General features: G+C 42.6%; 1 protein-coding gene across 8 annotated transcripts; it reads right to left on the reverse strand.

Moving 5' to 3' along the window:
- Nucleotides 1-60901: 60901 nt before the first annotated feature.
- Nucleotides 60902-318693, reverse strand: MPDZ (multiple PDZ domain crumbs cell polarity complex component). Of its 8 annotated transcripts, none has more exons than XM_040358412.1 (51): nt 318397-318693; nt 293074-293110; nt 286698-286864; nt 267804-268025; nt 265351-265490; nt 263053-263266; nt 261426-261554; nt 254795-255004; nt 253956-254070; nt 247437-247525; nt 237085-237298; nt 235537-235623; nt 234652-234725; nt 232066-232212; nt 226146-226316; nt 224679-224768; nt 223388-223573; nt 220803-221012; nt 219025-219141; nt 217874-218029; nt 215832-216167; nt 209542-209662; nt 201877-202075; nt 193081-193122; nt 177470-177574; nt 172940-173032; nt 172631-172808; nt 156818-156928; nt 154589-154672; nt 152508-152603; nt 149557-149628; nt 146442-146598; nt 143250-143446; nt 142784-142875; nt 139950-140040; nt 139463-139543; nt 131979-132071; nt 131812-131886; nt 126801-126981; nt 122666-122811; nt 121348-121431; nt 121070-121263; nt 118666-118813; nt 96744-96830; nt 93066-93162; nt 88212-88252; nt 87449-87571; nt 71022-71126; nt 70601-70713; nt 66367-66490; nt 60902-61609 (listed from the first exon to the last, which is right to left on the reverse strand). In XM_040358412.1, exons 2-51 carry the CDS (start codon nt 293096-293098, stop codon nt 61463-61465), a joined length of 6576 nt encoding a protein of 2191 aa, XP_040214346.1. In that variant the 5' UTR covers nt 293099-293110; nt 318397-318693; the 3' UTR covers nt 60902-61462. The 8 variants fall into 8 exon arrangements, with proteins under 8 accessions (XP_040214346.1, XP_040214338.1, XP_040214372.1 ...); XM_040358404.1 differs by having other exon boundaries at nt 234652-234728; XM_040358438.1 differs by having other exon boundaries at nt 215832-215951; nt 234652-234728; nt 318397-318692.
- Between the last annotated feature and the right edge of the window lie 258023 nt (nt 318694-576716).

A 576716-nucleotide genomic window follows, 5' to 3' on the forward strand; every position in this document is an offset into this window, starting at 1 on the left:
TCATCCGTACACGGATGGATGAAAAAGCGGACATACGGTCCGCCCGTGTGAAAGGGCCCTTTTTGTAAAATCAAAGTATTCCAAGAATGGAAAGGGTTAAAACATGGCTGACAGACAATCAACAATGTTTGTTAACCACTTCCATACCAGGCACTTACGCACCTTCCTGCCCAAGCCGATTTTCAGCTTTCAGCGCTGTCGCACTTTAAATGACAATTGCACGGTCATGCTACATTGTACCCAAACAATTTTTTTATCATTTTGTTCCCACAAATAGAGATTTATTTTGGTGGTATTTGATCACCTCTGTGATTTTTTTTTTTTGCGCAACAACTAAAAAAAGACACAAAATTTAGAAAAAAAATACGTTTTTATTTTTTTCTGTTAATTTTTTGGGTAAATAAGTATGTTTTCTACTTTGATTATGGGCACCGATGAGGTGGCACTGATGGGCACCGATGAGGTGGCACTGAAGGGCACCGGTGAGGCGGCACTGATGGGCACCGGTGAGGCGGCACTGATGGGCACTGATAGGCGGCACTGATGGGCACTGAAAGGCAGCGCTGGTATGTGGCACTGATGGGCACTTATAGGCGGCACTGATGGGCACTCAGGTGATACTGATGGGCACTCATAGGCGGCACTGATGGGCACTCATAGGCGGCACTGGGCACTCATAGGCGGCACTGATGGGCACTCATGGGCTGCACTTATGGGTGGCACTGATGGGTACTTATGGGTGGCACAGATGGGCACTGATAGGTGGGTACTGGGCATGGATGGGCACTGAGGGGTGGCACTGATGGACACTATGGGGTGGCACTGATGGACACTGAGGGGTGGCACTGATGGACACTGAGGGGTCCATGTTGCCAGTCAGTGCCCATTTGTGGGCACTGATTGGCATCTATTTTTTAATTTTTTTACTGCCCTTTTTTTATTTTTTTACGGCACTTTTTTTTTTATTGCCCTTTTTTTTCTGCCCTTCCCTGGTGGTCCAGTGTGGGCTTCCCTGGTGGTCCAGTGTGGGCATCCGAGGGGGGGCTGCACTGATAAACAATCAACGACTCTTCCTGTTTACATCGTGATCAACCGTGATTGAACGGCGGAGGCTCTTTACCGAGATCAGAGATGCAGTGTGTCAGACTGACACCCCGCATCACCGATCGCCGCACTGTGCGCCCCCTGCAGGACGTTAATAGACATCCAGTCAGGATTTCACAACCACTTCCCGGACATCAATTGTCCATTGACCGGGCGGGAAGTGGTTAAACATCATGGTTGATATTGAACTTCAATCTCACCCAAACCTCGGCAGGCTGACTTGGACATATCAAGGCCGTTGCTGGGGGCAACCAAAAGGTGTATAGGTGCCAGATGTCGCATCAACCCATTGAAAGAGATGACAGACCACTGGTGGAACACGTAAGGGTCAGTGGTGTGGAGAGGCCCCCAATAGACCAGACATTGGACTCCAGACCGCTGGATGGATGCAGCTGGTGTAGTGGGTGGCGTGCTAGATTTTATGACTTCTTTGAGATATTCCTCAAGTGGTTTGGAGCCATCAAAATCCCCCCCCCCCCCCAGCGCTGGATTAAGAGGAATCCTTTTGTTGTTTGCTCTTTTGCACATCCCTGGTGTTTTGCTTCCCCTCTAGCTGCAGAGGGCTAACATTTATTTCACAGATTGCCATATGTTGGTGCTCCATACAGCGCCTGAACTTTTTAGGAGGAACACTTGTGGTTATTCTCTAAAGACTGTTTGATGCAGCTAATAACATTTTGTAAATTTGACTTTGTTTTCAATTTGAGTAATTTTGCACCTTAAAACTCCCATTTTTACTTTTCTCTCGTAATATTTGATGCAGCTCTCTACACGTTTTGCAGGTTCTCCAAGGTGTGTGGATTTTTGTTAACCATTCTCAGGGGTGACATTAGAGCAGGATCAAGAAACAGCACCTTGGGAAGGTACAGGACCATAAAAAATGTAAAAAGTAGGGGCATTCAACTGAGATGTAATGGAAACCTGTCATGAGAGAAAATCACAGTCTCATATTGAAAATAATGGTTCTTATTTGCCCTGATGATCAAGCAGCTTTGATGCTTTCTAAATCACTGACACTAAACAAGCATGCCACAAGTAAAGATTGATCTGAACACATATCCTCGGTCGGAAACACATGAAAACATTTTTTCACAGATTTTCTTTAGCAAAAAAAGACACATATATAAAGCAACTCTATAGCTATATTAATTAAATACTAGACATCCTGTTTGTAAGATGTAAGATGACACAGTTCATCTGCTCCCCTAAAAAGCAAGAAAACATTCTTTGATAATTACCCTTTTTTTTTGTATTATGGCTACTACTAATGTTTGGAGATAAGAAGAATTCCAATCAAGAACACATAAGCAATATCATATCCAACAACAAACGTGGTATCTATGTTTCCCAGGACACCACAGTCTGTATTCATGCTTTTGGTTGTCTTGTAGCATTATAAAAAAAAGTACATCATCAAGTCTGGATTTTAGCAATGTATGATGTTTACTTTACTGCGCTATGCTTTCTTAATACATAAAAGGCTTGCCACGAGTGCCAAGTAAACAAAACCTTCTCACATGTGTCTAAGTTGGCACAAAACCCTGCAGAATGGTCCCTTTCCTGATCTATGAAGCTGATGTTAACCCTTTAACATGATAGAAAGTGCCTGATATTAGCATCTTTTAAAATGTTCAATAATTATTCTAATGATTTGAAGAAAATCAATTACGCAGACTCTGATTATAGCAGCCATTCTATAAATTAATGTGATTGAAAATATTCACCTTGTAAAACAACCCATTCGGTTTAAAAGGCAAAACATTTGTGTATAGATATATAAAAAATAATTATAAATACTTTTTTTCAGTGTAGCACTCTTGTCCTAAACAGGGCTGCTAGTAAATTTAGTTGTGCTAGGTGGTAACTAGCCTGGCTAATTTGTAGTCTTTGATCAAATGGGTTTCTCCTAAACTTGGGTTTAACTGTAATTTCTCTATTTTGTCAACAGGTGGTATTATGGATTACAGTGAATTCAGGTTATGGGTGAATATGCTTTTCTCAGCAGGAGTTTCCTTGGCCACTGAGGCTGCTGTGATACACTATTTGGAGAGAGAGGTGATCAGGATCTTTTCCACCCAGGCTGCGGCCTGGGAGTGAGTGTGTGTGGAGCAGCAGCCAAGGTGTAGCCCTGAAGCCTGAGGCCTAACTACGTGTAAAGGGGCTCAGCCTGAGGGGAGGTTGATTGCTGCTGGGAGGCAAGGGAGAAGAAGTTGCCAGAGGGCCAACCACTCTTGTTGGCGGAGGCAGATGTAAAGGGATAGAGTTCTGAAGGAGTACCAGAGGAGACTCTTCATCAGCCAGGGACTGTGAAGTAGCTGGGAAAGTTTTAGGAGAGAACTCATCCTCTTCTACATTACATGGGGGCAGGGAAACTAGTAGTTTACAAAATATAGCTAGAAAAGGAGATATTCTTCTTTGCAGCTCACAGTAAGTGTCCACGACACTGGAAGGTAAACATATATATTCTTTATTTCCTAAAAATAGTCTTAGCATGGAAAAAAGGGAAAACTAATGTAGCCACAACTGTAAGTTTCAATAACTTGTATTTTTGTTCTTGGGTTTAGTTTTCCTTGTAAAAGATAAGTTAAGCATTTTCTTTTCAAGAATTAATTAATCATGCTGCATCTTTCCCCCGCTGTCAGTTCTTAGAGCTTCCTGAGCAGAAAGACGGTGACTATCAGTCACCGGCTCTCCAGTCTGCCCCCTCATGCTCACTGGAGCGCTGGGCTGTAAAGGGTGTAGGAGCGGCTGGCTCAGGCTCTAACCAGCTCGTGTAGAGGCTGAGTCAGGTGCCGGTTCAGGGTTGTGGGTGGATCCCGACCATATTGTCACGATCTTGCTCCAGCCTGGACCGGCTCTGTGATGTCAGCAAAGAGTGGACTTCAGCTCTGCTGAAAACAGGTCACTGGAGTGCAGACTTGCATTCCTGTGATCCACAGGAGAAGTACAGCCACATGAGCCACACAAGCCCACAGCCACACAAGCTTTGGCTGTACTTCTTCTTTAATGATACATTGGGAAATGACTGCACTTCCAACACAGTTATATATTTGCTTCATAAGCAACATAGAATTGGTTTCTTTGGGTGCATTTTAACATTTTGTCTTATCCTGTTAATCTATTTTTTTCAGTGTATCTTCCTCGCATGTACAGCTGTCCTTAGAAAATAATTGATAGGATGCTTTGAAAAGTAAATTGTGCTGTGCAAGAAAGTGGATTATGTGTGGGGAAGCTGATATGAACAAAAAAGAACAAGCAAGTGTAAGAGTAAATACAGACTAAGAAGATTTAAAATTGGGTGTCTTTGTTTCTAGAGTAATAAAATGTATTGTTTGACTGTTAATTGCAGTGCCCTTTGGCAACTGAGAAGCTTCACAAATAAACTACAAATTTACTGTATAACACAAGCTGAGACATTTCCCAGGCCATATAAAGAGATCTAAATCCTAAATTTAGATGTCTAAGGCAGCATTTCTCAACCTTTTTTTCAGTCACAACACCCTTTTTAAAAGTATGCAAATTCCCAAGATACCCCAATCTAAAATGTAAAAAAAACATAAATGTTACTTATCAATTGGAAACCTGAGTCTCGGACAATGAACAACTGCCTCAATGAAATTAACTTCACATCAAAAGCTCCCCATCACATCAGAGGTCCCCTCATCGTGTCAGAGTCTTTCCATATATGTCGGATCATATCAGATTTCTCCATCATCTTGTTATGAAGTCGGAATCCTCCCATCACACAGCCCTCTTCTCACACCAGAGCCCTACCCTTTTTACTCCTGCAGTGTCAGAGGGCAGGAGGTTGAGCAGTTCTGGTGGAGCAACACTGCTGTCCTCTCCTGAATGCTAGAAGCAGCCCTCAATGCCTCCTGCCCTGGATCAGAGCCCATGCATTGCCATGGTGTGGGTAAACCAGCCGCCATTACCCTAGTAACAAATGGTGTCATGTGTCCTGGCCTACCCACACCATGGAAACTCATGGCACTGATTCAGGGCAAACTGAGTCTCACTCTAATGGCACCCTAATTGAGAAGTTCTGGTTTAAATACACCAAGATAGGAATCTCAAAAAAAAATGTGTAAACCCTAATTAGTCAACTAAAACCAGTGTCTTCTGAACAAAGAGACTAATGCTATAGGCATTCCAGATCTATCTTTCTTTTACACACTTTATTAAATCAGATTCCCACCCACTGCCTTCTGGAGGCTGTGAAATACCATCTGATCTGTGTAATTTGCAAGGTTGTGAAGGACAGAAGGCTTTAGATAAACAGGTATCAACAGGAAAAAAAATATGTAATTTTCCATGCAAGCTTCCTTTATTTTGTAAACAATGACTTGGGAAGCCAGTCTGTATGATGAGGCCACAATTTAGTGCACTCGGAACAAGAGTAGAGATTTTTGGGATAAATTTTGTTTTGCAGAGCTTGGATAAAAGTAACAGGTGTGGAAAGATTGGGCTTTGGATGTTCGTGGTGCCTTCACACCATAACCCTATAAAGGGACTCTTGATGAAAACAAGAATTGGCCTTGCTGTAAAAAAAAAAAAATCAAAATTATAATCACCTGTCAAACAGGTGAGGAACAAGTGTTCCTTGTGTGTTAATTGTGCCTATTAAACATATACCAAATAATTTCTTCCAGATAAAATCAACACCCACAAATCCAGACAGTCTTGCAGAGATTCCACATCCCAAAAACACTTAATGGGTAGCATTGGCATCAGGGGCTTGATAGCTGCTGCTAATCCAGGAATAATTAATTTGGATAAATGTCAACTGGTCAACGAAGTTTGTGGACAGACACGCTTTTTTATCTGTCACTAAACCTCTGCAAGCACTGAATGCCCGTTCAGAAAGCAGGCTGGATACAGAGCAGCCCAGCAGCTCAATTGTATACTGGGCAAGTTTTGGGCAGTGGTCTATTCTCATGACCCAGTAACTCAGTGGATCGATGACTGGCGAGCTCTTTTTTCGTCCCTAGATAGTCTCTAACCATATGATGCAGACACTGTCAATAGGATGTAAAAGCTCAAAACTAACTTTTCCATGAGACTGTAACCTACCAGAGTCTGAAAGGGTATTACATAAACTCCTCTTTAAGGTGTCCTCAAGATATTTCATACTCTACTCCCTCTGTGGGGACAGTATGAGTTCCAAGACTTTCCCCTTGTAACGGTGGTCAAGGAGGGTTGCCAACCAATAATGATCCTTCTTCTTGATTCCACAAATGGTTGGGTCATTGCGCAGGCTTTGAAGATAAAGGGAGCCCATGCACCGCATGTCTGCAGAGGCATGGGAAGCAGAGTCCTCATAATCACTAAGGATTACAGTATCTGGAACTGCCTCCTCCCAGCCATGTACTACTCCCAAGGGTTCTGGGGATAGAAAACCATCTCTTAAGGTTTGAAGTATGTCTTCCTTGCTTCAATGCCCAAAAACTGCCAGAATCCTCCTCCTCCCTCTTGTGTGTTCTGTGGCATCGCAAAAATGGTGTCTGCATAAAGCGATCCTTGAGAGGAAAGGAAGTCCTCCTCTTTCTCCGGCTGCTCTGCCTAGACTGCCCTGTCTATAATACCCTGCAGAGTCTGCTCCAGCAGGAACACAACAGTGATTGTGTCACTGATGCATGCATTAGTCACAGCTCACCATCCTTGTTGCTTCCTAAAATGGTGACAGTACAGTGCATGCATTATGTATCAACAGCCATTGGCATGGGGGGAAAAAAATCTGAGCTGCCCTGAGCCTGTCTTTGTGCCATACTCACACATGTACTCATTGATGGCCCTCTGCTGCATATGCAGCTGCTGCAGCATTGCAAAAGTTGAGTTTCACCTAGTAGGCATGTCATAAATCAGGCGGTTTACGGGCAGGTGTAATTCCCACTTAATTTCAGCCAGCCGAACCACCTGTAATGGCTACAGAATTGTCTGGCCTGTTTCAGAAGATTTTACCCTGGGTACCTGTTTAACCACTTCAATACAGGGCACTTATACACCTTCCTGCCCAGACCAAATTTCAGCGCTATCACATTGTGAATGACAATTGCACGGTCATGCGACACTGTACCCAAACAAAATGTTAATATTTTTTCCCACAAATAGAGCTTTCTTTAAGTATTGGAACACCACTGTTTTTCTATTTTGCGCTACAAATAAAAAAGGACCGAATATTTTGAAAATAAAAAGTTTTTCTTAGTTTCTGTTATAAAACTTTGTAAATACATAAGTTCTCTTTCACTAATGGGCACTGATGAGGCTGCACTGACAGGCACTGATACGGCAGTACTGATTGGCACTGATGAGGTGTCACTGATGGGCGCTTAGGATGAGGCACTTATATGCAGCACTGTTGGGCACTGATAGGTGGTACTGATATGCAACACTGATGGGCACTGATATGCAACACTGATGGGCACTGATAGGTGGCAATGATGGGCACTGATAGGCGGCACTAATGAGTGGCACTGGGCACTGATAGATGGCACTGTTAGGCAGCACTATTCAGGGGGCACTGGCAGGCATCACTGATGGGAACAGTGCAATTCCTATTGGGCGCTTATTTGCATACCTGGTGGTCATGGGTGAGCATTTCTGGTGGTCCTAGGTGGGCATCCTCAGGGGGCTGCACTGATAATCATAATAGCCTGACTTGTTGAATAGCCCCTTGAACACTTAGGGGGTACTGGTGGTTCATAGGACAATTCAGCAGAGGCAGCATGGAGGAGGTGGAGGAGGTGGATCTGACAAATCTTGCATCATCACCACTAGCTGTATGGAGCACTTGGAGGTAAAACAAGCCCCAGCACTGAGCCCTGTCCTACATCTTTCCTAGTTGCAAGCAGAGTTCTCCAAGGACCCCGGCTGTGTAACGCGCTACCAACTAACATCCGAATCGAAGAAAATCATTGGGCCTTCAGAAAAAAACTCAAGACCCACCTCTTCTGAAGGATAAGGAAGACAATGGATACTAAGCGCCTTGAGGCGATTCAGTTCCCAATTGTAGCGCTATACAAGATATTCACTCACTCACTCAGTCCAGTGTGCTGTGAACGAAATATAGCATCCCTGACCATTCTTGCTGGACCACATGTCAGCAGTAAAGTTGACCTCGCTACTGACAGCCTTGTCCAACGATGCCACAACATTGCCTTCCACGTAATGGTACAGAGCTAGAGATTTTTGGGATAAATTCTGTTTTGCAGAGCTTGGATAAAATTAACAGGTGTGGAAAGATTGGGCTTTGGGTGTTGGTGGTGCCTTCACACCATAACCCTATAAAGGGACTCTTGATGAAAACAAGAATTGGCCTTGCTGTAAAAAAAAAATCAAAATTATAATCACCTGTCAAACAGGTGAGGAACAAGTGTTCCTTGGGTGTTAATTGTGCCTATTAAACATATACCAAATAATTTCTTCCAGATAAAATCAACACCCAAAAAGCCAGACAGTCTTGCAGAGATTCCACATCCCAAAAACACTTAATGGTAGCATTGGCATCAGGGGCTTGATAGCTGCTGCTAATCCAGGAATAATTAATTTGGATAAATGTCAGCTGGTCAACGAAGTTTGTGGACAGACACGCTTTTTTATCTGTCACTAAACCTCTGCAAGCACTGAATGCCCGTTCAGAAAGCAGGCTGGATGCAGAGCAGCCCAGCAGCTCAATTGCATACTGGGCAAGTTCTATTCTCATGACCCAGTAACTCAGTGGATCGATGACTGGCGAGCTCTCTATTTTTTTTCGTCCCTAGATAGTGTCTAACCATATGATGCAGACACTGTCAATAGGATGTAAAAGCTGACAGCCCTGGGCGCAGAGGACTAAAAAAAATTGAAATGCCTCACTGAGACAGCCTCCTTCTCCACCGCTCCTCCTTTGACCAACAGAAGCCTCAAAACTAACTTTTCCATGAGACTGTAACCTACCAGAGTCTGAAAGGGTATTACATAAACTCCTCTTTAAGGTGTCCTCAAGATATGTCATACTCTACTCCCTCTGTGGGGACAGTATGAGTTCCAAGACTTTCCCCTTGTAACGGTGGTCAAGGAGGGTTGCCAACCAATAATGATCCTTCTTTTTGATTCCACAAATAGTTGGGTCATTGCGCAGGCTTTGAAGAATAAAGGAGCCCATGCACCGCATGTTTGCAGAGGCATGGGAAGCAGAGTCCTCATGATCACTAAGGATTACAGTATCTGGAACTGCCTCCTCCCAGCCATGTACTACTCCCAAGGGTTCTGGGGATAGAAAACCATCTCTTAAGGTTTGAAGTATGTCTTCCTTGCTTCAATGCCCAAAAACTGCCAGAATCCTCCTCCTCCCTCTTGTGTGTTCTGTGGCATCGCAAAAATGGTGTCTGCATAAAGCGAACCTTGAGAGGAAAGGAAGTCCTCCTCTTTCTCCCGCTGCTCTGCCCAGACTGCCCTGTCTATAATACCCTGCAGAGTCTGCTCCAGCAGGAACACAACAGTGATTGTGTCACTGATGCATGCATTAGTCACAGCTCACCATCCTTGTTGCTTCCTAAAATGGTGACAGTACAGTGCATGCATTATTTATCAACAGCCATTGGCATGGGGGGAAAAAAGCTGAGCCGCCCTGAGCCTGTCTTTGTGCCATACTCACACATGTACTCATTGATGGCCCTCTGCTGCATATGCAGCTGCTGCAGCATTGCAAAAGTTGAGTTTCACCTAGTAGGCATGTCATAAATCAGGCGGTTTACGGGCAGGTGTAATTCCCGCTTAATTTCAGCCAGCCGAACCACCTGTAATGGCTACAGAATTGTCTGGCCTGTTTCAGAAGATTTTACCCTGGGTACCTGTTTAACCACTTCAATACAGGGCACTTATACACCTTCCTGCCCAGACCAAATTTCAGCGCTATCACATTGTGAATGACAATTGCACGGTCATGCGACACTGTACCCAAACAAAATGTTAATATTTTTTCCCACAAATAGAGCTTTCTTTAAGTATTGGAACACCACTGTTTTTTTTTTTGTTGCACTACAAATAAAAAAGGACCGAATATTTTGAAAATAAAAAGTTTTTCTTAGTTTCTGTTAAAAAACTTTGTAAATACATACGTTCTCTTTCACTAATGGGCACTGATGAGGCTGCACTGACAGGCACTGATACGGCAGTACTGATTGGCACTGATGAGGTGTCACTGATGGGCGCTTAGGATGAGGCACTTATATGCAGCACTGTTGGGCACTGATAGGTGGTACTGATATGCAACACTGATGGGCACTGATATGCAACACGGATGGGCACTGATAGGTGGCACTGATGGGCACTCATAGGCGGCACTAATGAGTGGCACTGGGCACTGATAGATGGCACTGTTAGGCAGCACTATTCAGGGGGCACTGGCAGGCATCACTGAGGGAAACAGTGCAATTCCTATTGGGCGCTTATTTGCATACCTGGTGGTCATAGGTGAGCATTTCTGGTGGTCCTAGGTGGGCATCCTCGGGGGGCTGCACTGATAATCAGTGCAGACCCCCCTGTCAGGAAAGCATGGCACATGTCTCAACTTTTCCTTTCAAAGGGCAGACAGGAGGTTAGCACCATTATCGCACACCATCATTCCTGGCTCAAGTGGGTGTGGGCCAAGAGCTGAAAGAATCTCTGCTCCAGTGTGGCTCCTGTCCCAGACCAGCTGAATACTGCATGGCATCTATTAGCCTGACTCGTTGAATAGCCCCTTGAACACTTACGGGGTACTGGTGGTTCATAGGACAATTCAGCAGAGGCAGCATGGAGGAGGTGGAGGAGGTGGATCTGACAAATCTTGCATCATCACCACTAGCTGTATGGAGCACTTGGAGGTAAAACAAGCCCCAGCACTGAGCCCTGTCCTACATCTTTCCTAGTTGCAAGCAGAGTTCTCCAAGGACCCCGGCTGTGTAACGCGCTACCAACTAACATCCGAATCGAAGAAAATCATTGGGCCTTCAGAAAAAAACTCAAGACCCACCTCTTCTGAAGGATAAGGAAGACAATGGATACTATGCGCCTTGAGGCGATTCAGTTCGCATTTGTAGCGCTATACAAGATATTCACTCACTCACTCAGTCCAGTGTGCTGTGAACGAAATATAGCATCCCTGACCATTCTTGCTGGACCACATGTCAGCAGTAAAGTTGACCTCGCTACTGACAGCCTTGTCTAACGATGCTACAACATTGCCTTCCACGTAATGGTACAGAGCTGGAATGGCCTTACGTGCAAAGAAATAGCAACTGGGAACCTGCCATTGTGGTACAGCACATTCTGCAAATTCACAGAAGGGGCAGAATCCATCAGACAAAAATGCAGGAGTTGTAAAGCTAACATCTTGGACAAGCTGGAATTTAGATGCTGGCCATGTGGGTGGCAGGGACTGTTTTTTTTTTATTTGCTGCAGAAGCTGGGGCAGGGACATTTGCCTGCTATACTCCACAGCTGGAGGTGTGCTGTAGAGTATTATATTACATGCTGCAAAGACCTGTGACACACTTTGCTATACCATCATCCTTGTCAGCAGATGTTGCTAAAGAGGTCATAAGATATAGCGGGGGTAAACATGAAAGGTGAGGAGTATGGAGGAGAAGAATTGCATCCCTTTTGTGTGGCTTTCAGATGCTCTTGCCAAAGGGAGTGGTGGGAAGTTAAATGCCTTATCAAGTTTGTGGTACACAAATTGTTGGTGTTTTTTCCACACTTGACCTGCTTGAGGCAAAGTCTGTAAATTGCAACAGTGTGATCGCTGCACATGTGCTAAAAAAGGCCCAGACAGCTGAGCGGTGGAGTTGTGGAAAGTGGGCCGGGAGATAACAGCTCCACAATCTAATGGAATAGTGTGGCTGCTCTCTACTCTTCCATGATGGCTGCCCCTGGAGGGTTGTGCCTCACTCTTACTTTCCTATCTGGCACCCAAGTCGCTTCAATGACCTCATCATTATCGCCCCCTTCATCCTCATCATCGCTGGAGGCCAACTTGGCAATACACTGCGGCTGGGGGAACGTGACTGCCAATTTGCTGTTTATCAGTGTTCTGCCCTCTCTGTAGGCTCCTATTCCTACGTTTGAACCAACATCAGATTCAAGTAATGCCTGTGCATCACCAAGGTGCAAGTGGCTGACGCTGTGTTCAAATAACTCAGCTGACTCCCCCATGCATAATGTTGGGACTATGGCAGGAATATCTGTGGACAAGGAGGCAGAATAAGCTACTCTGGCAGCTGCAGTGGGCTGCATACTAGTGCCAGTTTAAAGGGTCATAGAGGATAAGGAGGAGAATGAGAATGGCTTAGCAAGCCAGTGCACCACCTTCCCTGCATGCTGTGGCTGGATAGCATGGGCAACATCACCAAACAGAGACAAAGGTGGCCTGCCTATGGACGGACCATGTCCACCTTTGCCTGTATACACAGACGCTGCTGGCTCCCTCATAGTGGCATGGGAACGTCTGCCTCTCCTTGTTAGCCTCCCAGACATGATGGGAGGCTTATTACCCAAATGTAATAGAGACAGGGATGCACTTTACTCAATGAAAAGAGGTGTTTGATGCACTTTAACTTGAGGATTGCTGCTGACAGAAATGTCAAAACTATAAAAAATAAATAAGGAGGAACAACAGTGCCGCAGTCAGAAAAACTGTGGCCCACAATTTCAAAAAAGGGGGCAGGCATGGGACAACAAATAAAAAAAAAAATAACACACAGCAACCCAAAAAAACAGGTGTTATACTGCACTAAATGTTATGTTAAAAACTACACAGACACACTCCACTGACAAACTACAATATGCTGCAATAAAACTGCATTGGTGCACTACAATATACTGCATTAAAACTGCACTGACACGCTTCAATATATTGCAGTAAAACTGCACGGAGGCACTACACTGACACTACAGTAAAACTGCCCTGACACACTACACTGACACAATAGTAAAACCAGGGCTCAAGTCCTGCGGGAACGCGTGGGAATGGAGTTCCTGCACTTTTTTCACAGCAGGAACTCAGTTCCCTTTGCAGGACTAGAGCAGCCGAGCCGCCGGAGCCAATCCTTCACTAAGCGGGCGATGCCCAGCTTGACTCACTGTCAGGGGCAGGCGAACCTTAGTAATCCTTTATGTTACTGGCCGCTTCCTGTATATGGATTCATCAGGTAGTGTGTGGGTATTCCGTCACTTCCTCGATGCCGCAATGTCTCCTGGGAGCTTTTGTCATTGTTCCCAGGAGACATTGCTTCTTTCTAAATCCCACGATAACTCGCGGCAGACCTCCACAATGTCTCCTGGGAACAATGACAAAAGCTCCCAGGAGACTCCCAGGAGACATTGCGGCATTGAGGAAGTGACGGAATATATCCGAATACACTACCCAATGAATCCATATACAGGAAGCGGCCAGTAACATAAAGGATTACTAAGGTACAGTAGATCGAAAAAAATAAAAAAAACATGCGGTTTAGTAATTATGCATATGAGCATATCATTTTTTTTTTTTTGGTGGGGGAGTGGATCTTGGGTGGGAGTTCCCACACTTTTTTCCCCAGGACTTGACCCCTGAGTAAAACTGCACTGACGCACTACTCTAACGCTCCACTATCACTATATTCACACTACACCGATACTCTACACTCACAATAGAATCACAATAGAACACGATAACACACTAAATCACTAGTACCAATAAACAGAGCCATGTTCTATATTCACTCCAACATCACACTGCAAATAGCTCCTCTGGGAAGGAACCTTTTATAGTGTGAGGTGGGTCTATGAGCAATGAGCTATGATTGGGCTAAGTCATCATGACTTTCTCCAATCATGGCTCTGACAGTGCTCTGTGACATGATTGGGCAAAACCTTCATAGCTTCAGCCAATCAGGGCTTAGAATTCACTGTGTGCGGCAAGCCAAACAAACTGTCGCACACCCTGTCAATTCGGGTGATCGCCGAACGGGCGAAACAGCCGAAGTTCGAGCTGAACTTTTGCTCTGCCCGAACCGCTCACCAAACACTGCTCCCTCACAGTAAAGGGCAGGGTAGCTCTAGTAATCCGTGTGAAGAGCTGGAGAAATCTAGGGCCCAAGGACAAAGGACCAACCCACTGGAACTGAAAACGTTTGGTAGCAAATGGGAAGGGGCCCCACAGTAGTTAGAAGGTAAAAAGGGTAAGTGGGGGTAATAGTGCTGCCTAACCGGGACACAATAGCTACGGGGACCTGCAAAGGGTTAACCGTGCTGTGTACTAAGCTTAATTAAGTGATAATCCCTCACCATCCATGTGAATAGATACCAGGGACCAAATGTGCACCTGTATAACTAAATACTGGGGTGCCTAAATGTCTATTCAGTATTATTCATAAAGAGTGAAATCTCTGGTCATACTTCCTCATGAGAATATGGTGAATAAATAGAATGAAAATAAAATAAACACCATCACACCTCCTCCTCCATGCTTCACGGTGGGAACCAGGCATGTAGAGTTCATCCGTTCACCTTTTCTGCGTCGCACAAAGACACAGGGGTTGGAACCAAAGATCTCAAGTTTGGACTCATCAGACCAAAGCACAGATTTCCACTGGTCTAATGTCCATTCCTTGTGTTCTTTAGCCCAAACAAGTCTCTTCTGCTTGTTGCCTTTCTTTAGCAGTGGTTTCCTAGCAGATATTCTACCATGAAGGCCTGATTCACACAGTCTCCTCTTAACAGTTCTAGAGATGTGTCTGCTGCAAAAGGTGGCTACTTTGAAGAACCTAGAATATGAAATATATTTTCAGTTGTTTCACACTTATTTGTTATGTATAATTCCACATGTGTTAATTCATAGTTTTGATGCCTTCAATGTGAATCTACAATTTTCATAGTCATGAAAATAAAGAAAACTCTTTTAATGAGAAGGTGTGTCCAAACTTTTGGTCTGTACTGTATATACTATATATATATCCCAAAACAGAAGTACAAGAAAGAATATTTTCTATTAATTTTATTTTACAAAAAGGGTCTCTATGTGTACAGTGCATAATTTTTTTTTATCCATTTACTATTAATGGCTAGTACAAATAAAACCCCCTTTCATTCTTCTAAGCTTTTCTTTTATTATTGACACAGCTGCTATAAGACAATCCTCATAAAATAAGTTCAGCCAATACATCCAGCTGTATGGAAAACAGATCTTTATTTAATTTAGCTTTAGTAAACTATTACCGATACCTAAATACTGTGATTGTTTGCCTTTGGTAAATTAATGATAATTAAAGAAAATTCCCAAAGATTTTATTTAGTTATTATTAGTATGACCAGAAGTCCTTGAAAAAAAGCTTTCCCATGCCTTTAATAACCATGCGCTGGTCAAACCAATGTTGTTTTTGGCCACCCTCTTCTGCAGGATGTCATAGCTGTTAAAGTGTAAAGCTGGCTACACATTATACAATTTTATGGTACAAATGTTCTTTAGATTTACCAAAATCATATCATATGAGGTTAAACCTTTCAAATTGTATGCAATCAGGCAGACCCCTGTACTGCATAGTTGAAGGTAAATCTAAAGGGAATTGAACAATAAAAAAATTGTATAATGTGTAACCAGCTTTTAATTACAAGCAGTAAATGCACTTTAAAATAATCCCTCACTAGGGATGTGCTCCGCGTTCAATACGACCGTATGTTCGACTCGAACATCGTCTGTTCGTACGTTCGACGAATTTCGAACAAAGCGGGTCGTTCGCGCCAAATTCGAGTGACGCTCGTCCACCCATAATTCACTGCGGCGTTGCACGCTGATGATTGGTCAAGCATGCACCATGACCCTGCATGCTTGGCCAATCACAACGCTAAAAAAACGAAGTACAATAATTGGCCAAAGCCAGGGTGGCTTTGGCCAATTATGGCTCAGGGGGTTTAGTACACGCCCCACACTATAAAAGGCAGCCTGCAAGGCGGCCTCGTGTAGTGTGTTGCGGCTTTGTTAAAGAGAAGATCAGTCAGACAGAGAGAGAGCGATAGATAGAGACACAGTGTCTTTTCTACCAGATAGATAGATAGATAGATAGATAGATAGATAGATAGATAGATAGATAGATAGATAGATAGATAGATAGATAGATAGATAGATAGAGCAGGAAGGCTAGTCAGTTTAGTTAAATTTACAGTGTGTAGAGAATATATATACATCCCTAGGAGTTGTACATATATTTATACACTGTATAGTTTAGCTAGATCAGCTATTCCTATTGCTAGGCAGTAGATTGTGCTTGATGCAGTGCTCTAACGTGTTGTATTGCCTGCATAGTGTTTAGTTTACACCTAAACATGGTACTCAGTGTTAGTGGACGTGTGCTATTTAATTGCACATACACGCATTAGCTGTTACTGCACGTGTGCTATTTATTTGCACATAAACGCAGTCACTGTTAATGCACGTGGGCTATTTAATTGCACATAAACGCAGTTGCTCTTACTGCGCATGTGCTGTTTAATAGCACCTAAACGCATTTGCTGTAACTGCGCGTGTGCTGTTTAATAGCCCCTAAACGCATTTACTGTAACTGCGCTTGTGCTGTTTAATAGCACCTAAACGCATTTGCTGTAACTGCGCGTGTGCTGTTTAATAGCACCTAAACGCATTTGCTGTAACTGCACGTGTGCTGTTTAATAGCACCTAAAACGCATTTGCTGTAACTGCGCGTGTGCTGTTTAATAGCACCTAAACGCATTTGCTGTAACTGCACGTGTGTTGTTTAATAGCACCTAAACGCATTAGCTGTTACTGCACATGTGCTGTTTAATAGCACCTAAACGCATTAGCTGTTACTGCACGTTTGCTGTTTAATAGCACCTAAACGCAGTTGGTGTAACTGCACCTTTGCCGTTTGACAGCACCTAAACGCATTAGCTGTTACTGCACGTTTGCTGTTTAATAGCACCTAAACGCAGTTGGTGTAACTGCACATTTGCTGTTTGATAGCACCTAAATGCAGTTGGTGTAACTGCACCTTTGCTGTTTGATAGCACCTAAACACATTAGCTGTTACTGCATGTTTGCTGTTTAATAGCACCTAAACGCAGTTGGTGTAACTGCACGTTTGCTGTTTGATAGCACCTAAACGCATTAGCTGTCACATGTCACATGTCGCATGTCACTGTCGTCAGCGCCCCCCGCTTCTAATTTTTAATGTGCCATGTCATTTTGCTTAGGGCCCAAGGAGGTCAGGATTGGCACTGGGTCTTGAAATGACCTGGGGGGAGTGGTGGCGGGGAAACTCATGCTATTTTTTTCAATGATGTGTATCCATATTGCAGGGACCAAACATTACATTAAAGCCGCAAGCAGTATTAAAGTTCTTTTTTCTTCTAGTAATCTCATGTTGTGCAGGGACATTTATAGTAGTGCCACTACTATAGACACCCAGCAGGTATGATATTTAAAGGAATTTTTCATTTTTTTCCCACTTTAAGCATCATTAAAATCGCTGCTCCAGAAAAAACGATAGTTTTTAAAACTTTTTTTTCCATTGATACATGTTCTCTGGGGCAAGACCCCGGATTCTGAAAGACGTTTTCCAACATTAAATTGAATATTGGTCTTTAAAATGATCGTTTTTGAATTCGAACGTTCGAGTCCCATAGACTTCAATGGGGTTCTAAATGTTCGCGCGAACCCGCGGTCTGTTCGAACGTTCTGGTGCGAACCGAACGCGGGTATGTTTGGCTCATCCTTATCCCTCACTGACCTCTGCAGTTGCAGCCACTGTGTAGTAATTCATCCTTAGAAATTCAAAATAGAAGTAGTGAAGATATTTAGGTTGGGTCTCAGCATTTTGCTCTCCCCCTCTTTCTATGCATATAATCTGTGTATACTATACTATGCATTAGAGCTTAAAAGGCTACTGGGCTACCATCTCAATGCTGGAACGAGTAGCTAAAAATTTGTTAAACTACCCAGAGAAAAGCAAAAGGTAAACTGAGAAGCTTTGGCTACAAACATGCATGAATTTCTCTACAGTGGCTGCAGCTACAGAGTTTTTTTTTTATTCAGAGGTCCTGAAATTGAATAGAGCCGCAAGGGAGCACATGGAATGTAGGTATATCCCCACAGATGACACAGGACTCTCCTGGGAATTAACCTCTGCTACACTGACTGATTACTTGCCAGTTTCCAACTCCTGCTCACCCCCTTTTGGCTATGCCTTCAAGGCACCTCTGCAGTTGGCTGGAGCTCTTCTGTGTGTGTGTGTGTGTATGGCAAAAGGCAGGACAGTGCCTCTATAGGCGGTAGAGCTGGGTTCAGGTCTATTATGGAGCTTGAAAAGTGCTAATAGTCGAAAATACAAGGTATTTTTTTTACTTCTTCAGTCCACCAATGTAAGACTATTTTTCCCTCCCACTAACCAGCAATGTAAGGTGTATTATATTAAATAATTTTGACTGCCACAGTTTGTACACATCGATGTATGTTACCTATACCTGACCTGTGCATTGTATATGCTATGTTTTCAGTACCATACTCCTGAACACTGCACAGCATAGCATAGCATTACATTGTATAAATTAAATACTATGGGCCAGATTCTCGTACATATCCGGCGGCGTAACGTATCTCATTTACGTTACTCCGCCGCAAGTTTAACGGGCAAGGGCCTGATTCCCAAACCACTTACCTGTAAACTTGCGGCGGCGTAGCGTAAAGTCCACCCGCGGAAGCACTCCTAATTCAAATGATCCTGGTAGGGGGCGTAGATCATTTAAATTAGGCGCGCTCCCGCGCCGATCATACTGCGCATGCTCCGTCGGGTAAATTACCCGACGTGCATTGCGCTAAATGACGTCGCACGGATGTCATTTGTTTTGACGGTAACGTAAATGGCGTCCAGCGCCATTCACAGACGACTTACGCAAACGACGTTAAATTTTCAAATTGCGACGTGGGAACGACGGCCATACTTAACATTGAGTACGCCACCTAGGGGGCATGTTTATCTTTACGCCGCGTATCGCTTACGGAAACAACGTAAAAACACTACGACGGGCAAGCGTACGTTCGTGAATCGGCGTGACTAGTCATTTGCATATTCTACGCTGACCGCAAAGGAAAAGCCACATAGCGGTCAGCGTAGATATTGCAGCCTAATATACAACGGTGCTGGCCGTCGTACCTTAGGCATGTTTAACTGTATCTCAGTTTGAGAATACACTTAAACATAGGACGGCCTTAGAATCGGACTTACGTTGGCGTATCTGCTGATACGCCGGCGTAATTCTTTGAGAATATGGCCCTATGTTTCAAGTTCATGTTGCTCGGTATAAAAGTAATTTGTAAATAAAAGGACTTTATTATATGTGTGCAGTGTATGTTCCGACTTTATTTAACTATGTCTCTTTAAGCCATAGCTAATATTAATTGCAATATAGCCATGCCCACTTTTTTACCCACGCTGCATGTTTTCCTTGCTGGTGAGTCCCTCTTTCTCCAGTTCTAAAACTAGAGAGTATGTGCAAGTGTCGCTAGCAGAGAAGGTAGGCTGCGAGGAAGACCTGTTACCTTGCCCTAAATGGACAGAGGTTTACGTTAAAGTCCCTCTGGCATGATACAAATATGTAGGCTACCAATGTTGGCATTTATCTGAAAATGATCATTGCCTAGCTGTGTCTACCTTCAAGATTTCAGAGTGTTTGTTAAAAAAGTAGTCCAAGTAATTTGTACAACAAACCTACGCCAGTCATAGCAGCCAGAGAAAGAAAAAACAATAAATAAAATTAACTAAGGCAACAAAACAGCTGCACACGCTACCACTTACTACCCCATACATACACTTACACACACACATAAAAAATGCTCACTCACAAATTCAAATAAGCGGTTTACAGCAGACCCATTGAAGAGACAATTGAGAGGAGACCAAATCCACCACTTGAGAAGCCATGTTATCCAGTCATGGTTACCATATTTTGCATGACTTTTTTAGAGCAGACGCACCCCTTGTAAATACGTAAATACAAAGGCAGCGCCTGGTTTATTAAACGGCAGACATATGACAGGGTGGGTGGAGTTGGATCCTTCCAATGCAGCAGTATAGCCTTTTTTGTATAGAAAAATATCAAACGAAAGATAATACGCGTACATGTAAGTGGAAAGCAATTAACTATAACTTCAAGTAAACAAACTTCCGTCATTTTGGGAGCTTGTAGATCAAAGTGGTCTGTTAACATGTCAAACAATTCAGCCCAAAACTGGGACAGGCTTGGACAGGACCAAAACATGCGCAGAGCGTTAGCTAAGACTTCTTCACACCTAGGACAGGAGGCTTGCTCCGTCCATCCCATACGATTCAGTTCAGCAGGAGTATAGTGCAAGTGGTGAATACATTTAAAAAGTATACGTTTATCGGCTGTGCTAATAACATCTCACATTAAGGTTTTGGAGACCATCTCCCAATCTTCATCTGCAAGGTCAGGAAGGAGTGCCTTCCATTTTGCTGGTACCCTGCAAACCTAGGTCACACTGCAAGTAACCTTTACAGTTGTCTTGCTGACTTAATTCTTAATGTTGTAGATTTTTTATGTCTGGAATATTAACCCTTCTGGCGGTATTTCAGAGTGTGGCTCAGGGTTAAATTTCAGTACCATTAGCGGTATCCCCAAGCCACACTCTAGATTGCATTGCAGAATCCTGGTCCGGGTTACTTACCTTGTCCTTAGGATCCTGCAATGTCCCCCCGCTGTGTCCCCCGCCAGATCATCTGCCCGATGCTTTGTGTGCCAGGCTCCGTTCCCTGTGAGCGGCATGGGGGCGGAGCCCGGCAGGAGACTCAAAAAGTCTGCCGCCGGGTTTACATTACTGTACATTACATTACTGTATGAAATCATTTCACGTCCCTTTTGTCCCTAGTGCTTTGTCTAGTGCCCTGCCTGCAGTTTTATATTATATATACTGTTCTTTCTGCCTGGAAACTTGAGATTGTCCATGGCATCCAAAAAGTGTCCCTTTACATAAAAAACGGTTTTAGACCAGCTAGAAAACAGCGCTAGTAAATTAGAACACTTTCAGAATTGAGCGATGGTGATTTATGGAGAAATTCATTTTATTATTATTATATTATTATTTGTTAGAATTATTTATAGTTATTTATTATATTATAATTTATGATGTCTACTAGACTCTTGTTTTTATGCAAAACAATGTACTGCTTTGAGATTCAAAAATCTGACATAATCATACCTCCAGGGAGGTTAAACACAGTAGTTAGTGTAAGTTGTCATTGTCACTTGCTAGCCTCACTCATCATCCTCATCTGTCAGTGGTATGTCAGAAGAGTGCTAATGTTCATACTAAAATGTACTCTGTGAGCTCATTATTCTTTCTCATGACAGGTATACTCTACTTTAACCACTTCAGCCCCGGAAGGATATACCCACTTCCTGATCAGGCCATTTTTTGCGATACGGCACTGCGCGCTTTAACTGACAATTGCGCAGCCGTGCAATGCTGTACCCAAGCAAAATGTATCCTTTTTTTTCCACAAATAGTGCTATCTTTTGGTGGACAAAATGTCCATAAATTCCTGCAGTTTACACAGCACTGCTACCTATTCCATATGCTACTTATAGCAGGGAGGCTGAGCTTGGGGAGGAAAAGCTAAGGGAGGCTAATTAGCTCTGAGGGAAGTGAGGGAATTCCTGGCTGTCACCAGGGTCACCAGAACTAGTATCCCCTTTATTACTTTTATGGGGGCAACCCAAAATTGCGCTGTGAGCAAGATCCAGGACTTCGGACGAAACTATAGAGTAAGGTACTTACTATGAAAGAGTGTCATAGGGACTAACCCATAGGGTTTTACTAATGATTTGTACAGGGGCAAAATTACATCAGGGACGATCAAGGGGTTAAATATGTTCTCTGTTTGTGTTTTCCAACTGTATGGGGGACTGTGTGAGTGGGGAAACACACATATCCATCTTCATGTATAGCAGAAAGACAGAATCTGTGTAATCTCCCCTGTCAGAACGAAGATCTGCCTTGTTTACACAAGATCCCCGTTCTGTCACTGCGAATGATCGCGGGTGGCCGGTGGACATCGAGTCTGCCCCACCGCTAATTGGCTCTGCCGCTGGCCAATGAGAGCGTGCACGCTTCTCCCCCCAATTTGAGTTCACGAGCCGATGTACACCTACAGCTGTTTGCGGGAACAAGCCAACTTTCCGCAGTATAATGACGGCGGCTGGTCGGCAAGCGGTTAAAGCAGGGCAGACGCCGACAACAAATCCTAGGCGGTTGGTTTAGATCAGTTTATTTGCATATAAGTCCTATCCGAATCAAAATCTCAGATTTTATTATTACTAGGTTATGCTTGAATATTAAAACATTTATGCCATTATAAATTGTTTGGACATATTTCTTCATTAACAATACATATGAATCTGCCTATATGGACTTCTTCATCAAAATATAGCTTGCATTATCCTGAGATGGCAGTAGGTAAGAGGCACATTCCCACGATGATGCAATCATTATGGTCCTATTGCCAATTGTTGCTGTACTTTGCAGTAGAGATTATAAAGTCTAGCCCTTCTTTTGATTGAGGTGCGGAAACTGTCCCTTTCCAAACAGCCTATGGTGTTAAACTAAGAAACAAAACCTATGTGGAAAAGAGCATTATAATAACTTTGGCAGTGCCTTTACTCGGGACAGTGCCTCTGTGAGGAGAGGGAATTCTCTTCCTGGGAAACAAACCAGTAATTTAAGCAAAGTATAATATATACAGGGCTCAAAATTTCAAGTCCTGAGCTACTAGCCAGGCCTTGAAGCCCTGTACACATGATCAGTCCATCTGATGAGAACGGACTAAAGGACCGTTTCATCGGTTAACCGATGAAGCTGACTGATGGTCTGATGTGCCTACACAACATTGGTTAAAAAAACGATTGTGTCAGAACGCGGTGACGTAAAACACACAACGTGCTAAAAAACGAAGTTCAATGCTTCCAAGCATGCGTCGACTTGATTCTGAGCATGCGCGGCCTTTTGACCGATGCCTTTGCATACTAACGATCGGTTTTGACCCATCTGTCAGGCGTCCATCGGTCAAATTTTAAAGCAAGTTCTATTTTTTTTGACCGAAGGATAACTGACCGATGGCGCCCACACGCGATTGGTTTGGACCGATGAAACGGACCTTCAGTCCGTTTTCATCGGTTTTGACTGATCGTGTGTACGCGGCCTAAGGGTTACTCGCCACCAGTTGCCCTACCCAACACCTATTCTGCTCTGCCCCTAATTCTGCCCCTAAACACACCCTTATCAATTATCCCATGAAATGACACTGCTAAATGTTTTATGCAAAATCAAGTTACAAAAACAGTGCCCATCAATGTAGCCTGATCAGTGCCCATCAATGCAGCCTCACCAGTGCCTATCAATGCAGCCTCACCAGTGCCTATCAATGCAGCCTCACCAGTGCCCATCAATGCAGCCTCACCAGTGCCCATCAATGCAGCTTTCTCTTTCCTACCAGCACACATCTTGTTCAATTCCCCATTCAATGCTTTTCAACTCCCTCAAGCACATATACTGCATCCAATCACAGAACACTGTCATAGTTATCTTCTGTAGCCACGGGGATCAGGCATCAGTGCACACTGAGTGTAGGCCAAGAGGGTTTGATTTCGCCCACTTAGGACTGCTTTGAGACATGCACCGCCCCACTCCTTAAATGTGCAGCATGAGGGAATGCATTAAGATAAAAATAAACCTTCTGCCTTTACAACCACTTTAAAGTAATAGTAACAGCAGCAGCACCTCCTACATGGAAGATCATGTGGTCCAACTTTTTCTTCCTATACAAGAATTAAAACCCCAAACATATCCATGCTAGTGAAAGATAACATTAATTATAACAACACAGCTTCTGACACAAATCTCCTGGCAAAAAGACAAAATAACATAAATCACAAAGTGCAGAGATAAAAATGTATAAAAAGTCCCAATGTTGAGAAAGTATGAGATCTCCAAAAAACTGTCCAATAGGTGTAGGTCCACACAAAGGAAATTGTTGGAAAGGATTATTTACCAAGAGGGAAAAGTTCACACTGACTCTTACCACATTAAGTGGACTGCTTAGTCAAAAGCAGTCAAACACTTTTGAAAATCTTCCACTTGGATTTCACCATACACATGGGGAGATAGATTGCATGAACACCAATAGCATCCTCCTTAGGCAGACTCTCATCTCATCAGGACATGTAAATAGGTATAAAAAACGTAATTGCGTAGTCATACTGGCAAGTGCAATTATTATGAGTACAGCAAAGGCCAGAATACTCACAAACGCAGTAAAAAGTGCATTTCAATCAAAAAAAAATTGATCAATGTTTCCATCCGATGTGATGGCCAACTGTCGAGCTTGGCAACGTCATGTGACCCAACTCCTCCCACGAGTTTCGTCGTAACCAGGTGTCATCAGGAGGCGTGGCCAGGTATACAAGAGTTGCTGTATATATATATATATATATATATATATATATATATATATATATATATATATATATATATATATATATATACATATATATATATATATACACACTGCAAGCCAGAAATGGATTTAGAAAACAATGGATTTAGAAATGGATTTAGAAAACAATCGATGGCGTTACGAAAACTGGAAGTTGAGAACACCAGTGACAATCAGGAAATTACATATCTGCGTTCCACCTGCAGGAAGTAGGGTGCTGCAACAACTTCCTGGCTTTAGAAGACTGACCATCAATAAAGAAAAGCAGTCTGTATAATCACACTGGACTAGCTAGAATACAAAATCACCAGCCTAGGGAAGAAACTTTCGCTGGTATAGGGAAAATATTGAAATAAAACATTTTCTTCATATGACACTACTAATATAGACCCATAATGGGTAAAGCTCACAGTGCCCTCTAGTGGATGGAAACATTGATAGCAGAGCGGTTAGAACCAACCTTACACAGAATATAAAAATATCACTAAAAAATCTGACAGTAAATATAAAGCATTCAGTAAATAAACATTTAATCAAAAATATAAAATAATGATACACTAAAAAAGACAAAAACTGAATAAAAAAGTGCAAAAAAAATTAAAACATACTCAGCTGTTTTTATAAACACATGTATATTCCAATCAATATTTAAGCCATGGAGCCTATAGGATTTAAGCCAAAGGATCCATTTAGTCTGGGTTTTTGGAGTTTGGAGATTTCCCTCCTAATGTGGCCACCTCTCCAATGAATGGGGAGTATACTGATCTATAGCCATAAAAGAGATCACTTTCAAATACCTACCATGGTGGGTATCAAAATACCTAGAAAGGCTATGCTTGGAAAAGCCTTTTTTACTTTCAAAAAGTTTAAATGAGTTTTTGACAGAAGAAATTATCACATCAGAAAAAATAAATGACAATAACCTTTTCAGGCAAAAATCGAGGTACATTACATAAAAGAAGAATAATTAAAACAGTGATGAGACAATCAGAACCAGTCAACACTTATGCCCTGTACACACGATCGGTTCGTCTGAAACGGACCGATGGACCGATGGAAGCATTGAGCATTGAACTTAATTTTTCTCAGCACGTCGTTGTGTTTTACGTCACCGCGTTGGACACAATCAGATTTTTAACCGATGGTGTGTAGGCAAGACTGATGAAAGTCAGCTTCATCGGATATCTGATGAAAAAATCCATTGGTTCGTTTTAATCAGACGAACCGATCGTGTGTACAGGGCATTACAATGGGTATAATCCATTTGTGAATTAGCAGGATTACCCTCCACCCCCAGCACCCCTAATGGGAACTAACTGTGATCTAGGGGCAATAGGCAACTACAACCACTTTAAGTATCACCTTCCTAGAAAGTAATGTACTGACTGGGCACAAATGCAAACTGAAAACAATAACCAAGCGGTTGCAGCACTGAAAAGGGAGAGAAACCACTTCCCTAAGGTTTACTGCAAAATGTTCTATACTGAGAATAGTTCAATAGACTACTATCAGGGGGTTCGAGGGCTAAGGGGTCCGAGAACCCTCTAATTACGAAGAATTAAGTGTAAATCTTAGCCCTCGTATCTCATTCTCTGAAAACAGTGAAGCAATTGTAAACCTGGAACTATTGTAACTTGTTATATAAATGTCATACTTGAACTGGAAATCAACAATAAGGTGGTAAAACTCAGAGCCCTCGGTCTTCAGTTGCACATCATAGTCATTTTTAGGACTAAAAACTGAGATAAAGAGGAGAATCCGAAAGAAGAAGAGAGAAGAGTTGATTTAGAATAGCCAATCCCCCTGTACCACCCCCCCCTCAGTTTTGGGTGGTTCCTGAAATCATGGAGCAACCCATGTGTTGCGCCAATGGTTCCCATGTCACTTCGAATTGTTTTACTGAGTCCTGCAAGGTGTTTACCATTTTCTCTTGTGATATTATCCTGGAGATTTTCCTCTTGGTGGCTAAAAATTTAGATTTTGTGTTGTTTCCAGGCTTTAGCTATAGATATCTTAGCCCCCAAATGGATTAAGAATATGAGCTTTTGGCTGTATTTTGGGATTTTTGGTATGTGAAAATTTAAAAAGGGTCACTGAAGGAGATTTGGGAATCAAACAACTTGTGACTTGTGACTTGGATTAGGTAAAAGATTGTATTACAATAGTCTCAAATTTGTGGGCACTCCCACCAAATGTGGATCATTGAACCTAACATGTGACAGCCTCTAAAGCATAAAAGGAAGGAGGAAGGGAAGATAATTGCCAGCCTTTTCGGGGTTGGGTACAACCTTGTAATTACCTTCAGATTTGCTTCTATTAAAGAGGTATTGTATATTCCTTTTGAAGGATCTGAAGGAAGCACTATTCCAGACCTTAAAGCCCCACTGTTCCCGAAGGTCGTTTTCCCATGCTATCATATGTGTAGGTTTATTAGAGATTGCAGCCAGTGACACATAGATTATAGAGATATCCCCCCTCTGCTCCATGGTTTGGCAACACCATTGCTCATACGGTGTGAAGTTTGGGGGGTCGGGTTTGCATGTCCATAAAGTTTGCAGAAAGTGTGAGATTTAATGGAATCTAAATTGTTCTGAGTCTGGTAGTTCCAGGTTTTTTAATGCAATGGTTGAGCGAGATAGGCCCAAATGAGGTGAAAAAAATTCCAATGCGGTACAACCACTATTTAAAATCCCTCATGTCTAAACCTGGGTTGAACCTTTGGGTTATGAAATATGTGAGATAGGGGTTGGAGGACAGAGATCAAAGAGGAAAGACTTTTAAGTTTGTCCCATAGAGATAAGGAGTGGGATAGAGAAGGGGACATAACCGGGGGTCGGTTTTTCAGGGGGCACAAAAGTAGATAGCCTAATGTATAAGGGGGGACTGTCTGACTCTATTTTAACCCAGTCAAGTTTCTCGAACCTGGAATAAACAGTTGATAGCTGCTCTAATCTTGCTGCTTGATAATACCATAGCAGATTAGTGAGTCCTAGACCTCCCTGGGATCTAAGATTAAACAGCGTTCGTTGAGAGAAGCGGTACCCAGTCTTTCCCCAGATAATTTGATAATCTTACCCTGAAAGGATCTAATATGTGCCCTTTTGATTGTAATCAGGAGGGATTGGAAGAGGTAAGGGAGTCATTTTAAAAGAGTTGACTCTTCCCAACCAGGACAGTTCATATCGGGCCCAGGTTCTGAGGTCGGATTTCAGCTTCTGGAAACCGGCGGATAGTTAGCTGCATAAAGCTGTTCTATCTTGGGTTTGAGATATATGCATAGGTACGGATTGTCAAATTGCTGCATTCAAATTTGAATGAATCTTTCAGCTGTTCATCAGTTGAAGTCTGGAGAGAAATATTCAAAGCTTGGGATTTAGCAAGATTTTATTGTAGGCAAAAAACTCTAGAGAAATAATCCAGGAGTTTGCAAACATTAGGTAGAGACGTGAGTGGATAAGTAATGAAGAGAAGTAGATCATTAGCGAACAGCCCACATTTATGTCTACCAGGCATAAACCCCACTTGGTCTTTGTGGATGTGAAAACAAATGAAAGAGGCCATATGATTCACAAGGATCATGATCAGAATCTTCATATCATTGTTTATGAGGGAAATTGGCCTATAATTACCTACTTCTCCTGGATCCTTATCTGGCTTAAGGATTATCGAGATGTAGGTTGAGTTTAAAGTGGAAGTAAACCCTCCTATCGTTTTCAGCCATGGAAGCGGACATCTTAGCCTCTGTTTAATCTGCAGCTGCCATGATGCTGTACATGTGATCCGTTATAAAACCAGCCATTGGATGGTTTGACAGTTTGGCTGAGAGCACAAGCAAATGTGACAGCTAGCACTTCCGGCATGCCGGGAATGTTAACTGTTTTTTGTAACTATCAAATTGAAGGGTTTACTTCTGCTTTAAATGTCAATCGAACGGTTCCTCCCTTCCTTTTGTAATTGAAAAACCTAGCGAGGTGAGGTGCTAAGATGCTATCAAACACCTTATAATATGGTTCAGAGAGACCGTCTGGGCCTGGGGCTGATCCCTTTTTCAAGCTTTTAATAACTTTCATTACTTCTTTAGTAATGATGGGAGCTTCTAGCCTATCCCTGTGTCTGTGTTCCAGAGTAGGGATTGGAAGATTGTCCAGGAACTGGGAGATGCACAATGGGTCCCCTGTGGTATCTGAACTATATAGTTTCTCGTAAAATGCGTGGAAAGAGTACATTATGTTTAGAGGATTAACTGTTAGGGCGCCTCCTGTTGTTCTAATTTTTGGGAATGAGTATGACCGTGTTCGAGGGGAGAGGCTAATAATGAGCCTATTTTGTCTCGTTGGTGAAAAAATAATTGTTCCCTGCTCCAGCGAATGCTCTTTTCTGCTTTGGCTGTGAGAGCCATATTAGGGGCTAGGCGAGCCGCATCTAGTTGTGACATGGGGACTTTAGAAGGGTCTCTTTTATGTTTAGCCAGTATAGGATTGCGACCCCTTTCGTTTTGTCCCTGGCATTTGCAAGGAAGAACACAGGGTAATGAGCACAGAGGAATGAGGGAGTGTACCGTCTTGGGAAGTGAGTCTCTTGTGAAAGGACCATGGGGGTTATTTACGAAAGGCAAATCCACTTTCCACTACAAGTGCAAACTACAAGTGCAAGGTGCACTTGAAATTGCACTGAAAGTGCACTTAACCGTAGGAACTGGCTCTTTTGTACGGCTATATAAGAATATCACAGTCTGGGATTTCTTTCTTTTTTTAACAATACATTTTTATTGCAAGTTATTAATTAACAATACAAATTGTCATTTACTTAAGTCATATGTCTCCAACATAATTAGTTGATAACCTGTACCAGTCTACCCCTAATGGGTTCAAACTGTAGGCATGGACAGGCCACCAAATTTAATAGATAGTTGGGTTAAAAAAATTCAATCGGAAACAAAACTTGCAATTCAGGTTGAAAAGGTAGTTCCAAGATGCTAGACAGCCTAGACTACATCAAAGATATATTAGTGCCCCAGAGGAAGCGATTTGTCGCGAAACCAGGTCGGGCGGAACGTGCATCTACATCGGTATCACCCCCCGTTGACTGCATTTTTCCACACCATTGATGGGCTGTCTGGTCTGCTTCCGGCCGGAGCCTCAACTTGATAAGCCTGTCTAACACTGCTAATCTGTAAGTGTGTTTTTGTCTTAATTTTTAAATAAATCAATTTTTTACGGATTTACACTATTGTGGCCTCCTATGTTTTTTATGTGGTATGGTTATCGTATCGTATGGTTATCGTATCCTCTAACACGGGAGTGCAACCGAGATCGTTATCTGGATTGTCCATACAAGCCTTTACTCTGCAGAGTTTAAAATCTTCATGCTACCTGGGGTCTTCTTTTAACTAAGAGACCACCGGGAATCTGGTAAGCAGATTCATTACTCGTTTGGTGGAGGTCTCTTCTTATTGGATTGTCACTTACCAATATGGACTTTTTCTTTTCATATTCACTGGTGAAAGGACTTTTTTGCTTTTATTAAGGACTTTTCTTTGATAATTTGTTGTTCATTTATATTCCTCATATTATTCACGGATGATTAATTTTATTCGGTCTTGGATACATTCATGCATTTTTATATTATGTGTAGCGCATCTTGTTTTTTCTCTACATCAAAGATATACACATATATGGCTTAAAGGTACTTCAAACTTAAAGTGGTTGTAAACCCTCAGACAACATTATTAAAAAATTAGCCCACAAGACAGGCAGCTGATCGCTGCCTGTGAAAGTATACTCACCGCTGTATTTAGCTGTAAAATCGTATTTTTCATTTTGATGATGTCACAGCACTTGCGCACTTTTGCCCCCTCAAAACCGGCATCTAAAGTTTGTCAGGTTTTCCTTTTCATGGTTTCCGGAACTGACTCTAAGTGAACTTCCCCTCTGTCCGGCACAGAGGAAAAGTCTTGCGTTGTTATACTCCTTCTCCTGTTCCTGATACTCCCCCGTGTGACTGAACAAGACGTCACAAAGGGGAGTGAAAGAATAGTGCATTCATTACCGTGTATCTTGGTTGCCACTGTAACGACAATCGACATCGAGGCTTGGTTACAGTGCTACGGCGCATGCGCGAGATTTCGAACAGGAAATCAGTAACGGCGGAAGTGATGTCAGATAAGGAATCACTAAACAGGACAAAGAATGGCGCTTTTAATACCCAGAAATAGAGAGAACAGGAGAAAAAAGGTATTTGCGGGCCTCGTTGATATATATAGTATGCATTGCGATGCCCTTGTGTAAAATAATAAATCGAAAAGAGAAAAAATTGGCCGGGGTTTACTTCCTCTTTAAGGATAAGTTACAAGTTACACTATTTTAGGTAGTTGGATGCTCTAGGATGGAATTGTCAGATGATCCATTTTTACTTATGTGATGCACAGTCTGGGATTTCTGACCCAGCTAGCAGGGACAGGAAGTACACGTTCACTCCTAAGCAGAAAGTTCCTATCTGTAACCAACTAACTCTCTGATAATTACAAGGAACTGCTATTTACAAATACAGACACCATAGAAAAGAGCAGCTCCCTATAAAACTATACAGCATCTGCATTTAAAAGTAAAATTTCAAAACCTCTTAATATGTGTAAATGATATTCTAGCCCCCTGTCTCCTCATTTACTGTCAGCAAAATTGCTTTATAAAGACAAGTTTTTTTTTCAAATTAAATTATACATTTGCGAACTGTTAGAGTATCCAAACTGGCCAAATTGTGATGAATCCAAAGCAAGGCCAGTTCTTTTTTCACTTCTGTCCTGAATCCCCTAATGCTATACACCGAGCAACAAAATCTGTTTTGATATGAGCAGGCTCAGTTTCTATGATGTTATCCAGCCTTGGCTGCCAAATGGCAAACACTCAGTCTCTATGCAGCAAGGTGATGAAGTGGAATGAAGTCAGTGCATTCCAGGGAATGAACTCAAATAATGTAAGGAATCAATTTTCTATTGGATGCAAAGACTGGCAAATGTCCTGCAAACACTTTCCAAGATGGACCGTATAGTTTTGGCAGAGTTTATTATTTTGCTTTTATTTTTTTTTTATGATATAACTTTGGAATCCTTGTGGCTCCAATGAGAAAAAGAGATAGTGAAAGTGTACTTGATACAAATATGTAAACAATATAGTATTAAGAGATTCTTTACTCTGCCTATGCAGGTCAAAGCAAAAGGGTCACTTACAGTGACACTAAATGATATCCTTATTCTCAAAATAATACATACATATCTACTACATAATGGCCTGTAATCTATTCCTATTTTTGTTTATTGTATTTTTCTGCCTCATAATAATATCCTCCGTGAGCTCCAGAACCTCTCCTTTTCTGCCTTGCTTCCATTATTTGAAACAAGCAGTGCATGCTAGTTGTGGTCACCTGCACTGCTTTATGAACACTACAAATCCCATAGTCCATCTAAATAGCAAGCAAGAGATGGTGGAATATGTTCCTACATACAGGGGGATCATGGATGATAAATGTAGCCACCTTCTAAAGAAAGTTGGATCACAGCAGGAAGTGGAGATTTGGAGGAGACTGAAAGCAATGGATGGAACATTTTGGAGTTAAGAATAAATAATTGAATAGATTTTTTTAAATCAGAGTTTTAAGTGGTTGTAAACCCTTTACAACCAATTTATGCTACAGGTAAGCCTATAATAAGGCTTACCTGTAGATACCCAGAATGCAAACACTGGATGAGGTGTAGAGTATGACTTCACCTCCCACCTCTCCACCTCATCCAATCAGAGAATGCTTTGAAAATGCTGTCCTCCTGTGTTCACAATGTAATCATTTTGCCCCAGTACAAATAATTAGTAAGACCTCATCTGGAATATGCATTTCAGTTTTGGGCACCAGTTCTCAAAAAAGGATATCAGGGGAACTAGAGAAGGGCAACCAAACTGATAAGAGGCATGGATGAGCTCAGCTATGAGGGAGGATTAGAGGAACTGAATTGATTCTCTCTTAAGAGGAGATTAAGGGGGAATGTGATCAACATGAACGTCCATATAATGAACTTAACATTGAGTTATCCACTTTGAGGTCTTCACAGAGGACAGGGGGGGGGGGGTACTCTTTATGTCTAGAGGAAAAGAGAATTCATCTCCAAATACAGAAAGGTTTCTTCACAGAAAAAAGTAAAAATGTGAAATGGACTCCCTCCAGAGGTGGTTCTGGCCAGCTCAGTAGATTGTTTTAAGAAAGGCCTGGATTATTTTCTAGATACACATAATGTAACTGGATATTATTATTTATAGGTAAAGTTGATCCAGGTTATATCCGATTGCCTCTCGGGTGATCAGGAAGGAATTTTTCCCCTGCTGGAGCAAATTGTATCATGCTTTATTGTTTTTTTTTTTTTACTTCCTCTGGATCAATTGTGGGACTGCTATGGATTTAAGGAACCCCATGCCAAAAAAAAACAATGTGGGGTCCTCCTAAAATTCATACCAGACCATTATCCAGGAGAGCATCCCCCCTCCTGAACCATACCAGGCCACATGCCCTCAACATGGGGGGGTGGGTGCTTTGGGGCATGGGAGCTCAGCCCCCCACCCCAAAGCACCTTGTCCCCATGTTAAAGGGGACAAGGGTCTCTTCCCGACAACCCTGAGCTGTGGTTTTGGGCCTGCCGGCGGAGGGCTTATCAGAATGGAGTGTACTCACCATCGAATCGAAATCCACGCCGAAATCCTCTGGCGATAACGTGTCGCGCCGTCGCCGCGATTATGACGCGGCGACGTGCGCGACGCTGTCATATAAGGAATTCCACGCATGCATCGAATCATTACGACGCATGCGGGGGATCCCTTCGGACGGATGGATCCGGTGAGTCTGTACAGACTAGCGGATCCATCCGTTGGGATGGATTCCAGCGGATAGATTTGATAGCATGTCATCAAATATTTATCCGCTGGAAATCCATCCCAGGGGATAAATATCCGCGGAAACAGATCCGCTGGAGTGTACACACCATAGGATCTATCCGCTGAAACCCATTCGCTGGGATTTTTCAGCGGATGGATTCTATCGTGTGTATGGGGCCTAAGAGACAGTTTTTGATAAATCCTTTATTAAAAAATAAAAAAAATTGTGCTTTTCAATGTAAGGCATGGGGTCCCCCCCAAAATCCATACCAGACTCTTATCCAAGCATGCAGACTGAAGGGCCTGATATGGACTAAGGGGGGGGGGCTTTTTTTTCTTTATTTTTTGACAGGCACATCTTTTTTATTGTTCAGCTGTTAGCATGGAAACCCATTGATAGCTGATGACTCATCGGTTGTTAAGGTCGCCGAGGCCAGCTTCTGGGGCCCCACTCCTTACCAACCAGCATACACTCTGCCCTGATTGGTCAAAGCTTTGCCCAACCAGGGTGCAGAATGCACTGTGCAGTGCTCAGTGCATTGCAGGGTGTTTGTCTGGGCGAAACCCGGGGGAGCACCCTGCAAATTTTGGATGTTCGGCGAACGGGCCGAACCGTTAACCCATCCCGAGTGGTGAGCTGTATTAAATTTCCGCCACACATATCGTTTGATGTTGAGGCCAAATAATAACATTTTAGTCTCATCTGACCATAACACATTTTTTCACGTGGCCTTAATTTTCAAAATGCGTTTTGGCAAAGCTCTGTTGTGACTGAATGTGGCCTTTCTTGATTAGTAGTTTGTTTCTTGCAACTCTCCAATACAAGCTAAATTTGTAGAGAATGTGCGATACTGTTGTCGCATGCAATGGTTTTGGAAATGTTGACCTCTAGGTAGCCTCTCTGACCAGTTTCCTCCTGCCTCTTACATCCAGTTTGGAGTGACGTCCTGTTCTAGTATGTGTTGTACCAGATATCTTCCACTTCTTAATAATAGACTTCACAGTGCTTCTAGGCCTTGACAAAGTTAAAAAAATAAAATATTTTTTTTTATCTGTAACGGGAGGGCCCGTGGGACCCAGAGGCTCTTGCAGGGTGTGGGGTACTCCTGTTTCAGCTTCACCAATGACTCTTGTGTCTAGGGTCATCCTATGTCCACTAGGGGCATAGGATGACTGAGAAATTATATCTCGGATTACATGAGATGGGACAGTAATGATAATTCACAATGTATTGCAGGATATCTTGAAATATTACAGGTTGTTGATTCTAAACCCAACCGGTCAATAGAGTGATTCATTCATGTGGGAACACAGACTGTTAAGGTGGTAATTAAGTCTGCTACTGTCATGTAAACTAACCTTAGCCAGGCTTCTAAAGACCTTTTCATTGTGTGATGCTAATTAACACTGTATTGTGTGAAGTTCTATTGATGATAGATGTGGATTGTGAGATGTCTGACTTGCCAGCTGTAGTTAATTAGAATTGGAGTCAGAATGTCTGACTAAAGGAATGTGTATTGTATAAGAAGTTGACTATCTTAAAAGATGTGTATTGAGGGCGGCTCGTTAGGAACTATTGTATGATGTTGTGGGTGGAGTGTGTCATTGTCCATTTGATTACTGCAAGTATTCTTTGTGATGTATATAAGAAGCCTGATTTTTCCATTAAAAATCTATTCGTTAAACCAGAGAACAGAGCTGTGTCTCGTTTCTGGGGAATCTGTATTGGCCATGTTCGTTGCTGGATTGTGGAGTGTCGATAAGCTGTCGTGGGGTTGGTGGAATGGAATATCGTAAACGGTGTTAACCCCTGACCGTTACAGTATCCATCTCATGACTTTTGCCTGTTCACAACTTTATCCCCGGAGATCTTTTGACAATGCCTTGCCACCCACACATAGTTGATTGTTTGCTTTAGTTTCTCTACCAGAGACTAAAATGCTCCAGAAAAGTTATTTTCATGCTGAGCTAATCAAAATGACCACAGCTGATCACAGTTCAAAGTCAAATGCAATGGCTTTGTGTGCCATTGAGAAGCTGATTAGTTACACCTGATTGAGTTTAGTCATTTTTAAGAGGAGGTGCTACAATAGTGCAGGTAAATGTGGGTTCATTGAAAAACCAACAAGACTTAAAAGTGATCACAATACAAAATATGTTTAAAAAAGGTAAATAAGTGGAGTGGTGTACCAAGACTGACGCGTTTTGTACACAAGTACTTCAACTGGGGCATCAACCTGCTCCCACAAATTGCCTTACATTTATAATAAACACTCCAAACATAACTAAAATCTAGCCAATCAGTAAAATTTCTAATGCTGACACCTAATTGGAAGAAGTCCGCCACCTGATCAAGGATTTCCTTTAAACGAGTTGCCATCTGCGATTTGTGTGGTTTATCCAGAGTCTTCATACCAGTTGATACGAATTGCCATTGGGATTTCACACGCTCTAACGATCTGCCTAACAAGTAGATCCACAGGTTCCGGTAAGAGTATCCTCCCTTACTCCTTTGCAAGAAGGCTTATGAGATGACCCTTATTGTTACACGTCTGATTTGATTATCACATTCCATGGTCTTTCAATGGACTTTATGTGGACTTATTCATTTATTTCTCACTTTTTTGCACATTGAGGCACATCTCAGTTTGTGCGATTTGGTCTCCCTTATTTCAGCGCTGCATTTTTAATTATAGTTGTATTTGAATTTTGGTCACGTTTAGTGCAGCTGCTCTTATTTGGTTTGTATTTTCACCTGTTTTGTGTACCTTTTGGTTTAGTTTTTGGACTAGTGCAATATTTTCCCCCTATTCTTAGATATAGGAACACAAAACATTCATATGCTAAATATTATATGTATTTAAAGTATATATTGTAATTCTATTTTCTAGTCCTGAGTAAAGTAGTAAACGATATATGTACAAAATCACTTTACATTCCCGTAAGGATAATTTATTGCTTTTCCGCTTTTTGGCAGGGAGGTGTTGCCTATGTATTTTATTTAGCAACTAAACACCAGTTAAAGGATATAAAAAAAAATTCAAGCTGAAATCTTGGCGCAAGACGGAAATTAAATATTTGCAGCGATTTGGCCATCTACTGTAGCTCATTGCCTTCTAGGCTGTTCGGTGTAATTTTGAAACAAAGACGATTTAACTTTTAAAATGTAGATGTATTTTAAACAATTACTTTACCCTAATGGCAAAAAGAGATTCCAGATTGTTGTCTTTACTTCAGCTCCAAGAAACGCTGATCTCTTTCCAAAAGTATTTCAAAGCTATTGAAGTTTATTTTTTTTCCACTGGGCTTTTTGCTTTAAAAAATGCTGCTGAAATCCTCTGAACTCTCCCACTAATCTCTAAAATGAATCAGCTGGGATCGTGGACTTCTCTCAAGCAGTTTTTATATATTTATATATTATTTTTCTGGTATTTCCAGGCTGAAGCTTGTTTTAATTGATAATTACAGTGGCATGGTATAAATACATTTAAAGGAGATGTCAAAAGGACACAATGAGCTCATAGTAATTAGATGGAAGCCATGCTTTCTCCTGTCTAAATTCTTTATATCATGCATTATCTACACTGTTTTACACATTTTCATTGTATGAACCTGAAATTTGTTATTGAGATGAAAAATATGAACAGCTATAAAGTAAAGATAATTACCAGGTCTTCATAATTGTTTTTATTCATTCTCCTGCCCATCCTCATAGATTGTATTTCATTCATATAAGCTATAGTAGAGATTCTATTGAGGTGGAGGGCAGGCATAGTCGTCATAAGCTCAATGCAGCTTATGATCTACCAAAACCCCCAGATCCTTCACCACTATGGAGCTCCCAGTTGTACTCCCCCTAGTATGTATGATGCATGCATATTCTTATACCACAAGTTCATAACTTTACATTTATCAACATTAAACCTCATCTGCCACATAGTCGCCCAATTGGAACGTACATTGAGGCCGGCTTGTAAATTGGAGACATCCTGTAAGGATTTTATTCCACTGCATAGCCTGGTGTTATTTGCAAAGATAGAAATTTTACTTTTGATCCCAGACCTAATATCCTTTATAAAGATATTAAAAAGTAAGGGTCCCAACACTGAGCCTTGGGGTACACCACTGATAACCTCAGACCAATTAAATTGTAATAATAATTGTATTTCAATTGGATCTACCTTTTGGTTATGCTTTTCGTTTTAAAAATCTAAAGACAAAATGTCCATAAATTCCTGCAGTTTACACAGGACTGCTACCTATTCCATATGCTAATTATAGCAGGGAGGCTGAGCTTGGAGAGGCAAAGCAAAGGGAGGCTATCTAATTATCTCTGAGGGAAGTAAGGGAATTCCTGGCTGTCACCAGAACTAGTATCCCCATTGCAAGATTTCTCCTGTATTACTTTTCTGGGGGCAACCCAAAATTGTGCTGTGAGCAAGGTCCAGGACTTTGGAGGAAATTATAGAGTAAGGTACTTACTATGAAAAGGTGCCAAAGGGACTAACCCCTATTGACCTTGTAGGTCAAGAGATCCTTGGAGGATTGGGCCAAGGAGAATCAAACAACTATCTATAATGAAAAAGTACTCCTCTGTATGAAGGAATGTGAATTCAAGTGGGATACCATTCCTAAGGACAGGCTCCTACCAGAGTAGGAATCAAAGGTCTCAGGGTGTGGGGAACCCAAACAAACCTGCGAAGATGCACAATTGAGTGCCGTCATACCAGAAGGGTGAAGAGGGGCAGCTGAAGGATTTTCCTGATTTAAGGGTGCAGAGCATAACCTACAGGATGAAAAATGAGATAAACTACCCAGGAACCTAGCAGGATTATTTAACAAACAGGTCTCCACTTGCAAAAGTGCGGGCACACATTCATGCAGGTAGGTGTTTGTGATATTGTGTTTTTAGCACGACAGCATCGCGCTGATTCTCGGCGACATGGTGCCGAGATCTCGCCGACATCTTGCACTCACTGGAATAGTGACAGCACATTCCAGCAAGCGCGTCATAGAAGCGACGGGAGATCCGACTTGGATTCCCGCCAATTCTACACGTGTGCGGCGTTTGTTATGAATCCTGAAGGGGAAGTCCCCGCCGGATTTTAAATAAAAATTCGGCATGGGTTCCCCCCTCAGGAGCATACCGGGCCCTTAGGTCTGTTATGGGTTGTAAGGAGAGCACCCCCTACGCCGAAAAAACGGCGTAGGGGGGTCCCCCTACAATCCATACCAGACCCTTATCCAAAGCACGCTACCCGGCCGGTCAGGAAGGGAGTGGGGACGAGCGAGCGGCCCCCCCCTCCTGAGCCGTACCGGGCTGCATGCCCTCAACATGGGGGGGTTGGGTGCTCTGGGGCAGGGGGGCGCACTGCGGCCCCCCCACCCCAGAGCACCCTGTCCCCATGTTGATGAGGACAGGGCCCCTTCCCGACAACCCTGGCCGTTGGTTGTCGGGGTATGCGGGCGGGAGGCTTATCGGAATCTGGGAGCCCCCTTTAATAAGGGGGCCCCCAGATACCGGCCCCCCACCCTAAGTGAATGAGTATGGGGTACATCGTACCCCTACCCATTCACCTGCAAGAAAAGTGGTAAAAACACAAATAAACCACACAGGGTATTAAAATATTTTATTAGTCTGCTCCGGAGGCCTCCCCTGTCTTCTTTAGCTCTTTTACCAGGGGAGGCTTCTTTTTCCGATTTCCGGGGGTCTTCTCCTGCTCTCCGGGGTCTTCACCGCTCTTCTGTGACGTCTTCTCCGCTCCGGGGGTCTTCTCAGCTCTTCTGTGACGTCTTCTCCGCTCCGGGGGTCTTCTCAGCTCTGGGGGGGTCTTCTTCTATATTCGCCGCTCTCCGCTCTTGACTCGGCGCACCCCGGTTCTTCCTCCCGCTGTCCGGTTCCTTCTCCTTCAGGGCTGGCCGCCGCTATACTGGCGGCGGTCAGTCCGCTCTTCTGTAACGTCATCTTCTTCTCTTCTCGTCTTCCGTCTTCTCCAGATGTTGACACGCCGGTCGGCTCTTCTCGCTGCAATGACGTGTGCCCGGCTTGCGTCGGATTTATATAGGCCTCACAGTCCCATCATGCTCCAGTAGGTACCACATGGGTAGGTATCACATGGGTAGGTACCAGAGCATGATGGGACTGTGAGGCCTATATAAATCCGACGCAAGCCGGGCACACGTCATTGCAGCGAGAAGAGCCGACCGGCGTGTCAACATCTGGAGAAGACGGAAGACGAGAAGAGAAGAAGATGACGTTACAGAAGAGCGGACTGACCGCCGCTATATAGGCGGCCAGCCCTGAAGGAGAAGGAACCGGACAGCGGGAGGAAGAACCGGGGTGCGCCGAGTCAAGAGCGGCGAATATAGAAGAAGACCCCCCCAGAGCTGAGAAGACCCCCGGAGCGGAGAAGACGTCACAGAAGAGCTGAGAAGACCCCCGGAGCGGAGAAGACGTCACAGAAGAGCTGAGAAGACCCCCCGGAGCGGAGAAGACGTCACAGAAGAGCGGTGAAGACCCCGGAGAGCAGGAGAAGACCCCCGGAAATCAGAAGAAGAAGCCTCCCCTGGTAAAAGAGCTAAAGAAGACAGGGGAGGCCTCCGGAGCAGACTAATAAAATATTTTAATACCCTGTGTGGTTTATTTGTGTTTTTACCACTTTTCTTGCAGGTGAATGGGTAGGGGTACGATGTACCCCATACTCATTCACTTAGGGTGGGGGGGCCGGTATCTGGGGGCCCCCTTATTAAAGGGGGCTCCCAGATTCCGATAAGCCTCCCGCCCGCATACCCGTCGGGAAGGGGCCCTGTCCTCATCAACATGGGGACAGGGTGCTCTGGGGTGGGGGGGCCGCAGTGCGCCCCCCTGCCCCAGAGCACCCAACCCCCCCATGTTGAGGGCATGCAGCCCGGTACGGCTCAGGAGGGGGGGGGCGCTCGCTCGTCCCCACTCCCTTCCTGACCGGCCGGGTAGCGTGCTTTGGATAAGGGTCTGGTATGGATTGTAGGGGGACCCCCCTACGCCGTTTTTTCGGCGTAGGGGGTGCTCTCCTTACAACCCATAACAGACCTAAGGGCCCGGTATGCTCCTGAGGGGGGAACCCATGCCGAATTTTTATTTAAAATCCGGCGGGGACTTCCCCTTCAGGATTCATAACAAACGCCGCACACGTGTAGAATTGGCGGGAATCCAAGTCGGATCTCCCGTCGCTTCTATGACGGCTTTGTCTCCATCGCGGCTGGCCAGCTCGGCGCTGGCTCCCGCGATGGGGCTCGTAGGTGCTCAATCTCGCCGAGAAAGGGAGCGAGATTGACACAATATCGCGTGCACCTACTGTATGGCTTTGAGATCTTTGGCTTCAGTTGGAAGTAAACTGTGGCCTCCTATGAGGTTCTACAGTAGTAGTAGAATTATGCCCCATACACACGAGCGGAATTTCCGCCAGCAAAAGTCTGATGTGAGCTTTTCATCGGAAATTCCGACCGAGTGTATGCTCCATCAGACTTTTGCTGTTGGAATTTCTGCCAGCAAAAGTTTGAGAGCAGGTTCTCAATTTTTCAGACGGAAATTCCGCTTGTGTGTACAGGGCATAAGGCTGGGTCTCCTCCACCCCACATAAAGATCTTCTGCATTGAGACACACAAACAGCACGACCACTTAAAGCATTGGGAAGGTAATTGTCAAGGGCAGGTATGAAAAAAGGCCTCCTTCTTAAAGCAGGCTTCTGGACCCAGACTGAGTGACAGTTCTATCCACAACGTCATGCATTACAGCGCACGGGGGACTAGTTTTAAAAGGAGCTGAGCTCCACTTCTAGGAGCAGAGTTCTTCAGTAATGGGATTAATGGGACAAGCCCACAATGGCTTTGCCCTCCTGAATGGACAAACATCCAAGGGGGTCTTCAGAGACAGAACTCCCCCCACTGATGGACCATGGCTCTGTACCTGTATAGCACCCCGAGACTGACTCAACGTGATGCACGTAATGCTAAGGTGAGCACTGAAATGACATAACAGACCATTCCCACCTCTTCTGAAAGGTAGGGATCAGGTACAATCCTCCAAGGCTCAGCCTTGGGGGTCAACAAATTCAGAAAGTTACACAGGAAAACTGCAGTAGTTATAAGCGGGTACAGTTTGATAGAAAAATCTTGCAGAACAAAACCCCAGCAAAAAAAGGGGACATTTAATGTATCCGGAGAGAGAACAGCCATCACCTAAACTGAGGTTAGCTGGGAGTGGGAGAAAAGTTATAGCGGGATGTCCATGTATTTTTTTTTTTTGCCAGTGTTCAATTACCATAAGGTAGCTGCCTATAACCTTTAGTTATGACTGGGTGTCCTGTGCTGTTTGATTAGGAAAACAAAACATCATATAAACTAAGGATAAAATGCATTCTTAATTTACCAAATATTCAGGACTTGTTCCAACTAACTCTGTACAGGATCTCCTTTTCTGTACTTTGGCCAAGATCCAGGCCAGAATGCAGTTTTAAGCATGCAGCGCACTCTGGGGAGGTGTCCCTCAATGGTTCACTCTGACATACAGTATCTACTTTACCATCTTTTTTCATATACTTCCGAATATAATAAATCACAGTTAAACGATTTTCTGTGATAACGGTATATACATATACCTCCCAATCTGTTCTTAAAGCTGAAGTTTAACCTGCTTATCTTTTGCCTTCCCTGGTTAATCCTATTCTACCTCTCCAACATGCTATGGAAATGTTTAAATAAAACCTGCTTTCATTACATAACTTTAGACCCAGTGACATCATCACTGGGTTTGTGTGCATTTCTATGCAATGCAAGCAGATCATGTCTGGTGGTAGGGACTGCAAGGGTGCTGTACAAAGCTTTCTGAAAACTTTACAGCACTCTACCCCAGCAGTCCTATCAAGAGCCCTCAGCCCTGATGGAAGCAGTGGGCTGGCTCTAAAGAGGGGTTATACAAATATCAAAATGCTTTGATGGGAGGATGTCAGTCTAAAGCAGTGGGTGTTCCTAGACAGGCTGCCCCTTCATGTATTTGAGTTCTTTCAATCATGGAGGCTCAGCCTTACAAGTGGACATTGGCTAGATCAGTCTGCATGCAAATGTCCACTTGTAAGGCTGAGCCTCCATGATTGAAAGAACTCAAATACATGGAAGGGGCAGGCCAGGGATAGTCAAGTTGGACATCCTCCAGCCTGGAAATGAGGCTGCCGCTACCTGACTTGCTGAAACTTCTAGTGCACACTGTGAGAAGTTCAATGTGCAGTAAAATTAAAATAGGTAATTTCAGGGGAAAAGCCTGTACGATTGTGCATGACTAGAGGAAAAGCTGGAGAGTTCAATTTGAAGTTAGATGCTGAAAAGCACGGAAAGGAGAACATCTGCACTCTTTTAAGAATCCTGACCTCAGTGCTGAAGAGTAGACCTGACATGGAAATAACTGTCACCAAATACTTTGTTGGCAAACTGTTTTAAGGCAAGCAAGATGTCTTCACAGGGTTGCCTGTGACATAATTTACTATATCCAGATATAAGAGAAATTATGTAATGATTACATCTAGGGTTGCACCGGTGGCAATAGTAAGCATTTGCACGGTTACTCACTCATGCAAATTCTCCGATACTTTTATGTGTGGTTTGGTGCCCATACAAAGAATCGCATGTGATTTGAACAGGAAAGCGGTGTGATTCCTGTTTAAATCACATGTCGTTTCTTGCACCGCTCCTGTGTGAACCCAGACTTGTTATAGTGACTTTAATCAGGATTCACACAGGAGCGGCGTGGGAAACCACATGTGATTCAGACAGGAATAGCACTGCATTCCTGTTCAATTCACCATACCACACATAAAAGTATCGGAGGATTTGCATCAGGGAGTACCTGTGCAAATGCTTAATATCGGCATCGGTGCAACCCTAGATGTAATCATTAAATAATTTACTATATCCACATATAAGAGAAATTATGTCACAGGCAACCCTGTGAAGACATCTTGCTTGCCAACAAGGTATTTGGTGACAGTTATTTCCATGTCACTTTGTAGAGGCTCAAAATGCACTGCAGTGCACAGGGAAAATGGTAATTGTTATTGGCTAGTACCTGATAAAAGGTATCAGTACTTGTGCTTATTCTTTAAAAACTGGTATCGGCGCATCCCTAGTTGCATCATTTCTTGAAACGTCAGTAGATATACAGTATTTATTGAGGATATTAGGTCTGTACCTGTGAAAGTGGAGCTTTTATCCACACCATTCATAATCCTGACCTCATTTCTAAGAGGAGGCATGGCATGGGAATGAATTGAGCACTGCATTTAAAAAGTATGTGTTCTTTTGGGCCACAAATTTTGTACAGTAATCAGAATAAAAAAAAAAAGTACAAAAACCTACAAAAGACAGAAAAATAAGATATAATATACAGTACCTAGAAGTAATGCTTGCCTTCCTGCCATCCCTATCCCCTAACCTTCCTTCCCTGTTGGCCCATCTGCGGTTAGCAGCCACATTGGCCAATAGTAAGACTATGAAGTAATAGGGTCTGGCACCAAGGCTAATTAAGGGATTTGTCCCTTTTGTAAGCATAAATACCTGAACTTGTCTTGATATCAGTCTTATGTAATATCCTTTAACCACTTGCTAACCAGGCCTTTTCTGGAACGGTTTGTTTAAAAGTTTAAATCAGTGTTTTTTGCTATCAAATTGCTAAGAACCCCTAAACATTATAGTTTTTTTTGTAGCAGAGACCCTAGAGAATAAAAATGCAGATAGTTGCAATATTTTATGCCACACAGTATTTGCGCAGCAGTCTTTCAAACCCAATTTTTTTCGAAAAAATACTTTTGAATGAATTTTAATGTGAAAAAAAAAGGGATAACCCAATTTTGTTATAAAATCTAAAAGATGATGTTATGCCGCGTAAACAGATACCGAACATGGCATGCTTTAAAATTTTGCACATTCGAGGAATGGCAACAAACTATTGTACTTAAAAATCTCCATAGGTGACACTTTAAAAATGTTTACAGGTTACACTAGGTCTTGCACTAGAATTATTTCTCTCACTCTAACGTTCATGTTGATACCTCACATGTGGTTTGAACACCGTTTACATATGATTGTGTGACTTACGTATGAGTTCACTTCTGCGTGCAAACACGGAAAGATGGGCGCTTTATTTATTTATTTTTATACACTGTCCCTTTATTTTTATTTTCATCACTTTTATTCCTATTACAAGGAATATGAACATAGACTATAAGAATGACAGGTCCTCTTTAGTGAGAGATCTGGAGTCAAAAAGATCTCATTTACCTTAAAAAGCAAAAAAAAAAAAAAGAAGGAAACTTTTGCTTTATCTTGGCCTCACTCTTCCCCATACCCACCTACCGCCAGTGTCGGATCACTCCTAGGCTTCACCAATTGGTCAGGTAAGCACATGAACGATCTAAAAGTGATCCTATGGCAAATCCGCCCACGGGACCCCTTTTATCTGAAAGAGAATCGCCTATAGTAAAAAAAAATTAAAAATACTGGTATTTAATGTCAAACAAATTACATATTTTTACTATAGGTTGGGGGCTAAAGCGGCATTTAAACTCTCTTGCTTTACTCTGTGCTGTCTGTAAATATTTCCAATTTTACTCAAGCATCACAAATGAACACTATTGCTTAAAATACATTATTATAATGTAATGTGTAACAAAATGAAAACAATAAAACTGGAGTAAAGATTCTCAGAGTGGCAGGATTATTATATTGTACTTGTAAGCACATTTCTTTTTCATAAAATAACATCTTTTAGAACAAATTTCATATGCTTGTGGATAAGCAAGCAAGTCCAGCTCTTCAAAACACAGGCTGCTAAATTGGAAATGAGAATATATATATATATTTTTAAATATATATTATTTTATGTCATAGATTTGTCATTACATAAACAAAGTAATGTTTAAGTTTTGTACAGTACAAATTAATCAAGACGGTACCCAAGGTGCAACAAGGAGTACTACTTGTTTGAACAGTAATATGATCTACAAAACCCCATATTAATCAAACTGCAACCATTTTCTAATACATGGATGTCAGGAAAGATTGTTAAATATATAAACATTAGAAGGACCTGATCCAATTGTGAAGTAGGGATTTGACTATAAATGCTGCTCCCTATATTTAAAAGTCTAATGACTGTTTATTAATAGGATTTCTGACACCATTAAAATGTTCTTGGTGTACACATGATTTTCATCTTATGCCGCGTACACACGACCGTTATTCATGTCATTGGAAAAAAATATGTTTTTCTCAACGTGATTCTTGTCAAGCCTGCCTTGCATACACACGATCGTGAAAAAAAAATGCTTGAGCAAAGCGCGGTGACGTACAACATGTACGATGGGACTATAAAGGGGAAGTTCCATTCGAATGGCACCACCCTTTGGTCTGCTTTTGGCGATTTCGTGTTACCACGTGTTAGTAAAAGTTTGGTGAGAGACGATTCGCACATTTTTTTCAGTCTTCGTGCTTTTCAGTCAGTTACAGCGTGACAAATGTGCTATCTCCATTACGAACGCTAGTTTTACCAGAACGAGCGCTCCCGTCTCATAACTTGCTTCTGAGCATGCGCGTTTCCCCCCCCTCATTAAAGCCTACACGCGATCGCTTTACACGACGTGAAATAGAACGATGTGAAAAAATAGAGCAGGTTCTAAACTTGCTCTGGAGCCTACACACAACTGTTTTTTCACGACCAATTAAAAAAATTCCATTTTTCTCGTCATGAAAAACGGTCGTGTGTACGCGCCATTAACCATGGGTTTTATGCAGTTACTTTCAGGTGACCAAAAAAAGTTGCAGGAACATATATAACCCCCTCCTATTTCTAGCTAGCTTCACCTTTATAGCAAGCAATAGAGAGGGCAAAAGAAACAGAGCGCAGGGACCTGTTCTGAACAGCAGATGCCCCTGCTGATTGAAGCAGAGCAGGTAGATGACACATCCATGTCCACTCAGTTTCTGCGGAGCCTGCTCTGCTTTATGAGCGGCTGTAAACTGACTCCACTATCCATTAATGCCTGATTTTCCTCCGATCCGATTTTAAAAACATGAAATAATTATCTATGTAGTCCTTTTGCCTTTCAATTACATATGCTCCACAAATTGTAACAGAACCAATCCTTTTAATAACTACCAAACCTACTTACATAACAATTTCAGACTACAGTTATTCTCATATTATCTTTCATATCCATAAGTAAGCCGCGGATGGAAGCCCTAGTGCATGCAATCAGCTAACATTTTCGGTGCACCAGTTAAATGCTTTTGTGCCTGAGGGTAAAGCAAATGTTAATGCCTAAGCACAATTTTGGAACTTTGATGTGTTAGTAAAACTGAACACATCATCTCAACTACTTTTTGCATCCAGGTGGATTACATCCTGTTTTTTTTTTAAGGACAAATTGGGCTTTCATTTCCTGGTAATATATATAAATATTTTAAATTTAGCTGTGTATTTATTGTTTCTTTTTCCTTCAATGGGGGTGGTGGGGGACTTCACTAAAAACAGAACAATCAGAGTTATGGTCAGCAGCCTGGACCAAAGATTCTGGGACCTCATGATGGGAAGAACCCAAGTTGATGACCTCTGGATAATCCATGATCCTGGACAGAGGGCTAAATCTTTTGGCAATAGGAATGGAAAGGGAGGGCACATTTGGAGTCGGTGAACCAGGATCATCAAGAACCGTCGGATCCGTAACCCTAGGGCACACTGCTGATATTGTATGAGAGGGTGATCTGTCTGTATCGCCCAATGTGATGGTTAATGTAGAGCCCTCACCTGTGGACTGTGAGGTATCAGGAGTAGAATCAGACATCATCCTGGATGTAGAGCATGTTGTCTGTGGAGCAGTTGTTACCAAAGTGTGGTTTTAGGTTTTATTGATGCTGTAAGCAACCATTGCTTCTCAATACATCAATAACCACACAAAGAACCATTCCAAGCAGGTTGGTGGCAACTCTTATTTGCATCACAAGAGTTGCCACCACCCGGCATGGAAAAATAATATACCTAAGGGTAATTTCTTAGGTTAAGAAGGAATTCTTCCAAATATCAAGACTACATACTCCAAAGCCAAATATTGATGGCCAAATTTATGGAAAAAGGGTATCCTAAAGACCTTTTTCTAGAGGCGTTTGAGTCTTGTTTCTTATATGACTAATAGAAGAGCTCCCCCTGAAAATGGTGCAAGAGTCATTACAGGGTTTAACAACAACTATAGAATGATTGCCAGTGTAATGAGGAAACATCAACGTATCCTTCAATCAGCCCCATCTCCCTGATGTAAACCAGGGGGTCTTCAGAAGGGCCCGTACCTTGAAGAACCTGGTGACACCTAGTAAACCCAAAAAAATGCATCCAAAAATCGAATGGACATTGGAAGTAATTTTGATGATATGGTGGGCGTTTTTTAGTGTAGAAAAAAAATGCCTCACATGCAAATCCATACAACATGGCCAACCCTCACCATCGGGCAGCTTTGGGAATGTCTTTTCTATTAGACAATTCATTACATGTTTGACCCAATATGACATATATGTTCTCAAATGCCCACAATACGCACCTTACACACGAGAGTGAGCGAACATCGTAGGTCTATCAAAAAGAGAATAGATGAGCACGACTATTCCACCTTTCATGCGAAGAACTACAAGGCTTTGACAGTTTTGGCCATTGAGCATATACCCAAGGGGTTTCTCACAGACAACGAGAGGTATATGTTGTTATGTAATAGAGAGACCATGTGGATTTATAAGCTCAATTCACTCGCTTCCCAGGGTTTGAATGAGGCACTTTATACCCATACTGTTATATGATGAGATCATATACCTACTAATCGGCCCTCAAAATTTCCACTCGCCTACTAGCATTTAGTGTTGAGCAGAATATGCCATATTCGATTTCGCGATATATCTCGAATATATATTCGAATATTCGAGATATATTCGCTAAATTCGAATATTCGTGATATTTTATCGAAAGTAAATGATTGCGATTTTTCGCTATTGCGAATGCGAAAATAATTGCGATTTTTTGATAACTGCGGTAGGAGCACTCTGATTGGCTCAGAATATTCGTGATATTTTATCGAAATATCGCAACATGCGAATGCGATATTTATTGCGCAATTTCGAGAAATGCTGGAGGAGCGCTCTGATTGGCTCAGAATATTCGTGATATTTTATCGAAATATCGCAACATGCGAATGCGATATTTATTGCGCAATTTCGAGAAATGCTGTAGGAGCACTCTGATTGGCTCAGAATATTCGTGATATTTTACAATACAAAATAATTGCGAATATTCGGCAAATGCGGAAGGAGCACTCTGATTGGCTCAGAATATTCTTGATATTTTACAATACAAAATAATTGCGAATATTCGGCAAATGCAGAAGGAGCACTCTGATTGGCTCAGAATATTCTTGATATTTTACAATACAAAATAATTGCGAATATTCGGCAAATGCAGAAGGAGCACTCTGATTGGCTCAGAATATTCTTGATATTTTACAATACAAAATAATTGCGAATATTTGGCAAATGCGGAAGGAGCACTCTGATTGGCTCAGAATATTCTTGATATTTTACAATAGAAAATAAAAAGTGTTTTGCATTGGTGGTGATTCTTTACTCTATCCATCTGTCACAGCCGTTTGTCAATCAAACACCTTAAAGATTGAACACGTTCATGCTGCATGCTTTGGACTTTTTTTCACTTCACATATCAAAGACATTTTTATGAAAGATTATTTTTCTATTATTGGGACTATATTTCTTTATATATTTGTTTCACTGTGTATTTCACAAGTTATTTGCGCTTGCTTATTTTATAATTTGCCCACATGTCTTGTCACTAGACATATTTTTTATTCTTGTAGAGCGACTCCATTTTCTGTCTTGTATTAAATTATGTTGTATAACATTTTTGAGTTGCTGCTGTATTCTCCCCTTTTTTAAGGTATGCGCAATTTTTTCCTTCTTACAAAAAATAATAATATCAAACATACAAATATTCATAACATACACATACACATACACAAAGCCCCCCCCTTTTGCATCAGAGACAATCAGAGTTCTCCTACCACAGTTATCGAAAATTCGCAATCATTTTCGCATTCGCAATAGCGAAAAATCGCAATTTTTTTTTTTTCAATTTGGCAACATAATAGGATCGCCTCAGCTTAGCTACTCGGCCCAGGGTCTCTAATCATACCAGCAATGCTTTTAGACGTCGATAGGATGTGATCTGTTTTAAAAATCAAATTGAAAAAATGCGAATATTCGGAATTGCGAATATTCACCGCGAAATTCGAAATATAGCGCGATTTCTCGAATATGCTATATTCGAGTCGAATATTCGCAATGCGAATATTCGTGAGCAACACTACTAGCATTTGGCGAGTGGATTTAAGCTGGGGGCGAGTGATGACAGGGCTGCATGACCAATCTCCCTCCAATCTGTGCCTACACTTAGAGTCCTGATGAGATTGGCGGCCGAAGAGGAAAGGTGCATGCTCGGGAAAAGTAGTCTGGTGAGCCACGCACAGGCAGAGCAGTACACAGGTGCTCTCCTTACAATTCTCATTAAGCCATGGGACCTAACAGTATGACCTCTCTGAGCCTGCCCCCCTCCCTTGGGCCCCGACCAATGTAGCTGGAAAGCAGAAAGTAATGAGTGAGGTGGAGGATTGCAAAAATTACCAATCCGGTGCAGAGCTCACTGAAAGTTGCCCTGACATGAGACTGGCAGCCTTCTAGTTTATGCAGTTTTCTTCTCCTTGTGCTCTATGTAAGTGTCCAACAGTTTAGCCTGAGCACAGTGAACAGACTGGTCTCAATGTGTGCTGTGCGCTGTCAGTGTGCACTGTGCTATGGTGTCAATGGCTGTGCAGTTGTGTGGATCTCAGCGCTGGATTGTACTCCCTCCCGCTGTGCTGCAGCTCCTGTCCTCTCTGCCAGCCTGAATAAAAGGGGGAAGTGGGGACATTCAAGCGTGGAGCCGCACACACATGAGATGAATGGGAGAGAGAGGATGGATGGGAGTTGCAGAGGAGACCGCAAGAGAATGGGGAAGAGACCCAGTTCTAGTGCCCTGTCCCTCTGGTCTGCCCCCAGTGCCCTGTCCCTCTGGTCTGCCCCCAGTGCCCTGTCCAATTTTGTTAAAGTTGTTGTTGGTAATATTTAATTTTGTAACGTGATTCTGCATAAAACATTGTCATTCCATGAGATAATCTACGAGGGCGTGTTTACGGGTGCAATTAGGCGCAGGGCAGTGTATGAATTAGGTGGGGCAACTGGTGGCGAGTAACTCTTGAGGCCTGGCTAGTAGCTCAAGACTTGAAATTTTGAGCCCTGTACTAATCATTATTATTTTTAAGTTTCTGGTCCCAGTATATACATTTTTTTTTATATTTTCCTTTACACAGCATTGTTTTCTATTTTTCATTAGTTTTGAATTACTTGGTAGTGCTCGCTTTTTAAGGACAAATGCACAACTATAAATTTAATACGGCTCATATTTGAGGTTATTTCGTTAACAGATCAGTAAGCTATATACACTGTCGATTACAAGGGTTTCCTATAACTTTAGATATTTTTTTTCTGTATACCCCCTTTTTTGTCTCTGGGTGTATGTACCACACATCTGTGTGTGGTGTGTTTTTTTATACATTTATTCTGCTGGTCCCATTGTTTTTTAATCCACATTCACTTTTTGTTTGTATTGGTGTACATGCTTTGGATTTATTATTTTATATATATATACCGTCTCACCTGGGGGGGGGGGGGGGGTAATCCTCTGACAGATGGGAAGAAATGGTTGACTCGCATCCATCGGGCTCATTGCCCGTCCACAGGAGCTCCAGGGATGGAGCCAGCCATTCATTCTGTCTGGCACAGCGGAGGCTTCCACCATAGCTGTGACTTGCGGTGTCCCACGCTTTTATCCTCCTGCAAAGGCTATTGATACATTGGTTATGGCAATCAACTGTTATTAAAGTGTCTTTTTCTTAAAACCTTTTATCTGCAAGATTTAGGTACCGGAACAGTACCACCAAATGAAAGCCCAATTTGTCTTGTAGTAGTTAAGATTTGTTTTACCCTTAGGCATGAAGGGGTTAATATAGAATGTCAGTCCCAAAATGTATGGCCTAAAATGGGCATTAATAAGTGCTTGCATTTTCAGTGAGGCTGCCCCTTTACCACGCCTCATCATAATATTATTCTTGAAATTTCGAAATATTTTTTATTCATGAGAATTACTAAACACATTGTTCATCACCAATGTGTTGCCATCTTTGTCTGAATGTTTTATTGTAACATACTGATTCCCCCCCCCCCCCCTTAGGGCCTCAAATTTATTTTCAGTCAGACCGTACCTCATAATCTTTCAATCTCCTTACCTTTTTTTTGAAAAAAGGTATAATTATTGTTGGAAATGGGAGAAAACATTTAGGATTTCTTTCTAAATTATTTTTGTAATAGAAAGGCTTCTCCTTGTTATTTTCAGATATTTGCACGTGTTAGTGCAACACACTGAATGCTCACCCCCTGGACATCAAGATAAATACGGCACTAGATAAGGGACTATCTCCTGTGTTGTGCTGGGGTCACTACTCTCTACCCAGTCATTTCTTCCCCTTTGATGTCCAACCGATCCGACATTTGGAGATACATCAGTTCCAGGGACACGGTTTAGGGACTTTGGATGGGATAACCGGTTGCCTGCCTTCCATTACCACCTTTCAACCATATGTGCGTCAGCCAAAGCTTTTTACCGTCATATACAAGGGTGTTTTAAAGGACCCAATACATGCCCTAAAGGCTGTTTAGGCAACAACGCTGTATATTCATACTTAACGGTCTGTTCCACAAACCTGTGCGGAGACCTGTTTAACCTACCTCTATGCTCCTATACAAAATTATTTTATTACTTTTTTTTCCAAGACAATACAATAAATATAACATAAAAACAACATACAGACTAACAACATATATGGTCTCAATAAATACCCCTTATACCAGGAAGAGGAAAAAAAAAAAGAAAGAGGAGATGATACATCTTCTACCAATACTACTACTGGAGTTTCTCCCTTCCCTTATACTCCCATGTCTAATTTTCCCTTTATATTTTCCATGGGAGACATCTGGGGACAAGGCCATAATACCCATGGTGGAGAGGAGAAAAAAGGAGAGGGGGGGGGGGGGGGGGAAATGGGTAGAGATACAAAAAACAAAGAAAAGAAGAGGGAAATCATGAAAAGTGAGGAAACAAAGAAAACTTGTTCTAGAGGGAGCGAATTTCCCTTATTGTGTATCTAATTAAATGTGGAAAAAAAAAGAGAGAGAAAAAAAAATATTTAAGAAGGGGAGTGCACAGAAAACAGTTCCCCTATATTGTGAAATAGCCAAAACCAAAAAGGAAAAAAAAAAAAAAAAAGGGAAGAGGTCGTGAAAAGTGAGACAAAGAATTATTCTAGGGGGAGTTAATTCCCCTTGTTGTGTATACACATAAGTGTATGCTCCTGATGAAGCGTCCTGTACGCGAAACATGTCGAGAGTAAAAGCAAGACTTACCTTTCCGCATATCAAACTCAGTTTCAAGGATTAAAAGCTTATATACACCCTACTGTGCTATATGATCTCATGTCATGAGTATATTTGCATAAGTATAAGCTTCTCTGTAACATTCTTTAAAATATGTACTGAGATAATATGCTGATAATGTATTGTTTTCACTAAATTATGTATATCCTTTTTCATATACTTTTTTATGAATAAATATTTATAGATTTTTTACATTTATCACTTGTACCGCCAAAAGTCCATTCTAGTAGTCCAGACTAATTTCCATATTATCGGGACTTTGGTACACTTTAATAGTTGCATTCACAGTAGTTAGTCGCCCTGTGTTTTATGCATTTTTTTGGCTAGATCCACTTAAATTTTCAGATATTTGTTGATCCAGATCAGTGCCATCACTCTTATCCTCCAGTTGATCCTCCCTATTAATTCCACCAGGTCCTTTAATGCTCTAAAATCAAAATTTGTGTACATATGCAAATCAAGTTTATGTTCCAGAGATCAAAACAGGACAACACCTGTTTTTCTGCTTCAGCAGAAGTAAAATGACTGTTGAAAATTATACAAAGAATGTTGTTTGTAAAAATGTTTGTGACAAACTGCTCTATTCCCAATATTTGTTATATTTTTTTTTGTACTCTCTAATTAGTTTATTAAAAACCTTTTTTTTTTTTTCAACAGCATTTACATTGAATGGGCTCAAATGCCCATGTGCTAAAACCCAAAAAATAAACTGCACATTTTTAATATAAGCAGAAATTTATTGGTTTCTAACTCAGGAGAACAGTGGCTTTAGTGTTATCTTTGACTTGACAACAGTAAGAAAATATCTGTACAATGTATATCTTTCTCTACAAAGGCTTAAAATGACAACACCACGCAAGCCTAATGCTATTGAGTATAAAAGAGTCACAATTTCGTGACCGAAGATACATTTTTTTCAAATCAAAACAGAACAGGAGTTGAAAGAGTACTTTAAAGTTTTATGCCATAATTCAAAAGACATTTCAGGTACAGGATATAAGTTATCCAGATAACACTGTTAAAAAGAGATTAAAGGAATACTTGACAAACATGTAAATATAAAGTATACTACAAGTATATATTACGTAACTTAAGTATTGTTAGATACTTATGTGGTTGAGTGTTCTACAGAGATGCCTTTCACTAATGTGCAAAAATAACTAGTTTAGTGAAATACAATTCCATAGGAAAAGAACAAAAGAAAAAAGTACAATCATAAGGAAATGAGGCATGGTCACTTAAAAGTCCTTCAGAAAGATCTTGAAAAGCTAGAGGGTTCTACTGTGAAAACACCATGACAAAAAATTAAGGTTCAAATAAGTCTTGTGTTATTTCAAGAGTGCACTTAAATATTAAATGAAGCTTAAAGCTGAAGTTTAGCTAAAAAAGAAAATACATTTCCTACAGCTTTAGTCACATCACTTACCTGTAAAGAGGTATGTGCCATATTATGCTTGGGCCTGGAGAAATCCTCTGTTAGGGGTGCCAGTCTTCTTCCTGTCTCTGAACTTCTGGTGTTGCAATGGTAAACAGCATTGGGTCCTCAGGCAAAACAGCAGTACAGATGGTTCAACAGGCAGACGACCCCTCCTTCCTCCATTGATATTTTTTTTATTGTTTACACTGCTTGTAACACAATCTGTGAATGGTGGGGGAATATGATCAGTCACAGGATCATCTCCACCATTTAAAGATCCTGGTACAGGCAGTGTAATCAATGAAAGAACTTTTCTCAATGAAGGGAGGAGGGAGAGTATCCCTGTCTGATCATATTTATTGCTGTTTTGCCTGAAGACCACAAGTTAAACACTGCAGCACCGGAAGTTCAGAGCCAGGAAGAGGACAGGCATCCTTCTTTACAGGTAGGTGATATGACTAAAACTGTATGTATTTTTATTTTTAAACTAAGCTTTAGGTTAAAGCAGGTATCAACACATTATACAAAAAAAAAAAAAAAACTATTCTGAATACTGCAGTAGTTAAATATGCTTGGTTTAGTCTCAGGGAGAGAAAGTAGCCTAGCATGTAGGGCTATTTGAACATGTGGCAAAATCTCCATATTTACAACATACATTATGGAGCACTAAGACTATCAGTACTTGCAAATCATCAATATGGTTTAATACAATTGTTAGTGTAAGTGAAACTGGCTTCGGTTATATTGCCTTCTGAAAGCAAGGTTATTCCAACAGAATAAAACCTGCAAATTAAAGTTGAAAGGTCTGGGTGGCGCTTGGGCTGGGCTCACAGGAAATAGGCAGAATGAACAAAACTACTGGCGCTGAACACAGAAAGAGGTTGGAGACAATTTAAAGCCCGACTTCAGGCCAAATGGGTTTTACATTCTTTAAAACGTAATATTTTGCATGACTTCAGTTTTTAAAGGCGAAACATAGCCAAAGTTCATTTGGCCGAAATTCTCCTGTGGATCACAAGAGTGCAGAGCAATCTGCACTCCTGTGACCCATTTTCAGCAGACTGCAGGTTGAAGCCTGCTGTCGACAGACATCACAGAGCTGGTCCAGGCTCAGGAAAGATCACGACCATATGGTCGGGATCCGCCCACATGCCTGGACCAACATTTGCCTCAGCCTCTCAGCGAGCCGCTGAGAGGCTGAGCCTGTCGCTCCCCCCCCCCTCCACAGCCCAGCGCTCCAGTGAGCACGGGGCAAAGCAAAGAGTGGTGACCGACAGTCACCAGCTCTTTGCTCAGGGAGCTATGAGAACCGAGCAATCAGAGGTGTTTGATTGCTTGGTTCTCAGTGTTAGAACCGACATGGGGCTGATGCAGCATCCACCAAGGTAAGTGATTAAAAAAAAAAAAATTCTATACTTTTCTTCTATTCACTTAGACCCCTTTCACACTGGGGCGGTTTGCAGGCGCTATTGCGTTAAAATCAGCGACCTGAAACAGCGACGGCTGTTTCTCCAGTGTGAAAGCCCCGAGGGCATTTAAAATAGGAAGCGGTGCGCTAGCAGGACGGCTCCAAAAGTCCTGCTAGCCGCATCTTTGGAGCGGTGAAGGATCGGTGCGTTTACCACTCCTTCCCATTAAAAGCAATGAGAAACCGCGGCTATACAACCGGCAATGCGCCACAATGCGGGCGGTATTAACCCCTTTTCGGGCCACTAGCGGAAGTAAAACCGAACCGCTAGCGGCCAAATAAAGCTGCAATTCCGATGGTAAAGCGCTGCTAAAAAACCGCCACCGCACCTCCCGCCCCAGTGTGAAAGGAGCCTTACGGAGTATGGAGCTTCAGTAACTTGTAACCCTTGTGTATGTTCCTGTTAAGGCTGGAGCCACTGTCAATGTGAAAGCCACTATGCCTGGAGTTGGGTTTTAACTGTTCATAAACGCAACACAGAATTGCAACAATAATTGGTGCAAAACATTTTAGTAAAAATGTAGAAAATGATTGCGATTCAGCTCAGATTGCTTTGCAGTATAAACAGGACATGAAAAAGAGTAATATTACTACATATGACCATTTACAAAAAACAAAACAGGACAGCAAAATCTGCAAATGCAATGCATGTAACTTTTAGAGTCCTAATGCACGTAATGAGATAAGCATTGGACTTTTTTGCACATATTCACAATGCTATTGCATTAAAGGTCTAAACTACAGTGGCTTTGATTTGTTCAGCTGACTGGAGCTGTGATTATGCTTGCAAGCAACCACTATGTTCCTGTCCTTTACCACAACAATACCACTCATGCATTGATATTTATTGATCCAAGAGGGCAGCAAGTAGTAGTATGTTACAGACTCAGAGGGGTTGATTTACTAGAACTGGCGTGTGCAAAATCTGGTGCAGCTCTACATAAAAAGCAGCTTCCTTCCAGTTTTTTTGTCAAAACTTAATTGAACAAGCTGAAGTTAGGAAGCGGACTGGCCACCATGCAAAGCTGAGCACAGCAAGAGAATTTGCACTCTCCAGTTTTAGCAAATCAACCCCAGAATGTCAACAGGCATTGAGTGCCAAACACATTCACTATTTTGATATATCTGAAAATGAAAACAAACTTTCCCGTTAAGGCACATAACCTCATCAACACTTCAAAATTTTCAGTAGTTATGTTCACAGCTTACTTTATCTGTTTATTATACTGATAGGCATTTATAAAACAATTGGCTTATTGTTCAACCTTAAAATTGTTGTTCTTTATGTATATAAAAGGAATATAATGTTGCATTTTAGAAATATTTATGCAGCTTGACAAACTACATATAAATGAAAGACAATGGAAATAAATCTAATTAGGAAGAGACAGAACCATAAGAAATTCCCCACGCGGAATTGATAGTTCCATATTGGTCTGAATATATTTTTCAAGCCTTTGTTTTCCAGACTATAGCAATGCCTGTACCAGGTAGAATAAAGTGAAATGGAAAGGAAGTGTTGCTGACAAAAATGTCTTCCATTTTATCAGCAGCTGGGAACAGAGGCTTGCCATTACCAGCAGAAGGACCTTGGTAAAGCAAACTAATAGAGGAGTATTGTATTTTATTATTCACTTCCTTCTCAGAAATTCAGAGTTTCTCCAGCTAAATAAACTTTTGTTCCTTTTTTTAGGGCATTTAAAAGTGATAAACATAACAGAAAAACCCACAATCTGAAACATTCAATGTATTACAATTCTGTTCCTGTACTTCCTATAAGATTTCTATAAATCCTTCACATTCTCCATCACAGTAAAAACAAAGCACAGGATTGTTCCCTAGAGAAATTTGACACTGTTCGCAAATGACACTGACATTCCAACATCACAAGTCACAGTTCTGCCGAGCGTTGATAGCCGTAGAATTTCTTTTCTGTAGGTGTTGAAATCCAGCTTACGGACTACAGTTATTCTAATACTGAAGGTTCTCTCAGGAGAAAGTGCATATAACATTTTCTTTGGAATCAAAACTTGATGAAAGGAAAAAAACAAAAACAAAAAAACACAAAACTATCATAATTCTGATATATGTTTTAGGTGGAAGAGGGTTCACAACGTTATACATGAACTTGACACACTACTGTCTTTCCAATCTTGTGCCAAACTAGGCATTCAGCCAATGTTAGAGTAAGACGTGACTTGAGATAGTTCATACAAAACACATACAGTAGATAAAAAAAAAACTGAACACAGAAGTGCACAATATGTACACATTTAGCCTCTACATTCCCAGTTATGTGGTGGATCTCTTATTGAAACTGTGCAGTGACAGTTAATCAATATACAATGAGTAACACATCTCCCTCTGTAACTAACTGTAAAATACATATGATATGCAAAGGGGTTGCATAGATATAATATTAAACACCCTCAAACAATAAGGGTCAATATTGTCAAGATTTTACAGGCAGCGATAGTATGGGCATAATTAGTGGGTTTGCCTCCCACCAAGGATGATACAATGTAACAGAAACACAGTGATAAAAGTGAGGGGCTACATAATAACTGAGACCACTATACAAAGGCCAGCCAATATTGATGTATGTAGAGGAATGCTCTGTTATGTTACTTACTCTATGCAGGTAGTGTTGCGCTCTCCTAGTGTTCATATCATAAAATGTAGTATATAAAAGCCAGTAAAAAAATATTTTTTTCTTTCCGTGGCTTTGCATATTCTCTATCCCCTTTTCAAAGCTGTGTATTCTGCCTAACACAGCCTCAAGGAGGTAAAAAATATATATAATGCCTGTCTTCTCACAGAACATCCGTCCCCCCCACCGCCAACTTAAAATGTGAGGACTAAGCCATCATGTAATACAAGTAGGTTTAAAATGTATTGGTCAAACACAATGGAGCCCGCAGTATGCAGATTTCAACTTTGGGAAAGTGCTGGGGAATATACTTAGCACATCCTACAATGCAATGAGGGCTTAAATAACCTAAAAAAGTAAATCTGTCATTATAGATATGGAGGCTGCCATTGCTTGTTTCCATCTAAAAATCCAGACTGTACTTACTGTACCTGAACCACTGTCTTCATTACTTTATGATTTATTGAGGCAGAAAAGTAGGCAGATCGAAGTCCTGGGTCAGTGACTCAAAACCTGACTAGCAACCAGTTTTTTTTAGAAGGAAAGGTCCGCACTGGCAGCCTCCTAATATCTCTCAATAGTGGTTTAATTTAATATGTTCTTTTTAAAGGAAGCATACCAAAAAGAAAAAAATTATCTGCCCTTTCTAACCTCTCCTTTCCCAAATTTGACTTGCCTGGCTAATATATCAACCCTCCTGATTACATTTTCGGAGTCACTGACAAACAGGTATGACGATAAGGACTTTTAACTTTTACAACTATGAACATGCTGGATTGATGTAAACAGAGTTTGTTTCTAAGATACTTATCAAGAGACCCCTCTTTAGAATATATGGGCCTTGACTACTTTTACCATGCTGTCTTTATGGTGACTTAATCACATTCGGTCTGGATGGCTCCCCATTGGGAAGTTGGTCCTTTTATTCGAAGATTATGTGTACAAGACCAGTGGCTTTTTACTGAATATACCTGAATTCTCCATCCGAGAGGCACTGCTTCACCTTAGCTTACTCATTTGCACCTCTATGGGCAACATACACATGCTATGAATTTAAGTCTACTCTATTGACTAATACAAATTATGAATGAGTTCCAGTGTACTGATTCTGTCACGTGTGCTCTTGAAGACAAATTCCCAAAATGGGTCAAGTCCACATGTGAACTATAATCAGAATCTGAATCTTTGCATGTTGTGAACCCCTATGTGGAGAGTCATTTTAATGTGGTTTAATAGATTTTTAGTTGTGCATAATAAAGTTGTTTTATCTTCTATTTGTCCGCACAAAGTCCATGACTACATATTCAGTTCATAGTTGTACATGATTTGTTAGGATGTGGACATATAGCACACAAAGTCTTGACCTCTCTCCCGCTATAGACTTTTAACTTTCTCTGACTTGCCTAATCTGCATTTTTCTTCTGGGTCAGTGACTCAGAAAGTACTGAAAACAGCCAGACAACTAGAATTTTCAAAAAGAGATCACCAATGGCTGCTTCCATATGTCTGTAATGATAAGTTTCCTTTAAATACTGCTCCACATTTTACTGTGAGATGCAATGAGCAGCAACATTTCTAAAAGCTGGAGTGGTTGTGAAGCTCTAGGTTGTGGAGAGATTGATATTGGCAGGCACCCTACAGGGTCTTATAATTCTTAAAGCGGGGGTTCACCCTTAGAGGGCACTTTTCCCCCTTAGATTCCTGCTCGTTATTACTAGGGGAATCGGCTATTTATTTAAAAATAGGTGCAGTACTTACCCGTTTACGAGACGCATCCTCTCCGTCGCTTCCGGGTATGGGCTTCGGGAATGGGCGTTCCTTCTTGATTGACAGGTTTCCGAGAGGCTTCCGACGGTCGCATCCATCGCGTCACGATTTTCCGAAAGAAGCCGAACGTCGGTGCGCAGGCGCAGTATAGAGCCGCACCGACGTTCGGCTTCTTTCGGCTACGAGTGACGCGATGGATGCGACCGTCGGAAGCCTCTCGGAAGACTGTCAATCAAGAAGGAACGCCCGCTCCCGAAGACCATACCCGGAAGCGACGGAAGAAGATGCAGCTCGAAAACGGGTAAGTACTGCACCTATTTTAATACAAATAGCCGATTCCCCTAGACCGAACGAGCAGGAATCTAGGGAAAGAAAAAAAAATTTTTTAGAAATGGGTGAACTCCCGCTTTAAGATCAGGTAAGAATCAACATGTCGGCTTAAATACATATCCAGTGTAGAACTTGTCAACAATAGGAAAAACAAAAATAATGTAAAACATTCATCAGTTCTTGATCTATGTAGCAGCAAAGCAGTCATACAAAGACATAATTACACATAAAGAAAAACAAGAACATTAAAAATGACCTAAATGTATTTTCTATGGTGAAAATGTTGATAGTCTTTGATCGCTTCAGTAGCAACATTCTGTGTTTTTTACTGATTTGTACAAGCTATAGTATATCTATAACACTGAGTTAATATACCTTGTAAATACTGACTAAAATAATCACCAGGAAGAATGCACTCCTGATGTAGATAAACATGCTTTTCTTTGCCTCTTCAATATAAAGTAGTGTGAATAAATGACAGCAGCTCAGTAAATATTCCTCCAGACATGAGAAGATCCTACCTGACACACAGCTGACCTATACTACTGGTTTATGTACTTTCACAGGGGAAACAGCTGGTCTCATTGACTCTCATTAGGATGGGACCTTAAAAAAAGGTGCTATTTAGAAGTCAAAATGTCAAGAAAGCACTGTAAGAGTAACCGTTCCTTTTGTTCTCTTTAGAATAGCAACAGCTTCTTCATGAGTAACACCTTCCAGACTCTGCCCATTCACTGCAATGATCTGATCTCCTCTATTCAAGCGACCATCTTCTGCTGCTGCTCCCTGCAATATATAATTTCAGGTTGTTTACCATGTAATAGTATATCATATGAGAATCCTGCAGAGAAGGCCAAAAGGGTTTCATTAGTTATATAGTGTTAGAAGTAATTAATCAATGTGCCCTAGTAACTGCCGGTAATCTGTTTTTAGAAGTTTTGGGGGAAGTTATAGTGATTGTAAATGATCATCTTGTAAACAAGCCATTCAGTTTAAAATAGAAATGAAATGCAAAACATTTTTGTATAGATATAAAAAAAATCGCGCTACAATCGCAGCAAACATTGCGACTGCAAACGCTCCTAGCTCTTTGCCAAGATTTGGTACATAAGCTTATTTTGGAGAGCTTTTGGAACAGAGGGAGGACCATTCAAATAAATGGTGCAGTTCCAAAAAACGCTAAAAAAAAACAACAAAAAAAAAGAGAGCATCTGCTCAGGTGTGAATGGAGCCTTAAAGCGGAACTTCCCCCAAAAGGAGAGGTCCCCACCCCCCTGCCACATTTTCCACTTTTTAGGTGGGGTGCCGATGCCTGGTTTTGACATGTACCAGCTACTACTTCTGGTCAGATTGCCGTGGTGATCTGTGCAGAAGACCTTCCCCTCTCCTTCCCTTGCAGCCTTCTGGGATACATCATAGGCCCCAGAAGACTGCAGGATCATTCACAAAGTGTATTGTGGTTGACGCATGCGCAGAAGCAAGGCTGTTTTTCATTTCCTAAGATGCCGGCACTTACACTTGAAGCCAATTGAAGAATCGGCTTGGGTGAGGACATCGCTGGAGTATTTGTAGCTGCAGACTTATTTTTTTTGGGGGGGGGAGACTGGAGCTTCTCTTTAAGATGGGAAGGAAATTGGTTATGTAAAGTATGAATATATAAATGTTGGGGCTGCAGATCATACCCTTGCTGCATTTCTGTGGCTAAAAGTGGCAAGCACAGCATATTTACAGTTGAAATATAGGGGATGCTGCACTAGCAATGATATTCAGTAAGAAGTCTGGACATCTTATAGAAATTACCCTGGCAAAGCAGATACAAAACAAACATTTTGTTTCCCATGTGGGATAACAAAAGCATGGAATGCCCAGAGGTGAAAAAAATGATCAAAAGCACTTGGTGATGGATAAACATTCAAGTGACCCTGTCATCACAGGACATTTTTAATAGAAGATAAGCCCCTCCTAAAGAAACTCATCTATACTTATTTTTGATGTGGACTGTGTCTTAAAAAACATAGCCTCTTCACTGTTCCCAGGTCACTACAGGTATCTGATCCTTCTGGTCAAATACCTACTCTCCTTGCTGCACACAGTGGTTCCTCCCACCAGCTCATGGTCCTCGTGCAGAGCAAGCCAGCAGGCAGAACTGCTGCCCACAGCAGGAGGGCAAGTAGTTTCACACCGCATCCAATTCGCAATAGCAGGAGATTTTGACCAGCTCAGCTTCACATATCTCCACAGCAGGTCCAGTGCGTCTTTTGGGCCGTTTCAGTTCTGGAATCAGCCCAAAATTCGGGCTGAAATCAGACCTGAAATGGTGAACCATGACGCACCAGACCCCTGCTGTGAGATGGATGCAGTGATAGAGTGAAACCAGCTTTAAAGTAGAGCTCCAGGAATTCACTTTTGTGCTGGTTTACAATAGATCAAGTTCAATGAGGTATATGCCACCTCATGGACTTATCCCTTGTATTTACAACATACTTGTTTACTGTGTGCCAATAGTATGGCTATAATCCCACCGGACTAATAGGAGTGCTGCTTTTTTTTTTTTTACACTGCAACCACTCGCCTTGCTCCTTACTTCCACTGTCCATCCACAGCAGGGGAGTATCATGAAATCAGTGGGCCTGTGTGCAAGATCAAAAGTGGGCTCTAGAAATCGATAAAGAAACAAATGTGGAGTTTCACAGTGTGAAGTGTACAACAGTGGGTATTTTGTGCAAAAGAGAAGTGCGGAATGTATAGCAGTGGGTAGTATGTGCAGGAAAGGAGTGCGGAGTGTATGGTGGTGGGTAGTATGTGCAGGAGAGGAGTGTGTAGTGTATAGCAGTGGGTAGTAAGTGAAGGGAAAAGAGTTTGGAGTGTATGGCAGTGGGTAGTATGTGCAGGAGAGGAGTCCGGAGTGTATGGCGGAGGGTAGTATGCGCAGGAGAGGAGTGCCTAGTGTATTGCAGCATGTAGTATGTACAGGAGAGGAGTGTGGAGTGCAGTGGGTAGTATATGCAGGAGAATAGCGTGGAGTACATTTTTTTATATTCATTGCAATTTTTTTTTAGTCTTGTTGGGGGGCTTTGGTGAGATATCAGGCGGGTTGCAAAAAGACCACTGACATCTCCCCTTTAAAGCAGAGTTCCACACAAAAATTGAACTTCCGCTTATCTGTTTCCTCCCCCCCTCCGGTGTCACATTTGGCACTTTTCAGGGGGGAGAGGGGAGCAGATACCTGTCTAATCCAGGTATTTGCTTCCACTCCTGGCAAAAGATCGCCGTAGAATCCATGGCAATCTATGCCATGTCCAGCCCCTCCTCCGTCCTCCCCCGCTGTCTTCTGGAAGACACACAGGTCCCAGAAGACAGCAAGGACCAGTCAGAATGCTCAGCGCGACTTGCATATGCACAGTAGGGAACCAGGCTGTGAAGCTGCAAGGCTTCACTGCCTGATTCCCTTACTGAAGATGCCGGCGCCTCCACTTGGAGCCGAGGGATGGGTCGCCTTCGGGTGAGAACATCGTGGGCGCCCTGGACAGGTAAGTGTCCTTTTTTTTTTAAGTCAGCAGCTGCACTATTTTAGCCACAGGGGGCTGAAGAAGGGCACAGGGGGACAGTCAGGTTTCACTGAAGCAGCTGATCTGATCTGCAAGAGGGCTCTCCCTCTCCCTTCCATGACTGTCAGCTGCTTCATTGAAAGCTATACAGGGAGATTGGTGCCTGTTACTGCCCCCACCAACACACTGATCACCCACAGTCTTTCAACCAGGGATAGATCATCCATGGGTGCAGTGTGAGTCAGAACACAGTGGACCCCTCCCCATCGGGCCCACGTGCAGTGAACATCCTGCACCCATGGATAATACGCCACTGATTCGCAAAATACTTTTTTGGAGAGCAGACAAAATATGGAGCAGCTTTGCATAGTACCCAATCAGCTTCTATCTTTAGCTTATTCAGTTAGGATTCTGGCTGCTCCAGTCTTAAGCCTCGTACACACGCTCGGTTTACTCGGCAAGAACCAGCAAGAAAACTGCTGGCATAGATTTCTTGCCGAGTATACCGAGCGTGTGTACGAGGCTTTCAGGTTTCAAGACAAGAAAACTGACCAGAATCTAGATGAGAAAAATAGAGAACATGTTCTCTATTTTCTCGTCATGAGATTCTCTGCAGTTTTCCTGCTGAGAAACCCGAGAGTGTGTATACTAACCTGTCGCCGTGGAAACCTGCGCATGCTCGAAATGACTGACGCATGCGCGGTAGCTTCCTAGGCATAGGTAGGGTGCAGCAGAATGGCGGCGACGGCATAGAATGTGACGAATGCATGCCCGTCGTATGCGATGACGTCACCGCGTTCTTGCCTTTCAAGAGAACCGCGGTTCTTTTGAAAGGAGAGTCTGTACACTCGGGCGGCAAGAGATTCTTGCCAAGAATCTCGTCAGGAAAAACAAGGGTTTTTTCCTGACGAGATTCTGGCCCGTGTGTACAGGGCTTTAGTATTTTGTGAATGGGTTAACATTTAACAAAATGCTCCATTATTGGGCAAGAGGGAGGTCATCTTAAAATCTCAAAGGTCCGGTGTTGGAGCACTTGAAGTATAGTGATCGCTGTACTCCTAGGGCTCAGTAAAAATGTAAACTGTAAATAAAAGAGTTAAAGTGATTGTAAAGGCAGAAGGTTTTTAATCCTAATGCATTCTACGCAATAAGCTAAAAAGCCTTTTGTGTGCAGCAGCCCCCCTCATACTTACCTGAGGTCCCTCTCTGTCCAGCGATGTCCAGGAGTGTCTCAGCCATCTGAGATTCTCCCTCCTGATTGGCTGAGACACAGCAGCAGCTCCATCAGCTGTCGCTGCTGTCAATCAAAGTCAGCTAGCCAATCAGGGGAAAGAGGGGGTGGGGCTCCATGTCTAAATGGACACACAGAGCTGTGACTCAGGTGCCCCCATAGCAAGCTGCTTGCTGTAGGGGCACTGAACAGGAAGGAGGGGCCAGGAGCACAGAAGATGGACTCGAGAAGAGGAGGATCCAGGATGTTCTGTGCAAAACCACTGCACAGAGCAGATAAATATAACATGTTTGTTATTTTTATAGGGAAAACAACGAGACTTTACAATCACGTTAAGTCCATGAGGTGGCATACACTTTGTTGGACTTAAAGGCTAAGTTCACCTTTTAGGAAAAAAATAATAAGTGCACATATTTTTGCAGTCGGGCTCATCAGTGTCCTCGTAGTTCATTGAGAACTACAAGCTGTCACCTATAGATTGCCGTGAATGAATAACGTGGCTGTGTGGGTGGAGCCCCGCATGGCCACACTATTTTCATGTTTGTCGGTGCTGTCACAGGAAGAGAGGGAATCGACGGGGCATCTGGAGCATATTACACCCCAATCAGGGGGGTAATGTGTAACATGCTCTGAAAGGTAAACTTATCCTTTAACCCATTTTAAACCATTCATTTTTAAAAAGTGGTCGAATTCCTGGAGTTTTTCCTTAAGTAAATGATTGTTAAATACACATTTATGTAAGAGTATACAGAGGTTATCTTTACCTTAGAAAATACAGTTTTCACATAGATGGGAAGGTCTCCATGTGGACTGCCATAGCCTCCAACAATACTGAAGCCCAGTCCATCAGGTCCACGCTCAAGAACAATGGTCTTGTATTGTGGTGGTCTAATAAGAAAATAAAACCTGAAGTTAGAATTTTTGCAGCTACATCTGCTCCCATTCAAGCTCATAAAAATGAATGGTGAATAAATGTGTCTAACTGTACCAGTAGTTTCTTTTACCTTGGTTTTTATTGAGAAGAAAATCTAAAATTAAAACATGGCCCATGGGTCTTCATAACAATGTCATGAGATTAATACAAATGTAAGCTGTAGGAGTCTGGATAAAGTAAGCATAGCTCTTCAAAAGGTAGGAACACTGTCCTAGGTGTTAAGCTTATGTAGCTGTGCTTTAATAGGGATAATAGGTATTTACTGTAAAGCACAAAACAGATGTTGGAGGGCACTGTCACAGCATATCATCTAGTGGGATTGTGAATTGATATACAGCCCTGGCCAAAAGTTTTGAGAATGACACAAATATACATTTTCACAAAGACTGCTGCTTCAGTGTTTTTAAATCTTTTTGTCAGATCTTATGGTATACTGAACTAGAATTGCAAGCAGTCCATAAGTGCCAAAGGCTTTTATTGACAATAATTATTATTATTTTTTGGCAAAAAGTGACTTCATTTGCAGTGTTGACCCTTCTTTTTCAAGACCTCTGCAATTGACCCTGGAATGCAGTCAATTAACATCAGGCAGCCCATTTTTGCATAATTAATGCTTGGAGTTTGACAGAATGTGTGGAGTTCTCAATAGGATTAAGGTCTGGGGAGTTTCCTGGCCAAGGACCCAAAATTTGGATGTTTTGTTCCCCAAGCTACTTAGTTATCACTTTTGCCTTAAGGCAATGTGCTCCGTCATTGCTGGAAAAGGTAATGTTCGTCACCAAACTGTTCTTGGATGGTTGGGAGAAGTTGCTCTCGGAGGATGTTTTTGTACCATTCTTTATTAATGGCTGTGTAAGCCCACTCCCTTGGCTGAGAAGCAAACCCACACATGAATGTTCCCAGGATGCTTTACTGTTGGCATGACACAGGACTAATGGTAGTGCTCATCTTTTCTTCTCCAGGCAAAGTTTTTTTTATGGATGCTCCAAACAATTGGAAAGGGGACTCATCAGAGAAAGTGACTTTACCCCAGTCCTCAGCAGTCCAATCCCTGTACCTTTTGCAGAATATCAGTCTGTCCCTGATGTTTTTTCTGGAGAGAAGTGGCTTCTTTGCTGCCCTTCTTGATACCAAGCCACCCTACAAAACCTTTGCCGCAGTGTGCATGCAGATGCACTTACACCTGCCTGCTGTCACTCCTGAGCAAGCTCTGCACTGCTGGTGCCCTGATCCCACAGCTGGATGAACTGTAGGAGACGGTTCCGGAACTTTCTGGCCTTTCTTGCTCGCCCTGGAGCCTTCTTCACAACAATTGAACCTCTCTCCTTGAAGTTCTTCATGATCCGATAAATTGTTGATTTAGGTGCAATCTTAATAGCAGAAATATCCTGTGAATCCCTTTTTGTGCAAAGCAATGATGATTGCATGTGTTTCCTTGCAGGTAACCATGGTTAACAGAGAAAGAACAATGACTTCAAGCACCACCCTCCTTTTGAAGCTTCCAGTCTGTTATTCGAACAAAGTCATTATTACAGAGTGATTTCCAGCCTTGTCCTCGTCAACACTGACACCTGTGTTAATGAGAGGTTTACTGACATGATGTTCGCTGGTCCTTTTCTGGCAGGGCTGAAATGCAGTGGAAATTCTTTTTTATGAGATTAAGTTAATTTTCATGGCAAAGAGGGACTTTGCATATAATTGCCACTCATCTGATCACTCTTCATAACATTCTGGAGTATATGCAGATTGCCATCATAAAAACGGAGACGGCAGACTTTGTGAAAATGAATATTTGTGTCATTCTCAAAACTTTTGGCCAGGGCTGTCGAAGCCTAGATGTGTTTCTCTTGAAAAATGTATTAACTGAAGATAGATGAGTGTAAGTGAAAATAATAAAGGAAAGGCACAAAAAAAAAGAGTAGGATGAAAAAAAATAAAAGCAACAGAATTGAAGAGGAGGGAAGGGGAAAGATTGGAGTGGTTGGGAGGGGGAGAGGAATGTAGGAATAGATGGAGTGTTTCACATGGGCAGACCAATCAGGTCTGCCTGTAAGTTTTTAGGCGGATCTTATTGGACCATTTATTGCCCTCTATGGAGTGGTGGATGTCAATGGACATGTTTCTGTTGACACTCGCCAACATCCGATCCTATATGCTAAAAAGGATGGGGATCTGTCTGTCTGGCGGGGTGGATTGGATCAGATGACCGCCTGTCCGTTTCCATCCGACTGACCATAGAGGAATGGACTGTGTCTGTGCCTGCTTTGCATAAGTGGAGAGAATACGGACCTGTCATCCACCTGCTCAGTGGGCAACAGTATTTTCAAAATAAAAATGTAAAAGATCTAGTCTACATACATTTTTGATCCACCATCTAAGATGACATGTGTGAGTACAGCTAATGGTTGCAGACCTGGTGTCTTGAGACAATTACATAATGTTACCAAAAAACAGATCATTTCACAGTATGTGTTTTTCCTCCCTACCTTGCCTCTTTGCAGCAGCAAGTTCAGGAAAGGAGGACTTCAGCCAAAACAGTCAATACATTGCATATGTAAGTACATCTTTAGGGGGTCTCTTAGATTTCAACATTGCTACTACTATAAACACAGAGATTTTATTATTTGTAATGCCGCGTACACACCATCACTTTATGTGATGAAAAAAAATGACGTTTTTAAAAACGTCACTTTAATTGACTGTGTGTGGGGGAAAACGTCGTTTTATGTCTTGTAAAAAACGACCAAAAAAAATTTAAGCATGCTTCAATTTTATGTGTCGTTTTTCAAAAGTGCACTTTTTACTTCACAGAAATTGACCGTGTGTAGCAAAAAACGTCGTTTTCTAAGACGTTTTTTCATCCACGTATGCCCAGAAGCTACTTCTGAAGCAAGCTTCAATGGTAAAACGTGGTGGAACGTAACCTCACTTTGCAAGATCATTGTGAGAAAACGATGGTGTGTAGGCAACTTCGTCTTTGAAAATTGAAGTTTCAAAAACGTCATTTTTTACTTCACAGAAAGTGTCGTTTTTTTTCATCACATAAAGTGATGGTGTGTACGCGGCATAACACAGCCAGGTATAACAATCCAAATTAAAATGTATTCTAGTTTTTGTGTTTAAAATATGATTTTTAGGCTCCTTCATATGGGCAAATACTCGCAGACACTGGATTCCAATGCCAAGAATCAGTGGATTTTTGCCACTGGAATGAAAAGTGTAGGCAAATAGCGGCAGCTGCTTATTAATTGCAGACTGTTCGCTAATGGTTGCATACCAAGAAGTTACAGATGGATGTCCAATCTAACCGCAATCAGAGGTGTCCAGGCTCGGAGAGTCGACCCTAAGACTGCATTCACACCTAAGCGACAAAACGCCCGACGCGGGACGCTTCTGCCGCTAGAGGGGAGAATTCCCATTGCCGTCTATGGAGATGGTTCACATCTCATAGACGCGCAACGCCTGTCGCCTGAAAAAAAGTCCCGGACCCTTTTTTTCACGCGACAGGCGCGTTTTCCCATATACAGCAATGGGAATACTTTAGGAAAAAAAAAAAAAAATTGAAACATTTGTACTCGCGGCAAATCTGCCGCTACACGCGAACGCGGCTGTCGCTTAGGTGTGAATGCAGCCTAATTGTTAAACGCTTGGTGTGCTGTTTCAGGTGAACAACGACGGCTGGCGTCAGCTTGTCATTACTTTAAATAGGCTGAGCTGTGGCTGCTATTTGCACACACTTGTCATACCTGCCGCAAGAATCCAACCAATTATTGCCACTGGAATCCAGTGTCTGCAGGTAACCGACTGCATGAAGGAGGCCTTAATCTACAAAATACAAGAGGAATAAGCTGAGAAACCACCTATAATCTTCTTAATGAAATTTTAGATCTTATAGGTTTTCACAAGATTCATTACATACAGCACTCCTGAGTGGGTCAATGAAGCTCAAGTAATGGCAGGAAACATGGATCATAGCTCAAGCTGTGAGACACACCCAACCCTTTGGGACTGGTAACAACTGCACCTCCTGTGCCTCTTATTAGATTTCTATTAAATGCACATACCCCAAATCATCTTGCAATATGCTGCTTGAAGTAAGCCCTGAATAGTTGACAGCAGATCCTGTGTGTTCTTGCTGTTGACCAGTAACTACGCTTACATCACCACCAGCTACTACCTAAAAATGTATAAACAAAATCGATTAACGCCATTCTAAAAGGTACAAAGCATTAACATACTTGAAAATTATAAACGCTGTCTGAACCAGCTTAGAAAAAGGGAAATAAATCATAACAAATTCTTTGTGAGACACTTGAACTTTTAACATCAAAAATTTAAAGCAAGTTCCTGAAGTCTTTTAGTATAACCAAAGTTTGAAATGAAACGTTTACTTGGCCCTATTGTGACCCAAGAGATAGTAGGTATTTTGACAATGGATTAAAATGACTTGCATGAATGGAATTATACAAAGCTGCACACTATTACCTGTAGCTCGATTGTGCCTGAAGCATTTTTTAGGAGGCTGACAGCTTGTGAATGAGTCATTCCTTCAGTTGAGGTCCCACATATACTGACAATTCTGTCACCAACCTTTGTCAGAAAATAAAAAGACATGTGAAGAAACACAAAACTAGCATCAAACATATTACTAAGTCACCATGGTGATACAAAACAAAATACTACTTTATTGCAAGAGACATTACAGATTGAATCACAGAGCTTGGTTCTAATACAAAGAGAACTAAGTATCGTGAGAAAAGGAGTTTTAAAATGTAAAATTTGATATGGTATTGGAACAGTGTTATTTCAATCATCAAGTTTGTTTTAAGCTCCTCACTTATACACTACGTACCTGCATCCAGGGCTCCGTTGGACATGCAGTCCACTACTAGGGATGAGCTGAACACTCCCCGGTTCGGTTCGCAGCAGAACATGCGAACAGGCAAAAAATTTGTTCGAACACCATTAAAGTCTATGGGACACGAACGTGAAAAATCTAAAGTACTAATTTTAAAGATTAATATGCAAGTTATTGTCATAAAAAGTGTTTGGGGACCTGGGTCCTGCCCCAGGGGACATGTATCAATACAAAAAAAAGTTTTAAAAACTGACGTTTTTTCGGGAGCAGTGATTTTAATAATGCTTAAAATGAAACAATAAAAGTGAAATATTCCTTAAAATTTCGTACCTAGGGGTGTCTATAGTATGCCTGTAAAAACGGTCCCTGCACAAAAAGGAAAAAAAGTTATTTAAAACTATTCGCGGCTATAATGAATTGTCGGGTCCCCAAAGGGAAACCCGCGTTGCGTCACCTGTACATGTCACTGGGTAACCCCCAGCGTTAAAAAAAAGTTTTAAAAACTGACGTTTTTTCGGGAGCAGTGATTTTAATAATGCTTAAAATGAAACAATAAAAGTGAAATATTCCTTAAAATTTCGTACCTAGGGGTGTCTATAGTATGCCTATAAAAACGGTCCCTGCACAAAAAGGAAAAAAAGTTATTTAAAACTATTCGCGGCTATAATGAATTGTCGGGTCCCCAAAGGGAAACCCGCGTTGCGTCACCTGTACATGTCACTGGGTAACCCCCAGAAACTTCCAGATTCTGATAAGCCCTCTGCCCGCAGACCCCCACAACCACTGGGCAAGGGTTGTGGGGATGGGGCCCTTGTCCCCATCAACATGGGGACATCCTCCCAATGTTGAGGGCATGTGGCCTGGTACGGTTCAGGAGTGGGGGGGGGGCTTTGTGGCCTGCCAGGTTGTGTGCTCGGATAAGGGTCCGGTATGGATTTTTGGGGGGAACCCCACGCTATTTTTATTATTTTGGCACAGGGATCCCCTTAAAATCCATACGAGACCTAAAGTCTTTTTTAAAAAAAATTGGCGCAGGGTTTCCTTTAATATCCATACCAGACCCAAAGGGCCTCTTAATGTACTGGGGTGGGGACCCATGCTTTTTTTTTTCAATGACTTTTATCTGTATTGCCAGGACTCGACAATTCATTAGCTGCAAGTTTTAAATGACTTTTTTTCCATGGGAAAATGTGCTACTTTACAGGCATACTATAGACACCCCCAGGTACGAAATTTAAAGGAATATTTCACTTTTAATGTTTCACTTTAAGCATTATTAAAATCAATGCTCCCGAAAAAACTTCAGTTTTTAAAACTTGTTATTGCATTGATACATGTCCCCTGGGGCAGGTCCCCGAACACTTTTTATGACAATAACTTGCATATTAACCTTTAAAACTAGCACTTTTGATTTCTCCCATAGACTTTTAAAGGGTGTTCCGCAGCTTTCGAATTTGCCAGGAAAAAACCCAAATTTTTCGCTATTCGGCAAACACCCGGACTCGAACATCGGGCTCATCCTCTACTGCCATTACAAAAGCACTCTTTTGCAGCATGTAGGATGGTGGTCCTTAGTTGGGATTTTCAACACCTCTTTTTAGAGGTCTGGAGATTTGAGCTTGATAGGTTTGTTGCTTTTAGCCAACTTCAATGGGCCCGTAGGTTGGTGGTCCGTAAGTGAATTTCCAACATCTCTTTTTAAAGGCTTGGAGGTTGGAGCACGATAGACCTGTTGCTTTGATAAATGTACTTGCCAACTCCAATGGGACCTGCATGCACACTCTTTATTATGGTTTTGCTGGCTGGCTTTTTGTTCCATTAGAAAAAAGTATCTCCGTATGCTCTTTTGCAACATGTACAGTAAAATAGTGGTCCTTAAGTGGATGTCCAACACACCTTTTAAGAGGTCGGAAGGTTGAAGCATGAGACACGTTGTCTTTGAGAAATGTACTTGCCAACTATATTGGGCCCTGTGTACACATTCTTTATTATGGCTTTGCTTGGATTTTTGTTCCTCTAGAATACATATGTTTGTACATTGACCTGTTTTTAGTAGGATTGAGGACCTGTGATAGGGAGCCCTAAAGCTTCTCTGAATCACACTGTGTCTCTAGGTACAAGGATTTTAGGGATTCATTTGCCTTTAACACGTTTGATCATACCCTGATGTTCTTTGTTTGTAGTCATATTTCTATATATTGACTTGGTGTCTGGTTATTTCTATTATGAAAACCACTTAATTTGATTGTCTGCTTTTGATGATTTTTCTATTTCTGAGACAAAATTGTAAAAACCTTTCAATATAATGTGATTTTGAAAAAATAAATAAAAAATCACACCTGGTTACCCTGCTTACAATACAATTACATAAAATTTCTTTCCCATAGGGTATGAAAGCAGAACAAAGGCCAGAAACCTAAAATATGTATAAGCACATGACTAACGAAGTAAAGCTTCTCTGCAGTCCTGTATGCCACGTAAATCAAGCAAAATCTTATTTACTGATTGTACAGCTCCAAAAAGCCTCATATTTTTTTATGTTCAATAAAGTTTTATTGTGAAGAACAATTTTTGACCTCATCTTTTTCTACGTATTGTGGCAGCATTGGAGAATATTACATTTTCATATACAGATGTAGCAGGGGTAGGGAATAGATTTCAGCGGACATGTCCGCCCGGAGATTTCTGTCTGATGGTTGTACACACCATCAGACAGAAATCCACACGTACACGATACGCGGTGACAAAGTCGCGCCACGACGATGACGCTGAAGTTCAATGCTTCCACGCGTGATTCGACGCATGCGAGGGATGGCGGCCGATCGGACATGTACGGTGAGTCTGTACAGACGACCGAACATGTCCGACGGACAGGCTTCCAGCGGACATGTTTCTTAGCAATTATAGCAGATACTTTATAATCCTATAAATCAAAAGATTCTGCATATATGTTGTCTGACCTTATTGTTTAATTACATCCAGCAGCAACAATAGCTTAACATTTCTTCTGTGTCATAGGTGTTCCAATTTAAAATTTCCATGATAATACAGGGTTTTATTTTCTATAATGTTTACTATGAGCCCCAGCTGGAATTCTTCTTAAGAATGTTTTATATAGCGATCTTAAAAGTGCTAAAAGGCTGGGACAAAATGCATAGATCAACATGTAAAGGTGAAACTCTTGACAGGAAGATCTTTTAGCCCCCTGTAATGCATTCCTTCATACATATGTATATTTATAACTTTAAATGTAAAGTTAAGTAAAGTAAATCATGCCCCATGTATTTTGTAAAGGAGTGCCATAACCCTTCTATAAACAGAAAACGTTCCATTAACAACTATGTTAAGCAGAAAAAATAATGACCCAATGAACAAAGAGTATATATTGCCACCTGGTGGTCAGTAAGGAAAACTCTAAATTGAAATCATTACATTTTAGTACATGAAATGACCATTCAAAAACACAAAAAAAATCTTATTAAACCAAACTAACACAGTCCTATATTTGTATATTGGAATGGGTAAGAACTTTGCTGCAGAAGATATTTACAATCATTTAGTAAAACAAGATTTGCATTTTAATTTTTTTTTGTCTGTAAGCCAATTATAGCAACAACTACTCACTATAAATTACTTTTCTGTGAGTCCATTGGGGGACACAGAACGTCTTCAACCTTTGGGATACACTACTGCCCATCATAGATTTGGACACAGGTAACAGAAACTCTAGGCCAGCTCAGGGTAACCCCACCTACTATAACTAGAATGCCTCAGTTTTGTAGCATCACCAAAACACAGAGGGGGTATGCCTCAATGGATTCCAAGAAATAGATTTTATGAGTACGAAAGCATTCAGGATAACACAGCAAACAATTGCTAACAGGCCCAAGAAAAAAACTGAAAACCAGGGGCTGCCTGCAGGCCAAAAATCTGCCTAAGAGACCTTGCACCTTAAGCTGGCATCAGAAGAGGGCAAGACAATTACCTGGTAGAACTTGGAAACAGAATACCAGACGATAACCTTAAAAATCTTGAAAACATTTGCATGATGCTGAAAAGCACTCAAAAAGTTAGTAGTGTGCGCCTTGACAAAGACTATCGGCTTGGATGATGGTCTACATAAGCCACCCAGAAATGGTGGAACAAGAAGTTAGTGCACCCTTTCGGGGGTTCATCTGAGATGACAAATTGGGCAACAGAAAAGGGAGGAAAAAGGGATTTTTATTAACAGCTTACCTGTAAAATCCTTTTCTTGTAGTACATCACGGGACACAGAGCAGCATAGCCATTACATATGGGTTATATAGTGTACCTTCAGGTGATGGACACTGGCACTCTCCGACAGGAAGTTCCCTCCCTATATAACCCCCACCCATAGTGGGAGTACCTCAGTTTTGTAGCAAGCAATATGCATCCCAAAATTCCCCATAAGAGGGGTGGGAGCTCTGTGTCCCGTGATGTACTACAAGAAAAGGATTTTACAGGTAAGCTGTTAATAAAAATCCCTTTTTCTTTATCGTACATCACGGGACACAGAGCAGCATAGCCATTACATATGGGATGTCCCCAAGCAATGCTCCATGAGGGGAGGGAGACAACCAGAAAAAAACAAACAGGAGGTGCCACCGGACAAGAGGAGATTAAACTGCGGCCCGTAGTACTGCCTGCCCAAAAGCTGAATCAGCGTTCCTCCTAACGTCCATTTGATAAAATTTTGCAAATGTGTGGACAGATGACCAGGTTGCTGCCCTGCAGACCTGAGCCATAGAGACCTGGCGATACGCTGCCCAAGAGGCACTCATAGCTCTAGTGGAATGAGCCTTAACCGATAAGGGTGGACTCTTCCCCTTCAGGCCATAGGCCTGTATAATAGTCTGCCTAATCCACTTAGAAATAGTGGCCTTAGACGCTGCCTGGCCCTTTTTGGGCCCTTCCGGCAGAATGAATAAGACGTCCGTCTTACGAATCTGGGCTGTAGCTTCCAAGTAAATCTTTACAGCTCTAACTACATCCAAGGAATGTAGTAACCTCTCTTCCTTAGAAGAAGGTTTTGGAAAAAATGATGGAAGAATCACATCTTGATTAAGGTGAAAATTCGATACCACCTTAGGCAGGAAGGACGGAAGCGGCCGCAAAACGACCCTGTCCTTATGCAGTAATAAATAAGGTGCCTTACATGACAAGGCTGCCAACTCCGACACTCTTCTGGCGGATGCCATGACCACCAGAAACACTAGTTTCCTAGTCAAAAGGACCAAAGGGATCGCGGACAAGGGCTCAAAGGGCTGCCTTTGCAAGGCCGATAGAACCAAATTTAGATCCCAAGGATACAGGGGAGCTTTAATCGGGGGATTCACCCGAATAACACCTTGTAAAAAGGATTTCATTAAGGAATGGGCAGCCAAAGGTCTCTGGAAGAAGACCGACAAGGCAGACACCTGCCCCTTGATTGTGCCGACCGCCAAACCTTTTTCCACTCCCAACTGTAAAAACTCCAGGATTCTCCCAATGGTATATTTGCGGGGATCCCATTTCCTGGTTTCACACCAGGTAATATAGGCCTTCCACACCCTATAGTATATTAACCTGGAAACTGGTTTTCTTGCGTTTATAAGGGTGGAAACGACCTGCCCTGAAAGGCCTCTGTTTCTGAGAATCAGGGACTCAGCCGCCAGGCCGTTAAATTTAGGGCCTGTAAGGCAGGGTGGTAGAATGGCCCTTGTGAGAGGAGGTCCGGACGTAGAGGGAGGACCCAAGGCTCCTCTACGGTCATCCTTTTTATCAAGGAGTACCAAGGTCTTTGGGGCCACGCTGGGGCCACTAGAATCGCTGGCTTGCGTTCCCTTTGAATTCTGTGAAGAAGACGGGGTAGCATCCGTATTGGAGGGAAGGCATAGATTAGCGCAAACTGATGCCAAGGGCACACCAAGGCATCCGTCCCGCAGGCCAATGGATCCCTCGTTCGAGAGACAAACTTTGCTACTTTGGCATTGAATCTGGACGCCATAACGTCCACCTCCGGAGTACCCCACTTCCGGCAAATGTCCTGGAACACTTCGGGATGGAGGGACCACTCCCCTGGGGACATCTGTTGGCGGCTGAGGAAGTCCGCTTGCCAATTGTCCACCCCGGGGATAAAGATAGCTGAGATGCAGGGGACATGGGCTTCTGCCCATGAAAAGATCCGATCTACCTCCCTCTGGGCTGCCTGACTCCTGGTGCCACCCTGGTGGTTTATATAAGCTACGGCAGTGGCATTGTCGGATTGTACCCTTACTGGGGAGCCCTGCAGAACCTCCGTCCAGCCCAAAAGAGCCAACCGAGCTGCTCGGATCTCTAAGACATTTATGGGTAGGGCTGATTCTGCCCTTGACCATTTCCCCTGTAGGGTTAAATCGTCTAGGACTGCACCCCAGCCTGATAGGCTGGCATCCGTGGTTACTATCCTCCATGAGGGGGGACTGAACGATCTTCCTTTCAGAAGATTTTCTGTGACTAGCCACCAACACAGACTCTGCCTTACCGCATAGGGAAGGGAAATGGGAAGATCCAAGGCCTGGAGTCTTTTGTCCCAGGCCGTGAGAATTGCTCTCTGTAGCCTCCGAGAATGGATCTGGGCATAGGGCACTGCCTCGAAGGTGGCCACTAGCTTTCCCAACAGGCGCATGCAGAGGCGTATAGATGGCCTTGTGCTGCTTAGGACTATGTGGATTAACTCCCTTATCGAGTCCACTCTGGACTGGGGCAGGAAGATCCGTTGTCGTCTTGTATCTAAAATCAGACCTAGATACTCCAACCTTCTTGTGGGCTGTAAGGCCGATTTGTCCCGGTTTAGAACCCAACCCAGGGACTCTAGGCAGTTTACTGCTAGCAACACTGCCCGATTTAAGCCGGCCGCTGAGTGGTCGACTACCAGAAGATCGTCTAAGTAGGCCATGATCAGAATGCCCTGTTCCCTTAGGATGGCTAATACGGGGGCCAGGATCTTCGTAAAAACCCGAGGGGCCGTGGCTAGTCCGAACGGAAGAGCCACGAACTGATAATGCCGATAGTTTAGGGCAAAACGCAGATACCTGTAATGGCCTGGGAAAATCGGAACGTGCAGGTATGCGTCCTTTATATCGATGGAGGCCAAGAACTCCTTTCCTTGGAGGGCGGCCACCACCGAACGAATGGACTCCATTCGAAAGGACCGGACTCTTAAAAAGCGGTTTAATGACTTTAGGTCCAGTATAGGCCTGACGTCGCCGTTTGGCTTCGGGACAACGAAGAGGTTTGAGTAAAACCCTTGTCCTTGCTCCCCTGCTGGTACTTCCATAATCACTCCTTGAGATAGGAGTCGCTCTAGGGCGGACAGAAGTGATGCCTGTTTTTGAGGGTCGCCTGGAAGTCTTGACGTTTGAAAGTGAGGAGGGGGGAACTCCCGAAACTCCAGCTTGTACCCCTGAGTCACTGAGGACAGAACCCATTGGTCGGTAACTTTGGCCCCCCACAACTCCGAGAACAACAGGAGTCTTCCCCCCACTCGAGAGAGTGGGGGCGCCCCTTCACAAGGCTGCCTTAGGGGCAGCCTTAACCGGCTTACGGTTCCACGGTCTCTTGTTCCCTGCAGCTTGCCCTTGTGGCCTGTTTGCAGCTGCGCGTCCAGGAGGCCGTCGATACTGCCTAGAGAATGAGGGCCCTGGAACTGGAGAGGTTGGACGCTTAAAAGAGGGACCCCGGAACCTTTTCTTAACCGGCAAGAGGGTGCTCTTACCACTAGAGATCTTTTGAATATATTTGTCAAGATCTTCTCCAAACAATCTCTCTCCTTGAAAGGAGAATCCTGTAAGGAGCTTTTTGCAGGGGGTTTCTGCAGACCAGTTCTTTAACCAAAGTAATCTTCTCATGTGAACCAAATACAGGGATAGGCGGGACGCCTGTTGGATTGAATCCTTGATAGCGTCTACCGCGAAACATAAAGCTCTAGGTAGGTCGGCTAAGTCCTGAGCCTGTTGAGCCGGGAGGTCCTTTAGGGCCTGCTTGGCCTGGTCCTTTAAAGCCTGGCAGACGCCAATGGCAGCTACAGCTGGCTGGACCACTGCCCCCGCTGTGGCAAAGGATGCCTTCAGTAAGGTCTCAAGCCTTTTATCCACAGGATCTTTGAACATGTGAATATTGTCCACTGGACACGTTAAAGCTTTATTGACACATGATATGGCTGCGTCAACAGTGGGGACAGCCCATTTTTTCGAAAACTCCTCCTCTAAAGGGTACATAACTGCGAACCTTTTGGGAGGCAAAAAAATCCTGTCTGGCTTAACCCAGTCCTGAAATATCAGGTCCTTTAACAAAGGATGGACCGGGAACACCAGGTTGGCTTGGGGCGCTTTTAGGGAGCCCAATGAGGACACAGCGGAAGCCAGAGGCTGAGGCAAAGGCATTTTAAAAGCTGACCGCACCATATCCGTTAAGGACTGAACCCACAATTTTTCTGCGTGAGAAGCTGAAAAAGGTTCTTCTATAGTAGAATCTTCAGAACCTAAATGGTCCAGGTGATCCTCAGCCTGGTCTCCTGTATCTTCCAATTCCTCAGTGGAAAGGACATCTTCCTCAGGAGATTCAAACCTGGGAGACGGGGACCTAGCCCGCTTCTTCCCGGATAAAGAGGCCGTAATAAAAGCGGCCATCCTTTTTTCAAATCCACCCAAGGTGGAGGCTAACATCTCTTCCGTGACATAGGAAGGAGTTGGTTGAATAGGGCCCGCCATAGCACCTAGCAACCCCGATGGCTCACCCAGGGCAGCAACCTCCGGATCCTCCGGGGAGGTAGGGGCAGGTGGATTCTGGGAAATATCCTCCGAGCCCGATGGGGAACCCTTCGGCTTTTTAACACCTTTAGCATTTTTAGCGTTCCCTGCACCCTTAGGAGCCATAATAAACAAATCTGAGATACTCCGCTAATATACAACTAACTGTAATAGCTGGAGAAAAACACACATTTAAATAAATGAGGAAGAAAATTAGGCTAGGGTAATGTTAGACAGAAACTAAACTTCCCAAAACCTAACAAGAGATAGCAATATTGAGCCCCAAGGGCTTAATCACATCCTAATATTGCTTCCCTTAATGCTGGGCTAAGAGAGTACCTAATACTAAAAGTACTCTGACTGCTACTTAGTACACCGGCTTTACAGAGAAAATATGAGCTTAAACAGCTCTTTAGCAAGGTGTGTACAAAAAAACGGCCACTAGGTGTCACTGTGTCAGCATAACATAGGCAAACCTATCCTGCTCAGCTCAGCATCGCTGCTCCGTGTCCCTTCACAGCCTTCAGCAAACTGACAGGCTAAATAGAGTTTTCCCTCTGATGTACAGAGGGGAGGGAACTCCCTGGGCGTCCCCCGCCCCCTCCACGCAGCGTCGGCGCCTATAACAGTGCGCGCGCACGCGCGCGCCCGTTCCCGACGCCGCTCTGCAGGAAGCAGGAAGCCATGTGGGGAGAGGAGCCCGGGAGCTGCTGGAGACACACAGACATCAGGAAGTAAGTATTTTAAACCTGACATGCTCCCCTTTTACATCTCATGGAGCAAAAACACCTTGTAGCAGCAGCAGCAGTCTATTAGCCCAGCCAGAGGAACAGTATACCTGGGTGTTTGAGCCATCCAGTCATGCAGACTTTGTGGTTTCTCTTTAGCCCATGCACAGAGGCATAAAAAGGCTTTCCCCCAGAGTCCCCTGTGGGGAGCCCACTGACAAACCAAGTTCCGTAGGCCCCCCGCTAACCTTTCCACGCCGCAGGGTATTGCTCATGCAAGAGGCCCAATCTTCCCCCTTCACCGTGGGTATGGTCATAGACCTTCAGGGACCGGGGTCCAAGTCAGGAACACCACACACCTGGACCTATACAGCACTACTGGCAGCAGGTATCCATAGGTTAAAAAACCCAGTCCTGGAACCCAGAGTCCAGCCCTCCAAGGAGAGGCATTATAGGCAAAACCCCATCCACGAATTGGGGCCCGGGTACCGTCCACTTTGGCTATGAAGCACCTTGGACGGATCCGGTCGGCTGGCCCTGGTCCCAAGGACAAACTGCAGGCACAACCTTCAACGTGCACCAACACCTAAGACACTGGCGAAAAAACTGAGGTACTCCCACTATGGGTGGGGGTTATATAGGGAGGGAACTTCCTGTCGGAGAGTGCCAGTGTCCATCACCTGAAGGTACACTATATAACCCATATGTAATGGCTATGCTGCTCTGTGTCCCGTGATGTACGATAAAGAAAACTGCCCCTTGATAGTGCTAAGAACAAAACAGCCTCAGAGCTGCACCCCACCACACCACCATGTATTGCCATAGCGAGCAAAGTCTGTTGTGTTCCTTGGGAAAGCTGGCTCATTACTTCTGCTGAGGGATAGCAGAGACAGAGCTCCCATTGGCCGGAGGAGAAAGCAGTGTACAATGTATGAGAGGATGCTCAATAATGTGTGTTGACATTGTGTCAGTTTAGTGTGCATGCTGTGTATAACTGGACCAAGAAAATTGAAGGTGTATGACAATGAGGAACTGAACTGGTAACTGCAGACACACTGCAATAAATTCATGCACATATTTCTGACAGCAACATGAATCTGTTGCAGGCATTGACATCTGTTGTGTGGAGACACGACAATTCTAAAGATTGCCTTCAACAGTATAAATTCCAATAATCGTTTCCTGCATGTTATTAATTCATTTGCACAAATGGGGGAGTGTATCAAAACCAGGGCCATTTGAAGGAATTTGGGGGGCCCCAAGCAAAATGGACATAGAGGCCCCCCAACCCTCCCCCTGCAAGCACACAAAGCCTACAGGAACCGGTGGGCGGCCTCCTCCTGGCGGCTCCGGACTGTGAGGGAAGGAGGGGAGAGGGAGGAGGAGGGGAGAGGGAGCCAGGCAGGACACGAGCGGCGCATGGATACAGACCGACGGTAGCGGTGATCTTACCGAAGGCCGGGACAGACTCGTGTGCGGTGCGCCCAGGGGTGTATTTAGGTTTTGTGCTGCCCTAGGCCTGGTGAAACTCGCGCACCCCTTACGTTTTAAGACTCGTCCTGTCATTTTCATGGGATGAGGACAGAGGGACAGGGTGGGATGAGCACAGGGGGACAAGGTGGGATGAGCACATGGTGGGATGGGGCAGGGTGGGATGAGCACAGGGTGGGATGGGGACAGGGGGACAAGGTGGGATGAGCACAGGGTGGGATGGGGACAGGGTGGGATGAGCACAGGGTGGGATGGGGACATGGTGGGATGAGTACAGGGTGGGATGAGCAGAGTGTGGGATGAGCAGAGGGTGGGATGAGCACAGGGTGGGATGAGCACAGGGTGGGATGAGTACAGGGTGGGATGAGCAGAGGGTGGGGTGAGTACAGGGTGGGATGAGTACAGGGTGGGATGAGCACAGGGTGGGATGAGCACAGGGTGGGAAGAGCACAGGGTGGGAAGAGCACAGGGTGGGATGAGCACAGGGTGGGATGAGCAGAGGGTGGGATGAGTACAGGGTGGGATGAGCACAGGGTGGGATGAGCACAGGGTGGGATGAGCACAGGGGGACAGGGCATCCTTTTAATTTGGGGGGAGAGAGTGGTATGGGGATATGTGCTGGGGAGTGATTTGAGAGGGAAGATGATATGTGCTAGTGGGGGGGGGGGGAATCGGGGGGGGGGCGAAACGCCCCCCCGCGAACCCCCCTCCTCCCGCACGGAGAGCCGCACAGCTGAATCCTGGAGTTCAGTGCAACTGCACGCTTCGGCACTGAACTCCAGGATTCAGCTGTGCGGCTCTCCGTGCGGGAGGAGGGGGGTTCGCGGGGAGCCTATGAACATAGCAGCAGGCAGACAGACGAGCCCTTACTAGCTCGGGGCCCCAAGCAATTGCTTGGCTTGCCTGTCCTGTTGCGACGGGCCTGATCAAAATAGTAGCAGACAGAATCTGGAGCAGTTTTTTTATGGCAACCAATCAGCTTCTGACACTAACTGGTTGCCATGCACATCTGCTCTATATTCTGGCTGTTTCAGTTTTGATACATTTCCCTCTATGTATATACAGTTGTGTGAAAAAGTATTTGCTCCCTTTCTGATTTTTTTTTTGCAATCATTATCACACTTAAATGACTCAGATCATCAAACAAATTTTATTATTACACAAAGATGACCCGAGTAAATACAAAATGCAGTTTTTAAATTATAGTTTCCTTTATTAAGTCTAAAAGCTGTCCAAACCTGCCTGGCTTCATGTTAAAAAGTAATTGCCCCCTAAACCTAATGACTGGTTGTGCCACCCTTGGCGGCAACAACTGCAATCTAGTGTTTGCGATAACTGGCAATGAGTCTTTCACATTGCTGTGGAGCAGGTTTGGCCCACTTTTCTTTGCAGAATTGTTTTAATTCAGCCACATTGGAGGGTTTTCCAGCATGAACGGCCTGTGTAAGGTCATGATACAGCATCTCAATTGCATTTAAGTCTGAGCTTTGACTAGGCCACTCCAAAACCTAAAGTTTGCTTTGTTTGAACCATTTTGAGAAGGACTTGCTGCTGTGTTTCGAATCATTGTCCTGCTGCATAACCCAATTGCACAGTCTGAGGTCAAGAACTGATGGCCGGACATTCTACTTTAAGATTTTCTGGTAGAGCTCAGAATTCATGTTTCCATCAATTATGGTAAGTCATCCAGGTCCTGGAGCTGCAAAGCAGCCCCAGACCATCACGCTACCACCACCATGCCTGATTGTTGATATGATGTTCTTGTTATGAAATGCTGTATTCGTTTTATGCCAGATATAATGTTTTTGTCTCATCAGTCCACAGAATATTTGCCCAAAAGTCTTAGGAATAATTAAGATGTTTTTTGGTAAATGTGAGATGAGCCTTTGTGCTCTTTTTGGACAGCAGTGGCTTTGGCCTTGGAACTCGCCCAGTCTCTTACTTATTGTTGAATCACAAACACTGATCTTACATATCTTTAGATGTTGTCCTGGGTTCTTTTATGACCTCCTAGATGAGTCTTCGTCATGTGTAATTTTTGTAGGCCGGCCACTCCTGGGAAGGTTTACCACTGTTCCAAGTTATCTCCACTTGTGAATAATGGCTCTCCCCGTGGCTCACTGGAGTTCCAAAGCCTTAGAAATGGCTTTGAAACCCTCCCTAGACCAATACATGTAAACTACTTTGTTTCTAATCTGTTCTTGAAGTTTTTTAGATAGTGGCATTGCTATGTGGCTTTTTGTGTTCTGTTGGCTTGCTTCACTTTTTTCCGACAGCTTCTATTTATGCCATTTCTTGATTCAACAGTTCTGGCAGTAATCAGGCCTGGGAGTGGCAAGTGAAATTTAACTCAGCTTTCCAAAAAATTGTGGTTAATCACAGTTCATTCATGATTCAGCATGGGAGGGGGCAATTACCTTTTCACATAGGGCCAGACAGGTTTGAACAGCTTTTTTCCCTTAATAAATGAAATATATTAAGGAATTACTCGGGTTATCTTTGTATAATATTACAATTTGTTTGATGATCTGAATCCTTTAAGTGTGAGAAATATGCAAAAATAATAAAAAAATCAGAAAGGGGGAAAATACTTTTTCACACAACTGTAACTTCCCAGTCTAATCTTTGTTCTTTATCTCTAATCATGAGTGGACATATGCTACGATTCCCAGATTTATCATTATCCAATGAATGTATTTCAGTTAGTCAAGAACTCTTGTCTCTTGTCTAAATTACCTTTTTATCGAATACTCTTTACTACAGTAGTTTTACACCTTCTGAATGTTACAATCAGATATTCTTCTGTTCTATTCTTCAACCTGTCATCTTGTTGTACTATCCACCAACTATTTCTTATAACATCTTTGATCTCATCTGCCATGGGGGAACAATGATCAACTTTCCTTTCATCTTTCATCTTCCTCAGTTTAATCAAATCCTACCTAGTCAATTTACTTTCTCTTATCAAAGCTCTCCCAACCTCTTTCTGTCATATTCTCTGTTTGCCAATCTCACACTTCGTTCTTTAACTTGTTGTAGAAAATCCTCTTTATGTCTATTATTGCATAATAAGTGCACAAATTGATCAAAAGGGTTTACAAGTTTAACTTTGGATGGGCAATAGATCCAATAATGTAAAGTATAATACATACGGTATATATATTATAGTAAAAGCATTAGATGCCATTTCTATACTCAAGAGTAGTAAATTCATTTTTTTCATCTTTAAATCTAGAAAAGATATCTCTGTCCCTCAAAACTCTACTGTAAATTCCACATAAAGTAGAGTTCAGCATTAAGGAATCACAAACATTCCATATATTATATGTTGATTACCCAAACATTGGGGGAATTGTCAATGTAGCATGCCCATAATAGAATGTACATACAGGTTTTGTGAATTCAGTACCCATTCCTGCTCCCAGACAGCAAAGAACCTAGGGGCCATTGACGTGCACATCACCATACCATTAACTGATGGAACCATTTACCATCAAATAGGAAGGAAATACTTTCTAATGCAAATCTCAGACAATGAGCAATACATGTAACATTCTGTTTCTATTAGCTTGAATGCCTTTTTTGTGTGGATTGTGACTATAAAAGGAGAAGTAAATTATTATTAGCTTGTCTTCCAATAATACCCTTTGGAGTTGAAAAGGAATGCTTCACATTTGATTTAAATTCAGAATGATCCAAGAATACAAAATTGCTCCAAGTTTGGACAGAGTCTGTCTAAAAAATGTATCAAGTAATGAGCCCACAGACAAAGGGGGTGTAAAAGTAAAACTACCAAATCAAAATTCACATTATCTATGGAGGTTCCCAACATAATTTTGTTTCCCCCTGTAGCAAATCAGTTGGATCTAATAAAACAGGAATATTTTCATTAGTGAGCATCTGATGTACCATACGTGGACCTATAGTTACATCTTAATAAACCTCATATTACTGTGTGAGGATAACCATCAATGCACAGGGAAATCTGCCTATCTGTCTATGCCTGAAATGTAAACAGTGGACAAAGTTGGAATGTGAGGTTCTGCCCAGGACAGGATCCTTCCTTGATGCAGCGAGACTTCTGGTGGTTGTACCCCTGGAGGGTGTTTATTGTAACGTGTTTGTACGCACTGTTAGATTATTAGTAATCGCGTATAATTTTTTCATGATCCATTTATCCCATTTGTTGTATGGGTGTTTATTATATTTTATTTATGTTTTGCAGCATTTAGTGCACCGAGAAGCTGTTTGTGTTAATTCAGTAATTCAGTAATTTTTGACACATTTATATACTTTTACCACTTGTTGGGGTCATTGACTGTATTTCACTTAGGGGGATACTACCTCTGTAGGGTGTTCACTGTCAAATTTTGATTGTACTATATAGAACTTATTGAGCAGCACAGCATTATTTAATATTAATTTTATTTATTGGTGTGGGAACACATTGGGGTGCCTGCGGCAGCTCAGTCTTTGTAACATTCATTTGGCAGTGTGCAAGACTTTTGTTTGTATTTTGAAGAAATAAGTTTGTCTTTAATACAAAAGGGCTGAAGACGTTCTCCTAAAACACTAGCAAAAGCTGAGGCATGCTGGTAAAGGAGGGCATTCTCTGACTGGACATGGTCTAGATTATGATGTCACTACCCGGATTCGCCACCTTGTTAAACTGAAGATGATCTGCATTCATTGCGAAGAATGCCAGGTGATCTCAGAACGGCGCCTCAGCTGACAGTAGCAGCGCTCTACTATAGTGATTCTCCACTTCCACAGTGGTCCCACAGGAATAGTATATGAACACGTACACTGGCTTAAGCTGGACCAGTGTAACTATGCAATAAAATCCCATACCTGGAGTTTAGATTAGCAGTTGACCTGTGTTTTTTTGTTCACATGCCTGCATGCACAATATCTGTAGATTATCCTGTTTCCCTGCTGCACCGGGCACACTATTGAGTGGCTATTGAGGGCTGGTTATCTTATTCTATCTTCACTGCTTTGTTAATCACTGGCTTAAAACAAGTGTGTCTATATAGGTAAACTTACTCTGAGCTTCCCTGTCTGTGCCACAAGTCCATTTGCATGCATCATGGCAATAAAAATGGGCACATCTCCGAGAGGACTTCCAACTCCTCCTGCAATGCTGACTCCCAAGGAATCTGAGGGGCCCTGTGGAAAAAATAGGTTGGATAAAGTTAACTCCTTAAGCCACCAGTGTGTGTCACAGCTTATTATGCAAACAATTTCAGTGGTATGTACACTTTGCCAGTCCATGCTGTTCATGATATCCAAATTAATTTGGTATGGTTTAGCACACCCATGGCAATATTTTGAAGTGTTAATCTTTTTTGTTTTTTCTTGCTTTATTTCACAAGTTCTTAAAGATAAAGCCAAACCAAAACTGGAGAGCTAAAACACGTTTTGAATAAGCCAGAATTTTTTTCTCTGGTGAAGTCCAAACCTCATCCTGACAGTAGCCGGATGACAATCACAGCCAAAAACTAACTTTACAATTATCCTCAACCCGTAGCCTTACTTACCCCTAGACTGACCCAGTGCACCAGTGTTTGCTATGACAGCTTGCAAGGAGAGATGATTGGCTCTCTCACAATCAGCAGTTATCAGGGCTGTCACCAGGTAAAAAGGCGACCATTGCAAATGCATGTGTACCTTACGTTCAGTACGAAATGCCCCATTGTTCACCCCATTTTTTTATTTTTATTTTAAAAGCAAATATTTAACTTTCAAAGCATATTTTCAATGCCTTACTGAGTAATTGTTTTCCACACTACACACAACTCGCATTTACCTTCTTGATTTCCACTGTCCTTAAACCTTGAATTTCTGAAGCTGCGAAAAAAAATAATAATAATAAAATAAGTTCAAGATCACTGAACAGTGAATCATTTGCTAATGGAGCAAAGTCAGCCTATTTGCCAAAATGTTGGTAAGACAAGGTGACCTCCACGCATATACGGCTATAAACAAGAAAGACACAAAGCAAGCAAACCCCCCGCACTTATTACACAGAACAAACAGTAAGATCATTTTTCAGTGTTTCTATTTTCAAGCAATTTGCAGAATATATTATTTACTGTGACAGGCTTACAGCGCTGAAATAAAGTCAGCTTAACCTTAAATGTTTTGCCTTGCTTTGAGAACTCCTACACTCTTCTATATGAAATACTGTAAAAAACATAATAGGACATTGAAAAGAATATATACATTTAGAAAGCATACAGCATATAGTTTAAGGCCCAGATTCTGAAAGGGCTTATGACGGCGCAACGCCATGTGCACCGTCGTAAGTCCTAATCTGGGCCGTCGTATCTATGCGTCGTATCTTTCGCCGCTAGGTGTCGCCTCCGTCGTTTTCCCGATCGAGTATGCAAATTAGCAAAATATGCGAATTCCCGAACGTACGCGCGGTCGACGCAGTGAAGATTCGACGTTTACATTAGATTTGCGACGCGTAAAGTTGCCCCTGCTATATGAGGGGCAACCAATGTTAAGTATGGCCGTCGTTCCCGCGTCGAAATTTAAAAATTTACGGCGTTTGCGTAAGTCGTCCGTGAATGGCGCTGGACGCCATTTACGTTCACGTCGAAACCAATAACGTCCTTGCGACGTCATTTCGCACAATGCACGTTGGGAAATTTTAGGGACGGCGCATGCGCAGTTTGATCGGCGCGGGAACGCGCCTAATTTAAATGATCCACGCCCCCTACCCGGATCATTTGAATTAGGCAGGCTTGCGCCAGAGGATTTACGCTACGCCACCACAACTTTACAGGCAAGTGCTTTGTGAATAAAGCACTTGCCCGTAAAACTAGATAAGTTACGCCCGCGGAGATTTACGCCGAGATACGAGAATCTGGGCCTTAGTGTTTATGGTAACCACAGATTGGCTACCAAAAACCTTTAGAACTTGATGGATACTTGTCTGGCATGGTAAAAATAAAGCAACATTAAAGTGGAAAGAATTCACCTTCCAGCGATGTGATGGTTACATCCCTCTCCGACTGCCATCGTCTTCTCTCTGGCCTACTGCTGAGTTTATCTCAGGCAATTGTGATTCATGAATTGTATGCTTCTCTGCAAACTGGGCAAATCTTTATGTTTTTTTTTTAGGCAAATAAAAAATAACCACAATTTGTCAATTTTATCTAATTTGGCAAGTGTCACAAAAATATATTTAGCTAGTCAATACACTTAAAGCGGAGTTCCATCCATTTAAAAGTCAGCAGCTACAAAAAGTGTAGCTGCTGATTTTAAATAAACAGACACTCACCTGTCCCAAGGTCCAGCGATGCAGGTGCCCGAAGCCTCACTCCTCTGCACAGTGCTGGCATTGTAACTGTTGGTGCCCCAGCTGTGGCTTCACACCCGGGCACGCACTTCTCATGCGCGAGCCGTGCTGCCTGTTGTGAATGGCTGGGCAATCTTCTGGGACCTGTGACGTGTCCCAGAAGATTGCAGGGAGGGAGTGGGGAGAGGTGAACTTCATTTTGGTGCCGTAGCACCAGGGGACGAAGTGGGAGATGGGTGCCTGTCAAAACTGGGTACCTGCTCAGTCCCCCAAAAAATGACATACCAAATGTGGAATGCCAGGGATTAACTGTACTTAAAGGGGAGTTCCAGCCAATTTGTATGTTTATTAAAAGTCAGCAGCTACAAAAAGTGTAGCTGCTGGCTTTCAATAAACAGACACTTACCTGCTCCAGCGCTCCAGCGACGCGCCGGCCGGGGGTCCGCTCCCCCCCTCCCCGGCCGGCGTCTTCATTCTCAGTGTGGGCACCCGGCCGTGACAGCTTTCGGCTTCACGGCCGGGCACCCACTGCGCATGCGCGAGCGGCGCGGCCCGGCGCTGCGCCGTGTAATTGGCCAGGAGATCGCCTAGGACCTGTGACGTGTCCTAGGCGATTGCCTACAGCAGCCCCTTCCTGTAGGCGATTAAGCTTAGTCGCCTACAGGAAGGAGGAAGTGGGACAGGAAGTCCCACTCTTCCTGAAGCCCCCACTCCCCCCCCAAAAAAAATTACATGCCAAATGTGGCATGTAAGGGGGTGAGGAGTGGGATAAGCGGAAGTTCAAATTTGGGTGGAACTCCTCTTTAAAGTAAAAGTTCAATTTTTGGGTGAAACTCCACTTTAAAAGTTAACCTGTCAAATTAATGAAGGATATGTTGAAAGATGCATAAGCAGAGGTTACTTTCCGCGAAAACGCTTGAACTCGATCTCTGTCCTTTTGAGCCTACCTTTTGACCAGTGAAGGTGTCTATAAAATGAAAGGACCAATAGAAATGCTTGACAGGCATGTGGAAATGTAAAGTTCTGCTTTTAAAGGAAAAGTAGAACTTTGCATTTATCTTCTTCTGCATAGCTCATGAGTCTACAGAAAATGTGACATGCAGTTTTCTTTAAAAGCAACCTCAACATTTTATGCTTGACTTAAACACAACTAAACATATGAATGTTAAAGTGGTTATAAATCTCTGACAAGAAATATGAACAACGCATATCCCCGCTATAGAGTGTACAGATCTCTACCCAGACCCCCAAGTGTCATTTCATTGTGCTGCCCTGTTCCTCTGCTATATGCACCTCTGTTTTCCTGAGACCAAGAGATGAAAAGGTGACAGGGGAGGGAGCTCCAGCACACAGCTTGTGATTGACAACCTCAACTCTGTTCCTACTGGGTGAAAAGGGTGTGTGCCCCTTCCCCTCCAATCAGCTCCTCTCACTGAAGCCCCATACACACCATCAGATTATCTGCAGATTTTTGTCTTCAGATTTACCAAAACCATTTAGTATAAGGGCCTGCCTGATTGCATACAAATTGAAACTCTTAAGGTTTGACCTCATAGTATATGGTTTTGGTAAATCTGAAGACAAAAATCTGCAGAAAATCTGATGGTGTGTATGGGGCTTTAGTGTGTAACTTCAGGTCCCCCCTTTTCTTTTTTTGAAAGCTCAAACAAACTGTATGAATTCAAAATTTTTTAAGGGCTGTAGAGGAGAAAGGGCTACAAATAAAGAGATAAAACTTATGTAGAAAGATATGTTTAATCTCTGACACTTCACTGGGTATATGTGTTTACAACCACTTTAATATTGTTGTTATTTAGGTTTCAATAAAGAACCTCAAAGTTAACAATCCGATCTTAAAGTGGCTGTAAGCCTTTAAGTATACACAGTGAAGTGACTGGCCTAAGGTGATATCACACTACACAGCATAGAGCAGGGAGCAGAGTGTAATCTGTTACCTGAGTGGATCGAAATGACCCCACCCCCACACACTCTCTTAAGGAAACATGCACAGCTGAGGCTGTCAATTACCCACTGTGTACTGCAGGAAAGGTGATTGGAAAGAGGAATGCAAGAGCAGGCAAAAGTTGCACTAGGTGCTTTGGGTAGAAGCAATAACATGACATTAAAAAATATGCTTTGTTCATTTTTCATTTCAGGGGTTTACAACAACTTTAAAAGATGTAGGACATATGCACATGGCAAGATGAGAAGGTACTACCAATAGACTGAATTGTACTGCATGAAAATTGACCTGTTACAAGCCATGTGGAGCAGTTAAATCCGAAGAACTCAAATGGAAATGGAGTATTATTGTCAAATGTAGTACTCCAAAAATAATTCAGACTTGGGCACTAAAATTCTTCTCATACAGTCACGTGTTTGTATAGTAATCTTTGATGCAAAGATATTATGTTTGAATGTACGCTGTATATTATCATTATTATTATACACGATTTATATAGCGGTAACAGTTTACGCAGCGCTTTACAATGTATAGGGGGACAGCACAATTACAGTACAGTTCAATACAGAAGGTACAGGAGGGCCCTGCTTGTAGAGCTTACATTCTAAAGGGAGGGGGTGGTGGTACAAAAGGTAATAGCTGCAGAGAATGATACTACTGGGCTTGTGCCTGGTGTTTTTACATTGGCCTGAAACTCCCAGGGTCATGGCACTAGAAAAATACACAGGAAACGAATTTCTGATGCAAGCATCACCCCAGTACCATTTTTTAGAGCTGGCCGTCAGCTTTCTTGTTAATTCAAACCTAGCGAATTAGAAAAAAATGTAATCTTTTTTTTTTATAAGAATAATAATAAAAAAATAATAAAGTGCCCCCATCCCTGTGCGATAATACTAGACATCCCATGTAAATCAAATGTGGTAACCTGTCAAGGCATTTAGAGCATCACCTATGAATAGTAAAATGTATGTAGTTTGTCGCTGTTGCACAGGCATGCGCAATTTTAAAGCGTGACATGTTTGATTATCCATTTACTCGGCATAACATCATCTTTTATATTTTACAAAAAAATTGGACTATGTATTCTGATTTTTTTTTGCATTAAATGTTTTCATGTCAACAAAAAGTGCCAGAAAAAAACTGGTCTGGAAGTGGATAGACGCTCTAAGTTTATGTATTGTGTGTTGATTGGAATCAAATGCACAAAAAAATAAAAAAAGAGTATACAGAAATCTGAATGATGCAATATAAAGCATTTTACACAAGCTAAGTTTCATTAAAAATTGCTTTTTGGTTTATTGCATTTATACCCAGCTGTCAGGCTAATATCCTTTGGCATCTGGATTTGTAATGACCAATGTAATGTCTATGAGGACATTTACACAACTTACAGTCAGTCTTTTTAGAAGTGCCGTCATGCTGTTCAGCTGTTGCAGATCCGGCTCCTGGAAAAGTGAACGATGTCAAGCTGCTGCTTCCCTCACTTATCTAGAAGATATAAAGTATGCCAGAATTAAAAAAAATACATAACTTAAACAAAATGTAAATGATATGTATATTTAATACAAGCACACAGTCTGTGGTTATAATCAAGTAATTTCAAGTCTATGAATGGAGCTTTTACTAACAAAGGCCTATAGGGCATCAGGTGTAAATGTGGATCATCTATAACTTGATCTTGTGGACAGGGGGACAGAGATACGGTTTCAGCAGTGGCAGAACTACCGCCATAGCGACCCACGCGGGCGCTATGGGGCCCGCAGCTGAGTGAGGATCAGGGGGGCCCGGTGAGGATAAGAGCATCGCCGGCATGGTCTCCCAGCCAGGGGAAGAGAGAGGAGAGGAAGAGGCGAGCTGTCTGTATCAGCAGAGAGCAGAATTGCCCGCTGTAATAGCTTTCATTAGAACTTCCAGTGTTCCCGGGGCTCATGTCACATAGCTCCACCTCTTGGTCCGGCACCTTTGATCGACAGAACGCCGGTCCAGTGTCGGACATGTGACATCATCAAAGGCGCTGGGCTAAGAGGTGGGGCTATGTGACAATGAGCCCCAGGAAGACAGGAAATTCAAATGAAAGCTATTACAGCGGGAAATCCCGCTCTCTGCTGATCCGGCCGGCTTGCCTCTTCCTCTGCACAGGTGAGGCTGTATTGGGCACAGGCAGGCCAGGCTGTATTGGGCACAGGCAATGCTGTATTGGGCACAAGTCACGCTGTATGGGGCACAGGCAGTTCAGACTGTATTGGGCACAGGCAGGCCAGGCTGTATTGGGCACAGGCAATGCTGTATTGGGCACAGGTCATGCCGCATTGGGCACAGGCAATGCTGTATTGGGCACAGGTCACGCTGTATGGGGCACAGGCAGGCCAGGCTGTATTGGGCACAGGCAGGCCAGGCTGTATTGAGCACAGGCAGGCCAGGCTGTATTGGGCACAGGCAAAGCTGTATGGGGCACAGGTCACGCTGCATTGGGCACAGGTCACGCTGCATGGGGCACAGGTCACGCTGCATGGGGCACAGGTCACGCTGTATGGGGCACAGGTCATGCTGCATTGGGCACAGGTCACGCTGTATGGGGCACAGGTCACGCTGCATTGACACTAGGGCGGCTCTGGGGGGCCCCATACAACATTTTGCTATGGGGCCCTGTGATTTCTAGTTATGCCCCTGGGTTTCAGCCCTGCAATGTCACCTAAACAATCTGGTAAACAATGTGCTGCATAAGCGATCCTCATAAGGTGAGGATTAGGAAGTGGTACTATTAACAATAAAAGATCACTGAGCAAAAAAAAATCATTATGTTCCAAATAGGAAAGGTAGCTGTGGGTTTTCCCAAGTATTCAATTTACTACAAATTCATCAATAAGACTTACTATGGTTAAATTGGGAATGACTATTAAAGGAGAATGTGACATCTCTTGTGCTTAGTGGAGAACTGAGCTGCTCTTAAATCTAGGCGCATAATCATGTATTTTCCAGTGCATTTTTACATACATTTTGGGAAGAGGATTTTATACACAAAACTCTGCTTTCCATGCATTCATATAGAAGTCTATAGTGCAAAAACACAGTGCTGCACCAAAGGAAGCACCTGCACTGTGCTGCATTGATGTGAATAGGCACCAAAAATAATAATGTGATTTCCATTGTTGTGCATGCCAGCGTGATGGCAAATGCAGGAGAAAATGCACTAGTGGAAGGCTTAAAGTGGTTGTAAACCCATTATAACAACTTTATGCTACAGGTAAGCCTATATTAAGGCTTACCTGTAGCTACCTTGGATATCTCCTAAACATGCACGGTTGCTTCAGTTAGATGTGCTGTTACTGGCAGCGCATGCGCGGGAGTGACGTCATGGCGGCTCCGGCCAAATCACAGCGCCGGAGCCACGATACCTAGAAGTAAGCTCCGGGTGAGATGTCCGAGGCTGGAGGATGGGTTGAGGATGGCTGCACGGGCTTTGATCTAAGGTAAGTAATACATAATGAGCTAGTATGCTATGCATACTAGCTCATTATGCCTTTGTCTTGCAGTTTTTTTTTATTAGTTTTTTTTTTAAAGGTTTACAACCACTTAAACCCTTTTGCTGCCACCAATGTGAGGCTTATGTCGGTGGCAGCAAAAGCTTTTAAACACACTCCCAAAAGTACTGCCAACCTGCCCCCTCCCTACCACCTGGCTCTTCTGTCCTTCCTGTGAGCCTGGGAGAAGCACGGCAGGTGACGATGTGCACAGTGGAGGACGAACAGCTATCGGTTCCCTATGTGATAGCAAGATTTTTAAAAAGGTTACATAAAAAGAAACTGTTTTCAGAACCTCTCCTCCCCAATGTATGTAAATGCATGGATTGTGTCTGTCCACAATTGAAAACTACCATTGCACAACACGTTAGGTATCACTGCACATGCTATAATTCACAGTTGACTCTAAACACATGACCTGTAAAGGCTTTTAAAGCGTTGCCTATGAAAAATTTGGGGTACTGAAGTTTTTTTCCAATTGTTAGCTGCACAGCTTGCCCTCTCCCATGGCACACTGAATCCTGGATTTAGGAAACCCAGTGTAGCAGTTGATATGTTAAATCAGACTAGTGTGACAACACTGCAAGCACATGTACCAGCAGCTTGTGTTATTTGGTGACAAAGGGTTATTTGCAGAGAGCCCTCCTCCCTTTCAGCCCAGACTTGCTTTTTTTTTTCTTTATTATGGGATAATGTGCGCTGTATTACCCACTTACATAGGAACAGTAAGGCGCATGGATGGGTAGATCAGATAATTTTCTTAGGCAAGCCATAGATAATGTGATTGTCTATACTGCAACCATGGGTTGCAGAAAAGAAAATTGCTAGACTCCCTCATCCCAGTCAGTGTTGATGGGGGAATCCCTCCCGCAGCATTATTGTGTTCTGCCAGCAGGGAGCCTTCCCTGTCGACAGAACACGATGATTACTGCTAGTGGCTCTAAACACCGGCAGTGATTGCACGCAAAACAAAAAAATTGACAGGCTAGCTGAACTGAAGTTGATTGATGGATCGACTTTAGTACAACCAGCTAGTCTATAGATGGTTCGAATCTCGGCCGGTGCTGAACCTGCGGAGATTCAATCCATCTATAGTCAGCTTTATGCTCGGCAGTGTGACCTGGACTGTAGACACATAACACATTTGGTTTAGTGTTTTGTACTGTTCACATTAAGACACACCTCTGTGTATTAGCTTAGATAGGCATGGTGACTGTAAAATACCACTCAATGCTGAAGTGGACATTAGTGTAATAATGTGCTGGCCCAACTGTAACTCCCACCGGGAAGTGCACAGCAGGATGAAAAAAAAGCCAGAATGGTCATGTCACTGCTTTTCCATTTCCAGAATAATTGATGAAATAAGAACAGAACGATGCACTGCAGAGAGGCGACATATATTAACAAACACTCCTGCATACTAGAGTTTTGCTTCCACACACTGATATATTTTGCTTTGGTGGGAAAAGTGGTTACAATTACAGAACTGCCGTGTCTGTCATCTGTAGCACTATGAAGCAATGGTTCAGTGATCTGTCTCATACTCACATGGCTGCCTTGTGATGTCCTTCGTTCTGAGTGGAAAGGTCCCGCTTTTATTCTTCCAACTTCAAGCTTTACTGTACCTAAAGAACACTGAAAGAAACACACATCATAAAGACACTGCTCTTGCTCCCCCTGCTGGAGAGAATGAAAACTGAATACTTTTCTGACCCTCCCTTACTAAAAAGGTCCTGTGCTTTCTGAGAAAAGTGTAACCACTCTGCACTTCAGATAATGCTGCAGTGCAGTTTTACAAACTAGGGGCCAGATTCACAAAAGGGATACGACGGCGTTTCTCCTGATACGCCGTCGTATCCCTGTTTCTATCTATGCGACTGATTCATAGAATCAGTTAAGCATAGATAGCCATAAGATCCGACAGGTGTAATTGTTTTACACTGTCGGATCTTAAGATGCAATAGCGCGGCCGCCGCTGGGGGGAGTTTGCGTCGTAAACCAGCGTCGGGTATGCAAATTAGGAGTTACGGCGATTCCCAGCGGTTTTTCGCGTTCGCTACGTCGCCACTAGTCGTCGTTTTAGGTGCCTTAACTTTACACAGCAATCGTATTGCTGTATAAAGTATGGCCGCCGTTCCCGCGTTGAAATTTAAAAAATAACGTCGTTTGCGTAAGCCGTCCGGGAATACGGAATTACGCTACGCACGTCGCCGTTCGAAAAAATTACGTCACTTCGCGCAAAGCATGGCGGGAGTTCGGAAACGGAGCATGAGTGGTAGGTCCGGCGCGGTAGCGCGCCTAATTTAAATGGCACACGCCCATTTAAATTGGCACGCCTTGCGCCGGAGGCCGCGGGCGTAGTTTTCATCGCAAGTGCTCTGTGAATCAGGCACTTGCGATGAAAACTTGCGGCGGTGTAACGTATCTACGATACGTTACGCCGCCGCTCCCCTACGTGAATCTGGCCCTAGGAGTATTCCTTATTTTATCAAAAGTCCTATTATTTTAAATATTCTTCCAAATGCAGACATGTGATTAACATATACGAAAATACAACAGCAAAGGGAGGTGTGTATGCTGGAACCAACCACCCGCTCTTCCTGCGAACGGTGGGCCTTTCATGGTGGTGTTTACCACTTCCTGGCCTCAATGTGATCACAAGTATTCTTTACACAGACAACTGTTTATCAACTTTAACACTCAAAGGATCAGGTAGGGTTCATCAAGCAGATATTTAAAGAATATGTCAACCCAGAATTTCATATTGCTGATATGCTGTACCATGTACTTGTATTACTCCCCTTGTGTGAAATCCCTGGCGTTCCTGCCAGTCCCTCTGCTTTCCTATTACAAATTAACCATTCAAGGCATCAGAAAAAAGCATGGTCAGTTCTCTAGCTGTGCTGGGAACTCAGCTTGCTCTCCTCCAATGATCAGTCTGGTGGTGACATGCCCCCCCCCCCCTTATTCACTATGTAGAACAGTGTGCTGCTGTATTGTTCTTCCAAGCTGAGAGCAGAGGGTATGCAATTGCTTATAAAGGAAAAAAATAAAAAAAAGGTATTTGTAATGCTTTTTTACTTGTTTTGCCTTTTATTTCTATTACAAACGGAATTGATTTACAAGGTGAGGGTTCACATATACTTTATGGCCCGGATTCACAAAAGCACTTGCGCCGACCTATCTCCAGATACGCCGCGTAAGTGCAAATATGCGCCGTTGTATCTATGTGCCGGACCCACATACTAAGATACGCCTAAAAACAGGCTTCATCCTACCGACGTAACTTGCCTACGGCGGCGTAGAGTGGGCACATATTTACGCTGGACGCATTTGGCGCTCCCATTGATTTTCTATTCAAATATGCAAATGAGGGAGATACAGCGATTCACAAACGTACGTGTGCCCAACGCAGTGCGCGTAAAGTTCTACATCCGGTGTAAAGTTATGCCCTATAAAGGAGGTGTAACTAAGCAGCATCCATGCAAAGGGCTGCACCAGGGAACACAAGCCGACGTATTTTACGTAGTTTATGTTGTACGTGAATATGACTAGGCGTTACGTTCACACCGTAGGCAGTGATCCGGCGTATCTTAGGCAGTTGTTCCGACATATTTGTGAGCATGCGCACTGGGATGCGTCCACGGGATGGCGCGCAAATGCGCAGTTGGCGATACGTATCTGTCTGGCGTTTGGCCCATCATTTGCATGGGGTCACGCCTCATTAGCATGGCTCACGCCCACATCCACTTACGCCGACTTACGCCTTGGAAACCCAGCGCAGTTTTGGGAGCATTGGCTTTGTGAATTCAATGCTTGCCTCTCTGCGCTGCGTCGGCGTAGCGTACAGGAGATACACTACGGAGGCATAAATGTGCGCCAGTGTCTGTGAATCCGGGCCAACGTTTTAAATTGTACTGAAAGCTGATTTTATCACAGTGGGCAGCGTTTGGGCCAGAGATTAAAATACTGTCATTAAGTCAATATTAAAGTTTATTATAATAATTATTATATAGCATTTATATAGCGCTGACAGTTTACACAGCGCTTTACAACATAAGGGCAGACAGTACAATTACAACACAGTTAGATACAGGATGAATCATAGGGCCCTGTTTATTAGAGCTTACAATCTAGGAGGGACGGTCAAGAAATACAAAAGGCAATAACAGTGGGGGATGTGCTGATGGAGAAAATAAATGTACAGTTGTTAGGTGGGGGCCAGATCGGCTTCACTTATCTAGTATACTGCGCCTTAATATTGTTTTCTGTTCTTTCAAAATCAGATTTCAGAACCATGACTACTGAAAGGGCTTAGGAATAATACTAAATAAATATTTTGCTAGGTAATGCATTAGGGTTGTCCCGATACCACTTTTTTGAGACCGAGTACAAGTACCGATACTTTTTTTCAAGTACTCGCCGATACCGAATACCGATACTTTTTTTAATGTCATGTGACAGTGGCAGTATTTTTTTTTTTTTTTTACTTTTTTTTTTTACAGTGATTTTTTTTTATTTTTATTTTTTAGGGGGGGGGTGAATTGTCAGTGTGTTTTTTTTTATTTATTTTTTTACATTTTATTTTTGTTTATTTTTTAATATTTATTGCAATTTTTTTTTTTTTTTTTTTAATCAGCCCTGTTGGGGGGCTTTGGTGAGATATCAGGGGTCTTAACAGACCTCTGGCATATCCCCTTTAAGACAGAGAAAGGGACTAGGGAAACAGATTCCCCAGTCCCTTTCTCAGCAGCCTCAGCTGAAATGAATGGAGGGAAGCTCCTCCATTCATAAACTGAAGCATCGTAAACACAGGAGGTTACGATGCTCAGTTATATGAATGGACAGAGTCGGTGATCACCGACTCTGTTCATTCGGAAAAAGTAGGAGCCGGGCTTAGGGGCTCCTACCTCCGCTCTCCCCCCTGACAGATTGAGGGGGGAGAGCGGCACGGACGGGGGGGGGGGGGGGAATGCAGAGAGAACGGCACGGACTGAGAGAGATCTGGAGGGGGGGGGGAAGAACTGCACGGATGGAGAGAGATCTGGAGGGGGGGGGGGGGAGTACTGCACGGATGGAGAGAGATCTGGACGGGGGGGGGGGGGAGTACTGCACGGATGGAGAGAGATCTGGACGGGGGGGGGGGGGCAGAACTGCACAGATGGAGAGAGATCTGGGGGGGGAGGGGAGGAAAGAACTGCACGGATGGAGAGAGATCTGGACGGGGGGGAGGAAAGAACTTCACAGATGGTGAGAGATCTGGACGGGGGGGGGAGGAAAGAACTTCACAGATGGTGAGAGATCTGGACGGGGGGGGAGGAAAGAACTTCACAGATGGTGAGAGATCTGGACGGGGGGTGAGGAAAGAACTTCACAGATGGAGAGAGATCTGGACGGGGGGGGAGGAAAGAACTTCACAGATGGTGAGAGATCTGGACGGGGGGGGAGGAAAGAACTTCACAGATGGAGAGAGATCTGGACGGGGGGGGAGGAAAGAACTTCACAGATGGAGAGAGATCTGGACGGGGGGGGAGGAAAGAACTTCACAGATGGAGAGAGATCTGGACGGGGGGGGAGGAAAGAACTTCACAGATGGTGAGAGATCTGGACGGGGGGTGAGGAAAGAACTTCACAGATGGAGAGAGATCTGGACGGGGGGGGAGGAAAGAACTTCACAGATGGAGAGAGATCTGGACGGGGGGGGAGGAAAGAACTTCACAGATGGTGAGAGATCTGGACGGGGGGGGAGGAAAGAACTTCACAGATGGAGAGAGATCTGGACGGGGGGTGAGGAAAGAACTTCACAGATGGAGAGAGATCTGGACGGGGGGGGAGGAAAGAACTTCACAGATGGAGAGAGATCTGGACGGGGGGTGAGGAAAGAACTTCACAGATGGAGAGAGATCTGGACGGGGGGGGAGGAAAGAACTTCACAGATGGTGAGAGATCTGGACGGGGGGTGAGGAAAGAACTTCACAGATGGAGAGAGATCTGGACGGGGGGGGAGGAAAGAACTTCACAGATGGAGAGAGATCTGGACGGGGGGGAGGAAAGAACTTCACAGATGGAGAGAGATCTGGACGGGGGGGGAGGAAAGAACTTCACAGATGGTGAGAGATCTGGACGGGGGGTGAGGAAAGAACTTCACAGATGGAGAGAGATCTGGACGGGGGGGGAGGAAAGAACTTCACAGATGGAGAGAGATCTGGACGGGGGGGGGAGGAAAGAACTTCACAGATGGTGAGAGATCTGGACGGGGGGTGAGGAAAGAACTGCACGGAGAGAGATCTGGGGGGGGAGGGGAGGAAAGAACTGCACGGATGGAGAGAGATCTGGACGGGGGGGGGGGGGAGGAAAGAACTTCACAGATGGTGAGAGATCTGGACGGGGGGGGGAGGAAAGAACTTCACAGATGGTGAGAGATCTGGACGGGGGGTGAGGAAAGAACTGCACGGAGAGAGATCTGGGGGGGGGAGGGGAGGAAAGAACTGCACGGATGGAGAGAGATCTGGACGGGGGGGGGGAGGAAAGAACTTCACAGATGGTGAGAGATCTGGACGGGGGGTGAGGAAAGAACTGCACGGATGGAGAGAGATCTGGATGGGGGGGGGGGGGGGGAGAACTGCACGGATGGAGAGAGATCTGGATGGGGGGGGGGGGGGGGAGAACTGCACGGAGAGAGATCTGGATGGGGGGGGGGGGAGAACTGCACGGATGGGGGGAGGAAAAAACTGCACGGACGGACGGAGAGAGATCTGGACGGACGGACGGACGGACGGGGGGGGGGGGGGGAACTGCACGGATGGACAGACGGGGGAAGGGGAGGAGAGAGAACGGCACGGACAGGGGAAGACAACACTGACCATGGGGGAGAGAAGATTTGCAACTCCCCTGCCTGCCCGCCCAAGTATCGGGTGAAGCATCGGGAACATTTCCCCGAGTACAAGTACTCGGGGAAATGCTCAGTATCGGTCCCGATACCGATACTAGTATCGGTATCGGGACATCCCTATAATGCATACAGTATTTGTTGGATCTGGATGCATTATTGTAAAATAGGTTGAGAGTTATACACTGCTTTAATGTGGTTGTAAACCCTTACATATACACAGTGAAGTGATTAGCCTCAAGTGATACACAAGAGATTAAACAAATTCTCCTTTATGTTGTACCTGTTTATCTGCTGTCATCTCTTCTCTACATCTGTTCAAAGTGCTGCATTATAAAGCTTGTCTGAGGCCCCGTACACACGACCGAGGAACTCGACGTGCCAAACACATCGAGTTCCTCGTCGAATTCAGTGTGGAAGCCGCCGAGAAACTCGGCGGGCCGACTTTTCCCATTGACTAACGAGAAAATAGAGAACATGTTCTCTTTTCGGCCCGACGAGTTCCTCGACGGGTTCCTCGCTGAAAAGTGTACACACGACCGAGTTTCTCGGCAGAATCCAGCTCCGACCGAGTTTCTGGCTGAAATCTGCCGAGAAACTCGGTCGTGTGTACGGGGCCTGAGAGTTCTGAAAAAGGGGACGGAGAGCTGAAGAGCTCAGTGAAGACAGCTCTGACAGCTGAATGGATGGATGGAAGGGACACCCCCCCTCCCCCTTCGCACATCACACAGGAACAGTGAGAGCTGAGGCTGTCAATCAGCTGGAGTTCCCTGTCACCATTTTTCTCTTGATTTTAGGAAAACATGTTTCGAAGTGTCTCGTGTTGATGGAAGCGGAACAAAGCAGTGAACCTCCGGATCTTGCACTGCGTGGCGCTCATTTGTCCTGACACATTGCTATAGCAATGGTGGCATCAGTCGAAGTCCCCCCCCCCCCCCCCGGTTGCTATAGCAACCTGTCAATTACAGAAAATCAAGAAATCATGCAAGAATAAGGGGGGATATGATCCACATGTACAAATATATTAGAGGTCCATATAGTGAACTTGGTGTTGAGTTATTCACTTTATGGTCAACACTGAGGACAAGGGGGCACTCTTTACGTCTAGAGGAAAAGAGATTTCATCTCCAAATACGGAAAGGTTTCTTCACAGTTAAGAGCTGTGAAAATGTGGAACAGACTCCCTCCAAAGGTGGTTCTGGCCAGCTTAGTAGATTGCTTTAAGAAAGGCCTGGATTATTTCCTAAATGTACATAATATAACGATATTAGTTACTAAGATTACTAAGTACTAAGATTTGTAGGTAAAGTTGATCCAGGGAAAATCTGATTGCCTCTCGGGGGATCAGGAAGGAATTTTTTTCCCTGCTGTACCAAATTGGACCATGCTCTGCTGGGGTTTTTTGCCTTCCTCTGGATCAACTGTGGGTATGGAGTTGGGTGTATGAGATTGTACTATGTTTTTTATGTTGTTTGTTTATTTTTTTGGGGTTGAACTGGATGGACTTGTGTCTTTTTTCAACCTGACTATGTAACTATTACGGTATTAGGCGATTCCCATGAACTCCTGGGATAGGTGATGCGGATATCCCAGGACTCAATGAGAATCGCCTAAATACGTCATTGCCTAGGTGGCCGGAGCCAGGAGTGCTCCATGCTCTAAAGAAAAGAGGTATTTAACCACTTAAGGACCGCCTCCTGCATATGTACATCAGCAGAATGGCACGGCTGGGCAGATGTACGTACAGGTACGTCCTGTACATGTACCCAGCCGTGGGTCGCGGGCGCGTGCCCGTGGCGCGCACCCGCGACCCGGTCCGAAGCTCCGTGACCCACGGACACAATCGCCGCGGGGGTCCCCGGAGCTGAACGGGGAGAGCCGTGTGTAAACACGGCTTCCCCGTTCTTCACTGTGGCGGCTGCATCGATCGTGTCATCCCTTTTATAGGGAGACACAATCGATGACATCAATCCTACAGCCACACCCCCCTACAGTTGTAAACACACTTCAGGGAACACATAACCCCAACAGCGCCCCCTAGTGGTGAACTCCCAAACTGCAACTGTCATTTTCACAATAAAGAATGCATTTTAACCACTTTCCCACCGGACCATTTGTCAGCCTTAAGACCAGAGGTGTTTTTACAATTTTCCACTGCGCTGCTTTAACTGGTAATTGCGCGGCCATACAATGTTGTACCCAAACAAAATTTGCGTCCTTTTTTTCCCACAAATAGAGCTTTCTTTTGATGGTATTTGATTGCCTCTGCGATTTTTAATGTTTGCGATATAAACGGAAAAAGAGCGAAAATTTTGAGAAAAAATGATATTTTCTACTTTTTGTTATAAGAAAAATCGAACAAACTCAATTTTAGTCATACATTTTGGCCAAAATGTATTCAGCCACATGTCTTTAGTAAAAAAAATGCCAATAAGCGTAAATTTATTGGTTTGCGCAAAAGTTATAGCATCTACAAACTAGGGTACATTTTCTGGAATTTACACAGCTTTTATTTTATGACTGCCTATCTCAATTCTTGAGGTGCTAAAATAGCAAGGAAGTACAAAACCCCCCCAAATGACCCCATTTTGGAAAGTAGACACCCCAAGGAACCTGCTGAAAGGCATGTTGAGTCCATTGAATATTTTTTTTTTTTGTAACAAGTGATTGAATAATGACAAAAAAAAAAAAAAAAAAAAGAAATTACAAAAAGTTGTCACTAAATGATATATTGCTCACACATGCCATAGTTATATGTGGAATTGCACCCCAAAATACATTCTCCTGCTTCTCCTGAGTACGGGGATACCACATGTGTGAGACTTTTTGGGAGCCCAACCACGTACGGGGCCCCGGAAATCAAGCACCGCCTTCAGGATTTCTAAGGGCGCAAATTTTTGATTTCACTTCTCACTACCTAAGACAGTTTTGAAGGCCATAAAATGCCCAAATAGCACAAAATCCCCCCAAATGACCCCATTTTGGAAAGTAGACACCCCAAGGAATCTGCTGAGGGGCATATTGAGCCCACTGAATATTTTTTTTTTTTGTACCAAGTGATTGAATAATGACAAAAAAAAAAAAAAGAAAAAAGAAATTACAAAAAGTTGTAACTAAATGATATATTGCTCATACATGCCATGGTTATATGTGGAATTGCACCCCAAAATACATTCTGCTGCTTCTCCTGAGTACGGGGATACCACATGTGTGGGACTTTTTGCGAGTCTAGCCGCGTACGGGACCCCGAAAACCAAGCATCGCCTTCAGGATTTCTAAGGGCGCAAATTTTTTATTTCACTCCTCACTACCTATCACAGTTTTGAAGGCCATAAAATGCCCAAATAGCAGAAACCCCCCCCAAATGACCCCATTTTGGAAAGTAGACACCCCAGGCTATTTGCTGAGAGGCATGTTGAGTCCATGGAATATTTAATATTTTGACACAAGTTGCGGGAATATGACAATTTTTTTTTTTTTTTGCACAAAGTTGTCACTAAATGATATATTGCTCACACATGCCATGGGCATATGTGGAATTACACCCCAAAATACATTCTGCAGCTTCTCCTGAGTACGGGGATACCACATGTGTGGGACTTTTTGGGAGCCTAGCCGCGTACGGGACCCCGAAAACCAAGCACCGCCTTCAGGATTTCTAAGGGCATACATTTTTGATTTTACTCCTCACTACCGATCACTACCTATCACAGTATTGAAGGCCATAAAAGGCCAAGATGGCACACAACCCCCCCAAATGACCCCATTTTGGAAAGTAGACACCCCAAGCTATTTTCTGAGAGGCATTTTGAGTTCATGGAATATTTTATATCTTGCCACCAGTTGCTGGAATATGACAAACTTTTTTTTTTTTTTTTTTTTTTTGCACAAAGTTGTCACTAAATGATATATTGCTCACACATGCCATGGTTATATGTGGAATTGCACCCCAAAATACATTCTGCTGCTTCTCCTGAGTACGGGGATACCACATGTGTGGGACTTTTCGGGAGCCTAGCCGCGTACGGGGCCCCGAAAACCAAGCACCGCCTTCAGGATTTCTAAGGGCGCAAATTTTTGATTTCACTCCTCGCTGCCTATCACAGTTTCGGAGGCCATAGAATTCCCAGATGGCAGACAACCCCCCCAAATGACCCCATTTTGGAAAGTAGACACCCCAAGCAATTTGCTGAGAGGCATGGTGAGTATTTTACAGCGCTCATTTATTTTTGAAAATGAAGAAAGATATATATATATATATTTTTTTTTTCTTTTTTCAATTTTCAAATCTTTGTGACAAAAAGCAAGATCTGCAAAATACTCAACATACCTCTCAGCAAATAGCTTGGGGTGTCTACTTTCCAAAATGGGGTCATTTAGGGGGGTTTTGTGCCATCTGGGCATTCCATGGCCTCCGAAACTGTGATAGGTAGTGAGGAGTGAAATCAAAAATTTACACCCTTAGAAAGCCTGAAGGTGGTGATTGGTTTTTGGGGTCCCGTACGCGGCTAGGCTCCCAAAAAGTCTCACACATGTGGTATCCCCGTACTCAGGAGAAGCAGCAGAATGTATTTTGGGGTGTAATTCCACATATGCCCATGGCATGTTTGAGCAATATATCATTTAGTGACAACTTTGTGCAAAAAAAATAAAATAAAATAATAATAATTCTCTTTCCTACAACTTGTGTCAAAATATAAAATATTCCATGGACTCGAGATGCCTCTCAGCAAATAGCTTGGGGTGTCTACTTTCCAAAATGGGGTCATTTGGGGGGGTTTTGAACTGTCCTGGCATTTTATGAACAACATTTAGAAGCTTATGTCACACATTACCCACTCTTCTAACCACTTGAAGAAAAAGCCCTTTCTGACACTGTTTGTTTACATAAAAACATATTATTTTTTTGCAAGAAAGTTAAGTTGAACCCCCAAACATTATATATTATTTTAAAGCAAAGGCCCTACAGATTAAAATGGTGGGTGTTGCATTTTTTTTTACCACGCAGTATTTGCGCAGCGATTTTTCAAATGCATTTTTTTGGGCAAAAATACATATTTTTTTATTTTAATGCACTAAAACACACTATATTGCCCAAATGTTTGATGAAATAAAAAAGATGATCTTAGGCCGAGTACATAGATACCAAACACGACATGCTTTAAAATTGCGCACAAATGCGCAGTGGCGACAAACTACATACATTTTTAAAAGCCTTTAAAAGCCTCTACGGGTTACCACATTAGATTTACAGAGGAGGTCTACTGCTAAAATTACTGCCCTCGATCTGACCTTCGCGGTGATACCTCACATGCATGGTACAATTGCTGTTTACATATGACGCCAAACCGACGCTTGCGTTCGCCTTTGCGCAAGAGCAGGGGGGGACAGGGGTGCTTTTTTTTTTTTTTTTTTTTTTATTATTATTTAATTTGCTTTTTTAATTTTATTTTAAACTGTTCCTTACTTTTTTTTATTATTTTTATAATTTTTATTGCCATCTTAGGGCATGTAAATATCCCCTATGATAGCAATAGTTAGTGACAGGTACTCTTTTTTGAAAAAATTGGGGTCTATTAGACCCTAGATCTCTCCTCTGCCCTTAAAGCATCTGACCACACCAAGATCGGTGTGATAAAATGTTTTCCCACTTTCCCAATGGCGCAGTTTATATCCGGGGAGGGGACATACCCTCCCACTGCTTGTAAAAGCAGTTTAGAGGCTAATTAGCCGCTAGGACTGCTTTTACATGAAAGCCGACCGCTGGCTGAAAAGAATGATACCAAGATGATACCTAAACCCGCAGGCATCATTCTGGTATAACCATTCAAAGTCCAGCAACATACCATACGTTGATGGTTCTTGTTGGACATGTATTGTAATCTTTTTTTTTTTTCATGCAGCCTGTTGGCTGAACGAAAAAAAGATTGATCGGTGGGTATGCCCACCATTAGAATACCTCCCTTCATCCACCCACTTCTAATGATGGGCATACATGCACCATTTATATATGCCGAAGCATGGGGCATCCTCCCGCAAAAAAGTTATGCCGCTCACACACGTATGTACGCCGCATAAAAAGTTATGGCGCATACACACGGTCGGACTTTTCCACGGGCAAGCTTCCGACGGAGTTTCGACCGTATGTACGCGGCATTAGGAGCAAAATCGCTCCTCCGCCCCTAATGCCCCCATGCTTCGGCATATATGCTCTTTTTTTAACTGTGGTGGTGAAATCACCTCCCACAGTGTTGGAGTCGCGGCTTTATGTATCGTGGGAGCAAACGCTGTTGCTGTCACGCTAAATAAATCCGTGCTGCAACTGAATGGCGTACCTGCTAAGCAAATGATGGTTAACATTATAACAAAGTAACATTACATTTTAACATTAAGATCTTACCATACCATACCTGCAAAGCAAATACCAAAAAAATAAATACAGTAAAAAATAAAACATTTTTTAACGCAACCTGTGCCTAAAAAATATACATGCCAAAGCATGGGGGCATCCTCCCGCATAAAAAGTTATGCCGCATACACACGGTCGAACTTTTCCACGGGCAAGCCTCCGTCGGAATTTCGACCGTATGTACGCGGCATTAGGAGCAAAATCGCTCCTCCGCCCCTGCTGCCCCCATGCTTTGGCATATATGCTTTTTTTTTTAACCGTGGTGGTGAAATCACCTCCTACAGCGTTGGAGTCACAGCTTTATAAATCGTGGGAGCAAACGCTGTTGCTGTCACGCTAAATAAATCCGCGATGCAACTGAATGGCGTACCTGCTAAACAAATGATGGTTAACAATAAAACAAACATTACAGTATAACATACCATACCTGCAAAGCAAATACAATAAAACATTGTAAAAATAGAGAGAATAGATATAGAACAATAGTGAGTGGACAGTAGAGAGTGAACATAAGAGAACAATAAAGAGAGGAGAAAAATACAACCACAACTATTTTTGGATTTTTTATTTTATATATTTTTTTGTGTTTTTGTGTAAGTTTTTTTAATTTTTTTTCCACTTTTTTTTACTTTTATAAAAACTGTAAGAAAACTGTAAACTGAACGTTGCAGATTATGGTCTCTCAAAATGTGATGGCCATCACATATTCCGAGACCCTGTGTTGGTGTGCCTAGGACTGTGTGGTGCTGTACCCTACGCTAAAACTCAACTAGTGTGTGGTAGCGTTTGAAACATGCACCAATGCAGAGACCAGGTTGGTCAGGACAGTCGGGACAATAAAAGCGGGTGTCACGCCTAAATCCGAGTTTGCTGCAGACACGACATCTTTTTTGGCGGGCTCTTTGGGTAGGGGTACCAGGGAGGACAAAAGGAAAATGCCTCTCATACAGCCGGCTCACTGCATTTGCGTTGGGAAGGTGGGGCACAGCACCATCTGGAAACAGAAGGGCTTCGACGATCTCTTCCTGGAATTTTAGGAAGGATCCAGTCCGTCCTGAAGCTCTGTATAGCACATGAGCGTTCAGCAAAGCCAATTGAAACAAATACACTGACACTTTTTTGTACCAGCGTTTGGACCTCCGGGCAATTAGGTACGGCGCCAACAACTGGTCATTGAGGTCCACCCCTCCCATGTTAAGGTTGTACTCGTGGATACAGAGGGGTTTCTCCACAACACCAGTCGCCGTAGGAATTTGGACTGCCGTGTCTGCGTGAAGCGTGGACAGAACGAAAACATTCCGTGAATCCCTCCACTTCACTGCTAACAAATTATTACACCGTAAGCAGGCTCTCTCCCCCCGACTAAGACGGGATTCTACAAGCCGTTGGGGGATGCCCCGGCGATTAGGTCGCACGGTGCCACATGCGCCAATTCCATAATCAAAAAGGTGACTAAAAAGTGGCACGCTTGTGTAATAATTGTCCACGTACAAGTGGTACCCCTTTCCGAATAAGGGTGACACCAATTCCCACACTATCTTACCAGCGCTCCCTATGTAATCAGGGCAATTCTCCGGCTCTACGTGACTGTCTTTTCCCTCGTAAACCATAAAGCTAGATGTATAGCCTGTTGCCCTGTCACAGAGCTTATACAACTTGACCCCGTATCTGGCACGCTTGCTGGGAAGGTATTGTTTGAATGACAAGCGGCCAGAAAACTTAACCAGGGACTCATCAACGCAGACAACTTGATTGGGATTATACAAGGCTGCAAACCGTTCGTTGAAGTGGTTTACGAGGGGCCGAATTTTGTAGAGCCGATCGAATTCAGGGTCTCCCCGAGGACGACAGAGTTCATTGTCACTAAAATGCATGAACCGCAAGATCTGCTCGTATCGTGTCCTGGTCATGGAGGCAGAGAAAATGGGCATATGGTGAACTGGGTGCGTGGACCAATACATCCGCAGCTCACTCTTTTTAGTAATGCCCATGATGAGGGAAAGGCCCAGAAAGATCTTAAATTCGGAAACCGTAATTGGCTTCCAATCTCTGGCAAGGGACAGCTGGGGATTAGCGGCGAAGAATTGACCAGCGTACAAATTGCTTTGGTCCACAATAGATCTATAGAGATCTTCCGTGAAATACAGCGAATAAAAATCCAGTGACGTAAAATCAACTGTATTCACCTGAATTCCGGGTTGGCCAGTGAATGGGGGAAGTACGGGTGCTGCAGAAGTGGTGGGTACCCAATCAGGATTGGCGAATGCAGCAGGAAGGGCACTATGGGGACGGGCCTGTCTTTGTCGTCTTCTTCTTCTTGGTGGCAGCGGGACACTACTCGTGCTTGCCACCTCTCCAGCTTGAACTGCACTTATGGGACTCGCCACGTCACCAAGTGTTACTGCAGTGCTGGATATATGACCAGGATGTACTAGGCCGCTGGTGCTTGCCAGTTCACCAGAAGGAATAGCGGCGCTAGTACTTCTCTCCTCCATACGAGAGCCCTGCGGTTCTTGCACCTCAGCGACAGCAGAAGATCGGGGTCTGGTACGCCTGACCCTAGCAGGGACCACTCCGTCGTCAGAGCTATCTGTCAGGGAGCCACTGTCGTCTACAGGATCGTATTCTGAGCAAGAATTTGACAGATGCGTGACCTCCTCATCACTATCCGTCAGGCTCATAAACAAGTAGGCCTCTTCATCACTGTACCATCGATTTGCCATTTTGGGCTCTAAATTTAGGGGTACAGTGGTGAGATTCACAGGCAAAAAAGCACCTGACCTGTTAGCGACTGAGTCAAGCGCTACCAAAAAAACTGTTAGCGATCGCAGAGATCAGGCCTGACTCTGCGAACGCTGCAGTTATGTGTTTTTGTGTTTTGTGTCAGTGATCGATCGATTGATCGATACTGCACTTCGGTGGGCTGGACTGGGCGAAGGGGCTAAACGCAGGTGCTAGCAGGTATCTGGGCTGATCCCGCTAACCATGCGTTTTTGGGAACCCTAAACTGCAGGGGACGCTAGTATAGATCTGATCAGATCAAGTATCGATCCGATCAGATACTATACCACTAAAGGGATGCGTATGGTGCGTGCGTGGGTGTTAGCGCTATTGGCCGCTGCCTGGGGCGACGCAGACCCTATCTGGCGCTAAAACCAAACTTTGATCACCCGCCGGGTGATCAGGGGGTTAAAATTTTATTGCAAAAAATATGGCGGGTGCCTTGATGCAATAAAAAATTAACTAGCTAAACTGCGTCACCGGTGACACTTATACTGTGATCACTGGTGACAGGGGGTAATGATGGGGTTAAACCTTTATTGGGGGGGGTTAGGGGGGGTCCCTAGACTATTTAGAGCCTAATACTGATTACCCTAACACTTATTTTTGTCACTAATGACACTAGTACAGCGATCAAAAAAAAATCTGATTGCTGTACTGGGTGACACAGTGACAGGCAGTGAATGGGTTAATTTGGGGGGTGATCGGGGGGTGATCAGGGGGTTAAAAGTGTGCCTACGTGACCTGGTGTCAGTGTAGTGTTGTGCAACTCACTGTTAGATGCTCTCTCCCTCTCGGTCTGGAACGGAAAGACCGACACGAGGGAGAGAGCAGTACTTCCCCTGCCAATGTTTACAAAACATTGCCAGGGGAAGACAACCATTGGTTGGAGCGATCGCCAGGTCCAGGCCAGATTTTATTGGCCTGGACCTGGTGATTGATCAGTTCTGCATCGAATCTGATCATCGTGAACGGCGGTGGGGCGCGCGCGCGCGCCCCATCGCCGTTCACGCGCCGGACGTCATAATACGTGATCTCGCCCAGGAGTGCCATCTTGTGGACGTATTATGACGGTGCGGCGACGGCAAGTAGTTAAATGCATTTTTTACTGTGAAAATGACAATGGTCCCAAAAATGTGTCAAAATTGTCCGAAGTGTCTGCCATAATGTCGCAGTCATGAAAATAAAATTGCCTGAAGGGATCACCGGGGCATCAGCTGGAAAAGGTAAGTATAATGGATACTCTTACCGGAGGGTGTGGACTTAACTGTTTGTGATAACAGCAAGTTTTGAAGGCGTAGTGGTCTCGACGGACCTGAATCTCTGCATAGACGACCTCCCTGGACGGCGATGGCTGTATGAATCCTGATAAGACGAATACCACCAATCACAGAAACTGGACGGATGCGACTTCCAATACAGGATGTATAAAAAAGCCCCAGTGGGCTCACAAGGCCAAAATGGAAGAAAAAGATGCTGCAAGTGGTGCAGGTCAAATTAAACCATGACAGGTTTTATTTAAAAATCAATCCCATACTGCTTTTATTACTATTCACGTGATTTCATACATTTTTTATGTTTTTGTCTTTTTTAAATAAAACCTGTCATGGTTTAATTTGACCTGCACCATTTGGAGCATCTTTTTTTTTTCCTTCCATCTTTGCATTGAGAGCCCACTGGGGCTTTTTTATACATGCTGCATTGGAAGTCGCATCCGTCCGGTTTCTGTGTTTGGTGGTATTCGTCTCATCAGGATTCATACAGCCATCGCCGTCTGGGGAGGTCGTCTATGCAGAGATTCAGGTTCCTTTGAGACCACTACGCCTTCAAAACTTGCTGTTATCACAAACAGTTAAGTCCACACCCTCCGGTAAGAGTATCCATTATACTTACCTTTTCCATCTGATGCCTCGGTGATCCCTTCAGGCAACTTTATACTCAACGTTGATACGTTTACTCATCACTTTGTTTGAAATTTGAATTTATTCACTTATTAGTGCAATTTATTGTTTCACTCAGTGTCACAAGTTTTGAGACTCAGGTTCTCACACGGACTTCATATATACACATATTATGTGTATCTATTATTTGTGTCATTAGAATTATTGATCACATTACCTATTAGCGCTGCACTATTGTTTTACCATTCTTTTTTCACTTTGTTCGTTTGTTTGTGTGCTGGCAGCTTTTCCACGTGTACGTTTGGTTTAGCACAGTTTTTTCCCCATCCCTTCACGTAAAATCAAACCTAAAAAAATATCACCCAAGCAATTTAAATGACATTTCCCCTGCAGAACAATAAAACATAGGCTTGATATTCCTATTGTCCTAGTCTCATCTGCAATCACTTGGTACATATGCTTGCAAACCGTTGTTTAGATTATGTCCTCTAGTGACATATTCCCTTAGCCTATTCTCTGAAACAGTTAAGTGCATGTAAGGAAATAAACAGCTTCAAAATAACAGCATAAATGGCCGTATTCTTGAATTTATGCAGCAGCCTCCAGCACTGAGCAAACAGGGGTCCATAATCCTTAACTTCTATTGCCTAGGATACCCAGACCAACTTTTGGTTCAGGCAGGGCTGCAGTCTCCTAAAATAACCACATGGGGAATCAATAGGATTATTAAACAAGGCCTTTCGAGATTACAGTTATTGCTGCTCTTTATTTTATGTTCCGCCATCTGGAGTCATCAGATGTAACTTGCTATTATTATCCAGTTATGGATCTCCTGAGTCATTGAATATATGATTACAGCCATTCTATTGAAGCCATTTTTGTTTTAATAAGCCTCCTCCCTTAGTTTTCATGATTTAACAATAGGGTCTAATGGAGAGAAATTGCAGTTGATGGTGCACTTTTGGGGGTAAAGACAAAAGGTGCCAAAAGAATTAAGTGCAAACAGACCAGTAACTGATCGTCTGTGTTCACGTTGATTATTGTTTACAGGGATTATAAACCTCCAAGCTCACATTAAACAAAAAGAAAATCTTCTATGTGCAGGTTACAAATAACATCCGATTTTACAAAAATATCCTCCTACTGAAAAGGCCATTACCCCTGTGTTTAGGATTTAAAGGAACAGATTAGCAACTTATACTTTTGAGCATGTTATATATCTGCACTAAATTTTCATAGAAAATATAATTCTGCTGAATTTTTATGAATTATCTAAAGAATATTGTTCCCATCTTGTGGTTCCAGTCATTTTCTAATAAATCTTATTTTACTGAAAGGGTAGTTCATGCTTGGGACAAATATTTTTATACTCTAACAAAATAATAATAGAAAAAAAAAAAAACGTATAAACTAAAAAAAAGGGGGCAGACTCGATGGACTCTTTTTTCCATGTGACTTTTCTATGATTCTAAGCAAACAGTTTTTTGCCTAAACAGGCTCCCAAAACAAAAAATAATAAATGCACATTTTTTTTACCAGCAACATTTTTTTATTATTTTTTGGCAAAAGGTGAACTCATCCTTTAACTTTGCACTGACACTCACTGCAGATCGCAAGGGCAATGCGATTAAAATGTGGTTCCGAAACGGCACTCTAGTGTCAACGGGTCCTTAAAAAAATTTTTTAATTAAAATAATTTTCAGTAATGCCGCGTACACACCATCACTTTATGTGATGAAAAAAAACGACACTTTCTGTGAAGTAAAAAATGACGTTTTTGAAACTTCAATTTTCAAAGACGAAGTTGCCTACTCACAATGTTCTTGCAAAGTGAGGTTACGTTCCACCACGTTTTACCATTGAAGCTTGCTTCATAAGTAGCTTCTGGGCATGCGTGGATGAAAAAACGTCTTAGAAAACGACGTTTTTTGCTACACACGGTCAATTTCTGTGAAGTAAAAAGTGCACTTTTGAAAAACGACACATAAAATTGAAGCATGCTTCAATTTTTTTTGGTCGTTTTTTACAAGACATAAAACAACGTTTTCCCCCACACACAGTCAATTAAAGTGACGTTTTTAAAAACGTCATTTTTTTTCATCACATAAAGTGATGGTGTGTACGCGGCATAAGAGAAGGGATGTTATTACCCTTGTCAGGTTTTTTTTGCCATCTGTGTCCCATTTGGGAGATTTCCTTCACATCTTGTCCAATACCAAAACAGTAAGTGAGGAAATCCCGGTGTGTCTACAGAACTAGTGTCCCCATTGGAAGATTTCCACTTCATTACTGTTCTGATGTCAACCCAAAATTTTGGATTTTCTGTTACTTTCAGTTTCAATAACAGTAAACCAGGACCAATAGAGAGGGTGAATCTCCCAAATGGTGGTACAGACAGCGATAAAAATGGACAGGTTGTTCTAATTCATCTCCAAAACAAAATAAAAAAAAGTTTTGCATTTAGTTACTTATAAACTCTTTCCTTTCCCTGTTTTCCAACTTTTTTATGTCATTCCTATGAAATATTTTTTCTTCTTTCATTTTTTTTTTAGTTTGTTATAAAAAATGTACAAAAAATAAAATTAATTTTGGCGTCATGATAAAAAGAACAAATCAGTGAGTAAAGACAAATTAGAAATTTTTTGTCTACTGTGCCAATCTGTTTTTTAAATCAGTCCTGGCCACACAGTCCCCCACTTCTTCCACAATAACAAACAAAAAAAAAAAGTTATTGCTGAAATACTAGGCCCACAAATTAAATGTGAACATGGCTCAGAAGCCTTAGGCCTTGTACACACGGTCGGACCAAACCGATGAGAATGAACCGAAGTTCAGTTTGATCGGACCAAACCGACCGTGTGTATAGGCCATCAGTCTGTTTTCCTTCGGTCCAAAATTTTAAAACATGCTTCAAAACCGAACCGATGGACCGCTGCCCCATCGGACCAAACCGATGGTTAGTACAGAAAAGCATCGGTTCAAAACCCACGCATGCTCAGAATCAAGTCGACGCATGCTTGGAAGCATTGAACTTTGTTTTATTCAGCACGTTGTGTGTTTGACGTCACCGCGTTCTGACCCGATCGGATTTTGGACTGACATATCAGGCCGTACGGCCACTTCAGAGGTGAACCGATGAAAACGGTCCGACGGACCAGTCACATCGGTTTGGTCCGACCGTGTGTACAAGGCCTAAAGGGATTGTAATGTCTCATTATTTTTCAAGAAAAACAATATGTTATACTTACCTGCTCTGTGCAGTGGATTTGCAAAGAGCAGCCCAGATCCTCATTTTCTCAGATCCCTCTGTTGCTCTCCTGACCCCTCCCTCCTGCCCGCACAGCAAGCAGCTTGCTATGAGGGCACTCGAGCCATGTCACAGTTCCGTGTGTCCATTTAGACATAGAGCTGCGGCCTGGCCCTCTCTCTCCTGATTTGCTGACACTTTGTAAGCAGCAGGAGCCAATGGCGCTGCTGCTGTGTCTCAGCCAATCAGGAGGAAGCGTCTCGGATGGCCGAGACACTCGTTTGTATTTTGCTGGACAGAGATGGTGCTCAGGTTAGTATTACAGGGGGCTGTGGAGGCTGCTGCACACAGAAGGCTTTTTACCTTAAAGCGGTTGTAAACCGCGCAAAAATTATTATTTTTTTTTTTAAACCTGCAAGGCAAAAGGCATAATCAGCTAGTATGCACCGCATACTGGCTGATTATGAAATACTTACCTCGGAACGAGGTGAAGAACACTTACCTGGTCCACGCCGAGCGACATGTCATCTTGCTCTGGCGTGTCTTCCGGGTATCGCTGTGATTGGCTGGAGATTTAAATTCGGCAAGGTCCGGCGGCTGCCGGTCCTTTCGCCGTGGATCCCCCCTGCACATGCGCCGCTGCAATCAGCGGCGCATTGCGAGGGGAATATCTCCTAAACCGTACAGGTTTAGGAGATATTCTCTATACCTACAGGTACGCCTTATTATAGGCTTACCTGTAGGTAAAAGTGAAACAAGTGGGTTTACAACCACTTTAATGCATAGAATGTATTAGGAAATAAAAACCTTCTGACTTTACAACTCCTTTAACTGTGTACAAGGTAAATTGCAAAATTGCCTTTTATTCAGATATATATATATATATATATATATATATATATATATATATATATATATATATATATATATATATATATATATATATTACACCTTTAAGTGCCCTGAAAGCAAATACAATTTTTTTTCTTCTTAAGTTGAACTCAAACTAACTCCTTCTTCCTTACATGCCTTATTATTGTTACTTTAGGGGACAAATACTCACCCTTTTAGTTTTTTACTCATCTAATAACTGGACCCCTGACTTACCAATGAGGCAGTATACAGCAATGGATGTATCTCTGCACAAGTATTAATTGCATTGTATGTTTAAGGCTGACTTGAAGATGATATATTTGAAACACCAAAATGTCCCTTTTCAGAATTACAATTCGATGTAGAAAAATGACAAACTATAGCCTGCAGATGTCGCTCATGACTGCAGTCCAAGAAGAGCTTTATATGTGATATAGCTCCAGTTTCAACATGGATATATTCAGCAAAGATTCAGAAGACTGTTCATCACACGGATAACAAACAAAACAATTTAACAAATTCCAGTCTGACATTCTCTAAAATCACGGAACAAGGTAAGCCAAAAAGCAAGCATGGAAGATATGACCTTCCTTGTTATGTACTTAGCCATAAAGTATGCCTATATATATTTTTTTTAATTATTGCAAACCTTTGGAAATTGGAAGTTAAAAATAATACATGCATGTAGAATTATTTGTCATGTGGCTTTTGAAGAAGGCTTTCCAGCGACCGCACAGAACCTAGGATTCTCTATAACCTCCTGGTTTCAGCGCTTCTGGATGCATACTGTAGCTCAGAAGTCCATAAGCTTTCTACAACTCTCTTATAGTACTAGCAAGTTAAAGAAGAACAGAAGGCAGGGGGTATTAGGGAAATATAAAAATGTCCTTTTACATGTCCAATTCCTGGCAAATAATTAAACAAATGCCTACAGAGAACATCCTACATCACTTCCTACAGATAGTAACACTGCCCTCATCAGCTCCCTCTGATGCAGAGGAAGAGACAAGCCAAGATGATAGAAGGATAATATAAAATGGGGTTTATGCAAAAAGCAACACCGATTTTCAAGTAAACTTACATGCACAATTTTTAACTTGCAATATTGTTTTGTTTGAACTAAAATAAACTATACTATAGTTCTGCTTTAATTACATAGCAATAGAATAAGCACTTTGTCTCATAAACCAATAGATGCACCTCACTCAATAGATATTAGTGGCATGTTCTAGTCAAACTGAACAGCCCATCAAATTATTTTGATAGCACAGCTGTAAAACTTTGGACTGCAATTATAGACATCAAGGTTTTTAAATACTTATCTTTCAATGTTCAAACAATACATTCTGAACCCAGCAAGCAATATTTACCTTTAATAGAGCTGCAACAGCTTCTTGGGTGGCATTTCTAACATCCTCTCCATTTACTGTTAGTAGCTGATCACCTTGCATGAGCCTTCCATCTGACTCGGTTATGCCACCTTTTACAATATCTGACACAAACACTCCAGTATCATTCCTGAGATAAGGAAAATGTAACAAATTAAAGATCAGCAATGAATTGCAACATGTACATTTTATGTGCACCTTTCAGTCACACAAAAGAATGAGCCATTTGCAATCTGAAACACAAATTACATTTATGATAACAAAGCCTAATAATTCACTATTGCTATAGCCAGTGGCGCTGGTGGTAATTTTTTACCCCCAGGACCAGTCAGTCAGGTCCGGAGCACTTACCCCATCTAAAGCAGGCAGCGTTTCACCTGGACGACAGGCGGCAGGCATCACGGGCAGCAGGCATCATGGGCGGCTTCCCCTCCTCTCCTTTGCGGGCATCACCTTCCGTTTCCTCCCTCCTCAGTGACCAAATGGAACGCATCTCCTTTCGGCCAAATGGGAAACGGGTCTCAGACCTGCTTCCTGATTGGCCGGGAGGAGAATCAGTGTGAAAATAGTGAACATTCACTTGCGATTGTTACACAACTGGGTGAGCTTGGTTTGCAGTGCTCTGCGACCCGAGCCCACCCTTTCTTGAAGTCTATTAGAGCCTCTGGCTTTAATCCTGGGCTTCAAAATCCCCCCCATTGGAATTTATGCATCCGGCCTCCTGCATGGGGGACAGACTCATAGATGGGGGTGGACAGGCCGCCCCTGGCTGTATCTAAAGCAAACTGTCCCTGGTTGTTTGTTTTATGATGTGTATGCTTGGAGTGTTTCAGAATATGCAGTAGCAGGAACAACACTAAGGCCCCATACACACCATAGAATCTATCCGCAGATAAATCCCATCAAATGGGTTTCTGCGGATAGATCCTATGGTGTGTACACGCCAACGGATATTTATCTGCAGATAAATCTCCCCTGGAATGGATTTCCAGCAGATAAATATTTGTCGACATGCACAGAATATCTATCTGCTGGAATCCATTCCAACGGATGGATCCGCTCGTCTGTACAGACTTACCGGATCCATCCGTCCAAAGGGATTCCCCGCACGCGCCGTAATGAATAGACGCATGCGTGGAATTCCTTATATGACAGCGTCGCGCCCGTCGCCGCGTCATAATAGCGGCGACGGCGCGACACGTCATCGGCAGAGGATTTCAGCGCGGATTTCAATGCGATGGTGTGTACACGCCATCGCATTGAAATCTTCTGAAATCCTCGAGAGGATTTATCCGCCGATACGGTCCGCTGGACCGTATCTGCAGATAAATCCTCTCGTGTGTATGGGGCCTCAGGCTGAGGCTGGCCACAGATGGAGCAAATTTCTTTCCTGCAACCACGAGTCGCAGGAAAGAAAATTACTTGATTCCCCCCATCAACACAGATATTGAGGTTGCATGCAGAAGTCCCTCCCGTGGAGCCCTTGTGTTCTCCTGACGGGGAGGTTGCCCCCTCCGGGAGAACAAAGTGATTATTGCTAGTAGCTATAATAGGCGCTAGCAATAATTGCATGTAAAAACCAGCGGGCTGGTTGTACCCAAGTAGGTCAGGCTAAACTGGTCGAGTTTCGAATCGTCTATGGCCAGCTTAAGTTAATATAATACAATTCAGACTGAAAGCTTACTAAATTGTTTAATTTATTATTATAGCAGGGCCCTCTGATTCCTTCCGTAATGAATTGTATTGTAACTGTACTGTCTGCCCTTATGTTGTAAAGTGCTGCACAAACTGTTGGCGCTATATAAATCCTGTATAATAATAATAATGTCTCAGGGGAACTAGGTGAGAACGGCAGTGGGGGATAGGGCCACCAGAAGAGGCAAAAATAAATAAATGAAAAGGGGGTGGAGTGATTAAGGAGTGAATTTCTGCTTTAGGCGTCTTCCACATGGAGCAGAGTCCACTCTGACCAGAAGGGGATTTGTAACAGATCCCCTGCTGATCAAGGCAAAAAGGGATGGATGTCACATCCGTGCCCTGCTCATTTTATGCAGAGCAGACAAAGGCAGACTCCATATGGGCGGTCAGTTGTAAATAGACTCCGCTGTTCATTTACATAAGGCTACTTCTGATCTGGTCTGCCAAAACAGAAAAGGATGTCTTTTTCCCATTTTTCTTTTTTACGTGACCCAAGTCTGTTTACATCCATCTGTGATTAGGGCTCCACGGACCTTCTGATCAGATCTGCCTGAAAAACTGACAGCTGGACCTGATCAGAACTCTCATGTGAAATGCAAAACTTTATCTCTAAAACAGTCAATTACAGATGTAAGCTTTTTGAAAAATACTGTATTCCATTCTAAAATCTGAAAACGTATAATTTCACCTTTTCCCTACAATGCTTAATCCAAGCCCCTTTCCTGGTCTCTTCTGCAGCTCCACATTCAGTATATCATACATATCCTCTTCTTTGTACTGCGCCTCATCTCTGTATACTGAAAGACGCACTTTTTGTGGTGTCTGTCGCAATACATTAATGGCTTCATCGTGTGTGGCATTTCTTAGATCAATACCATTGACCTGCAAAAATGAAAAATGTTTATAGGCTAAAAGTAACCTGGAACATTGTCTACATATTTTTTTTTTCGGTTTTAACATCCTTACATCTAAAATCTGGTCCCCAGCCCATAGTCTGCCATCCTTGGAAGCAGCACCTTCTTCATATACTTCGTGAATAATGATTGCACCCTGAAAATCAGAAACCAACCGTTTGTTTATTGAAGCCGATGACATGAAACTATAAAATACAAAGTCTTCCTCTGATGCATTCAGAGAAGAACCAAGATAATTTGGTAAAGGGATAGGCATGTCAGAAGAATAGGATTTAGCATGCTGCTCTTTCAGCAATCAGTGTGTGTGCGCACGCATGAATATACACATATACAGTGGGGGAAATTATTATTTGATCCTCTGCAGATTTTGGAAGTTTTCCCACTTACAAAGAAATGAAGGGTCTATTATTTTTATCAATACAAATGTTATACATTGAGTTGCAGTTCAGTAAGTAAAATAAGTATTTGATCCCCAATCAAAACATGACTTAGTACTTAGAGAAGAAACCCTTGTGGGCAAGCACAGAGGTAAGACGTTTCATGTAGTTGGTGACCAGGTTTCCACACATCTCAGGAGAGATTTTGGTCCACTCTTCTTTACAGATCTTTTCTAAATCCTTAAAGTGGATGTAAACCCGATTCATGAAATTTGAGCTGGGCACATATATATATATATATGCAGAGTTTTCGTACCTCTCTCCAAAGTACTATGTCCCATAGCTTTCTCCTGCTTAGTTCTTCTGTTATCAGCCTGATAACTTCTAACAAGTTCTCAGAGACAGGAGCCTGAAGTTGGTGTCAGGGAGAGAGCTATAAATAGATTAGCACAAAGCTGAACTATTCAGAGGCAAGCTCTGCATGTGTGGGGAGGGGGTATGTGCCTTTCCTCCAATCAGCTGTCTCAGTCTCTCACAGTGTATAGCAAGTATCCACACCTACAGGTGAATCAGGAAGAGAACATTTTAACAGGATGTGCACTTTTTAAACATAATATAAATCTGAAGACAGCAGATATACAAGTAGAACTTATGTAGGGAGATTTGTGTAATCTCTGTGTATCATCTGAGGCTGTTCACTTCACTGGATATAGGAGAGGGTTTAGATCCACTTTAAGATTTATTGGCTGTGACTTGGCAACTCAAAGTTTCAGCTCCCTCCATAAATTTTCCATAAGATTAAGCCCTGGTTCACACTAACTGTGGGAATGAAATCGTGTGAGTTCAGCTGAACCCTTCAAGCCCAGATGATACAAATTATAGACCCTTCCCTTCTCTGTAAGTAGGCAAACTTACAAAATCTGCAGGGAATCAAATAATTATTTTCCCCACTGTATATCGATAGATAGAATATATTCAAAGTCAAATATTTACCAGTAGAGTGTCTGCACCTCCTACGATGCTGAGTCCCAGACCTGTTCTCCCTTTAGATATATCAATTGTGGTTTCACATCCAGGTATAATTGGACAAGTGGCTGGGTCTGAAGGAAATGTCGCAGGAGTTGATGATCGACTGGCACCTAAAAAAAAATCCAAGCATTAAAGTGAGAATAGGAATAAGATGAAAAAAAGATAAAAAAGATTTAATAAAAGTAATTTATAACCTTTAAAAAAAAAACAACTGAGCGCTGCAATTGTTCCCAACCAGCTATACATTATGTAAAACTTTCTTATTGTTCATTAGAGGTTGTCAAATCCTCTAGAACTATGAGACCAAGATCTTTCTTTACATAATATGTACATTTTTAACATAATATAGGTCACAATGTGCCTCCTGTTTTTGACACATAGACCCACAATCCTCTTAAGTTTTTACGAAAATATGCAGCTAAATATCCACTTAGGGCCAGATCCACAACGAGCGGCCGTAACTTAACTTTTCCCATTTAAGTTACACCGCCGCAAAATCTCTACCTAAGTGCCCGATTCACAAAGCACTTACCTAGAAATTTTCAGCGGTGTAACTTAAATTCGTCCGGCGCAAGGCGGGCCCAATCTAATGGGGCGAGTCCCATTTAAATTAGGCGCGCTCCCGCGTCGGACGTACTGCGCATGCTCCCGATGCGATTTTCCCAACGTGCTTTGCGCGAAGTTACGTTACACCGAGTTTTGTGAATCGCGCCGGGTAAAAAAAGTTGCGTCGGGGAAAAAAAAAAGAGATGCGGCGGGAAAAAAAAAAATTTAAAAAAAATTTGACAGCGTCGCGGGAAAGAAGGGTCTACTTTTACATGGTGTACTAACTTTACACTTTGTAAAAGTAGCCCTAATTTTGCGTTTGCAAACTAACAACTTACGGAGACTTCACAAAGGGAAACCGCTTTGTGGATCTCCGTAAGTGCTAATTTGCATACCCGACGCGGAATTTCGACGAGAAAAGCCCCCAGCGGCGGCCGCGGTACTGCATCCTAAGATCCGACAGTGTAAAAGTATTACACCTGCCGGATCTTAGGAATATCTATGCGTAACTGATTCTGTGAATCAGTCGCATAGATAGAAACAGAGATACGATGGCGTATCAGTAGATACGCCGGCGTATCCCTTTTGTGGATCTGGCCCTTAGTCTCTCACACCTGTTTAGTTTCACATTTGCGCTATGTGTCTATTCATGAGACTATAACTTTGTAATTACCTATGATACAGAATTGATATATATTTATTTATAAAAATGCTTATTGGGAGCGCAGTCATTACCCAAAGGCCTCGATGCGCTCAAAATATATATATATATTTCTAAAAAAAATGTGTGTGTGTGTGTGTGTGTGTGGGGGGCTTTCTTTTGAGCCTGTTGTCCTCTGAGTTTTTTTTAAATGTATTAATAAGGCTGCATTCACCCTGAGCGGTTTCAGCTCATAAAACACCTGAAAAACACCCAACAAGCAAAATCCCATTCAGTTTAATGGCACCTGTTCACATCTGGGCATTTTGTCACCTTAAGCAAAACGCCTGAAAAAAGCCTTAGAGTCCATTCACACCTGAGCGACAGGCGCATTCGGCGGTAGCGGCGTATTTTGCCGCGATTATGAAACTTTCATTTTTTTTTTTTTCAAAAGTCTTCCCATTGCTGTCAATGGGAAAACGCCATTGTCGCCTGAAAAAAAGGGTCCGGGACTTTTTTTCAGGCGACAGGCGTTCGGCGTCTATGAGATGTGAACCATCTCCATAGACAGCAATGGGAATTCTCCCCTCTAGCGGCAGAAGCGTCCGGCGTCGGGCGTTTTGTCGCTCAGGTGTGAATGCAGCCTTAAGCTCAAAAAAGAACAGGAGCTTAGTTGGGGCAGATTACAGGCGTTTTTCTGCTTCAGTGTCTATCAGTGCCCATCAGTGCTAACAATCTGTGCTGCCTATCAGTGCCACCTATCAGTGTCAATCAGGGGCAGCTATTAGTGCCCATAATTTCTGCCAATCAGTTTTGCCAGTTTTGCCAATCAGTGCCGCCAATCAGTGCCCATCTGTGCACTGAGTGCAGGGATGGGGGAACTCAACAGTCAGGCACATTGTCTATTGGGGGGGCGGCGGAAATCCGTTGAGCTTTCTAATCAATAACGTAACAAAAACGATGAAACCCTCTAATATATGGAAATCTCAATAAACTTCAATATTACCTCAATACCGGTCTATGTGATAGGCAACTTCACATATAATACACAACAGACTGAAAACAAGACATAATAAATGAAACTTAGCAGGGATGGTGGAAACCCCTTTACAGATCATTGCAATACAATTAACTTCAAGTGCAACAACTTTTTAGGTGGCAGGTTCACATCATTATAGCACTTTGGATTTTTTTTTTTTTTTTTAGATTGTTACACTTAATTTTATATGTTTTAGTTTGTGTATGTTATAAAATGTGAATCATTGCACTTGAAGTTAAATTTCCACCATCCCTGCCAAGTTCATGTCTTTATGGACCTTGCTTTGTGCACTGGTGTGCAGTCATGTTGAAACAGGAAGGGGCCATCACCAAATTGTTCCCACAAAGTTGGGAGCATAAAATTGTCCAAAATGTCCTGTTATGCTGACGCCTTAGACAAGTGCCCTTCACTGGAACTAAAGGGCCAAGCCAAACCCCTAAGGAACAACCCCTCATTATAATCTCCGCCAAATGATTTAGACCAGTGCACAAAACAAGGTCCATAAATATGGAACAAAGGAAGAAGAATACCGCGCTAAGAAATATTAAAAAGTCAATAAAATTTGGGAAGGTAGCGTGCTGACGCAGGACGTGTTGTGTAGAGTGGACGGGCGTTTTTTCCGAGCCGGCCGGCTTCTCTCTGTTTTTATTTCCATTGTGACTCTGTAAGTGCAATTTTTAATTATTAAACGCATGGTTTAAACGAACTTCACTATGTGGGCTCTATCACTCCCTCTATGTACCCATTGAACACGGAGGACACGTAGGACTATCATTTCAGCCCAGGAATTAAAGGCCCAGGCTAGGGTTTTAGCCACTTGCTGTTGTTCATACATGTTCTGACTTCAAGAATCCTCTTCTTTTTCCATCTTCCCCTGCGAGGATCATTTTAAAGGCCCTGGCTGGGGTTTGCAGTCGCAAGCACACACTGCTTGCCATCCGGTAAGCCTCCAATTCTTACTGGTTCAAGGTGTTTTTTTCATTTGCTCCTCAACATTGCTACTCCTATATGAACTTTATTTTTGTGGATGCATTAGGACTGAAATTATCCTCTTTCTAGTCTCGCATTGATTTGGGTTACTGGCTCCATAATTAATTTTTCCTCAATTTTACCGTTTAGATTTTTTATTTTAGCGCAACAACCTTTCCCCTAAGGTCCATAAAGACATGGATGAGCAAGTTTGTGGTGGAGAAACTTGACTGGCCTGCACAAAGTCCTGACCTCAACCCAATAGAACACCTTTGGGATGAATTAGAGCAGAGACTGCGAGCCAGGCCTTCTCACCCTACATCAGTGTGGTTGAGCTTTGGATGCTAATGCAATAGGCTGCACATGCCTATGCAACCCGATTACAACCTTAAATTTTAATTACCTAATCAATTGTACTAAAAAACACCTTTCTAATTAACAACTAATAACGTTTCTAATATCATAATTGTAACATTTTGAACAACTAACAATTGTGTCTCTTACATTTCTGAGGCATTGCTATATACGTTTCTCCTTATCCTGCTTTAAGACTGCTGGAAATCCACGAGGACCATTTTGTGTCGTTCTACACCATTACATAATAATAACTGAGGAACTGAGGCGAACTATCTGTACAATAAAGTGGATTTTCTTGATTCAAATCTGCTTAGCTATGATCTATTAAGAAGATAGAGTGGCTACATACGGTACATGTCTTAATTTGTTTTAGGGCCTCTAAATTAGTGTATGAATTAGATCCAAGAAGACAAAGTAATAAGGAAATATGCCCATCACAAAAAATGTTGTTTATTTCTAGCAATGCACTAGGGTTCTATTTTCTACTTTAAACCATGGTTTGAGTAAATTCTTCTTGAAGTGATAAACAAATGGAAGGAGACCCTTACTGCAAACAGCTTCTGGTTCCGTCAAGCTGATATGTGGAAGACATTGCTGGCTATTCTTTTTCTCCACAGCGCTGGATGTAAATGTACTGAGGGGCAAAGGGTAATTTTGCTGGCCTTCTTGATCATCAGAACTTATTGTCATTGTCACAGTTGATTTGGCTTTCTTCAAAAGACCAACAACCTTAAGAAACAAAAATGTCCCCATTCAGAAACATAGGTGTAATTTACAAAATAAAACAGGTGATATTTAATGTAATGCAGATCAAAAACTAAAGGCAGAGTTGTATAAAATCATGTACACATTTTAAAACATTTGCAATGGCCTTGTACACACAAACAGAAAATGGGACCAAAAATCCCGCTTTCAAAGCGATCGTATGATAATCTGATCGTTGGTACACAGCTTTTCGAGAGCCGATCACGACAATTCATGCAAAATTATCTGATGGGACAAGCACGAAAAGTTTTCTCGTACAATACCAGATTGTACGATTTTAGTTTAATCAGTACAGTTTGTCAGAAAATACAATACAAACACAACGCATTACATCACATCTAAAGTTTTATTCTGTCGTACAAGAATTTTCACAACCTCTTCATTTTCGAGATGAGAAAATCTGGTGCAGCTGTGCAAGGTAGCCAATCAGCTTTTAACCTCAGCTTGTTCAATTAAGCTTTCACAAAAAAAAAAAAAAAAAAAAAAATGATTTTACACTCTCTAGTTTTAGTATCCCCAAGTATGGGTCTGTGGCCGAATACATCCAACACTGCTGAAGGTAGGCTGGTAAATACCTTTTGTCCCCGTTTTTACTACAGCTTCCTGGTCTTATTAGCCTAGGCGATTAAACAAGGGTTGCTGGGAGATAGGCATAATGAAATCTCGCGTTTTTTGTACCTGTTGTGTGTGGGGAGAGAGAGGAGCTTTCAGAATATTCAACGGCGACGTCGGGGTGGGCGGGACAGAGTGGCTATTGAACACCAGGCAATTATTTGTGTATGCGGCTCCGCCCTGACCCCATCCTATTGGCTCACGTTCGATAGCTGCTCTGTCCCGCCCACCCCGACATCGCAGATGAATATTCTGAAAGCTCCTCTCTCCCTCCAGCGTGGGCTAGACATTTCTCTCTAAAGTGACAGGTGTGTGACACTGTCTTGTTATCTAACTGTGTGCAGGGAGAGAGAGAGAGGAGCTTTAAGAATTCATTGGCGATGTCAAGGTGGGCGGGACAGAGCAGACTTGGAACACCAGCCAATTATATGGCGTCTTAAGAAAGGGGGCAGAGCCGCATACACGTAGCGGCCCGCCCTGACGCCATCCTATTGGCTGGCGATAGATAGCTGCTCTGTCCCGCCCACCCCTACACCGCCAATGAATATTCTGAAAGCTCCTCTCTCTCCCTGCACATATTGGATTATAAAACAGTGCCACACAAAACAGAGCTTCCAGCACCAATATCTTTCTCAATGCTATATTATTTCAGCCAGCAAGAGCTAGACATTGCTGTATAAAGTGACAGGGCAGACTCAGGAAGTCGTTAGTGAACAGAAAAAAAAAAAACAGCCAGGAACGTCAGAGGTGTAATATTAAGTCATGATTTATAACACCATCAGGATGGTGTCACCCGGTTTCGGACCACACCCCCTAGTGCTGCTGATGCATTCCCTGCCTAATCTGACTTCTCCTTTACTCGCCTGTGTTGTGATTGACAGGCTGCTATAGCATGGGGGCGGGAACATTGCCATAGCAACCTGTCAGGAAGGACGGCCTCCCTGAGGCATTACTGAGCATGTGCGAGATTTGGGCAGAAATCCAGGAAATGAACACGAGAGGGCTTCAGATGCCCACAACTAAAATGGAAACGGCCTGCTTCCGAGATCAGTAAGTAAATAACTATTTTTAAAGAAAGTAAAAGCGCAAAAAGTATGACAGGTTAGAAATGTTCATTTACAGGTTTTGACAGTTACAGAGCAGTGTTTAAAAAAAAATGTTTGGGGACTGGAACTCCCCTTTAAGCACATGCTGATGGCAGTTTCACAGTACAGGTGGTATTATATTGTGTTTGGATGCACTAAAATGCAGTTTATTATATTTTTTTTCTCCTACAAATATGTGTTTAATAAACAGCTATGCAAATGTGACATTTAAAAATTGCAACAACTATCTTTTTTTATTCCACAGGCCCTCTGCTTTCAAAAAATATATAATGTTCTGGAGGTTAGCCAAAAAAGATGTGAGCAAACAATAAATAAAAAATTGCTATAGTGCCAAAGTGGTTAATAATTCTGCTTCTGCTGTTAGTAAGTACTAAACTTTTGGTTTCAGGCTGCTAGTGTGAACTTTTATAGCCACATCATCCCAACAGATAGGTATTGGTTGTAATAGTTTGGTTAGAAGTTTGCTGAAATAATTACGACAAACAGCTAAGAGCAATTGAGACCTATTATTGGAATTGCGATTTAACCAACACATTCATTTTGCTAGATGAAAAACAGGATTCCTGGACAAATGGTTTTGCCCACAGCCACCAATCAAAGTTTGTTTCTCGAACGTGCAAAAAGTTGGCAACCTTTCTTCTCTCTAGGTTTAACAGAACACTCAGGTGTTTATAAACCAACAATCTGGCCTGCCTTCACACATTACAGCTCTTCACTGTGCATAATGCTCTCAGAGGAGAGTACCATTTTATTCCTCTTCTCTGAGTGACTGAATTACAAAGTGAATGGCTGCGGTGTGTAGTGTAAGTGAACAGAAGCGAGATTTGTCTGATCTTCCGAGATCATGGTCAAATATACTCAATGAAAAGTATAATATAAAAAAAAAAAAAAGTAAAAAAAAAAAAGTTAATACAATATGTGTGAGAGGGATCATTCATAAATACCGTATTTATCGGCGTATAACGCGCACTTTTTCCCCCCTAAAATCAGGGGGGAATCGGGGGTGCGCGTTATACGCCGATGTCATTTTTTTACCAATGGGGGGGAGCGGGGATTGTGCGGGGGTGTCATGCCGGCCATCCTACCTCTCCTGGTCCTGGGACGCCAGCGTGAGCGTACTGAATCGCTCGTCCCTTCTCTCCTCTTCTTGCTCCTCCTCCCCCTCCGAGTGTAGCTTCAGATTGGAGGAGGAGAGCGGTCACATGAGAGGAGAGCGATCATGTGACCAGCCGGGGAACACTGTATGAATGAGAGGAACTGTCCGTGCCTGAACACAGGCTACGGTATGTAGAAGGGACTGGCAGTGCTTTATTTTTAAACGTTACAGTATGCTGGCAGTCTCCTGGGAGTGCAAGGGGGCTGTGTAATGTAAATGAGCTGTACTGTGCAAGGGAGACAATGCTGTGTAGTGTATGGGGGGGGGGGGGGCTACATAGTGTGCCGATATCTATGCAATGTGCTGAGATCTATGCAATGTGCTGGTATCTATGTGTAATGTGCTGATATCTATGTGTAATGTGCTGATATCTATGTGTAATGTGCTGGTATCTATATGTAATGTGCTGGTATCTATATGTAATGTGATGAGATCTGTGTAATGTGCAGGGGGGGGCTTTGGAATATAAAAGGGGCTGTTAAAAGTTTTTTTCCTGAAACTTCCCTCTTAAAATTAGGGTGCGCGTTATACGCCGGTGCGTGTTATACGCCGATAAATACGGTAGTTGTGCTTTTAATTATATCAATGCATTGCTGTGATATTTGTATCCAAACGTGTAGCCATAAATACACTCGGGTACAAGCATCACAGAATTGTCTTGATATAAATAAAAACACAATTATTTATGACATAGGCCTTTATTAACTTTTTTGCTGTTATTTTTACTGCATTCATTTGGAATAGGAGTATACTGGGGAACTAGTGCAGGGATACAACCACACTTCAAGCCTGGAAACAAAATGGACCAGGGGCAGACTGACAACTCATGGGGCCCTCGGGCAAAAGGATATTATGGGGCCCTCGGGCAATAGGAGATTATGGGGCCCCCCAGGCAATAAATTATGGGGCCACACAGTACTGTAAACACACATACAGTATACGTACACAGTATACACACACAATATACACACACAGTATACATACACACAGACTATACACAGAATACACATACAGACACACAGTACATACATACACACACTGAGAAGGTACTGGAGAGGCGTGAGCTATAATCTTGGGATTTTTAGACCAAAAGGATAGGGACATTTCAGGGACAGATGTAAAAAAAAAAAAAAAGATTTTTACATACTGTCCCTGGTTTTACTAAGGCTGGAAACCCTGATGGGGCCCCCTAGTGTCATGGGGCCCTCGGGCAGTGCCCGAATGGTCAGTCCGCCCCTGTAAGGGACACAAACCCCTAAACATTAAGTTTTTTTTTTTTTTTTTAAAGGGGTAAAGTGATTGTAAAGGCAAAAGATTATTTTTTTTAACTAAGGCCCCTTTCACACTGGGGCGGGGTCTGCAGTAAAGCACCGATATTTTTAGTGGCACTTTACCGTAAATTATTCTGGCTCTATTTGGCCGCTAGCGTGCGGTTTTACCCCCACTAGCGGCAGAGAAAGGGTTAAAAATCACTGCAAAGCGCCACTGCTGGCGCTTTGCCGGCGGTATAGCCGCGGTGCCCCATTAATTTCAATGGGCAGGAGCGGTATACACACAGCTACTTCACCGCTCCAAAGATGCGGCTAGCAGGACTTTTTTTTTACCACCCTGCTAGCGCACAGCTTGTGTGAAAGCCCTCAGTGGCTGTTTCAGGTTGGTTTGCAGGCGCTATTTTTAGCGTTATAGCACCTGCAAACTGATACAGTGTGAAAGGGGTCTTACTGCATTCTATACTTCTGAGTGCAGCAGCCCCTCTAATACTTACCTGAGCCCCATCTCGATCCAGCAATGTTATACGAGAGACTTGGCTGTAAAGGAGCATCCCCACTCGCCATTGCAGCTTCATAAGCCGCTACATAATGTAGATGAGGCACTAGTTTCATAAATGGACACTACTACTTCTTAAACATGAAAACATACCTTGTCAATTGCAGCACCCACCACTGGTTCATCATCAACTGCCAAGATACGATCCCCCACCTTGATACGTCCATCCTGGGTATAAAAAAAAGTGCACTTTAGACACAAGCCACGGATCACAAACATGGTATATGATATGACATCAGACACAAAACCACGACTCTCACCTTTGCCGCTGCGCCATAATCAGTTAGGCTTTTAATGACTACTCCATTAAGAGTATCTTCTTCACTGATAGCAATACCTAGGCCTCCCTGATCCTGTGAGCAATATTAAAAGTATACAAATCACTGTTTTCTTCATGTTATAGTCCACAGACTTACAAAAAAAAAAAAGATATCTGTTAAAATAAAACATGCAATATTTTAACGATTAAATGAATACAGATTTTGGTATCAACCATTCCTAAAACGCAGATTGATCATTATGAAAGTCAAAGTAATACATTTACACACACTAATTTCACATACAGAACACTCACAACACTTTCCAATACTGTACCTTTATCTAAAAAGAAAAACAGCAACAGCAATCTAATGTGTGTGTGAGATGTTTCAATAAATTTAGGGTATGTGGACACCAGCTGCTGCATTACAATGCAACGGCTGGTATGTGGTGTGGGTACCACCTAAATCAATGCATTGCCCTTGGCGCATCACACTGCTCTTTTTTTTTTTAAAACAAACTTTCCTGAGATGTCAGTCATCTAATACGGGTCAATTACTGGTCATATAGTGCAAGGCAACCGCAACGCAGAGAACCAGGGGAACAAGTATTGTGCCTTGTCATGCTGTGGGACTACACTAGAATCGCAACCCAATGCAGTCATACTGCATGTGGTGTAGAAGAACCCTTAAGTGAAGGTTTTCAGACAACTGAAAACCTTAAAGAAGATTTAAACAATCCCCCCACAAAAAACACTAAACAGTTATTGCATTTGTGAAATTTCTACCATTTAAGAGATATAACTGATTGAATTTTCAGGAAGTCAGCTCTGTGATTCAAAAAATGCATCATCTTTTCTGGCAGGGAGGATCTCTTAGAACAGTGATTGCATCATACCCTCGTATCTCTCTCTATAGTGTAATCAGACTACATTTCCCATGAATCCTTGGGATGGGAGTGAATGCGGGAGGTACACTAGGCTTGTACATGTAAATGTGAACTCGTCCACTTCAACATATATCACACCCCTCATTCTGCAGCCATCAAGCCATACATGAACACACGGTATGATAGGTTACAGTCTTATAAATACAAAGGATTTTAATATAAACGTATATTAATATATTATTAATTTAATGCATTTTTTAATAAAAATAAATAAAATGAATACATTTAATGGATTTAACCACTTCTCTACTTTGGGTGTTTTTCAGATTTGGTGTTTACAAGACTAAAACAGTTTTTTTTGCTAGAAAATTACTTAAAACCCACAAACATTATATATTTATTTTTTTCTAACACCGTAGAGAATAAAATGGCGATCATTGCAATACTTTTTGTCACACCATATTTGCGCAGCGGTCCTACAAGCGCACTTTTTTTGGAAAAAAAACACTTTTTTGAATTAAAAAATAAGACAGCAATAAATTTGGCCCAATTTTTTTATATATTGTGAAAGATAATGTTACGCCGAGTAAAATGGTACCCAACATGTCACGCTTACAAATTGCGCCCGCTCGTGGCATGGCGTCAAACTTTTACCCTTAAAAATCTCGATAGGCGACGTTTAAAAAATTCTATAGGTTGCATTTTTTGAGTTACAGAGTAGCGATACCTCACTTGTGTCGTTTGAACACCGTTTTCATATGCGGGCGCTTCTGCGCATGAGCTCGTCGGGACGGGGAGCTTTAAATTTTTTTTTTTTTTCTTATTTATTTTTATTTATTTTATTATTTTTTACACTGGAAAAAAAAAAATGATCACTTTTATTCCTATTATAAGGAATGTAAACATCCCTTGTAATAGAAAAAAGCATGACAGGTCCTCTTAAATATTAGATCTGGGGTCAAAAATACCTCAGATCTCATATTTAGACTAAAATGCAAAAAAAAATAAAAATTTGAAACTGTAATTTTTTCAAATGACAAAAAAAAAATGTTTCTTTAAGAGGCTGGGCGGGACTGACGTTTTGACGTCACTTCCGCCCAGCAGAGCTATGGGGACGGGCAAAGGAGATTTTTCCTTCAGTCTCGTCCCCAGTCAGCAGCCGAACGGTCCCGATCGCCTCCGCCGCTACGGTAAGCGGCGGAAGGCGCAGGAGAGCGGCGGGAGGGGCCCTCTCCCGCCAGCCGATAACGGCGATCTCGCGGTGAATCTGCCCCCCGGAGACCGCCGTTATCACCAACAGAACCGCTGACACCAAAGATTGATACCTCGGTTGTGGCAGCAGCTGCTGCCGTTACCGAGATATCAATCTTTAAAGTTAGGCCGTATAAAGACGTATGGCGGTTTAGAAGTGGTTAATATAAATGCAAACCAGTGCAGCTCATCAGTGCCGAATGTCAGGGACCACCAGTGCCGCTTGTCAGGGACCACCAGTGCCAAATGTCAGGGACCACCAGTGCAGAGCGGGCATTATTTTCAGAAATAACTTGTATGACATAGTGGGGATTTCCCGCTGTGTCAGGTATTGTATGTGAGAACACTGATTACTGATGCCCTGCCCCCCCCCCCCCGCCATTTTGATTGAAAGCGCACTATTCCTATAACGGCGGGGGAGAGATCAGCGATCAGTGTTCTCATAACAATACTTGACACAGTGGGAGATCCCTACTGTGTCATACAAGTAATTGCTGATGAGACCGCTGGCTGATGCGTGTCAGACCGCTGGCTGAGCTTGGGAGAGGGATAGCAGCCAGCGGCCTTATAAACAGGAAGTCAGCAGGCAATAACGTTTTTTCAGCAAGTTCAGCAGCCTATTACAGAAGAACTACAGAGCTCCAGAGAACATGGATGGCAAAGTTGGTGAAGGTAGGATATTAGCAACAAGGACATGGGGAAAACAAGGGGCCAGAGTTCTGCTTTAACTTATAAGAGGACAACATAGGCAGAGTTTATAGAAAATGATTGACTCCCAAAATTTCTTGCAGGTCTTTCTTGCACTTATCAAACTTATATAACAAGTTGCTTTCAATGATATATTTAACAGATCAAAAGGGAGTATAAAGAAAAAGCTTATTATTAGGGTTTACATACACTTTAAGATTTCAGCTGCATTAAACTATGCTGTGTTGCCAAGGATAAGCCACTTACTGGGGAAGAACTCTACACTGAAGAAGTTTTTACTCGTTATCAGTTTCCTGATAGTCCCAGACTCTGTACTTCTAATATCTTAGAAAGGAAAAAATGCAGAATATAATCTGTGGCCAAGCAGCGCTACACAGCATGTATGGCAATTTCAATAGTGAAAGAACCCCTGGAACACCATAGCAAATGAAAGGGTTTCCCACTTTCCCCTCTTATTTTTTTATTCCCCATGGCTGCCCTGGTTATCTTGCCAAGCACTCACTGAAACACAGCATCATAAATTGTCATCTGCTCAGTATGCCTTCATATGTGTAGCTTTGTTGGTTACCTTTTTTTTTTTCTATTGACAATAGTAGCTAATGATACACATACACATTTACAGACTGATGTCAATCAGCTATATATAATACATAATTGGTCTGTTCAGAGCGTGAATTGAGGGGTTGGGGAGAATTCCGTATCAGGTCCTTGGCCAAGCTATATTATGACAGGCATGCACTGCTAGGTTGCCAACTGGGAAAATAATCACACTTGTCAGAGATGTCAAAATATATATATATATATATATATATATATATATATATATATATAAAAATATAGCACATTACCGTGAAAAAAATATTTGCAAAGCTAAAATATACATAAAAAATATAATTTATAAAAATATGTGTGGTGTATGTATATATATATATATATATATATATATATATATATATATTTTTTTTTATTATTTCAAAATAAGACTTACAAATTACAAAATCATAGAACAACTGATCCATGTATGATTTGAAGAACTGGAAACTGAACTAAAGAGCAAGTCATTTTGAATATATTACACAAAGCAGTGAAAGGAAGCTGTGCGTCGGTACACTAAAGTACAATAATATGAAGGTTTAGAGGATTGAGGAGGATTAACTAAATGTAAAATAAAGTGAAGTCAGCTAAACTTATGCTCACCTCTAACATTAAAGTGGTTGTAAACCTCAGACATTAAAAATGAACAAAGCATATCCCTGTAAAGCAGGGGTCTCAAACTCAAATTACCTGAGGGCCACAAGACAAGTTTTCATATGCCATGGGGGGCCCCATGCAAACTTTCAAACTTCAAAAACAACAGTACTGGTGTCAGCGAACACATTATTAACCCCCAGCACTGGTGTCAGCGAGCGCATTATTACCACCAGCACTGGTGTCAGCGAGCGCATTATTACCACCAGCACTGGTGTCAGCGAGCGCATTATTATCACCAGCACTGGTGTAAGTCAGGGTTTGACAAATTTGCTTGGAATCTAGGAGCCAGCTAAAAAAAGTTAGGAGCCAGAAAACGCGCCCCGTCCCGACGAGCTTGCGCGCAGAAGCGAAACACATACGCGAGCAGCGCCCGCATATGTAAACAGTGTTCAAACCACACATGTGAGGTATCGCCGCGATTGGTAGAGCGAGAGCAATAATTCTAGCTCTAGACCTCCTCTGTAACTTAAAACATGCAACATGTAGATTATTTTAAACGTCGCCTATGAAGATTTTAAAGGGTAAAAAAGTTTGTCGGCATTCCACAAGCGGACACAATTTTGAAGCGTGACATGTTGGGTATGAATTTACTCGGCGTAACATTATCTTTCATAATATTAAAAAAAAATGGGGATAACTTTACTGTTGTCTTATTTTTTTATTAAAAAAAGTGTAATTTTTTCCCAAAAAAGTGCGCTTGTAAGACCGCTGCGCAAATACGGCGTAACAGAAAGTATTGCAACGATCGCCATTTTATTCTCTAGGGTGTTAGGATAAAAAATATATATAATGTTTGGGGGTTCTAATTAGAGGGAATGAGATGGCAGTGAAAATAGTGTAAAATTACATTAGAATTGCTGTTTAACTTGTAATGCTTAACTTGTAATACCAACGGCCACCACCAGATGGCGCCAGCTCACATCTGGTGGTAATAACTTGTAATACCAACGGCTCACCACCAGATAGCGCCAGCTCACAAAAACAAACAAAAAAAAAATGTTTTTTTTTCCTCTTTGCTCCCCCCACTTCTGCCCTGCCTGCGGGCCATTTATAACTGGTCCGCGGGCCGCAAATGGCCCGCGGGCCGGTACTTTGAGACTACTGCTTTAAAGTGTGTGCTTGTCTCAATTCAGAGCACCAAGTCAGATTTCTGTCCACTGACTCATTCCTCTGCTATCTGTAGTTTTCCTGACAACAGTAGAAATATGGTGACAGAGGAGGGCACATCATGTGATTGACAGCGTCAACTCTCTACTTGTGTTCTGTGTGAAAAGGGGGGTGTATCCCTCTTCTCCAAATAGCTCTCAGAGCTCCCCTAAATAATGAAACTTCAGCTCTCCACTACCTGCTTTTTAGAGCTGAGAGATCCTGTGTAGGTTCTGCATTTTTAATGAATTTAGGGCAGGGGTGTCAAACTCAATTTCATCAAGGGCTGCATCAGCATTATGGTTGCCCTCAAAGGGCCAATTGAATGTGTAAGACTAGATGTCCAGAGCACTCCATCCCACCTTACATCAGATGTCAAGAGTCCCCCACCCGCCCTTACTTCACAGTGTACCCTCCTTATCTTGTGCTGCTGTCTGGAAGAAGGGGTGGAGCTGGGAAGCAGAAAGTGCAGGGTATGGAGGAGGACCAGAAGAGAACTGAATGCTCAATGGTGAGACAGGGAAGATGGAGACGAGGGGTTACTGCATCTACAGAGAGAGGTAGAGGATCTATAGAAGGGTTTCTGTCCTCCTCTCTGCTGTCAACTGTAGAGATTGGGGAGGGGGTCAGAGATAAGCCTCTCTGCATATCAGGAATATGAAATGTTGGGTTTACATATTCTTTAAGTGCACTATCTGGAGCGTTCATGTAAATGGGAGAGGAGTTGCTGTGCCTTATTTTGAGTGGAAGTACAGATTGCAGTTTCTCTAAATCCTGTATAGGAATTTCCATAGAGAAGTGTGAGTTGACCTCCTGAATTCTGAGGTTTAACAATCTAGTAAGCATCTCTGGTACTTTTGGTGGTGGAGTGTGTGTTAGAGGATTGTCAATATTCCCCTATCGCACACGTTCCTGGAATAGGCTCAAAAAGTATTGGGAGCTACAGCAATAGCCAGCTGGAGACTAGAACAAGCATTGTCCAGTGCGAAAATTTGCCAGTTCACCATGGATCTTCAAGTAAAAATCAAACGTTTGGACATTTTTTTTCACTGAAAGTTTAATGGGTTTTGGTTTTTGGGGGAAGCACTGCATGTTACTGTTGTGGATTATATTTATATATTGTATCAGAATATAATGTGTGTACCTTCCTGTTTTTTTTTTTGGGGGGGGGGGGGATATAGCAGATTTTTTTACAAATTTATTGTAGTGCTAGATTAGACAGTGAGGCTCTCAGACAAAAGCCGCTAAAAACAGTACATGAAGCAATGGAATGTAAGTGCGTGAACTTTTGATGTTGCAGACTGATTAGGGGACTACAGGCTCAACAAAGCAAGGCATCTGGCTGTTCCCTAGGAGAACTGAACTGTGCATAGCTGTCATTACTACCATGGGTCTGAACACACAGCGTAAAACAGAAAGATGCAGGGGACATATGAGACTGGCAGGGTCACAGGTATTGCATGTTGAGCATAGAAATTACATATACAAACAAAGATTTTCAAAGACAAAAGTTTTTACGTAAAATTTAAGCCCCCTGTGTAGCTGGGCCTGCAGCAGTTACATAGTTTTCCACAATAACTATGTGCTGAAAGGAACACATTACTGTCTAGTATTTATGAATGCATGCTAGAGTAATGCTGCGTACACACGATCATTTTTCGGCATGAAAAAAACGTTGTTTTTAAAAAATGTCATTTAAAATGATCATGTGTGGGCTTCACATCATTTTTCAGGTTCTGAAAAACGACCAAATTTTTTTTTCGAGCATGCTGCATTTTTTAACGACGTTTTAAACAATGTCGTTTTTCGGGTTGTAAAAAATGATTGTGTGTGGGCTAAAACGACGTTAAAAACCCGGGCATGCTCAGAAGCAAGTTATGAGACGGGAGCGCTCGTTCTGGTAAAACTACCATTCGTAATGGAGTAAGCATATTCATCATGCTGCAACAGACAGAAAAGCGCAAATCGTCTTTTACCAACACAAAATCAGCTAAAGCAGCCCAAAGGGTGGCGTCATCCGCATGGAACTTCCCCTTTAGAGCGCTGTTGTACGTGTTGTATGTGACCGCGCTTTGCTAGAGCATTTTTTTTAAAACAATGGTGTGTGGGCAACGTCATTTTAATGATGAAGTTGGAAAAACTTTGTTTTTTCTAAATGCCGAAAAACATCGTTTTTTTTCATGCCAAAAAATGATCGTGTGTACGCGGCATTAGAAAGAAAACAAAAACAAAAAGTACATACCTTTGGTAAATCCACATGGAAAACATTTTTGAAGGAGCCAAAACTAGTTGGAGGAGCAAATGCTGGAATATTTTCTTCATTCTAAATAAAAACAAATACATTTTTCATCCTTAAATTTAAGGTACAAAGAAGTATTAAATGATTGATATAAAGACCAGTAGATGAAGAACTTGTGATCCAACATAGTAGCACAATATTGTTATCAGAGGCTTATATTCCCAATTGCTTACTAACAGCTTTTCCAAATTACAGTAAAAGCTGAAAGTTGCTTGTAAGCAGAAATCCAATTTCTTTCCGCTACAATTCTTGGGCCAAATACGACCAAAGCCAAGAAGGGCACCACTCGGCAGGACTCGCATGGCACCCATTCCACACAAAACATCCGGCAATTCCCAGCCAGATTCTCATTGCTGAAACAATCCTGTCCACATGTCTGCCACCGAAAGAAGCAGACAGCATTATGTAAATGTGCCAGTGTGATGTCTACCTCTTGACTTGGAAAGGCAGAAGAGTTGGAAGGGCACAGATCTGTCGTTTTCACGGGGCACACTGCCATTTGGCTTACAGCATCTTTATTCCTTTCAGGGGAAAGAAAAAAAACAAACATATTCAGTATTTAACAGTGCTTTCCTTAACCAGCTTGTAAAAAAATTAAAAGGTATAACTGATTATACAATAAACGTAACTCTACCATTGCAACTATCCATAAAAGAAGGTCATGCTCTTGACTCCAATTCTCTGGATAGCTATCCATTGAAATTCAGAAACAGCAAAAACCCTCTCTAAAACCCACCAGATTATTGCCAAGGCATGTGTGCCTCACAGGAATTTTTTAAACAAACATCAGTTAATCAACACGCCTACAGAAATAGTGCTGTACCAAATGTCTAAGCAGATGATGACATGTCACACAGAACAGCATTCAATCACGAAAACACAGAAAAACACACTGGTTCTAGTGTTAGTAGTCCATCATTTTCCAACTATCAACATGCTACTTATGTATGACAAGGCCAAGCATATAAATCTGCTGGGCCTGATCTGTCAAACTTGGAGCAAGGAAAGTATTTCATGCTGCCCACAGCAAGCCGTGACATTTCAGCTGCAATTCTCCCAGACCAGGCCACACAATGAAAGCCTAAAACCGACTTAGCCACTGGTAATAGAAACATTTTCCTTGCCAGTCTTTTTTTTTTTACAAGAATTACCATAAAAAGCCACCGTTAAAGCACAGAATAATCATATAACATGGCAGAATATATAAGAAAAAGTTATTAGTTAACAGGGGATATTAAAGTGTTAGTTTACTAAATTGTGTTTTCTATAATTTTTTAGGCCGACCATAGGTGGTTCAAATCTTGGCCGGTTCAGCTGAGATTTGAACCACGTACAGACAAGGCTGCATGTACCCAAGCAGATTGATAAATCAACCAGCCTGTTGGATTTTACACAAAATTATTGCTAGCAGCAATTATAGCCACTAGCAGTAATCACTGTGTTTTCCCAGCAGGGACGGCTTCATCCACTGGGAAAACACAACCCATGGTTGCAGAAAAGAAAATCTATAACCACACATGAGGCGGTCCCGCTGGACAGACTCCACTAGATCAGCAGAGAATCGCTCCATTGATCCTGGCTGAGCAGGTGGATGACAGGTCCACTTCTGCTTACTGCGCAGTGATGGACCTGTCAGAGCCCTGGTGTTCTCTATGGTGAGATTGGATGAAAAGGGACAGCCTGTCCGTTTTCATCCGATCCGCTGGGCGGTAGGCGAACTTATCGCCATCTGTCTCTTTTGAGCGGATCTTGTCGGACCGGATGGCAGGAGGGTGTCAGCAGACACATCTCTGCTGAAATCTGCCTGCTCATAGAATTCAATGGGTGGCCCGATTGGATCCGCCTGAAAAATGGACAGGCTGACCCGAGCGGGCCGATCGCATAAAAAGGGCCTTAGGGGTTTATTTGCTAAAATTGGAGAGTGCAAAAGCTTGTGCAGCTGTGCATGGTAGCTTTGACAAAAAATAAATAAAAAAACTGGAAGCCGATTAATATCTACGCAGAACTGCGCCAGATTTTGCACTCTCCAGTTTTAGTAAATCAACCCCTCAGGGCCATGTCCCATAGGCGATGTTGATGCTGGTGTCAACACATCAGCATCACTAAAATTTCACTAGTTAGGCCAGCAAGATTTGGGAATGCTTAGTTATTACTAGAAAAGACAATTGTTTTGATTTTAGTATTTATTGCATAACAGTGCTTTTTAAGCAGTTGCAACAGGCATGAGCATATAGTCCCATTGCTAATGTAGCATAATGTTACACTAAAATATTATCATTATTTAGTAACATTTTGAGTGTTACTTTATACTGTATGTCTTTAGTATGGATCACCACAACTGAATGTAGATCAAAACTAAGACAATGTTAGAAACAGCCGGTAAGCAAAAAGGGGTTCGGAACGCTCAGTAAATTAAATGAATGAATTTCCAGAAATAGCTTATGTGAAGCCAAAACCAATGTTGAAACACTGACTTTTGTTTTCTTGGCATAGTAAACTAAACCATGTACTGTGCAAACTATTCTACTATTTTGCTTTCAGAAATCAGAAAGGTTTTTTTTTCCCAGCTGGAGCAAATTGGACCATGCTTTATAAAGGTCTGTTTTGCCTTCCTCTGGATCAGTTGTAGGTCTGATGCCTCGTACACACGACCAGTTTTCCCGTCGGGAAAACTGCCATGACAGCTTTTGGCCGGGAAAACTGTCCGTGTGTATGCTCCATGGCAGTTTTCCTGACAGGTAAACCACCGGGAATCCAGATGGGAAAAATTTGAGAATGTTCTCTTTTTTCCTGCCACGATTCCCGCCGGTCTTTTTCCTGGCAGTTTTCCTATGGGAAACACTGCAGTGGAGCATACACACGGCCGGGTTTCCCGGCTAAAGCTCTCATGGCAGTTTTCCTGCCAGGAAAACCGGCCGTGTGTAGGGGGAAAAATCTGCCAAGCCGGTTCTCGACTTTCCCCTCGTGTGAACCAGGCATGAGGGTTCTGTATATGCAGGTTTTTAGTTTTCTATTTACACATTTTTCAATTGGTTGACCTTGTCTTTTTTTCAAACTATGTAACATATGTCAGTGTGTGTGTGTGTGTATATACAATTTTTTCTCCCAGCTACTTTAGCCTTATAGACATACAAAACAATTATTTGGACTGAAGTCTATTAAAACTACTGTTTTATTTTTGGATTATTAGAAGAACAGGAACATACAATTTCTGTGCAGTGTTCCTAGCAGGAAAATGTTATAAAATAATATTCTAATTTTTACCTGATAAAAATGACTTTGACTTTAGATGGTGCACACTTGATAATGGATGAAGCATTCTGATGACTTCTCCCATATAATATTTGTCCATTAATCTAAGAAAGGCACATATGCTGATATTAGAACAGAACAGCATCAGGCACATGACATTTTACCCTAATGCAGGCTACTTAAAAAACAAAAACAAAAAGGGGGCTATGCATTCCAAGGAATTTTATTATGCCAAAACAACACATTTGGATATGTTCTTCGGTTGTATTATTTATGAAGTGCTGCCTTTTAAAGGAAAGCCAAAACTGATAAAAGATTAATTAAGATACCTAAGCCTTCACTGATTGAAATAGAAGAACCTTTAATCGACAAGGAATCTTTATTTCCGTCTTGTTCAGAAGTTGCTCAATAGGATTCAGAATCTGCATTTACAAGTACAATGGATGTATTCACTGGCGGCTTATTGACATATACTTGCCTCTAATAACTCATCGGCAATCTGCAACCGGCCATCTTTGCCAGCTGCTCCATTTGGATCTATCCCCACGATGAAGACGCTCATTCGTGATCGGTCTTTGTTTCCAGCAAGGCTCAGGCCCAATCCAGTCTTCCCTTTTTCCAATTCTATCATATGCAATTCTCCTGGCAGGTTTCCATACCGCTGTGATATCTTTCCTAAATGGGAGGAAGAAGCACTAATTAACAAGTCCATCATACTAAGAACAGACATGAGTAATTAGCTCTTTGCAGCAAAATTGGGATAAAAAATGTGCAGAGGTCCCCTAGCAACAACAACACATTATTACCACCATTTTACCATAGAGAGTGGCTAAAAAAAAGGGCTATCTTTAGATAGCCTAGTTACAGTTATGTTCTGTGAGCAGCTTTAGGACTTCCCCATTAAATTGTGAGTGTAGACATTAAAAAAGTGGGAAAGAAGTCAAGTGAGAAACCCAGTGCACGTGTAGAAAGAAAACAAAAACAGAAAAAAAAAATTACAATGTCGACCAAGAAAATAATTCCTAAATCAGTATATCCTCACTGCAATATTCATACTTACATTTTATGTTTGTACTTCATAAAAAATGGTTATCCTGATGGAAAAATACATAATAATGGGAAACAGTCCGCTATGGATTGCAAAGTACAGTATCCAATAGTGTATACGGTTTCATGAAGCAATTAGTAACATGTAAGCAACAGATACATAATGACCATTCAAGCATATCTAGGTCCTTGACAATCATTTCAGACAAGCAGTAGGAACTCCTAGAAGCTGAAAATATTGATGAAATCCATGGGAGCCAATTTAACTGCCAAAACTTTTGTATTTCTGTCTGTCCAATACTAACATTTTCACAGCTCTGTCAAAAAGCAAAACCCTGTGTGCCAAGGAGAAAGTACATTTTATCTGTGCTGAAGTTAAATTAGCTTTACATGTCTTGTCCCTCCTCTCTCTTAGTACACACCTTGATAGAACATAAGCAGTGCAGCAACACTGACTGGCTCCTTTTGCTTCTTCTCCCTCTCCCAGTTTGGGTTCTGCTGTAATGACGTTGCAGGAGACTAATACGAGATCAAATTCACATATATTTATTGCTTGCACAGTAAGTGAAGGTAAATCTCATCAACTAAGACACAAGAATAAAAACACCTTTTTCGAGGACTAAAACCTCTGCTTGTTTTTTAGTTCTTGTGCCCCTATTGTAGACATCCTCACACTTCCCTCTACCTCAGTGCTGACAACAAAATAGGACGTGAGGCAAAGTGTCCCCAATGTGAACATACACAGCAATACGCAACAGTCAGTGGCTTAAACTAACTTTTCTCTGTATCCAAAACTAGAAGAAAGTTTTGCTGCAAGCTACACTTTAGAGGAATCTGTCATGCTTGAATATGGGGTTTGCCATTGCAGAGCTTCTATAAACTCTTAGGCCGCGTACACACGGTCGTTCCAAACCGATGAGAATGGTCCGACGGGCCATTACCATCGGTTCACCGCTGAAGTGGCCCGATGGTCTGATGTGCGTACACACCATCGTTCCAAAAACCGATCGGGTCAGAACGCGGTGATGTCAAACACACGACGTGCTGAATAAAACTAAGTTCAATGCTTCCAAGCATGCGTCGACTTGATTCTGAGCATGCGCGGGTTTTGAACCGATGCTTTCTGTACTAACCATCGGTTTGGACCGATCGGGCAGCGGGCCATCGGTTCGGTTGTGAAGCATGTTTTAAAATTTTGGACCGAAGGACAACAGACCGATGGGCTATACACACGGTCGGTTTGGACCGATGAAACTGAACCTCGGTCCATTCTCATCGGTTTTGTCCGACCGTGTGTACGCAGCCTTATTGTCTGGTTGTTATGCTGACCTATTGGCTCAAGTACTTTCTTTCACAATCCAGGAAGGACAGTCAGATAAACGTATCTATACTTATTGCTAACAGACACAACGTTTTCAAAAGTAACTGTCTTCAGTGACAGCCTTCATGACATTTTCCCTTAAGGCCTCGTTCACACCATGGTGCAGAGATGTCAGATTTTCTGCAAGGGCAAAAAAAAAAACAATGTGCCCTGTTTACACCAAAACGTGCAGATTTTTTTTCTGTGCAGGAATCTGCAACGTGTATGCAGTTTTCTACTCAGAAAAAAACCTGACATGACATCAACAGTTGTGTGAAGGGGGGGTGGGCTATCCCACCACCGATCAAAGCGATCTTGCGGCGACATGGCCACAGAGTCCACTTTTATCTGAAAGCCGAGCACCCGCTCTTGAAGATGATACCGGGGTTATGGTAGCTAGCTGCTGCCATAACAATAATATTCCTCTTCAAACAGCTGACATAACGACGGCGGGCGGTCTTCAAGTGGTTAAAGTGTCACTAAACCAACATCATAAAAAAATCAATAAATGGTGTATGACACACAGTTCATACTCATTAGTCACTATGAGATTTATTTCCTATATTCTGAAAAAAAAAAAAACTGTCTGCTGTTCTCTATCTCCACCTTCTGTTCATGTCCCAAATTCAGCTAGGGATTTCGCAGTTGTAGTGGGAACTCTGCACATGCTTAGTTTTCAGTGAGTTTCTATGCTGAGCATTTCCTCCCTATCACATCTAAACGGCCCATGTGACTATAGAGTCACACATGTAGACCTATATTATACACAGTGGTAAATGACAGTTTTCCTCCTCCTCCATGCCCATTAACCAGCTAAATAGAATGGGGGCGGGATATTACATGTAGATTAATGAAGGCTTTGCCTCCCTCTTATTCTAAGACACAGGTTGGTGGTAAGTCACACATCCTGTGACTGGCAGAAATCTGCCCACAAAATGTTATGTCTTCAAAATAATAAAGATTTGAAATATATATTTTCATGCCAATTTAAAATGGTTTATTGATATTTATTTTTACTCTCTATTCATGTTTGTTTTTTTTTTTTTGTGACCAGCAGCAGAGGACTAAAAGCTCCTCATGCTTATGTTTCCCTGCAAACAGACTGAGAAAGTCCTGGGTCAAATGACAGCTGTAAATCGATTAGGAAAAAATACTTTTTTTTTTATAAAATAATTACAGTGCCATCATCTACATACAGACAGAGATGAGACAATGCAAATTAAACAGTGTGTGTTTAGAATCACTTTAAAGTTTTCAACTTACTCCAACTGTAGCCAAACTCGTCTTCTTTATCAGGGTCTTTAGAAAAAGTACTGGTGGTTATCTGAACATTGCCAGCACCAGTGGTGAAAGTCGAAGATACCGGAGCCAAGTTTGAAAAAGTTGTTTTTTCTGTCTCAGAATCTGAATTACTGGAAGCCTAGAAGAGATTAGTACAAACTGCATGACACATGCTATGTTATACCCATGTACAAATTTCATTACAACACATACTAAACACATACTCCAATCTTACTTATAATACAACCGCATGGCCATGTGGCAGTTCCTCCTCTGCAAATGACATACTGTGACTTTATATTATATTTGAAAGGTAAAAGCAGAATCATTTAGCTGTTTGTTTACCTAAGGAGTCTTGTAGATCAATGTGCTGGTACCAAGTCAATTTGTAGTAGAGGGGAAAAAAAGCAATTTGTAAATGTATGTACAGATTCTATCATCTGAGCTCAATAAAAATAAAACTGCTTAACTTCACTAGCTAAAACTTGGAGGACTACTTTGTACACTAGGCAATACATTCGGAGGTCCCAGCCCTTAGAACCATTAATATTGTTTCAAGATTAGTAGGGTGGAGTTTTACTGTCTGTCACAAACGTGAACCCTTCTCCTCTATGCAATGGCTAGGGATATAAGGTAGAAGACACAACTCGAACGACATAGGATTGGTCTTGGATGGAATTGAAAAAAAAGCCAATATAATGTGGAGCAAACTTATTAGAGGCCATCCTGAGGCAGAGGTTTCTCAACATTATTTCCAGGCTCAAAGTCAATGGTTTTGGTGCAGTAGTGTCAGCAATGTTTTGTATCTGGAAACAGAATTGAGAATTTGCTTTTATACCTGGGGACAAATATCTCTGAAAGAGGTCTGCATGGTGGCTAGAACAGACATGTTATGAGCCAGTGGAACCCAGGGGTACTTATCATGGGGAACCTTGGTCATGAGATGCAATGGCACCAGGGTTTGGCCTAGAGGAATGGAGGATTTTGTGACAGAGGTCACTGCCAGAATTTGAGAAGCAGAAATATTGAGCTTGAAAGATGGAATCATTGTTGTGGGGATTAAAGGAATAGGAGAATGTACAGGGCTCAAGTATTGCTGGAAATGGGTTTATATGGGATGCCAACATTTTATGAGAAAAATGATAATTGAGCCTACCCTAGATTGGAGTGTCAAGCAGACTGGAGATCATGTTGGCGTTTGTGATTGGTAAAAATGATCAGTATAATGTGGATATATCCCAAGAATCTACTGCCATTCCTCGAACATATACTGAATGGCAAACAATTCAAGATCTCCAATGCCATATTTTTGTTTTTTTAGAAAAGAAAACACAGGGACACTTCTTTCCTTGGACAGTCTGTAAAAGTCCGACACTGAGAACCACATTAAATGTGTCAACTTCCAGGCATAAGGGTTTAGCAGTATGTGGCCAATGTAAAGCTGGTCCAGCTAAAAAGGTGGATCAACACCTTTATGGGTCAGGGCAGTGATGGGTCCTACCAGAGAGGAGTATCCTTTTATAAAATTACAATAATAGTTTGTAAAGCCTAGGGATCGTTGACTTGCCTTCAGCCTGAAGAGCTGTGGCCAGTTAGCGATGGTTGATACCTTATTAGGGTTCTATTCTTGGGCAATGACTCAAGAGAAAAAATAATCCATGTGAAATAAAGTTTTTTATTGATCAAATAATGATTTCATGATTAAAAATAAAATAAAAAATAAATCAGATTTTATACTTATGCCAAACTTACACTTGAAAGAACGTTTATAACCAAAATTTAAGACATAAAATACCAAAAGCAATTAAGATAACTCATGCAGCTAAGGGAACTGACCCTTACATGCCCACTCAGAAAACACAGCTAGATTCTGTTCACTTGTGCAGAGTATATTGCTCCCCAAGCTCCATTCAGACTGGCTAGCAGAATTACCAGACCTGATGGTGCTATTACTTTGGAGCCACAACATTTACATATATGCTAAAAGGCAAGCATATTTTATTTCACCTCCCCCTTCACTTCAGCGAATGCACTCTATGTGCCCCCAGTCCTATCCTATCCAGCAGAACCTATCTACATTATCTGAGTTGTTGCCTGTCAAATACCCAAATAGAAACGGGAAACAAGAGGTCTACGATAACCAGTTCAAATAAGCAAATGTCCAACTGTATATAGATGTATTCCTCATCCCTTTTTTTTCTTCATATCTAAACAGATACACTGGTCAAATCACATAAGATTAGGAATAAAACAATCCTTTTTAGCATAATACTGCCCAATGCATTGATAGTTTGGAATACACAACTGAACAGACTGGGAAACAAATATTATATATACATATATAATGCAAAAAAAAATTTATACTGGTTACATTCCATCATGCAAGAAGGCAGATACACTATAAGCCTTCATTCTCACATGCCTTCTGTGTTTGTTTAATTTAAACACAAGGGAAATTGATCTGGGAAGCCTAATTAAACGTTATGCAAACATTATACTTTCCAGAGCAATCTCTCCTGTGTTTAAATGTACATGCGCTTACATGCATTTACACCTGATAACATACAATTAGATGCATTTACACGCGTTCAGAATGGTTATTCTACCAATGGATGCAAAGATTTCTATATTTCTAAATGTAGCTAACCTGAACGCAAGTAAAAGCACAGGGTGCAATATACCACTTGAAATCATTATATGCATTGAAAAATTTCCTATGAATGCATATAATCACTATTTCAGTTAGGTTTAACACTATTAAAGAGAGTGTATCCAGAAAAAAGTTTAATTTCTTTAATTGACAGAGGGGGTGCTCAGTGATCACTTTTAGCCTCCAGCTGATTTTAGGTCAGGGCTTAGGCTAGAGCTGAACTACTACTAAGTGGAAAGAGACTCTTTTCTGAAAAATCTCTTTAACTCAATGCAAATTACTCCTTATAAGAACAATCAGCACAGCTTCAAAACAAACGAAAACAACAATAAAACAGTACAGCAAGTGCATAAGAAACTGAGCAAAGCATCACACTGTATGACTCACAAACAAGCACATACTGACGATGAGAAATTAGGGTCACAATTTAAATCCGCTCAGACAAACCTTAAATGGCGTGGGAGCAAAGGGGTTAGTTGGGGAACAACGGAAGGCAATTCTAACCGGATTCATTGTGCCCTACAGCAACAAGAGAACAGAAACGTTCACCAAAATACAGTGTGCTTTATTGAAAAAAGATGAGCCTGGCACTAAACAAGGATATTGATTTAAAATGAGGACTGTTGAAAACACTAAAAATAACCAGTTAATATTTATATAGTTATATAGGTACATTTTTTTTATCAATTACAATGGTTAGTACACTTTGCTTAGCCAATCACCTCCACCAAGTATGTGACAGTGAAATCTCCCATTGTATAATAAAAGATGAGTCTTAAGCTTTTGTTTTAACAGGAGCCTGCACACAAGCACTACAGTTTTCTGCCTCTACCTCTGTCCAGGCTGTCCATTTGAAAGCTGCAGGGCTTGTGAATGAACTAAGAGGACACTCATTAGCACCCCTGCAATTCATTGAGAACTACAAGCCATCTGCCATGGTGGCAGACAGGACTTTTAATTTCCCTGAAACTAAAGTGACCATGAGCTTGTAGCAGAAGGAGGAATGTCATGTCTGTACAGAGTACTGAACTGGCCAGCTGGAAGCAATCCTATGGGTCTGTATACCATACAGACCTGGCAGCAAAAGGGTTAAGAGACAGTTCAACCCTGACGCGGGTGTCAAAAAGCTTTAGAGATTCTCAAGAAAGAAAGCAAAGTGAAAGCCATTTATCAAACTCATGCCAAAAACTTGCCTTTTCAAAAACAGAAGTATGCCTAAAGCTTTTTTTGGCTATACTTCTATGGATCACACAAGTGCAGTTTGTTCTGCACTCCTGTGTCCCGTTTTCAGCCGACTAAAGTCTGCTGTCGGCTGACATCACAGAGCCAGTCCAGGCTCTGCATGGATCCCGACAATTTCTGGATGGCAGCTGGCTTGGTCTCTTAGCTACACCGCTGGCAGACTGGGCCAGCCGCTCCTTTCCCTCGCCAGCCCAGCGCTCCAGTGAGTGCTGGAAAGGCAAAGCAGAGAGTCGGTGACTGCCAGTCCAGGCTGTCTGCTCAGAGCAGAGAGGAGAATTGAGTAATCAGTGGTGTTTGATTGCTCAGTTCTCAATGCAGAGGCAGTGGGGGACAGATACAGCAATGGATCAATGCTGCATCCACCTAGGTGAGTGTAAGGTTTTTTGTAAACCCCATACTTCTCTTTTAGCCAACACAATGGATCACTTAAACACAAAACTTTCTGTTTAAGGACTGCTTCACATTGCCCTGCTGCGCTTTGGGCAAAGCACAGCTAAACTGTGGTTTTCTTACGAGTTAGTTGCATTTTCCCATAGACTTATATTATGTCCCTTGGGTTTGGTGCACTTTTTAAAAGCACACTAAAACAGTGGGCAATAATTACAGTCTATAGGAAAGTGAAGCCAACTCATACGTAAACCGTGGGTTAGCTGCGCTTAAGCCAAATCGCAGCAGGCAGTGTGAGGGCTGTCCTAAAAACCAGGCAGAGAAGGGAAGAGAGGAGTTGTGCCATTGCTCTGAGTTGTTCACTTTTGCGTGCAGCTTGAGTTAGACCTCTGAAAACAATTTACTTAATGTTATCAGGATAGCCTGTACAAAAGCCTAGCGCTCACCTGCTAGTTAAAGCCTGCAACACACAGTTTTTTTCCTGTTCAATCCAGCGGGTTGAACGAAAAGAAAAAAATAATCTCTGGTCGAAGACGCTGTGTTAACGATCTGACGTTCGTAAAGTGATCTCCCCCACTGGACTGTAGTTTTCTGACGGGGGGTGGCCACCAGCCAGAACACTAATGGCTAAGAGCACTAATCGGGAGTCGGTCAGCTGCTGGTTTTCGAGCATGCTTGTTCAACAGAAGCTGGCTTCTGTCAGACTGGCTGCCATACACAAGGGCTGAATGTCTCCCGGTATTCGGCCCATGTGTACAGGGCTTTAGAATGTACATATGTATATGTAATACCTATGGGAGTAAAAAAAAAAAAAGAAAAAGAAAATATTTTAAACATTTACATTTTGTCCTGACCATATTAAAAAACCCAAACCACTATACATTCCCTTCAAGGTCAGTTATAAACAAAATTATGCCTGCTTAACATTGATAGAGGTGTTTGATATATGCTTATATTCATTTCACTGCTAACCTTGTGTGAAAATTATATTCTGAATATAATCTAGTGCCCACTAAGGTTTGTAAAGTAATTAAAATGTGTAAAAAAAACACTGAAATCTGTTAATCCTCTAGTGTGATGAACTGCTGGTTATGTAATTCAGGTCAGCAAAATATCTCCTCCCTAGCCCAGGCAAGGAAGATGAGAATCTAGAGGCATGGAGAGGATAAAACAAAAAGTTTTCAGTTTAATCCTTGGACACTTAAAGAAAATACAATTTATACAGGGAAGTCAGGAGAACTGTAGAAGCACACGGTGTACTTAAAAGTCTGGTTACATTAAAATTGGATATTATTCACAGTGGGTTTTGTTTATACAATCAGAATGCAGGGCTCTGTTTAACATGCCCATACATGATGATGATATAGGATTTATACTGCGCCGAATACGCCCCCTTAGGAGCGTGTCTAGGCGCACATAAGAATATTGGAAGACTCTTGGGCTTCCAGAGACGTCAGACACCATAGGCAAGAGATTTATTGGGAAATTGTCTCCTGTTCCCCTGAAGTAAGACAAGAACTTGGTGTGTAAGCTGTGTAATTGACATTTGTAGAAAGGTGACAAGTCCATGTAACTCTCAAAGCAATAACAAAATAATGGTGAGATTAATATATAGATCACATATTAATTAAAATAATTAAACCATTGCACTGGCTACTGCAGTTAAATGAGATTGTATTATGGGTTACAGTGTAATGCACAGTAAAAATGGCAGAAGAAAACTGTAATGAGAACTGAAAGCTACAAATAAAAAGTTAAAAACATCCAACCTTGTTAGTGTTGTAGTGGGAGGAATCAGCAAATGGGTTAGTGCAGCTGAGGAGAGGTTTAGTACCAAATGTGCTCTGTAAAGGCAAGCTTTTACTCTAAAAAATAAACATAAAGGAAAATAGCAATCATTAAGTAGTACAAAATTGAAAAAGGTGTTTATTAAACTTTGTAAAACCCAAGTAAGGTAATTCAGCAAAAAGCATGCATTAAATATAATAAAAATTAAGACAGAGCTCACAAAAAAAAGTACAAAGATGCATGTGCACATCTCGCAAAGTTCATTGGACACAGCGTGCGTGCATAGAATGCAAAAAGGTAAAAAACCTTGAGTCTTTACAACCACTTTAAGCCCATTTTTCCAAGCAGAGACATTGGCATCCATCTCAGAGTAGTAGATGCACGTGTAGTAGATGGATATACAGCAGCTGCACGGACACAAGCAGCAGGAGAAGGTGAACCTCTGCATTCAGATCCACGAACCTGCTCCCATGTCAGACGTGCATCCATTCTATGGGCTACCTGCACACAGCTCTGAGGTGGATGCACACACATGTGCAAATAGCTCTGCATGGAGGACACGCACTTCTGTTTGAATGAGCCCTTACAGCGTTCGCTGAATTCTACTAGTAGCAATCCCTCTGAACAGTTTTCTGAATGCAGTGCATAAATTGTGCCCAACTGAGTACCTTTGCACTGAACTTGGCGAAACTGATACAGGTGGGGTTCTGTCATTCAATCCTGCCTAAAAGAGTAAGACGAACATACTTTTGTTTTAAGGAATTACACCATGCTATAAGGAAATATAAAATTAATTACACACCAGGGATTGATGTGCACTTCATCTAATGTTAAACTAGCCACTTTGTAGCAGCTATAAAAGTATCTGGTTAAAGTCTTACTTCTTTATGTAGCTACAAGGGTGGCATAATGATCAGCATCTGCAGAGGATAACAAGAGCAACTACTGAATTTAAACATTTTGTAGCAAGCTCCAAATACTGCCAAAATTCACTCAGCAACTGAGCTACAAATTGATGAAATTGTTTTCACAAAGACCTTCTGTTGGCTTCCATTCAATTTTTTATTTCTTGCAGTAAAAATGGCAATAAGGCAGACCATAGACAGTGCACATTTCTTACCCCTGCAACAATAGGTTGGCAAAAATGAAATTAGCAAGATTTCCCCATCAACACAGACAGTACTGACAGAGGAATCCCTCCTGCTGAGACTTTGTGGTCTCCCATGGGTTGTAGGAAAGAAAATAGCTTGATTCCCCTATCAACGCAGTCAGTGTTGAGGGAGGAATCCCCCCTGCTGAGCCACTATGTTCTCCTGGCAGGGGAAGCCATCCTATAGCTATGCCGCTATAGCAGCTGCTAGCCATAATCACAAGTAAAATTTGTCAGGCTGGTTGTACCCAAGTTGATCTATTAATTAACTTGGTACAGTCATGTGTCTATGTGTCATGTTTCTACCCATACACAGTTCGAACCTCAGCCGGTTCAGCAAGCGTCTATGGCCGGCCTAAGAGTGATTCTGTCAAAAAGTAGTTTATGTGACTTGGCCCATGGAATCAAATCTTTTCCGGGGTTTTTGGCAGGCTCCACCCAACGTGACATGTCATGAAGACATACAATTTGGTTAAGAGGCTGACTGACACTAGTTATGTGAGATGCTAGTTTAGCTTGGTGACATATCTCTCTAACATGACTGTCCAAGCAGATCAGCAGAAGGGACTGGCATGATTTTGAATTGGGATACTATAAGAAACGCCTGGAAAAAGGGCCCTGCCCACAAGCATCATAGATATGTAGGGCGGTAATCTGGAGCAGGAGACAATAGGAAAAAATAGGGACTGGCACTTTTATCATTTAACATCAACAGATTTAAAGAACAAGGGAAATATCTACAAGAAGACAGACCATTGAGAAATCAATTTTAGAATGTGAAGATAGCAGAGTGTGTGAATACATATCATTATATGGAGGTAAATAATGATTGCTTTCAAAGTTCCTAAACAAAGTGAGGTTAGCGCCATTGATTAAAGACAATCAGCATGCAGTTGTAAGTAAAGTATTTACCTTGGATGAGTGATGAGAAAAGGGGTTAGTAGGTGGATGTCCTCTGTAAGCAGAGGCAGATGGAGAGCAATACAGAGACTCAGGCTAAAGAAGAAAGGTCAATAAGAAAGGCATTACAAAGGTCAATTAAAATGCCACTAGAAAGGCAGCATTTAACACCCCAAATGGACCCAAATGTATCAGGGCACATGCATACACTAACAAATAGAAAAGAAAAGAAATAGCAGAGAACTGCTGCTGCATGATGGTAAACTAGGGTTGTCCCGATACCACTTTTTTGAGACCGAGTACAAGCACCGATACTTTTTTTCAAGTACTTAGACTTGCCTGCAGTGGTGGAGTGACATTGGTTTAGCGCTGATATTTATAGCTTAGAGCAGGAACCATTCTAAAGCAGAAGCCCCTGCTTAATAAATGACATACACATACGTCTTTAAGAACCAACTGTCATAAGATAATGCTTTTGGCTACAGCAGGTAACAGTCTATAACTGTCATGATCATCTCATTGCTCTCCTAGGGAACATTAGCAAACTTAAAATGACTTTATATGGCGTGCTCTGCTGTAAGAAGTGTTAAAAGGTGGTCTAATCATGTCTTCAGTAAAGTCCACCCTCCCAGGGGTCAAGTCCTGGGGAAAAAAGTGTGGGAACTCCCACCCAAGATCCACTCCCCCACCCAAAAAAAAAAAAAGATACGCTCATATGCATAATTACTAAACCACATGTTTTTTATTTTTTTCGATCCACTGTACCTTAGTAATCCTTTATGTTACTGGCCGCTTCCTGTATATGGATTCATCGGGTAGTGTGCGGGTATTCCGTCACTTCCTCGATGCCGCAATGTCTCCTGGGAGCTTTTGTCATTGTTCTCAGGAGACATTGCTGAGGTCTGCCGCAAGTAAATCCCGCGATAATTTGCGGCAGACCTCCGCAATGTCTCCTGGGAACAATGACAAAAGCTCCCAGGAGACATTGCGGCATCGAGGAAGTGACGGAATACCCGCACACTACCCGATTAATCCATATACAGGAAGCGGCCAGTAACATAAAGGATTACTAAGGTTCGCCTGCCCCTGACAGTGACTCGAGCTGGGCATCGCCGCTTAGTGAAGGATTGAATTGGGCGGCTCGACTGCTCTAGTCCTGCAAAGGGAACTGCGTTCCTGCTGTGAAAAAAGTGCAGGAACTCCGTTCCCACGCGTTCCCGCAGGACTTGAGCCCTCCTATGTCAAAGGGTTTCTTCTGAACTATGCTAATTTTGGCCTGCTAGGTCACTGACAAAACTTAGCATGATGGCATTCTGCACTGTTAGTCCCCATTCACACATGAGCGTTTTGTAGCTTGAGCCCTGGTTCACACTGGGTACGATTTGGAACGATTTGAGATGCGATTTGACATGTCAAATCGCATTTCAAATCGGCGGCAATTGTCGGCAATGGCACTGTCCTAATCAGTGCGACGCCGCATCTGCGATTTCAAAAAGTAGTTCCTGTACTACTTTTTGAGATTTCGGGCTGCGATTTACATTAAATTGCGGCCGAAATCACGGCGAAATCGCAGCCGCGAAATCGCGGTAAAATCGCGCTTTTTACAGCGATTTTGAATTCGCAGCAGTGTGAACTTTGGCTGAAGATCAAAGCTCCAAAATGCTTAACCAGTCAAAATCCTAGGCTTTTAAATTTTACCATTTCCCATTTTAGAGTTCAGATGCTGGTAGCTCAACCCCTGAATCTCCAAAAGGCCCAGGAGCTACTTTTGAAGCAGAATTGGGAGTTTTTGGACACACTGATTTTAACAGGACCTCGCAAAAAAAAACATGTGTTGTGCATATGTTTTTTCCGGCACTCCAATATTGAAAATGTCTATGGGGACAAAAATGCATGATAATGTTTATAAAAAAAAACTACTTGTATGGCACTTAATGGCAAGAGATAACAAAAACATGCAAAAAAATTACTGATCACCTCTGCAAGAAAATTCTTACAACATGACCTACTGAGGATAGCTGAGAAGTTTTTGTATGGATAACTGACATATTCTGTCCATCATACCCATGCAGTAACAGAATAGTAAAACATAACTAGGATGACAAGGAGAACATACGTTTTTTTTCCCATATCTAAATACAAAATAGCATTTTATCAACTCAGTGACAGCAAAAGAAATAAATGGTTAATAAAATAAACATGCAAATGTGGCAACACGTTTAAATATTTCAATGTACTTACCCTAGGTCTTGTAATGATGCTTTGAACAAGAAAGACAACAGGGTTGCCTGCTTTTCTTATGGCTTCAACTGCCTGCTCATGGCTTGCATCTCTTAGATCAATGCCATCAACCTAAACAATAAGGGACGTTGGTTATTAAGGACAGCATGTAGTCATCCAGTAAGACTCAACATGACTGACTAAATATCAAATAAAAAAAGTAAAGCGGTAGTGAAATAAAGATGTTCTCCTGTTTAAAGAAAAGTAAACCACCTACAACAGAAAAGAAACAAAAAAAAAAGAGCAAAAACATCAACAGTAACAAAAAAGGCACCCCTCCTCCAATTACTTTACTGATGCATCCATTCCCTTATTAACGTTATAAATAGATGTCAGTAATAGGCTTTGTATAACAAGTCGGAGTTCAACAGCTTTATGCTGTAAGTAATTTTCTAAACAGATTTACTGGTAGGATCTATACCTATAACTGGGTTTTTCCAAGTTAATCTAAAGCTTATGCCAGTCTGTCCGCTCATTAAAAGCAAACAGAAAAAGACAGCTAAAGAATCCAGGTAGTAATCTTGTTGAGAGAAATTACTGTCCAGCTCAGTCCATCCAACAGACTAAAGCTGGAAATACAGAGATATTTTCTTTTTTCATTGAGCCTGCAGGCTCAATGGAAAAAAACAGATCCTTCCATCTAAGCTAGGGATCTCCAAACTCCGGCCCTCCGGCTGTTGCGGAACTACACGTCCGAAGATGCATTGAAAAACTGACATTCACAGGCATGACTAGGCATGATGGGAATTGTACTTGCTGAACAACTGGAAGGCCATAGTTTGGAGACCCCTGATTCTAAGCTATACAGTGCACATGAACAAATCTTCCATTCCAGCTATTGGATGTCCCACTGGCTGTCAAATACCAGTACAGCGGCTGCATCTGATTGGAAGCACCTGCTCTTCAGCCAAAACCTTTTTCAGCAGGCTTCTTCAACATAAGTCAGCCAATGATCTATGCTTATCAAACAGAGCAGGCCACCCACTGAATTTTGTCCGGTTTCTCACAAACTGGTCAAAGTTTGAATAGTGTATGGCCGGATTTAGGTGTATTTTTACAAAAGAAAACACAAAAATTTTGCATGGAATGTGAAATCAGCAAAAAGTATCTTCTGCAGTTGTGAATGGTAACCAATCAGCTTCTAACTTAAGCTTGTTCAATTAGCCTTTGACAAAAAAACTGGAAGCTGATTGGCTACCATGGACAGCTGCACCAGATTTTGCACTCTCCAGTTTTAGTAAATAAACTCCTATATGTTTATGGAAATAATAAGGCACACATTTAAAAAAACAGTTTTTAAAACTGTAGGCATACCATGTATTTTAACAGTCTAATTTTAAAGTGGCACTGACAAGCTGCATTGCTTCTTAGGGCCCTTTTTACACATGCGGACAGTTAGCCAGATTCAGAGAGAGTTACGCCGGCGTATAAGTAGATACGGCGTCGTAACTCTGAATCTGCGCAGTCCTAAATTTAAGTGTATTCTCAAATTGAGATACACTTAAATCTAACTAAGATACGACCGCGGGCGCCGTCGTATCTTAGCTGTCTATTTAGGCCGGCCGCTAGGGGGCGTGTACGCTGATTTACGCCTAGAAAGCGTAAATCAGCGAGATACGCCTATTCACGAACGTACGCCCGGTCGTCGCAGTAAAGATACGCCATTTACGTAAGCCGTTTTCAGGCCTAAAGATATTCCACCAAAAAGATAGCGCAGCCAATGTTAAGTATGGACGTCGGACCCGCGTCTAATTTTAAATTTTTTACGTTGTTTGCGTAAGTCGTCCATGAATGGGGCTGGGCGTAATTTACGTTCACATTGAGACAAATAAGTCTTTGCGGCGTAATTTGGAGCATGCGCACTGGCATATTTTCACGAACGGCGCATGCGTCGTTCGTTAAAAACGTCAATCACGCCGGGTCACGGTTCATTAGCATAAAACACGCCCACCTCTTCACAATTTGAATTAGGCGCGCTTAGGCCGGCACATTTACGCTACGCCGCCGTAACTTAGGACGCAAGTGCTTTGTGAATACAGCACTTGCCTCTCTAACTTACAGCGGCGTAGCGTATATGAGATACGCTACGCCTGCCTAACGTTAAGCCCATCTACGTGAATCCAGCTAAGTATGTCCATATTTCATCCATCCTTTTTGAACAAAATATGGACATACATTAATCCCTATGGGATAGCGGGCGTCAGTGGGTGAAGATACGCTGACACCTGATTTCATCGGTCCCCGCTATGGTCCGATTCTGCAGATGGAGGAAAATCCTATTTTTCCATCTGTCTGCAGAGGGGATCTGTGAACATGGATCCCCCCATAGGGGAGAGCGGAGATCCCTGTGCAGGGACCGCCCTGTCATCTGCCGGCTCAGCGAGGATCAACGGAGCGATCCCCGCTGAGCAAGCGGGTCTTAATGGTACGGATCCTCACGGGATCCGTACGTGGGAAAGGGCCCTAAAGGGTTCCTCCTTCGTCATAAACGGAGCATAGCGGAGACGGATGTCAGTGGATGTTCATCCGCTGATATCCGCTATCCCATAGGGATACATGTATGTCCGTTTTTCACTCGAAAACGGTTGGATGAAAAACGGACATACGGAACATCTGTGTGAAAGAGCCCTTATGGATAAGTACTACTATGTTTTTTTTTTTTTTTTTTTCTGTGCCAACAAACCCATTTTCTGCACCACCTCCTAAGTTAAGTGTAAATGGAGGTCAACACATAGAGTAAAAGCAGAAGCAAAAGTAGAAGACTCATGGAGTAAAAGCAGGAGTAGCAGCCGTTTGGCCATTTACTAAAGAAATACGCTGCTAGTGCAGTGTATTTCCCTAGTTACTAATGTGCTCCGTGCGCCCAGGAGAGGGTGCATTGTGCACCAGTACAGACCTGGCGCACGGCACATTAAACTGTAAATTGCGGGGGTTTGGGCGGGAGTTTATTAGGGGGGGAGGTGGGGGGATGCAGGGGAAGTGAAGTGACATGTGTTTTAAAGTGTTTGGCGGGCCGAATTGAAAGGGAAAGTGTTTTTTGAAAACAGATCCCCGTACGCTTGCACAGTGCGCCTGAACCTCGGGAGGTTCATTTGCATACTGGGCATGCGCAGAGAGAAAAGTCAGGGATTCCCGTGCGCCTTGTCAGTACGCCGTGAAAATCTTGGTAAATACCAAGCGGCGTACCCGTGATTGCGCTGCGTGACGCGGCGCACGGGAATCTCCGAGCTGTTTTCAGCCCTGAAGGGGAACTCGGCGCCAAATTTCAAACTTGAAATCGGCGCGGGTCCCCCTTCAGGGCTACATTAGGCTCTTAGGCTTGGTCCGGAACGTGAGGGGTTAAACCCGCGCCGATTCGGCGCGGGGGTCCCCCCCAGATCCAAACCAAGCCCTCATCCCAAGCATGCAGTCTGGCCCGGACAGGAATGGGGGAGGGGACGAGCGAGAGGCCCCCCCCCTCCTGAGCCGTACCAGACCGCATGCCCTCAACATGGGGGAGTGTGTGCTGTGGGGGAGGGGGGCACTGCCCCCCCACCCCACAGCACTCTTGCCCCCATGTCGATAGGGACAAGAGCCTCTTCCCGACAACCCTTGCCATTGGTTGTCGGGGTATGCGGGCGGGGCTAATCGGAATCTGCGAGCTCCCTTTAATAAGGGGGCCCCCAGATGCCGGCCCTTCACCCTATGTGAATGAGTATGGGGTACATCGTACCTCTACCCATTCACATGGGGGAAATGTAAAGTAAAAAAAACACCACACAGAATAAAATATTTTATTAATCTGCTCCGGAGCCCCCCCTTTCTTCTTTAGCTCTCTTAGAAGGGGGGGTTTCTTCTCTCCCGATCTTCCGCCGGGACCCTGGGCTTCGGTGATTTCTGCCGGGGGAGGGCGCCATCCCTCGGTCCTCTCCGGAGCCTTCCGCCGGATGCCCCCACCCCATTTAAGCTCTTTTTCATTAGGGAGGGGCATCCGGACTTCGGGGTCTTCTGCCGGGGGATGGCGCCTATCCCCCGGTCTTTCCGGTGCCTTCCGCCAGGGTTCCGGTCTTCCTGGTCTTCTGCCGGGGGTGCGCCAACTCCCCGGTCTTTTCTCTTCTGTCTTCTCTGCTCCCTCTTCTGCCTGGCTCCCCCGCGGAGCCAGGGCTTTCTTCCGTCTTCTTTCTTCTCTCTTCCTTCTTCTGCCTGTCTCCTCCGGGAGCCCAGGGCTTGTCTCCGCTGTCTTCTTGCTTCTCTTCCATTGGATGTTGACACGACGAGGTCCGGCGCTGGAATGCCGTCTGAGCAGTGGGCATGGACTTATATAGGGCAATGCCACCATGTGACCTCAACCCATGTGACATCACATTCCCATCATGCCCAGGGAATGTGATGTCACATGGGTTGAGGTCACATGGTGGCATTACCCTATATAAGTCCATGCCCGCCGCTGACACGGCATGTCAGCGCGGAACCTCGTCGTGTCAACATCGAATGGAAGAGAAGGAAGAAGACAGCGGAGACAAGCCCTGTGCTCCCGGAGGAGACAGGCAGAAGAAGGAAGAGAGAAGAAAGAAGACGGAAGAAAGCCCTGGCTCCGCGGGGGAGCCAGGCAGAAGAGGGAGCAGAGAAGACAGAAGAGAAAAGACCGGGGAGTTGGCGCACCCCCGGCAGAAGACCAGGAAGACCGGAACCCTGGCGGAAGGCACCAGAAAGACCGGGGGATAGGCGCCATCCCCCGGCAGAAGACCCCGAAGTCCGGATGCCCCTCCCTAATGAAAAAGAGCTTAAATGGGGTGGGGGCATCCGGCGGAAGGCTCCGGAGAGGACCGAGGGATGGCGCCCTCCCCCGGCAGAAATCACCGAAGCCCAGGGTCCCGGCGGAAGATCGGGAGAGAAGAAACCCCCCCTTCTAAGAGAGCTAAAGAAGAAAGGGGGGGCTCCGGAGCAGATTAATAAAATATTTTATTCTGTGTGGTGTTTTTTTTACTTTACATTTCCCCCATGTGAATGGGTAGAGGTACGATGTACCCCATACTCATTCACATAGGGTGGGGGGCCGGAATCTGGGGACCCCTTTATTAAAGGGGTCTCTCAGATTCTGATAAGCTCTCCGCCCGCATACCCCGACAACCAACGGCCAGGGTTGTCGGGAAGAGGCTCTTGTCCCTATCGACATGGGGGCAAGAGTGCTGTGGGGTGGGGGGGCAGTGCCCCCCTCCCCCACAGCACACACTCCCCCATGTTGAGGGCATGTGGTCTGGTATGTCTCAGGAGGGAGGGGGGCGCTCGCTCGTCCCCACCCCCATTCCTGTCTGACCAGACTGCGTGCCTGGGATAAGTGCTTGGTTTGGATCTTGGGGGTGACCCCCACGCTATTTTTTTTTGCGCGGGTTTAACCCCTTATGTTCCAGACCAAGCCTAAGAGCCTGGTATGCACCTGGAGGGAACCCACCTTATTTTTTTTTTGGGGGGTCTGGAGTTCCCCTTCATGAACAGCGATCTCTCATTTACACATGTCAGTCCCCCCCCCCTACAGTTAGAACACACCCAGGGAACATATTTAACCCCTCCCTCGCACCTAGTGTTAACCCCTTCCCTGCCAGTGGCATTTTTTGAGTAAGCAATGCATTTTTTACAGCACTGATCGCTAGAAAAATGCCAATGGTTCCAAAAAAGTGTTCGATGTGTCTGCCATAATGTCGCAGTACCGATAAAAATCGCTGATCGCCCCAATAACTAGTTAAAACAACAAAAAAAAAAAATTTGTAGACGCTATAACTTTTGCAAAAACCAAACACTAAACGCTATTTGCGATTTTTTGGAACCAAAAAGATGTAGAATACGTATCGGCCTAAACTGAGGGGTTTTTTAGTTTTTTGAATATATATTTTTGGGGATATTTATTATAGCAAAAAGTAAAACTAATTTTTACATATGTGGGCGGGACTTACGCAAGTCCCGCCCACATATATAAACATCGTTCAAACCACACATGTGAGGTATTGACGCGTGCGTTAGAGCGAGAGCAATACTTTTACCACTAGACCTTCTTTGTAACTATAAACTGGTAACCTGGAAAAAAAAGAAAAAGGTTGCCTATGGGGATATTCACGGAATTCATTTTGGCCCCATTGCAGGAGTGTTTCCAATAGTAAAGCGTGACATGTAAGGTATCTATTTACTCAGTGTAACATCATCTTTCACATTATCCCCAAAAATTGGGCTCACTTTTGTGTTTTGTTAATTTTAAACCACTTGAGCCCGGACCATATTTCTGGTCAATGACCGGGCAAGTTTTTGTGATTCGGCACGGCGTCGCTTTAACTGACAATTGCGCAGTCGTGCGACGTGGCTCCCAAACAAAATTGGCAACCTTTTTTTTCACACAAATAGATTATTAAATGTGCGTGTTTACTTCTGTCTTTAACACCTCCCCTTCAGGCTGGAAAGCATCAGATCAGGGGAAACCAAAAAAAAAAAGCTCTCATTCCATTGCAGCTTGGTTCCTACATGTGTGATGAACTGAGCATGCTCAAACACTTAGAAAAAAAATATCCTTTCTTTTTAAAAGGTGAAAAACACTCATTGGATGCTCATAGAGCGTGGTTTGGATTAATTGCAGGTGTGCCCAATTACAAGCTCACCCAAACTAGAGACTGCAATTTGTTCATGTGATTTCAATTGCTTCATTACTAGCACTGTTATAAAAAGCTTGGATCGATCAGTCCTCAGCTGCCCTCAGAAGGGGCAGGCTGGCAGAAATGCTGGTGCTAAACACAAATGTGGTTTGTTGCATGGGTTTTGTTTTATTTTGCCAATGGTTTTGGTTTATTTTTAAATGATGTTCACTTTGATGTATTTGTCTATATTGGCCTTATTTTATGAAAAATGTGTAAAGCTATGGTTATTTAGAATTTTGAAATGTATTTTTGTTTGTTTGTCTTTTTTTGCTTTCCTTGTTTTGTTGACCAATAAAAATTACTTTAAAATTGTTAAGTTTGTCTTTTGTTACTTTTTCATGCTACATATGATGACAGCTGCAGCTGAACTAGGTTTGGGCCTAACAAATTATGTGTGTCTAAGCTTCTTTCCTGGTGTGTAATCATGAAATGTTTGCCATGTTTATTCTCCATGACTTTAAAGACAAAAACTGGTAAGTATTTTATTTATTCTGCAGTGGTCCTCAGCCCTCAAGTACCCCCGACAGGACATGTTTTGGGGATTTCTCTTATCAAGAATTGCTGTCCAGACTGTATTTTAAAGCACATGTGCAAGATGAAGGAAAACCTGCAAACATGGCCTGTGGGGGGGGGGTTTGCTATTGGTGGACAGGCTTGACGTGCTGATTTACAGCACTGTGCTTAAATCTAGCGCAAGGCAATCCTATTCAAATTGTGGGTGTTTGAGGGAAGCCAAGTGAGTGTTAGAACCCCTGCTTTGTGTTTTTTTATTTTTGTGTTGAGCTTTGTGTCCCTTTTCTTAAAATTGGCTTCACTTCCTGTCACACAGCTGAACAGGAAGTGAGGTTAAAACCCTACCAGTGTCATTTCTTGGGGACACAGGTCAATCTAACTAGTGTCCCCATTAAGCAAATTGCACTCCAGCACTGCTGTGTACACCCCAAATCATGGGTCTTCAAACTACGGCCCTCCAGTTGTTCAGGAACTACAATTCCCATCATGCCTAGTCATGTCTGTGAATGTCAGTGCATTACAAGGCCTCATGGGATGTGTAGTTCTAAAACAGCTGGAGGGCCGTAGTTTGAGGATCCCTGCCCCAAATGATTATTTAGTTTGGGGTTTAGTAAAGGCAAAGCCACTCTGCAGTACAAGCATAGTTGCTGAAAATCAGAGAGGAAGCACTGATGGTTTTAACATCCAATCCTGTAGAAGCAAAGTTGTTTTGTTTTCTTTCTTCCTTGCTTTGCACTTGTAGTGCAAAGTGGATTTGCCTTTAGTCAATGGACCCCAAAGTCCAAGATCCCTAATAATTTGGGGTGTACACAGCAAAATGCTAGAGTGCAATTTACATAATGGGAAACTATTTAGCTTGATCTCTGTGTCCCCAAGAAAAGATATTAGTAAGGTTTTACCCTCACTTCCTGTTTGGCTATGTGACAGGAAGTGAATGAATTAGAAAGGGTGAAGACACCTCACAAATGTTGTCACTATCAGGGGTGCAGACATCCCCAAAAAATGAGCAGATAATACTTATTTGCAAATTAATAATTTTTTAGTTAACATTGGGTGGGGTGCTCTAACGCACACATTCCTACATATTAGCAACGCTCTATCCTGGCCTATTGGCATGGTTATATTTTTTGGGGCTCTCAATAAAACTCTATGAAATTTGTGCTTAAACTAGAACCAGGGGCGGACTGACAACTCATGTGGCCCCTGGGCAATAGAAGATTATGGGGCCCCTCTGGCTTACAGATGACCACCACGCCAGGAGGTAGTGCAGAGGCGGGCAGCTAAAATCTTGGGATATTCACATTAAAAGCATGTCATTTTCGGACATATCAGGGACAGATCTAAAAAAAACACAGATTTTTACATACTGTCCCTGGTTTTACTGAGCCTGGCAACCCGGATGGGGCCCCCTAGTGGCATGGGGCCCTTGGGCAGTGCCCGAGTGACTCAATGGTCAGTCCGCCCCTGACAAGAACTATAATCAACAAGTTTTATTTTCTTAAATTTTGGATAGAGTGAGGGAGGGTTATAGGCCCTGTCAGTTTATTTTGTATTATCTGTGTCCAATTGGGGAGATTTGCCTTCACTTCCTGCCCCATAGCCAAACAGGAAGTGAGAGAAAAACTATGCAAATTAACCACTTCCCGCCCAGCCTATGGCCGATTTACGTCCGGGAAGTGGTTACACAATCCTGACAGGACGTCCTGCAGGATTTCATGCCGCACGCGCCTGTGGGGGCACGCAGTGCGGCGATCGGTGATGCGGGGTGTCAGTCTGACACCCTGCATCTCCGATCTCGGTAAAGAGTCTCTCACGGAGACGGAGACTCTTTACCACGTGATCAGCCGTGTCCAATCACGGCTGATCACGATGTAAACAGGAACAGCCATCGATGGCTCTTCCTCACTCGCGTCTGACAGACGCGAGTATAGGAGAGCCGATCGGCGGCTCTCCTGACAGGGGGCGTTCGCGCTGATTGTTTATCAGCGCAGCCCCCCCTCGGATCACCACACTGGACCACCAGGGATGCCCACCCTGGACCACCAGGGTGTGCAAAAACAAAAAAAATATAGAACAAAAAAACAAAAAGCAATAAAAAATAAGAAAAAAGATGCCAATCAGTGCCCACAAATGGGCACTGACTGGGAAAATCAGTGCCACCCCACAGTGTCCATCAGTGCCACCCCACAGTGCCCATCCATGCACAGTGCCCACCTATCAGTGCCCACCTGTGCCACCCATAAGTATCCATCAGTGCCACCCATAAGTGCCGCCCATCTGTGCCGCCCATGAGTGCCCATCAGTGCCGCCTATGAGTGCCCATCAGTGCCGCATAGCAGCGCCGCCAATCAATGCCACCTCATCTGTGCCGTCAGTACTACCTCATCGATGTCCATCAGTGCCATCTCATCGGTGCCCATCAGTGCCGCCATATCAGTGCCCGTAATTGAAAGAGAAAAACTTATTTACAAAAAAATTAACCTAAAAAAATAAAAACTTCTTTTTGTTTCAAAATTTGCAGTCTTTTTTTAGTTGTTGCGCAAAAAAAAAAAAACGCAGAGGTGATCAAATAACAACAAAAGAAAGCTCTATTTGTGGGGAAAAAAGGACGCCAATTTTGTTTGGGTACAGTGTTGTATGACCGCGCAATTGCCATTCAAAGTGCGACAGTGTTGAAAGCTGAAAATTGGCTTGGCGGGAAGGTGCGTAAGTGCCTGGTATGGAAGTGGTTAAGGGAATCCAGTGCCCCCCCAGAACTAGTGTGTGGGTCCCCTGAAAATTACTGGGCGGGGTTATACAAAAACAGGGTGTGACCTTGACAGGAAGGGGTGGGTCATTTTTCTATTAGGAGGTGCAGATATGTAGTCAGGCCTAGGGCAGAACCAAACCTAAATATACTACTGCATATTAGGGCTTATTTAGACCGGAACCGATTTACAGCGTGTTTTTATATTGTGGGAGGAAACCCACGCAGGCACAGGGAGAACATGCAAACTCCATGCAGATGCTGTCACGGGCGGGATTCGAACCAACGACTCTTTTGCTGCTAGGTCAAAGTGCTATACACTACACCACTGTGGTGAACGAACATGATTGCAGCTGAAAGCATGAGAACTTTTATTTTTTTTTTCAATACCATGCTTTCCAGCCTTATTGACCCCGCCTCTCTCCATAAAGAGGACCTGTCACACACTAGTCCTATTACAAGGGATGTTTACATTCCTTGTAATAGGAAGAAAACTGATCATTTTTTTTTTTTTTTTTTATTTCAGTGTAAAACATTATAAAACTAAATAAAAATAAATAAGAAAACCCCAAAAAAAATGTTTAAAGCGCCCCGTCCCGACGAGCTCGCGCACAGAAGCAAACGCATACGCGAGTAGCGCCCGCATATGAAAACGGTATTCAAACCACACAAGTGAGGTATCGCCGCGATCGTTAGAGTGAGAGCAATAATTCTAGCCCTAGACCTACTCTGCAACTCAAAAAATGCAACCTGTAGAATTTTTTAAACGTCGCCTATCGAGATTTTTAAAGGGTAAAAGTTTGATGCCATGCCACGAGCGGGCGCAATTTTTAAGCGTGACATGTTGGGTATCATTTTACTCGGCGTAACATTATCTTTCACAATATATAAAAAAAATTGGGCAAAATGTATTGTTGTCTTATTTTTTAATTCAAAAAAGTGATTTTTATCCAAAAAAAGTGCGCTTGTAAGACCGCTGCGCAAATACGGTGTGACAAAAAGTATTGCAATGACTGCCATTTTATTCCCTAGGATGTCTGCTAAAAAAAAATATATAATGTTTGGGGGTTCTGATTAATTTTCTAGCCAAAAAATTGTGATTTTCACATGAAGGAGAGAAGTGCCAGAATTAACCCGGTGGGCAAGTGGTTAAAGTACTCATGGCTATAAAGAATAGAGTCATTGCTCATTAAAAAAAAAAAAAAAAAAAAGGGGGTCCCTCCAAATTAAATTACCAGGCCCTTCAGGTCTGGAATGGATATTAAGGGGAACCCCGCCGTAAAAAAAACCCCCAAAAAATGGCGTGGGGTCCCCCCAAATATCCATACCAGACCCTTCAGGTCTGGTGTGGATTTTAAGGGGAACTCCACCCCAAATTGAAAAAAAAAATGGCGTGGAGTCCCCCTAAAAATCCACACCAGACCCTTATCCGAGCACGTTGACCTGGCCGGCCGCAGAAAAGAGGGGGGGACAGAGTGCGGCCCCCCCCCTCTCCTGAACCGCACCAGGCCACATGCCCTCAACATGGGGAGGATGTCCCCATGTTGATGGGGACAAGGGTCTCATCCCCACAACCCTTGCCCGGTGGTTGTGGGGGTATGCGGGCGGGGGGCTTATCAGAATCTGGAAGACCCCTTTAACAAAGGGGACCCCCAGATCCTGGCCCCCCCCCTATGTGAAATGGTAATGGGGTACATTGTACCTCTACCATTTCACCCCCAAAAAAATGTCAAAGTGTTAAAAATGACAGTAGCCGGTTTTTGACAAATCTTTTAATAAAATCTTCTTTTCTTCTTTCCTTCGGGTTTCTTCCGCTGCTTCTTTCTTCTCGTCCACATCTTGCCCGACGTGTTCTTCTATCTTCTCCGTCCGTCCTTCAGCCTTCTGGTCCCGCATCTTGCCCGTTGTCTTGTCCTGTCTTCTTCTCCGTCCGCCTCCTCGTCCGCATCTTGGGTCTTCTGCGGTGTTCTTCTCGGTCCGCCAGCCTTCTCGTCCCCGGACCCAGCGTTTGAATTTGATTTGGCCGCCGTTTTCCCGCTCCTGGGACCCGCCCCCCTCTGACGCCACAAGTAAACTCCTTAGAAGGTCATGTGCGTCAGAGGGGGGCGGGGTCACATGAGTGTGACACGGCGGGAACTTCTTCTCCGGGCGGCGCGATTGAAATTGAATTCCCCCGCTGTGTGACGCTCTGCGACCCCACCCCCCTCTGACGCACATGACCTTCTAAGGAGTTTACTTGTGGCGTCAGAGGGGGGCGGGGTCACATGAGTGTGACACGGCGGGAACTTCTTCTCCGGGCGGCGCGATTGAAATTGAATTCCCCCGCTGTGTGACGCTCTGCGACCCCGCCCCCCTCTGACGCACATGACCTTCTAAGGAGTTTACTTGTGGCGTCAGAGGGGGGCGGGTCCCAGGAGCGGGAAAACGGCGGCCAAATCAAATTCAAACGCTGGGTCCGGGGACGAGAAGAACACCGCAGAAGACCCAAGATGCGGACGAGGAGGCGGACGGAGAAGAAGACAGGACAAGACAACGGGCAAGATGCGGGACCAGAAGGCTGAAGGACGGACGGAGAAGATAGAAGAACACGTCGGGCAAGATGTGGACGAGAAGAAAGAAGCAGCGGAAGAAACCCGAAGGAAAGAAGAAAAGAAGATTTTATTAAAAGATGTGTCAAAAACCGGCTACTGTCATTTTTAACACTTTGACATTTTTTTTGGGGTGAAATGGTAGAGGTACAATGTACCCCATTACCATTTCACACAGGGGGGGGGTCAGGATCTGGGGGTCCCCTTTGTTAAAGGGGTCTTCCAGATTCTGATAAACCTCCCGCCCGCATACCCCCACAACCACCGGACAAGGGTTGTGGGGATGAGACCCTTGTCCCCATCAACATGGGGACATCCTCCCCATGTTGAGGGCATGTGGCCTGGTGCGGTTCAGGAGAGAGGGGGGGCCGCACTCTGTCCCCCCCTCTTTTCTGCGGCCGGCCAGGTCAACGTGCTCGGATAAGGGTCTGGTGTGGATTTTTAGGGGGACTCCACGCCATTTTTTTTTTCAATTTGGGGTGGAGTTCCCCTTAAAATCCACACCAGACCTGAAGGGTCTGGAATGGATATTTGCCGGGAACCGCACGTCTTTTTTTTTTTTGGTTTTTACGGCGGGGTTCCCCTTAATATCCATTCCAGACCTGAAGGGCCTGGTAATTTAATTTGGGGGAACCCCTACACATTTTTTTGTTTGTTTTATGAATGAATCCCTTTAGAATTGTCAGAGCCGACAATTCATTATAGCCGCGTGTGAATTTTTAAATGACTTTTTTCCTTCTGAATGTCACTTTGTGCAGGGGGAGTTCTAAGTGCGGGAAAAATGCGCTATTTCACATGCTGACATTACACCCCCCCTAGGTACGAAATTTAAAGGAATATTTCACTTTTATTGTTTCACTTTAAGAATTATTAATTTCACTGCTCCCGAAAAAACGGCCGTTTTAAAAAATAAAAAAAGCATTGATACATGTTCCCTGGGGCAGGACTGAGGTCCCCAAACACTTTTTAGGACAAAACTTGCAGATTAGCCTTTAAAATGAACACTTTTGATTTCTCCCATAGACTTCTATAGGGAGTTTGGCGCGGCTTTACATATTAGTTTCAATGCGCCGGCTGCTACGCTGGTTCATGCGCCCAATTAAGCCTCCACCCGGAGTACTAATTAACGCATGAACCAGCGCAGCGCACAGAGCATAGTAAATCAGGCCCATAGTCACATAAAAAAAAACGTAACGTTATAGTGTAAACAGGAGACTTAAAAAAAGCTATTTTTTTTTTTAAGTGTCTATGCGTTGGCCTACATTTTAGAAGATCGCTAAAATGCAGATCAGCATTGTAAAAACACGCATAAAATTGATGGAAATGTACATCCACTTTCCCTGCATTTTCCTTTCAGTGTGAACTCAAAAAGTCCTGTGATCCAGCACGGCTTATTTTTCTGACTAAAGTGCCACTTTGAGGAGGAGGAGATTCATGAGAAAAGGGATCTCTACAACCCCAGAATGTTAGGTTCTTCTTCTCCTTCTCTCTTTTTATCAGGGTTTGGCTCTGCTCTCTTGCTCATAATTTTATTCTATTCTTCCTGTATGGATTTATGAACAGTCGCTATGTTGCTCACTTTATCTATGTAAATGCAATACATTCTTTTTGGATAAATATTGCAATTAAAAAGTGTAGGAGAGGTATTGCTGTATTATGCTTAGTGCGATATGACATACTTTAATATTGGTAACTATTGTATTATTATTATAATGATACAGGATTTATATAGCGCCAACAGTTTATGCAGCGCTATACAACATAAGGGCAGAGAGTACAGTTACAATACAGGAGGATTCAGAGGGTCCTGCTCATTAGAGCTTACAATATAGGCTGTAGTGTCAAGAGATACAGAACGTAATAGCTGTGGGGATGAGCTGTTAGAGAAAAAATAAATATACAGTTGTTAGGTGGGGGCAGAGTAGGCCTCTCTGAAGAGAAGGGTATTCAGGAACTGTCTAAAAGTGGAAAAAGTAGGAGATTGACAGATTGGGGTAAGGAGTTCCAGGGAATGGGAGAGGCTTGGGAGAAGTACCAGAGGCATGAGTGGGAGGTGTCAAGGCAGCTAGAAAGCAGGAGGTCTTAAGAGGGACGAATAAAACACTTTGGTTGCTATTTTGAGACTAGAGCTGGCTATATATTATACAGTTTTCATATTTCCTTTAGATTTACCTTCAATAATGTGGATAAAAGGGCCTGCCTGATTGTATAGAAAATTAAATCTAGGTTTGACCTCATATCATATGGTTTTGGTAAATCTAAAGGAAAATTATACAATGTATGGCCAGCCTAGGTCAGTGATGTAGCTGGAGCCAGAGTTGTGGATGGCTTTGTAAGTTGTTGTTAGCATTTTGAATTTAATTTGTTGCGCGAGAGGAAGCAAGGGGAGGGATTGACAGAGAGGAGTAGCAGACACTGAACGGTTGGTAAGGTGAATGTGTCTGGTAGCAGCATTCATGGTGGACTGAAGTGGGTATAGTCTATGTAAAGGTAGGCCAATGAGGAGGGAGTTGCAGTAATCAAGATGAGAGATGATTAGAGAGTGAACAAGAAGCTTTGCAGCATCATTGATTAGGAGGGGGTGTATTTTGGAGATGTTACAGAGGTTGAGGCAGCAAGCTTTGCACAGTGATTGGACGTGGGGCCAAAAGGATAGTTCAGGATTACACCTAGTACCTTGGCATGTGGGGACAAGTTAATAGTTGAGCCGTTAATCTTGACAGAAAAGTCAGGGGAATAGTGTTTATAGACTGAATACAATATAAAAGCAAATAATTCTCCTAGTAGTAGCCCTTAAAGCTGAAACAAAAAATAGTTGGAAGAAAGCTTGCTGGCCGCAATGACCAAATTTTTTTGTTTATAAGTTCTTTCTAGTGCCAGCTTGAAGATCTGAGTGGTTGCTATGGCCAAAACTTTATTCCAGTGTCACATTATAGCTAGTAATAAAAGTGCTTATAAGCTTTTTTTCTTACCACTGGTACCTACTCGAATAAAAAAAAAAAAACTGTGAGGACACTTTATAATGATAAACATTTAAGCATTTGCCAATGCTGGTATGAACATTTCAGAGAACAATATTACATAATCACTTTTGAAAACAAATGCGTAAACTGTACCACTAAGACTGGCAGTATGGAACAGTAAGATGACATGCTCTTTCCCTGACACCAGCACTTGAAGGGTTAACACCCACACACTTTGTGTTCTAAGGCATTCAGCAATGACGGTTACATATGCCTGCACATTACAATGGTCTTCCAGATGGTACCTCTACAATCCTATCTCCAGTTTTCAGAGTTCCATTTTTGCCTGCAGGACTGTCCTCTAGAATGTGTTTGATGAAGATTCCTCTCATCACTTCCCCATTGCTTAATCGGCTTCCCATGCCTCTGCCACCGACAATGCTGATCCCCAGAGATTTACCAGGCTCCCTCCAAAGCTCTACCCTGTGAGGATAAAGAGAGAAAAAAGAAATGCTTTGGATTATACACGTTCAGCCCTCATGTTGTAGACAAAACCAAGACTTTGTATTTAGGGATTTTCACAGTATACAGTGAGGACAAATAGCAGTGTAAACCTTCTTGGGGTATTCCAGTTGCTGAATGCTGCATGTTCCAGTTCACTTTCTTCCCCTTCCCCTTCCTCACGCTCAGGTAGCTCTGGAGCATCACTGGGAAAAAATCACAAGCTGCTTTCATTTTTGTTTACAATCAAAGGTGCTTTATTTTTAAGTTCTACTGCTATGATGCAAATGAAAGCTATCAAATATAAATTGCAGAAAAACAATCCAAATTCAGCAGAGAAACTAAAAGAAGGCGCAAAAATGTGCCTTTATGAACTTTCATTCATTTTCTACATCACCCACAGAGCCCTATAATATCTGTGTCACTCAGTATGTCAGGGTAACCTCATGCTTCCGGAGCACTGCCATGTTCTCCTCCCTGCACGTAATTGAATTGCTTTAAGGTCTTTACTTAAAGTAAAATAGTTTAATTTAAACTACAGGTTGTTTTTAGTCTCCTTTATAATATAGTAAAGCTGGCAATAGACTTTTAGAACCTTGGCAAGTTTAGCAGAAACCGGTCGAGATTCGAACCATGTATGGGCATGCTAAATGCACCCAAGTTGATTGGTCTATCAACCTGGGTACAACCAGCCGATCGGATTTTACATGCGATTATTGCTAGTGGCTGTTATAGCCGCTAGCAATAATCACTGTGTTCTCCTGGCAGGGATGGCTTCCCCCGCTGGGAGAACACAAAGGCTCTGCAGGAGGGATTCCTCTATCAACACTGGATGCCGTTGATGGGGGAATCGAGCGGTTTTCTTTCCTGCAACCCATGGTTGTAGGAAAGAAAATTGCTCCGTCTACAGCCGGCATTAGATAGGATATAGAGAGATTTATGTCCTTCAAATTCAATCAATATTTTCTTCTTTTTTTTTCAACTCTTCCTGAACTTATAAGGCAACCTAATATTTTTTTTTTACTTTCCTGTTTTACAAAGAATGCTTCAAGTGTAAATTGCTGTGTGGGTCTGCTGGGGAGCCTTCACCTCAAGGTTCTTTCTAAATGGGACAGAGACAGCCAGATGGATAAAAATGTAGAACCTAACATTTTTTTCTCTCTCTATTGCCTCGTACACACGACCGGTTTTCCCGTCGAAAAAAAAAACGGATGGTTTTCACGACGGAATTCCGCTGAAGCCTGCCTTGCATACACAAGGGGCCTGATTCCCAAAAGAGATACGCAGACTTAACTGCTGTTCAGTCTGTGCCTAACTTTGGAAACGATCCTCAAAATGCTTTTTCCAAAGTTAGGCAGAAAATCTGACATGTGTAAGACACTTACACGGTCAGATCTTAGGATGCAGTACCGCATCCGCCGCTGGGGGCATTTCTCATGGAAATGCAGCTTTGAGTATGCAAATGAGGACTTAAGCAGATTCTCAAAGCATTTCAGCATTGTGATTTCTGCGTAAGTTCCGATTTTGCTTGCGCAAAACTAGGGCTGGTTTTACAATGTGTAAAGTTAGTCACACCTTGTAAAGGCCCATTCAAGCGACGGCATTTGGTATGCATTCCTGAGGGAGAACTCCACGGCAATTTTTAAATTCAAAACCGGCATGGGTTCCCCCCCCCAGGAGCATACCAGGCCCTTAGGTCTGGTATGGGTTGTAAGGAGACCCCCCCTACGCCGAAAAATCGACGTAGGGGGTCCCCCTACAATCCATACCAGACCCGTATCCAAAGCACGCTACCCGGCCGGCCAGGAAGGGAGTGGGGACGAGCGAGCGCCCCCCCCCCCTCCTGAGCCGTGCCAGGCCGCATGCCCTCAACATGGGGGGGTTGGGTGCTCTGGGGCAGGGGGGCGCACTGCGGGCCCCCCCACCCCAGAGCACCCTGTCCCCATGTTGATGAGGACAGGACCTCTTCCCGACAACCCTTGCCGTTGGTTGTCGGGGTCTGCGGGCGGGGGCTTATCGGAATCTGGGAGTCCCCTCAAATAAGGGGGCCCCCAGATACCGGCCCCCCACCCTAAGTGAATGGATATGGGGTACATCGTACCCCTACCCATTCACCTGGAGGCAAAAAGTAAAAGTTAGTAAACACACAACACAAGGGTTTTTAAAATAATTTATTATTCTGCTCCGGAGGCCCCCCCTGTCTTCTTTATTAGCTCTAATACCAGGGGGGGCTTCTTCTTCCGCTCTCCGGGGGTCTTCTTCCACTCTCCGGGGGGGTTTCTTCTTCCGCCCCCCGGGGGGGGGGCTTCTCCACTCTCCGGGGGGGGCTTCTCCACTCTCTGGGGGTCTTCTTCTATCTTCGCCGCTCTCCGCTGTTGACTCGGCGAACCCCGGTTCTTCTGCAGCTGTCCGGTGCCTTCTTCTTCAGCGCTGGCTGCCTGCTATCTTTGTGTGTAAGCTCAATTTCTAGCAGGCAGCCGGCGCGGTCTTCTGTGACGTCAGGGTCTTCTCTTCTGTTCTTCTCCCCTCTTCCGATGTTGCCTCGTCGCCTCTTGACACTGCAATGATGGAAGCATGCCTTGCATCCCATTTATATAGGCATCACCGTCCCATCATGCTCCGGCAGGTACCCACGTGGTGGGTGCCTACCCACGTGCACCCACCACGTGGGTACCTACCGGAGCATGATGGGACGGTGATGCCTATATAAATGGGATGCAAGGCGCGCTTCCATCATTACAGTGACAAGAGGCGACGAGTCAACATCGGAAGAGGGGAGAAGAAGAACCTGACGTCACAGAAGACCGCGCTGGCTGCCTGTTACTAATTGAGCTAACACACAAAGATCGCAGGCAGCCAGCGCTGAAGAAGAAGGCACCGGACAGCTGCAGAAGAACCGGGGTTCGCCGAGTCAACAGCGGAGAGCGGCGAAGATAGAAGAAGACCCCCGGAGAGCGGAGAAGCCCCCCCCGGAGAGCGGAGAAGCCCCCCCCGGAGAGCGGAAGAAGAAACCCCCCCGGAGAGTGGAAGAAGACCCCCGGAGAGCGGAAGAAGAAGCCCCCCCTGGTATTAGAGCTAATAAAGAAGACAGGGGGGCCTCCGGAGCAGAATAATAAATTATTTTAAAAACCCTTGTGTTGTGTGTTTACTAACTATTACTTTTTGCCTCCAGGTGAATGGGTAGGGGTACGATGTACCCCATATCCATTCACTTAGGGTGGGGGGCCCCCTTATTTGAGGGGACTCCCAGATTCCGATAAGCCCCCGCCCGCAGACCCCGACAACCAACGGCAAGGGTTGTCGGGAAGAGGTCCTGTCCTCATCAACATGGGGACAGGGTGCTCTGGGGTGGGGGGGCCCGCAGTGCGCCCCCCTGCCCCAGAGCACCCAACCCCCCCATGTTGAGGGCATGCGGCCTGGCACGGCTCAGGAGGGGGGGGGCGCTCGCTCGTCCCCACTCCCTTCCTGGTCGGCCGGGTAGCGTGCTTTGGATACGGGTCTGGTATGGATTGTAGGGGGACCCCCTACGTCGATTTTTCGGCGTGGGGGGGTCTCCTTACAACCCATACCAGACCTAAGGGCCTGGTATGCTCCTGGGGGGGGGAACCCATGCCGGTTTTTTCTTTGAAAATTGGCATGGAGTTCTCCCTCTCAGGAATGCATGCTGAGCGATGCTGTCATTTTTTTTTATAATTATTTGTTTTCCCGGCGCGTATATTTTTTTTCACCCGTCGCAACTTTAGTGTCCCATCGCAATCCACAAAGCCGCCCGGCGTCAATTAAGTTCGCGCGCTGCACGTCGGGAAAATTACGTCACACGCATGCGCAGTACGGCCGGCGCGGGAGCGCGCCTCATTTAAATTTTAAACGCCCCCCGGAGAGGAGGACCGCCTTGCGACGGCGGCACTTAAGTTACACGGCCTGAAATTTCTAGGTAAGTGCTTTGAAGATCGGGCACTTAGGTAGAGATTTTAAGTCAGTGTAACTTAACTGCTGAAAGTTAAGTTAGGCAGCTTTTTTGGGACTCAGGCCCAAGGTCACACAAAAGTCCGGTGGACTTTTGACTGCCAAGAACGAGGTGACGTAAAAGACTATGATGAGCCGAAAAAATTAAGTTCTATGGGCCAGATTCAGGTAGAAGTGCGGCGGCGTAACGTATCGTAGATACGTTACACCGCCGCAAGTTTTCATCGCAAGTGCCTGATTCACAAAGCACTTGTGATGAAAACTACGCCGGCAAAGGGATCCTAGCATGCACAAAAACATAGAAAATCCAGCCCATGGCTCTACCTAGCCTCAGCACAGAATGTATGGTTAAGCGGTGTTGTCTTACAAAGGGGTAGGGTTATGGGCCAAGCTGAAAATGACAAAGCTTTCAGTGGAAATACGAATAGTTCAAGAGCTGTCAGCCACATCTTTCATAATGGGATTTGTACTTTTAATTGCGGTAATTTTTGTGCAAAACTCTACTTTAAAAAAGCTAGATTGCCTTGTCACCGATTGCCTTGTTTCGCCAAGTCAATGGCCTATTGTATCGTTCTTGATAACAGCAGCTTCCGTTTTTTTTTCATAAGATACTTTTTATTATTAGGATGTTCTATTTTGGCTTGATAAAATATTTTGTTATAATCATCCCTTCTCACCTATTGTTCTGTACAGGCAAAGGTTCAAACGATAGTGTTCCTTCACTAAGTTGGCCAATACTTGATCGATATTCTTCAAAACTCTCACTTGGAACATATGTAATGCTACAAAAAAACGCACACTATTAGTGAAAACACTGGAGAAGAAAATGGTTGTATTGTGTAAATCAACAAGATAAATTAAATGAATTCACAGATGTACACATTTATACATGAGGGGATGACAATAAAAAGTAAACAAATGCCTTACCAAATCAACTTACCCACAAATGTTATAGGGAGCTTTGAATTTTAAATGTATTTGGTTCTCACAGTTCAGTGTTACCTGGATACATGTATCTTATAAACCCAAAAACTAAAGACAGGAGACCGTATTTCTATATGACAATGCAAAGTATATGTTACCGTTTAATTTTTGCTATTTTCAGCTATCTATAAGTAACATCAACAATGTGTGCAAAGGGCCTGAGCCAAAAGTGTAAGTCTAAGCCTAAACCTGTCTCCCTCCCTATTCTAAGCCCTATACTAACTACCCTGCAAAGATAAGGGCCCGGATTCACAAAGACTTACGCCGACGTATCTACTGATACGCCGTCGTAAGTCCAAATGTGCGCCGTCGTATTTATGCGCTGATTCTTTAAATGAGATACGCCTGAATTTTGGCGTAAAGTTAAACCACCAAAAAGCTGGTCTAAGTCGTTTAGGATATGAACGTCGGAAGTGCCGTCAGATTTTCCGTCGTTTACACAAGTCGTACGTGAATGGGGCTGGGCGTAAGTTAGGTTCACGTCGTACGCATTGAGCCGTCGTATCTTAGGGAGTATTTGCGACGTGATTCTGAGCATGCGCCGTTCGTTCGGCCATGCATTCACATGGGGTCACACTTTATTATAATACTACACGCCCACTGCCTTGCTACTTTGAATTAGGCGGGCTTACGCCGGTCCATTTACGCTACGCCGACGTAACTTAGGGAGCAAGTGCTTTGTGAATACTGTACTTGCCTCTCTATTTTACATCGGCGTAGCGCATATGAGCTGCGCTACGCCCGATTAAACATACGCCGCTCTACCTGAATCTGGCCCAAGATGTCTATACCTACCTAATCTAAGGGAGCTCTGGTCCAATCACTGGATTAGCTCCCAGCGCTGGCTTCAGGACAGGGGAACGACAGTGGACAACAGAAGTCCTATAGTAAGTCTATTGCCTCGTACAAGCGATCGGATTTCCATCGGACAAAGCTGTGGAATTTTGTTCGAAGGTCGTTGGCCATGAACTTGTTCTGCATAAAAATATCAAAACTTTGTCGGCTAACAAACAGAAACAACATGGTTTTTCTGTTCTTTAACACCACATTTGGTCAACTTCTGCTAATGTAGTCTTATGGTGAGCATTGCTTCTTTCCGACAGACTTCTGTACACACGATCGGATAATCCCACATCACACATTTGTAGTCGGAAAATTTTTAAGTAGGCTATCCCACATTTGTTGTCGAAATTCCGACAATTGTCCGATAGAGCATATAAACGTTCGGATTCTCCGACAAAACCCTGCCATCACACAATTCCCGTCGAAAAATCCGATCGTGTGTACAAGGCATATATATGACATCACTGTCCAGGCATTGCAGCAGTTGTCACTCATTTGCATGGATGGAAGGATCTGTTTCTGCTGGCTGAACTAAAAAAAAAAACACTAAGTGTATGGTCAGCTTTAGGTGGGAAGTAGAAAAGTGGATCAACCATCTGTTTTTACCACCTGTATAAAGGAAGACTTAAAGCGGCTGTATAACCGCAACAAGTTTTCTTTTTTTTTTTACACCTGAAAGGCAAAAGGCATAATGAGCTAGTATGAACCGCATACTAGCTCATTATGAAATACTTACCTTGGAACGAGGTGTGGAGAACTTACCTGGTCCACGCCGAGCGAGATGTCATCTTGCCTCGCGTGTCTTCCGGGTATCGCCGCTCCAGCGCTGTGATTGGCTGGAGCGGCGAAGTCGTCACTCCCGCACATGCGCGTGGGAGACTTCCTTTCCGGCAAGGTCCGGCGGCTGCCGGGCCTTTAGCCAAGGATCCCTGCTGCGCATGCGCCGTTGCAATCAGCGACGCATTGCGAGGGGAATATCTCCTAAACCGTACAGGTTTAGGAGATATTCTTTATACCTACAGGTAAGCCTTATCATAGGTTTACCTGTAGGTAAAAGTGGTAGTAAACAGTTTACTACCACTTTAATGTTTGTAAAATGAAAAAATCCAACTGCTTTCAGACACTTTGACTACTGTAGCTTTACAATAGCACATTTGTTGGGACATTAATGGTCAATCCTAAAGATTTGTTCTATTTAATTGTCATGATTACTAACGTAACCAAAAGTGAAAGTAAAGGTACTGTAAATGCAAAATTTTGAGTTGCTACCAGAATGAAGATAAAGGGGAAATCTTTCAAAGGGGAGATTTGTTCTCATAATAAACGTTTAAAGATGAATTCCAGATATGGCAATTTTTACATAGTAACATTGGTCCACCTTGGACTATGTATATACCATATCTGTGGGAACACTGTAGCAGACACCACTACTCTTATCTCAACTTGCTTACGGGTCCCGGGGTGAGCGTTTTCCCTGCTGCATTCAGAACAAAAAGTTGGCTGCTGGGCACAGGCACAATTTAGGCCCCGTACACACGACCAGTTTCCTCGGCAGAATTCAGCTTCCGACCGAGTTTCTGGCTGAATTCTGCCGAGGAAACTGGTCGTGTGTACACTTTCGGCCGAGGAAGCCGACGAGGAGCTCGACGAGGAAATAGAGAACATGTTCTCTATTTCCTCGTTGTTCTATGGGAGCTCTCGTCCCGCCGAGCTCCTCGGCGGCTTCAGGGCTGAACTGGCCGAGGAACTCGATGTGTTTGGCACGTCGAGTTCCTCGGCCGTGTGTACGAGGCTTCAGAGAATGCTTTGCATTTTCTCCATGAGTGCAAAGCATTCCCTGATTGGACTAGGTAAAGAGTGTGACATTACCACCGAAGTGATCTCTGAATGTCGCTCTTGCTAATCAGGCAACCTCCTGTGTCCACAATGTGGCAGGGTACGGCACAAGGAAGCAAGTGGAGATCACTGAAGTAGTGGTGTCAACTACAGTGATTTTGATTTTCTAGAGGGATCCCACAGGTGAGATATATGCATAGTTACATTGGTCCAAGCTGGACCAATGTAACTACAGTATGTGAAAAAAAAAATCCATACTTGTAATCTTTCTTTAACCACTTAAGACCTGGACCATTATGCAAGTTAAGGACCTTTCCCCTTTTTGCGATTCGGCACTGCATCACTTTAACTGACAATTGCGCGGTCGTGCGACGTGGCTCCCAAACAAAATTGGCATCCTTTTTTCCCCACAAATAGAGCTTTCTTTTGGTGGTATTTGATCACCTCTGCGGTTTTTATTTTTTGCGCTATAAACAAAAATAGAGCGACAATTTTGAAAAAAATTCAATATTTTTTACTTTTTGCTATAATAAATATCCCCCAAAAATATATAAAAAAAACATTTTTTCCCCCCAGTTTAGGCCGATACGTATTATTCTACCTATTTTTGGTAAAAAAATCACAATAAGCGTTTATCGTTTGGTTTGCGCAAAATGTATAGCGTTTACAAAATAGGGGATAGTTTTATTTCATTTTTATTAATATATTTTTTTTACTACTAATAGCAGTGATCAGCGATTTTTTTCGTGACTGCGACATTATGGCGAACACATCGGACAATTTTGACACATTTTTGGGACCATTGTCATTATCACAGCGAAAAGTGCTATAAAAATGCACTGTGTATTGTGAAAATGACAATTGCAGTTTAGGAGTTAACCACTAGGGGGCGCTGTAGGGGTTAAGTTTGACCTCATGTGTGTTTCTAACTGTAGGAGGCGGGGCTGGACGTGTGATGTCAGTGATTGTCTTTCCCTATATCAGGGAACAGACGATCACTGACATTGCCACAATGAACGGGGAAGGTGTGTTTACACACACCTCTCCTCGTTCTTCAGCTCCTGTGCCTGATTGCGGTACGCCGGCGGCGATCGGGTCCACGGGTCCCGCGGGTGTGGTCACGGAGCTTCGGACCGGATCACGAGCATGACCCCACGGCTGGGCACTTAAAGAGGACATAAAGGTACGTGCTTGTGCCCAGCCGTGCCATTCTGCCGACATATATCGGCGTGAAGGGGTCCTTAAGTGGTTAAGAGGAGATTTCTCTCACATTGTTCCAGTTAAATCTAGATAAACATAAGTGAAGGGAAATCTCCTCAATGGGATACTGACATAAAAAAACAAAAACAAAAAAAACCTGTGAGGGGCAGTAAACATATCATAGTTACAGGCTATTTTCCCCCCTAAATGATCGGTACTGATCACTCACTGTGTTCATTCATAACTGAAGAATAGTAAACACTGGGTGAATTCAATATAGCTGCTTCTCCACTTTTTTGCTGTTAATCCCTCTTGTTGTTGTCAACTTCATGAAGCATTTTTGTGACACTTGTGGTTATAACAGCAACTCAGATGGATCTGAAATGTGGCACTTTTACATCGTGTCACATTGAATGTGCTACCTTTACATTGAGTCATATAAAAGTGGAACTACTTGCTCTTTTGGCATAAAAACTGGCTCAGACAGATTTTGCAAAAGTGGTGCAGTATGAGCCAAATTCAAGTATAAGTTCTAGACAGGTATATGAAATTGGCACATTCTTCACCACTTTTAGAATACATGAGAGACACTTAAAAAAGTCTGCCTGAACCACACATTATAATTTCCAGGGAGTGTTTACTATGCTTCAGTTTGTGAATGAATAGAATGGCTCTGTACAGAGCTCTCCCTGTTCGTTCATTCAGTGAGTGCAGAGAAAGGGATTCGGGATCTGTGCCCTCCAATCCGTTTCTCTGACTCAAAAGTCTGTTTAGATCTCTGATGTTTCACCAAAGCCCCCCTCCCAAACAGGGCTGTATGAAAAAAAAATTGTATTTTTTTTTTAAATAATAGCAATTATGATATTAATAAAAAACAACTAACTAGTACCCACCAGCAATATATACAGTGCCTTGGTGAGTGGGCTTTAGCCCAGGTTCACACTGGGCTGCGGGAGTGAATCTGTGCGAGTTCAGCTGAACACGCACAATTTTACTCCCGCTGGCAGTCCCGATTTCGGCCGCGATTATAGAGACATCTGTGCAGGTTTCTGCACAGATGTCAATGTAAATCGTGGGCCGAAATCGCAAAAACTAGTACAGAAACTACTTTTTGAAATCGGTGCAGCTCCGCAGATGCGGTGTCGCACCAATTAGGACGGTGCCATTGCCGTCAATTTGCGGCAAATACCGCCGTTTTGACATGCCAAATCGCATGTCAAAACGCACCAGTGTGAACCAGGGCGTAAAGCTGGATTCACACCTATGCATTTTGAGTGCTTTTTGCCGATTTGCACTACAGTCCATTTAACATGGTTTCCTATGGAACACGTTCTGTAGTGCAAATCTGCAAAATGCAAAAAACACTAAAACTGCATAGGTGTGAATCCAGCCTTACACAGAGCCACTGCACATATGCGTTCATGGGGGGAACAGCTTTTTTTTTGTTGCTGAGGGCATTCTCACTGCGTACCTTAGTTACCTATAGTAACTAAGCTGTTAAAGGCAGCTCTTGATGCATGCTTGCGATCTGGTGCTTGCGATCACATGACTGCTGTAACAGCTAACTTTACCCCGATTTTACCTGTAAGGCCCCGTACACACGACCGAGTTTCTCGGCAGCCAGAAACTCGATGGGAGCCGTATTCTGCTGAGGAAACCGGTCGTGTGTACACTTTTGGCCGAGGAAACCGACGAGGAACTTGTCGAGCCAAATAGAGAACATGTTCTCTATTTCCTCGTTAGTCAATGGGGAAACTTGGCTCGCTGAGATCCTCGGCGGCTTCACAAGGAACTCGACAAGCAAAACGATGCCCGTCGAGTTTCTCGGACGTGTGTACGGGGCCTAACTGCTTTTGGTTTAGTGACTCAGAACAAAATGTATTCCTGAGTATCAACATAATTATAACTATAACTTTCAGGACCCTGCCAATATAATTTTATGTATTTTTTTTCCCAACGGGATGTGTTTAAAGGGAGCCTGCATTCCATTTTTTACAGTAAAAGCTTCACTTTGTTATTGGGCCTAAATTTACCCAATTTATGTTTTTTTTCCTTGCCACTGTCATTCTACTGCCCAATGTGGCATGTATGGGTAACCTCATTTGGATAGATCTGTGGGAATTGGTGGTTACACACTGGCCGAAAATTGTCTGAAAATGGTTGGTTCAGGGGAAAAAAAAAAACAGCTGACTTTTTTGGCCCATGTGTACAACTCCTTGTCCAACAGAAGAAAGAGCATGCTGGAAAACCAGCACCTGATCAGCTCTCACAGCTATTGACAGTCCCCTGTCAGAACACAAAAGCTCAGCGGGAGATCGGCGAATCATCGGATGTGTTAGTATGGCGATCTGTAATTTATTTTTTTATTTTTTTCAGCCTGCTGGGTTAAATAAAAAAAATAAAACGTATATGAGGTACTCGGCATTAGCCAATAACTTGGGCAAATCAATGCACCTGTAATCAAAATGAAATCAGCGAGGTGCACAGAGAAGGCTTTGCCAGCTAATAAATGTTTAGACTACCGGTACAGTAGACTGCTGTTCTCCGATAATGCCACGGTAGTACTAAAAACCTAATTTAAATAAGACAACAGTAAGTCTAAACACCTTTTTTGTTATGAGCATTTTAGAAATAACATGTGATGCTTCTCATCTATAGATTAGAATAAAATGTAAATGACCAATGAACTAGTCTGCATAATGAGATATTTCTAGACTATGCTGTTGTGTAGATTTTGCCGTCTGCCTCCGTAAAGAACCATTATATTTCTCGGAAAAAAAGGATGTTTAATAGGATTTTCATGGAAAGGAATGAGTTACAAATTGTCAATAATATGTTCTTTCTAATAAAGACCTGAAGAGCACTGCTCTGACAGAAGAATACACGTAATTTCCATTTGATTTCATATTATGTGCTAAATTGAATCAAGGGAGATAAAAATACCATGAAGCCCACCAGCACCTTAATCAAGCATCACAGCTGGTGGCTACCAACACAAGTGCTTTGGGAATTAGCCAGTAAACATGACGATATCACAGCTAAAATGAATTTGATCCACTGCCTGGCACCTGGGTTTTTTGACTGACATCCAATGAGTAGGAGTCAGATAAACAACTCATGAATGCATGATCAAGATTTTGCTTTCAATACAAAATGTGTTGTCTATAGGAGGAGGGGAGAAATGCTTTTTCTTCTGATTTTTGCTTAATAATAAAATCGAGGCTGAATGCTTAAAAGTAAAAAAGTTGTCATTTAAACTTTCTCTTTTCGACTTAAGTAATTTTACTGTCAAACATCTTTTTGATTAATAATGTTTTTATTTTACGTCTCACTTCATTTATTTACATCTCGGCTATAACATGTTTAGTTTGTATCATAAGCTTGATGTGGTCAGTCTAGACCAGCGGGTTTCTCATCTTTCACAGAGATTGTTTTTACACGGTCTTTTACAAAGGTATGAACCAACAAAAGGAACGCCAAACCAGATTCATAAAGAAGTCCAAATCCGCTTTGGACTCCTTTATGAATTTGGTCTGGCACCCGTTCTGTTGATTTAAAAGAGAAGTTTACCTTTTGGGAAAAATATAACAGAACATGCAGTGTCAGAGGAGAGGGGTGGGTTGTTGCACCCCTAAATATGGGTGTAACATGTTTGAAAAGGTGAACTTAGCCTTTCAGCTTGAAGTGATGTTCCTGGGTACCTACTGGAGGGTAGGCCTGGTTGTATGTAGGCTGCTTAAACAGAGCCAGTGAGTTCTTTGAAAGACTGCTTAGGCATTAAAGTCCCAATGTGTCTTGTATGTATTCTTTGAACCTTATGCAAATGTTTGGGCATCCCTGGTCAAATTAAAAGAGGAGTGTGGGAATCACAAAAACAAAAATCATACTCGCCTAGATGGCTGCAGCACTGATCCCAGCTGCAGTTGTCCCCTGGAGACTCTGAGGCCTCGTACACACGAACGAAAATGTCTGCTGAAACTGGTCCGCGGACCAGTTTCCGCGCACATGTCCGGCCGTGTGTAGGGCCTACCGGACCGGATTCCTGACCGAGCGGACAGGTTTCCAGCGGACAAAAGTTTCTTAGCATGCTAAGAAACTTGTCCGCTGGAAGCCTGTCCGCCGGACATGTCCGATGGTCAGTACGACTCATCGGACATGTCCGCTGGCCCGAGAACCCGCGCATGGCGTCGAAGAGATTCGACGCATGCGTGGAAGCATTAAACTCCCGGGTTCGCGCACGTCGCCGCGTCATCGTCGCCGCCACGTCACCGCGTATTCTGTCCCCGGGGAATTTGATCTGATGGTGTGTACACACATCAGACCAAATTCTGCCAGCAGACATGTCCGAGCAGACCGTTTTCATCGGACATGTCTGGCCGTGTGTACAAGGCCTAAGACTGAGAACTGAGTGATCAAAACACAGTTGATCGGTCAGCTCTTGGTCCTCAGCCTGCAGAGAGCTTGTGACTGTCAGTCACTAGAGCGTCGGGCTGTGGAGGGGGCAGGAATGGCTGGCTTAGTGGCTCCCTGAGAGGCTGAGACAGTTATTGGTCCAGGCTTCTGGGCAGATTACAACCATATGGGATCTTTTTAGAGCCTAGACCAGCTCTGTAATGTCAGACAACAGCAGACTTTAGCCCGCTGTTGGCTAAAAACAGGTCAAAGGAGTGCAGAACTTGGTTCACTTCTGCGTTGGCCATACCTCTCCTTTAAAGGCTTGCTGAACTTTTTAAACACAATATCTACAAGTAAAGATAAACAATAAATGCTTCTGCAAACTTTGACATCCAATTACGATTTACTGTGTTTGCTTAACTTTATGGACTGGTTATAAAACTATTTAGAATGTACAAAAGTTTAAAGCCTATCTCCACACAAGACTAGCTTTGAGCACCCAGTCAACCAGTAGGAGTAACACTTCCTCTAGCAGAAATAAGAGCCTACAAACATTACCTGCAGTGTTTTATTTTTTATTCTTCATAAAACGATGTCCAGCCTAAGAGCCGATTCACACAGAGGCGACTCGTTCCGTACTATGGAACCATTCTAATAGGAGCGACTCAAGTTGCTCCGACTTAGAAAAAGGTTCCTGTAGGACTTCGGGACGACTTCAGGGCGACTTGCATTGACTTCAATACAGAAGTCATTTTGCAAGTCGCCTCTAAAGTCATGTGCAGATCGCCTTGCTGAGTCGCTCGGCAAGTCGGTTGCCCCTGTGTGAACCGGCTCTTATGCTCTCTAATTACGGAATACTGCCTATTGTAACAAAAGGTGCTTGTGACACTACATTGATGGACTGGGGTAGCTTCAGACTGGTCACTTTACAGGTAAGTGTCTTTGTCAAAGTGGGGGGGAGCTCAGGAAAAAAAAGTGCACAGCAGTTGGACCAGAGCTTACAGCTAAAGACTACTGCACTCAATGTAAGAGCAATGGTCTGACTGCACCTCGCTTCCTGCTGACTGCAGTGCTGTAGCAATGGTAAACTATAAGACCCCATTCACACCTGAGCGTTTTGTAGCTTGAAGCCTGAAGCTACAAAATGCTGGAGGGGAAAAAATCTATTATTCTCTATGGAGATGTTTCACATTTCCACTCCAAAACGCCTGAAGCCAGAAGTTCCAAAAAGTTAGACTTTTTTTAGGCAGATTTGGGTGTTTTTCTGCTTTTAACATTGGTGACCCTTTCAGACCTGTCCAAAATCGCGGCAAAAAACGTGGTAAAAAATGCCGCAAAAATCGTGGCAAAACGCAGTAAAAAAAACCTGCAAAAATTGCGGAAAACGCTACACTCAGGTGTGAATGCAGCCTTAAGAAGAGCAAACCGTAAGACACACAACACTTACTTTTTGAAACCAGGTGTCATTGATTTCTACAGGTTTTGAGCAGACTATAATTGGGCCTTAAAGTGGTTGTAAATGCTCCGTTTTTTTCTCTTAAAATAATAAACATGGTATACTTGCCTGCTCTGTACTGTGTCAGTACCGATATTCCAGGCCTTACTGCTGGCATCGGGTTGCCTAGATACCACAACATGCATAGCAGTTGTCATGTTTCCATGGGGTACCCGATATCAGAGTTGGTTGGGCAGCCCTCTGGATTCAGGTATCTGGTCTCGTTATGCCCCGCCACAACTGGGCATGTGTGGTCGGTGCTCCAGGTTGTACTTGTTTAGTGCGACCGGGGCTCCAGCCATGCATGCGCAGTGGCACATCCACCAAGTCAGGTGTATTTCATTGGCAAAGGAACTGGGAGAGGAGCACATTTGGGACCATATATATGTGTGCCCCGACATTCACAACATACGAGGCATTTACCCTGTGAGGAGATGGATTGCCCTGCAGGCCTGTACATTTTTGACGGGTGAGGCTTTAGGATGCCACAGTTCTCATGTCCCATATTTGGGTTTTGCCCTTTCATCTGTTTGTTTGCTTCCTTTTTTTTGGGGGGGGGGGGGGGGATACTTTGCCATGTCTATTTTTATCGGAGTGATTTTTTATTTGAAACCAGTAAAATTAAAACGTGAAAAAATGATTTGGTACATAAAAAAAGTTGTTTTAAACGTTACATCATGAATTGAACATTGCGTAGGTAAAAATAATTAACATGTAGGCCAGAACAGTGTATAAATTATTGACACATATTTTCATATAAAATTTAGCATTCTTGCATATCTATTTATAAAAATAGGATTTTTGTACTTACCATAGATGATTTTTCTGGATTACAGTCTACTGTCGATTTACAGTGCCAGGAGTATTGGAAAATGGCAAAAATGGAAATGGAAAGAAATCTGCAGGCCAGCCCAGGATGCCCTCACCTCTTCCCAGCATGACTGTTTGTAGCAAGTGTAATAGTCATGCGTACTGGGCTAGTGCATAGCTGTGTGCGTAGCAGCCATTTTGTCATGTCTCAGCTCACCTCATCCATGTTGTCTTGTGAAGGGCACACCACAGTGACCTTGCCCCCACATTTTTCTTTCAGTAATACACAAACTGGTGACTGAGACCAGGACCTAATCAGTCCAGTGATCAGACCATTATCCAATCCACAATCTAAGGCTGCAAACCTTATCCAGAGAACCAACAGATACTCGTCATATATAGCTCAATCCACATAAAGTGCAGACAGCGTAGTAAGATAGTTCTGAAACTTCAGCATGTTTTATAACTCCTAAAATATTTATAGCACAGCCCTATTATGGACATATTTACATTCCTCAGATAATTTGTAGCGTTTAAAGTCAAGACACCCCTATGTCAGATCATATGGAAAACCCCTGGTACCCCTTCTTCCTCATAAATAAAATAGACATTGGAAACCTCTCATGTTTATATTTGTTTTGAAGCAAGTTTCCCGCTGGACCATAATATGGAAGTTAGCAGTCTGTAAACCGTAGGGATGCAGATATATGAATATTTATCACAAACTGTATCTAAAAAAAAATCATAAATGTAGAGACCTCCCAGCAGCCATCCCCCAGACAAGATGACCATACAATTGGTCAGGGGCATCTAGCAACACCCCATTTGACACCAAAGAAAGGGGAGATGCCAGAACAGTTTGAGAGTAATCCTTTACCATCAAATCAGGAACATCTGCCAAGTTTGAGAACCGATTACACCTGGCTCATCGACCGAATTCTGGGACATTGATTGCAAGTATCATTCCTCCTCAATTCTTCCTTATTTCTTTGTTGCCCAATCATGTCTTTATTTCTTAGAAACACTTTTTTTCTGTAAATATTTTACTTGTACTAATTTTGACCTTTTCATTATTAAAACCTTATTTTGAAAAGTGTTAACCGTGTCCCTAAGCTCTTAATGCAAGCTAGAAAGAATCTCTTAAAGAGTGCTACTGTATAGGATAAATCCTCTTAACGTTACTGCTTGTGGTGACAGTGTGTGTGCTGCAGACTGTATTGTATTGTTAGGGTAATATGATCAGGAGGGGGGAATGATCTCCTGTGGTATATATTTGGTGTGAGTTTGTAACTGAGCTAGTCTCGCCTGGTTCTTGGTTATGACAATGTGGATGCAATATCTGATATCTGAAGATCCAGACTGGAGGAAGCAGTGTACTGAAGGAAGCACTCAGCGGAGTGTGGGAAGCAGTTATGCGACAGGGACCATCCTATGTCTACATATAGACACATTGCGACCACATGGTGGAGATGCAATAAGCTCAGGTTACAAGGCATCGCCTCAGATGCTCCTAAACCCATGCAGTTATTAGCAAATAAGGATCTCAGGAGGGAGTTTGCCAAGGTCACTATAGATGAGCAATAGCAATGGACCAGAGTTCAACGTTCCGCAGTGGGTCAATGCTTCCTCAACTCTGAAAGTCGAGAAAGAAAATGCATGCAATACTGCACCAAACGGTTGGCGTTATGACTGAGTCCCTCAGCATTAACCCCATCTGTGGTACAGTGCACCTGAAAAGTATTCATAGTGCTTCAATTTTTCCACATTTTGTTATGTTACAGTCTTATTCGAAATGGATTAAATTCATTATTTTCCGCAAAATTCTACAAAAAATACCCCATAATGACTCCGTGAAAAGGTTGAAATCTCTGCAATATCATATATATATATATATATATATATATATATATATATATATATATATATATATATATATAAAAACATAAAAAATACAAAATAAATCACAAGTATTCACAGCTTTTGCTCAATACTTTGTTGAAGCACCTTTGGTACCAATTACAGCCTCAAGTCTTTTTGAATATGATGCTACAAGTTTGGCACACCTATTTTTGGGCAGTGTCTCCCATTTCTCTTTGCAGGACCTCTCAAGCTCCATCAGGTTGGATGGGGAGTGCTGGTGCACAGCCATTTTCAGATCCCTCCATAGATGTTCAATTGGGATCAAGTGTGGGCTCTGGCTGGGCCACTCAAGGTCATTCACAGAATTTTCCTGTAGCCACTCCTTTGTTATCTTGGCTATGTACTTAGGGTAATTGTTCTGTTGGAAGATGAACCTTCTCCCCAGCCTGAGGTCCAGAGCGCTCTGGAGCAGGTTTTCATCAAGGATATCTCTGTACATAGCTGCATTCATCTTTCCCTCGATCCTGACTAGTCCCCCAGTTCCTGCCATTGAAAAACATCCCCACAGCATTATGCTGCCAGCAACATGCTTTCCTGTAGGGATGGTATTTGCCAGGTAATGAGCGGTGCCTGGTTTCCCCCAGACATGATGCTTGCCATTCAGGCCAAAGAGTTCAGGAGTTGTTTCATCAGACCAGAGAATTTTGTTTCTCATGGTCTGAGATTTCTTCAGGTACTCCAGACGGGCTGTCATATGCCTTTAACATTGGCTTCCGTCTGGCCACTCCACAATACAGGGTTGATTGGTGGAGTGCTGCAGAGATGGTTGTTCTTCTGGAAGGTTCTCCTCTCTCCACAGAGAAATGCTGGCACTCTGTCAGGGTGACCATCAGGTTCTTGGTCACCTCACTAAGGCCTTTCTCTCTTGATCGCTCAGTTGGCCCGACGGCCCACTTTAAGAGTCATTGTAAAGACATTGTAAAGATAGGTGTGTGCCTTTCCAAATCATGTCCAATCAACTGAATTTACTACAGGTGGACTCCAATCAAGTTTTATAAACATCTCAAGGATGATCAGTGGAAACAGTATGCGCCTGAGCTTAATTTTGAGTGTCATAGCAAAGGCTGTGAATACTTATGTACATGTGATTTTTTTCACTTTTTATTCTTAATACATTTGTGAAGATTTCAAATAGACGTATTTCCCGTTGTTATTATAGGGTATTGTTTGTAGAATTTTGAGGAAAATAATACATTTTATCCATTTTGGAATAAGGCTTTAATATAACAAAATGTGGAAAAAGTGAAGCGCTGTGAATACTTTCCGGATGCACTATAAAATCAGAGGAAAGTAGGAAATCATAAGCCACTGAGCTGTACAAATAGCAAGGCAGCTCCCAGTGCTCAGCCCGATTGACCTACTTACAAAGTGAGTTCTTCAGAGGTGCCAGCAGCACTGAACCTCAAAATGCGCTGTTAACTAATTGAAAAAAAAAAAAGCAAAAAAATTGTTAGACTTCTCCTAGCTGAATTGAAGAAGAGACATCCATCCTCCAAGGACACCAACAAAAGTGAAGCACGCTGGGATGTGAAGGGGTTATCCTGAACTGGCTTTCAGATATTTTTGTTTGCCCTTGTCCATTCATCCTGTAGGCAACAGTATAACCCAACAGTAGATAACGTCCTGTAACCCTCAATGGACAAGAAAGAAAGTGGAGCAGGTAGAAATTGTAGCAGCTGTGCATGACGGCCAATCAGCTTCTGTCTTCAGCTTCATTCAGTTTTGAAAAAGAAAGATAGGACCTGACTGGTTGCCATGCACAGGTGCTGCAGATTCTGACTGCATCAGTTTTGATAAATTTGCCTCTATATATTTTCTTTTAGAATACATAGTTATGCATCCTGTCCACAACAGAATGTTCTTTTAAAGTTTTTATTTAAAGTAACCAATAAAAAAAAAAAAAAAAAAAGATTTGAGAAGTAGAGCGCTATACAAATGCTTGTGTATATTCCAATGTTTACCTCTTAAGTATGAATGAAAAGCAGTAGCCTGGTATTGTCCTCATGAATTGTAAATACCGTAATGCTTTCTACCCAGCTACACAAACATTCCAAAAATTAAAATAAGCTCTTTGTGGCTTACCTATAGAACAAAAGTGCACTACTCTAACTGGCTTGGAAGTGTGATGTGAAAACATAAAACAAAAACCCAAGGAAACAATGGTCGGCTTGTTTTGCTTGGTGATAAGGTTGGACACAGCAGGTGATGCATTCTGATTTAAGAAATTAAAATGAATGAAAAAACAAACACCACCAAGGTCTTTTTCATTTTCTTTTCTGCAAATCAAAGCTGCATCTACCTCTCTCCAGCTGCAGCTACTCAACAAGGAATGCAATTACTGCTTTCTTCAAGGAAAACAGTTTTAGGTGGGAAGGAAAGGAATACAAAAAGATAAAATAGAACTTCTCCACATGCAAGAAACCCCCAAAGAGCCTGCATTTACACAAACAGCACATGCAACGCATAAAGAGGAAGTGGAGCGGGGTTCTTAAAGGGTTAGTGAGGGCATTACACAATGGAAGGCTTTCTAGAAATCGACTAGGTAATGAGTTTAGAGGAAAAGTAGGTGAAAATAAAAAAAGACATGCAGGGTAAGGTTAAAATATAGGAAAACAAGTTAAAATCTAAGCATAGTATCACCATAGCATTTGTTTGCGGAGTATATAACATGTTACTTAATTACAAAAAGAAAAAAAAGAAGCTGTTCATTTTTGGATCAAGCTATAGAAACGGTTATTATGAAGAATGAGACAACTGAACAGAAGATGATAAGCCATGCGGAGCTTTTGAATCACCGATACTCACACATAAAATGGGGCCTGATCATCAGCAGGTGCGGGAGAAGATCTAGAATGGGAAGCATATGATGCAGCATCTTTTTACAATAGTGTTAACAAATGCCAAAGCCTCGCACTGCATGTTTGAAGCATACATATGTAGTTAAAAGTATGTGCAATTTTATTTTGTCTCCCTTTTTCCTCTAAAATCCCAGCTCTCTTTCATCAACACCTCCCCCAGATAGCATCTGCTCTTTCTGTGTGTCTATAACCGTGATTATGAACAAGGATGGGGAAATGTTAACGCCATCCGTCTTTCTCTCCCTTGATCAGGAATTTATTCTTTAGGTGAGGGCAGGTGAATTTCATTTCAAACTGGTAATTATCTGACAGATGTTGGAAGCAGCTGCTGCAGTAGGCAAAGCCCTGGCTCTTATTCCAGCACAGATAGCAGAAGCTTCTGGCAAGGTGGATAGTGAAGTGGGACGACATGCATTCTGTGAGTGGCCGCACAGCTGGTTCTCAGTGCAAAACAACGCAAACCTGCAACCCTAGCCAGCTGTTTTAAAGCTTGCGATTCTCAAATTGCTCTATCCTTTCAACGAAAAAAGAAAAACCTGTGGTTTAACAAAAATGCCAATATGTTCATCTTGGAAGTTTCCCCATTTCCATTCACACAAGGTTGCTGTAAGGTCTGCAGAGTCTTGCAGTACAGTTTTGTTAAATCATTTTCTTTCTTTTTTTTCTAGGTAGCGTGAATGACAAAATAGGTCTGAACCAAATAATATGCTAGGGAAAATTTGAAGGAAGATCCACACAACACAAGGCAAATGTGCTAAATACAAGGAAACCAGTAGTTTTTAAAAAGAACATATGAATTACTAAAGTTAAAACTGAAAAAAACAAAACAATCAATAGTTAGTGAATGCAGGGTATATATATACTGTATATATATATATATATATATATATATATATATATATATATATATATATATATATATAAAAAATATCATATATACATACTATGGGTTACTAAAAATATTTCTGACTCGCTGGAAACACTTTATTTCTTATAACATTTTGGACTTTAATAAGGAAAAAGGAGACCAGAAACCAAGAACAAGCACAGATCACCTACAAACAGTCTAATGCCGCGTACACACGATCGGTTCGTCTGATGAAAACAATCTGATGGACCATTTTCATCAGACGAACCGATCGTGTGTGCACCCCATCGGTTTTTTATCCATCGGTGAAAAAACGAGGAACTTGTTTTAAAATGATCTGATGGTTAAAAAAACGATAGAAAAAAACGATCGTCTGTGGGCACGTCCATCGGTTAAAAATCCACACATGCTCAGAATCAAGTCGACGCATGCTCGGAAGCATTAAACTTCATTTTTCTGAGCACGTCGTTGTGTTGTACGTCACCGCGTTCTGCCGCAATCGGTTTTTTAACTGATGGTGTGTAGGCACGACTGATGAAAGTCAGCTTCATCGGATATCTGATGAAAAAATCCATCAGACCGTTTTCATCGGATGAACTGTTCGTGTGTACAGGGCATAACAAACAACTTGTGGCTAAATTCTGACTGACTGCTAAAGAGTATACCATAGAGGCTGACAGATTAAAATCTACTGTACACTTTGAAGAGGACTCTAGATCTGAGGGGAAGCTCTGAAATTAGGGGAAGCTCTGCTGGCTTCTATTATCCAATCATGTAAAAGCAAACATGCTGTTTTTTACCTTCCTCGCATTTGATTGGGTATTCTTTGTAAAGTGAAGCTTTACCACATTTACTAAGCAATGGAGCAAGTGCACTTGCACTGCACAGTATATTTGCCTTTAGTAAATCAACCACATAGCTAATTTACCATTGAATTAATGTTGTTTTTTTTCTTTTTTTTGCTTTCTTTCTTTCTTTTTAATCTAAAAAGGTATGGACACTTTTGCACTATCCACCCCCCCCCCCAGCCAAACAAAAATATACCCAAACACCTCTTGCCCTCCTCCTTATAACTGCTTAGCCCTAGAGATTATTGGCCACGCCTGTATAAAAGTGGACCTAGCACCAAATATTTAAAGACCAACTCTAGTCAAATAAAAAAAATATCTCTAGCAGTAGGGCTGTACCAGCACTGCAAGGGTTAATTGCTTATTTTCTTCTAGGGGGAGAAACAGTTTTAGTTCCTTGATACCATGCTCTACTACCATCTTTGGCCCAGATTCTCAAAGGGCTTACGACGGCGCAACGCCATGTACGCCGTCGTAAGTCCTAATCTGGGCCGTCGTATCTATGCGACTGATTCTTAGAATCAGTTACGCATAGATATCCATTAGATCCGACAGGCGTATAGCTCTTACGCTGTCGGATCTTGAATGTAATTTTTTTTTTGGTCGCTAGGTGTCGCCTCCGTCGTTTTCCCCGTCGAGTATGCAAATTAGCTAGATACGCGAATTCCCGAACGTACGCGCGGTCGTAGCAGGGAAGTTACGACGTTTACGTTAGGTTTGCGCGGCGTAAAGTTGCCCCATGCTATATGAGGGGCAACCAATGTTAAGTATGGCCGTCGTTCCCGCGTCGAAATTTTTAAATGTACGTTGCTCGCGTAAGTCGTCCGTGAATGGGGCTGGACGCCATTTACGTTCACGTCGAAACCAATGACGTCCTTGCGACGTCATTTGGAGCAATGCACCCTGGGATATTTTCCGGACGGCGCAAGCGCAGTACGTTCGGCCGCGGGAACACGCTTAATTTAAATGCTCCGCGCCTCCTACCCGGCTAATTTGAATTAGGCGGGCTTGCGCCGGGTGATTTACGCTACGCCGCCGCAACTTTACAGGCAAGTTTTTTGTGAATAAAGCACTTGCCTGTAAAACTTGCGGCGGCGTAACGTAAATCAGATACGTTACGCCCGCCGAGTTTTACGCCCATCTACGAGAATCTGGGCCTTAATGTCCAAAACAGGGCTGTGGGTCCTGCTCTAGTCATGACGACGTTTGGACCCTAGGCCATGGCGTTCGGGTGTGCAGAGACTGCTGCGGGGAGGAGAGGATCAAGTTATATGTTTTTTCCCTAACAAAAACCAAAGAATTTATGTTATCTTTTTTTTCCCGAAGAATACGACTTAAACAAACAACCAGATTGTATTCTTAAGGCAGACCATTTTTGGTGACTGCTGCTTTTTGACCTTGACCTGGTTTCCTACTTTTTTTTTATGACAAGTTCTTCATCTTCTTTTGCTCAAGATGACTGGAGTAAGTTTTGCTTGGGCATCATTCATCTCAGGTGTCTACTTCCTAGACTAAGATGCTGGCCCACGCATGACAAAATTATGCAAGTCTTGATGTCTGTCCAGTACCCTTTGTATTATAATTTATAAACAGTCTGCCTGTTGCTACCTCTAATTCTGACCAACCAATGTAATCACATAACAGTTCTCTTTCTGTGACCCGACAGTGTAAAAAACTATCAATCTCACACATATAAGACCTTTGTTGCTATAGACTAACGAAATTCTACTATCTTTAGGCCGAATGGTGAAAATTATATTGCTGCTGTATATTGCAACACATCATCAGTGCATATTTGCGTACTTATAAAGTTACTGAAAAGGGATACTTTAGGTTTGGCACATGTATCTGGGAAGCATCTTGGTGGTCAGATCCAATGCATGTGTATCATCTCAGAATTTCATAGATGCTTCAGCCCTAGGCAAGCAGCAGCAGTGGGAATAGGAGGGTTGGGATTATAGGTTTTACTGCAAAGTTAAAGTTACCCTTTAGAAACAAGAGATTTTTTACTTAAAATTATTTTCAAGTTCATTAAGAGACAAAGTTCTGCTGAGACACGGGTTTCTCTACTGCGTCCAAGAAGATTGGACACCAGCAAACAAAGCTGTAGGACAGCCTGGTATAAACCTTCCCACTCCCAGTGTGCTTAAGTTTTGTGGGAAACTAAGGAGTGATGTGTAAGTGGTAATTGAAAGAACAGCTAGAACCATTCATTAGTGAGGCCATTAAAACCAGGGCAGGGATGTGAAGGGGGGAGGGTGGTATGCACGGGGACTTAGAATACTGATGTAATAATGAGATTGTGATGTGTGGGATGAAGGATCTGGGGTTACATTTACGTCATTGCAACCTGCGCTGTGCATGTAGGCAGCCAATTCATTTGAATTAGCTGCCTTACATGCAGAAACGCAGAAAAATGAAGTCACTGACACTATTTTAAATTTTGCCACGCTGAGCCGCATAGTACTGCAGTTTGGCACTCGCGAAAAGACGCTGTGTTTGCCGATGCATGAAGGGGTAATTAGTAATCAAACATGCTATTCTGACCTCTGCAGGAATAACATTTTACTGACTGGACCTCTGTGTATTTAAATTCAATACCCCTGAGCTAGAGAATCCCTGGACCTGGAGACAAACTTGCTCAATTTTTTTTTAATTGTGTATAAAAATCTATATATTTTGTGTCACCGGCGCAAAAAAATATATATATATATATATATATATATATATATATATATATATATATAAGAACCCTCAAACCCTCTTTCTAAATGTTGTGGGTCTGCTGCAGTACTGTGTACACCTCCAATGTTATAAAGTGTTAAAAAAAAATTTGAAAAATATGGTACTGCACCAACCCTACAGTCTTATTGCTATACAAATAATAGTAAACCAAATATATGTAGAAATTGTAAAATTATATACTAAAAAAGTGAATGTATACGCAAAGGAACCCCAACCTGTGAAAATCGTTTGAACTGTGCTTATAACAAAATCCAATAACATAGATGTTGACTTAAATAAATCAATAAAGTGTGCCCATAACAAAGTCCCTGTGCACCTCTACCAGGGTGTCTATACAGTCCACTTATATATTGCTCCGTGTTGAAAACGAAAGTGTACCTGCTATTCCACCAATTTGTGCCACCACCACCACCAACTTCTGAAGTGGGCACTCACCAGAACTAGATGTTATAAAGCCTTTAATTTATCTTAGGGTTGACCACTTCTCTCCACGGGACCAATCTGCCGTCCGTTCCACCAATGTGCTAATATTCCTCTCATGGAGTTCCTGATTAGTGTTTTGTCACGCTCTCAAAAAAAGCAAGGTACCGATCATTGCGTAATATGTTTAGCTTTTATTTTATAAATGTAAAATCAAACACTTACATTTATAAGTGCCTCCAGACTGGCACTGAGTCTTTCCAGCAGTGCTAAGCAAAAGACGCTCTACAGCGCGTGGATCACCGAGGCTGGCGTGCGCTCCATGCCTCAGTTCCGTGCGGGTCAGCGGCAGGAAGTGACGTGTGATGTCCAACGTTTAGCCAGAAGCCTGTACGCGTTTTGTGCGTCATCAGGAAGCCGTTTGATTTGACATTTATATTTTTATAATAAAAGCGAAACATATTACGCAATGATCGGTACCTTGCTTTTTATGAGAGCGTGACAAAACACTAATCAGGAACTCCATGAGAGGAATATTAGCACATTGGTGGAACGGACGGCAGATTGGTCCCGGGTAGAGAAGTGGTCAACCCTAAGATAAATTAAAGGCGTTTATAACATCTAGTTCTGGTGAGTGCCCACTTCAGAAGTTGGTGGTGGTGGCACAAATTGTCAGCTACACTTTCGTTTTCAACACAGAGCAATATATAAGTGAACTGCAATAGACATCCTGGTAGAGGTGCACAGGGACTTTGTTATGGGCACACTTTATTGATTTATTTAAGTCAACATCTATGTTATTGGATTTTGTTATAAGCACAGTTCAAACAATTTCCACAGGTTGGTGTTTCTTTGCGTATACATTCACTGTTTTAGTATATCAGTTTACAATTTCTACATATATTTGGTTCACTATTATCAGTTTTTTTTTGTTAACCTGGAAATCACGAGATCTAGGTCTGGCATTTCCACTGGTAACAGTAGTCTTTAAAAACACTTCCAAGTGGATGAACCATTCTTCAGAGTCCAGACGTTGATGACAGAAAAAGTCCATCTGCCAATCTTCTCCGCCTTGAATGTGCACGTTGGACAGGACTGGGACATAAAGTTCTAACAAAGTCAGAATCTGGTCAGCTGCAGGACTTCTTGTTCCTCCCTGTTTGTTGATGTCAGTCACTACTGTGGCATTGTTTGACTTAATCTTGGTCAAATGACCATGCAGCCAAGAGGTTCAGTATTGAAGGAATAATTAAATCACCCTAAAAATCCAGAACACGGATTAGGAAAATACCTTTTTCCAGTGGCCAAGTCAAATCTACCAATATAGTGTCTAGGACTCCTTCCTGGCCTGTCATCCAAGGTCTCATGACATCCATTGTGAGAACCTCTCAGGTCAGTGGGTGTAAGGATTTCCCACACTACAAGGCTAGACTTGTAAGCCACCAGCACTGGGCTAGCCTGGTTTTGGGAGTAAGTCAAATGCAGTATTACAAATCATATGCTTTCTTGTCCTATGCTAAAATGGCATGTGGAATTTGGCATATGAAACTGCATCAAACAAAGCCACCATTAAGCGTAGAACCAGCATGCAAAAATAGAGGTTTGGTTGGCTTCTGGAATGTAGTATTCGAACATGAGAGTGGAGAACTTGGATTTTTTTCTGCAGATGGAAAACCTTGGACAGAGTAGTATCCAGTAACAGTCCTAGATACTCCTTGTGTGGAGTTTCAGCGCCGACTTCAGGGATGTTCAGAAGCCATGCAAACCTCTGCAGAGTTTGAACAGTTTGTTGGACACCGATTGATAGAGTCTATATGCTGACTGTTGGACCTGTGTCTTTTTTCAGCCTTATCAACCATGTAACTTTGTGAAGAGCTTTCAGTTTTTATCCACAGGATCTTTAAACACCAGGATGTCCTACACAGAAACAGTCAGTCTTGTTAATACAGGAAATGGCCATATCTACTACAGAGAGGAAGCCCTTAAAAAGAGGAGCAAACCCTTTTCCTTAATATTGGCAATCACTATACAAAACATGTTGTGGAAGTGAGTGTGCTAGGAAAGTTTTAAAAAGGCTGGGGGCTCTTTAGAGATCAATGACACAGGTTGCAGGTCCAATTGGTGGACCACTACAATAAGGACCAAAATGCAATTTTAGAAGTTATAGCAGCAGAGTGAGCCTCCTCATGTACAAAGTAATCTACTAGGGATAGGGTACATTCCTCAAAGTAGCTACAGTCACTGTGAAATCAGAAATGGTTTCTGGAGGTTGTGGCCCCTGAATTCAAAGCCAGCTAACTTAGCTGTATTTTCCCCATAAGTTCAGACATGGTTGCAGAGATTTCCTTCTGGACAAGACAGAGGGGCATGCCACACCTAAAAAAAAATTAAAAAGTTAAAAAGGACTCCGGACACAAGAAGGGGAAAGTGGTTCATGCTATCTGTGTTGGGTCCCTGGACCTGTTGGTAAACTGTAGGCAGGCAAAGACCACGGCCCTTGTGTTTAAGATCTGCCATACTAAAGTATGCAAATGAGGGTACTAAAAACAAAAAGAAACTGCCAAAGCAGTAGGGTTTAATGCTTATTACTGTAAGGTAGTAGAGAGTGAGAATCATGGCATGGGGGTGGTTAGAAGGCTGAGTGGGTGCATGTGTGGCCTAAGTAGTGATGCATGCATACGTAGTGTGGTGACATGAAAGTGGCCTGCATATAAATCAGTAGAGCCTATACTGAATACCGAATTCAAAAATAGTGCAGCGCCTGAAAGTGTCACTGCCAAGATTTTGGTGTTAACCTCCTCAGAGATAAACTGGTGCATAGTACCAAGCAAAACACCATGCTCCCTTATCAAAAATGCAAAGCCCTGACTAGAATGACTTGTGGGGGCTGCAGGACGTCTTTCGGACCACCATGGCAGTGAAGCTGGAGAGGAAAGGAACCAGGGGAACAAGCTCCATTCAGACATCCTACATCCTCCTGGTGAAAATAATCCCTGAGGAGTCTTCAGGGATAGAGTTCCACCAGATGGGTGCACCACAGCTCTAGATCTGTAAAGCACTCACACTTTACATGAAATGTCTAGAGGGATGCCTCAGCAGAGCCCAGTGTTTGCACTTTACACTATAGGGTGGACCTGCTTGTTCCTCACGACCAGGTTCAGGTACAGCCTCTGTGGCTATGCCAAGGATAAGACAATACCGAAATCTGCAAATATAGGCCCTTCTGGCACTGAAGCAACTGTATAAGCTTGATTTAAGAAAAAAGGATCTTGCTAAAAGTATTAAGGAAAGAAGACATCTTTTTTCCTAGAACACTGGAAAACTGGAGCACGCTGGGAGTGGGAGGTTTATACTAGGCTGTCTTACATTTTTGTTTGCCAGTGTCCAATCGCATAAAGGCAGCAGAATAACCCAGTCTCAGAATTACTTCATCCCATGTTCCTTAATGAAACATTTAGGCCATTTAGGACATTTTATGTTTACATTTTTTCCAACAGCACATTCAATCAAAACAATAAGCAGTTCTATTAATTATAAACATTTTCAAGAAAAAAAAAAAAAGAGTGGAACAGATATTTCAAGTATAAGGGAGATAAACAACAAGTTAAAAAAGACACAATAGGAAACAAAAAGGGAAAGGATTAAATACTTCAGTGAGGACACCCATTGAACGTGTTCAAAGTTATAGGGTGTTTTGCCATCACTTCCTTAGTGAAGGTTTGATAATAAAAAAGACATATGGTTGTGATATTTTCTTCCCTCAAGTTTTCATAATCTGCCTCTACGTTGTAAAATCAGATTCTTACATTTCTGGCACACTAAGCATAAAGTAAACGCTCGTAATAATTATTAGCTCCCCTACCTTAAATCTGGTCCAAGTAAAGAATGTCTGCGCAGCATGGCCCTCGCCTGGGCATTGGTTAGGTTTGCTGTGGACTCATTATTGATATCCAAAATACAGTCTCCCACATGAATTCGACCATCACGACTTATAGAACCGCCATTTATAATGCTGCGGACAATCATTCCTAGGCCATCTTTATTGGCACTTACAGTCATGCCTGTCCAAAAAAAAAAAAAGAAAGAGGGACATGTTCAACAGTCTGAGATACTGGTACACAAATCTTTCCTGAACGACTGTGCAGAGCAAAACAAAAACAACATTGATTGACTTACAGGATATCACAAGATATTGTAAGCTAAAATGTTAGTTATGTTGATGCCCTGCTGAGTGCACTATATGTACAAAAAATAAGCCCAAAATCTGCCTCAAAATAGTACAGAAATGCTGTGTTTCCCAGGAGACATAATGGCAAGTGGCATCTGTCACATTATAATATGTTATGAATAAACTTTTAGTAGAATGGTAAGAAAAGTTAAAGTGTAAATCCAGTCTTCAAGGGAGGAAATTCTTTTCACAAAAGCAACATACATTGTAAGGATTTTAGCAAACGTTATTGCAGACTTTGACTTGCCCCAGCTATAAGAATTACTGCAATCTTTGTTAGACTGATAAACATGAGTTTTCCCTTCACTATCATCACCTGAACAGTCCTGTTTTGCATTAAGTCAGACCATGGCTAGACCAGCTCACCGAATACATGATCCAAAAGACCATCAATTACTTTTCAACTTTCCTAATGCAGAGTGTCTGCGGAAACCCTTACAGCAGGAAAAACACACTCCATTAAAGGACCCAGATGAACCCTTTGGTCACCTGGCAAGATGTCATTGGGATCCTGCCACAAGGGGCTATGAGGCATAATGAACAATTTGTTGTAATTGACACGTGGTATGCTGGTGGATGCTGGAGGTTTGAATCACAGACTCCCTTCTTATATGTCTTGGGGTTTTGAGCAGTGGATTCTCCCTGTTGGAATTCTGCCTTTGCTTTGCCCCTTCAGTGAGTCCTATGGCTCCTTTTGCAGCATTATTTGTAACATAAATAACTAAATCCAATAGAGTAATTGTACCAGTGCAAACTTCAGTACTTGTCATTATGAAAACTTTATTGGTAGGAGGATACTGTCATTGGGCAGACACCTAGCTTATCAGAAGGTGTCAGAGTCACAGATTTTGAAGAAACCATTTTTGATAGATTGGGGAGGGGGAGACCACCTGTTATAGTTTTAGAACTAATTTGCATTCCTGGGTCTGCTGTGGTCGTTATGAAAAGTTTTCCACACTCCCTGTTGGGGTTTTAGTGTCATTCCTGCCACCTCTCTTTCCAAAGGCTGTGTTGGATGTTTGAATCAGAAGACTGCTGACATTTTCATCACTTTATCTGTTGGATTTAGTTATTTATGTTACATCACAGGATGGGCCAGGAAGATGTGCTTGCCAGCAGCACCAAGTCATGCACAAAATTATATTTTTACAGGTTCTATTCGTTTTATTTAGAGTATTCTGTAGCCCATTGTGGTGAAGGAAGCATTGTTTTTTTTTTTCGGAATTACTTCATGTAAATGTAATAAAAAATGTAATAAAATCATCTTAAATACAATTTTCAGCTATATTCAGCAATTCCATACAGTAAAGCACTTCATGCTAAAATCAGAAGGCTCATTAAAAAGAGAGGTTCACCTTAAAAAAAAGAAATGCATATTTTTTGTAGGTAAAATGTTGTTTAGGAGCCTGGAAAGCATTGCACCAGCGATCAGCAGATAGCTGATGCCATGAAAGTCTCCAGTAGATTGTCAGTGTAAGCTGTCTGCCCATACATTGTACGAGTAGGCAGTTTCACACAGACAGGATGAATCAATGAACTACCACAGCACTCAACAACGCTGTGGTAGTACACTGAGAATTATAAGCAGACAGCCGCAAGGGTGTTGGTAGTTGTAGACCATTCATTCACAGACCATTGTGAATGAATTACATGGCTGGGCGGGTTTACTGTAGATTGTGGCAGTGAGCAGGGGGGAGAAGATCCCCCGCATGCTGCAAAAACCGGATCAAGTGCCATTACATTTGTAACATGTTACACCCTTAATATGGGTACAACTTGTTACAAAAAGTGAACTTATCCTTTAACCACTTGACCACTGGGCACTTAAACCCCCTTCCTAACCAGATCAATTTTCAGCTTTCGGTGCTCTCACAATTTGAATGACAATTACTCATTCATGCAACACTGTACTGATTTTTTTGTTCTTTGTTTCACACAAATAGAGCTTTATTTTGGTGATATTTAATCACTGCTGTTTTTTTTTTTTTTTTTGCGCTATAAAAGAAAAAAATTTGGTTTTCTTCGTTTCTGTTATAAAATTTTGCAAATTAGTAATTTATCTTCATACATTTTGGCCACAATTTATAATACTACATATCTTTGGTAAAAATAAACCACATTGGTGTATATTATTTGGTCTTTGTGAAAGTTATAGAGTCCACAAGCTATGGTGACAATCTCTGTAAACTGATCACACCTGTGATGGCCTATTTCATTTCTTGAGACCCTAACAAGCCAAGAAAGTACAAATACCCCCCAAATGACCCTTTTTTGGAAAGTAGACATTCTAAGGTATTTAGTAAGAGGCAGTGTCAAGATTTTTTTTTTCTTTTTGATTTTTTTCAAAATTGTCATATTAGCAGGTTATTTCTCACACACAGCATATGCATACCACAAATTACACCCCCAAAACACAATCTGCTATTACTCCTGAGTATGGCGATACCACATGTGTGAGACTTTTACATAGCGTGGCCACTTTTTACACAGCGTGGCCACATACAGAGGCCCAACATGCAGGGAGCACCTTCAGGCGTTCTAGGAGCATAAATTACACATCTAATTTCCTGACCATCTCTTACACTTTTGAAGGCCCTGGAGGACCAGAACAATGGAAACACCCCAAAAATTAACCAATTTTGGAAATAAAACACACCAACGTATAATCTATGAGGCATAATGAGTCTTTTAAACATGTCATTTTTGCTGCCGCCGATCTCTTCCCCTCTCCTCTCACACTGTACCGATGAGGGAGAGAGGAACCGGCGTCATGTCATGACGCCGGTTTGTTTACAAGTGATCGCTCCGTCATTTAGGATACTACAGGATACTGGATACAGGCAAAACCACCAGGTGAAAACAAAGGGAAATAACCCCCCAAAAAGGTAAGCTAATGCAGCCACCACATCCAAGGTTTGGTAAACTGCAATATTTTTTATTTTTGGTTGAATACCGCTTTAATGTAAATGTATCCTTGTGATCCCTTGCAGTCAATTTTCATAGAGCCAATTATAAGTTTGATGGAAATGTATATCCTGCAGAATGCATGGATGTTTTGCTTTTGCTTGCTGATTCACATCTGACTTTCGAGGCAGGTCTGCAGTAAATTTGTATACATTTTATTTTTGCATCAGGCTTTTGTGTAGAGATAGCAAGAAGATAGCAAGGAACCTACAGTGGGTGTGTTTGGGAACAGCTCCACAAGCAGGGGTTCTATGATTACAAGATAACTGACAAAAACAGCAACACCTGAATGAAAAATTAGAATGCTAAATGTGTACTACCATTAGATATATTAAGACTTAGGCCCCATACACACGAGAGGATTTATCCGCAGATACGGTCCAGCGGACCGTATCCGCGGATAAATCCTCTCGAGGATTTCAGCAGATTTCTATGCGATGGCGTGTACACACCATCGCATTGAAATCCGCGCTGAAATGCTCTGGCGATGACGTGTCGCGCCGTCGCCGCTATTATGACGCGGCGACGGGCGCGACGCTGTCATATAAGGAATTCCACGCATGCGTCAAATCATTACGACGCGTGCGGGGAATCCCTTTGGACGGATGGATCCGGTGAGTCTGTACAGACGAGCGGATCCATCCGTTGGAATGGATTCCAGCAGATGGATTTGTTGTGCATGTCAGCAAATATCCGATCTGCTGGAATCCATCCCAGAGGAGATTTCTCCGCGGAAAAAGATCCGCTGGCGTGTACACACCATAGGATCTATCCGCAGAAACCCATTTGCTGGGATTTATCTGCGGATAGATTCTATCGTGTGTACGGGGCCTAACTCTTCAATTCGAACTGCAGTGTACCTTTAACAATATAGTTATAGTATGAAGAAAGACTTTATTTTTATTTTTTACTAATGCTGCATATGGGCATATAGTGGCAACAGCATAACAGATTTACAAACACTGGTAAAAGTAATTACTCAGTGATACTCTTCAGCTATAATAATGCCATCGTATTGCAAAATAAAAGGACATCTGCAAGATTACTATGGATAGCACCAACCAACATGGATTGAAAACGACCTTGTTCTTCATAAAGTTTGACTGCAATGTCCAGCATTGATCAGCACTACATTTCAATATAGAATAATCACAGGATGCCTTCAATATGACCAGTAAAATGTCACCTCTGTTGCAACTTAACATTTAGGTGGTGATATCTATTATAATTAATCTGAAACTTTGTCTTAACTTAAAAGTTAATAAAAAGGCAGGGCCTGAGATGATGAAAAGCAGAAAAGACTACCCTATGTGTTAATTATTAATACGCTTATAAGCTGCTAAAACAGTACAACATCTGCTGGTGTCTTTGATCTCCCATATGCAATGGATAATTGGACACTGTTCCACAGCAGTCAATCCATGTAAACAGATATGATTTTAGGATGCTTGGTTACATTTGTTTTCTAAGAGAGATGAGTCTACTGGCGATTAGCTGCAGAAATATTCTATGAATGGAAAACTAAGAAAACATTTTGCAATAATCTCTTTATGTTAAAGCGAAAAGTCCCAAACCCTGTTTTGTATTTCCCTTGCGCATAACTGGGTATTCAAGGTTCACCTTATCTACGAACATTATGCTTCTCAGCCTTTTGGCTAATGTCTTGTATCGGTGTCATTCCGTTTCTGAAGGCACCAGTCCCGTTCGGCTTTGGGGTATTTCCTTTGGGTTCACCCAATGCTGCTATTGGTTTACTCGGGAAATCCTGTGAGTGTGTCATGGTGCTTTTGGCAACAAGATGGGGCTGCATGCTCTTCAAGCTCCAAATACAGTTAGGCTGAATGAGTCCAAAAGGTGCAAGATCGGCCTACGGTATATATAGAAATCCAGAAGGACATTTTTGAGGATCTGTTGGGTATGGTGCGTTATACTATCTTTTGTGTTCAGTTTTTTCTTAGCTCTGGATACTATGGTGTTGCCTTCTGGACAAGAAGGTGGTTTAAACAATTATGCGTTATAAGAGAGAGAAGAAGAACAATCCAATCCAATCCCATAATGCAGGGAATGACTTTTCTGTGCAGTGAGCCCAGACAGCGGGTTTCTGACTATTTACATGTACAATCTCTTTATGAGAGACAAGCGAATCTGGGCTTTTGGGTGCAGTTCGAGGCTGACCTTGATGCAGTAGAGGGGGTGAGGACGTCACTGCAGCCACCTTCTCAGTCTCGATGAGACGTTTGTTAAATGTCATCCACCCTAGCACTGGATTAACAGTGCTACACTTGTGAGTAACCTTTTTAAGTATCAAAGTGTTTTTAGTCACACAGTGTGCACTATATATTTTTTTATTGATCTGTTTATGGTACCACAGTACCTATTGATTATGAAAGTGACACCTTGCGGCTTTCTGTAAAGTGGTTGATTATAGAATTTGGATCACTAAGAAACATATTTTCATCTGCGATTACCCCAGCGGGAATGCCTGATTGACCTATTTGTTAATTCAGGGGTCCAGAGAGTGAGGTGAGCAGCCTGTGGAGGTGGAGGCACTCATTTAATGTTTTATGAGCACCCTGATCACCGCTGAGGAGAATCTATTCGTCTCTGGTGTCAACTCTTCATGTCACCTTTTGCTCTTATTCCTTTTGAAAAAAAAAAAATATTAAAAGCCAGCAGCTACAAATACTGCAGCTGCTGACTTTTAATATCGGCACACTTACCTGTCCTGGAGTCCAGCGCCGTCCGCAGCAGAGGACGAGCGATCGCTTGTCACTCTGCTGCCCCCCCCCCCCCCACCATCCTCAGTGAGGAAACCAGGAAGTGAAGCGCTCCGGCTTCACTGCCTGGTTCCCTACAGCGCATGCGCGAGTCGCAATGCGCCGTGCTGACTGGGTCCCACTGTGTTCTGGGAGCCGAGTGTTTCCCAGAACACAACGGGGGGGGGGGGGGAGGTGACATCCTGCCCGCAGTCTACCCGCAGACTGTGTGGCCGGAAGTGGGTGCAAATACCTGTCTTTAGACAGGTATCTGCACCCCCCTCCCCCTGAAAGGTGTCAAATGTGACACCGGAGGGGGGGAGGGTTCCGATTTGCGGGAGTGGAGGTGGAGAGTGGAGCTCCGCTTTAACCACCACAGGCTTTTTTTCTTTTTTGCTAATAAAAAAAGACAAAAAATTCTGAAAAAAAATATATTATAACATTTATAACATTTTGCATATAATCTATCTTCAACAATTTAGGCTAAAATGTACTCTGATACATTTCTTTGGTGGAAATAATCAAAATCATTGTATATTATTTAGTCTGTAGGAAAGTTAGAGAGTTTACAATCTATGGTATATTATATATATATACATACATTTTAAGAGGGAAGTTTCAGGAAAAAAAACTTTCCATGGCCCCCCACCTCTGCACAGTACACAGCCCCCCCCACCTCTGCACAGTACACAGCCACCCCCCTATACCGCTGCACAATACACAATCTGCTGTACTGCTGCTTGTACATTGGGGGATAAGGGCTCATTGCTGGCTGCAACACCCCCCCCCCCATAAACACCCATAATATGGGCTTTAGCCTGAGGCAGAGCTACAACCAGCACTGACCAGAATAAAAATATAATTTTATTTGAAAACCCCTGCACAGATTTGAATGGGGCAAAGTGTGATGTTCACAGGGTATTAATCTGATGCAGAAGAGAATATATTTAGAGACAAAGTAACGTCAGGAGATAAAAATGAAAAAGAGAAATCACCGCTCTAGGATACTAATCAGAAAGTCTCCTCACCTGATCCAAAGCCACGGGTGCTCGCAATGCATGGAATGATGCAAAATGAAGGAAAAACGTTCTGGACAGCCGCACTCCAAAAATAAATTGCTTTTATTTTAAAATCAAAAAACACACAAAAAGCATGCCACAGCAGACGGGGTAAAAACGGATGCATTTCACACCAAACTTTAGTGCTTATTCATTCGTAAGCTATGAATAAGAACTAAAGTTTGGTGTGAAACGTGCTTTTTACCCCGTCAGCTGTGGCATGCTTTTTGTGTGTTTTTTGATTTTAAAATAAAAGCACTTTATTTTTGGAGTGCGGCTGTCCAGAACGTTTTTCCTTCATTTTGCAACGGCAGGAGATAAGTTGCATGGAGATGCAAAGAAAGAATAAAAACTGAATAAAAAAATTGAAAACAGCATTAAAAAAAAAAAAAAAGAGGCAAATGCTTAAAATACATTGTGCTTTAAAAACCAAATGCTGTTATTCACATAGGATTTACATCTACTATAGATTTTAAAATAACAAAGTTTGCTGTAAATTTGAATAAGGCCAGTGTACTAACCTAAGCTGCAATTGCCTCTGAGAATGGTAATCGTTTTCTCAAATGTGCTTTTAGGTAAAGTCCTGGGTGCACACTCTTCATTTGTTTCATAAAACTGTTTTCCAGATACATGTCCTTCAGCCTGGTATACAAAGATATAACACTATTTACCAGTTGCATTCAATAACATCAAATACATGAAATTGGAAAATTCAAGAGCATTATGAATCAGAAATGGGATCTTCTGTATACATTTTCATAATGAAGGATTAATAATGTAATCAAACATTAAATAAAACACAAATACAAAATGAGAACAGAATGTCAACTGCAATCGTAAAGGAAAACTCCATTATTCTTAAAAAAAAATATATGATTGCAACACAAACTACTTTAAAATGTATTAAGTTTTAAAACCATTTGTTTGGTTCTGTTTATACATGGAAAAACCCTGAATAGGCTCTTGTTATCCCGAGTAAAGAGAACAATTTAGAAATATAGGGCCAAATCCTCAAAAGAGATACGACGGAGTAACTGCTGTTACTCCGTCGTATCCCTGGTCCTAACTATGGAACTGATCCACAGAATCAGTTTCCCATAGTTAGGACGAAGATCCGACATGTGTAATTGAATTACACTGCCGGATCTTAGGATGCAGTACCGCATCCGCCGCTGGGGGCTTTTCACGTTGAAATGCCGCCTCGGGTATACAAATTAGCACTTACGGAGATCCACAAAGCTTTTCAGCTTAGTTTTTTCTCCGTAAGTTTTATTTTGCAAATGCAAAATTAGGGCTGCTTTTACAAGGTGTAACTGTTTACACCTTGTAAAAACAGACCTTTCTTGCTAGCGACGCGATTTTCTTTTAATTAAAATTTTTTTTTTGGCGCCGTATCTTTTTTTTTACCCGACGCAACTTTATTGTCCCGTCGCAATCCACAAAGCCCGACGTAACGTAATTTCGCGCTATGCACGTCGGGAAAATGACGTCACGAGCATGCGCAGTACGGCCGGCGCGGGAGCGAGCCTCATTTAAATGGGAATCGCCCCCTGGAGAAAAGGAACGCCTTGCGCCGGCCGGATTTAAGTTACACCGCTCAAAATTTCTAGGTAAGTGCTTTGTGGATCGGGCACTTAGTTAGAGATTTTGCGGCGGTGTAACTTAAATGGAAAAAGTTATGTTGCGCCGGGTTTTTGAGGATTAGGCCCATAATTCCCTGCACATTTAATTTGTTTATTGCTTTCCTAACGGCTTTTCTTTCATTACAACAGTGGGAGTGATCATGAAATTACAGCAGGCAGACCCACCCACTTAGCACTCGAAAAAGAGCAACACTGGCATGTATGCATTAGTGTAAAGGGACAAGTATCATCTAAAACTCTGCTACGTTTGCTAAAATCCTCAGAATGTGTTTAACTGATCAGCAGAATATGTTTAAAAAAAAGAACCACTAAAAAAAAAGTAGAGCTGGTCCAAACTCCAGCAAGATCAAGACAATGAAGTCGGGATCCGCCCACATGCCTGAACTGGCACCCATCTTAGCCTCTCAACAAGCCACTGAGAGCCTGAGTCAGCCTCTCCTGCCCCCTCCACAGCCCAGTACTCCAGTGAGTGAGGTGGGCGGGGAGAGCAGACAGCAGTGACTGACAGTCACCAGCTCTTTGCTTTCGGGAGCCCTGAGAATATAGTGGCCGGCAGTGTTAGATTGCTTGGTTCTCAATTAGAGCCGGAGGGGGGACAGTTATATACCATAGTTTGTAGACGCTATAACTTTTGCCAAACAAATTATTATGCGCTTATTGGGATTTGTTTTTACCAAAAATATGTAGCAGAATACATATTGGCCTAAATTTACAAACACATGTGATTTTGTTTTTAATTTTATTATTGGATATGGTTTATAGCAGAAAGTAAAAAAAAAAATGTTATATATATATATATATATATATATATATATATATATATATATATATATATATATATATATATTGTCAGTCTTTTTTTGTTTATAGTGCAAAAAAATAAAAACGCAGTGGTGATCAAATACCACCAAAAGAAAGTTCTATTTTTGGGGAAAAAATATATAAATTTTTAAAATATATAAATTTGGTTACAGCGCTGCATGACAGTGCAATTGTCAGTTAAGGTAACGCAGTGTCAGGTAAGAATAACTAAAGAGAACCCTAAAAAAAAGGGACTCTGAATGCAGCCACCTCATCTAAGGACTGGTAAGCTGCAATGCAATATAATACATTTTTATTCTTGGGTTTTTAACATTAGTAAAAAGCTTTAGTTAAAGCGGGAGTTCACCCATTTATTAATTTTTTTTTTCTCCCCTTAGCTTCCTGCTCGTTCGGTCTAGGGGAATCGGCTATTTGTATTAAAATATGAGCAGTACTTACCCGTTTTCGAGCTGCATCTTCTTCCGTCGCTTCCGGGTATGGGTCTTCGGGAGCGGGCGTTCCTTCTTGATTGACAGTCTTCCGAGAGGCTTCCGACGGTCGCATCCATCGCGTCACTCGTAGCCGAAAGAAGCCGAACGTCGGTGCGGCTCTATACTGCGCCTGCGCACCGACGTTCGGCTTCTTTCGGAAAATCGTGACGCGATGGATGCGACCGTCGGAAGCCTGTCAATCAAGAAGGAACGCCCATTCCCGCAGCCCATACCCGGAAGCGACGGAGAGGATGCATCTCGAAAACGGGTAAGTACTGCACATATTTTAAAACAAATAGCCGATTCCCCTAGAGAAAACGAGCAGAAATCTAAGGGGAAAAAGTGCCCTCTAAGGGTGAACCCCCGCTTTAAGTTGGGGGGGGAGGGACTATTTACTAAGAGTAAGACTTTTTCAAAAGTCCTGTCCTAAACACAGAAGACTGCACTGTCCAAGTACCACATACACTTTGCTAACAAGTTCATCAACTACCCAAGGGCTATATCCGAAGAAATACACAAAACTGGATTATCTGTTTAATGTGTATTGACGCCTTTTAGAAACATTTTGGCAGTTTAATGCTTCTACCTTTCTTACTATTGTAAAATTCAATAAAAAAAAATACACAAAACTGTTCTGAAAACACAACTGTTTTGTAAAAGGTAAACTTGTATTTCAGTTATTTATGTTCTAAGCATGTCTTTCAATTTGTATTTTGCAGTTGTTTTTATTTAGTACCTTAAAAATAATCAACTGTTGCTACTGTCAACTACTAATATTAGTTAAAAGTGACCAAAGATGAGGTGATCTGATGGTCACAAGACCAAAGACAGGATAATGTAAATTCTGCAAACATTCTGATAACAATCTGATCTTACTGTATAAGAAAATCATGCTGCTTAGCAACTAAGGGAAAGATCTGAACAGGACTAAGTGCTATGTGTACTTGATCCCTCTACTTTTTAGGATTGTATGGTCATCCTAAATTGGGAATTTAAGAGTGTTTAGAACTTCATGTCATTTTCACGATTTTATTCTACGTTCGGAATCATAATCATACATGTTACATTTCTCCAAACTCTTTATATTACTATGTCATTAAATTCCATCAGTTTCATGTAAAGAGACACTGTCAGCCATTCTAAAAAAAGTGATGGCGTCTTTGCAAAAGGGCCGCTCAAAGTGGTTGTAAAGCCTCAAAGATTTTCACCTTAATGCATTCTATGAAAACCTAGGTGAAAACCTTCTGTGCTGTAGCCCCCCTCAGAACCCCTTACTTACCCGAGCTAGATCCAGCAATGTGCATGTGTGCAGCAGCTCCAGCCACTGTCTTGCTCCTCATTGGACAGATTGATAGCAGCGGGAGCCTATGGCTCCCATTGCTGTCAATCAAATCCAGTGACACAGGAGCGGGAGGCGGGGCTGTGTCCCGCTGTTTGTGTCAATGGATGCAGCAGGGGGACACGGTTTAGATCCCACACGGGTGACCCCAGGGAAGGTGGCTTTCCGTGGAGGCACTCAATGAAGAGTAGGGGCCTAGAGCGCTGATGGGGCACCCCAGAAGAAGAGGATTGGGGCTGCTCTGTGCAAAACAATTGCACAGAGCAGGTAAGTAAAGGCATGTTTGTTATTTTTATTTTTAAAAAAAGGGGGAGGGGGCTACAACTTCTTTAACCCACTGATACTCATCTTGTTGCTCCTAACTCAGTCACAGTCTGCACTAAAATCTCTGTTGGTGTCAGATGCTAGGGGGAGCAGGGATATTGCACCCTCCATCGTGTGACAATGCATGGGCTTAGTTGGATGCTAAATCCAAGCACTGTCATATTGGAGATGGTCACATGCTACCACATTCTCAGAATCACCACCTGTGATGGAGGCTGGAGAGCATTGGCAAGGATATATAGATGGGTAAAGGAATTCCTTTGCAGAGCCACTGGCCCAGATTCAAGAAGCTATTGCGCCCGCGTAGCGAATGCCCCTGATTCAGGAACATCGCTACGTGGACTGCAGCCTAGGATATGACAGACATAAGCCTCCTTATGCCTTCATATCTCAGGCTGCATTCTTGCGTTGGCCGCTAGGGGGCGCGGCCATTGTGATCGGCGTATAGTATGCAAATTGCATACTACCACCGATTCACAAAAGTTGCGCGGGCCCTGCGCACGCAAGGTACGGAGTTTCCGTACGGCGACTTTAGCGTAAGGCTGCTCCTGCTAATAGTAGGAGCAGCCAATGCTAAAGTATAGCCGCCCTTCCCGCTCGTGAAATTTAAATTTCACGTCGTTTACGTAAGTGATTCGTGAATGGCGCTGGATGCCATTCACGTTCACTTAGAAGCAAATGACGTCCTTGCGACGTCATTTGCCGCAATGCACGTCGGGAAAGTTTCCCGACGGAGCATGCGCTGTTCGCTCGGCGCGGGAGCGCGCCTAATTTAAATGATTCCCGCCCCCGGCGGGATCATTTACATTAGGCGCCCTTACGCAGGGCTAATTAGCATAGCGCCCGCGCAATTTACGGAGCTACTGCTCCGTGAATCGCGGGCAAATCAAAATATTTGCGTGGGCGCAGAGCAAAAATCGTCGCCCTTTGCCCACGCAAATATTGCGCGGATCTACCTGAATCTGGGCCACTGTCACTTTGGCCTAAATAGGAAAAATGACAGTGATTCTTCAAAGTTGACATTCTCATCTGTCCTCCCTGACAGATTGGGCCAGATTCAGATAGATCAGCGGATCTTTAGATCCACGTAATCTATCTGATTTAAGATCCGCCGCCGCAAGTTTTAGTGGCAAATGGGTAATTCACTAAACACTTACCTCCAAACTTGCGGCGGCGTATCTTAAATCCCCCGGCGGAATTCAAATTTTGCGGCTAGGGGGAGTGTAGCATTTAAATCAGGCACGTCCCCGCACTGATTTAACTGCGAATGCGCCGTCCGCAAATTTTCCCTGCGTGCATTGCTCCCAATGACGTCGCTAGGACGTCATTGGTTTTGGCGTGAGCGTAACTTGCGACGAGCGGTTTAGTGAATCGACGTACGCAAACGACGTAAAAAAAAAAAAAATTTACGCGGGAACAATGGCCATACTTAACATTGGCTGCGCCTCATATAAGCAGGGGTAAGTATACGCCGGTAAAACGCTTACGTAAACGACGTAAAGTGACTGCGTCGGGCCCGCGTACGTTTGTGAATTGGCGTATCTTGCTGATTTACATATCGTCGCCGTAAATCAGCGAGAACGCCCCCAGCGCCCATTTTAAAATTGCAGTTAAGATCCGACGGTGTAACACAGTTACACCTGTCGGATCTTAGGCATATCTATGCGTAACTGATTCTATGAATCAGTCGCATAGATACGACCGGCCTAACTCTGAGATACGACGGTGTATCAGGAGATACACCGTCATATCTCTCTCTGAATCTGGCCCATTGTCTCTATGTCAAACTGCAAAAGGAAAAACTGTTTGAAAAATAAATTTGATGAAAAAAAAAAAAAGTATATCCAGTTCTGAGATTTCTGGCACACACAACAGCTCTGTCTGGAAGTGCAGAAGACCAGATCTTTTTTCTCTACTACACTTAATTTCAAGTCTTCACCCTACCCCAATCATGTGACTGGACACTGAAAGCAGAAGCATCAAACCAATGAGCTCAACTCTGCCATTCTGCGCTCTCCTCTTATCAGCACAAATAATTTGTTCCCTCCCCTCTCTAAGCTTTGCTGTACAGAGACAGCAAGAGGTTGATACCAGGTTTAAATGCAGGTACTTGAAAATACAGATAATGATGTATACATAAATACTGAGCTGCATTAATGTTTTATATCACCCTGGATTTGATCTTTAATCTAATTTTGTGCAATTCCGATTACCTTTGAAATAGAAGGAGGAATGTCAGCAGCGGTATCAGCTCCATGAGTCTGTAAAGGCATCCACGAACTAGTTGATGTGCTTTCTATCTTTTTGCTGAAAACAACCAATTCCGAGTGATCCTTGGAGTCAGAGGAAACAACATCAGTGTTATCTGATAGCTTAGTATGTTCAGGCTGACCAAGATTTAGGTTGTAAAAGTCCATGGTAGGCAGCTTAAAATCTATAACTGGCGTTGATGTAGCCCACAGCACATTTGGGGGAGTTGGTTTGTTAAAAGATAACCTTTCACTACAGACATCATAGGAAGGATGAAAGGAGTCTTCTTTAGACAGAGCCTATAAAAATAACTTACATTAGCTGAAGAGGAATAGGCAATATGCTAAAAATGCAGCTTACACCTTTCCCCCCACTATGGGCAGAACTAAAAATGGTTAGACAAATATTCTGATATCTAGTCCTGAAAAAAGATCTTACCATGAACTTGCAGAATGGGATGCAATGACTATGCATGGTTATGACTAATGGAGGATGCAGAATGGGAGGATGTTGCCAGCTATAGCACAAAAAAGAAAAAATAAAGCTACCGTTTGGAAACCAATATAGTTGGCTATTATTTCGCAAAATGGCCTTCGTGGAATGTCTACCAAACACTGCCGGTGCCCAATAACAAAGACATCATCATATTAGCTGAAACTGGGCATATCTAGCATTAATCGTACGTCTAAAGGCATATTAAAGTGGAGCCATACTCAAGCTAAATTATTGGTCATGCTGGGGTGAATAAAGATCAACCGTTCTCAACTTTAATGGAAAGAAAGTGCTTTTCTAAGTATAGGTCCGCTTTAATCTTTGGAGGATTTCATAGATAAAATTGTAATAACTGTCACCACTGAAAACGTAATCTTTCTGCATCAAAGTGCCACTTAGCCAATGAAGTACGGTATTGTATACTTCAAATCTTACAGTGTTTCTAAACCCACAGCAGTAAACAGTAAAAACAGTCTGTATATGCACTCACCGTGGAACCTAAGGTGTTAATCCTCTGCATTGTTTAAAAAAAAAATGTTGATCCTGTATGCACAGATCCTCCTCGTCTTGCATTACCCCCAAAACATGTCTGGATATGACAGATTTACTGGGGTCAGGCTGCACATGCTCAGTTTAGTGTGTATTTCTAGAGAGAGTTTTTTTTTTCTTGGGAGAGTGCATGTGATCAGCACAATGCCAATCAGCACTGTTCAGATAGAGGGTCAATGGTCCTGCATCCTGATAGGACAGCCAATACAGTATGAAAACTCCTCTTACAAGCTTTACCAGGAACTGTTAGAAGTCACAAGACTGCTATATACTGCTGATGAGAAAGGGTATTTAGCAGTTTATATTTACTAAAATGATTGCATTTCCATGTACTGTGGAAGACCAGATACTTTATAGTGAATGCAGGGTCCTGGGTTTAGTACACATTAACTCTTTTTTTTTAGCTGGCCATACAGTATACAATTATATTTTAATATGAGGTCAAACCTAAACACTTTTTAATTTGTATAAAATCAGGCAGGACTACATAGTTGATAGTAAATCTAACGGAAATCAAAGAAAATTGCATAATGTATGGCCAGCTCGCTGTTTCTGACTGAATGGCAAAACAAGTTTTGAAGTGGCAATTACATTTGGAAGCTATAGGTCACACTGCGATTGATCACCAGGCACATACTGATAATGTATTTATGGACTGTCACTGTTTCTTTGTAGCAATCTTCCTGCATAGGAGCAAGGACTATGTGTATAGGTATATACTTCTACCCCTTTGTATATCAGTTGATCCCACAAAACCTGTTGTCATAGACAAGTAACCATCTAAACTTTCTGACTGTAATGTAGCAATAAAATTAATCAATTCGATATTAGTTTTCACATCCATAAAAAGTAAATTTTTGCAAAAGGTGTATGGTATTACATAATAAGTAGCCAAAATGTTTAAAAACACAGAGCAGGGAGAAAAACAGTCAAATGCAGTTGCATGCAATCAGAGTCCAGTTACCTGCAGTGAACAATCAGATAAACCACTAAGGAGTTCTTCATTACAAGGACTACCATGCAAGGCTATCAAAGAAGTCTGGAGTAAGTTGGCATTATTGTAAGCAAAGCGGGATTCCATACTGCATTCTCCTGTTAAGTCAGCATCAGTGGTCTCAACCTATGAAAGGCAATTTAGTGAAGGACTTAAAGTCATTTTTTAAAGGGATAGCACAAGCTGTTCTAGAATTTGATGCAAACAAAAGACTTGGTGTTATAAATACAATAAAAAGAAGACATTTAAAAATAGAAAATTTGGAGCTGCCATAGTTGACTTATTTTTTAACTTAATTTAACATAATTTCAAGCATCAAGATTCTAGCTTCACTAACCTGTAAATCACTAAGTATCAAAAAGCATTTAGGATAAAAGTTCACACTTTTCAAACTTTACTAATTGCTTGCTCCAGGTCTGTGCTTATGAGGTAGTGAAGCAAGAAAAAGAACCGCAGCTCTAGGATGTGCACTAGTAAACAGAAATTCAGAATGGCAGCTGACATATTGCTACCCTCACAAGCTCACTTTAAGCAGTTTATAAAGCACAATTTTAGGGTTTATTTGGATGGGTGATTAGATCCATTCTCAGATCTGAGCTGCTGTCTGCTGCGTGTGAATCCACCTCAGAGCCACATGCAGGCAGGCGACAGAAATGGATACAGGGGTTGTTTGGACACTGTCGTATAATAGAAATCTGACATTGGGGCAGGAGCGAGTGCATGGATCTATACACAAGGCACCGTGTGTTCAAATCCATGCACCCGCTCCTGTCCGCATGTTAGATTCTGACATGCCACTGTGTCTGTGTAGTCACGGCATCTGCATCCACTTCTACAGCCTGACTGCACACAGCTCTGAGGTGGATTCACATGTCACAGACAGCAGCTCAGATAGGAGGATGGTTCTGAATGTCTATCTGAATAAGCCCTTACTGCCATATTCAAGAAAAGTATTAAAGATAATTATTCCTAATATTATGAAGTAATACAAGCTGGGCATAATCATTCAGCCATGCAAATTAGCAATGGAAAGAAAAATTAGATTAAAGAAATGCAACTTCACTAAAACTGGGCTTTTTGCAACATCTTTTTTTTTTTTTTAGAAAGTTGCTGGCACTAACCATAGCTAGTTCAGCATGGAAAAGAGGTGCATCATTGGGCCCTTCCTCGACATATGAATGTGCAGAGTAGAAAAGAGAGTCGTCCTTAGCAGAGATATAGCCTTCTTCTGGTGACAGCTGCAGAAACAAGGAGCCCCATTTGGACTTGGTTAAACATCAGTATAGAAAGAAAGGGCATGCAAGTAGAAAGGAAAGCAAGTATTCAAAGCAGCTCAGGATATCAATGTTTTAAACAGTCAAAGTATTGACATATTCTGGTTAGACTTCCTGAATGATAAATGAGGACTTACCTGCAACAATCCTTTTCTTGCAGTATATCACAGGGCTATAGGATGTCAAGGCAATACAACTGAGGGGTTGACATCTTTCATGAGGGTGAGCAGATCCCCAAAGAGGGACCCACTACCATAATAGGTAAAAAGACTGTTGCTGCAGAGCAGAAAAGGTGCACACAGAATGGCCATTGAGCACCAAAATGTGTATCCAGGCTTGCACCAACAGGTGTCCCAGGACTGGAAAGTGGTGCACTTTATACTTATGGTTGCAACAGACTATTTTAAAGTGGCTCATGCTAGGTCATGGTTATGACAGACTATTTAAAAAAGTGTGGGTGTGAGAACCTTGGAGGGGTGGACCCAGCAGGGGAAGGGACGAAGCCATGGACTCGCCACACCAGTGTACATGCACCTTCCTAGTGGAAAGACCACTAGGTGGAGAAGACTGGTGGTTCATGGAGAAGGTCTTCAGGGACTGGAACTACTATAATTCTGATCACCACTGCTCTGGATTTGTAGAGCACTCTGCACCTAACTATGCCACATTGTACTACTGAACTGAGTGTGAGTATCAATCGCAGAGTCCAGGGGCAGAGGTAATGTTACAGGCTGGCCCTGCATTTTCCATGAGGTGGGGTCTGGGCATGTTTCCCCAAGGTGCTGCCAAGGGGCGACCAATCCAGGAGCAAAATATAGAGCAAAATAGGCTTTAAGAAGGCCCTCTTAACCTCTTGTCCATCAGGTTTCTATAGACTGGGAAATCTCAACTGGCACTGTAAGGAATTTGTTGAGGCAGAAAATAGCCAGATCCATCACAGAAATGTTCCACTTTTTGTGGTAGACCTTCTCCACTGGGTACTGCTGCTCAGACCTCTTGGGGGCTTATACATTTTGTCTGGGCCCCAGCCCATCCTTTTACAACACATGCTTTACTAAAGAGGCGAACCGGAAAGGGCCTATTAGGTTTCCTAATTTTGGAAAGGGAACCCATACTGGTGACCCCTGACAATGGTTCTAACATCAAACAGAAGCACATGCGGAATCTGCAATCCCTTTGCTGCAGTGGCGTTGATGCAGCAAGGGAAAAAAGGGGGTTTCTCCATGTGAAGAACCAGACAAAGTCTTTGACATTCCAATATAATTCGAATCATAAGCCAGAAATTTGCTCTCAGAATTTGTCCATCAACTAACACTATTATAAAAAAAAAAAAGAGAGAGAATTGCTTTTTTTGCCAGTGCCCACGCCTGAAGGTGAAGCATATAACCCAAGCTTACTATTAAAAAAGAAGCCTGTGTTCTGTACTGTATGAGAAATAAGTTATGCAAACAAGTATATGGCACTATCCAATCAGATAAAAAAAAAAAAAGATAATCTGGATAGTGATATGGTAATTGCCAGTGTTTAACAAAAAAAGCTTGCACACAGTTGTAGTGGATGTTTAAGTTATACAAAAAAAAATGGTGCATATTAGGTGCGTAAATAGCATTAAAAAATATTCTTACAGGCAAAGGTTTTGCAACTCCGATGCTAACGTTTCCTGCAGGTGCACCTTTAAGTGCCTGAACAGCTTCTTCTAAACTGGCATGCTCCAAATCGATCTCGTTGACAAACATCAAGCGATCCCCAGGCAAAAGTCGGCCATCTTGTTCTGCAACCCCTTCAGGGACCAGGGAGCGAATTACTATGACTGTGCTTGCTGGATCAATAGGATCCTAAAGAAACACATTAAAGTGAGGACTGATTAAACATAATAGGTGGAGAGGAAAGAAGAAAAATAAGAAATACACAAACAAAAGAAAAGTTAAAGCATTTGTAAAGTCTTAGCATCACACCCACAAACAAGAACATGGTTACTTTACTTCAGCGTAACACATTTAAATAATCACTATTTGTGCCCATAAAACAGCACATGGCAAGTGAATGCTTACTAGGTTTTATTTCAACCACACAGCCTTTACATCCATCATTTGACAATATTGCTTTAGCCTCCTGGACTTCTTCAGCACAGTAAGGGAAGTACTAGTAACTAGGATTGCACCGATACCACTTTTTCAAAAAAGTACTCGCCGATACTGATTCTTTTTTTTTATGTCCTCTGACAGTGGCACTAATATGCAGCACTGATTAAGCATGGACTGTGTCAGTAGTTTTTTTACAATTTAATTTCTTCCTATTTATTTTTTTTACTTTTTTTACCGTTCTTTTTTTCTTTTTTCTTGGGGGGGGGGGGTTATTTTATTATTTTTTTATTTTTACAATTCCCCTTTGAAATATTTATCAAAAAAATCCTATTTTATTATTTTTTATCAACCCTGTTGGGGGGCTTTGGTGAGATATCAGGGGTCTAAACAAGCCCTTAACATCTCCCCTTTGAGACAGGGAAATTAACTGAAGACACGGATTTCACAGTCCCTTTCTCAGCAGCCTCAGCTGCACTGGAAATGAATAGACAGGAGACAGAGTCTCCTGTTCATTCATAAACTGAAGCATCGTAAACACAGTTTACGATGCTCAGTTAATGAATGGACAGAGTCAGTGATCATTGACTCCTTCCTCTGCTCTCCATTCTGACAGATCCAGGATAAGGGGGGACCAGAGGAGGATTGGGGGAGCCGAGGATACAGGGGACAATCGGAGATGAACGGTGCGGCATTAGGGGCAATTACAAGCACCACAATCTCCCTGACAGCCACAGGAGGGAGAAAAGGAGAAGAAAAACTATACAGGGAGATCGGTGCTTGTAACTGCCCCACTGCTGCTATGATCATCTGTGAGGCTAACCCCCCCCTGCCACACTGAGGACGCGGGGTGTACTGGCCTCCTACCAGGTATCAGAGTATTCACATGAGTACTCGTGCAAATGCTCGGTGTCGGCACAGATACTAGTATCAGTATGGGTGCAACCCTACTAGTAACCACGGTTAATTTCAAGAAAACTGTGGACAAGGATGGGGTTATATATGCAAACAGGCTAACCCCAAGGAATATTTACGTGTTGATCATGTTATCCCAAAAGTGGTTCTAAAAACCTAATTTTTTTTTTATCTCAATGCATTCTATGCATTAAGGTAAAAAAACATTCTGTGTCACAGACTAGCCCCCTAAACCCCCTTATACTAACCTGAAACCCATCGCAATCCAGCGCTGTGCAGGAGAGCTGTGGCTCTTCTGGTTTTGCATTTAGTTCTACTTTAATATCCCTCTGTCAACTACAACTGCTGTCAAAGTGCCTGTACATACAGCAGCCTCATAGCCCTGCTGCTACAGCCAAATCATGATCTATTTGGATTAGCAAAGCTCTAACGCTTCCTGGTACTTTCTGAGAATGGAACTCGATTCAGACCCCCACACATTTCTATTGGGCCATGACTACAATGGGCTGCCTAAATGGGCAATATGAAAGTGCAGCAGACAGGAGAGAGCAGGCAAGCTTCAATGCTGCCTGGAGGAGCCTGGCTTTGCATGTCAGAAGGGCCCAGGATTCAGCCACAGTGGTAGAGTTTTGGAAACTGCTCTAGGTGCCTTAACTTTATACCTAAAAGCAGATTTTCTTTTTCTTTGGCCACAGAGTTGTCTTAAGGAAGAAAATATGGTAAATTATCATTTTATATAAAGCACAATAATTAATAATTTTTTGTTGAGAGCTACAAAGGACATTAAGATACAGTCAATACAATCCAGTTTAGAAGCCAAGCAGGCTTCTAACGAGTCAAAGAACACACTTTTCTTTGACAAAAATAAAGCACAGAAAAGCCTGTCACCAGCTGCAGCGTTTTACGTCACAATGGCTATATGTCTCCTGGGATTTCTCCTGCCCTAAGTCAATAAATATCAGCATAAATTATGTGATATGCAAGAAAAATAACATCATTTGAAAAGCAGGATTTAAACAAACAGAATTAAATAATGCGTAAGCCCAAAGCAATATATTATAAAGTCCAAATGATCTTTATTTTGTAGAAATGCTTTCATATATTCCTTGATGCCCATTTTCTCCTAGTAAAAAAAAACTAATTGTAAACAACCTTACAGAACAAATCAATGAACAGTTTGAGGTCTACGATGCAACATCAAAAACAAAACATACCTGATAATCTAAAATACTGAAACCAAGGCCAAGGATTCCTTTTTCCAGTCCAATGGTTTGGATATCAGTTTCCCACATTGCCAGTGGTGATCCTTGTGTATCTTCCATGCTTGGGCTATCATCACCTGCTTCCATGTTCAAGTCATCGGTCTCAGAGGAGCCAATAGTGCCAAAATCAATATGATGCTAAAATCAGAAAGTTTATTGTTTTAGAACATGCAGAACAACTTGCTGCCTAACAATGGCATCAAATAATAAGACGAGAATATCCGTCATTAAACCATTTCTGTTTCTGAGGCTACACAAATCAGAAACCACATTGAATTTACATTATTATAATCTTACCAGAAATTTTCATACCCAAGACCTTTGTCTGGACATAAGCTTTGTTTGCATTACAATGTATCTTTAAGTCAGTCTCTTCTCTCATATTTGCATGTGCAAGTAAGGAATACATTTCAAACTAATATGTGTAATGATCTAAAATTGGCTTTAGCTTTACTATCCCAAAATTCTAAATGTCCTAAAGGCTAATGCCGCGTACACACGGTCGTTTTTTGTGATGAAAAAAAAACGAAATTTTGAAAAACGTCATTTAAAATGATCGTGTGTGGGCAAAACGTCGTTTTATGTCTTCTGAAAAACGACAAAAAAAAAATTCGAACATGCTTACATTTTTTATGTAATTTTTCAAAACGTCGTTTTTTGTGTCATAAAAAATGATCGTGTGTGGGCTAAACCCGCGCATGCTCAGAAGCAAGTTATGACGCGAGCTTGAATGGAACAGAGTGCCGTCGGTAGTATTGACCTATATTATACGGTATATGAATATGCTGGACAGAGGCATCTATCAGGGGAAAAGGAAGCACTGAGTTTTCCTAATAGAAAGGCAAGAACAATCTGTAAACAAAAACTGTACTGGAAGCTTCTCCAGCATACACCTGGGATGATTTTTCCACCTTTGAGACAGAATAGTAATTGGAGTTGTCGCCCTGTTTCTCCCCTCCATACAGGGGGCATAAACTTGCACATTATGGAGGTCCAGGTGTGCATGCTAAAAGGGAAAACATTCATAAAAAGCATAACCTGCCACACATCATATAACTTCATTTTTTTAAGTTTAACTTACTTTTGTCACTTTGTTTTACAAGTACATTTTTGATTGGAAAGTATGGGCTGCCATACTTTACACATCATCAATTTCTGTCTGATTTTGAACGGCTTGGGAAACATGTGTGTTATCCCAATTAAAACACATAAGGAAAGTACAGAAAACATATATATATATTACCTGAGATTCTGTACCATTACTGGGAATATCGGGAATATCATCTTGCACTTTCCAGAGGTCTGATAAGTGATTACTGGAGAAACTGTCATCCTGTAAATAATAGTAAAAAATAAACGAAGATTCACATACCATACGACAAATAAGGATTTTTTCTGTGGGGTCACTTTAAGCTTGAAATGGACTCATTTCTTTTACACCTTGTTGCTTTCCTCCTGCTCAGAACATTCTTATATTCCCAATACTTTGTCCTTGCAGTTTCTCAGAGGGAGCTGTACCCGGGTAAGGACTAATGTAATAAAACAGTAGTGGTTTTTGGATTCAGCTGTCAAATAGCAGAACCATAGTTGCCAGAAGCTCTAGCATTACTACCACTTTTAGCATCATTTTGTTTACTTTGTACATTCTTCGCAAAGATAATTACTAATTCAGTATAATTTTCCCCACAACTAACTGCAAAAATAATGTCAACGCTTACTCCTGCCAATTCCATCCTTTACCATGAAGCTTTGTATCAGCCCCTATGGCTACATTTCACTAACCTTTTATAGCCCTAACAAAATGGTTACCAAGCACTCTGTACCCACTCTAAAAATAGAATGCTACAAACATATCCAATCTTACAATTCTGCCTTTGTGTGCTAAATCCAGTCCTGTTCTTCCTGATGAACAACAGTACTCAAAGACTATAAAATTATGCCCTAAAGAAAACATGTACATATATATATATATATATATATATATATATATATATATATATATATATATATATATATATATATATATATATATAGAGACGGCAGTTGCAGAAAATGTTGGTTGGCTGGTTCTGTCTTGCCTCAATATTTTCTAAGTCACAGATGTGGTACTCAGCATGCAGCCAGTCAAACCAGACCAAACCAGGTTGCAATCTGTGAACTGCATACTTGTTCCAAGTCAGTGGGAGGGATACGCTAAAAATGGAACGTGCAAAATCCAGTGCTGTTCTGCATAGAAACCAATTAGCTTCCAGGTTTTCTTGTCAAATATATTGAACAAGATGAAGAAGCTAATTGGCTACTATGCACAGCCTCACTAGATTCTAATTGCTTCAGTTTTAGTAAACAGTTGGGCAACCAGGATTTCCAAATGGAGAGATCACAATGGCTGAATACAGCATCAGTAACCAACATGCCAGACTTTTGCAGTAGATCTGCATTGGTCCACACTGGATAAATGCAATTCACTGCTAGGGCACATACAAGACATTTGTTTTCTATTTGCCCCATTTACACTACAATGTTGGTGTGATGTATTGTGCAGTGCAGTATGTAAAAATACAGCAGGTTTGCATTTTTCTACTGAAGGAGGACTGCACTTAGGTAAAGGAAGCTATTTAGGAATTTTTTTTTTACCTTTACACCCCTTTAATTAAGAGATATTTCAATGCATAATATATTAGAAATATTCTGAAAGTAATTTAATAAATACCTTTTCAATCAGCTGGATGTCATTCTCTGAAATGCACTGTTCATCATCATTACAGGGGCTATTAAGCTGCTGGACTGGCCGACAGCACACCATAGTTACATCAATCGGCAGCTCCTTCAAGATATTTACCACATCTTTATGACTCTGACCAAGTAGCGAGACCTCATTTACCTTAAAGAAGTTAAATAGACAACCTTACATTAATATAAATGCAGAGTACACAAAGCAACTTGGGACAGGAAATTAAAGAATTGTTCCACTTTAACGCAAATCTGAAGACCTACAGTGGGGATCGAAAGTTTGGGCACCCCAGGTAAAAATTTGTATTAATGTGCATAACGAAGCCAAGGAAAGATGGAAAATCTCCAAAAGGCATCAAATTACAGATTAGACATTCTTATAATATGTCAAAAAAGTTAGATTTTATTTCCATCATTTACACTTTCAAAATTAAAGAAAACAAAAAAATGGCGTCTGCAAAAGTTTGGGCACCCTGCAGGATTTATAGCATGCACTGCCCCCTTTGCAAAGCTGAGACCTGCCAGTGTCATAGATTGTTCTCAATCATCGTCTGGGAAGACCAGGTGATGTCAATCTCAAAGGTTTTAAATGCCCAGACTCATCTGACCTCGCCCCAACAATCAGCGCCATGGGTTCTTCTAAACAGTTGTCTAGAAAACTGAAAATGAAAATAGTTGACGCTCACAAAGCTGGAGAAAGCTATAAGAAGATAGCAAAGCATTTTCAGATGTCAATATCCTCTGTTCGGAATGTAATTAGGAAATGGCAGTCATCAGGAACAGTGGAAGTTAAAGCAAGATCTGGAAGACCAAGAAAAATATCAGACAGAACAGCTTGCAGGATTGTGAGAAAAAGCAATTCAAAACCCACGTTTGACTGCACGATCCCTCCAGAAAGATCTGGCAGACACTGGAGTTGTGGTTCACTATTCCACTATAAAGAGATACTTGTACAAATATGGTCTTCATGGAAGAGTCATCAGAAGAAAACCTCTTCTACTTGCTCACGACAAAAATCAGCGTTTGAACTTTGCAAATGAACATATAGACAAGCCTGATGCATTTTGGAAACAAGTTCTGTGGACCGATGAGGTTAAAATATAACTTTTTGGCCGGAATGAGCAAAGGTATGTTTGGAGAAGAAAAGGCACAGAATTTAATGAAAATAACCTCTGTCCAACTGTTAAGCATTGGGGTGGATCAATCATGCTTTGGGGTTGTATTGCAGCCAGTGGCACAGGGAACATTTCACGAGTAGAAGGAAAAATGGATTCAATAAAATTTCAGCAAATTTTGGATGGTAACTTGATGCCATCTGTGAAAAAGCTGAAGTTAGAGTTGAAAATATATTTATTAGTATTTTAACAATACAAACAGAAAAAAGAGAAATCAACATAAAATGTTACAATCCGCACACAGTCACAAATATTGTCGGGGGAAGAGTCAGCCAAATGGCTATCGCCCACAGCGGAACTCTTACCATGAAACATGACAGTATGAGCCACTACAACCGTAACTGATAACAATAAGCATGTGCAAACAATAGGGGCTCTTCCGTGTGGCAGGACTGCAACTGTAATCTATGACAGTGAAATAATAAAATCAAAAGAAAGGCAAAGCAAAGTAGAAAAAATGATAAACAGAGCAAAAAGTAAAAAAAAATAAAAAAAATAGAGTAAAAGACAAGGGAACAGGAGACAAGAATGGTGAAAGGCGAAAAAAAATAGGGGGGGGGGGGGGAATAGAGAAAAAGTGGAGAAAAGGGAGGAGAAAGAGAAACAGGTTAGAGGGGATTAGAAGGGGAGCATAGAAGAGGAGCGTGGGATGCTGACTAGACAGATGGGAAAGGTAAAATAGGGTATGCGCAAGAGGAGAGACCCAGGAACGGGAATCCAACCCGACCCAGGGTAGAAGGAAATGGGGACGATCACGTCAAAGGTGACAACATGCTAGCTAAGGTATCAGAGGAAGAGTGGTGGAGCCAGGTGAGCCATAGCTGCTTATAGTTATCGTAGGTATCGGTGTCGAGAGCCAACATCTCCTCCATTCTCATAGTGTCATTCATAATGGAGACCCAATGTGATAGGGGAGGAATGGTGGTCGACTTCCAGTAGGAAGGTATAAGCTGCCTTGCTGAGGACATGAAAAAGCGGAGGAGAAAAAAGCTGAAGTTAAAGAGAGGATGGCTTTTACAAATGGATAATGATGCTAAACACACCTCAAAATCCACGGGGGATTACATCAAGAGGCGTAAACTGAAGGTTTTGCCATGGCCTTCACAATCTCCTGACCTCAACATAATTGAAAATCTATGGATAGACCTTAAAAGAGCAGTGTGTGACAGACAGCCCAGAAATCTCAAAGAACTGGAAGACTTTTGAAAGAAAGAATGGGCAAAGATACCTCAAACAAGAATTGAAAGACTCTTGGCTGGCTACAAGAAGGGTTTATAAGCTGTGATACTTCCCAAAGGGGGCAGTACAAGATATTAACTCTGCAGGGTGCACAAACTTTTGCAGACACCATTTTTTTGTTTTCTGGCATTTTTAAAGTGTAAATGATGGAAACAAAATCTAACTTTTTTGACATATTATAAGAATGTCTAATCTGTAATTTGATGCCTTTTGGAGATTTTTCCATCTTTCCTTGGCTTCGTTATGCACATTAATAATTTTTTTTACCTGGGGTGCCCAAACTTTCGATCCCCACTGTACTTCAGACCCAAGATGCATTAATACTCACAAAGTCTAATATGAAACCTTGACTAACACCACTATATTAAAGAGGAGTTCCACCCAAAAAAGGAACTTCCTCTTTTCGGGAACCCCAGGGTGTCACATTTGGCACCTTTCAGGGGGAGGGGGGTGCAGATACCTGTATAATACAGGTATTTGCACCCACTTCAGTCACTCCACTCCCCCCCACTGCCTTCTGGGAAACACACCGGTCCCAGGAGACAGCAAGGACCACAGGGAAAGCGCTGTGCTACTCGCACATGCGCAGTAGGGAACCGGGCTTCACTTCCTGATTCCCTCACTGAGGATGTGGCGGCGGGGGCAGCAGAGAGACGAGTGATTGCTCGTCTTCTGCTGCCGACATCGCGGGCGCACTGGACAGGTAAGTGTCCATTTATTAAAAGTCAGTAACAAAAGAAAAACAAAGAGCAGGCGCCACTTAGAAAAAACTGTACACTTTAATATTAAAATAGTACTCAAGCACTCACATGTTGGTTACTGTATGTAGGCATAAGTGGAAGTCCAAATGACAGTCAGTCCTCAGCTCGTGTGTGGGGGGGGGTCCCTGCAGCTGGAGATGCTGCAGGGACCCCCCCCCCCCCACACGAGCTGAGGACTGACTGTCATTTGGACTTCCACTTATGCCTACATACAGTTACCAATATGTGAGTGCTTTAGTACTATTTTAATATTAAAGTGTACCGTCTTTTCTAAGTGGCGCCTGCTGTTTTTCTCTTGTTACATGCTTTGGGGTCCGGCTTCGGCTCCCCCTGCAAGGCTGCCCAGACCCAAAGACTGCCATCTCTCACAGAGCTATCATAGCTCAAAGAACATTTGGTGGATCAGAGTTTTATTGTATGTGTCAGCATGCGCCATTACTGTATTTATTATAAGTCAGCAGCTGCAGTATTTGTAGCTGCTGGCTTTTTATTTAATTTTTTTCGCGGGACCTCCACTTTAAGTATAACATTTACTTTAAAATTCCCACAGCTTTAGCCACATCACTTACCTGTAATGATGTATGCCCCAAGTTGCGTGGGTAGCTGGATCCTGGAGAAATCTTCAAAGCAAAGATATCTGTCCCCTTCCTTTCTCTGAACTTCTGGCGCTGCAATGGTTAACAGCTTTGAGTCTTCAAAGAGAGCAGCAGTAAAGATGAGCCAAAAGGGGACACATCCCATCTTTCCTTCTCGTCCATTGGGAAAAGTTATTTGATTACAGTGCCTGATACAGTATCTGGGAATATTCTCTTCCTTGTTCACAGATTGTGTTAGGCCCCGTACTCACGAGAGGATTTATCCGCGGATATGGTCCACCGGACCGTTTCCGCGGATAAATCCTCTCGAGGATTTGCGAGGATTTTGATCCGATGGAGTGTACTCACCATCGGATCGAAATCCGCGCCGAAATCCCATCGCGATGACGTGTCGCGCCGTCGCCGCGATGATGACGTGGCGACGTGCGCGATGCTGTCATATAAGGAATTCCACGCATGCGTCGAATCATTACGACGCATGCGGGGGATTCATTCAGACGGATTGATCCGGTGAGTCTGTACAGACCAGCGGATCAATCCGTTGGGATGGATTCAAGCGGATAGATTTGAAAGCATGTCTTCAAATTTTTATCCGCTTGAAATCCATCCCAGGGGATAAAAATCCGCGGAAACAGATCCGCTGGATTGTACACACCAGGGGATCTATCCGCTGGAGCCGGTCCGCGGATCAATTCCAGCGGATGGATCCTCTCGTGTGTACGGGGCCTAACAGACAGTTAAAGCAATGAGAGAACTTTTCTCAACTCAGAAGGAAGAAGGGACAGATCATCATTTGACTATCTTTACTGCTATTTTTCCGGAAGATCCAAAGCGGTTATTCATTGGAGCATCGGAAGTTCAAAGCCAGGAAGAGGACAGCGAAGTGAGGATTTCTCTGGGATCCAGCTGCCTGCATGTTGTGGGTAATGTTTCATTACACGTAAGTGATACCTCCAACATTGTAGATCATTTTTTTCTAACCTTCCTCTTTAATACTAAATTCGCAGCCACTAAATGTTATGTTCCCCTGTAAAAGAAACAAAACAGCAAACATGCTAAAGGACTTTTTTGTTCACCAACAAAAGCAACAAACTTCAGTTATTCTACATCCCTAGATTTAAATTATTTCTGTGTTAAATGAAAGTATATCTGTAGATCAGACCATTTTGTGTAGCACATTGGAAGCACATTTATTTTGCTAGCAACATAGGGACTCTTGTCCTTTGTTTGTGTATGTTGCCTGATGAGACAAAATCTGGTCACACTTTAAGGTCTGATAGCACAAGTTCTTTTTATCAAATCTATGCAGTGCATGGACCTGTTGAAACAGTTGTTTCAATTACAATGCGGAAAAGTTGAGACTTGTTATACGTAGTTGTTGGTAAATGTAAAACATACTGTATTAGATTGTAGTATATGTGACCAGATTAGTTTGTCCCTTCAGCTAAAATTGCACTCCACAGATTGCCATTGCTGCAAAATAAGAGAGGTACAGTTCCAGTTGTACCCGCAGGGGAAAACTAAGGTCATATGTCAGATAATACTGTATTTCTGCACTAAATCATGACTACAAACTACAAACACTGGTATACACATTAAGGCCGCATTCACACCTGAGCGTAGCGTTTTTGGTCGTTTGTCGCAAGTTTTGTCGTGCGTATTCACACGTATTCGCGCGTTTGCATATAGCGTTTTTGAACTTCGTTGTTTTTTTTTTATTTTAGCCAATAGGAAAAATGATCATCTCTTTCATCACTTGTTGCTATGTTTGTAGATTTTTGTTATCTTCTTCCTGGGTGAATGTTCTATTTCACAGAACAGATTAAAGCGACAAAACGCCCGTAGAAACGCTCGTTGTCGCGCTAGACGCTTAAATCGAGCGTTTGCATCAGTTTCTATGGGAATACAAACGTTCAAAAACGCCCAAATCAGCTCGAACTTGTTTGAGCTTCAGGCGTTCGGCTTCAGGCGTTTTGGAGTGGAGATGTGAACCATCTCCATTGAGAATAATGTATTTTTTCCCCTCTAGCGTTTTATAGCTTCAGGCTACAAAACACTCAGGTGTGAATGCAGCCTTAGCTGTTTGTAACTATTTGTATATGTGTATTGCTAATTCAAGTAGATCTTACTTCCAGCAATTCATCCCCGCTGTAAAGTTTTCCGCTTCGACCAACTGGTCCTTCGGGTAATATAGATCTCAGGAAATGATGGCCTTCAGAAACTTCCAGACTTATCCCCAATCCACTGCTTTCACTAAACTTGCTAACCTGTGCAACCTTAAGGAAAAAAAAAAGCAATGCACAGAATTATCTAACTTTATTAAGAACAGGTATCAGTAAAAGCTGTAATAACTAGATTGAATATATGTAGGGGTTCATGTTTCCATGACAACTTTATAGGCTGTGCTATGTTTTGAGAACACGTCTTAACGTATTCCAACTGTCATCCTTGGAATGAAGAGATAACAGAGAACAAAAATATAGCAGAGGTAAAAAAAAAAATAATAAAAAATAATGTTGACATAATATTATATGCTATATTTTTCTAAAATACAATTTTAAAGTGATATAAACTGCATATATACACACAGGTGTTTTGGAACACATAAATAAAATAAAACATTAATAAATTGTGGACACAGAGTATTGCATTGTGCATGCACAGGACCAAAGCAGTGCTAAGGGGCAGAAAAGAATAGCGCTATGCTGAAATATACTGGTGGTTAAAATGAATTACATCACCTAATAACACAATGTAGCTTGTATGTGGACTGAAAATGCTGAGCAAACAATTGTAAAGTCACTGGCAAATAGTCACCGCAATACAACATGAACAACCAACGTAAAATAAAAGGCCAGTGTAGGTAGGCTATGGTTCCAATTGTGGTTGCAGGAAAGAAAATTGTTTAATGCATGGCTTGCTTCAGTGAAACTCACTGTGTGACCTTGCTAATCTCTCCTTCATCAACAACAAGTTGTGATACAGCAGCAACAGTTCCAGACAATGCAAATGACAGGCTGACATCTCTCCACCCTTCATTCTCAGGGAGAACCCTGCGCAGCTACTTATGCTAGCCATACACTATATGAAAAATTGTCCGAACGATCTTTCGAAAAACGAACGTTCGGCCGTGAGCGCAAACGACAGTGCCATAACATAATGACCGATAAATCGTTCACTGGACATAAATAAAAAAAAATTGGTTGTTTTTTTTACATATACCTATACCTATACCTATACATATACCTAGTGCAGAAAGTTTGGACGGGAAACACATTAACCACCAGATGTGACTCCCTAGGGGGATTCTGGTGACAGATAGAGGCTGTACCTTATTGGGACACATCATATTGGGAAACGGCTGGAGCTTCTTTGCTGTATCTGCCCAGACAGATTGTATACACGTTGTTACCTTACAGCAGTAAGGTAAGGGGACACCCTCATCAATTTCAAAGGAAATCAGAACCCTTTCCTTTTCTTCAGCACCTTCCACATTGATGATCTGGCACAAGCACCAGCACTTTGTGTTTATCAGAATTTGTTTTGCTGTTTATGCATGAACACCTATGTTTCAGTTCACATATGTTTCACATGCATCACTTGTTTATATTCATGCCATTTTGAGGACTTATGCTAGCAGCGCATGCTTTATTACAGTCGCACCCAGCACTTTGTATTTATTACATTCTTGGATTTGATGTCATTTATTTGCAGAGATATTTATTTTCATTCATTAATGCTTTTATGTTTTACATGTTTATTATACACTTGATATAGCACTTCCTCCTTACCTTAGGTATATCCACCTTATTTTATTTTTACAGGGCAGCATTACTTATTCACTTTTTTTCACTTTGGGTCTGATATACCTTCAGTGCTGTAGCAGTAACCCCCCCCCCCCCCCAGACTTTCCCTCCCCCTCCCTCCCCTATATCTTTGGTAGTGCAGTAATACCTTACCCACATATAGGGGGGTTGTAGCTCTGGTTTACAGTGGGTCGGATGCCATCATCCCTAATGATTAGACAAAAGAGAACCCTCCAATGGACAATTTATATGATATATTCTTAAGACCCTCTCAGATTGGCCCTTGTCCTCTGAGTGTCCCCCTGCAAACCTCAGATTATCTCGGTACCCTCTGGCTCCAGCCCTCTTGGGGAAGCTTTTGTCAGTGCAAACACTTGGGTTTGGGTCTATTGGGGCCTGCGATGGGCTTGTAGCAGGAGAACACCACCAGTGCATTTCGGTGAGCCTTCCTTCTTGGTTTTAAGTACAGCGGCATACAAATTGATGCAACCTATAAAATTGGGTTAAGTACCATATATATATATATATATATATATATATATATATATACATACACGGCTGTATTTCTGTGTATTTATGTCTGCATTTACCTTTCAGACAAACTTTTTGTAACCTCATATTTCTGACACCTCTGAAGAAGATTCATTGAAACGCATTAGATGTCATCTGTTGTATGAACTCCTTGTACCATTATCTTACATATTTGCATGATGTTCTGTATGCCCTATTAGTTTTTATCTATATTAAATTTTATACATATACATTAGATGTTCATTCAGTGCCTCTATAGTCCCACCCTAGAGGGTTCTCTTTTGTCTATGCAAAACTATAGATCAAGGTAAACGTTACCATTAGAAGCATACACTAAACTATAGTAAAGTGATAGATTACATTTAAGAACAAACATACCACAACTTCATAATTTTCTCCCATAATTCTTTGCCACTTATTCTTAAGTACATTTTCATCAACAGGTAGACATTCTTCTAGAAAAGAAAAGAAAATTGCCAATTTAAATTCTTCACCCAATTCTGGAATCCCTAAATTCACCTACCAGCCCATGAAAAGACAGCACTCGCATTACATAAGAGTACTGACTATCTGTCAACGCTAATGTTGACCTGTTAAGGCTCTTAAAGCAAGGCCATGTTACAGAGATGTTTTGGGGTATTTGAAAGTCACACACATTGAGGATTTATCTGATAAAATGTAATAGGTCTGTGGGGATAAAATCATAGAAGCAAATTAATTGTGATTTATTTTACTCACAAAAAAATCATACATTGCTAACTATCTCTTTAATAAAAAAAAAACAATCTAATTGCTATTCCAGCAGGAATTACTTTTGTTTATGAAGGTCTCCCCACTATCATTAAAAACATTTCTTCTTGCATCCCATAAAACGACCATATGATGCAAATGCAGCAGTTTTGTCATCATTGAAATTACTGCCAGCGGTTCTTTTGAAAAAAAGGGCTCAGTTTTTTACCTTCATTCTCTTTTCAAAAACAGCATGCAGAGAAAAAAGCAGGATTTGAACCATATTGTTGTTCTTTACTTTATATCACAAAGAATTAACAGCAGCATATGCATTTTTTTTAAAGGCTCTAAAAAAACACAGGTCATTTTTTTTTTTTTTTTTAATACATTCTTTAAATAAATGAAAACTGTCAGATGCCACAATATAGTTGGGGAGAAGATCTGAGGGACAGCTGGCCTACTCTTCCACTGGCAGATTGCTGCAGTATGTCTTTCCCACTCACAGCCAATGTAACACACTATGGAAACCATTACCTGTTTGTGTGTCTTTTCCTTTTGATGCAGGCTGTGCAACCTCGCTACTGCTCAGTGATGACAGTGGCTGAATTTTTATAATGCTTTCTGAAAAAAAACAAAGTGATGAATATTTAGACATGAACATTAACTAGCTTTTACACACATCTGAACATAAACTTTTTACTAGAGGTTGGAATAATTTTGTGGATTTTTTTTTCCGCCACTGACTGGGAACAGGTCTGCAAATAAGAACTTCTGACTTTACTGATTTGAAAACTTGTGACAGTGACTCAAAAAGTCTGAAAGTTAGTGGATCAACATTATGGCCGTATACCAAGTATCTCTAAAAGGAAGTCAGCATTGGCAGCCTACATCAAGTATTGTTTCTACAAGCCTAATGCCGGGTACACACGAGAGGATTTATCCGCGGAAACGGTCCTCCGGACCGTATCCGCGGATAAATCCTCTGGCGGATTTTGATCTCCTGGTTGTACTAACCAGGAGATCAAAATCCCCGCGGAATTCCGTCCGCGGTGACGTGTCGCGCCGTCGCCGCGATGATGACGCGGCGACGTGCGCGACGCTGTCATATAAGGATATCCAGGCATGCGTCGAATCATTACGACACATGCGAGGGATGTGTTCGGACGGATCGATCCGGTGAGTCTGTACAGACCACCGGATCGATCCGCTGGAGCCGATTCCAGCGGATAGATTTCTTAGCATGCTAAGAAATTTTTATCCGCTGGAAATCGGTCGGCCCGAAATATATCCGCGGATAAATATCCGCTGGATCGTACACACCAGCGGATCTATCCGCTGAAACCGATCCGCGGATCAATTTCAGCGGATCGATCCTCTCGTGTGTACGGGGCCTGAGGTCCCCTTTACACAAGCAGTCTGATCGTGTCTGCCTGTCCCTCTATGGAGCAGTTAATCTAAACAGACTTGAGTCCGTTTACACCCACCCCTACCTCCAGATCTAGTAAAAACAAAAAGGAAAGGGAGTCAGTCCCCTCCATCTGGCAAGATAAGAGGGCAGTTGGGTGTAAACAGACAGCCGGTCCATTTACATCCAACTGTCCATAGAGCAGAGCAGGCTGTGTCCATGTCCGCTCTGCATAAGCTCTTATCCTCATCTTTGCAATCGGCTGCAGTAGAGTTCCTCTGTCAAAATAAAATGTACTGGGTAGAGCATTCCTCCATCCACCTTGGTTGTGTGGATGGAAAAACCTGACAGCCCACTGGCTGAACACAAAAAAAGCAGATTAACTGTCTATTGCCAGGTTAAGTGCCCTGGAACAAGTGCATGCGCATCTTGTGTCCTGAAACCTCATATGCATATACTTGCCCCAGGTCTGTGAGAGCTTCAGTGCCTTCACATGCAAAAAGAAAAAAAAAAAGATAAATCTACTTAAGGAAACTGGCTTTTTAAATACAAAAAAACTAGAAAAAAACTGTTATAATGTACACACCGTAAATTCAACTGATCTGTTTAATACAGTGACAGATCAGTGAACTGAAAACAAGAATGAGTTACAGGATTAGTATAATGTTGTCATTTACCATTTGCATCATATTGTCGTTTACCAAGACCATCTTCTTCATTTTGCACAGTCCTAGCTAGGTCAGTTGTTTTTGCAGATTCCTCTGTTGAATGAGGAATAACTTCCTGTTTTTGACCTCTCCTTATTAACGTCAGATGGACAGTTTGTCCTGTGTGACGTAACACTTCCACTGCTTGCTGGTTGGTGTAACCCTGAAGATTAGTCCCATCAACCTAAATAAATTAAATACAGTAAGAAATTATTTAATTAATTATTATTAAAATGCAGCAGAATAGTCAAATATTACCGAAGAATCGCAACAGAACAACAAGGGTAATTAAATGATATCTTTTTTTTAAATGTAAGGTTGTGAACCTAACCCTGTGGTAATATTACTTGCTTAGATGAAAGTGTTGGGCAACATACTGCAAAAAGGCACAAGGATTATGGAGATGTTCATAGAGTAAGCATGAGAGAAGTATAGTTACTTAGAGGGAATGGCCAGAATGCACTCTTCCTTGATTTGACCATGCTAACGTGAAGTTCAACTGCTGTGTCTACTTGCTTTTTGGTTCATGAAACATGTCCTCAATATGTTACTTCATCGCATTAATGTAAATGAGCCATTATCGGTGATTTTTTTTACATAGATTATTTTTCCTGAATGTGATGCAATGCAATATATTAGGGTTGTCCCGATACCACTTTTTTAAGACCGAGTACAAGTACTTGACGATACCGATTACCGATACTTTTTTTTTTTTAAGTCATGTGTCAGTATTTTTTTTTATTTTACAATTTTAATTTTTCACATTTTTTTTTTTTACAACGCTTTCTTGAGGGGGGGGGGGGGGTTGGATGTGTCAGTGTGTTTTTTATTTTAATACGTATAATTTTTTACAATTAATTATTTTTATTATTTATTGCCATTTTTTTTCTTAGCCCTGTTGGGGGGCTTTGGTGAGATGTTAGGGGTCATAACAGACCCCTGACATCTCACCTTTGAGACAGAGAAAGGGACTAAGGACACAGATTCCCCAGTCCCTTTCTCAGCTGCACTGGAAATTAATGGACAGGAGACAGAGGCTCCTATCCATTCATAAACTGAAGCATCGTAAACACAGTTTACAATGCTCAGTCATATCAATAGACAGAGTCAGTGATCACTGACTCTGTTCATTCGGAAAAGGTAGGAGCCGGGTTCAGCGGGAGGACATGGAGGGGGACACAGAACACGGAGGGGGGAAGCAGCAGCACGGAGGGGGGACACGGAGCATGGAGAGGGGAGAGCAGAACAGAGGACAGTAGCGGCACGGAGGGGGAGAGCAGAACGGCAGCGGCACGTAGGGGGGACACGGAGCATGGAGGGGGAGAGCAGAATGGAGGACAGCAGCGGCACGGAGGGGGAGAGCAGAACGGCAGCGGCACGGAGGGGAGACACGGAGCATGGAGGGGGGAGAGCCGAATGGAGGACAGCAGCGGCACGAAGGGGGGGACACAGGAGCATGGAGGGAGAGAGCAAAACGGCATCGGCACGGAGGGTGGACACAGGAGCATGGAGGAAGAGAGAAGAACAGCAGCGGCATGGAGGGGAGACACAGGAGCATGGAGGGAGAGAGCAGAACGGATGGGGGAACTGGAGGAGGATACAGGGAAAGTCAGGTATCGGTAAAGTATCAGAGCATTTTACCCGAGTACAAGTACTCGGGAAATGCTTGGTATCGGTCCCGATACCGATACTAGTATCGGTATCGGGACAACCCTATAATATATTAATAAAAGCAAATGCATGAAAACTGAATTATTGCGCATCCCTCTGGACATGCTGGGAGGGTGCACTTAAGGCCTCCTTTATTAACCAAGTTGACTACCAAATGTTGTCTGACAGCACTATGAAAAGCAATTGAGCACTGATTGGGCACTACTCTTACTATCAGTCTAAGTGCTGCTATGCTTGGGAGGCTGATATCAAAACTCAAACTGAATATATGCAAAAATATAAAAAAAAAAAAAAAACCTTGGAATAAAATAGGACTTTTGTTGTCACCATGAAAACCTTTCCTTGGAGTCCAATGAAGTGCACAGGAATTCTTAGGACTGTTTTGTTATACATCTTGCTTACAAGAGAAATGGACACCAGCAACAACATTGCCCAGCACAGGGTAATTTTTCCCACAATCATTATACCTCAGTCTCATAGAAAAGTAATATGGATAGCATATAAACAAATACGGGGGAGCCTCAGTGGACTCCAAAAAAAGATTTTATGGTGAGTACAAAATCCTATTTTCCTTCTAGTGCATTGATGGACATCCAAAAGTGGGAGGGCAACATAGCAACAAATGCTAACAGGCCCATTCAAAAGACAAAACTATAGACTGCCTACAGCTGAAAAACGGCATTAGACGATGCCTGAATATGCAACTGGTAGAACTTAGACAATGAAAAAAAAGACCAGGTGGTAGCCTAGCAAACTGAAAAATTGTATAATGCTGTAAAGATCACGAAGCACTCAAATATCTCAAAAAAGTGCACCTTGGCAAGAAATGGTGGAACCTGATTGTTAAGACCATACGTTTGGATTAGCAGTCACCAACCAGTGCACAAGAAAATGTTGGTGATCCCCAGATGTATGCCGTCCAATGTTCTTTCCAGTGCTGTTCTCAATGCATGCTGACAGCCAATACTGTCAGTGCACATTGATACCTATTGCCTCCTCTGTAATTACGGCTCCTGTGAACTCAAAGGGAGGCACTGGGAGCAGTGCAGAGAGCGAGAGGTGAAGAAGGGGACTTCCTATGGCAGAGCTGATCGCAGATTTTGGAAGGGAGCACAGAGCTTGAGCACCTGGCTGGATAAGGAGATGAGATCCAATGATGAGTCTGTGTAAGGCAGCAGAGTGGGGGGGAGGGTGTTGATAGAGCCAAAGCGTTGTGTGTATAAAGCAGCATTGTGATCCAAGGGGAGGAGGGCAGAGAGCCAGAGCACTGTGTGTATAAGGCATGAAAAATTCATGGTAGGGATCCATGGCATTAGTGGTCTGAGAGGTCCAAAAGGTTGGCGACCACTGGTTTAGATAATGGTTTTCCTGCGTCATCTAGAGGAATCAATGTACAATTATGGGGTTCACCCAAAATACAAGAGGAACCAGTTTTCCTGAAGAACCAGTGGCTGGGAGATAGACTTTCATAGCCTGCACCACATGCAGACAATTGAGGGAAAATTCATTTAGGCAAAAGACAAATTATTTCAGGCAATAGAGAAACCCTGAGCCTCAACAAATGATCCCTATGCAAAACCTAAAAAAGATCCTTGCAGGATAAAGCCACCACTTTAGACAATGATCTCTGAAACAAGATTGGACAAAAACCTGGTCCTTGAATGTGCCAAGAACAATTGGTCCAGATCCTACTGCAGGAAAGAGAAGATTCATTCCATAGAGACACTCATAGGGTGGGAGACCTGTGCTCATGCCCAGTCACGTATGCCTTTATGTCCAGTGATAGACCTCTTAGAAAGTATCCTTTACAGCAGTTAGTATCATAGGAAACACAAGCTTTGTGCGACTGAACATAGATCTGATGATCTTTCAGCGGTATGGTCCAATGCTGCAAAGAGCAAAATCACAGAAGTTCCAAGGTATTGATCAGGATGCGAGACTACTCTGAAGACCAAGTCCCCTACATTAATAGGGTTCCCAGGACTACTCCCCAGTTCAACATGCTGGCATCCTTTGTTAGGATCTTCCAGAATGAATTTTCAAATTCTGATGGTCTATCACATAAAATCCCAATAAAATACATTTACGTTTTTGATTGTAACATGACAAAATGTGGAAAATTTAAAGGGGTATGACATTTTCCACATTTTGTCATGTTACAGCAAGAAACATAAATGTATTTTATTGGGCTTTTATGTGATAGACCAACACAAAGTGGCACATAATTGTGAAGTGGAAGGAAAATAGTAAATGGTTTTATTTTTATTTTTTACAAATAAATATCTGAAATACTCTGATACCTCTACCTAAAATCTAGTGGAACCAATTGCCTTCAGAAGTCACCTGATTAGTAAATAGAGTTCACCTGTGTGTAATTTAATCTCAATATAAATACAGCTGTTCTGTAAAGCCCTCAGAGGTTTGTTAGAGAACCGTATTAAACAAGCAGCATCATGAAGGACAGGGAACACACCAGACATGTCAGGGACAAAGTTGTGAAGAATTTTAAAGCAGGGTTAGGTTATAAAAAAATATCCCAAATATCCCAAGCTTTAAATATCTCACAGAGCACTATTCAATCCATCATCCGAAAGTGGAAAGAGAATGGCACAACTGCAAATCTACCGAGACATGGCTGTCCATCTAAACGGACAGGCTGGGCAAGGAGAGCATTAATCAGAGAAGCAGCCAAGAGGCCATTAGTAACTTTGGAGGAGGTGGGAGAATCTGTCCACAGGACAACTATTAGTTGTGCACTCCACAAATATGGCCTTTATGGAAGGGTGGCAGGAAGGAAGCCATTGTTGAAAGACAGTCCCATTTGCAGTTTGCCAGAAGACATGTGGGGGACACAGAAAACATGTGAAAGAAGGTGCTCTGGTCAGATAAGACCAAATTGAACTTTTGGCCTAAAAGCAAAACGCTGTGTGTGGCAGAAAACTAACACTGAACATCACCATGTGAAACATGGTGGTGGCAGCATCATGTTGTGGGGATGCTTTTCTTCGCCAGGGACAGGGAAGCTGGTCAGAGTTGATGGGGAGATTAATGGAGTCAAATACAGGGCAATCTTAGAAAACTGAGGCAGAGGTTCACCTTCCAGCAGGAAAACGACCCTAAACATACAGCCAGAGCTACAATGGAATGGAAGCATATTCAGAATGTCCCAGTCAAAGTCCAGACCTAAATCCAATTGAGAATCTGTGGCAGGACTTGAAAATTGCTGTTTACAGACACTCTCTCCATCCAATCTGACAGAGCTTGCGCTATTTTGCAAAGAAGTATGGGCAAGAATTTCACTCTAGATGTGCAAAGCTGGTAAAGACATCCCCAAAAAAAACTTGCAGCTGTAATTGCAGTCAAAGGTGGTTCTACAAAGTATTGACTCCGGGGAGTACAAATGCACGCCACACTTTATAGATATTTGTAACAAATTTTGAAAACCATTTATCATTTATCTTCCACTTTACAATTATGTGCCACTTTGTGTTGGTTTATCACATAAAATACATTTAAGTTTTTGGTTGTAACATGAGAAAATGTGGAACATTTCAAGGGATATGAATACCTTTTCAAGACAATGTAGATGGACTAAAACTGAAGCTGAACACAGCTATCACTTTATAAGCAGTTACAGCAACAGTTTTTTCCCCCTTTTGGGATAACGGTTTTACATAAATGAATAAAAGCTGATCATTGTAAGCCCTCCCTGTCAAAGTTTTGTCTCAAATCCCCTAACTGCTACTTTGTCTGGACAGCTTGGTCTGTTCATGGAAGTTGAAAAACAAACAGACCAACTGGCTGGATCACCAGGTGAAAAAAAAAAACAGCCAAACCCCCTTAACCCCCCCCCCCAAAAAAAAACAAAAAACAAAAGCAGCCACCTCATCCAAGGATTAGTAAGCTGCAATTCAATTTTTTTTTTGGGGGGGGGGGGGTTTAATACTCGCTTTAAAGGAGTTGTAAAGGAAAAAAAGTTTTTTTGCTGAAATGACTGGTTACAGGGGGCCAAATTCTCAAAAACGCTGCCTAACTTAACTTTCAGCAGTTAAGTTACACAGGCGTTAAATTTCTACCTAAGTGCCCGATCTTCAAAGCACTTACCTAGAAATTACACGCCGTGTAACTTAAGTGCCTCCGTCGCAAGGCGGTCGTCTTCTCGAGGGGGCGATTACAATTTAAATGAGGCGCGCTCCCGCGCCGGCCGTCCTGCGCATGCGTGTGACGTAATTTTCCCGACGTGCAGCGCGCGAACGTAATTTACACCGGGCTTTGTGGATTGCGACGGGACAATAAAGTTGCGACGGGTGAAAAAAAAATACGCGCCGGGAAAAAAAATTCTAATTTTAAAAAAAAATGCGGCGATCGAAAAAAAGGTCTGGTTTTACATGGTGGACTAACTTTCCACATTGTAAAACCAGCCCTAATTTTGCGCAAGCAAATCGGAACTTACGCAGAAACCACAATGCTTAAAAGCTTTGTGGATCTGCTTAAGTCCTCATTTGCATACGCAAAGCGGCATTTCAATGAGAAATGCCCCCAGCGGCGGATGCGGTACTGCATCCTAAGATCTGACAGTGTAAGTGTCTTACAGATGTCAGATCTTCTGCCTAACTTTGGAAAAATCCTTTTGAGGATCGTTTCAAAGTTAGGCACAGAGATACGCAGGCTGAACAGCAGTTCCGCCTGCGTATCTCTTTTGAGAATTTGGCCCAGGGTATAGAGACTTTGGGGCAGATCCAGAGAGAGAGTACGCTGGCTTCTACTGATACGCCGGCGTACTTTCAAATTACCTGCATCGTATCTTTAGTTTGAATCCTCAAACCAAGATACGACGGCATCTGGGTTAGATCCGACAGGCGTACTGCTTCGTACGCCTTCGGATCGTAGGTGCAATACTTTGGCGTCCGCTGGGTGGAGTTCGGGTTGTTTTCCGCGTCGGGTATGCAAATTAGCTATTTCCGACGATCCACGAACGTACGTGCGGTCGTCACATTCTTTTACGTTGTCTCTAGTCGGCTTTTTCCGCGTATAGTTAAAGCTGGTGTTTTGCGGCGTATAGTTAGACTTGCCATGTCAAGTATGGCCGTCGTTCCCGCGTTTAATTTGAATTTTTTAATTTTTTTTGCGTAAGTCGTCCGTGAATCGGGATGGACATAATTCACGTCTATGTTAAAAAAGCGACGTCATTTCGCGCAATGCACGGCGGGAAATTTCGGGGCGGCTAATGCGCAGTTCATTCGGCGCGGGGACGCGCTTCATTTAAATGAAATATGCCCCCTAATCGCCGATTTGAATTCCGCCGCCAGAGATACACTACGCCGCCGTAACTTACGGCGCAAATTCTTCCAGGTTTCGATTTAAATCCAGGTAAGGTACGGTGGCGTAGCGTATCTCTGATACGCTGCGCGGGTGCAGATCTCTGTGGATCTGTCCCATAATAGTTAACTGATTGCTTTTAAAAATGGTTAAAAATAGATAAAAATCAATCATATAATGTACCTGCAGTTTCAGTTTCGTTTTTGCATGTTTCCTGCTTCTCTGCTGCACAGAGCCACAGAGCCAATAGAGGGCAGTGATGGTTTGGAAAACGAAACTGATTGGTGATGAGGGGTTTTAGACACACAGTAATCACACCTCCTTGATTAGTGACCACAGAGAGAAAGGAAGTGTTCAGAACAGAGAAGGATTACAGCAACATCAGAGCAAAAACGAACAATAAGGACATGAAACCAGGACTGCAGTAAGGTAAAGGAAGCTATTTAGCTAAAAAAAAATCCTTTAGTGACCCTTTAACTTGATAGACATCAATCTTTCTTCATCCTATTAACTATAAACGCATACTGGTTTGAAATACAAATGTAATGGCGCAAGCTGACATCCAGATTTTTTTTGTTTTGCTTTCTAATAGTCTTAGCTGATTTTCAAAATAAACAGCACAACCTCTTAAGGATATATTCCACCATCTGTTCTGCTGTATAAATGTTCTGATTGACAGCAATGGGAAAAACATACTAGGCTTAAAGGCATACCACAAAATACAGTTAACAATTCTAATACTTTAGAACCAAATTTGTTTTTCATTCCATTAATTTAGGAAAAAAGACTTCTAGCTGTGTAAATACACATCATTCAATATTTATGAACAAAACTAGTATGTACACAGGGAACTGGGAAATATGCAACTTATCTTTGTGATAAAATACTATGCTGTCAACAAATAAATAAGAACTCATTACCTACTAGCCTAGCTACTAATAGGTTCTATCAGTTACATATTTACCCAGAAGAAGATGAAATGCAATATGATTGTTCACTGGATATGCCACATGCCCTTCTATCGAAGATGGCTCTCTAGATTGAGCGAGACTGCCATCTGGCTAGAGACGCATTTGGCGAGCGGAAATTAGCGAGGGCGAGTGTGGAGCAGGGGCGGACTGGGCCGACAGTTTCCTTTTTTACAGAGCATCAGAGCATCAATTGCCTTCTTGCCCGCCCCCAAGGCCGCCCTGATGCCCTGTAAAAAAGGCTGCGCCACTTCTGCCTGAAGCGATCAGCCAGGAAACTGTCAGGAGGAGAGCCAGCCGGATCACACAGAGTGGGAATCTCCTGCTGTGATGCGGCTTATATATAAAACACTGGCCGCTGTCAAACAAAGTCTCACCTCCTGGACTGGCTCCTATGATAGACAGCACACTGGTCCAATGCGGGTCCTGGAGGCGGGACTTTGTTTACAGAGGGCGGCATTTCATTTACCAACGGATTACAGATATAGAGATTCCCGCTCTGTGTGATCCAGCTGACAATCCTCCTGATTCCTCCCTGTGATCCCTGCTACATTGATGGGCACTCATGAGGCTGCACTGATGGGCACTGATGAGGTTTCACTGATGGACACTGATGAGGTTGCACTGATGGGCAATGAGGAAGATGCACTTATGGGCAATAAGGAAGATGCACTTATGGGAAATGAGGAAGATGCACTTATGGGCACTGAGGAAGATGCACTTATGGGCAATGAGGAAGATGCACTTATGGTCAATGAGGAAGATGCACTTATATAAGGGCAATGAGGAAGATGCACTTATATAAGGGCAATGAGGAAGATGCACTTATATAAGGGCAATGAGGAAAATGCACTTATATAAGGGCAATGAGGAAGATGCACTTATATAAGGGCAATGAGGAAGATGCACTTATATAAGGGCAATGAGGAAGATGCACTTATATAAGGGCAATGAGGAAGATGCACTTATTTAAGGACAATGAGGAAGCTGCACGTATGGGAAATTATGAGGCTGCACTGATAGGCTGCATTGATGAGCACTGATGGGCTGCATTGATGAGCACCGATGAGCACTGATGGGCTGCACTGATGAGCACTGATGACCACAGATGAAGCGGCACAAATGACCACTGATATGCTGAACTGATGGGCACTAATGGGATGCACTGATGACCACTGATGAGGCGGCACTGATGGCCAATGATGAGGCGGCAATGATGGACACTGATTAGCTGCACTGAGAAGACAGCACTGATGGGGCTGCACTGATGGGCATGCATAAGGCTGCACTGATGGGTATGCATGAGGCTGAATTGATGGGCACGCATGAGGCTTCACTGATGGGCACGCAGGAGGCTGCAATGATGGGCACGCAGGAGGCTGCAATGATGGGCACTGTAATGCTGTATGTTAATATTGTTAAAGTTGTTGTTGTTAATATTTATTTTTGAAACTCATTTCTACATAAAACATTTAACCGTGTAATTTCATGAAATAATTTATGAGGGCATGTTTAGGGGCAGAATTAGGGGCGGGCCAACTGATTGCGAGTAACTCTTAAGGCCTGGCTTGTAGCTCAGGACTTGAAATGTTGAGCCTGGCCCCTGTTCTAATATATACATTTAGTGACAATCTGTCACAAACAAAATCAGTATCATAGCTCTTTAGTGCATAACATGCTCTCACACTAAGCAAATGCAGGCCTGTGTTGCAATAAAAACACTTTCCTCTCTTTCAAAGCTATCAATTTTGCTGCACAATGGAAAACAGAAGCCTTATTAACAGACATACAACCTGATTCAAAACAGATGAATGCACAATTCAGAATATGAACCAAAAAACATTTAGACAGCAGTCAGAATTTAGCTTTCATCAATATTGAAGGTCAAAACTATGCAGCGTTTTATGAATTCTGACTCGCTCCCATACATTTAATTCTTTATTGAATAGCTACTACCGGTATACATTTTACATTACAGTGTGCTCTGTTGAGCATAGGCAAGTAGTTCTCACTTTCCCCACAATATCTAAATTTTGTGTGCACCCCATACTATCCATGTGTTACCACAGTTATAGTGATACTTCAGATATTATTTATATTATATTGATTGTGTGAAATTAATGTAAGTACTCAGCGTCTTCTTTTACGGGATGTTTTCTTTGCATTTCTCTAACTGATCAACAGAGTCAGTTAAAATAAAATTAAGGGAAAAAAAAACACACACACACACACACAAAAATTATTTGAGTGAAATCAATCAGATGAATATGGCTTAACGGTTAGGGCAGGTATCAAAGAAACTCTGCAGTCAAACGGTCTGAAACATACTATGTAAGAAAACATAGATAACACTGGTTTACTTACAGCAATAATCTGGTCTCCGACATGAATCCTTCCATCCTGCTCCACAGCACTGCCTTTTGTAATACTTTTCACAAAAATACCCGAGGGCTCTGTTTTATAAAAAAAAAAAATATATATATATTATATATTTTCTGCTCCATTTTAAATGATGAACAATCCTAGACAGTTTTTCATAGTAGTCCACATCTGCCTGAAGGTGTAGACCAGTGGTTCTCAACCTGGGGGTTGGGACCCCTCCAGGGGTTGAATGACTATTTGCCAGGGGTCACCAAATCCTGGGCTGTTCCTGGAGGCCGGAGCCGCCCACTCTGCCTTTTCACAGCTGCCCATTCAGTTCACAGCATGGGGCAGAGAGTAGAGGTCAGCTGACTGGTGTGGCATGTGAAGTGGGAGGGGCTGGAGGAGACTGTATCTCCTGATTTCGGCATAGGTGTCACTGCTGCGAGACACCACAGAGCTGGAGACACTGTGAGCAACACTACCTGTGATTAGAAGTGCCATTAAAAGTCCCCACTACAGTTCTCAGATCAGCAGGTGACCTTGATCAAGAGCATCTAAGTTGGCCGATAAGAACTCTTCCACCCCCCACCCAGCACTGCCCACTACCACTCATCACATTTCCCCTCACCAAGGAGTAAGAGAAGGAATAAAAAGAGAATACATGGAAGGGAGAGGAAAAGAGGGGGAGAGGATCAAAGAAAAAGGGAAAGAATAAGAGAACAAGAAAGAAGGCTAGAGAGATAAATGGGGGGGGGGGGGGGATTAGGATAGAGGGAGATAAAAGGGAAAGAAAAAAGAACAGAGTGGTACATCCTAAAATGTACCATAAGGGGGTTTAATACTGTACGAGTGGAAGGGACTCGGGGGCTAAATATCCGTGGGTCAGGGGTGCAAATTCCTTGTCTTGCCTTGGGTGCTGACAATTACCCACGCTATTAAAATTTTACTGTTAGGGGTCCCCACAACTAGGCCCAACTGCCAGCAATTTGCAGTATTGCAGTGCAAGTGTACAATAAGAATACAGCAGATAATTATGCTTTAGTTTGAAACCGGGCTTATGTCGTTTGACCAGTCAGGCACTTATACCAGCCTGTGTCTGATACATTTAGACACGGGAGTACTTTTAGGCAAATATAGGAAGTGCCAGACTACCCACCCTGGCCTGTGTAGGAGGATATTTCTGAAGAGTATTTATCATTGTGTAAAGACATTGGTCTAGTCCCATTACACAGATTTTCATACTAGGAATAACATATGCTATGTCATCAGTTATATCACAGACTCAGTTCTGCCCTATGGTATTAGTGAGTACACTTCATGTCTCAGCAGACTCTCAAGCCAGTACATGCCAAGAAGCAAAGTCTATCAGATGAAAAAGCAATACAAAAATGCTTTTTACCGTGTGGGCACACATGTATACTGTACAGCTACTCTACCAGTGGAAGTGGATAACAATTCTTATGTGCATTTGCTGCTTTAAACTTGTAGCTCTAAAATGCTCAACAAGCCAAATCTCAGTCATTTCAATGGCCCCTTCTGTCGCCTGAAGAAAAATGCCTGTCACTCAAAAAAGTACATGAGCTTCTTTTTGGCAGATTACAAGCAATAGAAATGCCTGATTTGAGCGTTTTACAAGTGTTTGGTTGAGCGTTTTGCTCAAACAGTAGCTCTCCCACTCCTTCCCATGCTTTCTATTGGCTAAACAAAAACGTCTGAAGCTGTAAAATGCTTGTAATACACTTCTAAAAACGCTCAAAAGCATTCAAATAAAAATGCCAGTAAATTGCTACGCTCAGGTGTGAATGCAGCCTAAATTGTTTTCCTTGAGTTCATCGATAGGAAACACAGACCCTTAAAAGGGGTTGTAAAGGCTTGTGTTTTTTTACCTTAATGCATCCTATGCATTTATTTTAACTACTTGAGACCCGTGCTGTAGACGAAAGATGTCCACAGTGCGGCTCTCAACTGCCGGGAGGACGTCCCTGGACGTCCTTCTATTTACATTCCCCGCGTGCGCCGCAGAGGGGGAAAACTGTGCCCGGTGTGTCACGTGATGCTGATGCGTGTGCCTGGCAGCCATGATGTCCGCCAGGTACCCACGATCGTCAGTGACAGAGCAAGGACGTGGAGCTCTGTGTGTAAACACAGAGCTCCACGTCCTGTCAGGGAGAGACGAAACCGATGCTGTGCCCCTTATAGATAGGGACACAGATCGGTCACCTCCCCCAGTCAGTCCCCTCCCCCCACAGTAAGAATCACTCCCAGGGAATACATTTAACCCCTTCCTCGCCCCCTAGTGTTAACCCCTTCCCTGCCAGTCACATATATACAGTAATCAGTGCATATTTATAGCACTGTTCGCTGTATAAATGTGAATGGTCCCAAAATAGTGTCAAAAGTGTCCGATATGTCCGCCGCAATATCGCAGGCCTGACAAAAATCGCAGATCTCCCCATTACTAGTAAAAAAAAAAAAATCATAAATCTATCCCCTATTTTGTAGGCGCTATAACTTTTGCGCAAACCAATCAATATATGCTTATTGCGATTTCTTTACCAAAAATATGTAGAAGAATACGTATCGACCTAAACTGTATTTTTAAAAAAAAAATTGGGATATTATTATAACAAAAAGTAAAAAAATAATGGGCCAGATTCACAGTGGACTTACAATGGCGTATCTCCACGTACGCCGTCGTAGGTCCGAATGTGAGCCGTCGTATCTATGCGCCTGATTCTTAGAATCAGTTCCGCATAGATTTGGCCAAGATACGAGCGGCGTAAGTCTCCTACGCCGTCGTATCTTGGTTGCATATTTACGCTGGCCGCAAGGGGCGCTTCCGTAGATTTACGCGTCAAATATGTAAATTAGGTAGATACGCCGATTCACAAATGTACTTGCGCAGGTTAACGTCCGGCGTAAAGTTACCCCTGCTATATGAGGCGCAGCCAATGCAAAGTGTGGACGTCGGCAAGCGTATCTTTTTACGTTGTTTACGTAAGTCGTACGTGAATGGGGCTATGCGTAGGTTACGTTCACGTCACAGGCATTGGGCCTGGCGTATCTTATGGAGTAAATTTGACGTGATACTGAGCATGCGCGCGCGTGCGCTTCATTTGCATGGGGTCACGGCTCATTTTAATAAAACACGCCCACCTCTTCCACATTTGAATTAGGCGGGCTTACGCCAGCCGATTTACGCTACACCGCCGCAACTTACGGAGCAAGTGCTTTGTGAATACTGCACTTGCCTGTCTAAGTTGTGGCGGCGTATCGTAATTAGGATACGCTACGCCCAACTAAAGATACGCTCTCCTATGTGAATCTGGCCCATTGTGGGTTTTTTTTTTTCCTGTCTTTTTTTGTTTATAGCGCAAAAAATAAAAACCGCAGAGATGATCAAATACCACCAAAAGAAAGCTCTATTTGTGGGAAAAAAATGATAAAAATATAATTTGGGTACAGTGTTGCATGACCACGCAATTGTCATTCAAAATGCATCAGCGCTGAAAACTGGAAACTGGTCTGGGTGGGAAGAGGGTTTAAGTGCCCAGTAAGGAAGTGGTTAAACAAATATATTTTTTTGGACGTACTGCATGAGAAGTCCTTCATTTTAATATATACAACATGGCCCAATACGAAGACTAGCTGGCTCAAGGTTCACAATGAGATGTGGTGTGGAGATCGAGGCGTCTATGGTTGAACATATGATCCACTTCCACACAGTACCGATGTACAGCTGATACTGGGATGAAGGAAGCTCTAAAATTCATGCTGTTCATGATCTCTTATAATCTGGAGATCATGTAGATTTGGCAAGAGGCCATTGTTTCTATTTTTGATCACTGATGGAACACAGAAGCACTTTATTGGATGTCATTATTAATGAAAACTGGGAACAGTGCACCTTTATTCATGTTTTTTTTTTTTATCGTTTGGACGCAATTTATTTTTTTATTTGTTTTTGGACATTAATGTTGATATATCACATTGGTGTCTTTGAGAAACATTGCAAAGTAGATTTTGAGTAATGAACAATATGGACACTAAGTGACACATTGTATGTGGATGACACATCTTTATTTTTTGGTTTTATTCACGGTTACCAATTTGCTAGTTTGAGCAAGATAATTTACCACATTGATTTGACTATCACTGTGGTCACTATTAATAGAGTTTGATATATTTTCTTCTACTTCCTCGCTGTAGCCAGTTACCCGCTAAAATACAAAAAAAAAAGGTCTTGTCGCGAAGCTGTGTTCCTCTGTTGTTATGTTTCCCGCTGTCCGGCACCTCTTATATAGAGGCCATCCAGTGACGTCACAAGGTTGACATCATTGGATGGCCACACCCCGTGCCTATGAAAGAGGTTATGGACAGCGGGGAAAATAACAGAGAAACACAGATTCGTGACAAGACCAGCTTTTTTATTTTTATTGTTTCGTGTAACCGGCGATAGCGAGAAAGAAGATGGCGGCAACGACGCGGTGAAGAGAGGAAGAAGATGACCCTGGGAGATGATAGCAGGGGAAGAAAAAGGCGGCGGAAAGAGGCGAGGGCATCGGGAGGGACGACGACTCAGAGCCATTTTACTAATAAAGGAATTGCCAAAATCGTTTTTTGTTTTTTTAGTTTTCACTGCTTTTTTGGTGAATGGGTAGGGGTACGACGTACACAATACCCATTCACATAGGGTGGGAGGCCAGGATCTGGGGGTTCCTTGTTAAAGGAGGCTTCCAGATTCTGATAAGCCCCCCTGCCCGCAGATCCAGACAACCACCGGGCCAAGGGTTGTCGGGAAGAGGCCCTTGTCCTCATCAACATGGGGGCAAGGTGCTTTGGGGTGGGGAGGCAGAGCCCACCCATGTTGAGGCCATGCAGCCTGGTATGGTTCTGGGGGGGGGGGGGTGCTAGCCTGACCTGCCGGGCGGAATGCTCACATAAGGGTTTGGTATGGTATGCCCTTTTTTTCACAAATTTTTTGGCCGGCAATTTATTTATTTATTTTAATCTGGTTGCTTACCGATAATCTCTTTTCTGTGCACCCTCCCAACTCTTTATGTGCATGAAGGAAATATAGAAAGCTTTGCATGCAAATAGGTACAATTATTGTGGGAAATATATATATTGTGCTATATAACCAACCTCCAAGTTTAAAGTGATATTAAACCCAAATTTTTTTTGGACACTTTCAGTAGCTGATTTCATTTCTTCATTTTTTTTATTCGTTGTCTATGAATCAGTTTAGGTTGATGCCATAATCACTACCCCAGGTTTGTTTCAAGGAGGGTCTCTTCACTTGCAGAATCCTATGGGGTCACCCTTACATACAGGGACTAGAGCTGTGTCTCCCCACACAGTGTGCATCGAAAGAAACACACAGCCCCATAGCCTAGGAAGGCAAGGCCCTCCCCTGCTACTCTCTATTCACCCCCACCTCCCTTTTCCCAGCTAACAGACTGGCTTTTAGACTGAACTGGAGTAAAGGAAACATCACTAAAGAGAGCAGGAGCCAGCAGCACTGAAAGTTGCAATCTGAGTTAAGAATTTTAACAAATAGTTTACAGGGGAATATCTATTTTAGTGTGCCCAACGTGTTAAATAAATAAAATAAAAAAAACACTGCAAGTTAAAACACTAGTTTAGAAAATAAGTTTTGGATTATTAATTTTAGAATCATACTTGTCTAGGTGGATGCAGCATCGTTCCGATGATGCATCTGTCCCCTGCCGGCTCCAACACTGAGAACCAAGCGATCAAACATTGCTCGGTTCTCACAGCTCTGTGAGCAGAGCTCACTGTTCTGCCATTCCCCCTCCGCGCTCTCAGGAGCGCTGGGCTGTGGAGGGGGTGGGAGCCGCAGAGCCAGGTGCCGGTCCAGGCATGTGGGCGGATCCTGACTTCAGCGTTGTGATCTTTCCCGAGTCTGGACCAACTCAGACATCAGCAGACAACTGACTTCAGCCTGCTGTCTGCTGAAAACGAATCACAGGAGTGTGGAATGAACTGCACAAGTACAGCCAAACGACCTTTAAAGTGATTGTAAACAATCACCTTGTAAAACAGCCTATTCAGTTTAAAATAGAAATGAAAAGCAAAACATTTTGTATAGATATAAAAAAAACAATATAAATACCTTTTTTCCCTTTTTTATAAATGAGCACATTTCCTCTGTTCTCAGCTGCATAAGAGCTGGGGGAGGAGGAGATGCAGCAGGACACTGAGCTTGTCAGTGAATGGCTGTGCAGCAAGGGCATGTCAAGTCTGATCATTGGAGGAGAGTATACTGAGTTCCCAGCACAGCTAGAGAACTGACCAGTGTGCTCTTCTGCTTAGTGTGGTCAATTTTAAATATGGAAAGTAGGGGGACTAGCAGGAACAACAGGGATGTCACATAAAGGAGGCAATACAAAGAGAACAGGAGACTTTCTCATACAAGTACGTGGTACAGCAGGCATATATGAAGTGTTGGGTTAACAAACGTTTTAAGGCTAGCCGTGATCTGCAGAATTTGGTTACCTGAACTTTTGTCGCCAACATAACCAGCAATAGTTATTCCCAAACCCTGAGCATTTTTAGACAGCTTAACATCAAAACTTTCACCATCTGTATCTCTAGTCATTCCACCATTCACCTGGAAAAAAGGACATCACACATTTGAAGAATAGCCTTAGAGGCGCACAACAGTCATTATTAACAGAGTTCAGTAAAGAGCACAGCCAAGGTATTGTATGACAGGTGTTATTAAAAGCAAAATACATTTACAGTACAATGTGTATGAGGGTCATGTCTGTCTACAAAGATAGGAGACTTAGATATCTTTGCTTTTTGTGGGTCTGACCAAGTAATAAAGCATATGTAAACCCTAGGTCAAAATACTGCAGTCCTTATATGTGTTGGCTACATTTGTTTTTTTCTGTTCAAACATTTTTACCTGGTTATCATGCCAGTGCTATGCCCTGTGCTAGGGGGACAACATTCACTTATTATACTGTATGTGTGGAGGAGCAATTTTGTCACCTTAGGACAGGAAGTGTGTTACTTCTCCTCTTATCTAACATATAAAGGTGTTCTGTAGTCCATAAAGAGACCTGGGAAGTACGTTAGAAGTGCACTATAGGAAGTTATAAGATGACAACAGACAGAACAAAAGGGAGAAAATTTGTGAAAACCATTTGTTTATGTTTGAAATGCAAGAAAATCTGCAATATTCAGGGCACTAATTGATATGAGCCCTAAATGCCATGAATTCTTTAAATGCCCCATAATTCAACAGATTTTTTTTTTATTTAAAGCATCTTTAAATAAAATGCAAATATGTATACAAAAAAAAAAAAACAGTGTGGGAATATACTGACCTGCAAGTCGGGTACAGGTGGTACTGATGGAGGAGTCTGAACACTGGCAGTGACTGTTGTAGTAGAGTCTAGAACTGGACCTCTGGCAATAACCAGCTTCACTCTGTTTCCACACTGCCGCAAAACCTGAGCAACCTGCTCACTGCTCATTCCAGCAAGGTCAGTTTCACCGATTTTTAATATGTGATCTCCACTATGGAGTCTACTATTCTGATAGAGATAAAAGGACATATCGTTAATAAATAAAAATTGCATCATGCAAAAAATTCTGCCTAATAAAAGAGCGTGTTGGAAAATATGTCATCAATTGTTCAGATCACCCCATAGACTATTACATTTTACTGTGTGCGGGCCATAGTGCAATGTCATTAAGAAACCAAAAACATATTTAGGGTACTTGCACAAAATACAGACATATGAACATCAAATATTCCTGGCACAAAAAACATGAGGATGTGCTGTATACAACCTGTGTGCGTGCGTGTATTTATGCATACATGCGCATAAAAATTCTAGCTTTAGTTCAATTAAGTGTGGCGCACGCACATATTTGGGTTGGGGGGATCCGCGCTTAGGATAAAAAGGATTAATTAAGCTGCTGCCTCCCTGACAGGTTTCAATGAAACCTGGAAGTAATGGTTAATTGGATTTGGGGATAGTGGCGCTGCTTATATTTCAGTGTACACAAGATGTCCTATATTATAGGGCGATGTTATATTTGTAGGGGAGCTCCAATTACTAGGAGAGACCAATGGAGATGGGTCTCCTAGACCTTATTATCGTTTATCCAAACGACCAGGTGCTACCCCCTATTATTGCTTGTAATCCGCACTGGTGTCCCAATGATCCGTTGGTTCTTCCAGTGGAATTAGTACGTGTACTTCAGAGGGAGTGTGAGACCAGCCAATAAGTTAAATTGTATTCTGGTAGTGTCCTATGTGCTAGGTATCACAAGTGCTTTTAAAGTATAGCCTTGAAGTGATAATAAGTGCAATATATGTTCAAATCCAATATTCCGTGATATCCAAATAAAATATAAATAAAACACAAAGAAAATATATGTATAAAGTGTCCCCCAGGGCACTATAAGTGAAAATTAGGGGTTTACTCCCCTTTGGTGGCTAAACAAATATAAGTAAATGCCAACCAGATAATATGTGAATAGTTAGTGCCTAGTTCCAGGGCACTGTGCAGGCAAGACGTAAAGGTTATATGGTGAACCTTAGTGTGGATCGCTTCTGCCAAATGGTGAAAAACAAACCAATATATATATATAAATATGTAAAGAAAAAATAATAATAAAAAATATTGCCAATAAGGACAATACTGTACGGTTAAGACCACCCGCAAGAAGTATTAAACCTGATAAAGGGTTAAGTGCAAAGCTAAAGTTGGTACATGGAATAGGATAAACAAATGTGGATAAATATATAAACTGCTGTGGTTATTTAAAACACAGTCCCAAACGAAGTGAACATGTGAGGAATGAAGTGGAATGTCCAAATTCACATATATAAATAATCAAAAAATGAATGAGCATAAACACCCCATAGTGGGTGTGAGCAATGGTGTTACTAGAAAAAATCTCTTAATTAAATAGGATCTCAGGAACCAAACAATAGTTCAGTTTGGAAACAATGTATCGCTGGTATTAAAAGTGCATGATTGGAGAAACAAAATAGTGACTTCATGTGATTTTCTTCTCGGTTGATTTAAACGTGACTTTTGTGCTCCCCCTGTTAGGTCCCCACTCACCAGATGTTGGCACCCCTAGGGGCAAAAGGCAATGGTGGTGGTACCTCGATACTTGTTGTTGTGCTGGTGTATAAAACGGCAAACCAATGCTTTATCACCTCTCCAGAGGGGGAGGGAAGAAAATCCAAGCAGCTTCCAGGTGTCCGAGGGATATTGATTAAAGGAGAAAAAAAGAAAAAAGAAAAAATCCACATAGCGTGACACTGCGTTTTGTAAAAGAAAAAGACCATTCGTCTTTATTTAAAAGTTGTATATTGGGTGGTATAGCAAACCAATCAGCAATCCCAAATCCCCGTGGGATGTATGTACAGGTAAGCTGTTTTAGGAAACCACTTCCATGGAATAAAAAAAGGGTTTTTTTTGAAGATCAGAAGACCAATCAAAAAAAGACTTTGCAAAAAAATTAAAAATAGAAAAATAAAATAAATTATAGAGGCACAGTAAGCCCTGTTATCTGTTCCTACTCTCGAGCTAGCTAGCGAAGCCTGTGCCAATCGGTGCCGCCGTGCAACAAGCAGAGAGCGTCCGTGGCTTCCCCTGTCAGGCAGATCGCGGCTCGGAGGACAGCGATGCAGTCAGCTGCTGGGCCGTGCGTACGTGTGTGCTTGCGTCTATGGTCACCTGACGCGTTTCGTCGTATGACGTTCTCAAAGGCGTTCTCAATCTCAATCTAATTTTTTTGCAAAGTCTTTTTTTGATTGGTCTTCTGATCTTCAAAAAAAAACCTTTTTTTATTCCATGGAAGTGGTTTCCTAAAACAGCTTACCTGTACATACATCCCACGGGGATTTGGGATTGCTGATTGGTTTGCTATACCACCCAATATACAACTTTTAAATAAAGACGAATGGTCTTTTTCTTTTACAAAACGCAGTGTCACGCTATGTGGATTTTTTCTTTTTTTCTCCTTTAATCAATATCCCTCGGACACCTGGAAGCTGCTTGGATTTTCTTCCCTCCCCCTCTGGAGAGGTGATAAAGCATTGGTTTGCCGTTTTATACACCAGCACAACAACAAGTATCGAGGTACCACCACCATTGCCTTTTGCCCCTAGGGGTGCCAACATCTGGTGAGTGGGGACCTAACAGGGGGAGCACAAAAGTCACGTTTAAATCAACCGAGAAGAAAATCACATGAAGTCACTATTTTGTTTCTCCAATCATGCACTTTTAATACCAGCGATACATTGTTTCCAAACTGAACTATTGTTTGGTTCCTGAGATCCTATTTAATTAAGAGATTTTTTCTAGTAACACCATTGCTCACACCCACTATGGGGTGTTTATGCTCATTCATTTTTTGATTATTTATATATGTGAATTTGGACATTCCACTTCATTCCTCACATGTTCACTTCGTTTGGGACTGTGTTTTAAATAACCACAGCAGTTTATATATTTATCCACATTTGTTTATCCTATTCCATGTAACAACTTTAGCTTTGCACTTAACCCTTTATCAGGTTTAATACTTCTTGCGGGTGGTCTTAACCGTACAGTATTGTCCTTATTGGCAATATTTTTTATTATTATTTTTTCTTTACATATTTATATATATATATTGGTTTGTTTTTCACCATTTGGCAGAAGCGATCCACACTAAGGTTCACCATATAACCTTTACGTCTTGCCTGCACAGTGCCCTGGAACTAGGCACTAACTATTCACATATTATCTGGTTGGCATTTACTTATATTTGTTTAGCCACCAAAGGGGAGTAAACCCCTAATTTTCACTTATAGTGCCCTGGGGGACACTTTATACATATATTTTCTTTGTGTTTTATTTATATTTTATTTGGATATCACGGAATATTGGATTTGAACATATATTGCACTTATTATCACTTCAAGGCTATACTTTAAAAGCACTTGTGATACCTAGCACATAGGACACTACCAGAATACAATTTAACTTATTGGCTGGTCTCACACTCCCTCTGAAGTACACGTACTAATTCCACTGGAAGAACCAACGGATCATTGGGACACCAGTGCGGATTACAAGCAATAATAGGGGGTAGCACCTGGTCGTTTGGATAAACGATAATAAGGTCTAGGAGACCCATCTCCATTGGTCTCTCCTAGTAATTGGAGCTCCCCTACAAATATAACATCGCCCTATAATATAGGACATCTTGTGTACACTGAAATATAAGCAGCGCCACTATCCCCAAATCCAATTAACCAGCACGCACATATTTGCGTGCATAAAAATACTGACTAGCAAAAAAGTTTTCCATTTTTTTTTCAATGGTCTGCATTTACATCAGTGAAAAAAAAATGCCTGGATATCTGCCAGAGTATGGTAAACCCAAGCTGCACAAAGCAGAACATTTACAGTGCCTTGCAGAAGTATTCACCACCCTTGGCATTTTTTGTGTTTTGTTGCCTCACAACCTGGAATTAACATGGATTGTTTGAGGATTTGCATCATTTAATGTACAGAACATGCTCACAACTTTAAAGATTTTTTATTTTTTTTGAAGCAGACAACAAATAGGACAAAATAACAGAAAAGGTCAATGTGCATAACTATTCACCCCTTACAGTCAATACTTTGTAGAGCCACCTTTTGTGCCTATCACAGCTTCAAGTCGCCTTGGATAAGTCTCTATGAGCTTGCCACATCTTACCACTGGGATTTTTGCCCGTTCCTCCTTGCAAAACTGCTCCAGCTTCTTCAAGTTGGATGGTTTGCGATTGTGAACAGCAATCTTTAAGTACCACAAGTGTTGCTTTAGCAGTGTGTTTGGGGTCATTGTCCTGCTGGAAGGTGAACTTCTGTCCTAGCCTCAAATTAAACATAGAGTGGTACAGGTTTTGCTCAAGAATATCTCTGCATTTAGCACAATCCATCTTTCCCTCAACTCTGACCAATCCTGTCTACTGAAAAACATTCCCACAGCATGATGCTGCAACCACCATGTTTCACTGTGGGGATGGTGTTCTTTGGGTGATGTGTTGGGTTTGCGCCAGACATATTGGGCCAGATCCACAAAGAACCGGCGTAACCTAAAAATTCCCATTTAAGTTACACTGCCTTAAAATTTCTACCTAAGTGCCCGATCCACAAAGCACTTACCTAGAAATTTTCAGCTGAGTAACTTAAATTCCGCCGGCGCAAGGCGTTCCTCTTCAAATGGGGGCGATTCCCATTTAAATTAGGCGCGCTCCCGCGCCGGCCGTACTGCGCATGCTCGTGACGTCATTTTCCCGACGTGCATAGCGCGAAATTACGTTACGCCGAGCTTTGTGGATCACGACGGGTCAATAAAGTTGCGTCGGGAAAAAAAAAGATACGGCGGAAAAAAAAAAAATTTAAAACAAAAAAAAAAAAAACGCGTCGCTGGACAGAAGGGTCTACTTTTACAAGGTGTAAACAGTTTACACTTTGTAAAAGCAGCCCTAATTTTACGATTGCAAACTAAAACTTACGGAGAAAAAACGAAGCTGAAAAGCTTTGTGGATCTCCGTAAGTGCTAATTTGCATACCCGAGGCGGCATTTCGACGCGAAATGCCCCCAGCGGCGGCTGCGGTACTGCATCCTAAGATCCGGCAGTGTAAGTCCCTTACACATGTCGGATCTTCTGTCTATCTATGTGAAACTGATTCTGTGGATCAGTTCCAAAGATAGAAACAGGGATACGACGGCGTATCAGTAGATACGCCGTCGTATCTCTTTTGAGGATATGGCCCATTGTTTTCTTTGATGGCCAAAAAGTTAAATTTTAGTCTCTTTAGACCAGAGCACCTTCCTCCGTACATTTTGTTTTTTGCTGAAAGTAATGGCTTTCTTCTGGCCACTCTGCCATTCTCAGTCTCTGCTGTGGAACTTTGCAGCTCCTCCAGGGTTACCTTAGGTCTTTGTGCTACCTCTCTGATTAATGTCCTCCTTGCCCGGTCCGTGAGTTTTGGTGTGCGGCCGTCTCTTGGCAGGTTTGCTGTTGTGCCATGTACTTTCCACTTGGTAAGGATAGATTTGATGGCACTCCTTGGGATCATTAAAGATGTGGATATTTTTTTATAACCTAACCCTGACTTGTACTTCTCAACAACATTTTCCCTTACTTGTTCGGGAAGTTCCTTGGTCTTCATGGCAGTGTTTGGTTAGCCTCTTGCTTAGATGTTTCAGCCTCTGGGGCCTTTCAAAAAGATGTGTATATGTAATGACAGATCATGTGACACTTAGATTGCACACAGGTGGACATTATTTCATGACTTCTGAAGGCAATTGGTTGCACCAGAGCTTTTTATGGGCTCCATAACAAAGGGGGTGAATACGTACGCACATGCCAATTATCAGTTTTTTATTTCTGAACAATAGTTTTATGTATATATTTTTATAATTTTAATTCACCAACTTAGACTATTGTGTTCTGATCCATTACATATAATTCAGATTAAAAAAAACATTGGCTGTAATGTAACAAAATAGGTAAAAAGCCAAGGCGGGTGAATACTTTTGCAAGGCACCGTATGCAGGCAATGTGCAGGTACGTCTTCCTTCCATTAAAATAAAGCCTCTTTTTGTTAATTTACCAAAAAATAATGCCAAACAATAAAACATGAAGTTATATGTATGTTAACTTCTAAGTGCATAAACTTGTAAATTACAGCAACTTAAATGAAGTGTTATACAGGCCCTAAAATCAGTTCTTCCGTGGCTAGCATTAAAGCAGAGGTTTTCTAAGTACTTGTACCTGGTAAAGCTGCTGACAACTAATAATTAAAAATTAAGAGACAAACTACTGTCTGATGACATTTGTCTATTAACAATAACATTCATCCAATATAGCTTTACATATGCATAAATCTAAATACCGCTCCCAAATCACAGTCCTATAAAATGCATATAAGACAAGCGTAAACCAACCTGATCTGCCACTCCTCCAGGAAGAATAGTTTTGACAATAACTCCAGTTGATTTACCTCCAACAATTCCAAAACCAAGACCAGAGCCATCATTAACCAGTTCAATGGTCTCCACATGCTGCCAGTGTATCTGATGAAACATAATAAAAAAATAGAATCTCATGTCCAAGATGAGAATGGTCACCAATTATAACTGTACGAAAATGCATTATTAAGAGAATCTGTCAGATTGTCCTTTCCCAGTAGCTAAATGGAGCTATGTCATTTAAAAGTTAGGAATTGTATTATAAACTGCTACAGGCTTAAAGGCCAAGTTCACCTTTTCAAGCAGCCTTTCCAATGTCATTTCTGCCCTAGCCATGCCAATGTGCTCATTTCTCACTTACCTCGTCCATGGCAGCTTTGAATCTTCACCTCTCGGCTCAAAAGAAAAAAAAGAAAAAAAAAGAAAAGAAAGATGCATCCTGAGCCTATCGCTTCCTGTGGCATCATATGACCTTCCATGAACCTTCATATCCTACCATGCACTGCCTCCCTCATCACTATGCCACCTCTTTTCTATTTCCTCCCACCTTCCTACATCTTCCTTTAAGGTGGCCATACATTGAACAATTTGATTTTACAATTTCCTTTATATCTACCATCAATGTAGTGCCTGATTTAAAAAAAAAAATTAAATAGATTGTTTGGGAGGGGGTTCTCCTATTAATCTAAATAAAGTTTTACAAAAATTGTACAGTGTACAGTGTACAGTGTACAGCTTTATATGAGGACATGGGAGCCAGACATTCAACGGTCGATGTCATAGTAATCCAGCTCCAGCTCAGGGAGGGAAAGGGTGTAAATACCAATTTCACTTCCAGGCCCCATTCACACAGCATAGTGGAAGTTCAAATTGTTGATGTTATTTTTCACACAACATGCATAGGGCAGCCTATTCAATGGGCTGCCCTACACACCACAAATGTGGCAAAATAGCTCACGGGCCATTTTGTTGCGGTTTGCGCATTTTTTTACCAAACAGAAAGCAATGCGAGAGTATCAATATACACCTGTCTCCAGAATAGTGAGGAATCAGTAGGAGAGTTCCACTCACTTCCCTGCTGTGTCTCTGGAACATGAAGTGAATGGAAACCTATCCAATAGGATCCAGCGGAAAAAAAAAAAAAAAATCTGATAGTAAAGGAAATTGTTAAATCCTAACCGAAAACAAAGAAGAAAAAAAAATCCTTTCGCTCTAACATTTTCAGTCGCTTTATGCATGAGGCCCACATAATTGAAGACATTTTCATTTTTTAGTCTTCTTCGAAAAATACTTTATTTATACAGCTTTCCATTCCTAAGGGCCTAGTCACATCCATATTGTAGGGTGTGTGCTAATGCAAAGATTTGAATGAGCCCATATAGCTTCCCTTTAAAAACACACACTGAGGCACACAAAAGTGAACAAGCGGTATACAGTATAAAATAAAGGAAATTTTGTACTTAAAATGCATTTTCATGCGTTTTGCTGCAGGAAAGTGTACAAATGTGAACTGGCCCTTACTGACTGATCTGTATTTACATTTTGTTAACAATCAAACATACGCTCCAATAATATCTACATGATTCAGCAAGACAGAACTCACTGGACTAGAAAGTGCAGATACTGTGCTGGCATCGGATGCTGAGCGAGATACCATAGGGCTAATCAGCTGAGGCAATGGTCCTCTAGCAACCACAAGATGCACATGTTCTTTGGCCCTCTGTAAGAGGCTGATGGCGTGGTGATGTGTAATTGTCTGATCAAGTGGTTGACCATTGATGGAAAGAATCTGATCCACTTCCTTCAATCTTCCATCCCTATAAAAAATATTTATCACATGTATTCAACTTCAGTTATTTTAAGGTATAAGCATAATACAATTGCAGTACAAAAACAATTATAATCAAACATTTTAACTATATGGTCTGAATTTTTAGCCTTGAGCATAGCCATAGGGTAACTGTCTTCCCACTTGATATTCAGTATGCACCATATAAAACCATCTCTGTAGGCTGTAAATTACATGACTGGATCTTCTCTGCACGGAATAATGCTGGTTGCCAGGTTGTCATGAAGATCATATAACTTCAATATTTAGAGTTAGTGACCTGAAACACCAATACAGATCATTTCTGACTTTTGTCTGACTTTCCAAATCTGTAAATTTATTCCAGGTAAGTTTTTGACTGGTACTGAAGCCAACGGGTCATTATGAAAGGCAGGCATCAAGCTTTTTCAGAAGATCAATAAGAGCAGTCCACACATCAATTTAATAACTGGCTTCCTTTAAGATGTTTTTAAATATGTCTGTTCAAGCTCTCATTAGTCTAAATCTGTTAATTGCAGCTCCCTTAAAGGATAAGTAATTTTCCTATGGATCACAGGCGTGCACTTAGTTCTGCAGTCCTATGACCCAGCTTCAGCCAACAAACGCTAAAGTTCACTGTCAGCTAATGACAGAGAGATGGTCCAAGCTCTGCAAAAATCCAAACAAAAATGTCAGGATCTTCCCAGATGCGTGACCGGTAGCATCGCTGAGGACAGCCAGCCACTCCCGCCCACTCCACAGGCTGGTGCTCCAGTGAGCACTGGAGGGGAGAGCACAGAGCCACTAAATGACAGTGGCTCTGGAAACGGAGTGATCAGCTGTGTTTGATCGCTCAGTTCTCAGTGTAGAGTCAGCAGAGGACAAATACAGCATTAGATCCATGCTGCAGCCAGCTAGGCAAGTATGATTGTGTTTTTTTCCCCCATTTCTTGCACTTCTCTTCTCTGACATCATAAAAAAACTATCAATAAATGCTGTGTTACATGCTGTCCATACTCACTCAGTCACTATGAGATTTGATTTCTGTATTCTACAAAGAACCTGGTTGATCCTGTTGTTCTCTATCTCCACCTTCTGTTCATGTCCCCAATTCAGCTAGAGATTTTGCAGCTGTGGTGTCAACTCTGCACATTCTCAGTCTTCAGTGAGTTTCTAGCTGAGCATTTCCTCTCTATCACATATGAGTAGCCCACGTGACTATAGAGTCACACATGTAGACATATACACAGTGGTAAATGACAGCCTACTCCGTCCCTCCTCCTCCATGCCCACTAACCAGCTAAATACAATGGGGGCGGATATTACATGTAGATTTATGGAGGATCCACCTCCTGCTTATTCTAAAGACACAGACTGGAGGGGAGTGACACAACCCGTGACTGGCAGAAATCCGCCCACACCATGGTATTTCCACAAAATAACGTTTTGATTTCAAATAAATATTTGCATGACAATTGAAAACAGTTTATTGAAATGTATTATTTATTTTCACTCTGTATCCCAAAAGCTGTTTTTTTTATTTTGAACATGTGGCCAGTAGCAGAGGACTAGAAGCTCCTCCTGATTATGTTTCCCTGCAGACAGGCTGGGAAAGATCTGGGCCATGTGAAAACTGTATATCGATTAGGAAAAATGTACTTGGATGTTTTTTTTATTGAAATGACAGTACCATCATCCATATACAGAAATAGGAGGGACAATGTACAGTAAATTAAACAGTGTCAACTATCATATTCTTGTATGGTAAAACAAAAGGACAACATACAAGAGTGATAGTGAGTCATAATGGTTTGCCAACCACATCTGTGTAGCTTTTAATTCCCTTCAAAATCTTTTGCTGGATTTTATCCTATCAACCTTTCAACAGACCATCAAGCTTGATGTATGGCATGTTGTATACTTAAGCTGTGAGAAGGCTGTAAATCAGAATTTTGATAAGGTGAAGTGGCTTTAATTTAAAGAGCAGGAGTGTAACTTTGGCCAAGACTGTATTAGAACATTCCAACCACAGCACACATTCATTAAATAATGTTGAAATCTTAAAGCTTGCACTAAAATAAAAGTGATATTCACCTATGTACAATGCTGCCCTCCTGTATTTCCTGAACAAATATTCCAAGTTCCCCTCGATTTTCACTTTTCAAGCCCACAACACTAAAACCAAGACCTCCGCTTGAAGGTTTAACCATGTCCAGTACTTCAATATGGCGACCCTGTAACAAAAATTAAAAAGCACATAACCTTGAACAAATGAAGTTGCCATTGTAAATAATAATGCATGTTAACTGGTTCTATAGTCTGCAGACCACTCAAAATATTTGGCGTTGTATTTACAGTAGGCTGTAAGTGCAATAAATACAAAATTTAATATTTTGCAGCTTACCAATCTATATTTGGTAGCAGAAGTGGAATCAAACCCTCCTATACTTTACAACCAAAAGAGCTGCCATCTTAGCCTATATTTGACCCACATTTGCCATCATGCTGCACATGTGATCAGTTGTGGTCCCAGCCATTTGATGGCCTAACAATTCAGTTGAGAGCACATGCAACTGTGACAGTTATTGCATGGTAAGCCTTGTATGTAACTATTTTGTGGAACCCTTAAATTACACTTTAAAGAAGGTGGCTGCATTTTTTTTATAGGGTTTTTTTTTCCTTTATTTTTACCTGGTGATCCTGTCAGTAACACACGTTAAGCCTTGTGGTGGTTTAAATCCAAGGAGCAATGGAGACACACCAGGAAAGCAGTATTGTCAATTTAGGAAGAGGTTAGTGTTAGAGCCCTTTCACACTGCCAGTGCCCGAAAAACGCTGGTAAAGCGCTTCTAAAACTAGCAGCGCTTTACCAACGTTTTTCAAGCGCTAGCAGGGCGCTTTTAACCCCCCGCTAGTGGCCGAACAAAGGGTTAAAAGCACCCACAAAGTGCCGCTGCCAAGGCGCTTTGCAGGCGATCCCTTTTGATTTCAATGGGAAGGGGCTCTTTAGGAGCAGTGTATTCACCGCTCCGAAAGCGCTGCAAAGAAGCTGTTTGCAGGAATTTTTTGACGCCATGCCAGCGTAGCGCCTCAGTGTGAAAGCAATCAGGCTTTTACATTGGGATTGCAGATGAGGCTTCTTTCAGGCGCTTTACAGGCGCTTTTTTTTTAAAGCTAAAGCTCCTGAAAAACGCCCCAGTGTGAAAGGGGTCTCAGATGTTCTAGCAGATTTATATGGACTTTGCTAACAAATTATAGCTGAACTAACACTTTTACTGCAGTTATTTTTTTTATTCCTTTTGGGAAAGTAGGTTTATATAAAATTAATAAAGACTGACTATTGTAAGCACCCCTGTCGGTGGTAAATGGTTAGTCTCAAACCTCTAACTTCCACTGGGCAGCTTGGTCTGTTAACCACTTGAAGACCGCCTAACGCCGATATACGTCAGCAGAATGGCACGGCTGGGCACAAGGACGTACAGGTACGTTGCCCTTTAAGTTTTCCCCCGCCGGGTCCGTGACCCGCGGACCTGATCACCACCGGTGTCCCGTGATCGGGTCACAGGAGCTGAAGAACGGGGAGAGGTGAGTGTAAACAAACCTTCCCTGTTCTTCTCTGTGGCTTGTCACTGATCGTCTGTTCCCTGTCATAGGGAACAGACGATCAGTGACATCACACATCCAGCCATGCCCCCCTACAGTAAGAATCACAAACTAGGACACACTTAACCCCTTTAGCGTCCCCTAGTGGTTAACCCCTTCACTGCCATTTTCACAGTATTCAGTGCGTTTTTATAGCACTTTTCGCTGTGAAAATGACAATGGTCCCAAAAATGTGTTCGCCATAATGTCGCAGTCACGAAAAAAAAACGCTGATCGCCGCCATTAGTAGGAAATAAAATTATTTATAAAAATGCCATAAAACTATCCCCTATTTTGTAAACGCTATAAATTTTGCGCAAACCAATCGATAAACGCTTATTGCGATTTTTTTACCAAAAATATGTAAAAGAATACGTATCGGAACTGAGGAAAATATTTTATTGTATATATATATATATATATATATATATATATATATATATATATATGTTTTGGGGATATTTGTTATAGCAAAAAAATTTAAAATGTTCGCTGTATTTTTGTTTATAGCGCAAAAAATAAAAACCACAGAGGTGATCAAATACCACCAAAAGAAAGCTCTATTTGTGAGAAAAAAAGAACGCATATTTTGTTTGGGAGCCACGTCGCACGACCGCGCAATTGTCAGTTATAGTGACGCAGCGCCGAATCGCAAAAAGGGGCCAGGTCCTTTACCTGCATAATGGTCCGGGTCTTAAGTGGTTAAAGGACATTGAAAAATAGCAGACTTGTTGGCAGGAGCATCAGGTGAAAATAAAAGGGGAAAAGCCTGAAAAAGAAAATGAATGCATCCACCACATCGAAGGACTGGTAATCTGCAACATAATGTACTTTTGTTTTTGAGTTTAAATCCGCTTCAATATGTTTTTAGTAAGAAAACAGACTGTATTTACAACAACACATACCTGTGCCATTTGCTTAATGATCTGATCAAATTCATCACTGCCAGCTTTTCCATTGATCTGTGGTGAGACGGGAGGTACAACAGTTTCTTCAGAGCTAAACTGACTGCCATTCTGTTGGGCCAATGAGCAAGACTCATTCTGCACCGATGAAAGGGAACTTGATGCATATGAGGAAATCTGGGCAAACTCTGTTACCAATGACCCAGAAGCTATTACATTAGCCTGAAAAATAAACAAAATACATTACTGAAAACCTAAATAACAGTTCAAACTTCTGTTCAATTAGAAGGGAAGTAGAATTAAAGCTGCAAATACTTACCTGTGCTCCAATGATCGGACATTAACGAAGTCCCTTGCCCGCACTGGGATCTTCTCCATGGCTTCTTCTAGGTCCTGGGTTTTTGGCCATCTTGATTGGCCAGCATGGAATGATGTAGGTACCCCAAGCTGCGCATGTGTAACTCAATGGGGTTGATTTACTAAAGGAAAATAGACTGTTCATTTTGCAAGTGCAGTTGCTTTAGATTAGAGCTTAGTTAAAGGGGTTGTAAAGGTTCATGTTTTTTCACCTTAATGCATCCCATTACTTACCTGAGCCCTGGAAGTCCTGCGTCACGAACACGCTCTTCCTCTGCCCGTTCTTCTCGGCTCTTCATTGGATAGATTGATAGCAGCACAGCCATTGGCTTGTGCTGCTGTCAATCAAATCCAATGCCACGGGCGCCGGCTCCCGCAAGATAAGCCCCTTGGAAGAGTGCTTCCCAGAGAAGGTTTTCAGAAGCAGGGAGGAGCCGAGACAGCGGCCGTGGGACCCCAGAAGACGAGGATCAGGGCCACTCTGTGCAAAATCAGCTGCACAGTGGAGGTAAGTTTGACATGTTTGTTTTTTTTAAACATTTGAACCACTTTAATGAGGCGAGGCTTCACTTTGCAAAGAATACCTAAACACATGCAAAAAATAAATAAATGAATTTTTGCTTGCACATGCTGAAAGTTAGAAGAGGTTAACCACATTTACTAAGCTCTGGAACAACTGCACTTGCAAAGCAAACAGTCTGTTTGTCAAAAGAAAAGGTCCATAAGCCGGACATCATGAAGCTGACCCATGTGCATGGAGTGAGATGAATGGCAGCCTCAGCCCACACTCCAGCCAGGCCACGCCCACCCCTTGGGGCTTAATCCCAAGATTAACCTCCATGGGGCACAGCGAAATGCATTAGTGGTGTGGCCTGGTTGGAGTCCGGGCTGAGGCTGCCATTCATCTCACTACATTGGTCTGATCATGATGTGCGGCTTTTAGATTTTTTTCCTTTGACATTGCTGCAGCTTGGAGCAAGGATGAGCTCCCCGTTTCTGCCTGCACTCACAGCAGTCAGGTTGGACTTCACCTCTCTACCTGAGCGGCACCTAAATTTTGTCTTTTTGGGAACAGTATTTGCCTTTAGTAAATCAACCCCAATGTGCACTGTAAAGAAGGTTGTGAACTGGGGGGTAAGTTTAGTTTATTGCAGAAAAGATACAGATTGTCTCTTCCATGATAAATAGCCTGCCTGTTCACAGATTTCCATTCTAAACATATGTTTAAAGGCCCCTGACTTATCCAAACAACTGAACAGTACAATGGAAACTTTATTAAGGGAGATAAATGAACCCTAAAGGAAGCTATGACAACTATAATTATAGTATATCAATACCATAATTACAAGTCTACAGACTTGACTGTGTTCTGTCCTTTTCACTTTTCTTCTGTAAACGCATAAATGAAGAATATATAAAAACTTTAACTGTCATAAATCAGCCATTCTCAACCAGGGTTCCATGGAACACTAAGGTTCCTCCAGATGTTACATATAATTCCTTGAGCTGTGGGTTATTGACCACTCATTTAATGCTGTCTGCTTAGTTTTGGGGCCAATATCATTTGGCAAAGCCAGTTGCATTACACCAGTTATGTTTTTAATTGTCTGTAAAGTGGACATTAGGACCTCCACCGTAGTGGGGGACATTCTTCCCACTCCTCACCACTGTTAGGGGTATTTTTTAAACTGAGCCCCTATGAATTTTAGCAGGGGTTTCCCAAAAAACAAAACAAGTTATTGCAATAGTTCCTCCAGGGTAAAATGGTTGAGAAAAGTTGTCCTAGACAGAGTAGTAGTAGAATATTTTTTTATTTACCCTTAATGACGCATGCGCCTGTTACAGACCATTTCTAAAGACCATAATATTTATGTGTGGCAGCGCAGTGGCTAAGTGGTTAAGCACTTCCGTCTAGCAGCACTAGAGTCGTCTGTTTGAATGCCAAATACGACACTACCTGCCTGGAGTTTACATGTTCTCCCAGTGGTTGTGTGGGTTTCCTCTGGGTACTCTGGTTTCCTCTTACACTCCAAAGAAAAGCTGGTAGGTTGATTGGCTCCGGTCTAAATTGGCCCTTGCATATGAATGTCAGGTAGGGACGTCAGATTGTAAGCTCCTAAAGGGTAGGGACTGATGTGAATGTACAATGTACATGTAAAGCGCTGCGGAAATTGGTGAAGCTATATACAGCAAGTACCTGTTATAAATAATAGATTTTAACAGTTCTGTCCTTTGCTTGTCTAAGGCCGCGTACACACACGGTCGATCCATCCGATGAGAATGGTCCGACGGACCGTTTTAATCGGTTCACCGCTGAAGCAGACCGATGGTCTGATGTGCGTACACACCATCAGTTCAAAAACCGTTCAGGTCAGAACGCGGTGACGTAAAACACATGACGTGCTGAAAAAAACAAAGTTCAATGCTTCCAAGCATGCGTCGACTTGATTCTGAGCATGCGCGGGTTTTGAACCGATGCTTTTGTGTACTAACCATCAGTTTTGACCTATCGGTCAGCCGTCCATCGGTTCGATTTTAAAGCAAGTTCTCTAATTTTTGTCCGAAGGACAACAGACTGATGGGCCGTACACGCGGTCGGTTTGGACCGATGAAACTGGACTTCAGGCCGTTTTCATCGGTTTGGACCGACCGTGTGTACGTGGCCTAAAAGCTCTTGTTTCTCCATCAAACTAGTGAGTAAATAAGTCGAGAAATAGTATTACTACTAGAAAATCCTGAATGACATTATCAGCCTCCACAACATAATAGCAAAATATTTTATTTCCACTAATATCAAGGAATTCATGTTTAATTCCTTAAAGTGGCTGTAAACCCTCACATATACCCAGTGAAGTGACAGGCCTCAGGTAATGCACAGAGATGAAGCAAATCCTCCTACATCAATATACCTGTTTACTCAAAGTGCAGCATTTATAAAAGATCTCAGCTCTGAAAAGCAGCGGATGGAGAGCTAAAGTTACATCAGTGAGGAGAGATCTGAGAGCTGATTGGAACACAGCACACAAGAACAGAGCTGAGGCATGTCAACCAGCTGGAGGCCCCTCCTCTGTCACCATTTTTCTCTTGGTGTCAGGAAAACCTGTCAGAAGTGCTTCATATGCTTATAGCAGAGGAACAAAGCAGCAGACAGAAATGATACTTAGAGCTTTGAATTAGGACAAGTACACGCTATAGAGGGAAAGGTTTTGTTCATATTTCAGGTCTGAGGTTTAGAACCACTTTAACACACACACTGCAACGGCAAAGCAACAAATCTGCTTTAATATCCCCTTGCCAGGCATATATATTCACCTTTTCTTTACTAACATGGTGCTCTGTTTAGATACTACAGAAAATAAAATATCTTGTACTTCCAGGTACAGGGGATCATGTGACAGCATTATTGATCAACCCAGTGCAGTCATGCAAGAGTCATCAGACCTGTACAAGCTCCAACTGTAGTGCATCAGAGCTTACACAGGATATGTTCCTTGCTCTGGTCAGCACACAGAGCAAAGAAACAAGACATGTGCAGTAGCAACACCCTTTCAGGCTTTCCATTGACCACCGATTCAAAGGGACAGTTGTACTATACTTTAGTGTAGGAAGGACGCATTTCTTACTTTAACATCGGTTTAAATGGTGCCTTTAAAGAAGTGCAGGTATACAGATCCAGCAACTTAAATGCACATCTCAGTGGGAAAATCCCTGAGATATGGTAAACGCTGTTAAACTGCCTAACTCTTCCGCAGCTATTAAAAAAAGTATAAGCGTTTATCTCCACAGAGCATTATGAAAGTCTCTCAAACTTAACACTTCTATGCTTTTACATAGTGGTTCAGTCTGATGGCTAGCATCATTCAACCTACTTCATCTGAGCCCAGGTCATTCTGGACTTACCCCAGCCTGTAACTGAATCACAATTAATTCAACTGGAAGTGTGAATAATTCCAATGAATGTGTTATTATAGCAGACAGACATATGTTCTGGGATCAGCAGCTATAACAAGGATGTTTTTATTTACAGTAAAACCTTGGTTTGAGAGTAACCTGGTTTGAGAGGGTAAAAGCAAGACAAGCTATTTTTTTTAAATAAATTTTGACTTGATATACAAGTGATGTCTTGATATAAGAGTAGCGCCATATCACAACTGAGTATAAAAGAGAAGAGAGGCGCCTCTAAGTGTAGCAATATGGTTACATTTGATGAAGGTACAACATTTAGAAACTCACATGGTTGATGATTAAAACAGGCACATCTAAGTATGGAGGGATCCAGGGTAAAGCTGTCCACATCGACCATTCTCTCCTCACTGCCATTGATGTTATCCCTTCCACAAGCGGTTCAAGCCTTGCATTCAGATTGAGCTACTGCAGGGTAGTCTTCCCGGTCACGATTGCAGACTGACAGCGGTGAGAGCCGGCTGTGATGATGATGGTTTTTTTTCCTGTTAAAAGTCATGCCGCAGTATTCTGCATGACTTGTAGACGAGCAATTTGGTACTTTGGGAGTCCGAAGTAAAAGGGCGTTTGCATAGTCGAGTCTGGAGTTGATTATTGTTCCTACCACGACTGCTATGTCTTCTTTTGGGATAAAGGGAATGAGTCTATGTAGCAGGCGCAGCAGATGGTGGGATCCGCTGACTACTGAGCTTATTTGTGCTAGGTGACTCCTAGACTTTTGACTTTGGTGCTGGGGGTGATGGTTTGTCCCAAAATGGGCGGGGGTGTCCATGTTGTCGTGGCAAATCTCTTTCGGTTGGCGTGGAGCAGAAGAAGTTCTGTTTTTGAGCCATTGAGTTTAAGGTAACTCTCCGTCATCCAATTTTCAATCAAAGTAAGGCATTTCTCTAGTCCGAGATAATAATCCTTTTTGTTGCTGATGCGTAAGTAGAGTTGGGTGTCATTCACGTAGGAACAGTAGAGTAAATTCTGTTTGCTGATGATCTCTAGGAGAGGGCGGAGATAGATATTGAATAGTACGGGTGACAAGGGAGACCCCTGAGGGACTCCGCATGACACCGTGCGATTTTCAGAAGTGAAAAGACCTAGTTTTACTATTTGTGATCGGTTTTCCAGAAAGGAGGAAAACCATGGTAGATCAGAGTCTGCCACTCTAGCTACTTCGGCTAGGCGAGTCAGCAACAATTTGTGGTCGACTGTATCAAAAGCTGCGCTTAGGTCCAACAGTACCAGAAGACAAGATTCTCCTTCGTCTGCTGCTTCGAGAGCGTCATCCCATATTTTGAGAAGTACTGTTTCTGTCCCGTGGCCAGGACGGGAACCCCATTGAAGTGGATCCAGTAGTTTGTGGGTGTCTAAATGATGTTGTAGCTGTTGCACTACTGCTTTCTCCATTACCTTGGAGAGAATGTTTAGGCCTGTTATGGGTCGATGATGGTTTGGGTCTTTGGGGTCAAGGGTGTTTTTTTTTTAGAATCGGTTTAATTATGCCTTGTTTCAGCGGGGTCGGCACCATGCCTTCCTTAATTGATTGGTTTATGAAGTGCGTGATCGACATTGCCACAATATCGGCACATTCTTTCAACAGTTTAGTGGGGATGATATCGTTAGGCGCTGTGCTGTCTCGCAGGGTACCCATGATATTTTTGGTGGTGTCGATGGAGATGGGTTTTAGTGTGAATTAAGTTGATTGAGGCATATTTGTGTGAATATTGCCTTTTTGATTTAAAGGGGAGTCGATGGGGGTTCTCTTTTGCTGAATAATTTCACAATAATAATTTTGTTAATGAAATAATCCGATAATTCGTTGCAAAACTCTTGTGATTCAAAATTCGGAGCCTCTAGGCAGGCTGGGTTCATGGTCTGAGCGACTAAGTTAAAGAGTTCGGGGGGGGGGGGGGGGCGGTTACGGGCTTTTGCGAGGATGTTACAAAAGTGATCTTTTTTTGCTTTAAAGATTTCTTTATGATATTTCTTAGTGATTAGTTTGTAAATTATGTGGTTTTTCTGTTGAGCTTCTTCTCCAGGCTGCTTCTGCTCTCCTGCGTTCTTGCTTTAACAGCGTGAGCTCGTCGTTAAAGCAACCGGAGTTGTTTTCTCGGATGAGTGTTCTGCGTTTCGGAGCTACTATGTCTGCTGTCTGTAGTAGAGCTTTGTTGATGGAGTTGAGTGTTTCCACTGCTGTTTGATGTGGTTCTTTTGTTTTTTGTTTAATAAGGTAGTTTTGAAGAGTTCCGAGTGGAGCTTCTTCTGAGATCTTGTCCAGTGTGTTGTTAGCAGGTTTGTTGATTTTTTTTAAGGGGGGCGTTTGTAGTGATTTTGAACTTTATTGCATGGTGATCTGTCCATGGTAGGGGCTGATTTCCAAGTATGTTGATATCCAAGTCTTGTTTGAAGATAAGATCGAGCGTGTGACCTGAAACGTGTGTAGGCCCGCATACCAGTTGCTGCAGACCTAATCCTTCCAAGTAGTCAATGCAGCCGTTGGCGACGGAGTCCTGTGAGGAGTTGGCCCAGAGGTTGAAGTCCCCGAGTAGCATTTGATGTTTAAGGTATCGTGGAGATTAATTCTGTCAATGATGTGATGAGCTGCGTTTTTGGTCCAGGTGGTCTATAGCAGAGTAGTATGTGCACGGTGTCCTGGGGATTTGTTTGCAGTTGCAGAGTGAGGGTTTCCATGAATGGTAGTGAGCTCTGTAGATCTGGTTTAGTGACCGAGAGGTGAGCCTTGTAGATCACCGTTAGGCCTACTCCTCTTTGCCCCACTCTGTTTTCTGTTAGAATGCCATAATTCTCTGGCACCAGTTCTCCTAGAATGGTGTTACAGTCCAATGTTTGACTGCCTCTTCATCACAGAAAGCTGGCTATGTTGTGTTGAATGATGAAATCGTGGATTTCCTGTTGGTGCTTTACTGTGGATCTTGTGTTGATCAAGGCGCATGATATATGTTTTAACTGAAATGTTGGCGTGCTATTTTTGACTGTCGATCGTCGATCGGTTCTTAACAGGTGCTCTTTCCTTAGTACTTTTTTGACGAGGACTGGTAATGTTGAGGGGGATGTCCTTAGACCCCAAATAGTTTTTGCAGAATATTGCAAGTTAACCATACTAGCGGGCACGCCGAAGTTGCTGAAAAAGTGGTTAGTGGTGATCGTGCTGGTGATAAATGACGGGGAAAAAATTCAGGTGGCCCTGATGAGCAGCGATAGGATGGACCCCCAACTGACCCCCCCAGTTGATCCAGAGGAAGGCGAAAAAAAAACACTATCGAGCAATGCCAATCCGCTACGGCGGGGGGAATAAATTCCTTCCTGATCCCTCGAGGGTGATCGGGTGAACCCAGGATCAACTTACTATGGTGATCGAGGCGTAGGTCCTTATCTGTTGGAGTTGATGGTCGGGGGAGCCTGCTTGTCCCACATAATACGACCGGTTACCCTATGGTGTAGTCACGGCAGGTGAGCGGCGCTGGGATGCAGCTGGGGGGAAAAAAATTGTGACCGGGGGAGGATAAGTTCTCCGATGTATTTGGAGGCTCAAGGGTGAGGGTTCACAGGTGGATCCTACTGTGGATGGTATGGTTGTGGATGATGGGGGGGTGAGGAACAAGGTGATCCCGGTTCCTCGGGTGTAGCAAGATGGCCGCCGGACCGAGCTAGGCCCGAGTTGCGGACTTTACTGCCGGGGAAGGAGGCCGTTCGGTGCGGGGGGGCTCCGAGAAACGGGAGGGGAAAACCGGAGAGGTTCCTGTGGCGGGGACCGGGACTTTTTTGGCTGTGGATGTGGTGTTGGAGGCCGGCGGCATGCCGCTAGGCTGCAGCCGCAGACTTTCCTAAGGCGGCCGTCTCTCCCTCTGGTCTCTGTGCCTGGCGGTACCTGCTGGAGGAAGGTAGGTGGTGGAGGAGAGGAGAAAGAGGGCGGCTGGATGGGTACACTGCAGGCCGCAGCCACGGTCTGTCCTCCCAGTCTGGTTTGACGGTCAGTGCGTGGGAGGCATCCGTGGCTGCGGTCAGCTGCTGTTTGGAGAAGGGAGGGCTGGGGGGAAAGGAGAAAAGACCATAGGCTGGATGCTGGGTACAGGACCCGAGGTTGTTGGTGGTTCTGGATACCAGTATGCTGGACGCTGGGTGCTGGCTGGAGCTGAGAAACCTGCCTGCCTGGAGCTATGAGCCACACATCCTACTCCTAGGTACATGCGCCGATTTGAGCTCCTGTTGCTATCCTGAGGTGGATGTATGTGCAGTGGATATAGAAAGTCTACACACCACTGTTAAAATGGCAGGTTTCTGCAATGTAAAAAAAAAAAAAAAGAAAAGGGAGGCAAAGAAATTATTTCAGAACTTTTTCCACCTTTTAATGTGACCTATAAACGGTACAACTCAATTGAAAAACAAACTGAAATCTCTTAGGGGGAAGGAAGTAAAAAAAAACGAAAATAATGTGGTTGCATAAGTGTGCACAGCCCCTTATAACTGGGAATGTAGCGGTGTTCAGAATTAAGCAATCACATTCAAACTCATGTTAAATAGGAGTCAGTATACACACATGCCATCTTTTAACGTGCCTCTGATTAAACCAAAATAAAGTTCAGCTGTTCCAGTAGGTCTTTCCTGACATTTTCTTAGTCACATCCTACAGCAAAAGCCATGGTCCACAGAGAACTTCCAAGGCATCAGAGGGATCTCATTGTCATTGTTAAAAGGTATCAGTCAGGAGAAAGGTACAAAAGAATTTCCAAGGCATTCGATATACCATGGAACAATACATCAATACAATACATCCCAAAAGAACACCATACCACAGTGAAGCATGGTGGTGGCAGCATCAGGCTTTGGGGTTGTTTTTTTCAGCTGGAACAGGGGCCTTAGTCAAGGTAGAGGGAATTATGAACATATCCAAATACCTGTCAATATTGGCACAAAACCTACAGGCTTCTGCTAGAAAACTGAACATGAAGAGGAAGTTCATCTTTCAGCATGACAATGACCCAAAGCATACATCCAAATCAACAAAGCAATGGCTTCACCAGAAGATTAACGTTTTGGAATGGCCCAGCCAGAGCCCGGACCTAAATCCAATTGAAAATCTGTGGGTGATCTGAAGAGGGCTGTGTACAGGAGATGTCCTCGCAATCTGACAGTTTTGAAGTGTTTTTGCAAAGAAGATGCGCAAATATTACCAAGTCAAGATGTGCAATGCTGATAGACTCATACCCAAAAAGACTGAGTGCTGTAATAAAATCAAAAGGTGCTTCAACAAAATATTAGTTTAAGGGTGTGCACACTTATGCAACCATATTATTCGATTTTTACTTCTCTCCATCTAAAAGATTTTAGTTTGTTTTTCAATTGAGTTGTACAGTTAATTTCCACATTAAAAGGTGGAAAACATTCTTAGATTATTTATCTATTTTATAATATTTTTACATCACAGAAACCTGACATTTTAACAGGGGTGTGTAGACTGTTTATATCCACTGTATATCCTATAAGCAATGCTTTGTGTCAGCACATGAACTGATTGGCTCCTTGTATCGATTCTTTCTCCAAGCCTCCAGCCCCACTGTATAGGGTTTACAAGAGGCATCGGCCCATCAAAAATGTATGTAAAAAAAAATGTATTCAATGATTACAGCGTTCTAAAAACGTGGGTCTTTTTATATAGTTAATGTAAAAAGCCTGAGAAGCCCTGATAGTAAAAGGCTTCCTGTACAACTACTGCAGAGAACTTCTTCTGCTCTAGAATAGCATTCCAATCTTTGCTTATCTCTAACATTCCTCTTAGCTAGTCAATAAAAATACATCCATTTCTCTGGCATTATTGATGCTGGAATGTGTAGGCTGGTATGTGAGGCTCCACTGAATGTTTAAATAGTTTTATATAAATCAAAGTATACATAACAAAATGTAGAGCAGGTTGCTTGATATGCAGGAACCGTGACTATCTTATTATCAGAAGCATTTTTTTTTTTACAAAACGTATAAAGCAGAATATGAGCGGTGTACAAAAAAATCCAAACTTTTAAAAGTTGAATATTAGAAATACAGGGGAAATGTCCAGATGGGAATGTGGATTTACCTTACTTCATAGAGTTTGCTTTTTACTTTTTAGTTGTGTCTACAAGACAGGAAGTAAAGGATGATTTTACCAAAGGCAGCCGAGCAAAAAATAAATAAATAAATAAATAAATAAATAAACCATGATGGGGTTTACCTATTCTATACTCCAGGAGTCGGCAAGCCATCGATCACGATCTACCAGTCGACTGCAGCCGTCAAGTAAAATGGGAACATGGACCCGCATTGCTGATCCTTCCCCGCTAGCCTAAGCTTTTCTGGATTTTACATAAATGGTTTCTAAAACTTGGTCTAAAAACAATTCTAAAAAAAAAATCGTTTTTTTTTTTTGTGTGAATGTAAGCCCTTTTATGTCAGAAAAACTAAGAGGATGTTTTTTCATATAGAGTCAGGGACCATATGTCCCTGGTCTCCAAGAAAAAGCTAGAGATTCCCATCAGCCGGCATGGGTTCCAACTATCCAAAATAAAATTCTTTGCTCTAGAGCACGTACGAAACATGAGAGAGGAGGAGACGTAGACAAGCTGCTACTGCAGCATGAAACCAAGTGGATTCACACTTGGCAGCTACAAAACACCCTGGGTTAAATTTATTCATCAGCTTTAAGCCCTTTTTATAAACGACTTTTCGCTTCGATAAAACATAATTGGCCGTTTTTTTTTGTTTTGTTTTTTGGTGTTTGGGTTTCGGTTAATATTATTGTTGTGCAAGCAATCATATTATGCAACTATACATTTATTTGTGACTCCTGATGCATACTATTATTTGAGGACCTCTCGGGAGCCCCAGATTTTTAAACTTTTTGAATTGTTTAATCATTGTGTGAAAAGATGTGGCGGTTGCCTTTTTTTGTCCACTAGATGGCGTATATCACTGTAATGGATGGTACTCTTAGGGGATGGGTGACCATACAGACGCCCAGGGCACCACTAGATGGGGCAATGGGGTGGGAGTGCAGTCCCGGCCTGGGTCTTGACAGGGCCCAGTTTGTCTGCCTCCATATGTGCCCCATAGTTGCTGGGGATTGCCGTGTGCAGGATGCCTGCAGAATTTGCAGGGCCTGTGCACTGACAAGCTGGTCAGGGGTGTCAGTGTATGCCTCGGGCCTTCCCTAGTGTAGGTGGACTTTACATCATGGTGCCGGAGGTTTGTGCCAAGTATTCGCCTCATGTCATCTCCAGGAGCATGTGCGGTAGCTCTAATTGGGCATCCGCACCCCATCTACATCTTTGGATGCCGGAGGAATTTGGGGGATATACAAGGGACCCTCTTACCCACTTGTATTGCAGTGGCTTGTCCTAGGAAAGAGTGGATACTTCACATCTGACATGGGTAAAAACTTTAGCTATCTGTGGACAATCTGATATGGCTTTTCTGCCCCTATGGTTATCTGAAGTCACTATGTGTTTGTCTGTAGGCTTTATTTCAGAGCTAATATAAGATTCCCTGCATTTAACCATTTCCCAACCGGAGCATTGTAAAATGACACTGGCAAAAACCTTTCATCCCTCCAGGCGGGCGTCAAATGATGTCTGCCTGGGGGTGCACAGCGCAGCAATCAGGAATAACAGCCAATTGAAATGGCTCTTTACCACGTGACCGGCTGTGTCCAATCACAGCCAGTCACCAATGTCAACAAACCGTGGTAACTAGCCGTTACCAGCTTCTTCTCCTCACACACTGATTATGTGTGCGGAGATATTGCAGTAACAGCTAGTTACCGCTTACAGCGTAAAGTAAAACACACAGATTTCCCAGTAATAAAGAGCCCATCAGAGTACCCGACTACCTGTCTACAGCCCATCATAGCCCATGCCTCAGACTATACATTGGGGTGTTTGCTTTCGAAAATGGGGTCATTTTGTGGGCGTTTCCATTGTCCTGAAGCTCCAGGGCCTTCAAAAGTGTGATAAGTTTTCAGGAAATTAGATATGTAATTTATGCTTCTAAAACACCTGACGGTCCTTCCAGCCTATTGGGTCTCTCTATGTGGCCAGGCTGTTTAAAAGTCTCACAAATGTGGTATTACCATACTCAGAACAAGTAGCAGAATGTATTTTGGGGTGTAATTTATGCTATGTGTTAGAAAAAGCTTACAAATTGACAAATTTGAAAAAAAGTCTTAATTTTCTTTCCACATTTTCTAAAAACTTGTGGGAAAAAAAAATCACATGTTCAAAAGACTCATTATGCCTCATAGAATATACATTGGGGTGTTTGATTTACAAAATGGGGTAATTTTGTGGGCAATTCCACTCCAGGGCCTTCAAAAAATAGGTAGTCAGGATAATGGATGTGTAATTTATGCTCCTAGAATGCCTGATGGTGCTCCTTGCATGCTGGGCCTCTCTATGAGGCTAGGATGTAAAAAAATCTCACACATGTGGTATCGCCATACTCAGGAGTAGCATAATATTTTTTGGGGTGTAATTGCAAGTATGCATATGCTGTGTGTGAGAAATAACTTTGTTATGATGACAATTTGGGGCAAAAAAAATGATTTCTTAATTTTACAACTTCAAAAAACTCAACATGCCTCTTACTAAATACCTTGGATAGTCTACTTTCCAAAAAAGGTGTCATTTCAGGGCCTCAGCTTGTTACCTGTATAAAAAGACACCTGTCCAGAGAAGCAATTAATCAGATTCCAATCTCTCCACCATGGCAAAGACCAAAGAGCTGTCCAAGGATGTCAGGGACAAGATTGTAGACCTACACTAGGCTGGAATGGGCGACAAGACCATCACCAAGTAGCTTGGTGGGAGGATGACATCAGTTGGTGCGATTATTCGCAAATGGAAGAAACACCGAATAACTGTCAATCTCAATCTGTCTGGGATTCTATGCAAGATCTCACCTCCTGGAGTTTCAAGTATCATGAGAATGGTGAGGAATCAGCCCAGAAATACATGGGAGAATCTTGTCAATGATCTCAAGGCAGCTGGGACCACAGTCACCACGAAAACAAATTGTTAACACACTATGCCGTGAAGGACTGAAATCCTGTAGCGCCCGCAAGGTCCCACTGTTCAAGAAAGCACATGTACAGGCCCGTCTGAAGTTTTCTAATGAACATCTGAATGATTGAGAGAACTGGGTGAAAGTGTTGTGGTTAGATGAGACTAAAATCAAGCTCTTTGGCATCAATTCAACATGTTTGGAGGAGGGAACGCTGCCTATGATCCCAAGAACACCATCCCCATCGTCAAACATGGAGGTGGAAACATTATACTTTGGGGGTGTTTTTTTGCAAAGGGGACAGGACAACTTCACTGCAACAAAAGGGACGATAGAGAGGGCCATGTAACATCAATTTTTGGGTGAGAACCTCCTTCCCTCAGCCAGGGCATTTAAAATGGGTCATGGGTGAATCTTCCGGCATGATAATGACCCAAAACACATGGCCAAGGCAACAAAGGAGTGGCTCAAGAAGAAGCAAATTAAGGTCCTGGAGTGGCCTAGCCAGTCTCCAGACCATAATCCCATAGAAAATATGTGGAGGGAGCTGAAGGTTCGAGTTACCAAATGTCAGCCTTGAAACCTTAATGACTCGGAGAGGATCTGCAAAGAGGAGTGGGACAAAATACCTCCTGAGATATGTGCAAAGGTCTGACCTCTGATTGGCAACAAGGGTGTCGCTACCAAAAATATGCATTTTAATGAGTGAAATAAGTATCGATTTACAACTTTTTTAAAATGCATTTTCATGCATGTTTTTGTTGTTATTCTGTCTCTCACTGTTAAAATAAACCTACTATTGAAATTATAGACTGATCATTTCTTTGTCAATGGGCAAATGTACAAAATCAGCAGGGGATCAAATACTGTTTCCCCTCACTGTATGTAGCAGTATAAATATTGGCCCAAATGTAATGAACAAAATTACTTAGCTGCTAAATTGTAAAACACAGTTTTTTTCTCAAAATGTTTAAAAAATAAAATAAAAAAAAAAAGTGGTGATTAATTAGGCTTCATTTCCATGGACGTTTTTACAGACACTTTTCTGAGCGCTTTGTGCAGCTTAAAAAGGCTCTCCATGTTAATCTATGGCCTCATGCCCACCATGTCGTTTTTGAGCTGTAGATGGCTGAGCCGTTTTTAAGCTGCAAAAAAAAAAAACAGGACCAGTGCATTCTGAAGCTCCAGCGTTAGAGCTGTAAGCCTCGTCCTGCATTTCTTTCTCTATGGGAGCCCATTGATTTGAATAGAGGTCGCACCAGAAGTCGGATCAAGATGATCCGACTTGCGGGGTCACTGGTGTGCAGAGAATCTTGAAGGGGAACCCCGCACAAATGAAAAAAAAAAATTGCGTGAGGTTCCCCCCCAGGATGATACCAGACCCTTCGGTCTGGTATGGATTTTAAGGGGAACACCTACGCCGAAAAAAACGGCGTGGGGGTTCCCCCAAAATCCATACCAGACCCTTATCCAAGCATGCCGCCCGGCCGGTCAGGAATGGGGGTGGGGACAAGCAAGCGCCCCCCCTTTTGAGCCGTACCAGGCCGCATGCCCTCAACATGGAGGGTGGGTGCTCAACATGTTGATGGGGACAAGGGTCTCTTCCCGACAACCCTGGCCGTTGGTTGTCGGGGTCTACGGGTGGGGGGGCTCATCGGAATCTGGGAGCCCCCTTTAATAAGGGGGCCCCCACACCCTACGTGAATGAGTATGGGGTACATCGTACCCCTACCCATTCACCGGGAGGAAAAGTGTCAAAACACAACACAGGTTTTTAAAATAATTTATTAGCCAGCTGCGGGGGTCTTCTCCCGCTCTCCAGTGCCGTCTTCGGGGCTGGCCGCTGCCATCTTCTTGCAGCTCTTTAACTAGCAGCGGCCAGCCCGCTCTTCGTCGCCTTCTTGCCACGTCGCTCTAATGCCGGGTGTGCGGTGCGCGATGCTTTATATAGGCCTCTTATGACGTCACAGTCCAAGCATGCTCCGGGCGGTGACAACATTACCCAGAGCATGCTGGGACTGTGACGTCATAAGAGGCCTATATAAATCATCGCGCACCGCATACCCGGCATTAGAGCAGGAGGGAGCGACGTGGCAACATTGGAAGAAGAGAAAAGAAGGAAGAAGGCGACGAGGAAGAGCGGGCTGGCCGCTGCTAGTAAAAGAGCTGCAAGAAGATAGCAGCGGCCAGCCCCGTAGACGGCACCGGAGAGCAGGAGAAGAACCCCCGAAGGCAGAAGAAGACCCCCGGAGAGCGGAGAAGACCCCCGGAGCTGGCTAATAAATTATTTTAAAAACCTGTGTTGTGTTTTTATTTTATTGACACTATTTTATTACCCCATACTCATTCACGTAGGGTGGGGGGCCGGGATCTGGGGGCCCCCTTATCAAAGGGGCTCCCAGATTCCGATGAGCCCCCCGCCCACAGACCCCGACAACCAACGGCCAGGGTTGTTGGAAAGAGACCCTTGTCCCCATCAACATGGGGACAAGGTGCTTTGGGGTGGGGGGCGCAGTGCCCCCCCTGCCCCAAAGCACCCACCCCTCCATGTTGAGGGCATGCGGCCTGGTACGGCTAAGGAGGGGAGGGGGGGCACTCGCTTGTCCCCACCCCCATTCCTGACCGGCCGGGCGGCATGCTCGGATAAGGGTCTGGTATGGATTTTGGGGGAACCCCCACACCGTTTTTTTCGGCGTAGGTGTTCCCCTAAATTTTGTTTGGGTACAGCGTAGCATGACTGAGTAATTGTCATTTAATGTGTGAGAGCACTGAAAGCTGGTCTGGTCAGGAGGGGGGGTTAGCTTATCGGGGTCCACTACTGGATGTTTAAAGAACTGAAGTATAGGTAGCTTTCATTAATCTGATTATGCTTCTTCAGCCTTATTTCATCTTGGTAGGTTAAATCCATAGGGCCAAATCCACAAAGACCCGGCGTAACGGCGAAATTCTAATTTAAGTTACACTGCCTTAAAATTTCTACCTAAGTGCCCGATCCACAAAGCACTTACCTAGAAATTTCTGGCCGTGTAACTTAAATTCCGCCGGCGCAAGGCATTCCTCATTTCATGGGGACGATTCCCATTTAAATGAGGCGCGCTCCCGCGCCGGCCGTACTGCGCATGCTCGTGACGTCATTTTCCCGACGTGCATAGCGCGAAATTACGTTACGCCGGGCTTTGTGGATTGCGACGGGTCAATAAAGTTGCGTCGAAAAAAAAAAAAAGATACGGCGCGAAAAAAAATTCAAATTAAAAAAAAACGCGTCGCTAGACAGAAGGGTCTGCTTTTACATGGTGTACTAACTTTACACCTTGTAAAAGCAGCCCTAATTTTGCGTATGCAACTTAATACTTACGGAGAAAAAACGAAGCTGAAAAGCTTCGTGGATCTCCGTAAGTGCTAATTTGCATACCCGAGGCGGCATTTCGACACGAAATGCCCCCAGCGGCGGATGCGGTACTGCATCCTAAGATCTGCCAGTGTAATTCAATTACACATGCCGGATCTTCTCCCTAACTATGGAAAACTGATTCTGTGGATCAGTTCCATAGTTAGGACCAGGGATACGACGGAGTAACAGCAGTTACTCGGTCGTATCTCTTTTGTGGATTTGGCCCATAGTTCCTGGATTGCAGGTATACCACCACCAGTAAATCCATTTATTGTTTATTCCCTTCCCAGACAGGCCAATCTTGGATCCTGTATTCTCCCCTGCGGTTTCACCGATATCTCCTTAGAACACCCTTCTGATAAACGGTCCACTATATTGATTTTATCATATTCATTTTGGGTCATCATTCAGGTAAAGGGGTCTCCTTTGACGGTGTTCAATTTGTATGCATCGTTAAGAAATGTTATGCTCCTATTGTTTATTGCTATGATTTTGCACTTTTGCTGAATGCCAGTCGCATATGTGACTAATATGTTGTCTTTAACTTTTAGTGATTATGTATGCAGTACTTATAAAAGTCTACTGAAGAAGCCATTGTCTGGCGAAACATGTAGAGCTGAAGAAACTGCAACTGGACATAGCCGCATGGATAATGTATAATGGTTTTATATATGAAATGTTTTAAAAATGTTCAAATAAAAATTGTTACTTTTATAAAACTATTGGTCTGTGTGACACCTTAAAAATCTAATTTTCCTGTCCTTATCAATACTGAATATTCTTGATTCCTACTACCATAGTTCAGTAAATACTAAGGACAGTGCACCGAAATATAGTTATTGCATAAAGTCCTAAACAAAGCTATTGGTTTTACTATCTCCTTATCTGCAATCTGTATGTACGTCAGGAAAGAATTAAAATAAATACTGTACTGGGAATTGATTCTGTTATAAAAAGAAACAAAAAACGATTTAATAGGCTAGGTAAGCTGTGGTGTTTTTAATACTCATATACAGTAGTGGAAAGATAGAGCAAAAAGAATAAAGAGAATAAAGCAAAGATAATGTTACGCTCTAAAGGACATTTAGAGCGATTTAATAGCATAAACCCTTTCGGAGTGGAGTGTTAAAATGGGTGGTGATACAGAGCATTATTACACTGCTACCTCCAAATCACATATATACAAGTAGGTGCCAACAATAGATTTTAACATTTCTATTTAATATTAAAAGCAGAGTCCCCCCCCCCCCCCCCCCCCCAGCTGCTGACTTTTAATACTAGGACACTCACGTCCTGGAATCCAGCGATGTATGCACCCCAGCCAATGTTTCCATCAGCTCTCGGGTGCTGCCACCGCAATTTGTGGTAAGGAAAAGCCTTTCCGCTTCACTGCCAGTTCCCTACTGCGCATGCGTGAAGCCCTCTGTGCTTTCTGAATGGCCCAGCGGCGGGGGAAGGTGGGGGAGGGATCTCTCAGGAGTGGGGACAGGCACCTGTCAAAAACAGCCAAACGGTGCCAAATGTGGCAATGGAGGGGGGAGGAGGAGGCAAATAAGCAGAGCTTCCACTTTTGGGTGGAACTCCGTTTTAAGCTCTGTGCATAGCAAGATGGAAAAACGCTTAAACTAACTGCATAGGCAATGAGATACCACAAGCATTCTAAAAATTCTGACGACAATTGCTGAGGTTTGTTGCCAATATACAGTCTTCAGAAGTTTTATTTGGCAGTTACAGAGAACCACTGAGGGTAGTAAACTGAAATAAACAGGTGATGCATGGCAATCTTATACAAAAAAAAAAAAACAACATAAAACCATTTTATTCTCCAATAGTATGCTTAATTCATAGAATGGCTTTCCATACATATCCTAAACTGTACCTTTGGTTATGAGCTGCAAATAACTGACTACTGTCCCACTTAATTTGGCATGTGCATGCAATCAAATCACAGGGTTTTATATTTTTATTTTGGGATGGAAAAAACAGATCAAATGTATCCAATAAACAGTGGCAGTACAGTGAAAAGAATATGAAAGGGCAATGCAAGACAAAGGCACTGACCAGCATACCAATTAAAAGAACTTGGCAAATGTTCCTTTATTACTACAAATCAAGAGAATCAAAATAGAAGTTATTGTTTGTTCTACCTGCTCTCTAATATGCTGGAATGAAGACTGTAAATTCAGGATCTGATTGAAGAGAGGGCTTTGGAGGACAGATTTTAATAAACATAGCTTTTCTTCATTTGCTATATCCCCACGTTCCCGAACTTTCGTATGCAGACGTTCAACTGCTTGCAAGGCACGATGGGCATCTGCATTAAAAATAAAAGTTCAACATTTTGAAGACAATAACCAATATCACAGCTATAAATTCTTTAATGTTTATTACATTGATATGTTCTATTGGTCCCATCATAATTCATTATAGATGGTTTAGAACTAACATGTAACCCCCTTTCCTACCATTTTGGCCTATGAAGCAGCCAGAAAACATTTGTGCGTGGAATAGATTTTTTTAGTGACTCGCTTTATTTGTAAAGGTAAGTCACAGGTTACAAAGGAAAAAAAGTAGTAACAATCAGTTTACATACAGGAATGGAGCAATCTTCCAAGATTACCAACCATACAGTGTTAAGAGATCAACATTTAATGGCTTACCTGTAAGAAGAGAAGTGATGGAAAAGGGAGTATCATATATTGGGACTTCTGTAATCTATCTAGATCTACATCTATATCTATATTAGGGATGCACCAAATGTTTTTTTTTGGTGCTGTAACCGAAAACCAAAACCGATACCGAAACAGCACTGATACCGAAAGTGACTTTTAGAAATATTTTTATACAGGAGATGGCCAGAGACTGCGGACATGGTACAGGAGATGGCCAGAGACTGCGGACATGGTACAGGAGATGGCCAGAGACTGCGGACATGGTACAGGAGATGGCCAGAGACTGCGGACATGGTACAGGAGATGGCCAGAGACTGCGGACATGGTACAGGAGATGGCCAGAGACTGCGGACATGGTACAGGAGATGGCCAGAGACTACAGACGTGGTACAGGAGATGGCCAGAGACTACAGACGTGGTACAGGAGATGGCCAGAGACTGCAGACGTGGTACAGGAGATGGCCAGAGACTACAGACGTGGTACAGGAGATGGCCAGAGACTGCAGACGTGGTACAGGAGATGGCCAGAGACTGCAGACGTGGTACAGGAGATGGCCAGAGACTGCAGACGTGGTACAGGAGATGGCCAGAGACTGCAGACGTGGTACAGGAGATGGCCAGAGACTGCAGACGTGGTACAGGAGATGGCCAGAGACTGCAGACGTGGTACAGGAGATGGCCAGAGACTGCAGACGTGGTACAGGAGATGGCCAGAGACTGCAGACGTGGTACAGGAGATGGCCAGAGACTGCAGACGTGGTACAGGAGATGGCCAGAGACTGCAGACGTGGTACAGGAGATGGCCAGAGACTGCGGACGTGGTACAGGAGATGGCCAGAGACTGCGGACGTGGTACAGGAGATGGCCAGAGACTGCGGACATGGTACAGGAGATGGCCAGAGACTGCGGACATGGTACAGGAGATGGCCAGAGACTGCGGACATGGTACAGGAGATGGCCAGAGACTGCGGACGTGGTACAGGAGATGGCCAGAGACTACGGACGTGGTACAGGAGATGGCCAGAGACTGCAGACGTGGTACAGGAGATGGCCAGAGACTGCAGACGTGGTACAGGAGATGGTCAGAGACTGCAGACGTGGTACAGGAGATGGTCAGAGGCTGCAGACATGGTACAGGAGATGGCCAGAGACTGCGGACATGGTACAGGAGATGGCCAGAGACTACAGACGTGGTACAGGAGATGGCCAGAGACTGCAGACGTGGTACAGGAGATGGCCAGAGACTGCAGACGTGGTACAGGAGATGGCCAGAGACTGCAGACGTGGTACAGGAGATGGCCAGAGACTGCAGACGTGGTACAGGAGATGGCCAGAGACTGCAGACGTGGTAAAGGAGATGGCCAGAGACTGCAGACGTGGTACAGGAGATGGCCAGAGACTGCAGACGTGGTACAGGAGATGGCCAGAGACTGCAGACGTGGTAAAGGAGATGGCCAGAGACTGCAGACGTGGTAAAGGAGATGGCCAGAGACTGCGGACATGGTACAGGAGATGGCCAGAGACTGCGGACATGGTACAGGAGATGGCCAGAGACTACAGACGTGGTACAGGAGATGGCCAGAGACTGCAGACGTGGTACAGGGGATGGCCAGAGACTGCAGACGTGGTACAGGAGATGGCCAGAGACTGCAGACGTGGTACAGGAGATGGCCAGAGACTGCAGACGTGGTACAGGAGATGGCCAGAGACTGCAGACGTGGTACAGGAGATGGCCAGAGACTGCAGACGTGGTACAGGAGATGGCCAGAGACTGCAGACGTGGTACAGGAGATGGTCAGAGACTGCAGACGTGGTACAGGAGATGGTCAGAGGCTGCAGACATGGTACAGGAGATGGTCAGACCGCAGACATGGTACAGGAGATGGTCAGAGACTGCAGATGTGGTACAGGAGATGGTCAGAGACTGCAGACGTGGTACAGGAGATAAGTGCAGCCTCACCAGGTTGCTTTCAATGCAGCCTACCAGTGCCCAACAGCCAGCAAGTGCCCGTCATTTTCAGCCTGCCTTAGTATGTCAGTAAGGGGGACAGAGTAGTCCTCTCCTCCCTCCCTGACAAGGCGGCTGAAAGTGCTCTATGGAGGAAAGCTGTCAGCACATACACACACACACACCGCGTTAAGGAGCAGCTTCTCGGTATGATCAGCGGGAGGAGCATTATCAGTGTGCAGCGCCGCGGGGGTTAGGAGTGCATGACTTGTTGCTTGATATGTCCTCTTAACCCCCGCGGCGCTGCACACTGATAATGCTCCTCCCGCTGATCATACCGAGAAGCTGCTCCTTAACGCAGTGTGTGTGTGTATGTGCTGACAGCTTTTCTCCATAGAGCACTTTCAGCCGCCTTGTCAGGGAGGGAGGAGAGGACTGGGACGCTCCAGAACAACACCCCTGTACTGGGCGGCACCAGGGACGAGATTTCTCTTTCGGCAAATTGCCTAAAGGGTCATTTTCGGCGGCCGAAATTTTGGTGCATCCCTATATAACTATAACTATATATATATAATATATATATATATATTAGAATAGATTAACAAAAGTACATTAAAGTGGATGTAAACCCTCACATATATTGAACAGCCTCAGATGATACACAGAGATAAAACAAATCTCCCTGCATAAGTATTACATGTATATTTGCTGTCTTTGGCTTCCTACATTCTTTAAAAAGTCATCATGTTCCTCCTCTGGTGCCCTGTAAAAGATTGCCCTCCTATAATGTCCCCTGTGCTCTCTAATTCCATCTCCCTGTGGGACAGTGTGAAAAAACTCCTATCGCTGACATCGGACATGACACCTCTAGCACACATTTTTCATAACCCCAAATTCCCACCGGGCATGAATATCAAAGCATTTATCTGGTGGTTGGATAAAGGACTATATGGTATTGGACACTACTTTACTTCCCGGGGTCCGCTCTCGCTTAGCTTCTGTAAGAGCAAGCTGGAGATGCCTTAATTTGAATAATTCCCACTTCCTGAATGCGCAATGGCGTAACAAACCATTACCCCCAACCGTGACAGCCTACGAACAATGGTGTGGCCAGGCCACAGAGCAGAGGGGGGGCATTTCCGTAATTTACCTGTCACTGACCTCAGAAGACTCCAAGCTCACATACATGTTGGCCTGGGAGAAAGAGGCCCAGGTCAACTGGAGCATAGACACATGGCACACCAATATCTTTAGGTCTTATAAAAACATAAGTAATACAGTCTTGATTGAAGCAAATGTCAAAATCATAACCAGATGGTACATGGTTCCGACTAGACTGGACGCAATGTTCCCATCATCCTCACCTTTATGCTTCAGAGGTTGCAATTTATATGGTTCCATGCTGCACACTTGGTTGGAGTGCCCGAACATTAGGGGATTTTGGAACAACATTTTCTATATGATACGCAAGGTGACGGGTTGTCATATTCCAAAAGACCCATCTATTGCCCTACTCAATGGCTGGATACCCAATGCCAAAAAAGCTATGCAAACACTAATCTTCTTTATCCTTTTGGGGACTAAATTGACCATTGCTAAAGCATGGAAACATAGTGTTTCTTTCACTGCAGCCAAGAGAAAAATCTCCTGGATAACGACTCAGGAAAAAAATTGTGAGCTCCTTAAAAAGAACACTGTGGCGAAATTTGAGTCCGTATGGGAACCCTGGGCCACATACCTTGGTGCCCCCAAATGACTTCTTAGCATTTTTGTACAATGTGGGTGGGCCCTGGGGCTGGAGGACAGGGAGGAGAATCCTGACCTTTTCACTCCTCTTTTTCTCTATTCTTCTTTATTCCTACTTTTCTACTCCTCATTCCTTTCCTAGCACTCTTCTTTTTTGTTTAGAGATATCAGATTAGTGGAATCTACAACGCGCCCAAGGAACGTTCATCATTGGTTCTTTTGCGCAACTTCCTGACATTGTTCTCAGTTAGGCTGGGCATTTTCTCTCATGATAAACCGGGTAAAGTTTTCTGCCCGTTAAGAACACCTAGCTCCTCACTTTAACGACACCCGGAGGTAAAAGCCTGACTATAAAGGTTATGTGTTTTTCTATTGCATTCTGAACACTCTCAGGAAATACTCACGTTAACTTCTATGTTTACTATTGTACTTCCTGTTCCTAAACGTATTGATATAATGATGCATTGATTACCACACCTATTGTGTTTTTCTATCACTTTTCTTGTTTATGGAAATATATAATAAACATATTTAAAGAAAACAAGTCATCATGTTAGAAATTTTTCTTCCCGTTTTAGCAGTGGGAGGGGAGTCTGGGCATACACTGTGTATGAGCCGATTGGCTTCATGTGATCACTATCCTCGAATAAAAGAGACAGTTCTGGCATGATCAGTCATAACAGTCTTTCTCTCCTAGTTAAACCCAATATACTAAAGATTGTGCTGGCTCTATTCGTCTAGACCAATGGTCTCCAAACTGCAGCCTGTGGCCTGGATATAGCCCTTTGGGCACCATTCTTTCCACAGACAATGATGGGGCACCATTCCTCCCACAGACAACAATGATGAGTTGCCATATCTAACTTGAATTCAAACAATGGGGCACCATTTCTCCCACGGATACCAACAATGTGGCACTAAAAACCAAGGAACGGACTGGTTGTCATGCACAGCTGCTCCAGTTTTGATAACTTCCTCTGAATGTCTTAGTATGAATAAAAACCATTAAGACATGCAACAAATTGGATTAAAGATTAGGTTACCCCAATAATTCATATTCCTGATATGTGCTTGTTGTAGCATCAAAAAGTATCCTGTTCTTTGTATTGCTTCCTTTGTGTGAAATACCTGGTGTTCCTGCCAGTCCCCCTGGTTTCCTATTTTCAAACTGACCATGCCAGACATAGAAGCACATCCTTCCCAGCATGGTCAGTTTTTGGCTGTGCTGGTAGAACAGTCTTCCTGTACTCCAATGGTCAGACTTGTGCTGAGACCCCCCGCACAACCATTTACTGGGAATACCACTGCGTTGCCGTTTCTCCACCCCCAGCTCTCTAAGCCCCTTTTGCAGCCGAGAACAGGAATTATGTGATCACTTAGGGAAGAAAAAAAAAGGTAATTATAATATACAGTTGTGCTCATAAGTTTACATACATTAGAATTTATGATTTGATGAAGCTGCGCACGGGACGTACTTGGACATTCCAACATGACAGTTATCCAAAATCAAAGGTCAAGTCGACCTGTCATTGGCTACAGCAGAATAAAGTGAAGGTTCTGGAGTGGCCATATCATTGAGCCACTCTGGGGAGATCTCAACATGTGCAGTTCATGCAAGATGGCCCAAGAATTTACAGGAACTGGAGGCTTTTTGCAAAGAGGAATGGGCAGCTTTACCATCTGAGAAAATAAAGAGCCTCATCCACAAATATCAAAAAAGACGTCAAACTGTCATTGATGTTAAAGGGGGCAATACACGCTATTAAGAACTGGGGTATGTAAACTTTTGATCAGGGTCATTTGGGTAGTTTCTGTTGCCATTATGATTTAAAAAGAGAAAAACACAGTTGATTCATAATAAATGGATTCAACCAAACACTAACCATGAGTGAAAGAAAAGTTTTTGTGTTATTCATATTCTCTAAAACATGGCCAAGATATCATAAATTCTGCCAGGGTATGTAAACTTATGAGCACAACTGTATATACTGTATACACAAATGTTTGTCTTGCATTTCTATTTTAACCCGAATGAGTTGTTTTGCCAAGGTAAGGGTTCACACAAACTTTAACTGCTAGAACTTAGAATCAATCTTTTTCACATTTTCTACAGCCAATACAAACACTGAAAGTAAAAAGGACTCTAATAATACTCACCAATAGTTTCCAGCATAGTTCTCATAAGTACGGTTACCTGCAAAAAAAAAAAAAGACTCAGTATGTACAAAAAGTTTATCGTTTGACTTTGGCGTTAAGACTCGCCATCCCTTTGTCATATTTAAGCCTCTGCTGCCAAAAAGGCATACAGTATTAACAGGTGGCAAAAACATGGTTTGTACCCCCATTTCATCTGCAACCTGTAAATGAACAGTCCTCAGCATGATTCATTGTGAATTCAGAGTGAACATTAACTTAGCTAGGAGCCTACAGCGCTGTGAGTTTCTAGCTGCAAGACCGTGCTGCCACTGACAGCTCTGGGCTCTACTAATGATTGGGAAACAAACAAGTGGTTCTGACCGCAAGATCATCTGTGACATTGTGATCACAAGGCTTTGTTTGTAAACAGCTGTCACTGGCAATATAGCCAATGTTGCGCACAGAGAAAATACTCAACTCAAATCTTTTTTTTTTTTTTTAGGTAAAAATTTAACATTTTTATTTCTTGTCCATAAGAAGAAATCTGAACATTACATTTATGGATACACTGAACAGTGTCAGTATCAAGCCAACAAATGCATACGGACACTGCTAATTTTGGTTCCGGTATCAATGATCTAATGATCACATAATGTTAAAAAGTATCTCCAGGTTGCTATGTTTTCTCTCTTCATATGATGAGATAGACCTCCTGTCAAATGTTTACTGCTGCCGAGCACGTAGCCTAGATTCTCAGTGGTTTGCCTCATACTGTCCTTCCCCTGGTCCTCTCTCTGGTTCCGCTTCCTGTGACGTCATCGTCTGTGTTCCTCGCTGGTTCTGGCTGACTTCCTGATTACTACAGGATGAATTTCTACACTCTCCTTCCTACCCGTGAGCCTGGATGCACCCGAGACCGGACCGCACCGCGATTACAGCACACAGATGAGCTAGTTTTTTATACATGTTTGTAAGTGCATATCCTGTTTAACTCAATAAATTGTGACTAACATATTGCACTTAGGTGGCGCTTCCTGTTTTGTTCCCCTGTCTTCCCCTTACAGAGCCAGCTTTCTCTGAGGACAGCTGGCACCTACCATCCTCCTATCCCTTTCCTCTCCTCCTTTAAAGGATTGGTTATTACCACATACTAAGATATGGACTAAAGAACTGTGACTGTTTTTTAGATCCATCCTGTAATGGTCACCACCGTTTATGACCTTCCATCATCTACGACAGCTCATCTGACACACAGACAAACCAGCAGGCATCCGATTTCCCCAGAATCAAGACGAGACACGCAGCTCTGTACTTGTTTCAAATGAAGACAATTTTAATGGTTTCTTCTCAGCTTATATACAGTACAAGGCATTAAAGGAACAATCAACTCCCCACCCACACACTAAGGCTAATTACTAAACATTCCTTCATTAACAGCATTACAAACAAAACACCATCACACAATGCTCTCTTTCTAATCCACATCCCCAGACAGACGTTCTGTCTCCAACAAGTATATTCCACACATAAACAGTATTTAGCATATATAATTAGAGGTCTGGGAGCAGACCTGGATTAACACCTGTCCGTTACAACACCTTTACACAAGGACAATGAAATGTCTTTCAGGCCCTGACTCAATTAGCATGTCACTAGTCAGGGCTAATCATAGAATGAGTCACTATTGACTGGTTGGGCCAACATCTTGCAGTATCTCAAAATCCTGCAATACGAACTATCGGTGATGTTCCATCTCATGTAATACATGAATTATGATTCACTTGCCACCCCATGCCCAAAGGGCACAGGGTGGGCTCAGACCCAAGAGTTATCAGTGACGCTGACACAGGAGTATCCCCCATCATCACAAAGTCTCTGGGTGTCCCGGGTCATTCCGTTACACATCCTCTGTCCATATTCATTTACATTTGTTATGCACTAGTCTTTTGCGCTGACAGTTTATCTTATTGTTTTTATTGGACATGTGGTTAGAATCCCAAGCACTCTCAGGAAAGTCCAGGAGGCAGAAAGAAGGAAGACTAAAAGTACATCAGTCAGAAGATGGAAATGGAAATAAATGCATGTAGTGGGGGTGGGGGGCTCACACCATACACATTACAAAAAAAGACCGTACAACAGAACTTTAGAGTTACTAAAGCTATGTAGTATGAGGATCTACCTAAACTATCCAATCAATTTGTATCAGATCAGCCCATGCCCTTTTACTAAATACTTGTTGGTAGAGCTAAAGGAGATTGTTCAATCAAATTGTAACATGTGATGAGCCATGGAGAGACCAATCTGCCAGATATCACAAAAAAAAAAAATCAAACAGTGGTTTTGCGCTCCCACATAAATTAACATAAAACCTAGATATATAAATGCAGAGAGGATGAATTATATAAATAAACATATAAAGTGCTACGGTGCTGTAAACAAGTGACTACAAGTGCAATGATAATCAACAATTAGAAAATAAAGGAATGTAAAATTAAAACAAAAGGGAAATAAAGTCCATTGTAAGTGTAGCAAAAGGTGCTAAAGTGCTGGCGAATCTCAGAAGGGGAAAATCAATTCCTCTGGATCCAGGGTGCAGAGTGTAGTGTTGTGGGTGCTCTGTAACAATAACAGGTGGCACTGTGACTTCTGTGAGAGGTGGCTCTTCGGTGTAAATGACACCCGTAGGTGTACTACCTTCTTACCTTACTGCTGTAAGGTAAGCAGCATTAAAAGATATGGCGGAAAGCTAGGTCATTCGAAGTGGGGGAGGGGGTTCCTTCCTTCTCCAGTATTGTATGGATGTGGGATGGGGGGGGGGGCTGCTCGGGGGCTCAAGTATGAATGGAGAGATAAGAGAATACAGAGCCTCTTGGTGTAGTACGTTTTGGCGTTTTAAAAAAAATCAGTTTATTTAGGTAAAAGGTACTCACATTTCAAATGATGTAAAGTGCATTGCATAAGAACGAGCAGCGAGCTCGGGACCTTGTTGCGGCACTTCCGGTGTCTGTAAGCCTACGTCCTACGCGTTGCGTCATTCTCACGTGACTTAACAGGGATAGGGATACGGTGCACGGAAGTGTTTATATATAGTGTGTCTGTGACATGTATAGCTTATCGGCCATTTTCTTGAAGACCTCCTATTAAGGCATGGGAGTTGCCATTTTCTTGGGGTTTATTATTTGGGCTACGACCGTGGCTATTTTTAAAAACGCCAAAACGTACTACACCAAGAGGCTCTGTATTCTCTTATCTCTCCATTCATACTTAAGCCCCCGAGCGGACCCCCCATCCCGCATCCATACAATACTGGAGACACTGGAAAAGGAAGGAACCCCCTCCCCCACTTCGAATGACCTAGCATTCCACCATATCTTTTAATGCTGCTTACCTTACAGCAGTAAGGTAAGAAGATAGTACACCTACGGGTGTCATTTACACCGAAAAGCCACCTTTCACAGAAGTCACAGTGCCACCTGTTATTGTTACAGAGCACCCACAACACTACACTCTGCACTCTGGATCCAGAGGAATTGATTTCTCCTTCTGAGATTCGCCAGCACTTTAGCACCTTTTGCTACACTTACAATGGACTTTATTTCCATTTTGTTTTAATTTTACATTCCTTTATTTTCTAATTGTTGAATATCATTGCACTTGTAGGTCACTTGTTTACAGCAGAGTAGCAGTTTATATATTTATTTATACAATTCATCCTCTCTGCATTTATATATCTAGGTTGTATGTTAATTTATGTGGGAGGGCAAAACCACTGTTTGATTTTTTTGTGATTCTTTTGTGGGTAGTGTTTGACCCTCACGGTGTTTGCGGCACCCTTTAGCAATTTTACCATTTTAGCAATTTCATATTAGCGCAGGAATACCCTTTCTTTATATTTAAATCTGACAGATATACCTGCCTAACTGGCCATTATATGAAATACTGCAGTGTAAGGATTTATTCAATCAGATTCAAACAATTTTATATCATACTAATCTAACAAGTATCTGGTAAGGGTCAGCATCACATCTCCAGTAGAAACAGCAGAATTTCAAATAAATATGATCACAATTTTTAAACACAAAAGCAAACACACAACATAAGTGAAACAAATCATCACTAAGACCCCTTTCACACTGAAGAGTTTTTCAGGCGGTACAGTGCTAAAAATAGTGCCTAAATACCGCCTGAAAAACTCCTGCCCAGCCTTCTCAATGTGAAAGCCCAAGGTCTTTCACACTGAGGCGATGCGCTGGCAGGAGAGAAAAAATCTCCTGCAAGCAGCATCTTTGGCGGCGATCTGCAATTTTTTTTTGTGACCGTGACATTGCGGCGAACACATCGGACAATTTTTTGGGACCATTCACATTTATACAGCAATTAGTGCTATAAATATGCACTGATTACTGTGTAAATGTGACTGGCAGGGAAGGAGTTAACCACTAGGGGGCACTGAAGGGGTTAACATGTTCCCTAAAGTGTGTTCTAACTGTAGGGGGGAGGGGAATCACAAGGGGAGGAGACCGATGTGTGTTCCTCTGTACTTGCATTGGTCTCCTCACCTCTGACAGGAGGTGGATCTGTGTGTTTACACACAGATGACACACTCCTGCCATGATCACCGCCAATCGCGGCCGCCGGGCACCGGGTCACGAGCGGTGCCGCAGGCGCACGCACGCCCTAGATCGCCGGGAACAAAGGACGTCATATGACGTCCACCCGGATCGATGGAGGGTTCCTGCCGGCGTCATTTTACAATGCGCCAGTAAGGAAGGGGTTAAAGAAAATGTGCATTCCAGTGCGTTTTTGATGCATTTAAAAGCGTTCCACTACTATCCAGTCCTGTGCAGGAAAATGCAGCATGTTATACTTTTGCATGTGGTGTGAACTGGCCCTTAGATTGTTGATGCCAGTAGATTTAGAGATTTTAGTATTAGGGTGAAACTTCTACTTTAAGCCTAGTACACACAAACAGAAAATTTAATGAAAAATACCACTTTCAAAACTGATCAAGACAGTTCATGCGAAATTATCCAAAGGGACTCAACACAAAAAAAATTCTTGTACGATACCAGAATTTTCATTTAATCAGTACAGTATTCATCCAAAAAAAAAAAAAGAAGACCAAGACCACCCATGCTCCGATACAAAATAACACATTACAATACAACACATCACTTGCAAAGTTGTAAACTTAGTAACCTCTTTATCTTCGATAGAAGACTAGCATGTAAAGAAAAAAAATGGTCCGATATTCTCATTGTGTGTTCGAGGCTTAAAGGGGTTGTGAGGCCAGGTTCACACCTATGCGAATTGAGTGCGGTTTAAACCGCATCTAATTCGCAGGACATTTCAAAATACATTGTTTTCAATGAGGCTGGTTCACATATGTGCGATGCATCCGCACTGCGTATTGCCTCCAAACCGCATGCGGTTTTTATGTCTTGCGGTGCGGCTCAGGTGCGAATTCATTCTTATTATCTTCTATGGGTACGCATCTAATTCGCACATGTGTTCAGTTCTCTGCAGGAGTTTCTCTCATTCAGCTCAATACAATTCTCCCCCACTCTCCTCTCACCCGGAAGTTCTCCCAGGTCTCCAAATTCGCACCTGATCTGCAGCTAAACCGCAGTTGATCTGCAGAACACCCTCTAGAGAAATCTGCAACGACAACGCAGCTCAAAAAAGCAACGCACTAGTGTGATTCCGGCCTAAAGGTTCCTGTTTTTTCACTTTAATGCATCCTATGCATTAAGGTGAAAAAACACCTGGCTGTCACAGGCCCCCCAGTCCATCGTTTTACTTACCTGAACCCGTTCACCTGCTCTGCGCGTCCACAGCGTCCTTTTCCCCCACGGAGACTATGCGTTAATTGGATAGATTGATAGCAGCGCAGCCATTGGCTCCCGCTGCTGTCAATCAAATACAATGACATGGCCACCGGGGGCAGGGTCAAGTCATACATTTGGTGGCTATGGCCGCCAAGTGTATGACACAGGAGCGAGCGCGCAAGGTAACCCCCTCAGGAAAGAGCTTCCCAGAGGGGGTTAGCTATTGCGGGGAGGAGCCATGAGAGCCGCTGTGGGACCCCAGAACAGCAGGATCGGGGCCACTCTGTGCAAAACTAACTGCACAGTGGAAGTATGACATGTTTGATATTTAAAAAAAAAAAAACTTAACCTTTACAACCACTTTAAGCTTTTATCCTCCATTCTTTCTCCAGGCCAGCAACTCACTAGATGGTAAAGCCAGATTTATAGCCCTGGGGCTTGTAATATTGAAAGCGAGTCAGCAGTTGCAGCTCCCACATTTCCTCTAATGTTCACTTTAAAAGTAAAGTGAACAGTCCAGATGTATTTGTTTCTGCATTTTCAGAGACTAAAGAATGTTGCTTATCTGAGGAATGTAGGTAAGTACTGAGTAAGATACTTCTTACATCTGGTGGGACCGCAGCAGAAAAGAGCAGGAATCCTCTACTTAAGCAAAACTTATACCAAGATCCACTTTTTGTCATTTTCTTACACAATTCCAAGCAGTTGGTCACCTCCCAGTTTATTTAATAATGCAAAATGCAGTAACCCAATGCAACCAATATGCACCATCTTTCAGCTCCAATTTTACACAGATAAAGTGGAAATAAAATTGTTTGCATTTTCCACATACAATCTCATTTAAAAATGTTTTAGTCTTGCAAATCACATCTCTAGATGACCTACTGCCACTTCCATATTCATGCAGTATTCATATATCATCATAGATAAAATACATACAATACTGTGCAAAATGTGACAAATGCAAAGTGCTTCTCAAAAATGTCCTTTAAGATTAAAAAGCATCTTGTGCAAATAGAGTGTCAGTGCGTCATGCCACCAATGTGCCTTCACCACCACTCAGGAGAACTCGCCAGAAAACCATACACCCCCCCCCCCCAACCAATTAGAGTGGGTCAAAATGCGCCTTATTCCCTCAGGAGGATGAATTATCCAGGAACTGCACCAGCTTCTGCTTCACAAGCTCCCCAATATTGTCATAAAGAGGCCAAGAGAGAGACCACCACCAATAGTTTTATGTGGTGATTTTAAGCAATTCAAATTAACAGCAGCATATGGATTTACATTATTACATACAGTGGATAAAAAACACACACTCCTGTTAAAAGATTAGGTTTTAGTAAAGTAAAAAACAACAAAAAAAGGCGACAAAGATAAATAATTTCAGAATTATTTTCACCTTTAGGGCGCTTTCACACGGGTGGACAGTATGTCCGCTTTTTCATCCATCCATGTACGGATGAAAAAAGACATACATTGGTCCCTATGAGATCACTGGTGTCAGCGGATGAACATCCGCTGACACCCGATCTTACACCAGTGCCACAATCCTCCGATTCTTCAGACGGAGGAAAACTATTTTTCCATCTGTCTGCGGATCGGGTGAACGAGGACAGACGGTCCATGTTCATCCGATCCCCCCATAGAGGAGAGCAGAGAAAAGACAGGGCGGTCCACTGATCCGCCCCGTGTGAAAGAGCCCTTAGGCCCCTTTCAGACGTGCGGACCGTATGTCCGCATTTTCATCCATCCGTTGCGGATGAAAACGGGACATACATTGGTCCCTATGTGATTGCGGGTGTCAGCGGATGACCATCCGCTGACACCCTTAATCACCTGCCTCCGCAAAGCTCTGCAAAAATCGGACGGAATAAAATCCTATTTTTCTTCCGTCTGGCGGGTCGGATGAACACGGACATATGGTCCGTGTTCATCCGATCCCCCCCATAGGGGAGAGTGGAGGAAAGACAGGGCGGTCCCTGCACAGTGTGCGGGGACCGCCCTGTCAGTCGACGGCTCAGCGGGGATTTTACGGAGGTTACCCGCTGAGCTTGACGGGCACACGGAGGGGGGGGGGGGGGGGGTAGTAAAACGAAATAACTAAAATAATGTGGTTGCATAAGTGCGTATAACCTCTTATAACTGGGGATGTAGCTGTGTTCAGGATTAAGCAATCACATTCAAACGCATGTAAAATAGAGTCAGTACACAATTTAACCACTTAAAGCGGATGTGCCATGGGGAAAAAATATTAAAAGCCAGCAACTACAAATACTGCAGCTGCTGAATTTTAATATTAGGACACTTACCTGTCCTGGAGTCCAGCGCTGATCGCAGCAGAGCACGAGCGATCGCTCGTCTCTCTGCTACTCCCCCCGCCATCCACGCTCAGGGAACCAGGAAGTGAAGCGCTGCGGCTTCACTGCCCGGTTCCCTACGGCGCATGCGCGAGTCGCGCTGCGCCCGCCGATTGGCTCACACGCTGTGTGCTGGGAGCCGAGTGTTCCCAGCACACAACGGGCGACAGACGGGAAGTCAGAAAAACCCGTCTTTTGCCCGTAGCGTGTGGCCGGAAGTGGGTGCAAATACCTGTCTTTAGACAGGTGTCTGCACCCCCCTCCCCCCTGAAAGGTGTCAAATGTGACACCGGAGGGGGGGAGGGTTCCGATCAGCGGGACTCCACTTTAGGGTGGAGAACCGCTTTAAGACCCAGACCAAAATGCAGCTAAAGGACCTTGCCCCTTTTTGCAATTCGGCACTGCGTCGCTTTAACTGACAATTGCGCGGTCGTGCAACGTGGCTCCCAAACAAAATTGGCATATTTTTCCCACAAATAGAGCTTTCTTTTGGTGGTATTTGATCACCTCTGCGGTTTTTATTTTTTGCGCTATAAACAAAAATAGAGCGACAATTTTGAAAAAAAATGCAATACTTTTTACTTTAATAAATATCCCCCAAAAATATATAAAAAAAACATGGATTGTCCACTTGCCACGTCACCTGGCCACGTCACCTGCCACAAGTTGTGGATTGTCCACTTGCCACGTTACCTGGCCATGTCACCTGGCCACGTCACCTGCCACAAATTGTGGATTATCCACTTGCCAAATCACCTGGCCACATCACCTGCCAGAAGTTGTGGATTGTTCACTTGCCACGTTACCTGGCCATGTCACCTGGCCAAGTCACCTGCCACAAATTGTGGATTATCCACTTGCCAAATCACCTGGCCACGTCACCTGCCACAAGTTGTGGATTGTTCACTTGCCACATCAACAGGCCATGTCACCTGACACATCACCTGCCACGTCACCTGGCCATGTCACCTGCCACAAGTTGTGGATTGTCCACTTGCCACGTCACCAGGCCATGTCACCTGGCCACGTCACCTACCACAAGTTGTGGATTGTCCACTTGCCACGTCACCTGGCCATGTCACCTGCCACAAATTGTGGATTGTCCACAATGCAATGCAAGCAATTACATTTTTTTATTTTTTTTATGGTTTTTCATCATTTGCCATCATTTTTGAGATTTCTAATGTAAAAAAAATAGGTCACCTGTAAAAACGCCTATAAACGAAATCGCAGCAAAACGCCGGTACCGCGTTTTGCGTCTGAAACGCGAAAACTTTTGCGTCTGAACCCATTTTTTTGCTTCTGAAAAAACGAGCATAAACGCAACTGCCGAAAAACACAGAAAAACGTGACTGTGTGCATGGACACATAGGATAACATTGAATGTGTTCAGGGGCAGTTGAAAAAGCTGTCCAAATGCCTCTGAACACGTGTTTACCAGCGTCTCGTGTGCATGGGGCCTAAGCTCTTTTTGTCAGTGGCTCCTGCTGCTGTGTCTAAGCCAATATGGAGGGGGAGAGCGGAGAGAGCCTCTACTCTTATTCACATTGCTGGATTGAGATTGGGCTCAGGTAATTATTTAGTGGGGACTGGGGGGAGCTGCTTGGAGAATGATTTTTACCATAATGCATAAAGGTAAAATAAAAAAAAAATACTTTTGCCTTTAGAACCACACTAAAGCCCAACTGAACCTTCCTTATCCCCCTTGGCGCTGGCATCTCTTAGACCTTTAAGGGGTTTCAGATGCCGGGAGGTGGGGTTTATGATCATGTGACCACCGTAATTAGTTGTCACAGCAGTCACATGATCAAATAACTTTCCGTTAGCCACCAGTAACTGTGTCGGGAGCGTGCAAGGTACGCTCTTTCGGCACAACCGTTTCTGTAATATTGCACGCAAATATGAGGCCACTCGGCATCAAGGCTCACCCATCGTGAGGTTTACAATAGGATAGTATGGAATTAGTGGTTAAGCCCTATGACTTGCTGAAATTTGCTCCTCAAACCAAATTCCAGCTAATATACAATCAACATGGCGTTTGCATGTTCTCCCTTTGCTTCTGTGGGTTTCCTCTGGATACTTCAGTTTCTTCCCACACTACAAAGACATGCTGGATGATTAATTACCTCTTGTCTTTTTGATCCCAGTGTGTGTGTGCATTGGAGGTAGGGACCTTAGATTGTGAGCTCCTTGAGGGCAGGGACTGATGTGAATGTACAATATGTAAAGGGCTTAAAAATAATTATTCAGAGCATTTGATCTTGCCTATAGTTTTTCCCACATTCACAGTTCAAATTTAATTTGTTCGAAAAAATTTCTCCGAACTGCTCATTAAAATTTTCTTGTCACTATGGTTATAACGGATTGTCAGTTTAACCCCACTAAGCATTATACAATTGAACAAACATAGATTTTCGAACAAAATTCTACAGATGTATGGGCAGCTTTACTTTTTGTTCTGACTGATAAGCAAACTCCAGTAGCTGTTGTTACATCTGTGGCTTAGGCTGCTTTCACATTGGGCAGCGGAGGTGCGGTGACGGTATAGCCGCGCTATTTTTAGCGCCGCTATACCGTTGTATTTACTGCAATATTCGGGCGCTAGCGGTGAGGTTTTAACCCCCGCTAGCGGCCGAAAAAGGGTTAACACCGCCTGCATTGCAGGCAGCATTACCGCGGTTTACCATTGATTTCAATGGGAAGCCGCGGTATAGGAGCGGTAAACACCCCGCTCCTATACCGCTCCAAAGATGCGGCTAGCAGGACTTTTGGAGCGATCCTGCTACCGCACCGCTTCAGTGTGAAAGCCTTCGGGCTTTCACATTGAAGCCTGCAGGGCATGATTTTTTCATGCGGTATAGCAGTGCTATTTTTAGCGCTGTACCGCATGAAAAACACCTCAATGTGAAAGGGGCCTTAGGAAGAAGCTGCAGAAGAGCCTGCAGACCTCTGCGTGAGACATTGTTCTCTTGCCGACAGTCTGACTTGCGTCCCTCTTCCTCACAGCTAAAACTAGGCAACAAAAAAAGCCTAGTTTCAGCTGTGAGGCTGAGGGGGGCAGATTCCCTAGTTTTAGCTGTAAGGTCCGATTTGCACCTATGAAGGATGCAGTTTGCATATTGCAGGTGCACTCTCCGTTTTTCAATGCACGTTTTTGATCATTTGAAGTCTATGGAACCAAAAACCAGAAAAAAAGTCCCTGGCCCTTTCCATAAAATGCACAGATGTGAACTACATCCATAGGAAACCATGGTAAATGGACTATAGTGTGTTTCTGCAAAATGAAAAATGCAACAAAAAAAATGCATAGGTGGGAACTAGGCCTTAGTAGAGATGAGCGCAGGCATGTATGGATTCTAGTCACAGCTGTCACTGTACTAGACCAACCACCATAAGCATCCCTGGCATGTGCGGCTGTGGGGGAGGAAATGAGCCGGCAACTGATGATTGGCCCAATACAGGGTGACAGCTTCCTGGCGGGCTCCTTCAGGTGGGTTCAAGCAATGCAATCTGAACATGCCTGAGCTGAAAGCTAGCTGAGAGTCAGAGGCAAGTACCTCACAGCCACCTCCTGGGAAAGCTGGACGCACTAAATTCTGCAAGACTGCGCTCCAGCCTATTACAGGAGTGCATTTCTGTGGGCTTTTGAGTGCTCAGCTTTCCTAGGAATTTTTTTTTTTCTTTCAAGGATTTATTTTTACGTTTTTTTTTTTTTTTTAATGGATCCATTTAGGGAGTGGAGGACAGATAGTAAAGTGAACCTTCAATTTTTCATAACTGAAGTAAAGAAAACTAGCACGGCAGCTGTGTTTTATAAATGTGTGTTTTGCCTTGTATTAGGACTGCCGAGAGGAGAAGAACCTGGTCACAACATTTTAAATAAACATAGTAGGCTCCTTTTCCAATCATGGGCTTCTCAGAAACCACAGGCTCAACTTCACAGTCAGCATTTAATGAATGAGTTGTAAAATGCAAATTAGCATTGCAATGTCCATCAAAGGGTGGATTACAGTTTCTGTCCTCCACAATAACCAGCCCACATTGTTTCTGGTATGCTGGTCATTCAGCGTCTAATCTTCTTCTTCCCTAGCCCATGCTTCAAAGAGATGTCCGTGCAAGTCCTGAACGAACTGTTGTAGTCCTCTCCTGAGATGCTGTGAAGTTCTTTTACAAGTAGGTACACATTTCTACACAGTCACAGCCCAACAGGAAAAGAGGGAGGGTTTAGAAGAAAGGGAGCAGTGCTTAGGATGAACAAAACTATATATAATATAAATATATCCTTACAAAGAAGCAGACTTGAATGAAAAGTCACAAGGCACACAGCACTATTGCACAAGACTGTCCAAACGCTCGTGAAACTAAACAGAGAACGACAAAAAAAAAAAAAAAGGGGGCCCCCCCTACGGTGCTCCTGGCTCCTCTTCCCGAGTACCCCCCCAGAGAACCGCATTTCATGGGGGCACTCATATGGATGCACTCCCGAGTCCTGCTGCTGCGTCCATTGACACAGGACAGCAAAACTCGGCCCTACCCCACGACTCCTGTGTCACTAGATTTGATCCACAGCAGCGGGAGCCAATGGCTCCTGCTGCTATCAATCTATCCCACGAGGAACCGAGACAGCGGCTGGATCTGTTGTGCTCTTCCCCGTCGTTTGAACGATCAGGTTCAGCCAAGTAAAAAAGGGAGTGCTGCACTACAGAAGAAGGTTCTACAGCCTTAATGCATTAAGGTGAAAACCTGTGAGGGTTTACAACCCATTTAAAGCTAAACTCTGGGCATAAGATTAAATCCAAAAACAGAAATGTAATACCGTATATTGCAGCTTACGAATGCTTTAAAAAATATATATATATATTATATACTAGAAAATGCATTTCTTGCGGAAAATGCGTGGGAATGCTGAATTGCTAAAGCTAACTGGATGAATAGCTTAAATTCGTAAGAAAAAGTTGAAGAAGTGAGAATAGTTGGAAAAGTAAGAATGGTTTTAAAATAAACATGAATTTCATTAAAAAAGTTTGCAAAGAATAAGCCCAATACACACTGTTTAATTGATAAAATTTCCTGAAATGATCACTAAACTTAAACAGTTTTTTCACAAAAACTCTAAAAGATATCAAACTGAAAAGATATAGCCGAATATTTTGTGAACATTTTAAAGTTTGTTTGGCGCCTGTAGGGGAAAGTATGAAGGAGCTGAAACTTTTGGGAGCAGAAGAAGATTTTAAGGATTTGAAGCATGCTCTCATTGACGTCAATGTTAAAAAAAAAAAAGAAGTGTTAAAAAGCGTAAATCGGAGGAGAAGAGCCTTGTGGAGAGGTAAAGAAGAACCCAAAGATCACTGTGGCTGAGCTCCAGAGATGCAGTCGGGAGATGGGAGAAAGTTGTAGAAAGTCAACCATCACTGCAGCCCTCCACCAGTCGGGGCTTCATGGCAGAGTGGCCCGACGGAAGCCTCTCCTCAGTGGAAGACACATGAAAGCCTGCATGGAGTTTGCTAAAAAAAAACAAACAAAAAAAAAAAAAACACCTGAAGGACTCTTGCTGTGGGGGCGTTTTTCAGCTGCAGGGACAGGGATCGAGGGAAAGATGAATGCGGCCAAGTACAGGGATATCCTGGATGAAAACCTTCTCCAGAGTGCACAGGACCTCAGACTGGGCCGAAGGTTTACCTTCCAACAAGACAATGACTCTAAGCACACAGCTAAAATAACGAGTGGCTTCACAACAACTCCGTGACTGTTCTTGAATGGCCCAGCCAGAGCCCTGACTTAAATCCAATTGAGCATCTCTGGAGAGACCTAAAAATGGCTGTCCACCAACATTTACCATCCAATCGGACAGAACTGGAGAGGATCTGCAAGGAGGAATGGCACAAAATCCCCAAATCCAGGTGTGATTTATTTAATAAAACTGCAAAATGTCAACAATTCTGTGTTTTTCTACAAAATAGGGGTAAGTTTTATGGCATTTTTATTATTTTTTTACTTGCTATTGCCGCGAGCTGCATTTTTTTTATGACTGCCACATTATGGCGGACACATCGGACACTTTTGATGCCATTTTGGGACCATTCACATTTATACTGTACAGCGATCGGTGCTATAAAAATGCACGGATTACTGTATAAATGTGACTGACAGTGAAGGTGTTGACCACTAGGGGGCGGGAAGTGTGTCCTAGGAAGTGATTCTAACTTTAGGGGGGAGGGTCTCACAACAAAATTGTCCCTAAAAGAATTTTTAGGGGACGTGGTTTACTGTGACACGTCACTGATCACTGCTCCCGATGAGAGGGAGCAGACGATCAGTGCTGTGTCACCAGGCAGAACAGGGATATGCCTTGTTCGTAGACCAGTCGAGATTCAAACTATGTATGAGCAGGCTGAATGTACCAAAGTTGATCGGTCATTCAATCGGCTTGGGTACAACCAGCCTGTTGGATTTTACATGCAATCATTGAAAGCAGCTAGCAGTAATCACTGTGCTCTCCACCCCGGCCGGGAGAAAACAATGTCTCTGTGCGAGGCATTCGAGCGATTTTCTTTCCTTCAACCGGTGGTCAATGGAAACAAAAATGTCATAATCTATGACTTGCTCAACTCAACATATTCAAAAACAGCCTAGCAACTAGCATTTTCGGAAAGTGCCCTTCTCACACCTACCCTTTAAACATAATGCAAATATTCTGTGATGTCCAAGTACTAAGGTTTTCTTCCTTCCTTGATGGGATACAGTTACACTGTCAGTCTTACGTCAGGAAATTGTATTGTCTTGCTTAGCCAGACATTCATTGCAGTAATGAGCAACACAGAGCTATGTAAACAACCAGCTCTGCAAACCTGTCATATGGAGTGTACATCAGTAACAGGATCATGAAGGAAAGCCAGTACGCCCAACTAAAACATAGAAAAGTTTTTCTTCCAGATGCAGTACTAAAAGGAACACTGCATTCCACGCCACTGCTATCAATGAGACCGACTTGAGTCTTACTAATGATAACCCGGTAGTGCGGAGATTTGAGAATAAAAATAACCTTCTTAGCCCAGAACACTTGATTCGGTAATAGGCTTTAATGCCATATGCTATTAACTCATACAGAACACATGGCAAAAACAGGGAAACTGTATTCAACATCTGAAGGCACATACCAACATCAGAAGGGTTAAGGCATAAGTTTAGGAACTTATTACACCCATATTTAGGGTGTAAAATGCATCGTGTTACATAAGAGCACCTCTCCGCACCTCCCGATTCCCCCGTCCACAGCATTCATTTACAGGGTTCTTGTTAATGAATGAGCTACAAGGACAGTTTTCTACCACGGCTGAAGGCTTGCAGTTGTCAATGAACTGCGAGGGTGCTGGTGAGCGCCCTTATAGTTCATTGACAATTCCTGCACTTCAGTAACAACTTGTATGGGATGTACCCGAGATACGGGTAGACAGCTGTACTGAGTGTCTGCAGGAACAGGATATTGCACCAGCCATCTGATGATTGTGGGTGCAAAGTTCTGCAGGCTCGTAAAAAAAAAAAAAAAAAACTTTTTTGGTGTATTTTTTTTTTAAAGGTGAACATTAAAAAGGGAAGTGTTAGAACAAATACTATTAAAGGGGTTGTAAAGGTACAATTTTTTTCCTAAATAGCTTCCTTTACCTCATCCTTTGATTTTGCTTTTAAATGTCCTTATTTCTTCTGAGAAATCCTCACTTCCTGTTCTTCGGTCTGTAACTCCACACAGTAATGCCAGGCTTTCTCCCTGGTGTGGAGTTTCGTGCTAGCCCCTTCCCTTGGACTACAGGAGAGTCAGGACACCCACTAACGCACAGCTCCTTTCTCTATCTGCAACGTAGAGAGCATCCCGACTCTTCGGGAGGGGGGCGAGCACGACACTCAACACCAGGGAGAAAGCCTTGCATTACTGTGTGGAGTTACAGACAGAAGAACAGGAAGTGAGGATTTCTCAGAAGAAATAAGGACATTTAAAAGCAAAATCAAAGGATGAGGTAAGTGAAGAAGGACTACACTAAGGTAAAGGAAGCTATTTAGGAAAAAAAAGTGTACCTTTACAACCCCTTTAATGCTATTAGCAGTATTGCAGTATGGTAGAACTAAGCGCAGTCAAAAATGGCATATGATGTAGTCAGTCCCTAGCAGTTAAAGGGTTTGTAAACCCTTGTTTTTATTTTAACATATCATACTTGCCTCCACTGTGCAGTTAATTTTGCACAGTGTGGCCCCGATCCTCCTCTTCTGGGGACCCTGGCGGCGCTTGCAGCTCCTCCTCGCATCGGTAAACCCCATGGGAGAAGTGCTCTCCCTTGGGGTTACCTTGCGGGCACGTTACCGAGTCCAGCATTTGCGTCCATAGACACAGAATGCCGGACTTCCCCCCCCCCACCCCGCATTACTGGATTTGATTGACAGCAGTGGGAGCCAATGGCTGCGCTGCTATCAATCTATCCAATCAAGAGCCGAGAACCCCAGGCAGAGAGTTAGAGCGCGTCTCCACCGATGGAACAAACGGGCTCAGGTGAGTAAAACGGGGGGCTGGTTAAGGTGAAAAAAACAGGAGGGTTTATAACCCCTTTCAGGGGTACTAAACGCACACATATTTTTTTTAAAGGTTATATTTACCTGCTCTGCGCAACAATATTGCACAATGATCACCCAGTAATGTGGGCTTTTCTCTCCTTTGGCTGTGTTCATCTATAGACACACACACACAGCACCAGTAAGCAACCCCTTTGCCTCATCACGGGAGTCTGACTGGCGGAAGCAGAAGCCTATGGCTTTTGCTATACTGCCCTCAGTTTCTCCTTTGGAAGCAAGAAGTGAGGGGAGAAGTGCTGGACCCAGAGACGGCACTGGAGAAGTGACATGGAGCCAGGTAACTGTTTTTTGACAGAAGGGGTAGGAAAGGTAGTAGGTGGGTTTTTTAACCTTAATGCAGAGAAGGCATTATGGTGAAAACCATTTAAGATGTAGAATCGTTTTATGACTTCTTTCACACTAGCGGTTTTGTTTGCGTCCCCCCTGGAAATTGATCTGCAGTGGATAATGTGATCAGCAATGAGGTTGTGCCATCTCAGCCTTTGTTGGAACTTACTTTTTTTCATCCCACACTCCTTTTTAGCGCCAAGACTGATCATAGCAGGTCACTTGCATGGCACCTCCTTCATTGAGAAAAAGCCCTGTATTTTTTTTTCCTACTGAACGTAAGGTTTTCCTTGTGATTGGAGGAGGGGGGTTGTGATGTTTGTCTGCACCTCCTAAAATTGCAGAATGTAGGGCCGAAACAACTAATCGATTATGAAAATTGTAATCGATGAATTTCATAATCGATTATTCGGCCAGTAACATAATTGGGTTAAAAAAAAAAAAAAAAAAATTAGCCCTTTATAGTATAAAAAAGCAAATCGCTACTGTAAATATTACTTTCACTGTCCCACAGTAAAAAAATGAACCCCTTACAGTAGCGATTATTTGCTCTTTTTGTACTTTTTGTTTTTTTAACCCCCATTATGTTACTAAACCTCTCAGGCCTGGGTTCACACCTCTGTTTTTTGGAGCTTTTAGCAGAAACACACTACAGTTCAGTTACATGTTTTCCTATGGGATACGTTTACATCCATGATTTTTTTTCGGCTGCTGCGTATTTGGAAAGGGCAAGGACTTTTTAACGCAAAACGGTGCTATTTTTTTTCCCTTGGTTCAATATACTTCAATGGAGAAGCTACAGAAAAGTATGCAATGTGTTTTTGTGGCAATTTGTGTTTTGTAATCTGCCCAACAACAAATTGGCTCAAAAAAATGTAAAAATGCATATTTTTTTTTTTTTAAGGCTATTATCCGATTAATCAAAATAATAATCGGTCAACGAATTGATTATGAAGATAATCGTTAGTTGCAGCCCTACTTTTACGTGATTCCAAATATTAACTATACAGGCAGTCCATGGGTTACAAACAAGATAGGTTTTCCAAGTTTTTTCTTAAGTTAACTTTGGACGCAAGTTGGAACAGGTAAATTTTTTTAAGTGCAACTCCAGCCAAAAATAAATAAAAAAATACTTTTTTTGGATAGCATAGAGAAGGGTTAACACCCCTGTAACGTTTGTTTTGATTTCACCTCAAATTGTGTCCCTGTGACAAATGGCTTTTGAAAATTGTGTTGTGAAAACAAGGATTGGTGATAAAGCTTCAGTGAAGACATCTTTTTCCCCATAACTCTTAGGCCTCGTACACACGGCCGAGGAACTCGACGTGCCAAACACATCGAGTTCCTCGGCCAGTTCAGCACTGAAGCCGCAGAGGAGCTCGGCGGGACGAGAGCTCCCATAGAGCAACAAGGAAATAGAGAACATGTTCTCTATTTCCTCGCCGAGCTCCTCGTCGGCTTCCTCGGCCAAAAGTGTACACACGGCCGGGTTTCTCGGCAGAATTCAGCCAGAAACTCGGTCGGAAGCTGAATTCTGCCGAGGAAACTGGTCGTGTGTACGGGGCCTTACAGGAGTGAATTTCCTTTCCTAAGGGTAGACTTACTCTCACTTCCTGTTGTCTCCCTCCATTTGTATGAGTCATATGCAAGTCGGAGGTTTGTAACTCGGGGACTGCCTGTACAGGAGTTTTGACTTTTTGGCCGGTAATGCTCTTTGTGCCTAGAGGGCATATGGTACCCTACGCTTGGGATTTGTCCTCCCCTTTTTGCGGAGCCCACAATTTGTCAGTTCCCTCCCCTTTTTGCACTGCTCTTATCGTTCACTATGCTCTGACACATGTAACCTCGCAATTAACATTGCCGATTCTACTTATTTGTTGGCAATATACCCGCCTGCGTTGCAAACTCTTGCTTCTTCTTCTGGCAAATGATGTCATAACTGTTTTAGATTTTGTACTTTTTTTGTGAAAAACTTTGAATATAAAATTACTGAAACAGAACTATTGCTGGTTTGAAGCCAAAGGGTGGTCACATCAATTTTCTTCTGTTCGTTCACTTTACATTATGTAAACTGATTAAAATAAATAAAATACATATTTTTGAACGCATTCTTACTTTATAGCATTTCTCCACACAGTACTGCAACTGTTTATTCAATGGGATTAGTACTGCTTGAACTTATTTTCAACTTGCAAACATGCCCGATCATTATATGTATATATTTATCAGAAAACTATATTTTGCTATAGTTGTCCTTTAACTATTCCTATTGAAAATAAATAAATAAATAAATAAATAAATAAATACATAAACACCTTGGTCCTGACAGCAGCCAATATGTGATTCATGATAGTGAAGTAATTAGTGTCATTCCTTCTGTGTTTGCCAACATTCTTATCACTAGAACGCTAGATAAACATTCTCTTAACAATCTACAACCATTTGTTTACTGAGCAAACAAAAAAGTCCTCTGTGTAATTAAAATCACCCTAAAATATAATTATGCATCAACTGCTGCTTTCAAAAAAATGTACAGCACGCTACTTTGTACAATACTAGTTTAGTAACTAAGTACACTGGCCTTCAAGCATAGATAACAAAAATATGGATCTATTATGGTGCAATATTTTTCTGGTAATGACATGCGCTGCCCTTCAAACATAAGAAAAAATATTTGAATAGAGATCTCAGAAAAGCTTCCAATAAGTGCACGGTGTAGGGCAATATTTATCAGTCAGAGGTTGGTGTACTTCCATAAGAAACAAATCAAGACTCTGAAGTTTTATTAAATACCACACCTATGCGCTTTTTGGCACGTTTTGCATTTTGCAGAAACACACTACAGTCCATTTAACATGGTTTACTATGGCTGTAGTTCACATCTGAATTTTGCGGTGATGCTTTCTTTTTAAAAAAAAAAGGGTCAGGGACTTTTTTTCCCCCCACAGCAGATTGCGTTCTGCGTGTAATAGACTTCGATGGAGTCACACCAAAAATGCAAGTGTTGCATTTTTGATGCGTTTTGCATTCCCCCCTAAAACACTGTATATAGCTGGTTGCTAAAGAGCGGGGCTGGGCAGTGATGCCAGAAGGGGGCAGGGCCACTCGGTGATGTCATTATGTGACCCTGCCCCTTATCCATAAAAGAGCTGTCAGATGGAGGAGCGGGCAGTGGGCGGTTAGCCTTCAATGATCGCAGAGGTTTTATTTTTATTTTTTTTGGGGGGGGGGGGGGGGTTGCGGCGGGTGTCGTGATTGACGAAGGATCTACATCAAGGGACATTATTTTGGCATTTTTAATAAAGGAATTGTCAAAAACTGTGTGTTTTTTTTTTTTTTTACACTTTTTTGGGATGAATGAGTAGGGGTACAGTGTACCCCTACTCATTCACATGAGTGGCAGGATCTGGGGACCCCCTTGTTAAAATAGGGGTCCAGGAGTTTAGAAAAACCGAGGCTCAACCAGCTGCATTTACTTGTCCCTGACCTCCTGTGCGAATGAGCCCTTACACAAAAGTACTGGCAATAAATGAAGGGAGACTGGAAAATAGAAGACACATAGGAAGGGGTACTTTGTAGAGTTAGCTTACATATAAGGCCCCTTTCACACTGGGGCGGAAGGTGCGGTGGCGGTAAAGCGCCACTATTTTTAGTGGCTCTTTACCGCTAATTTCGCTGCGCTATTCGGCCGCTAGTGGGGCAGTTTTACCTCCCGCTAGCGGCCGAGAAAGGGTTAAAGCCGCCCGCAATGCGCCATGATTTCAATTGGCGGGAGTGGTATATACACTGCTCCTTCACCGCTCCAAAGATGCGGCTAGCAGGACTTTTTTTCTTGTCCTGCTAGCGCACTGCTCCAGTGTGAAAGCCCCTCGGGCTTTCCCACTGGAGAAACAGCAGCAGCCGTTTAGGTTCGCTTTGCAGGCACTATTTTTTAGCGCAATAGCGCCTGCAAACTGCTCCAATGTGAAAAGGGTCTAAGGCCGATCGGGTCTGCCTTTCCTTTTATCAGGCGGACCCGATTGGAGCACTTATTGTTTTCTATGGGGAGGCAGATGTAAACGAACGTGTGTCCTATCTGATCTGCCAAAAACAGACAGATCAGATGGAAATGGACAGACCTGTCATCCGCCTGCTCGGAGAAATTCCCCACTGATCAGGCGGATCTGCTTGACGGAGTCTGCCCCGTGTGAAAAGGAGCCTACGATGATAGTCTTGTAATTATAACATATGGGTTTATCAGTTGCAAATGTAAGGCCTTGTACTCACGGCAGGACATGTCCGATGAAAACGGTCTGCAGACCGTTTCCATCGGACATGTCTGGCCGGGGACTGCCCGGGGACTTCTGTTCGATGGCTATACACACCATCGAACAGAAGCCCGCGCGTAAACATTACGCGGGGCGTGTCCGCGGTGTCGCCGCGTCGATGACGCGGTGTCGCCGCGACAATGACGCGGCGACGTGGGCGGGCCGCCTTAAATATGCTTCCACGCATGCGTCGAAGTCATTCGACGCATGCGAGGGATGCGGGCGGCAGGACATGTACGGTAGGTCTGTACAGACGACCGTACATGTCCGGGCGGACAGGTTTCCAGCGGACTGTTTTAAAACAAGTCCGGGAAACAGTTGTCCGCTGGAAACCTGTCCGATCCGTCCCAAAATGGTCCGCTCGGGCCAACACACGGCCAAACATGTCTGCTGAAACTGGTCTGCGGACCAGTTTCAGCAGACATGTTTGGTCGTGAGTACGGGGCCTAAGACACACACATTTTAAAAATAGAAAATGTGCATTTACAAAATGCATTACATTTTTGCATTCAGTACTGCAGATTACCACAACTGTAATCAGCACGTCCCGGGTGCAATGTACAGGTTACTGCATCGTTTACAATAAGCCCCAGGTTTGTATGGAGATATGGAGAAGCTATATTCTAGATCTAGGAAGATGGGACTTCTAGTCTTCCAATGATTGGATGACATGGCTATGTGGGCAGATCCACATTTTTCTATTCCCCATAGCACTTGTAAACAAAGGGGCAAAATGCTGGAGATGTCAGTGCCCTTATATAACCACATCCCATATTTAGTCTATATCAGTGGGTGATATGGGGCATTGACGTCACCAACATTGTGCCCCTTTGTTTACAAGCGCTACAGGGTGGGGAATGACCAGCCTGCAGCTGATTGCATTACAAATGTGCAATCAGATAGCTGAGCTACAGATACATTTGGATGACTCCTGATCTCTTCTCTAATGGTAAAGAGATTGTAAACCTCCCTGTGTAAGTTGTACCTAGAACAAGGCGTATCTACAAGTACTGTAAATATCTCTTAAATGTGCGCCGTTTAGGAAATATTTACTGTAAACTGCGTCAATGATGTCATCATTGCATGCGCACTGAATGAACAGCCGCCCGTGCCGTTTCTTCAAGAGTGTGTGCCGTGACTGGCGGGAGTGATGTCATGCAGCTCCGGCCAGTCACACAGCCCGAGTCTGCGGCCACGGAAGGAAGACAGGCGAAGATGGATATGGCCTGCAGCAGGGGACGACACAGGCTTCATCTGCAGGCGTCACATAATGTGCTAGAATGCATCGCATTCCAGCACCGTATGCCTTTACTTTTCAGAGAAAAAGAAAGGAAGAAAAACATACCAGGGTTTAGTCCCTCTTTAAAGCGGAGTTCCACCCAAAATTGGTACTTCCGCTTAATCCACTCCTCACCCCCTTACATGCCACATTGGCATGTAATTTTTTTTGGGGGGGAGTGGGGGCTTCAGGAGGAGTGGGACTTCCTGTCCCACTTCCTCCGAGCGGCTGCTAAGGCGTATAGCCTAATCGCCTTTCTGCAGCCCCTCCCTGTAGGCGATCGCCTGGGACACGTGACAGGTCCCAGGCGATCACCTGTCCAATTGGATGGCGTGGCGCTCACGCATGCGCAGTGGGTGCCCGGCCGTGAAGCCAAAAGCTGTCACAGCCGGGTGCCCACACTTGGAATGAAGAGGGGGGGCGAGGAGTCGAGCCCCGGGCGGCGCGGTGCTGGAACGTGGAGTAGGTGAGTGTCTGTTTATTAAAAGCCAGCAGCTACACTTTTTGTAGCTGCTGACTTTTAATAAACATAAAAAACTGACTGGAACACCCCTTTAAAGCAACAAAGCCTATCCCTCTATAGCAGTGATGGCAAACTTTGGCACCCCAGATGTTTTGGAACTACATTTCCCATGATGCTCATACACTCTGCAGTGTAGTTGAGCATCATGGAAAATGTAGTTCTAAAACATCTGGAATGCCAAGGTTCGCCATCACTGCTCTATAGAATGGATGCTCAACCTGTGGCCCTCCAGCTGTTAAAGAACTACAAGTCCCATGAGGCATTGCAAGGCTGACAGTTATAAGCATGACTATCAAAAGCAGAGGCATAATGGGACTTCTAGTTCAGCAACACCTGGAGGGCCACAGGTATAGCACCCGTGCTCTATAGTGTACTTGACTCTATCCAGGGCACTAAGAGGTTTATTTACTAAAGGAATCCACTTTGCACTACAAGTGCACTTTGAAGTGCAATCGCTGTAGAGCTGAGGGGGACATGCAAATAGCATTTTAGCTTGCACATGATTGGGTGATCAAATCAGCAGAGCTTCCCCTCATTTCAGATCTACAGCGACTGCACTTCCAAGTGCACATGTAGTGCAAAGTGGATTTGCCTTTAGTAAATCAACCCCCATAGTGTAATTTCTGGCTGCTGTTTTGTTCCTCTGTTACCTGCATGAATCCCTTCTGACAAGTTTTATTGACACCAAGAGAAAAAAAGGGTATCAGGGGAGGGACCTCCAGCCTCAGCTCTGTTCCCTGTGTGCTGTGTGAAAGGGTGTGTGTCCCTTCCATCCAATCAGCTCTCAGAGCTTCCTTCACTGAGCTCTACAGAGTGTAATTTCAACTCTTCTCCCCTTTTTTTTCCCTGAACTCTCAGACAAGCCTTATAATTCTGCACTTTGCACATATGTGGGGAAATGTAATCTGCAGATAAAACAGGAACAATTTAGGAGAATTTGCTTAAAGCGGTTGTAAACCCGCATATACATTTTTTTATTTTTTTTTAACCCTGCAAGGCAAAAGCCATAATGAGCTAGTATGCACCGCATATGAGCTCATTTTGAAATACTTACCTCGGAACGAGGTAGGGAACTTACCTGGTCCACGCCGAGACGAGCGTGTCTTCCGGGTATCGCCGCTCCAGCGCTGCGATTGGCTGGAGCGGCGATGACGTCACTCCCGCGCATGCGCGCGGGAGATTTCAATCCGGCATGGGTCGGCGGGGCCGGCCCTTCATCCGAGGATCCCCCCTGCGTAATGCGCCGCTGCAATCAGCGGCGCATTGCGAGGGGAATATCTCCTAAACCGTACAGGTTTAGGAGATATTCTTTATACCTACAGGTAAGCCTTATTATAGGTTTACCTGTAGGTAAAAGTGAAAAACATCTGTGTACCACCCTAAGGCCAGTTACTTCATTAGGTAGATAAAAGCGACCAGGGCTCCTTAGCCGAAACGCGCCTGCTCTTTTGTTTTCTTATATGCGCCAATAAATATTTCTCACGGATTGGAGTTGCCGGCTATTTTTCTATTTTAGGTAGGTTAGGGTTCACAACAACTTTATGTGGGTGTAAAATAAAACATATATACTACCATCTAAACCGCCAGGATGCCGTCACCTGTACAGGCCAATCACCTGTGGCCCTCTGCAGCTACACAAATACACGCCCCCCTGGTCCAGCCACAGATGATTGGCCGGTATAGCTTCCTAGCCAAGCTCATCACTATCCCAAAAAGGTGGACAATACCTTTAACAACCGGGTGCAATCAAGTAAGCAAGGGCAGCTACATGTTGACGTATGCGGTACATACCATTCTTTATAATTCTATTCAAAAAGGCAAATCAAAGATGGAAAAACAAACCACAAATATTTCTCATGATAAACAAGCCTATGAAATAAATAGAATCAGGTGACTAAAGCTCCTGCATGCTATGCTTGTGAACACATACAATAGAATACCAACGTCCTGTATGAAGACTTCTGTTTCTCACACACTGATGTAGAACAATGCAGTAAGTGTAGAAGGACAGAGAAGAGAAGGAATTCCATCCACTCTCTCTTCCTTCCATCAGTACTGACCCCCCCCTATGGCTATATAAGTGAGCAGTGGCGGCCATTATCACCTGTTGCTCGGTTCTGCGGTTATTGGTGACCTCCCCTCCGTTGCTGTTGCTGCTTCCTCCAGCCTCTTGTCACTGGCAACATCGGTACAGATGGGGGTCAGGGAAGCCGAACGTGGTCCGGAGGCCGCTGGCGGTCCACGTCCCGTGACGTCAGTCCGCTGGCAGCGCTGCACGTCATGGGCAGTAGGGGCTGGCCAGTGTGGCGAGGAGACAGGGGATGAGAGAGAGGAAACAATGGATGGAGCGCAGGGAGGAGGAGGAGGGAGGATGAGGAGAAGACAGGCGCGGCTGCTGTGTGATTATATAACGGCTCTGTGTTATTATATAGCGGCTCTGTGTGAGGAAACACACTGTACGGGCTAGGTGTACACATGTATGGATAGCTTTGTATACAGCTGTGTACACATGTATTAGCCAGCTTTGCTGGCTAATATATATATATATATATATATATATATATATATATATATATATATATATATATATATAATGTGTGTATCAGTGTTCCTCCTACGTATGGGCTTCTCTGCACTGGCATTACATATTTAATGCTTATAATCGCGCCTTGCATTTTCTTTATGGCTCATTCAGACAACCACTGAAACCCATCCTCCGTGCTCAGCTGCGCGCACAACCACCGCGAAGAACTGGAACTGCCCGGACACAGTCACGTTAAAATTGGACTGTAAAGAAACACAGTAAGGCGCAAACGCCTAGTGCATTACCACCACCAAAGTTTGTATTTTATGAAAATGCCAGAAACATGAGAAGATACAAGCATATAAGATCGCAGCTCCAGCACAGGCGATGTGAAGATCGCTGCGGTTGAAAAGTTGACGCGTTTCGGGGGATGAGCCCCTTTCCTCAGAGCTGACATGCAGGCAGATGCACGCACACTGTGTGCACCTGCTCCAGTACCCCTTTACCCAAAGTCATTCACAAACTCTCCAACGTCTTGTTGACTTGGAAAAAGCAGGCTTCTTATCTCTATTTACCAATGCTCTTATCCAGACGGGCAAAGAATTACCTATCTTGGTGGATTACCACCCCAGCCCTAATAGTAGGGAAGTCCTTCCTTCCCTATCATTGATAAGTTATCACAATGAACTCAAGTCTCTCAGACTTAGGGCTCTTTCACATGGAGCGGATTCGTATTGATCCGCTCCGTTAGTCCGTTTGGCTCAGCGGGGATTCCTCCGTTAATCCCCGCTGAGCTGTCGGCGAACAGGGCGGTCCCTGCACACAGTGCAGAGACTGCCCTGTCTCTCCTCCGCTCTCCCCTATGGGGAATCGGATGAATACGGACCGTGTGTCCGTATTCATCCGATCCGTTCCGCAGGACGGAAGAAAAATAGGGTTTTCTTGCGTCCGCAAAATCGGATCTTTGCGGACGCGGATGGTTGCGGACGTTAGCGGATGCATCATCCGCTAACGTCTGCAATCCCATAGGGATACATTACAAGTCCGTAAACGGACTTGTAATAAACGGACCGTTTGTCCGTGCATGTGAAAGGGCCCTTAGAGTAGGGTGACCAGACATCCCTGGTTTCCGGGGACAGTCCCTGGATTGAGGACACTGTCCCCGACTCAAGTCTGTCCCCGGTTTTGTCCCTTGATTTGATTTGAACAGGGGCTGGGGCAATTTCAAAGACAGTCAGTGCAGAATAAATAAAAAAAATCTGAATTGCACACCCACGCTCCGCCGCTCTTACTAGCTCAGGGGGATGATTTTTTTCCATTATCTGTACCCCTTTCTGATAATCATGTGCTGGTCGGAGTGGAGGGAATATTTCCTCAGTTCGGGTGCATGCGCATTCAGCTCCGCTCGCATGTTCTTCTGCCTTGGCTTAAGTCCCGGCCAGCCTCCTGCCTGCTTATCTCCTTGCCTTCCCTGGCGGAGTGATCTTCCTCCGCTCCCCACCCAGTAGTAGCCGGGGCCCAGAGAGTAAGACTTGACAGGCTGTGAGATGGGCAGAAAGTTGCTATTTGCCGTCATTTCTAGTAAAAAAATAAATAAATATGTCCCTGGATTAAAAATCTGGTCACCATATTGTAGAGGAGTTTTGCAATCCCTAAAAGTCCAAGGAAAAGAAGCTTTCCATCAGCATTTTGGAGCTCAGAGCAGTCAGGTTGACCCTCCCGCACTAGATATCTACTACTAGAGTAGATAACTGGATTATCTCAGTCACCATCATCTGGATTAGGGGAATGGTCCTTTTATCTAGATATCTTTAATCTGTTACAATTTTAGACATCCTAACCCCCAGACTGAACAACAAATTACCTCTGTTTGTTGCCAAAACTAGGGATCATATGGCTCTACACAAACCAACAAAAGATTTCCCATCACACTTACCAGCCAGCCTGCAAAACAACCAAATTTGGCCTGTCGAACAGTTTAAAGGAGTTGTAAAGGAATTTTTTTTTCACCTTAATGCAATCTATGCATTAAGGTGAAAAACCATCTGATGAAGCCACCCCCCCCCCCCCCCAGGCCCCCGTTTTACTTACCTGACCCCTCGAAAGTCCCGCGCTCTGTCCCGAGATCCTCTTCGCCGCTCAGCCTGGCCGCTGATTGGCTAGAGCGGATGGATTGAATGAGTGAAAAACTTATATAGCGCGGCACATGCGAACTAAATCGCCTCTGGGCGCTTGTTGTTCCTGTCTCCTTTGATATCAAAAGAGATGAGTTTTGATCTTTCTCCTGAACGCTAAGTGATTTTCCTCCAACCGAATGCTGGTTGGTAAAGCGTTCCATAGTCTGGGACCCTGGACCGCGAATCTTCTTTCTCCTTTGGACTTGTATTTGGCTTTCGGTATTTGGAGCAGATTTTGGTTGGTGGATCGCAGAATGCGATTGGAGTTGTGAGCTTTTATTTTTTCGCATAGATAATGGGGAGCATTCCCATGGATACATCTATGCGTTAGACAGAGTGCTTTAAAGACAATTCTGTCTTTAACTGGCAACCAATGAAGGGCTCTCAGTGAAGGTGAGATTGATTCCCAGGGTTTTTTCCCAGTCACTAGTCTGGCGGCCGTATTTTGAACGACTTGCAGACGGGCGACTTGGTACTTTGGGAGCCCGAGGTAAAGGGCGTTTGCATAATCCAATCTGGAGTTTACAATTGCTCCCACCACGACTGCTATGTCTTCTTTGGGTATAAAAGGGGTGAGTTTGCGTAGTAGGCGCAACAGATGGTGAGATCCACTGACTACTGACCCTATTTGTGCGTCCATTGTCATGTGGGAGTCGAAGATGACCCCGAGACTTTTGACTTTGGCGCTAGGGAAGATGATTTTGCCCAGAATGGGCGGGGGTATCCAGGTTGTTGCAGATTGATTCATACGATTGGCGTGAAACAGGAGAAGTTCTGTTTTCGCTCCGTTGAGTTTAAGATAACTCTTTGTCATCCAGTTCTCTATCGAAGAGAGGCATGTCTCCAGATTGAGATGGTGATCCTTTTTGTTGCAAATGCGGAAATACAGTTGCGTGTCGTCTGCATAGGAGTGATAAAGCAGTTTTTGGCTGCTAATGATTTCGAAAAGAGGACGAAGATAGATGTTAAACAGCACTGGCGACAGAGGCGATCCTTGAGGGACTCCGTACGGTACGGTGCGTTTCTCAGAAGTGAAAGGTCCCAATTTCACTGTTTGTGATCGGCTTTCCAAAAAAGAGGAGAACCAAGGCAAATCACCTTCTGCGACTTTGGTAACGTCAGCTAACCGAGTTAGTAACAGTTTGTGGTCTACCGTGTCGAAGGCTGCGCTTAGGTCCAGCAGAACCAGGAGACAAGATTCTCCTTCGTCTGCGGCCTCGAGAGCGTCGTCCCATATTTTGAGTATTGCTGTTTCCGTACCGTGTCCGGGGCGGAAACCCGATTGAAATGGATCAAGTAGGTTATGGGTATCTAGATGCTGTTGCAGCTTTTGTACCACTACTTTCTCCATTACCTTGGAGAGGACGTTTAGGCCTGTTATGGGACGGCGATGAAGTGGGTCCTTGGGGTCTAAGGTGGGTTTCTTCAAGATGGGTTGAATTATGCCCTCCTTCAATTGGGAGGGCACTATACCTTCCTTGAAAGACTGGTTTATAAGCTGCGTGATAGGAGGTGCCAGGATATCGGCGCATTCCTTCAGCAGTTTGGTTGGAATAATATCATTTGGTGCTGTGCTGTTTCGCAAAGTTCCGATGATATTTTTAGTGTCATCGATGGAGATCGGTTCTAGAGTGAATTTTCCTAATTGTGGTGAATTTATGTGGGTATTAAGTGAATAATTACAGGGGGGTTGAGGGGGGTATTGTTTAGTTGAATGCTTTCCCGGATTCCCTCAATTTTATTAATGAAGTAATCCGACAATTCATTGCAGAACTCTTGGGTGTCTGAATTGGGGGCTTCAAGACAGACGGGATTCATGGTCTGAGTGACCAGCTTGAAGAGTTTGCGGGGGCGGTTTAGGGCGCTGTTGATAGCCTTGGAAAAGTAATTTTTCTTGGCTTTAAAAATTTCTTTATGGTACTTTCTTGTTATTGCCTTATAGATGATGAGATTTTCTTCTGAGGCGCTTCTTTTCCAGGCAGCTTCTGCCCTTCTGCGCTCTTGCTTCAGTAACGATAGCTGGTTGTTAAACCAGCTAGAGGTGTTTTTCCGGATGCAGGTTATACGTTTCGGCGCTATTAAGTCGGCTGACTGTAATAGGGCTGTGTTTATGGCATTCAGTGTTTCTGAGGCCGTTTGATGAGGTTGAATTGTTTTTGTTTTTTCTCTTAATGTGGTTTTGAAGAGTTCAGAATGGAGCTTCTTCTGACATCTAGTCCAGTGTGTTGTCACTGGTTTTGATGTTTTTGTTAAGGGGGGATTTCGGAAATTATGAATTTGATTGCATGGTGGTCTGTCCATGGCAACGGTTCATTTTCCAAAATGTTTATTTCCAGATCTTGTCTGAAAATAAGATCGAGCGTGTGACCTGAAGCATGTGTGGGCCCACATACTAGTTGCTGTAGCCCTAATCCTTCCAGGTGGTCAATACAGGCATCGGCAATGGGGTCTTGTGAGGAGTTGGCCCAAAGGTTGAAATCCCAGAGCAGCAAAAGGTGTTTGCTATTAAGGGTGTAAGTGGCGATAAACTCCATCAATGATGGGAGAAGCTGCGATTTTGGGCCAGGTGGTCTGTAGCAGAGTAGAATACGGACGGTTTCCTGGGGATTGGTTTGCAGTTGCAGAGTAAGGGTTTCCATGAATGGAAGGGGGTTTTGAAGGACTGGTTTTGTGATCGCCAAGTGATTCTTGTGGATCACCGCCAGGCCTCCTCCTCTTTGCCCTATTCTGTTTTCGGTTATGATACGATAGTTTTCTGGCACCAGTTCTCCGAGAATGGTGTTAGAGTCGGCTGTGAGCCAGCTCTCTGTAATGAATAGACAGTCTAAGTCGTATTGCAAAATGAGATCGTGGATTTCTAATCAGTGTTTTACTGCCGATCTTGTGTTGATCAAAGCACATAATATGTGCTTAGGCTTGGGTAAATGGCTGACATTCTTGACAGTTGATCGTCGAAATAATCGCTCAATTCTTAGGGCTTTTTTGGCTGGCGCTGCTGTCAATCACATCCAGTGATGCGGCACGCCGAGGGGCGGGGCATGCGCAGTTTGTGATACGTATCTGTCTGGCGCTCGGCCCATCATTTGCATGGGGTCACGCCTCATTTGCATAGCTCACGCCCACTTCCACCTACGCCGGCGTAGGCCTTCGAAACCCAGTGCAGTTTTGGTAGCACTGGCTTTGTGAATTTAATGCTTGCCTCTCTGCGCTGCGTTGGCGTAGCGTACATTGTTTGCGCTACGGCGGCGTAATGTGCACCCGCTCTCTGTGAATCTGGGCCATAGGGTTTTGTTTGCACACATTTAGACATGTGCACTGCTGAAAAATTAGTTCGCTGTCGTTTCATTTGTTTTTTGTTCGTTTTTTTTTTTTCTTTCGTTTTTTTGGGTCATTCGTTATGATCGCAATTCGTAAATTTGAAAATAAGAAAGAAAATTCTAAAGAATAACTAACTATTAAATAATAGTTATTGGAATTTCCTTTCAAATTTGTCTGTTAGTGAACGTAACGAATATATGAATTTATCCAAAGTTACGAATTATCCAAAATAACAAATGTTGCATCTAAACAAATGGAACGGAATAAATTATTAATAAATAAGAAATTATTTTTATTATAATTGATATTTATTATTATTAATTTGTTGCGTTCCATTCGTTTTGATGAAGCATTTGTTAATTTAAATTATTTGTAACTTTGAATAAATTCGTATTAGTTAGGAAGAAAAGGAAATTCCAAAACCTATAATTTAATAGTTAAGTTATCATTAGTTATTTTTTCAGATTTACACATTTACGGGTTTACAGGTTTTTGGATTTACGAATATTCGAATTTATGAATTTGGAAAAAATTGTTAAATGGGTTTTTGTTAATTCGGATATTTCCGAATTAACGAATTTGTCCGAATTAAACTAAACTAAAATTTGAACTAAACGAATTGCAGTTGTCTACAAACATTTACAAATATATTCGCAAGCCGCAGTGCCCATGCCAAGGTACTCCTGTATATACTGCAGTCCTGACTCTAAATTTGCAGAGCCTAAGAATGGACAGATTAAAGCGGTTGTAAACCCACATATACATTTTTTTTTTTACACCTGCAAGGCAAAAGCCATAATGAGCTGGTATGCACCGCATATTAGCTCATTATGAAATACTTACCTCGGAACGAGGTAGGGAACTTACCTGGTCCACGCCGAGTCGAGCGTGTCTTCCGGGTATCACCGCTCCAGCGCTGTGATTGGCTGGAGCTGCGATGACGTCACTCCCGCACATGCGCGCGGGAGATTTCCTTTCCGGCATGGGTCGGCGGGGCCAGCCCTTCAGCTGAGGATCCCCCCTGCGCATGCGCCGCTGCAATCAGCGGCGCATTGCGAGGGGAATATCTTTATACCTACAGGTAAGCCTTATTAACCACTTCAAGGGCAGGTATGTCTGGAGTAAGCCCACCCCCCTTAGAGTCACACAGAGCAACGTGACACCCAGCAAGAGCACATAACTCCTGTAACCCCCTGCACATCTGCCCCACCCTGCTCTTCTGCCCCACCACTGTAACCCTCAGCACATGTGCCCCACTGCTGTAACACCCTGCTCTTCTGTGCCACCACTGTAATCCCCTGCTCATTTGCCCCACCAATGTACCCCCTTTCTCATCTGCCCCACCACTGTTACTCCCTGCACATCTGCTCTACCGCCATACCCCCATGCTCTTCTGCCCCACCACTGTATTCCCTTGCTCATGTGTCCCACCGATGTACCTCTTTTCTCCTCTGCACATCTGCCCCACCTTTGTACCCCCCCCCCTGTTCCTCTGACCCACCGCTGTAACCCCCTGCTCATCTGTCCCACCAATGTTCCTCCTTTTTCCTCTGCCCCGCCACTGTACCCCCCTGCACATCTGCCCCACACTGAACTCATCTGCCCCACTACTATAACACCCTTTCTCATCTGCCCCACCACTGTACCTCCTGCACATCTGTCCCACCTCTGTTCCCCCTGCTCTTCTGCCCCACCACTGTAACCCCCTGCTCATGTGTCCCACCGATGTACCTCTTTTCTCCTCTGCACATCTGCTCTACCTTTGTATCCCCGTGCTCCTCTGACCCACCGCTGTAACCCCTGCTCATCTGTCCCACCAATGTACCTCCTTTCTCCTCTGCCCTGCTACTGTACCCCCCTGAACATCTGCCCCACATCTGTACCCCCTGCTCTTCTGCCCAACCACTGTAACACCCTGCTAATCTAACTCACCAATGCACATCCTTTTACATCTGCACCACTGCTGTATCCCCCTACTTTTCTTTCCCACCGCTGAACCCCTTTCTCATCTGCTCCAACACTGGACCCCCTGGTCATCTTTCCCACCACTGAACCCCCTTCTCATCCCTCCCACCACTGTACCCCCTGCTCCTCTGCCCCTCCGCTGAACCCCACTGCTCTTCTTTCTCAATACTGAACCGCCCTGCTGATTTACGCCTAGAATATGTAAATCAGCTAGATACGCCTATTCACGAACGTACACCCGGCCGTCGCAGTACAGATACGCCGTTTACGTAAGGCTTTTTCCAGGGTTAAGTTACCCCTGCTATATGAGGCGCAGCCAATATTAAAGCGGGGGTTCACCCTTAGAGGGCACTTTTCCCCCTTAGATTCCTGCTCGTTATTACTAGGGGAATCGGCTATTTATTTAAAAATATGTGCAGTACTTACCCGTTTACGAGACGCATCCTCTCCGTCGCTTCCGGGTATGGGCTTCGGGAATGGGCGTTCCTTCTTGATTGACAGGTTTCCGAGAGGCTTCCGACGGTCGCATCCATCGCGTCACGATTTTCCGAAAGAAGCCGAACGTCGGTGCGCAGGCGCAGTATAGAGCCGCACCGACGTTCGGCTTCTTTCGGCTACGAGTGACGCGATGGATGCGACCGTCGGAAGCCTCTCGGAAGAATGTCAATCAAGAAGGAACGCCCGCTCCCGAAGACCATACCCGGAAGCGACGGAAGAAGATGCAGCTCGAAAACGGGTAAGTACTGCACCTATTTTAATACAAATAGCCGATTCCCCTAGACCGAACGAGCAGGAATCTAGGGGAAGAAAAAAAATTTTTTTAGAAATGGGTGAACTCCCGCTTTAAGTATGGACATCGGGCCAGCGTCGAATTTTCCATTGATTACATCGTTTGCGTAAGTCGTTCGCGAATAGGGCTGAGCGTAATTTACGTTCACATCGAAAGCATTGGCTTTTTGCGGGTTAATTTGGAGCATGCGCACTGGGATACTTTCACGGACGGCGCATGCGCCGTTCATAAAAAACGTCATTTACGTGGGGTCATGATGATTTTGCATAAAACACGCCCACATCTTCCACATTTGAATTAGGCGGGCTTACGCCGGCCAATTTACGCTACGCCGCCGCAACTTACGAAGCAAGTGCTTTGTGAATAATGCACTTGCCTGTCAAAGTTGCGGAGGGGTAGCGTAAATAGGATACGCTACGCCCGCACAGAGTTACGCGCTCCCTTCCTGAATCTGGCCCTTGCATTTTCAGTTCACAGCCAGCTATGATTTTTTTGAAACGTAATAAATTCTTTATATAATGCAAGCTATGATGGTTCTGTAGATTCTATATGAAACAATTATTGCTTTCCCAGAAGCCTACATTGAACTGTAAGTCAAATTAGATGCATTGTTACCTTCAACAAAACTGAATTTAAGATGGTTGGAATCTCGACTGGTTCAGCAGGGACTGGCCAAGATTAGAACCATCTATGGGCAGGCTGATTGTACCCAAGTAGATTGATGATTATTGCTATAGCTTCTAGCAATAATCACTCAGCCACCCCTGCTGGGAGAACACCATAGCTTCACGGAAGGGATCCCCCATCAACACTGACTGTGTTGATGGGGGAATCGTGCGATTTTAAAGAAAATCACCTCATCATTCATGGTCTGCCTTACACTTCAAAGTATCCTTCAGTTTTTCCTCTCTCCCTACCTTTTATTTGTTGATTGTAAAGGCTCATACACACGGTAGGACATCCAACAAAATTTCCCTTGGATTTTTGTCCTAATTGATTTGTCCTGCCACACCCATAGCATACACACAGTCAGACTTTTCTGCAAACTTTTCTAAAAGTTTCCTAACATCATGTGTTTTTTTTTGCTCTTTTCTGCTCTTTACCGCCACCCTTTGGTTAACTTCTGCTATTGTTTTTTGCTTTTAACATTGGTTTTGAGCATTCGTATTTGCACTTTGTCCAAAAGTTGGTTGGATTGCTGTACACACGGTCACACAAAGCACCATCGGACTTTTGTTGCCGAAAAGTTGGTCCGTTCGCAGACCCAACTTTTTGTTGGATGAAACCAGAAAAAGTTGGTCTGATGGAGCGTACACACGGTCGGACAAATTTGAAAAGTTGCAGATTTTGAAGTTGGTTGGCCAAAAGTCCTACCGTGTGTACAGGGCTTTACTCATGAGACATTACATGACAATCAACATTAAGGCCTCATTTCCACTGGCGTTTTTACAGCCACTGTTGTTAGGCTTTTTTACAGCTTAAAAACGCCTGTCCATGTTTATTTTGTAAAAAAAAAAAAAAATTTTTTTTTTTTGAGCTGCAGCTTTAAAAATACCGCGGTCGCGTTTTTGAGCGTTTTTGCGCGTTTTTGAGCATTTTTTAACGTCTGGCGTTTTTACAGCTCTACTCTGGAGCTTCAGAACGCCCTGGTCCCGCGTTTTTTTTACAGCTCAAAAACGTCTATGCCACTTGCAGCTCAAAAACGCCTATGTGGGAATGAAGCCATAGAATAACATGGACAGGCGTTTTTAAGCTGTAAAAAACGCTCAGAAACGTGGCTGTAAAAACGCCAGTGGAAATGAGGCCTAAGGCTTCATTTCCACTGGCGTTTTTACAGCCACTGTTGTTAGGCTTTTTTACAGCTTAAAAACGCCTGTCCATGTTTATTTTGTAAAAAAAAAAAAAAAAAAAATTTTTTTGTGAGCTGCAGCTTTAAAAATGCAGCGGTCGCGTTTTTGAGCGTTTTTGCGCGTTTTTGAGCGTTTTTTAACGTCTGGCGTTTTTACAGCTCTACTCTGGAGCTTCAGAACGCCCTGGTCCCGCGTTTTTTTTACAGCTCAAAAACGTCTATGCTACTTGCAGCCCAAAAACGCCTATGTGGGAATGAAGCCATAGAATAACATGGACAGGCGTTTTTAAGCTGTAAAAAACGCTCAGAAACGTGGCTGTAAAAACGCCAGTGGAAATGAGGCCTTACAACTAGATGCTGACTTTCTTCTGATTATAGACAGTAAATAAAGCAATATTCATACAGATCATCCCTGCAGTTGAAAAGAAATATCGAAAAAAACAACCACAACATTGTAGTGGAAATTAATCTGTTTATTGGCATTGCATCGTCTATTTATACCTAACAATTCTGATCAGACACATGATGTATATGAAAATATAATAAAAAAAGATTGAAATACAAAATAAGCATGTCTCCATGTTTAAATTTTTAAAAAGCATAAATCCTACATAACAGCAGACAACACAAGATTATTGCTATTAAATTAATTACCTAGAACAGCTTCATCTGTTCCATTCTCTTTTGTTTTACTCTATTACTGGGGCCTGCCAACTGACATTAAACTGTCCAATAAGATTGCTTCTGTTGGCGGCACAGCCACTGGTGCTGGATGATGGGTGGCAAGTTGGCGGAGTTTAGCCATGAAGCAAGAGAAAGTCAGTCTCCTATAACATAAGAAAAGTAAATCAGAGAAAGACACATAAAGTTCTGCTCTTACTAGGAAATGAGACAGATGAATTGAAACCTTTCTTAACATACTTGAGAACTGACAACAGATTTGTCAGAATAGTAACGCTTTTTATTCTGTTATTAAGCCCCCTTCACACCGGTGCAACTTGTCATGCGATTTGACAGTTCCAAAACGCAAGAAAAGTCACACCCCATTCCCGACAGTGGAACCGTTCATATTGCTGCGACTCATGTCGCAGTGAGTATGAAAAAGGTTCTTGAGCTACACTTTACCAGTTTCAAGTCTCAAGCCGCAATGAAACCGCCAGTGCAAATCGCACCAATTTACAGATTTAAAATCGTGTTAAGTAGTGTGATTTTAAAGCTGCACTGGTGTGAACGGGTCTAACTGAGTCATGGGCAGTGTCCTCTCAAAATAACTTAAAGCGGGGGTTCACCCTATTAAAAAAAATGTTTTTTATTCTAGCATAAAATTCGGCATCGTAGCGCGAGCTACAGTATGCCGGTCTTACATTTTGTATCCCCGTACTCACTGTGCTATTGTACATTGAAGATTCCGGGGAATGGGCGTTCCTATGGAGAGAGAAGGTGATTGACGGCCAGCCCTGGCACTTCACGCTTCTCCGGAAATAGCTGAAATAGGCTTGGCTCTTCACGGCGCCTGCGCATAGCCTGTGCGCAGGCGCCGTGAAGAGCCGAGACCTACTCCGGCTGTCTTCGGGGAGCGTGACGTGCCAGAGCCGGCCGTCAATCATCCTCCCTCTCCATAGGCACGCCCATTCCCCGCGGGAGTCGGAATCTTCAATGTGCAATAGCACTGTGAGTACGGGGATAAAAAAATACAGATAGGCATACTGTAGCTCGCGCTACTATGCCGAATGTAATGCTAGACTGATGTTAAGGAGGGTGAACCACCGCTTTAACACACAGCCATTAATTTCTAAACTGCTGGCCCAAAGTGTCAATATTTTGTTTGGCCGCCATTATTTTCCAGCACCGCCTTAACCCTCCTTGGAACATAGTTCACAAGAGCTTTACAGGTTGCCACTGGAGTCCTCTACCACTCCTCAATGATGACATCATGGAGCCGGTGAATGTTAAAGACCTTGTGCTCCTCCTCCTTTCATTTCAGGATGCCCCACTGATGCTCAATAGGGTTTAGGTCTGGACACATGCTTGGCCAGTCCATCACCCTTTACCCTCAGCTTCTTTAGCAAGGCAGTAATCGGCTTGAAGGTGTGTTTGGGGTCGTTTTAATGTTGGAATACTGCCCTGCAGGCCCAGTCTCCAAAGGGAGGGATCATGCTCTGTTTCAGTATGTCACAGTACATGTTGGCATTCATGGTTCCCTCAATAAACTGTAGCTGCCCAGTTCCAGCAACATTGATGCAGCCCCAGACCATGACACTCCCACCACCATGCTTGACTGTAGGCAAGACACACTTGTCTTTGTACTCCTCACCTGGTTGCTGCCACACATGCTGACACCATTTGAACCAAATACATTTATCTTGGTCCCATCAGACCACAGGACATGGTTCCAGTAATCCATGTCCTTAGTCTGCTTGTCTTCAGCAAACTGTTTGTGGGCTTTCTTGTGCATCATCCATCTTTAGAAGAGTCTTTCTTCTGGGACGACAGCCATGCAGACCAATTTGATGCAGTGTGCAGCATATGGTCTGAGCACTAACAGGCTGACCCCCCCCCCCACCCCTTCAACCTCTGCAGCAATGCTGGCAGCACTCATATGTCTATTTCTGAAAGACAACCTCAGGATATGACACTGGGCCGGATTCAGAAAGAAGATACGACGGCGTATCTCCTGATACGCCGTCGTATCTCTGAGTCTGACCGTCGTATCTATGTGCCTGATTCATATAATCAGGTTACGCATAGACATGCCTAAGATCCGACAGGTGTAGGTGACTTACACTGTCGGATCTTAGGCCGGCCGCTAGGTGGCGCTTCCATATCTTTTACGCGTCGAATATGCAAATGAGCATTTATGCCGATTCAGAAACGAACGACCGCCCGGCGTTTGTTTTTTACGTCGTTTGCGTTCGGCTTTTTCCAGCGGAAAGTTACCCCCTCTATAGCAGGGGTAATTGCGGCGTATCCTATGTTAAGTATGGCCGTCGTTCCCGCGCCGAGTTTTGAATTTTTTACGTCGTTCGCGTATACAGCCGGACGTAATTTACGTTAACGTCGAAACCAATGACGTCCTTGCGACGTCATTTGGAGCAATGCACGCTGGGAAAATTTGCGGGCGGCGCATGCGCTGTTCGATCAGCGCGGGGACCCGCCTGATTTAAATAGTATACGCCCCCTAGCCGCGGAATTTGAATTCCGCGGGGGGATTTACGATACGCCGCCGCAACTTTAGAGGCAAGTGCTTTCTGAATAAAGCACTTGCCTCAAAAAATAGTGGTGGCGTAACGTAAATCAGATCTAAAGATCCGCTAACCTATCTGAATCTAGCCCACTGATCACATGCACTCAACTTCCTTGGTCGACCATGTCAAGGCCTGTTCTGAAGCTAACCTGCCCTGTGTTAAACCGCTGTATGGTCTTGGCCACCGTGCTGCAGCTCAGTTTCATTTTTTTGGCAATCTTTATGTAGAGCATCAATTATTTTTTTCAGATCCTCAGAGAGTTATTTGCCATGAGGTGCCATTTTGAACTTCCAGTGACCAGTATGAGAGAGCGATGCCTCGTACACACAACCTTTTTTCACGACGAGAAAACTGGCATTTTTTATATTGGTCGAGAAAACCGGTCATGTGTATGCACCCTAGCAGTTTTCTCGGCGAAAAACTGCCTGCAAAAAAATTTAAACCAGCTCTCTTTTTTCTTGTCTGGTTTCCTGTCAGTTTTTTTCTTGTCGCAAAAAACAGTCGTGTGTATGCTTTTCCGAGGGAAAAAAAAAAACGCATGCTCAGAATCAAGTATGAGACGGGATCGCTCGTTCTGGTAAATCTAGCGGTCGTAATGGAGATAGCACGTTCATCACGCTGTAACGGACTGAAAAGCACAAGGCTGAAAAGCACGAATTGTCTCTCACCAAACTTTTACTAACATGAGGATCAGCAAAAGCAGCCCAAAGGGTGGCGCCATTTGAAAGGAACTTTCCATTTATAGTCCCGTCGTACGTGTTGTACGTCACCACGCTTTGGTCGGATGTTTTTTTGCATGAACGTGTGTATGCAAGTCAGGCTGAAGAGGAATCACGTTGTGAAAAAACGGGTTTTTGAACGACAGGAAAAACGATGGTGTCTACGCGGCATGAGAGCGATAACACCAAATTTAACACAACTGCCCTCCATTCACACCTGAGACCTTGGAACTCTAACGAGTCACATGATACCTGGGAGGGAAAATTACTAATTGGGCCCAATTTGGACATTTTCACTTAGGGGTTACTCACTTTTTTGCCAGCGGTTTAGACATTAATGTCTGTGTGTCGAGATATTTTGTGGGGACAGCAAATTTATACTTATTATACTTATACAAGCTGTACACTCACTACTTTACACTGTAGCAAAGTGTAATTTCTTCAGTGTTGACACATGAAAAAATATAATAAAATATTTACAAAAATGTGAGGGGTGTACTCACTTTTGTGAGTTACTGTATTGTGTTTTGCATTAAATTGTGCTGACCAATGTTACCCAAACATTTTATATTCCTGATATTTGCCTATTGTAACATGTCTTTGTGGTAAAAAAAAAAGTATCCTGTTCCCTTTGTATTGCTTACTTTTAGTAAAATATCTGTGTTGCCTCATACACACGACCAGTTTTCCCATCAGGAGAACTGCCATGACAGCTTTTGGCTGAGAAAACTGGCCGTGTGTATGCTCCAAACCGGCGGGAAAAACGAGAACATGTTTTCTTTTTTCCTGCCGGGATTCCCGTCTGTCTTTTTCTCGGCAGTTTTCCTATGGGAAACACTGCGGTGGAGCAAACACACGCCTGGGATTCCCGGCCAAAGCTCTCATGGCAGTTTTCCTGCCAGGAAAACCGGCTGTGTGTAGGGGGAAAAAGCTACCGAGCAGGCTCTCGGATTTCCCCTCGGTTTTCCCAGCGGACTTTTTACAGCTGGGAAAACCGATTGTGTGAACAGGGCATGTGTTTCTGCCAATCTCAGTGCTTTCCTTTTTCAAACTGACAACGCTAGGCATGGAAACACATCAATCCGAGTATGATACATTTTCTGGCTGGGGGCTCAGCCTGCCTGTCCTCTAATGATTAGACTTCTGCTGGCACAAATCCCCTCCCTCCCTGCACAGCCATTCACTGGGAAGATCAGTGTACTACTGTCCAGTTCTCTAAGCCCCTTATGCAGCTAAAAACAGAGATTACATGATCACTTATAAAAAACAAAAAAGATATATATATATATATATATATATATATATATATATATATATATATATATATATATATATATATATATATATAAATGGTTTGCCTTTTGTTTCTATTTAAAACTGAATAGGTTGTTTTACAAGGTAAAAGGTTCACCCATATTCTGTTTTATAATTTAAAAATTATTCTTTAGGTTTATACATGTCTGTGAGACTCTCAATTGTGAAGCAGTAATTGAGGAGTATTATGATGATATAAGGATTGATGTGTATTATGTATTCTCTGCATGAGCTGCTACACTTTAAATAGACTATATATAGACTAAAAGTTGTATCTAGCTAAACTAGCTCATACATTATGTTACTAGTGAATAACACCTTCTTAGCTGTTTTTCTTTCCTTGTTATAATAACTCTTTCTATACTTTAAAATTAATTTGGGGTCTGATATGCTTCTTGCAACACAATGCCAAATGGCTTGGCTGGCCATACCTCAAAAAAAATGTCCCTAGATTTTTGGGGAATATTGGCAACATGCAGTAATAGTGTCTTGCAAAAAAAATTAAAACATTCTAGACGAGTGAAAATGTTCCTCATCGAGTTCTGTGTTGAAGCCGCCGAGGATCTCGGCGGGCCAACTTTCCTCATTGAACAACGAGGAAATAGAGAACATGTTCTCTATTTGGCCCGACGAGTTCCTCGTAGGCTTCCTCGGTGAAAAGTGTACAGACGACGAGTTTCTCGGCAGAATCCAGCTCCGATCGAGTTTCTGGCTGAATTCTGCCAAGAAACTCGGTCGTGTGTACGGGGCCTAAAACACCAAAAACAATATCCTGCCATGCTGGTCTCTGCAGGTTTTACAGTAACTATCAAGTGTGCCCCCTATGCAGAAAAGTGCACCCTTTGTTCGTGTAGGATATCAAAAAAAATTATACTTTGTAAATTCAAAAGTGAGAAAACTCCATTCACACCCCTAAGGCCGCGTACACACGACCGGTCAAAACCGATGAGAATGGACCGAGGTTCAGTTTCATCAGTCCAAACCGACCGTGTGTACGGCCCATCGGTCTTTCGGACCAAAATTTTGGACCTGCTGACCGATCGGACCAAACCGATGGTTAGTACACAAAAGCATCGGTTCAAAACCTGCGCATGCTCAGAATCAAGTCGACGCATGCTTGGAAGCATTGAACTTTGTTTTTTTCAGCACGTCGTGTGTTTTCATCGGTTCACCGCTGAAGTGGCCTGATGGTCTGATGTGCGTACACACCATCAGTTCAAAATCCGATCGGGTCAGAATGCGGACGCATAAACCACGTACGACGTCACTATAAAGGGGAAGTCCAAAGCCTTTGTCGCCACCCTTGAGTCCGCTTTTGCTAATTCCGTGTAACCGCGTGTTAGTGAAAGTTTGGTTCGAGCTGATTCGCGATTTTCAGTCTCCGTGCTTTTACAGGTCGTATTCTCGGGTTCAGTGTGTGCTTGTGGGTTTGTATTTGGCATTCAGTGCTGGCTTTCGGGTCGTTTCTGCTTTGCAGTGCTGTCCTGTCCGCTCGTATCTATGTGCAGTGAGTTCTTTACAGGTATTGCTGGATTTGGGGGTGCTTTCTTTTTTAAGTGCGTTCTGACCAGCCGACCGGTTTGAAGCCATGATGGAGCAGCGTGATTTTGCTAGACTTCGTGCTGCATATGGGCTGTCTTCTGCAGTTCATATTAACTCAAGGACTTTGGCCAGGAACAGTGGGAGGAGGAGTTCCTGGGCCAAGAATTGGTTGCGCCAACGTGACCAATTGTCTCATATGCCTCTGCTTAGGGAAATCCAGGAGAATAATCCTGATGACTGCAGGAACTTTCTCCGTATGACGGACCCCGTTTTCCACCGTCTATTGGATCTTCTGTCCCCCTATATCACGAGGCAGGACACTGTGATGCGTAAAACCATCACGGTCGAGCAGAGGCTTATTGCCACGTTGCGGTACCTGGCGACTGGGAGGAGCCTGCAGGACCTCAAGTTCTCAACAGGCATCTCTCCCCAGGCGCTTGGGATCATCATACCAGAGACGTGTTCTGCTATCATTCAAGTCATGCAGGAGGAGTATATTAATCACCTGAGGCCCGCGCTATTGCCGAATGACGGCTACAGCGCGGACCTGAAAATCCAACAGGACGTCAATTGACGTCCGCCCCTTTCCTTGTTCCCTGCGCGCGCTCCCGAGCGCGCAGCGGGGAAACTCTGTGCTGCCCGTGTCCCTTGGACACAGCCAATCACAGATCGTCGTGAACGGCCAATCGGAGTGGTCGTTTGGTAGGCGATCTGTGCGGCCAATGAGAGATGATCTCATATGTAAATATATGAGATCATTTCTCATTGCCGGCTCTCACAGAGACAGCGTCCTGTCAGGGAGAGAGGAGACCGATCTGTGTCTCTTGTACACAGGGACACAGATCGGTCACCTCCCCCAGTCACCCCCCTTCCCCCACAGTTAGAACACTATGCAGGGTACACATTTAACCCCTTCCTCACCCCCTAGTGTTAACCCCTTCAATGCCAGTCACATTTATACAATAATTATTGCATATTTATAGCACTGATCGCAGTATAAATGTGAATGGTGCCAAAAATGTGTCAAAAGTGTCCGATGTGTCCGCCATAATGTCACAGTCCCAATAAAAATCACAGATCGCCGCCATTACTAGTAAAAAAAAAAAAAATAATAATAATCCTGTCCCCTATTTTGTAGACGCTATGACTTTTGCCCAAACCAGTCGCTTATTGCGTTTTTTTTTTTTTTTACCAAAAATATGTAGAAGAATACGTATCGGCCTAGACTGAAAAAAAAATGTTTTTTCTTTTTTTTTAATTGGGATATTTATTATAGCAACAAGTAAAAAATATAGTATTTTTTTTTTCAAAATTGTCGTTCTTTTTTGTTTATAGCGCAAAAAATAAAGACCGCAGAGGTGATCAAATACCACCAAAAGAAATCTCTATTTGTGGGGAAAAAAGGACGTCAATATTGTTTGGGAGCCACGTCGCACGACCGCGCAATTGTCTGTTAAAGCAACGCAGTGCCGGAAGCTGAAATTTCACCTGGGCAGGAGGGGGGTATATGTGCCCAGTAAGCAAGTGGTTAGTGGTAAGTTTCCTCCTTTAAACATCACAATCTATGTATTTTTAATGTATGCTAATGTCTTGTATTTCTTGCATATTTCCCTAATTACCATGATTGTAATATGGTGTGATTGTTCCCTTTTGTCCCCATGCATGTTGTAAGCTTTCCATGCTCTTTTCTTGGCCTACATGCATCTTTCCCTTCACTAACCTGTCCAGCATGCTATCCTAGGGCCAAACACACCTAGCCTAGTGATTTTTCAGCCTGATTTTTTTCTGCTCCATTGTAGTTCTGCCCCCCCCCCCTTAAAATGTGTCCCAATGTTTTTTTTCTCCTTCATTTTAGGCAGAGTGCTACCTGTTTATAATTTTTGGGCCTACACTCAGCTAGAACCCCCCCCCTAAAAATGTTTAATGCCCCATCAGAGGGGTGAGGAGTCTGATAAGTGGGCCTATATTTTTGGCCATGAAATACTCACTCCAATACTAAATGTTATACTGATGTTGCACAAGGATGTTTTTTTAATTGTGATTCCAAATGGCAAAGTACTAATTTTATTATTTTGTTTGTCCCCACAGTTTTCCGCCACGCCACAGGAATGGCAGACCGTGGCTTCCCAATTTGCCCAGCGGTGTGATTTTCCGAACTGCGGAGGGGCAATAGATGGGAAACACGTCCGCATAGTGCCGCCACCCCGTTCTGGGTCGTACTATTTCAACTACAAAGGTTTTCATAGTATCGTGTTGATGGCGGTGGTGTCGGCACAGTACAAATTTTTGTATGTGGACGTGGGGAAGAACGGTCGGCAGTCTGATGGGGGAGTGTTCGCGCGGACAGAGTTTGCCAAGCGTCTACAATCTGGTGGTCTGGAACTGCCACAGGATGAAGACAATTTGGAGGGACTTCCGTTTGTTTTTCTCGCGGATGAAGCTTTCGGGCTTGGACCTCACCTCATGCAGCTTTTTCCCCAGAGAACCCTCACCCCCGAGAGGAGGGTTTTCAATTTTCAGCTGGCCAGAGCCCGGAGGATAGTCGAGAATGCCTTTGGGATACTCGCCAGCCGGTTCCGCCTGTTCCAGACAGCGATACACCTGGCGGAATATAAATTGAACACCGTTGTTTTTGCCTGTTGCATTTTGCACAATTTTTTACGCAGGCACTCCCAGTCGTACCTATCCAACATTGGTGCTGAGGCAGGACTACCCTCAGAAAAAAATTTTTTTGCACCATTACTTATAGTGTATTTCATCACACTAAGAGGAACCTGTGTAGTTATATGTAGTTATATGATTTGCACCATTACTGTTATTGTTCACTGATCATTTATATTTATTTTTATGCTGATGCCATTTGGGCTATATTGCTCCTCATTTCAATTACACCTACTTTCATTCCCCTCCCCCACCTGTTTATTCACTTATCCACTCACCACTGATTAGCGCAGCACTACCCTCCCCATTTTCAATTGCTTATGGTTTGATACACCTTCCAGTGCCGCAGCTGTACCTCCACTTCTCATCACTTTCATTTCCCCTCCCCCTTTCTTCCCCTCTCTGTTTCCCCTCCTTTGATAAGCGCGGTAATATCCATTTTTCCACTACCCTCAGATACCTTTCCTGGCCTGGACACTTGTCGCGCTGGCTTGGCCCCCCAATCTGCTCGTGAGGCGCGCGACAAATATGTTGAGTACTTCATGGGTCGGGGGGCCATTGCTATGCCAGAACATATTTCTTTCTAATTCGGCCCCCAAAAGAAAGAAATATTAATTAATAAATAATTTGACCATTGGAATTTATACAGTTGTTTGTCCTCCTTGCTTTGGTTTCCTTTTATCTGTCTCCCTGGTTCTCCAACTAGTGCACTTCTAGTGCCAAATGTAGTTCTCTGTTTTAGTAAATAACCACAGTAGTCACTCATCTACAAACTGGTCTTGAGCATAGAAAGAAGAAGCCACTCCATTTTTGTATTTTTCTGGGGTTTTTATTCTGTGCTCAACCTCTGTGTTTTTAAATTTTTCTGGTAACAAAATACAAAATTTTTTGGTTCTGCACAACTTGTGCGTTTTTTATTTTTTGTGGTAATTAAAATATATAATTTTTTTTTCATGTTGTACAAAAACCATGCGTTTTTACAAAAAAACAATATCTCCAAACAATGGAACTTACAAAGTTCAACCTTATTCGAAACACATGTGATGGGGTGATGTCAAAAATTTGAAGATGCACACATTTTCACTGGCCAAATGGGGAATTCTCTCCTGATACCATGCCAAATGTCAACATGTGCTATCTGCCATCATGGCTGATCAATGGATGTGTTTTGGGGGTGCAAGCTCTTCCTCTCACCTACTTGAGTAGTGAGAAAGGGGTTGCACCCACAAAGCACAGACAATCGATATCCTGTGATGGCAGAAAGCACATGTTGACACACTGTGTGCATCTTTAAATTTTGGCGTGTGGATTATCCAATACAAATGGTTGTGCAAAACATAACATTGAAACTGGTTTGGGGGGGGGGGGGGGTAATCTTGGATACGGTCCATCATGTCAATGATGTTCTTAACATTTTGCTCAATGACATTCATCCTATTCCTCATAATGTCCATTTCAGTACTGCATTCCATAATTTGTTGGATGACGATTTGGGCACTAGCACTGGAGAAAGGTGTCCTATCAGATGCTGTGATACCACCATGTTCATCCCCTAAAAAAAAAAAAAAAAATTTAGTAATATGCAGGCCTACCTACATCTCATTTTCCCTGTGAAGCTGGGGTGACACTGACCTGTTGTGCTGATAATCTCCACCTCCTCATCTTCCACAACTCCTTCTACCACCTCTCTTTCTTCCTCCTCTATTTCTTCCACCTCTCTTCCTTCCTCCTCTATTTCTTCCACCTCTCTTCCTTCCTCTATTTCTTCCACCTCTCTTCCTTCCTCCTCTCTTTCTTCCACCTCTCTTTCTTCCACCTCTCTTTCTTCCACCACTCCTTCTTCCACCACTCCTTCTTCCACCACTCCTTCTTCCACATCCTCCTCCTCCACATGTTGAAGTTGGTGTTTTTTTTGGGTCTGGGCCTCCTTGCCTCCTCCGAATGGTGTCCTCTTCTTTCCCCTAATAACAAGAAACAAAAGGTATACTCAGCACACAGATTTTGGAGGGAAGAAATAGAAAACATTGCTTAGAAGTGGGGTACAATTGTCTGTTTGGGATGAATCCTAAAAACATAACCTTTGTTTGTCTGACTTCTCCCAAGCTGGGATCCTGCCGCTTTTTGGCAAAGTGACACACATGGATGCACCCCAAAAACAATATTTGTGGGAGACCCTAAGAAAAATGTTAGTTATGGGGGGCACACAGGTGCTCTTGAGTCCAGATGTGAAAACAGCTGCTTATTATCACTGTGTGAATGAATCCGGTTTCCCATTTAAATTCTAATAAGGTTGAACAAAGCTGGAACACCGGAAAACATGGGATTTGTGAGGAACGATGTGGAGGAACGATGTGGAGGAACGATGTGGAGGAACGATGTTTACTACGAACGGGAAAATACTACACTTTGTGTCAGGGAACTCCCGTAAGACGCTTTGCACATAGACGTGCGCAAGCGCATAGTCTTTGCCATAGAATGGCTCACAGATGCGCGCCAGAGCTCGCAATTGCGGGCACGCATGCGCACAGATACGGGCACGCGCGCACACGTACGAGCCTAATTCAGTTTGGCGCCAGACAGCCTATTTAAAGGGTGTCTGGGCTCTTGTGCCTTGCTGACTGATCTTCAGCTTGTTTCTGTAATCCTGCTTGATCCTGTATGTCTTCCCAGTATTCTGACCCGGCTCCGTTCCTGACTCTGGCTCTGTCTACGATTCGGTACCTCACTGCCCGCTTGCTGACGAACCTGGCTATCCCTGAGACCTTGCTCCTGCCTATGCCCCTGGTCACTGTTAACCCTCGGTTACCTGCCTGGCTATCACCTGTTAATGCGCAACTCATCACGGACTGCTCCAGGCCGCTGAACCCTGCCAAGCTGTTCTCCCGGGACCCCCGGCTCCAGGCACTCGTGTCCCTCCTGTCCTTCGGCTTCCTCTGTTTCACCTTCAGCGGAGCCAGGACAGGAGATATAAGAAGGCCGACCTCATCAAATCAGTCTCCCATCCGATCCCTGACACTTTGCAAAATCCAACAAAGAAATTTGCCATGTTCAAAAGTACAACCAGGCCAAAGAAGCACATGGAGAAAAACATGTTCACAAATTAGAAAGACAATTGCAAAAAACACATTAAAATTACCTACTTTTCTCAATAATTCTATTGATCCCCCTATACTGCTCTGGCTCACGGAAATTCAAGTCTGACCACCTTTTTCTGAGCTGCTCCTTGGACCTTGTGACCCCAAATATGTCATAAAGTCTCCTCACCACTTTGTCCATTATTTTGGCCTTCCTCCGATTAGGGGTGTTGTATGGGCCATAATCTCCATCATAATCTTTCCTCCGTGGTATGTCCACCATCTCCACCATCTCTTCTAGTGACATATTTGTCGCTTTGTAGCGCCTGGGCCTGGATCGTGACGTTCCCGCCTCCGGCCTTTCCTTGTCAGGAAAGGGTAAACCACGCTCATGTGACCCCGCCATATTCTCGTTTCACAATGATTAGGGGCGTGGAAAAGAGGAAAGGGTCCGTCATGGGCGGGCAAAGAGGGCGGCGGTTCACGCATGCGCAGGTATATTAGGAGAACGATGTGATTACGTTAGTTACGCAGAGTCTGCTCAAGCGGAAGTGAGGAACGGCAGAAACGAAGGTAAATTAGAAAATGGGCCCAACAGAGGCCTAGAGACTTGAGTCATGGGATGGGGGGTTTATATGTTGATTGCAATTATTTATCTTGGGGCCCCCCATGCTATTTTGCTCTCCATCTCCTCGGAGACATCTCCAAATATATATTTGAGATTGCAAAACCTCTTTATTTTATTGTGTATCAGATCAGGAAATGATTGTGATTGTTGGACAGAGGTAATTAGGCAGTGTATCATCTCATCAATGCTGAGTGGCATGATATCTACACATGAATAGTGCCTTGATGAATGCTATCATTACTTGTGCATGTTTTTATGCCACTTATTTAGTGAAATGTAAACACAGGGGGCTAGATTCACATAGATCAGCAGATCTTTAGATCCGCGTGACCTATGTGATTTAAGATCCACCGCCGCAAGTTTGAGAGGCAAGTGGGTAATTCACAAAACACTTACCTCCAAACTTGCGGAGGCGGATCATAAATCCCCCGGCGGAATTCATATTCCGTGGCTAGGGGGAGTGTAGCATTTAAATCAGGCGCGTCCCCGCGCCGATTTAAATGCGCATGCGCCATCCGCAAATTTTCCCGGCGTGCATTGCTCCCAATGACGTCGCTAGGACGTCATTGGTTTCGGCGTGAGCGTAACTAGCGTCCAGCGCGTTTGAGAATCGGCGTACGACGGCTATACTTAACATTGGCTGCGCCTCATAGAAGCAGGGGTAAGTAAACGCCGGGAAAATCGCTACGTAAACGTCGTAACAACACTGCGTCGGGCCCGCGTACGTTCGTGAATTGGCGTATCTCGCTGATTTACATATTTCTCAGTGTAAATCAGCGAGAACGCCCCCCGCGGCCATTTTTAAATTGCAGTTAAGATCCGACGGTGTAACACAGTTACACCTGTCGGCTCTTAGGCATATCTATGCGTAACTGATTCTATGAATCAGTCGCATAGATACGACCGGCCTAAGTCAGAGATACGACGGTGTATCAGGAGATACACCGTCGTAGCTCTATGTGAATCTGGCCCACGGTCTGCAGGTAAAGTCATCATTTTCAACAACAATGGGGCAGAGCTGGGCATCATTTTAGCAGCAGGAGACACTGTGTTTGAAGCTCAAAAGATTGTGCACATATTCTGACAATGTAAAAGCTGAGCCTAGTGTTTATAATTATTGTTTTTGGTATTCTAGAAAAACATTTAAACGATGGACCTTATAGTTGTCCTGTGTCCCATTTGTGATGATGGGTCTATGTGTTCCTCCCTCCGGTTCGAAACAGGGGGGGGGGATATGTGATGGTCGGACTCTGTGCTACGTGAAAGGTTGCTGGTTTACGCCAGATTTTGGAGAGAAAGACACATTAATTGCACAGCTGTGTCTTGGGCAATTTAGTTCTGACCTGACATGTCTCAGAGCCCCACCCCACAGACAGGAAGTCTGTTCCTGGGAGTCAGGTGAACTCCCATCTCTCTGAGGGGAGTCAGAGACGCTGCATGGGTACAGCTAAAGTATGCATGTCTGCAGGAGGCAGATGTCATTGGTGATTGAGCAGCAAGGCGCTGGCCAGGAGTAAGCGAGAAGTGAGCTTATCTCTAGGAAACTCTGATTGTTCTGAGGAACAGAACTAATGCCTAGGCTAAAGGCCTAAGCAGCCGGATGGCAAGAATGAAAGCCAGGAGGCTAAAGTGTTGAGTATGCAAGAACAGTAATGGTGGAACCCCCTGCGAGGGCTACTGATGTATTTGTGAACTTTTTGTGGGCTACTAGGCCCTTAAAAATTCAGTTCTGGACTGGCGTACTCACTAAAAACGCACCTACCGCTGGAGTCTGATCACCCCAATCTTACAATATATAGATATATATATATCTATATATCTATATATATATATTTATAAAGATTGTAAATACCTACACTCCCAATGCTGCAGAACACCACTTCAATCCTGTGAAATCATCCGACGAGGTCCGCTCGGAAACTGACCCTACCTATAGTGTTGATCCTCCGAGTACGCCATAGCTGTCACTGGTTGTGCCGGCTGACCTTCCTGCCACTGCAAGCAATAGTAATGACATAGAAGTCAGTATAAGGAAACAAGTTATAGCTTATGGATGCCAAGGAGATTGGCAGTTATGTAAGTGTTAGTTTCCCAGCAGATTTTAATGGATGATTTCTTAAGTTTGGAGTGGTGCTGTCAGAGAAAAAGGTCACTGGTAAGTGAGTTGCTTTAAGAGCTATTTTTACATAAGTTGAATCCAATATATCTAAATAAGTTAATATATCTGAATACCTAAATGGATGTAAACTCATGTTTGTATATCATAGACATGGCTTACTTTAAGAGGCATTTTTACCTTGCCTGTTCCCGTCAAGTGAAAGTCTACATAGAAACCAATAAGCTTCCATTTTTTTTTGTCAACGCTTAATTGAACATGCTGAAGTTAGAAGCTGATTGATTAACATGCACAGCTGCACCACATTTTGCACTCTCCAGTAAAAAACAGGCAATTTTCTCCTGCCAGTAAATGCCAGTAAAAGTAAAAGGTTGCCAGTAAAAAATATGGCTGTGATGCTCAGCTTGGTCCAGAGCCAGCTGAGACCATCTGAGTGTCTGCTACAGTGTGATCGGGTGGCTCTGGTGGAGGCGGTACCCGAGCATGTTGTGTGATGTTATGGTGCAATGGAGGCAAGCACAGCGGCCTTGACTTCGTGTGCGGGTCTGCGGTATGGGAGCAAGGTGGGCTGGGACCGAAACGTCAGTGCTGTTTAGACTGGAGTGGACTGGAGGGATCACTAGGCTTGGAGAGAGACTGTGACTCAGGAGGGGACGTGTTGTGTCAGTGAGGTCTCATCGTCATTTGTGCTGCTGCACATTGCTGTCAGTGTCACTGTGAGTCAATTTTATGTGTGTGTGCCGCCCATTCTAATTTCTTGCACTCCTGAGGCCAGTCCCTGAGCTACTTTCTTACTATATCAAAAATAAAATAAGGAATATGTTTTTTGCCTTATTATCTACCTTAAATCACATTGCATATTGTATTTGTTTGTAGCCTAAATACTGTAATTTGCACTTAAAACTGTAATTTTGGAAATGCCAGTAAAAACTTGGCTGTGCCAGTAAATTTTGGATGTTGTGTCAGTAAATTTTAACCTGGTAGGTTGGCAACACTGCCCTGGTCATATGACACTACTCGGACCTGGCAGTTGACAAGCGCTATCTCATGAGAGGAGGTTACATGCTACCCAAAAAGCATAATAAGTATTAGGGGTTCAGAGGTTCCTTACAAAGACATTATCACTTTTCCCTGAATGGGTAAGATGACAGTGTTTCTTCAAGCACACTCTCATGACATCAAGGTTCCTGCTTTCTCCTGTAAGCCTTCTAGTGTGGTCATAAAGGCTTTCATGATAACACAAAAGAAAAACCGCTTCTTGCAATACAAGATAAAGCTAGCCTGCTTCACTGTACTATGTTACCATGTTTGAGGGTGCACATATAGGTTGATTTTCAACAATGTTTACTACACCAAGGCGTAGAGGAGTAGTAGTACTGAGTTATTAAGCATATGGGTAATATGATCACTGGATCAGTTGGGAGAAGCAGATATTTATATTTCAAGTGAAGTAGGCCAGGGTTTGCACGTCCTCCAAGGCTTTCCCATTTGGGGCAGGCCATTGATCAATGTTGAGGTGCTAGAAAGGGATTGGGTCTGCCTTTGACTTTTGCTTTGCATAATGTGGCATCCTGGATTTCAGTGCTTTTGGTTTGCTTGAGAAGAAGGTATTTGTACCTGAGGCACCTGCTTCTGATTTATATTTCACTTTAAACCTTTTCGAAAGTAAGGGTAATTTAACATGTATAATATCCTTTGATCCTTTTTTATTTTATTTTGCGTTAGCATTTACAACTTCGAACATGTTTCTGCAAAAATTGTCAATGTATACAATCTTGTTATCATGTGATCACATTTGTATGTCTTACCAGCTGTGTTTCTATTTGTGTTAAACACCTGCCCCAAGTCATTATGCAGAATAAATGTTATATTATAATATTGCATTATAATATAATTAAATTTTGCTTTTAAAATGTAAATTTGTATTTTGAAATGTTTGAGTACTATCTACCACACTTGACATCTATTGGTATGCAAATAAATTAATATGAAGTTATAGTATTAGCGGGAGAAAATTAGTATCCCAGCTGTTTTGAGTTGACTAATCTTTTTCTTTTTCATTGTAAATTATGCACTGCATTATGATGTGCTACTTCAAAACAGGAAAATTCTTGGCATTTTTTAAAAATGTGATGACTAATAATAATTACTTAAATTACAAAACTATTAAACATGTACTGATTACGTTAAGTTTAAAAATAGATCTCACACTTTTAGAATTCAATCTAAACTGTTTTTTTATTATTCAACATAGTATAAATAATAATAATATTAACAAAATAATACTTTTAACTGATATTTGTTTTCAGTCAAGCAGCTGCAACTATTTGCTAGCCTGAATACATAAGGGGTTAAATAAAGTTCCCATTATGTTTTTTTTTTGTGTTGTTTTGTTTAGAGCAGGGTAGGGTTAGAACCCCTGTCATATTGTTTGTGTTATCTGTGACCTGTTCAGTCGATTCTCCCTCACTTTTGATTTTATGCCTGGTGCCTCCTGGAACAGGAAGTTAAAGTGTAGCTCCAGTCTCCTGTGTAAAAATGAAATTAGCAGATACAAAAACGGTATTTGCTGACTTTCAATAAACAGCCACTCAATGTGCTCACCCCAGCCGTTTTCATCTCTCATCTTATGCCTTTGGAGCCAGCATCTTAACTGTGGGTGTCATGGACCCCTGTACTTAACCACTTCAATACTAGAGTTTTCTTTTGGTGGTATTTATTCACAAATTAGTTTTTTATTTTTTGTGATATAAGCGAAAAAAGAGCGGACATTTAAAAAAAAAAAAAACATTTTCTACTTTCTGTTTTAAAAGAAATCCAATAAATTCTAATTTTGTCATACATTTAAGCCAAGATGTATTCTGCTACATGTCTTTGGTAAGAAAAAAATACTGTTAAATGTAAAATAATTGGGAGCTGCGGTGGCTCAACGCGATTGGCACTGCGCTGACAAGCCATTCACCTCTGCAGCTAGGGGTTCGGATTCCGGTCTCGGCTACATGTGAATTGAGTTTGGTGGTCTCAGCCCGGCTACCGGTGGGTGTGCTATGCGAGGTAAGCCTGCGCTTAGTACGCCCACCCCCCTCCCACAAAAACCACCACACTTAGGCCCCGTACTCACAACCAAACATGTCTGCTGAAACTGGTCCACGGACCAGTTTCAGCGGACATGTTCGATCGTGTGTAGGCAGTAACGGACAGGATTCCAGCAAACATTTGTCTAACAGACCGTTTCCCAACCAACAACTGTTTCCTGGTCTTGCTTTAAAACAGTCCGCTGGAATCGTGTCCGCTCGGACATGTTCGGCCGTCTGTACACAAAAGCAGCGTACAAAAACCCCGCGCATGCTCAGTCAAAATGAGGAGACGGGAGCGCTCGTTCAGGTAAAACTCGTGTTTGTTTGGGATATGGCACATTCGTCATTTGAAAGCTTTTATTCTAGCAAGAGAACAATGTCTTCAAACGACGCAATAAACAGCAGTTTATTGCCTCGTTTTATTAATTCTTCTCTTGCTAGAATAACCCCGTTCTCTTGCTGATGCAATTTCAACTGAGTTGTCCCATACTGAAATGTCACATTTCTTGCTTGTGATGTAATCTTTTAAAAATGTTTTCTAGGCCAGACGTGTGTTTTTGTTGGTGTTCCTCAATTTTTTTAACTTTTCTTTTTGTAAAGGAATGTTCATCTTAGTATATTTTTGGGTGTGTTTCTAGTTATGTCACCATTTTGTTCATTTTGTTATTACATGTTATATTTATTTTTTAGGGCATTTTTTTGTTTTGTTTTGAATATTTAACCATGTTGGCACACCAAATGTCCCCCCCCCCAAGGAGTTTGTGTCCTTTGTAAATGACCCATTGTATTTTTTGGTAATGTTTGCTGCCTAATAATCCCCACAGTATAACAAACAATAGACAGGTTTTCAAATGAAAGCAAAAAGCCATTTATTTTGGCAAATGTCATCACAAAAAAAAAACAGAACGGCAACACTAGAACAGATAGCAAACTATATGCAAACTCGCATTTCCAACATGGTGAAGGATAAACTACCAAACCTCAGGAGGCAAACAAAAAAATCAGAAGCAGCAGCACAGAACCAAAGGAACCCAAACTGTGGTAGTCCAAACAATATGTGCTTTGTGTGGAAGGAAATGGAAGGCAGGGAATCACCGTTTCCTCCTCTTTCCAGCCTTCCCTCCAGGCTGCCTTCCAGCGGATCTTACACGGGCCCTTGCAGGTGGGGTCGATGTGGCAGCAGGAGGATGGTGTTCAGCAAGCCGGGCCGGGTCACATAGCCCAGTGTCTGGGGTCAGCAGGTCCTTCTGCATCCACCAAAGGACCTGGTTCATCAGGGCCTTTGCCAGTCTTCTCTGCTCCTCCCCCCTTCATTTAAATTGTGTGCCAAGGAGGCACTGAAGGCCTCTGTGGGGTTGAGGGGGGCCCTCATGATGGCGCTTGCCTCCTGGATCATGCGGAGGCTTGCCTCCTCCACAGGCCTCAACTGCCTCCTTCGGCCTGATGGCCTCACCTGGGGGGGAGAAGACTGGCTGGTGATGGTTGTCCTGGGCGGGGGGACCTGCTGCAGGCCACTGGGCCCGGCCTCCTCCTGGCTGCCACTGACCCCGGCCTCCTCCTGGCTGACAGAGACGTGAGGATCTGCCACCTCCTGGCTGATCTCTTCTTCCTGTGTCAAAAAAAAGGGACATGTTTTACTATTTTGCCAAATCAAAACACACACATTTTCATGTTTTTCTTTTATTATTTTTGGTTCATTATAACTTGAATAGACTCTCCTTCTGACCCCTGCAGTTGTCATCCCTGAGACACCTATTTGTCTGGCGACCTTTTTTTTTGGTTTTCCCAGCTTGGCTTTTCTTTTACAATATCAACTTATTAATCCACCAATAATTATTTACGCCAGAAATATAGAGGAAACTACTATACCTCCTCATCGAAGGGTGGCAGATCTGCATCTCTGTCAGCCAGGCCCTCTTCTTCCGACTCTGCAGGGCTGTGGTCATCTTGGGAAGGTCCGCTGGAATGTAGCGTGGAGGGAAGGTTGGAAGCAAGACTAGACATCGATTTCCTGCCCTCCATTTCCTTCCGCAAAAAAGCCATCTGTTTGTAATACCACAGTTTGGGTTCCTTTGCTTGTGTTACTGCTGCTCCAGACTTTTTAGATTTATTAGCTTTGTATGCTCTTCTATATGTGCTTCTCAGGTTGGCAAGTTTATCCTTCACCATGTTGGCAGTGCATCCTGGCACCCATGTTTGCATATAGTTTGCTAGCTCCTCTAGTGCTGCCGCTCGTAAATCTTTATTGCAATAGTACGTGTTTTTTGAATCCCACAGGATGGGCGTGTCCTCAAATTTTTCCAGTAAGGCCTCTATTGCTTCCTTCATTTGGAGGAGGTCCATTTCCCGGCCGTATTTTCTGATGTGATTTTCCAGTCTAGATTAGCAAAACATAAACCAAATAAAACTAGATAATAAAAATGCTCAGCGTTGACCTTGATATAATATGTGTCTCTAAATGTATGACCTATATATAATTACAAACACAGTCTCTCTTGTTGTAAAAATGATGGCCAGCTCTGCCGCATTGGTTGTAACAAACATTGATTTGATACATGCAGACCCTTTGGTAACATTGCAGTAACTAATTTGAATATAGAAACATAACCAATGCTTAAAAATTAGAGCATTCATCTAGGCACTCTTTCATGTGTAGATCTCCTGCCCCTGAGCATGGATAACATAAAAGACACTTCCTAATGACCTCTGTACAACCAACACTGAACAATACTTTGCCTGATCTGAATACACCATTCAAAAAGATTTGACTGAGGTACAGCATTGTTCACATCTCTATTTTGTGAGGTGTCCAAAAGCATTTGGATACCAAAATAACATTGTGGTACTCAAGAGACAGAATAGCTTCAAAAGGGTGCAACCAACAGACCAAAGCACCATCCCATGGCTCTCTATTTTCTAGGCCTCTGCTGATCCCATTTTGAATTTCCTTACCTTCCTGTCTCTCACTCCTCGTTTCTCACGCTCGCCTAATTACCGCGTAACCTGCGTAATCACAGCGTGCGCCTTTTATACACTCCGCATATGTATGAAACGCCGCCCTCGTCAGCTTTGCCATGCCCCTAATCAATGTATTTTGGAAATATGGCGTTAACTGTGTATGTTCTGGAATCGCTCGAATAGTCTCCGCGTAACCTACGTAAACACGTTCTTTGCATTCTCTACACTCCGCGTATGTATGAAACGCCGCCCTCGTCTCCGCCCATGGCGGAACATTTCCTCTTTTCCCCGCCCATAATCTCTGTGGGAAGGAAAGATGGCGATGTCACACGAGCGGGCACGATGCTCTCATGCCACAAGTGAAGGGACAGAGGCAGGGACGTCCCGATCCAGGCAAAGAAGATACAAAGCCACTAATATGCGGTTCGAGGAAATGGTGGAGTTAGTTTCCATCATGCGGAGGAAGGACTATGATGGTGAATTAGGGCCATACAAGACCCCTAACCGCCGAAAGGCACACATTATGGACAAGGTGGCGAGGAGAATGCAGAGGATGTTTGGGATCATCAGGTCCAAAGAACAGCTGCGGAAACGCTGGTCCGACTTAAAATTGAGGGAGCCACATCAGATGAAGAAGATCCTTAAAATTCTGCGTAAAAGTAAGTTAATTTTTTTGGGGTTGGGGGGGGGGTATTGTCTGCAAAAATGTGTTGACATGTATATTTCACCATCTGCCTCCTTGGCAGTTGACAGTTTTGTTTTTTTACGTAAATACCTACCTATTTACAAATAGTGTTCTTAGTATACCGCGTAACATCACATCGTTTCTCAGAAATGCAAGGTTATTCCAGGAACAACACACCTGGACATGGCTCACTGTCCAAAAACTTCGTTGGCAAACATTGTGTAAAAGCTAGTTTGTAAAAATCAAATTAAGAGAATGTGAAAGGAAAACAGGATTCTTTCTAAAAACAGTGATAATAAAGCAGATGTTTTCCCATCTGCAATGCAGAGCACCTGTGTCTCAAACAAAAATGTAAAGTTTTTGGTAGGGTCTTCAAGAAATACAGTTTAGGGGGGACATCCATGTGTGTCACTTTGCTAAAAAGGGGCAGGATCAGAGCTTGGCATAGAAGTCTGTCAAAAATGTCGGTTTGGTGAAAGAAAAAACTAAATCAATGAAAGCCTCTTCTAAGCAATGTATGCGATTTCTGCTCTCCAATATCTGTGTAATGATGAGTATACCTTTTGTTTTGTGTTATTTAGGGGAAAGAAGTCGCCAGCATTTGGAGGAGGCAGAGAGGGCCAGACAAGGCCAAAATCTTCCATCTCGCCATGTGGAGGAGGAGGAGGATGTGGAAGGAGAAGAGGATGTGGAAGGAGAGGAGGATGTGGAAGGAGAGGAGGATGTGGAAGGAGAAGAGGATGTGGAAGGAGAGGAGGAAGGAAGAAAGGAGGAAGGAAGAGAGGAGGAAGAAGTAATTTTGGACTTAGAATTTATAGCAGATGAAGGGCAAGTGGCGGAAGAAGAATTTGGCAAATTTAAAGAAGGTGGATTGATGGATGAAGGAGGAGTTGATGATGATGGGGAAGTGGTTGAAGAAGGAGGAGTCGTGGAAGATGATGGGGAGGTGGTGGAAGAAGGAGGAGTCGTGGAAGATGATGGGGAAGTGGTGGAAGAAGGAGGAGTGATAGAAGATGGCGAAGTTGTGGAGGTGGAAAGGAGAAGACCAGTGGTCAGTGTCACCCCAGATCAGGTCAGTGTCACCCCAGCTTGATTTGGCAAAACATATGTAGATAGGCCTCATAAAATATTTTAGTTTTGATTGCCCATTTTTTTCTTTTTTAGGGGATGAAGATGGTGTTGCAATATGCGTGAAAGGATGGTTGTCATGGAACAGAATGTAACAAATGTCCTTTTGGAGTGCAGCACGGAAATGGACAATATGCGGCAAAGAATGATGGTCATCGAATCAAATTTTAAAAATATTATTGACATGATGGGCCATGTCAAAGACTGAAACACCCCCCGCCCATCCCCCGCCCCCACAACCATTTTTACTTTTTGAATAATGAATATGCCAAAATTTGAAGATGCACACACAGTGTGCCAACATGTGCTATCTGCCATCACAAAATATCTAGTGTCTGTGCTTTGTGGGTCCAACCCCCTCCTCCATCCTCAAGTAGTTGAGAGGAAGGGTTTGCTCCCACAAAACACTGACATTGATCACCCATGATGTCAGATAGCACATGTGGCCATTTGTCTGTTGAACCAATGACATTTAGCGATTTTTCACTGAATGTGTGCATCTTCAAATTTTGGCGTGTTCCAGTGTGAAAGCACACCATGACTGACTGCTGTTGTGAATTCTTAATATTTTTATAAGGTTTAAGTTCTTTTGTTTGTCCATTTTCTTAATTTTTGGATACTATAAAGTTTATACCATAAACAATCAAAGAATAAACACCAAACAAAAAAAAAAAAAAAATATATATATATATATATATATATATATATATATATATATATATATATAATTATATATCTTAAAAAATCCCAAATTTATGGAAGTTGAGATTTGACACCAAAATCAAAAACAAATATAATCTTTTTGAAAAAAAAACAAAAAATAAAATTTTACCAAAAAAAATAAGAACAAACCCAAAAAATATATATTTTTTCAAAAATAGAAAAAGATAACATTTCGAAAAATCGAAACAAAATATTTCACAAAAATATAATTTATTTTTTTGGGAAACAAAAAGTCCAAAAATAAAATATATTTTTTTTTTGGAAAAAAAAAATGCCAAAAAACACTAAATAAATGGCGGTAAACACCCCACAAAAAATTATTATCTATATATCTCTCTATTTAGTGAGTTTATTGGCCAAAGTTTTACGACATTATATATATATATATATCTATGTAAAAAAGAAATAGAACTATATTTGCTAACCAAAAATGTGAACTTGTTTAAAAATGTATATTCTTGAGAATATTTTTTGGTAAATAAAATAAAAAATTACTAAAAAAAGGACTAAAAAAATTGGAGACTCCTAAATCCAAAAGCAGGGAGTACTTTAAAAAACAAAAAATTTGTGTGTGGTCATGAACAAGCAGAAAATAAAAAGCTTGACCTCAAAATTAGAAAATGGAGTGGCTTCTTATTTCTAGAGTCAATACCAAGTTTGGAGATGAGTGGATATTGTGCAATTGTGGTGATTTAATAAAACTAGAGAAATAAATGTGTCAATAGAAGTGCAATAGTTAGTTTGAGAACCAGGAAGACAGATAAAAAGAGAAAAAGCAGTAATGACAAACAACTGTATAAAGTCCAATGGTCTAATTATTTATTAGTTCTGTGAATATTTCTTTCTTTTGGGGGCCGAATTAGAAAGAAATATGATCTGGCATAGCAATGGCCCCCCGACCCATGAAGTACTCAACATATTTGACGCGTACCTCACGAGCTGATTGGGTGGCCAAGCCAGCGCGACCAGTGTCCAGCCCGGGAAGGGGATCTGAGGGTAGTCTTGCCTCAGAACCGATGTCGGGTAGGTACGTCTGGGAGTGCCTGCGTAAAAAGTTGTGCAAAATGCAGCAGGCAAATACAACGGTGTTCAATTTATATTCCGCCAAGTGTATCGCTGTCCTGAACAGGCGGCACTGCTTGGTGAGTATCCCAAAGGCATTCTCGACTACCCTCCGAGGCCCTGGCCAACCGATAATTAAACACCCTCCTCTCTGAGGTGAGGGTCCTCTGGGGAAAAGGCCGCATGAGGTGAGGACCAAGCCCGAAAGCCTCGTCCGCTAGGAACACAAACGGAAGTCCTTCCACATTATCTTCATCTGGTGGCAATGCCAGACCACCAGCTTGGAGACGATCATAGAAATCAGTCCGTGCGAACACTCCCCCATCAGACAGCCGGCCGTTCTTCCCCACGTCCACATATAGAAACTCATATTGTGCCGACACCACCGCCATCAACACAATACTATGATAACCCTTGTAGTTATAATAGTAGGACCCCGAGTGGGGTGGGGGCACTATGCGGACGTGTTTCCCATCTATTGCTCCACCGCAGTTCGGGAAATCCCACCGCTGGGCAAATTGGGAAGCCACAGACTGCCATTCCTATGGTGTGGAGGGTAGCTGTGGGGACAAACAAATAAAGAGATTTAGTACTTTGGCACATAAACATTGAAAACATAATCCTACAAGCATCCTTGTGCTACTTCACAGTATTATAATTGCATTTTGAAAATGTGCAGGGAGAATTTGGGTAATGAAATATATAGGGCCACTTAATTAAGAGACTCCACAGCCCTCTGATGGGGACTCAAAAAGTTTTAAGGGGGGGGGCGGTTGGAACAGAAAAACCAAAAAGTCCTGTTTTAAAAATTGGCAAGGTGGGTTTGTCCCTAGGATAGCATGCTGGACAGGTTAATATTGGGTAAGGGACAAATATGCAGGTAGGCCAAGAAAAAAACATGGAAAGCTTATATCAACATGCATAGGGAGAAAAGGGAACGTTAGTTAATAAACACACAGCATATCTGGGAAATAAAAATAAATGTTAGTTGCCCACATTATTACAGCCAGATTGTGAGGGGAAAAGGAGGAAACTTACCTTAATATACTCCTCCTGCAGAACTTTGATGATGGCAGCACACGTGGTATGATGACCCCAAGCGCCTGCGGAGAGATGCCTGTGGAGAACTTGAGGTCCTGCAGGCTCCTCCCAGTCGCCAGGTACCGCAACGTGGCAATAAGCCTCTGCTCGGCCGTGATGGCTTGGCGCATCACAGTGTCCTGCCTCGTGATATAGGGGGACAGAAGATCCAGCAGACGGTTGAATACGGGGTCCGTCATGCGGAGAAAGTTCCTATAGTCATTAGGATTATTCTCCTGGAGTTCCCTAAGCAGAGGCATATGTGAGAACTGGTCACGCTGGCGCAACCAATTCTTGGTCCAGAAACGCCTCCGCCCCCTGTTTCTGGCCAAAGTACTGGAATGATGAACATATCCAGCAGCCATCCCATAAACAGCACCAACTCGCGAAAATTGACGCTGCTGCTCCGTCATGGCTTCAAACCGGCCGGCTGGTCAGTCAAGAACACACTCCAACAGAAAGCACTCGCAAATCCAGCACAACCTGCGAGGAACGCATGACAAACAGATACGAGCGTACAGGACGCAACTGCAAAAGCAGAAACAACCTGCAAGCCTATAGCCGAATGACAACTACGATCCCGCAAGCACACGCACTGAACCTGTGAATACAAGCTGTCAAAGCGTGGAGACCGAAAAGCGCGAATCAGCTCTAACCAAACCTTCACTAACACGAGCAAACACGTAACTAGCAAAAGAGGAACAGAGGGCGGCGCCATTGACTTTGGTCTTCCCCTTTATAGTGACGTCGTACGTGGTTTACGTGCACGTGTTCCGGTACGACGGGAATTTGGTCCGCTGGTGTGTACAAGCGAGCAGACCAAAAGATAAATCTGCCTTGTTCGCCGGAAACTGTCCGTCAGACAGTTTACAGCGGACAGATCCGGTCGTGAGTACAAGGCCTAACACGCACTCGAAATTGGGTTAACATGCACGCACTTTGACCACGCGGTCTCTAAAAAAAGAGAGGCGAAGGACTAATGGGGCTGGTTGAGCGGGCAAATCCTCTCACTCCCTTATAGGGAGTCCCTCTATCCTGTTGGGCTTCAAAGCGGAGCTGGTAGGGTGGGCTGTGTGGGAGGACCCCCTCACACACCCGCCATTGCCACCCGGGGCATGGAGAAAGGTGGCAGATTGCCTCTGGGGGAGGCCTGCCTACTCCCAACTCCTGCAGTCCGGCTCCTCTCTCGAGTACATGCACAAAATACACTTTAAAAAAAAAATGTATAAGAATTGGTTTGTGTGATCACAGACAGATGTACGCAGATGATCATGTACAGATGTACGCAGATGATCACTGACATATGTGTGCAGATGATCATTGGGACATATGATTTTACTGTTACATATGTGGGGGACAGGTGTATTTATTGTGTGGAGAAATGTGTGGGGACATGTGTGTGGGGTGACAGTGTTTTGGGGACACTATTTTGGGGGACATTGTGTGGGAACACTGTGTGGTGACATGTGTTGATTGATATTTATTGAATTAATAAATGCAAAAATCATATCTAACAACCAGTCCTTGAAGTGCAAAGTCCTTAAACTACAGACATCTTGAATTGAGATAATATACAGTCTCTGCACAAAAACCCAAAATACTATTGTATATACCATGCCAAGCTTGTGTGTATCATACAAACATGGGAAACACTGGGCAAAGGAGAAAACTAAACAAAGTTCCAGTTGATAACATTAGTTCATCTTATTCTCATGTGGAATTAAGGTTGTCCACTCACATGCTGCTATGTGTGGATAGGATGGCTCAATAACAAGCTCCTTACCAGGGAGAAAGGAAGCAGATGTAACAGATTGGTAAAAAAAGGAGGGGCAGCTAGATGAGGAGAGCCGCCCGCAGCCTCTGCTGACAACCAGGAAGCTCCCTGACTATGCAGGATGACAGACCTGCTAGCAGCAAGGAGAACACTGCGGCTGGCAAAAGAGAAAGGAGGAGGTGGGAAAGGCACCCGGCAAAGCTGGTGGAATGGAAAGGAAGAGGCAAAGGGTAGAAGTGACAGCAGGCGGGAAGGGAGAAAGAGTCAGGGACAGCTGAAACGTCATCAGTTGTTAAGGACATGACGGCCCTGCTCCTATAAAAAACGATTATTCCCATCTTTAATTTGTTGCATCCCCCTGCTTTCCCCTGTTGACAGCTGAAAAGACTGAACCTGAAGGTATCGGTTTCTAGTATCGGAGCATTTGCACAAGTATCGATATTAGTGCGAATGCTTAGTATCGGCAACGATCCAGTATCGGTGCAACCCTACGAATTATTGATTTGATTTGGATTTATCTTCTGTTCATTTGCTTTATATTTTGTTAATTGATAAAAAATTACTTTTAACAGTTCTATTTCTGAAAGCATTCCTAATTTACAGCATTTTGTTTACACCTGCCTAAAACTTTTGCAAGTGCTGTACTGTACATAGTCAAGTTAAAATGAAATGTTGCCTAAAATTATTTGGTATTCTCTTTTTGAGCCAGGAGGTGGAGCTCTGGACTCCTTTTTCTTTTTTTTCATTTTCTGCTTAAGTGCTGCTAAAAAAAATGTCTGTTGTTCACTGAGTTCAATAGCTCCAGCTGATATTTACACACACAAACAATTGAGTTGGAGCAGTGAATCATCCCTCAAACTCCCCCTACTCTATGTACAATCCCATCTGAGGTTTCAATCAGAGACAATGTTTAAAAGGAATTAACTACTGTCGTGCAGTCTCTTTACATAACCCATATTGCTCAAGGAATATTTTGTCAGCTATTAATATAATAAAAACAACATATTAAGTTGCAATCATTTAGCTTGTTAGGAGTTTGTGATGAATGAGCTGCCATCACTTAGCCCTCAAATTCAGAAATGTTATGATTTTATAGCAGCACATGTAAAAGTACTAAACGTACACTGTACATATATATTCATGCAGAATTATGTTGCTATTAATAATCAAAGTTTTTTTGGTGTTAATCTAGCTCAGGTTTTGTATACAAAAAAGGATACACAGGACAGCCTTTAATTTCATCTCTGCCACCGAATTGTGCCATTGATGCTTGTTTTAGCATTTAAAAATGTAAATCCCTCATTTCAAAATTCAGCATGCAAATACACGTAAATGTCTCATCCCATAGGACCTGTTTTGTTTTTCTCCTAGCAAAAATAGGCAATAGATGTTTTTCAACAAACAATTTTATTTACTGTAGATAGAATATTAGAAATTGCAGTTTGTGTCATGTGCAATTCATGTTTCATTATTACTCTACCATTGTTTTCATTATTTACTTCAATTCCAGACACTTTCACCCCCTTCTTGCCCAGGCCATTTTTTTTATTTTCAGCACTGTCACACTTTGAATGACAATTACTAGTCATGCAACATTGAACCTAAATTAATTTTTTATCATTTTTTGAGACAGATGGAGCTTTCTTTTGGTGACATTTAATCACCACTGGCTTTTATATTTTTATTTATATATAAACAAATAAAAAAAACTATGGGCCAGATTCAGGTAGGGAGCGCGTAACTCTGTGCGGGCGTGGGGTATCCTATTTACGCTACGCCTCCACAACTTTGACAGGCAAGTGCATTATTCACAAAGCACTTGCTCCGTAAGTTGCGGCGGCGTAGCGTAAATTGGCAGGCGTGGTCCCGCCTAATTCAAACGTGTAAGATGTGGGCGTGTTTTATGTAAAATCATCGTGACCCCACGTAAATGACGCTTTTTACGAACGGCGAATGCGCCATCCGTGAAAGTATCCCAGTGCGCATGCTCCAAATTAACCCGCAAAAAGCCAATGCTTTCGATGTGAATGTAAATTACGCACAGCCCTATTCGCGAACGACTTACGCAAACAAAGTAATCGACGGAAAATTTGACGCTGGCCCGACGTCCATACTTAACATTGGCTGCGCCTCATATAGCAGGGGTAACGTTACGGCGGAAAAAGCCTTACGTAAACGGCGTATCTGTACTGCGACGGCCGGGCATATGCGTTCGTGAATAGGCGTATCTAGCTGATTTACATATTCTAGGCGTAAATCAAAGTACACGCCCCTAGCGGCCAGCGTAAATATGCAGTTAAGATACGACGGCATAGGAGACTTACGCCGGTCGTATCTTAGCAACATTTAAGCGTATCTCAGTTTGAGCATACGCTTAAAGTTGCGATGGCGCGGATTCGGACTTACGACGGCATATCTACTGATACGCCCGTCGTAAGTCTTTCTGAATCCGGGCCTATATATATAAATAATATTTTTCTTAGTTTCTATTATAACATTTTGCAAATAAGTAATTTTTGTTCACGAATGTAGGCAAACATTTATACAGCTACATTTTATTGGTTAAAAAAATAACCCAAATCATTTTATATTATATAGTCTGTATGAAAGTTGTAATCTAAAAACTATGGTACATAGATTTAAAAATTGATCAGTCCTGATGTACAGTACTGGCTGCCTCTCATTTCTTGATGCCCTAAAATGGCAGGATGGCACAAATACCACACACATTACTTTTTGCAAAGTAGACCAACCAAGGTATTTAGTAAGAGGCATGGTGAGTTTTTTGACGTTGTGATTTTTTTCCCGATTTTTTTTTAAATTAAGAAATTAAGTAAAATGTGTTTTATTCACAAAGTTGTCATTTTTACAACTTATGTCTCACACAAAGCAGGCATACTTAGAATTATACCCCAAAACACATTTTATTATGCACCTGAGTATGGGGATACCACATGTGTGAGACATTTTCACAGCCTTGCCACATTGTCATGTTTGCTTTTTAAAATGGGGTCATTTTCTGTGTGTTTCCAATGTCCTGGTGCTCCTCTTAAATTGTGGTAGGTAGTCAGGAAATTAGATGATTAATTTACATGTAATTTATGCTCTTAGAATGCAACTTGGATACGACAGCGTAAGAGACTTACGCCGGTCGGATCTAAGACAAATCTATGCGTAACTGATTCTAAGAATCAGGCGCATAGATACGACGCCTCAAACTCAGAGTTACGGCAGCGTATCTGGAGATACGCCGGCGTAACTCCTACGAGAATCTGGCCCTTTGTGTATAAAATTTTCTTTTTTTTTCTTTTCAAAAGACTCATTATGCCTCTTAGTAAATACTAAGAGGCATAATGAGTCTTTTGAAAAGAAAAAAAAAGTTTGAGGCGTCGTATCTATGCGCCTGATTCTTAGAATCAGTTATACATAGATTTGTCTTAGATCCGACCGGCGTAAGTCTCTTACGCTGTCGTATCTAAGTTGCATATTTACGCTGGCCGCTAGGTGGCGCGTCCGTCGATTTACGTGTCGAATATGGTAATGAGCTAGATACGCCGATTCTCAAAACGTACGTGCGGCCGGCGCTTTTTTTACGTCGTTTACGTTAGGCTTTTTTGGGCGTAAAGTTACCCCTGCTCTATGAGGCGTATATGAGGCGTACCAATGTTAGGTATGGACGTCGGAACAGAGTCGAATTTTTCGCGTTTTACGTCTTTTGCATAAGTCGTCTGTGAATGGGGCTGGACGTAAGTTACGTTCACGTCGACTAGGCATTGAGCGGGCGCAATTTAATTTGAAAATTCTACGTGATACTGAGCATCCCACGCATTCGCCGTTCGAAAAAAGCGTCAATTACGTGGGGTCACGATTAATTTCCATAAAACACGCCCACCACTTCCACATTTGAATTAGGCGGGCTCACGCCGGCCCAGATACACTATGCGGGCGTAACTTAAAGCGCAAGTTCTTTGAGAATACGGGACATGCCGCTCTAAGTTACGGCGGCGTAGTGTATCTCAGATGCGCTACTCCTGCCTAAAGATAGGCGATTCTACGAGAATCTGGCCCAAAGTTGTCAATTACGGTAATAAGATATTTCTCTACACCCTAAGACACATTCTGTGTCTTAGGGTGTATTACAGGGTATTACACGTGTGAGGCTTTTCACAGCATGGCTACACAGAGTGGCCTAATAGTCAAGGAGCACCTTTGAGGCCCCGTACACACGGCCGAGGAACTCGACGTGCCAAACACATCGAGTTCCTCGGCGAGTTCAGCCCTGAAGCCGCCGAGGAGCTCGGCGGGCTGAGTTCTCCCATAGAACAACGAGAAAATAGAGAACATGTTCTCTATTTTCTCGACGAGTTTCTCGGCGGCTCCATCGGGCTGAAAGTGTACACACGACAGAGTTTCTCGGCAGAATCCGGTTCTGACCGAGTTTCTCGCTGAATTCTGCCGAGAAACTCGGTCGTGTGTACGGGGCCTTAGGCTTTGTAAGGGCCTTTATACAGTATATGCATCTAATTTCCTGACTACCTAACACATTTATGGATAATTTGGAGCACCAGGACAGTGGAAACTCCAATAAAATGAGTTTTGGAAATCATACACCCCAAGGTATTTTCTAAGGCCTCGTACAGACGAGCGGACCTGTCCGATGAAAACGGTCCGCGGACCGTTTTCATCGGACATGTCAGCTAGCAGATTTTGGTCTGATGGTTGTACACACCATCAAATCAAAATCCCCGCGGACAGGATACGCGGTGACGCGGCGGCGACGTGGCGGCGACGATGACGCGGCGACGTACGCGACCCCGGAAGTTCAATGCTTCCACACATACGTCGAATCACTTTGACGCATGCGAGGGATTTCGGCCGAGCGGACATGTTCGATGAGTCGTACTGACCATCGGAAATGTCCGGCGGACATGGTTCCAGCGGACATGTTTCTTAGCATGCTAAGAAACATTTGTCCGCTGGAAACCTGTCCGGTCGGCCGAAAAATTGTCCGGTCGGCCCTACACACGACCGAACATGTCCGCGGAAACTGGTCCGCGGACCAGTTTCAGCAGACATGTTCGGTCGTGTGTAAGAGGCCTACGAGACACAGGGAGTATTTTGAAGACATAGGGCCAGATTCAGGTAGGAGATACGACCGTCGTATCTCTGAGTGTGAGGCGTCGTATCTTGGCGCCTGATTTAAAGAATCAGATACGCCAGAATTTGTCTAAGATACGACCAGCGTAAGTCTCCTACGCCGTCGTAGCTTAACTGCATATTTACGCTGGCCGCTAGGGGCGTGTAAATCAGCGAGATACGCCTATTCACGAACGTACGCCCGGCCGTCGCAGTACAGATACGCCGTTTACGTAAGGCTTTTTCCAGCGTAAAGTTACCCCTGCTATATGAGGCGCAGTCAATGTTAAGTATGGACGTCGGGACCGCATAGAATTTTCTGTCGATTACGTTGTTTGCGTAAGTCGTTCGTGAATAGGGCTGTGCGTCATTTACGTTCACGTCGAAAGCATTGGCTTTTTGCGGGTTAATTTGGAGCATGCGCACTGGGATACTTTCACGGACGGCGCATGCGCCGTTCGGAAAAAGCGTCATTTACGTGAGGTCACAATAGATTAACATAAAACACGCCCACATCTTCCACATTTGAATTAGGCGGGTTTACGCCGGCCTATTTACGCTACGCCGCCGCAACTTTGCTTTGTGAATACTGCACTTGCCTGTCAAAGTTGTGGAGGCGTAGCGTAAATAGGATACGTTATGCCCGCACACAAATGCGCGCTCCCTACCTGAATCTACCCCATAATTTTTTGCCAAAAGTTGTTAACTTAAGATATTTCTCACATACAGCATGGGCATATTTAAAATTACAACCCAAAGTTCTGAGCGTGGTGATACCACATGTGTGAGACTTTTTCACTGGCTGGACTGATTAAGTACAAGACATTTTATTGTGTGTATTACACAAATCAACCAATTGTATCAAAACCTGTGTACTGTAAGGGCGCACGGGTGCCACCCCCTCTCTCCAGCCACCCCCTCTATGTAAAATGGATAGATTAATGCATATCTTGAATCTATCCATGGCTGCTGTAGCCACCCCCTATTCAGGCGTCCAGCCCCCTTTCGGACACAGGGTGCCTAAATTACAGCGGCGGAGATGTTTTTTTTAAGCACCTGATGAGTCATAGGCTCTAATAGGCTTCAAAAAAGGTGAACTGCGAGCGCAGAGCATTGTGCTCGCAGTCCATCCAGGTTTGTTAGCAAAGCAAATTAATATTTGCTTTTCTAACACTGAACCGCCTCTCCGCCAATCAGGAAGCACGGATCTAATACCGGTCACCTGATTAGCTGAAGGCAGAGGTGATCCCATTGGCCTGCCTAGCAGAACAGGAAGAAGAGACACAGGGAGGACACAGTAGCCATAGCCTGACCCCCACAGCTCGCTGTCGTTTGGTCGGGCGGGTGGCAGTGGCTGCATATTATGGGCACAGAGGCTGCATATGATAGGCAGAGTTGGCTGCATTTGCTGGGCACAGTTGGCTGCATTTGCTGGGCACAGTGGCTGCATATGATGGGCACAGAGGCTGCATAATATAGGCACAGTTGGCTGCATATGATGGGCACACTTGGCTGCTATTGCTGGGCACAGTGGCTGCATATGATGGGCATAGTTGGCTGCATATGATGGGTACAGTTGACTGTATATGATGGGGATAGTTGGCTACATTTCCTGGGCACAGTTTTCTGCAGATGATGGGAACAGTGGCTGCATATGATAAGCACAATGGCTTCATATGATGGGCACAGCTGGCTGCATATTATGGGCACAGTTGGCTACATATGATGGACACAGTTGGTTGCATTCACTGGGCACAGTTGGCTGCATATGATGGACACAGTGGCTGCATATGATGGGCACAAAGGCTGCATATGATAGACATAGTTGGCTGCATTTGCTGGACACAGTTGGCTGCATTTGCTGGGCACAGAGGCTGCATAGGATGGTCACAGTTTGGCTGCATATTATGGGCACAGTTGGCTGCATTTGCTGGGCACAGTGGCTGCATATGATGGGCACAGTGGCTGCATAATATAGGCACAGTTGGCTGCATATGATGGGCACACTTGGCTGAATTTGCTGGGCACAGTGGCTGCATATGATCGGCATAGTTGGCTGCATATGATGGGCACAGTGGCTGCATATGGTGGGCACAGTTGGCTGCATATGATGGGCAGAGTGACTGCATGTGATGGGCACAGTTGGCTGCATTTGCTGAGCAGAGTTGGCTGCATGTAATGGGCACAGGGGCTGCATATGATGGGCACAGTGGCTGCATTTGATGGCACAGTGGCTGCAATTGATGTTTTTGTTTCAGTAATTTTTCGAATTTTTCAGTTAGTTTGTGCCCCCAAAAATTTTGAGCAACAGCCACCACTGGGTCAGGGAATATAGCTTAGTGGTGTATCGTCACCTACAGCAGTCCTAGTTCCTATAAGCCAAGCTAGCCTTTAGGTCTGGTATGGATTTTAAGGGGAACCCTGCACCAAAAAAAAATGTTGTGGGTTCCCCCAGAAATCCATACCAGACCCTTATCCGAGCATGCAACCTGGCAGGCCACAGGAAAAGAGGGGGGGCAAGAGAGCGCCCCCTCTCCTGAACCGTACCAGGCCACATGCCCTCGACATGGGAAGGATGTCCCCATGTTGATGGGGACAAGGGCCTCATCCCCACAACCCCTGCCTGGTGGTTGTGGGGGTCTGCTGGCGGGGGGCTTATCGGAATCTGGAAGCCCCCTTTAACAAAGAGGACCCCCAGATCCCTGCCCCCCATGTGAATTGGTAACGGGGTACATTGTACCTCTACCATTTCTCCCAAAAAAGTGACAAAAATGGTAAAAAAAACACAGACACAGCTTGGGACAAGTCCTTTAATAATAAAAAAAAAAATTCCAGCGATGTATTCCTTCCATGACCTAACGATACACGCCGCTACGATTGATTCCGCCTCAATAGGAGACGCCCGCCGAATGACGAGAGACACGCCGTGACAGCTCTTAAATAGCCGAGGGTGGGAAACCATCGGAAATCCCCGTTGTGCCAGAGGGGGGTGGGGTCACCCGCACACGTCACATTATTTAAGAGTTGTCAAGGCGGGTCTGGCGTCATTCAGCAGGTGTCTCCAATGGAGGTGGAATCGATCGTGGCGGCGTGTATCGTTGGGTTGTGGAAGGATTACATCGCTGGATTTGTTTTTCTTTTTAATTAAAGGACTTGTCCCAAGCTGTGTCTGTGTTTTTTTTACAATTTTCGTCACTTTTTTGGGTGAAATGGTAATGGTACAATGTACGCCGTTACCAATTTGTTAAAGGGGGCTTCCTGATTCTGATTAGCCCCCCGCCCGCAGACCCCCCACAACCACCAGGCAAGGGTTGTGGGGATGAGGCCCTTGTCCCATCAACATGGGGACATCCTCCCCATGTTGAGGGCCAGGGATGAGCCGAACACCCCCCTGTTCGGTTCGCACCAGAACTTGCGAACACACCAAATGTTCGTGTGAACTTTAGAACCCTATTAAAGTCTATGGGACTCGACCATTTGAAATCTAAAGTGCTAATTTTAAAGGCTAATATGCAAGTTATTGTCCTAAAAAGTATTTGGGGACCTGGGTCCTGTCCCAGGGGACATGTATCAATGCAAAAAAAGTTTTAAAAACTTCCGTTTTTTCGGGAGCAGTGAATTTAATAATGCTAAAAGTGAAACAATAAAAGTGAAATATTACTTTAAATTTCATACCTGGGGGGGTGTAAAGTTAGCATGTGAAATAGCGCATGTTTCCAATACATAGAACTGTCTCTGCACAAAGTGTCATTTCTGAAAGGAAAAAAAGTATTTTAAAACCGGACCTGCGGCTATAATGAATTGTCGGCTCTGGCAATTCAGAGAGAATTCATTCATAAAAAAAAAAAATAGCGTGGGGGTCCCCCCAAATTCAATTACCAGGCCCTTCAGGTCTGGAATGGATATTAAGGGGAACCCCGCCGTCAATTTAAAACAAAAATGACGTAGGGTTCCCCCCAAGTATCAATTCCAGACCCTTCAGGTCTGGTGTGGATTTTAAAGGGAACTCCACCCCAAATTTAAAAAAAAAAATGGCGTGGAGTTCCCCCAAAAATTCACACCAGACCCCTTATCCGAGCACATTAACCTGGCCGGCCGCAGAAAAGAGGGGGAGACAGAGTGCGGCCGTCCCTCTCCTGAACCGTACCAGGTCACATGCCCTCAACATGGGGAGGATGTCCCCATGTTGATGAGGACAAGGGCCTCATCCCCACAACCCTTGCCCGGTGGTTGTGGGGGTCTGCGGACGGGGGGCTTATCAGAATCTGGAAGACCCCTTTAACAAAGGGGACCCCCAGATCCTGGCCCCCTTATGTGAATTGATAATGGGGTACATTGTACCCCTACCATTTCACGAAGGAAGTGTAAATAGTTGGAAAAAACACACACACACCGTAGAAAAAAGTCCTTTTTTTAATAAAAATCCAGCGGTGGTAATCCACTCTCGGTCCCGGCTTCCTGCTCCAACGTTGTCTGTATCCATAGAAAACAGAGTTCTCTTTACTGAAACATCCCCCGCAGAAGCCATAGGCTGCTGCAGGAGAGGGGAAGCCAGCAGCACTGTGGGGGTTAAGGGGAGTCACAGAGGGCATGGGCAGCAGAAATAAGAGTAACCTGGACAGGGGGGCAGCATATACAGGAACCGACCCCTCCATTTTCCTCCTGCAGCCTCTGAAAGCCGTCTTCTCCTTTCCTGCAAGCTTTAAGCTGTTGCAGAAGGAAAATGAAGGGGTCACTTCCTGTATATGCTGCCATTCCTGTCCAGGTGTAGGACCTAATGCAGGGGTGCTCAACCTTTTGAAGAGCGATGGCCACTTCAGCAACTTAATAACCGTTCGTGGGCCACAATGAGTGGCCAGGGCAGATGACAGGTCCATATTCACTCCACATATGCAGAGCAGACATGGACACAGCCCGCTCTACTCTATGGAACCTCTGATCTGACCCGCCTAGATGGAAGGGGATGTATCCGTGATGTCCCATCACTGATAGCAATATCACTGATATTGCAGGATTTTGAGATACTGCAAGATGTTGGCCCAACCAGTCAATAGTGACTCATTCTATGATTAGCCCTGACTAGTGACATGCTAATTGAGTCAGGGCCTGGAAGACATTTCATTGTCCTTGTGTAAAGGTGTTGTAACGGACAGGTGTTAATCCAGGTCTGCTCCCAGACCTCTAATTATATATGCTAAATACTGTTTATGTGTGGAATGTACTTGTTGGAGACAGAGCGTCTGTCTGGGGATATGGATTGAAGAGATCATTGTGTGATGGTGTTTTGTTTGTTATGCTGTTAATGAAGGAATGTTTAGTAATTAGCCTTAGTGTGTGGGTGGGGAGTCGATTGTTCCTTTAATGCCTTGTACTGTATATAAGCTGAGAAGAAACCATTAAAATTGTCTTCATTTGAAACAAGTACAGAGCTGCGTGTCTCGTCTTGATTCTGGAGAAATGGGAGGCCTGCTGGTTTGTCTGTGTGTCAGATGAGCTGTCGTAGTTGATGGAAGGTCGTAAACGGTGGTGACCGTTACAGTGGTGGCACAGCAGTGGGATAATTCCATCGCTTAAAGGACGGCTACAAGGTGTAAAGACCCTGCAATCTGTATGTATAAGGTATGGATCTCAGCTGCAGAGGCTTCTCAGGTATGATACCCTTGGTCACTCTCTATATTGTGTAGAAAGTTTAGGGATCAAATCATCACAACCTCAAACGTAGAGAAAACTGCTCTGTGCGTATACCTATTCCCTCATAGGCATATATGTCAACAAGAAAGTCTTTAGAAAGCACAGAGGTTAAACTATGGTGAAGCTGTGTATATTAAGTAATACTACTACTAACACAGGTAATACTTCAAGGTGAGGTTTGTGAAATTACTCTGATTGTATGTCTTGTAAGTCTGTATTTACTACATGCAGGTTATATGAGGTTAAATACTGATGAACCAGATACTTGCGGTTTGCTGAATAGATTCCTTCATGAAAACGTCATTAGTACTTCCAGTCCTGGACGGTGTGAAGTTGAAAAGAAGTTTGTATGATTATTCAGCAGCAGGACTTATGTGCAATGCAGGGCTGACAGTTCTCTGTTCAGAAAGCTGGAACTTGGATCAGGGTCTCCGCTGGGCATGTGCAGGAAGTCGTGCTGTGGTACCAGGGCAGTAGGCAATAAGGCTTGCTTCAGTCTCCCACAAGGCGGCAGGCGTCCTACAAGAATAGTGGAATGAATGTCTGAGGAATCCTCCCAGGAATCATCCAGACTTCACAGGAGCCAACATAATCCTGAATGGTTTTGACCATCTGAGGCCACCAGTAATCTCTTTTAAGAAGAAGAATGGTCTTGTTTATCCCTGGATGTCCTGCTAGAGGGGAATCATGGAATTGTTTAAGAAGTTGAAGCTGTAGGTCTGGAGGTACATAGAGGTACATAGAGTTTATTCTTGAAAGTGTATACACCGTCAGGCTGTCTAGTGAGGTCATGAGGTAATGAGGGAACATTACCTGCGAAGGAATGGGAAAGCAATTGCCTAAAAGGAGCTTCAGTCTCCCACGAGGCGGCAGGCGTCCTACAAGAATAGTGGAACACCTAGCCGCCATGTCCGAGGGTTTAAATAGGGGAAGAGCATGGGACTCAGCTGGAGAACGCTAGGGCGCACTTCCGCGTTCCAGGGTGGAACGCAATCGTCCGTGCACCGGAAGTGACGCGGTCGATTCAGTACACTGAGCCTGAACGTGAGAAATGGAAGTGGGAGGAGGCGAATTGCAAGGGGGAAGGAACCAGTCGTTACAGAGAACAACAGGGGCATTACATACTCCCCTCCTCAAGGGGGCCCCAATAGTATTGATCATTAGGGAAGGACGGTTGGGGTATCTGCGATGAAACTGTTTGATTAACTTAGGGGCATGAATGTCTGAGGAATCCTCCCAGGAATCATCCAGTTCACTGTAACCAAGCCAACGGACCAAGTATTGTAGGTTTGAACCCCGTCTCCTAGAATTAAGAATCTTTTCAACCTCATATTCCGTTTCACCTAAAACCTCTATTGGTGGAGGGGGTTGTGGAAGTCTGTTTTGAAAAGGATTAGAGGTGTAGGGTTTGATGAGGGAGACATGGAAGGTCGGATGTACTTTCCAATCTGTAGGTAACTTTAGTCTAACTGCGTTAGAGTTGATTATGTGTAAAATAGGAAATGGACCAGTAAACTGTCGTCCAAGTTTTTTAGATGGGACATTAAGTTGTAAATTCCGGGTAGAAAGCCATACTAAATCACCGATTTTATATACCGGAGGGGGTGTTCTACGAGCGTCATAATATTTCTTTTGTCTTTGCTGGGCAGCTAGTAAATTGGAACGAAGTTCAATCAAAGTGTCTTTTATAGTGGTAAGATAATCTTTTAATGCTGGGACATTATTTGGCGGAAAGGAGGTAGGTAAGCTGTTGGGATGGAAACCATAATTAGCGTAAAAAGGTGAAAAGTGAGAAGAGGAACTGGTGGTATTGTTGTAGGCAAACTCAGCACAAGGGAGCAAATGATGCCATTCATCTTGGAGGTGTATCAGGAACGTTACTTACCGAGGCCGAGATGCCAAGGGCGGCTCACCTTTGCGACTGGATGCGATCCACCCGCTGGAGTTTGAGACAGAGGGAAGGACGCACCAGGAGGCACCGGGTCCAGTGGCAGGAGGGAATCCAAGGTGGACCGGGAACTGGATAGCCGAAGCTCACTGGAGGCTGTTCAGAAGCACACAGGAAATAGTCCAAACAGAAGGTGCCCACGGGAAACAAGGTTGAAGATAATACCAGGAACGAGCCGGGGTCAGGGGCTGAAGCAAGCAGAATATCCAAAGTCCAAAGCCAAAGGTCAGGGAATAAAGAGATCAGGTAGTCCAAGAGCCGGGGTCAAAGGGTTACAAAAAGCGACAATCCAAAAGCAGGCCAATGGTCAGGTAAACAGGATATCCACAGATAAGGTTTCCAGTAGCAAACACTCCAATTACTGACAAACGAACCAGCAATTTGCAAGGAGGAAGGGGCTGGTTTAAATAGGCCGCTCAGGCCACTGATTGGTCCAAAGTAGCACGAGTTCAGAACCAGGCTCCGACGGACAGCAAGAAGAATATCACTGAGCAGTGGCTCAGAGGCAAAGACCTGGACCAGCAATAGAGAGGTCCTGGGTTCAATTCCACCCAGAGCCAACTGGGGGACGACCACGCCTCGCCGCCCACCCGGCACGGTAGTGATCATGACAAGGTGACTACAATAACATCATAGATATTGTTCCAGAATTTGGTTTACACGTTCAGTTTGACCGTTTGTTTGAGGATGGTAAGCGGAGGACATTCGGTGATCTATGTGTAAGGCTTTACATAGGGCTTTCCAGAATTTAGAGATAAACTGTGAACCACGATCTGAAATAACTTGAGAAGGAATTCAATGGAGTCTGAGAATGTGGTCAATGAAGGCTTTAGCTGTCTCGAAGGAGGTAGGTAATTTTTTTAGAGGAACAAAGTGTGCCATCTTGGTTAAAAGATCCACTGTCACCATGATTGTGTTAGCGCCTTGTGATCTCGGGAGATCAACTATAAAGTCCATCGAGACTACTTCCCAAGGCCTATTTGGTATAGGAAGAGAACTTAAAAGTCCATAGGGGGGTCTTTTTGAGTGTTTGTTGGAGGCACAGACTTCACAGGAGCCAACATAATCCTGAATGGTTTTGACCATCTGAGGCCACCAGTAATCTCTTTTAAGAAGAAGAATGGTCTTGTTTATCCCTGGATGTCCTGCTAGAGGGGAATCATGGAATTGTTTAAGAAGTTGAAGCTGTAGGTCTGGAGGTACATAGAGTTTATTCTTGAAAGTGTATACACCGTCAGGCTGTCTAGTGAGGTCATGAGGTAATGAGGGAACATTACCTGCGAAGGAATGGGAAAGCAATTGCCTAAAAGGAGTTGTAACACCGATGATGCGATTGGAAGGTATGATGGAGAGTGGTGGAGTATCAGTGGTCTGTAGTCGATAATAGGTCGGAGAGAACCATCTTTGTTTTTAACAAAAAACATAGCAGCACTTGCTGGTGATGTAGAGGGTCTGATAAAACCTTTTTTAAGGTTGTCATCTAGATAGTCCTTGAGATGGACTAATTCGGGTTGCGATAGAGGATAAATTCTTGCTGTAGGTATAGAACTACCAGGAATGAGGTCTATAGGACAATCGTAGACGCGATGGGGTGGTAAAACATTAGCATTAGATTTACTGAATACGTCTGCAAAATCAAGTAGGTATGTAGGGAGGTCAGGATTAACCGTATTGGCAATGAGGAGTGGTTGGTTAGCGTAACAGGTCTCGTTACAGTAAGTAGAGTGTAGGGATAGAGATCTATTAGACCATTGGATAGTGGGTTGATGAAGATGTAGCCAGGGTAATCCGAGTACAATTGGGAAAAGGGGGGATGGAATGATGTCAAAAGAAAGAATCTCAGAGTGACCATTCCCGCAGGACACCATAAGGGGAGAGGTCTGAGAAGAAACTGGACCACAGGAGGAACTTGAGCCATCAATAAAGGTGACTGGCAAAGGTATTTGCTTAAGGAAAAAAGGGATTTTATTTGAATGTACAATTCCAGAATCTATGAAATTGCCACAAGCTCCAGTATCCACCATCGCATCAATAAGGATCTTTTCTTGGTCCCACTGTAAAGTAAGAGTAACAAAAATATAAAAATTAGTGGTAGATCGTCGAGAGGTGGGCATACATATGTTGGAAATGTTACCTTCGGAGTTACGGACAGGTAGAGACGATATGGTCTGGTGCCGAACAATATAAACACAAATTATTTAATCTGCGTCGTTGTCTCTCCGAAGGAGACAAAGGGCCTCTAATAGTACCCAGCTCCATTGGTACTTCCTTGGGTGGTGATTTATATCTTCTGAGTGGAGTAGGTGGGTATTGAATGGCACGTTCAGCCTTCCTCTCACGAAGACGTTGATCTATGGTTACAGATAGGTGCATCAAATCCTCTAGAGAGGTGGGAAGCTCTACTCGAGCGATCTCATCTTTCATTGCCTCAGAGAGGCCTAATCTACGACTCCAACATTTATATTCGGAAATATAATCCTCAACTGGTCTTTTCCCTTGTTTTAGATTGCGGATCATATTTTCTGCGGTTAGTTGCTTATTGGGATCCTCATAGAGTAAGGACATTTCATCTAGGAAGGTATTGAAGGCTCCAAGAAGATCTCCATGCTCTTCAACATATGAGTCAGCCCATACTCTGGGTTCACCTTTGAGGTAGGAAATTAAGGTGAGAATTCTCACTCTATCTGAATAGTAAGTACGAGGACAAAGTTCAAACATGAGTCTACATAAACTAATAAATTGTCGGAAAACTCTTCTATCACCAGAAAAAGGTTCTGGGGAACAAACTTTTGGTTCAGGGCGGTCTCGGGGTTGGGCAAAATTCTGATTGCGAAGAGCGTCATTTTCAAGCCGGAGCTCATTCATGGAAGCGGTTAATGTGTCAACCCGTTGGGAAAGTCCAACCAAATGATTTGCTAACTCTGCAGGATCCATTTAACCAAAAAAAAAACTTTCTTGGGGTTCCACTATTATGTAAAGACCCTGCAATCTATATGTATAAGGTATGGATCTCAGCTGCAGAGGCTTCTCAGGTATGATACCCTTGGTCACTCTCTATATTGTGTAGAAAGTTTAGGGATCAAATCATCACAACCTCAAACGTAGAGAAAACTGCTCTGTGCGTATACCTATTCCCTCATAGGCATATATGTCAACAAGAAAGTCTTTAGAAAGCACAGAGGTTAAACTATGGTGAAGCTGTGTATAATAAGTAATACTACTAACACAGGTAATACTTCAAGGTGAGGTTTGTGAAATTACTCTGATTGTATGTCTTGTAAGTCTGTATTTGAGTTGAGCTCTGTCATTTCAAAGCCACTGTATCTAATATTTAGGGACTCATTAATGACAGGAATAGTACCACTGGATTGGCGTAGAGCCAATGTGGTGCCTATATTTAAAAAGGGAACAAAGTCTTTTCCAAGTAACTATAGACCTGTTAGTCTAACTTCTATAGTTGGGAAGATACTGGAACGTTTAATAAAAGACCACATGGATGAGTTCTTGCAGGAAAAAAACTATTTAAGCAGCAGACAACATGGATTCATGAAAGACAGAAGTTGTCAGACAAACCTGATTTCCTTTTATGAAGAGGTAAGTAAAACCCTGGACAGAGGCGTGGCTGTGGACGTGATATATTTGGATTTTGCAAAAGCGTTCGATACAGTTCCGCACACACGGCTCATGTGTAAGGTAAGGTCTAAAGGATTGGATATATCAGTTTGTAAATGGATAGAAAATTGGCTGAAAGCCAGAATTCAGAGAGTCGTGGTTAATGATTCTTACTCTGAATGGTCCAATGTTATCAGTGGTGTACCCCAAGGTTCAGTGCTGGGACCCTTACTTTTCAATATATTTATAAATGATATTGGGTCTGGGATCAAAAGTAACATTTCTGTCTTTGCAGATGACACCAAGCTATGCAGTGGAATAACGTCCTTGCAGGATGTCTCCAATTTACAAGCTGACCTCAATGCTCTGTCTAATTGGGCGACTGAGTGGCAGATGAGGTTTAATGTTGATAAATGTAAAGTTATGCACTTGGGGGCTAAGAATATGCATGCATCATACATACTAGGGGGAGTACAACTGGGGGGATCTGTAGTGGAGAAGGATCTGGGGGTTTTAGTTGATCATAAGCTCAATAATGGCATGCAATGCCAAGCTGCGGTTTCCAAAGCGAGCAAAGTCCTTTCTTGTATTAAGAGAGGTATGGACTCCAGAGACAGAGATATAATTTTGCCCCTGTACAAATCATTAGTAAGACCTCATCTGGAATATGCAGTTCAGTTTTGGGCACCAGTTCTCAAAAAGGATATCGGAGAACTGGAGAAAGTGCAGAGAAGAGCAACCAAACTGATAAGAGGCATGGAGGAGCTCAGCTATGAGGAAAGATTAGAAGAACTAAATCTATTCACTCTTGAGAAGAGGAGAATTAGGGGGGATATGATCAACATGTACAAATATATAAGAGGTCCATACAGTGTACTTGGTGTTGAGTTATTCACTTTACGGTCATCACTGAGGACAAGGGGGCACTCTTTACGTCTAGAGGAAAAGAGATTTCACCTCCAAATACGGAAAGGTTTTTTCACAGTAAGAGCTGTGAAAATGTGGAACAGACTCCCTCCAGAGGTGGTTCTGGCCAGCTCAGTAGATTGCTTTAAGAAAGGCCTGGATTCTTTCCTAAATGTACATAAAATAACTGAGTACTAAGATTTGTAGGTAAAGTTGATCCAGGGTAAATCCGATTGCCTCTCGGGGGATCAGGAAGGAATTTTTTCCCCTGCTGTAGCAAATTGGATCATGCTCTGCTGGGGTTTTTTGCCTTCCTCTGGATCAACTGTGGGTATGGAGTTGGGTGTATGGGATTGTATTGTGTTTTTTATTTTGTTTGTTTATTTTTTTGAGGTTGAACTGGATGGACTTGTGTCTTTTTTCAACCTGACTAACTATGTAACTATGTAACTATGTAACTATATTTACTACATGCAGGTTATATGAGGTTAAATACTGATAAACCAGATACTTGCGGTTTGCTGAATAGATTCCTTCATGAAAACGTCATTAGTACTTCCAGTCCTGGACGGTGTGAAGTTGAAAAGAAGTTTGTATGATTATTCAGCAGCAGGACTTATGTGAAATGCAGGGCTGACAGTTCTCTGTTCAGAAAGCTGGAACTTGGATCAGGGTCTCCGCTGGGCATGTGCAGGAAGTCGTGCTGTGGTACCAGGGCAGTAGGCAATAAGGCTTGCTTCAGTCTCCCACGAGGCGGCAGGCGTCCTACAAGAATAGTGGAACACCTAGCCGCCATGTCCGAGGGTTTAAATAGGGGAAGAGCATGGGACTCAGCTGGAGAACGCCAGGGCGCACTTCCGCGTTCCAGGGTGGAACGCAATCGTCCGCGCACCGGAAGTGACGCGGTCGATTCAGTACACTGAGCCTGAACGTGAGAAATGGAAGTGGGAGGAGGCGAATTGCAAGGGGGAAGGAACCAGTCGTTACAGAGAACGACAGGGGCATTACACAAGGACACATGACGATGGAGACGCTGTATGAACGGCTGAAGCTCTCTTCTCTCAAGGACTTACTGGAGAGCCGGGGCAGATCGGCCTGCAATTGTAAGAGAAGGGACATTATTACAGAGCTTGTCCAAATGGATAGAGCTGAAAGGCCCAGCGTAACAGAAAGGCCCAGCATAACGGACGGGACACCCAATGGAGAGTTTTTTGACCGGGCTGTTAGACATGGACTGGCACAGTATGGACCTAATCCTCCACCGGAGATCATAGACCGGGTTATAGCGGCTGTGGATGCCACTTGGCTACAGCAAAGAGGTGCTGCAGCAGCAGAAGTCACAGCAGCACCAACTGAAGAGAGAGGAGAGGTACAGAGACCAGTCTCCAGGAAAGTGGAGTTCCAGGGAGCCGGGGCAATTGGCCCCTCTCCCCAGCAACAAGCTGTGGTGGTAAAGCATTTACTCCCAGCTGAATCGCTGGCGGCAGGGCAGGATGCTACTGGCTGCTGCACACAACTGCAGATTGAGCTGACATCGGGGGATGGGACCGTGGTCTCCCCTCAAAGCGACCCAGCAGAAGGGCTGGCAACGGAGCAGAGTGCCACAAGCCTCTGCTCTCATCTAGCAGGAGAGGGAGTTCCTGTGGGAGTGGATGGGACTGTGGTCTCCACTCAAAGTGACCCAGCAGAAGAGCTGGCAACAGAGCAGAGCGCCACAAGCCTCTGCTCTCAACTAGCTGGAGAGGGAGTTCCTGTGGGAGTGGATGGGACTGTGGTCTCCACTCCAAGTGACCCAGCAGAAGAGCTGGCAACAGAGCAGAGTGCCACAAGCCTCTGCTCTCTACTAAAGGAAGAGGGAGTTCCTGGGGCAGTGGATGGGACTGTGGTCTCCACTGACACAACCCCAGAAAATGGTGCGTCACCGAGACAGGAGGATGTCGGCTTGGCTTTGCAAGCATCGGGGGATTTTCACCTACCAGTGGATGGGACTTCAGTCTCCACTGGTATACCCCAGGGATGGGGGCCAGTTGGCCCAGATCCTAAACCACATGATGGACTGAGCCCAGTAACCCTGTCTTCTCTCCAGCGGCTAAAAGGACTCCAGGGAGAAGGGCCAGTCCAGGCCTCTCCCCAGTGGCAGGCAGGTTCTCTGAGGGAGACAGAGGTTGGCGGGGTGAGTAATGCTCTGTTTGGAGCAATTTATTTGGGGTACGGTATGGATACCAGCATTGGAGGACTGGATCTACTGACTGACTTCGGAGTCAACACGTTCGGGGTCTCCTCCTGTGTCAGTCTCCCACCGAAAGGGGAGAGATGTAACGGAATGACCTGGGACACCCAGAGACTTTGTGAGGATGGGGGATACTCCTGTGTCAGCGTCACTGATAACTCTTGGGTCTGAGTCCACCCTGTGCCCTTTGGGCATGGGGTGGCAAGTGAATCATAATTCATGTATTACATGAGATGGGACATCACTGATAGTTCGTATTGCAGGATTTTGAGATACTGCAAGATGTTGGCCCAACCAGTCAATAGTGACTCATTCTATGATTAGCCCTGACTAGTGACATGCTAATTGAGTCAGGGCCTGGAAGACATTTCATTGTCCTTGTGTAAAGGTATTGTAACAGACAGGTGTTAATCCAGGTCTGCTCCCAGACCTCTAATTATATATGCTAAATACTGTTTATGTGTGGAATGTACTTGTTGGAGACAGAGCGTCTGTCTGGGGATATGGATTGAAGAGATCATTGTGTGATGGTGTTTTGTTTGTTATGCGGTTAATGAAGGAATGTTTAGTAATTAGCCTTAGTGTGTGGGTGGGGAGTTGATTGTTCCTTTAATGCCTTGTACTGTATATAAGCTGAGAAGAAACCATTAAAATTGTCTTCATTTGAAACAAGTACAGAGCTGCGTGTCTCGTCTTGATTCTGGGGAAATGGGAGGCCTGCTGGTTTGTCTGTGTGTCAGATGAGCTGTCGTAGTTGATGGAAGGTCGTAAACGGTGGTGACCGTTACAGGGTACTACTAGTTTCCCCCAATTAGTGTTCTGAGAAAGTTTTTGGCCCGGATTCACAAAGCACTTACGCCGACGTATCTCGAGATACGCCGCGTAAGTGTAAATATGCGCCATCGTATCAATGTGCCGTGCCCACAAACTGAGATACGCCTAAAAATAGGCTTCATCCGACCAACGTAACTTGCCTACGCCGGCGTATCGTGGGCGCATATTTACTCTGGACGCACCTAGTGCTCCCATTGATTTCCTATTCAAATATGAAAATGAGGGAGATACGTCGATTCACGAACGTACTTGCGCCCGGCGCATAATATACGCGGTTTGCGTAAGTCGTACGCCCGGCGTAAAGTTATTCCCCATATATGAGGCGCAACCCATGCAAAGGTATGGACAAGGGAACTCAAGCCGTCGTATTTTACGCCATTTACGTCGTACGTGAATATGGCTGGGCGTAGGTTACGTTCATGCCGTAGGCAGTGATCCGTCGTATCTTAGGCCCCATACACACGAGAGGATTTACTCGCGAATACGTTCCAGCGGAACGTTTCCGCGGATAAATCCTCTCGAGGATTTCAGCGGATTTCTCTGCGATGGAGTGTACTCACCATCGCATTGAAATCCGCGCCGAAATCCTCTGGCGATCACGTGTCGCGCCGTCGCCGCGATTATGACGCGGCGACGTGCGCGACGCTGTCATATAAGGAATTCCACGCATGCGTCGAATCATTACGACGCATGTGGGGGATCCCTTCGGACGGATGGATCCGGTGAGTCTATACAGACCAGCGGATCCATCTGTTGGGATGGATTCCAGCAGATAGATTTGTTTAGCATGTCAGCGAATATTCGATCTGCTGGAATCCATCCCAGGGGAGATATATCCGCGGAAACAGATCCGCTGGAGTGTACACACCATAGGATCTATCCGCTGAAACCCATTCGCTGGGATTTTTCAGCGGATGGATTCTATCGTGTGTATGGGGCCTTAGGCATTCGTTCCGACGTGATTTTGAGCATGCGCACTGGGATGCGTCCACGGGACGGCGCATGCGCCGTTCGTTATTCGTATCTGGCTGAGACTCAGCCCATCATTTGCATGGGGTCACGCCTCATTTGCATTGCTCACGCCCACTTCCACTTACGACGACTTACGCCTAAGAAACCCAGTGCAGATTTGGTGGCAAGTGCTTTGTGAATTCGGTGCTTGCTTCTCGTACACACGGTCTGACTTTTGACCGTGCAAAAGTCCACAGTGAGCCGGAACTCCGGAAGTCAGAATTTCTATTTAAAGGGATTGTAAAGGTTCGTCTTTTATTTTCTAAATTGGTTCCTTTACGCTAGTGCATTGTTGGTTCACTTACCTTTTCCTTCCATTTCCCTTCTAAATGTTTTTTTTCCTTGTTTGAATTTCTCACTTCCTGTTTCTCCTCAGTAAGCTTTCCACCATCATCTGAGCAGTGGAAAGTCCTTTAGAACTGCTTACTGAACAGCTTACTGAGGAGGAACAGGAAGTGAGAAATTCAGACAAAGAAAACAAAGAAAAAAAAGAAGGGAAATTGAAGGAAAAGGTAAGTGAACCAACAATGCACTAGCTTAAAGGAACCAATTTAGAAAATAAAAACCAAACCTTCATTTGAAACAAGTACAGAGCTGCGTGTCTCGTCTTGATTCTGGGGAAATGGGAGGCCTGCTGGTTTGTCTGTGTGTCAGATGAGCTGTCGTAGTTGATGGAAGGTCGTAAACGGTGGTGACCGTTACAAGGTACTACTAGTTTCCCCCAATTAGTGTTCTGAGAAAGTTTTTGGCCCGGATTCACAAAGCACTTACGCCGACGTATCTCGAGATACGCCGCGTAAGTGTAAATATGCGCCATCGTATCAATGTGCCGTGCCCACAAACTGAGATACGCCTAAAAATAGGCTTCATCCGACCAACGTAACTTGCCTACGCCGGCGTATCGTGGGCGCATATTTACTCTGGACGCACCTAGTGCTCCCATTGATTTCCTATTCAAATATGGAAATGAGGGAGATACGTCGATTCACGAACGTACTTGCGCCCGGCGCATAATATACGCGGTTTGCGTAAGTCGTACGTCCGGCGTAAAGTTATTCGCCATATATGAGGCGCAACCCATGCAAAGGTATGGACAAGGGAACTCAAGCCGTCGTATTTTACGCCATTTACGTCGTACGTGAATATGGCTGGGCGTAGGTTACGTTCATGCCGTAGGCAGTGATCCGTCGTATCTTAGGCCCCATACACACGAGAGGATTTATCCGCGAATACGTTCCAGCGGAACGTTTCCGCGGATAAATCCTCTCGAGGATTTCAGCGGATTTCTCTGCGATGGAGTGTACTCACCATCGCATTGAAATCCGCGCCGAAATCCTCTGGCAATCACGTGTCGCGCCGTCGCCGCGATTATGACGCGGCGACGTGCGCGACGCTGTCATATAAGGAATTCCACGCATGCGTCGAATCATTACGACGCATGTGGGGGATCCCTTCGGACGGATGGATCCGGTGAGTCTATACAGACCAGCGGATCCATCTGTTGGGATGGATTCCAGCAGATAGATTTGTTTAGCATGTCAGCGAATATTCGATCTGCTGGAATCCATCCCAGGGGAGATATATCCGCGGAAACAGATCCGCTGGATTGTACACACCATAGGATCTATCCGCTGAAACCCATTCGCTGGGATTTTTCAGCGGATGGATTCTATCGTGTGTATGGGGCCTTAGGCATTCGTTCCGACGTGATTTTGAGCATGCACACTGGGATGCGTCCACGGGACGGCGCATGCGCCGTTCGTTATTCGTATCTGGCTGAGACTCAGCCCATCATTTGCATGGGGTCACGCCTCATTTGCATTGCTCACGCCCACTTCCACTTACGACGACTTACGCCTAAGAAACCCAGTGCAGATTTGGTGGCAAGTGCTTTGTGAATTCGGTGCTTGCTTCTCTGCGCTACGTCGGCGTAGCGTATATGAGATACGCTACGGCGGCATAAATATGCGCCGATGTCTGTGAACTCGGGCCTTTGTTTGCACAAGTGAAGTCGATTTTTTTCTTAGCTTTAATGGCACAGAAGTTACAAGTCAGATATAACTTGAACACAAAAGTCTCATCTGTCATTTTCATTGGACGATATGCAATTTATCCTACATCTGGCTTGAAAAAATTCCCTCTTGGCAATGTATTATGAAATAAAAATGTTCTTTTTTTTTTCTATAAAATAAGAATACATGCTATATTATTGTATAATATTCTGTAAGTTCATTTTAAAGCTGTGACTTTGTAATCAGTTATATTTACACCACATGATATTTCTATAACTGGCATTGTTAGTAATTCCAGTCCATATTATTTGTTTTAAATATCTTTACTTAGCAACATTAGGCAATAAATATGTCGTTTGCGTTACTCTGCTCTTGGAGTATTAAAACTTTATTGTTTCCGATGCTGTCAGTGGAGGAGCCTGTTTTTAATCTAGACTTTGTCCTGAGGATAAGTTCATGTTCCTTCCATTGCTGTGCGTTATCCATTTGCTGTAGAGGAGATAAAGTTTGATGTTCTGCATGTGTTGGATCAGACTCACATTGCTCCCGTTACCCCTGTACTGGGCCTCAAGGATTATTTTACATCTCCTTCCAGCTGGTTACTATTTACAGTGCCTCAGCTATATTAACTTTTTATTTTAAAGGAGATTCTTTTGTGAGTTGAATGTTGAACAGATTAAAAGCTATGCACAATGTACAGTATATCATAATAGCTTTGACTATTGTAAAAAAAAAATACTATGGTTAGTACACAGTCATAAATCTTGCATCTTTTAATATTACAGTAATGCCTCGTACACACGGCCGGAAAAAAAGTCAGACAGGCTTTTTTTTCTCGTGTGTATAGCCTCCATCTGACTTTTTTGGTCGGAAGTCTGACGGACCTTAAAGGGGTTGTAAAGGTTTGGTTTTTATTTTCTAAATAGGTTCCTTTAAGCTACTGCATTGTTGGTTCACTTACATTTTCCTTCAATTTCCCTTCTTTTTTTTCTTTGTTTTCTTTGTCTGAATTTCTCACTTCCTGTTCCTCCTCAGTAAGCTGTTCAGTAAGCAGTTCTAAAGGACTTTCCACTGCTCAGATGATGGTGGAAAGCTTACTGAGGAGAAACAGGAAGTGAGAAATTCAAACAAGGAAAAAAAACATTTAGAAGGGAAATGGAAGGAAAAGGTAAGTGAACCAACAATGCACTAGCGTAAAGGAACCAATTTAGAAAATAAAAGACGAACCTTTACAATCCCTTTAAATAGAAATTCTGACTTCCGGAGTTCCGGCTCACTGTGGACTTTTGCACGGTCAAAAGTCAGACCGTGTGTACGAGGCATAACAGTTAAAGTACTTAAGGAGACTCCAGCTATACCTTCGCTCTGGTACAGTTGTACATGTTTGTAAATAAATTGCTTACTTCATGTGACACTGTGAGCTTCCTATAGTGTGCAGTCATGTCTGAGCTCCCTCACCACATGACATCTTGATTATCTTGGAGCATGCATCAATCATTAGAACTGAATGGTATCCATAACTAACAAACACAGGATACCAGAGCTTGGTAACCTAATATACTACTGAGGCCATTAAGAACCAGATTGGCTAAACATTGATCTATTTTGATTATTTTGTATTCACTTGCTGTTTGCTTCAAAATGCATCCAGAGGATGTATTACTAACAACAGAGGAAAGGGAATGTTGCCACCAAATATTAAAGGAGCAGACTAGTGAACAGCTGTTGGAATACATACTTTAATCTCATTCTCTTGTTGATCAAGGCAGGGTTTTATTTAGTGAAGTTCAGCCCCTGATTCAGAATTGCTCTGAGCTGGAATTCTCTTGTAGCCCTAAGCCCCGGTTCACATTGACGCTACTTTGAAATCGCACTACTTCACTTGAAGTAGCGCGATTTCAAAGTAGCAAGGTCAGCGCGATTTCAGGTGCTACTTAAAAGACATATTTGTGGCTTCATGCACAGATGTCTATTGAAGTCGCACCTGAAATCCGCAAAAGTAGTGCAGGTACTACTTTTGCAAATCGGTGCGGCGCCGCAAAATCTGTGTCATGCGATTTTATCTCTCAAATTGCATGACAAATTGCTCCAATGTGAACCTAGGCTAAAGGTGGCGATGAATTTTCTCCTCCCTTTAATGTGTCTCAGGTTGTGTCTCTGGTATGATTATTGTTGATAAGCCCTACTTCTTTTAAACATTTTTCAGTGTATTCGCGAGAGGCTCTGCTGGATTGTATAAGTGCTGTGCATTCTCTAGTTAGACGAAGAAGTTGTAAATTGAGTTTTGTTCAACCCCCACTCCAAGCCTGCTCAGATATTTTATACTCAGCCTTAACTAACTTGCACCAAGTCATTTCTGCTCCTAGACACCAGCTCCACAGTTCTGCCAATGTCCACTCCTGCCACAAACCTTTGTTCAGCCTGTGCTAGTTCCCTGGCTTTATGTTGGCTGCCTCTGACCACTGTTTCATGCCAACTGCACCTTTCCAGCCTGTTCCAGCACCTGCTGCTTCAGTCCAGCCTGTTACAGTGCCGGCAATAAGCTAGTCTGTTCCTGAATAATCCTCTGCCCTGACTTATGTTGTTTTATGTGTAGGACTCCGCCATTATCATCTATCTATGTCTTTCTAATTGGACAGACTTGCTCATTTGGGCAATGGGGTCTTTCACAATAGCTCATAGCTGCTCTGCACCCTAGCCTTGCTTCAGCAGCCTTGCACCTCAACTCTGTCCCAAAGACTTTGCAATCTGTAGCCATTCCAGAAATCAAGCACCCTGCCCACATTTTGGTACTGCAGCCTGACTTCTCTGACCTGTCTGATGCCCAGCCTAACTTCACTGATCTTGTGTCTACTGCCCAGCCTGATTTTGCTGATTCTCTGCTGCCCAACCTGACTTTGCTAATCATCTATCTGCTGCCCAGCCTAGGGTGACCAGACATCCCCTGCCTTCCCTGGCAGAGTGATTTTCCTCCGTTCCCCACCCAGTAGTAACCGGGGCCCGGAGAGTAAGACTTGACAGGATGTGAGACGGGCGGCAGCCGCGACGGCAGAGAGTCGTTGATTGCTGCCATTACTAGTAAAAAAAAATATGTCCCCGGATTTCATTTAACCACTTCACTACTGGCCCATAGTCATTTGACATCCACAGAAGGGATCTCCCATCCTGGGTGGACGTCACATGAGTTTGGTTTGTGCAGTGATATCTGAATGATGCCTGCAGCTAGAGGCATCATTCAGATATCATTCTTTCGTGCCGGCGATTCTGTGCACGATAAGAATGATCATAGCGGCAGTTCCGCCGCTTGATAATTCTTATAGGCGGCGGGAGAGGACACCCCCCCTCCTGCCGCCATCCGGTGCTTCTACGGGCTCTCCCGTGCCATCGGGGGCCCAGAGAAAGAATCATCCGGTGCAGGCTAGGAGGCATAGAGATGACTGGTGACCAGATGGTCACCAGTCATCTCTATGACTGTCGGAGGCCCGGGCGCGATGTGATGACCTCACGCCCGGGTACCCGGAAGTAAACAAAGCCGCGATTACGGCTAGTAAGCATGAGATCGGTGAAATTAGTTTCACAATCTCATGCTTTCCAGCCTGGAGGAAAGATGCAGGGTCTTATTGACCGCGCATCTCTCCATAAAGAGGACTTGTCACAAACATTTCTGATTACAAGGGATGTTTACATTCCTTGTAATAGGAATAAAAGTGAAAAAAAAAAAAAAAAAGTGTAAAAAAATAAATAAATAAGTAAAAAAAAAAATGAAAACGCCCCTGTCCCCGGTAGCTCGCGCGCAGAAGCGAACGCACACGTAAGTCCCGCCCACATATGTAAACGCCGTTCAAACCACATATGTGAGGTATCGCCGCGTGCGTTAGAGTGTCAGCAACAATTCTCGCATTAGACCTCCTCTGTAAATCTAAACTGGTAACCTGTAAACAGTTTCAAAGCGTCGCCCATGGAGATTTTTAAGTACCGAAGTTTGGCGCCATTCCATGAGTGTGCGCAATTTTAAAGCATGAATATGTTAGGTATCTATTTACTCGGCAATAACATAATCTTTCATATTTTACAAAAAAATTGGGCTAACTTTACTGTTTTGTTATTTTTTAATTCATAAAACCATTTTCTTTCCAAAAAAAAGGCGTTTGAAAAATTATTGCGCAAATACCGTGCAAGATGAAACGTTGCAATGACCGTCGTTTTATTCCCTAGGTTGTCTGCTTAAAAAACATATATTTAATGTTTGGGGGTTCTGCGTAATTTTCTAGCAAAAGAATGATGATTTGTACATGTAGGAGAGAAGTGCCAGAATAGGCCCGGAATTGTGGTGGGTATAAAAGCCCGGTGTTAAAGGGGTTAAGGAACGCCGCACGATGATATGCATCGGCAGAATGGCACTGTTGGGCACATGGACGTATTTATATACGTCCTCTTTAAGAGCCCAGCCGTGGGTTGCGAGCGGTCCGAAGCTCCGTGACCATGCCCGCGGCACCCGCTGACCCGATCACCGCGGGTGTCCTGCGATCCGGTCACAGGTGCGGTCACTGAAGAACGGGGAGAGGTGAGTGTAAACAAACCTTCCCTGTTCTTCTCTGTGGCAATGTCAGTGATTGCCTGTTCCCTGAAATAGGGAACGACAATCACTGACGTCACACGTCCAGCCCCGTCCCCCTACAGTTATAAACACACATGAGGTCACACTTAACCCCTACAGCGCCCCCTAGTGGTTAACCCCTTCACTGCCATTGTCATTTTCACAGTAATCAGTTCATTTTTATAGCACTTTTCGCTGTGAAAATGACAATGGCCCCAAAAATGTGTCAAAAGTGTCCGACGTGTCCGCCATAATTTCGCAGTCACGAAACAAATCGCTGATCACCGCCATTAGTAGTAAAAAAAAATATAAATGAAAATGTTCTCTCATTCTCTCTGCTTCCCAGCCTGATTTCACTAATCCTCTGGCTGCTGTCCAACCTGATTACCCTGATCCTCTGCTTGCTGGCCAGCCAGTCTCTGCTGATTGTTCACCTGCTTGCCAGCAGGTTTCTGCTGTTCATCCACCTGCTGTCAAGTCAGATTCTGCTGATTTCCTGCCTCCTGCTCAGCTGATCTCTGTGGATTCCCTGACATGTTTTGTGAGATACTCTCAGTAGGAACACGTCTAAAGGGATGCAGGCTCAGCAGATTTCCTCATTAGTGCTCTGCAGCTACACAGCTGACAGATAATTATGAAACCACTCCCATTAGACCTACTCAGAACAGAGGCACAGAGGAACAAACATGGATTTCTTCAGCATAACAAAGGGTAGAAATCTGCAACAAATGTGTGTTTAATCCTTGCAATGTACATAGATCACCCAAGAGGGGAATGTTTTTTCTCAAAAAAAGTGGAGTTATACTTTAAAGCTTAAGTGTGCATATCATAGCAATAAAGTCCTGAGAGAAATAGGAAACTGTCAGGTGGTCTAACCTTCTGGGATTTACCAAAATCTGAAATGTCAGTTTTGGGGGGACTGATAGAATATAGTTTGCTGTTTCGTATCAAATATTTCAATTTGTGTTTGTAGTTATCACATTTAAAAGGCTGTAAATAGACATCAATGGCCTGTCAGTGTCACTGGGAGTTTGCTGCCCTAGTCAAAGTGTAAATGTTAATACTGTATCCAAAATACTCCATCACTTCTATATCCAGTCAAGTTACATGATTAATATTTAAAAAAATCCAAACAAACAATGAACAAATGGAGAGTCTTTCTCAATATTGGAAATAGAATAATACCTTCACTTGACACTGCCAAAGCCTTTGAGGTTTTTAATGAGATTACATGGGGCGGGGGAGTGTTACATGCAATAATACTAGGCCGAGAGTTTATCAAATGGGTACAGCTAGTATTCTTCTTCTGTAGAAACCATCCTGGACTGCCGCACTCCGTTGAAAAGGCGTCTTTATTGTGAAAATAAAATCCGATGCAATACAGTCAAATCAAATAGTGAAAAACAGGGACAAAGTCTAACGTGTTTCACATCATTAGATGTTTACCCATAGCTAAATGAACAAGAACCAAAAGTGGGTATAAGAGGAGACTTGGGAAATCCAGGCACCAATCAGAGTTAAAGCGGGGGTTCACTCTAAAAAAAAAAACTCTAAAAAAAAAAAAAAATTCTACCATGCCATCCAGCATACTAGCGCGAGCTACAGCATGCCTTTATTTTATTTTTTTTGCTCCGTACTCACAGTTTAATCCCTTAGTTAAGTTTCAGACTCCCCGTGGGGAGTAGGCGTTGCTATGCAGAGGGGAACATGATTGACGGCCGGCTATGGCGCGTCACTCTTCCCGAAAATAGCCGAAATAGGACTTGGCTCTTCACGGCGCCTGAGCAGTCAGCTCCTAGTCTGTGCACAGGCACTGTATAGCGCCGTGAAGAGCCGAGTCCTACTCCGGCTATTTTCAGGAAGCGTGACGCGCCATAGCTGGCCGTCAATCATGTTCCCCTCTGCATAGGAACGCCTACTCCCCGCGGGGAGTCTGAAACTTAACTAAGGGATTAAACTGTGAGTATGGCGCAAAAAAATAAAATAAAGGCATACTGTAGCTCACGCTAGTATCCTGGATGGCATGGTAGAAACTTGTTTTTTAGGGTGAACCTCCGCTTTAATTAGAAATTAAAGTGAACACACCTCCCACACAATTAGGTCTTAGAATCTTAAAAATAGATTGCACCTGCAGGGCGATAAACCAGCACTAGAGAACTGGAAAACATTTATATGCTAAGAAAGCATTTGTTGGTGATGGTCTTCAGTGTAAAATCACCCTGGCATGGCACAATCATATAGATGGGACTAAGTGGAAATACAACAAAGGTGTAACCGAAAATGTACAAAAAGTCAATATAGATGAAACATATATAAATATAAAATAAATAAATAGAACAATTCTTACTGTAGTGACAGGTGAATATAGTTATATAAAGCATTGGCCCTAGGCCGTGTTAAACGTGTCATAGAAATATTTATATAGACAAAAAGTGTACATGGACATCATAATAAAATTATATTATATTAAAAAGATATAATCGTTTGATAAGTATTGTTGTAATATCAAAAATAACGCTTATTGCCAGAAATCTACATATCAGTTGGATATTGTGTCGTGCTGAAAAACAAAAGGATGCTACTTCGAACTTACATAAATGTATGATATAAATATGTTATTAAACAGGAAAACAGCATACAAAAGGAAAATAAAAAGTGTGTCGGGCAATAAGTGTTAAAAGGAGCAAGACCCTGGCTGACTCTTAAAGAATATGTTGGGTTGAGTTCAACATATATTGAACAAGAACCAAAACAATGTTGGAAGAATTTCTTTCTTTATTTCTTTATGTGTTCAATACTTTTTCCCTGTGTCATTACATTTTATTACACATCATTTCATTTCTGAACTTCTTTGTTTTGCTTTTTTTATACAGTAGGTATGGATTGCATGGGTTGTTACTGACATGGTGGAAATTTCATGTCAATAACACCTTTAGAAATATATTTACCTAGAAAAATGGTGATGTGTTCATTACTTATTTTGTATATCCCATCGATCACTTTTCCTTCTACTCCAACCGGTTTCACAGGCGCCTCGCTATAACTGCCATGTATTTACTGTATGTGTAAAAACTTTATACACATACAACATGACAGCCCATATATACAACAGCTTGCTGATCGCATTAATGTTCTATGAGCTGTAGAACTGAAAATTATTCTGAGGTTCCTGAGATCTAAAATATTTTGTCAATGGTTCCTCCAAGGCTGCAGGGCTGAGAAATACTTCACTGGGGTGTCATTAAGATCTTGCAGTACACTTTAGATACTATGGGCCAGATTCACAAAGAAATGACGCCGGCGTATCTATTGATACGCTGCGTAATTTCAAAATTCCTGTGTCGTATCTTTGTTTTGAATCCTCTGGGTTAGATCCGACAGGTATACGTCTTCGTGTACCTTCGGATCTAAGATGCAATACTTGGGCGTCCGCTGGGTGGCGTTTTCCGCGTCGGGTATGCAAATTAGCGATTTACGACGATCCACAAACGTACGCGCGGCCGTCGCATTTTCTAACGTCGTCTGTAGTCGGCTTTTTCCGGCGTATAGTTAAAGCTGGTATTTTGCGGCGTATACATAGAATTGCCATGTTAAGTATGGCCGTCGTTCCCGCGTCGAAATTAGAATTTTTGTTTTTTTGCGTAAGTCGCCCGTGAATAGGGATGGACGTAACTCACGTCTAATTTAAAAAAATTACGTCCTAGCGCCGTCATTTAGCGCAATGCACGGCGGGAAATTTCGGGACAACGCATGCACAGTTTATTCGGCGCGGGGACGCGCTTCATTTAAATGAAACCCGCCCAATTTCAAATCCGCCGCCAGAAATACACTATGCCGCCGTAACTTACGGCGCAAAATTGATGAGGATTGGAAAATGCGCCAGGTAAGGTACGGCGGCGTAGTGTATCTCTGATATGCTGCGCCGTTCTACATGTATGTGGATCTAGCCCTATATGCTGATGGTCAAAGCTAAAGCTGGTGCAGCCAGGACTATACAAGGAGTAGGGATGAGCCGAACATCCCCAGGTTTGGTTCGCAGCAGAACATGTGAACAGGCAAAAAATGTGTTTGAACACTGTTAAAGTCTATGGGACACGAACATGAAAAATCCAAAGTGCTAATTTTAAAGGCTAATATGCAAGTTATTGTCATAAAAAGTGTTTGGGGACCTGGGTCCTGCCCCAGGGGACATGTATCAATGCAAAAAAAGTTTTAAAAACTGACGTTTTTCAGGAGCAGTGATTTTAATAATGCTTAAAGTGAAATATTCCTTTAAATTTCATACCTGGGGGGTGTCTATAGTATGCCTGTAAAGTAGCGCATGTTTCCTGTGCTTCCCCGGCACAAAATGACATTTCTAAAGGAAAAAAGTATTTTAAAACTACTCACGGCTATAATGAATGGTCGGGTCCCGGCAATACAGATAAAAGTCATTGAAAAAAAACAGCATGGGTTCCCCCCTTAGTCCATTACTAGGCCCTTTGGGTCTGGTATGAATATAAAGGGGAACCCCGAACCAAAAAAAAATAAAAAAATGTGTCAGGGTCACCACCAAATTCCATATCAAGCCCTTCAGGTCTGGTATAGATATTAAAGGGAACAGACTGAACCTCAGTCAGAAGTCAAAACAGTGGTGATTTTATTTAATAGCCATAATGCTGTGCAGCGTGAGAGTACAGCAGGGCCCCATCCCCCTTGAGGAACATGTTGCACACATTGCACAGGATTTGCCACAGCATACTGTAGGTTGTATTATTTGGCAGCACTTGTCTCTACTAGATGATTCTAATCAAATGTTGACATGCCTTATAAATGAACAGACTGACATTGAAGGCTTACCACGCTATGCTTTGTCTTAGCACTGTGAGCAGGAACAGCTTGTTCCTTAATAGGCGTGATCATTTTGACCCATTTATGTGCAATCAGTGTGCCCTTCAGATGTCAGGATGAAATGTGAGTAGGAACCCAGCTAGGTTTGGTTCACACTGCTGCGACGTGGGATCCGACATGTGAGACCCCAAGTTGCATGACATGTCAAATTCAACGTTTCCTTATAAGAGCTCTTATATATGAGTCTTAACCACTTCACCTTACCCCCTTCCTGAGCAGGCCATTTTTTTTATTTAACTGACAATAATTTGGCCGTGCAAAACTGTATCCAAACAAAATTTATGTATTTTTTTCCCCCACAAATAGAGTTTTTTTTTGGTGCCATTTGATCACTTCTGCATAATTTTTGTGCTATAAACAAAAAAAGACATTCAATTTCTGCTATAAAACATATCCAATAAAAAAATTGTAAAAAAAAAACATATTTCTTCATCAATTTAGGCCAATATGTATTCTGCTACATATTTTTGGTAAAGAAAAAATCTCAATTAGCGTATAATGATATATTTATGATTTTTTTTCTACTAGTAACAGCGGCGATAAGCGACTACAATATTGCGGCGGACAAATCAGACACCTAACTGACACTTTTGACACTTTTTTGGGACCAGTGACACTAATACAGTGAACAGTGCTAAAAATATGGCCTGTCACTATATTAATTACACTGTCTGGGAAGGGGTTAAATGTGATATGGGGCGGTCGGCAAGTGGTTAACTAATATTACACAAGTCGCTCCGATTTTAGAAAAGGTTTCTGCACTTCTTTGGTCTGACTTGGGTGCGATTTCATCCCTTGTACTGGCTCCTAAATAGCATCCAAGTCGGATCAAGTCGGAAGGAAGTCCTAGTGCTCAAACATTGCATACACTTTTAAAAAAAAATGTTGGTGCATTAGGCAGCTATTCAAATTGGATTTACATACAGTACATATATTAACAAAAACATGTCTCCTACAATACAATTGTAATCGGGTAGAAGAAGATTTTTTTTTTCAAATACACGTAACTGTACAAATCTGTAATAGCAAATCATTACTGAGAGCTGCTGCTCATATGAAACTGCACTAAATATATACTAATTCCTTTTCCACCTCCCCAAGATAAACTACATCACCCTTCCCAGATGCATACTTATGTCAATCCCGTAGTTATGTTTCAAGCCTTAGAAAAGGTAGCAGTAAACAAATAGTATCTCATGTGATTCACTGCTTTCCAAATACCCAAAGCCAGATACAAGTCCAAGGGGGAACGAAGATTTGCGCTCCAGGGCCCCAGACTATGGAATGCTTTACCAACCAGCATTCGGTTGGAGGAGAATCACTTGACCTTTAGGAGAAAGATCAAAACCCATCTCTTTTGAGTTCAAAGGAGAAATGGACAAACGAGCGCCCAGAGGCGATTTAGTTCGCATTTGCAGCGCTATATAAGTTTTTCACTCACTCACTGCACATTGCCATGCACACTTATTAAAGTGATACTAAAGCTTCATGTTTTTTTTTAAATAACAAACATGTCATACTTACCTCCACTGTGCAAAAGAGAGCAAGGAAGCAGGACTTAAATGAAGTATGTGGAGGGTCAAGTGTTGTGTGGCATGACATATCTATAATATATATAAAAGAGTAGGACATTTGTCTCATAATAATTCATATTTGATAGAGAATTAATATACTACACGTATAATTAAAGTGGAGTTCCACCCAAAAGTGGAACTTCTGTTTTAAGCACTCCTCGCCCCCTTACATGCCACATTTGGCATGAAATTTTTCGGGGGGTAGGAGCGGGGTCTTCGTTGGGAGTAGGACTTCATGTCATCTTCTGGGGTCCAACTGCAACTCTTGCGGCTCCTCCCCTAATGCATAGAATGCATTAAGATAAAAATACCTTTTGCCTTTAGAACCACTTTAAGTGATTTATTCAATTGCACATATCTTGGGGTGATTAAACCCTATGTCCCTCATTCAAATGAAACTTGCCAGAGAAATTAGCCTAATTGGGAGCGGTCTGAAATATCCCTGGCGTGTGGATGCATTGCTTCCTTTCCTGTTTTAACTGATAGCCTTGACAAACCAATGGCCATACCCTCAGGGAGAGAGGCTCCTGAGTATACACATATTGACCACAGGGCAAATTTTTGGAAATCTAACTTCATCTAAATTCGTTATTATTGCTAGCAAGGATGGAAATTTGAAAAACGCCAACTGAATTATATCTGTAGACAACACATTTTGTGTTCAAAGGCTGTAGCTTGAATAACTTAGAGGCTGCTGAATTCATGGCCTGTGTCTGACTTCTAGTGATCATGACTACTGCTAGAACTCTTGTGCCTGCACCTGTAATGGACAATGAAGCTTGTCAAGAGATGTGATTAATGATCATGTGAACTCAGCACTCTTTTCAAGGATACTTTGTTCATTGTATAGATGTTATTATCATTGATGGGATACAACCGGAATTATAAACTGTGAGAAATTAGGGAAAGATAAAACTATAGTGAGTAGATAATAGTATGTGTGCTTTTATTTATGATTTGCGGACCTAAAGTAATATTTCCTCATCTTCACAATCCCCGAAAGCTTATATTTCCTTTCCATCCATGTATAAAAGCCAATGTGATAAAAGAATTAGAAGTAACAACTACCAGTAAGCATAGCAATAAAACAGAAGGAAACAAAGACTTATTTGTTAACAGTTTTCTATATTATATTACCTGGTATGACACACTACAAACAAAACAACAACATGAAGGTGCTTCAAATATGATTCTTCTATGTAAGTTAGCCCTACATTTAGGAACTTTTTAAGGAAGACTCCACTTTTGCTAAAAATTCAATCCCATACCAGTGTATTTTTCTAAAACAATAAAAGAAAATGAAAAAGTCAAGTCCTTGCAAAATGGGAACCCGAGGGTGTTTTGTATACCCTGGGTGTACAGAACGACTCCAGAAATGTAATTTCCTACTTGTGTGATTTTCTCACTGCTTTTCCTTTTAGTCTGCACTGAGATACAAGTAATTTTTCAGGCACTCCCTACAGTAGAAGTTTCACTTTTGCATCGATAGGCCTCTTACATGGTGGACCAATCAGATCTGCCAGACAGTTTTTCAGGCAAACCTAAACTGAAGCTCCATGTTAGTCTATGGTCAGGCAAATATAAAATGTATCTGCGTCTATGTACAGTCCATCTAGGTCTAAAAAAACAAACAAACAGAAAAGATCTGTGTCCTTTTACGTTTTTTGGTGGATAGAAACATAGTGGATCTGAGATGGTTGGGTGTAGAGCAACACATGTCTATCTAAATCCATCTGTCCATAGACCTTACACGAGTTACATTATTATGCTCCAGAAGGGAAAAACTGAATGATCATGGATGTCACAAAGGTGACATCAGTGCCATTCGGCTCTGACCAATGAACAAATCCTCTGCTGATTGGAATAGGTATGGTCAGTGTGAAAGCACCTTAAGGCAGAATTTCTCAAACAGGTTTCTGTGGACCCCTAGTATTTTGTTCACAGGTTATACAACAGAAAATAGTGATGTGATGCTAACAATGTCTAAAATAATATGTGAACATCAATCAATTTAAATAAAATAAAATACTGTATATGAGATAAAAACTCAAAAATGTCAAATGTGTCTAAATTTTTGTGTACATTTTAATAACATACAGTGGGGATCGAAAGTTTGGGCACCCCAGGTAAAAATTTGTATTAATGTGCATAACAAAGCCAAGGAAAGATGGAAAAATCTCCAAAAGGCATCAAATTACAGATTAGACATTCTTATAATATGTCAAAAAAGGTTAGATTTTATTTCCATCATTTACACTTTCAAAATTACAGAAAACCAAAAAATGGCGTCTGCAAAAGTTTGGGCACCCTGCAGAATTTCTAGCATGCACTGCCCCCTTTGCAAAGCTGAGACCTGCCAGTGTCATGGATTGTTCTCAATCATTGTCTGGGAAGACCAGGTGATGTCAATCTCAAAGGTTTTAAATGCCCAGACTCCTCTGACCTTGCCCCAACAATCAGCACCATGGGTTCTTCCAAGCAGTTGTCTAGAAAACTGAAAGTGAAAATAGTTGACGCTCACAAAGCTGGAGAAGGCTATAAGAAGATAGCAAAGCGTTTTCAGATGTCAATATCCTCTGTTCGGAATGTAATTAAGAAATGGCAGTCATCAGGAACAGTGGAAGTTAAAGCAAGATCTGGAAGACCAAGAAAAATATCAGACAGAACAGCTCGCAGGATTGTGAGAAAAGCAATTCAAAACCCACGTTTGACTGCACGATCCCTCCAGAAAGATCTGGCAGACACTGCAGTTGTGGTACACTATTCCACTATAAAGAGATACTTGTACAAATATGGTCTTCATGGAAGAGTCATCAGAAGAAAAACTCTTCTACGTCCTCACCACAAAAATCAGCGTTTGAACTTTGCAAATGAACATATAGACAAGCCTGATGCATTTTGGAAACAAGTTCTGTGGACCGATGAAGTTAAAATATAACTTTTTGGCCGGAATGAGCAAAGGTATGTTTGGAGAAGAAAGGGCACAGAATTTAATGAAAAGAACCTCTGTCCAACTGTGAAGCATGTGGGTGGATCAATCATGCTTTGGGGTTGTATTGCAGCCAGTGGCACAGGGAACGTTTCACGAGTAAAAGGAAAAATGGATTCAATAAAATGTCATCAAATTTTGGATGGTAACTTGATGCCATCTGTGAAAAAGCTGAAGTTAAAGAGAGGATGGCTTCTACAAATGGATAATGATCCTAAACACACCTCAAAATCCACGGGGGATTTCATCAAGAGGCGTAAACTGAAGGTTTTGCCATGGTCTTCACAATCTCCTGACCTCAACATAATTGAAAATCTATGGATAGACCTTAAAAGAGCACTGCGTGACAGACAGCCCAGAAATCTCAAAGAACTGGAAGACTTTTGTAAGGAAGAATGGGCAAAGATACCTCAAACAAGAATTGAAAGACTCTTGGCTGGCTACAAAAAGCCTTTACAAGCTGTGATACTTGCCAAAGGGGGCAGTACAAGATATTAACTCTGCAAGGTGCCTAAACTTTTGCAGACGCCATTTTTTTGTTTTCTGTAATTTTGAAAGTGTAAATGATGACAATAAAATCTAACTTTTTTTTACATATTATAAGAATGTCTAATCTGTAATTTTATGCCTTTTGGAGATTTTTTCATCTTTCCTTGGCTTCGTTATGCACATTAATACAAATCTTTACCTGGGGTGCCCAAACTTTTGATCCCCACTGTATGTTCACAGCGAGCACATACATCCAGTAATACATTGAAATCAGAATTCACTATGCCTGTGCTAAAATAACATATATCATCATAAAAGGTGCATCCAAACGTGCAACAAGGTTCCATATATACAGTACAGTATATAAAAAATAGTTCATATATTTAATTAAGAAAAAAGTAAGTGAGGTTGATCAGTTAGATGGGCCCACATCCCAAATGTAGAACAATAGGAATGATTCCCCCTTAGTGGGCCTTTACTGACCCAAGTGCTATTATACAATTATCACAAAAAGGTAAGTTACCAACAAAATATATAAAAGTTCATAGAAATGTTATTAAACAAATTGTTAAAAATAAGCAGCAATGGTGGCTGAAATACAATCAAGTGTGAATCAGGCCTAATGCCCTGTACACGCGATCTGCATTTCCGATGGGATAACATCCGATGGAATTTTCTGACGGAATTCCGTTCAAGCTGTCTTGCATACACACTGTCAGACCATATTCCGCCCGTCCAAAACGCGGTGACGTAAAACACTACGACGAGCCGAGAAAAATTAAGTTCGATGCTTCCGAGCATGCGTCGACTTGATTCTGGGCATGCGTGTTTTTTTCTCTGTCTGAGTTCCACACAGACAATCGGAATTCCCGATAGGACTTTTTTCCAACGGAAAAAAATAAAACATGTTCTATTTCTAAGCTCCAACGGAAAAAAGTCTGATGGGGCCCACACAAATTCCGTCTGCCTTTTTTCATTGGAAATTCCGATTGTGTGTACAAGGCATAAGGGGGAACCTTTCCTATTATTATATATGGGACTTTGTTGCACATTTGGATGTACCTTTGTATGATGATATTTGGTATTTTAGCAAAGGCATGGTGAATTGTGATTTAAATGTACAGTAAAACCTTGGTTTGAGAGTAACTTGGTTTGAGAGCGTTTTGCAAGACAAGCAAAGCATTTTAATAACTTTTGCCTTGATATACAAGCGATGTCTTGATATAAGAGTAGTGTCATGTCACAACTGAGTATAAAAAAGGAGAGAGGAGCCTCTAAGTGTAGCAATATGGTTACATTTAATGAAGGTACAGTATTTAGCAACTTATTGCTACACTTAGAGGTGCCTCTCTTCTCTTTTATACACTGTAAAAAAATGCTTTGATATACAAGTTCTTTGTACTACAGGCATATTTCTGGAACAAATTATGCTCGCAAACCAAGGTTTTACTGTATTACTGTATTACTGGATGCATGTATTCACTGTGAGCATCTTTTATTAAATGTACACAATAATTGAGACATATTTGAAATTTTTGAGTTTCTATATAATTTATTTATTTGTTTTTTATTTTTACTGATTAATGTTCACATATTTTTTTTAGAGATTGTCAGCAATGCATCACTATTTCTGTTGTATATTTATTGATTTTGTGTGGGAGCACAATTGGTGATTGCAGCAATTGAGTGGAAGTATAATAAAGTTTTGGATCATAGGTAGTAGCACACTAGTTTATTTTCTTTATTGTTCTTTCACAGGTTGCTAAGGTTTTCTTGAGCAGTAAGTAGTAGCAGATTGGCCTCTGTCATGACAGTGACTTCACAGTTTCAGCACCATCATCACTCAACAGAGCCAGAGGCAGGGCTGATCCACCCTATAGGCTCACTATGCAAGCCGCTTAGGGCCCCGCAAAGCTGTGGAGGGGCCCCCAAATTACTAGAGGCCCCGCCTGGTAAGAAGTAATTTTCGGCCCCTCACCCCGCTTCTCAACTTGCTGGCTGCATGGGAGAATAGGTAAGAAGTCAGCCCCCCCCCCGCTTCTCACTTTAATGTAAGATGGCATCTCCGACAGCAGAACCCCCACTTCTCAACTTAAATATTTAATGTGACATGTCACTGACGGCAGCGCCCACCCCCTTATCAACTGTAATGTGACATGTAATTTCGCTTAGGGCCCCAGGGAGGTCAGGATCGACACTGGCCCAGAGGCATAAGACAAGTGATTATCGATATATGGAGACACTGCTATAGCCGCTAATGTAGCAAGGCATTATTTTCTCAGACCAATAAAATCATAGGAAATTCTTTACTTTGACCACCATCCACAGATATACACGAGCATTCTGTCCACTAAGCACTAATACAGTATAACAGAGCATTCCTTTATCTGACCACAAGGATTACAGTGGTAGTAAACAACAAAATAACCCCCCCAACAAATCTTCTCCCTGCAAGTTAAGAGCATAATGTACTAATATATTATGAAAGACTTACCCTAAAATGAAGCCCTCCAGCAGTACGCTGTCACCACTGACAGGGCTTCCATCTTCACCCGGTCTTCCTTCTAGGTTTGTGGGCTCTGGCAATTTGAAGGGCCGAGCCATGATGATGTCACTGCCGTGGCACAGCACTCTAAATGGATGGCATGCCATCCATTGAGTGCGCATGTGCCAGTGACGTCACTGGCTGCTACTAAAGTAAATTTCTCCTAAATAGTGCATGTTTAGGAGATATTTACTATACTTACAGGTAAGCCTTAATATAGGCTTACCTGTAGATATATATAAAAAAGTGAACTTTACTAAAGCTTTAAAGTGTGTTTAAACCCTTAGCTAAAAATGCAATATATTTCAGAATACTAGTTCTTGGTGTGGTAGTGGCATTTGGATTCTTTCTCCAAGCTCCTTTTTCTTTATTTTCACCTGGTTCTTCCCATCCCTGGTAGCTACATGACTCCTCGACTGTATCTATGGAGCGAGCAATGGTTGTCACCCTAGGCTGCTCTCCTGATATGGACTACAAACATTCCTGTTACTCTTTATCTCCATTACATGGAAAGGCAGAGTAATTGGTACATGACAGGAAATAATTAGCAAAGAAGATATTCTTTGGTGCAGTTTACAGGAAGTGACAAGGACACAACGTTTCTTACAAGATCAACAGGTATTTTCTGACAATGTTCTTAGCTTGACAAAAGAAAAGTAATGCATGGATCAGAATGCAGTCTGTCTGGGTTCTGATCTGTGCATAAGTTTTGCATGGATCTACAGTCGGGGATCTGTGCAGTTGGGAGATCTGCACAGATCCGTGCAGCTGCCCGCCTGTCATCAGTTTAAACAAGCTGTCTGCACTGAACGGCTGTGCATCCCCCCTTTTCACACTTGTGCGACTTGTCCTGCGACTTGGGACTACAAAGTCGCATGACAAGTCATACCCCATGATTTCCAATGACTGCCATTCATATCTGTGCGACTTCAAGTCGCATTTACTTTAAAGTACTTCCTGTACTACTTTGGTCCGACTTTGATGTGAGTTGAGGTCCATAGACCTCAAGTTTACACAGACACTCCCTGAAATCGCAGCAAAATCGTGGCAAAATTGCAGCTGCAAAATCACATCACTTTGAAGTCGCGGTAGTGTGAAAGTGGCTTTAAGCTTTGGGTTCTAGTCAAGCGTGGGTTCAAAGGAATCCAGCCCAATCACAGTACGTGGACCTGGGACAATAATGAATATTTTTGCCACCATTGCAACCATCTACCACAAATACACTCCTTGGCATTTGAACTTTGATCAGATGACTTTAGAGGGCCAATAATGAGCTTTTTGATAGACCATCCCCTTCACTATAAAAGGTTAGGCTCCCTGCAACCATATTAACAATGTGATAGGGAAAGTAGAGGAAGTACTGCACGTAAAGTGCATAGGAACAGATTAGTGGCAGGTTTGAATGCAATAGTCTCTTAAAGTAGATGTCAACCTACTGTATACTGAATGTCCTTTAGGTAGCAAAATGCTGTGCATCTTGGGGGATTCTGGTTGTGAGGGGGAAAGGAAGGGTATTATATAATAACGCTGCTGTGTGTCCTGCAGCTTTTTTTACAACCTGGGCTTGTCCCCGTGCACTACAGTCATAGCAGGCTGCATGTGTTTTTTCACAGGGGATATTTCCTAATTTTTGCTGGCTGCAATTTATTTTAATTTTTTTCACATCCTGTCTCTGTCCACGTGCATTACATTAATAAAATAATGCATATCCCCCCCCCCCAGGGCATTATTTATTTATATTTAATATTTATTTAATAATTCCTACTGGCTGCATTTTTAATAGGCCCTTTTTCAAAGTGGTATTATCATGCTGAAAGCTTATATGAGATTTTCATTGTTGGATTTACATCTATTTTAACAAACAATGCTTAAGTTCTTTGAATTGCAGTGCCGGGATACATTTTCTTATGTGCCCTACCTGTGCACAAAGATCTGTACACCCAAAAAACTTTTAAGAACCAATATCTGTCTGCAACAACTGATTGAGAACTAGTTTTACAATTGTCAACATCCCTTTGGGCAGGTGGTGAAAACACAGCAGCTCAAACAAATGCTTTACTGCCCTCTATGAGTGTGAATGAGCCCTAAGTGCTTGTGTACTATCCTGGCCCTACATTTATTTTTGCAATAAAAAATTACTTATATTACGTTAAAAGCTCAACAATAAATCCAACTCTAATGCCTATACCTATATCTCATTATACTCCACAGGCCCCGTACAGACGAGCGGACAGTCCGATGAAAACGGTCCGCCGGACCGTTTTCATCGGACATGTCCGCTCGGAGATTTCGGTCTGATGGCTGTACACACCATCAAACCGAAATCCGCGCGGACAGACAGCGCGGTGACGTTGACGCCGCCACGTCACCAAACCAGGAAGTAAAATACTTCCACGCAAGCGTCGAATCCATTCGACGCATGCGGGAGATATCTGTCCGCTGGTTAGGTGTACTAACCAGCGGACATGTCCGCCGGACAGCTTTCCAGCAGACATGTTTCTTCGCATGCTAAGAAACATTTGTCTGCTGGAAATCTGTCCGCTAGCCTGTACACACGATCGGATCTGTCCGCTGAAACTGGTCGGCGGACCAGTTTCAGCGTACATGTCCGGTCGTGTGTACGAGGCCTTAGAGTTTCTTCCTCATTGTGTTCTGTTCAGGTCTGGAAGCTTGCAGGGATTGTTTCTACCTTTGGTTCCCTGCAGCCCCCTCAACTGCCAATCTAATTGTGGGCTTTCTGTAGCAGAGTATACACAGTTTTATTCCAGCAATTGGTAATGATTTTCTGTATACTGTACCATTTGCTTGTAATGTTTTATGTATACATTATTGTCTTTGACTTTACTAAATGAGTATCCTAAAACCCCTTCTAGTGCTTACTATTCTATGGGACTGTTTAACGACTGGCTAATTTGTATGATGCACTGAATAATTTGTACATTGAGGACTTCAGCTTTATTTTTAAGAGACAAACCTCTTCTGCTTATAGATCAGTAACATAAAGGGACATTCTGTCCTCTGATCACCAGTATAACAGTTTATACTTTCCACAGACCTCCAATATAACATTGCATTTTTTCCACTGCCCACCAGGGTAAGGGGCAGTGTTGGGACAAGGTCATCCAGCGTCCAGGGCAAAGATGCCAAATACATTCCTTCTCAAAAGGTACAATCCTCCTCAATGAGCAAAAATCCCCTCCCTACCCTCTGAAAAAATTCAAGCACTAATCTTCACACGCTTCTCCCAGCTCAAATTCTCCCCCTCCCCAAATTCCCCCTTCTAACACAAATCCTCTACCCCTAAAATTTTACCTTTGAGCATAAATCCCCCCCCCCCTCCAAATTCCCATCTCCCAGCCAAAATCCCCCCCTCTTATCGCTTATCCCCCCTAAATTTCCCCTACTAGCACAAATCCCCCATTCACCCCTACTACCACAACCCCCCCCCCCACCAATTCCTAACACAAATCCTCCCTCCCAGTACAAATCCCCCCTCCTCCCAAATCTCCTCTTCTAGCAAAATACCCCAAATTCCCACTGCACCCACGGCAGCCACCCCCTGTCCCAGCTATGGTAAGGGGGGTTTACATAGTTACATAGTTAGTTTGGTTGAAAAAAGACACAAGTCCATCTAGTTCAACCAATAAGTGGAAATATGTTTCTCCCACTAACCATCAATGTAAAAGTCATTCTTCCACTGACTACCAATATAAAGGGACATTTTTCTACAGGCTGTGTAATTTTCACTTTGTTTAATTTCTGGCCATTATTCATTTTGTTTCATGATTATATCTGAAAATAATTTGGTCATATAGAGCAGGGCTGTTTCTCCTTTTTTGTTATTCCTATATTTTTAACTTACTGAATAAGCTAATGTATTGTTAGTGGAAGATATAATAATTTTTAGCAGGAGTTCCTTAAGACCTGAAAATTATTTCAAGGGTTCCTCCACGGTAAAAAGTTTGAGACTATTATAAGACTTATGCCGCGTACACACGATCGGTTCGTCTGATGAAAACGGTCGGATGGACTGTTTTCATCAGACGAACCGATCGTGTGTGGGCCCCATCGTTTTTTTTCCCATCAGTGAAAAACTTAGAACCTGTTTTAAAATTATCTGATGGTTAAAAAACCAATAGAAAAAAACGATTGTCTGTGGGGAAATCCATTGTTTAAAAATCAACGCATGCTCAGAATCAAGTCGACGCATGCTCGGAAGCATTGAACTTAATTTTTCTCAGCACGTCGTAGTGTTTTAAGTCACCGCGTTCTGACAAGATCGTTTTTTTAACTGATGGTATGTAGGCAAGACTGATGAAAGTTAGCTTCATCGGATATCTGATGAAAAAATCCATCAGACTGTTTTCATCGGATGAACCGATCGTGTGTACAGGGCATTATACATTTCCACGGGCTCATTTACACCACGGCGGTTCACTGAAGAGCATTTAACACACTATAACAAATCTGATCATACTTTGTGTTGTTCTGCCATGCAGATGCATTGGGGTGATTTTCAATTACTGCCACTGCAGTACATCAACATATGTTATGTGCTTTACCATAGCACAGTGGATTAAATCGGTCTTCAAGGAATGCAGAAATGCAGCTCCATTTTTATTACAACATTTAAATTTGCTCAAGTGATTATAACAAAGGCTTACCTTTCATATTTACAAATCTGACAACAGACATGGTGAAACAACAACTTCTTCAGAACAGATTATTTGGCGTCGAGGGGTAGTAAACTACACTTTTTTGTTGTTGCTATAATTGTTTTTTTTTATCCAAAGAAAAATGTATTAAGTTCAACATAAACATACAGAACCAGGCTTCATTTGCAAACAGTTACATCGCATAGCTTACAAATTCACAGTGCAAATTGGCTGTATCCAAATCTCAGGTGTGGCTCACCAAGAACTATGCCTACCATCAAAGTCTTGCCCCTCCAGTGCCACCCTAAGTTAATTCACCCATATTATTCAGACCAGTATGTTGTGCAAGTATACTTAACCAGCATTCGCACCTAGCAATCTACCCATGACCAAATCTACCGGGACGAGTCCGGGTACATCTAGCCACGGCCCCCATAGTTTCTCAAACAGGTGCACTCCCTGTGCTGATATACTATTTTCTCCATTCTAAGCATATTCCCAACTGCAGCAACTTATTCCTTAACTGTGGGAGGGTCCTCTGACTTTCAGTGGAGCATTACCATCTTACGTGCCAAGAACAGGGTTCTGGTAACTGCTATTCTGACGCATTCATCCCATTCAAATTCCTCCAGCACATTTAGTAAACAGTGTTTTGGTTCGGTGGGCATAGAGACCTGAAAAATCCTGTTTATGGTGTCCACCACTCATTTCCAAAAGGAGTGTAGCTTCGGGCACCTCCACAGTAGATGGATCAGATCACCATGGTCTCTTTTGCATCTAGTGCATAACGGGGTGGGCCTCAGACCCACTGTGTATAATCTATGAGGGGTAGAATACACTCTAAAAAATAATATACAATTGTGTTAGCCTTTATGATACGTTCCGCGAGCTTTAGGGCACCGCCTGTAAAATCTCCTCCCACTGATTTCCATCCATCCGCCCTACATCTGTCTCCCACTTATCCATCATTCTCAGGGGGTGTTTGTACAGGAAGTTCTGCAATAGCATACTATAAAATTGGGAGATAAATCCTTTGGTGTTGGATGCTCTCAGGACTAAGTTAAATAATGGCGTCGGTGAAGGAGAACATTCAGAAGCACTGCTCTGCGCCTTCACAGCATGTCTCAATTGCATATAATGTAACCGCATAAAGGGCGAAAAGCCGTATCTATCCTGCAGAGCCTCAAATGACGTTGTTGCTATAATTGTAACTACTGCCATGTTAGTATATACCCACAAGAAAGGAAGCCGTAGTACTGTATTTATGATTGTCACAATATAAGTCTTAAAAAAAGCTATGTTTAGCCTAAGATGAGAAATATTTTGTGGACTCTGTATTATAAGCAGCAGTAGAAAACCTAGTCACTCCACATTACAATATTACAATGTTACAATGTTTCTCTCTTCTTCCTGCTGTCCTTCAAACTTCAAAAAAACATACATTTTGATTACATGTTTTCCATGAAACTGACATTTTTTGGCAAGAAAATGAAACCAAACACACAACCTTACCTATGATTAAATGTCTTTTCACTAGATTGGAAGACAGGGACATGGCCATACTTTGTCTACAACTCTCCAGTGGGAGTCTTGCTTTGGAAAAGAAATATGTCTGGGTTTATGCAGCTTAGCTTTCTTTTTAGTGGAGCATAATGAGCAATACACAATATCTACACATTTGAAGTAGAAGCAGCTGCTCAACTCCATCAAGCACCCACAGAGTTGAAGGAGAGACACTTAATTTGAACACCAGAGCCCTCATTTTCAAAAGCAAATAACCTGTAATGTTGAAAATGATGATCAAGTCATGCGAACAACATGTATGAATTGATCAAAGTAATGTACAGCCCTCATTTGTAGAGCTATTTGTTCTTTTGTATATACATAAGTCTTATGCCCCGTACACACCATCACTTTATGTGATGAAAAAAAACGACACTTTCTGTGAAGTAAAAAATGACGTTTTTGAAACTTCAATTTTCAAAGACGAAGTTGCCTACACACCATTGTTTTTCTCACAATGTTCTAGCAAAGTGAGGTTACGTTCCACCACGTTTTACCATTGAAGCTTGCTTCTGGGCATGCGTGGATGAAAAAACGTCTTACAAAACGACGTTTTTTGCTACACACGGTCAATTTCTGTGAAGTAAAAAGTGCACTTTTGAAAAACGACACATAAAATTGAAGCTTGCTTCAATTTTTTTTGGTCGTTTTTTACAAGACATAAAACGACGTTTTCCCCCACACACAGTCAATTAAAGTGACGTTTTTAAAAACGTCATTTTTTTTCATCACATAAAGTGATGGTGTGTACGCGGCATTACTCAGTATATTTATTTGCAGGTCTTTTACATAGAACTAATTGCAGCAATACTGTATGCATATACTGTATTTGTGTGTGTGTGTGTGTGTGTGTATATATATATATATATATATATATATATATATATATATATATACTTTATGTATTTGTGATACATTTCCTTCTTTACGCTAAAGTATATGGTTTCTTAACTTCATTTATTACATTTTAAGTATAAATATTAACCCATTGACAAAATCAACTATTATATACAGTACTGTGCCAAAGTTTTAGGTGGGTGTGAAGGAATGCTCTAAAGTATGAATGCTTTCAAAAATATATTTTATATGTTTCTTTTTATCAAGTTACAAAATGGAACTGAGGGAACAGAAAAAAAATCGAAATAATATCAATATCTGGTGTTACTGGGCCATATTCCCGTAGATTTCGGGCGGGCGTCGCGTAAGCCATTTACACTCCGCCGCCCCAACCTACAGGAGCAAGTGCTGTATTCCCCAAACACTTGCTCCGTAGTTTGGGGCGGCGTAGTGTAATTGGCCCGGCGTATCCCCGCGTAACTCCATAGCCCAGTGCGCATGCTCCAGTTCTCGGCGGAAAACGTCAATGACGCCGACGTGTGCGTCATTGACGTAAAGTCGTATTCAAGAACGACTTAGTAAAACGACATACCCGATGGGAAAAGACGACGCGGACCCGACGCCATACTTAACATGGCGTACGTGGGACTGGCGTAAGGTTAGCCCTCATATAGCAGGGGTAACCTTACGCTTACGCAAATGACGTTAGCGACGGTTACGCGACGCGATTTCGTTCGGGAATTGGCGTATCAGGCTCATTTGCATAAACAAATGAGACCTGAACGTAAACGCCACCTAGCGGCCGGCGGCGAATTACATTTAGGATCCGACAGTGTAAGTGACTTACACTAGTCGAATTCTAGCCTAAATCCGGCGTATCTTGTTTTGTGAATACAAAATAATGATACGCCGGCGGGAAATTCAATTTACGCCGGTGTATCAGTAGATACACCGGCGTAACTTGTTTGAGAATATGGCCCACTATACTTTAACTTCAAACCAGCATCAATTCTTACACTTGCACACTTTGTACACGTGCAAGTACAGTAGGTTGAAACACACAGCCATTAACTGAAACAGAAACAATTGTGTAGGAGGCAACAGCCAAACTCTACTACTACGATGAGGTTGTGGAAGACAGTATATACAGTATATACTTGGCAAGACTGAGAACAGCAACAAGACATAGGGTAGATATAATACATCAGCAATGTCTCTTGCAAGCAAAGAAATCAAAGCAGACTGAGATTTCAAGATGTGCTGGTCATTATAGAACCACAAAGAAACAGGCAATGTTGAGGATGGCAGACGTAGTAGATGGCCAAGGAAACTTAATGCAGCATATATAAGGCACATCGTGCTTCTTCCATTTGACATCAGAAGATGTCCAGCAGTGACATCAGCACAGAACTGGTGAAAACCTATGGGTCCCAGGCATAGGTGTGCGCACCCTATTGCATTAGGGTGTGCACCCCAAAGCCCAAACACACACTACCGATCACTCACGGTGTTCATTCAGAAAGGGAAGGGGCCAGTAAAGTACATGTTTACTGGCCCCTTCCCCACTCCTAAAACATCCCAGCAGCAACAGCCGATAGTAGAGGAGGGAAGCTGGCAACGTTGCGGTGGGGAAAGATGGGAGCCAGGGCAGTAGAGGGAATCTGTGCTGCACAGGGTGATTAGGGTGTGCCTGGGCACACCTGGCACACCCTGTGCGCACGCCTATGGTCCCAGGTACACCCATCTACTGTCCAGAAAAGTCTGGCTAGAAGTGGTCTTCAAGGAAGAATTGTGGGCAAAAAGCCATATTAATGACATGAGATCAAGGTTAAGCGATTCAACTATGCTCAAAAACATAGGAACTGGGGTGTAGCAGGAGGCAGTTTGTTCGTCGAATTGGTTGGAGTGCAATACAGTAAAGAGCGTCCGAAGACAACACTGAAGCATGGTGGAGGTTTGGAGCTGCATTTCTGAAAATGGAGTTGGAGATTTGGTCAGGATCAGGGGTGTCCTCAATGCTAATAAATATAGGCAGATACTTCATGCCATACCATCAGGGAGGCGTGTGAGTGCCTCTTATGCCCCATACACACGATCAGAAATTCCGACAGCAAAAGTCCGATGTGAGGTTTGGAGCGGAAATTCCGAGCGTGTGTATGCTCCATCTGACTTTTGCTGTCAGAATTTCGGCCAACAAAAGACTGAGAGCTGGGTCTCAAATTTTCAGACGGAAAAAATTCCTATCGGAAAATCAGATTGTCTGTAGCAATTCTGACATGCAAAATTCCGACGCGTGCTTGGAAACAATTTGACGCATGCTCGGAAGCATTGAACTTAACTTGGCTTGTCGTAGTGTTGTCACCGTATTCTTGACGGACGAAAGTTCAGAGAACTTTTGTGTGACCAGGTGTATGCAAGCCAAGCTTGAGCGGAATTCCGTCGGAAATACCATCCAAGGTTTTTCCGACGAAAAATCCGATCATGTGCACGCGACATACATTTATTCTGTAGCAGGAGAGCAACCCCAAACAGAAAATTTCATTAGGAACTATATTCAGCATATAGAAGAACAAAAAACCCTGGAAGTGATGGCCTCCAAAAAGCCCTGATCTCAACATCATTGAGTCTGTCTGGGATTACATGAAGAGAAAGAAGGATTTGAGGCAGCCGACATTCACAGAAGATCTGTGGTTAGTTCTCAAAGATGTTTGGAACAACCTACCTTCCAGGTTCCTGCCAAAAATATGTGCTAGTGTACCTCAAAGAATTGATGCTGTTTTAAAGGCAAAGGGTGGTCATGCCAAATTGATTTAGTTTGGATTTCTATTCCCTTCATTTACTTTCCATTTTGTTATTTGATAAAAATAAACTATTAACACTTCTATGTCTGAAAGCATTCCTAATTTACAGCATTTTTTCACACCTGCCTAAAACTTGCAGAGACAGCAATACACCCCTAATAGAAATTAATGGTGGATTCTACTGCATATGAGCAGTTCAGCTGGGAGACCTTGGATGATGAGGATCTTAGGTAGTCAAAAAGATTCAAATTCATTCAAACAAGGCTATAATATGCTATGGTGGGACAAACAATGCTTTCATTTAAATAATCACATTTATATAGTCATTAAGAACATAATAAAAGTCATGGCAAGATTCAATACTAATAAATACCATAACAGATCGGTACTGCTCCAAGCTGGCAGTATCAGTCTCCCAGGTTTACACTTTGGCCCCAATTCACGTACAGCGGCGTATCTTTGAGCGGGCGTAACGTATCCTATTTACGTTACGCCTCCGCAACTTAGACGGGCAAGTGCAGTATTCTCAAAGAACTTGCTCCGTAAGTTGCGGCGGCGTAGCGTAAATAGGCCGGCATAAGCCCGCCTAATTCAAACGTGGTAGATGTGGGCGTGTGTTATGTAAATGTTATGTGACCCCGCGTAAATGACGCTTTTTACGAACGGCGCATTCGCCGTCCGTGGACATATCCCAGTGTGCATTGCTCCAAAGTATGCTGCAAGGACGTATTGGTTTCGACGTGAACGTAAATTACGTCCAGCCCCATTCACGGTCGACTTACGCAAACGACGTAAAATTTACAAAATTTGACGCGGGAACGACGTCCACACTTAACATTGGTACGCCGCATGTACGCCTCATATAGCAGGGGTAACTTTACGCCGGGAAAAGCCTAACGTAAACGGCGTATCTGTACTGCGTCGGCCGGGCGTACGTTCGTGAATTCCCGTATCTAGCTGATTTACATATTTCTAGGCGTAAATCAGCGTACACGCTCCTAGCGGCCAGCGTAAATATGCAGTTAAGATCCGACGGCGTAAGAGACTTACGCCGGTTGGATCTAATACAAATTTGATGTGTAACTGATTCTAAGAATCAGGTGCATAGATACGGCTCAGACTCAGAGATACGACAGCGTATCTGGAGATATGCCGTCGTATCTCCTTTGAGAATCTGGGCCAGTGTATTCAGGTGCTGGTGAGGACAGAGCACATCTTGTCCCAAGATACAATATAGTATACAAGTGCCACCGTACACTGTATTTTGAAGTAAGTAAAAGTAAATAAATAAAAGTCCCACCCATTGGTCAAATTTGGGCATGACTGATGGCCGATGACTTGAGCTGCTGTCTGTCTTTCATTCACTTCGCCGGCGTTGAATACTGTGTACGGTGGTACATGTATGCTACAGTATTTTAGATTCAATACAAAATTATAATCTGCAAACCTCATAAGCAAATAAACACTTTATAAAAGTAGATCTATTGGCAAAAACATGAAACCTTCATCTATAAGCAATGCAGTATCAGAACTGAACCTGTGGAGCAAAAGGCTACATTTGAATCTTGTTAAAACTTTGATAACATACCTAAAAACAATAGTTTAAGTTTGAGGATTTGCTCAGAGGATCATTATAAGACAGGCATGAGACACATTAATTAGTAGGAACTCCTGTGTAAACAACAACGTGGTAAAAATGGCGTTTTCCAATATACATGTCTTTGGTGGAAAAAGCAATAGGGAATAGTAACACAATTTTCTTCTAATATACAGTAGAAGAAAAAAAAAGATTTACTAACTGAGTTGAAAATTTTTAAGATGTGTCTAGAAAGACGTTTTCAACCCTTACGTCATTTAGAATCTTGTGTGTGAGCTTGTCTCTGGTAAATAATCCCCATCCTGGGGTTATGGCTACAGCTGTAATGAGGCAAAGCCAAAAGTAAAAGAAAAGCAGAATTTAAGGACAACCTAGCTTTATTTATTTTAGACTTACACTGGATATCCTCATTGCACGTCAAATATCTTGTAGCAATATCCTGATTTAATACTTAAAATAAATATTTCACATGAAGCTGAAAATAATCCATTTATAATTGTAAAAAGATCGATTACTCTGCATTGTTTTACATTTTAAAACAGATAACTTTTTTATTGCTCCTTTTTCACCATTTAAGGCCATGTATTTGCAAATGCTTTTGAAAGCATTAGTAGAATGTTGCCACTAAATAAAAAATGTACATTTAAAACAAAACTCCAGTCAGGAAGAAAAGACACCAATAAAAGCATCTCTATATTTATGCCCCAGACGACGTCAATTGTATGACGAAGCGTACGTCGGGAAGGTGATGTGCTGACACATGACGTGACGGTCCGAGCGGACGGGCGTTCGAGTAAGCCGGCCGGCTTTACATATTCCTTGCTTTTATATTTCTACTTTCCTGTAAGTGCATTTTATTCTATTAAACGTGTCAATGCTTTTACGGTACTTCACTATGTGAGCCTATTGTTTTTTGGGTATATACCATTGATGACGGTTTATCTGGAGGATCTACAGTGTATCTGAGTCTGTTGCTGGTTCATACAAAGGCCCTGGCTTGGGTTTATAGCCGCAAGCTGATTATACTTGCCTTCTGGTAAGCCTCCATTCTATAAGGTGTTTTCTGGTGGTGGTGGTCATTTACATCCAAGTCACGATTGATTACATTTGCACCTTTTTTTTGCTGAACTTCACTATGTGAGCCTATTGTTGTTTTTTTGGGTATATTTAATTGATGGCGACTTACCTGGAGGATTCATAACATATCTGCGTCTGTGGCTGCTTCATACAAAGGCCCTGGCTGGGGTTTACAGCCGCAAGCTGGTTACGCTTGCCTTCCGGTAAGCCTCCATTTTTACAAGTTGTCTTTGGTGGTGGTGGTCATCTCCATTGAAGCCAGGATTAATTGAATTTGCACCTTCTTGCTGAACTTTACTGATCATCAGGATTATTTTCAACGCTTAGGGTGTACCTACTTTTCATCAGATTGACCTTCTGGACACTATTATATATATTTTTTTCACTTTTTGTTGAACTTTATTGCACAACAGGACAAAAAATCACAAGTGTGATAATCATATATCATATTCCTTTCACCTATGGTTTATCACAAATTTATATTTTAGTTTAATATATCTTAACATTTATTATTTTTCACACAGCGCAACTCTGTTTGTTCTTTTCCATATTTATTAATACGTCTTTTTTTTAAACTAATGCAAGTAGTGCAAGTTTATAAAATGGCTTGGTATCAGCCTCTTGGAAACCCAATAGAGGGTTTGGCTGAGTGATGGAGAAGCAGATCAAGAAAGCAAACAGTTGTGCTCATATGCTAACAAGAGGCATGTTAGTTGAAAAAAAGAGGACATAGATATGAACTCATCAGTCAGTTGCTTTCTACATGAGAGAATATCTATGTATATGTTCTATGTGCTGTTTATAAGGTCTCTTGTGGCAGGAATCAGCAAATTCTTGCTGCTGGGATGACCAGATCACATGATCAGCTGCTGCCGCTCAGCCCATTTAAACTAATAGCAGGCAGACTGTGGCCGCTGCTGTTTACATGTAGCTGCACACAGAGCGGTTAGGGACAGATGTCTAAGCCTGGATGCAGGAGCGGATCCAGAGTCTAGTTTCGGTAGGGGCACTGTCGGAAAATAAGGTTTTGCTTACAGAACTGTATTTAACGTATTTAATGTATCATACAGTCCTAACCTTGTTTAAAATAGTGACACTGTTTTAAAGTGTTGCATGCATCCCAATGCCGGCATCCCATTTATTCCTACTGAGACACACAGACGCTTTATCCCAATATGTCATGCTGGTGCAGGTCCCTGAATGCACCCCGGAGTAGCTAAGTGTGTATAGTTGTCCCAACTGATTGATATCCAATCAACCAATTGCTTGTTCTGCGAAAATATATACCAAAAAAATTTCGCCTGGTGGAGACAGGCGATGCGTGCGCTGCATGGACATCTCATCGCTCATCTACTTTTTGACAATTCCTTTATTAAAAAAAAAAAAAGTGTATCCATTGTCAATCATGTGAAAAAAAACAAAAAAAAATCTACCTCCATGGGAGGCCTCCCGGCGACTGCTGTCTTTTGGCTGTTTGACAGTTGTTATAAAGGCAAGGGCAGGGCCACCCTTTGACATAACTGGATGATCCCGCCCTGTCTGACATCACATGACATCAGAAGGGGCAGGGTCATTCGGTTATATCACTGCCTCGATGGAATACAGAGTTTTTTTTCTATTTTTCAGGTTCATCAGGCGGCATGATTGAAGATGGATGGACATCACAGGACATTTTTTTCCCCTTTTTTTTAATAAAGGAATCGTCAAAAACTGTCTATTGTGGTTTTTACTTTTTTTACTTTTTTAAATTTTTTTGGTGGATAGGTTAAAGGGGGCTTGCAGATTCTGATAAGCCCCCCCCACCCGCAGACCCCGACAACCAATGGCCAGGGTTGTCGGGAAGAGGCCCTTGTCTCCATCAACATGGGGACAAGTTGCTTGGGGGGAACTCTTACCATGTTGAGGGCAAGTGGCTTGGTATGGTTAAGGAGGGGGGTGCTCATCGCTCATCCCCCCTTTCCTGGCCTCCCAGGCTGCTTGCTCGTATAAGGGTCTGGTATGAGTTCCTATTAAAATCTATGCTAGACCCAAAGGGCCTGGTATGGATTTTGGGGGGACCCCATGCCGTTTTTTTTCTTAATTCTGTCATATACTGTATATATAGTCTACACTGAATGCACTGTGTGTATATATATATATATATATATATATATATATATATATATATACACACATACACAGTATATATATAAATATATATTAATACATTGCCCGCACTGTATATATATTCTACACTGACTGCAGTGTATATAAATATATAAACTAATCTGCCTGCACGCCACTAACTATCCTACCTAATCTAGCTCAAGTTCTCTCAATCTCTCCACTCTAGCACACTACATACGGCTGCTGTGTAAGCAGCCTTATATAGTGTGGGGTGTGGACTTAGCCCCCTGAGCAATTATTGGTCAAAGGCACGCCTTTGTCCAAGCATGGCTCTCCCAACAGATCATGCTGTGATTGACCAAAGTATGCAAGCAATATGGGTCACTCCGTGGCACTCAAATTTGCTGCGAATGCCCCAAATGTTCGGTTTGTTTGCGGACAAATGAACACCCAACACCCATTCGAACATCAGGACCATCCCCAGGGAAGACTTGCCCGGCAGTACTAGCTCCTGCTATCCTCTCTGACACCTCTCTGTGCCTCCTGTTCAGATCTTTCATGAGTTCTTGATGGGATCTGTCCTGCACCCGAGTCCTAGGCCTAAGGTCCCCTCCCAGACTGGGGAGCTCCCTCAAAGGCCCCAGCAGCCTAGTACTCCATCCTCAGATCTTCTACCTGACAACTCCTTCCCAGCTGGGCTGACTCTGGGCATTTCAAGGAGGCCTGCCACCTGCCAATCCTAGTTGGGGATTGGTCAGGGCTCCCTGAGGCACCCCAGACAGCTCCACCTCTCTTCCCCTCCTCTTCTTCTAGAATCCTCTGGAAGCAAGAGGGGGGTGATAGTGGAGTGATGCTGCCTGTGAGTCACAGCTTCTACTCTGAGCCAGTCCCAGCCCACACATATCAAAACAAGCTATGCTTGTCTAAATTTACCTGCACTCACCAAAAATATTACCTCTAGCACCTACCTAAACATTGGGTGCTACATGTCAAGTGAGAGTTAGAAAATCCAGCACCAATTTGATTTATGATAAAATGGTTTAAGCTTTATTAAGCATCCATCAAGAAATAAAAATATCATTACAATACATTACATTACAATATCATAACATTTTTTTATGCATTTCTGACCCAACCCTAGGGCATTAATCATCGTGATTATGATTAAAGCCCTAAGGTTGGGGCAGAAACGTGTACATTATTTTATGTGATGGATACTTGTATGACTAGATGGATACCTAATAAAGTTTGAACCATCTTATCATCAATCAAGTTGGTGGTGGATTTTCTAACTCTCTGATGTTTGTCTATGGTATGTACAGCGTAAATCCTGGCATAGACTATTGCACATGTCCCAGTGGACGTTAAAAGCGTTTTTTTACCCCCACATTCATATTCCTGATATGTACCTGCTTTACCATGTACTTGTATAGTATCCTGTTCTCTTTGTATTGCTTCCTTTTTGTGAAATTCATGTTATTCCTGCTAGTCCCCTTGCTTTCCTAATAAAAACTGACCACACTAAGCAGGAGAGCACAGCGTGGTCAGTTCTCTAGCAATGCTGGGAACTCAGTATGCTCTCCTCCAAAAGGTCAGACTTGTCCTGACATGCCCCCACTGCACAGCCTTTCACTGTGAAGCTGCTTCCCCCCCCCCCTAGCTCTTATGCAGCTGAGAACAGAGGGCATGTGATCACTTATAAAAAAGAAAAAAGGTATTTTCTACTTTAAACTGAATGGGTTGTTTTACAAGTGATCGTTTACAAACGCTTTAAATTTAAAGGTTGCAGCACCACAAGTTTTCCCTACCTGAATATGTAAATGCATCCTAGAAATACAGTTATATTGAAACGTAACACCTCTAGTAGGTTTATGATATAAGTGAGACTCAAAAATTAAAAATATTTAGAAAAGGTGCTCTTGGCTATACACCCAGTAAGATAATTTCTTTCTTTTTAAAAATCAGCAATGGACTCTGGGCCTTATCTCTACTCTCTATGCATCTTTGCATGGTCAATCATCTTTCACCTCACTTTCCTCTTCCAATAAGAACGAGATCTGGGTACTGAGATCGACCAGGCAGATTGGAGCAGGGCCTGGCCTTCTGTAGCTAAATTTTCTTTTACATACTGCCATTTTAGAAGCAGCGTACCAAGTGCTGTTGCAATGGTACTGGGTTCCAGCATATATTGCCGATGCCAACCTGGCCTTGAGTGATTGCTGTTTTTGAGGATGTGGCCATCGTAGGGATGTAAGACATACGGAGAGCCGCTTTCCATGGGGGCATTCATGCGGAATAGAATGCATTAAGGTGAAAAACCTTGAGGGTTTACAACTCCTTTCATTGAACAAGCTGATTGGTTACCATGCACAACTGCACCAGATTTTGAATGCTCCATTTATAGTAAAATAACCCAATACATTTCTATGGAGCTGGTAGGTTCTCTTACAAAGTGAATAGTCTATTTGCCTTTAGTAAATGAACTGCATTGAATCAAAACTGGAAACTAGCTGGTGGTGTAGAGTGTTAGAGAAAGGCAAGTATAAGTATCAAGGAAGGGTTGCAGTAAAGGGAACCCTTTGCTTTACACTGCATTTACACTGAAAATTAAGTAATTTTCGCTTCAAACACATTATATTATTGATTTCTGGGTTATTTTTTAAGTCAATTCACAAAAAAAATAGCATGGATATTTTAACCACTTGACCATCGGAAGATTTAACCCCTTACATGACCAGGCCATATTTTTCAATACAGCAATGCGTTACTTTAACTGAAAAATTACGCGTTTAGGTGACACTGTACCCAAATAAAATGTATGCCCTTTTTTCCCCACAAAAAGAGTTGTCTTTTGGTTGGCTTCCAATGTGTGTAATCACAGCGAGAGCATTCCGCCGGGAGCACGCATGTGTGCCCCCTACTCGGAAGTGTGGGATGACATATATACAGTATACATCATCCAGCACACAGCTCCCGCCCTATAGCAGTAAAAATGCTGTAGGGCAGTCGGCAAGTAGTAAAAGAAAGTAGAAAAGGGGTAAGTTGAGGTATTAAAATAAAAATGAATTCGATAAAATACAGATTCCTGACAAATAAAGGGCTACAAGAGTCAAATAACTATTTTACGTGAACAAAAGTAACAGTAGCAAACCCATTTAATATAGTTGTATGTGAACTGAATAATTGGGTGAGAACAATTATCAAGACCATAGGCGTGCGCAGGGGGTGTGCCTGGGCACACCCTAATCACCCTGTGCGGTGCAGATTCCTCCTGCTGATATTTCACCAAAGCCCCCAATGCGGTTCAAAAACTAAAAAAAAGTAAAATAATAAAAATAAAAAACGACTTACACCTTCCACTGCCCTACTGGCACCAACCTCTGCTCTAATGACATATCCACTGCTCTACTGACACATCTATGTTTTAATACATTTGGGGTGCACACCCTAATGCAATAAGCTGCACACACCTATGATCAAGACATATAGGGCCAGATCCACGAAGCGCGGCGCTTCTTATGGCCGGCGTAGTGTATCTCAGATACACTACGCCGCCGTAACTTACAGCGTATTTCCCGTATTCTCAAAGAATTTGCGCCGTAAGTTACGGCGGCGTAGTGTAACTGTGTAAAATGGATGAGATGTAAAATGGATGAGATGGGGGCGTGTTTTATGGCAATACGTCTTGACCCGACGTAAATGACGTTTTTTCTGAATGGCTCATGCGCCGTCCGTGGGGGTATCCCAGTGCGCATGCTCGAAGTTAACCAGTAACAAGCCAATGCTTACGACTTGAACGTCATTCTACGCAAAGTCCTATTCGCGAACGACTTACGCAAACAGTTTAGTGAAATTTACGTAATAGTTACAATATTGGTAACATCAACAGTCAACTAATATATTTTATTTTAATTATATATGCAAGGCAGAGCAGCATTATATATCTATCTATCTTTTTTTCTATATCTATCTTTATAGATAGATAGATAGATAGATAGATAGATAGATAGATAGATAGATAGATAGATAGATAGATAGATAGAGATATATATCTCTATATATATCCATATATCTATATATATAAAATCATAATCAATCAGATTTTTCATAAAGCATAATTGTATAATATTTGTTACTGTAGTGTATAATACATTTTATAAGTCTTTTTTGTTCCGCCTGAACAAAACTGCAGTTTAAACACATACTATTGCAGCTGCTGATACTGGCATTTCTATTTCTTGCCAGCAGGGGGAAATATAGCCATAGGATGACAAAGAATATAAACTTCATCCTTCTTGATTAATTCAAAGAAAGATATTTGTATTCCATTTTGCATTTTGAAGCATGTTAATATGGACACATATAACTTAACAAGAGAATTCCCTTTTCTATTAAACATTCAAACCAGCCATCATTACCAATTCCCCAGAGGAGATCGGAGAGTGCTTACTCTGCAGAAATCAAAACTTGTCCAAGATATTTTCAGAATCTTTGAAATAACTTTGCATTTTTCATGCCGGGTAAAGTTTTGTATAGATAATGATGAAGTGAAAGCATCAGTTCTACTTGATGATATCCATGACTTGGCCTAATTGCATTTCCACTCAAATCCTACCTGATTTACATTTGCTATGTCCTAGCTGATATTTATAAAAGAATTTTGCTTAGTTTATAAAATTACATCTTTCTATTTTTGCATACTTAAATGATATTCAAGTATGGACAGGACTGATTTGTTAGAACATTTTCTTGTTTGCATAATAATAGTGGCGTTAGTACCGCTGTATTCAATTAATTAGGGAGTTCCTGTTTTGTTCATATTTGGAGTGCTACTAATACTACTACTACTACTACTACTACTACTACTACTACTACTACTACTACTACTACTACTAATAATAATAATAATAATAATAATAATAATAATAATAATGATGATGTTAAACTTTATTAATAATACATGCAAATACATTTTTACACTAGTTAATCAAAAAAAAGCAAGACACGTGGAGCGTATAATTTTAGCAACTAACCTAACATGTCACAAGGTATGATTGTGCTAGCATTATTATACTGTTAGTAAGAGTAGGGAATGATGTAAAGAGTGTGGTGTGTAGACATGTGCGGTTTGTTTTGTTCTGAATAAATATTTGGACACCTTTTTTATTATTCAGAGATTCCGATATATTTGAATACCTGAATTACAGTATAAACAAAGTTTACCAAATGCTCCGAATAACTAAATGAAATTCGTCCGAATTTCCAAAATTCTTATTGAATTTTACATCGAATTCCATTCGGATTCGAACTGTAAACATATTTCTGAAATCGAAGACTGTGTGTGTTATTAGATTGCCATTTCGAAATAATGCTGTTTTTGTTAAGCCAAAGGTGAATTAAAGAGTCATTGAAATCATTTGATAAAGATTTTTCTTTTGTTTGTTCACTTTGCCACATTCAAATTGAAGAAAATCGAAATTTTTCGATTTGACTGATTCAAAGTTTATCAATTTGAACGCTGTAGGTGTGCACAGCCTGTTGCATTAGGGTGTGCACCCCCAAAGCTCTAGCACATATGCATTTGACATATTTACCGGCCTCTTCCCCACTCTCCATCCTGAAACAATGGGAGGAAGGGGAAGTAAGGGAGCACATGGGGGACCCAGACATCAGAAGGAAGAGGAACAGGGAAAGGAGGGGTGGCATATATTAGTACCGATCCCCTATATTTTCCTTCTGTGGCAGCTGAATGTTTACAAAAAGCAGAGGAGGAGAAGCCTACTTTTCTGTTGCTGCAGGAGGAAAATATATATATATATATATATATATATATATATATACAAACATTTATAAAGTTTTATTTTAATAAGAAATTTCATGTTCTAATATCTTTTATATAAAGTGAGTGTAATATTTTATATGTATTTACTCATTGCACATTGATTTTTTATACATGTCGGTGGAGTGTCATTTAATCTATTGTGCGTTTGATATAGTTTTATATTGTTGCTTGAGAATGGGACTGAGGCTGCGATTGGCCTACTCCCTGCCACTCAATTGAATTTTGGACTTTAAAAATCCACCCCTCAGCGTGACCAGGTACGCTTCCTGATGACGTAATCCAAAACGAAACGTACGTCGAGGTGCATACTGGTCACGCACACACACATATCTTCCGGGTCGGCTGGGTGTTGGTGGTGGAATGCACGCCAACCTACACGGCGACGGAGACCGGTTCTCATATCTGATAACGCTCAGCAGCCTCAGTGCCGGGATTTGGGCACCGGACACAGTAAGGAGCCAATCGGCTGTTATTGTTTTTACATTTGTTTTAATAAATCAGTGTTACACTATTGCGGCCCTTTCTTTTATATTCTGTGGTACCTGGCATCTGCTTGGAATATGATCGTTTGGCTTATGATCGGGTGATTGGATTCTTCCGGGTCAAGTGTTTATGACCTCTTTTTAGTTAAAGGGTCAAATATTGTTGGTAAGGAGCCATCTTTTTTCAAATCACGTCGGGTGGATTATTTGCTGTTTGGTGAAGGCTTCACTTTGATCATTTATTTCCATCACGCAACTATTTTATTATACCATCAAAGACTTTCTTTATCACTGGATTTTTTTGGCACATTTTGCACTGATTATACTCATATTTATAATTATGCATGGACGTTTTTTCTTCCTTATTTGAATAATATTATTGATGCACGATATTGTTTAATTTAGGTATATGTATAATTAATTCATATATATTTTATATATATATATATATATATATATATAATTTTTTCACATATTAGCTCATCAGCGCCCCCTACCCTCACAATATACACAGATACTTCAGGCTACTGAATTTTTGGGGAGCAGCTTTATTTCATAGTTTATTTATTAATTAATTAATTAGTATTGGTTCATACCACTTAAATGTTCCCGTGGCGCAAGATTTTTACCAATCCAAGGAGGAAAATACAGATCGGTTCCACTAAATTCAGCCCCCTCCACTTCTCCTGTCCAGGTTCTGAGGGTAGGCAAGGAAGGATTGCAGTTTACCTATCACATGCCCACCATTGACAGGTTGCCAATTCCAGGATTGGGGGGGTGCCCAGGCACAACTGGCACACCCCTTGCACACGCCTATGTTGAACTGAAAAAACGTTAAATTCTAAGAAAATTTGAAAAAATACAAAACTAATTACGAATATGAATTCTGAATATGGATTGAACAGATCAACCGAATCTAACAGAACAAAATAACTAAATTAACTAATCTAAACAAAACAAAACATGTCTAATTGTGTGGTGTATAATCTGTAGTGTGTTCTAGAATTTACTGACATATAAACATTCCATAAATAGTAATTATTTGAACTCACTGGCTAATGTAATGCTGTAGGGGCTTTATCTATGAACTACAACATAAAAGTTAAAATCAGCTAAAGTAGATAGAATAAACTATAAATCTAATTAAACATAATGCAGACCTCATGATAACTCAAAGCATTGTTCAACATACATTCTTAACTTCTGGATCCCTAGATAAAGGCTGTATTAATTTGATGTTTATATTGGACTGCTTACACAAACAGCTTATATTGGACTGCTTATACCAGGGGTCTCAAACTGGTGGCCCTCCAGCTGTTACAGAACTACAATTCCCATGAGGCATTGCAAGGCTAAACAGTTACAAGCATGACTCCCATAGGCAGAGGAATAATGGGACTTGTAGTTCCGCAACAGCTGCAGGGCCCCCGGTTTGAGACCCCTGAAGTGATTGCCTTCTGTAAAGGATTTCCTTGTTTGCGGCCTCATTTTGTTTCAGTTTTCTCCAGAGCTAAAATCTCAAAAGGCTCTCCTAGAATATGCTTTAAAATAATGATCCTTCTGTGGGCTCATTTGGCCATCCCCACATCAATGTATATGGCCAGCTGTTCTGCATCCCATTTGTAAATGTAGATGTGTTCTATTATCTAGCTGCTGTGGATTAAATACAGTATAAAAAGTATTTACCCCTTTATGTTTTATTGTCATGTAACATTGGGGTTTGATTTAATAAAATAAGCTGTTTGCAAGGGAAGTTGCACTCTATAAGGGAATTTCCCCAGAACTTAGTGGATGAGGTAAAGCTCTGCTGACTTCCATCATCAATCATGTGCAAGCAAACATACTCTTTTTTTTCTGTTTTCTTTGTGGGTGATTGGGTATTTTTTGCAAAGAAAAGTGAATACCCTGCGCTGCCAATAGTGCGGTAATGGTAGCTGCTAACACAGCTTATTCAAAAAAGCAAAGTAACAAAAGGATATATAAGTGTAGCGCTTATAATGATAAAGTGTATATCAAAATACCATAATCTGTGTAGTAAATAAAATACATAGATATTAATAAATGTAAAACATAAGTCAAAACGGTATGTACAACCCTTTGAATGGAAAAAAGGTGCCAATTAAGCAAATAGTCTGGTACACTTAATGTGATATCAAGTGAAGTGCAAAGTCCAGCAAAACTCAGTGTTTAGGATGATTGATAATATCGAAGTTCATATTTTCCACATGTCCTTCAAGTGAGTGAATAAATGAAAAGATACGTGACTTCTAAAACGAGACAGTCCCACCACCGATAAAAGTGCAGGCTTACCGGAACTTGTTGACCACTGATGGCGTATGCCATCAGTGGACGATGTGCTTTTGACCACGAAACGCGTCGGGAGGACTCCACTGTCGCCCCATTTGCATGCAAGAACTCTTTACTTCAGCCAAATGTAAGTTTGTCAGCTGTGAATAAACACGCAATTTTTTACTATACGGAGTTACGCTATGTGGCCACCTCTCTTTTCTTTTCCTTATGCACCACTATTACATTGAACCAATTGGTTTTGGGAGTCCTACATCAGTACAGTTTCCAGTCTGTCCCTGGGGACCCATTCCATCCAAGGATACATCATCCAATTGGGCCTACACTTCCCGCCAAGGATCGTTTTTTGACATCTGTCATATAAAGCCTTGATCGACCTCTTTTGGCATACGCCATCAGTGGTCAACAAGTTCCGGTAAGCCTGCACTTTTATCGGTGGTGGGACTGTCTCGTTTTAGAAGTCACTTGATATCACATTAAGTGTACCAGACTATTTGCTTAATTGGCACCTTTTTTCCATTCAAAGGGTTGTACATACCGTTTTGACTTATGTTTTACATTTATTAATATCTATGTATTTTATTTACTACACAGATTATGGTATTTTGATATTCACTTTATCATTATAAGCGCTACACTTATATATCCTTATTTTTTGCAAAGAGAAATTTCACCACATTCTCTAAGCTTTGGGGAAAATTCCATTTCAAAGTGCAACTCCCCTTGCAATGTGAACTGTGTATTTTTTTGTTTTACATTGATCAAAATAAGGGAAAAACCAAGCTTTAAATTAACAACAAAAGAACAAAAAATAAATGACTACATAAATATCCAGTTGCCGAATGCCCTATAGCAGTTTTAGGGCCCTTTCACACGGGATGGATCCATGGTGATTTGCCCCGTGAACCTCTGCTTGCTCAGAGGGGATCGCTCCATTGATCCCTGATGAGCCGACAAATGACAGGGCGTTCCCCGCACACTGTACAGGGACCGCCCTGTCAGATTTCCCCCCCTTATGGGGGGATCGGATGAACACAGACCATCTGTCCGTGTTCACTCGATCCGATCTGCTGATGGATGGAAAACTAGGGTTTTCCTCTGTCTGCAGAATCAGAGGATTGCGGACCCGGATGAGATCGATCTCATAGGGATCAATGTATGTGCCCTTTTCATCCGTAAACGGATAGATGAAAAAGCGGACATACGTTCCGTATGTGTGAAAGGGGCCTTACTGATACAGGGTGGCCGTGTTGCGCAGGATCATGTTAATATACGTGATCCTGCACTTACGAGATACGGGCGCGTAAATATGTAGTAGAATATATATTGGCCTAAATTCATGAATTCGATTTAATTTTTTTTTATTGAATACGTTTTATAGCAGAAAGCAAAAAAATAATATATTTTTTTCAAAATTGTTGGTTATTTTTTGTTTATAGCGCAAAAAATAAAAAACGCAGAGGTGATCAAATACCACCAAAAGAAAGCTCTCCTGGTGGGGGAAATGGAACATAAATTATGTTTGGATACAGTGTAACACGCCTGCGCAATTGTCAGTTAAAGTATCGCAGTGCTGTATCGCAAAAAAAAATGGAGGGGGTAAATCTTCCAGAGCAGAAGTGGTTAAACGCCCTTTAAGTTAGCATTTAGTAGATGCACTTATCACAGTATTGATTCGATATCAGCTTTAAAATTTAGACACAGCAGTTTTTCGCAATTTCTCTTTGTGAAGCTGCTTCAGCTCTGTCAGGTTGCATGGGTATCATGAGTGAACAGCCTTCTTCCAAGTCCTGCCACAATTACTCTATTGGATTGAGATATGGGAGTTGACTTACAAAAGGTAAAAAAGGTGTTTAGTTTCCAAGGGATTTATCCCCAGAACTTAGTGAATGTGTTGAAATTTCACTTTGAAAACACAAGGGATTAGGTTTCTTACACTGATCAACAGACATGCATTCTTTAATATTAAACTGAAAACAGATTTTTGCATAAGTATACATCCCCTTTTAATTTACACATGTTAAGGTGTTACTAAACCCACAACAGTAAAATCAGTCTGTATATGCAGTAAAGCATGCTTATTATACTCACTGTGGAACCAAAGGGGTTAATAGTCCTGTGCATTGTGTAAGAAAGCTGTTTGATCTTGCCTTCTCTGATCCTCCCCTTCTTCCACTGTCCCCAATCTATCTCCTGGTAAGACAAAGCTTTTGTAGTCCCTCTGCACATGCTCAGTTTGGTGTGTATTGCTAGAGAGTTTTTTTGTTTCTTGGGAGGGTGCATGTGATCAGCACAGGCCAATCAGCACTGTCCAGACAGAGGATCAGGGGTCCTGAAATCTTATAGGACTGTCAGGCCCCGTACACACGGCCGAGGAACTCGACGTGCCAAACACATCGAGTTCCTCCGCCAGTTCAGCCCTGAAGCCGCCGAGGAGCTCGGCGGGCCGAGAGCTCCCATAGAACAACGAGGAAATAGAGAACATGTTCTCTATTTCCTCGTCGAGCTCCTCGTCGGCTTCCTCGGCGAAAGTGTACACACGGCCGGGTTTCTCGGCAGAATTCAGCCAGAAACTCGGTCGGAAGCTGAATTCTGCCGAGGAAACTGGTCGTGTGTACGGGGCCTCAGAGTAGAATGAAAACTCCTCCTACAAGCTTTAACCAGACAGTGATATAAGTCACAAAACTGCTATATAATGCTGACGAGTAAAGGTATTTAGCAGTTTATATTTACAAAAATTATTGAATTTACATGTTCGGTGTACTGTGGGAGACCAAATATAGTGAATGCAGGGTCTTGGGTTTAGTAACACTTTAACCATCACTGTTGGATCATAATTAGTAAAAAAAAAAGAGATCACTGGTGTGTTGTAATGCACAGCTGTAAATCTTGGAACAAAAGTAAATGACCATTCAAACAGGAGACTAGTGGGAGAGGCTACCAAGAGACCTTCTATCATTTTAGAGGAGTTACAGACCTCAGCGGCTGAGATTGGGAAATTGCGCATTCAACAACTGTTGCACAGAGGCTTCACCAGTTGCAGCTCTGTGGAAGAATAGTAACACCCCTTTCACACTGGAGCGGTTTGCAGGTGCTACTTCGCTAAAAATAGCGCCTGCAAACCGACCCTTAACAGCTGCTGCTGTTTCTCCAGTGTGAAAGCCCAAGGGGTTTCACACTGGAGCGATGCGCTAGCAGGACGGGAAAAAAGTCCTGCTAGCCACAACTTTGGAGCGGTGTGTATACTGCTTGATCACCGCTCCTGCCCATTGAAATCAATGGGACAGTGTGGCTATTCCGCCGGCAATGCGCCTCTGCAGAGGTGCATTGCGGGCAGTTTTAACACTTTCTCGGCCGCTAGCGGGGGTAAAACTGCCCCTGCTAGCGGACGAATAGCGGTGCAAAATTTGCGACAAAGCGCCGCTAAAACCTCCACCGCACCTCCCACCCCAGTGTGAAAGGGGCCTTAGAGAAAGACACTGTTAACTAAAATTTACATCACATCTTGACAAAGTTTGACATTTTTCTTCTTCATATGCATGTGGGAGACCCTGAATGTAACTGGGAAAAGGCTGCATATCATCATAAATGCACCATCCTTGCTATAAAGCATCTTGCTGTGGGGATGTTTTTTCTTCTGCAGGCCCTAGGAGGTGTGTGAAGGTAGGGTTTAAGAAGAATACAGGAACATACAGGAAAATCCCAAAGGAAAACCTGACATTGACAGAAGAGGAAAATGTGTCTTCCTGTTGGACAATGACCCTAAGCATAAGGCCAACACTACACAACAATGTGAAAAATAAAAGTAAGCCCTGGCACCAACAAAAAATATCCTGAAAAATGTGAAGCTGCCCCTTTAAGTGAATATGCCACCTCTGGAAAGCGAACCAATGAAAAGACAGGTGCTAACACATATGTGATAATTACATGTGAACAAAGGATAAAAAACAAATCAAATATACTTGAGAGTCCAAAAAATAATAAATAAATAAATAAATAATAAATACTGTACAGTCCAAAACATTTTCCTAAATCTTGCTGAAGAAAGCTCCAATTACCGTGCTCCTGGTCTTAAAGGTGCCTCATATACTCCTGGTCAGCTGGTGGTAGTTTCCCATATACCATTCTTAAAGTGGTTTAAAACCTAGTTACACCACTTTTACCTACAGGTAAGCCTATAATAAAGCTTACCTGTAGGTACTGGAAATATCTCCTAAATCTGCACAGTTTAGGAGCTATAACGCTTGCGTGACATCATCGGCGCATGCGCACTGAAGAAAGCACGCGATTGTGATATTTCTAAAGGGCCCTTGCCCTGACTGTTGGCTTTTGCCGCGCTTGCGTGGGAGCGATGTAACGTGACTCCGGCCATTTGGGAGTCCACGGCCCTGGAAGGAAGAGGGGTGAAGATGGATTCGGCCAACATCGGGGACCTCAGGGATATTGGCTTTGCTTGCAGGTAAGTGCAACATAATGGGCTAGTATGCACACTAGCCCATGCATATTAGCCCATTGTGCTTTTACTTTGCAGGGGAACAAAAGTACCCATCAGGGTTTACTTATTTTTTAAGGTGGGGCATTGTGAAAAAACATGCAAAAAGGGTGGTACCCTATGACACCAAAGGCACATATCATAGATGCTGTTGGTAAGCGTGCATTTTGTACACTTTGTGGTGAAGCACTTATATGAGGAGTATCTAAGGTACCTTTAAGACCAGGAGCATGGTGATTGGAGCTTTCTTCAGCACAATTTAGGAAACATTTTTGGACTGTGCAATATGTATTAATAATTCTTATAAATATTTTTTTTCACCTTTGGACACTAGAGTATATTTGTTTTGTTTTTTTGTTTTTTCTTCAATAAGTTTTTATTGAGTTTTCCAGACATTAACAAGTCAATAAGAACATTTTGAACAAATAAGACAGTTTGATACAAACAGTCTACATCCGTATGAGATCATTGAGTGGTTATCAATAACAGATCATTAACTAATCAATAGAAGGAAGTGAAAGAACAGAAAAGTCAACAACCAAAGAGGCTTTACGTGCTGTTGTCACATTTTGTCCATATAGACCAATTTTTATCAAATATTTTACAGTGCATAGAGTTGATTGCAATGAGTCGCTCAAAAGTGCAATTTCGGTGGACTGCTCTTGTCACATCTGAGAGATTTATAGCGGTATTATTTTTCCAAATGCGGGTAATGACTGGTCTGAAATTGGCTGTGAATTTCTCTATTCCTAAGTGAAGAATTGCTAGTGCTGGGTCAGGAGGGGTTAGAATTCCTATGAGGGTGGAAATTAGCTGGAATATTCGGTTTGGTACTGCCAGAACATATGTAATAAGTGTCCTATTTGTCCGCAACTCCTCTAGCATTGTGGTGATGTATCTGGGATTGGTTTGTTTTTTATGCTTTGTTCACATGCAATTACCACATATGTGTTAGCACCTTGCTTTTTATTGGTTTGCTTTTCAGAGGTGGTATGTTCACTTCACAAAATACTTCTATTTTTTATTTTTATTTTTTTGCTTTGTTTGCACATGTTTGGGTAATCTTTGCAAAGAGCAATTTCGCCTTGTTCTCTAGGCTCTGGGAAAAATTCCCTTGAACTACCCTTGCAAATTAAACAGCCTCTTTGCCTTTAATAAATCAACCCCAACATCATAATCCAGTAGAGGAATTATGACAGGGCTTGGATACCCATACAACTTGACAGAGCTGGAGGTGTTTTACAAATAGAAATTAGGAAAAAGTGCAATGTCTAAATTTTAAAGCTGATACAGACTAAAAACTGCCAAAAGTGTATCTACTAAATGCTAACTTTGAAGGGATGCATACATATGTAGTCATTTATTTTAAATTTTTGTATAGAATTTGAGTAATTCATTTACTTTTCCGTGACTCCTGAAGCGTGCTCTCCTGATGCAACTCCCCATTCTATCCCAACTGTAGGCCTGGGACCTGCATGGTGGACATTCCCAGGTGGAAGAGAGGGAGACATCAATGAATGAACTTAGAAGTGACATGTAAAACACCACTTGCAGTTTCTAGTGGCACAATTTGCTCTCCATTAGCTTTAATGGATGACAGGCGAGACATCAGGGGTCTAAAAGTCTCCTGATGTCTCATTAAGGACAACCTTTCTTAATAATAATATATCATTATTGAACTATTGAAATTAAAGCTGTTGTGTTCCCTGCGCTCAGATCAACCAGGCGGCAGTGGCGGCTATCCTCTCTCTTCCCCTACACAGGTAGGCTGCATTGGGGAAACATAGCTGCATTTGGGACACATGACTGCATTGTGGACACATAGCTGCATTGGGGACACAGGCTGCACTGTTGGACACAGGCTGCATTGGGGACACATGGCTGAATTGGGGACACAGGCTGCACTGGCGGACACAGGCTGTACTGGTGGACACAGGCTGCATTGGGGACACAGGCTGCACTGGCGGACACAGACTGCATTGGGAACACAGGCTGCACTGGCGGATTTGGCATGGATAAAGTTATTTTTAATATTTATTTTTATAACTTAATTCTGCATAAAACATGTAATTTTATGAGATAATTTATGAGGGCGTGTTTAGGGGCAGGACTAGGGGCGGGGCATGGTAGGGGTTGGGCGGGGGAACTGGTGGCGAGTAATCCTTGAGGTCTGGCTAGTAGCTAGTTGTCCTTTATGTGATACAAATACAATTTTAATGAAATAAAAAAAAGAAAAAAAATGCAATTATACCCAATCCCCATATTTAGAGCCCTGCCCCCAGCTCCCTGTTGACATAGGGAGAGTGGCTGACAAAGGGGGGGGGCTGGGGGAGGAGTGCTGACAGAGAGGAGGGTAGATGAGACTGAGAGACCTCTGAAAGTAACACACAGCGGGACTCCAGCAAGTGGTCACGACCAGCTCCGCCGATCCATTGTCGCTCGCAACACACATGCCCTGTGATTGGCCGAACAGGGTCCGCACGCTGTGGAATTCTGGGCCTCGCATCATGACTACAAGTCCCAGAATTCCACAGCGTGCTGCCGCACATGACCCTGTTCGGCCAATCACAGGGCGTTTATGTGGCCTGCCGCCTACAAGTCCCATAATGCGGCCGTGCATCTGGTCATCACAGAAAAAAAAAAAGACGACAGCAAGGACCGCGGCCGTTTTGAATACAAGTCGGGACTGCCTGGATGGGAGGGAAGGAGGGGCGCATCATCAGCGGTCAGTTTACTGCAGTCTCTTCACAGGGATTCGGGACCCGATCTACCCGTCAGCTAGCTGTGATTGACGGGTAGATCATGGAAGCTGTCATGGGGCCCCCTACTGGCCACGGCCATCTGTCCGTGCCCAAATTGCCCTATGGTCAGTCTGCCCCTGCTGGGCATAAATCCAGCCTGATCATAATGGATAATATGCTTAATAACCATATTTAATCTGGTAGCAAGTACTTTGGCAAGGATTTTAACTTCTGTAGATAATAAACAAATTGGTCTATATGTTTCAGGATATAAAGGATTTTTATCCTTCTTAGAAATAACTACTATAACGGCCTCATTCATGAATTTGGGAGCTGCACCATATAGAAAGTCTAATTAAACGTATTGAGAAAGGCTGGAAGCAGCCCCTCTTCATATCTCTTATAGAACTCAATGGGAAGACAAAAAGTTCCAGTAAACATGCAAACCTTATTATAGTCTACAGTATGGGACACAAACAAATGAAAAATCAAAAGTCCTCATTTTAAAGGCTTATATGCAAGTTATTGCCATAAAAAGTGTATTGGCGTTGGCCGCACCCCCAGTACATACCAGGCTCTACGGGTCTGGTATGGATTTTAAGGGGAACTCCACGCCAAAATGAATAAATAAATAAAAATTGGCGTGGGGTCCCCCCAAAATCCAGACCCTTATCCTAGCATTAAGCCTGGAGGTCAGGATAATGGGGACGAGCAAGCACCCCCCTCCTGAACCATACCAGGCCACATTCCCTCAACATGGGGGGTGAGTGCTTTGGGGTGGGGGACAGCAGTCGCCAGGAGGCCTCACATAGAGACGGAGATTTTCTTTTTTTTTTAATTTTCCAGGTCCGTCGGGTGACGTGATTGAAGATGAATCGACATTGCGGGACAATTTTTATTTTTATTTAAAAAAAAAGGAATTGTCAAAAACTTTTGGTTTTTACTTTTTGACACTTTTTTTTTGTGAATGGGTAGGGGTACAATGGGAAAGGGCTACCCATTCACATAGGGGGCGGGATCTGGGGGTCTTCTTGTTAAAGGGGGCTTTCAGATTCCGATAAGCCCCCTGCCAGCAGACCCTGAGAACACCGACCACCGACCACCGACCAGGCCTTTGTCCCCATCAACATGGGGACAAGGTGCTTTGTGGGCACCCCAAAGCACCCTCCCCATGTTGAGGGCAAGGGTCTGGTATGGATTTTGGGGGGACCCCATGCCAATTGTTTTTAAAAATTTAGCGTGGAGTTCCCCTTAAAATCTATGGGCCTGGTATGGATTCTGGGGGGGGGGGGGGGGGAGATACACCATTTGTTTCCTAATTCTGTCATAGGGTTCCCTTAACCACCTCAATACACTGTATTATATACTCTGCACTATATACCCTGCACTGTATTATATATACTACACTGACTGCACTATATATTCTCCATTGTATTATATTTACAACACTGACTACACTACTGTATATACTCTGAACAGTATTATATATACTACACAGACTGCACTATATACTCTGAACTGTATTATATATAATACACTGACTGCACTATATACTCTGAACTGAATTATATACTGTATACTACATGGACTGCAATATATACTCTGAACAGTATTATATATGTTTTAAAAGACAATATAAAAGTCCTCAAATCTAAAAGAGTCCTCAGATATATTGCAGCAGCGCTTTTGTCAAGATAGTGAAACGTTGACAAGCTTCCAAATAATGTTCATATAGGGAAGTATTATATACTGTATGTAGTGGTACCTCCGTAAGGGCAGCTAAGTGTTGTGACCCACCTGTCACCTTGCCCAGACCAGCATTCAAGTATTACTACTTGCTTGAGCTCCCAGGCACAGCTAGCACTTTATGGTTAGGCCTGACACTGGCTCAGCCGGCCTTAGCAACTGCCTTTTGCAGGCAGGGACCGCATACCCCTTTTTAGTGTAGTAATAAACTGTATTATATATACTACACTGACTGCACTATATACTCTGAACTGTATTATATATACTACATGGGCTTCACTATATACTCTGAACTGTATTATATATACTATACGGACTGCACTATATACTCTGAACTGTATTATAATACGGACTGCACTATATACTCTGAACTGTATTATAATATGGACTGCACTATATACTCTGAACTGTATTATAACGGACTGCACTATATTTTTTGAACTGTAATATATATATACTACACTTCCTGACTGCACACTACACCAACTACCTGCCTAATCTCCATTCATTCACTATATACGGCCTCCGTGTAAGCAGCCTTATAATGTGTGGGACCTGCCATTGGCCAATCATGGCTCTCACAGCACATCACGCAGTGTTTGGCCAAAGCATACAGGTCATGTGCATGCTTTGGCCAATCAGCAGCCGTCAATACACTGCGATCTCACAGTGCATTATGGGGCACTCCAGAGCGGGCAAACTTCCCGCGAGCGCCCCATTTGTTCGTTTGTTCTATGAACAAATGAACAGCTGACGTGTGTGTCGAACTTACATTCGACTCACACATCCAGCCCATCCCTAGCCAGGAGCAGAACATTGCATTACATTCTAAGTGCTGTACTGTGGACTATGGAAGGTATTTATCACACTAGTCTAAATTAAGTACATATATTATTACATTTCTCAAAGAGCATTAATGGCCTTAAAGGGTCACTAAAGGATTTTTTTTTAGCTAAATAGCTTCCTTTACCTTAATGCAGTCCTGGTTTCATGTCCTCATTGTTTGTTTTTGCTCTGATGTTGCTGTAATCCTTCTCTGTTCTGAACAGTCTGTTTCCTGATGACAAAAGTCATGGGAGCTTTCTCTCTGTGGTCACTAATTAAGGAGGTGTGATTACTGTGTGTCTAAAACCCCTCAACACCAATCAGTTTCGTTTTACAAAGCATTACTGCCCTGTATTGGCTCTTTGTCTCTGTTCATCACAGAAGCATGAAACCGCATGCAAAAACGAAACTGAAACTGTAGGTACATTATATGATTGATTTTTATCTATTTGTAATCATTTTTAAAAGGAATCAGTTAACTATTCTGTCTCTATACCCTGTAAACAGTCATTTCAGCAAAAAAAAAATGTTCCTTTACAACTCCTTTTAAGTATGCATATATTAATATTTCATACAAAAAAATGTTTGAGATGTTTTGCACCTGCTTATATGTTGGTTCTTTAGATGTGCTTAAAATCACCTTTAGACAAATCAACAACTAAAGTATGTTTGATGATGTTCCTATGGATAATGAGAGTGGGGGGTGAGGCCCAGTCCCACTGTCAATGAATGCAGCAGCGGGGCTCAGCAGCGAGCACACGCATACAAATTCCCATGGGCGCACTGGACAGAGAGGAGGGGCCAGGAGCTGCAGTGGGGGATCCGAATAAGAGGATGTTTGTTATCTTTTTCAATTTTACATTTACAATCGCTTTAAAAAAAATGTTTTGTTTTGTATAGCATAAATAGTGGAAAGTACTAAAGAGAAAACTTTTTTCTTTCATTTTGGATAGAGTAAAGGAAGGATTGTAACCCCTGTTAGTTTTTTTTCCATGTGTGTCCTATTGGGGAGATTTTCCTTCACTTCCTTTTTTTCTGCTGTTTGTGACCCATTGTGGAGATTTTACTTCAACATGATGAGAAATCCCCTCTAAGGCCTCGTACACACGACCGAGTCTCTTGGCGTTTTTTTTTGCCGAGGAAACCGGTCGTTTGTACATTTTTCGAAGCGGAAACTGTCGAGGATCCCGTCGAGCCAAAAAGAGAGCATGTCTTCTTTTTCCTCGACGGGAATGGAGAAACTTGCCTTGTCGAGTTCCTCGACAGCCTAACAAGGAACTCGACGAGGAAAACGATGTGTTTGGCCCGTCAAGTTCCTCGGTCGTGTGTACAAGGCTTTAGACATCAGTCCCCAAAACAGATAATGCCACGTTGCTGTAATTAGGAACAAATAGGCGAATATAATATTAATAGCAGGAAATATTGCAGATTACAGTTAAAATTAGAAGACGTTTCATAGCATGTAATGTAGATTAATTCCACAGCAGATATTACTTGATAACTACACTTCATTAAATCTTACAATTGTAGATCACTTAAGTGAAGAAAAAATAACCCCTATGTTTACATTTTAAAAAGGTACTTCTAAAGCATTTCTGGACTGAGACCTAATATGCCATATATTTTGATAATTTGGCAGTCAGGTCAAGGTGTCCTATATGAAAAGGTGTTCTAATAATTAAAAAAACAGTGTAGTCAGCAGTAGCGAGAGATTGTGAAATGATGTGACAAGCAGAGACTGGCAGTGGGACAAAAAATACAAAAATACCATTTACAGGTATTTACTACTCTTTTTTTATTTTTTTATTAAATAGTAGTTTAAAATCTTTGCCAATCTGGTATTTGGTTTGTACTGTGTGTTATGCACTTGACTTTGTATTTATGATGATATTTTTTTTGACATTTTAGTATGATAAATGAGAAACAACAAAAGGAAAAATACGCGGGATTAATAATGATGCCAAAGCCCCCCTCAGAGAAGATTTCAGAAAGTCATGTTCCTAAAATAAAGAATTTTATTACAATTAGTCCTATAAAAGTCCTTGAGGAAATAATCCCCCAAAATGCATGAAAAAGTGAAATGATAACAGCTTGGCTTTCCTGAAATATCATCTTCCCTATTATATCAATCATATAAACAGAAGTATTAATACAGCAAATATAATGTTGAAGTCAGGAGGGAGGGTGAGAGATGATTAACCCAATTATTTTTGCAGTTATAGCCTCATGCGTTCAGGAGAAATTTTTGTCTGGCCTTCCTTCTCAGAACTGGCTGCTCAGCTGTCGGTTAATTGCCAGCTCCAATCTTTTCCACAGTGACTCACCTGATCATGATATCCTGTTTGTCAGTTCTGCTGGTTAATTAAGCTGTTCAGTTCAGTCCCTCTCTGCCTTCCCCTTGGTCAACACATCCAGAGACTCTCTCCTGTTTACCTGTTGAAGACTTGCTTGGCTGACGTCCCTTCTGGTTCCTGATTCTGCTTGCTGTTCCACTACACTGATTCTCCGGTTTCCTGATTTACTGGTTGGTCATGAAGTACGCTGATCTCTGGCTCCCTAACGTCCTGGCTGGTCTGACTATCTGTTCCGGTTACCATATTCTGGCTATTATTTGACTACGTTGCTCTGTTTAAACAAGTGTGATTTTAACTGCACTTTTGTCTCAGTCTGATTCTTGGTTTCTGACAATTATTGAGTGTGATAATCAAAAAAAAAAGAAACACGACAGAATGATAATACACAATACAAATATGCATTGTATTCAACAATATATAGCGTCAATGCTTGACAATTCTATATATCAAATTAATCACTTACAAATACTTTCACAGAGGAATATATCATCTGAGCTGGTGGAAACCTTGCAGGACCTGGTATGGAGTGAAGTGTGGCCTTGGATGACGTGTCTCTGGCTCAAAAGGTTTTGAACCATTCACTTTCCAAAAAAGAGATGCTGAAACAGCTTCCATTACTAATACTTTAAGGTCACTGGGATCCTTTCCATGATTTGCGAGGCAATGCCTAAATAAACTGAACTTAGGGGAACTGCTTTCTACATTTCTCCTATGTTCCCTAAAACGGTTATGGAGTGATATGATCATTCTGTCCACATATTGTAAACCCGGGAACAGATGATACAATCAATCATATAAGAGGAGGAACAAGTAAAATAAATCCTAGATGGCATAAGAATTACCTTGATGGTCTTTAACCCTCGGTCTGACGGCTTTTTTTGTACCACTGTACTATAGATTGGTACGTATAATGAATAAATGTTGGTACATATAATGAATATGTTTTAGCATAATTATAATTATTGTGGTAACTAGGAATTTATTGTGGTAACTAGGAATTTATTGTGGTAATTAGGAATTTATTGTGGTAATTAGGAATTTTGATTATAATTTTAGCTAGTAAAATATTGAATAACCATGAAATAATGAGCAATGCTTACTCATTTGGTGATAATAAAGTATATTCTCCATATTTTGAGCACTACCTGTGAAAAGTATTTAGTCTTATATTATTTTGCACATAAATTCACAGATAATGATAAAAATTATAAAGAAATTGTCAATTGAGAGAAACATGACATTTTGATATGTAGGTATAGGGCATAGGTTGTTAGAAAAGATATGCTAATATAATGAAAAAGTTTCACTGTCCACAGTTTGTTCTTCTGAGGTAGAAGTTTGAGGAACGTCAGGCCCCTCAGATACTCCAGTCAGTGCTTTCCCAAGATGTGTAAGGAAAACCTTCCTTTTGTACAATTTATTCGCATTCCAGTCTGGTTTTAGCAACATCTAGATAATGTAGGCGTGAATAGCACTAACATCCCACATGTTATAAAATATAACCATTGGCAATCTTCTGGTCATTTGATGCAATCATCATCATGTCTTTCTGGAAACCAGAGTAGAGTAGAAATTTCCTTTATTGTGGTCAAAAATTCTTGGGGAAGTTCATTTTTTCATTGCCTTTTATTTTTCTCAAGTAAATCGGTTGCTGCCATAAAGGAGTACTGCGGTCCTCAGCCTACAAAAGGTCATCAAGTAATTACACTGGGACTTATTCACAGTGAGGCCTAGTCATGTTCTGATGGCATGATAGTATTACTAATACTTGGACAGTAAAGTAGTGTGCTGGAGGAAGAAGTGTTTCTGAGGTAAAAGACTGTGCTGCCAAAAATGGCATTTAGTTTTGCCCACATAATAATTGCCGCATTTGCATACCATAAGTTAAAGTTAAAGGTACACAATGCCCATCGTCTTGCAATTACAAAAATATTTTGCCTGCTGAATCTTACCATTTGGTAGTTTGTGTCTAATCCAGGGCCAAACAAACTGGCAACATGCACATTCACCACATTTGTAAGTACGAGGATATTTGCATCTCTCATGTCTCCCCGCTCTCTTAAAGTGGCTATGTATTAGCTTGAATCAAATTATTCCTTCGGTAGACAATTTCGGCCTGTTTTTTAATGCATACTGCTACTTGTTGGTCTGCCTTTAATAAATACCAGTATTTATTGACAATTTGCCTAATTTGATGTTGTTGTCTCAGGATCAGTCATATTAGAATTACTTGTGTCACAACTCCTATTTGTTTGTTGAAAAATTAGATCTTCCCTTTTATGTTTGTTAGCTCATTGATACACCTTAAACGTTCTTTTAGAGTATCCCTGGGCCAACAATCTATTTTTTAGTTCATTGGCTTGTTTGTGAAAGTCTTCTTGTGATGAGCAGTTCCGCTTGATGCGCAGATATTGCCCAAAAGTTATAGATTTGACTAGACTGGATGGATGCCCACTGTTAGCTTTTAGAATAGTGTTCCCTGCTGTGGGTTTCTGAAACAGGGTTGTTCTCAAGGTGAAATTTGGTTTAATGAATATCTTGATATATCCAAAAAAGAAATATGTTTTTGATAACTTGTCATAGTGAATGATAGATTGTAATCATTCTTATTGAACAATTGAATGAAGCTAGCAAGCAAATCTCTTGATCCATTTCAGAGTATGAGAATGTCATATATGTACCTGTGCCATGATAGAATATGGCAACGGTACATAGAGAGAGACTCATCACTCATGAGGTGGTGTTCTCACCCCCCCAGGTACAGGTTTGCATAGGATGGGGTACAAGATGTCCCCATTTCTACTCCCTGTACCTGGAAGTGATGGGAATCATGAAATTACCTAAACTGTCAGGACATCAAGACCTAACAATTTCTAGGTAAGGGTTTGATAAATCACCCACCAGATTCTGATATCTATTACAGACACTAATGGTAACCCGAGAAACAAATAAACACTGCTCTAGGCAAACATCCCATAACACCCATGGTTAAAAGGTAGTCTATCCACCCCTCATCACATTTGGATAAATAACAGAAAGTTAAGTCATCCACTGTATTCATATACCTTTCAGAGAGCTGAAATTTCAGATTTACCAACTGGAAGGGGCCATTATGAGGGAGTTTAATTCTCCTTTTTTGATTTGCCTTTTCGTAAATAACCCCCTATGTGTTTGTTTACGGCATAAAAACTTCCTATGGTTGACCAATAATCTGGTGATATGCTGACTATATCTATACTGTATAAATAAGAGGTTATTATGCGATGAAAGACATTTCTTTGGTGTGAGATAAGGAAAAAAAATGTGCTAATCTAAATATATAGATAGTGAGCAGCTACACAACAACGTGACAAAAATTGGACAAATGATGTAGAAAATATGTAGCACTAATAATAATGATGTCTCCTGAAGTGACAAATGTGTGAAAAATAGGAAATAACAAACAAAAGTGAATGTGTAAATAAATGTCCATCAATAAAAAAAATGAAAAACATGTGGCCAAATCAATTGTCATGGACAGCACATGCTTCTCAGCTTAACGGAGTAGATGAAATACTCTTACCAGATGGAGAGGATCTGCCTGTCAGCGACAACAGATCATACACGAATGGATGGTCCCCTCTGGGATCCACTCGATCGGTCCAAGCCCAAAGGGTAGAGGCCACACAGGATATCCAGATGTATTTAAATAATCCAGGACCAGAACCTCACAATGAAAGTGATTGGATCAGGAACAAGACCTATGGTGGACTATGTTTCACTCCCATGGCCACAGATCTTTGCATTAGCATGTTTCCCAATTTTTTTTACTAATATACCTGTAAGTGAAACTAACATTTTCTACTGTTTTATTCTTCCATCATAACATACAGAGCTTTACTTCCTTAGAACCATATGACTTTCATAAAAATCCAGCCTCCATACTGCATGATCATTACATTTGTCCTATAATCTGGTTTGGTCTGAGCTCCCAAAATTCGATGTAAAGTGTGTGGAAGTACTGACATACTGGAAACACTAATGGCAATCAGATATCCATTTGCAGAGATATTTTAAATAAGTGGTATGTCATGTAACCTCAGCACAACATCCCTGTAGAGGTCAAATCTCAAAAAATAGAAAAAGATGTGACTTGAATGGTGCTAAGCCTCAGAAAAACACACATACAAGTTTATTAGAAACACCTTTTTTATTAGAAAAAGGTTTCTAAAAGGAGGACAATAAGTCCATAAAAACGCACATTCTTATGTTCAAATGCATATTCAATCAAAAGTATAGTGGACATAGAACCAAACAAGAATTTTTTGAGATGTACAGAAATATTAACAATCATATGTTTGCAATATGGAATGAAGGTAATTCATTTGCTTTACATGTATGATTATTAATGTGTTCCATATTATACACAGGACACACTTTCAGCTATAATGGATCCCCATTATTATGCATTTTGCATATATTTTTTCCTACATGTATTTTTACTTTCTTTGTTTGACCTCTGGCTTAATAATGCATATTGTTTTACATTTTGTTTTGTTGTAGCTATATTTTATATTCACTTTTCCAAGGCCATTTTTTAAGTCATCCAACAATTATACATTGTAAATATAATAACATTGATATTGTGTGTATCCATTGTTTTGTACAATGCCCTTTCCATATATCCCAAGTTGCAATGGAAAATTCTGAAATCTACATAGCTCATTGAAAGCATGAAAAAGTTTATGCACAAATGGTCACCCCATGTACACAATCAGTGTATTCACGCAGCAGAAGAATAGAATGGGTTTTTAAGGGCTTTCTTGTTTCACTGTTAAATATTTTCTCTTCCCACAAATGGTTCGTTTTATTACTAAAGACCTCTGTAATGCATTCATTATCAACACAAACACACACTACACGAACAGGAAGGAGATTTTATCTTATGAAAAACAGATTTTTACGTTCTTTTTTTTTTTTTCTTCTTCTTACTTTGGTTAACAGAGTTATTAATGTCATAATAATTATAGAAATCATATGTTAAATTCAAAAAAATTACATAAACTGAGAAAAATAATTGATGTAGAAAGCATGTAGTGAAAATGAAGACTGTGGAATAGCTAAATAAAAAGTGTAAGTTTGGTTTTTATAATTTGATTTCGTAATCTACGCTACGGAGGTCTCATTAAACAGCATGGGGCTGCTAAAATGTATTATGCACGTAGCTGTTTCCTTTGATGTTGGTACATAAAGACTCTAGAAAAAAATTACCGATTTTGGCTAAAATGGACACAAATTTCACAAAATTATAATCTAACTGAAGGCTTTGTGGTAGTATTGTACCACAACTGTGTGCTTCCAAAAGGCTTTTGAGTAGCAGTGTTCCTCAGTTGTGTTCTATCCAAAGCCAGGTCAAGTAATGCCCCAGCTCCTGGAACAAAACCATGTCACTTTATAAGAAGCCCCCTATCCTCCAATATGAAATGATCAATTTATACACCATTAGGAAAATAGTCGGTTGCTGCAGATACTTTTTGAGTTATTCCAGTAACATGGTAATATTACTAATAATGGATTACCATGTTTGTCTATTTACTTTTAAGTATATCTTAACTCTAAACCTTGTTTGTCTATTTATTTTAAGTATCTAAACATATTTACAAAATGTTGTATATTGCATCTTACCAATCCTTACATGTGGTATAAGGATTTTGTTTTATAAGGTGATTCTACCACAAGCACATTTATTGTCCTATCTTGACAGTCCATACTCATTATACTGTACTCTCCCCCTCTCATTATCACCTAACTTAGGGGGGAGGTAACCTGAGTAGGACAGATAGGACTTCAGGATTTCAGTGTAAGGAGGCACAGTGTTAGCTCAGTAAGGCTAGGTTCACACCTATGCATGTTGCGGTTGATGCATTTTCCAGGTGTGCTTTGCATTTTTTAATGCCTTTTGCATCTTGTATTTTTAATGCCTTTTGCATTTTGCATTTTGGGAGGTGTCTGTTGTCATGCATGAAAAACCAGCAAAAATGCAGCGAAAATGCATCTAAAATGCAAGCCTTTGCGTTTTTCATGCCTTTCTGCTGTGTTTCCATTGAAGTCTATAGAACCAAAACCACAACCTGCTGTGGGCAAAATACTCCCTAACCCTTTCCAAAAAATGCACCAGTTGAAAATGCACAAATGTGAATGTGACCCATAAAAAAACCATGGTAAATGGACCGTGGTACGTTTCAATGTACTGTACATAGGTGTGAACCTATCCCAAAAGAAGTTACAAGCTCCCTGCATTTCTGGCAGGATCAGCAGATATTTTTGTACTTATTAAATAGATAAAATGTAATTCAATCGCAAATTTTACAGGCCAACAGGAAGAAAATAATAGAAGCTCATTGTAAGGGTGTACATATACTTAAACAGGCACTAAATGCCACATCTTTTCATGGGTTCAAAAGCAATTTTACATAAGAATGTACACTTGTCATCTGGAAGCCTACAGTATTTCATATATCTATGAGAAATACACTTATCTGTACACATAATCACTCATCTTAGAATCTATTATTACAGGTAATTACTTCAGAACAAACATACTCAAAGAGACTCTGGGAACTTTTAGGCCCTTTTCACATGGGCGGACTCCAGCAGTGGATCTGCCTGCTCAATGGGGAATCTTTCTGATGATCCCCGCTCAGCACGTGGATGACAGGTCAGTGTCAGCTCCACTTATGCAGCATTGACACAGACCAGCCTGTTCTCTTCTATGGGCAGTTGGATGTAAGCAGATGACCGTTTCACTGTCATCTGATTTGATCTGCCAGATGGATGGAGAATGGATTGCCCATCTGTCTGTTTTTGGCAGCTAGGTATAGTTCAGATGTCAGAGGGTGCCAACAGGCACATATCTGTTGACACCCGCTGCTCCATAGAGGGCAATGGATGGTCTGATCGAGTCCACCTAAAAAACTGACAAGTCCCATGTGAAAGGAGCCTTGGACTTGCACATGATAGCTCTGTACCACACATGTCTGCTTCCAAAAGGCTTTTGAGTATCAGTGTTCCTCAGCTGTGTGCTATCCATGGACTTGCACATGAAGTCAGAAAAATGTAAAACTTCAACCAAGCTCAATAGCTCTGGCTAGGAGTCTGCCACAAAACAAGACGTCCATCAATGTGCACTCAATAGTAGCTCAGATCATAGAAATACAGAACGGAGTGCCAGAACAAAATCAGATGGAAGAGTACAAGATAATTCTAAATTGTGGAAAGAAAAAACAACCAACGCTTTTCGGGGGCAACACAGCTACTTAACAAAAGTTGTTAAGCAGTTGCTTGCACTCTTTCACCTAGTTTTAGTGTGGTGCCCCTTTCTGTTTTTCTATGATTCCAGGCAATAAACATCTTACTAAGTTGAGTTTAGTACTAACTTAATGCTTCCACGATGTTCACAAACAGCTTTACTCCCTACAGAATTCAATAGACTCAGTAAGTAGTTTCAACTAAATTCCATAATACTGCAGTCAACAAAGAGAACTACATGTCAGAAACCATGAATCAGACCAAGACAGAAGTACTGTTAAAGCACACTTGTTTGATAATAATAAAAAAAGGTAAACAGAGTAAAGGTAGTCAAAACATAGCCAGAGTTCTAGAACTGGACCAGGTAGTCAGACAAGCTAAAACGTCATGCAGCCAGAGATTAGCATAGTATAACAGCAAGCAGGATCTGGAGCCAGAAGGAACTGTCAGGGGCAGGTGAACCTTAGTAATCCTTGATGTTACTGGCCGCTTCCTGTATATGGATTCATCAGGTAGTGTGCGGGTATTCCATCACTTCCTCGATGCCGCAATGTCTCCTGGGAGCTTTTGTCATTGTTCCCAGGAGACATTGCGGAAGTCTGCCGCGAGTTATTGCGGGATTTAGAAAGAACTTGCGGTTTAGTAATTATGCATATGAGCGTATAATTTTTTTTTTTTTGGTGGGGGAGTGGATCTTGGGTGGGAGTTCCCACACTTTTTTCCCCAGGACTTGACCCCTGATGCTATCAGATGTTTTCAACATGTGTCCATACCATAGGAACACAGAATGTGTTTTTGTAGGTAATGTGTCTATGAATATGTGATTCTCTTTTTAGTACACTGTCAGTATTTCCATGCATTCTGCATGAAGCTCCCTTCAGGTTTACTCTTCCTAAACATATGACACATCAGTACAAAGTGTGCATCAGTGACCCGCTACCATGCAGTACCCGTTTTCCACTTCTTAAACTGAGGAGAATATTTGTGCACAGTATTTTGGATTAGCTTGTTTAGTGTTGACATGACTGTTAATCTCCTATCTCTGTTTTAATCTCTGACTTTTAAATGCATGACGAACAAAGACACGGCAATGACTTTACTTTCAGCGATGAGGCAGCATCATGCCAGGAACATGCTGTATTTGTATACAGCTCAGACCGTGGATTTTGTGAAGTGGATTAGGTTGCAATTAAAATAAAACAACAATGGAAAAAATGCAAGCTTAGCTCAATGTAACAACATCTATTTCAGTACTAGTTTTTCAATTGCGCTCTCATGAATTATAACATTAAAAATGAAATTTAAATTTAAAATGCTGTCCACATTTTCTGCATGTCTGGCTCAAACAGAGTAGCACATATGGTACTAGCATAAGTTTGTGTCAGACTGTCTACTATCGGAAATTCTGCATGCAAATAGTTTTATAGAGGTGCTAAAATGTGTTTAGTATACTTAAAAACATTTGCAATGCAAAATAAGGAACAAGGCATATTAAACTGGTATAAGTATGTTCTAGAGGGTTTCTCAATATGCATGAAGAGTCACAGTTTTAATGTCTATAGTATTTCACAATGCATATACAGTTAAACAATAATACACTTTCCAGTATTTCAAATGCGGATTTATCCTTGGGCTGCAAACCCATTCGCAAAAGAGTGATTGTTCAGGTTGGCCCAGGAGACAAAGTGGATCAGTTGCACTCTTCATGTCTGATTCTCAGGCTGACTATTTCAGATTTGTGGGTCTATGTCCATATCCACCATGTGGTACCTATTGCCTTGATGCTGCAGGGTGGGGTAGGGAAGGTCAGCACTAAAAACACATCCTTTTCAATATTTTTTTTTTTTTTTGCTTCTTACCATCTATAATTAATTATTTGTATACCTAAGAGAAAACAATTAAATAGTGTGTTTATGCGTGTAATTGTCAGTTCTGCAATTGGTAGATTGCATTTCCACTGGTCAATATATAATGCAGACATTATTGAGCTTTATATTTTTTGGTTTTGCAATATTTTATAGAGTAAATGACAGATCTGAACCCACCTATGTTTAAAAGAGTGGCATAATCTGGGCCAGAGTTGTCCATAGGCAGCATAGGCTGTGGCCTAGAATGCCATGATTGCGTGGAAGGCCTTTCATCATCCAAACTGCCCACTGCTAAAAAGTTGAATGTCCTGCCAAACTGGCACCCTGTTTACTTTCTATCAGAAGGGGCAGTAGCAGCCACTAGAGCTACCACTGCTAACAGCTAGGCTTCAGTTAATAGACACTTCCCCAGCTGAGGATGTAAGGGTGTGCTGCAAGGTCCATATGAGCAAGAAGTGGTAAGTGTAATGGCTGTTATTGTTTCCTATGGATGGTCTGGTTTTATACTTTTAGGTTAAGCACCCCTTTACACAGTGACACATACAGTAAAATCACTGTGCATGTGTAAGCTGTGCAGACAGGTGGTGCTAAAAGACTCAACAGCTCTAGTGTTAAAACATGCCTACTGAATCCAGCACACTTTGTCACACTAACCCACAGCCATCTGTGTCTGCCCTCCTGTGCCTGACTGGGAGCAGAAGGTCAATTTCCCAGCACCCATTTTATATACAGTGTCTTGAAAAAATATTCACACCCCTTGAAATGTACAACATTTTGTCATGCTACAATCAAAAAAGTAAATGTATTTTATTGTGATTTTATGTGATAGACCAACACAAAGTGGCACATAATTGTGAAGTTAAAGAAAAATGATAAATGGTTTTCAAATGTTTTACAAAAAAATATCTGAATATGTGTGGTGTGCATTTGTATTCAGTCCCATTTACTCTGATACTAAAATCTAGTGGAACCAATTGCCTTCAGACGTCACCTAAGTAGTAAATATAGTCCGCCTGTTCGTAATTTAATCTCAGTATAAATACAGCTGTTCTGTGGAGCCCTCAGATGTTTGTTAGTGAACCTTCGTGAACAAACAGCATTGTGAAGTTTTGTATAGAGTGGAGAGGATGGAGATGGGTAAGAACACCTGTTATTATTGCTGTTAGGGACAGTCACTCTATTTGTCTTGTTTACCATTATCACCGAGATTGAAAATGAAAGAAAATTCCCACATTTTGAGATGTCATTAGAACAAGAATAGAAGGGAAATCTTCCAATAGGAACAATAGTTCTGGTGACCCTGGTGGCAACCAGGTATTTCCCTACTTTGGGGGAAATTCTTTGAAATTGCCTGTTTTGGTTTATTAGACAAAAAGTGAAAAGAAATCTCCCTAGCGGGACACAGATGGTAAACAAACCTGACAGGCAATATAATCCTTCTTTACTCAATCCAATATAAAGAAAAAAAGGTTTTCAATTAGGCCTACTTTAAGTTGGTGGTCATCATTGAGGTACTTTTTTTTACATTGGTGGTCAATAAAATACTTCCTCGCATTGATAGTCATGGTCACCAAGGTACTTCCTTAAATTGGTTGCAATGGATGTGTCCACTTAAGGGGTGTTTAGTAAAGTGGCTCCTTACATTGTTGATCACTAATTGTTATGTAAATTGGAGAAAATTAGGTCGTGGGCCACATCAGCATTATGATTGCCCTCAAAAGGGCCGGTTGTATCTGTAAGATTGTAAGTCCAGCGCATCCCCTCCCCTTAAATTAAATGTCAAGAGCCACCCCACTGTCGGAAGTTAAGTCCCCCACCCTTACTTACATCACAGTGCACCCCCTTACCTTATGCTTCTGCTGGAAAGAAGATGGATGCATTGCTTGAAAGCAGAAAATACAGGGTCTGAAGGAGGACCAGAGGAGGGCTGGAGCTCTCTTGCAGCTGCAGGAGAGGTGCGAGGGCCGCATGAAATGGCCTGGAAGGTTGGATTCGGCCCGCGGGTCTTGTGTTTGACACCTGTGACTTAAATCATTCAATCATGTGCACGAATCAATTTCCCTGAACATTACTGGATGTTTTTGTTTGTTTTACTGTACGTCACACTTTAGTAAATCAGACCCACCTAATTTCACAGCGTGTAATCTTGCATCAGATGTATTATTTAAATATGTGTAATGAATGACCAAGTAATATGAAAACATGTTATCACATCTATTTATTTGGCTTAATTTTTACCAGAAGCAACTTTGGAAATAAAAACAGGTTTACCTAGAAAAATAACTAGAAAAATTGTGGCTAGTTCTTAACTTTGGACAACAAACATGAATTTACACTACAGTTCTGGATAATTTATACATTTTAATTAATCCTGTAGACTTGCCAGAAAACAATAAAAAAATAATTCTATTTCAGTACAGAGTTTCACACAAAATGCATTACCCAGGAAATGTATTAAAAATAAGGTTTGATTTTTCCTTCTTATATGAGATTTAGAAACTTTGCGAATGTTTTTATTATAATAGTGATTTATTGGTTTGACTCTGTAGCCCATTAGTGACAGGTAGGTAAATGAGGAGCGATTTTAGATTTTTGTCAGTATAATTTTGCCAAGGCAGAATCTTTCAATTTTTATGACTAAAAGTAACAAATATACAATTTTCCTTTATTAGAGGGTGATTTTTATTGGTAGGTGTGTATTTAGGGCAGTTTTGTTTATTTAATGTAATATTATTTGGATTTTTTTTATTTAATTGTAATTTTTGTACTGTTACTTTATTTTTTATTTATTTTTATTGTTTATATCTGTGAAAATGTAGAATAATGAGGGTGGCTGGGAGAATTTTTTGAAGAAGAACAAGTCCATGCTAGCTGAAAGGAGCTTCTACAACCTTCAGGAACCATTTAATGGCCATCGCACAACCAACAACTACCATCATCTCGTCTTTCAAATTGCCTCCAAATTTTTCAGGGAAGTGAAAAACCTTCAATATCTCTCATTCCAAGTGTCAGGTTAAAGCTGGCCTGTGTGTGTGATAGGGCTGGACTGGTAGAAGTGGGATATTGGTACTTTTGGATTTAAGCCACAATGAGCCCTCCTTCAGAGGGCCTGGGGAACAGTAAATGATCAGTGTAAAAAAAACCTTGTTCTGGTCTTGGGCTGCTTTTTTTTAAAAGAGGACATACACCAATCAGCCAGAACTTTAATACCACCAACCTAATATTGAGAAGGTCCCACTTTTTCTGTCAAAACAGTCCTGACACATCAAGTCATGGACTTCACTAGACCTCTGAAAGTATGCTTTGGTATCTGTCACAAGGCCATCAGTAACTTATCATTTAAGTCCTGTAGTTTGCGAGGTGAGGCCTGCATGTATCTAACTTATCTTCCCAGCACATCCCACAGATGCTTGATTGGATTAAGATCTGGAGAATTTAGAGGCCAGGTCAAAAACTCAAACTCACTGTTGTGTCCCTCAAACCATTCTTGAACCATTTTGTACAGTGTGGCAGGGTGCATTATTCTGCTGAAAGAGGCCACAGTCATTAAGGAATACCATCTTGCTTTCCTCCCATCCTGCATCCTGGTGTCATCTCTTTCTCAGGTAAGCAATGGACACTCACTCGGCCATTCACATGATGTAAAAGAAAAATATTGGCCAGGTGACCATCTTTCATTGCTCTGTAGTCCAGTTTTGATATCCACATGACCATTGTATGCACTTTTGGCTGTGGTCATAGGTCAGCATATGTGCTCTGACCAGTCTGCAGCTACACAGCCTCATACACAACAAACAAAACAAACAGAACCAGCATTGAAGCCATCCATACAAAGATCAAAATTTGGTCTGTTCAGCAGAGATTGACCACATTTGAATCCATGTATAGGCAGGTAGGTTGTACAGAAGTCAAGCTACTGATCGACTTACAACTACCCTATCAGATTTTTCCTGCTTGATCAGCGCTGACGTGTATAGCTGGAAGCACTGAGCAGTGTATTCTGTTGGCTTAAAAGTCTCTCCACTGTCAAAATACAATAGTTCAGTTAGGAGGATTCTCCTATCCACATCAAGTGTGTAGACGGGGAATTGAGTAAAATGTTTTTGTTTAGCCCACTGTCTAACTTTTTCAGCAATTTGAGCTACAAAACCATATCTATTTGATCAGGCTATACGGGCAAGCCTCTACATCCTACATTCATCAGAGCCTTGGCCACTCATGACCCTGATGCCGGATCACTGGTTTTCCTTCATTTTGACCACTTATGGTAGGTCTTGACCATGGAGACACGGAATATCCCACAAGAGAAGCAGTTTTGGAGTTGCTTTGACCCAGTCGTCTAGCCATTACAAATTTTCCCTCAAGTCCTTGCGCTTGTCCATTTTTTTCTTCTTTTAACACATCAACTTCAGAGACATGTTCATTTGCTGCCTCAAATATCTTACTCACTTCCAGATGCTATTGTAAAGATATAATCAATGTTATTCGTCTTACAGTGGATGTTGCCGAGAATGTGTTTCTAGCACGACAGCATCGCGCTGATTCTCGGCGACATGGTGCCGACATCTCGCACTCGCTAGAATAGACAAAGCACATTCCAGCGAGCACGTCATAGAAGCGACGGGAGATCCGACTTGGATTCCCGCCAATTCTAGGTGCGGCATTTGGTATGCATTCCCGAGAGGGAGAATCCACGCCAATCTTTAAATAGAAAACCGACATGGGTTCTCCCCCAGGGGCATACCAGGCCCTTAGGTCTGGTATCGGTTGTAAGGAGAGCCCCCCTACGCCAAAAAACAGACGTAGGGGGTCCCCCTACAATCCATACCAGACCCGTATCCAAAGCATGCTACCCGGCCGGCCAGGAAGGGAGTGGGGACGAGCGAGCGCCCCCCCTCCTGAGCCATACCAGGCCGCATGCCCTCAACATGGGAGGGTTGGGTGCTCTGGGGCAGGGGGCGCACTGTGGGGCCCCCCCACTTTTAGAGCACCCTGTCCCCATGTTGATAAGGACAGGGCCTCTTCCCAACAACCCTGGCCGTTGGTTGTCGGGGTCTGCGGGCGGGGGGCTTATCGGAATCTGGGAGCCCCCTCAAATAAGGGGGCCCCCAGATAACGGCCCCCACCCTAAGTGAATGGATATGGGGTACATCGTACCCCTACCCATTCACCTGGAGGCAAAGTGTTAAAGTTAATAAACACACGACACAAAGTTTATTAAAATCATTTATTAGTCTGCTCCGGAGGCCCCCCTGTCTTCTTTAGCTCTTTTAGCAGGGGGGGCTTCTTCTTCCGCTATCCGGGGGTCTTCTCCACTCTCCGGGGGTCTTCTCCACTCTCGGGGGGGGTCTTCTTCTATGTTCGCCGCTCTCCGCTGTTGACTCATCGCACCCCGGTTCTTCCTCCCGCTGTCCGGTGCCTTCTCCTTCAGGGCTGGCCGCCGCTATACTAGCAACGGCCAGCCCGCTGTTCTTTGACGTCGTCTTCTTCTTCTCTTCTTCTTCTTCTTCTCTTCTGTTTGTTTAATTTAAAAAGTGTAGGTTCACTGAGACTAGTAAAGATTGTAGACTTGTGCTCAGTCACTTTGAATGTCCATCAATGTGCAAGAGTCATGAAAAAATCAATAGAAATTCAGTTGTAACATGATTAAATTATTGTTGTAAACAGAACTTTAGACTAGAACTAGACGAGGGTGCACTTTCCTACGCACCAAAAGGCCACTTAACTAAAACGTAACCTTTATTGTAAATTATAAAAAATATGTTAATAACCATAACAGGTATACCTATAGGATAAGGTAATTTCCATTATATATAAAAATAAATGTTCTATCCCTATGTGGTAATATTACCCATACCATGTGACAGTCAGCTAATCAGCAATATAAATAAATTAAAAACAGTGAAGAAAATGAGCAACCAAGTGTAGCTGAATGTCACATGGTAACGTTGATTTTTATATTTAATGGCATTGACCTCATCCTGAAGGTATACCTGTTATGGTCATTTACATACTTTTTATGATTTACAATAAAGGTTACATTTTAGTTAAGTGGCTTTTTGGTGCGTAGGGAAGCGTTAATAATATTACAGGTTTTTGTATATATGTAAACAGAACTTTACCTTATTAACTAAGTAAATTAACCCAACTCAACTGGCAAAGACAAATCAGAAGTCCTACTCTGGAATGTTAGTACTGGGTTAATAACTTAAAATTATGAAGTTAGAGAGTCAGCATGACAGCCAAACAGCTAGCATTTGCAGAGTGAGAAGTAAGCAATTGCAACCTCCTTATTTCTATGAGGAAAGGTTTCCTTTTAGTCTATCTAAACTAAAGCACACAGAATGACTAAAAACATACCCTTGGTATGTTATTATTTGTTCTGAGTAAATATTTAAAATAAAAATAAAAAGTTATAAACGTGGACAATATTATTCAAAATCATTTATTTTATAAATCGTTAACAATTTATTTTGTAATCCAAAAAATAGAAAAGAAAGCAGATTAATTCAGAACTGGAGCTTTGGGGGAACATGTGTGATCCATGTTTTTCACACTTTTAGGTAGCAGAAGAGGAACATTGTAAAAGATCCTACACTAATTATTTAACAAGTGATCCTTAGTAAACTAGGAAATGTAGTTATCTGGAAAACACATAAAGACCATGGCCCGGATTCACAAAGCACTTGCGCCGACGTATCTCCAGATACGCCGCGTAAGTGCAAATATGCGCCGTCGTATCTGTGCGCCGTACCCACAAACTAAGATATGCCTAAAATCAGGCTTAATTCCGCCAAAGTAACTTGCCTACGCCGGCATAGGGTGGGCGCACATTTACGCTGGCCACATGGTGGCGCTGCCATTGATTAGCCATTCAAATATGCAAATGAGGAAAATACGCAATTCACGAACCTGCGCCCACCCGACGCAGGCTACGAGAGGTGCGCGTAAGTTGTACGTCCGGCGTAAAGTTAAGCCCCATAAAGGAGGTGTAACTCAGCAGCAGACATGTAAAGGTCAGGGAACAGAAGCCGGCGGTTTTTACGTAGTTTACGTTGGACGTGTGTCTGGATGGGTGTAGATTACGTTCATGGCGTAGGCAGTGATCCGGCGTATCGTAGGTAGTTGTTCCGACGTGGTTATGAGCATGCGCACGGGGATGCGTCCACGACACTAAGCAAGCACATTTCGTTCAACGTACTTGTCTGGCTCTCAAACCATCATTTGCATGGGGTCACGCCTCATTTGCATGGGTTTGCATGGCTCACGCCCACTTCCACCTACGCCGACTTACGCCTTCGAAACCCAGCGCAGTTTAGGCAGCATTGGCTTTGTGAATTCCATGCCTGTCTCTCTGCGCTGCGTCGGCGTAGCGTACAGGAGATACGCTACGGCGGCATAAATGTGCGCCGCTGTCTGTGAATCCGGGCCCATGTCACCAGTTCAGACTTTGTATTTTCCAGTACCGACTTTGCAATTTAAATACTTTTTTAGTAAAACAACAATAATAAAACCTTGTATTGATTTGTTTTTATAAAATACTGCATAGCTATACATCTATACAAATCTTTAGCTATAAGAATTACCTTGAAAAATTTGCACAGTCCGTATTACTGTATACCTTTAGGGATTTTTTTTTTAAAGGAATTGGTTTTGGTCACTATGGGCCACAAATGTGTGTCAGATTTATTTTCCCCAGTCTTATTACTCAACATTTTTAATTTGCATTATTTTCCCATTAGTGCAAGTCCTTGACACAACCACTGCACATTGCTGAGTGTACCTTTGTGAAGCTGTATGCTTAAGACCCCTTTCACACTGAGGAGTTTATCAGGCGGTACAGCGCTAAAAATAGTGCTGCTATACCGCCTGAAAAACTCCTGCCCAGCAACCTCAATGTGAAAGCCGGAGGGCTTTCACACTGAGGCGATGCGCTGGCAGGAGAGAAAAAAATCTCCTGTCAGCAGCATCTTTGGAGGGGTGAGAGGAGCGGTATGCATACCGCTCCTTCCCATTTAAAACAATGGGAAACCGCGGCAATACCGCCCGCAATGCGCCTCTGCAGAGGCGCATTGCGGGTGGTATTAACCATTTATCGGCCGCTAGCGGGGGTTAATACCGCACCGCTAGCGGCCGAATCCCGCGGAAAATCCGACGGTATAGCGCCGCTATTTTTAGCGCCGCTATACCGCCACCGTGGCTCCCGCCCCAGTGTAAAAGGGGCCTAAGTCAAAGTTCTTGGTGTTCTTGTTCTGGTAATATGATTTGCGATGTCAGTGTAGCCCTCTTATTTTTTTTTTTGGCAGTGCCTTCACCCAGGAAAGGACCCCTGTGAACAGAGGAGATTCCCTTCCTGTAGTTAATCAGTAATCTAACCAAAGTTTTTGTCCTATAATGTAAATCTATCGTCAATCACGACGCCCGTTGCACCGCCGACCCGAAAGAGAAAAAAAATTGTTCTGCCAGCTGTAAAGGCAAATTGCCATTTGACAGTTCTTATATAGATAAGGGCAGGGACACCTGGCAATGTCACCTGGTGGCACCGCCCCCTTGGTCACAAAGGGGCGGTTTTAGATTTTTTTTTTTAAATAGCAGGGTGCTGGGTTGTAATTGCATAAGCAAGTCAATTTAAATGTGACTTGACTTGTTTTTTTTCCTTTAGAAATGTTATTTTTGCTGCAGCATGTTCCATGTTCCACGTTGCTGCAATGGCCATTAACGCGCACTGTGTGCATTAGTCTGTTGGGGAGCCATTTCTTTTTAATGGCATTGCAGCGCACATTGTATTATTGGGCATTGTAGTATGCTACATCAAAAAAAAGGTTGCATGTACAGTATATTTTTGGGGTTGTTCCTGTGCATTGGCAGCCCATTCAACATAAATGTGCTGCACTCTCATAACTCTTGTTAACAGGTGACACAACACACATTAACGCAGTGAGAGGTGTAAAACTGCATATATATATAATCTGTAGACTGATACATGAATAAACCATTTAAAACATATGTAAACCTGAAATCATGAAAATCTCATTTATGCTTAGACATTTTAACGTCATTTGAGAAGTCATTTTCAATATTTTTAGTTTTACCCCCGCTAGCGGCAGAGAAAGGGTTAAAACCGCCTGCAATGCACATTGCCGGCAGTATAGCTGAGCTGTCCCATTAATTTCACCGCTCCTTCACCGCTCCAAAGATGCGGCTAGCAGGACTTTTTTTCCCATCCTGCTAGTGCACCGCTCCAGTGTGAGCACTGGAGAAACAGCAGCAGCTGTTAAGGGTCGGTTTGCAGGTGCTTTTTATAGCGCAATAGCGCCTGCAAACCACTCCAGTGTGAAAGGGGTCTAAATGTTATCCAGTTCTAGTCTGTATCAATTTGAAGCCATGGAAAGCATACATAATACATTTTTACCAATTATTAGAAACACACACTAAAATATTCCCAGCAGATGGCTTCCTGAAAAAAATGGAAGTAACCTCTTCTTTATCATATTCTTCCCCTGAAATTAGATGCAGAAAAGTTGTTTGAGAAGTGTATAATTGATGGTTAAAAGCAGATTTGGATTTATTGAAATTAAAATTACAATAATAATTTCAGAACTTTTTTTTCTATGAAAAAATTTAGTTTAAGGTGTTTTAAATGCAGCGTCCTGAAAAAAAAAGATTCTGGACTTATTTTTTTTACAGTACCTGTCTGTATATTTTATATCTGTAAAGCTCATCATGCACATTAGAGTCTACAATATCCTTTAGTTCTAACAAAAAGAATGCAGTGCAATTGCCTGCCTGATTGGATACAAATTAAGGTCGTTATATTAATTATTTTGGTAAATATAACCTTGAAAAAGGTTTTCATTTTGAACATCCAGAACAGCCAGACATTTTGACAAATTGGGACTTTTAAAGCTGCTTCAAAAAACTTCTGTGCTTTATGCCGGCCAGAAGCTTAATGTTATTGTTATTAAACTGGGGTCATTTTTATTTATTTATTTTTCAAATTTTTTAATTGACGTTTTACATCAGTATTGTTTTTTACTTTTTACTGTGAGAAAATATTCTCAGAGTGCTTATTCTTATTCTTATTAGTGAACGCACAGAAGTTTTCTGTGAGGTCCCTTTCACATTCCATTTCCTTCATCTATTTAGTCACTTTTTTTTGTTTGAAAACCAGATGAAAAACGGATCTGGGTTTAAGTTTTTACATCCGTTGTATACATCCATTTTTTACATCCGTTTTCTATCTTTCGAAGCCGTCGAAAATTGATCGACCGATCAGAATTCTATTTGAAGAACTGCTGGCTGCTAAGGAGCAGGCCGGTGAGCTGGCCACTACGTGCTTGACAACCAACGAGTCATCAGCTGTCAACGGGGGTCCCCGCTGACAACTGAATGTAAAAAAACATTGCCGGCAATAAAAAAATTACCAGGTTCTTCTAGTCTAGTATGAAATTCAAGGGAAATCCCATGCCCAAAAATTAAAAAAATGGCATGGGGTCCCCCCCAAATTCTATAACAGACCATTATTCGAGCTAATCCACCTTCCTTAACCATACCAGGCCACATGTCCTCAACATGGAGGGGTGCTTTGGGGGAAGGGGGGCTTAGCCCCTCGAAAGCACTTTGTGCCCATGATGATGGGAATAAGGGGCTCTTCACCACAACCCTGGCAGGTGGTTGTGAGAGTCTGCAGATGGGGGGCTTATCGGAATCATATCCTCCCTCCCATGTGAATAAGTTTGAGGTATATAGTATGTCTATTCATTCACCAAAAAAAGTGTAGTGTAAAAAAAGACAGTAGGCAGTTTTTGACAAGTACTTTATTTTTAATTTTTTTTAAACGGTCCTCCAGTGTTGATCCATCATCAATCGTGATGCCCGCTGCTACTGCCGACCCGAAAAGAAGACATCCCTGGATGACCTGTCCCCTTAGTTGACGACGGGAGCCTTCATCGAGTGCGGAACTCTTTTTTTGGGTCAGCGATAATGGTGGGTATCGTGACTATTCCACAGCGATGGATCCACATTGGGAGATTTATTATTATTATTATTATTATTATTTTTTATGTCTTGTCAAAAATTGCCTACTGTCTTTTTTTAACACTACACTTTTTTTGTGAATGAGTAGGGGCAATTTTTTTACATTCAGTTGTCAGCGGGAAACCCCACTGATAGCTGACAAGTCATCGGTTGTTCGGCGGGTTCTGGCTCCTGACAACTGAATGCAAAAATTGACCATTTGGCCATTGATATTCATTGAGGTCTGCCTATGTAACAAAGGCAAATCAAAATGTCAGCAGACATAGACTTTTGGCCATAGTTATTTTTTTTAATTTTTTATTTGTATAAGACATGCGGAAATACAGAAACCACCAAATTGGTGGGCATAAAATTAAGCAATCCAAATACAAGACCAATAGAACAAACACCACATTATAGTAGAGAGTGAACCAACTTCTCGGGCAACACATACCTGGACTTCCAGGTCTAAGGAGTCTCTGTAGCCCGCATTAACAATTTTTGCATGGCTATCGCCGTATTCATTCGTGAAAAGTAGAGAAAAAGATGACTCGAAGGTCTTAACTACAAGAAGAGAACAGTGGGGGCAAAACAGAGGGAGAAAAAAAAAGTGTGTCCATTTTTCATCCTCCAACGGACAGAGGAAAAACAGACACGGAAAAACAGACACTCGTGTGAAACTAAGGCATTATGGGCCAGATTCACAGAGCAAGTACGCGGCGTATCTACTGATACACCGGCATACTTTCAAATTTGCCACGTCGTATCTTTAGTTTGAATCCTCAAACCAAGATACGACGGCTTCTGGCTTCGATCCGACAGGCTTTGTACGCCTTCGGATCGTAGGTGCAATACTTCGGCGCCCGCTGGGTGGAGTTTGCGTAGTTTTCTGCGTCGGGTATGCTAATTAGCTTTTTCCATCGATCCACGAAGGTACGCGCGGCCGTCGCATTCTCTTACATCGTCGCTAGTCGGCTTTTCCCGGTGTATAGTTAAAGCTGCTATTTTATGGCGTATAGATAGACTTGCCATGTTAAAGTATGGCCGTCGTTCCCGCGTCGAATTTAAAAAAAAAATTTTCGTAAGTCGTCCATGAATAGGAAAGGACGTAACTCACGTCGGTGCGACGTCATTTCGCGCAAAGCACGGCGGGAAATTTCAAACCGGAGCATGCGCAGTTCAATTGGCTTCATTTAAATGAATTGCGCCCCCTACCCACCCAATTTGAAATACGTGCCGAGAGATACACTACGCCGCCGTAACTTACGGCGCAAAATCTTCCTGGATTCGACTTAGAGCCAGGTAAGATACGGCAGCGTAGCGTATCTCTGATACGCTGCGACAGGGCAATTCTATGTGAATCTGGCCCTATATCTCCAAACAGAAATCTACCAGGGACGTGCGGTGAGGTCAGTGGCTGGTGAGGCACTGGCTAGTATCAGAGCCAGATACACACAGGTTACATACGCCGTGCATGTTAGAACGAGAGCAATAATTCTAGCACTGTAATTCTAAACATGTAACCTTTAAAAAAATTGAAAGCATCGACTATGCATATTTTTAAGTACTGAAGTTTGGCGCCATTCCACAAGTGTAAAGCATGACATGTTAGGCATCCATTTACTTGGCGTAACATCATCTTTCACATTATATAAAAAAAGGGCTAACTAGTGGTTTTTATATTTTTTATATATTAATATAACAGTTTTCCCCCCAAAAAACACATTAGAAAAAATTCTTGCGCAAATACCATGTAACATAAAAAGTTGCAACGATCACCATTTTATTCCCTAGAGTGTCTGCTAATATAAACAGTATATATATATATATATATATATATATATATATATATATATATATATATATATATATATATATTGGTTTAAATATATATATATTTTTTTATTTAATTCTCTTGAATTTTTTTTCATCATATATAAAAAACAGGTTACATTCATAATAGTCCTTTTACAAAACATTTCTCATTCCCCGCATGTCATAGCCTTTTCAATTTCCTATGTTAGTTTGTTTACCCTACCTCCCCCCGCCCCCTCCCTTTTAATAAATTATCATTTCACCCAGGATATCCCATTTTAGTCAACCACGGTTTCCATATTTTATCGAATTCCTTGATATTTCTTCTCTTAATATATACTGCTTTCTCTTTCCATAGTGTTTCTGTCACTGCATTAGTCCACTCACTAATTGTTGGGGAGTTCACTGCTTGCCATCTTTGAGCAATTGGTTTTCTTGCCTGAAAGAGGCACCTTAACACTGCTTTTGTGGTGCTAGCCATTCCACTTCTCTCCTCCCAGAGGCCCACTATACACGTTCTAGGGTCCATCTCCAGCTTAGTCCCATATGTCATATTTATAATATTGATAATCCCTAGCCAGTACCTGAACAATTTTGGGCACCTCCATAGCATGTATATTAAGTCCCCCGTATCCTGACACCTGGGATATCCTGCATCTACTCTCCACCCAAATTTAAATAGTCTTTTTGGTGTATAATACGTTCTATGTATCATCTTTAGGAATGATACCTTCTGGGTGGACGAAACTGTGGCCATATGTCCTCTCTCCAGAACCTTCCTCCATTGGTCATCCGTTAAAGTTCCCAGATCTTCCTCCCATTTCTTTCTACTTTTAAGCTGTCCTGATCTCTCAATGTTCCCCTCACATATGTGTGGGTATATTTCAGAAATAAACCCTTTCTTCTTTCTCCCCTCACCTAATTTTTGGGAAACTCGGGTCCTGATCCAATTTCGTCCCGCTCTATCAAACTGAGCATTTAACGCATGCCTGATTTGGAGATACCTATAGAACGTATAATTTGGGATTTCGTATTCCTCTCTTAAAGTAGCGAACGTTTTTAACCACTTCCATACTGGGCACTTAAACACCCTCCTCACCAGACCAATTTTCAGCTTTCAGCACTCTCAGGCCCCGTACACACGGCCGAGGAACTCGACGTGCCAAGCACGTCGAGTTCCTCGTCGAGTTCTGGGATGAAGCCGCCGAGGAGCTCGGCGGGCCGCCTTCTCCCATAGAACAACGAGAAAATAGAGAACATGTTCTCTATTTTCTCGTCGAGCTCCTCGGCGGCTCCATCGAGCCAAAACTGTACAGACGACAGAGTTTCTTGGCAGAATCCGGGTTTTGACCGAGTTTCTCGGTGAATTCTGCCGAGAAACTCTGTCGTGTGTACGGGGCCTCACACTTTGAATGACAATTACTCAGTCATGCAACACTGTACCCAAATGATTTTTTTGTCCTTTTTTTTCCCACAAATAGAGCTTTCTTTTGGTGGTATTTGTTCACCTCTGCGTTATTTTTTGCGCTATTAATGAAAAAAGACCGAAAATTTGGGGGAAAAACGATTTTTCTTAGTTTCTGTTATAAAATTTAGCAAATTATAAATTTTTCTTCATAAATTTTGGCCACAATTTATACTGCTACACGTCTTTGATAAAAAAATAACCCAAAGTTTTTGGAAATTATTTGGTCTGTGTGAAAGTTTTAGAGTCTACAAGCTATAGTGCAAATCATAAAAAATTATCACATCTGATCACACCTGATGTACTGAAGGCCTATCTCATTTCTTGGGACCCTAACAAGCCAGGAAAGTACAAATGCCCACAGATGGCACTGAGGTGGCACAGATGGCACTGAGGCGGCACAGATGGCACTGAGATGGGTACTGATGAGATGGGTACTGATGTGCACCGATGAGGCCTGTGTACTGGTGGACACAGGTGGGCACTGATGAGGCAGCACAGATGGCACCAATGAGGTGGCACAGATGGCACTGAGATGGGTACTGATGAGATGGGTACTGATGTGCACTGATTGACTGCGGCACAGGTGGGCACTGATGAGGTGGCACAGGTGGGCACTGGTGGTTAAGGTTCTTCCCTCATATAACTGAGCCAATTTAACTATCCCTTTTACTACCCTTTTACTACGGTTTAAATCATTTTTGACATTACCATTTGGCGTTGCATCTAATTAAATACCTACTTTTTCTTGGGGGTACTCTTCCCCAATTTTTCTGCATATTCCAGTCTCAGTTTCACCCACCAGTGCAAACCAGCAACAGTGTTCCTAATCACTGCCACCTCAATCACAGTGTTACCAGACCAGTGTAAGCCAGTGTAAGAAGATTCAACAAGCAGCTAAACTGTATGATGCTGCAATCATACATTTCCAGTCAAATGCTCAGCCCATAGGCTGTAGAAGAATTTGAATGTTGGTTGTAGTATTAATAATTTATAAATATAATTATTACTAGTGTAGCACCCTGCTCCTGTTGAGTAGGTACTATTTTGTAAATTTAGTTATCTGAGCTGTAGTTTAGCTCAGAATTTTATGCCAAATTATGGGTCTCTGTTCCAGCTCGGCTGCGTTGCGCATCTTCTGCCTGACTGTGGGTCACCAGTGGTCAAGGTTGGAACTGCAATGGGCTAGGTGTATTGGGTGCTTCTTGCCCAGAGGCAGCTAAGTGGCGTGGTCCCTGCCTCTGTGCATTCTGAGGAGGGGTACTTAAGGGGCAGACATCGTTCTGGCGGGGTCTTCCGATCCTGACCTGAGGGCCCCACTGGCCTTAGGTATGTCTTAGCAGACTTTTGGTCTCGGGGCCTGCTGGCCCGAGGCTCCGTTGCTGTGAGTAGGCCCAGAAATTTCTGGGGCCTACCGGTCCAGGGATGGTCCTGTGCTGTCTTCACTGCAGGAAGAAGCTGATCAATTGAGGATTCAATTGGAGGATGCATCCTGGCTAATTTTCCTCACAGTGCAGCCAGTTTGGCTGAAAGATACCGGCACCGTGAGCTGTGCAATTTCTTTGAACTTTTGCAAAGTGCATGTGTGGTTGTATGGCCCTGTGGCAGAGGACCGTGTAACGACTCAACAGCATTCATCAAGTCTGTGGCAGAGACTTTTGAACGAGCTTCGCACCGGCTGCTAGGTCAGTGAGAGAGGCCTATCCGGTGATCGCTGGATCCAGTGTGGGAGCTGTTGTCCTCCGGATCCAAGATTATACCCACAAACCGCAAAGCAAGGTACCTGAATCTTCCCTAACCCTCTATCCCTCTAACGGAACTTGTTTAATAAAAACGCTTGAAGAAAAAGAAACCAGGTGTTGGTGTGGACATTTATAACTCTTCAAGAAGGACCCCTAGGACAAGCATGGTGAACAGTAAGGTAACGGCAGGCCCAAATCTAAACCAGCAGCTCCTTCAGGGGTAGTGCTACACTAGTGTCATACAACATTAGAATTCTTCTATAGCTTGTAGGCAGAACATTCGACCGGAAATGTACAATTGCGGCGTCGTACAGTTTAGCTGCTCCATCAAATCTTCTTAGAACATTCTACAGACACCATAAGCCTTCAATGACAGATTTGACCTTAATTAATTTGGTTTTTCAAAACGAATGCATTTTTTAGAGAAACAAAATAAATAAAAACTAATTTCGGGAGTAACTAAATAAATGTATTTTTCGGACGAAAACAAAATTCCGAAACAAAATATTTTTAGTATGCACATGTCTAAAATCTGTAATCAATGTAATAGGTAAATACTGTATATAAATATATGGAGACATAAGCCATATGAAGTTTTTCTTGGATCTGCTGCAGCCATGTACAACCATGACAATACATTAGAACAAGTCGCTATACACAGTTGTGCACTGGAATTTATGTAACTCACCCACATGCGCTCTGAACATATATTATCCTTGGTACACAACCACATACAACTGCCTTCTCTGCTGCATCTAAATGGGCGACTGTATGCAGGAATATTATAACTTAGGCTCTGTACGGTCCCTTGGTGCATGAAGTTTAATATATAAAAAATAAAATATATGGCCACAGGCCATGTGACTCTGGGTTGTCAGGTACCATATTTTATAAAATATTGGATGGCCTCGCCCCCTCTCTCTCAGGAGAATCAGGAGGGAGAGTCTGAGATGACCGAGACACTCATCAACATCGCTGGACAGAGATGGGCTCAGGTAAGTATTAGGGGGGGACGGGTGCTGCTGCATACAGAAGGTTTTTTATCTTAATGCATAGAATGCATTAAGATAAAAAACCTTCTGATTTTACAACCCCTTTAAGTTTCTTCTGCAGTTGACTGAATGGTCATTCCATTGGACATGTCTGCTTGAACTTCCCTAAGAGATCTGGTTTATGTTATCTGGTTAAACATATCTTCTGGTTGGCCTGATTGGTTGATTGGCTTTCGATTTTCACTGGTTGGGGCTTATGTTCCTTCAGGTAGAAGTTCTCCCTAGTGGCCATTGTTTGTCCTGGTCTGGAGCACTAGGTACCCTTGTACTATGGTCATGGCAATTTCCATATTTTGCTTGGTCCTTTCTTTATCTTGCCTTGATTAAGGCATTGATTTCTCCAGAAACTCTTTTGTTGAATGATACCCACATCTGTTGGACCTCCCAGTGGCTTTTGCCCAACTTTTAGTTTGACTGCTTTTGGACATCTTGACTTTTTAGGAATTACAGAATTCTTGTGCCCCGCAATGGCTCTATCTTTTTCTTGCGTTCCACAGAGGAACACAGGTAATTTCCCTGTTTGAGCTGGCCTCCCTATTTTTCTGTATTTGCTAAAACATTTCTTAACCTAAAAATATGATGTGGCTGCCACATCTAAGGGCTGGTAAACTGCATTATATTAACTGTTTATATTTGGCTTTAGATACACTTTAAAAGTCCCCTAGATACACTTTAAAAGTCCCCTCTCACCCTCCACTACTTATGACTCTACACAGATTATAAATCATATACAACAGTAAGTCAGTAGCTTGCAACAAAATCCAATCTTGCAAATTAGGAGTATTTGAATCACCTAAACCCACAGCTGGCTGCCTATGTTGAATGGAAACTCCACTTTCGTAAGGAAAAAATATAAAATAAAAAAAAATATCATAGCATATACAATTGCTACACAAGCCATATTGTAACTGAACGTTATTGAAAATTACCTTTCCTTTTCACTCTGTAATGCTATAATTTTCTGTAAATTTCAATGCAATTTGGCAACTTGGAGGTGTTCCATAAACTATTGGTATATGAAGCACCCCCAAAAATGTAATTTCCTGCTTGTTGATTCATTGATTTCCCAAAAGTCTGCCCAAAGATACATATCAGATTTTAGCCATCTTATGCAACAATTTTTTTTTACGTTTAATCAGAGCAGAAACAGGTAGGAATCTGCAACAAAATTTGTGAAAATCTACACGTGCAAAGACTTTCTGCTGGTCCCTCCTTTTCACATTCATACTTTGAACCAGCAGAATAGCAAGGAAGAGACATATCACTCCTTTTATTTTATATATTTAACTTTTTTTTTTCCAAAATACTTTATTTCCCAGTTTTTCAAGTGCTGGCTGATGCCAATCTAAGGGCTGGTGAGCAGAGTAGCCATCTGGCTATTGAGGAAGTGGCCTGTGCACAGAGTGTTCAATGTGTGGACGTAGTTCTGGTTTTACAGGAGGCACATTAGGGTGGCTACAATAAGGCTCCAGGAAGATCCTGCAAGGGTAGTGTGGTACCCCTATATACAGTATAGAAGTGTAGTTTGCATAATATTTCTGTTCTTCTTCTGAATAGATGACCCTGAGGCCCCGTACACACGACCGAGGAATTCGACGTGCCAAACACATCGAGTTCCTCGTCGAGTTCAGTGTGGAAGCCGCCGAGGAGCTCGGCGGGCCGACTTTCCTCATTGAACAACGAGGAAATAGAGAACATGTTCTCTTTTCGGCCCGACGAGTTCCTCGACGGGTTCCTCGCTGAAAAGTGTACACACGACCGAGTTTCTCGGCAGAATCCAGCTCCGACCGAGTTTCTGGCTGAATTCTGCCGAGAAACTCGGTCGTGTGTACGGGGCCTGAGAGGGAATGTAGTCAGTATCTATGAAAAAATGTAAGCAATGCTACCCCATAATATTTCTTATTTTATAGATTTAAAAACACTTTAACCACTTCAGCCCCGGACCATTTGCCAGCTCAAAGTGTTCTTTTTACAATTTGGCACTGCGTTAACTGACAATTGCGCGGTCATACGATGTGGCTCCCAAACAAAATTGACGTCCTTTTTTCCCCACAAATAGAGCTTTCTTTTGGTGGTATTTGATCACCTCTGCGGTTTTTATTTTTTGCACTATAAACAAAAATAGAGTACCAATTTTGAAAAAAAAAACTATATTCTTTTCCTCAGTTTAGGCCGATACGTATTCTTCTACATATTTTTGGTTAAAAAAAATCGCAATAAGCGTGTATTGATCGGTTTGCTCAAAAGTTATGGCGTTTACAAAATAGGGGATATTTTTATTGCATTTTTATTAGGGCTGTTACTGATTAAAATTTTCGTGTTCGATTAATCGATTTTTTTTAATCGATTAATCGACTAATTTCGATTAATTATAATGCACATACAGATACAATTACTTTTAGCTCCTTGTATTGCAACTCTGCATTAGTCAGTGGTAAATGTGGTATACACTATATACAATCACCCGACACTAGTTAGTTTCCACAATCCATGAATTAACTTCACAGTTCAAACAAATACGTTTTAAATTCAAACTGTAGCACTGACGTAAGTAATTTTTTCTTAATAAACTTTAAGAAAAACGTAGAAAGTTAGTTTAACTTTAATTATAAAACTTATCTAGTATATTGACTGTCACTTTATAGTAGGCAAGTAGACATCACTTTAGCCAGTCACACAGACATACCAGAGTGTTTACATTTTCTGGAAGCAGACATGATCGCATTTTATTGACAATATACCCTGAAGAACTGAACAGTCTTTCGCACGGAACAGATGTTGCAGATACACAAAGAATTGTCTGCACAAAACTGCTTAGGACAGGAAAACAATGGTTATTTTTGCCCCCTTCCCCTGATGGAACCTGATGCACCCTACTGCTCCGCAGATGCAAAGGTACCTCAATCCAATGGGTGCAGTTTGCTCGCATCCAGCAGGGTAAGTCTCACTGTCCAGGCTGTCCGGTGACGTCAAGAATTTTAATCGATCAAAAGAATTTTGATCGATCAAAAAATTAAAGATTAATCGAGGAATTAATCTTTAATTTCCCCAGCCCTAATTTGTATTAATATTATTTTTTACTAGTAATGGCAGCAATTTTTATCGTGACTGCGACATTGTGGCGGACACATCGGACACTTTTGACACATTTTTGGGACCATTGTCATTTTTACAGAGATCAGTGCTATAAAAAGCACTGATTACTGTGAAAATGACACTGGCAGTGAAGGGGTTAACCACTAGGTGGCGCTGTAGGGGTTAAGTGTGCCCTAGTGAGTGATTCTTACTGTAGGGGGGATAGGCTACACGTGACAAGACAGTGATCACCGCTTCTGATTACAGGAAGTGGTGATCACTGTCAGTGTTACTAGGCAGAGCGGGGAGATGATTGTTTACATCAGCATCTCCCCGTTCTAACTCACCGTGAGACGATCGCGGGTATCCCCGCAGCGATCGAGTCTGCGGGACCCGGGGTCGGGCTTACGGAGCTCGCGGTGGTCATGCGCGCGTCTACAATGCCACATTCTTAAAGGGGACGTACAGGTACGTCCTTCTGCCTGTCCGAGCCATGCTGTCGACGTATATAGTCGTGCGCTGGTCGGCAAGCAGTTAAGCCTATATGTGCAGTTCACATCATTTTTATTGCTGAATACAAGTTAGTAAATTCATTTTGGATTATATTTTAATTTCATACAAACATTTCTCAAATTCTTTTCTTGTTGCTCATATCATCGAAAATGCAGTTTTACAAATTTAAAACCAAAAAGGTGATCACTAAGCTGACACCTAGGTTTATCCTGGGATCTGGGCTGAGAAAGGTTAAAAATAATAAAAATTCTCTAAACACTCAAAGATGAAAAGTAATTAAAAAAATCAAAGAAATCACGCTTAGGACATCTACCATGGGGATATTCTGTGTGAAGCCACAAAGGACGTTTTCAAGAAAATTACACTCAAACAGCCTTCAATGGTTAAAAAACAATAAGTGGAATAATTATAAGATATTAGTATCCTGGAAATGTTCGGATAAATGTGCGTGGGAGTGGAGTTGCATACACAGGGTGCCTGTTGGTACAGGACTGATTTACTTGCCAATTAGATGCTATTACTGCTGATTAATTCACACATTTTCTAAGGGTATTAAATGCACCTGCGTGTGCACAATACCTTTGTGAGGCAACCCACTAGCATTTTCCTTATTAGTGCAAGCAGGAAGTGCTTCGTCAATCTGTTATCACTGTATACCTCTCTGTTTGCAGTCTAACTCCACCCTAGTTGAAGGATTGCTGCAAAGCAATACACATGCATCTGCATTATTTTTCAGGATAACATAACAAAGGTAGTGGAGGAAAAAAAAGAATCTAATTGCTAGACTGAAGGTTTTTTTTTTTTTCAATTGGAAATATTTTTTGTAATGCAGAATTTGAGAAACAAAATTAATGTCTGAAAAATAATACACACGAATCACCAGCAAAAATATTTTCAGGTTGCCAAAGTAAAGCTAGAACACATGAAGAACAACTAATTCTAATCTAAGTTCTCAAACTAAAAATCTTTAAAGATACTCAGCACACCAAATGTAAATGTGGAGTCACTGAGTAATTCCTATAAATCACAAATATGTAAAAAACCTTAATGTGCGACCACCGTAGATATTGGCTATTCATTTCAAACTGTATTACGCTAACAGATAAGACCCATATGATTGCCTGTTCACTTTGCTAAAAATGTAATGTTGGAAGTGCATAAAATATAAAAAATCCAGCTTTTCTCTCTACTAGAGTAAGTAGGCAATCATATGGGGTTTACTATGCATAACATATTTTGAAATATATTGACTATATGTGCTGTAGTCACACTTTGAGATTTTGTTCATATTTTTGTATTTAACCTAGGTTCTCACAATAATGGTTGAACGATCTACAGCGCATTGCAGTACCACCATTCCTTTTTTTCCCAAACTGGATTGTAACTGTTTTAGATTTACACTTAGGCCCCTTTCACACGGGGCGGATCTGTATGCTCCGTAAGCTCATCGGGGATCGCTCCGTTGATCCCCGCTGAGCCAGCGGATGACAGGGCGGTCCCCGCACACTGTGCAGGGAATGCCCTGTCTTTTCTCCGCTCTCCCCTATGGGGGGATCAGATGAACACGGACCGTTTAGGAGATATTTACTTTAGATTCAGCTGGTGACATCACTGGTAAATGCGTTCTAAAGGAACAGCATACCCATGCCATTCCTTCAGAGCCATGTCGTAAACATGTGAGTGACATCTTGGCTGGCTCGCTGTCATTTATATGCCTGAAGCCCGCAAACCCAGAAGGAAGACCTGGTGAAGATGTAAGCGCCTTCAGAGGTGGCAGCGCGTCTCTGGAGATGCATACGGGCACATTATGATTTAAACTGCCCAGTGTCTTTTTTTTTTAATCCTGGTAAATGATCTCAAAAATCTAAATGAATAACAAATATATAATAAATAATGTTCTCACATGCACTGTCTCTGGAAGTCCCATTCACACGCCATCTGGCACACTTAAAGCGGAACTTCATTTTTTCATCTTTCCATCTATTCCATTTTCTGCCCTTGTTGTTTTAACTTTGGATAGTAAAACATTATTTTTCTGCCAGTAAATACCTTATACAGCCCACTTCGTGTTTCTTGTTTGGTCGTTAGCCTAGGCTTATGACATCATGCACAGCTCTCTCTCTCTCTCACTTTCGTGAGAGTTTGCCAGGAGGGGAGGGAAAGTGAGTCATATGAGGGCCAATGAGAGCTGCATGACTGCAGAGCTGAAGATTTTCCTCTGTTTGTCTGTGTAAATTCAGGATGTGAACAGGCAGAAGCTTCAGCTGCCCACAGTTAAAATGATTGCAGCCAGACTTAGTGAAGGGAGAGTTCTGCAGCATATTTGGCAAGTATAGAATCACAATATATATAAAATAATATGCAAAGTGGTTTGAGGGAAGCTTCAGAATGTCAAAGATGTTATTACACATTATGTGAGCAGACTACAGTTCCTCTTTAAGCTGGGTATAAACCAGTAGAATTTCAAATGAAAGATTCAGATGAAAATTCAACAAAAACAAATTCCCAGAACACTTTTAATTTGAATGAATGATTTAATTTGTTTTTGATATTCAATTTTGAAATGAATGGACCACATGGAATGAATGAAAACCACATACACTATTGGAAAATTAATACATTCAAGAAAAATATTCCATTCTGCTCCTTATGTGTGCGGTGTGACAGCTGACACAACTTCACCAGAATGGTTGTGGTAAACAGTGGGCAAGCACAAGAAAGGTTATGAGGTTATGCATAGGGGAAGCTGTCAAAGAACACAGGGGACTACATCATATGAACTTTTGTAACATACCTAAGTGCTAAGTGTATTGGTTTCTTAGAATGTGTGGATAGCTTAAGCCAGGCATGTCCAAAGTCCGGCCCGTGGGCCAATTGCAGCCCGCGTTTCAGTTTTGAACGGCCCGCCTAGTTATCTGGACATATATCTTTTGTGGCCCCCAACGATCTCCCAGCACCGGGGGCCACAAAATATATATATTAGGCATCACTTAATGGTGGATCGAGGGCCGAATCCTGCCCGCCGCTAACATCATTCATTACATGGAAAGCGCGGCAGGTCTCTTCTTTACATCGCATCACTCCCCCTTCCTCACCCTCCCCACACACCTTTTTCACACAAGCCTGAAAGCGCTGCAGGTCCGGACAAAGTGTGGGACCTTTCAAGTTACAAAGCAGGTGATTGGTTGCTAGACATTGGGACAGTCCCAGCAACTAATAATCCGCCTTTAACTTGAAAACTCCCGCCCTTTGTCTGAACCTGCCAGGCCATGCGTGCTTCCCGGCTTGTGTGATTAAGGTAGGGAAGTCAGTGTGCGGAGGGGGAATGCTGCATTGATGAAAGGGACAGTCTGTCTGATACTAATATCGGGGGAGGACTGTGATGAAGTGGGGTCTGATGGGGGGATCTGTGATGAAGTGGGGTCTGATGGAGGGGATCTGTGATAATGTGGGGTCTGATGGGGGGATCTGTGATGAAGTGGGGTCTGATGGGGGATCTGTGATAAAGTGGGGTCTGATGGGGGGATCTGTGATGGAGTGTGGTCTGATGGGGGAATCTGTGAGGAAGTGGGGTCTGATGGGGGATCTGTGATAAAGTGGGGTCTGATGGGGGGATCTGTGATGAAGTGGGGTCTGATGGGGGGGATCTGTGATGGAGTGGGGTCTGATGAGTGGATCTGTGATGAAGTGGGGTCTGATGTGGGGGGATCTGTGATGAAGTGGGGTCTGATGGGGGATCTGTGATGGAGTGGGGTCTGATGGGGGATCTGTGATGGAGTGGGGTCTGATGGGGGATCTGTGATGAAGTGGGGTCTGATAGGGGGATTTGTGATGAAGGGGGGTCTGATGGGGGGATCTGTGATGAAGTGGGGTCTGTAATGGGGGGAGCTGTGATGGAGTGGGGATCTGCTTCACAGACCTTTATTTAAAAAAAAAAAAACATTTCCTGAAACTTCCCTCTTAAAGTGAAGGTGTGTGTTATACGCCAACAAATTTGGTACATCCAAATAACACACAGAGCTCACCTCTTTACTCACACACAGCCACAAATGCAATATAATTCTTGTTGGGCAGTGCATTGGAGCTCGAACTAACACACTTAGACCGAATTGTTATGGTTCAAAGAATGTCAGGCAAAATGGTCGGCCCTCACGCATGTTCACTTCATCAAATCTGGCCCTCTTTGAAAAAAGTTTTGACAGCCCTGGCTTAAGCTATTTACACAGTACAATCTGGTTGTACAATTTACCAGCAACTATGTAGTGAGAATGCCTTTTTAAATAGATATAAATTGCTTAGATTGTTAAAGTTGGCTTTTGTACCGAGATTGTGCAGCTTTAGAATAAAATATATAAAAAAAAAAATGTTGTCAAAATAACAGTTTTCTCTATGACTTCCTTTTTTTAAGCATAACCATTACCTACTAAGTGCAAAGCAACAATATTTTTGTATGTCATAGTAATTATTACACAGATTGAGATTTTTCTCTCTTTCTGTTCTATTGCAAAGCAAAATGAAGGTATTGTTAGATTTGTTTTAATAATACCCTCAGGCTTTTAATATGCAGAGCATGAACACAATTATGACATTTATAATGTTTTCCAATTAAATCCAACCTGGCAAAGTAAGTAAAATATAAACAAAAAGAAATCTCCAGCGAGTGCCCAGTTGTCCATCCCCTGAAGAGAGGTAATCTCTGAATAACAATGCTCAAATCAGCATGACATTTACAAGACACATTAAGTGATTTTTTTCTCTTTTACTATTTAAGGCTTTAATTGGCATAATATATGAACATTTCCCCTGAAGCAGTTCCATTTACAGGGTTCTGCCACTCTTAGTTAAGACTGCAATATAGTATACGGTTGGGTATGAGTCTTGCTTTCAGATGTAGAGAGAGAAGGTTCACTGTACAATATTATTAAAAAAATGTATCATAAAGGTCATACCCTACATTTTAGGCATTATAATGTACACTCGTATGCCGCGTACACACCATCACTTTATGTGATGAAAAAAACGGACGTTTTTAAAAACGTCACTTTAAATGACCGTGTGTGGGGGAAAACGTCGTTTTATGTCTTCTGAAAAACGACAAAAAAAATTGAAGCATGCTTCAATTTTATGTGTCGTTTTTCAAAACGTCGTTTTTTACTTCACAGAAATTGACCGTGTGTAGCAAAAAACATCGTTTAAAACAACGTTTTTACACCCGCGCATGCCCAGAAGCTAGTTATGAAGCGAGCTTCAATGGAAAAAAGTGGTGAACGTAACCTCGCTTTGCTAGAACATTGTGAGAAAAACGATGGTGTGTAGGCAACTTCGTCTTTGAAAATTGAAGTTTCAAAAACGTAGTTTTTTACTTCACAGAAAATGTCGTTTTTTTTCATCACATAAAGTGATGGTGTGTATGCGGCATAAGGCTGGATTCACACCTATGCATTTTTAGTGTTTTTTTCATTTTTCAGATTTGCACTACAGTCCATTTAACATGGTTTCCTATGGAACACGTTCTGTAGAGCAAATCTGCAAAAAGCACTAAAAATGCTATAGGTGAGAATACAGCCTTATGCCGCATACACACAACCATTTTTAATGGTCTAGAAAAAACAACGTTTGTTAAGCCGGCCTTGCTTACACACGATCGTGAAAAAAAAATGCTCTAGCAAAGCGCGGTGATGTACAACACGTACGACGTCACTATAAAGGGGAAGTACCATTCGAATGGCGCCACCCTTGGGGCCGATTTCGTGTTAGTAAAAGTTTGGTGAGAGACGATTCGCGCTTTTCAGTCTGTTACAGCGTAATAAATGTGCTATCTCCATTACGAACGCTAGTTTTACCAGAACGAGCGCTCCCGTCTCATAACTTGCTTCTGAGCATGCTCGTTATTTTCACGTCGTTAAAGCCCACACACGACCATTTTTTACGACGTTAAAAATGACAACGTTAAAAACGACGTGAAAATTTAGAGCATGTTCTAAATTTTTAATGGCCATTTTTAATGTCGCATAAAATGCTCTGGAGCCCACACACGATCGTTTTTAATGACATTAAAAAAAAAATGTCATTTTTCACATCACGAAAAACGGACGTGTGTATGCGGCATAAGGTGTAATTGTACTGTACATTTTTTACTTTTTTCTGCAGAGCCATTGTTCTGTCCTCTCTACATATTTTTGACAGGGTTGTTATGATGTATTCCCTTACAAATAAAGGGAGATCACTGCTTATATGTCAAACATTAAAATGATCAAATAAGCTTTCATTACCACTAACTGGTCTCCTGTTAGGCAAATTAACACATGGATGACTACCACATATATTTATTAACATAATAATTATATACCTTTTACTGCTTGGGACTAATACAACTTTGTAAACATTTCCAACCATCTCCATTCCCATGGATGCAGTTGTTATTAAGATACGATTTTCAGAATTCTCCACAAACAGAATTGATTGTACAGTTTCAAGTAGGACTTGTAGTCTCCATTAGAAGGCTGCATGATGGGTGACAGTTTGTTGGAACAACTAGGAGACAGAGGGCCTGATTTACCAAGCCTTTACTCCATGACTCATGGAGTAAAAGCAGGAGTAGCAGCCGTTTGGCCATTTACTAAAGAAATACGCTGCTAGTGCAGTGTATTTCCCTAGTTACTAATGTGCTCCGTGCGCCCAGGAGAGGGTGCATTGTGCACCAGTACAGACCTGGCGCACGGCACATTAAACTGTAAATTGCGGGGGTTTGGGCGGGAGTTTATTAGGGGGGGAGGTGGGGGGATGCAGGGGAAGTGAAGTGACATGTGTTTTAAAGTGTTTGGCGGGCCGAATTGAAAGGGAAAGTGTTTTTTGAAAACAGATCCCCGTACGCTTGCACAGTGCGCCTGAACCTCGGGAGGTTCATTTGCATACTGGGCATGCGCAGAGAGAAAAGTCAGGGATTCCCGTGCGCCTTGTCAGTACGCCGTGAAAATCTTGGTAAATACCAAGCGGCGTACCCGTGATTGCGCTGCGTGACGCGGCGCACGGTAATCTCCGAGCTGTTTTCAGCCCTGAAGGGGAACTCGGCGCCAAATTTCAAACTTGAAATCGGCGCGGGTCCCCCTCCAGGGCTACATTAGGCTCTTAGGCTTGGTCCGGAACGTGAGGGGTTAAACCCGCGCCGATTCGGCGCGGGGGTCCCCCCCAGATCCAAACCAAGCCCTCATCCCAAGCATGCAGTCTGGCCCGGACAGGAATGGGGGAGGGGACGAGCGAGCGCCCCCCCCCCTCCTGAGCCGTACCAGACCGCATGCCCTCAACATGGGGGAGTGTGTGCTGTGGGGGAGGGGGGCACTGCCCCCCCACCCCACAGCACTCTTGCCCCCATGTCGATAGGGACAAGAGCCTCTTCCCGACAACCCTTGCCATTGGTTGTCGGGGTATGCGGGCGGGGCTAATCGGAATCTGGGAGCTCCCTTTAATAAGGGGGCCCCCAGATGCCGGCCCCCCACCCTATGTGAATGAGTATGGGGTACATCGTACCTCTACCCATTCACATGGGGGAAATGTAAAGTAAAAAAAACACACCACACAGAATAAAATATTTTATTAATCTGCTCCGGAGCCCCCCCTTTCTTCTTTAGCTCTCTTAGAAGGGGGGGTTTCTTCTCTCCCGATCTTCTGCCGGGACCCTGGGCTTCGGTGATTTCTGCCGGGGGAGGGCGCCATCCCTCGGTCCTCTCCGGAGCCTTCCGCCGGATGCCCCCACCCCATTTAAGCTCTTTTTCATTAGGGAGGGGCATCCGGACTTCGGGGTCTTCTGCCGGGGGATGGCGCCTATCCCCCGGTCTTTCCGGTGCCTTCCGCCAGGGTTCCGGTCTTCCTGGTCTTCTGCCGGGGGTGTGCCAACTCCCCGGTCTTTTCTCTGCTCCCTCTTCTGCCTGGCTCCCCCGCGGAGCCAGGGCTTTCGTCCGTCTTCTTTCTTCTCTCTTCCTTCTTCTGCCTGTCTCCTCCGGGAGCCCAGGGCTTGTCTCCGCTGTCTTCTTGCTTCTCTTCCATTGGATGTTGACACGACGAGGTCCGGCGCTGGAATGCCGTCTGAGCAGTGGGCATGGACTTATATAGGGCAATGCCACCATGTGACCTCAACCCATGTGACATCACATTCCCATCATGCCCAGGGAATGTGATGTCACATGGGTTGAGGTCACATGGTGGCATTACCCTATATAAGTCCATGCCCGCCGCTGACACGGCATGTCAGCGCGGAACCTCGTCGTGTCAACATCGAATGGAAGAGAAGGAAGAAGACAGCGGAGACAAGCCCTGTGCTCCGCGGAGGAGACAGGCAGAAGAAGGAAGAGAGAAGAAAGAAGACGGAAGAAAGCCCTGGCTCCGCGGGGGAGCCAGGCAGAAGAGGGAGCAGAGAAGACAGAAGAGAAAAGACCTGGGAGTTGGCGCACCCCCGGCAGAAGACCAGGAAGACCGGAACCCTGGCGGAAGGCACCGGAAAGACCGGGGGATAGGCGCCATCCCCCGGCAGAAGACCCCGAAGTCCGGATGCCCCTCCCTAATGAAAAAGAGCTTAAATGGGGGGGGGGGCATCCGGCGGAAGGCTCCGGAGAGGACCGAGGGATGGCGCCCTCCCCCGGCAGAAATCACCGAAGCCCAGGGTCCCGGCGGAAGATCGGGAGAGAAGAAACCCCCCCTTCTAAGAGAGCTAAAGAAGAAAGGGGGGGCTCCGGAGCAGATTAATAAAATATTTTATTCTGTGTGGTGTGTTTTTTTTACTTTACATTTCCCCCATGTGAATGGGTAGAGGTACGATGTACCCCATACTCATTCACATAGGGTGGGGGGCCGGAATCTGGGGACCCCTTTATTAAAGGGGTCTCTCAGATTCTGATAAGCTCTCCGCCCGCATACCCCGACAACCAACGGCCAGGGTTGTCGGGAAGAGGCTCTTGTCCCTATCGACATGGGGGCAAGAGTGCTTTGGGGTGGGGGGGGCAGTGCCCCCCTCCCCCACAGCACACACTCCCCCATGTTGAGGGCATGTGGTCTGGTATGGCTCAGGAGGGAGGGGGGCGCTCGCTCGTCCCCACCCCCATTCCTGTCTGACCAGACTGCGTGCCTGGGATAAGGGCTTGGTTTGGATCTTGGGGGGGACCCCACGCTATTTTTTTTGCGCGGGTTTAACCCCTTATGTTCCAGACCAAGCCTAAGAGCCTGGTATGCACCTGGAGGGAACCCACCTTATTTTTTTTTTGGGGGGTCTGGAGTTCCCCTTCATGAACAGCGATCTGTCATTTACACATGTCAGTCCCCCCCCCTACAGTTAGAACACACCCAGGGAACATATTTAACCCCTCCCTCGCACCTAGTGTTAACCCCTTCCCTGCCAGTGGCATTTTTTGAGTAAGCAATGCATTTTTTACAGCACTGATCGCTAGAAAAATGCCAATGGTTCCAAAAAAGTGTTCGATGTGTCCGCCATAATGTCGCAGTACCGATAAAAATCGCTGATCGCCCCAATAACTAGTTAAAACAACAAAAAAAAAAAATTTGTAGACGCTATAACTTTTGCAAAAACCAAACACTAAACGCTATTTGCGATTTTTTGGAACCAAAAAGATGTAGAATACGTATCGGCCTAAACTGAGGGTTTTTTTAGTTTTTTGAATATATATTTTTGGGGATATTTATTATAGCAAAAAGTAAAAATAATTTTTACATATGTGGGCGGGACTTACGCAAGTCCCGCCCACATATATAAACATCGTTCAAACCACACATGTGAGGTATTGACGCGTGCGTTAGAGCGAGAGCAATACTTTTACCACTAGACCTTCTTTGTAACTATAAACTGGTAACCTGGAAAAAAAAGAAAAAGGTCGCCTATGGGGATATTCACGGAATTCATTTTGGCCCCATTGCAGGAGTGTTTCCAATAGTAAAGCGTGACATGTAAGGTATCTATTTACTCAGTGTAACATCATCTTTCACATTATCCCCAAAAATTGGGCTCACTTTTGTGTTTTGTTAATTTTTAACCACTTGAGCCCGGACCATATTTCTGGTCAATGACCGGGCAAGTTTTTGTGATTCGGCGCGGCGTCGCTTTAACTGACAATTGCGCAGTCGTGCGACGTGGCTCCCAAACAAAATTGGCAACCTTTTTTTTCACACAAATAGATTATTAAATGTGCGTGTTTACTTCTGTCTTTAACACCTCCCCTTCAGGCTGGAAAGCATCAGATCAGGGGAAACAAAAAAAAAAAAGCTCTCATTCCATTGCAGCTTGGTTCCTACATGTGTGATGAACTGAGCATGCTCAAACACTTAGAAAAAAAATATCCTTTCTTTTTAAAAGGTGAAAAACACTCATTGGATGCTCATAGAGCGTGGTTTGGATTAATTGCAGGTGTGCCCAATTACAAGCTCACCCAAACTAGAGACTGCAATTTGTTCATGTGATTTCAATTGCTTCATTACTAGCACTGTTATAAAAAGCTTGGATCGATCAGTCCTCAGAAGGGGCAGGCTGACAGAAATGCTGTTGCTAAACACAAATGTGGTTTGTTGCATGGGTTTTGTTTTATTTTGCCAATGGTTTTGGTTTATTTTTAAATGATGTTCACTTTGATGTATTTGTCTATGTGGCCTTATTTTATGAAAAATGTGTAAAGCTATGGTTATTTAGAATTTTGAAATGTATTTTTGTTTGTTTGTCTTTTTTTGCTTTCCTTGTTTTGTTGACCAATAAAAATTACTTTAAAATTGTTAAGTTTGTCTTTTGTTACTTTTTCATGCTACATATGTTGACAGCTGCAGCTGAACTAGGTTTGGGCCTAACAAATTATGTGTGATTTTTGTCTAAGCTTCTTTCCTGGTGTGTAATCATGAAATGTTTGCCATGTTTATTCTCCATGACTTTAAAGACAAAAACTGGTAAGTATTTTATTTATTCTGCAGTGGTCCTCAGCCCTCAAGTACCCCCGACAGGACATGTTTTGGGGATTTCTCTTATCAAGAATTGCTGTCCAGACTGTATTTTAAAGCACATGTGCAAGATGAAGGAAAACCTGCAAACATGGCCTGTGGGGGGGGTTTGCTATTGGTGGACAGGCTTGACGTGCTGATTTACAGCACTGTGCTTAAATCTAGCGCAAGGCAATCCTATTCAAATTGTGGGTGTTTGAGGGAAGCCAAGTGAGTGTTAGAACCCCTGCTTTGTGTTTTTTTATTTTTGTGTTGAGCTTTGTGTCCCTTTTCTTAAAATTGGCTTCACTTCCTGTCACACAGCTGAACAGGAAGTGAGGTTAAAACCCTACCAGTGTCATTTCTTGGGGACACAGGTCAATCTAACTAGTGTCCCCATTAAGCAAATTGCACTCCAGCACTGCTGTGTACACCCCAAATCATGGGTCTTCAAACTACGGCCCTCCAGTTGTTCAGGAACTACAATTCCCATCATGCCTAGTCATGTCTGTGAATGTCAGTGCATTACAAGGCCTCATGGGATGTGTAGTTCTAAAACAGCTGGAGGGCCGTAGTTTGAGGATCCCTGCCCCAAATGATTATTTAGTTTGGGGTTTAGTAAAGGCAAAGCCACTCTGCAGTACAAGCATAGTTGCTGAAAATCAGAGAGGAAGCACTGATGGTTTTAACATCCAATCCTGTAGAAGCAAAGTTGTTTTGTTTTCTTTCTTCCTTGCTTTGCACTTGTAGTGCAAAGTGGATTTGCCTTTAGTCAATGGACCCCAAAGTCCAAGATCCCTAATAATTTGGGGTGTACACAGCAAAATGCTAGAGTGCAATTTACATAATGGGAAACTATTTAGATTGATCTCTGTGTCCCCAAGAAAAGATATTAGTAAGGTTTTACCCTCACTTCCTGTTTGGCTATGTGACAGGAAGTGAATGAATTAGAAAGGGTGAAGACACCTCACAAATGTTGTCACTATCAGGGGTGCAGACATCCCCAAAAAATGAGCAGATAATACTTATTTGCAAATTAATAATTTTTTAGTTAACATTGGGTGGGGTGCTCTAACGCACACATTCCTACATATTAGCAACGCTCTATCCTGGCCTATTGGCATGGTTATATTTTCTTAGGGCTCTCAATAAAACTCTATGAAATTTGTGCTTAAACTAGAACCAGGGGCGGACTGACAACTCATGTGGCCCCTGGGCAATAGAAGATTATGGGGCCCCTCTGGCTTACAGATGACCACCACGCCAGGAGGTAGTGCAGAGGCGGGCAGCTAAAATCTTGGGATATTCACATTAAAAGCATGTCATTTTCGGACATATCAGGGACAGATCTAAAAAAAACACCGATTTTTACATACTGTCCCTGGTTTTACTGAGCCTGGCAACCCGGATGGGGCCCCCTAGTGGCATGGGGCCCTCGGGCAGTGCCCGAGTGACTCAATGGTCAGTCCGCCCCTGACAAGAACTATAATCAACAAGTTTTATTTTCTTTAATTTTGGATAGAGTGAGGGAGGGTTATAGGCCCTGTCAGTTTATTTTGTATTATCTGTGTTCAATTGGGGAGATTTGCCTTCACTTCCTGCCCCATAGCCAAACAGGAAGTGAGAGAAAAACTATGCAAATTAACCACTTCCCGCCCAGCCTATGGCCGATTTACGTCCGGGAAGTGGTTACACAATCCTGACAGGACGTCCTGCAGGATTTCATGCCGCACGCGCCTGTGGGGGCACGCAGCGCGGCGATCGGTGATGCGGGGTGTCAGTCTGACACCCTGCATCTCCGATCTCGGTAAAGAGTCTCTCACGGAGACGGAGACTCTTTACCAATCACGGCTGATCACGATGTAAACAGGAAGAGCCATCGATGGCTCTTCCTCACTCGCGTCTGACAGACGCGAGTATAGGAGAGCCGATCGGCGGCTCTCCTGACAGGGGGCGTTCGCGCTGATTGTTTATCAGCGCAGCCCCCCCTCGGATCACCACACTGGACCACCAGGGATGCCCACCCTGGACCACCAGGGTGTGCAAAAACAAAAAAAATATAGAACAAAAAAACAAAAAGCAATAAAAAATAAGAAAAAAGATGCCAATCAGTGCCCACAAATGGGCACTGACTGGGAAAATCAGTGCCACCCCACAGTGTCCATCAGTGCCACCCCACAGTGCCCATCCATGCACAGTGCCCACCTATCAGTGCCCACCTGTGCCACCCATAAGTATCCATCAGTGCCACCCATAAGTGCCGCCCATCTGTGCCGCCCATGAGTGCCCATCAGTGCCGCCTATGAGTGCCCATCAGTGCCGCATAGCAGCGCCGCCAATCAATGCCACCTCATCTGTGCCCGTCAGTACTACCTCATCGATGTCCATCAGTGCCATCTCATCGGTGCCCATCAGTGCCGCCATATCAGTGCCCGTAATTGAAAGAGATAAACTTATTTACAAAAAAATTAACCTAAAAAAATAAAAACGTTTTTTTGTTTCAAAATTTGCAGTCTTTTTTTAGTTGTTGCGCAAAAAAAAAACCCGCAGAGGTGATCAAATAACAACAAAAGAAAGCTCTATTTGTGGGGAAAAAAGGACGCCAATTTTGTTTGGGTACAGTGTTGTATGACCGCGCAATTGCCATTCAAAGTGCGACAGTGTTGAAAGCTGAAAATTGGCTTGGGCGGGAAGGTGCGTAAGTGCCTGGTATGGAAGTGGTTAAGGGAATCCAGTGCCCCCCCAGAACTAGTGTGTGGGTCCCCTGAAAATTACTGGGCGGGGTTATACAAAAACAGGGTGTGACCTTGACAGGAAGGGGTGGGTCATTTTTCTATTAGGAGGTGCAGATATGTAGTCAGGCCTAGGGCAGAACCAAACCTAAATATACTACTGCATATTAGGGCTTATTTAGACCGGAACCGATTTACAGCGTGTTTTTATATTGTGGGAGGAAACCCACGCAGGCACAGGGAGAACATGCAAACTCCATGCAGATGCTGTCACGGGCGGGATTCGAACCAACGACTCTTTTGCTGCTAGGTCAAAGTGCTATACACTACACCACTGTGGTGAACGAACATGATTGCAGCTGAAAGCATGAGATCTTTTATTTTTTTTTTCAATACCATGCTTTCCAGCCTTATTGACCCCGCCTCTCTCCATAAAGAGGACCTGTCACACACTAGTCCTATTACAAGGGATGTTTACATTCCTTGTAATAGGAAGAAAACTGATCATTTTTTTTTTTTTTTATTTCAGTGTAAAAAATTATAAAACTAAATAAAAATAAATAAGAAAACCCCAAAAAAATTTTTTAAAGCGCCCCGTCCCGACGAGCTCGCGCACAGAAGCAAACGCATACGCGAGTAGCGCCCGCATATGAAAACGGTATTCAAACCACACAAGTGAGGTATTGCCGCGATCGTTAGAGTGAGAGCAATAATTCTAGCCCTAGACCTACTCTGCAACTCAAAAAATGCAACCTGTAGAATTTTTTAAACGTCGCCTATCGAGATTTTTAAAGGGTAAAAGTTTGACGCCATGCCACGAGCGGGCGCAATTTTTAAGCGTGACATGTTGGGCATCATTTTACTCGGCGTAACATTATCTTTCACAATATATAAAAAAATTGGGCAAAATGTATTGTTGTCTTATTTTTTAATTCAAAAAAGTGATTTTTATCCAAAAAAAGTGCGCTTGTAAGACCGCTGCGCAAATACGGTGTGACAAAAAGTATTGCAATGACTGCCATTTTATTCCCTAGGATGTCTGCTAAAAAAAAATATATAATGTTTGGGGGTTCTGATTAATTTTCTAGCAAAAAAATTGTGATTTTCACATGAAGGAGAGAAGTGCCAGAATTAACCCGGTGGGCAAGTGGTTAAAGTACTCATGGCTATAAAGAATAGAGTCATTGCTCATTAAAAAAAAAAAAAAAAAAAAAAGGGGGTCCCTCCAAATTAAATTACCAGGCCCTTCAGGTCTGGAATGGATATTAAGGGGAACCCCGCCGTAAAAAAAACCCCAAAAAATGGCGTGGGGTCCCCCCAAATATCCATACCAGACCCTTCAGGTCTGGTGTGGATTTTAAGGGGAACTCCACCCCAAATTGAAAAAAAAAATGGCGTGGAGTCCCCCTAAAAATCCACACCAGACCCTTATCCGAGCACGTTGACCTGGCCGGCCGCAGAAAAGAGGGGGGGACAGAGTGCGGCCCCCCTCTCCTGAACCGCACCAGGCCACATGCCCTCAACATGGGGAGGATGTCCCCATGTTGATGGGGACAAGGGTCTCATCCCCACAACCCTTGCCCGGTGGTTGTGGGGGTATGCGGGCGGGAGGTTTATCAGAATCTGGAAGACCCCTTTAACAAAGGGGACCCCCAGATCCTGACCCCCCCATATGTGAAATGGTAATGGGGTACATTGTACCTCTACCATTTCACCCCAAAAAAAATGTCAAAGTGTTAAAATATACAGTAGCCGGTTTTTGACAAATCTTTTAATAAAATCTTCTTTTCTTCTTTCCTTCGGGTTTCTTCCGCTGCTTCTTTCTTCTCGTCCACATCTTGCCCGACGTCTTCTTCAATCTTCTCCGTCCGTCCTTCAGCCTTCTGGTCACGCATCTTGCCCGTTGTCTTGTCCTGTCTTCCTCTCCGTCCTTCCGCCTCCTCGTCCGCATCTTGGGTCTTCTCCGGTCTTCTTCTCGGTCCGCCAGCCTTCTCGTCCCCGGACCCAGCGTTTGAATTTGATTTGGCCGCCGTTTTCCCGCTCCTGGGACCCGCCCCCCTCTGACGCCACAAGTAAACTCCTTAGAAGGTCATGTGCGTCAGAGGGGGGCGGGGTCACATGAGTGTGACTCGGCGGGAACTTCTTCTCCGGGCGGCGCGATTGAAATTGAATTCCCCGCTGTGTGACGCTCTGTGACCCCGCCCCCCTCTGACGCACATGACCTTCTAAGGAGTTTACTTGTGGCGTCAGAGGGGGGCGGGTCCCAGGAGCGGGAACACGGCGGCCAATTACAATTCAAACGCTGGGTCCGGAGAAGACACAAGATGCGGACGAGAAGGCTGGCGGACCGAGAAGAAGACCGCAGAAGACCCAAGATGCGGACGAGGAGGCGGACGCACGGAGAAGAAGACAGGACAAGACAACGGGCAAGATGCGGGACCAGAAGGCTGAAGGACGGACGGAGAAGATAGAAGAACACGTCGGGCAAGATGTGGACGAGAAGAAAGAAGCAGCGGAAGAAACCCGAAGGAAAGAAGAAAAGAAGATTTTATTAAAAGATTTGTCAAAAACCGGCTACTGTCATTTTTAACACTTTGACATTTTTTTGGGGGTGAAATGGTAGAGGTACAATGTACCCCATTACCATTTCACACAGGGGGGGGGGTCAGAATCTGGGGGTCCCCTTTGTTAAAGGGGTCTTCCAGATTCTGATAAACCTCCCGCCCGCATACCCCCACAACCACCGGGCAAGGGTTGTGGGGATGAGACCCTTGTCCCCATCAACATGGGGACATCCTCCCCATGTTGAGGGCATGTGGCCTGGTGCGGTTCAGGAGAGGGGGGGGGCCGCACTCTGTCCCCCCCTCTTTTCTGCGGCCGGCCAGGTCAACGTGCTCGGATAAGGGTCTGGTGTGGATTTTTAGGGGGACTCCACGCCATTTTTTTTTCAATTTGGGGTGGAGTTCCCCTTAAAATCCACACCAGACCTGAAGGGCCTGGAATGGATATTTGCCGGGAACCGCACGTCTTTTTTTTGGGGGTTTTTACGGCGGGGTTCCCCTTAATATCCATTCCAGACCTGAAGGGCCTGGTAATTTAATTTGGGGGAACCCCTACACATTTTTTTGTTTGTTTTATGAATGAATCCCTTTAGAATTGTCAGAGCCGACAATTCATTATAGCCGCGTGTGAATTTTTAAATGACTTTTTTCCTTCTGAATGTCACTTTGTGCAGGGGGAGTTCTAAGTGCGGGAAAAATGCGCTATTTCACATGCTGACATTACACCCCCCCTAGGTACGAAATTTAAAGGAATATTTCACTTTTATTGTTTCACTTTAAGAATTATTAATTTCACTGCTCCCGAAAAAACGGCCGTTTTAAAAAATAAAAAAAGCATTGATACATGTTCCCTGGGGCAGGACTGAGGTCCCCAAACACTTTTTAGGACAAAACTTGCAGATTAGCCTTTAAAATGAACACTTTTGATTTCTCCCATAGACTTCTATAGGGAGTTTGGCGCGGCTTTACATATTAGTTTCAATGCGCCGGCTGCTACGCTGGTTCATGCGCCCAATTAAGCCTCCACCCGGAGTACTAATTAACGCATGAACCAGCGCAGCGCACAGAGCATAGTAAATCAGGCCCAGAGTGTTGTCACAATATAACAGATAATGCCTGTACAAGGACCTTCATTTCAGTATCACTAGGTATTATTTAATGAAAGGTGCACATTTAAAAATATTTAAAAAATACTTTTAACATTGGCTAAACATGCCAATGCTTATAAGAGACTTTAGTGGTTCACTTTTCCAAATGCTAGTATAAAAACAGATGTCATACATGGACACATACAGTATATTACATCACTTTCCCCCATATTAGTAGATGGCTGGTTGGGAGTTGTCAGTTATTTTCCTGGTACAATGATATCTGCTAGTGAGAGATTTGTTACTCACGGTGTAAGACTGTAAGGCCGCGTACACACGATCAGTCCATCCGATGAGAACGGTCCGAAGGACCATTGTCATCGGTTAACCGATGAAGCTGACTGATGGTCCGTCGTGCGTACACACCATCAGTTAAAAAAACGATCGTGTCAGAACGCGGTGATGTAAAACACAACGACGTGCTGAAAAAAATGAAGTTCAATGCTTCCAAGCATGCGTCGACTTGATTCTGAGCATGTGCGGGTTTTTAACCGATGGTTTTCCATACTAACAATCGGTTTTGACCTATCGGTTACCAGTCCATCGGTTCAATTTTAAAGCAAGTTCTCATTTTTTTGACCGAAGGTTAACTGACCGATGGGGCCCACACACGATCGGTTTGGACCGATGAAAAGGTCCTTCAGTCCGTTTTCATCGGTTTTGATGGATCGTGTGTACGCGGCCTAAGACTATATACACAAACTACTGTATCTTTAAATGGCATAAATTATACGGCTTATTTTATTGAATTTTTGGAATATCTGTGTAGCACCCTTTAGGTAGTGAGTGCTAGATGTAATTTTTTGACAGAATAGAAAAATTTGGGCAGGCCTAGCTGGTGGCTAGGCCTGTTTGTTTTCATTCTGGGCTGGGAGTGGCTCAGGGGGATATGGGTGACTGGCAGGTGGCATTTCCATCACCTCCCTCTTCCTTCCAGAAGGTCCTGGAATGAGAGGAGAGGTGGAGCTGCTTGAGGTATCTGGGGAGCCTTGACCAATCCCCAATTTGGATTGGCATGGGGCAGGCCTCCTTAAATGCCTGTGGTCAGCACAGCTGGGGGGGGAGTTGTCCGGTGGAAGAGCTCGATTAAGAGGGTGTGGAGACTGTCAGGCCCACGGGGAGCTCCCCAGTCTGGGGGGTGACAATGGGCTTTGATTCAGGTTTTTCCGGGAGGAGTGAAGAGATCCCGGAATCAGAGGCATATGAGAGAGCAGGAGAAAGGACAGCCGGAGAGAACACTCTGAGGTCTTGTACACACGACCGAACAAGTCCGCTGAAACCAGTTTCCGCGGACATGTTCGGTCGTGTGTAGGGCCGACCGGACAATTTTCCGGCCTAGCGGACAGGTTTCCAGTGGACAAAAGTTTCTTAGCATGCTAAGAAACTTGTCCGCTGGAAGCCTGTCCGTCGGACATTTCCGATGGTCAGTACGACTCATCGGACATGTCCGCTGGCCCGAGAACCTGCGCATGGCGTCGAAGTGATTCAAAGCATGCGTGGAAGCATTGAACTTCCGGGTTTGCGGACATGGTGGCGTCAACGTCACCGCCACGTCACCGCGATGTCTGTCCGCGGGGATTTTGGTTTGATGGTGTGTACAACCATCAGACCAAAATTTCCGAGCGGACATGTCCGATGAAAACGGTCCGCAGACCGTTTTAATCGGACATGTTCGCTCGTCTGTACAAGACCTAAGAGTCTTCAGGAGGACTACTGGTCGCAGCCAGGAGGGCTGGTGAGTGAAGGTCCTGGAAGGAGAAGAGGGGAGGAGAGGTGGAGCAGCTTGCGGTATCTGGGGAGCCTTGACCAATCCCTAATTTGGATTGGCATTGGGCAGGTCCCTCTAAATGCCTATGGTCAGCCCAGAGGGGGGGGTGAGAGGGTGGAAGAGCTGGAGTGAGAGGGTGTGGAAGCTGTGGGGCCCATGGGGAGCTCCCCAGTGTGGGGGGGTGACTCTGGTCTGGGGCCCGGGTGCATCCGGGAGGAGTGAAACAATCCCAGGATTAGAGGCACATGAGGGAGCAGGAGAGAGGACAGTGGGAGAGAACACTCTAATGCCGCGTACAAAAGGTCATGTTTCGGCTTGTAAAAAACAACGTTTTTCAGCATCTAGAAAAAACATTGTTTTTCCAACTTCATCATTAAAACGACGTTGACCACACATGATCGTTTTAAAAAAATGCTCTAGCAAAGCGCGGTGACGTACAACACATACAACGGCACTATAAAGGGGAAGTTCCATTCGGATGACGCCACCCTTGGGGCTGCTTTAGCTAATTGACAGCTGTGGGAGCCAATGGCACTGCTCAGCCAGTCAGGAGGAGTGTCACGGATGACCGAGGAACTCGTGGGCATTGCTGGACAGAGATGGAGCTCAGGTAAGTATTAGGGGGTGCTGGGGCAGCTGTTATACACAGAAGTGTTTTTATCTTAATGCAAAGAATGCATTAAGATAAAATACTTTCTGACTTTACAACCACTTTAATTCCTTTTTATGGCTGAAAATTGATGGCCATTTAATGCTGATTCTCTCTTTAACCAGCAAGGCTTTGATGAATGCTTGCCTACCATGCCAAAATGTACCCATTTAAATGTGTGCAGTGAATTAATGCACATGCATTATGTCACTTGTTAATGGACTATGCATTAAGGCAGACTTTGAAATCAATAGGCTTCCAACACAAAAACGTCACAGTTATTGAACATGTCACAAAATATAGTAACTGTGCTTTGCTTTAACACATGGATGTAAACCAGCCATTAGGAATAGAAGGCTCCCCCTTTAAATTGGAGGTCCACCCGATTTTTTTTTAAAAGCCAGCAGCTATAAATACTGCAGCTGCTGACTTTTAAAAAGTGGACACTTATCTGTCCAGCGCACCCTCGATGTCGGCAGCTGAAGCCAAGCAATCGCTTGTCTCTAGACTGCCCCGCCGCTATCCTCGGTGAGGGAATCAGGAAGTGAAGCGTTGCGGCTTCACTGCCCGGTTCCCTACTGCGCATTCGCGAGTAGCGCGGCGCGCCCTCACTCTCTCTTGGGGGTAAGTGGCGTGACTCACACGGGAGTCTATGCCCGGAAGTAGGTGCAAAAACCTGTCTTAGCCTTGTACACACGGTCAGACATCCGACAAACTTTCCCTTGGATTTTTGTCCGAAGTGATTTGTCCGGTCACATCCATAGCATACACACGCTTGGACTTTTCTGAAAACTTTTCTAAAACTTTCCCAACATCACGTGGTTTTTCTGCTCTTTTCTGCTCTTTATTATCACCCTTTGGTTAACTTCTGCTATTGTTGGTTGATTTTAACATTGGTTCTGGGCATGCGTGTTTGTACTTCAGACAAAAGTCCGATGGCTTGCTGTACACACGGTCGGACTAGGCACCATCAGACTTTTGTTGTCGAAAAGTTTGTCCGTTTGCAGACCGAACTTTTTGTCAGACGAAACACGAAAAAGTTTGTCCGATGGAGCGTACACACGATTGGACAAATGTGAAAACTTGTTGATTTTGAAGTTTGTTGGGCGAAAGTCCGACCGTGTGTACGGGCCTTTAGACAGGTATCTGCACCCCTTCCCCCTGAAAGGTGCCAAATGTGACACCGGACGGGGGAGGGTTCCGAAAAGCGGAAGTTCCATTTTTGGGTGGAACTCCCCTTTAAGTTTGGAATGCTTGCAATGTATGGCTGGGTTCTCACTTAACAAATAACATTTCTGTTTTACTGCACCTTCTAAGTGATTACTGATGGATTTTTACCAAAAATAAAATTGGAGGTCGCTTTGCAACATTTTGTAACAAGAAATAAATAACTTCACAAAATCACATTACAATTCATTCAGTGGAAGTGCATATACATTTGTTCTGTGCAAATGGGAGAAAATGTTATTAGAATATTTCCTGTGCTGATCCAATGTTATTCATTGAACCCTTATGCCGCGTACACACGACCGTTTTTTCATGACGAGAAAAATACTATTTTTTAAATTGGTCATGAAAAACGGTCGTGTGTATGCTCCAGAGCATTTTTCTCGACTAGAAAAATGGGCGTTAAAAACTTAGAACATGCTCTATTTTTTCTCGTCGTTTTTCACATTGTCGTCTTTCACGTCGTGAAAAATGGTCATGTGTACGCTTTAATGAGAGGAAAAAACGTGCATGCTCAGAAGCAAGTTATGAGACGGAGAATTAACATAAGCAGCCCCTCTTTTATAGTGCCGTCGTACGTGTCATATGTCACTGCGCTTTGCTCAAGCATTTTTTTTTCACGAACGTGTGTATGCAAGGCAGGCTTGAGAGGAATCACGTCGAGAAAAACTTTGTTTTTTTTTCCATGACATGAATTACGGTCGTGTGTACACAGCATTACATATACCCAGTGAAGTGACTGGTCTCAGGATATGCACAGAGATGGAGCAAATGGAAGGATATGCTTTGTTCAAATTTCATGTCTGAGGTTTACAACTGAGGTTTACAGCTAAACTTTACTACCTAAAATGGAAAAGACCACATCTGGCCACAGGATAGTGCTACGTGGAAATATTGGAAATATTGGAAATTCCTATCAAACTTAGCTTCATCTAGTGTCCAAATGGTGTAATTTCCATCTAAATCAATAAAAAACATTTTACCAGTTTAGGAAAAAACTTAACAACAGGTATTTCCATATTCACACAAAAGTAATGCACATTCATTTTCACTGAAATACACCCAATAGTGTTTTTTTTCCTCTCCTTGTTAGTTAATTTTTCCCTTACAAAAGAAAAATATAATGAAACATTTTTGTTCTTTTTTTTTATATAGAAACCATAATCAACTATAGAACATAGTGAACATCCAGAAGTACAGCAAAACCAGATTTATAAAAAAAACGGCATTTATAGGTTAGACAATTATCACTTAAAATGACAAGTCAATCATCTCTCCTCTCCTGATTTCCACCTTTTTTATTATTTTGCTAACGGTAATATAAGGTGATGAGTGTAGATAGATGGTGGGATCGGTGTGTCTGCTATCATGCTGTATTTTATGCATTAATGTGTGTTGCGTTAAGGCAGGGGTGTCAAACTCAAATTCATCGGGGGCCGCATCAGCAGTTTGGTTGCCCTCAAAGGGCCAGTTGTATCTGCACGCCACCATATTGTTCAGTGTGAGCAGTCTCCAATAAAGTTTTCTTGTGCTGCATAGGGACGCAGTGCAGGGTTCAGGAGTGCACTGCATAGGGAGGGCAGGGTTCAGGAGTGCGCAGCGCAGGGTTCAGAAGTATGCTATGCACAGTGTGCAACAACTGATTTCATCCCTCCTCCTGGGTTCTGACCTCACCATCCCCCCTCCAAAAAAAAAAAACCTCTGACATCCATGCTTTCTCCTTCCTACTATTAGGAGTGGGATTTTATAATATTTCAGTTAATGGAAGCTACATATGTCATATTCACACTATAATACTTGTTGCAGCACTGTGTAGTTGGGATCTATACCTTCTAGCTTAAAACGTACCTTCTATGGCTCTCAGCCTCCCCCAAATCTAAAAATTCCCTTTTTTCTGCTGTGACCTGACTTCCTGTTAGAGAGTGGTTTTGTTTGTTCTCCATGGTCCCACTGTATGTAGGAATGTGGCCATCCTCTCTTGCTTGCTCCCAAGATGGCCTATGGACTATGGATTGTGGGATGTGCAGTGTGCATAGAGCAGTGCCCATAACCTCAACTAACATGCACTGCTGGTTCCAAGCAAATGGAAATGAGGGGGATAATAAGGTTACATTTTGTATAGATATAAAAAAACATTATAAATATTTTTTTTTCCTTTTTTATAAGTGATCACATTCCATCTGTTCTCAGCTGCATAAGAGCTGGAGGGAGAAGAAGCGGCAGCACGCTGAGCTTCCCAGTGAATGACTGTGCAGTTGCGGAGTGTAAGGACAAGCCTGATCATTGGAGGAGAGTACACTGAGTTCCCAGCATAGCTAGAGAGCTGACCACGGTGTGCTTTCCTGCTTAGTGTGGTCAATTTTTAATAGGAAAGCAGAGGGAATGGTAGGAACACCAGGGATACGACCGGCCGGACTCAGAGATACGACGGCGTATCTGGAGATACGCCGTCGTATCTTCTCTCTGAATCTACCCCACTGTGTCCAAATCAAACATGAAAAAAAAAAAACACATACAGTATATGCTAGTTGTTTTATTTCAGCCCACAAGTGAAGTTCCATTTTCTCCTTTATTTTTAATCTTCTATGATATTATTACCACTTTTGAGTATTTACAGTCTCAAGTAGAAAAACTTGTTAAAATATTATAAAATGCACAGTATAATTGGATTGGGAACTGAAGCTTGCCAGCTAAGCACATCTGCAGCATACATTGTGTGTTTACATTAAAGAATAACATTTAAACACAATCCCTTCCCCTCAATGCCGCTGTTTAAAAAATATATTTTCCTTAAGTAAAAAGCAACATAAAACCACATGATACACATTATACTCTGTCTGCTTTAAATTTCATCTGTTGCACTGCTGCCAAAAAACATTATTATGTCATTAGCCTATAGTCCCTGGCAGTGCTAAATACTAAATGGTTGCACAATGTTATGCACTGCATTTAAAAAAATCTTTAGTTTTAGTCTGGTTTGTCCTCTTTTCTCAAACACTATGTTGATTATAGATTGGACTGAATTTTTTAAACAAAACACAAACAAGCAGAAACAGTAGAAAATCCCCACTAATAAAAACTGGCACATAAACGGTTTGTAGATCTTAAGTATAACATTAGGCAAGATGAATGAAATGTTTATACATAAAATCACTAAATTAACTATGATGTAAAATTGCTGGAGAAAAATTTCTATTAATAAACAATTCTTATAACAGAGCCAGCATAAAGTTCCACAGAAATTTGTCTTAGGCCTTGTACACACGAGCAGACATGTTCGATGAAAACGGTCCGCGGACCGTTTTCATCAGACATGTCTGCTGGGAGCTTTTGGTCTGATGTGTGTACACACCATCAGACCAAAATCCCAGCGGACAGAGAACGCGGTGACGTATAAGACACCGACGTTCTCGAACACGCGAGTTCAATGCTTCCACGCATGCGTCGAATCAATTCGACGCATGGGTGGGATTTCGGGCCGCTGGTTATACGTCATAACCAGTGGACACGTCCGATGAGTCGCACTAACCATCGGACATGTCCGACGGACATGTTTCCAGCGGACAAGTTTCTTAGCATGCTAAGAAACTTTTGTCCGCTGGAAACCTGTCCGCTAGGCCGGAAAACTGTCCGCTAGGCCCTACACACGGTCGGACATGTCCGCGGAAACTGGTCCGCGGACCAGTTTCAGCGGACATGTTCGGTCGTGTGTACAAGGCCTTAGGCGTCATACTAAAGGCTATCCTTTTAGTACCCTGGTGCCAAGCTATGCCTCATGCCGCGTACACACGATCATTTTTCGGCATGAAAAAAAATTAGTTTTTCAAAAATGTAATTTAAAATGATCGTGTGTGCGCTTCACATAATTTTTTAGGTTCTGAAAAACGACAAAAAAATAATTTGAACATGCTGCATTTTTTCGGGTTGTAAAAAATGATCGTGTGTGGGCTAAAACGACGTAAAAAAACAGCGCATTCTCAGAAGCAAGTTATGAGATGGGAGCGCAAAGCAGCCCAAAGGTGAATGGAACTTTCCCTTTATAGTGCCGTCGTACGTGTTGTACGTCACTGCGCTTTGCTACATAATTTTTTAAAACGATGGTGTGTAGGCAACATTGTTTTAATGATGAAGTTGGGAAAAAGTTTTTTCGACATGCTGAAAAACAAAGTTTTTTTTCATGCTGAAAAATGATCGTGTGTACGCGGCATAAGATCCAAAGACCCAGCTATCAGTAGTTAGAGTTTTTTTTAGACTCTGTTGATGGGCAAAAGCTTCTCTTCCCCACATCCTGAGGATTGGCCCAGTGGATGTAGGGGTCTGTGGAAGGAGGGGCGGGGGATGGGCTTTTTGCAATCTGGAAGCCCCAGTAATATACTGTGGCCCTCAGGTATGTGAACCATTTGCTCCCACTGATACTCTCAACAGGAATGACTTTTCCCCAGCAGCTAAGGGATGCCTGCCAGGCCAGATTGTTTATAATTCAAAACAAGCTAGTTGCCAGCATTGCTAGGATGCTGGTGGTTGCCTGGTTGTCCCATTGTGTCCTAACTTGCACAGCATTTTTGGTTGATAGGACTTAGGTAGCTGGGGCCACACAGCATCATTGGCTGTTTAGGTGCAGGGTTGGGCTCAAGCACAATAGCAAGCAATGACAGTGTCAGGATCAGCGGCTAAGGAGACCAGATACATAGCTACACAAGGGAATTGAGACCAAACAATATATATTAAAGTGATATTTATTTACAGTGAAAAACTGCAAACCAGGAACACAGCAAACACAACACACAAGAGCTGTACAAACCTGAATAACTAAATATATATACAGACCAAGCTAGGGACAGGGGTATAAGGAATGCAAGGTTGCAAGGAAGGGACAGAGCAGAGGGAGGCAGGAGCAAAGCAGAGGGGTGCAGACTGGATCAGGATAAGCAGGAAGGCAAAGGACCAAAATCATGATGCGCGGGGGAAGGGAGGAGAAGCCTTAAGTAGCCCCCCGACAACTGAACATTAATTTGCCTGATTACCCCAGCCTGCTGGCTCCTGAGAGACACCTGCTGGTGGACACTGGAGCTGCAGCACACAGCCCAGAACAGGATAGTGCCAACAGCAGGTGAACTTAATCCTAACAGACAGGGGTAGGAAGTAGCCCTGAGCTGGACATTTAGTGCTGGTGGCGATGCAAAAGAATGTGCAAAAAGTTAAGCATTTTCTGTTTTACAGATTTAAAAATAAACATCAGGTCATGACATAATTAAAGCAGATGCAGACAAGAAGTTCCATGAGGTACGAAGTACAAAGGAGATATCACTGGAAGAGGCAGCAGAGGAGAACATCCGAGTGAAGGGGCAGCTGTTTTTTTTCCTGTGGAGGATTGGATCTGGATTTCCCTGGACCCGGTGCCATCATTGTGCGGTCAAATCCATCTATAGTTGCTTAAGGCTGATCCCTCTTATCGATCTGGTAAGAGGCTGTCTATGTGGTGGCGGTTTCACTGATGATCTTATCCTGCACTGCGGTGTTGTCTGTTTTCCAGCTGAATACCATTTATTGCATCATCATTACTGGGACATTTTTTAGGACTGTTTCACCTTGATCAATATTTTTACCTGGTTCCGGCATCACAGCTGGTTATATATAGTTGGCGCAGTTTTTTCTCTTTTTCAATTAAAGCAGAAGTGATGTATTTGTACTAAAGACTACGAGCAATCCAGGCTATTTTTACAGACGTGACATGCAAGCCCGTCTGCATGATGGGGTCACAATGATGTGCACTGGGAAAAAGATTAGAGATTTTTTGGATAAATTCTGGTGTCTCTTCTACAGACATTGGATAGAAGTAACAGGTGCGGGTGTCGGTGGTGCCTTCACACCAAAGAAATTTCTGTTTTTTGAGTCCAAGCAATGTCACCTCCGGCTTTGGTGTAACGCACACGGGATGTGGCATTTCCTGGTGTTTATCCTTGCAATTTCGATGCTTGATGAATGTTTTTAGCTTGTAAGTACCTATCCAGGTTTGCGCATTAAAGATCTGCCAAACTGTACTTCACTATTATTCACTCACGATTGAGGGAGATCTTCATTGAAAATCCTTTGCCATTTATGGCCAGCGTTCTAGCCTGAAAGACCCCTGGACTAAAAAGTTAGGGGTCCATTCTTTTCAGTGAGTGGGGACACAGGAGGGGTGTGTGACACACTTTGAAGTTTGAAGCACAAATGCACTTTATGATTGGAGCACATTTGCACAATGCAGCTATGTTGGCCTATCATGGGCAAATGTGCTCCAATCATAAAGTGTAGTTGTGCTTCAAACTTCAAAGTGTGCCACTTTGAACTTTTTTATATTTATATGTGCGTGCATGTGTCTCAGGCCACGCCTCTGAAGATATCCTTATTGGATGAAACTGTGATGTTTGTGATAGATCACTGTGACCTTTACCCTTTTTCTCCTGATGCATGATGGGGGAGGAGGAGCTGTACCAGGAAGTCAGACAGTGTGTGAGGAGAACTGGAAGCAGACACATGAGGCTGAGAAGGGATTACATCTGATAAGGACAGAAGCTGTTTGGAATAAGACTCCTCCATGTAAGAATGCCATAATGTTCTGAGTAATAAACCTTGCTTTGGTTAAGTAGTACATCAGCCTGTGTGTGTAACTTGCTGATCAGATACTGGCAGCATTGCCAGCAGCACCTGAGAGACACAGAGCGGCAAGGGGACATAACAGTGGCGACGAGGATTGTGGATTTTAGCACACATGGCCTTCATAGGGTTTATTCAACCATTTGATCCTGCAGCTGAGTCATGGAGCTCCTGGGTGGAGAGGCTGGAACAGTATATGGAAGCAAATAATGTGACTGTTGAAAAGAAAGTTGCAGTTTTTCTCACTGCATTGGGTCAAGCTGCATATGGAACCCTCAGAGACCTTGTTTCTCCAGACAAGCCGGCTCTAAGCCCCTGCCTGAGTAAATTCAGACGCTACATACACACTACAACCCGCAGCCGTTAGAAATCGCAGAGCGGTTTAAATTCTACAGTAGAAGGCAGCAGGCCGGGGAGGATATAAAGACATATATTATTGCTTTACGTAAACTAGCTGCCACTTGTCAGTTTGGAGACTACCTGCAGACGGCTCTCCGTGACATGTTCGTCATGGGACTCTGCGACCCAGCCATACAGAAACGTTTACTCACAGAACCCGACTTGACTCTGACGAAAGCCACTGATCTTGCTACGGTCATGGAGTTGGCAACACGGGATGCCACCCTACTAAAGGCACCACCTACAACTCCTGAAAGCCAGGGTGAGGAAATATTCCACACTGCTATCACTCAACGCTTGAGACGCCCGTCCCCTGCCACTCAGCTTAAACCTCGCCACCCTAATTCTTCTGTCTCTGGGACCCCGACTTGCTACCGTTGTGGTAACACTACTCACAGTGCGCCTGCTTGCAAGTTCAAGGATGTCGTTTGTTTTCGCTGTGGAAAGACTGGTCATATCTAGCGCCCAGAGGCGATTCAGTTTGCATGTGCCGCGCTATATAAGTTTTTCATTCATTCATTCATTCATATTGGGCGCGTTTGCCGCAGCTCTCGCTCCCCGAACACTACCACAAAAGATAGACGTAAACAGACATTCTGTGTGGATATGGACAATAACGGTTTCAGCTCTGATGAGGAGACCTGTGTCCAGCATGTTGGACTGTTCCAAGTAGCTGGGAGTACTCCTGCGATTAAAGTGGATGTCACACTCAATGGCTGTCCTGTCTCCATGGATGTTGATACAGGGGCAGCTGTGTCTGTCATTTCATGGACTGATTTAAAGGCATCGGGTCTGTCCCTGCCGCTAAAACCTACAAAGCTCACACTACAAACCTACAGCAAGGAACTACTACAGCCCTTGGGTTATGTAAAACCCCTTGTTACATTAGGCAACCGCAGTCAAAGTCTACGCCTTTATGTTGTAAGGAATGGAGGTCCTCCGCTGTATGGAAGGGACTGGATCAAAGCCCTGGGCATGCCTCCTTTTACCATTGCCCAATGTACATTGCTTTCTAAAGTAGACCATTGGGTGGAATCCCTGAAGTCACGTTTTAAAGAGGTTTTTGAGGACTCTTTGGGCACCGTAATAGGAAAGATGGCCCACCTCCTCTTGAAGCCTGGTGCTACACCTCGTTTTTGTAAGGCAAGATCAGTACCTTTTGCCTTGCGGAAGAAAGTGGAAGCAGAGCTGGACCACCTATTGGCTGAAAAGATCATAACGAAAGTGGATAGAAGTGAATGGGCATCACCAATTGTGCCTGTCAAGAAAAAGAATGGAGACATTAGGATTTGTGGTGATTTCAGGGTAGCTCTGAACAACCAACTTCTTGTGGATCAATACCCATTGCCTCGACTTGAAGATTTATTTGGCTCACTGGCTGGGGGGCAAAAGTTTACAAAAATAGACTTAAAGCAAGTTTACCTGCAACTGCAAGTACACCCAGATTCACGCCATCTGTTGACCATTAACACTCATAAAGGATTATTCCAGTATAACCGCATGGTTTTTGGCATAGCCCCAGCTCCAGCCATCTGGCAGCGGATCATGGATGAGGTACTGGCAGGAATACCTTTCACCCAATGTCTACTGGATGACATGCTCATCACTGGTCCCACTGATGAAGAACACAGAAAGAATGTTGAAGCTGTGCTAGAGAGACTCCAAAAGTATGGTTTACGTGTCAATCTTTCAAAATGCGAATTTCTCAAGTCTCAACTGGAGTTTTGTGCCCACACGGTGGACCGACATGGGTTACACACTACTGAAGAAAAGGTTAAAGCCCTTACCCATGCCCCTACCCCCCGGAATGTCACCCAGCTCAGGTCCTACCTTGGCCTCCTAAATTACTACCACCGTTTCTTGCCGAACCTAGCACACCAGCTCTACACATTACATTGCTTACTGGATGCAAGAGCTAAATGGATATGGACAGACAAATGTGAAGAAGCTTTTCGGCTTTCTAAAGAACTCATTCTGTCTTCTCGAGTTCTGGTCCACTATGATTTAAAGAAACCCGTCATCCTGGCTTGTGACGCCTCGCCTTATGGACTGGGTGCCGTGCTTTCCCATGTCATGCCGGATGGCACGGAGCGCCCCATTTCTTTTGCCTCCAGGTCTTTAACCTCAGCAGAACAAAACTACTCCCAGATTGACAAGGAAGTTTTGGCCATTGTATGGGCCACAAAAAAATTTCACGCGTACATCTATGGTCGGGAGTTCATACTTATAACTGACCACAAACCTCTGTTGTCAATACTGAACCCTCAGAAAGGAATTTCTACAACAACCGCATCTCGCTTACAAAGGTACGCTTTATTTTTAGAAGCTTATGCTTATTCTATCAGATACCGCTCCCATGATACCCATGGCAATGCAGATGCATTTTCCAGATTGCCACTTGGAGACCACCCACTAAGAGAGATACGTGTAGTGGAAGTACACAGGCCACAATCTTGCATGTCCACCTCCCTGATTGCCAGACATACAGCCACAGATCCTTTCCTGTCTCAGATATTCTCTTATGTTCAGACTGGATGGCCAGAGAGAGTTTCAGGTGAATTTCGTCCGTACTTTGCCAGAAAATGTGAGCTTGTGACTAATGCTGGTTGCCTACAATGGGGCAATAGAGTGATTGTACCCCAGTACTTGCAATCAACCATGCTAAGGATACTGCATGAAGGCCATCCTGGTGTGGTGCGCATGAAGCAGCGAGCCCGGAGCTATGTTTGGTGGCCACAAATGGATACGGCAATTGAAGATTATGTTGCTCAATGTCCTGGGTGCTGTCAAGCCCAGCGACCCCAAAAGAGAGGAACCCTGCAACCTTGGCCATGGCCAACAGAACCATGGTCCAGACTCCATCTTGATTTTGCTGGCCCCATCCAGGGTAAAATGTATTTGATCGTGGTAGATGTGCATTCAAAATGGCCGGAGGTTTTTCAAATGCCTTCTATTACCTCAGCTGCTACCATTCTAGTCTTAAGGAAGCTCTTTGCTCAATATGGCTTGCCAACAGCCATAGTCTCCGACAATGGAACTCAATTTACATCGCATGAGTTTCAATCCTTCCTTAGTGGCGTCCAACACTACAAAACAGCTCCTTATCATCCAGCTTCAAATGGGCTGGCAGAACGATTTGTGCAGACATTTAAGAAGCACTTACTGTCCACTCTGGACCAGGTTGGACTGTCAGAAGAGAAGCTGCTGGAATTCTTGATCATGTACCGTAACACGAAACACGCTACTACTGGGCTGTCACCGGCTTTTCTTATGTTTGGCAGGCATCTCCGCACCAAACTTGATTTAGTTCGTCCGCAGGAACAGTCACCAACACCTCCTCCGCCGGGCCGTCTGGGATTCAGTGCCGGTGATCTTGTATGGTCTCGGAATTACAGAGCTTTGCCTCCTTGGCTTCCTGGCGTTATTGATGGAACTCTTGGCAGAAGAATGTACCTTGTCCGCCTGGAGGAAGGCATTTGTGTTCGGCGACACCTTTCACAATTGAGGAAATGCATTTGCCGGCCACTAGTGACAAACCCGACCCCTCTTTCTAACCACCCACCAGAGTCTACTCTGAACTCTGCTGGTGACATATGGCATGGTGTCTGGCATGATCCCACAAGTTTACAACCAAACCCTGAACCGGTTGGTGACCATATTCCTGAGGAGCCCGGACATGTGCCTGGAGTTACAGAGACTGATTTGTCTGTGGGACGCCCACTGACATCTCCAGAACCTTTGACTGACTCTATCCCTCCCGGTGCTGTGCCTCTTCGTAAGTCTACCCGTCAAAGACGTCAAACGCCTCGCTGGCAAAGTGCTGAAATCTTACGGGACACATTGGAGGTCAGGGAACAGAGACAAAGGGCTCATGAAGTGCTGCGGAAATCACAGAACTGAGTTGGAGATACTACTTGCTGAACTGATCTCGCTTGCCTTGTTATGTTATGTGTTCAACATTTTGTTCTCTTGTTATGTTTTTTTTTTTTGGGGGGGAAGGAAAGGAGGTGTGATGTTTGTGATAGATCACTGTGACCTTTACCCCTTTTCTCCTGATGCATGATGGGGGAGGAGGAGCTGTACCAGGAAGTCAGACAGTGTGTGAGGAGAACTGGAAGCAGACACATGAGGCTGAGAAGGGATTACATCTGATAAGGACAGAAGCTGTTTGGAATAAGACTCCTCCATGTAAGAATGCCATAATGTTCTGAGTAATAAACCTTGCTTTGGTTAAGTAGTACATCGGCCTGTGTGTGTAACTTGCTAAACAGATACTGGCAGCATTGCCAGCAGCACCTGAGAGACACAGAGCGGCAAGGGGACATAACAGAAACATATAAGGCTGACCTGACACATGTACGCTATACTCCATGAAACCTTCTATGTTTTTGATGCCTGTTAACCCGTCCTGTTTGTAAGTACACTACAATAAATTGCGTGTTGCTTTCATCTACGGGCTTCACTATTGTGCTTCCTCTCTGCATTTTTTGAGGTTTTCCTTTTGCTGATGAACGCAATATATACCTTTTGGATCCTTATGAGTTTTGGATGCTTCCTTATCCTTGGTGTGTTTTGTGGATTGTTACTTTCCGAATGGAGGTGCGACTGCCATTGATCCCTGCATTATTTAATTCTACATGCCTATATTGATGTCCTTCTGGTAAGCAGTTTGACTGCACAGGGTGTGGTGTGTTTCTTCATCTACACCAGGGATCCTCAAACTACGGCCCTCCAGCTGTTGTAGAACTACACATCCCATGAGGCATTGTAACACACTGACATTCACAGACATGACTAGGCATGATGGGAATTGTAGTTCCTGAACAACTGGAGGGCCGTAGTTTGAAGACCCATGATCTACACACTGAAATCTCGGTGGAGGTTCTTCGTTTTCAACACTTTGAACACTTCAAGATTGTACTTTACTCATTTGGACACTGTTTTATTTCAATAATAATTTTTGTAGCGCTGCACTTTTGAACTTTACACATTTGCACAATGTATATGGATGTTATTTGTCATTGATTTTTTTTACTTTTGATTGTTTATAGTATTGCAAACACTGTAAATTATATATACTTTTTATTCTTTGATAATCCATGACTGTTTTATTTGGATAAATGTTAGACGGTCCACAGAGTCTGTGGATAGACGTGTTCTATCATCAGTAATAAAACCTCCAGCAGCACTGAATGCCCGTTTCTAAAGCACGCTGGATGCATGGCAGCCAAGCAGCTCAATTGCATACTGGGCAAATTCTAGCCAGTGGTCTATTCTCATGACCCAGTAAGCCAGTGGATCATCTCTTTACCAACAGAAGCTCAAAACTGCTTTTTTCAATGACACTGCAACCTACCAGAGTCAGGAAAAGCGCTAGATAAACTTATCTTTAAGGTGTCCTCAAGAGATTTCCTCAGCTGCACATTCTGTGGGGATGGGATGATTTCTGAGACTTTCCCCTTGTAACAGTGGTCAAGGAGGGTTGCCAAGAAATAGTGATCCTTCTCTTTTACGCCACATATTTTCGGGTCCTTTCGCAGGCATTGAAGCATGAGGGAGCACATACACCGCAAATTTGTGGGGATATGAGAAGCAGACTCCTCAGGGTCACTGAGGATTACAGTATCTGGAACTGCCTCCTCCCAGCCACGTACTACTCCCAAGGGTTTTGGGGATGGAAAACCATCTCTTACTGTTTGACATACAGTATGTCTTCCTCTGCTTCAATGCCTCCAAAACTGGTAGAATCCTCCTCCTTCCCCTCCTCCCCTCCTCCCTCTCCCCTTGTGTTTTCTGTGGTGTAGGAACAATGGTGTCTACACAAAGTGGGCCTGAAAAGGAAAGGAAGTCATCCTCTTCCTCCCGCTGCTCTGCCTTGAGTGCCCTGTTCATAATGCCACAACGGGGTCGGTCTCCTGGTCTTTGAATCCAGTAATGGCAGGTGGTGTCTCTCCAGGTTATATGTTCCAAATAAAGATGATGGCTTCCAAACTCCTCTGCATGATTTATTTGCATGAATCAGGCATATAAAGGGGATAAAGAAAAAATTCCCATAGTGCAAAACGTATAATAAAGTAGGTTTATTTTAACAGCCAAATGGGCACTTACAGGGACAAAGTTCAAAAACCGGATTCGGATACCGAATGAACAGGCAGGGAAGTAAGATGTGTCTGCAACACAGTAGTTTGTACTTCTCTGCTGTTTTTAATTTTTTTCCCCTGTAAGTGCCCATTTGGCTGTTTAAATAAACCTACTTTAATATACATTTTGCACTATGGGAGATTTTACTTTATCCCCCTTTTTTGCCTGACTCCTGCAAAGTTTGGAAGCCATCATCTTTATTTGGAACACATAACCTGGAGAGACACCACCTGCTGGATTCAAAGACAAGGAGATCTACCCCCGTCCCCCACGTAAGGAAATCATCAAGGCTATATATACTCCTTACTGAGGTAAGAGTCCAGAGAGCATTGAGTGGTAGTCACGAAAATTCCCTATAGAAGACACTGTTTTTGACACTGCGTTCATCACAGTCACTTCAGCACTTTTATTTTGGACTTTTTATTGCTTATTTGCACAGTCATTTTGACATTTTGTTTATTTTGCACAGTTTGATATATTGCTTATTTTGCACAGTATGATTATTGCTCATTTTGCACAGTAGATATTTGCATATGATTTATTAGTCAGTTTAGCACATACATGTGATTTTTTACTATTAGAAAGTGGCGCTGATCACTTTTTTATTCATTACCAATTTTTGTGCACTGTGTACACTTTAGGTCTAGCAGAAATTTTCCATAATATTATTTAGATTAGATTGATTTACTTGATAGCGCGAAGGACCAAACTTTATATTTAACCACTTAAGGACTGCCTCCTGCAGATATACGTTTACAGAATGGCAAGGCTGGGCACAGGCACGTACCTGTACGTCCCCTTTAAGTGCCCAGCCGTGGGCCCACGACCCGGTCCGAGGCTCCGTGACCTTCTCCGTTCTTCACAGTGGCAGGTTCATTGATTGTGTTCCCTGATATAGGGAAACACGATCAATCACGTCACACATCCAGCCCCTCCCCCCTACAGTTAGAAAAACATATGAGGTCACACATAACCCCTACAGCGCTCCCTAGTGGTTAACTCCTAAACTGCAATTGTCATTTTCACAGTAAACAATGCATTTTTATAGCATTTTTTGCTGTGAAAATGACAATGGTCCCAAAAATGTGTCAAAATTGTCCGATGTGTCTGCCATAATGTCGCAGGCACGAAAAAAAATTGTTAGTAAAAAATTAGTAGAAAAAAAAAATTATTAATAAAAATGCCATAAAACTATCCCCTATTTTGTAAACGCTATAAATTTTGCGTAAACCAAATGTTAAATGCTTATTGCGATTTTTTTTACCAAAAATATGTAGAAGAATACGTATCGGTCTAAACTGAGAAAAATATAAATAAATTATATCTTTTTTGGGGGTATTTATTATAGCAAAAAGTTAAAAATATAGGGCTGTTACTGATCAAAAATGTTCTGTTCGATTAATCGTTTTTTTTTAATCGATTAATCGACTAATTTAGATTAATTATAACGCACATACAGATCCAACTACTTTTAGCTGATCTTTTTGCATGCTGATTCCCAGTGCAGCTACCAACAACTAGAAAAATGGATAGCAGGATACAAAAAAAACACACGCTCAATGGGAATAGCATTTAAACTTTTATAGTCTTCAAGTAGGTAACAAAATAAATATTGCACTGGAGATAAAATCGATGTAGCTACATAAAATGTAAAATTGGTGCGAGTAATACCAAACGGTAGCAAAAGCAGTCATAAAAACATGTAGCCAAGTATGATACTGGTATAAAAATGTGTACAACGATACCACTGCTGAATCCAGATGAGGAGAGGTTAACATCAGTCCCTCGGCATGTAGATGTCCCATGAAGGGAACTATCACAACTCCCAGTGGATGGCTGTAGAATCCCAGGTTGATAGAGGGAAGTGTAACAGCTCTTGTGTGTGGCAGATAGTAAGGTCCCGCTGGCATGCAGATATGAAAGCACAGCAAAGGAGCCCTTCAGATGGACACGGCAAGCCCCGCCAGTGTCCGTGACGTTACCAGATCTCCCTGAAGGCCCAGAAGCCGGCGGAGAGGTGAGTACCAATCAAAAGAATTTTAATCGATCAAAAAGATTTTGATCGATCAAAAAAATTAAAGATTAATCGATTAATTAAAAGTTAATTTGCACAGCCCTAAAAAAATATTGTTTTTTTTTCAAAATTGTCGCTCTATTTTTGTTTATAGCGCAACAAATAAAAACAGAGGTGATCAAATACCACCAAAAGCTCTATTTGGTCAACAGTCATCTCTATGACTGTCAGGGGCCCGGGCGTGATGTGATGACGTCACGCCCGGGTACCCGTAAGTAAAAAAAGCACAATTGCGGCTAGTAAGAACGAGATCTGTGATTTTTCAGCCTGGAGGAGAGATGTGGGGTCTTATTGACCCCACATCTCTCCTTAAAGAGGACCTGTCACACACTATTACTATTACAAGGGATGTTTACATTCCTTGTAATTGGAATAAAAGCGATAAAAAAAAAAAGTAAAAAAAAGTGTAAAAAAGAAATAAATAAGTAAAAAAATATATATATATATATATTAAAACGCTCAGAAGCGAACGCACATGTAAGTCCCGCCCACGTATGTAAATGTCGTTCAAACTACACATGTGAGGTGTCACCACATGCGTTAGAGCATGTGCAACAATTTAGCACTAGAGCTCCTCTGTAACTCTAAACGGGTAACCTGTAACATTTTTAAAGCGTCGCCTATGGAGATTTTTAAGTAACGAAGTTTGGCGCCATTCCATGAGTGTGCGCAATTTTAAAGCATGACATATTAGGTATCTATTTGCTCAGCGTAACATCATCTTTCATATTTTGTAAAAAAATTGGGCTAACTTTACTGTTTTGTTATTTTTTAATTCATGAAACCATTTTTTTTACAAAAAAAAGGCGTTTGAAAAATTATTGCGCAAATAACGTGCAAGATAAAAAGTTGCAATGACCGCTATTTTATTCCCTAGGGTGTCTGCTAAAAAAACATATATAATGTTTGGGGGTTCTGAGTAATTTTCTAGCAAAAGAATGATGATTTGTACATGTAGGAGAGAAGTGCCAGAATAGGCCCGGTATGGAGGTAGGTATTAAAGCCCTGTATTGAAGTGGTTAAGCAATGGAAAGTGGTGTTTGGTGCACTATAACTTTAGTACTCACTACACAGACACACTCCACAGATACACTATAATATACTGCAGTAAAACTGCACTGACGCACTGAAATATACTGTGTCAAATGTGCAGTAATGCACAGAAATCTATTGCATTAAACGTGCGGTAACGCACTGAACTATACTGCTTTAAACTAATGGTAACGCACTGTGTTAAACGGCACATAACGCACTGAAATATATGGCGTTAAACTTGCAGTAACACACTGAAATGTACTATGTTAAATGTGTACCAACTCACAGAAATAAAAATAAAATACTGTGTTAAACGGCACGTAACACACTGAAATATACAGTGTTAAACAGCACGTAACATTTAAATATACAGTGTTAAACTTGCACTAAAGCACTGAAACAGCATGCAACACACTGAAATATACGGCATTAAACTTTCAGTAACGCACTGAACTATACTGCATTAAACGGAAGGTAACTGACTAATATATATGGCGTTAAACTTTTTTTATTTTTTTGTACTTTATATGTTTATTTGTTTTTTTCTTTTCTTTACATAAAACAGCATATGGAAAGGCACAGGGAAAATACACTGCCAAAAACAAACATGAATACAATCATCTTGACAAAAAAAAATACATACATATTTGCTCTGGACCCTCCCATAAACTCCCTCACTAAATCTTCCCACTCTAATCATTTTCTTAGTCCTCACTCTCTCTCACAGAGAGACAAGTGATGCAGCCGCCCTTTCCCAGCCCCCCCCCCCAAAAGGAGAGAGAAAAAAAAAGAGAAAAAAATATATAAATAAAAGAAAAAAAGATAAAAGAGGGGGAGAGAGAAGGGGAACCCCATCCTCTCCCTCCCTTAAACCACAAATCATAACAGGAAAGTCCATTTATCCTTCATATTATATTTTACATTATAATTCCCTGCGCGTATCCGATTCTTCATTAATCAGGTTCAGTCATTAATCTTTTCCCCTCATCTGAATTTTTTAATAAATTCCAGCTCTTCCACGTTTCTTTGTATTGTTTATTTTTACCCTTAGCTGGGAGAACTAGGTCTTCCATAGCTTCTATATCTCTAACTCTATTTATCCACTCTAAAAATGTTGGTGACGTAGTATCCCTCCACCGTAGGGGTATACCTGCTTTAGCTGCATTCACCAAATGGCACAGTACTGAGTTCCGATAAGTCTGAACTGGGATCTCGGATAGGTGAAGTAGGAAAAAAGCGGGATCATTGGGTATTTTTAACTCAGAATTTTTTTGCAAGATTCTCATAATTGACAACCAATAAACTCTTATTTTTTTACAAAGCCAAAATATATGAATCAATGTCCCGCTTTCTTCTCCACATCTCCAACATCTGTCAGAATTTTCATTACAGAATTTTTTTGAGTCGTACTGGAGTATGGTACCACTGCATCAAGATTTTATAGTTTAATTCTTGAGTTCGTGTACAGATTGAAGAGTTTAGAGTCAAAAAGATAATATGTTTACGTTGTAATGCAGAGAAGGTCCTATCTAGGTCCTTCTCCCATTTGTTAAGGCATGGTATCTCCTGATCCTCCCTAAGTTTATTTAATAGTCCATACATTTTAGAGATCCCTCGGGCTAGTGGTTCTAAATCATTACAGTACGACTCAAAGATTGTTAACTGACGATGAAAATTACTTCCCGGGCCTAATCTAAAAAAATGACTTAATTGCAACGCCTGCCAGATATTGACTTCAAAAGGACCTCCTATTTGTGTTAATGTTTTAATCGATGGCCAGTTTTCTGATATAATAAAATGTGAGGCCTGATATACTCCTTTCTCTATTAATAACCGGAAAGATCCTCTTTCATTACCCGGACTAAAACTTGGGTTCCCCAATATGGGAAACAAAGGTGATCGCACTGTGGAAAAGTTCCCGTTTTGACATATACGTGCAGTAATTTTTAGTGTTGTGCCAATTATAGGGTGATTTTCTTTTTTTTTTTCAAATAACTTTTTTATTGAAAATAGTTGCTTACAGCATACAAAAGCATGGGATATAGCATAAAGGAAGATGTACAAAAAGGGCACAAACCAGCATACGTCACAGACCTTCCGGTAATAAAAAAGTATGGTTTGTCAGTACACTAATAAGCAATAGTAAGCACATATCCAAAGTCAAGTTTGTTAACTCACTGAAGCTTGCACTAGGACTTTGCAAAACATGAAACCTGGGGTGAGCCACAAGGGTGCTCACAGAGGAAAGGGATAAAGGAAGAAAAAGAAAGGGAAGGGGTAAGGAAAAAAGAAAGAGAAAAAGAAAGGGGGGGGGGTAGGGGGGAAAAAAGGAAAAAAGGGGGGGGAGGGAAAGGTGTCATCGGGTCATCTCGTTCACCTGGTTATAATGGGTCCTCCCGGAGGCGCCACGGCTCCCAGACAACGTCATGGGCTTCCAGCCTGTCCTGTATCCTGGCGGTCATTCTCTCCATCAGCTCCACGTCTTTAACTCTAGCGTATAAAGCCTCAGGGTATAGGGTGATTTTTAAGAGGAGCCGGTAATACTGTATAGCACCAAGGTGCTCTACCTAAAGGAACTGTGCTCAGCTGCTGTTCTATGTCAACCCACCTCTTAGATCTAATATGTCTACACCAGTCCACTAATCTAGATAGATGTACTGCATAATTATACTTAAATATATCTGGGACCCCCATTCCACCAAGATTCTTAGGCATAGTCAACAGATCTCTTTTAATCCTAGGACGTTTCCCGGCCCAGATAAAATTCATAAATAAACTACGTATCTGACGCAAAAAAGTCACTGGAATCCTAATTGGTAGCGCCTGAAGTAAATACAAAATTTTCGGAAGAAGGGACATTTTAATTATACTAATGCGGCCAAACCAAGAATGGGAACCAAGTCGCCATTTGTCAAGTAGGGCTCGTAATAGATTATACATTGGTAAAAAATTCATTTTAAAAATGTCCTTTTCTTTTGATGGAATATTTGTGCCCAAATATCTAAGCATTGTACTCCATTTAAAACAAAAATTTGCCCGAATGGAATCCCGGGAAAGAGGGGATAGTGACATGCTCATGGCCTCAGATTTAGTCTGATTTATTTTTAAATTAAAGAGAGTGCCATATTTCTCAATCTCACCCAGCAAAGTAGGGAGAGAAATATGAGGCTCGGTTACTGAAAAAAGCATATCATCCGCATAAGCAGAAACCTTGTGTTAAACTTTAATGCACTGAAATATACTGCGTTAAGCTTGCACTAACACACAGAAATGTACTGTGTTAAACAACACGTAAGGCACTGAACTATACTGCGTTAAAAGGAGGGTAACGCACTGAAATATATGGCATTAAACTTGCAGTAACGCACTGAAATATACTGCGCTAAGTGTGCACTAACGCAAAGAAAAGTACTGCATTAAACGGTACGTAACACACTGAAATATATGGTGTTAAACTTGCATTAATGCACTGAACTATACTGCGTTTAATGGAAGGTAACACACTGAAATATACGGCGTTAAATTTGCAGTAACGTACTGAACTATAATGCGTTAAGCGGAAGGTAATGCCCTGGAATATACAGAGTTAAACATGCAGTAACGCACTGAAATATACTGCGTTAAGCATGCACAAACGCACAGAAATGTACTGCGTTAAGCGGCACATAATGCACTGACATATACTGCATTAAATTTAGAGTAATGCACTGAAATATACAGTGTTTAATGGAAGGTAACGCACTGACATATACAGTGTTAAACTTGCAGTAATGCACTGAAATATACTGCTTTATTTGCGTCGACACAATGGCACAGGTACGTCCATTTAAATCTGCCGCCCAGCGGGCGTGCGCACGCACCCGCCGTGTGCCTCGAGAGTGCCGCCGCGGGTCCAGGTAACTCGATGTGACATGCCCCTAACGTAAGAATCACTTCCTAGGGAACACTTAACCCCGGCAGCGCCACCTAGTGGTTAACCCAGTGTTTCTCAATTCCAGTCCTCAGGACCCCCCAACAGGTCAGGTTTTCAGGATTTCCATTATTTGCACAGGTGATTTGATCAGTTTCACTGCCTTAGTAATCACCACAGCCTTTTCATCTGAGGGAAATCCTGAAAACCTGACCTGTTGGGGGGGCCTGAGGACTGGAATTGAGAAACACTGGGTTAACCCCATTACTGCCGGTGTAATTTTTACAGTAATCAGTGCATTTTTATAGTGTTAAAATGGTGTCAAAAGTGTCCGATGTGTCCGCCATAATGTTGCAATCACAATAAAAATTGCTGATCGCCGCCATAACAAGTAAAAAAAAATGCCATAAAATTTTGTAGAAGCTATAACTTTTGTGCAAACCAATCAATAAAAGCTTATTGCGATATTTTTTACCAAAAATATGTAGAAGAATAAGTTTCGGCCTAAACTGTGGAAACAAAAATGTTTTTTTATATATTTTTTTGGGGCCCAAAATTATAGCAAAAAGTTAAAAACATAATTTTTTTTTCAAAAAATTGCAGAGGTGATCAAATACCACCAAAAGAAAGCTCTATTTGTGGGAAAAAAAGGAAGTCAATTTTTTTTGGGAGCCACATTGCGCAATTGTCAGTTAAAGTGACACAGTGCAGAATCGCAAAAAGTGGCCTGGTCTTTGACCACCAAAATGGTCCAGGGCTGAAGCGGTTAAGCATGCACCAATGCAGTGGTCATCAAACCTGTCATCAGGGCCCACTAACAGACCAGGTTTTATGTGTTACCTTGGGGAGATGCAGACTAGAATACTGCAATCACTGAGCAGAAAATTATATCACCTGTCATGTGTTTCAGTTATCTTGCAAACCTGGCCTGTTAGGCCCTGAGAACAGGGTTGATGACCACTGCACTAACACACAGAAATATACTGCGTTAAATGGCATAGAACACAATGAAATAAACGGCACTAAACTTGCAGTAACGCACTAAACTATACTGCGTTAAAAGGAAGTTAATGGAAGGTAATGCACTGAAATATACTGTGTTAAATGGCACGTAACAGACTGAATTATACGGCGTTAAACTTGCAGTAACACACTGAAATATTTTGCGTTAAAAGTGCACCAATGCACAGAAATATACTGCGTTAAACATCACATAACAAACTGAAATATATGGCGTTAATCTTGCAGTAACACACTGAAATATACTGTGTTAAATGTGCACCAACGCACAGAAATATACTGCGTTAAACGGCATGTAACACACTAACATATACTGCATTAAACTTAGAGTAACATACTGGAATATACAGCTTTTGACGGAAGTAACACACTGAAATATACTGCACTGTTAAACTTGCAGTAACGCACTGAAATATACTGTTTTAAGCATGCACTAACGCACAGAAATGTACTGCATTAAATGGCATGGAACGCACTGAATTATACGGCGCTAAACTTGCAATAACGCACTAAACTATACTGCGTTAAACGGAAGGTAACACACTGAAATATACAGCATTAAATGTGCAGTAACACACTGAAATAAACTGTGTTAAACAGCGCGTATCGCACTGAAATACATAGCGTTAAACTTGCAGTAACGCAATGAAACATACTGTATTAAATGGTCATTACACTCACTGACTGAACTATCCCTAGATACACACTATTGTAAAGATTAATGTGGTCACGCTACACTCACACTGACTGAACTCTCTATAGATTCACACTAAACTGATATTCTACACTGACAATATAATCACAATAGCACACTATAACACACTAATGCCCCGTACACACCATCACTTTATGTGATGAAAAAAAACGACGTTTTTAAAAACGTCACTTTAATTGACCGTGTGTGGGGGAAAACGTAATTTTATATCTTGTAAAAAACGACCAAAAAAAATTGAAGCATGCTTCAATTTTATGTGTCGTTTTTCAAAACATCATTTTTTACTTCACAGAAATTGACCGTGTGTAGTAAAAAACGTTGTTTAAAACGACGTTTTTTCACCCGCGCATGCCCAGAAGCTACTTATGAAGCAAGTTTCAATGGAAAAGGTGGTGAGAACGTAACCTCGCTTTGCTAGAACATTGTGAGAAAAACGATGGTGTGTAGGCAACTTCGTCTTTGAAAATTGAAGTTTCAAAAACGTCGTTTTTTACTTCACAGAAAATGTCATTTTTTTTCATCACATAAAGTGATGGTGTGTACAGGGCATAAGGCCCTGTACACACGATCAGTCCAAACTGATGAAAACGGACTGAAGTTCAGTTTCATCTGTCCAAACCGACCGTGTGTAGGCCCCATCGGTCTGCTGTCCTTCGGTCCAGAAACAGAGAACTTGCTTTAAAATTAGACCGTTGGACGCCTGACCGATAGGTCAAAACAGATGGTTAGTACGCAAAAGCATCGGTTCAAAACCCGGGCATGCTCAGAATCAAGTCGACGCATGCTTGGAAGCATTGAACTTCATTTTTCTCTGCACGTCGTTGTGTTTTACGTCACCGCGTTGGACTCGATCGGTTTTTGAACTGATGGTGTGTAGGTACATCAGACCATCAGTCGGCTTTATCGGTTAACCAATGAAACTGAACTTCAGTCCGTTTTCATCAGTTTGGACTGATCATGTGTACAGGGCCTAACTGTCTAGTAGCACTGAATAGAGCCCTGTTCTATCTCTCTCCATGTCGATATCACACTAAAAATGGCAGCTATTAAAAGCATAATTTTTTAGTGTGGGGCGGGACTAAGAGCAATGAGCCATGATTGGATAGAGTCATCATGACAGCATCCAATCATGGCTTTAAAAGTGCACTGTGCCCTTATTGGGCAAATGTTTAAAAGCTTCAGCCAATCAGGGCGTTTGATGCACTGTGCAGCAGTGTAGTGCATTGTGGTCTTTCGGCAAGCCGAAAAAACGAACGCCCGATAATTCGGGTGTTCGGCAAACGTGCGAACAGCCAATGTTTGGTCTGAACTCATGCTGGGACCGAACCGGTGGCCCGTCCCTAGTTTGTACCTGACGACCAATCTGAAGCTCCAAGTTAAGATTAAAGTGTATGTATATAGACAAATATTTTCTAATTTAATCTGAATGAGTTGTTTTACAAGGTGAGAGTTTGCATATATTTTAAGCTCTGGTCCCTTCCAACTGCAAGCACCACCTCAATTCTTTAGCTGTCAAAACACTGAGGCAAGGGGGGTTATTTACTAAAGGCAAATCCACTTTGCACTATAAGTACACTGCAAGCGCACTTGAAAGTGCACTTGCAGTACATGCAAGGAAATAAAAAAACAGCATTTTAGCTTGCACATGATTGAATGATAAAATCAGCAGAGTTTCCTCTTCTTTCAGATCTACCCCTCAAATTTAAAGAGACTGCACTTCTAGTGCACTTTGAAGTGGATTTGGCTTTCGTAAATAACCCCCAAAGTTTTTTGGAATGACAAGGGATAGAACTTACTGTTGGGAGGGGCAGAATTTAATGTACTGTAGGCTTAGAGAGACCAATAACCCTAGCTCTAACCTTGGAAACCAATTGAAAAGATTATTTAACAAGAAATATGTTCTGGGAGTGGCTGAAAATCCAGATGTCTGGCAGGTGCAATGTTTTAAAAAATGCCTTGGCAGCTTAAGTTATAAATTGTTCAACAATACATCATTGGAATGGTTTGTTTTGCATTAAAGTGCAATATTCATCTCTAAAATATAAATTTCACTTTCAGTTCATTAAATGTGTAGCTGCAGACAATGTCTAAACAAACAACTATGCAATTAAGTTCAATTGCAAGCACCTGACATAAACAAGAGAAACTGCTAGGGAAAACAGCATAGGAGCAGGTGACACAAGGCAAATATGAGCTGCCTGTTTTTTAAATAAATATTCAGAAAACTTGTACCAAACCAAATATCAGCTCTAACACACAAAAATAAAGCATCTGGAAGTACATTTATTCCACTCATATGTTTCTGGATTAGATAGCTGCTAATACTATCTTCATTGCATTTGTATGTTCTATCTTATTTTTGTGGGTTTTCAAGCAAACAAAAAAAAAAATACAATACGTTGCTTGATACATGTCTGGTTTGCTTAACTGATAAAATCTGTAAGAAAAGGGAAAAACTGGTGGTGTAGCATTGATACTTTTGGAACCAATATGATGATGACAGGATCCAATATTTTGCATGCATCAATGCGAGCAGGATGGAATTTAGGAAATGCACCTATGCATTTGCTCTCCATCAGGGCTCAAGTCCTGTGGGAACACGTGGGAATGGAGTTCCTGCACTTTTTCACAGCAGGAACGCAGTTCCCTTTGCAGGACTAAAGCAGCCGAGCCACCCGAGCCAATCCTTCACTGAGCGGCGATGCCCAGCTTGACTCACTGTCAGGGGCAGGCGAACCTTAGTAATCCTTTATGTTACTGGCCGCTTCCTGTATATGGATTCATCGGGTAGTGTGCGGTTATTCCGTCACTTCCTCGATGCCGCAATGTCTCCTGGGAGCTTTTGTCATTGTTCCCAGGAGACATTGCGGAGGTCTGCCGCAAGTTATCGCAGGATTTAGAAAGAACTTGCTTTAAAAAAAAATGCACTTTAGTAATTATGCATATGAGCGTATCATTTTTTTTGTTGGTGGGGGAGTGGATCTTGGGTGGGAGTTCCCACACTTTTTTCCCCAGGACTTGACCCCTGCTCTCCAGCCCAAATAACTTTAAAAAAGAAGATCCCTATACAGAATAGCTTCACACAGTAAATTGTATGAATACTAATTTAAGTTTTGCATATATGTGAATAGAAAATTATTGTGTATTTCTTATAAAATCTTTTTGAGTTATTGTATTCAGTTTCTTAACAGAGTTCTACAGAGGAGAACAGTTACTATCATATCATCACAGTTTTTACATAAATTATGTATAAATCTTTAGTAAGAAAAACATATGATAATACAACATAGAATTATTATATTATATTCTTCCTTGATATATAACCTTATATCACCTTATCATTGTCTATTTTCATAGTGGTTAAAGTGGAGGTTCACCCAAAAAATGAATTTTTAACATTACATTCAGCCGAGTTGTCCTAATGACAATCGGCTGTTTTTTTTTTTTTTTTTTTTCCTACATACCGACTTTCACTGCCGCTTCCGGATTTGTGTTCTGCGGGACTGGGCGTTCCTATCTGATTGACAGGCTTCCGACCGTCACATCCTGCGCGTCACGAGTTGCCGGAAGAAGCCGAACGTCGGTGCGCAGGCGCCGTATAGAGCCGCAGCGACATTCGGCTTCTTTCGGCAACTCGTGACGCGCTGTATGCGATGGTCAGAAGCCTGTCAATCAGATAGGAACGCCCAGTCCCGAAGAAGACATATCCGGAAGCGGCGGTGAAAGTCGGTATGTACGAAAAAAAAAAAAAAAACAGCCGATTGTCATTAGGACAACTCGGCTGAATGTAATGTTAAAAATGTATTTTTGGGTGAATCCCTGCTTTAATCTCTGTGATGATAGCACAACCATTAACCTCCCTGGCGGTATGATTCTTTCAGAAAAAAGATGCTAAAAGCGGTACCATTATTTGCAAGGAAATTTGGCGTTTTATATTGTAGGCCTGTAATTTTTAGAAATAACTCACTTAAATCTGACCAAACAAGATTCTAATAGGCATCCCGGGTATGACATTTTTTTAAAAACAAAATTATAAATTATAATATAATAAATAACTATAAATAATTATAACAAATAATAATATAATTATAATAAAAATGATTCAATAATGTAATCAAATCAAAATCACTGAAATTTGCTCAGTTGCAGAATTGTCGTTGTCATTATTTTTTTTTTATGACAAATTTCCCCACAAATCGCTATCGCACAATTCTGCAAGTGATTATAATTTATTATCGCTGTTTTCTAGCTGATCTAAAACTATTTTTGACATAAAGGGACACTTTTGGTTGCTATGGACAATCTACAGTTTGCAGGGAGAAAAAAAGGTTTTTATTATATAAAATGACATGCAGGACACTGGGCAGACCACTAGGGACAAAGGGGGGTGTGTTTTTTTTTACATACAGTACTGTAATCTATAAGATTACAGTATACTGTATGTAATGTGTTTGTTTACTTTTTTAAATTTGGCGCCGTTCTCCGTCCCCGTGCGTCGTAACGTCGCAGGGAACGGAGATCGGCGGCACAGGAGGACGCTGTGTGAATCGAGCGAGGTCCCGCTCGCTCACACAGCGCGGTGGCATCGCTGGATCCAGGGACAAGGTAAGTAAACACTCCCTGTACATCCAGCGAGGCAAGCCCGAGTCTGACTCGGGGTTACCGATCCTAGCCCAAAAATCTCACCCCGAGTCAGACTCGGGAACACCGCCCAGGAGGTTAAAAGAGACAATATGAAGAAAGTAGAAAATCCGACACCGATTTGACTGATGATAAAATAGTTCAAGCTTTATTCAATATCCATCAAGACATGAAAGTATCCATCGTATAAAAAATTAATGCGTTTCTGCCCCAACCTAATTATAACTAAGACCCTAAGGTTGGGACAGAAACGTGTCATTTTTTTATATGATGGATACTTTTATGTCTTGATGGATATTGATTGAGCAAAGCTTGAACTATTTTATCATCAGTCAAGTCGTTGCTAGATTTTCTACTTTCTTCATGTTTGTCTACTGTATGCAAAGACTACTGCACCTGTGCCAGTGGACAACAAATTCAATGGTTTCAGCACCACAACGTTTTTTTTATTTTGCTTTTTTTGTCTTGAAAGAGCCAATAGATTGGATGTGCAGTAAGGAAAACTAGGAAGAGAAATAAAGAAAAAAAAACAGTTTGATGCCTGTTAGTATTTTAAAACCCAGTTTCTGTTTCTTGATATTTTTTCAGGGGGTATAGCAATGAAAGATACATAGTTCTGTTCCCATATATTCTCTTACATTTTCATTTCCAAACACATTCCGATATTCACTATAATGTAACTTTGTGTCTCTATTGCAGGTGGTTGATTTTTAGCTTTACTTCTCACATTATTGCAATATCCAAACATAATAACTATGATGCCCCACCAATCTCATAAGAGTAGTAAATCCAACTAGACCAGTTGTCATGGAATTTATCCTCTTTGCCCTGTGATATAAATAACGATCTTCCATTATGTTATTTACTTCTGTTTTCCAATCTTTGACATTTTTCTTGTTTCCAAAATCCGGGTATTTAACATTTGGCTGTATTCAATAGATGAGGGATGATACTATTTATATAGGATTTGACAGAACAAAACATACCATGGAAGAGATATTATAGAGGTTTACATTTGATTAATTTAAAGGTAGTTTTTTTGTATTCACAGCAAGATATACTCCCAAGACTGTTTAATTTTTGGACATGTGCACCATATGTGGAGAAATGTACCACCCTTTAAGCATTTTCTCCAGCACCAAATTCCTGCCTATTTAATTTGCACAATTGCAAAATGTATGTAAATATTCACACAAATTATTGCGTAAACCCCATGTGGTTTTCTACTTTCTACTAAAGCAGGGGTCCTCAAACTACGGCCCGCGGGCCACATGCGGCCCACGGAGGACTTTTAACCGGCCCACCCGACCCTGACAGGCAACACTGGTTACACGGCAGGTTGTAACACAGCGATCCCGCTGTGTCACGGAGATCACAGTGTAAACAGTTCGGGCGCGCTGTGATAAATGTCCCGCCCTCCTCCTCCTAGACTAGCTTGTGTGATAGAGCCAGTGTTCTGTCTATCACATGAGCTGGTCTAAGAGAAGGAGGCAGGACATTTAACACAGTGCACCAGAACTGTTACCAACACTGTGGGCTTCATGACACAGCGGGACCGTGAGACCGTGGTGAGGGGGGCTAATGATGATGAAATTATGATGTAATGATGATGGTGGGGGCGGCTGATGATGATGAAATGATGATGGTGGTGGGGGCTTGCAATGAGGGACTGATGATGTAATGATGAAGGTGGGAGGGTGGCTTGCAATGAGGGGTTTACAATGATGAAGGTGGGAGGGTGGCTTGCAATGAGGGGCTTACAATGATGAAGGTGGGAGGGTGGCTTGCAATGAGGGGCTTACAATGATGAAGGTGGGAGGGTGGCTTGCAATGAGGGGCTTACAATGATGAAGGTGGGAGGGTGGCTTGCAATGAGGGGCTTACAATGATGAAGGTGGGAGGGTGGCTTGCAATGAGGGGCTTACAATGATGATGGTGAGGGGGGGCTTGCAATGAGTGGAGGATGATGGTGATGGTGATGGTGATGGTGATGGTGAGGTGGGGGGGCTTGCAATGATTATGATCAGTTTGCAATTAATGATTGTGAGGGGGGCTTGCAATGAGGGGCTTATAATGATGAAGGGGGAGGGTTGCAATGATCGTGAGGGGCTTGCAATGGTGGTGAGGGGGGGGGCTTGCAATGATGGTCTGAAATGACAGTGAGGGTGGGCTTGCAATGATGGCTTGAAATGACGGTGAGGGTGGGCTCAAAATAACATATGTGCAGTGTGCATAGGAAATTGTTCATAGTTTTTTCTTATAGTCCGGCCCTCTAACGGTCTGAGGGACAGTAAACCGGCCCCCTGTTTAAAAAGTTTGAGGACCCCTGTACTAAAGGAATGCTTATGTAAAACAAAAACAAATACGCAAATGACTCTTTAACAAGTTAAAGTGGAGCTCCACCAAAAAGGGGAAGCTCCGCTTGTGTGCCCCTCCCCCTGAAATGTGTCAGCAGAGGCACGAGTGGGTACCTGGTTTTGAAAGATACCTGCTCCCACTTTTGGTTGATCTCGGCGTGGTGAAGTCACCTGGAAATCCTGCCCCCTCCTCCTTCCCCCACTGCTGGGCCATTCACAAAGGGCAGCATGCTTTTCCCATGCACAGTAGGGAACCCAGTGTGAAGCAGCAAGGCTTCACTGCTGGTTTCCCTTCAAAAAATGGTGGGGACAGCACCTGAGAGCCGATTGAAAAATTGGCTGGGTTGAAGACACCGCCGGAATTCTTGAACAGGTAAGTGTCCTAATATTAAAAGTCAGCAGCTACAGTATTTGTAGCTGCTGACTTTAACATTTTTCTGAAGGAGCCTGGAGCTCCTCTTTAAGTATATTGTGTGTATACTACAAATGTCAACTTTATAAGGGTAGTTCGAAATCCTCACTCTATGATTTAATAGAGAGCTGATGCTGGGGATATGTGAAAGATCACCAAAACTCTATCAAGCAATAACATCTCAGAATGCTGTGTATGTTACAGATTTCGTGTTTGTTATTTATAATTATCAGTTTAGATTAAAGGACCCTAAAATTTGTATTTGGCACAATAAGCCATATCCTCCTTTAATTGTATACAGTGTATATGCCAGTAGTTAATTAAGGCAAATGACTAAAAGGTTCTATAATATGACACGATTGCAACAATATACTAAATAGTCATCTCATATGACTAATTAGTTTTTTTCCCCCTTAAACATTATCATGAGATGTAAGCATTCCCCAATCAGAGCTTTACTTCCTTTGTTTTTTTGAGCTTTGAAAGGCACAATAAGACACATTAAGTTTACTTTTTATTACCACAGTTGTATTTGAGAGTCGGTTCACACTAGGGCGACACGACTTCCAGCGCGACTTTCAGAGGCGACTCCGACACGACTTGAGCATGAACCACAGGGCGATCTGGGGCGATTTACAACACGACTTGAAGTCGTCTCCAGGACAGGAGACTTTCCAGTGGCCAATCAAACAACAATCAGCTCTAGGGGAGGGAGGGGGAGGGAGAGGTTTGCCTGAGAAATGTATGTTATCTTCCTGGAAAGTCGCTTCAGTTAAGACAGTGATCAGACTTGGATCAGACTTGGAGGCGACTTCCATTGAAATCAATGGGTAAAAATCGCCTACAAGTCGGATTGAAGTAGTACAGGAACTTCTTTTGAAGTCGGAGCGACTCGAGTCGTGTGTATTAACACCGCTCCCATTCACTTGCATTGTTTTTCTCGACTTGGGACGACTTGAGGCGACTTCAAGTCGGATCCCAAGTCGCCCCAGTGTGAACCGGCTCTAAAGCTATACTCTTGAAAAAGCAACTAAATATACATGCTAGTTTATAACATTATTAGCACTTTCTATTTCTATTACTATTACTATTAACACTTTCTGTTTCCCCCTTTCTTCAGTCTGAAATATTATTGGTGATCTGTAAAGACAAAAGCACTACTCCATTATTTCCAAGCCCAGGGCTTTTCTTCTCAGAGAAAAGGTGCCAAAACCCCCCTTTCAGCAAATGAGCATGCCACATCATAGGTTGGGTGTGGCCAAATTGCACAGTGGGAGGGTCTTAAAAGGGCATTGTTAAATAAAACCAGGGGTGCATAACACACAGAGCACTGGGTTCAGGACTGCATAACAAACAGAGTAGTGGGTACAGGACTGCATAATACACAGGAGGAAGATATGCACAGAGTGCTGGGTTCAGAGGTTTGCTATTCACAGAGAGCGCTTCTGCCCTCACATTCAAAGCTCACCTCTGCACCCTTCTCTCACAGATTATCTCTGCAGCTACCTGCAGATAAACTCTCCATCTCTCTATGCAGGCTTAACTCCTAATTTCATGCTCACCTGATTGTGTGTTTGTTTACACCATGGGTGAATCCAGCTTTCTTTCCTGAACAAGGACTTTAAACACTATGGACTCTTACCTTAAATGTTATGCTACTAGCGCTGCATACACACATTTTTTATAATATGTTCTACATGCTTACACATTATCGCAAGAGACCTGGGGGACCACATGAAATAAAGTTTTGCTCTTATGTCCATACATGCTTTAAATAAGCATAAATGTGCAGTAGACTCTGGCTTCTGCACATTTTTCTAAAAGTACCTTACAACTATCAAAGGAGAACGTTTCTTGGGTGATTTAGATCCCACATTAATCCAATTTGGGGCCTAAGTAAAAGGCACAAAAGGGACCTGGTGCAAAATATAAATGGTAATTATAATAGCTTAGAAAATAACTTTAAACATTCTCATTTAGTCCTAGCAGGGATGGACTGGCCATTGGGACTACAGGGAGTTTCCCAGTTGGGCCGATGGCTCAGTGGGCTGGCTTCAGTGACAGTGGACTGCCGCCCACCTCCGCTCCTCTGTCTCTCCCTTCCCGCAGCGCTCACCTCCTCTCCCTCCCCGCAGCGCTCACCTGGGGGAACAAAGAAGCAGGGGGGACGACAGAGGAGCATGGGGGAGGGGACAGACAGCTGACTCAACAGCTATGGCCTGGCAGTTTCTCCCTTCTGCCTAATCTTGTCCCATAAGGGGGGGCACCAAACTTATTCTTTGCCCCGGGTGAAATAATGTCTAGCTTCCCCACTGGTACTGCCTATAAGAGTACCAGTACCAGCCGTTCTACTCTAATAAAGTAAAAAGGCTAGTGGCTAGTGAAGGGGAGAGGGGGCTTGGGTGGCCGGGGGGGTGCAGGAGTTGTCCGGTCGCCGTGGGAGAGACCTGGCAAAGTGGGCCAGTCTGGATGAAGTCCAGGGCCAAATTTTTGTCCCAGTCCAGCCCTGAGTCCTAGGATATCATCTTTTACAAAACTGGTGTTTTTTTCCACTCAGCCTGGTGAGCCTCCTAATATTAAATAATAGAACATAATAAAGAAACTGAAACGGAACAAACATAAATGCTGCTTTATAGAATGAAACTTGAGCACACAGCTGGCAAAAAAAGGGGAACAGAAATCATTACTGGACCCTATGACCTCATGGACCCCAGAACAGTTTCACACTCTGCACCCCTGTACAGCCTTACAGTATATTTTCTTCATTAACTCACTTGAACTGATTTCCTAAAGTTGTGCCTTTGTCCTTTTTCCACCCAAATCCCTTCCTGTGAAATGAACATGGATTTGGTTTTAGCAACAATGTGTCGTTTCTTGACAGTGTAGAATATTATTTTTGGTTAGCAAGCGAACTGAAGTGAATGCTCTGTATATTATTTTAGTGTACAGGAGTAATGCGCTACCTATAACATGAACATTAGTTTTCAGTAAGGATCGAGCTGTCAGTTTTTTTGTAAATGTTGTGTGCAGAGCACATAATTTATAACACATCCCAGGTCAATCAGCCACAAGAGAAGAATCAGTATGAACAAATGTCACAGGATGTAAAGTTCCAAAGCTGTACAAAATGTATTACTTTTTGAGGTCTAATTATTTGTATATTATGTTTTACTTCTTCATCATAAGCAGAGGCTTAATATGTAACATATGCAAAAAATGTTTAATGGTCTGGGAGAATTTAAAATAGATTCAAAAGGGGTACTGGACAAACACTACATACTTTCAATATCTAAAATAATGAGCGCAATAAAGTTTCATTATAAAGCTCCCTTATTTTTTATAGTTTTTAAAATAAGAATTATTTTCTTGATTTTATTCAAAGGCAGTGCAAGTAAACAAATATATACACTGCATGTTCAAAAGTTCTGGACACCTGGCCATCATATACAGACATGGTTTGACGGGTTTGGGGTGAAGGGACTTGAGTGACTCATACAGAGCCCTGTCCTCAGTGCTATTGAGCACCTATGGGATGAATAGGAATGATAATTGTAAGCCAGGTTTTCTTATCTATAATCAGTAACTGATCTTACAAATGTTCTTTTGACTAAATTGGCACAAATATCCACAAACACACTCCAAAATCTTGAAGTTGACTGTAGGCTTTTATAACTGCAAAGGGGAAGCTTCATAATAATGCCTATAGTTTTGTAATATGACCTTTATCAAGCTCATGTAGGTGTGATGATCACATGACCACCATATTTTGGCCATATAATGTACCAATGATGCTGTTGTTAGAGATACGAGGTAGGACAATTTATTTTCTGGAATGCCTGCGATGTAGCACTATGGTGGTGAGTCACACAGCCATTCACACTCAAGCGTGTTCTGACATGTTCTAACTTGCACTCGCCTATGTCGCAAAGTTGACTCAATTTTTATGGAGAGAAAATAACACATGTGTGTGTTGTGCTGTTGCTGGAAAATGGGTGTCGGGAATCTGGAGCCGCGGAAGAATGTCTTCAGATTGAAACATGGTGTTTCCAGTATGATATGGAAACAAAACTCCATAACATGTAGTGGAAAACAAATAATTCACCTTGCCCAAAGAAAGCACATATGTCTTTTTTTTTTATCACAAAGGGGGTTTACGGGAAGCTGTTCGAAGGAAAAACTCTGACCTGACAAGTGGATTCTCCACCACAACAATGTTCCTGCAGGTGATGTGTTAAGTTCTTGCGAGTTCCTGGGCCAGGAATCTATTCCGAAACTTGACCAACCACCTTATTACCCTGACTTAGCACCCTGCAACTTTTGGCTGTTTCTAAACTTAAGGCTTCATTTCCATGGACGTTTTTGGACATTTTACAGCCACAATGGCTCTCCATGTTAGTCTATGGCCTCATGCCCACCATGACGTTTTTGAGCTGTAGATGGCTGAGCCGTTTTTAAGCTGCAAAAAAAACCCAGGACCAGTGCGTTCTGAAGCTCCAGCGTTAGAGCCGTAAAAACGCCAGACGTTAAAAAACGCCCAAAAATGCTAAAAAAACTATCAAAAACGTGCAAAAATGCTACCGCTGCATTTTTAAGCCCCCTATAAAAAAAAAAAACAAAAAAAACATGGACAGGCGTTTTTAAGCTGTAAAAAAGGCTAAAAAAAGTGGCTGTAAAAACGTCCATGGAAATGAAGCCTTAAAATGCCTTAAACACAAATGTGATGACATTCTTGACATCCTGTAAACAAGAAAAAAATAAACACTGCGTTATGCTATAAAAATAATAATAATAATTCCATCTGTAAAAGGTCAACAGTTCACAAGTCCCACTTTCCAGTGAATAAAGTGTTTGTGCTTCAATTCAAAAAAGGTGTTCCAATTTCAATGTGCAGACCAAAGTGCCCCACATGGATGTGCACTCACCCTTATATATTGACCCCCCCCCTATCTCTAGGATGGTCACTTGTGCCTTGTGGGGATAAATTACTCCTGAGTTGTGTCCTCCAAATCAGCTAAGCTCAGGGTAGTCCTCCATGGATGGGGAGAGAAATTATAGAGAGGGGGCTCCCATCGTGTAAATTCATTATTTCTTAAAATAGTTTAAAATACAAACAACTTGTGTAGATGCCGCTATCACGTGTGGCTCGATCCCCTGTGATAATTCCGGGCGGATGTTGGTCACGTTGATGCGATCAAGCCAAATGGCCAAAATGTTGTAGAGGTCTGCAATTACAAATAATGTGGCTTAAAGATTTTCTAAAACTGAAGATTTCAAAATCTGGTGCAGATCTGCTTAGAAACCAATCAGCTTCTAGGTTTTATTTTTAAAGCTTATTTGAACTAGCTGAAGTTAGAAGCTGATTGGCCACCTAAGGCAATCTGTACCAAATTCTGAGTGCTCCAATTTTAGTAAATCAACCCCATTGTCTCTTGGGCATCACCAGCAACTTGTTGGAATGAGTGGGTTTATCTTATTCAGTCTCATAGGGTTTCTATACCAGAACGATACAATTTTGTAATCTCTTGAATTTGCGCACTGAATGAATTGCTATGAGCAAGCTGACATAAATTGATTCATTTTCCTGTTAGTGAGATCTGTAATTCCTTCTCCCAATTTTGTTTAAAGATGGGAGCCCAAAGGGCAAAAAGAGTTTGTTAGTGTGAAAAAAATTAGAGATTAAGTGAGGCCCCGTACACACGGCCGAGGAACTCGACGTGCCAAACACATCGAGTTCCTCGGCCAGTTCAGCCCTGAAGCCGCCGAGGAGCTCGGCGGGCCGAGAGCTCCCATAGAACAATGAGGAAATAGAGAACATGTTCTCTATTTCCTCGTGGAGCTCCTCGTCGGCTTCCTCGGCGAAATTGTACACACGGCCGGGTTTCTCGGCAGAATTCAGCCAGAAACTCGGTCGGAAGCTGAATTCTGCCGAGGAAACTGGTCGTGTGTACGGGGCTTAAGTGTAGGGCCTTTCTTTGAACAGACTTTTTCAAACTGTTAAAGAGCAGGTTTAGTTGTGTATGAAATTCTGATTAGTCAAGAAGTGATGAATTTGGAGGTAAACTCCCCAAGGAAGATTTTTGTGACCACCTTTCATTTCTACTGCATTACCTATCCACCTCAGATCAGAATAATGGGTCCTCAACTCTTCCACCTGGCACACAAAGAAAAAGGAAATATACGTTTAGGTGGTTATGTGTTTTTTTTTTTATTTATTTAATTGTTAGTTCCTTCTTTCTCATGATCCCCTCCAATTCCTACTCTTTTTATACTTAAATGTAATTGGACAGTTTCTGAATGATCTTGCATCTGTACCACTACAGAAGGGGTGTCCAAACTTTTTTCAAAGATGGCCAGATTTGATGAAGTGAACATGCGTGAGGGCCAGCCATTTTGCCTGACATTCTTTGAACCATTCAAATTAAATGAAAATTAACTAATACACTGCCCAACAAGAATTATCTTGCCTCTGTGGCTGTGTGTGGTAAAGAGACTAAGGATGAGCTCAGGTGTTTTATTTGGATATACTGTATTTATCTGCGTATGACACACATCTTCACTTTAAGTGGGAAGTTTCAGTATTTTTTTTAAATAAGGAACTGTGAAGCAAAATAAGGGTCAGAGCCCATAAACGCAGCCTAATCAGTGCCCATTTGCAGCCTCACCATTGCCATGAATGCCACCTCACCATTGCCATGAATGCAGCCTCACAAGTGTCATGAATGCAGCCTCACAAGTGCCATGAATGCAGCCTCACAAGTGCCATGAATGCAGCCTCACAAGTGCCATGAATGCAGCCTCAATATTGCCATGAATGCATCAGTGCAGCCTGATCCATGCCCATCTGCAGCCTCGGAGGGGACCCGGAGGGGAGTGTGACAAGGGCCAACAAATAACATACAGGCGAAAACGTCCAATGCAAGCCAAGGAAATGAGACTTCCTATTACAGAGGCCGCCGAGTAAACAGGAGATTCTCTTGTATGTAATCTGATCGCAGTCGTCCCACCCCCTCCCTGTTCCCTTCGAGGAACGATAAACACAGGGATTCATTGGGGTTCCACAAAAGATATATATATATATATATATATATATATATATCTCCAAATTAACAGTGGGGCTGTATGAAACCGGGCCATGGGCCACAATTGGCCTGTGGGCCGGACTTTGGACATGCCTGCACTACAGGGTTTGCAGAATTGAGTAGATTGGAGCTCTCATCCCTTCATGTGATATTTTTTTTTTTTGTCGAATGTTTAATTTTTTCTTAACCAACCTTCATATGAGATCTTGTATTGTTACCATAGCTTTCACTATTTTATTGTATTTTGTTTTTAGATCAGTCCTAATTGAACTTTATGTTCTGTACTTTCATGTATACTGTATGCACAGTATTATTTTTGCTGTATTTAATTGTAAACACAATTTTTGGAAAATTAAAAATAAAGAATACTTAAAAAAATAAAGCAAATGTTGAGCAAAATGTCCATATAAAACTTTATCTGTCTCTGAAATCAGTCTCACATAGCTAATAGTCCTAGCCTCGAAGCTAGCCCTAAATCTGTCCTTTATCCTAGCTGTAACAAATATTTTAATGCTACCTTTATACCCAACTTTAATAAAAAGTGGTCTATGGCTGCAGAGGTGTTTTGTCTTGTCATTGCAAAATATTTTCTTCACGTTGCCCAATCAAAGAATACCTTGCATTCATTGAAAAAATGTATTCTATGATTGGCGGAGGATGACCCCCTGTGGTCAGTGTGCAGAAGGGACGCTGCTCGCACAGAAGAAGGGTGATTACTGTATGTAGCGTGGACTACTACAGTGATTTATAATAGTTTCAATAGCCCTCCAGATATAAGATATATAAGATAAGATATATATATATTTACATCGAGTTTGCTCTGCTTCAAAATACAATCTATCAGACACACACTGTTTATACATAAGTGGATCTAATGACAATGTAGGTTTGCTAAGTGCCTAGTGTGCAATCCTGTAGCACTGTTGTAAAGCTGTATGCAGCCTTACTGTTATGATATGCCCCGGGACTTCCAGGTGTTATACAATGAAGTAGGGAACAGTAAGTACCTCAATTCTTGGTCGTCAGCCATTGGATTGTGGCCATGATGTTATTAAATCATTGAATCATGTTGGGTCTCAACCACCAAATTAAATTTCCCTTACTGCAGGGACTAATCAACATCCATAGGCTATATGTCCTAAAGAAATAGCTTTTCATCCTTTTCCTTTTACTAAGTTCAGCTCAGTTTAACTTTGTTTTGTTCTTTCCTAAGGGATTTAGTGACAGAAATGCAACTTGATGAGAAACAGATAAGGTGAGGAATGTAATGTGTGTGATGTGACGTAAATTAATAAAAGATGGGCTTATGTAGCAAACTCAGCCATACTATTTACAGACCTGTATAGACTACTATACATATATAGATTTAATATCTTCTACACTACCTCCTTTGTTCATTTTGTACATTTGTTTTTGTTGAAAAAATACAATGAAACACTGTTGTAAAAATAAAATTAAATCAGCTTTTTTTCAGCTTGACAGATGCCTGTTTGGAGAACAAACACGAATTAGTGTACTGATGCCAAATATTTCAAAGAGAAGTGTGGAATTTCATGCTATAAAATATCAACTCTTGTTTAAATTATATGTAAATAGCTCTTACCTAAGTGGGTTCAGTACTTGAAAACATCAGTAGGTGTTTGTCTAATATATGCAAGTTCCATGCTGCAAAAACAGCATACTGTATGTTCTGTTATTGGCTAGGTTCACATTAGTGCAGGAGTGCATGAAAATCGCATGCATTTCGTACCCACATGCGCAGGGGTGCCATAAATTCGTATTGCACCCCCACGCACTGAAAAACATAGTACGGTTTCCCTCACGTGGAATCGCATGGTGCCAAAAGCCACGGTGTTTCGTTTTGGCCGCATTTCATAAAAGGTGCAGAAACCTTATTAATAAAAGAAAAGGCTGACATAGAAGCTCTATCAAATGAATGGCAACGTTGCATGGAGAACCACACTAATGTAAACCTAGCCTTAGGAAAGTGTCTGAAATCAAAACTGTTGGTGTTGTTCATAATGAGAAACTTTATTTTTTCGTCTTCAGCTATGCTTTAACCACTTTGCCTACTGGACACTTTCATCTCCTTCCTTCCCAGGCAAATTTTCAGCTTTAAATGCTATCGCACTTTGACAATTGCGCTGTCATGCAACACTGTACCCAAATGAAATTTTTATAATTTTTCTCACGCAAATCAAGCTCTCTTTTGATGGTATTAAATCACAAACTGGGTTTTGATTTTTTTTTTTTTTTCAGAACAAACAAAAAAGACTAATTTTTTATTTATTTATAGTGTGTTATAAAAGTTTACAAACAAGTAATTTTTCTCCTTCACTGATATGCGCTGATGAGGCTGCACTGATAAGGTGGCACTGATGGGCACTGAGGAGGTGGCATTGGTGGTCCACTGATAAGCAGCACTAATAGGTGACACTGAGGAGGAGGCAATGATGGGCACTTTACGTCCGATTGGACTTCGTCAGCGGTGGGTGGGGCCAAGGCGTCACCCGACTTCTAGATATACAGACGCGGTAACCATGGTGAGAGTCCCAAACATTTGCACAGGCCATGACAGGAAGCCTGAGTGAGAGGAAACTCGGCCATAACAGGAAGCCTAAGTGAGATGAGACTCGGCACACCAGCCATAGAGTGACAACACCCATGGAAACTCGGCACACCAGCCATAAGGTGACAACACCCATGGATACACCGCACCGTCTTTTAACAGTATAAAATACACCCCCAATTAGGAGTATACACGGCCATTATATTAAAAAGCATAAACGTACACCCGCGGCCTTTCCTATGTACACTAATACATCATAGATGTATATGACAACTATAAAACAATAATCTAAAAGTTCATATGTGTAATGCATCACATTTTAACACACTGAGAAGAGATCATAAGGAAATGGCAAAAAGAGCATTGAATCAAACAGAAGAAATACATAATAATAAAATATAAAAGACCATATATAATCATTTATTGGAGATGAAGCAGTTGAGATCAAACTCAACGTTCAACCCCCTCGGCACCAAAACTTGGCTCTCATGGATCCAAAATGACTCACGCTGGCTGAGTTGGCGGATGAAGTTCCCCCCTCTCCAGTGTGGCTGGACCCTCTATAGACCCCAAGACTTCAAACACCTTGGATCCTTATTATGAAAATATCGGAAGTGCTTAGATACATTATGGGTCCTTAGTCCTTTAATAATGTTGTTAACATGCTCTCCAATGCGCACATGGAGAGGTCTAGATGTCCTCCCGATGTACTGTAATCTGCAGTCACACTGGAGAACATACACAACCCCTACAGTGTTACAAGTGATGAGGCTTTTGATAGGATACGTGTTCCCTGTGGCATTAGCTACAAATTCCTTCAGTTTTTTACGGTTTGTCTGCATTTCTTGCATGGTGGACACCTCCCACATGCATAGAAACCAGTTAGGAGTGGGAAAATTCCCCCGACTTTTAACACAGGGGGGTCAACGACACTCGGGGCTATGACATCCCTCAGTGTTGCTGTACCCTACGGTAGATGATACCACAGGGAACACTTATCCTATCAAAAGCCTCATCACTTGTAACACTGTAGGGGTTGTGTATGTTCTCCAGTGTGACTGCAGATTACAGTACATCGGGGGGACATCTAGACCTCTCCATGTGCGCATTGGAGAGCATGTTAACAACATTATTAAAGGACTAAGGACCCATAATGTATCTAAACACTTCCGATATTTTCATAATAAGGATCCAAGGTGTTTGAAGTCTTGGGGTCTAGAGAGGGTCCAGCCACACTGGAGAGGGGGGAACTTAATTCGCCAACTCAGCCAGCGTAAGTCATTTTGGATCCATGAGAGCCAAGTTTTGGTGCCGAGGGGGTTGAACGTTGAGTTTGATCTCAACTGCTTCATCTCCAATAAATGATTATATATGGTCTTTTATATTTTATTATTATGTATTTCTTCTGTTTGATTCAATGCTCTTTTTGCCATTCCCTTATGATCTCTTCTCAGTGTGTTAAAATGTGATGCATTACACATATGAACTTTTAGATTATTGTTTTATAGTTGTCATATACATCTATGATGTATTAGTGTACATAGGAAAGGCCGCGGGTGTATGTTTATGCTTTTTAATATAATGGGCGTGTATACTCCTAATTGGGGGTGTATTTTATACTGTTAAAAGTCGGCGCGGTGTATCCATGGGTGTTATCACCTAATGGCTGGTGTGCCGAGTTTCCATGGGTGTTGTCACTCTATGGCTGGTGTGCCAAGTCTCATCTCACTTAGGCTTCCTGTTATGGCCGAGTTTCCTCTCACTCAGGCTTCCTGTCATGGCCTGTGCAAATGTTTGGGACTCTCACCATGGTTACCGCGTCTGTATATCTAGAAGTTGGGTGACGCCTTGGCCCCACCCACCGCTGACGAAGTCCAATCGGACGTAACGTGCGTACGGGGGAGGAGCTTTGTGACGTCACTCGTGTCCTTTCCATTGCTGTTTGCAGCTGTACACCACGGCTACATGCTATGCTTTTTTATGATTTTAATCTCATTCGCTATTCCAGGCGGTATTCCTCTAGTGGATTTCCCTGTGCCTATTGTCCAGTCCAGGATTTTTGCTGTATAGTGAACTTTTTTACCCTTGGAATTAAAATACAAACAGTCTACACTGAGATCGTGTTTTCTGTTGTTTTTTTTATATCTGATCGGATTACCTACCATTCTGCTGGATCCATCCGCATCTTCTCTCCTATGCTGAGACCAAGCTGTTTTGACCAGTTGGTAATGCTAATGGCCCATCCCATCTGATCGGATTACTTACCACTTTGCTGGATCCATCCGTGTCTTCTCTCCTATGCTGAGACCAAGCTATTTGGACCAGTTGTTAACGCAAATGGTCTATCCCATCTGGTAAGGAAGCATTTCTCTTGTTGGTGGAGGTTACAACACTTTCGTTTGAAGAGTTTTCGCTGTATCACTGGGTGTCATCTTCAGTTACTTTTATATGGACTTTTATTGCGCTGCACTTACATATTTTTTTCATTTGCCACATTTGAGGTCGTGATTACCCTTTTTGTGTTCAGCTTGCAATATTTAGTTTAGTTTCACTGTATTATTTGTGAGCTGATTGTTGCTTTTATTGTTTAATGATGGGCACTTATTGGCAGCACTGATTAGCACTGATTGGTAGCACTAGTGGGCACTAATTCGCAGCACTGGAACTGTACTGATGGGCACTGGAACTGCACTGATAATCAGGACATTGATAATCAGTGCCCTGATTATAAGTGGCAATGTTCCTTTAACACAAGCCAGTAATCGGCTCTCTTCTTCTCTTTTCACGCTCTTAGCGTGAGGGAAGAAAGGCCAATAACTGTCTTGTGTTTACATCTGTGACCAGCTGTTATTGGACACAGCTGATCGTGTGGTAAAGGACCATTGTGATTGGCCCTTTACCCTGATCTGTGATCAGCTGAGTCCAAAGGGGGAGGGGTTGCGTGCCGGCAGTGAGATCATAGAAGGACGTCAATAGTAAGCAGGACAGGGTTAAGAAACAAATATCAGCTGATATCTGACTTGTTTGCTAAAGGCAACATGGATAACATGTTATCAGTCTTTTTTCTTAAAGGAAAGAAATATATAGGCTACCATTACTGGCCTCCTTTTAAAAAAGTGCTAGTTTCTAGACCTGTCTTACTGACTCCAGTGCTGTTTTCCTTGTATCTGGCTGCTTTTGCATGCTTGGTTTACCATTCCCTGTGAAACAGCTGATTCTGTTAAATTCTATTCAGATTCTGTTAAAGTAGTTGTAAAGTCACACAAATTAATTACTTTAATTCTCACCAGTTTAGGTCCTTGTTCAGTATAGTGTGTGTGTGTTTTCTTAAAATTGTGATGTTAAATACGTTCTTTATAGAGCCCTGCTGTTCTGTCATGTGACATCCATCTGCTTCCTTCCTGATCTAAGAGAGCACAATGGGAAGGGCCAAGATTCCCCTCTGATTAATGCAAGCTGGCAGAGGAAGGTCATGTGTCTGCACAGCAGGGCTCTGCAAAGAAGGTATTTAGCAATGCATTATATTTTTAGGAAAACACACACAATGTACTGTACAGGTACCTAAAACAGAGAGGATCAAAGCAATTAAGTAAGTAATTAAAACATAACATGTTTCTTTACTTTACAAGCACTGGAGCAGCTACAGGGAATATAATTTTACAAGGAGGAGAGGGAAGAAGCGGGGGGAAAGGATCGGCTCTCACATAGACTACAAAACTGACAGGGAGAAAAGGAGGGGGAGATGCAGAGATGCTGAGGGGATAGCTCAATGACAGAGGCACGTAAACTGACCATGCTATTAGAGATCAGCAGCCATGATAAACGTGGTCAGTAGAGATAGGCCGAACACCCCTCTGTTCAGTTTGCACCAGAACGCCCAAAGGTTTGGACCCAAAATCCGAAACCTTTTGAAGTCTATAGGAGCCAAACTTGAAAAATCAAAACTCCCCATTTTGAAGGCGTATATGCAAGTTATTGGCCATAAAAAGGGTATGGGGGCCCCGGTACTGCCCTGGGGGACATCTTCAACTTTTAGTGCTGTTGCACTTTGAATAACAATTGCGCGGTCATGCAACACTACACCCAAACAGTTTTTTTTATAATTTCTTCCCACAAATAGAGCTTTCTTTTGGTGGTATTTGATCACCACTGATGTTTATTTTTTGCTAAACAAACTAACAAAGACCAAGATTTTTGAAAAAAGTTTTTCTTTGTTTTGGTTATACAATTTTGTTTTCTCCTTCACTGACGGGCACTGATGAGGTGGCACTGATAGTCACTGATAAGGCGGCACTGATGGGTACTGATGAGTTGGCACTGATAAGGTGGCACTGATGGGCACTAATGAGGAGGCACTGATAATTAGAATTGATGGGCACTGATCGGTGGCACTGACATGCAGCACTGATGGGCACCAATATGCGGCACTGATATACAGCACTGATAGGCAGGTCTGATGGCCACTTATAGGTGGCACTAATGGGCCCTGTTAGGTGGCAGTGATGGGCACTGACAGGCAGCTGTGATGGACACTGACAGGTGGCACTGATTGGCATTTATAGGCAGTACCGATTGGCATTGTAAGGTGGCACTGACAGGTGGCACTGATGGGCAGCACTGATGATGAGGTGCTGATGAGGTACTGGGCACTGATTGGCACTGTGATGGGCACTGATTGGCACTGTGGTGGGCACTGATTGGCACTGATATGGGTACTGACATCTGTTTCTGATGGGGCACTGACTGACAGCTGATGGGCACTTATTGACAGCTGTGGTGGCACATCTGATGGGGCTGTGCTAATAATAAATGTGTTGATTATTAGCACAGACCCCCTCTGACAGGGAGAGCCGCCGGTCGGCTCTCCCTGACAGCGCGAACCGAGGAATGCAGTTTACCGGCAATTCCTGGTTCATGCGATAATCAGTGATTGGTTACAGCTGATCACGTGGTAAGGAGCTTCCATGGGCGCGCGCCGGCATGTTATCCTGCTGAGTGTTATATGATGCCCAGTCAGGATATCAGAACCACCGCCCAGCCGTCATTCTGCTATAGGCTGGGCGGGAAGTAGTTGACAAGGGAGCCCCCAGATCCTGACCCATTATGCAAAATAGTGTCAAAAAGAAATAAAACCACAAACACAGTTTTCGACAATTCCTTTGTTTACAGACGGGAAGACAGGAACAGGCAGGATCAACCAAGTATTGTTCAACATATAAAGGGACAAAATCTCGTGCCTTATAGGGACAGGAGCATGTTTTTTTTTTTTTATGGCTACAACCACTTTAAATGTTTCAATGTTAGATCTATTCTCACGGAGCTTTTGCTATATTTGCTATTTGTGCTATATTAAATAAAAAAGAAGAGAAAAAAGAAGGAGAAAATCTCAAACAGAATTACGTCTGCAAATGTTAGCTAAAATTTGAAAAAATTTGGTGGCATGTTTACGGTGCTTAACTGTGTAATATTCGTCAGGCTTGCTGCCCATCGGCCACTACATGTTGGGCAAACTTTGCCATGAATAACCATGGCATTTAAACACTCCTGTTCTCTGCATATTGACCTAATTATTTATTTGTGTAGTATACATTTTTATATGTAAATGTTCTTAAATTGCATACACAGGCGCTGATTACTGCTTTGCAGTGTAACAAAGTAGTTGTTCTTGCTCCTTCTTACAATGCATATCTAGGTGTTGGCTGACTCACTAAAACAATTTCCTTTCTGTGTGGCTGATATCTTTACTGTTGTTTATAGAAAAACAAATCCTCCCTGCTTTTGTGAGGTATTTTTCGTACAGTTATCTTCCAAAAACATATTCACACATACTGTCTCTTGCAGGTTCTGCAGTTGGCTCCAAGATCCACCTTTCTGCTGCTGTGAATTCCTCCTCCTGCAGTCTCCTGGAATATCCCCATCACATATCCCAGGAAGCACAGGAACAGGGACACATTATTCTTGACCAGAAAAAAAGGGGGTGGGGGGCAGGTAGAAGTAAAATAAAGGAGAACAAAATTATATTTTTTTAAATAGTAGTTTGTTTTTTCTAGGAAGGCCTTTTAAAGACACTCAAGGGAATTTAATAAAGGAGAAAAGTTTTCTTTTTGGCCACTATGGCATTTTAATATGGCCTGCAACTAATTCATGAAAGCCTTATGCCAATTTCAGTACAGGTCCCGACACTTGCACCAGATTCAGGTCGTTTTTACTACTGCCCCATTTAGAATCTATCACTATGGCTGCAACAGGTTTTAAAAGAATTACTGCCAGTTCACATATAAGCAAACTGGTGTTAATTAGGACAAGCTCGAAGTTGTCATAACTCTATAACCTTCACGAAGACTAAATAATATACACTGATTTGAATTATTTTTACCAAAGAAATGTATCAATATAAATGTGAGTCAAAATCTATGAAGAAAATTTACTAATTTGCTAAATTTTATAACAGAAACAAAGCAAAATGCATTTTTTACAACATTTTCTGTCTTTTTTATTTATAGTGCAAAAAATTAAAAACCCAGTGGTGATTAAATACCACCCAAATAATGCTCTATTTGTGCGTAAAAAAATGACAAACATATCATATGGGTACAGTGTTGTAATGAGTAATTGTCATTCAAAGTGTGAGAGTGCTGAAAGCTGAAATTGGCCTGTTTTTTTATTTGGGGGGGGGGGGGCAGCAAACAGCCACCCCTGGTTCGGTCGGCGGCAGCGGAACCCCACGGGAGGACAGCCGGAAAATTAAAGCCCCGCACTTACCCCATCTAGAATCTCTGATTAATCAGGCCTACAAACACTTTTTACAAGATCTAAAATAGATATAGAGCCTTTTGACCAAATTGTCCAGTTTACTACTAGGTTCCATCATGACGAAAAAAAGATTGAAGCTATTTTTAGAATGCATTAGCCATTAATGCTAGAGGACCCACATCTTAAAACCCCTCCTTCCTAATCAGCCCAGAGTGACATATAGAAAAGCGCCCAACGTTAAGAATAAAATTGCACCCAGCAAATGGAAGCCTCTACATAGGACCCTCTCCCCACAAATGTGCCTAATACCATTGAAGGGTATGTTTCAATGCAAAAAAAAAAAAAACAGTATGTAAAACTTGCGCTTTGTCCAAAATGGCAAAAAGCTATTTACCACAAAGGGTAAAACCTATATCATGGGATATTTTTATAATTTTTCTTCCGACCATGTGATTTATGGTTTGTCTTACCCTTACCATTTATTATATGTAGGACGCACTATCCGCCCACTTCGGCAAAGATTTGGAGAGCATAAGAGAGAGGTTGAGGAAGGAAGGTAAAAATAAGCATAGTGTCCCTCAGCATTTTGCTGAATATCATAAGAGATCCACTGAGGGCTTGGAAATATGGGTTTTCATACAGAAGCCAAGCGGTTCCATAGGTTTTGTGAAAGAGAAATGTATTGGATATATTGGATATATTCTCTCAACACTTTATCACCTGGATGGATCAATGAGGAATTGGAAGTACCCACCATATTATGATATCCATTTATCCACATAATGTACATCCCCTTTCACACATTTTTTGCCTTCCTTCTCTTAAAATGAATAAAACCCTAACACACATCTAAACAAAGATATGCAAGTATGTTTGTATACATGTGTAGGTGTGGATATACATGTGTGCATGTATATATACAGTATATACTGTGTATATATATATATATATATATATATATATATATATATATATATATATATTTATACAGTATATATATAAAATATATATATTTTATATATATATACTGTATAAATAAATAAATATATATATATAAGAACTGTAAACATTAGAAACCGCCAAAAATATTACTATAAATTACTGTATCATACAAATTGGATAAAATGAATTAATTCTGTCAATGGCTCAATGCCCTTGGATGCACATTATTCCAATATGCATACTGTAGATACAAAAAAGTATATATATATATATATATATATATATATATATATATATATATATACTTTTTTGTATCTACAGTATGCATATTGGAATAATGTGCATCCAAGGGCATTGAGCCATTGACAGAATTAATTCATTTTATCCAATTTGTATGATACAGTAATTTATAGTAATATTTTTGGCGGTTTCTAATGTTTACAATTCTTACATGCGCATATTTTTGTTGGTCTTATTTACCGTATATATGTATAATTCTCAATTTTAAGGAAATGTTATATATATATATATATATATATATATATATATATATGATTTTTTTTTAATAATGGTACACTAAATTGATTTGTTGATGGCTCTTAAAGGACCATTTTTAACAAAGTCTTATAGCTATACTTAATGTTTTTTGTTGATAAGGCTTTGATCTATATTCAGAGTGTTATGTCAACATTTTCCCACTAGATGGCATTATGCTTAGGCACATATAAGGCTTTACCTAGCCTTAGGGCTCATTCACACTTGCTTCGGCTTCAACAAGGCTTTAACAAGGCTTCGGACAGGCTTTATTAAAGCTCTCTGTATGCTAATCAAAGCTATTGTCACTAAATAAAATGATTAGCTTACAGTCCTCTTTACACCTGCTTTTGCTTTGCTTTGCTTCAAAAATTATACCTCATGTAGCTTCAGTGGTGCTTCAAAGCGTCTTCAAAGCCTCCATAGAAGTATATAGCAAAGCTTGCTTAAAATCCCACTGTAGCCCCACCGAAGCCTCATCGAAGCCCCGCAAAGTCTCACCAAAGCCCCACTGAAGCCCCACCGCAGCCCCATCGAAGCTCCACCAAAGCCCCACTAAAGCCTCGTCGAAGCCTCATCGACCCACTAAGCAAAAGAAGGTGTAAACAGCACTGTAAGCTAACCATTTTATTTAGTGACAGGGGCTTTGACTAGTGTTCAGAGAGCTTTAGGGCTCATTTACACTTGCTTCGGCTTCAACAAGGCTTTGTTAAAGCTTTCTGAACGCTAGTCAAAACTCCTGTCACTAGATAAAATGGTAAGCTTACAGTCCTGTTTATACCTGCTTTTGCTTTGCTTTCCTTCAAAAATTATACCCCATGTAGTTTTAGTGGTGCTTCAAAGCATCTTCAAAGCCTCCATTGAAGTCTAAGGCAAAGCTCCCTTGAAGTCCCACTGAAGACCCACGAAGCCTCATAAAAGCCCCATGAAGCCCCACCGAAGCCCCATCAAAGCTCCACCAAAGCCCCACTGAAGCCTCATCAAAGCCTCATTGAAGCAACAAGCAAAAACAGGTGTAAACAGGACTGTAAGCTAACCATTTTATTTAGCGACAGGAGCTTCACTGGCATGCAGAGAGATTTTTTGAAGCAAGTGTAAATTAGCCATTAACAAAGCATGTCTGAAGCCATGTTTTGAAGCAAGTGTAAACTAGCGCTTAGTCTCATTAGCTTGACAAAGGAGCTGTGTTTTGTGCACGCTCTGAAATGTGTCGTGAGCATGCCAGTGATGTCATGGCGGTCCACGCTGTGCTCCAGCACCTTACCATCTAGCTGTTTATGTTAACCGATGCAGCGATATTCACTGGTTTAGATGTGCCTATCTACTCTAACGATTCAATGTTAGAAAACCGAATATTAATTTGCTTTTCCAAAACACCAGGGTGGGCTCCGAGTCCACCCATTTTGAAGCCTATTAGAGCCTATGGCTCTAATCAGGTGCTTAAAAAAAAACACCCTGCCGCTGTAATTCATGAATAGGTGGTGGCTGTGGTGGGCGTCGACATAATTTTGCTATGCATGAATCTATCCATTGACCATATAGGGGGTGGCATGGATAGAGGGGACGGTGCCCGTGCGCCCTTAATGGATGGGCCGCTCCTGCCTTTGATAAAATTAATGGCAGATTTTATTTAAATGTTACTATACTTCCTTTCATTTAAGACAAGTTTCAGCCAATAACATTCTTACGATGTTGAAGGAAATATGATACAAATATTAAAAATTAAGAACTCATAGGGCCAATTCTGGGTATTTTATTATTTTTTTTTTTTATTATTACTGACTTGTTTATATTTTCATCATTGTATTCAATATTCATTTTCTTCATAAAACATCACCATGAAGCTGCAATCCAGAATCACACCCAGCTCTTTATAAAACATGTGTTTTCATTTTTTGTTTCTTTTTTTTTAAGCATACGCTAAACATTTTTGTGTTCTATTATCTGTGATGAATAGTGTGTCAATCCCACACAAGCCAATTTCAATATCCTGTTGAAGAGAACATAAGAAACAGTGAATTCCCAGACTGATGACTGTTTCCTATCTGCAGAGACATTCGGGTGTTGTTTTTATGCAAGTTACATCTACTTTTATGGATATGTCAGACAAATAACACACGGTATAACATTGCCGTATGGATCAAATTGTAGGAAGTGGTAATGATAATTGTAAGGATGATGGCAATTTAAATAACCATTATGATGGGCAATGCTAGATTACAGGAGACTGTTTTACCATGGAGAAAACATCTCTTCTACATGTTGGATATACTGTATCAGGTATTCTATCTTGTAATCTATTTTTTAGGTTCTTTTTTTACAGTTTTCAAGGAGTGCATTCATTTTGAGGTTTTATAATCCTTTTTTTTTTAAATGAAAATCAATTTTTTTTATCAACTAACTATCTATTCTAATCAATTAGGTGGATTCAGAAAGACTTAGGCCGGCGTATCAGTAGATACACCGGCCCAAGTCTGAATTTGCGCCGGCGCTAATTTAAGCGTATTCTGGAAACCAGATACGCTTAAATTAGGCTCAGATACGAGCGGCGTAAGTGTCTCTCATGGTCTTACCTCTGCAGGCTTCTTTCATCTGACATGTGCTGGGGGCCATATTGGTTTCTGGGCTTCTTATAACTTACCACACCCTGCGGCTCCTCCTTCCCACTGGGAGGAGCTGGATGCCTTGCATATATATATGAGGTCTGTTGCTTCATTTCCCTGCTTGGTCCTCTTGTATACACATGCTCCTGAGATTGTGCTGCTGCTTTTGGCTACCGACCCGGCTTCCACGGACTATCCTTCTGGCTCCCGATCCCTGGCTTCGTTCGGACTACCCTTCTGGCTCCTGATCCCTGGCTTTGTTCGGACTATCCTTCTGGCTCCTGATCCCTGGCTCCGGTGGAAAGACTCTGCTTACTGTTTGATCATCCGTTTGGACTTTAACCTTGCTGTTTGGTTTTTAACCACTAGCCGACCAGCCACCGTCATTATACGGCGGCAGGTCGGCTCTCCTGGGCGAGAGCCCGTAGCTATACGTCCGCTCTTCGAGTGGCCACTAGGGGGCGCGTGCGCGCCGGAGGCGCGCGCCCCCCGCTCGCCCCCGACTCCCGTGCGTGTGCCCGGCGGGCGCGATCGCCGCCGGGCACCCGCGATTGCTCGTTACAGAACGGGGACCGGGAGCTGTGTGTGTAAACACACAGCTCTCGGTCCTGTCAGTGGGGGAAATGCTGATCTTCTGTTCATACAATGTATGAACAGAGGATCAGTGTTTCCCCTAGTGATGTCACCCCCCCCCCACAGTAAGAACACACCCAGGGACATACTTAACCCCTTCCCCGCCCCCTAGTGTTAACCCCTTCACTGCCAGTGGCATTTTTATAGTGATCCAATGCATTTTTATAGCACTGATCGCTATAAAAATGCCAATGGTCCCAAAAATGTGTCAAAAGTGTCCGAAGTGTCCGCCATAATGTCGCAGTAACGAAAAAAAATCGCTGATCGCCGCCATTACTAGTAAAAAAAATATATTAATAAAAATGCCATAAAAATACCCCCTATTTTGTAAACGATATAACTTTTGCGCAAACCAATCAATAAACGCTTATTGCGATTTTTTTTTACGAAAAATATGTAGAAGAATACGTATCGGCCTAAACTAAGGAAAAAAAAAATGTTTTATATATTTTTGGGGGATATTTATTGCAGCAAAAAGTAAAAAATATTATTTTTTTTCAAAATTGTCGCTCTATTTTTGTTTATAGCGCAAAAAATAAAAACCGCAGAGGTGATCAAATACCACCAAAAGAAAGCTCTATTTGTGGGAAAAAAAGGACGCCAATTTTGTTTGGGAGCCACGTCGCACGACCGCGCAATTTTCAGTTAAAGCGTCGCAGTCCCGAATCGCAAAAAGTGCTCTGGTCTTTGACCAGCAATATGGTCCGGGGGTTAAGTAGTTAATAAAGCCTTCCTATTTCATTTATCTGTTGTTGTACGTCTGATTCATGCTTCCGTGACAGTGTCTTACACCGTCGTATCCTAAAGTGTAATTTTTAGGCTGACCGCTAGTTGGCGCTTCCATTGCGGTCGGCGTAGAATATGTAAATCACTAGATACGCCTATTCACAAACGTATGCCCGGCTGACGCAGTACAGATACGCCGTTTACGTAACGCATTATCAGGCCTAAAGTTATTCCATCAAATAGCTGGAATAGTAATGTTAAGTATGGCCGTCGTTCCCGCGTCGAAATTCGAAAATTTTACGTCGTTTGTGTAAGTCGTCCATGAATAGGGATTTACGTAATTTACGTCCACGGCGAAACCAATAGGACCGTGCGGCGTACTTTGCCGCAATGCACACTGGGATATGTACACGGACGGCGGCATGTGCCGTTCGTAAAATACGTCAATCACGTAAGGTCACCCCCATTACCATAAAACACGCCCCCTCAGCTAAATTTGAATTAGGCGCCATTACGCCCGCCCGATTTACGCTACGCCGCCGTAACTTAGCATGCAAGTACTTTGTGAATCATGTACTTGCCTCGCTAACTTACGGCGGCGTAGTGTAAACACAATACACTACGCCGCCGCAACGATACGCCTGCCTACCTGAATCTAGCTAATTGTCTGGCAATATTACTTTTATTGAAAAAATTAGACATACTTACATATAAAGTAACTATAAAGTGTTAATTATATTGCAAGGTATTACTGACTTCAAATCCAATTGTGATCTTCTTTCTTTTCCATTTCCAAGCATGTTTCACAATTTGTTTCTTATATACCAACTATTTACACTGTTTTAAAGCTCACAAGTTATAAAGCTGAAGTTTTTTTTTTTGTTGTTGAGGGGGCAGCATTAAACACATTAGTTATGCATAATGATGTGTATCCCATTACCTGGACCCTGCAAGTAACTGTTTCTAGTAAAACCTCCCCTGCAGTGGGTTTTTCATAACCACAGTTAACTGCCTTTTGGCTGTCTTCAGACCCATTGAGAGTTAACATTAGCTGGTGCAACTGGGAAAGCCTGCATGGCACATTTACCCCCTTCTGCAATTTCTGCTATTTATTTTGCTTAAATTACTACTTTCCATCAATGCATCACATTCTGTGAATGGTCGGAAGCAGGGCCGCTGTTAGGAATCATGGGGCCCCATACAGCCTACCTGACGAGAGAGGGAGAAACCTGGGTGAGAGACACGGAGGGCATTGTTCTTCACCGATCCTCCTGCTGTCCGGGCCCCTTTGTGTGCCGGGGGCCCCCTACAGGAGGGCTGGTGGTCCCCCCCCTATCAGCAGCCCTGGTCGGAAGGCTATGCAATGTGGGAGGGTAGCAGTGCCAGTTTTGTGAATAGTGGAAAGGGCAGAAGGAGGCAGGGAAGTGGTGCAACTTTTCTTAGTAGCAGCTGCTTGCAGGTAATGGGATACATACTTTTACACATAAGTGTGTTTGGTGCTGAATCCCAAAAAAACTCAAAAATGTAACCTTTAGCTTTAACTCTGCACTACTTTAAATGTACCATATACTCACTTAATATGGCTTTTAGATAAGGACATTAAAATGGGATTGTACTTGTAACTTTTCAAAATGAATAAAAAGGGGCACTGTACAAAATAAGCTCACCTATGGGAACCCAAATGATGCTCATATAGTGTAGAAGTTTATTAAACTTAAAGCGGGGGTTCACCCTTAGAGGGCACTTTTCCCCCTTAGATTCCTGCTCGTTTTTACTAGGGGAATCGGCTATTTATTTTAAAATATGTGCAGTACTTACCCGTTTACGAGATGCATCCTCTCCGTCGCTTCCGGGTATGGGCTGCGGGAATGGGCGTTCCTTCTTGATTGACAGTCTTCCGAGAGGCTTCCGACGGTCGCATCCATCGCGTCACGATTTTCCGAAAGAAGCCGAACGTCGGTGCGCAGGCGCAGTATAGAGCCGCACCGACGTTCGGCTTCTTTCGGCTACGAGTGACGCGATGGATGCGACCGTCGGAAGCCTCTCGGAAGGCTGTCAATCAAGAAGGAACGCCCGCTCCGGAAGACCCATACCCGGAAGCGACGGAAGAAGATGCAGCTCGAAAACGGGTAAGTACTGCTCATATTTTAATACAAATAGCCGATTCCCCTAGACCGAACGAGCAGGAAGCTAAGGGGAGAAAAAAAAATGTATAAATGGGTGAACTCCCGCTTTAAAATCAAGTACAAAAGCTGCAGCATAAAAACAAATAAGACCAAAAACATACATAATCACAATGACATCAGCATGTAGGCTCCTCCCTATCTGATGATAGACTGATATTTTAGAACGTGCACGAGCACGAAATGCATTGGGTTACCTTCTTTTGCACAGTGCCTGACTTTATCAGGGACCACTATTCTATCAGTATACCAGGGCGAGATGTCTCTTCACTTCAGAGTAATGATCCAAGGTGCATTATCATTTGCCATCTGGTAAGTATATAAATTGGTGGAGGTGCACGTGTGTCACAAATTTTTCCCAAGCACACTGGGTGATGTTTTTCCCATGATGGATTTGTTCCACTTTCTGGGGAGTGGTTAGACATATTACACACTTTGTTTGAATTATTCCGGTTTACACTGAAGATTTGTTGAAGTCAAGTCACAGATTCATTTATTGGGGCTTTATTTACATTTTATGACTGTTATTTACCAATCACAGGTAGCGCTGCACACGTTTTAATGTTTTATAGGTGTTTTCATTACTGACCTCCTTTTAAAGCAGGCCATTCATAAAATAATCTAACTAAAGGCAAAACCTTTTATTTTAGTTTTGAATAGAGTGCAGAGGAATTAGAACAGTTGTCAGTTTTTATTGCTATCTATGATTCTCTATTTGTCCTGTTTACTATTTTCATTGAAAGTGAAAGTAAAAGAGAATTTCAAAAGTTGGGTTGTCCCCAGAAAAGTAATAGAGGGGAAATCTTCCAATGGGGACACTAGTTCTGGAGACCTGAAGGTCCCCGATAAATTTCCGTAATTTGTAAGGATTTCATCTCACCTTCCTGTTTGGCTATGGGACAGGAAGTGAAATGAAATCTCCGCAATGGGACACAAATGGTGAAAAAAAAAAATATGACAGGGGTTATAACCAAAATCCAAAATGCTCTATCCAAAAAAAAAGCCTATATTTCTACTTTAACCACTTCAATACTGGCCACTTTCGCCCCTTCCTGCCCAGGACAATTTTCAGCTTTCAGCGCTGTCGCACTTTGAATGACAATTGCGCAGTCAAGCAACACTGCAACCAAACAGCATTTTTATAATTTTGTTCCCAAAAATAGAGCTTTCTTTTGGTGTTGTTTGATAACCTCTGTGGTTTTTATTTTTTGCTAAACAAACTTTTTTGAAAAAATATATTTTTATTTCAGTTTCGGTTATCAAATGTTGTTTTCTCCTTCACTGACGGGCACTGATGAGGTGGCAGCATTGAGGGGCACTGATGAGGTGGCACTGATGGGTTGGCACTGATAAGGTGGCACTGATGAGGACGCACTGATATGTAGAATTTATGGGCACTGATAGGCGGCACTGATATGCAGCACTGATGGGCACTGATAGGGGGTACTAATGGTTACTTATATGTGGCACTGATGGGCACTGACAGGTGGCTGTGATGGGCACTGACAGGCAGCTGTGATGGGCACTGTCAGGCGGCACTGATTGGCACTGACAGGTGGCACTGATGGGCAGCAATGATGAAGAGGTACTGATGAGGTACTGACAGGTTTTACTGCTGGGCACTAATTGGCACTGATATGGGCACTGATTGGTACTGATCTGGACTCTGTCATCTGTTTTTTATGGGGCACTGACTGGCAGCTTATGAGCACTGACTGGCAGCTGTGGTGGCACATCTGATGGGGCTGTGCTGGTAATCAATGTGCTGATTATCAGCACAGACCCCCCCCTCTGTTTGCTCTCCCTGTCAGCGCAAACTGAGAAATGCCGTTTACTGGCACTTCCTGGTACACACAATGATCAGCTGTGATTGGTCTCAGCTGATCACGTGGTAAGAAGCCTCTGTCAGGCTCGTCGCACTGTGTGCCCCCCCGGGCGTGCACCGGCATTTTATCCTGCTGGACATCTTATGATGCCCAGTCAGGATAACTGATAGTATATGTAAGCCCCCCACCTTGTAAAACAACTCATTCAGTTTAAAACAGGAATGAAAGGCAAAACATTTGTGTATAGATATAAATAAAACCTTATTTAAACACTTTTTCCCCTTTTTTTATAAGTCATCACATTCCCTCTGTTCTCAGCTGCATATTACCTCTTGTAGGACCATCTCCTCCCTTTAGAATGTAAGCTCTACGAGCAGGGCCCTTCTGTACCTTCTGTTTTGAACTATACAGTTTAAACTATACTATGCTGTTCCCCCCTCTACATTGTAAAGTTCTGCGTAAACTGTTGGCGCTATATAAATCGTGTATAATACATACCTCCCAACTTTCTGAGATGGGAATGAGGGCCACCTATCAGCAAAAGTATGCAGGCATAGGACACACCCCTTGCCACACCCCCTTAAAGGAGAATTGTACAAAAAAATAAGATTGGTTAAACTCACAACTGCTTTTTTTACTATTTCTTTATATTGGCTTTTGGAATTTACAAATGCAGCAATTTAGAAATCAGATGAAAGGTTTAGCACTGGGAAACACTTTTTGATAGATAAAAAATGCATTTTATATACATCTATATAGATCAGACCAAAATGAGGGACAAATGAGGAGAATGAGGGACAGAGGGAAATTGCTCCAAATCAGGGACAGTCCCTCGAAATCAGGGACAGTTGGGAGGTATGTATGTATAATATAATAATATGAGTCGGGGAGGAGAAACAGCATCCCATTGATTTTCCCCTTGAAAAGCTGTGCAGGTAGGGTATCCAAACGGGCTGCTCCAGTACAGATTTGCTTCCTAGTTTGACATGGTAAGAACTGCACAGTAAAATAGGGCAGGATCACCAAGTATTACCTAGTAAATAGGCATCCTGTGACACATATAGTAGCATGTCATGGACACTGTAATAAACATGTATTCATGCGATATAACTTCTTAGTTATACAGTACATATATATTTTGATTCAGTAAGGTCTCGTGATATATATAATAATGCAAGGTAAATGGCAAATATAAAGTATATTTATGCTAAGAAGTAAAGTTTACCGTGTATTGCTTTATACTACAGCTTTAACTTCATCCATGAGTCAATTACTAATTTTTTGGGGATGAGATACTCTTAGTCAATATGTCTAAATCTGGATACCAGATTAGAAATTTTTCAGAGCTTGTTCTCCAAACAGACTAGACTTTGAAAATATCATCTATCAGTTAAGAACAACCTGACAAAGTCTTGGCCGTAACACAAAGAGACCAGCAGAATTCTGGTTCAGCGAACAGCAGGAACTTATAACACAAAACATGCATTTCAGAGAAGTCCACTTATTCATATGGTTGGTAAGGCATGCTTTCAAATTTAAAATAGTTTATGAAATAATAAACAAAGTTAAATATATATTGAAAGCAGTGGAAAGAACAAGCCTTTTATTTTGTCTTGATTTATGACAATATTTTGCTTACCGCCCCGAGTAGAATTTAATTCTTGTGTTCCTAAAATTATTTCCAAACCTGAATTAATTGCCAGGGGCAGACAAGGATTTTCCCGCTGGCCTATATAAATAGCTGCAATCTTGTTTCTTCATGTTGTAGCTCCATCTACAAAAGTCAGCTGAACTAAAGGCAATCATTTCTCTTTTGCATCCACAGCAGTTGCTTCATGATTCACCCAGTGTTTTGCTGTTTATGCTGCCGTCCATACTCAATATGGCAATAAATATTTTCTTTTATGGTCTAGTTGTGTACTATATAAATACTGTATATCCTTTTAGAGTAAGTAGGCATTTACTGTAGATGTTTGTGCAATATATACTGTATTTATATATATATATATATATATATATATATATATATATATATATACAGTGGGGATCGAAAGTTTGGGCACCCCAGGTAAAAATTTGTATTAATGTGCATAACGAAGCCAAGGAAAGATGGAAAAATCTCCAAAAGGCATCAAATTACAGATTAGACATTCTTATAATATGTCTAAAAAAGTTAGATTTTATTTCCATCATTTACACTTTCAAAATTACAGAAAACAAAAAAATGGCGTCTGCAAAAGTTTGGGCACCCTGCAGAGTTAATATCTTGAACTGCCCCCTTTGGCAAGTATCACAGCTTGTAAACGCTTTTTGTAGCCAGCCAAGAGTCTTTCAATTCTTGTTTGAGGGATCTTTGCCCATTCTTCCTTACAAAAGTCTTCCAGTTCTTTGAGATTTCTGGGCTGTCTGTCACGCACTGCTCTTTTAAGGTCTATCCATAGATTTTCAATTATGTTGAGGTCAGGAGATTGTGAAGGCCATGGCAAAACCTTCAGTTTACGCCTCTTGATGTAATCCCCCGTGGTGTGTTTAGGATCATTATCCATTTGTAGAAGCCATCCTCTCTTTAACTTCAGCTTTTTCACAGATGGCATCAAGTTACCATCCAAAATTTGCTGAAATTTTATTGAATCCATTTTTCCTTCTACTCGTGAAATGTTCCCTGTGCCACTGGCTGCAATACAACCCCAAAGCATGATTGATCCACCCCCATGCTTAACAGTTGGACAGAGGTTCTTTTCATTAAATTCTGTGCCCTTTCGTCTCCAAACGTACCTTTGCTCATTCCGGACAAAAAATTATATTTTAACCTCATCGGTCCACAGAACTTGTTTCCAAAATGCATCAGGCTTGTCTATATGTTCATTTGCAAAGTTCAAACGCTGATTTTTGTGGTGAGGACGTAGAAGAGGTTTTCTTCTGATGACTCTTCCATGAAGACCATATTTGTACAAGTATCTCTTTATAGTGGAATAGTGTACCACAACTCCAGTGTCTGCCAGATCTTTCTGGAGGGATGGTGCAGTCAAACGTGGGTTTTGAATTGCTTTTCTCACAATCCTGCGAGCTGTTCTGTCTGATATTTTTCTTGGTCTTCCAGATTTTGCTTTAACTTCCACTGTTCCTGATGACTGCCATTTCTTAATAACATTCCGAACAGAGGATATTGACATCTGAAAATGCTTTGCTATCTTCTTATAGCCTTCTCCAGCTTTGTGAGCGACAACTATTTTCACTTTCAGTTTTCTAGACAACTGCTTAGAAGAACCCATGGTGCTGATTGTTGGGGCAAGGTCAGATGAGTCTGGGCATTTAAAACCTTTGAGATTGACATCACCTGGTCTTCCCAGACGATGATTGAGAACAATCCATGACACTGGCAGGTCTCAGCTTTGCAAAGGGGGCAGTGCATGCTATAAATTCTGCAGGGTGCCCAAACTTTTGCAGACACCATTTTTTTGTTTTCTGTAATTTTGAAAGTGTAAATGATGAAAATAAAATCTAACTTTTTTTGACATATTATAAGAATGTCTAATCTGTAATTTGATGCCTATTGGAGATTTTTCCATCTTTCCTTGGCTTCGTTATGCACATTAATACAAAGTTTTACCTGGGGTTCCCAAACTTTCGATCCCCACTGTATATATATAGTGTCAGTTTCTTTGCTCCTCTGTGGAACTATAAATCCCAGTGAGGCCTGTATATGAGTCTAACTGCGTGTAAACTTAGCAAACTGTGGGTCGTGACCCGCTCACCCACTGGATCGGAGCTCCGGGTAGTAACTTTTGTTCAGGGTCCTGTGACTGCAACTTGCTTCTCCGTCAGCTCTGTTCAGCTCCGCTGGATGGATCCGGTTCTCCGATGCTCGGATGAGTGTCTCTCGGTCTCTGCAATCCGGCCATTGTCCCTCGGGTACCCTCAGATCACTTGCCCCAACAACCGGGATTGTTTTCCCCTGTCTCTCCTAGTCTCCAAGGCAACCAAAATACTAAACAAAACATCTCTCTGCATTACCAGTATTTGGTCACTAGATGGCTCTAAATACTTAAACATAGCAATGTCCATAGACATTGTATTAAAGTATGCAAACACACATCAATATACAAGAATCTCAGCGCTACAATTGTATTTTTGAAAATATGTATTTTGGCCAACATATACATCGCGCCTCCATTTAAAACTGAAGTAACATATAACTTGACATCATTTATCTCTGATAAACCCAATGTCCTAATATTAGTGGTAAGAGACTGTAATGCAGTATTGAATGGGAATATGGATAGGTATCCATTAGAAAGGTCACAGGATCAAGGGACAGATATCATTGTTCTATCAGTTATTAAATAAAGTAGGACTGAAAGATATTTGGAGGTTAAGGAACCCAATGTAACAACAATACTTGTGCTTTTCAAAACTCATTCTACGCTCTCCAGGATTGATATTGCCCTAGGTAGTGAAGATATATAATTCCATATTAAAAATATTCAATATGTCAAGGATCATTATAAAGGGGAATGGAAAACAAGCCCTTTTTGGTTGGAATTGGTGGGAGACTCTGAGGGAATAGTGTCATCTATAAAAGAGTATGTGGATATGAATATTGGTATGCTACCTTTTGGGGGTGATTTGGGACTCCCTTAAAGACTTTCTTAGGGGAATAGTGATAAAACGTGTGGCAAAAATAAAGAAGCAAATGAGAGAACAGGAGAGGATTACTATGCAAAGGGTCATGGAGGCAGAAAAACAATATACAGAGGTAACATCTACTGAAGCTTTATCTGACTGGGTAAATGAGCAACAGAAATACAAATACTTCTGAAAAAGGCAGAAATTAAGTGATTGTTTCAGAGACAGAACTCTTTTGAAGAGGGGGAGAGTGTAGGACATTTACTGGCCCTATTGGCAAAAGCAAATATGTCCACTAGGGTTATACCGGCAATTAAGACAGTAGATGGAAGGGTTACTGCCAGGGGTCAAGCCCTGGGGAAAAAAGTGCGGGAACTCCCACCCAACATCCACTCCCCCACCAAAAAAAAAAAATGATACGCTTATATGTATAATTACTAAACCGCATGTTCTTTCTAAATCCCGCGATAACTTGCGGCAGACCTCGGCAATGTCTCCTGGGAACAATGAGGAAGTGACGGAATACCTGCACACCTGATGAATACATATACAGGAAGCGGCCAGTAACATAAAGGATTACTAAGGTTCGCCTTCCCCTGACTGTGACTCGAGCTGGGCATCGCCGATTAGTGAAGGATTGGCTCGGGTGGCTCTAGTCCTGCAAAGGGAACTGAGTTCCTGCTGTGAAAAAAGTGCAGGAACTCCGTTCCCACGCGTTCCCGCAGGTTACTGCATATACACCTGACATTTTAGAGGTATTTAAAACATACTATGAAAGATTGTATAGCACCCAATGTCAGGATGTAGAAGGGGAGAAGTGCTGTTTATTTCGGAATTTGGAGATTCCACACCTCTCTAATGAGGCTAGGGAGATGTTGGATGCCCCCATAGGTCTGGAGGAACTTCGACAGGCAGTAGCAGCGTTGGTGAACCAGAAGTCTCTTGGGACGGATGGTTTGCCAGCAGAGATATATAAAAAATACGGAGAGGCATTTTTTTGCGAGTTATTGAAGGTATTTAACCACTTAACCCCCGGACCATATTGCTGCCCAAAGACCAGAGCACTTTTTGCAATTCGGGAATGCGCCGCTTTAACTGACAATTGCGCGGTCGTGCGACGTGGTTCCCAAACAAAATTGACGTCCTTTTTTTCCCACAAATAGAGCTTTCTTTTGGTGGTATTTGATCACCTCTGCGGTTTTTATTTTTTGCGCTATAAACAAAAATAGAGCGACAATTTTGAAAAAAATGAATATTTTTAACTTTTTGCTGTAATAAATATCCCCCAAAAATATATAAAAAAACATTATTTTTCCTCAGTTTAGGCCGATACGTATTCGTCTACATATTTTTCGTAAAAAAAATCGCAATAAGCGTTTATTGATTGGTTTGCGCAAAAGGTATAGCGTTTACAAAATAGGGGGTATTTTTATGGTATTTTTATTAATATATTTTTTTACTAGTAATGGTGGCGATCAGTGATTTTTTTCGGTACTGCGACATTATGGCGGACACTTCGGACACTTTTGACACATTTTTGGGACCATTGGCATTTTTATAGCGATCCGTGCTATAAAAATGCATTGGATTACTATAAAAATGCCACTGGCAGTGAAGGGGTTAACACTAGGGGGCGGGGAAGGGGTTAAGTATGTCCCTGTGTGTTATCTTACTGTGGGGGGGGTGGCCTCACTAGGGGAAACACTGATCCTCTGTTCATACATTGTATGAACAGAAGATCAGCATTTCCCCCGCTGACAGGACAGAGAGCTGTGTGTTTACACACACAGCTCCCGGTCCCCGCTCTATAACGAGCGATCGCGTGTGCCCGGCGGCGATCGAGCCCGCCGGGCACACGCACGGGAGTCGGGGGCGAGCGGGGGCGCGTGCGCGCCTCCGGCGGCGCGCACGCGCCCCCTAGTGGCGGCTCAAAGAGCTGCTGTATAGCTACGGGCTCTCGCCCAGGAGAGCCAACCTGCCGCCGTATAATGACGGTGCGCGGTCGGCTAGTGGTTAAGGGAATGAAGGAGGAGGGTAGGCTACCCACATCAATGATGGAATCCACCATTATAGTTTTGCCTAAAGAGAGGAAGGATCCACTTAACCCCACTTCCTACAGGCCAATATCCCTGTTGGAGCAAATGTTAAGATTCTATCTGGGATATTGGTGTCTAGGTTAAAAAGGATAATACAAAAATGTATACACAACGGATCAATCAGGGTTCATACCTGGTAGAGCAACTAGCATAAACATAAGGAGAGTATATTTAAGTATACAGGTTCCGACGATTAATACAGGATCAAGAGCCATATTATCACTAGACGCAATCAAGGCTTTTTAAAGCCTGGAGTGGCAGGTATTAGCGGCCTTTCGCTTTGGTCGAGGGTTTGTTAACTGGATGAAACTGTTATACCGGGAAATTAAGGCAAAAGTAAAATTAAACAATGATGTTCAGAAATATTTTCATTTACCCGGCGGACAAGGCAGGGGTGTCCTCTATTGCCCCTGCTCTTCGCCCTGGTGATGGAACTACTGGCCATAGCTATCAGATCCTCGCTAAATATTCAAATGCTTTAGAGAACATGAAGAGAGGAAAAAATAACATTAGATGCAGATGATATACTTCTATTTTTAGGGGATAGTGTGTATAATGTAATAGTAGATTTTGGATGGTTCTTCGGTTTGAGCATAAATTGGGATAAATCAATGCTCTAACAGTGGACCCTATGGAAGGTCCTTTGCCAATTGGGATTCCACAGATGGAGATAGTTAATAAGATTAAATACTTGGGAGTGTACATAACCATGAACCCTAAGCAATACATTAGTGATAACCTAGCTTTGCTAATAAATAACTTTAAACGTAGGGGAGGGATGTGGCTGTCAGGAAAGGTTCCACTCGCGGGTAATACCATCTGATATTTGGCATGGAGTACTGATGTCCACCAGCAGGTGTCTCCTGGCAGTTTGGAACTGTCAGGAGAGCCTTTCCCTGCTGGTGTTATGTGATGTTTGAGCTGCAGTACTGGCGTCCACCAGCGGGTGGATCCTGGCAGGATGGAGCAGATATCTCCTCCTGCAATTAGGAATCACCTGAACCAGATAGCAGGTAATGGTATACAAACCTGGCAAGTTCAACATACTTTGCCTTGGCTTCGTCTTGTGCCCTGATTGGAACATTGATCCTGAACCTGTTATCTGAACCTGTTATCTGAACCTGAACCTGACTCTGATCCTATTTGTACCTGTTCCTGTCAGTCCTGTATCCCTGTATCCCTGTCCTGCTATCTGATCCCTTCCACCCTCTCCCTGTCCATTGCTCCTTGTCCCCCATTTGTTGATCTCCCGTTATGATCATGGCTTAGCTAGACTACGATTCCGGTATTCCCTTTTGGTTATATTTATTCGTCTGATTATTGTTATTTTTGGGTCTTGTCTAATATTGGTTGTTGTGCACTGTGTATTATTGGAGGTGGTTGCGTTACATATTATTTACATTTCATTAATAAATTATTACTTTCTTCACCTATATACGTCTGGTTCACTTGTGCAGTCCACACAGTTCTGATCGCATCTGATTCATGACAGTGGCGTTGATTACCTTTCTCATTGACAGGAAGATTCAATTTGATAAAGAGGATTTGGATGCCGCAACTCCTATATATTACATGAATTCACCACTTTGGATAATGAAATAATGGTTTTGAAAGATAGATGCAATTTTTAGAGAGCTAAGATGGAAGAGGAAACAATTTAATGCGAAATTATGCTCTTAGGAACAAATCATAATACATCAATGGATTCCTTAGAGGCTGAATCTTTTGTAGTTAAGTCTCCTACCTTAATATTGGTTACAACATTTTGGAAGATAGCTAAATAGATAATGGGATATATGGGATACATGGGATTTTCACCTATATGGGATAATAGATGTTTACAGGAAATTGAAAATATAGAGAGAAGTAAGGAATGGGAAAGGTGTGGCTTGGTGCAATTTGCTCAATTGTATAGAGAGACAACTCGTAAATCTTTTCAGGAGCTTAGGGAGGAATATGGTATATCGAGACAATCTTTCTACAAATATTTGCAAAGTAGGCATGCTTTGGCAAGGGCGAAGCTGAAGTTTCGTTTTTTAGTTTTGTGTAATTCGTGTGTATCCACAGTATCCCAATTACTTAAAGACAGATGCTTCTGCTAAAAATCCTTCCTGCTGTGCCTCTTCAAGCCGCTGGACACTGTGGCCCGCCCTGCAGGGGCCCCAGGCCAGCTCAGGGGCCCAAGCAATTGCTTATTTTGCCTGTCTTGTTGCGACGGGCCTGTGTGGAGGTGCCCAAAGTTATATAGATATTGGGGGGAGGTTATTGACACTATAAAATCAAATCATTCTCTGCAGCTATTACCTTTTGTACCACTCCCCCCCCCTTTACAATGTAAGCTTTACGAGCAGGGCACTCCTGTACCTTCTGTATTGAACTGTACTGTAATTGTGCTGCCTCCAATCTACATTGTAAAGCGCTGCGTAAACTGCTGGTGCCATATAAGTCGTGACTAATAATAATAATAATAATAATAAAATCGATTTTTGCAGCTGCCCTTGAGGTAAATCCCATAATATGCATTTTGGGGTGTATAAGGAAGGATGAGATTTCAAAAATAAAGCAGATGGCAGTAATAAGGTGTTTGTTCTTGGTGCAGAAATTGATAGCAATAAAATGGCTGGCAATGAATCCACCAACTCACATAGAATGGATAAAAGACGCAGATGACACAATTATAAAAGTAATATCTGTATACATTAAAAGAGCAAATATGAGGACATTTAATAGGATAGGGGAACCGTTGTAAGGTAGGGAAAATTACTATTAGACATGTGCACACTGAAATATTTTGTTTCGTAAATCTCATTTTCGTCTGAAAAATACATGTATTTAGTTACTCCCGAAATTCGTTTTTATTAATGTTCCAAGAAGATTCGACGGAGCAGCTAAATTGTACGACGTGGCAATTGTACATTTCCGGTCGAATGTTCCACCTACAAGCTATAGAAGAATTCTAATGTTGTATGACACTAGTAATAATTATATCTAAAAATAATTATTACTAGTCAACCAACATTCAAATTATTCTATAGCCTATGGGCCGAGCATTTGACCGGAAATGTACGATTGCAGCGTCGTACAGTTTAACTGCTTGTTGAATCTTCTTACAAATTTCAACAGACAAAATAAGCCTTCAATGACAGATTCAGCGTATGTATGTTTTTCGCTGCTGCGTTGAATCTTTGTCGTTCATGTCGAATGGTTTACCCCAACACTGTCTTTATAATGTCGAATCTTTTCTTTCTATGTCAAATCTTTCCTCTCTATGTAGAATAATCTTAGACTAATAAAGTTAAGGTTAGGCACATTCGAGTCGACCACAGGTTCTATAGACACAGATCGCTATTGTCAGCGTCATGTCGAATCTCCTATATCAAACTGTTGTAGCAACGAAAATGAAAATATAGCATTTTTTTATGTCGGATCTTTCGGATTCTGCATGTTTGCTTCCATTTGTTAAAATGATAACGAAAATACCCGAAATTCGGACGAAAATTACCGTTATATATCAGCGTATAACACGCACCGGCGTATAACACGCACCCCAAGCTTAGAAGGGAAGTTTAAGGAAAAAAATTTTTAGGAGGGAAGTTTAAGGAAAAAAAAACTTACATTTTAAATGCCCATCAATGCAGCCTTATCAGTGTCCATCTGCTGTCTTGCCCAGCATCCATCAGCAGCCTTGTCCAGCATCCATCTGGATCAAAAGTTTCTAAGCACCCCCAACTTCATCCAAAACTAAGAAAACAGTTTTTGTTTGGATATATGGATGTCACTGTGTTAAATGAACAAAAGATAACTGAATATATAACTGTATATTAATATATAAGTAATAACACCAGTGATTTTCGATCAAAGGAATGGCTGTTTGCCTTTTTGGACATCAGAAAGGAATTTACCCCCCCCTCCCATTGCCAATTGAATCATGCATTATAGATTTGTTTGCCTTCCTCTGGATCAACAGTGGGTATATGGAGGTGTTCTATTAATTTATATTATATATTTATTTGTTTCCTACTGTGTGAACTAGAATGACTTATTTTTCAAATCTGACCATATAAAAGTAGATGCTTACATTTCTACAAGGTAAATAACGTTGTTCTCATCTTGCGCAAACCTGGCCCCCAAACTATGAAAAGTTTGAACTAGCTCTGATCTGACCCATCCTGCCTTATTAAACATGATGTATACTTTCTGAACAATAGTTGGAAGGGGCAGGAGGAGCTGTACTTTGGAGCTTAAGCTGAAATGCTTTAATTATTTAGTATATTAGGTTATAGGTAGTGTTGAGCAGAATATGCCATATTCGATTTCGCGATATATCTCGAATATATATTCGAATATTCGAGATATATTCGCTAAATTCGAATATTCGTGATATTTTATCGAAATTAATTGATTGCGATTTTTCGCTATTGCGAATGCGAAAATAATTGCGATTTTTTAATAACTGCGGTAGGAGCGCTCTGATTGGCTTAGAATATTCGTGATATTTTATCGAAATATCGCAACATGCGAATGCGATATTTATTGCGGAATTTCGAGATATGCTGGAGGAGCGCTCTGATTGGCTCAGAATATTCGTGATATTTTATCGAAATATCGCAACATGCGAATGCGATATTTATTGCGGAATTTCGAGATATGCTGGAGGAGCGCTCTGATTGGCTCAGAATATTCGTGATATTTTATCGAAATATCGCAACATGCGAATGCGATATTTATTGCGGAATTTCGAGATATGCTGGAGGAGCGCTCTGATTGGCTCAGAATATTCGTGATATTTTATCGAAATATCGCAACATGCGAATGCGATATTTATTGCGCAATTTCGAGATATGCTGGAGGAGCGCTCTGATTGGCTCAGAATATTCCTGATATTTTATCGAAATATCGCAACATGCGAATGCGAAATTGATTGCAGATATTTCGAAAACTGCTGTAGCAGCACTCTGAAATCGAATATGTATGATATTTTAACCAAAATACATATTGCGATTGCGATTTTTCGATCGCGCATGCGCAATTGCGCGAACAACACGCGACCATTTCCTGGAGCCTTGCCAGTTTCCAACTTATGATCGCAGCGCAATCACACAGCAACATGGTTGGAAGCAATTTCACTAAGTCTGAGGAAAAGTTGCTGATTTGTGTAAGTATTTTGACCACTGTTATTTCATCATCTTCAACTGCATTTTAGTCTAGTTTAAAAGTTAGTATATATGATCAGATATTAGTATTTCACAAAAAATGTGTCTCCTGCTTTTACAAAACTACAAGTCCCAGCATGCCTGGACAGCTGCAGACACCCTGGTTGGCAAATGTGTATTTAGGCACTTTTCCTTGTTATTTAGCATAATGAATTTAACATTTTTTTGGACATAGGACGTATGCGAACGTCCTGACTTCAGTGTCCTCAAGGCCCAAGGACGTTCGAATACATATTGCCCTTTAGATGTTGCAGAACTACAACTTCCAGCATGCCTGGGAATGCTGGCACTTCTAGTATTGTAAGTTCTGCAGGCCCCCGTTTTTCAGGCCTTTATGCACGGGTCTCTAAACTGTGGCACCCTAGATGCAGCAAAAGTAAAATTCTTAGCATGCACTGACAGACCGTGGCTGATGGGAGTAGTAGTTTTGCAACAGCTGGAGGTGGACTGGTCTTGAAACCCAGAGTTAGGTAACAAACCCGTAGTGTTTTGCAACCATCCTGCCTCCAGCTGTTTTTTTCCTGTTGAAAAGCCTGTGGCGTGCAAAACACAACCCAAAAACTCCACCCGGTGCAAGGAAAAATTTGCACACACCTAAAGACTGACATCACAAAAAACTGCGGCGGTTGCATACGTCAGTGGTCCTCCGAAAAGGTCCCGTCTCTGACCCCCCGGGGCGTTAGGCTCCTGACAGGGAAAAGAGTTACTGTGGTCCATACAGCCGAAGCCATATGGACCCATCTCGGTCCAAGCAGCGCAATCAACACGCGAACAACACGCGACCATTTCCTGGACCCTTGCCAGTTTCCAACTTTTTGATCGCAACGCAATCGCAGAGCAAGATGGTTGGAAGTAATTTCACTGTATCTGAGGAAAATTTGCTGATTTGTGTAAGTATTTCGACCACTGTTATTTCATTATCTTCAACTGCATTTTAGTCTAGTTTAAAAGTTAGTATATATGATCAGATATTAGTATTTCACAAAAAATGTGTCTCCTGCTTTTCCAAAACTACAAGTCCCAGCATGCCTGGACAGCTGCAGACACCCTGGTTGGCAAATGTGTATTTAGGCACTTTTCCTTGTTATTTAGCATAATGAATTTAAAAAATTTTTGGACATAGGACGTATGCGAACGTCCTGACTTCAGTGTCCTCAAGGCCCAAGGACGTTCGAATACATATTGCCCTTTAGATGTTGCAGAACTACAACTTCCAGCATGCCTGGGAATGCTGGCACTTCTAGTATTGTAAGTTCTGCAGGCCCCCATTTTTCAGGCCTTTATGCACGGGTCTCTAAACTGTGGCACCCTAGATGCAGCAAAAGTAAAATTCTTAGCATGCACTGACAGACCGTGGCTGATGGGAGTAGTAGTTTTGCAACAGCTGGAGGTGGACTGGTCTTGAAACCCAGAGTTAGGTAACTAACCCGTAGTGTTTTGCAACCATTCTGCCTCCAGCTGTGTTTTTCCTGTTGAAAAGCCTGTGGCGTGCAAAACACAACCCAAAAACTCCACCCGGATGCAGTGAAAAATGTGCACACACCTAAAGAGTGACATCACAAAAAACTGCGACGGGTACATACGTCAGTGGCCCTCCGAAAAGGTCCCGTCTCTGACCCCCGGGGCGTTAGGCTCCTGACAGGGAAAAGAGTTAGCAACGCATATCTCCCCTATACGTGTATCCTGTGTTGTTAATAATATATTCATAATTATGCAAATGATAATGGCTGCTATATTTATGCAAAAAAGGTGGCGACCGAAATGGCAGGATATAAAATCTGTCATGTTACCCCTGTCATTGATTAATAAGGCGAGAATGCTTCCAATTGTTGAATAGCATACATTTACGTCATATATCCATAAGGCTGTCAACAGAAGTATTACAATATACTTTGTTCTTCATCTTGCAGAAGTTCCTGGAAACAGGATACGATAAGCTGCGGAGGCAGCCAGAGAAAAGGGCTGTGGTCAGCGCCCTAATCGCTGACTTTGGCGGCCAACACGACCACAATGCAATTGTGAAGAAGTGGTCTGACCTGAAGAGGCGCCAAATGGATCAGGTCAGACGTCTTCGGGCTAAATATCATCCAGGTAAGTTATTGTTGACAGTTATGTTTTTTTTTTAAAAAGTGTATTTTGTGCGTGAACTCGAAAGAGAGAGGAGCCGGCCTGCAGGAGTTGGGAGGCCTCCCCCAGAGGCAATCTGCCACCTTTCTCCATGCCCCGGTTGGCAATGGCGGGTGTGAGGGGGTCCTCCCAACCCAACCTCGCATAGCACACCCACCAGGGGCGGGGCTGAGACCACCAAACTCAATTCACAGGTAGCCGAGAGCGGGATCCGAACCCCTAGCTGCAGAGGTGAATCACTTGTCAGTGCAGTGGCAATCGCGTGGAGCCACCGCAGCTCCTTTGGTGACAGTTATGTAAGGTCATATGTAATTCATGTAAGGTCAGATGTTGTTAACCAAGATGCCATGTTGTGCTAACATATATCACCACCAGCCAAGGTATTCATAGTACTGTTGAAAAAAGACATGGGACAGCAGACAGGAACACAGAAGTTATGTGGGAACATAATTTTCCCATTGCTTTGCATGGGACTTTAAAGAAAAACCCCGACCATGGCAAGTGGGGGTGGGTAAGGTTTAAACCACCTATCCTATGTTTGTGGCTGACATATAAGTAACCTGTGTGCCAAGTTTCATATAAATATCTTTAGCCGTTTGTACGTGATGCTGGAACATACATACATACATACATACATACATACATTTATGCACACACACACGTTGAGTTTTATATATATAGATTACCACTAAATTCCTGTGTTAGGAGTGGGGTTGTTATAGTAATCCCGTGTGCTCCATCAGGCCCTTTTTTTAACATGAGATGGTCTGAACAAAACAAAGGAGACAAAAACAGCTCATTTTAACATGGTTGCATCCCAGCTCACGCTCAGTCCCCTGTAGTGCCCACAAGACCCTTTAATATAACATTGTCCCATTGGTTAACTGTCTATATAAATCAATTTGTATTCATATACAATACAGCAGAGTACACAGAATTTGCATACGTCATTAGAAAACATTTATATAATATATGAACATTGTGTTATTATAGGAGCTCCAATGCCAGTTGTCCGCGCCAAGCGCAGAAGGCGCCAGGCCGATGAGGAGGAGGAGGAGGATGCGGCAGAGGAGGATGCGGCAGAGGAGGAGATGCATGAGGAGGAGCAGCCAGGGCACTCCCACTCCCCAACCCCAGCTCCTGTTGAGGAGCAAGCTGGGGAGCTTCCCCCCCCACCACCCCAACTTCTCAAGCAGAAGAGCAGGAGGAAGAGAGCGGTCCTGTGAGCCTCATTCAGGAAGGTAAATATGTGCACAATGATTAATAACATTTCAACAACAAAATGTAGATATAAAAATGGACAACATATAAAGCGCACCTGTCAGATTGTAGAACCATAATATGGTATTGATGCTAGAAGCATACAGGTAGTGCATAATTATTAGGCAAGTTGTATTTTTTGAGGATTCATTTTATTATTGAACAACAACCATGTTCTCAATGAACCCCAAAAACTCATTAATATCAAAGCTGAATTTTTTTGGAAGTAGTTTTTAGTTTGTTTTTAGTGTTAGTTATTTTCGGGGGATATCTGTGTGTGCAGGTGACTACTATTACTGTGCAGAATTATTAGGCAACTTAACCAAAAAATAAATAGATAGCCATTTCAATGATTTATTTTTAACAGTGAAACCAATATAACATCTCAACATTCACAAATACACATTTCTGACATTTAAAAACAAAACAAAAACAAATCAGTGACCAATATAGCCACCTTTCTTTGCATGGATTCTGTCAGTGTTTTGATCTGTTCACCATCAACATTGCGTGCAGCAGTAACCACAGCCTCCCAGACACTGTTCAGAGAGGTGTACTGTTTTCCCTCCTTGTAAATCCCACATTTGATGATGGACCACAGGTTCTCAATGGGGTTCAGATCAGATGAACAAGGAGGCCATGTCATTACTTTTTTTTATTTAATACCCTTTCTTGCCAGCCACGCTGTGGAATACTTTGACACGTGTGATGGAGCATTGTCCTGCATGAAAATCATGTTTTTCTTGAAGGATGGTGACTTTTTCCTGTACCACTGCTTGAAGAAGGTCTCTTCCATAATCTGGCAGTAGGACTGGGAGTTGAGCTTGACTCCATCCTCAATCCGAAAAGGCCCCACAAGCTCATCTTTGATGATACCAGCCCAAACCAGTACTCCACCACCACCTTGCTGGCGTCTGAGTTGGACTGGAGCTCCCTGCCCTTTACCAATCCAGCCACGGGCTCTTCCATCTGGCCCATCAAGACTCACTCTCATTTCAGCAGTCCATAAAACCTTAGAAAAATCTTTCTGGAGATATTTATTGGCACAGTCTTGACGTTGCAGCTTGTGTGTCTTGTTCAGTGGTCATCGTCTTTCAGCCTTTCTTACCTTGGCCATGTCTCTGGGTATTGCACACCTTGTGCTTTTGGGCACCCCAGTGATGTTGCAGCTCTGAAATATGGCCAATCTTGTGGCAAGTGGCATCTTGGCAGCTGCACGCTTAACTTTTCTCAGTTCATGGGCAGTTATTTTGCACCTTTGTTTTTCCACACGCTTCTTTTGTTTGATGATCACGCTTCAGAAGCTTTGCAGCTTTAAGAGTGCTGCATCCCTCTGCTAGATATCTCTCTATTTTGGACTTTTCAGAGTCTGTCAAATCCTTCTTTTGGCCCATTTTGCCAAAGAAAAGGAAATTGACTAATAATTATGCACACCTGATATAGAGTGTTGATGTCATTAGACCACACACCTTCTCATTACAGAGATGTACATTACCTAATATGCCTAATCTGTAGTAGGCTTTCGAGCCTATACAGCTTGGAGTAAGACAACATGCATAAAGAGGATGATGTGGTCCAAATACTCATTTGCCTAATAATTCTGCACTCCCGGGATGTGTTAGACACATAACAAGTGTATACACATGATAATGATTGATTAATAAGCAAAAAAAAATATTTATTTATTTGGTAACGTTATTTGAAATCCAAATGTTTTTTTATTATATCCTAAAAGCATCAAGAGATATGAGGAGGCAGAACAGACTCATCGAAAAGACCCACCAGAGGATCCTGCAAAACCAGCGGAAGATGAGCTACCTCACCCAACAAAATGCTCTGCTAGAGCAGCAGCTATCGGGTCAGATTGCGGAAATGCACCGCATTCAGAAACGCATTGAGAGCTATATTTAAATTTATTTTTGTATTAAAAAAACTTATTTTTTGGAAATGTTTCATTTCTTTTTGAGATAGAGTTGTAGGTTTTTCAACACATCTAACTTCACATCAAACAAATCAACATCAACACATTTAACTTCATAATAAGCAAAAACATTTTATACTATTATTTTATTTAACATTAACCTAGGACAAACTAAAGCACACGACACAGACACGACGAACACAAAATAAACTGTTGAAAAATGAACATAACAAAAGCAACAATATATATATATACAAAGAGAGAGAGAGGGAGAGCAAGAAAGAGAGAGAATGCAGATGAGCTCTTGCAGACAGCCCAATGGTTGCAGTATAAATGCCGCAAAACAGGGTTTAACATAAGGTTCATTGTTATAGTTACACTTGCTGTTTAGATCCGGTCTGGTAGTCCGGTCTGGTAGCTTGTAGCGGAGGCTGTTGGTGGATCCGCTGTGCCAGAGAGGTCATGAAGCTTTACTCAGCATGGAGGCAGCAGCAGGAGTATTAAAATATAATATAACTAGACAATGCATTTCCTGAGGAAAATGCGAGTGGGAATGCTGAATAGCTTAATTGGTGAGCCCCTTGCCAAAGACATTCACCATAACCACTACACTATCTTTAGGACAAACAGCTGCTTTTTCTATCTGCAAAGTATAGAGTATGCTGACTTCCTGGTTGCCCCTCCCCCCTCAATAGGTTTCCCCTCCCCCCCAGGTCAGTGAGGAGGAATATTGCACTGAGGTCAGGAAAGTTATTTATGGAAAGAAATAACATTACAAACGCTTTTAATTCACAGATCTAATACATGATTTAAGCCTCCAAACAAAGCTTAATAAATCCTCAAACGTACATGCAATTGATACAACGACTACACCGTTTGAAATACACGGCCCTTGTAAACGCATCGATATGAAATTTATGTAGATAAACTTAAAAATGTGGCCATGTCTGCGATTTAGAAAAGAGCGTCTTTGTGAGTTCTGCAGCAACATTTTTTAGATAATTTCACATGAGAGTCTATGAGACATAATTTCTGGCTGTTGCTCCAATAACTAAAACTAAAATACGTATCGCAGAATTGGTCACATTGCCATAAACCAGACAAGCATAGCTACGTTTTGATATAAAAATTGTGTATGAAAAGTAGATCTTGTGGGCGTGAGACCAATTTGTTTCCCCTTTTTGTAAAGATATTTTTAATTACAAAGATCTCCAATGTTAAGGTCACATGACAGACTCTAAATCCCCTCCATAGGATTACATTATAACCTATTGCATTTTTGTGAAAAATTCGCAAAACGTAAATTGCGTTTTCACCAAAAAATTGTAAACGATAACGATCTGAAAAGTCATAGCCGGATAGCTAAATATTTTGTGACCGCTTTAAAGTTTTTTCAGTGTCTGTAAGTGAAAGTATGAAGTAGCTGAAACTTTTGGCATGGCATGTGAATTCAAAGGGGAAAAGGATGTTCTCATTGACTTCAATGTTAAAAAAAAGGGTCTAAAAGCTTAAAATTTATAAAAGTGTAAAAAGTAGAAAAAAACTTGAAGAAGTCCCATCATTAGCTGAACGAGACGAACATTTTTACAGTTGAATGGTCTCAATAGCTGAAAGTATGCCGAAGTTACGCAGAACCAAAAAACGTAAGGAATAATAAGATTACTAAATTTACGGATATCAATACTGGAAATGTTTATTAAAGCATTCACACTAATTAAGATTAATACATTTACGGGTATCCATACTGGGAATGCTTATTAAAGCATTCCCACTAAGTATCACACAGGCATGATTTACAAGCAGTAGTGGTAATAGTAATACATAGCATAAAAACACTTGGGGAATACTTTACAGCATCATTAGTGGTCATAGTAGTCAATAGTGTACCAAAAAATTGGGACACAGGTGTCTTGACTGAGCTGTAATAGTAGTAGTAGACATTGACAATACAGTGTCAAATCACTCGGGCAAGAGGTGCCATGATGAACAGCAGTCTTAATAAGAGTATATAGGGTGTGAAATAACTGCTGACATAGGTGTCTTGACTGGGCAGCAGAAGCAGCAGTAGTAGTATTAACAGTAGTAGTTGATACAGAGTCATATCACATGGGCAGGAGGTGCCATGATGAACAGCAGTAGGAATAGGAGTATATAGAGTGTCAAATAACTGCTGACATAGGTGTCTTGACTGGGCAGCAGCAGCAGCAGAAGCAGCAGTAGTAGTATTAACAGTAGTAGTTGATACAGAGTCATATCACATGGGCAGGAGGTGCCATGATGAACAGCAGTAGGAATAGGAGTATATAGAGTGTCAAATAACTGCTGACATAGGTGTCTTGACTGGGCAGCAGCAGCAGCAGTAGTAGTATTAACAGTAGTAGTTGATACAGAGTCATATCACATGGGCAGGAGGTGCCATGATGAACAGCAGTATTAATAAGAGTATATAGGGTGTGAAATAACTGCTGACATAGGTGTCTTGACTGATCCAGAGGAGTCATGGGAGAAAATCTTGTGGTCAGATGAGACTATAATATAACTTTTTGATCATAATTTCACTAACCGTGTTCGGAGGAAGAATAATGATGAGTACCATGCCAAGAACGCCATCCCTAATGTGAAGCATGGGGGTGGTAGCATCATGCTTTGGTGGTGTTTTTCTGCACATGGGACAGGGTGACTGCACTGTATTAAGGAGAGGATGACCGTGGCCATGTATTGCGAGATTTTGGGCAACAACCTCCTTCCCTGAGTTAGAGCTTTGAAGATGGGTCGAGGCTGGGTCTTCCAACATGACAATGACCCAAAGCACACAGCCAGGATAACCAAGGATTGGCTCTGTAAGGAGCATATCAAGGTTCTGGCGTGGCCTAGCCAGTCTCCAGACCTAAACCCAATAGAGAATCTTTGGAGGGAGCTCAAACTCCGTGTTTCTCAGCGAGAGCCCAGAAACATGACTGATGTAGAGAAGATCTGTGTGGAGGAGTGGGCCAAAATCCCTCCTCCAGTGTGTGCAAAGCTGGTGTAAAACTACAAGAAAGGTTTGACCGCTGTAATTGCAAAGAAAGCCTACTGTACCAAATATTAACATTGATTTTCTCTGATGTTAAAATAGTTATATTCAGCACTGTAAATACATCAGGTCCGGGGCTTTATCAGGGAATGCATGACAAGGGACCCTTCAGCGCCCTGAACCGACGACGGGTGCCAGAAAGTCACCGCCGATCCAGGACTCATTCATCTTTATGAATGTGAGTCTGTCCACGGAGTCTGTGGACAGACGGGTCCTCTTGTCCGTGACCACCCCACCTGCCGCGCTGAATGTCCGCTCAGATAGTACGCTGGAGGGGGGGCAAGACAATAACTCCAGCGCATACTGAGCGAGCTCGCGGCAGGTGTCCAATCTGGCAACCCAGTACTCCATGGGGTCGTCGGTGCTCATACTGTCAGAAGCACCGACGGACGCCATGTAGTCTGCCACCATGTGGGCCAGCCGCTGGTGGTGACTACTGCTGCTGCTGCTGGTGCTGGTACTGGGTCGCTCGGTTTGGAAGAACATCCTCATCTCTTCCATTAGGTCCCCTGCTCGGCTGCAGCTGGGTGCAGCCACCTGCTGGGTGAGATGAGGGGGGACAACTGTAGGCCGGGGAGTTGCCTGCTCCAACCGTCTGACAATGGCTGCCTGCAGTTCCTCCATCCGGTGCTGCCTCCGGCTGGCTGGGATGAACTGCTCCAGTTTCCCCTTGCACCTGGGATCCAAAAGGGTGGCCATCCAGAAATCATCCCTCGTCTTGATGGTCTTAACCCGGGGGTCCCTCCTGAGGCATCTCAGCATGTGGGCAGCCATGGGGAAGAGCACAGCCCGCTGTGACTCCTCAATGCTGGCCAGGTGAATGAGGTGCGACTCTTCATCCCTGAGGCGCTGCTGGTCAAACTCAGACATGCCCAACCCCCGGACTATCGGTGCCCCCAACACCGGCTCTCCCTCCTGACCAGGCCCTGACTCCGGGACGACACCAGCAACCACCTCCTCCTCCTCTTCATCATCATCCTCCTCCTCCTCCTCCTCGTCCTGGCCCTGGTCTCGGTGGAGCATTGCTGACTCCTCCTGCTCCACCAAGGCACTCTCCCCAGCCTCGAGCAGGCGATCTAGTGTCCTCTCCAGCATGAACACTATTGGCAGCACGCTATTGAGGCCGATTTGCTCACTGCTGACCATCTTGGTCGCCTGCTCGAAGGAGGACAACACTTGGCAGACCTGGTTTATCTGCCCCCACTGCGCACAGGCGATGAAAGGGAGTTGTGGTGAAGCCCTCTCAGTGCCTAGTTCCATCAGGTACTCCCTCACCGCCCTTTGCTGCTCCCACAACCTCTTCAGCATGTGGAGGGTGGAGTTCCCCCGCTTCACACTGTCCACAATCAGCCTGTGAAGGGGCAGATTGTACTTCCGCTGCAACTTGGACAGGGACGCGGTAGCGGTTGGGGAGCGCCTGAAGTGGCTGGCAATCCTACGCGCCTTTGCCACAATGTCACTCAACCCTGGATAAGTGCGCAGGAACTTCTGCACCACCAGGTTGAGGACATGTGCCAGACAGGGCACGTGGGTCAGACTGCCAGCACTAAGGGCGGCGAGTAGGTTGCTGCCGTTATCGCAGACAACCATACCTGCCTGGAGCCTTCGGGGTGTCAGCCACTTCTGGACCTGAGCCTGAAGTGCTTTCAGCACTTCTTCTCCAGTGTGTCTCCGGTCCCCTAAACTAACAAGCTGGAGCACGGCCTGACAGCGCACGTGCCCCACACTTGAGTAGCTACGGGGGCGCTTGCTGGGAGGCTCAGCAGCTGCGGAGACAGTGGCTTGAGGGAGACCAGCAGTTCTCCCCTGCACACCCCGGGGCGGCACCACAAGATCGGTTGCCGCCGATCCCTCACCGACGCCTCGGAGGGAAACCCAATGGGCCGTGAAGCTGATGTAGCGCCCCTGCCCATGCCTGCTGGTCCAGCCATCCATTGTCAGATGAACCCTGTCGCTGACAGCGTGATCCAGCGACAGGGTTACATTCTGCACAATGTGCTGGTGTAGGGCAGGGACACCAGTCCTGGCAAAGAAATGGCGGCTGGGGACACGCCATTGGGGTTGGGCCTGCTCCAACATCTGCCTGAAGGGGTTGCTGTCAACTATGTTGAAGGGCAGCAGATGTTGGGCAATAACCCTTGCCAGGAGCCCATTGAGGGAACGCACACGTCGGTCTCCAGGGGGGAAGGGAGTGGTGCGGTCAAAGGCGTCTGAAATCGACGCCTGGCGCCGGACGGCAGTGCGGGACACAGACGTGGAGGGTGCTGTGGAAGTAGAGGTCTGGCTGCCGGTACCAGTACCTCTACTAGAGGGAGCGGGGGGGCATGACCTGCTGGAAAGAGATGAAGATGTGGCAGGGGCTGCTGTACCCTGCTCACTTGTGGTGGTGGCGCTGCTACCACCACCACGCTTCATCTCGTCATACACCGCCCAGTGGTTTATCCTCAGGTGCTGGTTCAGGGCTGTGGTACCCACCCGAGCCAAACACTTCCCTCTCTTCACCCTCACTTTACAAATCCGGCAGATGGCCACGGTAGGGTTGTCTGCCACCAGGGTAAAGTAATTCCAGACAGGTGACTTCAGCACCGCCCTCCTGTCAGATGGGGTGACGCTTACTTGCACCTGCTGGGACTCGGTGCGCACAGGTGGAGCTGCCTGCTGCTGCTGCTGCTGCTGCTGCTCCTCCTCCTGACACCTCCTGCTGCCATCACCAGTGGAGACCCTGACGATGGTCTCCCTGGTGGTGACCTGGCGCACCGTTTCACCAGGGTGCCTACCTTCCCCGTCGTCACTGACGTAGTGAGCCGACGCGTCAGATGGCAACCATGATGGGTCACCCTCTTCGCCCCCAGAGATGTCAGACCAAGGGCTGAAATGTGTTGGTCTGAGGGAACCACCTGACATGGAGCCTCTAGCCTGGCTCCGCTGTCCCCTCACCCACGCCTGGGTCTGACTAGGTGCTGCTGTTTCCTGCACCAAAACAGCAGCACCAGTTTGAAGGGATGTCTCTGGGATACTGCCAGCAGGTATCCCATCCTCCTCATCCATCCCTTCAAAAAGGTCCTGACCATCAGGACAGAGCTGGAGGTCTGCCTGATGCATGGCCTCCCCCAAGAGATCCCTCTCACTGTCGCTGTCGAACAGTAAGATGCTGGACTCTTGGGGGCTGGGGGGGCGTACTACAGGCACCGGAGTAATGGTGGTACTACTTTGAGTCGGGACCGACGACTCAGTGGCACTGCTGTGCCCCATGTAGTCCACCACTACTTCAGCCTGAGATGGCAATATCGGGCGGCTGCCCGATGGGAAGAACTCCCGGATCAGGCGTACTCCCCTTGCACCCGATCCTCTACCACTAGTAGGGGCACGAGAGGTACCCCGTGCTGGCAGCGATCCAGCACTGGGAGTAACTCCCCTACCCCTGCTGCCACGGCCACGGATGCCGCTCATTATTGCTGATATGTGTGTGGGGGGGGTAAACTTTATTGGGGGGGGGAAATGTGAACAAAATGTGTTTTTGTGTATTTTTTACAAGACAGGCACGCAGACAAAGACGTACACAGACAGCTACTAAACTATAAGAAAAGTAGTACACCAAAGACAAGGACTACAAAATTAAAGAAAAAAAAAAAAGCACTAAACAAACACTAACTTTTTTTTTTTTTTTAAACACAAAACACAGACACTAAACACACACTAAGCTAAGCTAGATGAAATAAATGTACACTAACAGTGTGTACACTTACTACACAAAATTTAACTAAACTGAACACAAAACTTAGCTTTTAGAAAAGCTCTTTAGGAAAAACTAAACAAAATGTGAACTGAGAATGCCTAGCAAATATCACTGAACAGCGAACCTGCAAGATCTAACAGTAACACAAGATGAACAAAACTTAGCTTTTAGAAAAGCTCTTTTAGAAAGCTCAGCAAAATGTGTTCTGAAATCTCTAGCAAATATCACTGAACAGCGAGGATTGCAGGATAAAACAGTAACACAAATGAACAAAACAGCACAAAACAGCACAAAACGTATCTTTGAAAAAAGCTCTTGGGTCTATTGCTTTGAAAAAAGCAGTTGATATACTGGAAAAGATCCACTGGAATCACTAAATAGCAATGCTGGTGATGATCTAAATCAATCAGGAACAAAGACACAGGAAAACAGGAACACAGAAACAGCCTCCACACTCTATAGCCAGCTTCTGAATCTGCAATGAAATGGTGCTGGGAGTGAGCTTATATAATGTCCATGCAGGCAGGTTCCTATTGGTTGCTAACCTCTGACGAGTGTGGAAGGAGAACCCTGATTGGCTCTGATGCAAAAGGGCGGAGCAAATAATCGCGCAATATTCCTATTGCCGAATATTCGCATTGCGAATATTCGGCAATATAAAATGATCGCTTCAGCTACTCGGCCCAATGGCTCTAATCATACCAGCAATGCTTTTAGACGTCTATGGAGATCACTAGGATGTGATCTGTTTTAAAAATGAAACTGTAAAAATCGCTCTGATGCGGAAGATCGGGGCGAGGAAAGTAATCGCGCGATATTGCGTTTGCCGAATAATCGCATTGCGATCTTTCTGGAAAATTCAATGAACGCTTCAGCTACTCGGCCCAGGGTCTCTAATGATACCAGCAATGCTTTTAGACGTCGATGGAGATATCTAGGATGTGATCTGTTTTAAAAAAAAAATTGTAAAAAATCGAATATTCGGAATTGCGAATATTCACCGCGAATTTCGAAATATAGCGCGATTTCTCGAATATGCTATATTCGAGTCGAATATTCGCAATGCGAATATTCGTGAGCAACACTAGTTATAGGGGTCCTGAAACATTCAAGAAACTCTAAAGGTTTGTGAAGGCACTGCTTGCTCTGCCAGTTTACAGAGTTTTCATGTAAACACAATCTTACTTTTGTTAACTAACAGAACCACTTCCTAAAATGGATATGATGCTTCTTGTTTTTATTTACCACATAAGCCATTTTGTGTTTAAAAATAATGGTTCCAACTCTGCTGTCAGATGCTGATTTTCAAAAAATTAAGCATTCCATAGAATTCTAATAGAATTAGTTAGCTATGTATGTTCAGAATGTCCCCAGAACTATAAATTATGTAATATCTGATTGGTTCCCTGGTCCTAAAAAAACGTACACAGAGCTTCCAAACATTCCTTGAAATTTTCAGGCAACCCCTAACTCAGTCTTTAGGTTTGCTGCATGAGCCTTTCCTATTAGTTGGTAACTTGGATAAACACTTATAGGATTTCTGGAAATGTTTCTCCTTTTACAACTTTGGGGCTCATCAAGTGATTATAGCAACATGATCTTTACAATGAGCATTGAGTTTGAAGCAGCTACTGAAGTCATCTGTCTCTATCTTTAGAAGAGAAGGAGGTACAATGTAAAATGGAATATGCTAAACTATTGCAATGTACTGGCCCAAATATTTTTTTTTTCACTTTAGGAAAATAGAATCTCCCTCAGGTAAAATGCACACGCTGGAAGGATTTTAGCAAAGCACATTGCAAGTTCTCAGTTCAGTAATTTCTTTCTTCCTGAATACTAAGTGGTAGGGTGTACTCCATGTTTCCACATGTTCAATCCCAGGGCGGTAATAAGACAAAAACTGCTGGGAAAAGCAGTGAGCCAATCACAAAATGACATGTATGGGGGTGTTATGTACATATATAGCAAACAGAATGACTCAAGTGCTGCCATCATTACAAGAAGATAACATTTGACATTTTTGACAGTTGTAAAAATAATACCTGGCAGCAAAATAAAATCAATGGGTAATTTTTAACAATATTAAATTACATAATGACTTGAATAAAAATCAAGTATGTAATTATTGAAAAAAAAGCTGAGCATCCCTCAAAAATATGACATTACGGGGGGCGTGGCGACCGAGCTCCAAGATGGACGCATAGATCCAGAGCTCCGCTCGTCCGCCTGAGAACACTGCAGCCACCAGAGCATACCGGCGCAACCGACAGCCCTGCACTCCTCCGCTCGGTCCCAGCACCTCCGCTGCACGGACCGGCGATGCCCAGAAACCGCAAGAAGCCGCTGCAGCCTCAGAAGCTGGAGAGCTTCTTCATCGCCACGAGGGGACCCTCACAACAGGGCGGCGGCGCGCGGGAACGGCTTCCTGGCACAGCAATGCCGCACAACAGCGGCGGATCACCTCCGGCTCAGTCCCGACCGTTACCCAGCGAGTCATCCTCCGGAACGGCCAGCCCAACAACACAAAGCCCGGTCAAATCTAGGCCGCGGAGGGAATCCCCGGATAGGCCGCAGGCGGATCCCAGCATGGAGGTGAGCAGGCCCCATTCTGACACGCAGGGAGGGGATCCCATATCAGAGTTCCCCACTGCGGACAAACCAGTGTCTGACACAGTCCTTAAAGACATGCTCCTCTCTCTCAGATCATCCCTGCAAAACGACATGCTCAAAGGGATCACTGAATGCCAAAAGGAAGTCCAGGCCATAGGCCGCAGGATCCACACTGTGGAGTCCAAAATGGAGGAGCACACAGATGCATACAATCTAATGGTGGAGGCACACAAAGCTCAGGGAGAGGATATAACCTGGATTAAGGACAAATTAGCAGACCTTGAAGACAGATCCAGGAGAAACAACCTCAAACTGAGGGGGGTCCCTGAATCTGTCCCCCCTGCCCAGCTGCAACAGTTTGCCCAGACCCTGTTCTCCACCTTACTGCCAGAAGCAACGGCTCAGGATCTTCTTATAGACAGGATCCATAGGATCCCCAAGCCCTCGTTCCTACCTGAAGAAACCCCCAGAGATGTTCTGATGAGGGTGCACTTTTACCATATTAAGGACCGCATCCTGCAAATGTCACGCACTCCCGGGAACTTACCACAGCAGTATGCCGCTATCAGGTTCTTACCGGACCTATCCCGCCACACCTTACAACGCCGACGCAACCTACTAACGGTCACCAAAGCGCTACGAAACCATGACATACCGCACAAGTGGAAATACCCGGCCACCCTGTCCATCACCTATAACGGAGCCACTGTCTCAATCTCCAAACTAGAGGAAGGTCTGGGGGCACTACGCCAATGGGGTATTCTACCCGAGCAAGTCGCTCACCCACAACAACCAGCAGGCTTAAAGCCAATACAAAATGACTGGCAAGTAGTATCCCGCAAGAAAGCTGGTAAGAAAAAAGCCGGTGATGCTCAATAATCACACTCCAATGTTCCTAATATTGTTCTCAGGCGCTCCAGGTATCACTACAGGATACCCTTTTGCACTGTCCCCTGCATTTGCAGCTACGACTGCACGAGGATCAGTTCTAAGATCCATTTCTTACACCGAGCATGTCTCATGACTGTTGTTCCTTTACCCTTGTCTTATTTTTTATTTTTTTTGTTTTGTTTTGTTTTCCACCTTCGCCCTTTCGATATACACAGCTACGATCGATGTACTCTGTCCCCCACCGCCGAAGACGACGAACTATGGCTGCCATATTCACCCCTGGTCGATACTTCCGTGGGAACCTCCTATGGAACTGTGAGTACTTGCACCACCACACCATGTCACACACCACCAGACCAATACTATGACGATTAAAGTCTTGTCCATCAACGCCCGGGGACTGAACCACCCGGCAAAACGGTTCTCTCTCTGGAAGGAGGCCGGCGGACAAAAAGCCGATATTCTATGCGTCCAGGAAACGCATTTCCAATTGCACAAAGCGCCAAATTGCTCACACAAAGACTACCCGTTCATATATATGGCCTGTTCGCCTGACAACAAAAAAGGAGGGGTTCTACTGGCCATTAGGAACTCTCTGGCATTCCAACCCAAGGACATTGTTCTTGACGAGGGTGGCCGATACATTATTGTCACGGGCGACATCAACTCTAAACCATACACAATTGTTTCAGTATACGCCCCGAATTCACACCAAATCCGCTTTCTCAGGAAGGTCTTTGCCAAAGCAAAGGCTATGAAGTATGGCAGCCTCTTCTTATGCGGAGACTTTAATGTGACTTCAGACCCGCTCCTGGACACGTCCTCAGGCAAAGCCAAGGGATCCCTATCCCTGCAATCTGTACTGCACAGAGAAGAACTCTTCGACGTTTGGCGTTGCCTCCATGCCAACGAACGAGACTATACTTTTTTCTCTAACAGGCACCGTTCGTATTCCCGCATTGATATGTTCTTAACGGACAAATGGTTGTTACAAAATGTAGAAAAAACATGTATACATGACATCACTTGGTCTGACCATGCGGCTATATCTATGCACATAGCAGAAAAGGGTGTCTCCTCTTCTACTCCTGTCTGGCGTTGTAATACCAAAATTTTACAAGAACCACATCTTCAGAAGCCTCTTACACAACACATAACAAATTACTTCTCAGATAACACTGATTCAGTTGCGGACCCATATGTCCTGTGGAATGCACACAAAGCTTTTATGAGAGGCATACTAATCCAGATAGGCGCTAGGGAAAAAAAGAAACGAACATTAACACTAACGTCGACACTCGCGGAAATACACACCCTAGAATCTCAGAACAAACTGTCACCGTCTGCGCCCCTCACCAACAAATTGCAAACCCTTAGAGAAAAAGTTAGAGAGCTCCTGACAAGCCAGTTTGATAGACACCTCAGACTCCTAAAATTGACACATTATGCCAATGCCAATAGAGCAGGTAAGTACTTAGCAAACAGACTCAAGGCAGCACGTGTCAGGACGAGGATAGGGTACTTAAATCACCCCTCTACTTCGCACAAAATTACCAACCCACAAGAGATAGTCAACCAATTTGCTGAATACTACAGCTCACTATACAACCTACGGGATGACCCCAACACCCTCCAACCGACGGCGGAAAAAATTCACAGCTTCTTACACAAACTCCACCTCCCGTCTTTATCCCGAGAACAATTGGAGGAAGTGAATAAACCAATAACGGCCCAAGAAGTAGAAAAAACCATACACTCCTTACCAAACGGAAAATCCCCTGGCCCTGATGGCTTTTCCAACGAATACTTCAAAATTTTTTGCCAGGTACTCTCGCCCCACATGTCCTCAGTATTCACTAAAGCCACCGAAGTTGCATCTCTCCCACATGAAATGCTGACAGCACACATAGTCACGTTGCCAAAACCAGGTAAAGACCCTAACACACCCTCTAATTTCCGTCCCATATCCCTCCTTAACTCAGACACCAAAATTTATGCAAAACTACTTGCTAGGAGGCTTACGAATATTATACCATCCCTTATAAAACGCGACCAGTTGGGCTTTGTGAAGGGGAGACAGACCTCGGACGCTACCAGGAGAATCATAAATATAATCCATCATGCTGAACGTACTCGAACGCCTTCTCTGCTGCTTTCCATAGACGCAGAGAAGGCGTTCGACAGGGTCCACTGGACTTATATGGAAATGGTGCTGCAGAAATTCGGTTTCCAAGGACCGATGCTTAAGGCTATTTTATCCCTCTATTCCTGCCCGACTGCCCAGGTATACTCTGCTGGTTTCCTGTCCTCACCCTTTAACATCACAAATGGGACCAGACAGGGCTGTCCCCTCTCACCAACCATCTTTAATCTGGTAATCGAACCACTAGCTCAGGCAATCCGCACGAACCCTTCAATCTTGGGCTTTCCATTGGGCCAGGACATGCACACCATTAACCTGTTTGCGGATGACGTAATTCTGCTTCTGACCAACCCGCTAAAGTCCCTGATAGAAGCACACGCCACACTCACGTCCTTTGGAGAAATTTCGTACTATAAGGTTAATTTCACGAAATCACTAATTTTAGACCTAGGAGTGCAACCCCGCGTAAAAAAATACCTACAAGATAAACTGCCCTACACTTGGTGTAAAGGCAGCATCACCTACCTGGGCATACTACTGACTAGCAAAACAGCCGCTCTAGCTAAAGCTAACATGATTCCATTGATGGCCAAATTGGAAGCCCAACTCAGGGATATATCTAAAAAAGAAATTACATGGCTGGGTAAGATTAACGCATACAAGATGCTAATTTTACCGCAAATCCTATATGTGTTCCGCAACCTGCCTATACATATACCTCACCATCACCTGCACTGTCTCACAAAACTCTGTTGGACATATGTCTGGAACGGGAAGAAAGCTAGGTGCTCTAGAAAAAATCTGACTCTGCACAAGAGGGCTGGGGGAGCGGGGTTGGCAGACCTATTCGACTACCTCTGGGCAACACGCCTGGATCAGATTAAACACTGGTTCCAACAAACTGACACCCCTCACTGGGTTGATATAGAGACGCTACTGTCCCCTACCAAGGACCTCGTCCTACTCCTCCTAGGAGATGGATGGGATCCTTGGAACTTAACAGCCTTGACACCCCCACTACGAGCCTCACTGCAAGCATGGAGGTTCTTGCTGGGACAATCCCACGACGACCTACAGACCATAAACTATAAACTTCCCCTGACCATGTTAGAAGCCAAGATCCCAATGCTGGACGTTAAGGACCTAACTGACAAAGGTGTCGCATGTATCACAGATCTATATGATGGCCAAACACCCAAAACTGCGGAACAAATTGTGAGGCAATTTCGCCTCCCAGACACTAAAATTTTCAAGTGCCTCAGGATTACACACTTCCTGAAACATCATACCCACCCGTCCGTGACTGTTCCAAGCAAAATTTGGCATTACCTCTCCACAGTAAATAACAACACCAAGGGCATATCCTTCTTTTATAACTCGTTGCATGACAGAATGAAATTTATTAAAACAACTGCAATGCAAAAATGGGAGGTTGATCTGGGTGTTACATTTTCGGAGTCACAATGGCGGCAAGCCTTCACAGAGGTACATAAGTCCTCCCACTGTGTTAAACACTGGGAACTAATGATTAAAATGGCTAACAGATGGCACTACACTCCCTTCCGTCTGGCCACATACTTCCCGGGACAATCCCCGACCTGCTGGAGGGGGTGTGGGCAAGTAGGGAACCTCCTGCATATGTTCTGGCAATGCCCTAGCATAAGAAGCTTATGGAATAGAGTTTTCCAACTGATATCTTCCCTCACAGGGATTCTAACACACCCTGATCCTGCTATGGCACTATTGCACCTCAAAATGGACACCTTCCCACACATAGTCCGACCAATCGTAACACATATTCTCCTTGAGACGCGCCTGCTGGTACTGTGCAACTGGAAATCTGACAAAGCCCTTAATATATCTGAAGTCGTTACTGCAGTCCATAGAAACTATACTTTTGAACGTCTAATAGCTATAAACTCATTAAAATGTAGGGCATTTGACAACTGTTGGTCTATATGGCCTAAACTTGTATGATGTATGTATTTTTAAGCCTACATGTTGTACTACTGCTGAAAATCGTACTGTAATTCCACATCGATTATTGTGTATATCTACTCTCTTGTATCCCCTGTTACTTATGATAAAAAAGAAAAATTTTCAATAAAAACCTATTGATATAAAAAAATATGACATTACATTTTTTTCTATATTATTTTAAATAGTGCTCTCAGCATGGTATTTACACATTATTTTAGCTTGACTTAAAAATCAAGTTATTTCTTAGATACAACTTTAATTTCCTGTGTCATGGCTAATGATAATTCTAATAATTCAAACTGATCTTTAAATTTACAAGTAATGTTATTCCTTTACTTGACTACATGGCTTTTATCATGTGAGGCATTCCAGTACAGAGCAAATTGTCTAGCTTAGTGAACAATTCAGCTTGCTAAAGCTAAAGCTTTTTCATAAAACAGCAAGCTTAACTTTTACATTATAAGTGTTCCAATAAGTGCATATGTGTAAGATTTCCATGGTTTATTTTTTATACAGTAGTGGTTATCTGTTACACATGGGTAATCAATTTTTTGTTCCCATTCAGAATGAATTGGAACACATTGTAGAGTTAGGAAAATGATGGCAGTAAAGAAGACCTCAAGTTTTATTGAAAAATAGCGGGTTGGGGATTTAAGAAGAAATGAGAACATACTTTTAAGTGTAGGGATGAACAAAAGACTTCTAAAAGTCCACTCTGCCAACAATTCCCTCAGTCAACTCCTTTGATCTACTTTGTGGTAGAAAAAAAAACTGCTGCAAATAACAAATATTTCTACTGTATGCTTTTATGGGGTTCATTGTTTGATTGTGTGGAAAAACAGAGAAAAACTGCATCCTTTTAGTTCACATGCAGAGGGTCAAAATCAAATATTCTTAGGCTAATTCCTCTACTGGTTGAAAAGTATTAATAAAAAAAAAAGAGAATGGTTCAGGAAGATACCACTCTTTGGCTGCTAGATAAATTTGATGAACATAGGAAATAATTATTTAATTTCTATGATCTTCACCTCTATCTAGTGGCCATAATGTGGTATGTTCCCAACGATTTGTTTAAATGAATGAATAATATTCAAGCTGTAGAGGAGATAGAAGTCAAACATTTGATTTTGACCCAGATCAAGTGCGCCAGCAATATACTGTAGCTTAATTTAGAGTCCAAGAATAAGAAAAATGAAGACTAGTAACATATTTTTTTCTAAAATTTTGTTTTAAAGCAAGACGTTCTTTTGAATTAGAGTGACCACCAAGCTTGAGGGGGGCCAAAGGCCAACAATGAGAAAGACATGGAATTTTGGTAGGATTCAGCATTAGTACAGAAACGTGGAATTCAACGTGGTAGATAAAATAGAGAGGCTATTCAATTTGAAAGTAATTGGCCTTATTTTGTAGAAAAATCTATATTTTGAAAGAATGAGCAATCTTAGGACAATAAACAGAAAACAGAATTTTAAAAAAGGGACATGTTTCCTTATATAAAAATGTGATATTTAGACTGTAAGCTCTAACGAGCAGGGCCCTCTGATCCCTCCTGTATTGAATTGTATTGTGACTGTACAGTCTTCCCTGATGTTGTAAAGTGCTGCGCAAACTGTTGGCGCTATATAAATCCTGTATAATAATAATAATAATAATAATAATAATAATAATAATAATATTTAATTTTGTGGGAAAGTAAAATGATCTAAGGAGCCTAGATCTTTGTTCCCTCTTCTCTTGACTTTGTCATCCTATTTATTCCCAGTTTTACTGTGCTGTCAACCCAATGTGCTCCATTAATCTTCAAAATCACATCACACATCACGGGGGTGAATATCTTCAGCTCAGGCACAGATAGCAATAAAAAGCAATAGGTAATATACGCTTCCCCTACTCTATCCAAACCAGAAAAAAGCATATTCACAAAAATGAAATTAAAAGCAGCTCCTGTGCACAAATGTCTATAGAACAATAATTAGCTCCATATAAATGTAAAGGACCCACTTCAGGTCCCAGAGTAAACAGTTCTTATTGCATATACCCAATCACAGATTAAATAAAGAAAGTGAACTGCACACGGTAAATATAATATGCTGGGATATTAAAGGGAGCTAGAACTTGAACACATTTTGTAGGAAGAGCTACTTCTTCAGGAGAATATAGGGAGACTAATGATTTTGTATACCAGTCACCAAAACTTGGGGTATCCCCCAAAGGGCAGGCATTGGGACAGACACTGGACATCCCTGAGTAAATAATAACTATCAGTGGTGGTAAAGAAGTATTCTCCTAAAACAGGAGAGATGTAAAGCCCTGTACACACAATCAGTCCATGCGATGAGAACGGTCCGAAGGACCGTTGTCATCGGTTAACCGATGAAGCTGACTGTGTTGTGATGTAAAACACAACGACGTGCTGAAAAAAACAAAGTTCAATGCTTCCAAGCATGCGTCGACTTCATTCTGAGCATGCGTGGATTTTTAACCAAGGCTTTTGCATACTAACCGTCTGTTTTGACCTATCGGTTAGGCGTCCATCGGTTCAATTTTAAAGCAAGTTCTAAATTTTTTGACCGAAGGATAACTGACCGATGGGGCCCACACACGGTCGGTTTGGTTCGATGAAAAGGTCCTTCAGTCCATTTTTATCGGGTTTGACCGACCGTGTGTACGCGACCTAAGGATCCAAGTAAAAGTTTGAAGGATCTTGATTTCTAAAAAGCTAGAGTAATTGTTGTAACAAGCATTTCACATTTACAGACTTGTAAAGATGGAATGTGGAATGTGTGATGGACTGACCAGGACTGACTGTATTGGTGCAGAAAAAATGGAACTGCTTGGAACTGCAACTGGTGTGAACTGGCCCTTAGGGGACAGCAAATTGACACTGTTATACGAACTGTACACTCACTACTTTACAGTATAGCAACGTGTAATTTCTTCAGTGTTGTCACATGATAAGAGATAATAAAATATTTACAAAAATGTGAGGGGTGTACTCACTTTTGTGAGATACTGTATATCCACCTGCTATCCCCTAAATCAGTAATGGGGAACCTCGGCACCCCAGATGTTTTGGAACTACATTTCCCATGATGCTTCGCTACACTGCAGAGTACAAGAGCATCATGGGAAATGTAGTTCCAGAACATCTGGGGTGCCAAGGTTCCCCATCACTGCCCTAAATGAACCAGCATTTTTTTTAAAGAACTTGACTATCAAATTAAAGTTGAACTCCAGCCAAGGTCCAGTTATATTTGCTTTTGGGATAAAGGTTTTACATTAATGAATAAAAGCTGACGATTGAAAGCACCTCTTTTACTGTTAAATGATTTTTCTCAACCCTCTAGCTGCTACCCTTGCTGAACTACTTGGTCTGTTAAAGGAAGTTTAGGAAGTTGAAAATAATAGACCTACTGGCCGGAGAAGCTACTGCATTTAACCACTTAAGGACCCATTCATGCCGATATACGTCGGCAGAATGGCACGGCTGGGCACATCCACGTACATGTACGTGGCTCTTTAAGCCCAGCCGTGGGGTCGCGCGCGACACGGGCGCGTGCACGCGACCCGGTCCGAAGCTCCCTGACCGTGGCCACGGGACTCGCAGACCTGATCGCCGCTGGAGTCCCACGATCGGTCCCCGGAGCTGAAGAACGCAGCTGTAAACACAGCTTCCCCGTTCTTCACTGTGGCGCTGTCATTGATCGTGTGTTCCCTTTTATAGGGTACCACAATCGATGATGTCACACCTACAGCCACACCCCCCTACAGTTAGAAACACAAATTAGGTCATACATAACCCCATCAGCGCCCCCTTGTGGTTAACTCCCAAACTGCAATCGTCATTTTCACAGTAAACAATGCATTTTTAATGGTCCCAAAAATGTGTCAAAATTGTCCGAAGTGTCCGTCATAATGTCGCAGTCATGAAAAAAAATCGCTGATCGCCGCCATTAGTAGTAAAACAAAAAAAAATAATAAAAATGCAATAAAACTATCCCGTTTTTTGTAAACGCTATAAATTTTGCACAAATCAATAGATAAACGCTTATTGCGATTTTTTTAACCAAAAATAGGTAGAAGAATACGTATCGGCCTAAACTGAGAAAAAAAATAATGTTTTATATATTTTTGGGGGATATTTATTATAGAAAAAAGTTAAAAATATAGCATTTTTTTCAAAATTGTAGCTCTATTTTTGTTTATAGCGCAAAAAATAAAAACCACAGTGGTGATCAAATACCACCAAAAGTAAGCTCTATTTGTTTGGGAGCCACGTCGCATGACCGCGCAATTGTCAGTTAAAACGACGCAGTGCCGAATCGCAAAAACTGTCCGGGTCCTTTAGCTGCCTAAAGGTCCGGGGCTTAAGTGGTTAAAGATTGGTAAATTGCAATATATTGCATTTTTGTTTTTGAGTTTAATAGCACTTTAATAATTTACCAGTGTCTTGACTAAGATACCTTCTGCAAAAGCAACACAGATCTCTTCTCAGTTTTGTATTTAACTGCCAAAAGGCCCACAACTGTGGAAGCATTTAGGGCCAGATTCACATACATTTGCGGCGGCATAACGTATGTCATTTACGTTACACCGCCGCAAGTTTTCAGCGCAAGTGCTTGATTCACAAAGCACTTGCCTGTAAACTTGCGGCGGCATAGCGTAAAGCCGTCCGGCGCAAGCCTGCCTAATTCAAATGGGGCGTGTATCATTTAAATTAGGCGCGTTCCCGCACCAAACGTACTGCTCATGCTCCGTTTTGAAATTTCCCGCCTTGCTTTGCGCGAAATGACCTCGCACCGACGTAATTTTTTGAACGGCGACGTGCGTTACGTCCTTTTCTATTCCCGGACGTCTTACGCAAAAAAAATAAAATAAAATAAAAAAGGCTGCTGCAACTTATATGTAAGATACACACACAAATACAATATAAAAAGAAAAGCTGCGCTGCAAGTTGAATCAACATAAATAATCAATTATGTTTTAAAGTACACAAAATCCCAGTGCAAAACTAAAAAAAAGATTAGTGCAAAAGTCCATATAAGATGTATCACAGAGGATTGCAGGAAGTGACAGGAAGTTCTCCGAATAGGTGAAGCTAAATATCCAGGTACAAATCTTGTGAATCAGATGACAAATCCACCACCACTTATGTACCAACTGCTTACCAGAGCAAGAATAAATTCAGGCATGTATAACATGGGTCAATATGGGTCCTGGATAAACTGCCACTCTCTCTCCTGTATCACCAATCCTCTATGTCAGACCAACTTTCTCCATAGATGTAACCCAAAGGAGAAAAACACTCACATAGTGTGATATCGTTTTAAAATTTTTAATGTAAAAAGATATTGCACTCACATGTAAAACGGTTAAAAAGTGCGATCAATAATCGTTTAGCCGGCCGGCTCTGCTGTCTGCTCGTCCTTCCGGGTAGACAGCGTGGATCGTGGTGACGTCAGCACGTCGCTCCTCCCTACGCCGTTTCGTCACAAGGATGACTTCTTCCAGGGGTTGATATATTGCACCGCCGCCACATTGTCCATGCGTAAAAGAACGCAACAGGTGGACCTCTGAGAGAGAAAACTCCTGACGGCGAAGAATGCCGCCAGTAGTTCCAGCGCATTGATGTGGAGGGAGGATTCGTCTACGGACCATGTCCCTCCTGTGGTGTGTTGGCCACAACGAGCTCCCCAGCCCTGTCGACTCGCATCTGATTCTAAGATGACGTCCGGTCGAGAGCTGAAGATTGTCTTGCCGTTCCATTCGACGGCATGTCGAAGCCACCACCGCAATTCCTCCTCCGATTCCGAACAAAGGACGACCTTGTCCGAATAACGGAGACCTTGCCGTAAATGGAGGGTTTTGAGGCGTTGTAAGGCCCGATAATGTAATGGGGCTGGGAAGATTGCCTGAATGGAGGCCGATAATAGTCCAACTATGCGTGAGAGAACTCTCAATGATATTTGACCCCTGCGCAAAACCGCCCTGATTTCTTTCCTGATCAGGGTCAGTTTGGACTTGGGTAATCGTAACACTGCCTGTCTGGTGTCCACAGAGAAGCCTAAAAACTCCATCTCTTGAGCTGGAGATAGTACAGACTTTGAATGATTGATAAGGAAACCCAGTTCCTCTAATAGTGACACTGTCCAACGTTTGTGTAGCTCGGCTTGTGTTTTTGAGTGGGCCATAATTAGGAGATCGTCCAGATAAATTATCAGGCGTACTCCTCTGCATCGTAGTGCAGCCACCACTGGTTTCATTATTTTGGTGAAGCACCATGGGGCTGATGAGAGGCCGAAGGGTAGGCAAGTAAACTGCCACATACGATCCCTCCATTGGAATCTTAGAAATTTTTGAGAGGAGTGATGTATAG

Source organism: Rana temporaria, chromosome 1, assembly GCF_905171775.1.
Source record: "Rana temporaria chromosome 1, aRanTem1.1, whole genome shotgun sequence".
In the NCBI taxonomy this organism is placed as follows: Eukaryota; Metazoa; Chordata; class Amphibia; order Anura; family Ranidae; genus Rana; species Rana temporaria.

Bases quoted from the DNA above. Each gene is read 5' to 3' on its own strand.
- MPDZ (XM_040358404.1), bottom strand. From the start codon at position 293,098: ATGAGAACTATGCTGGAAACTATTG. The intron at 254,071-254,794 runs GTCAGTATATTC...CCTTTTTTCCAG, and splicing joins CACCTGTACCCGACTTGCAG to GTGAATGGTGGAATGACTAG. The intron at 156,929-172,630 runs GTACCATCTGGA...CTTATTGTTTAG, and splicing joins CTGGAGATAGGATTGTAGAG to GTTGATGGCATTGATCTAAG.